The following is a 576,716-nucleotide window of genomic DNA, read 5'->3' on the forward strand; positions in this document are numbered from 1 at the left end:
ATAGACGAATGGATTAAAAATATGTGGCATACATACACAATGGAATTTTACTCAGCAATAAAGGAGAATAAAATCATGGCATTTGCAGCTAAATGGATGGCATTGGAGAAGATAATGCTTAGTGAAGTTAGCCAATCCCCCCAAAAAAAACAAATGCCGAATGTTTCTCTGATATAAAGAGGCTGACTCATAATGGGGTAGGGAGGGGGAACATGAGAGGAACAGATGAACTCTAGATAGGGCAGAGGGGTGGGAGTGAAAGAGAGGGGGCAGCGGATTAGCAAGGATGGTGGAATGTGGTAGACATCATTATTCAAAGTACATGTATGAAGACAGGAATTGGTGTCAACATACTTTATATACAACCAGAGATAATTGTGCTGTATACATGTAAAAAGAATTGTAATGCATTCTGTTGTCATTTATTTTTTTAAATAAATAAAAAACATAAATAAATAAATAAAGTCAATTTTTTTTTTCAAATGTTCTTTTGGTCCTATAAACTCCTGTAATCAGTTTTCTGAAGAAATTTGTCTTTGAACCTAAACTAAAAAATGTTTATAGGTTCTATCTTGATTCTCTAAGCTCTTTTTAAAAATTATTATTATTATTTTCACTCACTTGGTTTCATTTAATCTGCTTGGTTTGGTCCAGTCTACTGCCCTATGTTCACAATGGACACCAAGGACAGATTCAGCAGGTATTTTCAGTCTACACCTCACAAATCTCTGAACTCCTTTAGCCAAGTATATCACTCTTGGGACCTCTCTGCTCTCAGTCTGCAGTAATAACTCCCCTTGAGTTTCTTTCTAGAGCTCTAAATTCATTCTTCACTTCCTCTTTCATCTTGACTCCTCCTTTAACACTTTCTTAGTACAATAATGGTCTTCTTTCATCATCTTAAACACGATGTGATTCCACTCACTAAATAGTATGAGTGTACTTAGCTTAAATACCTGTTTTTTCATATTTGAGGCATTCCAGTCTAACTTAATGAAATCAGCCTCCTTTATTATTTTCTCTTCTAGATTCCAAAATGTTTCTTCACAGTATTTCAAGATTGACAACCAGTTACAGTGTCTGTAGAAGTTAAAAAAATCTTTCCTCCTCTAGATGATGATTTACAAAAGTTACCTTCTCTGTGTGATCAAATAGTTTTTCCTCCTCTATGCTGGCCCAACATCACACTGTAACACATGGCTTGACTTGTGCTGTCATGTTAGATTTTATTCTCCTTGCCCGAGCACCTGGTACAGGACACATTTGTGAAGCCTCTTACTCTCACTCACATGACACTTTATGGTGTAAAATTTGGAGGTTTGAGGTATGTGTGTTTAGACTATTGTATACATCCACTCCTGTGTTGGATCCAGGATGACAGGGAGCATGTCATTTTTATTTGAAAATGTGTACCCAGAACTCAGTATCCTGGCTTGCAAAGGGGGACACCCAATAGACATTGGCTGACTAAATAAATATATAACAGGTGTCTATCAAAAAGCCTGATTTCCTCATTTTTTTTCATCAAAGACAGGGATATAAAGTTTTCAGCATCAGGTGGCAAGGGAGAGGATAATTTCACATAATTCTTTGCTGAATTTCCTTCCATAAATGAGAATCTAATCGTCTGTTATCTCTTAGTATCATTGACTGAGGAACATGCCTTTTTTTTTCCCACCAGGTGTGTTCAGGAAATATCATTGCTTCTCAATGTTTGAGGACAAGCACAGTTCATTGTCTCTGGAAAGCACAAGGTCACAGTCAGTTATTACCTATGTCATAAGTGTAAGAGGTATTGAAACCTTCCAAAATTATTTCTTAGATTGAATTTTACAGTTACAAGAAAGAATTGCTTCAAATGTATGTGTATGTACAGGGTAAAGCATAAGCCAGATTGCATTGGAAATCTTGTTTCTAAACATAGCTATCTTGTGAATGTAATGAAAGTCCCAGCAAAAAGTGATATTGCTGAAATTGCTCACAAGAATGGAGAAAGCCTCATTTTTCTGGAGGTGAGCAAAAGGTACATTAAGGAGTCCATGAAAACCAGGGGATATTTTGATTCCATTTGGAAGAAGAGCTTTGAAGAACTCAATGACACAATGAAGATGATTGGAGAATCCTGCAGAAACTGTGTTGATTCAAATAAATGAGATCGTATTTTTGGACCGTCTTAGAAGTGTCACTTGTTGGCAATTCAGCACCCATGGACTACAAATTTCAGCTTTTGTCATAGATGAAAATGTGACTTTGTTCTAGTTACTTCATATTTCAGAATCTCAGTTTTTTAACCTGTAGAAAGGTGATTAAAAATACCACTTACTTTGTCGACATCTCATACAAATTTATGAAAATGGTACCTGGTAATGCTCAATCAATTCGCAGTTCAACATTTTTCTTTCTTTAGTTCCTTTGCTCCTTCTTACTTCCATCTAAATTTATTTGGTCCCTTTATCATCAATGGATTTCCAAAAAATCAACAACCCTTCTTTGTCATGCTCCCCTCTCCTGTGCTGAAAGTAAAAACCTGAGATTTCTTTCCAATTTCAAGTAACAATTTATTCTCATTTTTCAATCAAAACTAAGACTATTAGTGGTATTTTTTCTGCTGTTAGTTTTGGGATCCTGCACACCATTCTTAACTATACCAATACTTTCGAAACGATATAATATCCCCATTTAAACAATCTCAGTACACTTCCCCTTGCCCTCTTTCTCTCCCTTTCACTTCCCAAAGAAGCAGATTGAATTCTCCCTTACAAAAGTATGCAGTATAGAAATTATAGGCAGAAAAAAATGGACTGAAATGATTCTACTTGCAAGTAAAACTTTGCAGAACTCATTGACACAAGGAAAATTATTTGAGAATAAGTAAGTACAATACAAATCTTTTAAAACTGAAAGACCACATCTCCACATCCAAAGGGTCAGCCAAGAACTCAATCATTTTATTTAAAGACTTTGGTCATCCTTTGGAATTTTGGAATGGGAAGCAAAACCAAATGCAAGGGACAAAGCATGGCCTTGTAGAAAATTGGTTCCAAGAAGGAGTCAGCTGATAAGATAAACCAGAAAGAAATCTGATAAAATTAGCCAGAAAGGGAATCATCAGAATCAGTGGACCTGGAACAGTTTCTGAGTGGGATCATAGAAAATTAGTATTTTCCCAACTAGGTTCTCTGTGTAGGTCAGGAGAAGACACTTGATCTTGAGTATGGCTATGTTGTAAACACGCCTGGTGATAGGGATCTGGGTGATTACAAGAGGCAATTCCAAATCTCTTTACTTTGTGTTGTTTACCACATTCTCCCTTGAATTGATGAGAGGGATATCACAAGGTTTGATTTTTAATGATGAATTGGTAGCATGTAGAGTGGGGAACTGATCTGATGATCTTATTTGTACAACTCTGTGCAGATATGAAGTACTTAACTCATCTTAGGGAACAATCTTGAAAACACCTTCTTCACTGTCCCACATGTACATTCCTCATTGAGAAACCTCGTGCTAAGTATGTACCATCATTCAGCATTATTGGTTTTGGATTAGAGAAGAGAGCAATCATTTTATAGTATGATTATAAAACCATCAAATTATAGAGCTAGTTGAGTTATTTTCTACCTTCATCAATGCTGGAATATTTTCATATACAAATGCAGAAATAATATGAGTTTCACATAAGGAGGATAGACTGTAAAAAAACTAATATTCTGTCAATTCAACATGAACCTTTCAGGAACATCCCAAGAAGAGGCTACTTTCCACTTGATATGGTTATAATGAACTCTTATAAGTTGTCAGATCAATATATGAATGGCTTACAGGCATATATTGGTCACTTGCATTCCTATAAGTGGAATTTCTGCTGTTACAGGCAAAGTATTATACAAAAAAAAATCTGTGTTCCTTTTTTTTGGTCACAGAGTTCTGTTGGTCATACATAAATGTGCACATTGTTCTTGCTGGTCATTCTGAACCTTCTGTGAGCCTTTTCTTTTCCAAAGCCACATAACAGCTCCCAAATGTTTCATCAGTTCCTTTAGATACTGTCATATACCATAGGCCACATCATCTAATTATTTCTATGTGTTAAGTAAAATAACATGAATGTATCAGAAATTATAAAAGAAGAAAGAGATCGGGGGGAGGGGAGTGGAAGAAAAGGTAATAGGGGATGGATATGATCAAAATATGTTCTGTGCATATAAGAATACGATGATGAATTCTATAGTACTGTTTAATTTAACTTCACTAATAGAAATTAATATATATTTACATGTCTCCAGTTAACTCTGTGTGAGTAAAATCTGTGACTCATTTTACTAATTTTTTTCCAATAAAACTTATCACAGAAATGTGTGCAATGTCAATATTCAATAAGTATGATGCCTCAAGAGGAAGAAAAGTAAATTAGATCTGATCATACCCATTCACTTCTTAAAAATCCTTTGTTTGCTTATGGATTCTAGCAGTCGTGCTCACATTTCATTCTATAAAATGCATCTATCTAGAAAGATGAAATTGGTTTTTCTAAGAAAAAAAATCATAATTAGTTATATTTGAGGAATCCTAGGATAAAAAAAAATAAAAGAATTTTCATTGCAATAGGATTTCTAAGAGATTTGAGTTGGCAAATGTAGATTGGGACCTCAAAGAAGGTCTGAAGAATATTGGAAAATTTAAACCTTTCACTCAGATAAGGTCTTCTTTTGTTCTGCATCACAAAATTCCTTAGTATGGAGTTCACATCTTGGATTGGGTTTCTTAGTATATAGAAAGTTTCACAATCAGAATACCACCCACTCTTGGTCTAAGACTTCTTCCTCTCCATCAACCACTAAGTCTAATGTATATGTTATTTACTGTGTTTCTGAAGCATACCTTACATTTTTTATCTTTAGTTATGCTTTCTAGGATTGAAGCTCACTTGATCAAAACTGTACACAGTCGGGTCATTCAATAAATACCTATCTTTATGTGGGATCTTTATGTGGTTTTGCTTAATATAAATGTTATTATGTCATATGTTTCATCCTCTACTTTATATTTTTTTTTGCTTGACAATGTTTTAAAATTGTTGGTGTCTGTTTTATTTTAATTGTGTCCAAATGCCACATAGTAGAACTTTGTCCACTTATTAAGTAGATAAAATTAAGATCCATTCTCCTAGTGTGGATACATAGGGCATGTTCAGTACCTCATTTATGGGTGTGTGTGTGTGTGTGTGTGTGTGTGTGTGTGTAAAGCATCCAAGTGAATAATACTGGGCATATGCACCTACAAACCTGTGCAAGGACTCCTCTGGTGTTTATACCCTAATGTGGAAATGATAGATCATAAGAGAGATGCAGTGCATTATTTTTAACCTTTTCACCAACACTTGACTGCATTCACCTTTTTATACCTGTCTCTGGAGATTAAAGTGATTGCCTACTGTTTTAAATTTGAACTTTTAATTAAAAAATTGTTTCATATACTTTGGTCTACTTCTCTACCTGCAACAGAAATTCCACAGGCTTTTTAATGACTTTTTTTTATTGTTTCCTTGATTTATTTTTCATAGCTTAGCAGTAAATTCCTCTTACCTGGTAGTGTGAGAAACATACTTCTTTCCTTATCTTTCTGCTAATATTACTTACATTTTCTTTTTGTGGGAGAATGGACCTCAATAAAATGTAAAATAAAATTCACAAAAAACATTTCCATTACAAATTTGATTATAATGGGATGAAAATTGGAGAATAAATTTTAAGAATTGAAATCCTTAACATTTTAATTTCTTTCATAAATATCATTCAGATTTAGCTACACTGCTGAAATATCTACTTAGTGTTAATAATTTATCAATCTAATATGTTAATTTTTCTATTATTTTCATACATCTAGAAATCTTCATGATTTCTTCCAAAGAGAGTGAAGTGAAACAATGAGGACAGCTTTTCTTTCCTTATTTCCTCTTAGAAGAATGTATGTAAGGATTCTCTAATTAGCTATTTTAATTGCTATAAAATTTGGGTAATTACCATTCATGAAAAAAAAGGAGTTCTGTTCTATGCTTACTGACTAATTTTCTAGGATTGAAGCAAGTTGTAACTCTGTGAAGACTTTCAAAGAAATCATCTATTGATGTATTCACATGGCATTTTTGTCTTTGATAGTCAACTATTACATGAAATTATATTTCGAGAATAAAGCATGTAAAACAAAGGGTGTTACTTATAAATATATTCCTAGATTTCATTGACATTTCTATAGGAAAAAGAAATGAATCTATCAGCTTCTGTTCTTGGTTTATCCCTGCCAAGTTTTAAGGTCTTCTTTAGAGTGCTTGAACATTTGTGCCCCTGTGCTTCTCACTTGATATTGTCTTTATATGCATCATCACACCCCATAATGACCAACTGAATCTTTAACTTTTTCTGCATGGCAGAGCATAATAAATATGCATGTATCCCTGAACTCATGAAGTATTACGTATTTGACTCAGTGTTCTAATAGCAATTTGAAATTGCCAAAACATACACAAATAAAAACACAATGCTATAATTTTAAAAATTAAAATAAGTGTGTGAGACTGCCACAGAAGACAAAAGTTCTCAAGGAGAGGAAATGAGTCTCATCATCTTTGATCAAGCTCCATGACATATACTACAGGGTTCATAACATAATAAATGCATGTCAAATTTGGTGCATCCATTTAAATTAGTGCTTTATATAAGAAGTTCTTATAATTTTTAATATATTTTTATTTGTACTTTTTAGATATACATGACAGTAGAATGTATTTTGACTTATTATACATCTATAGAGTATAATTTATTCTAATTAGGATCCCATTCTTGTGGTTGTACATGTTGTAGAGTTACATTGGTTGTGTATTCATATATAAGGATAGGGAAGTTATATCCAGTTCATTCTACAGTCTTTCCTATTCCCATGCCCCCTCCCTTTCCTTCCTTCCCCTTTGTCTAATCCAATGAATTTCTATAATTTCCCTTGCTATGGGTTATCAGAGAGAACATTTGGCTTTTGGATTTGATAGTCTCCAGTTCCAACCATTTACTGGCAAATGCCATAATTTCATTCTTCTTTATGGTTCCCTGAGATTCTTATTGGCACAACACTGTTCTCTCTAGACAAATTCTGTGCACCCAATATCAACTTCCAGAGATGTAGGTTAACTTTATTAGAAAGTGGGGATTAACATATAATCCAAAAAAATGAGTATATTTTTTCAGTAAATTTTAGTTTTTAAACATAACTAAACCTCAAATACCAAAAGTTTTTTGTTTTTGTTTTTTCTTTTAGGATTGGCATTCATTTCAAAGAGAAAGGATTAGCTTAGGAATGCTTCCTGGACAATGTGTCACATTTACATATAATGCTACATGTGCTTTTCCTTACATTTTTGTAAGCATAGATAATGTTTCATAATAATTTCTTCATAATCACTAAGAAACATTTCCAGTGACTGAATCCCTCATACCCCAGCCAAGAATGAACTTGTTGAATGAAATAGAACCTCTATATGTTTTTCGTCTTTTGAAAACTAGAAAATACAAAATAATCAGTCTAACTACATCTTCTCTAAGATGAATCATGATGTGTCTTGTGACCTTTTTTGACTCAGTAATTGACCTACAGAAAATCAAAATGTAGTAGCATGCTTGGGATGGTCACTGAGAAGATTAATTTTATGTATCAACTTAGCTGTGCCCAGGGTCCCTAGATTAAATGTTATTTCTGGATGAATCAGTGTGGGTGTTTCTAGATGATGTTAACCTTTGAATCCTTGAATTCAGTGTGCTGTCTCCCATGGTCTAGGTGGGCATCATGTGCTCCACCAAGGTCCTAAACAACAGGAAGGAGTCATTTGATTCTTTTGCTTTCTGCCTTTCTTCTTGAGCCAGGTTATCTATCTCATGTTCTCTGGCCCTCAGGTAGGAACTTATGCCATTAGCTTGCCTGGTTCTCAGGAAGTCAGTCTCAGACTGAACTACATCACTGGCTTTTCTGGATATCCAGCTTGCAGATAGCAGATCATGACCCATCTCATTATCTAATATACTAATATACAAATACCCTTATACTAAATCAATATCTACTTATCCATCTCTGTCTCTCTTCCTCTCTTTAATATACATGTATGTATATTAAAATGGGATACACATGTAAGAGTATATTCTCATATATGCATATATCTAAAATAGGATATCTATTTTATACATACACACACACACCTAAATACACAGGCATGTGCACACACACACACAGACATACACACATTGTACATACATTTGGTTCTGCTTCTCTGGGAAACCCTAACACAGTCTTTTACATACTCCATGTAGGAGTTTCTACAGGACTATGGTTTCTGCTATCTTTTTTCTACTGTGGATCATTAGAGAAGTCAGATGCAAGCTTTTGGTATCCAAATTCAGTCTGTCTTCACAATCTTTGCAAATGGATCTATTAATCACATAGTTGTTCAAGTAAAAACCTCTAGGAGTCATGTTTAAATTTCATCTTTCCTTCTTTCAGCTTATTGAATGCATCCTCCATTGATTCCAATTTTATATCTGATATATATCAGGATTCTATTTCTTCCATCTCTATTACCACTGAAAGAGTGAAAGGAAAGATAATTTCTTCCTTGGGCTAAAGAAACAACCTTCTCTCTGGGCCTCTGCTTTAATTCTGGGGTCCGACAATATTATTTCCATACAAGAATGAGAATGATCATTTCAAAACTACAAGTCAGACCATGTCATTCCCTCAATTTTAGTCCCTTTCAATTGCTTCCTCTTTCGCATAAAGTGAATCTGAGCTTCTAATCCTGGTCGACCACGACCTGTATAATACACTCTCTGCTCAGCTCTCCGCGTCTTATTGTGTGCTTTCTCCCTCATCCACTACAGAATAGACCTCATTCTCATTTATTGTGTATGCCACTGGTTTAGTTACAGGAGAACAACTAAAACAAACTTTTACATAGTTTTTGCAGTTGTTTACTATTAGTGTAAAAACTAGCAACTGAAATATCTCTATGATATGCAAAACATTTAGTTTCTTAGGTATCTATATTAAGTTCCATCATATCCATTTTTTTCTTAAATTTACCCATCTATTATTTTTCTCATACTACCAAAGCTTTGAAGGGAGATAGCCTTTCCTATCCTATTCACTGCTTTATTCTCAACATATAGATTAGTGTAATATCCTCAGTACACAGTTGTTAAACAAATAAGCATTGGGGAGTTTTGTTACATGGAGCATTTTAGATATTGACATTGAATTTCATTAAGAAATTTCCCACTTTGGCATCTCTATTCATTTTTAGATATCTGGAATCTAGCCTGACCTTACCCTCTAGTCTTCATGTTCTGACAGTCTGCTCTCTCCAAGACTCTTTCAGCAATGCCTTAGCATGGTATTGTGCCTTAGTAAGCTTTGACATTTTTTTCTCTGTGATTTCAAATCACTGTCTGCTCCCCACTTTTATAGTACAGCCAAGTCTAATGGTTTGTCCTTTACTTAACTCTATAATTTATCCAATTATTACCCATGTCTTTGAGAAGCAAGAGAAGAATGGTGAGTATACCTTTCACCTGTCACAAGCACAGTATCTCAAACATACGTTGCAGAAAATACATGTTTTGGTAGGGGGTACTTTTTAAAGTTTATTTGCAATACTGTTATTTATAGCCCCAACATTGAGCCTATATCATCCACTTCTATATTCTACAAACTTGACAAATAGGTAATAGCTCTCCAAATCTAGAGGTTGAATTATAGAAAACCATCAAAGAAAGTCAAAGCCAAAGGAAAGCATCCATTAGAAAGGAGAAGTCATCTCAATCAATGATTTGTAAATTGCATGTTTAATCTTAGACGATAGTTGTTAAAATCTTCCTCATGTTTATGTGGAGTCAGAATGGCCCTCCATACCCTGGCACATACAGAAGAAATCTGAAGGAATTAAAATTTGCCTTTTGTGACTTCTCATTTCCTTTTGTAGTTCTGGCCTCTGAGTTCATTGATGTCACTGTTTCCGCAGTCTTTGTCTTCAGCAACATCCTGTGTTATTCCTCCTAGTAACCCTCTTCTGTAATCTGTGAATAATAATAGAGATATCTATTATCTATTAGTAGAGATATCTGTTAGAGATAACACTTGCATTCAAGGTGTGTGAACCAGATAGTGACAGGTAACACAAGTTGGAAGGAGAGTGCCCTCAGGCACCAATACCTCCTGCAAATGTCTCCTGCTTTGGTCTAGAGGAAATTTCCATGAGTAAAGGAGAGGCAGTGCATATCAAAACACAACTTCACCATCCTGGAAATGACTCAGAAGCTATACTCCAACTCCCACCTCTCACTTATTAGATGTGTAGCTAAATTGTAGAACATTCCTTAAGAAGTCTCTGAGCCTCATATCTCATCCACAAAAGAAACCACGATTTAGGCCTTACGAGAGAGCATTCTATGAACATCAATTTCTCTATCTTTGCGAGTGTCCAAACATCTGTCTTTAGTCCTTACATGTGGCACTTCTTACAATTACCCTTAGTTTTTTGAAAAGCTGTGGTTTCTTTGTGCTTATTCATTTGCTATCTTAAAAAAAAAAAAAAAAAATCTCTGTGAAACCTTCATTAAGTCTTGCCATTTGGAGTCACTTAATTACTGCTCAGTACTTCCACAGCACAAACTATAATGTGCTTTCTATTTCTTATCATTTTAAGCCTCACATTATAATCACAGATAGTATTGTTTAGTGGAGAGTTAAGGGACTCTAATGTCAGATCAACCTAAGTTTAACTCCAAATGTGACGACTATTTAATTATAGGCAAGGAATATTTCAACAATTAGTTTAGATGTGATTGATTAGCTTCTTTTATAAGTTAGAAAAATACGTTTTGAAATAACCATTGCACTTATTTGTTCGTATCTATATATCAGCTAATCCCTGCACTGGTAGAAGCTGAGTAATTGTACTAGACAAACTTCTTATCCCTTAGATTGTCTATCCAGGGAGTAAGGACAGGGGTTAATTGCATGGTCCTATAATACCAGGATTGTGTCTATAGTAGTAAGGCTTGGATATCTTAAATATAGATAATATATTATTTAATCCACACATGTGTATTGACTATAGAATAAAATCATAAAAAAATAAATATCTACTTTAGTGATAATGACAACATCATCTCCTACAATTTTTATGAAGAGCAGTAACTACAATGTCAAACATAGTCAACACTGTGCAACTAAGTAACATTTCAAAGAAATTTTGTAGAGCAACAAAGCTATTGCAATTTATAAATAAAATAAAATAAAAACACGCCAGAAAGTATTTCCTATAAAATATATTCTACAATTATTTTCTCCACAAAAATACAATGATGCAGAACGTCTAAATCCAAGTTCAGGATGTAATGCATTAATTCTAATCCCAAGCATTATGAGCAATTATTTTGTTCACAAATAAAAAACTTACATTTAAAACCCTTTATCCTCAGTCGAATTGCTTTCAAATTCAGACTTAGATTGAGGAAAACAAAGAACCCCCATTCCAGGTTTTAGTAGTGTATGAGAATGTGAAATGAACTGAATATAAATTATCACCACTCCCTTAATTGTGTGTGTATATATTTGTGTGTGTATACAAATGAACATGCATGCATATTCCTTTCAATGTTGATATCATGCATATTCTTTTCAATGTTGATATTCATGTTTAAATTGTGCATTTATACAGCTTTTATAGTGATGCCCGCTGTTACCTTATCTTTTTGACTGACAATGATGGGATTTCAGTCATGCTCAACCTTTCCGACAGTGCCAGTGATGGGATTTTTTGAAATCTTATTACTGGTTGCACTGCCTTGATCTCAGATGGAACTTTCAATCAAAAAGGCAATCAGAAGGTTATACATTCGTGAGATTCCCTGCAAAGCTAGTGATCGCATAACACAACTCGTTGGAAGGGACTACTTGCCTCCAGTCCTTATGTGGCTATAAAGAGTAATTGGCTACTTAGCTCTCAGCACCCGCTTTTCCTTCTCCAAAATACAGCATAGCCCAGCACTCTGTTGAGTCTCAGTGTGGAATCCGGCTGCTCCTAGGAGATTTCTAAGTCTCCTGCAGAGTCTTGTCTTACTTTAAGCATATGATTAAGTGAACTCTTCCAAAGACACATTTGTCTATTTCTAACCATTCTTGCTTCACTAGCGATGCCAGTGAATCTAAGTTTTTTTTCTTTTACATACACTTACCTATATATTTTTCTTCCAAAACATTTTTACTGTAAAATTCATAGCCTAGAAATCACAATTCTCTGAGGCAAGGTTCACACATGAATTTAATTTAATTTATAGTATCTTATTATTATGAACTATTTTAAACTATTGTAATAATTGCACTCATGAAAAGTATGGTAGGGAATGGCTTCCTAATACGCTGTAATATATACATCTGTACCTTTAAGAGATATTTTTTATAAGTTTGTTTGGTCAAATAATACACAGAGAGGCTGGGGTTGTGACTCAGTAGTAAAGTGCTCACCTAGCTCATGTGAGGCCCTGGGTTCAATCCTCAGCACCATGTGAAAATAAATAAATGAAATAAAGTATTGTGTCCAACTACAACTAAAAAATAAATATTAAAATAATAATAATAATACACAGAGTGGAGGCTGACTTCATCCCAAGAAGGGTCCAGACATCCAGGGATGCATCTGGAACCTTGAACTCTGTGGCAGACAGAGGGAGACAATGTTTTTTCTCACTTGGTTCCAGATAACAATTCTTTTACATTAGTCATTAAACCCTTGGGCAGAGATATGTTTCAAAGGATAGGAAAAGACTAAACTTTGTGACACACAAAGACCCACAGACACATTAAAATATCTGTAGACAATTATTTGAAAAGTAACCACAGAGGTAGGTACATGTAAAATATATAAAAATGTTGATGGAACAGAAGACTATGTACAAATATAAAAAGAATCACTTCAATAAAATTGTATAATGTGTTACTTAGCAAGTTGAGCATGTAGTGCTTAAAACCCTATTGATTCTTTTGGTTGGTGAAGTCCTGCTAAGTCTGTTGTTAAAGTAAAGGCTTCAGTTAAATTGTGTGTGTGTGTGTGTGTGTGTGTTGTGTGCATATTCCTTGGATCTTCATATAAATTCATGATATTCTAAAAGCATAGTTCATATAGTGTAGTCTTTATAACGAACACAGCATTACTCATTTCACCCCATGTTACAAAATTTGGAATTGGCTTTTAAGCACAAAATGCTAAGATGGTGATGGTAAAAATTTAGTAAGGAATCTAAATATTTCCATCCCCTCTTCCTAAGTAAAATAAATTTTGAAGCAAGTTTGGGACAACTGGTATACCATTTATTATCTCCTTCCCACAAAACTACCATGTGAAGATAACCTACTGATTCCTAACAGGAGTACATAGGTTTAATTTTCCCAAAGAAAAATAGTGTTATTTTTGGGTAGATATATTTGTTTAATCTGTGGCACTTCACTGTAAACAAGTCAGAAATGAGTCTGATATAACAGAGATAAATAAAAATAAATAATTTCACCTTGATTTGGAATGTGTAAGATAGTTAGAATATTGTTAAAAATTGATTATTATTACTTCAACTGCTGTTGATAACTTATATTCATCAGATACTTGTTTTAGACACTGTGCTAACCTGGTGATTATAAAAGTCACTTTGGATCATCACTTTGACCTCAGAAAGAGTATTCAATAGCCTCTGGGATAAGCATATAAGATGAATCATTCACAAAAAGAGGGGTCTCAAAAAGGATTTGATTAAACCATTGGATAGCTACTAAATTCTTGTTATAACATTCAAGTGTTTTGTTGCTGTCACAAAGGAGGCAGTTACTAGAACTTGGTGCCTTCAATTTGCAAGCCAGATCCATGCTTTCCTTAGGCATCCCCAAGCCAGCGATTGAGATGGCAGGTGACCAGAGCCTCACTACATTGACCCTGTGATATCTTGCTCTAGTGGACAGTCTCTCATTCCAGAACCCTCTGAATGCACTGACAGAAATTTTGCCAGATTTATGTTGCAGTCTAAGGCTCTCTTGTCAAATCCAGTTCTCTGATCCCTTCATTTTCATAAGTTGTAGACCTACCATCTTGTCTGAAGTCTTCCAGCCCAGTACCACTTCCCTTTCCAGAAGTACCCAAAAGTACAATTGGCAAACTTTTAGTTATTTTAAATTCCTTTTATGTTTCTGCTTATATCTTGCTATATGAAAGCTATCAAGCCATTTCTCTTCTCTAGTTCTTTATAATGAAGACTCAAATAAATAAAAGTGTTCCTTGGGATGATTTGGAAGAACCCTTTAGGATATTAGTTAGAGTTGATAATTTTGTTAATATCAGGTCTTCATTTGGCTGGAAAAAAATGATGACAACAAAGGTATTTATAAAAATATATTTCACAAAGTAGGAAACAATACAGGAGTTTCTCTGAATACAATACATGGAGTAAATAAACAATGTTGCATTAAAGCAAAGTAGAAAATTAAAATGATCTGCATGTAATACTTGAGTTTTATCATACATTTTCTACTCCTAAATGGCAGGTTTGCATTACAAATTAAATATGCTCACATCTTCTAGTTCTGCTCTTTTTTTTTTCTTTGTAGCCTAAAACATTCTGTGGATCACTGTGATCAGGGACAGAAGTGCTAAAAACAGAAGCAGTAAAATTATGTACAAATCAGTTCCTGTTTCTAAAATAGTAGGGGCAACTTGAAGCATGTTTATTGGACAGGGCATTAGGTAGGTATCTAAAATCTAGAGTTTAAATATTCACAGGAATCAGTATACTTTCAGATGTTTGTGCTTGTAGTAAAAACACCAAATACTAGGATTATGAACAAAATAGAAAACAGTCCGTTTAGTTTCTCTGGGAAAATGCTGTTCCTGCCATCACCAGTCACAATAACACTTCCTACTCTAAAGAGACTATTAGCTCTCCTTTTCATAATATTGCCTTCCATACTTATCTCATCAAAATGTACATGTATTAAACATTCATTGTATATATATTTATATAAAACAATCTAAAGTCTTAATAATGGATATAATTTAGGTTTCTTTTCCCATATAGTCCCTTAATCTATAGAGTACCAACCTTAATAAATAAAAGCATTAATGGACATCAATAAAATATTTATTTTGAGGATTAAACAAATAAATTCACGCGCTAGCAATAAAACCATCTGTCTCTTAATTAGTCCACTATGGGATACAGTTTTATCTTTGTGTCCTTGTGGAAGAAGATGAGGTGGAGGGAAGGAGGAATCCTGCTTCTAGAAACAAGCTGTTTGAATGGGATTTCTCTCCTCCCACCACTGAGTTGGCAATCCCCACCCTGGAATGGATTACGAACATGTGAATATTTTAAGGCTCGACACAATATTTAAAGATGCTATTCAGTCTCTGGTGAGTGGGGCCAACAATTATGTACAATGTGTGGTCACCGTACCGTATAATCTAGGAGGCCTCCCGAAACTCCAAAAAGTCATAATGTACAGCAGACCAAGTATTGCTTTATCATTTGTGGCGGGATCCTTATTGGTGAAGGGGAAAAAACCATTTGCATTCATAAAAATCCTTGAAGAAGACACAAATCAGCAGCAGATTCCTTGCAGGTCCATTTTTTTTTTCTAAGAAAGCACCTTTTAATTTTGATTTTTTCCTCTTTTTAAACCATTTCTCTAAAGATTAGCTAGGATCCCAATCTTTGTCTGTGGTAGTCAGGTAAATATCAAATATCCAAAGACTTCTAGACACTCCACATACTTAATTCACACTCCACAAGATTTATAACCTCCTAACATATACTTTTTATTTTTATTATTTTTTTTGGTTCAACATTAAAATGTGGTTGAGTTTATAGATGATTGGTGCTAAACTTGCTTCTAAAACAATAGCCACATTGGTTTGTATCTAAGGGGAGTGACCCTAGAATATTACAGAATGCTCAGTTCCATGGAATTTTTTTTTTTTTTTTTAATAATCCACTGTCAAGTTTCTTTGTCACTTTCACCAACAGAGTAGAGTTCGCCCAGTCTCTTAAAGCGGGGACCCCAGTCACTGAGGTAGTCAAAATTCTGGTCTGAGTCTGATGTGGTGGACTCCAAGGAGCTGAGGGAGCCAGCCACAGACCCTCGGCCTTCATAGCCATAAATCTGAATGGAGTCATATGGTGGGGCCGTAGGGTCATTATCTGCCTCATGCAGCCTTACATTTATAAATTCATCGACATCAACACCATTTGGAACTGGAGCAAGCCCTTGCCTTGGCATGAACTGCAAATCTGGTTTAATATCCTTACGGGGTAAAAATCCATTAATTCCATCTGGGTTTTGTAAAGTTGCAATGTCAAAAGCCTCTGTGTCCTCCTCCCCTCCTCCTTCGTCGTCATAGCGAATGATGTTTTCTCGAACGTCTTCATCGTCTTTGATAATCAATGGCTCATTTTTATGTCGCCGCAGAGTTACAAACAGCACCACAATGACTGTAGGAAAAATGCCAAATAATAATTAACCGGAGGAACATATAATTTTATAATCAGTACATCATATATGTTAAGAGACAGGGGCATTTATGAGTGTGTGGCTTTAATCACCTTTATTAGGAAATTTAGCTAAACATCTTTCTGAAGATTGGCCACTGAATTTTGAGTAAGTGTTATTCCAGATTATTACTGTTTATTAAAGGTGATGATGCTGGGTTAAATAAATAGGCTTTTAGACCGTTGTGGTGAAGGATACATTTAATACTGTTTTCAGCTCTAATGGTATGAAATCAAAATGCAGCAGGACTAACTTGGTGTATCTCTTGGGTAAATTATTGAAAATCCTTTAGCTCCATGTCTCTCTTCTGTTAAAAAATAAAATTTAATTAAAATTAAAAAAAAACAGACTAGTGAGCTCCAACTTTGTTTATTTTCTGTTTTAACTATTATTCAAGGTCCTCTAGATTAAAAAAAAAAAAATTGGTTTCACAGAGTAAACGTTAAACACACATGGGCAGCTTCTTGATGAAAGCTGGAACTCCTAAATCTGAAAACATCGACCTGATGGTGAGGAAAGGGATAAGAACACGTAACTAGGTACCCTGATCAAACTTGGGCTACTGGAGAAACATAGGTCAGAGAGGTAAGTTAGGCTTAAATCCAAGGTACTGAGTGAAGAAGATAGTAAATGACACCATCTTTAAGGTGTTTTATTCTTTAAGAACAGCATTGGATATGACTTTTTGTGTTTTGTCAATCTTTTTGAAGACAACTTATTGTGTCGACTCTTTTTGTTTTCATTTTATCTGATTGAACTTTAGGATCTGATGGACTAAGTAACCCAATTTATACCCTGCTTATGTACAATAGTATTATGGGCATCAAATCGCATACTCTGTTTACAGTAATTGGTGTGTTTGCATCAGAAGATCTGGAGATCTTATGTAATAGAGGCTACAAACACAGAAAGGCTCATTCCCCCTTTCACCACCATATTCTGTTTTTACACATTGTTCATCATTCACTGATGATAGGTCTGAAAAAGGCACTGAACATTCTCTTCAATTCTACATGTACTATCATAACATTTTCTTGACTTCCTCTTAGTGACCTCACAGTGTGGAAAAAGGAAATACTTCTTGCCTCAAAGAATGCTGATGCTGGCCAGGACAGAGTTTTCTGTCCTCATTTACAGTCATTTATGAACCAGAAAAATGGTGACCATGAGGCTATGAAGGAAATACCTACCTAGCAACAAAATGATGCATGCTAATATGGCAATTAAGGCGCCCATACTGAGTCCAATGGGAAGGACATAAGCTTCAACATTACAAGACTGGACAACACCATCATTGCTGCAGCCACAGACCCGGATCGTCAGGGTACTGGTGCTGCTCAGTGGAGGATTTCCACTGTCACTGATTATGATTGGTAAAAGATAGACTTCTTGCTTCTGGCGGTTGAATCCATTATGCTTTGCCAAAATGCTGAGGGAATTATCTGGAAAGAGTGAAAATTAGAATAATTTTAATCACTTCAAAATGGCTATCCAAACAACACTTGTTTTCCTAGTTCGTAAATCCCCTGCAAACCTTAAGACAATCCCAACTCTAGTGGACCTCTCAAGCTCTCTTTACATTTGTACTTCCCACTTTTTCATTTGTCATGAGTTAAAATAACCAAACAATAATGGGTTGAATGCATGGAGCCCAATAATGAACTAATGGAGTTTTACCAGCACCATATGCTTACAAAATATTAATTTTATAAAAATAATCTTCAAGTTTTAAGGGTTCTTTTGGAAGACATACATTTTCTCAAGTCTCCATTCTCTTTATTTAGCTTTATAATGCACTGAACAAAGTTGACTGGATAGAATTCCACCGTATTTGGAAGATTGGTTCCAGAAACTCTATATTAAAACATAGACTAGATGACAATATAGCATGCAGATCAAAGTACTTTGTTGACTCCCACAGGTACCTAATAAAAGAGATAATTATGCTTTTGAGTGTTTATACTAAGAAATAACAAAAGCTCCATTTACTGCCAATTGGAGGATTGTCACACATGTAAAAATCATGTAAACTAACTTTGTGTATACTAGTAATACAAGTAAGAACAAGTGAGAAGTCATCTGAGAAAGTATTCCATTTTTTTTGTGTGTGTGTGAATTAGTTACAGGGAGGTAACTGGTTACCTGGAGCAATACTTAAGTATAAAACTGCAGTTTGACATAAAACTGGTTACTAAGAAGCGATTGGTTCCATGTTAACAATATGGTTTTGAAATTCTATCAGCCACACCAAATTTTTGTTTATTATTTATCACCATCTCATGCATTATACATATTAATTTATTTGTACATATTAATTTATTTTCAAATTCTGATTAATGAAAAACAAATATCTACTAATTATCTCATATTGGTATTATTGTCAAAAGCAGATAAACAAATTTTTGGCTACTGTATATAATGTTTTTTGTGTAATTATTATTTCAGCTGAGATTTTTTTCTTTTCAGATATCAATAAATTTTCAGGTCTCAGAAGATTGGGCAACCTCATCATTGTGCATTAAAGCAGACATTTCAAACCATTGCTGTCTAATTTCTGGACATCAGTGTCCTACTTGTTTCTAAAATACTCAAATAGGTAGATACATATTTCATTAAATGAATTTAAGTAAATATGTTAATCTTAGCCATATACTACTATATTACAATTTCCCAGAAAATAAGAGTCATTCCTAAGAACAGACGTATAATTAGATGTCTTTTTGCTTTATGATAAAAACAGGCCTATAATGCCTTACTAGTAAGGAGTCAAACAGAAAAAGCACTCTGATTTAACAATATTTTTTCCTAAATTTCTTCTGGCTGTGCCTCATTATATAGTAATTTTCAGAGCAAAAGGAGGTTTCTAATGGAGTTAAGCAGTGATACACCAAATGAACCAGTAATCTTTATTTCCATGACCTAGAAGGAAATACCAGTAAGCTAAAAGCAGGGGAACATTATCTCAAAACATACAGAATATATAGTTGTGTTATATTTTCAGAAAGTATATGACAAGTTTGAGTACAGTTAATTAGTGCAGGGAACATTTGTGGGTGATTTCATACACCATAGTTCAAAACAGAAGCTGGGAATTGTTCCTTAAGATGCAATTAATAAAATTACAATGGGGCTTTTGTCTTTTGTGGATGACATTATTTATACCAGAAGTATCTTTGCATATTCTTTCTTTAAAGTAGTCTATAATGGGAATTTAGAATTTGCTGCAAGAATGCTGCTTGTTGCAGAAAAAAAAAATCTCTTTTATCACTTAGAAAAGTGTTGGTAAATCTAACATTAAACACATGCTCAAACTTTTGTGTTAATCCTGGAATTTGCATATATTGTTTCACTCTTTTGGGGGTGGGGGATACCAGGGGTTGAACTGATCGCATTCAAGCACTGAACCACATCACCAGCCCTATTTTTTTTTTTTTTTGTATTTTTTTGGAGACAGGGTCACATTGAGTTGCTTAGCGCCTCACTTTTGTTGAGGTTTTCTTTGAATTCTCAATCCTCCTGCCTCAGCCTCAGGAGCTGCTGGTATTACAGCCACCACACCTGGCTTACATTGTTTCCCTATTTACACAGGAAATTGTTGAGAGGATAAAGGAAGACAATGAGTTATTTTTGTTAAGTTTTACCAACCAACTGTAGGCAATGTCAATTTACCTGTCTACTGGATTGTGAATTTGTGTGTGTGTGTGTGTGTGTGTGCATCTGTGTTTACCAGTTTTGCATAGGCGCTTGTATGTAGTATTAATTTATTTGAGGACTTTAAAAAAATAGGACAAATAAAATTATAATATTGCATATATCAAAAATCATAACATGCCATGTATTTAAAAAATAAAAACAATTTTAAAAACATAACATAATGGTTTCACATAGTTCACCTTAATGTATTTATGATCATTTAAAAAATCTTACATGTTGCAAATAACTTCTACAAAGTTGCAGTTTGTTCTTTAAAACTTATGCTGATTTTTCATTTCATTGAAATTTTAATTTCAATACAGTCAATTTTATCAATCTCATCACAAGTGTTTTTAAGCCTTATTTTAAAGATTGCTAATTATATAAAATTTGGTTTCATAATGCTACCTTTCTGATTTAAGTCATTATATAAAATTGATTTTTTCCCCATACTTCTAATTTATTTTCCCAAGGTTAATTATGAAATAACTTATCCTTTATCCACTGATTCTTAATGCTGTCTCTCACAAATCAGTTTTTTTGCATTCTCATCCTTTCATGGAATATCTATTCAGTTCCAATAGTCTGGTTTTCTAACTATGTATTATTTGGCATCCATTTATGAGTTAGAACTTTATAAAAATCTTGATATTTTTCAAGGCACTTTCCCCAATCATGTCTTCTTTAAAGTGTATGAGCTATTTTTGTCTATTTGCTGTTCTCTCATAAATATAGAGTCAGACTGATTATCAAATCCCTTGAAAATTCCTATAAGGTCTCTGGTAAAGATTGTAATCAAATAGAAACAAATTTAGAGAGCATCGATAACTTTATGACCATAGTCTTCTGTATAAAGATATGATCAAGGTTTATCTATTTTCCTAAATATATATCAATAAGCTTTTTATTTTGGCTAAAAGAGATTTCTTACATTCTTGTTCAATTTATTATTGGATGATGCATATATTCTGTTGCTATAGTAAACCTTCCTAAAATTAACTACCTTTGAAAATTAGATTTTCAGTGCATTGCTGCTGATATACAAAATATAATTGCTTTTTTTTTGGTAGGACTATAAAATGGTATACACATACTACAGTATTTTATTTTTCCTTTTTTTTCTTCTTAGTAATAGAGATTGAACCCCTTTGCACACTATTCTTAATTTCAGTAATCTTCTAAGACATTCTTTTTTACTTATAAAATATATCTCATCAGATAATTCCATTTCAGTATGATAGCATGAGGAGTACACAGATATGCTTCCCAGGGCAAATGATGAATATTATAAAAGAAAACAGATTTAAAATTCCTGGAAATGTTTCTGGAGAAAAGCAGCAAATGAAGAAATGTTTATACAAGACAATAGATACATCATAGTAAAATTCCTGAGTCAAACACAATGAAAAAAATCTTGCAAGCAAGAGTAAAGTCAGTCACTTCCAAAGTGACTAGTATGATCAACAGCTAAATTCTTATAGAATAAGTAGAGGCCAGAAGGAAGTGAAATAACATGATTACAATCCTGAATGAAACAAAATAATAATTGTCAGCCAAGATATATATCTAACAAAGTTACCCTTCCATGTGTCTTTATGTGTAATAGAGGCATTCCCAGGCAACAAAAGCCCAACAAAATTTGCATGAGTATTTATTAAAGAATGTTTTCTTCAGATTGAGAGCAAAAAATTCCAGATGGTAATTCAAACACACATTAAAAAGTAAAAGTATCAGTAAAGAAAATATTATAGTTTTAAAAATAGTATAAATGAAGAGATTTCTCTTTATAAAAAGCAATATATAAAATATTGTATATCTAATGTATTCTTGAGCATATTACATATAGAAATTCAAAGGTAATAAATAAATATTCCAAAATTTCACTTTTACTAATGCTTAAAATAATTAGGGAGAAATCAAGAGGAAGATAGAACACTTAAGCAATAATAAAACCAGCTATACTTCACACATACCTATAGAATGTTCCAGTCAACAACAGAAAAATAAATATTTTCTTAAATTCACTTGAAATATTCTTTAGCATAAATTATATCAAATACAAATTAATGTAAAATTATATAAATGGCAAAAAGATTGTTCTCTCAGCAACTCCAAATTATGTATTCTATTAAATGAAATTAGAAATCAATAATATGAAAGAAACTCAGACACTCACAAATACATGGTCTTAATTGCAGTCTTCAATAATCAATGGGTTGAAGAAGAAAGCAAAAAAACGGTATTAGAAAATATGGTGAGACAAATATGAATGAAAATACACAGACCAAAATGTATGGGATGCAACTAAAGCTGTGCTTAGTGAGAAATTTGTAGCTTTAAATGTCTATATTAAGAAATAGCTCAAATTAAATTTTATGTGTATATGAGAGAAACTAAAGAAAAAACTAAATTCATGATAAATTTTGTTGAATTCAGCATTTAGTAAGATGATTGATGATGTTTATTGGAAGACTTTCTAATTGCTTATTAATATGTTGATATGCTTTTTTTTTCTTCAGTTTCTATTTTATTTTGTTTCATATTTTCCAATAATACAAAGGATAAGCACAGTCATATAAGTGAGAATAGCTCAGCTTTTCACCACCTCTAAGCATGGCTTCAACTTTACTATTACATTATTGAAAAACCATCTTTTATTTCATGCATTTCCATTCTATGTTAACTTATTGTACCTGCATCTTAGCCTATTCTTCCCTTTATGGTTGCTTTTGCTTACTGCATGTGTCGCATTCATTTTATCTTTCTGAGCACAGAAAATGGAAGAGTAGGTTCTGATCACTATTTGTTGAAGAAAACACAGAGATGTGTTTTAAAACTAGAAAATATATGAGAAAAGAGAGAAAGTAATCACTGAAACTCATACATGCATACCATATGATGTTTTAATTGATATTTCTGGAATATAATAACTGAGTTTTCCAAAAGGTAAAAGTATACTTAGGTTCTATTTAAGAAATGGGCGAACCAAAGCAATTGGCATTCTGCAAGATGGACCATATCCAACTGGACATGCTACATATCTTAACCACATCCCCTGACTCACTAATACCCTCGAGAGATGAAATGTTCAAATACTGATATTCCCCATGATTTCTTCCAGTGAAGGATTTTTCTGTTCTCTCATACACTTGGAATGTTTTATTTATGAGCATTATACCAGGAAGGAAGAATGACATTATTTTTAGAATCATGCTTCATTCTCTATACACTTATTGTTTATAACTGACTGTTGAAGGAAGTCAGAAGTCATCAAAGAACTTGATGGAGATTGAAAGTAGATCTATTGCACCTGGCACATGTCAAATGATAATATTACGAAAGTAGTGGTGAAGTTCCTTTCTCTTTGGCTGAGAAAAACAAGACGTATAGCAAAAATAGTAAAGAATGAATCAGAAAAGAAATAATCATTTTCAAGTACTAGATTTGCCTAGTTTTAAACAATATAGTCATTTTTATTATTATATGTAAGCATTACCTTAGACACTGAGACCAGATCATGAATAAAAAACATTCACTTTAATCTTAATTTTCATAATTTTTCCTGTCCAAACAATTTGTTGGAACTTTACTGGAAGTTATGAGAGTCATCATCAAAAACAGCCATGTTAAAATCCATCTCTTGAAATGTTTAGTCAGTGGTCCTTTGAATTTATATAAATAAATAGATACTATTACATGTATGCGTATATTATCTCATCAAGATAAAAGCCTTTCAGGGAGACTAACCTTACTTAATACAAAACTATTCCCTATTTCCAGCACAGGGCTGGCACACAGCATGGATTCTTGAAACGTTCGCTTTTTTTCTTTTTAATAATTTTTAAGTTGTAGACGGACCTTTATTTATTTATATTTGGTGTTGAGAATCGAACCCAATGCCTCACACATGCTAGGCAAGTGCTCTGCCACTGACCTACAACCCCAGACCTTTAACCCACTTTTCTTTAGAATGAGTTTAGTTTCACGAAACTGAATACCCCACTGATACATTAGGACAAAGAAATGTTTAAAAATAAGAAATGAAAGAGCAGGGAGTATTTGTCTACCTTCCCTTCCATTCATTTACCCATCCTTCTATCGAATCTTATTAAAATTTCTGTTACAGAATTCAATAAACATATCATTCTGATAATGTTTTATCAATAGAAATGGAATGCCACTTCAGCACTCTCTGTATAGGTTGAGATAAATAAATACCTATATCTATAAAAATACAGATATATGTATATAAATATACAGTGTATATTTAGAATTTTAATATTTCTCTTATAGGACTGAGGCATACCTCTTGAAGGACTAAGGTTTCCTACATACATACATACACACATGCCCACATGCACATCTGAGAAAGAGGACCATTAGAATTTCTCTATTTCCCTTACAGATTACAGACTTATGATTTCCCCCATACCTGCTGCATGTTCTAATCCCTGCCTAATTCCAGCTGCATGTGTGCATCACTCCTTTTACTAGTTGTTCCAGGCACCTTGGCCTTTGGTGTGTCAAACATCTTTGTTTCTCAAGGCTTTTATATTTGCTTTTGCTTTTGCCTAAAAATTCCTCTCCCTTTCCTTGTACATAATTCAAATTGTGAATATTCATGTATATTTTTTGAATCTATGTTTAAAAATAACTTTTTTGTGGATAATATTTCTCACAAGTTGTCTCTGATTTCTCTGGATAAATCAGTTACACGATCTTATAAAATGTTTATACTTTCATCAAGACACTATTACACAGAAATCATATAGTAGACACTGGAGATGCAGAAATAAAGTAGGAAACTTCCAAAAAAACAAATAACCATTTTAAGAAGTATAGTAAGTATTCAGAAAATATTTGCTAAGTAAACAAATGACTATGTAATGATAAGCTATGTTTTGTGCAGCTCATGTTCATTTCTTCTCATGATACTTAATAATATAGGAGATTATAGATGTTTCAAAATAAATCAGAAAGGGAGTTCATTTTCTGGCTACTGGAAGGCATATATAGCCTAGGGTCACATATGGAAATTCAAGAGAAATATTGACAGTTTGTAAGCTTTTCTCTAGGCATAACTATATTGGCATTATTGAGAGCAATAAACTGAGGATGCTTAAATGCAAGTAGAGCAGGCTCAGAGAGGAAGAAAATTGCTCTAAAATTTTGGAAATACCAACATGTAAAAGAGGTATACACTGAACTTCTCTTTTACTGGCTGAAGTTGGATGCATTAGTTCTTTATTCAGGGTAGGTAATACATACTGAATGATTATCCCTTATATTGATTCTTAGAGAAGTTTTTTCTTTCATTATTGATATTTGGTAGTTAAGCATTTAGAAGTGAAAATTAAAGAATATTCTTTCAGGTAACATTAATATGTTTTTTTTCTGTAAGCAATTAAGACAGTATTTGCTATGGATTCCCCAAAGATTGTTTCCCTCATATTCTCTATATTGAAGCTCTAACTCTCAGTGTGGCTATATTTGGAGATTGGGGTCACTGAGGAAGTGATGAAGATTAAGGGTATAAGACCTGACCCTATGGGATTATCTTCCTTATAAGAAGAGACACTAAAGAGTAGGCTCTCTCCTTTTTTCTCTTTCTGTGGGCACACAAAGAAGTGATCATGTGAACACCCAGCAAGATGATTGCTGCCTTTGAGTCAAGCAAAGAGCCCTTACCTAATTGGCACCATGACAATGAACTTCGGGTCTGTGAGAAATAAATTTATGTTGTGTTAGCCAGCAAGTCTGAATATTTTGTTACAACAGCCCAAGCAGACTAAGACGATGTTGTAGTCACTAATTGGTGTCCTAAAACATTTCCAAGTCTGTTTAAAGAGGTCGACTATAGATCTATGGATAATGCTTCAGTTTTATTTGCATACTTTATCCCAGAGTCTTAACTACCTTCTTTCCTTTCAGTTATTCTCTCTACATTTTTTTTCCTTTTTCTTTTGGTACCATTTTGGTATCAGGGATTGAACTCAGGTGCACTTAACCACTGAGTTGCATTACCAGCCTTTTATATTTTTAACTTCGAGAAAGGATATTGGTAAGTTCTTTAGGGCTTTCTAAGTTGCTGAGACTGGCTTTGAACCTGGCAATCCTCTTGCCTCAGCTTCATGACCACTGGGATTACAGATGTTCACCACCATGACTGGTTCTCTGCCTTTTTACACAAACAATGTCCAATATTTTTAACGGCTGTTATTTAAATATTTCATATTCTTTTCACATTGGTAATATTTTTAGAAAAAAATAAAGGAGGAAAATCTAAATATTTTATTGTTTCAGTGCAGGCCATCTGTTGTTGCCCTGATATAGAAATTGTGCTTTAGTCTAAGTCTCATTCATTTAAAATCACAGAGCTCTGAATTTTCACTGTCCTTTCATATGCAAGCAAAATGAAAAAGGAGCCAGAATTAATGAAGGCCCTTGACAAATATTTATGATAAAATAAGTAGATGAAGAGATGATCAGTAGATATTGTGCCTTTTTGAAAAACATCTCCTGATACTTGACTTGCAAATTTGATTCAAATTTTCTTGGTCAGGTCAAATGAAATGAGAAAAGTAAGAAGGTCAAAACACAGGGAAAAATGGCAGCCTGTTTCATAGGTGTGGACGAGAGGTTTAATTACGTTCTTATCATTGTGTTGTGTCTGTTGTTTATTTATAAAAACCTAGCAAAGCAAGGAAAAACCAAAGACATGAGCTTTCACCATATTAAAAACATTTATATAGTGTATTCAATATTTAGGGATATGAAGCAAATATCATAGAATTTGCACTTTATTCATATCTTTTACTCCAAACACTGAGTCTGATTGGAAACATTCACTCAGTATTAAATTAGTACAAGTTAAGTCTTTGTGAAGCCATTCTCCTCCAGTGCTATTATAACTTCCTACATAATTCATTGAGAGTGCACCAACATATTAAATCTGCCACAAACAGCTGGATATTCTGGGCCACCTCATTAGACTATTGGCTTATATATCACTGTTTTTCCTTTTCTTTCCTCTCTAGACTGTCCATCATGCCAGCTGGTGTAACAATCTCAATGCTTATTTAAGTGCTCATTCATTGTCAGATAACATCACTTTTAATAATAAAATATACCAAGCCATAAAATATTGATGAAAGTCTATCTGGCTTTAAAAACAAAGCCAAATAACCTTATGGATTTTTTTGGATTAGATTAATACCATACTTAATATTTAGTCAGCAATTTATAATTATTCATAGAATTAACTAAAATTAACATTTTTAGTAGAAAAACACTCTGAGGACTGTTTATACATTATAACCATCCAGACCTAGAGCTCTATAAATATCTGTATATTTGTCATTTTGAAATGGAAGTATACAAATGGTGGGCTCTGCCTTTCAATTTATAAAATTTAGTTTTCATTGACAGACTAGTGAAACTCAAACAAGTTCTAATATTTTATAATAAATTAGATTTACTGTATTTAAATTTTTCATCTAAAATAATTTTAGACCATTCACAGGTAGTATTTAGTGGAATTATGTTTGTGAAAGATGATATTTACTATCTCTATCTTCTTATTTTTTAATTATTGTTTAGGTATATATAATGGCTGGTGGTGAAATGTTAGTGTAGTGAAATAAATGGTTACCCCCAAATAGGACAGATCCACTTCCAAATCCATGGAACCTGTAAATGTGATCTTGTTTGGAAAATGGTCTTTGTAGGTAAAGTTAATAATATTTAGGGGTAAAGAACAGATTCTCTCCTACAGTAAGTCTATGGAGAAAAGCGACCCTGCCAACTCTTTGATTTAAGATTTCTGGCCTCCCAAATTCTGAAAGAATAGACTTCTGGTGTATTATGCCTCTCAGATTGTGGTTATGGCATACAGGTTATGCCAATCTTAGGAAATGAATGCCATAAGCAAATCTAATTAAATTTGCTCATGGTTACAGAGGAAGAGCAAGGCATTTTTAGTTCTGTTTTGTACATGATGAGCAGGGTTTCTGAAAGATAAAGTGACTTCCTCAAGATTTCTCAGTGGGAAGCTAAGAATAATAACAAAGTGCACAATATTTTCTACAGTATTTTCTGCTACCCTAACAAAAATTACCTCAAAGAGCCAGAGAATATGGACTCTAAGAAAGTTTTATTAAAGTTCAAGGACAAGAGGAAAAAAAGTGTACGGAAGGAGGTTTTTCTATGCCTTAACACCTTTATCAGAGACAAGGAAAAAAAAAGTGGTCAAGGTTACCAGTGTATAAGAGCATAGTATTTTTAGAAGGAAGAGAAAGATATATAGCAAAAGTTCCCATAACTTGAGAGTGAACATAGTTCAGCATAGCACAGCATAGCTTAACACAACTTAATATAGCATAGTACCACCATAAATTGATTATGAAGAAGTGATTATTTTTGGTGCCAGAAGGGAATACAAGTATCACAGTATCCACATTCCATGTTAGATTAAATCACTCTCCCAAGTCTTGAGACTTTGGAGATTTTCCCTCTACCTAATTAGCACGCCTCTTACTCAAAATGCTCTATGCACCTTTTATAGATCCCTTAATGCTCAGGAGAAAGACAGATTTATCTCACTGTAGGTACTAGGGAATGAGAGATGAAGGCTAATATTACTGTCATTTTATTGAGGAATATCTGCATTAACTAACCCATGAGAGTAAAGCTATGCCAAGAACCAATTTCCATTTTGTTTTAATGGAAGTTTTAAAGGTTTTATAAATATCAATAGATCAGGAATAATATGTAACTATTTGGATTTATATAGAAATATAAAAAAATGCATTTTTAAACATACAAGCAACATAAGGGAAAAATTAAGACCTTTATTGGGATTTTAAATGAAAGCTTCAGAAAATAACCTAACAACAGTGTTAAATACCCACACTTCAGAAAGTTATCATTATTAGGAAATTGACTTTTCTACCACATATCTATTGATTAAACAGATACTTCTAAATATTTAAGAAGCTGAGATTGATAGATGAATTCCTTGTGTATTGAAGCTGATAAATTTGTGTTCATCAATATACTTGATATAAAGGATAACTAGGCAAAAGAGTAAGCTTGCTTTAAAAAAATCACTGTGTATAAGAGACTAAAATCTTTAAATATTATTAAGAGAGAGTTAAGATTATGAAAAGGAAGTATGCAGTGTAGATTATTCTCTAAATAACTTACATTTATTTGAAAGAAGTCAAGCATGTCTGAAATCATCAGTTTGCTAGGTTCTATGATCTCCCCCAGAATTTGGCATTTGCACATATGAAAATGATACATAAACTGTTTCATCAGAAAAGCCATCAAAAATGCAGTACAAATTCATTCTTCCTTGCTAACATACAAGGAAAGTCTTACAACACACATCCTACCCAGCATGTTGTTTATCTACCTCACCAAACGTAAGATCCTTATGTAAAACCTGAATGTAAGATGCACAGATTTTTTATTATGAGGATACTAGAGACTGTTATATGTGTTATATAGATGTCACTATGGTAAGATTTTTTCATGAATCCTTATTGAATGAACAAATGGATGTCTAGGTAAATAAAGCTACATTCACTGATCTCAGTGAAATTCTGTCCCATGAGAGAAAATAATTAAGCAAAAAATTCTGTTAGTTGACATTTTGTTCTCTCATTGTTATCCCTACTCTTCTATTGGTGTGGTTCACTGTGTCATTTGTACCTTGATTTAAGTCTCTATCCTCAGATACAAATGAGAAAAGTCTTTAAGAAGGATGTGGGCTATGGGCTAGGCTTAGAGGAAAGAAATGACTTACTACAAGGATAAAATGCAGAGAATAATATCCCTTCATCTCCCTGTGCCTCCCATGTTTCTGTTTTTTCTCCTCAGCTTTATACTCTTAATTTTTTTAATGAATCTTTGGAACATGAGTTACTCTCTGATTTCAAGTACCAGCCTCTCTTTCTTTCTAAAACTTTCAGTCACTTACCTATTGAGCATGTCCACATGAATGTTCAATACCACAAATTCACTCTTGTAATAATGGAACATTATTTAATCTCTATTCTTCCCTATCTCTAAAAACATATCTTTCTTGGTTGTACTTTTAGTACCACCTTCATGACTGTATGATTTTTACACATGTCTCCCCTTGTATTCCATAACATTACCACTTTATCAATGTAGGGGGAAGTCCTACAAGCCTTCAGTATTCATCTGAAACTCTACTATTCCTTTATGAAAGAGGCCATAAGAGTAAATATCCTGAGGATTCGAGGGTATCTAATTCAGAAATGTTTTGGAGATTTGATTTTAAAGTACATGTAAAATAAATATAATGGTGTCTATTTGTTGAATAAATATGTAATAGATATCACCGAATATGAGTGAGTCAAAGTATAATGAGAACTTCACAATGACAAGCAATGCCTGAAACAAAAGCACCCAAAACAAATTTTACCTGACCCAAAAAGAGTACAATGAGAGAATCTTACAGCTCTTAATTGGCATTTATTAATTACATTAATTTTTAAAATGAAATGCCTATAACATATGCCAAAACATCATATTTTACTCCATATATATATAATTATCATTTATGAATTAAAATTTTAAAAAATTATATACTTATTATATTTGAGATGGATAGATCAAGTCCATCTTGACACTCTTAGTTTCAAGCATTTTAATTAACATGTGTGTCTGTGCAAATATTCACCTTTAGAAAAGCCAAGTGAAAAAGTTATGTAGGAACTGAGGTAGAATAATCTGAATATGTTAATATTCAACTGAATAAGAATTTCTGAGAATGGGTCCTCAGCATCTGCATTTCAAGTAAATTTTATTCACGTAAGAATCTTCCAGAATGCATCGGAGCCACTGTGCACTATTCCATTTCTTCCCTTAGGTGTTAGCAGTGGTTAATGGCTTGGCCCAAGCTGTCAGAAGCTTCACTGGGGAAACTATTATGCTCTGGGTTGTGTAATCCAGCAGGGGTAGCAGCTGATAGCAATTTTCCTGCATAATTCCTTCTTTCCTGGTTTAGTGGTAAAATAACTGCTGAAAAAGGAGAGAAATGATGCAAGAAAACGTGGCATCCTACAGTGAGCTGAAGTCCAGTATTTGTCCTTGAATCATTTTAAAGTTTAATATGTTACATTAAAACAGCTTGGCTAAACATATATCTCTGGGCAGAAGTCTTAATACACAGTGAAGGCAAAAGGATGGAAGCCAGTTATGCAGATAAAATTATCATTCAAGCAGTGGTCACATTATCATTCTTCCCAGGTTGCTGAGAATGGCACGTACTTTTGAATCTTAAAACACACATTCTTCCTAGTATTGGAAATTGTACTGTTTTGATCATACAAAAATGACTTTACATTAAAGGTCAAACTGATTTTCTTTTCCTCAAATTCACCCACGTATTAACAGGTTAAAATATAGATGGAGAGAGCAGAAATAAAATGACTGAAAAAAATACCTGTGTCGGTCACCCTCAGGATTGAAACAGAAATCACATCAAACTCATTCAAACTCATTTCATTGAAAATGTAATCTGATAAAATTCCCTATTGTTATACACTGTAGAGAAATCTGAATACATTATGAAGTCATGCATGATTTCATTTTAATACTTTTTCTTTTAAAATAAAGGGGGATTTTTGTTTTGGATGAGTCTTTTTAAATATTCTCAAGATAATATTTGATTTTTCCAGACTTGCCATCCCAGTTGACAATGGCCATGTGTTACTTCCTGGCACTGAAATCTACAGAGAATCCTACCATAAAAATTTTCACATTTTGGAATTACATAAGATATGCTTAACAAATAGCAAGTAAACTTTAGGAAATTTGTTCCCTTTTCAATATTCTGATTCCTGAGTAGCTTTTATGAAATATCATTTGTTTAGAACGTATATTTCAGAATTCTTCTGAATACAATACTATGTACTGCCCAGTTTCTGGAATCATTCAGAATTGTGCTTTTATCCCAGTATCATCACTTACCTTGTTTTTTGTTTTTTAGAGTAATAATTTCTAAAGTCAGCAGTTATTCTTGTTGGGCCCAAATTAATAAAATTAAGGTCAAAATTCTTTCAGAAGTGAAGGTGTTATTTCATCTATTGTGCTATTCCAGAGACTTTCACTTGCCAAATATTTGGTAAAATTTAAAATATTAGTACTTAATACTGCTAGTTGTAAGATTGTCTGTTGCCTTGGCTTAAAAATGAAACAGAAGGCTTCAAGGTTTTAAGAATATTTAGATTTCATATTTCTGTTCTTTAGAATAAATATCAATCTGGAAGTCTCAAAATTTAAATATCAAATGAATTGTAAAGAACTAAACATATATGTTGGTATTGAGGAATAAAGTCAGACTCTTCAAGATTTACATTGAGGAAAAGTTTCCCCTATTCAATAGAAGTATTTTACAGTCTCCAGATACAATATAATGTGGTTTCTAAGCAAATGTTCTAAACAGTGCAAATCTATCAGTCAATGGTTCTGGTGATTCAAACACTGATTTAAAATACTTCATCAAAACCAAGCCCATATGAACTCACTTTTCTACATTACATATATGCTACAGTTCTGATCCAACTTTTAGAACCTGTCCAAAAATGATGATTCCTAAAAATAAGGCTATGGAATGAAGTTTTCCATTTTTCTGTGTTTCACATCTAGTGTGTGCATAAAAGCTGCTGTTAAAAATAATAGTATTTCCTCTTAATATTGAAATATTTTTTAGTTCATGATCTTTGATATCATTTGGTAGATTTTCTCTATTTTTGTCTTGTGGCCTCTCCTTCTTCACAGAATTTTCAAATGCATGTGTGTGCATTGACTGGTTACAGAAATGCTTCAATTATTAAAGAAAAATTTGAATGTTCACTAATGAATATTAGCCATGTCATTTAAGAATTCATTTCATTATCCAGTAAAGACCTTACCTCTCCCTTTAAAATGGTCTGGTTTATATCAATGCTTCTTTCTCCAACTATGAATCAAAATTATTGCAACATGAATATGCAACATTTCCCCTTATATATTTCATGTATTTATACCTTTCTGTGATACATGGTTCCAGTCTTGCATTGCTATTGTTTCTTTTTATTGTACTAAATATTTTACTGAACAATAACAAGAATAATAACTCATACATACAACAAATTTATTCTTTCTTTTCAGGACATATTCAATATCACTGACTAGATTTATTCTTTCTCATCCATGGGGAAAAATTGGGCCACATTCTCAATTCTGTCAGTGAATTTTAATGACAAGAGACGTCTTACTTCAATAGTTTAAAAATATTGTTCAATATAATTTAAAAATTCTCAACTCAAGCAAAGCCCAAGCAGAAAATGACAGTCTCCCTGAGTTGAAGAGACAGAGATGCTAGTTGGGGAATTGTTATGGAGAAATGACTGAAATTTGCAGAAGTGAGCATCAGAAGGGAAAAACCATGCAGAACAAAGAGCATGAGAAATATGATTAAAGTTCTTGAATCCCTGGTTGAATGCCAAACTGCACTTGCAGAAGGCGAGGTCCTGAGAGGCTGGAAAGAATAAATACAAGCACTTTCCATGATGCTATGAGTTCAGCAACTACTAGTACTACAATGGGTTTGGAATACCAGAGTTCTGACCATTTAAAATGGAAGTGCCTCAAAAACATGAGTTGTCAAGTGAGGATTCCAAAAAAGCATATCACTTATGTAAGAATAAATCAACATTGGGGTGATGGCTGCTCCAGACCTGCCCACATGCATTTTTCAAATGTGTTTTTTTTTTTTTTTTTAAATGAGCCTCACACAGATTAAAGCCGGTCTAATATTAACTCATTGTTCCTAAACAAATCTCAAAAGCTATCGAGAGAGTAAGAAAAAGTCACACCCAAACCCATTAATTTGTATAATCAATACGAACTAATTAAAAAAACATTAAAAAAAGAGTCAAAAAGAGCTATAGCAAAATCCAGGTATGTGACAACAAACAGCTAATGGTGTCTCACACTCAAAATCACAAGACATCCCTAAACCTGAAATCAAGAGAAAAATCAGTCAATAGAGACCAACATCGAAATGAAACATAAGAAGACATTCAAATAATTAAAATGTGAATTTATAAGTATATTCAAGTACTTAAGGAACAAGAAAGTATTTAAAGGACCAAGAGCTTAAAAAGAGAAATAAACATACATATCTATATCAACAGGCAGATATCCCATAGATTAAAACATAAAGCCAAAATGAAATTTAAATCAATGGATTTAACAGTAAATTAAGCAATGTAGAAGAAAAGATCTGTGAACTTGAAGACATTGCCATCGGGAATGTTCAAACTAAAGCACAAAGATAAAATGACCTCCAAAATCAAAAGCCAACTAACAAAGCAAACCTCAGTGACCTGTGGGACAATACCAAGTGGTATAAAGTATTGTAATAAAAGATTTAGAATGAGAAGAGAGGAGGTAGACGAAAAATAAATGGCTAAAATTAAATATTTTGTCACCAGCAGGCTTGCACTGCATGATAGAAAGTTATTCAACTTGAAAGAAAATTATTCTGGACAGAAAGCATATATCTAGACAAAGAAACTTAAAGCTCCAGAATTGCTTTACATGTGGATAGCTAAAAACAGTATTCCCATAATTAACAAAAATTCTTTAAGTAAGTATAGGCTGATTAATTTTAAATAACTGCATCATGGCTTTAGAATGTATGGAAATGATATTATATACATAGCCAAAAGGATGGCTATTGAGGAAACAGGAATATACCATTATAAGTTTTTTGCATTAAATGTAAAGTAGCATAATATTACATGATGTTCATCTTTGTTAAGTTAAACAGAAGTATTATAAACCTTAGCCCCACTACAATAAGAATAGAGGGCTATTGTTGATGACTTAACATTAAAGGAAACACAAAACATTCAATCAATACTGAAAAAGGCAGTTTGGAAAAAAGGAAGAGAATAAAACAGAATGAAATAAACTAATAAAAACACATTATAAGATGGTAGACTTTTAAAGCTGACAATGGCAAATATTAGTCAAAATAAACATAGACTAAATCCTCAAATAAAAAGGCAGACATGGCATGAATGATTTAAAAACCCAGTAAGGTGCTAATTGTTAAAAAAAAAAGAATCCCATGTAACTTTAGTCATTAGTCATTTAATTTTAAAGTTATACAGAGAGGCTAACAAGTATAATAATAAAAAGGAAAAAACATATCAGGAAAATTCTAATCATAAAAATTATTATCAAACAAGATAGACTTTAGAACAATGAATGTCATCAATAATAAGTATATGTCATAATAATGAAAATGTTAATTCAACAAGAAAATATACTACAAAACTGATACAAACACTACTTAATGGTGTTTCTGCCAGGCATTCAGATTTGTTTTTCTTTCTTTTTTTTGCTGTTGTTTGTTTTTTCTTGCTCTCTTTTGATCTTTTTGTGAAATCAGGGATTGGACCCAGGGCCCCATGCATGTGACACTCTTATCACTGAGCTACATTTCAATCCTTGTTTTTTTCCTTTAACACTAAAAATTGATCATTAGAATAGAATAAAAGAAACAACATGACTTAATCATTGCAACAGTAAAATGTGATAACTTTCATCACTCATTCATAAGAAAGATATTCTCTAAAGTAAGAATAGAAGGGAATTCTCTCAACCAGATGAAAGTCAGGCATAAAAATCTTTTAGATTATATCATGTTTAATGTTGAAAACTAAACATGCACCAACAACAAATTGTGCTCTCATTCTATATTTTTAATATTTTGCTACAAACTCTAGTTATAAAAATAAGACAAAGAGGAAAAAGAGATGCAGATTATTCATATTCATGGACAATATAATACCAAAGACTGTCACCTCACAATGTTTGCTCACTGCCTCTGCCACCAGAGAGCAAGGGTCTCTGTGCAAAGAGGGAAGAGAGAAGACTCAGAGTATTCTCCATCTTGAGGGAGGCACTAGTGCTATGGATTTCGCTCAACTTTCGGATCTGTGCAGTTAAGAAGAGTGGTTCCTGTAAGACAATTGTGTCTCAATAAAAATGACTTTAAAAATCTCCTAATTCATTAAATTTAAAGCAACTGCCTTTGCAAAGATTGGTTTTGCTTCAGGCTTGGGAGATAGCCTGGAAAAGTGGAGAAACTACTTGTCTTCTCCTTTCAACACTGTATTTCCTCTTTCAGTCATGTATTTTCTACATATAATTCTGATCTCTCCATAATTGGTACCAGGGAATACATGGATCAAAAAATAGGACATTTTTTTATTGGTGCATAACAACTGTACAGAATAATGTGATTCACTGTGGTATATTCATACACACATATGATATATTTTGATCATTTCCACCTCTCATTTTACCAACTACCCTTCCCTTCTTCTCTCTCTTATCTGCTGCTTCTTCTATAATGGTCTCACATGGCTGATATAGCTATAATTTATCTCTGCTACTTTTTTGGGGATTTTTTGTGTGTTCCTCAAAAGACTCTCTCATTGGTAAATTCCAAAGTTAATTCTGTTGATTAAAATGATACCTTTTCCTAAAAAAGTTTCAAACTCAGCTCTTAAGCTTCTCTCATCTGGTCCCTACTGCCCTATTAGGACTGGGCAGACAAAATATGGCTGTGTCCTCACATGTGTGTGATTTGGTTTTAGGTGATCACATTTGATCTATCTATCTATCTATCTATCTATCTATCTATCTATCTATCTATCTATATATATATATTTAAAATATGGCAAAACATTCAGCTGACAAATTGCGACAACCCCAATCCTGGAACATTAAAAATGTGGTGAGCTTTAGAAATGTATTTGGGTTGGAATTTTAGCCCTTATATGAGCACACCTATCCAACATTGCCCTGATACCAGTCCAGTCTCTCAGCAGTAATCTACTTTGGCATATGCCCAAAACATATAAAATTGTCTTATTACTAAAGAAATTGCAACTCTGGATATTAGGGCTCTATCTGAAGTGTGAGGAGTAAAAATTTGTTCCCATGATGTAGGCTCCCTATTTACCTCTCTTATTGTTTCTCTTGCTGAGAAAAAAACTTTTTAGTTTAAGTAAGTCCCATTTGTTGATTCTTGTTATTAACTCTTGTGATATGAGTGTCCTATTAAGGAATTTGGAGCCTGACCCCACAATATGTAGATCAGAGCCAACTTTTTCTTCTATCAGACACAGAGTCTCTGATTTGATATCAAGCTCCTTGATCCATTTTGAGTTAACTTTTGTGCATGGCGAGAGAAGGGGATTCAGTTTGACAATGAATTGTGTTCAAAAAGTGAATTTGGCCTCTTCATCTTCAAAATAAATAGTAGGTCTGTAGTCTAAACCCCTTTTAAAGTAGGATAGTGTGGCTGCCTGATTTGCTTTGGCCAGTGAAATGTGAGAAGTGGTATGTGTCACTCCCAGGCTAAAAACATGACAAAAGCAATTTCTCATACCTCCACCTACCTTTTTTCTTGGTAAAGTTATCCTAAATACATACTGATATGAAGTCTAGGTTCCTATTTAGGAATTAAAGTCCCCACCACCTAAACGTCTGCTGAAATTCTCTTGAGAATGCAATAATGCACATGAATCAACTACTGTTCTACTGAGATTTATTGGACTCGGTGAGTGTATTCATAATAACCTAAACTAGTTCAGAGACTAACTCAGCTTTGTATCCACTGTCAGATCTCTGAGATGAAACATTTTCAGGAAAATCATTTTTAATATTGTTATTATTCTACTCTATTATTTTATTGTTATTATCAGATTTCATTAAATTATCATTATACCAGTGGAGCAATCTTACTGCAAATATTTCTTCACAGATCATGCAACTGACATCTGCCTGCCAAGTGACAGTTACTGTGCTCTACAAAATAAAAATTTTTTTCAGGCCCATAAGCTGAAAACCAAGTCTTAGGTGCAGAGTTACATTACTTGTTCAATATCACAAAATAACTGAGAGGCATACAGTTCATTTCAAATAATCAGTTTATATAAAAATAAGATGTGATCCATGACTTTCTTTTAAAATCATAATTTAGTTGTCATGGGCATCCAAATACTTTTGAAACCACTGTAAAATCCAGGATCAAAATCTTAAAGAAATCTTAAGTTATTTAGCATTTAAAGCAACATTTGAATTCAGCTTGGCTCTAGTTCCTTCCATTTCTGAACTTCTAGAATTCTACCTAAAGATTCTCTAGCTTCTGCTTCACTATGTCCAAAGACAAAGAGCACCTTATTTCATTGTAGACTATGCCATGATTAAACTGTGTAAAAGGATTAGAAAGTTCCTCATTATGTTGTATTGATATCCCCTTTCCAATATCATTGGTTCTTTCTCCTAATTCTATGTTCTGTGAATACAATCCTTCATATTGTTTAAAGGCTATCAAATTATGATCCTTTCATGACCAATTTCTAAAAATAGTCTATTAACTATCTCCCTCTTCCACTCTTCCACCCAAATCTGTTGTCCTCACTGCATTTGAGACCTGTTTTTAGAATGACCAAACATCATCAAAACACCTCAATGATTTTTTTTTCTTACTCTAATAAAAACATTCTTTTTTATTAGAGTAAGGAAAGTCCATGTTTTCTCTACTTTCATGCATATCCTGTCAAAGCTACATTTGGTGATGGTGAGATTATGCAGATCATTGGCCCAATTCTCAGTTTACTGTCCATATATTTTATCATAAATGTGCAAACTCAAAAGAATAAAAATTATCTCTAAACGCTCTTCAAAATTTCAAAGAATAAGAAAAAATGTTGCCTTGTTTTTATTAGAATTCACATAAGAAAGCTACATATTCTAAGCCTTAAAAGATAGAAAGAATATTTGCAAAATCATGACTCTAAAGCCTATCCACCAAATATCCTTGGAACAATACCGGGCATGAGTTGACTGCTGACAATATTTGGCATCTAAGGAAAGTCTCACGTGGTCATCTAGATGATGCTACCAGGATTCACAAGGCTTTGCAAAAGATGTAGATACCTTCACTGAATCTCCAGGAAAATAATCTCTCCAAGCAAAGACGGATAAATTCCTGGAGATAGTCCCCACTTCTAAAAAACTTGATATTCTCACAAGTTAATAAGTAGATCCTGCAGTTTGACTTATCCTTCTATGACAAAAAACAGCTTGTTTGATATTATTCTTCTTTGTGAAAAGTGAAACCTAAGTCAATCTTCTGAAAAGAGTGACAGCATTTCACTTTTATAAGTCATTTAAGATGGAAAGCAATTTCTGAGTGCATTTAATAGCTCATTAATTTTTAGTGATCAGACACAATGGGAGTTTATTTATTAAAAAATAGTAATTTTATTTTATATTTTAATTTGAAATGGAAAATATTAGAAATATAAGCCAAAATAAATTAGATTTCAAAAGACTATCAAGAGATGCCATATGTGGATTTTCTGCTAATTACCCTGTATTCTAAATTTTAAACTCCCATTTGCAAAGACTTCAATACTCACAGCAGTTTGGGGTATAGAGATGAAGCTTCAATGCTTGTGGTTTTTTTTTTTCCTTATTGTTATTGTTGTTGTCACCATATTTTTACAGTTAAATAATACTCTGAATTTTACAATTATCATTGTTTCCTCTTAAAGCATCTGCAATTAAAACTTCTAGTTCATTACACTTATAATGTTTTTCTTCTGATTACTCCTGGCCTCCTCCATTAGACAAAGACAAAGGAACTTGAAAAATACACAATTTCTTTTATTGTAAATACTAGTTTTTGTCCTGGAAGCCAAAGGAGTACCTGCAATGATCTTACTTGACTTTTGTTTCTTTGTTTATTTTGATTAAAAAAATAAATGACAGCAGAATGCATTATAATTCTTATTATACATATACAGCACAATTTTTCATATCTCTGGTTGTAAAGAAAGTATGTTGACACCAATTCATATCTTCATACATGTACTTTGGATAATGATGTCTATCACATTCCAAAATCCTTGCTAACCCCCTGCCCCCTCCCTTTCCCTCCCACCCCTCTACCCTATCTAGAGTTTGTCTATTCCTCCCATGCTCCCCCTCCCTACTCCACTATGAATCAGCCTCATTATATCAGAGAAAATATTTGGCATTTGTTTTTTTGGGGATTTGCTAACTTCACTTAGCATTTATCTTCTCTAACGCCATCCATTTACCTGCAAATGCCATGATTTTATTCTCTTTTATTGCTGAGTAAATTCCATTGTGTATATATGCCACCATTTTTTTTTATCCATTCATCCACTGAAGGGCATATAGGTTGGCTCTACAGTTTAGCTACTGTGAATTATGCTGCTATAAATATTGATGTGGCTGTGTCCCTATAGTATGCTGTTTTTAAGTCCTTTGAGTATAGACCAAGGGAAAGCTGGGTCAAATGGTGGTTCCATTCCCAGATTTCCAAGGAATCTCCATACTGCTTTCCATAATGGCTGCACCAATTTGCAGTCCCACCAGCAATGTATCAGTGTACCTTTTTCCCCACATCCTTGCCAACACTTATTGTTGTTTGTCTTCATAATAGCTGCCATTCTGACTGGAGTGGGATGGTATCTTAGAGTAGTTTTGATTTGCATTTCTCTAATTGCTAGAGATGATGAACATTTCTTCATATATTTGTTGATTGATTGTATATCCTCTTCTGAGAAGTGTCTGTTCAGGTCCTTGGCCCATTTGTTGATTGGGCTATTTGGTTTTTTTGGTGTTTACCTTTTGGAGTTCTTTATATACCCTAGAGATTAGTCCTCTATCTGATGTGTGAGGGGTAAAGATTTGCTCCCAGGATGTAGGCTCTCTGTTCAGATTGTTTCTTTTGCTGAGGAGAAACTTTTTAGTTTCAATTCATCCCATTTATTGATTCTTGGTTTTAATTCTTGTGCTATAGGAGTCTTATTAAGGAAGTTTGGACCTAATTCCACCTGCTGAAGATTAGGGACTACTTTTTCTTCTATTAGATGCAGAGTCTCTGGTAACTTTTGAAAAAAGGATTGCCCATGTATGTATAAGGTAAGATGGGTGGATTGCCAGTGGCAATTAAAAATGCAAACAAGTGGTAAGTTTTAATATCACCCAGCCATAACTAGCCCCTACATTAAAGTATTCCAATTATATGGACAAAAAATAGCAACACTAATAGAATACACTAAAATATTCATGGATAAATTATGATCTGAGACTTACTTCAAAAAGTCTAAGTGGAGGAAGTAAACAAAATAATCTTAGGCACAAGTCCAGAATTGCTGACATTGGAGATTTATGTATGTGAGGTCAATAAAGTATTTTATATATTTTTTAATACTGCTGATATTTCCACAGTAAGAAGTTAAAACAATGAATAACCTAGATGGATATTTTTCAATTGTGCCTGTGCTTTTTAACAGCTTAGTGGACTTGGGCAAGTTGTCCCACCTCCTTGGTAATCTATTCCCTGAACTAAATAATGCAATAATAACTTTCACCCTGTCTTAGTCAGCTTTTTGCCATTGTGACCAAAAATACCTAACAAGAACAACTTAGAGGAGGAAAAGTTTATTTTTGGCTTGTAGATCCAGAGAATTAGAATAAGGCCAACAGACTCCATCATTCTGGGCCCAAGATGAGGCACAACATCATGGCCAAAGGGCTCTGTGGAGGAAAGCTACTGACCTCTGCAGCCAGGCAGCAGAAAGAGATAGAAAAGGGGAAAGGACTACAGAGAAGATGAACACTTCCAGTGCACAACCACAGAGACTAAACTCTTCCAGACTTGCCTCAGCTGCCTACAGTTACCACCCAGTTAGTCCAGATGAGGATGCGCTGCTCAGGTTATGGGTCTCACAATCCAATCATTTCATTTCCGGGCATGCCTGCATTAACACAGGAGCTTTTTGGGACACCTCATATCCAAATATAATGCACACTGTGACAGTATTAGAAAGATTAGGACAGTGCTGTATATGTAAGCAGTCTAGTCTAATATAAAACCAAGAGTCAGCAAATGGTGCTCATGGTTTAATTAAGAGACCTTCATGAGGAGGTCTTTATATTTTTAAAAGAGAATCCGATGACATACTGTATGCAGATCACTTACCACAAAGATATGCTTAGAGCAGTCACTGAAGGATAAATTTTAATTTCCATCTCTCTTTGCTTTAACCAGAAACAACCAAGGATCTTCTGACAGCGTATTGAAAATGGTAGAAGGCTGAGTCCCTTAAAAAATAGATTATTTGGGTTCTTTCAGAGTATTAAAGAGCCTTTGTGACTCTTTGAATATTTTTGTGGAGAAACTGGCCCTGGTTATTATTTATTTTGTAAGATATTGTATTCACAAATACCTTTGTAGAGATTATGGTCACAGATTTCTGGATGTCTTCCCATGAAGGGTTTTATGAAAGGAAATATTCTGAAATCCATTTGAGCTTCTTATTGCTCAGCTATAATTTCTTTATAAAAGGCATTTTTTCAGTCACCTTGTTACCTATGTGCAAAAATAGAACCTGTGTTTGGTTAATTTCAGAAAAGTTACTTGAGCACAGAACAGATAAGTCATTGAGGATAAGCTCCCTCCAACATTAGCTCACCACCATGCCCTTTGTGCTTAGCATAATTACAATTATGAAATTGTATCTGTTTTTTTTTTCCTTTTCTCTTATTCTCACATAAAGGCATGAGAATTTGTAAATAGGCCTGGGCAATGGTTCTGTGAGACTAGCAATAATATTTTCTTCAAGATTTTGTGATCAGGACTGGTGTAATGAAGCACACCAGTAATCCCAGCTGTTTGGGAGGCTGCGGCAGGAGGATTGCATTTCAAAGCCAGCCATGGCAAAAGCAAGGTACTAAGCAACTCAGTGAGACCATGTCTCTAAATACAAAATAGGGCTGGGGATGTGTCTCAGTGGTCAAGTGACCCTGAGTTCAATCCCCAGTACCCCCTCAAAAAAAAAAAAAAAAGACTTTATGATCAATTGTTTTCTTGTCATTTGGAGCCTGGAAGTCTAGGTTAGGAATAGAACCAAAACCTATAAACATACAGGTTTTACAATGTAGTGCTAGAGTGTATGTAAATCATTACCTTGCTAAATCCTTGATCATTTATTCACCAAATTTGTGTATTGAGATGAACTTGAAAAGTTTTTCTATGTGATACACAGTACAGACAGAGCAATTTAAAAAAAAAAAAAGGGTCCAGATGTTTTCATGGATTTCAAAATCTAGTGTGGGGCACAATTAAACAACAATATTAATAGTAACGACCACACCAATCATATACGTGTTCATTAATTTTAATTGTTGCATGTCCTATGTAGGAATTTCAGGTTATAATTATGAGTCTCTAACAAGGTGCCCTAAGTCCAGCCTGAGCATAACACATCGAAGAAATGTGTAATTTCCATAAAAATTCATTTTGTGACCTTGCATCACTCTGCTGGGTACTGCAGGAGGTGCTGACCTGACAGAGTATCTTTTCAATATCTTTCGATACTGGACCAATCTAAAGGACAACATTGATTGGAGCTTATGGGACAAGGCAAAAGGACACATGTTCCACTGAAGGTGGTATTTTTGGAAGTAGTTGAATCTCTTTGAGGTCTTCGGCTTTCCTTCTTATCATTTGGTCTCTTGTCATTTTAACTTTTCCACTGAACCTCAGACCTTAAGCTCCAACAATTCTACTCCTTTCTCGGTTTTGTCTGTTTGTTTGTTTGTTTTTCCTTTGCAGTGCTGGGAGTCAAACTCTGTGCTGCATTTCTAAGCTGGCAAGCAATCTACACTAAGCTACAATACTTCCCCTTTATCTCTCGGCTTAGGAATGGCAATAGCCACCTGTTATGGTTTAGATTTGAAGTATTACCCAACAGCTTATGTGAGAAATAATGCAAGAAAGTTTAACAGTGAAATGAAGAGGTCATTGGGTCATGAAAGCCTGACCTAATCAGTGCATTATTCTGCTGATAGAATTTAACTGGAAGGTAACTGTAGGCAGGTAGGGTGTGGCTGGACAAGGTGGGTTCCTGGGGGCATGCCTTTGTGGTATATATTTTATCCTTGTTGATCAAAGATTTCTGTTTCCTGGTGCCATATTCCCAGTTGCTTTCCTCTATCATTGTTGGAATAACTTCCGGTCTACAGCTAGCAGCTACAAGCAACTTGGAGTGCCTGAAAAATCTATACTCATACAGGCCTGACATGAACACCTGCAGGATGGGGCACTCTACTGTAATGAGGCATCTGTGAAACCACATCCTCAGTGATTGAGGTTAGTGCTGCCAGGCTACAAGGCCAGGAAACCAAGAGTCGGGTGCTTCAGGGCATGAAACTCCCAACTCATAAGGCCCCCTTTTCATAGGGACAATGATCCTACCAATCTGACTTCCACTGCATAGCAATATTTAGAACTGTCTCATAGTGTGGTTACATTAGACATAAGATGATTGGTTTCTAGATGTTGTATAACCTGTTTGCTTATGTATGATTGGAAGATGCATTCTATATCAATTGTAATCACTTCTGCATTAAATGAGCTACTGGACGTCAGCTGAGGTTGCCACCTGCCAGTTCTCTCACCAGTTCCAGGTGTCTGTGTGTTGAATCTGTGTCTGTATCCCTCGCGACTGAGGTAGCCAAGTGACCAACTCAACCATACCAGTGACCAGACAAAACCACACACCATGCTTCACTGCCATGATGTTCTGCCTTACTCTGGACCAAAAGCAATGGAGTTAGCCATCTACGGACTGAGACATTTGAAACCATGAGCCTCCAAATAAACTTTTCCTCCTCTATTTGTTCTTATCAGGTTTTTCGGTCACAGAAGCACTATTGTCAATCTTTAGGTTGCATTTCTACTCCCTGTTTATATTCTCAGCATATCCTATCATCTTTAAATCCATTGTCTTGCATCAAAATTTTTGTTTTAAATACTCATGAGAATTTTGAAGCATTAATTTTTTATCTCTAAAGGAAACTATCTAACAACAACAACAACAAAAATCAACAACTTTAAGCTTCTTAGTTTGGATGGAGAAAAGACAGGTTGTAACATATTGTCCAATGAGAGTTCCATAAAGGTAAAAAGTGCTATAGAGAAAATTAAAAGTTGATTTAGGAATTGTAGAGAAAAGCACAACCATCCATGGCTTGACTCTGGAGTTGACATTTGAGCACATTTGACCCAGCAAGTCAACTGTTCAAATTCCTGGTAGAGAGAAAGGCAGCCTTGGAGAAGGAATCACACGTCCCCTGATCTTGAGGTTGTGATGCTTGTGACGGAGTTTTCAACAAGGAGAAAGCAGAAAGGACCTTCTGTTTAGTTTCAAACAGTTCTTATAAGGACTTCTGGAACACTGAAACGTCTATTTTCTTTTGCATAAATTGTGAATAATAGTGTCACTTATTTTTCAGGATAATAGTGAAGATGTCAATGCATAGCGTGTGCAAAGTGCTTAACCCACACCAGGCTCATAATGATCACATCAATTTATTATTATCATCATCATTTTAGTATTACTGTGGACTTCTTTGTGCTTTCTCTTAAATCAGGGCTACCTTCCCCAGTAGAAAAGAAGAGTTTTCCTTGGTCCATTTTCACTTCTCTTTTAAAATGTAGGTTGGACTATATGGTAGAACCAGTGGGGTTAATTCAAAGAGCAACTTGCTCTCTTAACCTGAGAATGAAATCGCCTTGATTAATTACTACTGCATTCACTGGAATTAGATGGAAAATACCTTTGATTGCAAGGGTCTTTGCATTAGATGACTTAATAGCTAAAGACTCTAACACTGAGGCTATAATAAAGCTTGAATGCTTGTGAAACGAAAGATGTATGTTCCAATCTACCTATATTATCTAATTTGAGAGAATTAAATAAATGTGAAGTTTCTAATCTTCACTTATATGAAACTGAAGCAAAAAATTTTTGTTCATGTTGCAAAATCTCTGTCAGTGAATATGATTTCTCAAAACCAAAGGAAAGCCATACGGATTTATATATATATCAAATAGATGAATAGATATAGATACACACAAAGCAATATGATGTTTATACAATTACTCAAATAATGAGCATTATGCTTCCAGAAATGCTTTCATTCTCCTCATTTCATTTTCATGAAAATAGAATTCTTGTTTGCCCAAATTAGTCATTTTTTTCAAATTTCTTAGTCATCTACTGTCTGGTAAGGCACCGTTTCCAATACTGATTGCCTCAACTATCTATTTCATTTTGCCTGAGAAAATAAAACCAAAGGGATATTGCAGATTTACTTTCTCATTCCAAATTTCTCATTTTAAAAAGCAGCAGTTGGTTTGTGTTCAAGTGTTGCTTTTAAGTGCCCCTCAGCTCACTCTTTTAATTCTGCTGCACTCTCTTTAATATGTTGAGATCACTAGATATTCCCGCTGTGTAACCTTCCACCTACCTACCTCGGGTCTGCCACTGTCTTCTATAGGCCTTTAAGCTCTCTGCAGAAAGATCAAATCATTAACGGTATTAAAGATGTCACAGTAAAATTGTTATCTATGCTGGAAATGCTACTTGGGTAAAGAAAAGGAGAGATTTTTAATTGGAAGGCTTGCAGCTGGAAACCTCAACAGAGCAAGCATTTGTGTTTCTTTTTGCTTATTGGGGTGAATAGTGTTTTAGGTTGGCAGTGTGTGTTTGGAAATTAGAGGGACCTATTGTATACATCCTTTTAAAGTTTGAGAGTAGAAGCTGTGCAAAACCAAATTATATTTGAAACAATAGGAAGAGACTGTTAACAGTCACCACAGTTTTTTCACAAGGGCATTGAGCAAGAATGGGTTTTATAAAGGGTCCTGCAAACCAGCTCCCCAGCTTCCCAGCCACACAGCTATATGACGATTCCATAAAGTGATATTGAACTTTTATCAAGAGTTGTGATTGAATAAATGGACCCTTGAACAGTATCCATGAATTATAATGGATTAATTTAAGTCTAACTTGTCTTTCCTTTTCCTTTAAAACCACCACAAAAAAGTGATAAAACATTATTGTGAAAATTGAGAATGTTAATGTTCTGTCTCGATCCCATTCCTAAGCCAGAGACATAAACTTCACAGAGATCATTAAGGTCAAGCCCTTACTTAGTAGGTTTTGCAACTTATACAGATGTTATTCAATAACCCCTACTATTGATGGGAGTATAATAATCCATCTACATCATGACCTGAGACTCAGACAGTCTGAGTAATTTTCTAAAATCCTTTCTGTTCTTTAGCAATAGCATGGGTATCTAGGAATCCTGGTTCCACAGCCTACTCTGAAGAATTTAAAGGTCTTCATGATTGTCATAAAGATATCATGGCCATTTAAACACCTTGAAAGATGACCTCATGCTCATAACATCATTTGTCCTCACAGAAACTCTCATGCTAGGAGTTATATTGATCTTAAACTACAGGAAGCAATTGTTGACACAATGTTTTTGATTATACATCTGGAATCAGACTTGTTAAGTTTGAACCTGGCTTTCCATTTATCAACTAAGTGGGCAAGTGACTTAACCCCTATTTATTTTAGTTTTACCATCTGTAACATGTGGGAAATAGCAGTCCTAACCCGAGTGAATGCTAATGAATATGTGCAATCTGTAAGCTAGAAACTGTATTTAGTTCTAAGCTTCATCTCATTTAAGTAAAATATTCATTTTTATCATGCACTATTTCTATTCGTTCCCATTAGTTATTAGTCAGAAAAATCATCAGCATCCTTTGGAAAATGAAAATACTGAGAGTAAAAACATTGAACTAATTTATCTCATAAACAGGGGTAGAGGACTGGTTATCCATGTCTGCCTGTTGCCAGAATGTATGTTCTTCACACCAAAATCTCTCTTCCCAAAAAGGAATTTCTAGAGTATATGTTGGACCAATAGAGAGAGAATCAAGGTGTTTTGGTTGAATGAGAGGTCCCTTCCCAAAACTCATGTGTGAGACAATGTGAGAGGGTTTAGAGGTGAAATGATTGGATTATGAGAGCCTTCAACTAAACAGTGCATTAATTTGCTTATAGGGATTAACTGATAGGTGACTATAGACAGATGGGGCATGGCTGAAAGATGTGGATCACTGGAGGGTGCATGCTTTTGGGTTCATATTTTGTCCCTTTCTTTCTCTGCTTTCTGGTAACATGTCCCCAATGCTTTTCCTCTGCCACATCTTTCTGCCATATTCTGCCTCAACCAGGCCCCAGGGAATGATCAGTTGTGTATGGACTGAGACCTCTGAAACCATAAGCTCTAAAATAAACTTTTTCTTCCCCAGAATTGTTCTTGGCAGATTTTTTGGTGACACAAGTGAAGAAGCCAAAACATAAGGGAACGCACCAATTTGTGTTCACATGTTCATTTTATTACATCTCATGATGGTATTACCTCTATCATTCCAATCTCTTCACCAGAGCAGCTAATTTATATCTTGTTAGTTCATATCTGATGCAATACAGAAATGTTACCATTTGAGCAATGGCTCTTAGAAACCTCAGGCTTTTTTTAACCTATGAATATGAGAACTCAGGACATGTAGAACAGCAATTCTGTCTATGCTCTAACCTCCTGCAGGTTACAGACTTCCCTACAAAGCAATTTGTTTTCAAAGGAATTCAAGAAGGAAGAGTTTTGCTGCTTTTGTGAGTGCTTCCTTTTTTATGTTGTTGGTAGGAGAGGGAATGCACTCACTGCCTGGAATAACCCCAAATGCAGCAATCCTGAGGTCTCAAGGTAACTATTTACATCCCCCATGTGGTTTGGGTTTCTGCAGAATTATCCCACTGAGAGGACAGTGGGAATATGAGGATTTAAACAGCGTGAGTTCCTTTCCACTCTCTCCCCAGCTAGGGCACATTCTCTACGGAGGGACCCCAAGTTGATTGACAAAGAAAATGTAATCTATTCAACAAATGATTTCTCTTTCTGCCTTTAGTGGTTAGGCCACCCTCAACATCCACTCTACTGGTATTTATCATCTTCAAAGTGGAATTTTCAAAGGTGCAAGAAGTCCCACATGCATTCTACGGCTAAGTATATTCAACCAAAGTTCTGTGGGAAGTCTGAGGTGGGAAGGGGACAGTTGGATGACAGGAGATGGCGTTCCTTGTAGTTGTTTAGTCTCTGTGTGTGTGTGTGTGCACGTGCGCATGTGGTGATGGATATTGAACTCAGGATCTCACACATGCTAAGCATGTGCTGTATAGGTGAGCTACACCCTAAGCCCTATGTTAACATTTAATCCAGGCACATTAGACCTCTTTTACATGGATACTTCAAATATTTGTAAAATAGAGAAACAAAAGAAGCAGGAAGGGAGAGTTCCACTGATAATAGTTACAGAGTGTCCTTTCACAGCCTGTGAGACAAAACCAAATTCCTCAATGCAATACCACTGGTTTTAGAATTTAAATGACTGGAGTTTGAATCTGACCTCCTCTGCAATCTTGGAAAAATCTGATCATGTCACTCAAGTATCTACAAATGTACAATGGAACAATAATATCTCCTTTAAATATTGTCAAAGACTAAAAGGAGGTAAGATATATAAAGCACCTGACCTTTAGGGGGCATCCAATTAGTGTTAGCCTAACTCTGCCCCTAACTCCCAACTTTTCCCTCAAACTCACTCGCCCCCACCTACACACCCACAGACAGTGAATCCTACCTTTGCCATTTAATTACTACTCATCAGCGTTATGATGTTAGGGCAATTACTTAACCTCAATTTTACTGAGCCTTAAATTCTACAGCTTTGTAATAAACATAGCATGTCTTCTCATGGATCTTTGGGGTAACCAAGGAATGGAGAGTAGCACCATCATTTGTAAGGTAAGATGCAATAATGAGTACATGGTGTGAGTCTAACACGCCCTGCTATAGTCTCCAATTTACACAAGCCTACTGAACAACCAGCCGAGATGCAATATTGGCAATGTTGACTATGCTTATTGTGACTACAGAAGCTTTCTTTTTGCTTTCGATGATGATAAAAATAGCCAGGTGTTTGGTGCAAGAAAATGTTTACTTAATCTTTCTGAAGATTTTTGTAAATGTAAATAAATAATACTATGAAGATGATTTATTAATATGCTTTTTTTAGAGGAATATTGAGATTCGGAGCATTTTACTAACTTGCCTAAGGTCATATCACTAACATGTGTTATGTTAGGGAATCAACGCTATGACTTAAAAGTCATTGCTTTTAACTGTCTTCCCCTTTCTCATGTTATGTTAGTTGACCAGTTAGTCTAAGTCTCTATTCATAGCACTGTTCCACAAAACTTTATATACTTCAAGATGGATAGGGGCAAGGAAATGTGCTAGCCATACATTGAATAGTGGATCCTAGGGGATTTATAGTGGTATTTGGCAATGCAGGATCCATATTTTAAAGATGATCAAGTTGCCTAGGTCAAGAGGATCTCTGAAGCAGCTTTCTAACTCTTGGGAGCATGGCTGTAAAGGAGGTACAAAGATAAATTCTAAAGGTTAATAATGCCTCTCTCTCATCTTGAATGTTGGATTTTTTATTGATCCCTGTTGCAATTCTGTCCCTGCTGGCTCTCTGAAACCCTGGAATAACTTGGCACAGTGGTGTCAAGTTATAAACTCGTGCTAAATGAGTTTTCTTGCACATAGATGATTCTAAAATGGCTTCTTCCATCTCTATAAACTCTTCTATTTCACATGAGAAAAATGAGGTTTGAAAGAGCACCATTTTTATCAATATGCATGATAAGATCTTCAGAGTTCAGTCAGTGTTTTTAGGAATGGGAATTGTGAAATATTTATGTTTCTTCGAAAAACGTACACACCTCCACAGTTGCTATTGATTAAACATTTGCAATAAATCTCAGCTTTCTGGTCTTTCCATTTAGTTTATTTATTTATTTACTTATTTATGTCCGTGCCAACTAATATGATTATTAACAAGATTACATTTTAACTCTAAGATTATTTTCTACTCTAAGAGAATGTAAACACAAAATGAACATATCTGCACAGTTCATAATCGGAATATCTGGGATTATTTTTTTTTTCTAAAAAAGATAATTATTTTTTTTCTAAAAAAGATAATTTATTACATTTCTTTCAAGGCTTATTATAATATACAAAATCATTTTGAAATTTTGCCTATTCTTTTTCTTATTTTGCAGCCTCAGCCTTGCATTTACTCAAAATCTCCCCACCCCCAGTCTGTATCTTGCCTCAGTTTTAGCTGTGAATGCCAGCCTGTCCCTCACTTCACAATCTAATAGCACAAAGGCCTTTTCACATATATGTCTGTGTAGTCAAGCTATTCCCCTTATCTTTGATCCCTAAATTGGTAATCATGCACCTTTGTTAGGCACACTTACTTTGAAGAATCAGCCCTCAGCAATTTCTTTCAGACTTGAATATCAGAACTCCTTCTTGTGTTATAGGCACACCTTGTCTATGTCCCTATCATTGTTTTAGTTACTAGGTTTCTACTTTCAAGGCCTCAAATAAGGTATAGGACCCCCTATTCATTTTTAGTATGTCCAGGCCATTGTTGATCTGAACTTCTTTATTTGCATTATCAAACACTGTTTTGGGCATCTATATGCATGCATTTCTATATATTCTTCTTTGCTTTTCTTTTTTTTTTTTTTCTTGGATTGGACTTCCACTAAAACTTTACTTCCTCTATTTGATAATCTCTGTAATATTCAGATCAGCTATCTCCTCTTAGAAATTATCATTGTTGTGTTCTGCCACCCCAATTCTCATTGTTCTGCTCTGTCACCCCTATTTTATTGGGGTTTGTTTATCTATGATCTTATTGTGCTTTCTGAAAACCCAAGATTTTGACAAGCAAATCAATGGTTAGAGGGTAGAATAAGAGCTCCAACAGCATAACATTGATCTGTATCCACTGTATTTGTTACAATATCTTTCCTGATAAGCCACAGGGAGGCCCACAGTCAACTTTCAAGTGGGCACAAATGGATGAATAAAATGAAGAAATGTATAAATACAGATAGTTTCTATAATGCTTGGCTATAACATTCAGAAAACATACTGAAAAGTATGAACGGCCAACATACATGCCTTGAACATTTCTTTGCCATTTTGAGTAATGTCTTGATCACCTTACTAGATACTGACAGCTACATTGCTAGACACTTGAAAATTATAATATGTGGTGAAATCAGTTTTTGTATCACAGGGAAGCAGACGTAGCCTAATGGTTTGGTGACCCCATGATTGGCTAGTCAAATACTTTAAAAATAAAAGGTACCATCACTATTAACAACTACAGTGTTAGAACAAGTGGCATAAACCTGGGCTCAACCAGGCAAACTCTCATGAAAATGTATCCTACATAATGGAAAAAAGTAATACTTTAATGACACACTTTCTGATGACATGGATTTCAATATCACAAGGCAAATGTGGTCATTGACTCTCTGAGATTTCCCTCTCAGAGATTTCTCTCTAAAGTGTTTCTGTTGTCTATGAACCTAGCTGTAGCATGTTTCTCTTAGTCACTTTCTCCTGCTGTGCTTCATTACTGTGGTTAGATGGATCCGTTCCTCCTGCAGACATCCTATATAAAAGAATGTCTACTGTATTGCTATTTTTCTGACTTTTCCCTTAAGAATGTATGATAGGACTATGTAACTACTTTGTTGAGGTTCCTTGAATTTTACCACATACACACCAAAGATGTGTGAGCACAGGTGTGTGTGTGTGTGCCTTGATTTTGACAGTTTAAAAAAGATATCGTTTTTCTTTCTTGATGGAAAAATAAGTCCTGCTTTCCCAGAGATTTTTGGCATAGTCATAGGCTAAAGCCTCCCTCTCCCAAAATAGAAATGTGAACCTGTATTGCTTTGTAAAACATTTTATCAATTTTTTCTTTTAAGAAAACTGATGTTGAATAAAACATATGTTGCTTATACACTTTTGTATTGCAAAAATTGTCTCAAATAACTGTTTTTTTCCAAAACTATTCTACTGGACAGTCTCCTACCCTGAATCTGGAATTAATCATAAATCTTACTTTGGTCTGCACATAATCCTACTTTGACAAATCTTACTGGAGGGACAGTAGAAAATGTGAAATTGCACCATGTACTTGTCCTTGATCCTTCTATTTGGGAATCCTGCAGAGTCAATTGCACACATGTATATGCTGGTCTTCTGGATGATGAGATAGACATGATAAAATCATTCCTACTGCCTATGTAATGTTCAGTCTATCATCACTTAAGTTACAAGACCTGAATAGACCTTCCATTCCAGTAGAGTCAGTCAGGAAGAATCATCCAGATGACTATTCACCAGACATTAAAAGCATTGTTTTATTTTACTATTTTTTTAGATTAGTTATTGCATAGAAAATGCTAACAAATCATAAGGTGGTGCTTAAATATATGTCATTATGAGAAAAACCTAAAATAGGTAGCATTAGCTTTAAAAACAGGTAGGTGTGGATGCTGGAAAGGAAGATGAAAAGCTTTTAGCAATTGCTGGAAGAGCATCAAGGAAGTTATTATCTTCTTAGTAGAGGCTATTAAAGGGGTGGACAAAAAGCTATAGGAAACTAGCAAGATGGTCAGCTGCACTATATAGCAGCCAAAAAAACATTGCCAAAATGTCTATAGCAATGTGAATAATAAATATATATATATTTTTTTTATTTTTGAAAGCATCTAATAAATTTGTGGACTTTGGCAGGACATTTTCCAAATAAAATGTTAGAAGTGCTAATTGACTTCTTATGACAACATATAATAAGGTGCAAAAAAGAAAGTGGAGTTCAAAAATATAATGACAACAAAAAATAAGAGAAGTATTCATTTTGTAAATATCATCTAATGGATTGTAGGATATGGGGCTTCCTGGGTTAGAAAACAAAAATATTTCCCCTTTAGGTTCTGTCCTTCGATACAGTAAAAGATTCTCAAAGAATAAAGTGTTTGGGGCAGAATTCCACAAACTATATGGCCTATGGATGAAATATAGCCTGCTGCATATATTTGTAAGATTTTATTAAAGCTCAGCTATGTCCATTGGTTAAGATGTTGTTTATTGGGTGCTTTCTCACTAGGAAAGTAGATCTGAGTAGATGTGACATAATGCATGGTGCTCACAAAGCTTTTTCTCATCCTGTGTAAGAAAAGTTTGCCAAACATCTAGCACAGCATAAAAGATTTGAGGTGGTACTCATAGAGGTTCCTCACAGTATGACCTTGTATAGAAGTGTTAGACACTTAGATGTTGTTGTTATTGCAGTTATTATTATGATATGAACTCTGTACAAAGTAATCTTGGAGTGCCAAAGTGGGGTCCTGAGGTCCTAAGGAAAGCCATAAAGAAGAGAAAATATACATAAGTTATGATGGGAGGAAGTAAAATTAAGCCAACTTCATGTTATGAATGATTTTGACACTCTTCCTTGTGAATTTTAGCTAAATTATAGCAGTAGCTCAAGGTATAGGCACCTTCTACATGTCAGCCACCTTAAACACATTACAACTAATTCTTATAATACTGTCAATAAATGATAATTATTATTATGCATCAGACTGGTAAAGGCTTTACATCATTATCATATTTAATCTTTAAAATCATTTTATTATAGACAGTAATAGCCTAGCTCCATAAACAAAACAACAAAAGCATCCAGTGCTTCCTTCAAGAATGGGTCCACAGAGATTACTATTCCAGTTTATCATAATCTAAAATCTGTGGAATTTGGTTTACTGATATTTATTTTTTTATTTTTATTTTACCAGGGCCATCATGCATCTTGACAGAGAAAAGTACCAGATCTTGACACTTTCTTGACAGAAGCACATAACATAAACACTAACAATGAATTTGTCTGCTTTGTCCTCAGAAGTGCCTTTTTTGAAGCAAAGCAGAAGGTTTGAAAAGCTGTCCACACTCCATAGTAGGTTTTATTGGAAGCAATATGGATCCTCTTGTTTCTGTACCTGGCATTATATATTTAAACCTGGATGAAATTTTTGTTTCTTCAGTTTTCAAATTGTCTTGGGTTATTTTGGGGATGAGGGGGCTCAGACATATTGAGGGTGAACAGGGTGAAGGGACTCAGAGGGTCTCTCATCGTATCTCTATATATTTTAATCAGAAAAGCTTCATGTCTATGTGTGCTGTAGTAGATGATATTTAAAGAAAAGCTTAATAAAAGAATAATTCAGTGTTGTTTCATAAAGAAGAATATATCCATTTCATGAAAATTCCTATAATGTTTTTGAGACCACTGGAGCATGAGAGGTCATTTCTAAAGGTCCTCAATGATGGACCTCATGATGAATAGAATTAGACCCAAGTTCATTGTTTTATTCTTCTTTAGGTACTGCTGTGGGGTTGTTGGTAGATGGGGAATTTCCCCAATCAGCTTTGCTGAGTAAAGAGATTCACTTAACAGAGTGACCTTTTAAGCCCCAAAGATTTGGCTGAATATTTGAATAATATATTGGCATGACTTGCATTGAGGTTCTGATAACTAGGAGAAATTCATTCTAGATTCATCAAACTTGACTTGGGTCAGTTTGGATGAGGTCAAGACCATATTTGGACCAATTCACTTAAACAATTACTTGTGGAATCAAAAGGTCATTACTAGTGTTATATCCTATCCTTCCTCCAAGTATGACATCTTCAGAAATTATCATTGCCCCTGGATTATAAAATGTCCCCTAGTTGAGAAACACTGCTCCAGTTTAGGCACTAAAATAATAATGATGGATAAAATATTTATCATCTTTGGGCAATATCTAAAAGAAAACTAAACTCAGAGATTAAAGCATCATTGCTATAGTATAAAAAATCAAAAACAATTTGAATAAAAAATGAAGCAGCTTTAAGAGTGTTTTTGTAAGCTGAATTATGAAAACTGAGTCATGTGGACAGTGAAGTGTTTGTGGATGTTTCAAAATGACCTGCTTTTCATGGGCATCAAAGTTTTGATCTATCTGCAGAAAAAGAAAATGGATTGATAGCTGCTATCAAATTTGATAGCAGATTCTGGATATAAAAAAAGTTTTCTTGCTGTAAAATTTTAGCTGCCTGTCACTTACATTATATTATGTCACATCTCACAATGAAATATTGCAATGTAATGCAATGTAAGTCACATATTAGACAACTGCAATTCATAACTTTCTGATCTGGAGAGTCATTCTATACTGAGAATCTTCCCAGAGGAGGTAAAGGAATCCCTCTGAGGTCACAGAACTGTTGCTACTGACCTATCTATGACTCTTATCTTATTCTTTATTTACCTAACCTGACTCCCTTTTAAAACTGACCTTCTTCCTTTTCTCCTGATTGTGGTGGGGCTATCAATCAAGGGCCTCCAGGAAAAAGGAAAGATTTACCTGAGCAGCCCATCATTGGTCTCATGGATGCTGTTAGCCTAAGGGATGCTTTTGTGTGATTAAAAGATGGACTCACTCTTGGGCAGCTACAGCTACAGGGATTGGAAATGATGTTATGTCTTACTGAAAATGAGACAAGGGAGACTTCGCAGAGATCACAGCTTTTTAGAGGAAGTGTGGGCAGGTTCTCAGCGTCCATTCTTTCCAGGACCAGGGGCTTTGAATAGAGAACAAATTACACAGTGGTGCACAGCAGCCCTGAGAACATTTTCACCCCTCTATATACAGAGAATGACACAGTGGGGTCACATGCCAAACATGAGCCATTTTCCAAGAAATGATATGGAATCTGAGAAAGAGAAGGTTTTTCATTCCAAAACACCAAGCTTTGGGATTCATGCAGAACTTTTCCCTCTGGGAGCTTTCTTTCCCAACCTGTGGAGAGAATATGTAGAGAGCCCACATGGCGACAGAAAGTAGAATAGGAAAAGATGTGCCATTCAGCAGACTTAGAGTTCTTGGATGCGGTAATTAGACAAGCCATTTAAACACTGGACATTTTGTTATTTGGGTCCATTTCTCTTTATAGAGCAGATAATTTGAGCAGGGTTTCTACTACATGCAAGCAATAAGTTTTAGTAAATGCATTAACTCTCTCCATCTAATTGTCTCTAAGAGAAAGCACTTTTGTGTGAAGTTACACTAAATGCATTTACTCATTTAACAGCCTCTCACATTCTTTAATCACAGTGACCATTTATGAAGCTCATATATAATTATTTGTGTGTTTGTTTTCTTGTACCCTTTGCAATGCTATCGGTTATTCCTGTATGTATCCCTCTTAAGGGAAAAGACTAAGGCGAAGAGGACCAATAATTTATCATAGACCAATAGCAAGCACTGGAGCCCAAGACAGGACCCAATCTGTGGAAAATGGCTTCTTTGCCTTATGTGATCACATCTGTCACTGCTCTCTTTCATCATTTTTACCTCCAATAATTTTTCTGTATACCAGAAGCCTGAAAAAAGACAACATCCACATGGGATCATAATTAGTAGGATCATAGCTATGACAGCTTTTGCTTTTCCATATTTCTCCAATTTTCTCCTAATATTAAAAAAAACTCTTTGTCCTCTTAGAGAAAAAAAACTAATGTATTCTGTATGTAAACAGGCTCTGATGCAAAACAATGTAAATATTCTTTGTCTGTAAACCCAACATCTAATGGACCCCAATAGTGGGGTTGGCAAAGATTCAGGAATTAATCAATAATTTGTGTACTATCTCTGGTTAATCTCTAGGACCAGGATTTGGTATTGATTTTCTGAGTTATACTGTATCTCTTACTAGAATTTATGACTTTCCTAATACCTCACCTTTTCCCTTTCATATTTTTGCTATTGTAAGGAGCCACATGTAGCCCATGTAACAATGCACCTTATCTGGGTGACTCTCTGGAGAAAGAATCATGGGTGATATAACTTCAATCCTAACACATGAGATTTTATTTGTTTGCTTGTTTTTTATTTTTTGGAAATTCCTACTGCCATATTACCCTTGCAGATTTGAATTCTGACCTCTTGGAATCAGCATGTGAAATTTAATATATACTTCAATATAATATAATATATAATATATAATATAATATAATATATACTTCAATTTAATATATACTTTAGCTAGTTTAATGCCTTAAGTGTATTCCTACCTGAAAACAACTTCCTTTGTCCCTTCTTATGAGGTCCTACCTTGAATTATGATTCTAAAAGTCTCTGCCACTTTCCACTTTTACTCTTCCATTTGCACATTGCCACAACACTCCTGAGAAAGAAGAATCCTGGAGAGTGAAGTTTTCGGATGCTAAAACTATGTTCTATATGGAAAAAACAAGACCCAGCACTTATATTCTTATATTTTTCCTTAAGTTTTGCTCAGAAGCAAAAGTGCTCACTTTATTGGGTTACTGAAGATATATTTACACATATATGTGTATATATATATATATATATATATATATATATACACATATTTTGTATATTAAATTTATCAAAATATTGTATTTAATTGTCAATATTTTAGTGGCTCATTATTCATTCTCAGGTGGATATGAATTAATGGTGTATTTCATTAACAATATCTTATTGATGACATTAGTCTTAAAGGGTGATATTACAGTTTGGGCTTTGGATCAGGACAATGCAAAAATATTTGCCCAATTTAGTTTCAGACCACAATGTTTGACCTTTCCCAATCACAAATGACCCCACTGTACTACAATGATATATGGATACAAAGCTATATATCATATGTCAGCAGAAGTCTCTATTTTTATTTTTTTCCTAATTGAATATGATATTCCTAATATATCTAGACAATTATAATATTGGTCTAGGTTAAGACTCACATATCTCTGTGTCCCTAAATTTAAATCACTTAAATTTAAGATTGTATTATTTAGAAGATATAAACATTATTTATACAGATTCATAGTGGTACAAAAGTCCTATTTCCAGAAAACAGTAAATATTTCTAAATGATTTTCTTTCCATTTAGTGCACTTTACTTTCATTTTAAAACACTAAAGATCTGTGTTCTTTTTGTCCTGATTCATGTGTATATGTGTATATGTGAACATTAAAATAGGATAATGTAGAATAAATAACATATCAGTAGGATTAAACAGTGTTTTCTCCTGTAAAATTTTTAGCACTGTTCCCTGTGCAACTTCCATTTAATTAATTTCTGTGAGTTTTAATCCTTTGGAAGATATGGAAAGAGAAAAAAAATGCCCATGCAGGGTTGATTACTAAATTTTAAAGAGTAATGGGCACTTTGGTTTTAAAACAAAGGATTACCATAGGCCTTCCAACCAAAATTCTTATAAATAGATTTCCTCCACTTAAAGAGACGTGTGTGTGTGTACACATAATTGATGTTTATGCAGTACTTCCACATGTTGGCACTACTTTGATTTCTTGTCTTAATTTTGATGGCTTTTATTTTTTCCCTGTATCTTTCTTTTTTAATATAATTTTTTGTATCCAGATATTTCTATATGTTCCTTAATTTTAGAGTGGAAAGTTGAGTTAGGTTGAATAGGCTGATTAGTCCAAGAACAAATTTATTATTATTTTGCTAAGTATGGGCAATGAAGCAATAATTTGATTGTAAATGATTTGGTATCGTTGTAATGAATTGCAAAGACCATTGTGAGAGTTAGATACATACAGTTGAAAACAATGCTTGGCATATAATAAGGGTTCGCCAAGTACTACTTATGATAATTATTATTTGTTATAGGATTAGAATACCTGCAATAGATCATTTTGATTGTTTTGCTTTCTTTTTTTGAAGTTACCAAGTTTTTCTCCTCAACTAATATTGAGACAATCTCTTCTTCAATTCTTAGCAAATGGCTTCTACCTTCTATAGCTTCTATGCCAAAAGGAAGCATAGTTTGTGCAAACCATACAATAAAATATAAACTGCTTTACCAAGTAGTCTTCTAGGAATAAATTAGAAGGTTTTTAAGACACTGTGAGGAGGCAGTTTTAGCAGCTTACTAGCCACCTGCCTGGCAAGTCATTTCACCTATCTGAGCTTCAATTTCTTCATATGTAAAATAGAGATAGACAATGTAAAAAAATCTGAAATAAACAGATGCTCCATGCATTTTCCATTGTTTCTTCTTCCATCTTGACAAATAATCCATTCAGAGTAAAATACAGTATATTTGTCTTAGAATAACCATGGGATCCTTATATAAAATCATAAGTGGATATGTGAAATCACAAATGGAAACTTGTTTCCTAATCTCTGTAATAATATTTTACATTTTCAAAAATAGTTCTTTTATAAGCAATTGCATTTTACAGCATATAATGTTAACTAGGTCATTCCTTGAACAAAAAGTTTTTGCAAAAGTAAACATCCATTTTAGAATTCATACTTATTTTAAGAAGAGAAAAATGTTACACTAGAATTAATATAGAGGGGTAGTTTTTCCTATTTCTGCCCTAACCAAACATAATGTGACCTCTATGTAATTACCAGTTTATATTTTAGGGAATTTTTACATTGAGGAAAAAAAAGATAATGAATTTTAGATAATTGTTTCTTAACCACTCTGAAATTTCCTTTTTGAACTTCAGCCTATGAACATTTATAACAAAATCAAGTTTCTTGTTGACTCATACTATGTCTCAGAGCACAGCCAAAGCTATTTTTAACTTTTTAACATTTGAAGCTATGCACTGACAAAACTTTTTCACATGTACTAATGATGTACATAATACGTGTTTATATCCACGAACTTCTCAGTCTCTGTATTAAATTGTATGTGTATGTAAAAGCCTCTTAAATGTGTAGGACACATTTGTTATGCTGAAGACATCAAGAGAAGGAGCAATATAGTCAAAATACTAAGAAGTATCTCATTAATTTCCTTTTGGGAACCAGTGAAGTTTTATGCTCACAGAGTTTATGGCTCTTCATGAAATGTTTCATAGAACATTTTTTTAAAAAATATTTTTTACTATCCTATGTTTTTTTTTCCTTTTAAGTGAACTACCTAAAAAAAAATGACTATTCTCCCTTAACTGTGCCAGACATAGAGCCTCTTCTTATTCATACAGAAGTTCATTGAGCTTTGTTTCTCTGAGCTATCTTCCTGATAAATCAAACGAATCAAATTATTAAATATCTTCACAGAATTCTTATTTTTCCTTGCCTCCAGCCTTCTAGAAGACATATAATACTACCAAATTCTAAAGTAACAGAATCAACTGCTGTATGTTTAGTAAGTTCTTTCAGTATATGAGAATAATTTTATTCTTTAATGTCTAGTACTCTGCCCAAACATACTGAGAAAAAGAAATGACAATATTGTAGCAGGACCTCTTTTGAGAATGCTATCTAACCTATTAACATGGAGGAGATTTTATACCATGACTTCTAGTGTGAAGATTATTTCCATATGCATTCTTTTGAAGGCTGATAACAGAAAATCCATCAATTACCACATAAATTATAGATACTCCCCTTGACACTAATGCAGTCTTTCATTTGTTCGCAGCAATTTTGTATTAACATTCTCAAATCTTTACAGTCTATTCAAGAAAGTCTTATCCAATCCTTATCTGAGTCCTTCCTATCTATTAATTGGTGGACCCAGGAATTCTCTGATTTCAGTCTGTAATATTTCTTCTAATACCACAAGTTTGCACATTCACTGTTACACTACATGAGCCCTTAGCTCTCCAGCAGTAATCCATTCCATTAGGATGAGAGGGATCTGAAGTCCAGGGGTTAAGGTGGGGCAGGAGTAAGTCCATATGCCATTGATGGAACTAGCATTGACAAGCCAAATGAAATAATGCAGTCAGAGAAGGATGGTTGTATTCATCCTGCCAGGTACAGTATCATATTTTTTCAGACCTCCCTAAGATAAACAGCCTCAAAGGGCTGAGAATAATTTACTCAAGCAATACTGGAAGGAAATTCTAGTAGGCAATCTACTAGGATGAAAGCAAAGGCAATGAGTAACCCAGAAAGGTCCAAGGATGACCATCATCCTCCTCTATAAAGACCATGAGCAAACTCACTTTGGAAGCATCTTAGAGAACAGACAGAATAGGCAACAGATAGAATGTGAGCCCTCTATTATGCCCAGAAAGGTACACAATATCACCCTCCAGTAGCCAGGTGGTCTCAGTAAGTATAATACACTAAAAGTCTGCTAAGTCCTCATTTAATGACAGGTTTCTGAAATAATCATGCATAGGAGCCATAAAAAGCACACACTATATGTAATGTCACTTGAATGAAAACTATGATAGATTGTAATGAGCCTACAAAATAGAATCATCAGCCTTTACACACCTGTGGATCACTGTGCATTTGGACAGGGCTCACAAACATCCTTTGACCTTGCAACTATCAATGCATTGAATAGGCTGGGTCAACATACTTCATCTGAGATCACTAATAACAAGGCACTAATATGAAATTCAGAGAGACAGAGTGTTGGCTGTCCATGTAGATGTATAGCACTATCTGGCCAAAACTTCTTAAAGATGGGAGTGATGGGATCAATGCCAGCTTCACTCATCCTTATATAAGCCCATGTTTGCAAATCAGGTAAGGTCCAAGAGTGAACCTTGTTTAGGGCAGCACAGGACTTAGAATCTGTGATCATCCAACCCTAAATTATAGTATTTTTGCAGGACAGCCTACAAATTCCTCCACTATCCGACGAAAATCCATGTTAAATTATAGTTTCCTCTCTGAGAATTCAAATTGGTATTGAAAGACGGAGTCCTGAGGAGAACAAAAATACACAGTACCAGAGGGCGAAGGCGGTGTCTATTTTATTTGCTGCTTTAGTCCCAATTCCCAGGGTAGTATCTGGCACATGGTAGACAATAAATAAATTGGTATTGAATGAATGAATAAGTGAATAAAGATTCAATCTATTATTAATAACTCTGAGGACAGTGGAGGAGACATTCCTTGATTCATGTCTGCTTTGGCAGACCTGGACCTCACTGCACTGCAGAGAAAAGCAGAACACAAACTTCACAGCAATAGTTAACCACCCCCACTTGTTCTGCTTCAAGGTGAATGGAACTTTTACTTGAGTTTTTATAAATGGTTGGAAATTAGCTAGGTAAAGAAGGGAGAGAATGGAGGATGTGCCTTCCAGAGGAAGAGAAGGGTGATGAAATTAAAAAGTATAACTAGTTTGGCATATTGAAGGCAAGGTCTAGGTGTAGATGGAGTAAGTATACAAAATCAGAGAGAGTGATGGAAAAAAGAAGTTGGGAAGCAGAAATCCATCTCTGTTGCCCTATTTTTTTTTTTTTAAATTTTGCATGTTTTAAGTTCTGTACTTAGCATGCAAGACCCTCATAAGCTAGCTATTTACTAAGGTACTCCTCATTTGAAACTTCTGTTATTATCAAGTCTCTTTTAAAATATCCCATTTGTCAATATGTAAAATATGTACGTTGTCTCTAGTGCTATAGAAACCACAAATTTTAGGTACTTTTCATTTTTATTTTTTATCATTTCACTTTAATGAGAGTTATACTCAAAAAATGGCCTAATATAAATATTCCTTTTTCCCATTTCACTTTCCCTGTGCCTTTCACATGGACTGTGTTTGCAGACATGATCAATCACTGGCCCAGGAGCTAAGGGACCATAGAATAACATATGGCTATTAATGTCCCAAATAACTTGTTTCAACTTCTTTATAAAAAGTTTTTATATTTTATATTGGTGAGATGAAAAAGATTCAGGACATTCACAAAACTGTAGAAGAAAGAGAAAGAGGAGAAGAAAATTAGTATTTGTTGAGTATTTCTACTTTACTCGATAATGAACTTAGCCCTGTACCATTTTTTATTGCACTTACAATAATATTTTATTATTGAAAACAATATGGAAGTAAATAATGTTTATACATTATAGATAGAGGTTCAAGATTATTTAATTTATTTTTGGGGTGTGTGTGTGTGGTGTGTGTGTGTGCGCACGCATGTGAATGTTCTCCTTCTTGGAAGATCCTAATCAGATGAACTGAGATTCAATCCTAAATATTCCTAACAAGTATGTAATCCACAGAGTCTCCTTTATCCTTCATTCTAATTCACGCCAGATCCCACATTTTTAATGTTTATCTATGTGAAGTGCCCCCTTTAGTGTTGCCAAATTATTTCTCCGCCTTCTCTATCCACTTCTTTAATAAACTGACTGATCCTAAGCAGTTGGTGAATGTTATTCAGGTCACATCCGCAGACAGAATGTCACGTATGCCTAATGTTGTGTCTATAAAGTGCTCACATTAATTCAAAATGCAAACTTCTGTGTGAAAGCAGATGAAATGATTGTCAACTACATTTAATACTTTTTTAGAAAAGGAAAATTTGCATAGACTGACAGCTCATTTTGTTTCCATATTCCATTTTAATCCTTGGTTATGCTCTCCAAAGGACAGTTGTGTTTGTTTGACACCCACAAAAATCCCAAGACTTATTTTCATGCTTGGAAATAGATGATAAATCAGTAAATACCATCATTTTTTAATGACATAAATAACAAAGTGGTGCAAACAAGTCTGGCTAAATGAAAAATATTTTTCTAAGTACTTCTCTTTGGTCCCCATGTTGCTATTTTTCTTCACAAGGATTTGAAACAAAACTCTCAGTAAACAAATTTCTCAAATGAAAGGTCCTGTGCACTAAGATATCTTTAAAATAACAAAGATAATTTTAAGATAACCAAACATGTACCAACTTATTTTTTTTTCTCTTTCAAAACTCTTCAGAATTAGAATGCCCTGTAAGGATCAGAAATGATTGCTAGCAAATTGACAGAGAAGATCTGATCCAATTCACAACTCTGAATAGCATTTTGACAACCAAACATATAAATCCATGATATGTATCTAAATTATATCCCAGTAGTCAGTAATCTCAGAACTAAATTGTCTCTCATGACACATGGAAAAACAGATACGAAGGGCAGTACTATTTCTGACCAGAGTGATAATTTTAGGATTCTCAATATTTGCAAAGGAAATTTTTCATTTCTGAAGGTACCTTTGCACTATGATTTGAAAAAGAAAAAAAGAAAAGAAAACCACAGAAACTAAAAAGAAATAAGAGGCTAGGCAAAGAAAAACTCCTTGGTTTTGAACCTATTGATGTAGTCATAAAAAACTTAGAAAGTATAAGTACAGATCTATTTTTCATAGCTTGCACATTGCCCTTAATTATGGTTTATGCAACAAAATGAAACATAAATGGGTTTTTATCCACAGCACATTGCTGCAAGCACACACAATGAATTACTAAGGCAGAAACATTTTGGATCATGTATGTATTATGTCATTCCATCTATCTGGGATCCATTGGACTTCCTGTTTGATACAAATTGGGTGCTACCTTTAATTATTCAACTCGGAGGAAAAGTGCCATGCTTCATATAGGCAAGAGCTGAAATTTAGATGGAAAACTCTTACAGTTTGGTGCTGTGTTGTTTTGCTGTGGGAAAGTCCACTTTTTTTTTTTCCATCATAGAAAGAAAGAACATACGTTAAGTATTCTTTATCATACTCAGTTAAGCATATTTCAGCTGCAGTTGCCTGGGAAACCCAATAACAACAGATCTGCGGTAGCTGAGTGACTGGGACTTTTATTAAGGCTACTAAGGAAAAAAAAATTATTTAGGAAAGTCCTGTCTTTGCTTCAAAGCATCCTATAGTAAGGGGAGAACTCAAGCAGGGCTGAGGTAACCAGAAAGAGCACAGCTGGCTTACCAAGGTGACCTCTTTGCCCTGTGGATCAGCAACAGGGACTTTCAGGTACAATTCAGCCTGGAAGGATAGAGCAAGATTAAGGCAGAGAGAAGAGGCAAGAAGTATTTGTCCACTTTGACACCTACGGCCTGAGTATGAGGAGTCCTAAGGACTTAGAAGGAGAAAGAGGGTCAGCTCTGGTTGTGTTGGGCAAGGTAGATCCATTCCATTTTCAGGCAACAGATTTATTTTTCTTTTTTTACTAGAGAAGTCTGAGATAAGCTAACAGTAGTCAAAAGTACAAGGAAAATCTGTCTGCAATAGTCAAGCCTATGCAAAATGGTTCCCACACAGTAATGGTTCCCACAAGTTCATGTGTTAGAATTGAAAGTGATCCTAACAAGTTGGAAGCTGGGGTTAACCACAGTGTGGAGAAAGCCTGAGTCTCATTTTAGCAAGGAGAAGTGGGGAAAAATAATGAAAGATTGTCTTCAATTCAAAACCAGATCCAGAAATCCCACAGCTATTTCTGTGGTTGGTTGGTATTTTCACTGTTTCTATTCCTCCTCCTTCATTTCCTCCTCTTTTTACCTTTTTGTCTTTCTATCATGATACTTTTTGAACTGTAATGCATTACAGTATTGCATAGGCAGATTTCTTGCAATGTCTTCTACTGGAGGTCAATGTCTTCTGAAGTATTGGTGAGACCCCTTTCAAAGTCACTGCACATTTAAAAAAATCTATAGAATAAAAGCTTCAAATAGACCTGATTAAGAATAATTTGCCAGAGGAGATACGGCATAACATGAGAAGTTATGAATTAATGGACTCATGTAAAGATAATCTTCTCCCATTTATTGATAAGTAGTTTTCTCTATGCTAAGAGATGTTTAAGTCCTGATTTATACATATTCATCAGAGTACTCCTAAGAGGAAAGAAGGTATATTGTTAACCTGATGCTATAGATGAGAAAACTGAGGATTATAATACTTTGCTTATAGTCAGAATGTTATTACAAGGAATGCTTCTACAGGACACAAACTAATATATATATATATATATATATATATATATATATATATATATACACATACCATTTGAAGTGGGATATTCAGTTGAGATGGAAATTCTTAGGAAAAAGCATGAATTATACTCTGAAGAGGGAGCCACATTATAGACATTGAGATAACATACAGCACATTCATTGTGAAGTTCTAGTCAGCATCTAGAGTATTCAGATTAATTATCAAAATTCTGTCTTTAGAGTGAGCTTCTTATAAAAAAGATTTCAGACAATTTTTTTTAACATATCAAGGGGAAAATCAGTATCATAAGATACTATGGTTCCCTTGCTTTTTTTTTTCCTTTAAGCATAAAAAGATTTAACTAAGTGTCATTTTACTTTCAATATCTCTCCTTCCCACTGGCACTCCTTAGAGGCACAGCTTAATGTTCCTACTCATTTTATTACACACGATTCCAACATTTTAGTATGAACAATGCAGACTCCCATTTTACCAGATGTATTCTGGCAATTCCCATCAAAAAATTTACCTACAATGTCCAGGCTAGATAAGAGGAGTTTTCTGCAAACCTCAAATTTCCTGCAAGCAAGATATTTCAGTATCTGTAAAAGGACCATTTATCTTCCCTGTCTTATTATATTGAATTGTTGGGTATTTTCCATTTACACAGTTAGAATGGAAGCCAATACTGAAATATGGTCAGCAAAAGCCTTTGTTTATAAATTCACCCAACTAGAAGATGAAGAGACCAATGTCCAAGCTATATAATTAGAAAATTCAAGGTACTCTAATTTTTTTTGTGTGTATACATGGGATAAAAATGATTCATCATATTTTTGACCTTTACTTTTACCTTTAACCATATTGAAGGTTGCTTTCCTACTATTGCAGAGAATTGTCTGTGAAATCACTCAATTGTTTCAGATACAAGAGACAGTTCATTTCTGTCTCATTTTTGTCTTTGATTATGAATTAGTTACCTGAAAATTCATTATCATCAATCTATATGAAAGAGAAGAAATTTCAAAAGAATTTTGAGTTGAAAGTCGTGGCTGCAAGTTACTTAGAAAATACCAAGTGCTGAAACTATCTCCCTTGAAGATCAAATTAAGTAGTTGAATAATCCACCCATTAATTATGAATCTGAATATACTGGATATCTCTGGATCTTAATATTGTCCTAGTGGGCTGGAACTTATAATGGTCTCAGTGAGAGACATTGCTCATTTAAATGTCCATATAGACCTTTTTAAAATCCATCTTAATAATAATCAATTTCTAATAGGATTATACCATTTTATTCATCTCTTAATATTTCCAACATAAAATATACTGTAGAAGTAAGTCTATTATTTTGACTTTTTAAAGTTATTTTTATTTTTTCTCATCATTAACAATGGATTGGCAACAGGCCCAGGGACTATCTGGCTATCTGTTTACCTATAACAATGTTTTAAGTTAGACAAACTCTATTACTTTGTTTCTATGTATTAATAAACATAATTTTCTCTCATTCTTGTAGTAACAATGCACAAAGTCAAGAAGTATGGTCTATGGAGCAAAACTCATAAATTTCTTAGAGTATAAACTTTACATATCTATTCCAAAGACCTGTGGGTTCATGATTTATTCTATGAGGAGATGTTGAATATTTGGATCCTAAATCCAAAATCACGGTGAACATATGTCCTTACAAGACAGTTTTGGTTTATGGTGTTTTCTAGACATAAATATAAATGGCAACCCCTTTTGCTTGAAAAAAATTCACAGTTGGAATTATAAATTATATGGTCACTCTTTGCAAAACAAATGAACATATAATTTAAAACAAATAATTATGCACCTAGAGCAGAGTGTCCTTTCAATCTTGATTCAGTTTGCAATACCTGGCTTCTTTTATTTTGAAAATTTACAAAGATAAAAGGAAAACTTATTAGATAGGCTAAAATTATAGCTTCTAGTTTCTAGTTTCAAAATAACATATAATCTACATAGCTTTAAATATTCTACTGTGTGATTTATTAAAATGTGATATGGTCAAAGAAAATTTTCTATAGTATTTTATTTTCTACCATTTCTTTTTTAAATTTTTTATTTGTTCTTTTTAGATATACATGACAGTAGAGTGTATTTTGACATATTATATATACATGAATATAACTTCCTATTCTTGTGGTTATACATGATGTGGATTTACACTGTTTGTGTATTCATATTCATATATGAGCATAGGACAGTTACGTCAGATTCATTCTACTGTCTTTCCTATTCCTATCTCCCTTCCCTTCCTTTCATTCCCGTTTGTTTAAATTAGAGAACACACATGAAATTCATTCAATGGGGACTGCATGTTTTCCTATTCAAATGTACTAAGCCATTTTAAGTGCAAGTCAAAGTTACACTCCTCATGATACCCAATAATATTTTCCCATTCACCCAATACTGTGTTTGCAGTGCTTTCCAGAGCCAAACCTACAACAAGCATATTTGGAATCATGAGATGGACAGAAAACACCAAGAAATTCTTACTATTTGGAATGGGAAAACATATCTTACCTAAAAATGTAAGAAATTTAATACTAAAAATTAATTCCAGATACCAAGTAGTTCATACTCAAAATAAGCATGGACCACACTTAAACACAACTTTTAGCTCAGTTTGGGGATTCTGATGGGGCTGTTGTCTCCAACATGTTCATGTAACATTCATAAAAGAGAAATCAAGGCATTATTAATAAGGAGCAAAAACTTGGTCTTACGTTACAGTTCCTAACAAATGAGCAATCTATTTGTGAAGAGGGAAAATATGATTTCCTCACTTTAGTGTTCATAATCATGGAAGCCAGGTAAGTGAGTAACATCCACATTACCACTTCTCAATTACTTTTCTGTGCTGCATCTACATTTATCAAAGCATTCTCAAAGAAGTAAGGAGCATTCTGTTAAAAGTCCAGGCTATAATATATTTAACCCAAGCTCTAAAATCTTATTTTATTTCATAAACTAATTATTCCAAAATTCCTTACCTCCTTTAAATAGAATATAGCAAATAATGCCAACAGATACTGTGAACCAAGTTAAGACTCATTCAGAAATTCAAAAATACCTATAAAAAGTCTGCGGAATACTTGTATTTTGCTAATTGTTTTAAAACAACTAAATCTAAGATAAATACATTTTCATCAAACCTGAGTTAAAAATCCTCGTTAAATGTATAAGAGATTAGGAAATGATAATATACAGATGAAATACACATTTCTAAAAAAAGATTTAAGGTCTTCATATGTAATAAACCATACTAAAGGAAATGGTAATCCACATTGTGTCCTCAAAACATAATGAAATAGGTTAAATATTCTCTGTGACTGAGAGATTTAACAATAAAATCAGTTTATATTAGTTCAAAAAATTATACTGACAAAAGTGTCCTTCAAGAAGGATTTTCTGATCTAATTGCTATTATTAAAGTCGGAACAGGCTTAAAACAAATACCTCTAATGTGTACTCACAAACCAGGCAAAATTAGAATAGACTTTCCCTAAAGACTTGGTAAACATTCAATTAAAACTTAACAACTGCAAAGTGCAAGCCAGTTCCTCCTCTGGCAGATATCTCAGTATCTCAAAGTTCCCAGAAGCTTTCACAGGGGTTAAATTTGACTCCTCATTTTTAAAGTAAGGTGATTGAAGTATTCCCTGGGATAAAATTAATTTCCACATTAACAATTTTCTTACCTATTGTTTCGACATTGAAAAGGGGAAGTGATGTAATTACCATGGTATTAGCCTAACAAACTGGATTTCAAAAGCTCTTGGAATGAAAACAATTATTTTAATGATATTCTTCAGTTCGATTAGGAAAGCACATCCTATCTTACAATTTATGCTCTACCGTGTTTCACACAGCTTATACATTTACCTTCATTTTTCTTGATGGTAAAATTTGGATTGTTGACCATTTCTGGCAGGAGACTGTATAAGAAATAATGTCCATTTTTGGGATCATCTTTGTCCATGGCACTCACTGTTTGAATGACCTGTAACATAAAATTCACATCAGTATTTCTGATCACATCACAGGACTCCTACTGTCGTTAAACCCCTAGTGATATCCCTTTTGTGGTCTGATGCTTTGGCCCAAACACTTCTTTTCAGCTTTCTAAATTGTCATGGATGGTTGGTGCCAAGAATAAGGAGAAAAATTCATCACTTTAAAACCTCAGCTTTGATAAGTTGATGTAAATTAAGAGCATTACTGTCATGTCCTTTGTAGTCTGTGGCTTGAAATAGCAAAGTTAAGTGTATTTGAAAATTCCACTGGGCAATTACATGTTTTCTTTCCAATTTGAGTATTTACGGGCATCTAGAATGAGACTTGGAATTATTACAGTGATTGCAGTGTGGCTCTTGGGAGGATCTTAGAGGTAAAGGACTTAAATTTTGAGTTCTTAGGACTCTTCTTTCATTTTGCTCATCAGGTTACAAGTGTTTGCCAAATAGAGAGTTCTGCCACACAAACATCACTGCAACACACCTTTCTGATGAGTTGCATCTGTTCCCTCCCAATAATGAATACTGCTTTTAAAGCTAGTGGATAACATATGCAAACAATGCTTTGGAGTGTATCCTGAGATGAATAAATTATAGGGATTAGAAGAATTACCACTGTGCAGAGAACTGTTTGGATAGATACGGATACTTGGAATTGGTGCCTACAGAATGTACTTGCTTCATTTGCAAAGCTACATTAACTTTATGCTAAGTTATTTCTTTGGATGTCAGAGATGTGTCTTTGTATGTATGATTTTATGATATTTATTACTTTAATGGGAAACCGGGCAAGAGCTAATATAATAAAAGTATAGCTTATATTTCTATTACCTCTGACATTTATGCTTCTATTGTCATCAGCATCTTGTGTAGAATTTCCATTGTAGTGGGTTGTAAAAAGCTATGAAATGAATTCCACAAAAGGCCAATGTTTACAGTAAAACAACTGTAATTATAAAGTCGGTAAAAAATGCTGATGAAGCCTAGCAGCCAAGGTGATCATAGATTTAGAATTAAAAAAAACATAGTTAACAGTGAAAATATGCTCAATTTTATGACATTTTGAGTATGTAAAAATCATGCCAAATATATTATGCCTGTTTGGACATTTATGTTCTATTGAATTTTGCAAGTTAAAGTGAAAAAATGGATCATTTCATTTTGTAAAATGGTAGTTACTGCCTTGTAACTTACAACCTGCACAAAGGTGAGAACCTCAATTTCAGAACTTTCAATAGTCTTGCCATTTTGCATTATATCAAGCACATATTATATGATTGGAAATACCCTAAATATAAAAATAAAATAACTTCTCCTAATTCAATTTTTTGCACTTTTAAATGGAAATATATTCTTTCTTTATGTTTAAATGTAGTTTAAGTGATACTATAACATAAAATACCCCAAAATATAATTAGTGGTTAAGTCAGTGATGTAGCGATTCAGAGAAAGGACTTTGGTAAACTTCCTAGATAGAAGTCCGAGTTTTACGTGTGACTCTTTGAAGGAGTTAACTCTTTCTGAAATTCAATCCTGTTTGTAGGCCTAAAATAGAAAAAATACATTTTTTCAAAGAGTTTTTTAAATTACTGATGTAAATTCACATTACTCTCTTGACACACTGCCTCATTCCTTTGGGATATTTAATGAAGTGCTGGTCATCATCATTATTATTTTTACTATGGCCATTAGTATTTATTGATGACATGGCACTGTGATAAGTGAAATAACTGATGTAATTCAGAGATCCCCATTCAATCATTTTAGAGGAGAACAAAATTGTATTTGCTGTAGCTAAACACATAGCACATTTGCCTTGACATTTAAGTACAGAGAGAGGCCCTGGGGTTTTCGTTTTGTTAAAAATAAGCATGAATGGATGTGAAAGGGGAAGATGATGTGGAATACAGGTAACTCTTTTAGACAACGTGAATATACAAATATTGAACAGAAAAATATGTATTGGCCCCTTCATTTAAGATCAGCGGTGTGGATTTTCATATTCCAGAGTGAAGAAAATGGCAAGAGTCTTCCTGTGACCACAGCAGTTTCAGCAGCCCCTCTCCCATTTACTCAGTCTTCTCTGTACCAAATTTTATTCCCAGGTGTTGCAGAAGTTAACTTCTGAAGCATATGGTGCACGAGAAGAATACACACAATGAAGAAAAGGTTTCTAGGAATTTTCGGATGGACTTCACTCATAATTAAATGCATTCCTGTTATACTTAGTGGGAAAAGTAATATCATTCATATATTTATAAGTAATCTGCATGAAGCTCATGCATGCTGGAATGAATCAATATGAAAGTTATTTGATAAGCAGAGCCAACATGATCCCCCAAAGCATGAAGTAATTTAGCTTACCTGCAGCAAAGGCGTACAATTGCCTGCAAACCACACAGCTCAGAAAATTTGAACTGAATTCCCACCAGAATATGGAATATGGCTTCCCCCCATCATTTATGTAAATCAGGATTTATTAAGTATGCAATTTCTTCTGCCTCATTCTAGAATTACTGAACCAGAAATTTTCAGAATATGGCTTGGCAATCTGCAGGGTCAACAACCTTTTCTGTGAATCAAGTGTACATTTACATCTAAGAACCACAGTTTTGAGTCAAGGAAAAAGAATGGTGTTCACACAACCCACATAATTATTGAGTAAGTTTGTATCATTAAACATATATTAAACTTAGTGCATGATGTGTTGATAAGAAAGTGGTTAAAATGGTAAAATGGTAAATCTTTAAATCCTATTTCAAATATCCCTTAAACTGGCTGTGGTTAAGATTTTGGGTTAAACCATGTTTGACACTTCATTTTATTTTAATGCAGATAGCCCCTGCCTGGGCATTTTATCTAATATTAGATGTCCAGTAGATCATTTGAAGGACTCTGTGCCATTAAAATGCATTAAGAGACCCATATTAATAAGGCTGAAGTTTTCATTGATGTAATAACATTTGAATACACTTAACTTTAAACAGTAGAAGAAAAGGAAAAAACAGATTTATTCAAAGTGTGCTCCTCCAGAGAGGCATATTGCATAGGCGCACTGAGTAGATGGCAAATGAAAAGTGCATCGTTCCACCCCTGAGCTACTATGACCTCAGTTGATTTTTAAAATAATTAAAGAGCTATCTCATGGGAATAATGTCAGAATTTCTGGAGAGGTTATAGATTTTTAGGAATATGCATTTAACTTTCCATTTAAATGTTTCCCTTTTATTCATAAAAGTTAGGATGCAACTGACAAATCTGATGTTTAATAATTTATTGTGAAATCTATTGAATTTCAGGGGAAGCTAAAAGTAAAATATATAACTGTATCAGGAGGGAAAAATAGCATATCTGGGATGTGAGCATGAGGAAATGAATTCCAGGTTGTGCTTGAATTTCAATGGGAGCTGACTTTTAGTTTTCTTTCTTTCTTTCTTTTTCTTATTTTGGGAGTGGGGGGGGGGCTACCAGGGATTGAATCCCAGGAATGGTTAACCACTGAGTGACACAGTTCCAGTCCTTCTTCTTTATTATTATTATTTTATTTTTGAGGCAGGGGCTCACTAAGTTGCTGAGGCTGAGTCTCACTAGGTTGGCCTCAACCTTGCCATCATCCTGCCTCAGCCTCCTGAGCCACTGGGATAACAGGTGTGCACCATCATGACTGGCTGACTCTGTTTTATTTCTTGAGACTATTGATTTGAAATAGAACACCTCCCAAAGGCAAGAAACTGAAGAAAAGTTAAAAGTTGTATATCATAGCATAAATCTGACACTCTAAAAATATTCTTGTACTTTTTAATTCCAATCTACATCAGGTTGTTTTTATTAACAGTGTTACTAAACCTTTCTGGACTATTTTACATGATCTCAGAAACACTTAGTAGTAGTAGAGTATCCCTGCCATTAATCACTTGTGAAAAGACAAGCAGGCAACAATCTATTTCTGGTGATCTGATCTGTTAACAAGCATGATGACATCATGGGATCTCTTAGAGCTACTCCTAGACCAATGTCTGGCACATGGCAACTACTTAATAAGTATTGGTTAAATGAGTTAATGATGGATCAATAAATAAATGATGGTACACATATTTCACATTCTTACCATTCCTCTCAATGCCTTGAGAAGTAGGCATTCAGAGACATATCAGCATCCCAATGCATCAAAGACATTATATATAATTTCTCATCCCAGATATGCCTGATTACAAATTTCTTACATTCCTCCTTTCCAATATTAATTCAAAATCTTGCTGATGTTCTTACATGCTATTCATACCTTTCTATTAAATGGGAGTTGAGCTTTCAATATTTTGGAGAATGTGTAAAAACAACTAATATATCTTTGTGGCTCATGTTCCCTATTAATTCTGATTGGCAAAATTCACAACAAGTGAATATTTGGAAGTCATAATTTTCCCTAAGTGTGGACGAGGTCAGTGAGCACTCATCTGTCACAACTTTTGGAATATTTTTCAAAGCTTTGGAAACATATATCTATTGTTCTGGAAGACTCCAAAATGATAGCCATGCAATTGAACATGCAATTGAAGCACCCTATTTCCTTCCCAGGTAAAACTTTGAGTTTTAATTTTACTTTTCTGAAAATCCTGCAGTGTTGTGAATTGGAAAGTGATATAAATGGGTCAATAAAAAAGACAGGGATGTCAAAGTTGATGCAGAAGGAATAGCATAATTTAAATTTTTCTATTAACTCTCTTATTTTTTTCTAGTTAATTTCTGATTATGCATATAAATTTTCCTGAAATGATAATGTCTATTTCCTAGATCAATATTTTCCATCGTGGGAAAGAAAGACAGCTCCACAGATGAGCTTCATGTGTCTTACAGTTGCCAACATGAAAGTGAAATTTTGTAAAGATATTTACATATTTACATATGAGGGGGAAATTAGTGGCTTTTATCGGGTTGTCTGTGTTGCCCATAACTAAATGAAGAAAAATAAAGTAGGATGGGAGCTAATTTCTAAAAAAAAAAAAAAAATGGTGTCCTTGGAAATAGAAAATCAAGTTTTAACAATGAAGGTTAATTGAGAAAGAGGAAATAGAAGCATTTGAGAGATTATATCAAAATCTACACAATGGCTGATTTATCCACAATTATTTCAAAACTGGACAAAGTAGTTTGAACACAGTCCCAGTTCTCTCCATTTACAGGGCATTGCCAGAATGTTTTGGATAATTTGCACAGTAATCCAGTCTCTAGCCAGATTTTTCTTTTCCTACCCAGTTGAAGTATGTTTTCACTTTGTTTTTCTTGCATGGAACCCCCTTTTCCTAAATGCCGTATGTGACCATTTAGAGCATGTAGGTTGGAGGTTTGACCTTCTGAGCAACAGCAAGATGAAAAAGATGAGTTCTCATCAATTCTCATAAGTTTAAGCACTAAGTGAAGTCCTCAGTCCTCTAGGTGACCACCTGAGAATTGTGACTTTTTAACCCACTATGGCACTTCTGTGTCAGTTTTTAAATTCCCCTTTATTAATACTCAGTTGAACTACACAGAACAAGTGTTGCTCAAGAATATGTCCACACAAAGCGAGGAACTTGCTGTTTATTCTGCTTTCTATGTTCTTTTGCTGGATCCTGCATATCGCATGTGTTTTGTAACCTAATGAAATTACAAGTATTAAAAACAGATGGGTGCAGCGGTCTATGCCTGTAATACCAACTGCTCCCGGATCTGAGACAGGAGGATCGAAAGTTAATGTCCAGCCTCAGCAATTTTGAGAGGCCTTAAGAAACTTACTGAAACCCTGTCTCAAAATAAAAAAAATAATAATAAAATAAAAACGGTTAGGAATATAGCTCAGTGAAAAAAAAAATGTCTTTGAGTTTAATCTCCATTAGTAAAAAATAAAGAAATAAAAACAAAACAAAACAACAACAAAAAAAAACACAAAACACTACCTCATCCCTTACTCTGCCCTGTTTTATGGATCCATCAATTTCTAACTTTCATTAGAATAAAATCCATACTTTTCGGCATAACATAGAAATATCAGTTCCCTTTACCTGTCTTACCTCTTTCCACCTCCCACTTTATGGCTTAATGGGAATATATTCTGATGACTTCTTTCAATATTTATAAATTTTACTTCCTAAGCTGAAAATGGGCCCTATTGTTTATTCTCCCAGAGCAAATTTTTTTCCAGTTGGGTCCACTTGACCAGTGACTCTATTTTTCTTTTGAAGGAAATTTGAAAGATTTTATAATCAATTGTGTTTGGCAAGAGCCGGATACCACATTATCCTGTTGGAGATTCACACATATTTATAAATGTGAGGGAAACTCAGAGTTCAACAAAACAAACAGAAGATAATGCTATTTAATTCAGTGTTCCCAAGCTTATTGTGTAAAACACATGCATACACACACACACACACACACACACACCACATTCCAAAACACATCACAGATTGATATGCTTCAGTCCAAGTTTTTCTCAAAAACTCACATTTAGAAATGCTATTCTCCAACATTCTACCTGAGACCCAAATATCTTGAAAGCATTTTGAACATGATGTAAAGGTTTTGTGTCTACATAGCTTGGTCATGATAGCATTGTTATAATTAATTTAACTACTCTGCCTTTCCAATATATGTCAGCTCCTTTAGTAGCAGATTATATCTAGTTTATGTGCTTTGCACAAAGCAAAGTCCTAAAACATCTTGCTGTCTAGGGTTTTCCAATTTATACTCATTATTGCTTCTATGAACAAATGAAACAAGCCTACTCAGTGTCTAATATTCTCCCATCCTAAATTCTTTTTCAGTAATTTGTAGTTTTAAAGTAAAACAGAAATACATCTGTCTGTACTCCCTTAAAATTTTTAAAATCCATTTTGAACCATTTGATCTGTGGATCATCAATCTCAACTAGATTAGGACCACAGTAGAGGGTCAGTCAATGCTAACAAAGGCTATAAGCAAAGAATTCTAAAAAGATTTAGATAATGTGTATTCCTGTATGTCAATACAGTGGGTTTGAAAAAACACACAAATTCATATGGGGGAAAAAAAGAATTAAGTTTGAGTCCTTTCTGTCCTTGGCCAATAAAACACTTGTAAACAATCAGAGGTACAGTTATTCCAATACTCTTGTCCTTTATTATATTGATCCATTTAGGAATCATTTATAGTGTGTTTCTCCAAACCAAGTCATAAAGATATAACAATAACAATAAAGCCGAACAAACACAAATACTAAAATAAAGAATATTTTTCTTTTAGACCACGAGACTGATTAAAATAATATAGGTCGAGAGTGTCCCTTATCCAAAATGCTTGGACAACAGGTGTTTTGAAGTTTCAGAATTTTTACCCACACATTTTGGAATATTTGCATACATGTATTGAAATTTCCCATGAAGGAGACCCAAGACTAAACATGAAATTCATTTATGTTTCATATACATCTTACACATGCAGCCCAAAGTTAATTTTATAGAATGTTTCAGTGTGCCTGTTTCAACAATGACCTGTCACCTGAAGTCAGGTATGAGATTTTCCAGTTGTAGCATCATGCTAGTGCTCAAAAAGTTTTGCATGTTGAAACATTTTGGATCTCAGATTTTTGAATTAGGAATTCTCAACCTGTAATTGCTGATAATTATGAGTTTGTGGTGGGCTTATAAATCTATGTATATCTATGAATATCGTGTTACTCATGTTTAGATCATTCTAATTAAAAACCATTTGATTATATTTTTTTTCACTTATGCTTTGTCGTTCTGTCAAAAAGCCATTCTTCTGTTGATGATTCTCCTGACATGTTTTGCTACATATGGTTTTATTGTTTTATGCATTCCATTAATTCACCTTCTCCTTACTCCACCCAAAATAAAGTGAAAATTGTATTCTATGCATTTCATTGAGGCCATCAATTTTATCTGTTTTAAAATCAATCCTGTCTCCCTCTTGTGTATGCAGATAGATCATGAAAGATTCCTGCTGGCAGGAAAGTTAAAATTAAATCTCCTATATTTACTGTTCCATGAGTGTTATAAAATGCTGTAATTTCATTTTATTGTTTCACATTTATAGAAAAAGACCCAGAGAAAATGAAAATAAATAAATAAAGTCACAAACTCATTTGCTGCTGGTGTTTATCAAGGGATAATTATCTTGGCTTTTCTTTTGAAACTTTATTTCTTTTCATTTAAGATCTCATGTATTGCTTTTGAATAAAGTATGTTATTGGTCACAGAAGTTGATGTCTTTTGAACAAATTCTTGCTCTGGATCAGAATCTTATTCCCATGACTCTTTTTCTAAGAGGTGTGTTATTCAGGCAGAGGAATTTCAAAGTTCTGCTTCCTCGGGAAAAGCATTATGAGAACCTAGAAAGTGCAAGAACTTTGATGCCTTCAAGAGTTGACTTTGAAACACATCTCTGCCATTTTTCATAACCTTAGGTAAAACCTGTGCTCTTGTTCACAGTCTCAGCTTTCATATCTGTGAAATGTGGTTGCCAACACCAAACTCCCAGGGTAGTAAATATGGATTATGGGTTAGATGTTTGTATGCATTATTTTTTTTTTATGTAGGCAAGCAGCTTCCTCAATTACATCTTTTTTTATCTATAACTATCACCTCAGACCAAACTACCATTATCTTTCACAGTTACAGTCTCCTAAAGTTTCTTCCTTTACAACGTGTGTGTGTGTGTGTGTGTGTGTGTACATATTTGATTTGGACATGAAATTCATTCTGTCCAATTTCATTCTAGCTTATTGCAATCTAGCCAGAGATGTCTTCAGTTCTTCAAACAAACCGAGGTCTTTCTTGCTTCAGGGTCTTTACATGTGCTGATACTTCTGGCTAGTAGGGTCCTTTCATGCCTTGTCCTTTCCCGTTTTTCCAATTTCAGTTTAAATGATGCCCACTTAAAAAGTAATTTTCTCTCCCTGCAACTTCTTGGTTCTCCTCTACCTAGTTGCTTTAATATTTATTTCAACCCAATTTTCAAATTTTTAAATTATATTATTTATTCATTCTACCCTTTTTATAATCTATCTTCCTCATTAAGCTTCATAAGAACACTTTTTTATCCTTTCATATTTTCCCCAGATCATATTACAATGATTAGCATCTTGTAGACGCATAATATTGTTCAATAAATAAGTGGACGATTTTTTATCCAAAGAAGTGAGCATGTATGCCGTGCATGAGTAAAACACCTGTTTCCATGGTAATAGCTAAGAAATTAAGTCTTAAAATATTTGTCATTACTGATTGAAATGAATTAGAAACAATTTTCAAATTTCATGAATATCTTTTATGTGCCGAATATTGTCCAGATATGTATCACATGGGTGAAAAAATATATACATATACATATATTGTACTGTTATATCCCAACAATAAACACACTTTATATTGTACAGTGCTGTCCAGAGATAAAAAATATGATATTTGAGAAGGTAAACCAAAGGATTTTTTTCTTGGTTTGGTTTCTTTTTATGAAACCCAGATATAATTACTTGACACTAAACAACTGATCTCAGCTAGGTATGGATGGTGATGAAGCCCAAATTATACTTCATTAGATTTATTTATGGTAAAAGTGGAAGCTCTTTCTTGGAGGAAAAATAGGCCTCAAGCTGTCTGTCACCTAATTAACTTTCAAACATTGAATATTCTCTGAGACTAAACAAGAGCCCTTGACTCACACATAGAAAGACAGTCTTCGGTTTAGCCCCTACAGATGACTAACTTGATGCAAGTCAACCTAATTCTATATATGGTAAGCAAGATAAGAGTATCTGAAATAAAACCCTAGCAAATCCTGTTCAGGAGATGAGATGTAGAACAGAACTTTGAAAGGCCCTCCATTCATGTTTGGTTCTGAGAGTGGCGTTGTCAAGCATTCCGAGGAAAGATACCCATTTCTCCACATTTGTTACCTGTTTGTCCAGCCAGATTGTCAGTCTCTTCAGACTATTAGTTTAATAAAAACATTCTTTCCCTGGTGGAACATGTCCTGGATTGAGAGATCTTTTCTTGAGATAGCTCCATTTCCCCATAACCCTTCAGTCTCCTTTCTGGCCAGAGGACTTGAGGCATTTACTTGAAAATCTATCATTTCTAATTTATCCACGTAGAACATTCTATGATGAAAGGAGATTTTTTTTTTTTCATGTCACATGACACTAAACTTCCAGTGCCTACCCAAGCCCTGGCACATACTTGATACTCAATGACCTATCACACTATCGGACACATGATGTGGCACACATATATTTTGCTTTCTAAATTTGGAATCTCCAATAAACACTCCAGTTTTTGTCTTGGACACACAGAAACATAAGTTTAATATTTTTTTTAATCTAGGTTACTAAACTAGAACCAAGCAATTCATAGAAGATATACTGGGGCCAATTGTTGAATGAGACTGTACAGAAGATATACACCCTGTCCTATCTTTTGACTTAAAGTAAATCATCTAGAATTACTAGATATTTGTTTCAAATAGAAGAATCTAGCAATCATAAAATGCTATAGTAATGTTTAATGATCTCACAAAAGGGCTATTTAAAAAGATTTAATTTAAGAGGGATTCAGATATATGCTCTATAGTGGACTGTGACCTCTCTCTCCCTCTGACCCTGATTATTACTCTCTTGAGAGAGAAAATCCAAAGGATGTCACCTTTTGCTCCAGAATCATGAGAAAGTGGTAGGGCAGGTATGATTTCCATTTCCACTTTCAAAGTATACCTATACTTCTTTTAGCACAGTTACATCATGAACAGGAGATAAATGACCACATTGGACCAACAAGGTCTTGCTTTTTTTTCCTTCTTTTAAATTCTGAGAGTGTTTAGATGAGTCCAATTCTGTGGATAAGAAAAAATTGCAATAGATTCTGTGTTTTTATTGATACTAGTTTTCATTTTCTAAGATGTTTTACATAGGTCCTCACAGCCCAAAAAGTTGATATAGACTGAAATTTTGTTTTAATAACTAGATTATTGCTAAAGATCTCCATCTGTATCTTTTCCCAGAAAGCTAATTTCTTTTGGGCTTAGCCTTAAATGCATACCTTACAGACAAACAAGATATCTGAATGTCACTTTCACTCTTTTTCTGAGGTTATCTTAAAGCATACATTAATTCTTGAAAATTATTGAAATAACTATGTGTTTAAGGCTAAGTCAGTGTGGACATTATTTTTCATGACTGTTATCTTTTAAAAAGAAATATTCTAATTCCAAAGTGATTCACCCATTTGTGTGGTGCCATTATGAGAGGAATTAAATTGTATCTATGTCTAACTTTTAAAAATGAAAACTACTTTGTGTAAATAGCAAATAGGAATTTTGAAAAGTATTCAATATAAAAGCAATGTATATGAGCATCAGAAGTGACCTAATAATGATTTAAAGAATCAAAAATGAATTCTGGCTGACACAAAGAGTTCAAGTAATTGAAGATAGTTATATAAACAATTTTAAATGCCTCAACTGGTCAGCCATAGGTCCATGAATGATGATAAACAGTCCAAGATCTGATATTTTCATGTAACAAACAACCTCTACCAAACATGCTTAAATAGATTCGTCAGGGGATATCATGGTGCAGTGGACACACACATACAACACAAGCATTTCTTTACAGAATGAGCCATTCATTTCAATTTGTGAAGTTCATAAAAGAAAGAAACACATTTTTTTTATTTTGATCTTGCATAGAAATGGTGAGGAAACAATGTATCTTTTTTCTCTGAAGATAAGAAGAACTGCTGAGAAATCATTAAAACCTTGGAAACATTCAAAATCCACAGGGCAAACCTCCAGATTCCTAGAGATTCAAAAAGGCATGCTTGTCAATATTACAAGTGAAGCCAATGTTGAGTTTTTAAAATGTCAATGTCATTGACTCTCTGAACTTGTGTGATGAGTTCTGCATGAGCAATGAAGTTTTATTTAAATTCTAAAGTACTGTAAAGATTTTGTGTAATCACAAAGATCTAGCTAATATCTGTGATTGACTACATTAGCTCAGCAATTTTCTGATCCACACAACAACCATACCCTTGATACACTTGAAACTAACCTGTCATATTTTGATCAAACTCTCTCTGCCAATTCATTTCACCAACGTATCTAAATGAGATTTACTGATATATGTGTACAAACACACACACACACACACACACACACCATAAACACCTCACACCATCCTCAAAGAATCACAAATGAAGATGCTCAAAAATATGATTGATAAAGGCCAAGTCCATATGGTAAAGTTAAGAAACATATATATTATCGTTAGAATATTATGAAGAGAAGTGTATGATTTCTAAACTGAATATTTTGACAAGGACACGATGTCTATATGTTTAAAAATTAATCAGTTTTATTATTAGGATTTTAGCTTTATTGCGTGTGGGGAGTGTCAGATTTTGGTAGATGGACACAATTCTAGTCCTTCAGATACATGAGACAAGTCTAGGGGGGAAATGCCCACAGTTTTATGGGAAGGTAACACATTCATCTTTTGCAATATATTTTTTTTTTCTTAAAAAAACAGAGCTACAGTGCTACTCCTTTCTTTAGGAAAAAAAAATCTGACTTTTGTCAGGTAAGCTGCTTGGCAAATAGTAAGTTTAATTCCTAACACCCACATGAGGCACAAGAATAGTTGGATTAACAACTCCAGTGTCATGCTGTCAGCTGCTGTTTATTTAAATTAAAATGTCACCATCCAGAAATAAATTAGGAAGTTGAAAAATGATAAATTTCTTAAACATACAGTACTTTGGCACCTTGTTAAAATAAATCTATTACATAGAACTTTACATAGGCTCTTTCCATTTTGACATTCAGAGTATAGCAGGCTTTTGTTTTTATTCTTCTTTCTTGATTAAACTCTTCCCCTTTTTCCCCTCCCTCCCTTTCCCTCTTCCTCCTTTTCTCCCTCCCCCTCCCTCCTTCCTTCCTTCCTTTATCCTTTCCTTTCTGTCTTTCCAATTTTTCATTGGTTTTTCTTTTTTTTTCTGTCTTCATGGTCCCTATCTATGCTACAGAGGCAGGTTAAAAATAAATAAATAAAAGTTCCCTCAATACACAATTATTAAGTGCTTTACATGCATGTCTAAAAACTATTGCTCATCTTAGGCAGACCTAAGTATAACTACATTTGTACAGATTTCAATGTTCACTTCCTACAACTTCCACTTTTCTTCTTGGGGTCCACTATCGTGTGCTATTCATGTTTGATAAAACAAAAGTGGCCTCCCCATGAGCTCTTCACTGGCTTCCTGTCATTTGAAGGTTAAGATGAAAACTTGATCACTCCAAGAAAAAAAAAAAAAACATATCCCAGTGTATTTTAAGAGTGATTTGGCTCTAGGTTCATGGCACAGCAGGTTGTTCCACTTTTAGGAGCCAATTTGGTGTAAGTAGGAAGAGAATTAACATCTCAAGAAGAAAAATATCCCTTTTCTGTTCCCATTTGAATGTGTTTCTTGCCTGTGACTTCATAGATCATAAATGATGCAAATGCACACTATAATGCAGGTTAATTAAATATGAGACAGTTGTATACAAACATATTCAGCATTAACAACATGGAGATATTTACTTGGCCGGGTTTTCCATTTTCACATAAAAATGCCTCATATTCGGATGCGAATTCAGGGGCGTTGTCATTGACATCCAGCACTTTAATAGCAACAGGTACTCGTGATATCTGACTGTGGTTCCCTATGGGAAGGAAAAGATAACATCAGCATGGATGGTATTTCATTTGAACGTGCAACTCAACTTTCTCTGTTCTGTGTCTATTTCCACTTCCCTTAATTAGGCTTTTTTGCAACATGATGATTATGGAGTCTGACCACTCAATAAAGAAACATAGTAAGTGCTTGACTACTTAGAAAAATTAAAAAAAAAAAACATAAATTTTTATTTCAAACACCATTTGATGGAGCATAGCTTGAAAATAAAAGAACATCTGAATGAATTTAAAAGAGGTTTCCTTGATAAATCAAGCTTTATTTTATTGATAAAGCCCATTATTTAATAGAAAAATGTTGTATGCCACAAAGATTTATCTTTGTCTTGGGGAGAACACAACCCATTATGAGCGATTACTTCTTGTTTTGGCTGTACATATATTAGAGATGAACCCTGAAAACCTCGCATAAGGCCAGGATAAAATCACTTGTTGAGAAGAGGTCCTTAACAATTATAAAATGGATAAAATTAAAGATGGGGAATTACATACTTTGTTGATTTTTTTTTTACTTCATTAGAATGACATTGGGATATTTTGAGGTAGGACCAGCCCAAGTTATTTTAATATTGTCATTTTTTATAAAGAATGTAATCAGCATAAAGAAATAATATTGTTCTTCTGATTTTCCCAGATGAATACTCAATTCCTTAATCTGTAAGTCTTTTGATTTAAGAAATCATGTGTATACAAACATGCACACATACACATGCATACACACATAAATTTATACACACTCAGATCTGGTCCGTTAATAAATTGCTGACTTGCACCAACTTATGATTTTTCACTTATAATAAATGCAACATAGTTTGACTCTGGCTGTACCATGTAATAATCTTTTGATCTGTTGTAAATTATACAGAACGCATTGGAGATGGCCAATTATTTATTTGTGTTTCTGTGGCATTGAATATTTATAAGCAAGTCAAGAGGGAAAAATGTTTGGCTTTTGAATATTAACCAACAGGCTTGCATTTGATGCATCAAACTTCTTTTGACAATTGACTAGGTTCAGATCACTACAACCTTTACATAATTTTTTTTTAAATATAATAGAAGCTTCTAAAGTACACACCAAATCATCATATTCATGCCACAATTTTACAGTTGATTAACCCCACTAGTTATAAATCAAGATTTGATTCAGTTAATTCCCACGGCTGCTCTCAAAGGTTCTAATTTGCACTGAATACTGTAGTCCATGGAATCCTGCCACTTTAGTAATGGCTCATATCATCAGTTCCTGAAAAATCAAGGTGATGGCATCAAATGTCTCAAGTGTTACTACCCATTTCTTTTGATGTTTTTTTTGTCTTGATGAATTAATTTCATTCTTTACTCAGGGAGGAAGCACGCACCTCCTTAATTTTGATATAATGAAAAGTCTGATAAAAATATAATGTATGTCTCTCTAAGATAAGTAACTAACATTTTATTCTTTATTTACTCAACAAAACCTTGCCAAGTTTACATTTTAAATACAACATGATTTTGTATTTAAAGATTTATATCCCCTTTCTATCGTGACCATGAGCTTAATAGAAGCTCCTTGGAAGAAAACAAGTAATGTTTGCAAAAAATAAAAGAAGTTTGGCATTCTATCATTGCTTCCTACTATCTCCAGGATCTTATGCATATTATGTCACCAAATTTTATTCTCAAGGAAACTGAAGTCCAATCACTTAACTCTTTATTTACGGATTGCAAATACTGTATGTGAAGAAAATAAAAGTGCTCACATAATATTGGACAAATCCAAGACATTCTAGGCCTCTCCTACTGTTGTTGTCAATATCAAGAGCACCATTAACATCAAGTGTGTATGTGAGGCAAAATAATTCACATAATCCTATCTCATTCATTCCTCACAAAATAGATATGAAGTAAGTAATGCAATCCCCATATTTTAGATGCAGAAATCAACACTTTCCAATATTATATAACTTCATCAAAACTGCTCAGTTAAATCCTAACTCAAATGCAATTTTGGCCGTCTAAACATGAGCCAATTTCATAGGACAATATGAATGACAGCCTTATAAAACACACACACACACACACACACACACACACACACACATATATATATATATATATATATATATATATATACATGAATACATTCAGGTAACTAATTGCTATCATTTCATTAAATATTTTTAGCTTTGTTAGAAATACTTATCTCAAGTTTGACCAGAATTTGAAGTTTGAATACAAATAGCAGGATGAGTGTATCTAATGAATTGAATCACCACTAATATTATCAGTATTGCATTCATAATTTGCAACCTCCCTGAAGAACTACAGTTAAACTTCCATAATTCTTCTTATGCAACTATTTCAGCCCAGCAAAATTGTTTTAACTGATTACCTTTATTTTGTGATTCTCCGTATGAAAACCCAAAGACTGTTGGCTGTTCATTTATTTCTACAATATGAAATCTTTCCATTTCATATGTTATACCAACTCACATATATATAAATAGCTATAGAAGCCTTCTGTAAATACTTTTGTTTAGTTTAACCATTCCATTAATAATTATCCAACCATCAAGATAGATTGAATAAGTTATAAAGAACAGAGAGCAAATAATCGGCATATACTCTTCGAAAATATAAGGTTCAAGGAAAAGCTAGCCTGATCTTAAACATTATTTTATTTCTTCTGAAGTGAAGAAAATGTTATTAATCTCATTGAGTTAAAGTCAATGATCATGGTTGATAGGACATTAAGATGTTATTCTTTGTCCTCCCTCTCTGTCATGTTGCGCACACACATGTGCGCACACATATGTAAAATTTCAGTAAAAAGACAATTATATCAAGGAGCAGGTTCTAATTCTCCCTTCTCTTTTTTTGTCTTTCACAGTTGCAATACATTTTAGGATCTCAGGTCTAGATGAACAACAGGGTCTGAATTTCAAGTATAAAATATAGAAAAGTGGGCTGGGGTTGTAGCTCAAGGGTAGAGCACTTGCCTAGCATGTGTGAGACACTGGGTTGATTTTCAGCACCACGTAAAAATAGATAAAACAAAGGTCCATTGACAACTAAAAAATAAATATATTTAAAGAAGATAAAAGTTCCATGAGCTAATTTTGGGATAATTTTAAACATAAATTATGCATCTTTTCTCATAGTGCTATTGGGGATACAGTGTCATTTATCTATTCCAGGAGCTCAGAGTAAAATATCACCATTTTTTCTTTTTTGGTAGAAGCATGGTAAGATTGGGTGTTATCTTCTAACTCTTTGGATGATCATAGATGGCCAAGAATGTTTTGTCAATGATTGATATATTCCATTATTCTTATCACATCTACAAATAATTGCTTTTAATATAAATAGCAATAGGCATTTTGAAAATTATTTATTTTTTTTCTTTAGTTTGGCCTATGGAAAGCTCAGAATTAAATTTAAATACACCTTTCATAGCTGTAAAGAATTCAATGGTATGCAATTAATATGCTACATTTAACCCAAATTTGTTAATTTGGTGCACTTAATAATTGCTCAAATTTATTAAGTTAATGAATTAATACTGAATTAGTATCTTTTTATTTATTTGCATTGTATTTATTTATTTATTTTTTTTTTTGCCATCCTGAGGATAGCACACAGGATCACAACATGCTAGTAGACCGGTGCTCTACCACTGAGATACATCCCCAGTAGTGTTTCTTTTCCATTCAGTATTTTAGAGTATTTTCCTTAAAACTTTAGAAAAGAAACTCTGAACTGTTTTCACTGCCCTATGATGTCACATAGTAATAAAGTATTATCAGATATTTGGAATTTTTGTATCCTTGGTTGTCATGTAAAAGAAATCTGGCAGTTCAACAATTAAAAAAAATTAATAATTTCATCTTCTAATTATTGAATTCCTTGTGTAAGGGAGACCCTTTAAAATTAAAGGCAAATTTTTAGTAACTTCTCTTCTACATACAGAGCTTACTCCTGCTAAAAATGGCCACTACCTTCTGGTCAAGTCCAACATCAAGGAAATGAAATGGAATTTATTCAGACCAGCACAGTCTGGCTAAATCTACATAGGTGTATATCCTGCCTTCATCCCTCTGCATCCCACCTTCTCTTATATAAGCTGTTTCTATCCCCTGAGCCCTTGCAAAGATGAATGTTTGAGACAGAAAAGTTATACTCTATCGTCCTCAGGGTCTGTTTTGAATAAGACAAGTTTTCCTTCACCAACCTGTCTCCAGATCTTTGGTGAATCAAGAGTAGTAGAACCTTTGATTCCCAGCAACAATTGTTACCCCTCAAGATTTAGCTGATACTACATTTCTTCCAAGAAGGCTTTTTAACACATAATTCACTTTTATTTGTCTTTGTTTGAATCACTGTTTTTTCTTTTCTTTTCTTTTTTTTTTTTTTAATTTTGTTTTGTTTTGGTTTTGGACTGGGGATTGAATTCAGGGGCACTCAACCACTGAGCCACATCCCCAGTCCTATTTTGTATTTTATTTAGAGACAGGCTCTTACTGAGTTGCTTAGGACCTTGCTGAGTTTCTGAGGCAGGCTTTGAACTCACTATCCTCCTGCCTCAGCCTCCCAAGCCTCTAGGATTACAGGAGTATACCACCGCAACTGGCTTTGTTTTGGTTTTGTTTGTTTAGACTTAGGACATGACAATAGGAGAAAGTCCACAAACCCAGTCCCTAAAAGAACTGGTGAAAAACATTTTAAGAAATGTAGAGTCTCTTGAAAATGTCTTAAGTGCACAGCAAGTAAAACAAAGTTTATTTTAAAAAATATACTAAATGTAAGGCAGTCTGTGGTATATGAACCAGATGTTTAGTCCTTCCACAGTCACTGTTAACCAAGATGGAAAAATCACTGCAGACCAGTACACCAAGCACAAACTGCACCTGCTCCCCCCCAGGCTTTAGCTGCAGGGCTATCTACCCATAGGGGTAGGATGTTATCATTTCTAAATTGTAGGCAATTGTAGTGGAGATGTATGGACTTGCCTTCTTCTACCAAGTGCCCATTCCTGGGTTAGAAACCCTATCTTGGGCAAGGTATCACGAAGAACATTTGGGTCCTTATAACCCTGGTCATGGCTTTTTATGCTGATAGAGGTGAGTCAAGAAGACCGAGGCTACTACCTACTTCTATTCCCCTCCAAAATATGTTCTTAAAGCAGGGTGCTATGATTTGGATATGGTTCCAATGTCTCTCAAGGGTTGAAATTTAAGCCCCATGGTAAGATAGTAAGTGGATGGAAAATTAACCTATGATGTTTATAACTTGGATCTTCAAAGCTTACTTAGAATTAGATAATGACATTTAGATGGAGTTTTCATGACTGATTTCGGTTGGCTTTAAAAGAGGGAGAGAGATAAGCATACACATATATACACACTTCTTGTATGTTTCCTTTAGAGGCCCTGTACTGGCTCAAAACTCTGTCACCAAGACATCAGCAGATGTGGAGCCTCAACTTTGCTCCTCCAGACCCATGAGCCAAAATAAACTTCTTTTCTGTATAAAGTTATCCTGATTTAGCTATTTCATTATAGTCATGACAAATTGACTACTGTAGGATATTGCTTAGAAAAATGTTCTAGAGCCACAGTATGGAGAGTTTTCCTGGGAGTGAAAAAGAGAAGCAGGCTATAAAGCAGAGAACTCTGAATCTCTTGGGAAGGTACCAACTTCATGTACAAATGAACATAAAGTTCAAGCCTAAGGGTGAGCACAAAACAGTGAATTTGGGTATGCAAAGCCATGGGGAAATATTTGTAAATTTGGTAAATTCATTGGTGATATAGACTAGTGCCTCCCTAGTTGCTGAAGACAAGTGTGGGATAGATTCAGCTACAGGATCTCTCTAGGAACAGTAACAAATCTTCAACATTTCCTAGGGACTGTCCCTTCAAAAGAGCCTACATATGAATGGATCATTCTGTGGAGCAAATTATGGCTCAGGGCATTGTTGAAAACAATAGTACAATCAGCTGGTAACAAGTGAAGGTTAATAGCAAGATGTGGTCTGGGATAGAGAAAGTAAAAGCAAGCCCAGCCAATGCTACTGTTTTCCCAGATATTTTCGGAACTACTCAGGACTGTATCTCCAGAGGAGAAAGATAGAGGGCCCACAGTGCTGGAGGAAATATATTTCATTAAAATAAGCTGGAAAGTCACTATGCAAATAAGCAAACAATAATACCACACCCAGAAAGAGGGGGAAGTCAACTTATTTTATTCTCTAGAATGTCCATTTGAAATACCACCTGTCATCATTTCCTAAGCCCAATACACTTTTGTACCTATATTTCCAGAATGTCTAGCTTGTGGCTTCCAAGTAAGAGAACAAATATTCAAATAGAAAAGTATGATCCATACAAGAAAAACGAAGGGAAAACAAATCACATGTGAAATGGATCATGTATCCAATCTAACAGAAAGTTCTAAGTAGCCATTTTAAATATGTTCAAAGAATTTAAGGAAGAAATATGTTAAAGAAGTAAAGGAAGGTGTGATGATAATTCACATCAAGTATAAAATATCATGATGAAAATTTTAGAAAAGCAAATAAAAATTCTGTATTTGAAATATATCATTACTGAAATGAAAAAAATTACTAGAGGGACTAAAAGGTATATTAGAACTGGCACAATAGAGAATTAATTAGTGAACCCAGGCATGAAAAGAGGGGAAATACAGAATGAAGAAAAATAAAAATAACCTCAGAGAAATGTGAAACAATATTAAATGCCTTTATATGTGCATAATAGGAACAATAAAAGGAAAGAATTGAAAGGAAAACATATTCCAACAAACAATGGCTAAAAACGCCCCAAATTTATGGGACAATTCCAGTCAATGTATCCTGAATTCTTCCAACAAATTCAAAGTAGAATAAACACAAACAGATTCACAGACATATCATGGTAAAGCGCTAAAAGACCAGGAGAACATTTTGAAGAAAGAAATGAAAGAAAGCAAGAAACATGTAAAATAAAACAAACAAGCAAAAACTCATCACAAGAAAACCCCAGTAAAACCAGCAGTTGGTCTCTCATCAGAAGTGATGGAGGTTAGAAGATACAGAGATGATACATTGGAAATATTCAAAGAAAAATTCTGTCTACATCCATTAAAACTACCTTTCAAAAATGAAGGAAAGATAGAATAATTCCCAGATGATCAAAAATTTAGAAAATCTGTTACTAAAATACTCCTTATAAAAAATGGTAAAGAATTTTTTTTTATTATTCTTCGGTTGAAAATAGACTTCATATAGTAATTCAAATCCAGATGGAACAAAATTAAAAAGAAACTTTAAGGATAATTATGCAATTATAAAATATTGTGTAAATACATACTTCTTTCCTTTTTCTTAATTGTTTTAAAAGCAATTATGTTAAACTATACACACACGTGTGCAAACACACACACACATACACACACACAGCTGACCCTCCATATCTGAGTGTTCTGCATCTACAGATTTAATCAACCTTGGATTGAATATATTTGAAAAGAAAAATTACTTCTGTACTGAACTATCTTTTTCTTCTTTTTATTCCCTAACAATATAGTATGACAAAGATTTAAACAGTATTTATAAGGTAGTAGATATTATAAATAGTCTAGAGATGGTTTAAAATCAAATAATTTAGAGATGGTTTAAAGAGGGTATGCATAGGTTATAAATAACATTACACCATTTTATATAAGGGTCTTGAGCATCTGTGGATTTTGGTGTTAAAGGGGAGTCCTGGAACCAATCCCTCATGGATACTAAGGGTTAACTGTAAATAGTATTGTGAGCTTACAATATACAGACACATTTACCAATAACAGAGAAAATGTGATGGATAGATAAAAGAGTCTATTGGGCTTAGGAAATGATGACAGGTGGTAATTCAAAACCACGGGAGAAAAATGAAGAAACCAGAAATAATAAAAAAAAAAACAGGAGAAAAAGGAATGTATATATATTTTCTTAATTCTTCCATATTATATAAAAGAAATATAGTTTTATAAAGCAATAATTATAGCAATATAATTTGGATTCATAACACACATGTACATTGATACCACAAAAAAGCGGGGAGGAAAGCTGGTAGAGCTGTATAGGAGGAGCATATTTTATAAAATACTTGAATTCAGATATTATAAATCAGAACCCAATTCTGATAAATTAAATGCACATGGTAAGCCCTAAAATGAACACTAAGGATATGGTTCAAAATAAGTGACAACTACAAATGAAGTAGATGGGCTGGGAATTTTTCTTTTCATACAGAATATTAGGACCTTAGTGACACTGACTTGTTAACTTTTGTCAGCAGGAAGTATATTTTATTTTTCAGTTTTAGTGTTTACAAGCATGCTAGGCTGAGCTTGAGTTTAACTCCAGTGACAGGATGAGATTTTTGTCTTCTGTGTTTACCTCCTCCTTTCCTTGTAGGGCCATTTTGCAGTATTTATATTCTCACTATTTCTGTTCTGACTGGACCATGCCTGTGCCTACCTGTGAGAGGCACATCCTTCTGCTTCTCTAGGGTCACCCTTTCTTTGAGGCCCATTGAAAACCTACCTTCCTGGGAGACCAATAGAGCAGAAGAAAGGGATTAAGAGGGAGAAAGGAGGAGAAGGTATGGGAAGTAATGAGGAATGAAATCTGCCAAATTATCCTATGTCCATGTATGAAAATGCCCCCAATGAACTCTGCCTATATGTATAATTATAATGTACTAATTAAAATAATAATAATAGCAATAATATTAATGATAATGGTAATGATAATGAAAGGGAGATCAATAGAATAGAATAAGCAGGTCACGAGGAAAGAGGAAGGGAAGGAAAAAGTACGGGGAATGAGATTGATAAAATAATGTTATGTATGAATATGACATAATGGTTTGCACTATTACATATAATTATAGTAAAACAAAAAAAAAACCCTACTCTCTCTAGAAATTTTTATTTTAAAGTTAGCATCAATACTAATCACTTTCTCCCTCTCTTCTTTCTATTGAACTTCACAAGAGTTGGTAAACTATACAGTGCACATTTGCTATTAGATTTAGAAAATACCCAAGTAGTCTAGGAAGATACCGTCTGCAGATCCTTAACTTAATTACCCCTGGAAAGACTTTTTTTGCCAGTGTAATAGGAGCAGCTTTCTGGGGTTAGGACCTAGACATGTCTATCGGGGGTCCTCCATTCAACCCACTAAATCCTGTCTTCCTGAAAATTAGGGTGTTTGTGGCCAATTTGAATGGTACCATCAGAAACAGTCCTGCCCTAAAAAACAGATAAGTGAAATTTAATTGTAGACTTTAAATTTATTCTTCAGTAGATCATATGATTAAGCTCAAGGAGGTCAAGTAACCAGATTTTCTCTCCTGAGAATTCTGATGAAAACACTTTTGTCATTCATTTATTCTTTCATCATTCTGCTATTTGGTTACTCAACAAATAATTACATCCATGTTCCAAGTTATTGAGACAAATCTCCAATAATCAAATAGTCCACATTACTGCAGGAGAGAATCATGTTGTAATGGTTTAGACCCTCATCTGTTTGCCATGTATTCATTTAGGGAATGACCTTTAAATTTGCTTTCAATAATGACTAAGAGTAGCAGAGGTAAATAAAGGTAGTTGATACTTCTAGGTGAGAGGCAGAGGCATATGCCAAGGCCTAGAAGCCCAGAGACCATATTTCATACCATCACCCAAACTTAGTAGGTCCCATGATGGCAAGGTCCAGCAATAAGGACTGTAGTGATGTAAACAGAGAAAGTTGAAGCCAAATCAGGAAGCCTTACTCTATTTTCTAATGCAGATGGTATATGTCCTGTGATCACTAGTCAGCCACTGAAGCATTTCCTGATCAGATTTATGACTATAAATATTAGCATAAGGCAGATTGGAAGAGAAGTCATGTTTTTCTTGGGTTTGTTTCCCTCATTATATGACTGTTTATTATAGGCACATAAATATCTCAGAAATTTACTGTGAGTATTCCTGAAACTGCCAAAGCAGGGCGGGGCGGGGGGGAAACAACAAACAATAAAGCAAAATAAAGCACACAAACAAGAAACTATCTTACCATATCCTCAAAACATCCCCCCCATCATGTAGTCTTTATCTCTATCAGAAGAATACACCATGATTGAAATTACAACATATCATATTTTTCAGCACAGGATTATATTTAAAAAGTGAAGATTTACTTTTATCTGAACTAATGAAATGATAGTAGTTCAAATTTTAAAGATATTATAGAGTAATAAAATTAATTAGATAAGCTTCTAAGGAAATTATTCATGTCCTTTGTGACCGGCCCCAAAATGTTTGCCTTTCATCTGATACACAAACATTAAATATAAAGATATTATAATTAGAAACTTGATTAGCATTCATTAAAGATTAATTTTCTAAACACAAGAGATGTGACAAAGTGGTCTGGAAGGAAAAGCCCATCTCAACTGGCCATAGAAATCAGACTGTTTTCATATATGACAGGAAAAGGCCAAAGTGGCACCTTGTGTAAACAACTTCTCAGGCTCTACCATTTGAGGCTTAGTGACTTCCTGTCACCTCTCTGTCACATAGCCTCATGAATCGCCCATTAATTTTGCCCTTTTATAATCAAAGGTAATGGAATACTGCCAAGTGTAAGTTACTTGGGAATTTGCTTCTAACTGGTTTCCATGAGCTGCCTTTTCACAGGCATCGACCGAAATAAACAGCCTCGCCTTTTCAGACTGAGAGAGAGAGAGAGAGAGATCGAAAAAATGATTTGACAAATTTAGATATACTGGTGGGGCTTAATAAATAATTCTTGAGCCTTGTACAAGTAGAAGGGTGGAAGCCAGGAGCAGTAAATTACAGTCAATGGGGGAATGCAAAATAAGAGAATTTATAATTGAATAGGGGATGAGAGAAGCGGTGGAAGTTTATAAAATAGGAGGATGTGAACTGAATATGTGATAGGAGAGATAACAACTTAGGAAGTTTAAAATAAAACTGACTGGAATTTGAAAGAAGGTCTTGGAAAATAATTTAAGAAGTAGGTTTAAAGTCTCCGGGGAATGAAGATAAGACTTTTTGAGGTACATTTTGCCCAGACTTGCTGCAATAATTTCTAAATCACTAGTGATAGTTTACCAACCCATAGATTATTAGTTAGCTCGGGAATAGGTTAGAATGCAATTAACTTGCAGATCCTAGCAGGGTAGAAATGCTACTGGGGATATTTTTGATATGTTTTTCTCTGTGCAGTATTATTGTTATGCATAACTCTGTCTCTACCATGGCAACTGCACCAGATACACTGATTCAAACAGCCTTTTGATCCCCTCAAATAGCTATCAAGAAATTTCTGCCCTCTAGTGTACACAGAGAGTGTAGGTGACCACCAGAATTTTAATAATTCTTGATTATATGATTGTAAAATCTCTAGCAAGCCAGAGAGAAGGCAGAGGAGTCATTCTACTGTACTCTGTGAAATCTCAGCTATATCTAGAGTAGTTTTGAATTAAATTAGAACTTTAATCAACTGACGGTTGGTTTTAGCATATAATGAACAAAATATATTAGGAAATTAGGAATAGTTTTTTTTTTTTTTTTCCATGAACTAAGAAACAGCTGTCTCAAGGAAGGGGAAAAATACTTTCTCCCACTAGGAAACTGAGGACTTAGGCATATTTGAAAATGCCATGAACTCTGGAGAACATCACTTAAATGGTGAATTTGGTTCAAGCGCTTACTAACCCCCTTCATTTTTTTCTGACTACTGAAAATCAATGGCTCCACTGTTGTAAATGAACTCTAATTGGGGAATATATTGGTATTCTGTATCGCCACTGGGTGTGTCCCCTGCACTTTTTTCCTACCTATCATCAATGAACCCTCAGTATCCTCCCTCCAGTTCTCAAAAGGTGAGATCTTGAAAAGCCAGGTAAGCACAATCATGGTCACAAACTCAGGATCTTACAGGGAAAAGATTCAAAAGCATTGCACTGAAGCCTGCTTTTACAAACACTTTTGAGATATTTGATACTTCCTAAATGCACAACTTTAACAATCACATTCTAAATAAAGGTAACAAGAAAGGACGCTCATAAATGAAAAATCAATACTAATAAGCTTCACACTTTCCATTTTTCTTTTAACATATTGTATAATATTACCTACTTTTAATTCTTTTTTTGTATTTTTTTAGTTGTAGACAGACACAATATCTTTATTTTTATTTATTTATTTTTATGTGGTGCTCAGGATTGAACCCAGGGCCTCACACGTGCAAGGCAGGCACTCTACCACTGAGCTACAACCCCAGCTCCCTGCTTTTAATTCTTATGTATGCTTACAAATTTATTTTCCTCCATTGTCTATACTGTGCATGCACATATTGTCTTTCTGTTTTGTTTTGGTGTGTATATTTGTGCATCTGTGTCTTTGGCTGGCATGGTTTCAGCTTAGTCTCCTGTTCCATCGTAATATGTATTGCTTTTGCTGAATCTGTGACTTGGAAATACTGACTCCTTTCTTTCACAATCACAAATATATGCATGTATTTATTTAAATAGAAGTACTGACTTCTATTTGACTTACACATCTCTCCTTTTGGTATAGTGCAATGGTCAAGGAAATAAAATTGTGTAAGTTTTTTATTATTCTATATGTCCCCTTAGCAACCCAGGTCTTCCCTGCAAACGTCTTAATTCTAGTGTGCCAATTAAGTTCATTAAGCTTCTATTACTAAATCCTTTTTCCCCCTAATTATTTGAGATAGGATTGATTCAAGATTATTGGGAAATAGTTTCTCAAAGGTACTTTACAATGTGATTCTCTTTATATTTCTTAGATATTAGAATCTTAATTAGGAAAAGTCAAGAACTTCAGAGTGATTGAACTATACACTTACTAAAGGGTGCTTAAAGTATTCACTTATCTAAGGTTCGGTTTAAATGCTCAATCAATACCGGTTTGCAATATCAGGCCTACAATACATGCACATACAAGCAAATGTATATACTTTATTTGAAAAAAAAAGCTAATATTGGAAATAACCCAACAGTTACTGTGTGATCCGTTATATACTTTCTCAGATTTGCTGGATTATCATGAAGATTGATATACACACAAACATGATTTTAGGGTATAATAAGAATTAAATTCAATGTATACCAATTATATAGTATATTCAAAGAAGTATCATTTCTTAAGTATCCAATGAGGTCAAACAAGGGTATCATATGGACTTTACCATTTTTCTTGTATTTACTCAAAGTTAGAAAGTGATAAAACTGAAATATGAATTCAGAGAAGCATGAACAACAACTAATTTGTTCCTCATTATTTGGGCCTTTAAATTTTCATGTGGAATTTAGTATAATTTGCACACTCACAATTGATTGATACTGCTCTGAAACTGCAGATCAACTTAAAGAGAAATGACTTTTTTGCATGTGAATTTTCCAAATCATAAACTTTGTATAATCTTACATTTATTTTTGTCTTCACTTTTCTCTCAGTAATATCTTGGAGCTTTCTGTTTTTATATTTTGGTACAATATAATTGAAATAGATATACTAGTGGGGTATATAAGTAGTGTTTTTTATTTTATTTTCTGGGTATTGCTAGAAATTAAAAATATCATTATTTTAAAATAACTTAAACAATCATGCAAACTTTACTTATTATTTGTAACTGTAGATGCTTTTCATTATTTATGTACTCAATCATATTGTTTGTGAGTAGTGACAACTTTATTTCTCTCTTTATAATATTTATACCTTTATTTCTTCCTTGTAGCTTATCATTCTGGCTAAAACTTTCAATATAATGAGATAAAAATAGCAATGGCAAACCTTAGCTCACTTCTAATTTCAGGGAGAAAGATTTCAATATTTCACTGTTACCTCTTATATTTGCCATATTTTTTATAGCTACCCTTTATCAGATTAAGTTCCCTTCTACTGTGCAAACAGTTTTTATCTTGAGCCCAAGATAAATATATAACTGTGTGTTTATTAAAATTGATTATACATATACATTATATTTCTTTTTCCACAAATTTTTAATTTGTATTATTAGATTTTTCAAATGTTATAACTTGTACTTGTAGTCTTTGAGTGCAATATGATTTTTATATATTAATGATTGTGTTTTGCTAATATATTACCTAAAAAATTGTAAAGGAAACACAGGCTGTTAATTCGCTTGATTGTAATATTTATTATCAGGTTTTACTATCAAGATTACACTGCTTTCAAGATGTAAGGAGGGAAAATGTTCCCTCTCTTGTTTTTCACTGATAAAGTTTATGTCAGCTAGTTCATTTAAGCATCAAGAATTATGTATTAAGAGTTGCTAATTATGAATTTATTTTATTCAACAGAGAAAGTTATATACTTAGCTTAATCTTTTCCTTATTTACAACATCTTAAAAAGGCTGTTTTTGAACTTCTTAGTTTAATTGTCTTAAAAGATATGACAAGAATAAAGTTAATGAAATAATTATTCCAATTATTATCTTTTTAATATCTATAGACATAATAAGGATGTTCCTTCTTTATTTCTGATACTGGTAACATACTTTTCATGTTTTTCTTGCAAGATTTTATTTGCTTTATTCATTTTTGTGGGTAAATAGAAGTTTACTGCATTGAATTTCAGTGCTGTACACAATTTCATCATTATCTACCTTATATTATTTTCACATTTCTACTACATTTTTAAATCATAATTTTCTGTTTGAGATGGGCCATTTTGAAGTCAATGCTTAGATAATGGATTTTTGCCATTGTTCCTCTCTAACAGCAACACCACGGGCTCTTTTCTCCCCAGGCAGTGCCTTAACTGCTTCCCGGTGTGCTGTCATGTCAGCCTTTCACTGTCATTCATTTTTAAAATGTGCTAATTTCATTTATTACTTCACTCTGTTTTCCATGGGTTACTTAGAAGCATAAGCTTCATTTCCAATACTCAGGGATAATCCATTTTTGTTATTCATGTTTATAAGATGTTTCCACTGTGTTAAGACTTGTCTCACGGCCCATGTTTTGGTCACTTGACTACATGTTTTAGATGTACTTGATAAGAATATTTTTGCTAGAATTTTGGTGCATTTAATTTATATATTTCAACTAAATATTTATATTAATCATAACATTCACATGTTCTCTATCTTTAGAATTTTTTTTGGTCTTTTTCTATTAATAGAGAATTATGGGCTAACATGTTCATCTGCAGCTTGATTTGTCTATATCACTCTTTGATTCTGTCATTTTTTAAACTATGTTTGACAAATATATTAGTAAGTACAATAAATTGAGTAGGATTTTTAAATGTTGCTCACTTATCAATATGAAATTTTTCTTGTTTTTGGTAATCTTTATTCATTTACAGGTGAATTATTTAAATTTGCAAGTAAATTTTTTTTAACTTTCTTAATGTTTATGTATTCTTAGGTTTAAGTTTTATCCTTTATAAAAATGGAATTTCCATATGGGTTGATTTTTATAATCTAGTCTGACAATTTATGTACATTAATTTAAGTATGTAGCCTACTTATTGTTTATCTGACTACACACATATTTGGGTTTAAATTTCTTATTGTTGCATTTTTTTAAAAAATTATCAATTTTTCCTCTTTTATCTTCTTCTCTAATTCCCTCATAGTCATCCATTAATATTATTTTAGTAATAATACTAAATGTAATATTTATATGTGTCCTTCACTTCTTAGAGTATGTTTTCAAGTGATAAAGTCAAACATTTTATGTGTGAGATGAAAATGTTTGCAATGCATTAATTGTTTATGACAGTTGTTACACCCTTCCTTTTATCATGTCACTGTTGTTATGTATTTTAATTCTACATCTAATTTACATCTAATGCAAAACATTCTGAAGGGAATAAACAGTGCTAAATTTAGGAGTTGATTCAATTTGTTTCCTTTCTCTCTGGTATCTTGGATCCTTAAGTACAAGCTGCCTTCCAACAGTGTTTTGCTCCTCTGACTTTGTGGATGTTCATAATGGGAGAGTTTCTGTGTTACCAGCTATCCTTATTGACATAAGGAAAACACATAATTTTCCCCCTCCACATTATGATGTAATAAGTTCATTACTTTCCTGAGAAAATTAGACTGTAAATCACCCTGTACATGTTAAATAGGGACAATATATTAATACAAACTGACTCTGATTCTCTGTGAATTGAAGAAACACTGTGGTCAGTGCTGAGCAATTCATGGATGGTAATTAAGATAAAGTCTCCTTTAGTTAGTGCTCCTGAGACTGTGTTTCCTCAGTTTCTGGTTCAGCCAGAGTGAATTCTTCATTTGGTATGACAGTGGGCCAAGATATATGGATAGCACTGAATTAAATAAACAACAAGATTATTCAAGATAAATGATTAGCAGAGCTGACTGAAATTACTGCAGTGCACCCTGTTACCTCAGTGACAGCAAAAGGGACACTGTTAATTTATTCCTAGATGTTCATATGAAATGGCTTGAATATATGTGGATGGAAACACAGATGTACACGGATGCATCGAGATATCACTACTTTATACCAACTCCATTTTTATCCAAACAAAATCTTTTTATGTATAATTGGAAGAGTGGATGAGTACAGAATATTCTGTATTCTTATAATAAAATTTAAAATGATATATTGAGTAAAATATGTATATCAACACATAATAGGAAACACTGTTATACTTTATTACTATTTTTACAGAGGGCCTATATGTGATGGCATTGTGGTGCTCAGAATGCTTATAACCATTCATTTTTATTATTTATTTATTTTCAGTTTTAGCTAAAAGAAGGTGCTAGCTGCTCAAAACTCACTTCTAAAATATTTACTTTATTAAAGAAAGGTTACTAAACTAACCTTGGGCCTAGTAAATCTATCATGCAAGATTGCAAGGCAGAGCCACAGAGATGCTGACAGGCATACAATACACCCAGCTTATTTTACAAACATTATGAGAAAGTGAGAGAACATAGGCCACTGGTGGAGTCCCCAATATTATTAGAAAATAGTGCCAAATAATGGCAAAAAAAATGAAAAACTGCTAGATCTTTATTTTTTTTCTCTGAATGTAGGGAGGATGGGACAATTCCTATATGCTACCTCAAATACTTTAATTTCAAAAAAAATCAGGTCAAAGACAAAAATGAAAAGTGATCTTTCCTTAACACACCAGCAAAAGAAAAAAAAAATAAAAAGATTAAAAAAAATAAGTTAAGAGAAATGCACTGCAAGCAGAAATGCTAAGTTATTTTGACATTTGCAATTTTACTGTTTGCAAATTATCTAGTCGTTTGTAGTGGTCTCTTTCTTGAAATAGCCTGGCAAGATTGGGGCAGATGTTTGGACAAATTTATTTGGGTAAAAATAATATAATTTAACCCCATAAATTCCTCTTAAAACAATCAGTTCGATGTAGATTTATAAAATGACTCTAATTTTCTTTGAGTTGAAGGGACACTACAATCAGTGATGAACAGAATTTATGGATGTAGACTTTCTCCATCAAAGTATTGGAACCAATCAGCAGAGAATGAGCCACTTTGATTGACAGCTACCTTTGCTCCACTAGGTGATAAAGTAATTGTATGTTTGAGGTTGAAGTTATCTTTATTCTTTACATAAGTCCTACTCAGTATGGTGAAACTAATAGAGATATCCTACTTGAAAGGTGAAACTGTTCTCCATTAATCCTCCATGGATGCATGCCATGTGAGAATGTCATCACAACATCATCAGCATCCTCACTTGTGCTTGAGACTATGGGCTGTACACTGGACATTTCATCTCAAGCATCATGCTTTCACTTTCACAATAATCCTATGCAGAAGTGACACGACTATTCTTTTACAAACACGATAAAATTGCAAAGTACCTTTTTCAACGCCATTAATGTAAAGTACTTTTTCCCACCTCCATTCATTCAACAAATATTGACTTCATACCCACTGGGTAGCATATACTCATAGGCACTAGAGATAACAAATACAGACACAAATAGAGTGTGTGTGTGTATGTGTGTGTGTGTGTGTGTATATATATGGCATTCCTACATAAACGAGGAAATGTCTCTGAGTTATAGATAAAAGTACAAATAAAAATAAAAATAGGTGAAGTAAGAGAGAAATCATGGTAGGCATTAGCCCTTCTAAGCAAATTTCATTTCTAAACTCAATTTTTTTCTTTTTCTTTTTCTCTTTCAGGCTTACAAACAGTATATATAGGGATACAGTATCAGATTTTAAGTGTGTTAATTACTTTCTCAGTTGTTTTTGCTTCCAAAAACCAAATTTCTCCTTTCTCTACTTTGTTCTGACAATTTGACCCTGATGCTTTCCTAATATGGAAATGAAATAAGACCTACATCTTTTTCTTAGTCATTGCTGGGCAATTTTACCCCCAGCATCAGACATGTTGGCAACCCCTGATGATCACAGAATAATGGCTTGCAAAGTCAAGTATACCTTTAAATATTTATACCAACCCATAATCTATTTTAGGATTTTGTTCTCTTTCTAATCCTCTTTTAGACAAAAAAACTAATGAGCTTATTAAATACTGGCTATTTATGCCAGAACTTTCAGTATATAGGTAGGGCAGAGTAACGAAATCACTTCATTGGAATAGCTACAATGAAAATTCTTTTTTCTTAAGTTCTTGATTCAATAGATCCAGTTCTTGGAGCTCAGAAATTTTACTAGGGGAAAAAAAATAGCCCAGCATTTTGAACAGTCTCAATATAAGATGATAGGAATGACAGTGAGAAAACTGCCTTCATTTTAGAGTCTTCCCATCAATATTGTGAATCTTGTGAGGGTTTGGAACACTGCATTAATTCTGGCTAGATTTGTACATATGCTTTATGAAGCTTTGGTTTCTAGAAAGAAAAAACAAAACTATCTTTGCATTCTCACCAGCAACAGAAATCTAGTCTCTTAACTGACTAGTAAGCAGGTACTATGGTTGTCAAATCCCAGTTTTGAGTAACAGAATGTAAATTCCAGCTGGAGAGAAATCATGAATATCTTTTGCTCACTGTTGTGTTCTGACTGTTGAATGCATCAGTACCTCATCCATGTACACCCTAAAGTCAATATGATACAACTCTCAGGGTTACGGAGAGATTTAAAGCACATTAAAACAGCAAGGAAATTGCAGAATTTAAGCATTCAAACTTTTTTCCAGCCCTTGTATTTAATGCCGAACTTCAAAGTTTCCCCATTATAGTGTCAACTTCCCTTGACCTACTGACAACTCTGTGTGTAATTCTACAAACATACTTTTCTCTTTAACCATTATTCCAGTACACATGAACTATGTTATATAAACAATTGTTTTAAAAAACTTGTTGCTTTGCTGGACAAAAAAAGAGAAAGTCAAGTTTTTGGTTTACTCTAAGGAAGTGCCTGCTAACAATTTCTCAAGAGGAAAAACTAATCATTCCCCAAACAGCAAATTTCTGGCCACAGAAATTTTAGCCAAATGGTGAGACCACAGAAGAGAAAGAGAGTACCAGATGGAGATGTGGGGTAGGTTTAAATATCTCCTCTAATAGTTAAATTAAAACAAACAGTGCTTTTTATTCTGACTCATGTTTTAACTACCAAGTTTATATTAGGAAAGTTGTATATCAAGTTGACTCAGTGAAACTAAATTAGAAATTGTTATAATTTTTATCTCCTTTGTTCCCTATATTAAAATTACAGGTCATGTATTCAAGGCACTGAAAATCACTGCTTTTTCTGAAAGCAGATTGTCTCTCTGGTTCACTGTACGTCCTCTAAAATTTTCCCCCACAAAGCTTTTTATCTTTGAATGGTAGAGATGTTGTCCCCCAGAAATCTGTACCACAAAGAAAAACTCTCAAGTAAAAATGCTGCCAAGTGAGTTCCACTGTGTAGTTTCTCATCTCAATATCCATATTTATTCCTAATTAACTGCATGAGAGCAATTCAGAATTTTATAATTTCAAATACTCTTTACCCAGGCGATTTTGTTTGGAACTATATGAAAATTAATAAAAAATGATTCCATAGTTTTTAATTTCTTGCACATAAATCTTCATTATAATTTCTTCTCAGGAAATTGTTGGAATTTGTTCAACACTAAAAAGAATTAATTGTCTAATGTATTAAGGCAATTAAACAAATCATTTCATCATATGAATAACAATGAGTATCATCTCAGGGTTACACAGAATGTGAAGGAAAAGGAAAGAAAGGAAAAATGGAAGCTGATCCTGACAGAGGCTTGGATTGTGTTTTTATACAGTGACATTTGATATAGAGGTGGCAGAACAAAGGTCAAGAGAAAGCACCTCACTTCCCTAAAGTCAGGCAATTAATAAATGCAGTTGCAACACAAGGTTTCAAATTCACGTTTGCCCAATTCCAAAGCAAATTCAAGCCTCAGTTTCACAGCATTCACCTTAAATTTTAGGTTGAAACAGACACCAGGAAAATAGTTTTGCACAATCATATACTAGCAAAGGGGATTTTCCTCTAGCAATTGCCCACAGAGAGTAAGATAACTGGGCACACTTTGTCATTTCTCTGTTAAAAGAAGAGTTTCAGAGATTTAAAAAGTAGCTTAAAGGATGCTTTAGATTATTATTTTGTCAACTGTTGGCATATAGGCAACAAGACACAAAATATCTCTAAGATAAAAGACTGGCTAGTCACAATTTTGAGCCATCTTGTCAGGCTAAAAGGGTCAAATGGGAAGAATGCATTAATATGGCAGAAAAAAAGGGAGAGTACAATGTTGGTTTTTAGAGTGGCTCCACAAAACAGTGTAGTGCCAAGGACTCTGAACAAGAGTGCAGGGTCAGAATGGGATCCATAGCAAGATTTTTAATGGTTTTTTAGGTAACAGGGAATATTTCCTCTCCCTGTGCTTTGCACTTGACTTCTTGAAAACTGAAAGATAATAATATTACATTCAGTATAGGTGAACTTTCTAGCTCAATATCTATAGATGTCTATGACAACTAAGAAAGTTTATATACTCCTAGTTAATTACCCTATGCAATTAGGTATTAGCAGGTACTGCCTAAGCCAAATTATAACTATTAAGAACCTACTCTTAGTTTATCTGTTCTCTCTTCATTTATTTATTCAATCAACTATTCCTTGGTTCAGTGAATATTGAAAGCTTACTACTAGTAGATACTCAGAAGATGTTGGGAAGATATTTGTTTACAGCATGAGACATTCAAGGGAAAAGTTCATGAACTTCAAACCTGATAAGTAAATTATATAACATTTCAGGAAGATTAAGTGCTAATAAAGACACAGCAGGGTAAGGAGCACCTGGAACTGGTGGAGATCAAGGCAGCCTATTTGAGCAAAGACTTATAGGTGAAGGAACTGGCCATGAATATAGCAAAGTGATGTTTATGGCAGGCAGAGGAAATAGTTAATGCAGAGACCCTGAAAGAAGAGCAAACTAGTTGAAGAAGAAGTTGTCAAGCACAGATGTAGTTTTGGATGATCAACAAACAAAATCTCTCTTTCTCTCTCTCTCTTTTGGTCTGGGGGATTGAACCCAGAGGCAGGCATGGTATCATGGAAACACATCCCTATCCCTTTTTATGTTATTTTTCATTGTATTTCTTTTTGTGTGTGTGGGTAGGGGTGGGTACTGGGGATTGAACTCAGAGGCACCAGACCACTAAGCTACATGCCCAGTCCTACTTCCTGTATAGTTTTTTAGAGGCAGGGTCTTACTGAGTTACTTAACACCTCATTTTTGCTGAGGCTGGCTTTAAACATATGATCTTCCTTCCTCAGCCTCCAAAGCTGCTAGGATTATAGGAGTGTGCCACGATCAGAATCATTTTTCTAAGGATGGTAATAGACTTGTACATGATACTGATAGACTTCAAGTTTTGTTAAACAACATGCTTTTCTTGATTTCTGAATTGAGGTAATTTAAGACAAACCTATTTTAGGTTTTAACAAAGAATTAGGATTGAAATATTAACTTTAAAGGACACAACCAAGTGCTGTGTTCTTGTATGATATTTTATTTCCTTAGGAAATCTCTCTGGATACATCCCCGCCTCAGCATATGTGCAGGTATTCTGTGCTATTTTCTCTTCCCAGGTTTTGACAGTCTGACATATTTTCCCTTTTCGGAATAGTATTCAGGATATTATAAGCAAATCGTTAAAAACATATAATGACATGCAAAACTAGCCAGTAAGATGATTAATCAATTACTGAATATTCCCTAATCATTTATAACATGATTCTGTGCATGTTAGAGGAGTTAGGAGATTTTAGACAATTATAAGATGTTGTTTTGCCCTTGTTGGCATTAATCTGGAGTGAGGAAGAGAAGGCACATAAACAAATGAATATAATTATAAATTAGATCACGCTGCCTCCTCTGATCTCCCAGGTAGGAGTATCAGCATACATAGTTTCCAAAAAGATGTGATATTTGATCTGGACTTTGAAGGAAAAATCATATTTGGGAATGCAGAAAGTTGACAAGATATTTAAGGAAACAATTTATTTAAATGTCATAAGCAGGGACATAGAAGCAGGCAGTGCACACCACAACTAGGGTAGATGTGACAAGTAATGAGGGTTTGATAAAATAACATAGATACTAGACAGTTTTAGTTTGATGGGAAAAACTCTTAGTATTCTATTTTAGGACAATTTCTTCAAGTTTGAAATCAAAGCGATACATTATCATTAATAGCTGGCATCTCTTATACATGTTAAGTATTCTTAAGTAATAATAACTCCTCATTAAACTATTTATTCATAAAAGTGCCTTTAGAAGTTTTGTTCACATATATAATAAAAACATTGAAGTTCAGATTTCAGAAATAAAACTAGTTTGGATCTTTAGGATCTTTAAATCAGGATCATAAAATTAGCACATACTACACTTAATAATTCAGATTCAGCTAGTGGAGTCAAAAGTTTACTATTTTACATTTTAAATGTTAAATGTTTTGATATTTTACCTTTATATTATTACATGTAAGATGTTAGAAAATTTACAAGGTACTCATTTGAGTGAGGTGGAAATGCAATAATGATAAATAACAATGAAAAGGATACTAGATGTCTTAATCACCTACCAGATATCACACTGATATCGTTATATACTACCTTTTAGTTTATATTTATTTAATGAATATTAAATCAGTGTGACTGCATTCAAGATGATTAAACTGCATGTACTACTTATAAGACATAAAGGCAGGATGCCCAACAGGTCTCAAACTATGTTCTGTCTGAATATGAAATCCCTCCTCTTTTCCAGAAAAAAAAACGTTGGCCAAATTTTTCCGCATAAGTGTTCATTGAGAAATGCTAATTAAATCAGTAGATGAATGGACATGTAACTACTGGGAAGGTAAATGGTTGGATGGAAAGATGGATGGATGTGTTGATGAGTGAAAAGAAGGTTATTACTAGGAGCAGTAAATTTTGTTCTTTGTAAAATATAATAATTCAGAAACTCGTGTCAAGATGAGAGATATATGATAAACAACCACTCTCATCAGAAGAAAAGATTCATGGCTGATTCTGTGCACAAGACTTAGGATATATGTCGCAGATAAATTCAGGCCCAGAAAAGAGTACAAAATATTGGGCAAATACCAAGTATTTATTGGCCGGTGGGTAAGTATTAATCTTAAGGAACTCATGATTTTCATGAGGAGTCACAATTAAGTTACCTGAAATAATCAGAAAATCATCAACTGAACAGTGAAATTTTGATACTATAGTATTTCTTGTGCATATGTATGCAGTGTAGATTTAGTCCACACATTTATATATGTACCAAATAAGTGGTACGTGTCTGTATGCAGATATATCTATATGCATGTATAAATGTATTTATGGCAGTGACAAAGTTTCATATTATTTCTTGATGTTAAAAATCTCAAGTTAGTAGAGATAATGTACCAAATTAAACAATTTAAATTCTCAAAGAGAAATTTACCTAAATTATTATCCAGTTGTGCAACAGATGGAAAACACGTTTATCATGCAGTTATACAACTGAATGTGAAGATTTCTTTATTGAAGAGCAGGAAGAAAATGACCATTTAAATCACATATAAGTTAAAAATACAGAAAAAAAAACTGAAGAGAACACTATTAAATGTTGATAGTGGTTGTCTCAAGATCATGAGTAAAAATAAATTTTTCTTTAATGAATGTCTCTTTCATTTATATCATCTGTATCATCCATGCATCATATTTTTAATACAATACTGAATTCTTAAAGTTCGTATTAGAAGAAATTATTTCATCCAAGTTGTTTTTTTCCAGTCTCACAAAGCACTAAGGTTCTGCACATTTACATGTCCCTAACGCATGTGATATAGGCAAGATTTTCTTGTACATTTTCTGTCACAGTCCCCTCCTCCACTTTCCCAATAACCAGCAAGAAGTTTCTATTGCCAAATGTTTAAGGTAAATCTGAATTCATCTGTCATATCCTCCTCATTTGCAAACTCATTTTTCAAAATGCTTGAAAACACTTTCAAGAAATTCCCAAGAGGAAAACATTATATGGGAAATTACGAGAAAGTAAAGGAAATCCTAAAGGATCCCTGGGAGAGGACTGTTTCCTTTAAGATTTTAGGAGGAAGCAAGCATCCCTTACTCCTGCGCGCGCACACACACACACAATTGTAATGCATAATTTTTCATTGCTAAATAACTGACATTTTTATTGCATATGTAACATCAACATCAAAATTCTCATCAGCAGAGAGCAATTATATGGCAGTGTCATATTTAGCACAGTGTGCTGTATGAACAATAAAATGGAAAACACGTTTTGACTAAATCTTTAGTTTCTCTTCATTATCCCTCCACACTGTTTCCCAGAGTGTGTTCCACCACTCACCCCTATTTTAATTAACTAAGGTGTTTGAAAAAAGCATATTTTATTCAATCCAGTTTAAATTCCAGTGAATAAGGATCTCAAGACTTAGGCAATGTGATTTTCACTCTCTTAGAAGTTTGAGCAACATAGGTTCAGGTTCCCAAGTGTGCCTTCATCCAATTATGTTTCCAATATGGTGGCCTCTGCCAATCCTTGCAGTTTCCTATGTGAGCCTCTATTTTTAGATCCCCAGAGTTCCTGATTAAATATCTTTGCAATAAGAAAATGTAGGCACTGCATTCTGTGTACATTCTGTTTTTTTTTTTCCATTTGCAATACCTTGTCTCTATTGAATATCACAGATTCTTCTGATTTAAGTAGGACAAATATTATTAATATTCTTGAGTTACAGAAGAGAAATAAAAGAAGCTTAGCGAATATAAGAAACACTCCCAGGTCATAGAACTGGTTAGACTTCAAAGACAGGACTTAAATTAAGAACTTGTTTTACCCAAAGATAAAGCACAAAGAAAATAAAGGCGTTTCTGAGGGAGTAGGCAAAGTGTATGAATGTCCTCTGCTTTTAGAATGCCTTAGAGTTTTAGGAATTATAACTATAAAAATATTTATGAAATATTTCATAAATTTAGCACCTATTAAAATTTAGATATTTATTTAAATATTATTATTAATACCTTTCAAGGATTTTAGATCATCAACTGTCTTTTATAACAATGTTTTTGTCTGATTCCATTTAATGTGACAGTTTTAGAACATGGCCCTCAAAAGTTTTTGACCTACCTCCCATTGAAGGAACGATGCAGTTTCTGTGACAGATGGCTTATGACTAAAGTGAAGTTGTGTTAACCTCTAGGCTCAAGACTTGTGAAGTTACCAGCCTCCCCTGCTTAGCTCCTTTAAGATGGAGCTCTTAGAACCCAGATACTCCGCAATCTGGATTTACGCTTTACTTGAGTTTCTTCCAGGACAAACTGATCTGTCACAAAGGCAGCTGACAGCCATCATCAAAGTGCAAGCTATGTGAGGGAGCCACCCTGAAGCTCCTAGTCACCTCTTTTCAGACTGTCCAGCTGGTACAACTTTCTTTAGAAGCAACTTGACACTAACAAGCCTTGTCCAAATTTCAGATTTATAAGAAAAATAAATGGTGCTACTTTTTTTTTTATATCACTCAGTTGTGGACCTGTAAAGAAAGTACTGCTGCTATAATGAAAATTTAAAATGTATGCATTGGCTTTGGGACCAGATGGCAGACAAAAGCTGGAAAAAATTGAGAAGACAGTGAAGACCAAAAGGGTCTCACGAAGAGCATCAGTGAAGGACTTACAGATTATGAGGAGCTGTTGTGGGTCTTATTACAACATAATTAAGACAAGGATCATATTTTGAAAATTAGAGGAAAAGAGACCCATGCATATTGTTTTAGGCAGCTTTTCATTGCTGCAACCAAAAGAAGTGACAAGAACAATTAGAAAAAGAAAAATTTATTTGGGAGTACATAGTTTCAGAGTCCTCAGCCCATAGATTGCTGCCTCCATTCCTCGGGGCCTTAGATGAAGCATAACATCACAGCAGAAGAGTTTGGTGAATAACAGCAGCTTTGGAATATGGCGCCAGGAAGCATCGAGAGAGAATAAACTCCACTCACAAAATATATACCCTATTGGCCACCCTCAATGACCCACCTCCTTGAGCCACACCCTACCTGCCTTCAGTTGCCACTCTGTTCATCCTTAGTAGGGGACGAATGCACTGCTTGTGTTACAACTTTCATAACCCAATCATTCCACCTCTAAACCTTCTTACATTGTCTTATATATGAGTTTTGGGGGATACCTCATGTCTAAATCATAACACACATATAGTGGTGAGATTTTACGAATGCAATCTGTGGGTTATGTAGAGGAAAAAAATATACTTGGTAACTTAATTAAAGTAATTCTAGGCAGAAACAGAATATTAAAAGTGTCAGATTGTTTATTCTCATTGTCCAAATAAAATGTGCATGGGGAGAATTGAGACCAAGTTGGAAATCTTCCAGCAACAAGGACCAGTTGAGTTTCAAAGTTGTTTTTCTTTATTTCTTTCTTTTTCCCATTTGCAGATTCTCCTGAGAAAAAACAGTTCTCAAATTAAAAGCACCAGTTCATAGATTGAATACAGAATGGGAGAATGCTATCCTTTGAAGTTAATACCTCAGCAAGATCTGAGGTTCCTCCTGGGAACTTTTTCAGAGATAAAAGGCCCCCTGAGAGTCTCCTGGGCAGAGTGTCTCTCACAGAACCTCTGCTGAAATTCTTAAGAGCATTGACCAAAGAGGATTCACTAGGTGTCCAGTGCCAAGAAGGGCTCATTCTGAAAAGATCAGTGTGTGTGACTTCGGTTTAATGAAGTGACTTGTAAATTTATTTGTATAAAACTTACCACATCTTTAAATGACATATATTGGCTTCAAAGAAACAGTTAGCAGTGAAAATAGGCCTCTGGACTCACACAGATTGAGAATATACCTCAGCTCTAAACAAAGATAGTTTTATTATGAAAGGAAAAAACAAAACAAAGCAAAAAAAAAAAAAAAAAAAGAAGAAGAAGAAGAATGATCCAGAAATAGGAGCATGAGGGTAGAGCCATGTGCCTAGGAGAATCAGTTTATCAGTTTCCTGGACCAGTTCTGGATATAAATCAAGAAAACTGCATTAAATTCAAGAGCCCTTCACCAGTGACCACAATGAGACTTCCAGTTTCTCTTTTCTTGAATAATGGTGTCCACAGAAATTACCTTCATCCCATCCCACCACTGCACATTGGGCATATAGCAGACAAGAAACATACATATTTAGTTCATAGGTCTTCCATGGAGAAGAGCAATCCTCTAGGAGTTTGTCCCCCACCCCTGCCTCCCCACAAAAGAATTATTGTTTGATTTAGATAAAGGAATTCTGTAGTGCGTTAAGATTTCAGAATCTTCTTAATACAAATGCAAAGAATTTGTGATCAAAGACAGATTCCATTCAGATAAAATTCTTTAATACTCTTTCATTGAAGTCTTTCCATCGAATCTGGTGCCTGTTACTTGTTAAGCCAATGGAAGATGGCAGAAGCAATGGTTGCATCAATATCAGAGCTGCTCTGGCCGTGAAAATTGATAGGTTTTACTCTGTCATTCTTGGATATTTGCTCTTGGAACTTAGACATCATGGATTGTACACAACAAGCCACCCCTTGTGGAAACTCTTCTGGAGATAAACCAAAGCAATATTAGTTTCTTAGCTATTTGAATGAGCCCTGTGAATCTTCTAGCCCCAGTCAAACTATCCTAGTTGACAGTATGAATCAGAAGTAAACTGATCCTGTTTGTACTGCTCAAATTATAGACTTTTGAGCACATGGATTGGTTGTTTTGTTTTAAGCCACTAAGTTTGGTGTTGATTTGTTTTGCAGTTACAGATATTTGAAAGAGAATTTTAACAGTATCCCTTCTGAATCTGAAACTTTAAAAATTATTTAAGAAGGATCTCTCCATATTTTACTTTTAGTAGACAACTTTGACTATTAGCCACATTGGTCATATAAACAAAATTATGTGAGGGAGTATCTAGCAAATCACCTAAATTTTTGTATTAAATAAAAACCTCCCAAAATGTGGGCTAATATTAATTTTTGAATATGAAGGAATATTTTCAACATTATTCTACTCAGAAGATTTTTCATGAAGAAGATGGAAGATATAAAGAATTAAACCCATGGTTACTGTGATTTCAAGAAAAATTCTCCTTGCAAATTTATAAATTTCCCAGAATTTCTTTTCTCTATGTTATGAAAACCAAGCTCAAAAAATCTTCCCGTGACAATGATTTTCATACACACATTTGACAGGTATGTATGTGTATGTATATGTACATGTGTATATTAGTATGATTTAAAATGAATTTCTTTCTTTTGAAAGAAAGGTGACTATCAATCTTTTTGATCTGGCTTAGATCACATTTTGAATAGAGAAAGGAAAGCCTGGGTGTCCATGGAAAGAATAATTGCTAATACCAGTGTTCCAAACACTAATGTTTCACGAGTATTTTAAAAAAACCTTTTTTTCCAAGTTACAAATGTAAATCATCTCCTGATAGTATGAATTGCCCTATTATTTGACTTGTCAGTGAATTGAAGATTTAAAAATGCATTCAAAAATGTACTTCCAAAACATTTTGAAAGTCATTCATGTTAAATATATAATTCTTCTATATGTGCCTTAGTTTTGGGCCAGTGGAAAGGGAATATATCCATATGATCCCCTTGATTGTAAATAATCACAAAACCAAAGAACCTGCCTTATTGGTAGGCAAAGATCATAAACCTGATCTCAATATAAAGATTGCCCCACAATATCTTCAAAATGCAGATGTGTGGGTTCCACACTATAATAAATATGAATACATAAGTGATTGAGGCCCAAGCACTGGCAAGCTTTCTGGTTGCTTTTACATGTTATTATACCATTTTTATAACATTTTTAGAATTACAGAAGCATAGAAATTAAGAATAGATTTAGTAGTTGCCAAGGATCAGGATAGCAGGCATGGTTGGAAGGAGTCAGGAGTGGAGGGATCATTGTGGTTTTGTAAATGTGTGTGTCTTGCTTGTAGTGGTGTGTACATGAATTAATCATGTGTTGAAGCTACATAGAAATAACCACAAACATGTACACAATAAAACTGGGAAAAACTAAAGGAATGGTTAGATTATATTATGCGAATACCCTGGTTATAATATTATGCTGTAGTTTTGCAGGATGTTCCCATTGGCACAAACTGTAAAAAGGGTGCATGGGAATGCTACATGTTTTTTTCTTATAATTACGATGCAAGTAGATAATTATCTAAAATAAAAAGTCTAATTAAAAATTATTCCTCTTTGTCATCTTCCTAAAATTATATATATGTGTGTGTGTGTATATATATATATATATATATATATATATATATATATATATATATATATATTTTTTTTTTTTTCCAAAATACTAATAGAAGTTTTCAGATAATAGAGAAACTGGCTCCAGTCAGCGGTTTTCAATTAACAATATACGCTGCAATATGAGCATCACAGAAAAAATGTCTTAAAAAATGCAAATTCTCAGGCCATAGCCCAGACACACAGGATCAGAAACTTGGAAGGGGGTGAGGTCAAGTAATCTGTACTTTAATAATCTCTCCAGGTTAGGGAGTTGCATGCTGAGAAACACTAGCCTCAGGTTTTGTGTTGTGATAACTATTAAATATGTATAAATAATATTAAATATGTATTAAATATGAAGAGATCCTTGCTACTCAAAGTTGACCAGTAACATTGACATCTCCTGGAAGCTTATTAGGAAGGCAGAGTCTGCACCCCAGACTTAGGGAATCCAAATCTGTTGTTTTAACGAGACCCCAAGGTAATTCTTAGGCACATTAAGTTTGAAAAGCAGTATTTAATTTACAGTATTTGCTAATTAACTATTACATGCATTCCACCCAAATGCAGTTGTCCTTTTGGTGAGAGCGAGAGTATTTGGACATCAGATTTTTCTATTAGGGCAGCAATGCTAAGTAAGTTGTCCTCAGTCTCATATCTCATAAGAAGCTCACATAGGATTTAAGCATGCACAGGACATAAAGGGACAAGAGGAAAGATCTATCCTGTCTGAATTCCTCCAGAGCCTATGTTCATCAGCACTGTGCAAAACTGCCCAGGCTTTCTTTGTCTGTTAAGCCAACTCCTGTGGGCTAGTTCTGGTCTCCAACCATTTATAACAGAAAATGTCATGAATTGCATACACTCATGTCAGGGTCAGAATAGATTCATTATTTACTCAGGGAGTTCTGATGGTATTACTATCTGAACAATGAGCTCATTACAGGAACCTCAGATCTACCACCCAAAGACTTTTTGGCTTCAGGACAGCAGAGAGTCTGCATGTTCTCTCCTTCCTTCCCAAGGCACCCCATCGATCCTTCCATGTGAATTACAGAGCACAGACACCAAGTCTACCGAGAGCACATTAGCTGTAAAACAATACTGTTGGGAGCCAGAGTTGAAAAGGAAATCTATGATAGTCCCTGACTGGATTTTCTGCATATTTATCTTCCAAACTTCCTTTCTGTGGAAGTGTGCAGGCAGAACCAAGTGTTATTGGAATGCGCGACTGACAGTGTAAAAAATCACTTACCATTTTTATATTTAACTTCAAGAATACAGCAAAATTCACATTGAGTTGATAGTTCAGAGATTTCATGGGGAAGGATACTTGATTTTAATCCTTTTGCTGAATATGTAGGGAGGAACATCTAGAAAATGCTTTGATGCTGTAGTGAATAGATAAAGAAGTCTGTATATTTCATAGTTCCTCATAAGTGAAACAATAGATAAATAAGGCTATATCTGTAACAACAAAAGAGATGACTAATGGATCAAGGAAGACCTTCATTAATAATAGTTAACAATGGAAACTGTTATTGAACCTGATGTTGGAGTTTCTCTGGCAAGTCCTCGATATTCAAAGATAGAGAATTCATAAGGATCAATATATAAGGATGAGCTAAATTTAAATGGCTACTATAATTAGCCAGTGACTTCAATGCATCAGAAATGATATTAGGTGTTAAATGTGGCTTCCCAACTTCAGATCACGGAACATTGTTATGATACCAATTTTCTCATTCATGTTGCACAGACAAGAAAACAAGAGCTCAGAAACTTGAAGCAACTTTCTCCTAGTCACACAGTTAGTAGGTAGCCCAGATAGACTCCAACATGGGGCTACCTGCCCCCAACTCCATTTCTTAATTAATGAAATGAGGAGGGCCCTAGGAGGCAGGTGGGAGGAAGCCAGGGGAAGTTAACTGAGCAAAGAATAAATTTTAGATGCAAATCACAGAGTGCTTCTTAATTTTGACACAATTCTTCTCTTTCTCCCACAGATGGCTTCAAATGTGCCCAGTTTATCTTTGCAAAAGTAAGCTAATTACTACTATCCATATGAGTTGATGACCATTCGCATCCAATTAAAGATGTAGTGTAATAACTAATATGCATGCCCATAAATATGCCAGGAAAGGTTACTGTACATTTTTTTTTTTTGGTTTCAGTGCTGAAGCAAGCTAGAGATGCTCTGTATATTGTGAACTATATTCACAATATTCATGTAAACCATGAACTATTGAAGAAAAGGTAGAAGAAATGGACATTCATAAAGTGATATAAAGGGTAGCAAGATATAGACAAAGAAATGAACATAAAACAATTCTCCAATTTTAATATTCATTCCCCTCAGGATGTACATACAGATATAGATCTATAGATGTACAGATACAGAAATAGCCCATCGTGGTAAAATACTTTAAAAATAATTTTCTTGTGGTGTTTGAGAATTAATGATCTAATATTTGTAAAGTGTTTGAAGCAACATTGCAACTGCAATTGTGGTTTGCCGAGGGTTTGACCAAGCTTCTCATTGCTGTCTTAGGGAAATGATTTTCTTTCTCATTTTATCTTATTTTCTACACTTGAAAAATGGGACTAATAATACCTGCCCTTTACATACCTCAGAGAGATGCAGCAAGGATTAATGAAATATGTGTAAAGAATCATAAACTGGATAAATTAAGACATAGTCACTATTATTCTGTTGAGTTCTTCAAATAAAATTTCCTGTAGAACTCTGCCCCTTGCAACATTTGGGAATAAAGCAGATGCAAGAAGATAGTAATCATGTATTTTTCAAAGAGGTGTTTATTGTTTAAATCCAGGGCTTAAATCAAATAATGAAACCTCAACTAAATTTGAGAAACTAAATAAATTAAAAATAAAACAATACTGAATACATTGGAAGATCAACAAACCAAGGAGACATAATGTCCACATGCTACTTGTGGTGCTATTAGATCCATGAACCTGAAGACTTCATAAAGGGAGAGTTAGGGTTTGTTTTTTCCTGGAATTCATCAGAATTAGTCGAGAAGTTCATTCAGTCTTTTTTCACATCTCTTGTTTGGCTGTGTATGTGTAAATGACAGTTAATTTAATTTCTCATTTTTGCTTCCAGATGTTTGGGCATTAAATAATTACAGATGTATAAATGTATATAATAATGTTCTCAGACTAATGCAAGTAAGTTCTAGTATTTTCTCCCTTTTAAGCTTTAACTAAAATAAGAAAGAACTAAGTTCCTTGGTTTAAAACATGCAATAGAATCTGAAATTTGTAGGTATCTTAACCAAGTAACAACAACAGACCTGATTTAATTTTTAAAATCAGCCACATTTCTTTGAACAGCTCAGCAAAGCTGATTGTATTTAAGAAGAAAATGTTTCAACAGACAAGAAATGCTCTAAACACAATTACAGAGTAAACCTGTATACCTGCTAGGAGTCCATGTAATATTGAAATAGACATAGTTTCTTGATAATAGAGACAAACTTACTGACCATTTTAATCTCACAAGGTACTAGTTCATTGACCTTGAGGAAATTATTTACTCTGTACATGTCAATTTTATAAAATGGGGCTAATAAAATTTATGTATTTCATGGTGTCTTATCCTAACATTACAAGTAAGGAAATTGTGCTGAAAAAAATTACTTGCCTGGTGCAAGTAACTTTACTTACAAAGAAGAGCTCTGGGTCATCTTTAAATGCTATCTTTAAATGCAGGACCAAATCTTAGAGCAGCAAGCACACTCTTCCTCTTGGAATCTGCTAATGTACTTTGGAGGAGTGGATCTGCAACTAGATGGAAGGATGGAGACTATGGAACAAAGTGGCAGGCATCTCACTTCCTGGAATATTGTGGAAACATACTCACTCAGTTTCACTTCCTCTGTGCTGACAGTCACCACAGGCTTTGCCAAAATGATTTCGGCATGATTTGAGAGAGTGTGTGACACTCTTCATACAGTTTTCTGGGTAAAATAATTACTCTTCAAAACTGACAGTGATCTGCGGCATGACCCACCATTAAGATGCTATTGCATTGCAGCATCACGAGAATTGATCTTCTGTGTATCTGTTCTTGCAAAATGTGTTCTAGGTAAGCACGTTCTAATTATGAACTCACGCAAAAGCTTTAGGTTTGCAGAATGACTTTGCACTGTGCAGATGAATGATCCTGGGGGGAAAAATTTGGTATTTCTGACGTTTGTTTCCATGGCCTCACACAGGATGATCTCAGCCCTCACCTACTTTGTATAGTTGTTTTGAAGTTTCACTGTGGTAAGGAATAAAAAGTAAGTTTACAAAGTATACAATATTGCAATTGAAATGTAAGAAATTTCTCTTCCTAGTAGAAAGGAATTTTGGAGGCCAGAGCTATTCTTATCAGGTAAAGATCTCAATTCTATGTCTAAATTGTTCAAAATGTCACTTATCTTTATGGTTGTATCCTCAACTTGGCAGTAACAGAAATGCAAAATTAATAGCACATTACTAAAGTGAATGTTGCTTCAGCACAGACATGTATTAACCAAGCGCTCACAGGGTGATTACTTAACGATAAAGCTAATTTGTTAATTCACAATAAAAATAACATGTTTGCCAAAAACTGTAGTAGTGTGGCATATTGTAAGGCAGAGATCTGATGTGAAAGCCTGTTTCCATTAAGCATCAGTTGTAAAGTCTTCAGAGCTTCAAGATCTACAATAGCTGCCTGATTTTCTCACTCCTACCATGATGATAATATGATTCCTCACAGCAAAGGGCAGTTTGGTAAAGTTCATGGGTAGCTCTTTTCAAAATGCATTGTGTCAAATACTGAGAAAAAAGCAGGCTCAAGAAATAAGGGAATAGGAGCTATCGTTGTCACTGTGACTATTGTTTGTGTCAGCTTATTTTTTCACAGCTATTTCTAAAATTGAATAAAATAATCATGAAGAAAGTGGCTTGAAAAACATGAAGTGGAAGAGAATAAGGCTTAGATGTGTGATTTAAATCTTGGTGGCCTTATATATCTTCTTGGTCCCAGGGGAAGGGCTGGTCCCTGTATGGATTGGTTCTAAAGGTACTCAGGGCACCTCCTCTCTCTCTCCCCCCCCCCCCTCGTAATACCTGGAGGGCATCCCCTGGCTCTATGTGTCAGGCTTGATTCTTGATTCCTTTTGCCTTTCTGAAAGAATGTAGCAAAGGATTCTGCAGTAGGCATGTCTCCATCTGGCCTAGGAACAATTTTGTCTCCTAAGAAGGCAACCTTATTTGGTAAGATCCCAGAAACATAAATTACAATGCCAACCACTTTTCCTTGGGGCTACCTTTATTTCACTCTGCTGTCAACACTGGCCAAAATGTACTGAGTTTTTACTGTACACTCTGTTTTAAGATTTCTACCTACTGAAAACATCACATGCATTTCTTCTTTGATCATCCACTCTATACTTCACAGGTGATAAACTCTTCTTATCAGTGCACTAGACTAATTACCTCAGACTAATAGAGAAAATAAATGCTTTCCTAAGGCAGGAGTTCTCAAATGGTTTAGTCCCAGGCCTCCCTCAGATGCTTAAAAATTATTAAGAAATCCAAAAATCCACTTTTATTAATCAAAGCTTTTCTATTGGATTATACCTCCAAGTATCTACCATATTAGAAATTAAAATATTTTTTCAAAGAATACAAGACTATGCAAACACACTCTGCATCAACCACTCATTAAACAACATCAACCCATGTCATGAAGCCTCAGGACAACTCCACTTTTGCTTGTGAGAGCATGAGAGGGGAAATGCAAATATTTTAGTACTATCATAAAAATGTTTATTTTCACCTTGCAGAGCCACTGAAAGCATCCCAAGTGTTTCTGGACCACCCTTAGAATACTGCTGTCTTAAAGGATAAAAGACTCTCACTTTCCCAGTCCTCTTCCATGTTTCAACCACTCTTAATTTTTAAGACTGGCCACTACATTAGATCTCACAACAGTATAGAAAGACATTATTTTCTAAACCTTACAAATGATGAAACTGAGGCTTAAAATGAATTATAATTGTGCCCAACAACATATGACTTATAGATGCTGTAATCAGTTTACCACTCCCTCCATTTTTTTTTTTTTTTTTTTGTGCCTGAAATGTATCTGGTCATTATCCTGCAAAGTCATAGCCACTAAAGAGTCATCAGCTGGTGACCAAAAGAAATAGTAACTCTCATTTCACTGAAGTACTGGAGAAAACTCTGAAGTCCAGAGTCACAAATAGGATAGGCCTAAGAAATAAACCTAAATTTCTCAAATGGATTTATCGTACCCACCTCCTTGATTTTAAAATTAGGCGTTCCTATCGCAAATAAAATTATTATAGTATATGCATATAAGAAGAAAAACCAAAATATTCACAGGAAGATAACAGTGAACCAAAATTCATGGAAAACCACACTGAATAAAATAAACATTCCATGTTACGTTATTGCCTTTTTTTTTATGGGATTCTTCCCAAGTAGACTGCAAGCAAGGTTATTCCCAGATATCCGCTCCCCCCACCGATATGTATATTATCTAACACAAGACAGGGAAGCTATTAGAACATTTGAAAATTATTAAAAGGATTCTTTTCAAGGATATGTGCCCCTCTATCACACTTAGCCATGCCAAACAGTGAGAGAGTTTTGGTTTTGACATCCAATCTGGTGGATTCAACCACACAGTGTTAGATCCGTGGCTTTCCCATGTCCTCTGACTGCCCTGAGTCTCATGTCACCCTTATCTAAAACAATACTCAGTATACATCACCCATTTTAAAGTTGCCATGAGGATTGAATGAAACAATAGGTTTGTATACAGTGACTAACATTCTTTATCTTAGATGCTAGTTTATTTTCTGTCCTTTATTGTCATACCCAGTTATTGAAAAATATTGCAGATCTAGATAGCCTGAAAATATTGCAAGAAATCAAGTAGAAATAGTGACTCTTCCTTTTGTGCCCACACCACTTCCAAGGTCATGCCTCTTAGGATGCCCAAAGACAAGTCATCTTCTCTGGCCATTCACAACCACCATATCTATATACAACCTTCCTGTTATTCAACAGGTTGACTATCACTTATCCAAGGGAACAAAAGGGTTTTGAAGTTCTATTTTTATTTTTTTCATATTTTAGAATATTTATATATACATAATGAGATATTTTGAGGATAACCCAAATCTAAATACTAGTCATTTATATTTCATACCTTATCACATGGCTTGAGGGAAATTTGATCAAATATTTCAAATAATATTGTGCATGAAACAAACTTCATGCTGTGGAATTTTCTACTTGTAGCATCACATTGGCACATGAAAAGTTCCAGATTTTGAAACTTTAAACTTTTAGAACTTCAAATTTCAAATTTTGGGTTTTGGGATTAAAGGTGCTCCATTTATACTATGCATTCTTAAAGCACAGTCAAAAGTTGTATGTGGAAATAAAGGTATGTACAGCAGAGGCTGCCATATCCATGCCTGAGTGAAACAGACCAAGATGAAAAAGGTCCTGGTTTTCATCACAGAATTTCCCAAGCCTCCCAGAAGGCCTCATGTGGTTGCTTGCCTATAACATTCTTGCTTTTCTTTTTCATTTATTAAAATGCATTGGTCTGGACTCTCAGAGTCTTGGTGAAAGCATCATACAGAAATAATTTCTTCCTACTATTAGCACTGTTTTATTTGATCTTAAAATACTTAAAGACAGACAAGACTTCAGACAAAAGCAATCATTCAAAGGACAAAGTTCAAATAAAGAAAAAAAAATCAGCATCTCTTATTTTCATTGAGGTCTCCTATTTATATTCCAGGGGCCATTTATAGAATATAGCTGCTTTCCAATCACTTCTAATAGATGCACAGATATTTTCATATTTATTTTAGGTATCAGTTACCCTGAGATGTCACCCAATCCATCAGTTTCTGCCTTAGATGCTTTTTATATCTTTTCTTAAATAAACAAAGGGGTTTCTATGGTATTTTGTGGCATTCAGTCTTTGTTTCTTTGTAACTGCTACATAATTATACTGGAAATGTGAAAAACAGTTCAGCAGGAAATCAAATGCTGGCTCAGTATGGGTATTTTTATATCCATAGACACTTAAATATTAACCAGCAAAGATATTTAGATACCATGTCTAACACACCATCTAATGACAAATCATATTTAAAAGCCAGAAAAAAAGAAGTTTTCAAAAACACATATTTTCTCTATAGTGCATTAGTTGTTATTATTTATTTTCATTTTTAATTTTTTGCTAGACAAAACTATATTTAAATAAAGAAAAGGCAAAAGTGTTTTTCATTTTTGTAAGAAGGCCACTTCCCACTAAACATCTAACTCAGAATAATCCAAACTCCTGAGGATTTATCGTTTGCATTGTTAAAAACAACGCCTGCTAATTGAAAACATTTTATATGTAAGGTGACAAGACATATTCTCCAAAACATGTGTATATATTTTATAAAATCTACAAATATATTCTATCAGCCAAGTATATTTAGGCTTCCTATTAAGTATTAGTTTTCTTTTCACTGATGAAGAAATAAATCAGATAGGTCAAAGAAATAGTTTATGTCTGGGTGGGTAATTGTTAATGAAACGTAGATTGAAATTCATATTTGTTTGACTGCAATGTCTAAGCCTTTTCCCTTCACACTTGTTATCCACAGTTTTATTCCTTGTCTCCCTCTTCCAGCCTATTGTTAAGCACTCATTGTTAAATTATAACAGCAGGGGTGTGGAGCTGACTTCACCATCATTCCAGGCTTATCTCAGTAGGTAACAAAAACATTCACACTTCAATATTAGCTCCTCATTTAGACTTTAATGTAGTTTAAAATTTAGGAACCAGAGGTTCCTAAAAATCCAAACTCTTCTGGAATAGAGTTCACAGATGCAAACGTTAAATTTCTTGTGCTTACCCGGACCTCCTGCCATCTTTCCCCACCCCTTTCAGTTGCTTCAGTGGGATGAAAGTCTACCGATAATGTTCCATTGTGTTCCAAACTCTTTTATGAAGAACTGGCTGAAGGACAGTGTGAACACTTACACGGGCCATCTTTTCTGTAATCTGACTTGTTAACATGAGTCATGACATGTCTGAATAGCAACTGGGCTCTCAGTTGGAGAGGATAGACGCTAAATGTTCAAATACTGGGCTGGCGATTCACACAAACCTAGGATCGAATGCAACTCAGCCAGCCAACTGAATCGGGTGGGCTTGGGCTTTGTTGTCTTTGCTTTATTAGATAAAAGAGCTGATGGTACTGACTCACGGTATTGACTTAGAGTGAGAATTAAGCCCAATATGGAGCACGGAAAGGGCTAGAACACTGTCAAGTGCAGAGTAAGCAGCCACACTTTTAATTGCATAATTATTTTTATCCTGGTCACCAAGGCTTACCATCTCCAACAGCATTTGTTCCTCCTCTTCCCTCATTAGTTTTAATCAGATGCCAATTTCTGTCTGTTCAAACTCCACCTCTAAGGCAGCTTTAGTTTTGTTCTGGATTAAGATGGCTGGGAGACAGCAATGGTTCTTAAAGTATGGTCCCTGGAAGAGCAACTTCAGTCTCTCATGGGAACCTGTTAGAAATACAAATTTGTGGCCTTGCTGTGTGGTTTAACAAGCCCTTCAGGGAATTCTGGTGTATCCTATAGCTTCAGAAATGTTGGATCACAGCCATAATTCTCTCCTTGCCATAATCTATGTTTTTTGCCTTTTCATTGCATTCCTAACTTATCCTGCTCCCAAACTTCAATATTCAATGCTAATATTCTTGGCCTTGTATTTCCTTTATTTCAATGCACTGGATGGGCCCCTCTGATACAGAGAATAGCATAATTTCCATGATCTCTCATTTGAAGGCAACCATCATAGACTGCATAGATAGATAAGATAGATAGACAAATAGGTATATAGAGAAAGTATATCTGTTATGCAACTCTGTTTCTACCTCTTGACTCCCCTCTTCTTCAAAAGTTATTCTAAGGTCTTCTCCTCTTGATCAAAACATTTCCTACTTTGGAAATGCATCTCTGACAAAAGCTAACAGCTGATTCATGATTCTGAATTTTTAAAAAAATTCCAGAGAATACTCTTTTCCAACCAAAGGAGGAATCTCTGCCTATTTCCTATTACACGTTGTTTTAGTGAATGATATGTTAGAGTTTCAGATGTCTGCTTCTACTTCTTTGCTACATTCTTAGAAATTGAAGAAGAGTTCTCACCACAAAAACATCCAAACTATGAGGGAAATCATGTTTATTAGCTCTATATGGCCATGCCATAATATACACATATTTCAAAACATTATAATTGTATGCTATAAATATACACAATAACTCTATTAGAAAAAAAAAAAGATCAAATAGGAAAAGGTCATGTCTTTTGGTTTTCTAAATCTGTAAGTCTGGACACAGAGTTAGAACACATGGGATATTTGCTCTAGTTTAGAGAAACAATACTGATGTGTATAGATCAGTATTATCTATGTATATATCATGCTCTGGAGAGACTTGCTCTGTGAACTTCAGGGCTGGGGAGGTAAAGCCGCATGAGTATACCTCCTCATCAAATGCTCAAAAGATTTTTTGGAGACTAAAATGAAACAGTACTTATCAAGATTTCAACAGCGCTTCTCTTCTAAAGTTGCTGCTCAAAGGATATTCATTTCCATTTTCTTAGCTGATTTGAATTCTTGGATAGAAGAAATTGGCAGCCATAATAGGAGCAGGAATGACACTTCTTTGTGACAGAGTATATGGACCTTAGGTGAGTCCATGCCATAGGGAGAATCCAGGGGCTGAAAGTATCAGCAAAATATAAATAAGGGTGCAGAGTAACTGATGCTTACCACCCCAAATTAGATGGAAGTTAATTTGTTGTAGTTTAAACATCCACCATTTGACTAAGGGGCCACCTGTACTTAAAAAAAAAAAAAGTGCAGGTGTGTGGGGGTGGATAAGGATGAACTTGGGGCCTATTTTTAACTCCAGTCTCTAAGCTTTGGATTAGGGATTCCTGTAATCACAAAATGTTTTCATTCTTTTGGTTTTGCTGCTTTGTAGCCTGCTTCTACTTGTTCAATATAGATCAGATTAAATGACAAATGGGCTTGTTGGGTAATGAAGTGAGGGCTGGCATTATTCAGGGCTTGCCTCAAGGTTCTCAGAAGGGAGGAGAAATACAGATTCCCAGATTAGAAGTCTGGCTTCTTGTTGAAGGAGACAGAGGGCTGGGGAGGCTAGGTGCAGGGGAGGGGGGTCCTATCTACTAGTACCTTTCACTTGGTCTCTGATTCCCAAGATCGGTTAATATTACATGCTAGCCTTCTCTGTGAGCACAGACCATGCCTCACAATATTCATACAGGGAAAACATAGTTATTCTTACTCTTTAAGACCCATATCCAGTCACTCAGGATAGAAAGACTTTAAAAATGCAAACAGCCATGGTTCGTTCACACGTTTTTGTCTGTCAGAGATTTTTCACTAAAAACTGAGTGGGGTATAGTAAAGCAAAGATATTTTCCACCAATCAATTAATAGTGTCTGTTTGGACTCAGAAGGCATCAATAGTACTCCCTCATGGTTGTTAATTCCTTATTTCCTTTATTCATTCATTCATCTAGTAAATATTTATTTGAAGCCCCAAGCATTGCACTAGGCCCTCAGGATACAACAATGATCAATAATAAAAGATAATAAAATGCTTCATGAGAGCAAGGGATACTTAACGGTTTCTTCTCATAGAGATTCATTTTCACAGTCTCAGCAAATAAGTTTATAATACGCTTTGATAAGTGAATTGGAGAAAGAAGTTCACTTAGAACAAAGTGAGAACTTATATAACAAAGGAAACCTATCCAGCCAGAGATATAAGGAAATCATTGTAAAAACAATAGCTAACGTGTGCATTAGCATTTGTGGAGCAGAAGTTGTTCTAAACATTATAAGTGAATTATCAGATTCAGTGAATTAATATATTTATAACTTAAGCTGAGATTCTAAGGAATCCATAGTTAATCAGTGGATGGCTGTTAGAAATGGCATGTTCTATCTTTTCACCCAAATGTGCAAGATTTTAGAGAAGAGTTCTGAATGTGTGCACTATCTTGAGAAGAAGATTCTGGAAGTTAAGTAATTCACCAACCGAGTGAGTGTGGATACATGAAAAGTAATTGACCATTCAAAGCACATGGACATGGACGCCTGCCCTCCCACCATACCATAATTCTCTTAATCTCTTATTTCCTTCCATATTCAAACTGATATCTGCACTTTCTCTCGCTGTCCTTATGACTTCTCCAACTAAAGACAAACCAAAGCCTGAGGGCAATTAACCAGATGTTACCCTATTTTATAACCTGTTCAATGTCTAGGGTCTTTCTTACCTCTCCAAGTCTGGTACTTCAGAAGAGGAGATTACCATGCACCACAAGTGGTCACGAGTTACGAGTTACTGTTGAGTCTTTGAGGACTGTGGTTTACCAAAAAGACCAGGGAAAGATGTCAGAATAGGAGCAATTTTCCTACTCTCCTTTTTTACGGTTATAAATAAGGAGCTATAAGTCATACTGACACACTAAACGAGTGCCTGGTTAAAATCTATATCATCCTCTTCAAACTGTGTGCACTATCCAGGCAAACTACATGAGACAGATGCAAAAGAATGGACAAGATGAAGAGGCTGTGGGAAGAAATGGGTAGAATGGTTTCAAAACAAAGAGAAAATTGGAAATGCCAAAGTCAATATGCAATAAATGAGGTGGGCATTGTTGAAGGTGGCAGGAGATTCACAGGGATGAAAATAGAGGAGATGAGCTGAGAACAGAATTGAGCTTACGTCACCTGCCTCCCTTGTCCTGGAATTGCACAGACTCTAATTCTTCCATTTGGGGAATTATGTTTGGATACTGCTTCCTTCCCCAGGAACATATAGCTTCCCCTTCCTGTTTCCATATTTTATTTCCCCCTTCCTTTCATTGCACTCCTCTTTGTTTAGAACACTGATCTCCACCTAGCCCTCTTTGTTTAGAGCATCCATCTCCACCTCACAACACCTACCTGAGTTGGGGGGATCTTGGCAGGAATTAGGCTTGAGTACATATTCCTAGTTCTACCAGTCACACACATACAACTGCAGCTTCTTCCATATCTGTAGTCCTTTAACCACTCCTACACCTGAATTCATGGCCCACATTTAGGCTTTTCCTTTCTGTGAAAGTTATCTAATTGGACCAGGGCCTGTCTCCATCTACTTCACTCCCACCCTATGCCAGGGAATGGCATGGATCTTAATGAAGTTCTAGTCCTAAGGATGCCTGGAAGCAATAAACATTGGTATGTGTTGAACAAATTCTTGATATAAAATCTGAAGTCTTCTATGATCAGGCAATTCAAACATGTAGGCATGGGCCTGCTTCATTTTGAGGGCTGTTTCATAGTTATTGGTCAATCTGCTATGCCTGGACCAGGAGCAAGAGGAAGGTCAGTTAAAAACCATTCCTTCTACAAAGTACAAAAAGAACTGCACCTAGCAGTGATTCATAGGCTTTAATTACCCAATTTTTTTTTCCTGTTTGTTTTGGTTTGGTTTTACTTTTGTTGTGGCTATGGGGAGGGAAAGGGTTAATAACAAATATAACCTTAACTTAAGCAGTTATTGAAAGCCCCATGTAAGGGTTGGATTAACTACATGAATATGAAGAATTTATTCATTACTTTCTATAGTAAAAGTCATAGTACTATTATGCTTAACTCAATTCTCAGTACACTGCAGAGTTTAAAGAGAAATTATTAGTTCCATTTCACAGATGAGACAACTGAGATTAAAAGTGGGGAACTACTGTGCCTGAGGTTTAATGGTCAAAGCATGGTCAACATTCTACCTCCATCTACCTCCACATCCCAAGATTCCTCACATAATCATAAACAATGAGCCACCTATAAAGAAATATTTTTTTTCTAAGTGGTCTTGGTTGGACAAAGCAATTATTCTGGCCACTGGGCCTCATGCCAGGAAGAAACATTCCTTAAGTGCTATCAAACTAGTGCTTTCCCTGGGAGATTTAAACATCATTAGTGAAAAGCTTCATTTGCAATATTGTGTGCAGCCCACTGTAGTGGGCCAGAGCAATGCATTATCACTAACTCGAAGAGATTAATTTAATGGGCAATTATATGCTTCTTGCTTTGAATACTTTCAGGTAACCAAGGGTCGTGTGTTTTTTGGAACTGCGAATTGCCAGCTTCCAGGTGTAGAGCCTCAGAGACTTTTGTCACTTTCCATTCTGTTCAAGTTCTCTGTGAAGGACACTTTTAAATTGGCACTCAATGCCTATAGAAGGCCCCTGCACACACTCTATCCTAAACAAATCGGTTCTTTCACTGTCCTGTAATACCTTGTATCTGTCTTAGAGATACACTGATTGCTCATGATCTGCCATCTGAGAAACCTAACTTCAAATTGCACCATAATGCTGAGTGAAATCTCACAAAATCCATGCAGGAAAAATGAACCACAAACAGCCTCACCTCCATTCTCTGTCTTCATTTGCCTTCTTTGCTTTTAAAGTTTAATGTACATCTGACTGTGTGTGTGCATGTGTGTGTGTGTGTGTGTGTAGAAGAAAGTTGTGAAAATTGGATTCCTAAATTTCTCCCTTGAAATTCTGATTCAGTAGGTCTTGAATGAAGAATAGCACTCTTTTGTTTATTTTTTTGTTTGCTTTAAGCAATTATCTAAGTGATTTCGTCTGTAGTATTCATTGAACAGCACAGTCCCCTCAATGAGCATGTTGTGTAATATTTGGTAGGAGTTCAGGCATGCCAAGATGGCAGAGTCAGGGCATAAGAAAGATATTGCTGGAGACCAAGACAGGGAGATCAGTCATCCTGTTCCTGTTTATAATAAATCCCATTCCCATGACAACTCCAGCCACAGAGGACTTATCAGCCTGACAACTGCTGCCACCACTGCCATATTTTAAAATGACAAATGGGGGTAAAATGTCCATATTCTAATTAGGTTTCTAAAGTAACCAATGGGGGAAAATTAGACAATATTCTAATTGGGTATCTTAAGGTAATCAATGGGAACAAATGGCCTAAGGTCTTTAGTCTTGTTCTAAGGAAAGAGAACAACTCACAGTTTGGTTTATAAGATACTAATTTCCAGACATTGGAGCCTTAAGCCTTTCTTTCTGGCTTGGACCACTCCACTCTACCTTGGGAAGAACTACTATCACCTTCACTTTCAATAAATCTGTACATTGTCTCTCACTCCTGTGTGTCTTAGTCAATTCTTTGTTCAGGACACCAAGGATCTAGGCCACAACTGGACACCCCAGTGAAAACTTCCACTCTGTTATTCAGTATCATAATTTCTAAAATGGAAATAGAATTCCAGTTTGAAAAGTACAAAGCTCTGCTTTGTCCTTTAGTCAAAATTCCTTCTCTTGCTTTTAAATGTTAGAAAAGGAGAGTCTGATCTAATAATGTGTGTTTGTTCTTTCCTCAACCACACTCTTGTCTACCCCAACCTTCTGCTTTGCACAGAAACCCTACTTCATTGACTTGATTCAAAAATGAAATAGTCATGCCCGAAGCTCAAACTGAGCGGGAGGATAAAGAGGAAAGAAGATTGAAGTGAGGATTCCCCAGAAAGTATTTAAAAACATTCTTTTGTGTGTGGCACTGGGGATTAGAACCCAGGGCCTTGTGCATGCAAGCCAAGTGCTCTACCAACTGAGCTATACCCGCAGCCCTAAAAACATATTTTCTTCAGTTAAACATGGGTCCAATTCTGCCGCTATACTCCACAACTCTTTCTTTGCATGGAACTTTAGACAAGTCACTTGACCTGACTTTCCTTTTTTCACACATGCCTTTGATGATAGTATTTACTTTTAGGGAGTGATGTGAGAATTAAATGCATTAAAGGACTCACGTAATAATTTTTTCAGCAGTTAATTGGCCAAGAAAATTTACCTGAAATCTTTATCCTCATGATAAAAAAAAAATACACTGAAGTTTTAGGGGATGGGCTTATTGCCAGATGAGATATGCTATACCAGCCTAATATCTTATTAGCACATGAACATCCAATTGCAGTTTCATGGGGTGAGATGTACTGGTTTGTCAGGAAAGCAGGCTAGATCCTTTACCACTAGAATACTTGGGTGATACACACAGTCTTGGTTTCCTGAATCTGACACAAGTGGATAAAGGATGATATCTGCAATCTCATTAAAAGATAACAGATGAACTTCCTTAAAATCCACTTTTTAGCTTAATTTCATTTGTTTGAATCTTTTTGTCTGATGAGATGGCATTCTGAGAGTACTTTTAAATTGGTCTCCCTGGAATGAATATTCCTTTATCATTATTAGAACTCCTCCTATGAGGTTTGTTATTCTGGGTGGTTTTAATATTCATCTTGGACAAGTACAATCAATCTTCCTTTAATATGTCTTTTTCCCTAAGACATGGTCTGGGGCTTTGGAAGGCAAATACTGCATGATGGGCAAAATAATCAAACCAAGTCAAAATAAGTTTCCAAGCCTTTTTCACAGTAGTTCCAAAATTTCTTAAGTTCTCTGTGATCCTATTATTTCAACTTCCTTTCATGATTTAGAATCAAGATGGCTCAATTGTATTTTTAATTTTCTAGATCTATGACAGCCCTCACTTTTATTTTATAGCTAAAACTAAAAATTTCCTTTATGTTCTCATTTTTATTAGTACTAAAAAGTTTTAGGCAAAATTTTTAAAAAATGGCAATGAGTTTACTTCAATATTTCTTAAGATGTTTAACCTGAACTTGTTTCTTGGCTAAAATATGCATATAAAGTTTGTTAAGCTTTTAGTCTCTGAGTTAAAAAAATGTAAGGTGACTCCCATTCATTTAACAGGGTAACATGTTGCTGTTTTATATTTTGAAGTCTATAAGTCTCGTGATCAAGCTGAGATTCATCATATGGGCAAAGGCACACTATATTCATTCTCAGCATGAAACCAACTATAAAATTGTATCTAAGATTGACATGAGTCATTTCTCTGAAAATAGGAAACTATCTTGTCTACTTTTGATATTTCTTGGAATTTTGTTATCTTGTATGAATAATTCATATTATAACAATAATAGTACTTTAAAATTTAACTAGTTGCTTTACCAAAGCATATAGAAACTTGTGTTTCATATTTATTAAAAAGCAATTTTTTTGCTGTTTTTTTTAATATATGTTTCATCAGAGAAAGACCCTTTTTGCATTTCTTTCTACCCATCACAAGGGAACTTCTTTAGTTCCCAGCACTGGGACTTTCTCCTTACTTCTGTGTCTCTATGGGTACTCAGCAAAGTTCAGTACCCTCTCTTATATGGAGATGTTTCCAGGGACCACTGCTAGGAAACCTCCAAGAGGAGCAAGAGTTTTGACCATCTTGCTCCCTGCTCCATCCCCAGTCACTAGATGAGTGGCTGGTAAACAAAAACACAGTAAATAATTTGTGAATGAAACAGTAAACAACTTTCTTCCCCTGCAGTGTTTGGGACCCTTGTCACCCTTAAGTTAACAACTCACTGCCTGAGAACCTGGCTTTTGTACTGGTCTTTCTTACTTTCCTGTGATGCCTTGGAAATGAACCTTTTGTTTTTGGATTGCCCTGAAGTATTCCTTAAGCACCTGGCCTGTGTATTCATTTATTTTTATTCCTTAGAGTGGAATACATGATTGCTTATAATTGGGACAACCTTGATGAATATTTAAGTAAAGGCATTATCTTGTAAAAATAAATAAATAAATAAATATCATGGATTAAGTGTAGCTTGACTAGGTTATATTCAACATGGGAGAAAATTCTTTGCAAAGTAATTAATGCTTACATACTTTAGAGAAAACTGCAGCTCTTTCTAGCTTATTATAAAGTCTCATTCCAATCTAAATAGATGCAGTTTCTCTTAGAGGCTTCAAGTGATAATGGGGCTTCAACATCATAAATTATTAAAATTTCATGTCTATACCCTTCTAAATGGGCTTAACACCTGTAATAAACCAAAACCACCAAATGGTTTGCTTTCCATGTTCTCTTAATTCTACAAGGGGGAAATCACTACCAGAATGACACAACAGGGAAGAAAATAGAATTTCTAAACTCAGAAATACAGCAAAGTTCTCAAGGCTCTATCTTTATCCAGAACCAGAGCATGGAAGGATTGAGAAACTATGTATCAAATTGTATGCTCTCTGCCAGCACTCAAAGTTGCTACAACAAATAGACATTGCTCACATATGCTCTCTTTCACCCAAAGGTTCTGCTTATAAGGCTCCATGGAGGACACATCTAAGAATAAGAGAACATTGTGCCTCTTCTGAATACCTGGATAACTTTTCCTACAAATAAGTCATGGATCTCAGAGATATGTACCAGTTTTCACATTAGCTAGAAGAAAACACAGAGTGAATTTTGAGGTATACACCTTTAATTATTCTCTGAGTCCTCTCTATGCTGTGTGTGTGTGTTTGTGTGTGTGTGTGTGTGCACGTTCGCACTTGGTGAGGTGGAGGGTAATAAGTCTTTCTTTATGATGATTTTTAACCCCCCTCCGCTGGAGATGCAACTTAGGGCTTGTTGCATGCTAGGTAAGCATTCTACTACTGAGCTACATGCCCAGACCCCTAAAGTTGATTTTTTATTTGCTTCTGAAGATTCCCTTTACCAAACTCCTTCAGGAATGTATTCTCTCCCTTTGTGTATAACTTTGAAGACCTAATCAGGTCCTTCCTGGAAAGAAGATATTTAGATAATGTGCAAAATTTATTTTGCTCAAAAATAAAATGAATGTCATGGCACTTTTGCAAGTTTTCGTACAGTATTAAAAAGTTAAACTAAGTAAAAGCTGTAAAAGATCATGTCTTACTAAATCTCACCATTTTGCAATAGCTTAGAGACTCAATGGTGGATCCATTAAGTTCAAAACATTTATGCTCATTAAAAATTAATAGAAAGTGTTATTTAATAAAAAAAAAATCTCCTCCCCTAAAGAACAGCTTAAATTTTTAAAAATATGAAATATTACATTGAATTTATACAAAAGATATGTTTAAATAGTCTGACCACTATATAAAATATCTTCAAATCTAATAAGTACAATAAAATTATTTGTGATCTCATATCTCCAAAATTATATATATATATATATATATATATATATATATATATATATATATATATATATATATATTATTTTTGGTACCAGGGATTGAACTCAGGGGTACTTGACCACTGAGTCACATCCCCAGCCCTGTTTTGTATTTTATTTAGAGACAGAGTCTCACTGAGTTGCTTAACGCAATACCATTGCTGAGGGTGGCTTTGAACTTGCAATCCCCCTGCCTCAGTCTCCCAAGCCTCTAGGATTACAGGCATGTGCCACCTCACCCATCCCCAAATGATATATATTGAAAGAGCAACGTTTTCTTCCCTATTTTCTGCATGTGAATATGTATATCTACAGTCTGAATATGTGAACAATTATTTCTATATTGTATATACATTACAATATGTTTACTTCTTCATAGTGTACAGTTCTTAATTTTTTTCACTTACCCTTTCAACTAAATCTTTTTCCATGCTTTAAAATATAAAACATTATTTTAATGGCTGAATAACAGATACAAGATATCAAAATATTTGGAAATAAGAATATTTGCTTCCCACATATCTTGAAAACATTGGTAATTTGGGATTGTGTAAGGAAATTTTGTGTTGAGGTGATACACTGAAATGCTCCTTGGGAGCAATAAAATAAGTGCCAATGACAAAATATCTAACAGAAACAGGGACCATTCATCACATGATCAATAGGCATAAATTGAATCCAGTCAAATAAGGAAAAAAAAAAAGAATAAACCCAGGCACTTACTAATTTCAGTTGCAATGATTGTTATGTTATGCCACACACTTAATTCTCTGTCAAGTGGTGTTGCCAGAGTGATCTTCCCATCATCTGCATTAATGTTGAACTGTCTCTCCAGGTCAGTGTGACGGTCGATGGAAAACCTACAAAACAGATATATCTGTAATCTACTTCAACATTTATGTGATCCATACATTCCATGGCAGACCTTTAGTAATCCTCAGAGAGCCATAGTTGTGAAGTCTAATGAATTGGGAAACTCTGTGGCATCATCATTTGTTAAACAAAATGACTGAATGAGGCACAAGGAACTTAATAATTATTGTCTAAGGAGCAATTAGCTACATATACAACATGGAGGTCACAAACTGCCATCGGTTTCAATAGGTAGCATCTTCAAAAACGGATACTGATGAAGGGCTAATTGGACAATCAATCACATTTATTGGACAGCTTATGATAATTAGTAGTTGCCACAAAATATCATATTTAACAATGAACTCAAGCCCAAAGCAAGATGGTGCCAGGCAGCAGGTTATCCATAGCAGATTAAGGTAAATATATTCTTTGTTAAACTTTTCACTCCACCACATTTCTCAGGTCTCCCTTCCATCTCTCTCTCTCTCTCTCTCTCTCTCTCTCTCTCTCTCTCTGATAGTGATTTTTCTTTGTTTTCATTTTAAGTATGTGTTCAGAGTTTCTTTCAGTCTCAGTATGTAAAAATCAGATCATCATTGGTCCTTTAATAAATGTTTTATAAAAAGTAAAATAGATATTTTAATTTATCTATAACACTAACTTGATAAATTAAGAACTTCAAATAAACTTGTAATTATCGCCTCTATTAAAAAAAGAAAACTTTTGGATAAGACAATGAGAAAATGTTCAGTGTCTAGAGCAATCTGCTTATCAAGAGCACTAAGAAACAAGGTAATATAGAATTCATTCTCCACATCCTTTATTGGTATCTTTTTACATACCAAGATTTATATTCTCAATATGCAAAACTGTATCCAGTAAAGCTTTACCAAGTACAAAACTTTCTTAGAAAGATTAGTGCATAAGTAAGCAGTGAGAGCAACTTAAACAGGATAGGAGGGAAGCCCCAAGAAAGATGTAGACAATCCCATTTCAGGCAGAAAGGCTAAAGAAGCCCTTCATAGTTGAGGTGATATCATAGATAGTGCACATAAAATCTCTGTATTCACCAATACTCATCAACTTCAAATCTGAAAAATGACCCCTTGCTAGTTGGTATTGAGCACTTTGTAATTTTATGCATAGTCTTCATAAACATTTATGATATATTCAAAAATAAGTGCATGTTGTTCTAATAGATTAGACAAGAATATTCCCCTAAAATTCTTTTTTTTTGGTCTAGTTTAGTTTAGTTTTATTTTTTTTCTTTTTTAAATTAAATTATTCATTCTAATTTGTTATACATGATGGCAATTCATTTCATATTAAAAATATAGAGCACAATTTTTCAAGTCACCGATTGTACACAAAGTATTTTCACACCATTCATGTCTTCATACATGTACTTTGAGTAACGATGTCTAACTCATTCCTCCTTCATTCCTATCCCCTAGCACCTCCCTTCTCCTCCCTCCCCTGTGCCTTATCTAAAATTCCTTCATTCTTCCCATGCTCCCCCATCACCATTATGAGTCAGCATACTCATTTGAAAGAAAACATTCTGCCTTTGTTTTTTGGGTATTGACTTACTTCATTTAGCATTATATTCTCCAAATCCATCCATTTAGCTGCAAATGCTATGATTTTATTCTCTTTTAATGCTGAGTAATGTTCCATTGTGTATATATACCAAAGTTCCCCTATCCATTCATCTACTGAAGGGCATCTGGGTTGGTTCCACAATTTACCTATTGTGAATTATGCTGCTATAAACATTGATATGGCTGAGTTCCTGTAGTATTCTATTGTACCTTTGTATAGTTAACATTTTAGATTTTGTTGCAGATTTCAAATATGCTTGTATATGAATATGTATCTGCCTATCTGTCTGAATATCTACTTATGGGGATAGCTAGATAGCTGATAAGATAGGTTGGTAGAGAGGTATAGATAGGAGTACCTATGAATTATCCCTTCCTCTTTTAGTTATTTGTTTTTATTAGAAGTGGTAGGCATATGCTTTATATTAGATCTAAAGGCCATTGAAAAAAGGCATCTTTCCAGGGGTGGGAGACAGGGAGTGATGGGGGAAGTACTAGGGAGTGATACTGGCCAATTTATATTATTCTATTGTGTGCATGTATGAATATGTAACAACAAATCCCACCATTATGTACAACTACAATGCACAAATAAAAAATATAAGAAATAGGGGGATATCTTTATTAAATCCTCCCCACCCATAACAAGTATCATTGAAGTACTTAGAAAAATATCTTAAAATATTTATTTTATTGACAATTGTTCATGGATAAATTCTTTGGACAAAAACATGAAAGATGAAGTTGTAACTCTTGATTTAATAATGACTCAGCTACAAATACAACTAAGAGAGTGACTTGTATCCACACACTAGACCATACACCCTCCATCCCCACTCACAAAGATGACTGGAGAAATTCAGAAAGGATTTAGGAATCCAGACACAGATATGCAATAATAAAGTCCTCAATAAAATCCTGAGCATGAGAAGGTATTTATTGCAGAAAATTATTTGAATCTCCTGCATTACGGAAAGAAAACTAAAGGCCATTTTCCACGGGAACAATAACAGTTGATTAGCCCAATGAGATTTTGAGTTGAACTATAAAATTACTGAACAGACACGTGATTTGTTCCAGATATCACATATAGTCTGATTCTTAAAAGGCTAAGAAATATCCAGAGGTTTAATTATCACTTCCTGCATCCTATTTGTAAATAAATTTTACAGGCATTTCTGTGTGCTAGTAATTTTATTGTCTCATTGTGGAACCTCACACATTCATGCAACAACCAATTTCCCAGAGGCTGCAGTAAACAAGAATCAATCTAATAACTGATATTCTATGAATCCCAAATCGAAAACACACTCCCTGGTTATTTGGTACGTATCCAGTAACTGCCTTGAACTTCTAGCCTAGAAGAAGTACTGGGAACAGTGACAGGATATTTAGAAGTTGGCATTTAAAAACAATGTTGTTTGTTTAATCTCTTATGCAAATATGTGTCATACAGATCACAAACTTGGAGCAAATTGTATCTCTATTATTTATGTATTGCTGTTTCTGAGATAATTAGTAAATTCACTTAGCCTATTTCTTTGCTGGCAAAAAAATGAAGGATCTATATTCAAGGAGTCGTTATAAAAATTAAAAATAAAGCATGAATCAATCTCTGGCACTTAGTAGGTACTAAAGATAGGATCATCATCATTACCATTGTTGTTAATGTCTCTTATTAATGAAATCTTAATAAACTTTGCCATTTGGAAAGTTGTAGGGAAGACCTCTTCCTTAACAATTTATAAATGACAGAAAACCAGGAAAATATTTTGGTGTTCTTTAACTTCCATGACTTTAACAAACACAGGGGTATTTTTTCTCATTTTTAAGTTTCAGTTCATGACAGACTTTATGAGTGAGTCACAAGAATTTGTATAACAGACTATAAATACAGCCCTGGAGTAAGATCAGAGGTAAGAATATCATATATTCTGAAGGAACTTGATGGGAGGGAAATGACTTGGTTTAAAATTCAGCCTAGAGTCTGCTTCAACTATATCACCTGGCTGCCTCTTTAGAAAATTTCATACATTGTATTGCCTAGTAAACTCTATAATGAGAACTCAAAGAACTACAAAACAAGAAAACTCTGACATCACAGTCAACAAGCATGTATTAAGCCCCAAATGTGTACCAAACGCAGTGCTTGTTCTTCTCCAATCTCTCCTGATTTATTATACTGCGATCTCCTGGCAACCACTGTAGATTGGTTCCATGTTCCCTTCCTAGATACCAACCTTTATAAGTCTTAGGGGTGCTTGAGTCCCTTATATAAATTGGCATGGTATTTGCATCTAATTTTCACACATTTTTCCATATTCTTTAAATCATTTCTAAATTGTTTATAATATCTAATACAATGTAGGTGCTAGGTACCTAGTCATTATCCTGTATTGTTTGAATAATATGATAAGAATAAAAGTTTGTACAGGTTTAATAGAGACACTACCATAGTTCTGACTGTGCAGGACACCAGGAAGACAGTTGATGGTCAACTAAACATGCTAGAAAGAGAGAGAAGGATCCATGGAATGGTGGGAGGCATCAGCAGGGTATGCCTACAAATCTCTTCATTCACATGAATTCAGCATGGGGCTTGGCAAGTGAGAAATTCAAGTTTTGATTTTAGGAATTTTCTGTATTTTTTTATCCAAATATTTTGAATCCATGATTTTTGAAATAGCAGTTGTTTGAAACTGCAATGCAGAATCCCACAGATACAATGGGCTAATTGTATAATGAGTGAAAGAAAAATAAAATTCTCGGAGATGAGTGTTATAGGGACTTCTGGGAAACTGAGGAAGTGCAAGGTCACCTCTACATCCCAGTTCCTGCAACCAAGCCAGAAAGACTTCAGACATGTTAATCAGAGTAATAGGCATGAGTTTATTAGAATAGAAGGAATGGGAGGAAAGGGAATACTACTAAAGGATAGGATAGAGTGGGTCCTCTCAGAGAAACATTCTTGCCTCTCCTGCTTTCCAGTTTTATTGAAAGTCCCAGGGAAGTTTTACTTCCAGTTTTACATAAGAACATCTCCCATGTCCACCATTTTACTTTTGAGTGACATCATAGGAAATGCATGGACTGCCTCTAAGAAGGTGGTGTGGTGCTCAGAGTTGGAGATTTTAAGGAAATTGAGACTCTGTTTTTGTCTCAATTTCCAGTCCCTCTAATCAGTTTATTACTCTTTGAATTACACCCATCAAATTTTGTGAGGGTCTAGATGTTTTGGCTATCAGGGTGATTGGGGATTGTGACATAGTTTCATTGAAAACAAAGAGTCCCAGAGACTTGGTTACAAGAGATAATGAACATGGTTAAGTTTTTTCTTAATTAAGGCTGGGGGAGGTTTTAAATATACTGAGCTCTCTCTTCCAAGTGCTCATCTGTCAGTTATGGCTCCTGTGATTTTCAGTTGCCCTTCCTGATCCTTCCCTGCTCACCTGTTCATGGCTGACTAGCTTCCTAACACCAGGACATTTATATAATACAACTGGTAAAGAGCTAAGATAGATTCAATACCTATATGTATAATTCATTCTGCAACCCATGCATAAAAACAATCTTGGAAGGGGCTTACCTTATTCATGCATAAAACGGGGATATTGTAATCACACCTGGCTATTAGGATTGTCGGGGTGATCAGATGAGATGACACATGACACTTCACAACACATGTGCTGACCACTGCAGGAAGCACTGTGCCAAGGGCTCTCACATCACTTATAGGACAGTGAGACATCCTTTCATACCTATATGTGTATTCAATATTCTAAATGGAAAACAAAGACACAGAGTGCCAGCATCCCAAAACTAGTATGTTGAAATCCTAGCCTCCAAGGTGATAGTATAAGAAAATGGACATGAGGGCTCTGCCTTCAGAGTAGTTAATTCTTATAATTTATAAGAAATTATAATTAAATTCTTATAAAAGAAATTCCAGAGAACTAGCAAGCCCCCTTCTACGAATGTGAGAATATAACCAGAAGCCATTAGTCTGCAATCGAAGAAAGGCCTCAGCAGAACCTGACCATGCTGGCTTGCTGATCTCAGAACTCCCGACCACAGCACTGTCAGAAATTAATTTCTGTAGTGGAGAATCTGCCTTGTCTATGGGGGTTTGTTAAAACAGCCCGAGAAAACTAGACATACAGTCTAACAACTATTTTTCTCACTTTGATATGCACTAATATGAACATATACAGTTGCCTAAGTGTTCAAATATAACATCTAAGTCAAGATGATTTGCTAAATAAGATACTTAGGTTTGAACTGCTCCTGAGGATCAGGATTAAGAGCCTCCACCTCTGATTATTTTTATAGACCTCTGGATAAACCGATAATCCAAATCCACCTTTGTATTCTCACAGACTCTGCTCTGTTGTTTGAGGGCATGCCTTGGGTTTCTGGCTGCTTCTTTTAGGCTCCCAGGAGAGCCCTTGGTCACTGGCCCCTTGCATGCTCCTCATCTTCTTCTAATGAACAGGGCTGGATCTCTGATCTAGCTGCACAAGTTCACAACTTGGCTTCATTACTGAAAATTCACAGGAAAAAAAATGCTTTCAAAGAAAAGCAGAGTGGGTTAAAAATAACAAATCTGGAGCCATGGCTTCAATTTTAGTGTCCTATATGTTATGTAAGTTCTCAGGATGTCATGATTTGAGGTAAATATCTCAGAAGGACACCCTCAAGTCACTTTTTTGGAGGGGGGAACCCGAGTGTTCTGAGTAGCAGCAGGTGAAATGAAATAAACACAACCTGAGGATCCAGAGAACCCTCAGTTGACTCATCTAGGGGATCCCGTAGAAACTATTCCTCTCCTTTTTAAACAGTAAAAAGTATGTAATTCATAGAGTGGATCTTTGTACTGAATGAGTTGATAGACAACTCATGTTAGATGCCAAAATAAGTAAATAAAGTGATGAGCCAATTCTTCAGTCTGTAAGACACCTGTAAAAGCATGGATTGATTATGGAGATGAAAATCCAGAAACATAACGGTCCAAGTAAGGCTTACTATTGACATCCTGTGTTAGTTTTGAGAAGGGAAGAATGACTCTAATATACCCTAAAAACATTTGTGTTATTTGTCTGTATCACTGTTCTTCACTTTGGAAATGTCTCCCACAATGGGTATCTCCAGTGAGCAAGGCCTCCAAGCTGAAGGAAGAGCACTATGTTATGTATTCTAACTCATGTCTCATCCACAAGGAACCTTCAATATGTGGCCCCAGGCTTTGTTTACCTCTCTTTCTTAAGAATTCTACCCTATTATTCTTCAAACATGTTCCTGGCGGTGAAAAATTTGTCTCTGGTGTGAGTTTTTCTTCAGTGGGAAATTCGGAGTTGTGAGGACAAACTCTTCCTTTTATCTTTATACACAAAAAGAAAATGATAGATTCACATATCATAATATCAAAAAAGTTGGAATTTTGCATTACACTTATTCAAAAACTGCTTCCTGAATGGATGCACATGCATTTTTGAGTATTTATTTTGATTACTAATATTGGTGAAGCAGTGTGCTAAAGAAATGTGTGGGAGATGAGTATAGCAGTGAACACCAGTGATTTCAGCAGCTAAGGAGACTGAGGCATGAGGATCATGAGTTCAAGGCCAGTCTCAGCAACTTAGTGAGGCCCCAAGCAATTTAGAGAGATCTAATCTCAAAATAGAAAGCAAAAAGGCCTGGGCATATAGCTCAGTGGTAAAGTGCCCCTGGACTCATTCCCAGTACTGAACAAACAGAAAAAAAAAAAAAAAAAAAAAAGATGTAAGGGAGAGGGAAAGAAGAGGAAAGAATCAATTTGGGTCCTATTCTTCATATTCAAAAGGGAGCTGCCTTCTAATTTATATGCTCAGAGACCTACCATCTCCAGTATTGAAACCTCCATTCTTATTTCTTGAGTATAGGCATACATTAAATGAGCTATTCCTTTGCAGGATTACTCAAAATGTGTTAGACAAAAGATCTCGCTTTAGAAGAATAGTATTCACATGGGAGAATCATCATCCTTCAATAAGAGAAACTTCTCATTAACACAGTGGGAAAGTGGCATGTGATAAAATGGGATCCATGGGTCACGTTGATATCAATTCTAAAGATAGAAGTTTTGGAAACTGACAGTCCCTTTCAAGTGCCATAGATAGGTTTTAGAAAGTACATTATCCTTGATAAGCATTATTCACAGAAATCCTATTTAAACTTCCTCATTTTTAATCCAACAAATATCCTGCTTGGCTTCAGTACTACTGTTTCAAGTCTAAAGTAATATTCCTTAAAAGTAAATGCTAAAGACTTCATATTTTACTTTGTGGAATTAAGGATACAAATGCAGGAAAATTTCTAAGCTAGTTGCTTAGGAGCTGGTTCAAAGACGGCAATTTAAAACACAGCACTTTGACCAGATACAAGTTTATGCCACCAGTTTTATCCAATTCAGAGAAGATTATAGAGATCAGAAGTAAATTAAAGAAAATAACACTTAGGCCATCCTTGAGAATAGGTCAAAGGGACAACTGAATATTATTGTTAGGAAATAGCACACTTCTATATCCGTGCTGTTGCTAATATCAAATACAACTTTTACCTGAGAAATATATTTCCTCGATTAGCACAGTGCAACTATATACATTTCATACCAATATTTGGGACAAAACTCCAACCTCTTGTATTGACATGCTAATGTGTAAAAGACTTGTGTGTGCATTTAAAGAACTTTTATTTATTTTTCCTCAAACCATCCCCAATGCCACAAAGCCACACTAAGGCCCCATCCCCTGCTAAATTACTATCTTTGTCTACCTTAAATAACATATGTTTGTGACAATTTCAAGAACATTTTCAGAATTATAGAAGTAAATTTCCAATGTCAAAACATTCTCTCTTCTTATTTCCCATGACTCTAGAGCAACGCAAACTGCATTAATAGCACTAAGTCTGTAGTTCACACAAGCAACTGTAGCCATCATCATAATAGTCAAATAAATAACAGATAGAAAAAGTGTTTTTTGAACTACATTACTCCAACTACAATATTTGTGAAACACGTGATGACTTCTCCAGGGGACAACTTCTCTGCTAAGTCCAATTTGTAGGTCTGACCCCCAATTACCTCATCTCAATAATGAGAACATGGAGATAGCTTACCTGAAATGGTAATGTGCAGTCTAAATGAGATAATGCACCACGGTGGATGTTTTAAAATACTTTATTAAGTGCTAATACAGGAAGTGATTATCTTTATTTATAGAAAGAATTCAACCAAATATCTATGTATTAAATAACAACAAATGTGTCTGAAATATTCTGGCATCTGCATTCCATGTGGACAGAAAAATAATTTCAAACAATCCTTCTTGTCATTTTTTTTTGATTAGGGTACTAGGGATTGACTGAGTCATATCCCCAGCCCTATTTTGTATTTTATTGAGAGACAGGGTCTCACTTAGTTGCTTAACGCCTTACTTTTGCTGAGGCTGGGTTCAAACTCACAATTCTCCTGGGCCCAGCTCAGGAGCCAGGCATGTGCCACTGCACCCAGACCCTTCTTGCTGTTTTTGCACAGAGAATAAAAGAGAGTCACTCAACACAATGATTCTCAGGCATATTTTTTCAACCTAGGGTTAAATATGGAAATCGCACTTTCCTGATGTATGTTGGTGGTTTTGTCCTCTCAGTGTGTGGGTTCCTGTGTTGTTCACTGTTTTATTCTTCTTTGGTATTGGGGATTGTACCCAGGACTATTTAACCACTCTGTCACATCCCCAGCCTGATTTTTTTGTTTTTACGGTTTTGTTTTTTGAGACAACTCACTGAGTTGTTTAGGGCCTCACCAAGTTGCTGAGGCTGGCTTTGAACTTTTGATCTTCCAGCCTCAGCCCTTCAAGCTGCTGTTATTACAGGTGTATGCCACCATGCCCAGCTTTGTTTCACTATTTATTCCACATGTATTTTGGGAAAATAACATTATTTTCATATTTCATTATTACACCATTTTATGTAACATTGAAACAAATAAAAAAATGCTCTGGAGTGAATCTTTGATACTTTTGACTCACAATCAAGTCTTCAATATTTACATAATACCTTTGGAAATAGTAAAACAAAGTTTTTTTCTCAGACTAAAAAAGAAATGCCATATATAACAAAGAATTTGATGTATAATGATGCAATTGAAAACAGAAAAATAGAATGTAGCATTATAGCCTGTGAAAAGATTAAATTAAAAATTTCATTTTTGTTTAATTTTAATAAAGTTTTGGTGATTGCCTTTTACTGTCAAATATGATGCTAGATGTTTTGGAGGGAAATTATCATTTCTAAATCATGATATGTGACTTTCTCATTGCTTAGAATGAAAAATGGCAGACTCTGTAATAAAGCAAAGGGAACGGTTATATATGTGCTGTGTGTGTGTGTGTCTGTGTGTGTGTGTGTGTGTGTGCATGTATGTGTCAGGGAAGGGGGTTGACCAGAGATAGCATGAGAATCTGTTTAAGCATCTGTTTAAGAGTAGGGTTTTCTCAGAAAGAATATACAAGCATCCAAGCCTCCGTAGAGAGAAATACACATATAAAGCTAGAAGTTTTGATTTAAGAAGTACAAATTTATTAGCTTTCCATTACTGTAATAAATATATGAAATAATCAGCTTATAGAGAAAAAAAAGTATTTTGACCTGAAATTTTGGAGGTTTTTGTCTATGAATGGTTGGCCCCAGTGATTTTGGGTCAGTAGCAAAGCAGTATCTCATGACAGGAGTACACAGCAAAGCAAAGTAGCTCATCTCACTACCAGGGTGCAAAGCAAAAGAGGAAGAGACCTGGGTCCCACAATCCTCTCTGAGAGAATGCATCCAGTGTCCTAAAACCTAACAAAAGATCCTAAAGGTTCCCTGACCTCTCAAAAGCTCTAAGGGCAAGAGAACAAGCCTTTGACACACAGGCCTTTAAGGGATGTTTATGCAAACCACATCAATAAAATTAAAGGGCCAGATTAGGCATGATGGAAGTTAAGTACTGAGAGAGAGGTATTCTGTCATTTCCTGTCCCCTCCTTCCTTTCCATCTCATCCCTTTCTCCCTTCTTTCATGCAACTCTATTGAACATCTCCTATGATCAACACATTGCATTAGGTGACAAGGCAGACATGGCCTTACTCTTGGGTAGCTTAGTTTATATAAGGAAAAATACACAGTAAATAAGCGATTTCAGAGCTAACAGTGATAGAGCCGTGAAAAATACAAGAAAAGGACTGGTGTATAATTAAAACACTAAAAAAAAAAAAATCCTATTGAAAGAAAGCAAACATTGACAAGCCTAAGCAAGGGAGAGGTTCAGCATGTTTGAACACTTTCAGACAGAGTACAGTTTAAGTTTAGGAATCAATGGAGGGTATGTATGAAGGAGGAAATCAGGATGTATTTTATAGACCATGTCAAGATTTATTTGTTTGCTTTGGGAAATGGACGGGGTGGTCACAAAAAAACATAGAGCAGGAGAGTGACATGGTCCAAATCACATTTGGGGTGGTAGAAATGTGCTCTGTGATCTTCAATATGGTGACACTGCGCTATCTATAGCTATTTAGCTCTTGCTAACAGCTAGTGTAACTGAGGAACTGAAATTGTTATTTAATTTAAATCAAATAAATTTTATATATACTCAAGAGCCACATGTAATTTAGGCTGCCATAATGGACAAGGTTGATCTAAACTGTTAGAAATCAGCTGGCAGGCCAACTGTGCAGGAGGCTGTTAGGACTGCTCAACATAGAGATGATATTGATGTGTGAGCTTAGAAAGCAAAATAAGCAGGTCAGTGATCTGGTGAAGACGCTCCCCCTCCCAATGTCTTGACAAGGTTACAGTGAGGATAAGTGCTGGCAAAGCCACATTGGTGGGAAATCAAAACCATGAGAACCTTTTTTATGTAATTGGGACTTTTCATTTTCAGGCTCATATTCTTGACAGGAAGCGTGAGTATGCTTAATGCCAAACCAAATTAGATTTCAGATGGCTAGAACATAACAGGTAGTTCATGCCTTGAAGGCTGTTCTACTACCTCTAAGCATATTGAGGACGAAATAGAAGGATGCTCTACTATCTCAGCACATTGAGGACAAAAGTGATAATGAACAACAATCATTCTCCTAAAGGTCATGAGAATTTTAAGCACCACATTGATTATATCAACTAAGAACCCAAGCCCATATCTCCAGCCTCTTAGAAAGCCTAATTATTGTGCTTATTGCACAATAAGCAATGTAGTTTTATTTGATTAAGGGAAAGTTACATTATACACTTAGGAAAGTTAAGGCAAATAAAGATACATTACCCCCCTTTTCTATAAATCCTCTTTTACCTCATGTAGGGACCTATGATGAGCATAGTTAATATTGGCGGTAAGTGGACTGATGGTCAGAACTTGCCTTTCAGTGAAAGAGATTACGGGGATATAAGAACTAGTGTACCTTGACTAAGAAACAAAGAAACTCTTTGAGAAAGCAGCTCAACCAGTTTTATGAGAATAAATGTAGGAATTAATTAAAGTAGCTTTATAAGAAATGTTATTTTATTTAGATTTTAAGTTTAGAATTCTTAAGTTTTTAACTGTATGGGTCCTTAAGATGCTTTAAGAATAGTTTATAGACTTTAGGATATTTTAAGTATAAGATTTAAGAGGACTTCTTTAGATGGGAATCTTAGATTAGAAATAAAGTACAGGTATACTTTAAACCTAAAGGTTAATGATAGGTTAGGAGATTTAGAATCTGGTTACATAGTTTGGCATCTGTTAAAAATAAAATAGTACATTTTGGGAAAAATTGTACATCTTGGGAAAATTTGAAAAATGCAAATTAGTGATGCATTTTATTAATGATTTTGTACCCATAATAATTGATAAGGAAATGTCACATCCTGAAAAAAATGTAAATTGATGTCACATTTTTCTATACCCCTAATGACTGTTAAGGAAATGTCACATCTTGGCAAAATTTGGAAATTGTAAAGTCAATGTCATATTCTGAATCCATAATGATGAGAAAAATTGCAATGAAAGATGACCCAGAGAAAGCTGCATTAGAGCTCTTTCCCTGGAGATTGCTCCAATGGAATGACTCCCTGTCTCATCCTTTGTGTGGATACCACTCATCTTTCAGGACCCCCTGAAACCTGCTGGGGCAGGACCCTAGCAGTGATCATTTAAATGTGAGAAATAAAGGAAATTGGGGAGTCTAGATTAAACAAAACACTCTTGATCTTAGAATATTCTTGTTACTTTTTTTTTTCTTTTTTGGTATCAGGGATTGAACCCAGAGACACTTAACCACTGGACCACACCCCAGTCCCTTTTAATATTTTATTTTGAGTCAGGGTTTTGCTAACTTGCTGAGGCTGACTTTGAACTAATGGTTTTCCTGCCTCAGCCTCCTGAGCTATTCATTGTGCCAATGATGACTTCCCTCTACATGAAACAGAGGAAAAGTTGGGAAGTGCTGTGCAGAACAAAGAATAGAGATGAAGTGAATTGAAGAAAATAATATTACTAGACAGCAGGCTGCATAGACCATATTCCTTGTCAATATCTAATAATTAATCTAGTATCCTTTATTGCTATAGTAATATATTTAATGTTTTTTTTAATTTTATTCTTCCTAATTTTCAGTCTCTTAGCTAAGCCCTGAATATTAATTTCTCATTTAATCCTCCCAGTAAATTATTGGAGTTGTCCATATGAATTTTTTGTGAGTTTCAATGTCTATGTTTATAAAAAGAGAATAATATGCATTTTCCCAAATCTTGTAGTTAGTGAGATGACATGTATAATACCCTGACTATAGTGTCTAACCTATAATAAACTCTTACTAAATGTTGGGTACTTATGATGATGGTGATATTTGATGAGACGTTTTTCTGATTTTGATCTGAATCATCTACAACACAGGAAAATATTTTTGGAAAATATGCACACACGGCCCCAAATAACAAAAGGGTAGTGCAAAACTATATCAAAGCAGTATTTTTTTTCTTTAATGGCATAAACTTACATGTGCTTTGAAATTTTAACTGGACAATGGTATTCATCTATCAAATCCTAAAGCTATGGTAAATACCAGGAATTAACTGGTGGGCAAGATATGGTCTGTAATTGTTAAAAACTAGAGACACATTTTAATTGAAATTGCTTGTTTACTTGCTTAATATCCAATAGTAATAGGAAAAATACACCATTCCATAGTTCTGTTAGATATGATTGTTTCTAGGTAAAAAAAAAAAAGTATTTTATGCCCCAAATTCCTATCCCTAAACAAAATGCCTACCCCACATGATCTCACCTGGCCATGTACATTTAAACTGTGCAAAGCCCAAGATCATATTCTTTCTGGTAACCAGAGGTTATCCAGAAGTGCTCTCTTTCTCTCCACACTGTACACACTGTGCTCCTTCTGCACTTGTTGGAGACCCTTGGCTTTGGGGCTTTTAGGTATTTTCCTGTTCTTTGTATCATTGCATATACTCTCCATGCCTTTAATTCTTCCTAAGGCTTTATATAAATCTTATTCTCATTTACTACAAAGCTACATAATTAAATAGATAATCTCAAACTTAATTTGTACCTGGAGGCCCATTTGAAAGGCACTTCAACTAGGGCCAGTCCATTCTCCAGCAAGCAGGCATCAGGCACATGGTAGAGCTAATAAGCTTTTGATGGATGGATGAAAATGGAATTTGTCCATTTTTAATATGCCATCTTCTTAAACATGCAATATTATGTTTTCCTCTGCAACATTAAGTCAAATCTGATAGTCCTTTATCAAACGCAAGGCTGTACAGTACATTGTGTCAAACAAGAACATAGAAATATAAGGAAAAATAAAGGCTTGGTTGAAATGACTTCCATAAATATTTGAACATCAGATAAGAATGCCAATCTCCCTTTGTCATGATGTAAAATGGGGATTTATTTTGCCCTACGAGTATAATATTGTTAGATATCATGGCTTTGCCTACACTATCATCTTTGTTTCTCTCAGAATATAAGCATCATTATTTTTTCCCCTGGAGGGGACGTAGGATGTACCAATCACAAGGAGAAAAAAAAAAAAAAGCTGTTAGCATTCCATTTCATAACTTTCCTTTGCTTTTCATCTCTCTCGAAAAATTAATATTATTTTAACCATCTTATATCTTAAGTCTTTTATTAATACTTAATGAATCATTATAGTTATTGATAATTAATAGTCAGGTTTGCCATTTCACACTGCACTGAAAACATCTCAGACAATTTGATTTAACACTTTGGTGGTTCATTATGAAAGTATATAACAAAAATATATTTCCTTCAGGGAAGACATCATATGCTGACCAATGAGGTGGCAACCTAAGGGAGCTAGACAGCCAGCAAAATGAATTTAAGCAAGTGACTTCACTGCATGAGTTCTGTGTGCCCATCCATGATGGAGATGGGCATGGGCTGTGTAGCTCCCTTTAAGGAAAGATGCTGGATCTGTGAGGGTTGTGGTCTTAAGGCAGCCTCCAGCAATCCACTGCTTAGTGTCTGCCTCATTTGCAGGGAAACACATTTCCAGACCTGGAAATTAAGCAAACAGAAGTATGAAGGCTCTCCTCATTTTTGCATGATTCAGGATTTTACTGATGGGCAACACTCATTCCACAGATACTCACTAGGTTGAGTCAAGTTCTGCTGTAACTACATTATAGCTTGGTTTTTCCCTCTGCCCATCCTGCTTCTGTCTCCTTGTTTGACTAGGTGCTGATCCTTAGTAGAGAAAACAACCTATAATACATGTGTTTAATGGGAATACAAATATGTGTAATTCAGTTAATATAACAAAGTGTAAATAAATATATTAAGGTCTCAGACCTAAAATGCTAAATCTGCATTAACCAAGATCTACAAAATATTTTCAGTATCCCTTGTTGAATACCTACTCTCTCCTGGACATTGTGAGAGTTTAATGCACATTCTACAGTAAGCATATTTTTAGTGAAATTTGGTTTCACGCCACCTCATGCTTTTAGATAGAGAAATGTTACTGAAATCAGAGAATTTGTCAAGGATTGAAAATTTAGAGACTAGGATTTGGCTAAGACTACCTCTAGTCTCAATCCCCCAAACTCCATATACCAGCTATCACTGAGTTCTGCAGAAAGAAAGACACAGGTCAGAAAACACGGTTTTATCATAAATCCATGGGGAAAAAAAAGTGTAAATTCCCTTCTCAAAGCAAGTAAACATCACAGTATTTATCAGGATACCTCTTTGCGGTCTGTATGGTATTTATGGGGATTTTCCCCAAAGGTAGAATAAAGAAGCCAACTTTTGTTGCCATACTTAACATTAAGTGTGTGCCTTCTTGGGCCACATGGGTACTAAGGTTCTCAGGTAGCTATGAAGAATATCAATCCCCATCACATGGAGCTGTATGTTAATACAAAGAATTTATTTGACTGATAAAGCTCTAGAAATTATTTTAGGGATCTTAAGAGAAATAAAACATTAGATATGGGAGGCAAGTTGTCAAAATTACTGGTGTAATCCACATTTCTATCAGTCTCCTGTAGAAGCTAACAAATTTGTTTTAATTAAGTATTTTAGGTTTTACCCATCATACTAACTCGACACCTACTCAACTGTAGACCTATAAGTCATAAAAGAATGAGGATATCTGTGTTTTAGTAAAACTTTATTTTTTTAAAAAAATAGTAAAAAGTCAAGATTTGGTCCACAGATCCCAGAGTATGTATACATATAGTCAGATTATTAACTATAGCACTAGATTTCTTCCCTTTAGTGGGCTCTTTGGAAAGACAAGAGAGAAGGGCAATTTATATAGTAATTAAAATTTACACAGCTCATTTTCCCATTTATTAATTGGGTTATTTGATTTACTTTAAAAAATCAAATAACCCAATTAATAAAGTAAATCAAATAACCCAATTAATAAATGGGAAAATAAACTAAACAGAAACGTCTCAAAAGAAGAGATACAAATGGCCAACAAATACATGAAAAAAATATTGAACATCATTAGCAATCTGGGAAATGCAAATCAAAAGTACATTGATAGTCTTCAAATCCATCCATTTGCTGGCAAATGTTATAAAGTAATTCTTCTTTATGGATCTCCAGACTATCATGCTAAGTAAAATAAGCCAGTACCCAAAAGCCAAAATCAATTTTTTTTTTCTGAGAGGTAGAAGGTAATTCACAATAAGGGGTGGAGAGGGGAAGAACAGAAGTTCATGGGATTACACACCGGGGATTGGAGGAAAGGGATGGGGGACAGGCAAAGGAAAGATAGTGGAATGGAACTGACACAATTTTCCCATGTACATCTATAAAAACTACACAGTGAATCCCATCATCATGTATCTCCATAAAAATGGGATCTTGATTAGAATAAGATATATTCTATGGTTATATAGTTAGATCAAAATGGATTCTTCTATCATGTATACCTAAAAGAACCAATGTAAAAAAATGATACACTGAGATTGCATTTCCCTCCATTCACAATGACAGCCATCAAGAACACCAACAATAATAAATGGTGGAGAGGATTTGAAGAAAAAGGAACATTTTTACACAGTTGATGGGACTGTAAATTAGTATAACTGCTATGGAAATCAGTATGGAGGCTCCTCAAAAGCGTAAGCATGGAATTATCACATGACCCAGCTATACCACTTCTTGGTATTTATCCTGAAGAATTACAGTTATCATACTACAGTGATACATGACAACCCATGTTTACAGCAGCACAATTCACAATAGCCAAACTATGGAACCAGCTTTTGAGTTTATCAAAGGAAGAATGGATAAAGAAAATGTGGTATATATAAATATGCAATGAAATTTTATTCAAGCATACAGAAAAATTAAATTATGGCATTTGTAGGAAAATGAAACTAGACATCATCTTCTTCAATACAGAAACTTAAGAGTTGTATGTTTTCTTTCAGATGTAGAAGCTAAGGAAGAATACGGAAAACAAAGGTGGGAGTGAATCTCCTAAAAATCAAAGGGATATCAGAAATGTTATTTTGTGTACATGTATGAATATGTAACAACAATCCCATCAATATGTAAAACTATTATACACCAATAAAAAAGTGTTGTTTTTTTTTTAAGAAAAGATACCCAGTCTGTTAAGATCAAGCATGATGTTATTTTGTGATGTCAGATGCATCAGAATCTACAGCACAGATGAGCACAGGAGCCTGAGTGTCACCCTGACATAAGCACAACATTCTCTGTGCTCCAGATGTTCTGCAAAACAAAATAAAGTTCAAAGTCTAAATGCACTGCTTACATTCTCTTCTTCTTAGTGCATTGCACCTTAGCAAATTAACTTACTGGGGAGGTCCTAGAGCAGAGAAAAGAGTGCAAACAAGTCTGGACACCCTTCGTTAGTCCCAACAGTGTTTCTTACAGCAATGTTAGGGAAATGCTGCCCTCAGAGAGAGACAGTGTATATCTATTTTTCAAATTTAGCAGACATAAATGCACTTTTGTATTATAAAAAATGTTTTGCTAAACACTGGTTTGCAGCCTCTATATGGAAAATTTATAGGAAGATAACAATTTTGAGCCAACTGCAAGTGAAGATGCTATTTAGAGCCACACATAATGAAATAAACCCTATAGTTATGAATCAGTTATTATATTTCACTGAACTCCAACTGTTTCTTTCTCACTGCTTAATTTTATTCTAGCTTTTGTTATTATGCCTAAAGAAACCATTTTAACATCTACTCGCATGCACTTTGAGAATCAAAAATTCTATCTACAAGTTTTCAGCTTTTTGCCTCTAATTGCTCCAGTGGTTGCTCTAACACCTTTCATAAATAATATTACCCGTGTTCCACTAGTTCCAGAATTCTAAGGCCCCAGCATTTTATTATTCCTCTAGAGAAAATGGAATCTCTGACTACCCAAAGGATAGTATTGAGAGAGAGAAAAGGAAATGAGGTGAGGGAGACTACAAAATCAGAGAAGATAGAAACACAGTCCAACCTCCATATGTGTGCCAGTTTCTTTTTAGTGTGAAATATTTCTATTTTAATATCATTGGAAATCAATGGCTATTTTATTCAAATTTAATTAGGAAATCCTTCCCTCCATGTAACCCATGAGCTTCAAAATCTGATGTTATTTATCATTTTCATATATTAAAGGTATATGTACATATATATGTGTAACTTCATATATTCATATCATTTTTATATATTAAAGTTAGAAAGACGTGAGTTTACCATGTGCATGTCCTTCTTATTATAGGCTAAGATCAGGAAAGCAGAGCCTGTGTGAATGTAGCGATTTCCTACAAAATTGTGGCTCAATTTGTCCAACTGAATAAATAAATTAGAAATGAATGAACAAATGAATCCATGTGAACGATGACTGACTATGCTAATATATTGCATTGTTTATGAATTAATTTTAGCTAGTTGAATTAAGTATAGTGAGGTTTTTGAAATAATGTTGGAAGAGTTGATATTTTTGAACTGGGAGTTTTAATTATGTAAAAATACCAGTGTACTAAATTCCTTGTATAGTGCTATTTGTAATTTAAAAAAAAATTGATACTTTGAAAACAATATGGAGGATCCTCAAAAAATTGAAAACGGGATCCAGCAATACCATTATTGAGTTCTTATTCAAATGGATTGAAATCAGAATCTCTGAGAGATGTTAGCACTCCCATGTTCATGGAAACACTGTTTACCACAGCTGGAGTGCGGAATCAAACTAAATGTCCATTAACTGATGAATGGAAAAATAAAATGTGAACTGTAGATGTAGTGGGATATTATTCAGCCTGAACAAAACAAGGAAATCCTGCAATATTCAACAATTTGGCTAAGTATTTGGTACATTATGTGAAATGAAATCAGCCAGTAGCAAAAGGACAAATACTGCATAATTCCACCTATATGATGTACTAGAAACAGAAAATCAGAGAGAATAATTATATTTCTAAGGGGTAACAGGGGATTACCAGTTAACAAGTAGAGTTTTAGTTATACAAAATGAATAAATTCTACAGATCTGCTGACAACATTGTACTTATAAGGCAATAAAACTTTATTTGGCACTTGAAAATCCTTTAAGAGGGTAAATCTCAGATTCTAAGTCTTACACATACAGAGAGAGAGAGAGAGAGAGAGAGAGAGAGAGAGACACGTAGGTCCTTGCCAAAAACAGAAATTGCTTTAAGACTGCAGAAGAAATTAATCAATGCAAAGTCCTCAGCCCAAATTAACATTAAGTTGTATATAGTATGAAAAATTTCCACTGTAGCTTCATTGGAAATCATGACTCTAAGGAGTGTTTTCATGAAAATAGCTCATTAACAGCCAGCCTGGTAACTGAGATGAATTATAAAAAATGCCAGAATACCAGGCAGAGAAAAACAATGCAAGGCTCTTGTGTAGAGTGGACACTTAACTCTCAAGAGGGACCAGAACAAGAGAACACTGTGACCACCACAATCATATGTCAACCTCCTATTCTGATTTCTAAATGGCTGTCATTCCTACTTTTCATTGAAGCAACTCATTTAATCTCATTTAAGGTGAATGGTCTGAAAGAAATAGGAAGTGACCACCTTAAAAACAGCCAGGTGCAATCTCAACCATGGTGACACCTAAAACACGCTTGAAATAAAGATACTAAAAGGGGTCAAAAGGGCCATCACAGTTTGCATGAAAGCCTCAATTTATTTTTAAAACCTGGGGATGTGGCTCAAGCAGTAGTGTGCTTGCCTGGTATGAGTGGGGCACTGAGTTCGATCCTCAGCACCACATACAAATAAAATAAAGATGTTGTGATGTTGTGTCCACCGGAAACTATATATATATATATATATATATATATATATATATATATATATATATATATATAATTTTTAAAACCTACTCTATGGTAGAAAATTTTAACTGAAGTATAAATAATTTGTTGCATATAACATTATTTTCACGTGTCTGTCCCAAAGTATGGGCTCAGTAACTATCAGATGTCATTATCCTACTCCCATTCAAGATTTTATAACTTAATGGAGAAAGCAATATGGTAGTGGTCAATGGTAATACAAAGCTTGGGCTTAAATCTTGCCCCCATACTCATCTGCTTTATCTCCATGCACAGGCAAATTATCCATTTGGAGATTCAGGTTTCTTTTCCAGAAAACTGAAATCATCTTAACCATTCCGCAGTGTTTAGAGGAAATAACACTTAATAAATAGCACAACATCTGATTAATCAAATAAAAATATCATGGTTTCCACATTGACCTCCCAGATCAGAATATGACTCACAGCCAACAGTAACAAACCTGTCCAAAGTGGCTAGACAGATGAGCAAGGAACACCCAGCCATATTGAGTAAACTCCACAGAATTTACTTATTTTTTCTTTTTCCCTGGTTTACATGCTGGATTTGATAAGATTATTTAGAGAATGAAGTTCAATATTTCAAATAAATTATTCCTGTTAAACCACACTTAAGTTTATAGACAAGGTTGGAATTACAAAAATCAGAAGAACTGTTTTGTTCCGGTAGAGAACAGCATTGCATTATAAAAAATAAATTTAAGGAAAAGCAATTCTTGAATTTGGTTTGGAGTATCCCCCAAAGTTCTTGTGTTAAAGATTTGGTTATTTCCAATAGCCTAAGTCACTATTGGAAAACAATAGGGCCTTTAGAAGATAGGGACTCATGGAAGGAAGTTAGGTCATTGGGACATGTCCTTCAACAGGATATTGAGATTCTCATCACTTCCAGTATCTCTGTCTTTCCTTCTTGGATGCCATGATGTGATTAGCTTCTTCAGCCATGCCCTCCCGTCATAATGTACTTTGCCATAACAGGCACAAAACAATGCAGCCAAGGAATCATGGACTGAAACATCTGAGACCAGGATCCCAAATGAAACTTTCCTCTTTAAAGTTGATTTTATCAGGCATTTTGTCACAGTGATGGAAATCTGACTAACACATCCAGACCCACTCTTCACCATTCGTGTAACATTGAATAAGATAGTGTTTCTAATTTTGTATGTAGAAACACTATCTTATTCAATGTTACACAAATGGTGAAGATACAAAAGTACATACAAGAGGAAGTGAGGGGAAAGGGGAAAATAATACAAGGGGGAGAAATGAATGACAGTAGAGTGGGTAGAGAGAGAAGAGGGCAGGGGAGGGGAGGGGAGGGGGGATAGTAGAGGATAGGAAAGGCAGCAGAATACAACAGACACTAGTATAGCAATATATAAATCAATGGACGTGTAACTGATGTGATTCTGCAATCTGTATATTGGGTAAAAATGGGAGTTCATAACCCACTTGAATCAAAGTGTGAAATATGATATATCAAGAACTATGTAATGTTTTGAACAACCAACAATAAAAAATTTAAAAAAAAAAGATAGTGTTTCTATCCTCAGTTTTCTCATCTGATAAGTGGGAGTGATGACTACATATTATCTTAGAGAGGAGTTAGGAGCACAGTCCCTGACACACATTAAGCACTCATTGTAACAATATTTATATAAGTAGCAGGGACAAATTAGATTAAATGAGTTTTATTACTATACTAGTTAGCAGATAGCAAAACCAAAAATAGATCATTCTCCATATAGTTAGCCACTTTTTTTAGAACAATCTTGGCTAAAATAAGAAGTAGGTTTTAATTTACATTTACAATGTAAAGTTAGTTGTTGGTGGTTAACTTTTTATTAGCTGGTAATTCTAATAGCTACAACAGATTATTTAATAGCTTCATTTAATCGTGAGGAAGATATTATAATCCCATACCAGCGAGGAAACGGAACCTCAGAGAATTCCAGAGATGAAAAGTCTGACAGGAGAGCAGTCATGATACACTTTGAAATAAGTTCAAAATATGTCATCTTTTAAAAAATATAAATGCTTAATTAATGTTCTTGTTGAGGGTAAAGATGTGACTGTAGATTTTGCTTAATGCACTATCCATTCTTTTCCTAGAAGGAAATATACAGACATCTAGATACAGATACAAATATAGCGATAGGTGTATGAATTCAAAAATGCAGGATATTTCTAACTAGATGATGTGCTCTCAGAAGAAGTCTTACAGAAGTTGACCAACTAGTGAATGGCTATACATTTTAGCAGGGCAGTGACCACAATAAAGACCTCTATTTTGCTGCATGGCAAAGCAAATATTAACCTAAAAAGTAAGTATGTTCTTGTCAGCATATGAAATTCAACAATCTTAAAGAGAAAATAATGGATACCTGTTACCCTACAATTCCCTGAGCATCCATATCTTTGAGTTGTGTTTTAAAAGGATAAATAGTGGTAACTCCATATGCTAGGCTCATAAGGACCTAGGCATGGCTCTGGCAGTCAGGAAATTTAATTTTCTACAGAAATTAACCAGTTGTGCATAGACAGGGAAAAGCTGCTCTCCATAACCCAACTGGTAGGAAAGGAGCTTCAGCAACACAGAACAGATGCTGAAAAGCGCAGCTGGTGATGGCTGCATTCTCATGTCATGGAGCTGTCCACCTCCTATCAGGGCTGTGTGGGGAGCACCTTCTGACTGTCACTTCAAAGCCTATTGTAAATGCTTTGAAACAACAACCTCACTTCTTTGTATGGGACCAAAGATGTATAGGAGCTAGTACTTGCCTGACATCTATCAAAAACACAGATATGTCTGTGTCATCAATTTATACTTTATCTGTCCATCTCTTCCTGGTAACACAGCTTCAAATCCTACTTAGCTTGTCTGAAAATGAAATACTTCTAAGCCAGGTGGTTGGTGCTGACCTGGCTCTAGCTTCCTTTACACACAACTCTCCAGACAGTGACAACAATAAAAATAGTAGTAACAAGTAAATACAGTGAGAATAACAGCTTGATTTCCTATGTACTGAAATTATGTTTTTTGTTGTTGTTGTTGTTGTTTGTTTTCTTTCTTTCTTTTTTTTTTTTTTTGTCAGTATAATGGATAGATAATTAAAGGAGCAAAAGTGTGTGGGGTTTTATGAGCCAGGATTTAAAACCAGCTCTGCCAATTCACCACGGCACAAAAAAATTTCTCAGACCTCACCTCTAACTGATGAAGAATATGTCTACACACAGCAGGTCCTGTATAACTGGTACCATGGACACAATTTTGGAGTATTCCTGTAATCGCCCCAATATCTGAACCCCTATTACTCCACAGGACTGATGGCTTGGTATCTCCCTGAGTCCTTATATGCTCCTCACTGCTAAGTGTAGAAACCTTGTCAAATCGAAGGCTCAAACTATTCCCAGACTGATTCCTCAGTTGAACCAATCTTGTTTACTTCCTTTGGAGTCAATCTCATGCTTGGAGATATAAAGAAAGTAACATTTTTTCCTCTGTTTGTATTTCTTTCAGAGAAAATGAAGAAATATAAAAACGAGGCATATTATTTCACTTAAAATATCACTATCCCTATATATAAAAATATCACTGTCCCTCTCTACAAAAGAATTCCACCATAAAGCCATTGCATAACTTTACTAGAGATTCAGAAAAAGGATGTTCATATAAACTTGTCTTTCTGGATACTTCTTGCCCTTCCATTTAATATTTGACCTTTCAAAGATATTTTTCCCTTAGCCAAATAAGGGGTACTGTATAAATCTACAGTGTGTTGAATAGCTCTGAACCTGACCATGGACCGACCGACCATTCCTTACCTTCTCAGTTTCGTCTTCTTTGAGACTGCATTCTTCTGTAGAAAGCTTTATCTGAATCCTTATGGGATGTACTATTACTTATCATCCTAAATTTGGAACTATATTGTGTTAAGAGGGTATTCTGGATATGAAAACATTTCCCCTATGTTCAAATTCAAGTTATTGAGGACTATTCTTCAGGGTTTCTCTCAGCTTCTTAGATTGAGCACCCTTGTGGGCAATGAGGGTTTAATACATTTTTAAAAAAGGTAAATAAATAAAACTTCCGGAAAACTCTTTTGCCTAGAATTTCCCTAAATAAAGTAGTTAGAAGGGTGGTCTGATTTAGATATCTCTGACTTAGAAATTCAAAGTTGGGTGCTGGGTGAGTGTGTTGACATCTAACATATAGATTTACTATATAATTCCTTAAAATAAAATCTTACTCTTCCACCTAGTTTATTTATATTCTCTATCTCTCTCTTCCTTCCTTCCCCCAACAAAATTTTCAAAGAAAATATTTGAAATCCACACTCAAACACATCATTAGCCAACACTTCACCCTTAGAGACCAGCCTTCAAAGTATAGATTTTCAGCATGCTTTTCAAAGGAAGCTATTTAGCTTGACTACCTGTACTGTCATTTGGGTGATTGGCAAAAGAGAAAAGGTATTTACAGTTCAACAGAAAAAAAGAAAATAGGATTGAACCTCATTTCTTAAAAAAAAAGAAAGAAAGAAAAAGGAAAAGAAAACCTTTAATAAATGATTATTTCTCATCCTGCTAAAAACTTCTGAGCAGAAAAAATGTAAACAAAAGACAATTTCAAGATATAGGATTAGGAAGATGGCGGCGAGGGGAGTGCATTGCCCCCGTGTGCTGCTTCCCAGCAAATTGGGAGACTGAGGCAGGATGGTTGCAAGTTCAAGGCCAGCCTCATCAACTTTGTAAGATTCTGTCTCAAAATAAAAACAGTAAAAGGCTGGGAATGTAGTTCAGTGATACCCTTAGGTCCAATCAAAAGAATCAAAAAATATTAAAAATGCTAAAATAATTCCATACACACACACACCACACATACTAATGGATTTATTTTTCTCATTTGCTTCCATCAGCCATATTGCATATTAACAATTATAATGCTGCATTGGTCAAGTGCAAAGTGATATTCACATTAATATTTTTAATAACATGTTAACATGTTCCTCTCTCCCTATCTCTATCTCTCTCTCTCTCTCTCTCTCTCTCTCTCTCTGTCTTCATGAAGCAATCACCCATATTTCTAAAGAAAAAAATTGTATCTGAGCTTATTTTATAAAGCCAGAACTTAAGAAAAATTCAGACTACCATCTAGAATATCATTGTTTTAGAGTATTGATATCAAATATTTATACACTGCTAGAAATAATATTTGGGTAAACTAGATCCAAATGTGACAATTATACAGTTTCCAAAAATGAGAAATAGAACCTGTTGGACATGTCTCCCTGAACCACCTAAACTTATGTGTAAAGCAATTCCCTCATTTATTTGATTTTCAAAAACTTTATCACAGGATTTATTAGTCCATATTCTGTTGCTATAACAAAATACCTGAAACTAGGTATTATATCAAGAAGAAGTTTACTGAGCTGACAGTTTTTAAGCTGAAAGTCCAAGATAGGGCAGCCTCATCAGTTCAGTCTCTGATGAGGACTTTCTGGCTATATCACAACATGGCACATAGCATCATGTTGGGAGAAGGTACAAGAGTAAGAGTAAAAGAGATATAGGGGTCAAGTTTGCTCTTTGTATGATTCACTCTTGCAACAACTAAATTGGATCCTATAAGAAATGTCTTAATTCCATTTGAGGGTGTACTTCCAATGGCCTAATCTCTTTTCTGTGGGCCCCACCTCTTAAATATTTTACTCCCGCAACTTTACAAAATTGAGGATCAAGCTTCCAGCCCATGAACCTTGGTGAAACTCAAACCATGTACCATCTGCAGTTTGAGACTCATGGGGTTGTTCTGATGGCCCACATAATTAACAAATAAGTAACTGTGGAGAGTGGGGACTTGAATTCTGGTCTCTCTGACTGCCTTATGGCTGTGCTGCTGGGAATATTCCTGTGCAAAAGGGTAGGTCAAGATGGCCCAGTTGCTATGGTGACATCCAGCGTAGGAGGCTCACTGCAAAAGTGCAGAGCTGTATCAGTCTGATGCTTGAGTTCAGGCACCAACTTCCAGGGACAAAAAATTCTGAGCATAACAAGACAACCCTAATGTCTCGCCAGTCCTGCATCCTTCAGATTGCCTGCTTTGCTGAAACTTCACAAATAACCTTTTGATGAAACCTATATAATAAATATTATGTACTAGTTCTGAGTCACTGTTCCTCCATCAGAGGTCAGTGTCCTACGTAGCCCCAGCTTTCTCTCTATGTCTATCTGTTTTGTTTTTCTCAATCCCCCTTGCCTGTTGCAGGTCTTTTCTGAATTAACAGATGTGGCTCGGAGATGGGGCTGTGGCAAATAACTGGTAACATTCTCTTAACATATAATCTTTAAAATGTACATGAATGTAAGAGGCACATATTTAAGTTAAAATACTTGAGATAGATAACTTAAAAGGAGAGCAGATTTATTTTGACTCATGGTTTCAGAGGTATCAGTCCCTATTCACTTGGGCACACTGTGTGGCAGTATATCATGACAAAAGCATGTCATGGAAGAGGCTTTTGACCCTAGAGCATCCAAGAAGAAACAAAACAAAACAAAAGAAGAAGAAGAGGAGGAGCAGCCAGGGCATCCCCTTCACAAACTTGTGATCCTCCTGCCTCAGCCTCCTGAGTTGCTGGGATTACAGGTCTGTGCCGCTGTGCCCAGCTGGTAGAGTGACTATTTAAAACAAAATCTTAACAAAGTGATGGAATAAGTAATCCACATGTATGAGGAAGAAATGTTTTAATGAAAAAAAGAACACAAATATTTTGAGTCAGAATGAAACTTTATAGTAGGAAGAATACTGAGGAATTCTAGGGAGCTAACATTTGGCACTGTTGGAGAGTCATGGGAAATAATGCTACAGAGGGAACAACAGAAATGGAAAAGGTCAACTGTTATGATCCATTGTTAGAATTCTGATTTCATATTGGTGAGTATGAAAACTCATTGAAGGCTTTTGATTATAGAACTGGCAGGCCACAATTTACAAATTACAAATGGGCAAAAGACTTGACTAGACCTTCTCCTAAAAAAAATATACAAATGACAGCAAGTAAGTGAAAAGATTTTCAACACCACTAATCATTAAAGAAATTCAAAATCACAATGAGAAATTATGTCACCTGCTAAAATGACAATTATACAGAAAATTAAGATTGAAAAAGAAAAAAATGGTTTAGAGCCAGAAAATGACAAATGTTGGTATGGAGAAGTGAAGAAACAGGAACCCTCGAATACTTGTCAGTGGAAGTGTAAAATAGTGCAGCCTTTGTGGATAGCATTATGGAGGTTCCTCCAGAAATTCAAACTAGAACTGCTCTATGATCTACCAATCCTCTTGCCTCAGCTTCCCAAGCTTCTGGGATTTACAGAATGTTTCCACTCTGGCAGTTGATAAATATTCAAATATTTAATATTCACTCTGTGTACCCACTTATAATAAAAATAACAAATTAATTTCCATCATTAATAAATTATAATGGTTGCCATGTTTCTAGAAAATCTTAATGATATTATTCAGTGAAGAAATTTTGTGATTAAATAAATCTATAATTAAATAATGGATTACTTTTTGTAAGTATTGTCGTAATATGTATTTTTTTCTTTTTTTTTTTTTTGTGTACCAGTAATATGCATTTATATTGAGGAATTTTCTAAACCTCTGAACATACGTGGCTCCATTACTCCTCTGGAGAACAATAAAGATCTGTACATATATGTCAATTTTTTTTCTCTTTGGAATAAAGAAAAAACAAAGTTTCTTCTGACAGCATGATTCTTTATTTTGGATTCTCCTCTTAAAAATACCACCTAACTAATTTCATGTAGTCACTGTATTTGAGTTCTCTGAACATAAGATCCTCATCTGCAAATAAGGCTGGTATTTCTGATAGCAACATTGGCATACCCACTTGTTAAAAGCATTTTAAGGAATGGCTATTGGAGAGGCATTATTTTGCACTTAAAAATCGGGGTTCATATTTTTCATGGAATTTATACCCTATTAGGGAAAGACAGTCTTTCTTGCTTTTAAATTAAAAAAAAATCACTTCATAAATCAGTGTTGTCAAATCTGCAAAGACCTATTAAAATATGCACAGGCCATGGAGGGTAATGGCATTAACGGTTTCAGAGGTTAACTAAACTCTATGAGGAGAAACTATGTTAAATAAACTCTATGAGGAGATACTATTTAAACAGAGATCCTATGACAAGAGGGGGTCAACCAAGCAAGAGAAATACATTCCAGGAAAAGGGAAGAACAAATGAATAGGCCTTAAGAAGGAAGCAATTGAGAGAAGAATAAAGTTTAAAACCCAGTAAGTGTAGGGGAAAATACTGAAAAGGTGCTCAGGAAAACTATACAGAATGGAAAGAATTTTTTTTCAATGTAGGTTGTTCATATTCTATTATACATGTTGTGGGAAGCCATTGGAGAATTTGTAATTTGTACAGAATTCAGAGATTTTACATAATTTATCCACATGAATCTTAATCATTTTTCTATTTGTTCTTTGATAGTTTTTTCTTGTTTTTTTTTTTTTTTTTTTTTTTTTTTTTTTTTGCACGTTCTGTGTTCTGGAGTGCTGTTATTTCTTAGAAGCCCTTAAAAACGAGATGCTTAGTTTCTAATTAGTTCTACACAGTAGAAGTCGCTGGCAGAAGTTTGACATGTTAGGCATGAGAAAAAGCCCACTTATATTTATGGTACAGGATCTTCAGGAGTGGTTTAAAACCCTTTATTGGTTCCACTGTATATCGATCAGCTCATTTTTCAACCATACTTTTGATTCCACTCAGCTTCCACAGCTCCACTTCCCAATTTATAAGGATGACAGTGATTTTTGTTGACCCTAATCTCTTGGTTTTTTTCTTCGTTCTTTTATCTGACTAGTTTTTAAAACACCTTTGTAAAGAATCTTGAGTATTAAATTTCCCATTGATTTAGCATGTATTCTCTTTCCTGATTGGTTCATTTCTCAAGGTCAAGATGGCAAAGTCAGGATGAAATTACTCCAGAGCCTAGAACATAATTTTAGAGTGTTTATGTTTAATTTATTATTAGCTTGATGACCACAATGTTTACAAATTGTTGGCTCTCTTGTTGGTTTCCTCATCCGGTGTTGAGATATCTAATAGGAAAGCTTTAGGTATTTACTTCTGTGTTCCCAACATCTAACCAAGTGTCACTTAATAGTCATATATTGGACAATTAATCTACTCCTCACTTTGTTTTGCCCAGCAATCCCCAGTTACAGGACACGATGTCTCATGTTTTAGTCAGTTATTTTGCTGCTGTGATTAAAGGAACTCACCAGCACAACTATAGAGGAGGAAAGTTTGAGAGCTCATGGTTTCAGTGATCTTTGTCTAGAGAAGGTCAGTTACATTCCTCAGGGCTCCAGGTAAGGCAGAACATCATGGCTCAGTGTGTGGCAAGGGGAAGCTCACATCACTGTGGTCAAGAAGCAGAGAGAGACTCCAGCTCCAGATGCAAAATATATACTCCACAGCCACACCCCCTATTAACTATTTCCTTCAACTACACCCAACCTGCCTCTAATCACCACTCAGTTAATCCCATCAGGGATTAAGTCACTGATGGGGTTAAGACTCTCACAATACAATCATTTCTCCTATGAAACTCTTCGCATTATCTCTCATGTGATCTTTTATGGGATATCTCATATCCAAACCATAACATCTCAGCTAATCACCTGCTTTCTAGAAAGTCCTGACAACATGGAACCATTTTCAAGTGTCTGTACAACAGACACAGATGAATATATGAGCTATCTTCAAATTCAACTCAGAATTTGAACAAAATCTAAAGTAGAGAACTCAACTCCTGCATGCCACCTTTACATAATATTAAAATCCTTAATTTCCCATTGTTGCAATTCACATAACTGTTGAATAGAAAATACTACCAAATGTTTCTCTGTCAGGGTCTCAAGATTAGTGTCCCCTCAAAATCTGTATGTTGAGAGGAGAAGGAAGATGGCGGCGAGGGGAGTGCATTGCCCCCGTGTGCTGCTTCAATGTGTGGGAGTATGACAAGTCAGGACGGCTAAAGGCTATCTTGTTAGGAATTTCCAGCAATAGTGGGGTGCTCCGGAACCTGGAGGAAGGATTTCCATCGCACGAGGATCGGCTACGGGGACTCAAACGCGAGAGGTTTGTCGCACGGAGGGTAACACTGCTTATTCAGCAAATCGCCCCGCGGCTAGAGTCTGCAGCGCGTGCTGGGAAACGAGGAGATAGCGACGCAGGGATACAGCGCTGCAGTTTCTGCCAGCCATGCAAGCACCGTACTCAGGGCTGAATTCTGGGTTCGAGACAGGTGAAGGAAGCAGTCCATCTCAGTTCTCCACACCGGTCAGACCACAGAGGAGGCCAGCAGCCACCATGTTGGAAAGCTGACGTCACCATCCCTGTTTTCGACTGACTGCAGCTCATTCAGCCATAGAACAGGTAATTTCAGGCTGTAATTCGCCTGCGGCTTGCAGACAGATTGCTAGGGTTCAGTGCCTGGGTGCTTCTTAGAACCTGATCTTATCGGAGCGAACACCGAGCGCGGGGCGGCCGAGTTCCGGCTCCCGGAACCGTCCCGGAACTGCCCTGGCCCAGGGCTGCGGAGCCTGCGGAGGCTGCTTCTTGGACCCTGCTCCTATCAGAGCATACACCAAGCACTAAGCGGCCGAATTCCGGCTCCCGGAACTGAGCCCGCGGGGACTGCTTCTTGGAGCCTACTCTTATAGGAGCTTACACCGAGCACGGAGTGGCCGAGTTCCGGCTCCCGGAACTGCCCTGGCACGGGGCTAGGAGCCCGCAGAAACTGCTTCTCGGTCCGGGACCTGCTGAGGGCTGGTCAGGACTCACCCGTTGCTTTGGTTGCCCGGCAAGGGGAACGAAATGCTGCCATTCGCATAGGATACCAACATGGCAGAGATCTGATGTCATCAGAAAGAGGCGGAGGAGAGAACTTCATCAATACCAGCGGCGACAGTAACAGTTGGTCTCCTGGTAGGGGGGGTGAGGCACAGACACCCGAGTCTCCTCAATTTGTCGTCGAGCCAGAGGGGAGGAGCCGGGCCGCCGCCAGCGCCCGGAGCAGGCCCAGTGGCTCGCCAGCGTGGTGACCGCGTGACCCCAATTGGAGAGGGGGCGGAGCGGAGCCGCCACCCGCACCCGCAAGGTAGGCAGACCCGCGACCCAGTGGTACATGGGCGTGGTAGGAGGGGCAGGGCAGAGCCGCCGTTCGCACTTGCAAGGTAAACAGACCTGTGACAGCCTGGCGGGTCAGGCCCAGTGGCCTGCCAGTGTGGTACACACGTCACCCCAACTGGAGTAGGGGCAGAGCAGATCCTTCTCCCACGCCCGGATCAGGCCCTGCCGGTGTGGTGGTCACGTGACCCCAACTGGAGTGGGGGTGGAGCGGAACCGCCACCCATGCCCGCAGGGTGAGCAGACCTGTGACCAACCTGCAGATCAGGCCCAGGGGTCCGCAGGCGTGGTAGGAGGGGCAGGGCAGATCTGCCGCCCGCGCCTCCAAGGTAGGCAGACCTGCAACAGACCGGCTGATCAGGCCCAGGAGCCTGCCGGCGTGGTACACACACCACCCTAATTGGAGTAGGGGCAGAGCAGAGTCACCGCCCGTGCCAGGAACAGGCCCAGCGTCCTGCAGGCGGGGTAGTCACGACACCCCAATTGGAGTAGGGGCATAGCAGAGCCTCCACCCGTGCCCGAAAGGTGGGCAGATCTGCGACCGACCAGCGGGACAAGCCCAGTGGCCTGCCGGTACGACAGACACGTCACCCCATTTGGAGTAGGGGCAGAGTAGAGCCGCCGCCCGCGCCTGCAGGGTAGGCAAACCTGCAACCGACCGGCGGATCAGGCCCGGTGGCCTGCCAGCGTGGTACACTCGTCACCCCAATTGGAGTAGGGGCAGAACAGAGCCGCCGCCAGCGCCCAGAACAGGCCCAGTGACCTGCCGGCGTGGTAGCCACAACACCCCAATTGGAATAAGGAGAGAGCAGAGCCGCCGCCCGCTCCTGCAGGAAAGATACGCAAGCAGTATGAAAAGACAAGGAAAGAAAGGACCACAAGCAATGCAGGTCAACGCAACTTTAGAAGAGGTAACAGCTGCAGCAGATGGAATGTCAGATAAAGAATTCAGGATATACATGCTTCAGATGATCTGGAGTATCAAGGAAGACATTAGACAGCAAAATCAGACAATGAAAGATCACTTCGACAATGAATTACACAAACAAATCCAGGAAGCAAAGGATCAACTATACAGGGAGATAGAGGTTATAAAAAACAAACAAACAGAAATCCTAGAAATGCAGGAAGCAATAAACCAACTTAAAAACTCAATTGAGAATACTACCAGCAGAGTAGAACACTTAGAAGATAGAACATCAGACAATGAAGACAAAGTATTTCAACTGGAAAAGAACATAGACAGCTCAGCAAGACTGTTAAGAAACCATGAGCAGAACATCCAAGAAATATGGGATAACATTAAGAGACCAAACTTAAGAGTCATTGGGATACAGGAAGGTACAGAGCTCCAAACCAAAGGAATGAGCAGTCTATTCAATGAAATAATACGCGAAAACTTCCCAGACTTGAAGAATGAGACAGAATCCCAAATCCTAGAAGCCTACAGGACACTGAATGTGCAAAATCATAAGAGATCCACACCTAGACACATTATAATGAAGATGCCCAACATACAGAATAAGGAGAGAATTTTAAAAGCTACAAGAGAAAGGAAGCAGATCACATTTAGGGGTAAGCCAATCAGGATAACAGCTGATCTTTCAACACAGACTCTGAAAGCTAGAAGATCCTGGAATAACATATTTCAAACACTGAAAGAAAATGGGTTCCAACCAAGAATTGTGTATCAAGCGAAATTAAGCTTCAGGATGGAAGATGAAATTAAAACCTTCCACGATAAACAAAAGTTTAAAGAATTCGCAGCTAGAAAACCATCTCTTCAAAACATCCTCGCCAAAACATTACAGGAAGAGGAAATGGAAAATAACAACGAAAACCAACAGTGGGAGGTAGGGCAGTAAAGGGGTGGGGGGGAATAATCAAAGAGGAAAACAAACCATGTTTAGTAACAGAAATAAACAAATATGGCTGGAAGAACAACCCATATCTCAATAATAACCCTAAATGTTAATGGCTTAAACTCACCAATTAAGAGACACAGGCTAGTAGAATGGATCACAAAACAAGACCCAACAATATGCTGCCTACAGGAGACGCATTTGATAGGAAAAGACATACATAGGCTGAAGGTGAAAGGTTGGGAAAAATCATATCACTCATATGGACTTCGGAAACAAGCACGAGTGTCCATACTCATATCAAATAAAATAGATTTCAAGCCAAACTTAATCAAAAGGGATAAAGAGGGACACTACATACTGCTTAAGGGAACCATACACCAACAAGACATAACAATCATAAATATTTATGCCCCAAACAATGGTGCAGCTATGTTCGTCAAACAAACTCTTCTCAAGTTCAAGAGTCGAATAGACCACCATACAATAATCATGGGAGACTTCAACACACCTCTCTCGCCACTGGACAGATCTTCCAAACAAAAGTTGAATAAGGAAACTATAGAACTCAATAACACAATTAATAACCTAGACTTAATTGACATATATAGAGTATACCACCCAACATCAAGCAGTTACACTTTTTTCTCAGCAGCACATGGATCCTTCTCAAAAATAGATCATATATTATGTCACAGGGCAACTCTTAGACAATATAAAGGAGTAGAGATAATACCATGCATCTTATCTGATCATAATGGAATGAAACTGAAAATCAATGATAAAAGAAGGAAGGAAAAAGCATACATCACTTGGAGAATGAACAATAGGTTACTGAATGATCAATGGGTTATAGAAGACATCAAGGAGGAAATTAAAAAATTCTTAGAGATAAATGAAAACACAGACACAACATATCGGAATCTATGGGACACACTGAAAGCAGTTCTAAGAGGAAAATTCATTGCTTGGAGTTCATTCCTTAAAAAAAGAAAAAACCAACAAATAAATGATCTCATACTTCATCTCAAAATCCTTGAAAAAGAAGAGCAAAACAACAGCAAAAGAAGCAGAAGGCAAGAAATAATTAAAATCAGAGCTGAAATTAATGAAATCGAAACAAAAGAAACAATTGAAAAAATTGACAAAACTAAAAGTTGGTTCTTTGAAAAAATAAACAAAATCGACAGACCCTTAGCCATGCTAGCGAAGAGAAGAAGAGAGAGAACTCAAATTACCAGCAGACGGGATGAAAAAGTCAATATCACAACAGACACTTCAGAAATACAGAAGATAATCAAAAACTATTTTGAATCCTTATACTCCAATAAATTAGAAGATAGTGAAGGCATAGATAAATTTCTTAAGTCATATGATCTGCCCAGATTGAGTCAGGAGGATATAGACAACCTAAACAGACCAATATCAATTGAGGAAATAGAAGAAACCATCAAAAGACTACCAACTAAGTAAAGCCCAGGACCGGATGGGTATACAGCAGAGTTTTACAAAACCTTTAAAGAAGAACTAATACCAATACTTTTCAAGCTACTTCAGGAAATAGAAAAAGAGGGAGAACTTCCAAATTCATTCTATGAGGCCAACATCACCCTGATACCTAAACCAGACAAAGACACTTCAAAGAAAGAAAACTACAGACCAATATCTCTAATGAACCTAGATGCAAAAATCCTCAATAAAATTCTGGCGAATCGGATACAAAAACATATCAAAAAAATTGTGCACCATGATCAAGTAGGATTCATCCCTGGGATGCAAGGCTGGTTCAATATACGGAAATCAATAAATGTTATTCACCACATCAATAGACTTAAAAATAAGAACCATATGATCATCTCGATAGATGCGGAAAAAGCATTCGACAAAGTACAGCATCCCTTTATGTTCAAAACTCTAGAAAAACTAGGGATAACAGGAACATACCTCAATATTGTAAAAGCAATCTATGCTAAGCCTCAGGCTAGCATCATTCTGAATGGAGAAAAACTGAAGGCATTCCCTCTAAAATCTGGAACAAGACAGGGATGCCCTCTCTCTCTCCACTTCTGTTCAACATAGTTCTCGAAACACTGGCCAGAGCAATTAGACAGACGAAAGAAATTAAAGGCATAAAAATAGGAAAAGAAGAACTTAAATTATCACTATTTGCTGATGACATGATTCTATACCTAGCAGACCCAAAAGGCTCTACAAAGAAACTATTAGAGCTAATAAATGAATTCAGCAAAGTGGCAGGATATAAAATCAACACACATAAATCAAAGGCATTCCTGTATATCAGCGACAAATCCTCTGAAATGGAAATGAGGACAACCACTCCATTCACAATATCTTCAAAAAAAATAAAATACTTGGGAATCAACCTAACAAAAGAGGTGAAAGACTTATACAATGAAAACTACAGAACCCTAAAGAGAGAAATAGAAGAAGATCTTAGAAGATGGAAAAATATACCCTGTTCATGGATAGGCAGAACTAACATCATCAAAATGGCGATATTACCAAAAGTTCTCTATAGGTTTAATGCAATGCCAATCAAAATCCCAACGGCATTTCTTGTAGAAATAGAGAAAGCAATCATGAAATTCATATGGAAAAATAAAAGACCCAGAATAGCAAAAACAATGCTAAGCAGGAAGTGTGAATCAGGCAGTATAGCAATACCAGACTTCAAACTATACTACAGAGCAATAGTAACAAAAACAGCATGGTACTGGTACCAAAACAGGCGGGTAGACCAATGGTACAGAATAGAGGACACAGAAACCAATCCACAAAACTACAACTATCTTATATTTGATAAAGGGGCTAAAAGCATGCAATGGAGGAAGGATAGCATCTTCAACAAATGGTGCTGGGAAAACTGGAAATCCATATGCAACAAAATGAAACTGAATCCCTTTCTCTCGCCATGCACAAAAGTGAATTCAAAATGGATGAAGGAGCTTGATATCAAATCAGAGACACGCCGTCTGATAGAAGAAAAAGTTGGCTACGATCTACATTCGGTGGGGTCGGGCTCCAAATTCCTCAATAGGACACCCATAGCACAAAAGTTAATAACTAGAATCAACAAATGGGACTTACTCAAACTAAAAAGTTTTTTCTCAGCAAAAGAAACAATAAGAGAGGTAAATAGGGAGCCTACACCCTGGGAACAAATCTTTACTCCTCACACTTCAGATAGAGCCCTAATATCCAGAGTATACAAAGAACTCAAAAAATTAGACAATAAGAGAACAAACAACCCAATCAACAAATGGGCCAAGGACCTGAACAGACACTTCTCAGAGGAGGACATACAGTCAATCAACAAGTACATGAAAAAATGCTCACCATCTTTAGCAGTCAGAGAAATGCAAATCAAAACCACCCTAAGATACCATCTCACTCCAGTAAGATTGGCAGCCATTATGAAGTCAAACAACAACAAGTGCTGGCAAGGATGTGGGGAAAAGGGTACACTTGTACATTGCTGGTGGGACTGCAAATTGGTGCAGCCAATTTGGAAAGCAGTATGGAGATTTCTTGGAAAGCTGGGAATGGAGCCACCATTTGACCCAGCTATTCCCCTTCTTGGTCTATTCCCTAAAGACCTAAAAAGAGCATGCTACAGGGACACTGCTACATTGATGTTCATAGCAGCACAATTCACAACAGCAAGACTGTGGAACCAACCTAGATGCCCTTCAATAGACGAATGGATTAAAAAAATGTGGCATTTATACACAATGGAGTATTACTCTGCATTAAAAAATGACAAAATCATAGAATTTGCAGGGAAATGGATGGCATTAGAGCAGATTATGCTAAGTGAAGCTAGCCAATCCCTAAAAAACAAATGCCAAATGTCTTCTTTGATATAAGGAGAGTAACTAGGATCAGAGTAGGGACGAAGAGCATGAGAAGAAGATTAACATTTAACAGGGATGAGAGGTGGGAGGGAAAGGGAGAGAGAAAGGAAATTGCATGGAAATGGAAGGAGACCCTCAGGGTTATACAGTGGAGGGGGTAGAGAGAGAGGAGGGGAGGGGAGGGGAGAGGTGGGGAGGGGGGATGGTGGAGGATGGGAAAGGCAGCGGAGCACAACAGACACTAGTATGGCAATATGTAAATCAATGGATGTGTAACTGATGTGATTCTGCAATCTGTGTATGGGGTGAAGGTGGGAGTTCATAACCCACTTGAATCAAAGTGTGGAATATGATATGTCAAGAAATTTGTAATGTTTTGAACAACCAACAATAAAAAATTAAAAAAAAAAAGAAAGGACAAAAGACAATTTCAAAGTGAGGGAAAAGATTTTTGTCTAAAAGACACCAAACCAGATATGCTGACCAAAGAGAAATGCCCATGAACTGAGAATAAGCTAATTTTAAAGCCAAACATCAAACAGAAATAAGATGGGATCCTCTTAGTACATTGACACAGCAGTCTTATAAGTCTTTAAATTCTAATGTATAACTGTATCAGTTATAATGTATCACTGTAACTGTTGAAGAAGACAAACTAGCTTTTGCAATGCTAAAAAGCAATAAAAGAAAAAATATAAAAGATTCACCCAAATGTGCTGCAAAATATTTGAGATTTTGCATCATCGTTGGGCTTGCTAAATAGGTTGATTAATCTTGAGGTTTCTGGTGTCAGACATTGTGTGAAGCTCTTAGTAGGCACATATTTCTACGTGCATATATTCACATATACATGGACACACAGACAGAGCACGTTTGGGCCTAAATTCCTTTGTCATGTGATCCTAGACTCAAAGGCAGCCATGCAGAATGTGTACCAAATCATAGCATTTTGTAATGATGAGTTTGTCATTTCAAGTAGCCAGTATGTCATTTAAAAGAGAAATACCTTATAGGACTGGATGTGATATCAGGGTCACGAGCAGTCACTTGCCCAATCACGGAGTTCAGAGCAGCATTTTCATGAACTTCCAGGAGGTATGTTGGTGAAGAGAAGACAGGAGGCTCATCTGCATCCTCCACAACAATTTTAACCGTAGCCGTATCTTTAAAGGGTCCCCTGCTGCTGAAACGTGGGTCAATATGGACATTGGCTGCCTCTACCTTCAGAGTATAGGATTTCTTGGTCTCAAAGTCCAGAGGCTGTTAAGAAATGACAAAGATGAATGCTTCACTAATGACCACAGCAGCAAGAACAAATGAGTATAATGCTGATGGATGAAAGTTATGTGCATTTAAGCCCATTTGTGAGTCTTAATGGGATCACTCTCCATTCCCCTAGATTCAACCTGTAAATTTTACAGGCATTTATTGATATCTGTTTATTATACAAGCTCAGTGAATCTAATCTCCCATTGTTTTGTTTTGTTTTGCTCATTTCACTTGGAATTCACAAAATATTCACAGTCATGAATTCTGCCATCAAAATTTCACTTCAGAGTCATAATAAAATTTTACTAGTGATAGCATGACCTGCATACTAATCAGCCAGTTAATCAGGCCTCTGCTGGTAGGAGATAAGGCAGCATCGAATACAATCTCTATCTGGGAAGAATATTTTATCATTTCTGCAACAGTGTGTGAAATGTAAAGAACTAGAAATAATCATTGTTTAGTCCAAGGAGATGTTTTAAAGCATAATTTAGCACGAATCTCAACAAAGAGTGTTTTCTTATTTTATTTCCAAAGCATTGCTACTTTACTGATTATATAATTAAAATGAGGTTTATTATTTTTTAGGGCCTTGGCAAAGGTCTTTACTGTTAAGTGTTGTGCTACGAAGCAGGTGAGAATATAAAGAAATTTGTAGGCAGATTCAAAACCTAGCTGTGTTTATATTTAGAAAAAGGAAAGTAAGTGCAGTATAAATAGAACTTAGTCTGAGTATGCACTCACCGACCACTTAAAAACAACTTGCAGTTGCTTCATTGTACCATTACTGAACATATTTCTGACATACTAACACTTCATTCCTTATCAGGGCAAGAGACTCTTGTCATTGGCCTAGGTTTAATAGAGTGAGGTAAGAGAAGATAGTCCCTTTAAATACACCAGAGACCCATCTGCATCAGAACCCTTATAGACCAATTCTTGGCAACTTACAATACTCCAGATTTCAAGAATGCATGACTGTCAAGATTCAAGGAGATAGTTACGTCTGCATTACAATTTCTCATAAGAAACATAACTTTAAATCTGCAATGCAGATTTTTAAAAAATAAGAAGCTGGAACACAAACTACCATCAGTGAAGTCTTTCAGAACTCTTATGCAAGCTTAAATATATATTCTTACTTAAAATTTTTATGTTGATTTTTATATTTGAATTCAGATCTAATGAGACTTAGCTTCCCCCTGCCAATATTTTCCAGTAAACAATGCAAACACTCACTTCTCTGTTGATTCTCAAATTACTAGGCACAAGTATATACCTATGAATAAATGATTCACTATCGGCATAATCACAATTTGCCAATCACCCCTACTATAACAATTTTACAATTTCAAGGTCTTTTCAAACAATGTTCAATATAATGGATTCTATTGTTAATTTCTTAATTTTATTTTTAATTCACAAATAATAATTCTATATGTTTATGGGATACTGTTTGATGTTCTCATCTATGTTTATGTTATGGAAAAGTTCAATCAAGCTAATTGACGTATCTATCACATCACTAATTGTTTCAGATTTTTTTGGGGGTGAGGAGAATAATAAAAATTTGTTCTGGCAATTTTGAAATACACAATACATTATCATTAACTGTGGCCACATGCTTGTACTATAGGTCATTAAAAAAATATTTATCCAGTCTTAGCTGAGAGGTTGGACTCTTTGTTTAGCATCTTCTATTTTTCCATCCCTCCTATTCTCCCAAATCTCAGCCAATGGTAAGTCTCTAGGCCTTCTCCTCAGGATTTTCCAGAGAATTTTTGCAATCACTCATAGAGGGGGATTAATGGCTGTTGTTGCCTGAAAGGAAAAAAAAAGTGGGAACCCCTGTACCTTGCTTGTTGCCTGATATACTTCAGTAATAAGTACAGATCAGAAGGCTTCCATGCAAGGAGGGTCTCACCTTTAGCTCATATAACAACAATGTACCTCAATATATTCTACTGTTAAGTGCTGTGCTATGAAGCAGGTGAGCATATAAAGAAATATGTAGGCAGATTCAAAACCTAGCTGTGTCTCACCTTTAGCTCATATAACAACAATGTACCTCAATATATTCTACTGTCATCAGACAAATAAGATGGCCCATGAATTGAAGGCCCATGAATTATTCTCTAAAGTAAAATACATGTGTCAAAGTACATGCTTCCAAGTTTATGAATAATAGTGGACAAAAACATAAACAGCTAATGTTTCAGTTTATAAAAAGCACCTTATGACAACAAAGGACAGCAGTTAAGAATAACAATAAACATTACATTAGGAATTGCTAGCCAAAGACAATGTGGCTCTGGGTCATTCAGTAATTGACTCAAGTGTCATTATGCTGCACTCCATTTCAAATATGAGTTTTTAAACATTTTGCAACTCTTGAGTTCTAAACCCAAGCTAGGATCCTGATCTGAAGACAGTATTGCTCAAAAGAAAGTGAAAAAAAAATGCATCCATTTTTTTTCTCAAATTGATTTTTAACATTATATTTATACAAAAATATAAACAGAAGATTTCATATTTCTATGGTTAATAACTCTTCAATGGGAAATTTTAAGAGCAGGACCTCTGGGAATAATGGATCTTTATGTAACATCAGAAAATCACATAGTGAATCGTATCAATGACATGCTGATCAAGACAGAGGAAGAAATTATTGGCTCCTAAGAGTGTAATCTCCCATGTACTTCTTATTTATCTATTTAAAAATAGCATGACCTACTTCATGACAAAGGTTATGTAGAATGATTTCCAACAAAGTTATGATGAGGATAAGAGTATTTTTCCCTTGCAAGGCTTTGTGTGCATAAAATAATAAGCTATGTTTTATACATTCCTTATGATTTTTTATTATAAGAAATAAAAATGGAAAAATGAACAGAAATTTTCATATCTACCGTGAGCCATGGGTTGATGGCAAAAGCAGTCTCACATTGTCAAAGTCTACATTCAGAGACACTTTTTAAATTTTTTTTCCTAATAGTAGCCCTACACCCAGAAGTAAGGCTAAACTGAGTTTTATTTCATTTCCCATAATGACTGGGCTGTTAACCCATAGTTTAGAGCAGCTAGTGGTAGCAGGGTTGGTCTTCTAATCAGAGCTCCAGAGCTGGCTAGGATATCTGAACCTGGATGTTCAGCCTGTCTTTGAGTTTTTCTTGAAAGTTCAGCTTTCAATAAAGACTTGGGGGAAATGTCAATATATCTTGGAAGATATTTGAGAAAGCAGCAGTACAGAAATAGGAGAGTTATACAGGGAAAGACTAAAAGCTATTGAACTTGTCACCATTGTGGGGCAACTGAGACTGACTTCTACTGAGAATACTCTTAGCAGACATTAAGCAATATGCCTCAGAATACTAACTGTCCATCAACTTTTGTTCCCAATTGGTTGAGAGTTCCCTTCTGGGCTTTGACTTTCTTTAATAGCTGGAGTGCCCTGTACAAAGACGGAGTTAGCTTTCTCTAAGCTTTCCCTAAGCTCTTTCCCTAAGCTCTCGGGGCTTAGGGAAAGTCACTGAGGAATAGACAAAGAGAGAAATATCAGGTAAGATGGGAGGTCAGCACCATCATGGTAGCTGTTTACCTGAGCTTCAGCTGAAATGTGAAGTGGGCCCAATGGATTAGAGGTGCTAAAAGGATCCTAATAGTCATCATGTTTTACAAGGAAAAGCCAAATGCCTACCAACTCTAAGATTCTGTCAGTCCAAGCTCAAGTTTGTGGATGGTATTTTAAAGATGAGCAAAACCTTCCTTGGCTTACCTTTCTTAGTCGTATAATGCCATCCTGGGCCTGGGCGTCAGAGGTGATTTCAAAGAGTGCTGTTCCATCTCCGTCAATGATGTCATAAGAGGACTGTGCATTTTCACCAACATCCTGGTCATTGGCCTTGACCCTTCCTATTGCAGTGCCAAGAACCACATCTTCTGGTACTGAGAAGTGATACAGACCTTAGAAAAGAGTAGAAACACTGAGTGCTGCACCAATGCTAGCTATGTACATATTCATTCAGCAGATAGTGTTAAGTACTTCCTTTGTTCTGAACAATGGAAAAGATGAGAACATCCCCATTGCCTTGTGAAACATGCAGTCTTTTAAATAAAGAGAGACAAATATTTCCCAGAACAGTGAACTCTTTTTTTCAAGATTCTTCTGAGATTTGGGATTTGTTCAACCATGTTTATCAGGTATATATTTGGAACAACTGTATCAGAATATTAGTGAATCTATGTGAATGTACCTTCCAATTTGCTGTATAATCACACTGACTGCCTGTGGACATATTCATTGCTGCCCAACATAACATATTAAGCTAATTTCAGCTCAGAAAGATGCGATATGTAACATACTGAAAGTCACTTTTGAACTTACTTTTATATTTACAGACTTGTAGACCGTTTTTTGATAAAATCCAATTACTAAACTTCTGCTGTGCCCTGCAGCAAGCTGTTCAGACACAAGAAACACTCCTCCTGTTACTAATGTCCTCATTGCTCTGAAGACAAAAATGCTACCTTCAAAACTCCCTAGGCAAAATACAATTACAGTGTATTTTCATTCTCCTATGGGAACAGTAAAACATGTCTAATTAGTGACATTTGTCCTATTTTTATTCAAATGGCTTTCATTGTGATGTTGTTGTCACTCACTTTCCTTGGTATCCTGTAAACTGGTGGTGCTCCAAACACAATTCCTGGCCATTACCACTTTATATCACACCTGCCCTACATCTAACTGCCAGCTCCTGCATTTCTTTGCCTGAGGGATTCCTCTGGCTTTCATATTCCATTTGGCCCATTGCATGTCAGACTGGAACTTCCAGAGCACTAATTCCCCGCAGAAGCAGCCCTCCAGGACTCACAGGAGGTAGTATATAAAATCCTAGGACATTCTATTTTCCCTTTTCTTTTATTTCTTTCTAGTAGGGCAGATTTTTCTGCATGAGATAAGGTTCCACTCACCCACAGTGGTAGCTGGTTAGATTGTGTACCTCCTTTGGCTCTTTATCCTTCTCTCTCTCACTTTCCCCCACTGGAGTTTAATGGAACCATCTATAAGTTCAGTTACTTTTAACCAAATGGTTGTCTTGGTGAATGTTTCTGGAGAAGTAAAACTCAGACAACCAGGACGTTTTAGACAATGACACTAAGGGAGAAATAGACATTCAATGAACTATAAACCCAAAAGGAAAAATTAAATCTGGAGAACATCACATAGTTCTACTTTGAATTCCATCATGGAATCCCTTGGATAAACCAAGGCTCATTTTGCCCAACATTACAAGATTGGTTTAGTTGCTGAGTGAAGTTTCATCAAGCACTAATACCCTTTCTGTTAATTATGAAATAAAAATATCTCTTAGAATCATGAAGTTATGGGGCTTAGGAAGAAAAAAAAAAAACATTTTCCAAATGGTTTTACCATAGGTAGGCACTGAAAATCATCATGTGGAACATGAATCTCCCAATTTGGTCATAATTGGTGTAATGATTCTATTGCTTTCAAACTTTATATTCCAGGTAAGCTTGCAAATGATCCCTTTAGGTATGCTTATTAAGTAAATAAGCCAGCCAGGGGCCTCACCTTGCTGCCAGACCTACACCGGGGAGCCTTGTGAAACCAAGCAAATGGAGCATTCCTTTATCCATTGCTATTCTGCTCATTCTCATCATCTCTATCAGTGTGATCATAGTTAATAGTTATTGCCGCTAAGAAAGGGACTGCTTTTGAAACTCATCTGCCACTGTTGAATTGAGATAATCATTTTCTGAGAAAGAAGAATTGCACATTATAGCATTAACTGTAATGGCAACTGAATGAGGAATAAAAGACTGGGGAAAGGCAAGGAGAAATGGTGCTCTCCACTTCAATAATTTTGTTTAAAAGGGTTGCATTATTGTCTAATTTATGAATGGCAAGATGTAAAAGTTCTAACATTCTTGATGAAAATGCATCTCTATTCTCTCTGCCTTGGAATTCCTTCAGGTAAATTCTCAAAGGTGCTTTGAATATGTCATTTTCAAGCTCGATCCCTCTGTCCCGTCTCTTCTCTCTTTTCTTTTCAAAGAACAATTGTCCTGTGATGTTTCCTATCCCAGTAAAAAGCACCAGTGGACATCTAATCTCTAATATCACATATTTGATAACCATTTTTTTTTATCTGAAAAAGGCGATCAATCCTTAGACTATTCCCATTATTAACTCCAAAGTATTAACCACACCTATACTTAATTCTATCACTTCCACTGCTATAACCCTTGCTTGCCAGGGCTATTCAATTTACATGAATGTTTGTAAATATCCCTTTCACTGGGTGCAGTGTGGAGAAAGACATTGGAAGAAGGCCAGATTTTTTTCCCCTGATTTTCCTAGAGATAAACTATAACTCTACCTCCATTTTAAATCTTCTAATGGATTTTCAGTGATCTTAGAATAAAGTTTGTGGTACTTAAAATGGCCTATAAATCCAAGTTCAGCTAATTCCTGCCTATGCTAATTGTCTAGCTCCTGTTGCCACATTCTCCACCTGGCACTTCTGTGCTCCAACTACTGTGAAATCTTTTCTGTTCCCATGCAAGGTCATGCACTCACCTTACCCTCAGATGTTCAATGCAACATTATTCACAGTCGCCAAGACATAGAAACAAATTAAGTGTCCATTGGTGGAAGACTGGTTTAAAAAGCTGTGGTGCTTATATACGATAGAATAGTATTCAACTTTTAAAAAAGGATATCTTGCCATTTATGACAACATGGTTGAGCCTAGAGAACATTAAGTCCAATAGGCCAGGCAGAAAAGGAAATATACTGTCTAATCTCACTTATATGTGGAATCTTAAAAAAAATAAAATAAAAATCTTTTAACTACAATGTCCCTTATCTCTCCCCTGATTTCTTATGTTCTAGCTGGTTTCATCTTGTTCCAACTAAACCTATCCATTCTTCATATTTCAATTTGGGAGTCCTTGTGTCAGAAAGGCTTTGCTGACTCATTCCTCTATGTCACATTACTTGGATAAATGCTCAAAAAAAAAAAAAGTGTTTCAGCAGAGTACAAGATACTTAGAAAATAATGATTGTCTCCCCAATTCACTGAGGTGACTGCCTATGGTGTTACTGGGGTTGCACAGGCAAAGCACAGCCTTAGCTCAAAGAGTGGAGAGAGTCATGGGCATTGTCCCTCCCAGATGCCACACATGCAAGTGTGACAGCAAGTTTACAGTGCGTTGGCTTCCCCAGCACAGACACTGGGCATTTGGTTTCTTTTATTCAGTACCAGAAATAATAATTGATCAATATCTTAGTGGTATTTTCATCCTTATCTCAATCTCACTCTAATTCTCAGTTACATACTGCATACTGCATACTTGATATTTGGAAATTTCCCCAATGTTTTTGAATTCTGTAAAATGAGGATAAATATGGTACATGGGATAGTTGTTAAGTGCGAAGGAGTATTTTTTTCATACTCTATAAATTAAGTATTCAATGTTTGCTATGAGTTTTTGGAATGTCACTGAAAATTATAATATAAATTCAAGTGAAAATACCATACTTATATTCTCATCTAGTGCAGGAAACCCACTTACTCTGTGCAAATTTTGGAGGATTGTCATTAACATCAGTAAGGGTTACTGTGAGCGTCGTGGTCCCGGACAGGCCACCAGAGTGTCCACCCATATCTTTGGCTTGGATAACAACCAGGTACTCCTCCTTGGCTTCTCTGTCCATGTTGGGAAGAGCAGTTTTTATAATAGCTGAGGGAGAAAAATGGGGAGAATGACTTTCAGGCAGAGTTCATTCAGCAATGTATGCAACAAACACAAACACACTTGTGCTTATATCATGCACCCACTCAGATATTTTCCATTTCTGTTGACATTTAACTGGTCTCTATCTGTGATAGCAACACTGAGAAAGATTGTAGTCAGAAATATCTCTAGATAACTTGAGAAAGCCCATACAAAGAACTTGTGAAAATATACATTAGAAAGGAAAATGCCTAACAAATGAAATTATAAATCATAACGGAACCTATTTCCACCCAGGAAAACCCTGGAAGTGAAAGAATCCTATAATTTATCATAGACCCCCAATTCCCCTACAAGATGAGTGAATAGACAAATAGCTTAAAGGTTCTATGGTCAAAGATAAATTATTCTGAAGCTACAAATACATTAGAAAGACGAAAGAAATAAAAGCATTACTAGAATCAACTCAGATGCATAAAACACCAATCAGAACTAATCTACTCAAGTTTCTAAATGTTAAGGTACTGTTGAATTACATTTATGTTTTAATGGCTTAGTTGTCTCTTTTACTATGAAGTTAAAATATTGCAAAACATAGGAAGCTGTAGAAAAGAGAAACCGCAAGTAAAACAAAATCACCAAGATATGATAAAATTGTCCATGCTAAATCTTAAAGAGGTTGTTTTTTTTGTTTTTTTTTTTTTTAGGCTTCCCGTGAGTCTGTTTCACTAGTTATTTAATATTCAGGTTAAAGATTTTAAATTTGCTTATATAATCCTGAAGTTATTTCGAATATCTTTATTTAGCTCTCTCCCAACCACTACACCTTTTTTCATTGAAAATATTGCTGACATTCTGTTATGCATAATCACAAAGCCATTAAGTATATACACAACATGAATGTGCATATGTGCATAGAAATATTTAACCTCAAATGTGAGCATGATCAGACATCTCCCTGAAGCTGTTTATTCCTAATGATGGATGTTTTTGAGAAACTTGTTTGCCAGTATATAGTAGTGCACATCAGTACTTCTTAACAGCTGCACAATTTTTCATTATATGAATATGCTACAAGTAACTTAAGCATTTCCCCATTCCCACATTGATGGATATTTCATTTTTCCCATTTTGGAAACCTATAAGATATATTATCATGCTACTATAGTTTTCTATTTTCTACATTCTAACTTAACTTTGGGCCATAAGGTGCCAATCCCTGTTATTAACCGTCCATGATAAAAAATATTATGACTAGCCCAGAATATTTCTATCAAATAAATGTATATTACATCTCTGGCTCAAGTGAAAGAAAGCTATCAAAATTAAAGATAGTCCCTTCCACTTACACTAGTCCCAGGACACCATAAATGTTCAATTCAAATTGAAGATAAGGCACTTTCTTGGCAAATTCTGAAGTTGCAATACTATCTGTGTTTGTGTGTGTGTGTGTGTGTGTGTGTGTGTGTGTGTATGCCCGCGCATGCTTTGGACATGTGTGTGTGTGTGTATGCCCATGCATGCTCTAATGAAATTATTAGTTTGTAAGAGGTTTTCATAGAGATCAAGTCCCTGAATCATCTGAGCAGCAAGCGAGGTGCAAGAATGGTCAGGGAAATCTACTCCCTCCAATCCCTGAGCAGGCTCTAGGAAGAGCTGTGAGTTCTTATTGCTTTATTAGACCTTGGTGCCACTTTTCTATCGGGGTTCACCTTTCAGACAGCACTCCGTTTGGAAACATTTACAGTTATATAATGATACCTTTTAATATAATTATTTGTTTCAGGATTTGATCATATCATAATACAATTAAGAGATGATACCTATATGGTTAAAAACAAAACAAAAATAGTGAAAATAGAAATATAGCAACATATCAGGCTTAGGGGACTGTAAGGTTTTTTTGAATGGAAAATAAACAAGAAAAAAACCCACAATGACAACAAAAACTCATCATTAATATGCTGAGACACCAAGGTAACTATTCTGCTGTGGGTATGTATTTTCTTAACCCAAGTTATACTGATTATGGACTCAATTTTAGTTTTACTCCTTAACATACTTTTCATGAATGGTGATAAAGTTTACATAGTACTATATTCTAAGGTCATCACAAATTGAAGCCATACATTGGACATTGGAACTGGACATGAGACTTATAAAAATTATAGGAAAATCATATAATTGTCCAAGGAAGGTAGCAATATTTTTCAATAAAATTAAGAGGTTCAGGTGCATCCATAAGGCCTCTCAGGTTATTTGTGTAGAAGAATGCCTTCAACTTCTCAGAGTCAGAACAGATTAGGATATATTTTTTCTCATCATTTGCATATATAGATATAGATATATAAACAGATAAACAGATAGATAGATACAAAGGCTAAAAAAACAGTTCATTGGTAATGTTTTTCAGATACCTGGGGTTGAAATAGTTTTGTGGCTCAGTTCAAAAGAGCACACCTCAGTTAGTGTTAATGAATTCTATCAGAATGGGAGTGAGATATTACAGTGGAGGGTCCTGCTTATCAAATAGGAGAAGAAATGCTTCATGAGTCTCTGCCAGGTATAGAATTCCTTTGTGCTCTCCATCCTTGAGATGCACAGTTGCATGCCACCCAAGTTTCATCTGTGTTAACAAATTTGAATCCCCTTATGAAAGTTCCCATATAACTGTTAAGCCATGGTTTCTTATTCTCACACTTAGTAGCTTTGTGACCATGAAAAAGATTTAGGAGACCCATCAGGACTCACTACTGCAGCCTGTCTAATGATGATAATAGCCAGATTTTCATGGTAGGCATTCTAAAATTATGTAAGTAAATTCCATCAAAGTTCTTGACAGATAGTAGTAACCTAAACATGGTGTTTCCTTCCCCCTTTTCTGGGTCCTATCAGAATTATTAATATTTATCTAGACAATATTTGCTGTATACTCCAGTTTTTCTTCCATATCCACAATCCTTCCTCTCTACTTACTCATCATGAAAGGGTAAGCTTAAAAAATTGCTTCAAGGAAATCTCCTACTTTCTAAATCTCTTTGGGATTACAACAGTCCTAGAATATCCTAGGAGACTAAGACTGAAGGAGGGAAAAGTTCCAGACCTTTCTAAAACATTTCTCCCATGCTTGGTAACTCTAGACATTATTTGACTATATTGTTATAGGTTTCTCATTTTCTTGCTCCTTACTTTCTAAGAATGATGATGTTGCCTCTGTTGTAGGCTTTGGGACGCGTCTTTGACAATCTTTACTAACCAGGTCATGCCTTTGTCATTAGTCCTTTGTTAAATTCTCTTTAATCAAGCCATTTCAAGAAGGGCCTTAAAAGACATGTTTAGGACACTGGTGCTTTATTCAAATATCAAGCATATTGACAACATGGCGGCCCTCAGTACAAAATCCTTTGATGTCACAATGTCTCCTGGTGCAGAGGCTAGCTCTTGAGGAGCAGGGCTGGTATGTGTTTCCTTACTGGTACAGTGGGAATAATGCTTACTAAGTTAAATGAGTTGCTCATGATGACCCAGCTAGGATGCTGTACATCTAGGATTCTTCATAGCTCTTCCTTGCTACAACATTGGAGTAGGTTTCTGATAGCAAAGGTAAGCAGGGAGTTTCTGTGGGCATTCTTTAGCACATGCAGCACACTTAATTGGCCTCAGTTAAAACCATGTAATGAACAGCATGAGCCCACTGTCTCTGGCCTCAACCCTACAACTAGCAGTAACTCATTACAAAATCTAAGACAGAATTTCTATAACTTTTCTTTGTTTTTCAGCTACCTTGACTATGAAGGCAGGATAGGAAAAAACACAAGTGCACTTGATCTTTCTTTGTGTGTGTGTGTGTGTATGTGTGTGTGTGTGTGTGTGTGTGTGTGTGTGTGTGTTGGGTCTTAACTACACACATTCATTGACATTTTTAGTCCTATTCAAAAGGCAGATCATTTCACCTTCAAGATATTACAAAACATTGATAACCTCATAAAACAGAAGATTAAATTTGCATTAAAACTCTATTTCTTCTCCTCTGCTTTGGTTCCCATGTTAGTAGCTTTAAGCTGTTTATGGACAAGAGGGAGAACTTCCCTGTTGTTAAAATTATTGTTGATATTTAAACTGCCTAATACAGAGCAGAAAATATGGTAATTAGGACACACTGTGTTTCCTCTTGGATTTGAGAAGTCCAAAATTTTGACCTATGAATACTAAAAAGTGACTTAAATCTTCAATTAAAGGGCATTTCTTATCCATTTCTGACTTTGATTTTAAACAGGCAGATAGGAGATTCCTATTGCTTCTTTGCCAAATAAACAATTTAAAAACATTCTAGTTTTAATAAATTTCCATTGCCCAAGACTGGAAAACATTCCTCTTTTTCATAGTGATGGGCAAGCAGCAGTAGAGTTCATGGCCCTCTGCACGCTGACAGTAACACACTTTCAATGCCAGGCAACATGTTCATGAGCTTACGTGTGGTATGTCCATTATATCAATATGACAATAAAGTAGGGCTTTCAGCTTTTTAACCAGCTTATGATGAATGTTCCTCCTCCCCTGGGACAATCAACAAAATTCCCTGATGTACATATTTGATAAGTAACCTAAATAATGTGATAAATAACATGGCAGCCCTCAGTACAAAATACTTTGATGTCACAATGTCACAATAACCTCATATCATAATATACAAAATCAACTTAGATCTTCTTTTAAGCCATGGAAATTCAAGTACAACTTTGAGTTGATACAATAAATTGCATCTTATTATACCTTCCTTTTTTAATTTTTATAAATTTCCAATTCAGCATTGGTTCTAGGGTTGAGATTTAGACTTTCTCATAACTATACAGCATTGGGGCTAAGTCACAGAACATCCCTGGGACACGCTTTTTTCTTGAAAATTAAGGACCCAAACATTTTGCAATTTTGAAAAGGGTGAACCACAACTGGTATTAGGAGGATCTGAGTTGGCCTTGCTAGATTCTTTGCAGTATTAACTGCATAGTAAATTTGAAAGAGGGAACAAAATACCTATACTTCAGAGAGTTTCCTTGGGATGCCATCTGGAAAAATCTAATCTAATCTAACAGTTAATGAGAATTCTTCATTTTCACATAAATATAATGCAACAAAGATTTGATCCTGGCTCTGGGGAGTAGAGGTAGAAAGGTAAGGACTTGGAGGAAGGAGGATTACAAAGTAAAAGATCTTGCTCTGAAGCCTTCATTTACTACCTTGCTGTGAATAGATCAGTGTGCTCCATTCTCCAGTATTTAAAAGACAGAAGTTTATCTTCCCTTTATTCAGCCCATTGGAGAATTCCCTGGTGCAAAAGTTTAAGAATATAAACCCTAGACTGGACTAAGTTCTTCCTGATGCTGAACAGCTCTTCCTTGTTCTCATCATCCAGGGAACACTTTTGATTAGAATACAGTTTCAGTCATCTCGAAAATTTAAAACTTTTATGTTTTTCCCCCCTTCTCATTGTCTTTGGTGCTATCATTTGAGAAGCATTTTGTATCCGTCACGAAGACTTCTTTTTATAATTTCTGTGATATCACCAGATTGAGAGGCTTCACGAGAAAGGCAAGGAGATGCTGATTAACTCTTTTGTCATTTTGAAGGCTGATTACTGTAATTCACTCGTCGCGGGTCTCCCAGATTGTGCTGTTCAAAATTGCAGTTGATATAAAATGCTGTGCTAGACTCCTCTTTTGAATAAGTCTTGTTGAGCACATTATCCCAGTTATGAAACCACTAGCTTTGTTATCCCCAGAAACCCTTGCTAATTCAGTGTGCAATTGTTATCTTACTATCTGTGATAAAAGGGTCTTTCACTTATGAGGTTAAGTGATTAGGAATTCACAAAAGATGAGTTCTTTGGGAGTTCCTATACTGCACCCATACTTTCTGCTGGCTCTGTGATGTGTTCCACATGCTACCGGTTAGGAAGTGTAAAAGACACTCAACCAGAGATTCATCAGCACGTGCCCACCATCCCACTCAAAAGCTTCACAGAAATGGCAAACCTGCACAGGTGTGTCACGCAGGAAGAAAGTGCATGCTTAGACAAACACATCATAAAACGAATCAACCTCCACATTGCTAAAAACTGCATCCACCTTTCTTTGTGACTACTAGCTTATAAATTAGACAGGTAGACCAGGGAGATAAATGATAGATAGATAGATAGATAGATAGATAGATAGATAGATAGATAGATAATTACATAAAGATAAAATGCCCTATTTTTGGAGAAACTATGTCTTATTTAGATGTCCCTGTGTGTTCCCTTGTTTTGCCTCTGTGGATGCAACCAACTCTGTATCAAAAATATTTTAAGAAATAATTGAGTCTCTAATGAACATGTAGATATTTTTTTTCTTGTCAATGTTCCCTAAACAATACAGTATGAGAAATATTTGCATACCATTTGCATTATGTTGGGATTTATAAATAATCTAGAGTTGATTTAATGTATATGAGAACATGTGCATAGGTTATATGCAAAGGCCATGCCATTCTATATAAGGGACTTGAGCATGTGTAGATTTTGGGATCTGTGAGGAGTTTGAGAACCAATCTTCTATGGAATACTGAGAAATACTTTACATACCTGGTGTCTATGTAAATTATAACATTATTAGGAATACAATTGCTAAAATGAATCAGGAACCAAAAGCTCATTTATATATTTTGACTAAATATTTTTAAAACTAAGAACTTACTCTAAGGTAATTATGTATTTTTTCTTTCTCCTGGGTCTTCAAATTTTAGATTTAATTATTACTACCTTTTTCTGTGCTAGAGATTGAACCCAGGACATTGGATATGGTAGGTTAGCACTCTACCATGGAGTCACATTTCCAGCCCTTTTTATTTTATTTTTGACAAGGTCTTGCTCATTTGCTGAGGCTGGCTTTGAACTTGCAATCCTCCTGCCTCACCTTTCTGAGTCACAGGGATCCTAGGCCTGTGCCACCATGCCCAGCTGAAGTTTTAGATTCCGATGTTTATTTTTTCATCTGTTATCATTTTTAAGTTATTATATTAAAAATATAATTTAAATATGAATAAAGAAGTATGATATTAGTGGTTAAGTTTAGAGAGATCAAAGGTATGCAGTATTAAGCAAGCATTAAAAACTATGTTATAAAGATTCTTTAGCTACATAAAAATTCTTTAGTTCACATTATAATAGTTTTTGAATTATCTTTAGAGATAATCTATGTCATGTTGATTCTGTTGTGTGCATGTAAATTTTGAAAGGAAATAAACACAAATGTAGCTTGATATATTTTTGAGGAGGCACTGGAGTTCTCCTGCCCCCACATTTCCTAATGCTGTCTTAGGGGAAGCACAAATCTGTATGTGTTAGAGAAGAGATTCTGGAATTAGAGGAGAAGTTATTTTAGTATGAGTATTATCAATCATGTGATCATGGGCATGTCACCAAACTCTATAGGCTCACCAATCTCATATATAAAATTTTATAAATTGCCAAAAAGAGTCTAAGGTAGGTGTTATAAAATGATAAAAAGCAAAATGTTTTACTTTATACATTATGTACATACTATGCATACATATAAATGTATGTAAATATATACACTTTAATTTGTGCTTATAATTATATGCATAAGCATACACATAGGTGTGAATTCACACATAGTTTTGTTCTTTCATTTCTTAATTGGTGCATTATAGTTCATGTTAAAGTGGGATTCATTGTGATGTGTTCATACATGCACATGACAAAGTTTGGTTAACTTCATTTCCATTTCTCATCTCTCCCCGTTCCCCCTATTTCCCTTACCTCTACTACATTGTTCTCCCTTCTGTTTCTATGGGATTCCTTCAACCACCTTTTAAAATGTCTTTTGTTTCCCTGGAGCTTCTGAATATTAGAGAGAATATTTAATATTTGATGGGTTCTATGGTTGGCTTGTTTTACTCAGCATGATATTTTCTATTTTTGTCAATTTAACTGAAAAATGACATAATTTCATTCTTTTTGACCAAGTAAAACCCCACTGTGTGTGTGTGTGTGTGTGTGTGTGTTTGACATATTCTTTACCCAGTTGTTTATAGAGGGACAACAAGACTGATTCCACAACTTGGGTATTTGAATTGTGCTGCTAGAAACTCTGATATGTATTTATAAATAGAGTATGCTGACTTCAGTTCTTGTAGATAAATACCTAGGAGTGGGATAGGTAGGTCATATAGTAGTTCCAGTCTACTATTTTAAGGAATCTCCATACTGCTTTCCAAAGAGGATACGCTAATTTGAAGTTCTGCCAACAACAGATGAGTATACCTTTGCTCCACGTCCAAGCCAGCATTTATTATTATTTATTCTTGATGATTGTCATTCTAACTGAAGCAAGATGAAATCTCAGTCTAGTTTGATTTGCATTTCCCTGACTGCTAAGGATGCTGGATATTTTTTTTTTCATGCATTTGTTGGTCATTTGCATTTTTCTGTTTAGTTCATTTGTCCATCTATTCAGTGGTTTTATATAGACATTTTTATGGTGTTAAGTTTTTTGAGTTTTATATGTTCTGGATATTAATCTGTTGGAAGAAGAGCTGACAAGGATTTTCTCCCATTCTTAGGCTCTCATCATGTTTGTAATTATTTCCTTTGCTGTGCAGAAGCTTTTTAATTTGATGACATCCCACTTATTGATTCTTGGTTTTATTTTTTGAGCTTTAGGTGTCTCATTAAGGAAGTCAGTTCCTGAGCCAATATGTTAAAGTGTTGACACTGTGGTTTCTTCAAGCAGTTGCAGTGTTTCTGATCTAATTCCTAGGTCTTTGATCCTCTCTGAGTTGATTTGTGCCAGGTGAGAGATAGGGATCTAGTTTAATTTTTTATACATAGGGATGTCCAGTTTTCACAACACCAATTGTTAAAAATGCTATCTTTTCTCCAATGTATGTTTCTGGTAGCTTTGCCAAAGATCAGGTGATTGTCTCTGTGTGGATTCATCTCTATGTCTTCTATTCTATTACATTGATTTTTATGTCTGTTTTGATGCTATTACCATGCTGTTTTTGTTACTATTGCTCTGTCATATCATTTGAGATTGAATATTGTGATACCAGTAGCATTGTTCTCATTGCTCAGCATTTCTTTTACTATTCTGGGTCATTTATTCTTCCATATAAATGTTAATTTTTTTTTCTAGCTCTATGAAGAATGTCATTGATATTTTTATGGGGATCCCAGTGAATATTTTTATTGTTTTTGGTAATATGGCCACTTTGACATTATTAATACTGTTTACTTAGGATTATGCAGAGATACATATGTGCATAAGTACACATATGTGCAACTTCACAAGCTTTTGTACTTAAATTTTGTAAATATACACACATCATACATATAAAAAGTAAAATTCAGGTATTTTTTCTAAGTGTATGCTCTTTTAAAAATTGAAATCAAATATATTATAAGAGATGAATATGCCTTGCCAACTCCAAAAAGGTAATACCTCTAGTGGTTATCAGGGAACAAATAGGTATGTCTTCTGCTTTGAATATCTATATGATTTATTCCAAACATCTTTTACTGCCTCTCTCTGCACAGCACATGCCTTCAGTTCTCCAAGAACTGTCCTTTCTTTCAACTTTCCACGTTCTTTGGTGCCTCTACAATTTTATGTGGTAATGCAGCCTACATCACTCTTTCTGTGTACCTGTATTTTCCTCCTAAAACTTCACTTTTCCTATCTGACCAGCTCTGATATTCAGCCAGGAAGTCTTGCCACAGAGAGCAAGTCATCCTCTTCATTTTGATCTATACATCTTTTCTAAGAACCTCCTTAAAGCATTTCATTTTATGTTTCTTCTCTTTTTCACCAACTCTCCTACTATTTCAACCACAGCTGATAGTAAATTGTTGTTTACAGAAATAACATCTTATTCACCCTTGTATGCTCAGGCTCTAACAAAATCTCTGACACACACTACATGTTTTAGCTGGGTTTTTCTTTTTCTTTTTCTTTTTTTTTTTTTTATCACTGCAACCAAAAGACCTGACAAGAACAATGTAGACAAGAAAAAGTTTATTTGGCTCATGGTCAGTCCATGGTCAGCCCGCTACATTGCTCTTGGCCCAGAGTGAGGCAGAACAACATGGCAGAAATGTGGGAGAGGAATGGCGCTCAAAATATGTCAACAGGAAGCAGAGAAAGCTGTGCTCAGAGGGACAAAGTATGAGCCTCAAAGGCACACCTTCAGTGACTGACTGACTGCCTCTAGGCACATCCAACCTGTGTACAGTTGCCACCCAGTTAATCCATTTTAGTGGACCAGCACAAAGATTAGGTTAATTTTCTAATAATCTAATCATTTCACCTCTGAACATTTTTCCATTGTCTCACACATGAGTTTTATGGGGATACCTCATATCTAAATCATCACAGCAATTATCCTACAGTATGTAGGAAGAATGAAAATAATACAAACAGAAGAGAGAAAGTAGGAAGGAATAAAAAAGAAAGAAGACAAAGCAGGTAAAAAAAATGGTGTTTGAAGCATTTTGAGCTGCTTTGAGGACTCAATTTTTAAGTATGAAAGAATTTGATAAATATTAATATTTTTTTTCTTTCTCTGAGAGCCAGAGATACTTAGATAGTATTACAAGGTCACAGAGTCACACAATGGAAGAGGGGATATCATGATTTGACCCCCAAGTCTACTGCCCTCAAGGATGTAGGGTTGTTACATTCCATAACAACCTGAGAGTCACATCCTAAGGTTATAAGTTGGCTAGAGAAAACACAGTGCAACACTCCAGTGAATGCCAGGGAGGAAGAGTGTGTTTTGTAGACTAACCCACGGGTTCTGTTGTTTCTCTAGATATTTTACCCATTTCATAATTTACAGGTGAGTTATTAATTAAATATGTCAGTATAAATTCAAGGTGCAGGACTCTAATATTTCACATATCCTCAGGAGTCCTTGAAAAAGGGGTAGCACTGATGGGCTATGCATCCTAGCAATATTTCATGTACTTCATTACTTGTGGATGAATTCTTGAAAAATCAATTACCTTGATATATATGCTTCACCGATGAATGATGCTCTATTCTTGTTATATTTGAAGTTCCACGGTTATTTATTTCTCTAGGTAAACATACAGTTATGACATCCAAATCCCTCTACACTGGGTGATAGGAAAGCTTAAGTCCTTTTCCAGAGTTTGAAAATGTATTATCACATTGAGATTAAGGTTTGGAACATGGTCTCACAGAGAAAAGGGTCTTGGAGAAAGTGCCATAGACTGTGGCAGAAGGAGGATTCAAATCTGTCTCTAAAATTGTGCTTATGAAATATTAACAAAATAATATACACTTTTGCTAAAAAAATATCCACAGAATGCTTAGTAAGTTGCTTGTCCAACAATCTCCTTCTATGCTATCACAGCATCTTGATGAGTCTGATAGATGACTTTTTTCATATAGGTTTTGTCCATTAACCTCTATGTGGCCTGCATCATTGGTATTTGAACATTTTTCTGCTAGAGGATAGCAAACTTGAAAGATTTAAATCAGACCACCGAGGATCATTCAAAGTGTAAAAATTGCTTCCTTACACATAGATTTTCTACTTCATAAAGAGGTATGTCCTTATACTAAAAGAAAAAAAAATGTTCTTAATTATCACACTGTGTAGATCACAGACATGTCTGTATCCAAATCCATATGGAATAACATATGAAATCTTGCAAATGAATTAACAATCATTCTCCATCTCTTTACTTTTACATACAAAGTACATGATGGCTTTAGCATATGGCTTTTTCCTATCGTAGCTCTTGGATTCCCCTGTTTGATAATTCTGCACAGTAGCCAGTGTTTCCAGTATCAACACATGGCTAGCCAATAACTGATGCAACTTAAATTGCCAATTTTGAGTTACATTGAAATACTTGTAATTATTCCTATTTAGAATTAAGGTGAAATTTCTTTTCCCCTAAATGAAAACACTCCCAGGGACTCCTCAATCAAGTAGAATTATTTTTGCAAAGAACATGATGGCACTATTCTTTCCTGAAGCCATAATTCCAATAACTAATTATACGTGTAAGAATGGATGGTTCAAAAAAGCAGAGTGAAAGTTGCTATGAAATTGGATGCTTTCTCTTAGCAATTCACAGCATAAGCATATAAGAACAGGAGGGTTGTCGATGAGATAAAGTGTGTGCTCTGGATTCGCCTGCTAAGAAATGGAGCCAGAATTGAAAACTGACTCTAAATAAAGTTTGGTGGTTATTTTCAACTCTTAAAATTTTGTTTCATCTATAAATTGTAAATAGAAACACCCACCTGAGATTACATGAAATAGTCCCTTACATATGCTATTTACACTAACAGACTATAAAACATACTCAAAACAAATTTTCAAATCGGTTTTGTCTCCAGTCACTAAAATGGTCCTCATATTTCTCATGCTTCAGAGGAACTTGCAGGCCCTAGATATCAATCAGACAGGCCATGTTATATTAATCATAGCCTGCCAATACACATAAGTAGGACATGGCTTTTAAGAGCCCGGATTTCATACCACACATTGGATTTGATTTCTTGCTTTTTCACTTCCAGGTGCTATTAAGTCACATGGGAAATTTTCTTAACATCTCTGAGGGCCTGATTTCTCTTCTGTTACATGAAGACAGTTTTTTAAGATGATCATTAACAAAGGTTATGAGTGTGAAATATCTAATAATTTAAATAACAGTAATTAGCCTATCAGTATTGTGACAATGACAAGACTCCTAAGGCCACATGTAGTAGATAAGGCTGTAGCAATGTCGGCTAAGGATTGCTTCCACTGCCTTAAAACAGGGCAGAGGGCACAATTACTTCAATTACTTCCTGGAAGGCAGAGTCTTCCTTTCATTGTGGCAGCTGCCACAATAGGCACCAGGTATGCAGATGATTCACCAAGTTCTCTTTGGTAAGAATCAGGAACCAGACTGAGCTAATGAGAAATGTACTGTGGCTACCTACTACTCTGCTGTTTCTACTGGCTTTTCCCTTGTCAGCCAAAGAGGTTTATAAAACATTGATACACACAAAAGTGAAAGGTGTTCAGGTACTGAGAGGAGTCGCATGCAAGAGCCACTTCAAATTTTAACAACTTGATTCTTTTACAGTAATTCAAGGAATCTGTATATTCATGACTAACCCAGGATAATCTCCTCACACCCCTTTTGTTCCCTATGGTCCAATTTCCTCCTCCACCCTTTTGTTCCATTCTACAAATTCTGTTTTTAAAATCCTCCTACATTCTTCTTTGGGGTGCAGGATCTCTTTCTTTTCAGCAATGTGACTTCCCTCCTTTCCTTCACATTATCTCTCAAAATAGAATTTGCCTCCTCCTCCTCCTCCTCCTCCTCCTCCTCCTCCTCCTCCTCCTCCTCCTCCTCCTCCTCCTCCTCCTCCCATCAAATCTCCTCTCAGACAGTGCTGCTACTTGAGTCCCACTTCATCAGACTGGTGTCTGCAAGACATGTCACCGGCTTATTGGCACAGCTCTCTTATTTTTAATCACCATTCCCACATTCCCAGTTATTGTACTTTTTTCCTTTTCTGAAAAATTATTTGTACTCATGTTCTCCATACCTTTATGTCTCTCCATAACCCTCCAGAACTAAGAGGGTCCATGGCACAAAAATTTAAAGAAAAGAAAAGAAAACATCTGAATTCTGTTTTATACATTAAAAAAGGGAAGAATCTGTATGGAAATCATGGACAATGTCTGAGTCTGACATTCCACAAGTATTTATTAAACACCTATGAAGCCAGGCCCCATCCTTATGGATTATCTGGACTGCAACCTTGACATTTTTAGAATAGAGTGCGAGTTACCCAGTAGAAAAACTTTGAGATGATACATGGAGTCTACAAGAGTCAGTAATTATCAGTGATGCTCGTGTACATAAAGCACATTTTTATTATGATTAGCCCAGACCTTTTGTGGATGTTGTGATCCAAGTTATGATTATGCCCTGTGACAGAGAGGCAAGCTTAGGGGGATGGATCTCTGTGTTCCTTCAGGACTGAAATAATTAGGCTAGTATAAACAAGAGAGGCCCAGTCTGACCTCCCTAGAAGGCAAGCCAGAGGCAAAAACAGTTAGAATGGAAAGTGAAGGAGATGTTCTAGTTAATAGAGTTGCCATACAGAGCCTTAGGAAGAGCAGGTTTTTATAGATAACATTGTTCCCCTTATGACAGTTATCAAACTTCCTCAGAGCATGGCTTCTTCAAATGCATTGGATGTCTTATGCTTTTTGTTCTTTGTATTAAATTTTAAATACTATAATAAATATGTACATTTTAACTTTGTCTCTGGATTTTTAAAATATATATGATTTTTCCCTTGCTTTTGGCATCCTGATTTTTATCAGCCTTTTCTCACTCTCCATTCCCTCCTTTTTTTGGTATTGTGCTTACACTCCTTTGAATGCCTTTGTCACAACAAATCTAAATGAAGACATGTGTTTTGGGAATACATATTTGGTATGTGAACATATGAGCGAATGGAGTTCAGTCAGACTCTAAATGTCTGTGTCCTTCAACTCAATTCAGCAGATATTCACTACCTACCTCCTACTTGTGGTGTATAGGGCATGGCTAGGGACTCTGATACCCACAGCACTGATATCCACAGTAGGTGAGAGACAGGTTCCTTCCTACTCTGAGCTGTGTACCATAATGACAAAGTCTCAGGTTTATATATTTAGACTTATTGATTTTGTCCTCAGAATATAAAGACTGTGCCAGGTGCAGTGGCAGACACCTGTATTCCTAGAGGCTTGGGAGGCTGAGGTAAGAGGATTGTGAATTCAAAGCCAGCCTCAGTAACTTAGCAAGGCCCTAAGCAATTCATCGAGACCCTGTCTCTAAATAAAATACAAAATGGGTTGGGGATGTGGCTCAGTGTTGAAGCACCCCTTGATTCAATCCCTCATACCGCCCCCCCCAAAAAAAAGAAGATAAAGAATGCAAACCACTGATGATTTCTGAGAAATTTTCAGTCACCACTTGGCTCATGATCTTTTATATAATGTAATGCCAAATAAAATACCATCAAAGACTTAACATCCATATGTGCAGATGAGTGTAAAACATATGAGGAAAGTCATGTGATGCAGAGAAAGCAAGCATGGATTGAGATCAAGGCATAAATGTGTCTCCAAATGACATTTCTGCTTTGGGTGATGTTACATAAATCACTTAACCTGCTATCAGGATTTCACTAACTTGTTACATGAAGAACACTTACATTTTTGTCTTTAAGATCATTAAGGGATTGAATCAGGGAAATGGGTATGAGGTTGCCTGAAATATATATATTTCCTACGTCTTTGAGGTACAACATAACAAATTACTCAGTCACACTGCTGGTAAGTGATATTGGAATCCAGAGTTTTCCAACTCCAAATCCAAGAGCACTGTCACTGAGCAATAGTGCTTCCTTATCCATCCTTACTTAAAATGTGCATTTCCTGAGAGCTCACAGAGCACATCAAAATACATTGTGCCATAGATAGAGGCCAATTGCACTGATGATTACCAAGATCTTTAACTGGTTTTATTTTTCTTTCTCTTTTGCTAGAAATTATTGCCAAATGTTGCCCCAAAGGATCCCAAAACAAGGGGAAGCCATTGATTGGTTCTGAACCTATCAATCATTCTTCCCATAGCTGCTGGTTTGATCATTTGATGTTCTCAAAGTGTGAAATTAGTCTTGTTATTGTTTTATATATTTAGAGGAAAATAAAATTCCATAAGCCTCCTGGTCTTTATGTATGCAAATGATATGACAAAGACATTCTAGGGGTTCATTTCTAGTACAGGTGAGCTTTAATATCCAAAGAAAAACTATGGAAGAGAATCAGGAAACTGATAAATAAATCAACCTTTGTTTTTTCCTTTGTGATTTTTTCATACTGTGCTAACCCTGTCAGAAGACTCCAAACTTAGCTCTAATTTTTTAGACACCCACAGCAGGGCAAGAGAAGTGAAGTTACCTTCCACCCCCTTAGTTCTTCATCATTGTATAAGGTTGGATAATGTCATTCAAAGTGATGGTCTTTGAGAGTGTATCTCCAAGGAGATAAGTTCTGCACTAAGGGTTCAAGGTGCAAAGATAAATAGGGCACAGGTCTCTGGTCCAAACAATGAAGAAAACACCCCAATACAAATTCAACAGCTGCTAAGAAGCAAATTAATGCTTTCCTATTTGGAACATAGCTATCATGTTGTGCATCACTCTCTTATAACATCCATCAGGCCAAATTTTCTTTCTTCAGATTCTTTTGGGTGTATGTTTGAATCTACTTTGACTTCTCCACTCTGTTGAAATTTGGTCTCTGAGGCATTAAACATACTTTTTACTGTAAAATTACCTTGCTCAAAACCTTCCCACTCCAAAATATATGACTAACACCTTGCTTGCTTTCCTGAGCACTTTGATAAATACCACCCTACCAAATATAAGGTATTTCCATCATTCCATGTCATAAAAGGGTAGTCCTAAAGTAAGAATCTCAGCACCTAAAGTACCCCAGATGCACATCATAGACAGTGTGACCATGAGCAAGTTACTTTATCTCTCTAATCCTCTCTTCATTTGTACAACCAGCACTATAATATTTTTCCTCCAGTGTCAAATTACTAGTGAGGCTTCCCTGAACAGCCTTTGCAAAATAACAACCACTCTCTGTTGACACTTCTATTCTCTCTCACCCAACCATCAAAGCCTCTGCCTATATGCATTCCACTAGGAGCAAAGACACAAAAAAACAAATTGACTTTTCTTCTGCATTGAAGTTGACTCAGCCCCTAGAACAGTACTTTGTAAGGAATAGTCTCTCAGTGAATATTAATATGTTCAGTGACTCAAAGCTTTAATAAATATATTTTTCTTCTATGAACTTACAAGAAATTAGTATGGTTTGGCTGTTTGTCCCTTTCAAAACTTGTGTTGAAATTTAATTGCCACCACAACATTATTAAGAGGGCAACTTTTAAGAGATGATTTGGCTATAAGAACTTTGTCCCCATGAATGGATTAATGCTGTTAATGCAGGAGTAGGTTTCTTTTAAAGTGACAAATTCAACCCCTCATTTGTCTCTTGCTTTTGTCCGTCTTTGCCCTTCTGGTAATGGTGCCTTAATGTGCAGTGTTAAGAACCTTCACTGATGCCAGTGCCTTGATCTTGGACTTCCCAGCCTCTTGAACTGTGAGAAAATAAATTTCTGTTCATTATAAATTAGCTAGTCTGCAGTATTCTGTTACAGCAGCACAAAATGAATTCAGGCAGAAACTCCATATAAACACTCACAAGTAATGCTATCTGCAGATGTCTTCCAAAGATGCATGAAGGATTAGAGCTGACTTTTTGTACCTCTTCACCTTTGAGATGGAAAACTCTGGCCCCAGAATGCTCAAGAGTCCAACCCGGCACTGCCCTACTTAACAGGGAGCTATGTGGTGTCATTAATTTAAGCCTGTGAAACATTCTGAATACCTTAGGATCAAATTACTGTTGTGCTTATTCTTACTCTTATATAAATATTTGCACATGTGAAAATTCAGCACCTTGACATTTATTGAAATGGTTGCATTGAAAAATGAGGCAAATTGACTCAGAGATAGGTGTTGGCAGTCAGTGTGGGAAAGACAGCTCTTTGTCAACGCGACAACCACACTGGTGCAGCAAATATGCAGAAACAGGACCTACCGGGGTGGGCAGGGTGGGGTGTGGCTCATAAATGCCACTTCCTGCTCTGCTTCTCCTGTGTCCGAACACCAGATATAAGGCCTTTGGTCCTGTACTCAAGGGATGCTCCATCAACAAAATAAGGGTGGTTTTATTTTGTGTATTAAACAAGATCAAAACTCGCTTTCCATCCAAATTATTTTCAAACCAGTGGTCTATGTTATCAATAATTTTCAGTTCCAATGTGGCCCAGGGTTGGGGATATGGCTAAGTGGTATAGCAATTGCCTAGCATGCATGAGGCCCTGGTTCCATCCCCAGCGCATGAGGGCTCACACACACACACACACACTGTCCCATTTTTTTAAAATGTATTTTTCCCCCAAGTCTACTTTTAAGCACTATAGAAGGTGATGTTATACAGGAATAGATTTTCTATGGTGATACTAATATTTAATTATTGCAATTTTATATAATTGGTGGATGGACAATAGAATCTGGTAGGGGGGTAGATCTTTTCCTTCTAACTATGAAAGACAACTCCAGAAATACATAGTGAAAAGGGGCATAAAATCAGTACTACATTTATAAACATTTCCTCTATACCTATTTACCATTTTTGTGCAGTAACTCCACAAGAGAAAGATTTTTAAATGTATGACTTTCTAAAGTTAGTAAAATATGTTGTTAAGAATGCTACCTTGATAGTGCATCAGAACTAAACTCTAATGTTTCGATTGATATCTTAGAGAGAGGACAAAGTTAATCCTGTGAGAACTTTATGGGACTGCTTCTTTCCTTGACCTCATTTGCAAAGAAGGGACTGAGGACCAGCAAGAATCCTTCCCAGCCCTTTTAGTTACTAAATGTTTTAGAACTTTACTGTCCAAGGCCTGGCACACAGTGTCTTCTATTATTCCTATCTTTGTGCAGGGTCGCTAATTTGTACTCCAATGAGTAAGGAAAAAATTAAAAGAAAAAAAGAACTGAAATTTTTGTTGTTCCATCATGCAAATATAATGCTTTTAAAAATCAGTTTCATTACAATTAGGCAATTTCTATTCCCATTTTTAAGAGATCCCAGGTGTCAGAGTGTAAAGGTAGCTTCTAAGATAGATAATACCATAGCAACAACATTGTACTTAATGGCATGGAAAGGAAGGTTCCAGTAGTGTTCTGTCACACACAAGGGAAATACCTGTAAAGAAACCCTCTATGTATATATGTGTATAGATACATATGTACACAAACACACACACACACACACACACACACACACAATTTTAACTGTGCTTCCATATAACAACCACTTCAACTCTGTAAACCTGTGAATGCTAAAATTGCAAACTAAATTCCAAATTTATGGTTTTCATGGTCACATAAAATAGCCTAAGCTAGGTGCAGAGGTGCACCCCTGCAATTCCAGCAATTCAGGAGGCAAAGGCAGGAAGATCACAAAAGTTCAAAGCCAACCTCAGCAACTTAGTGAGGGCCTAAGCAACTTAATGATTATCTGAATCAAAATAAGAAAAAGGTTGGGAATGTGGCTCAGTGGATAAGTGTCCCTGGGTTCAATCCCTAGTATACAAAAATAAAATAGAATAAAATAAAAGTAAAAAAAAAAAAAAAAGAAAAAAGGGCCTAGCTTATAATAAAATAATCAGACATAAGACTTTGAATGATAAATTACACATAATCACAAAGTGTACAGAGACTCTAGCATAATGCTTAAATCATATTTTCTAGTTTTTTCTTTGTTTTGTTTATATAGCCACAGAGTTCTTAGGCCCTGCCATGACCACTCAAAAAATTGAGTCTTTTATGCTTGTTCTTAACAAAACAGCAGGTAAATAGGAGTTTGAAAAACCTGTTTATTTTATAAGTGATTTATTTAAAAGGCACAAGTAGAAATATTTCTTTTCTGCCATGATATAATCACATAATTTTCGAACTGTAAGGGAAAATTATTTCCAGTATATTTTCAGTATTATGCTGAGGATTTCTTTAAAGTCAGAGTTCTGTAGTAAGTGGAAAGATTTTGAAGGATGATGACTGATTGTCTGATACTGACTTTTGTTTGCAAATAGAACTATCTTGGGCTCCCCTACACCAAACTCTTGAATCCTCCACATCAAATTAATCTAAATCAATTACTCTGACTTTTCAAGAATATTCTACTAATGTTTCCACTCTCTTTTCATGAAATCCAACTCTATTATTTGAATAACAATAAAAATAAACCATCTATTTCATTACCTTACATGTTTTCTTCATAGCACTTTGGGCAATAAACAAGAAAACATCCACTTTATAGCATAAATATTTATGATCCTAATTATTTATGATCACTCTAATTCTATGAACTACACAGTATCAGGTGTATATCTATTTCAAACATCTTTTTTGTCTCTGAGAGAGGAGGAAATTAATAAGTAACTATTTGCTTAATTGGAAATAAACATTAATTTTAAATGAGAGCATCAAAATGTTTATAACACCTGTTCTGTTCCTTTCCTTTTTCTTTTTTATTCTAAACCCATTTATTTTTTTCCCTTACTTTTTTCACAATTGTCTGCATATGCACATGGGCAGTTTAATACAGCTGAGTTTTAAAGTGGAAAGATGTGATTAGAAACCCAACTCCAACTTGTACTTACTTTCTAGAAGTTAATCAGCTCAGTGCTTTTATTTCTTTTCATGCAAAGTGAAGATGCAGGACTGTAACACCCATTTTACATAGTTACTGAGAAAGTTGCAGAAACAGTACAGAGTAAGTAGCAAAGAAAGAGCAACTTGCTTCCCTTGGATGTTCTGAACAGGGCATGTTAGACAGTGGTTAGATGATTCTTAGAATTATGTGCCACTCCTATGAATGCAATGTCACTGATGCAAGAAGGAAGGAGACTCACAAGCCTCCTTCAGAGGACAGGCTGAGCTTGTGATCTATTCCTATGTAGAACTTCTGGGCATACTCTTCATCCCTGGTTACCATCAACAATGCCATAGTTATTATTTCCAAATAATTAGATGCTGGTATCTGTTAAATAAGGCAAGAGGTATAGCTTCTAGAAAGTATCTGTCTCCTCTCTCCATTCAAGTTTGCTTAGTTGGTACCCCCTTCATCCCTGTATCATGACCCCAAGATCATATATGTGTGTGTATATGTTGTATATGATATACAACATATAATGTTTTATAGTTATATGTCATAATTTTTAATATATGTTCAGTATTTATCATTCACAGCACTCTTCACCTCTAGTGCCTGAAACATGACTTAGAATATAAACGGTGACCAAATGCCAATTAATGTGAAATATGAAGACATTCCCAACTATCAATATATAGCTCAGCATTGTGGGTCTGCCTGAATTTATCTGAATACTGCTTCTCAAAGAACTGCACTAAGCAAATTCTTTAGCTGGTCCCCTTGGCAGGAAAAATGGTAATCTATGCAATCCTGATTAAAAAGACACCCAGTGTGTTTGCAATTTATCACTTTGACTCAGAAGGTTTAAAAATGACTCAATTCCGTGAAGGCATTCCATGAAAACTCCATGTATTATCTTGATTTTTCTAAAAGAGAGCCATTCATTACATGGGGTTTTTTTTTTTCCCAAGCAGTATTTTTTTCCTTGGCTCTTTTATACAGGTTACACTGAGACAAATGTTATTTGTAGCCAATGAAGAAAGATAGTCTGAGTTTCAAAAAAAGGTCAATGAATTAAGTTAGTTTATTTTTAAGCAGGTGATTTTTCATACTCTGGGTTGCCTAGAGCAAAGTTTGGACCGTCCTGAAATTTTACCCTGGTTTCCTTAGATAATTGAGCATTTATTATTCACTTGTCTTACATTTTATTTACTTTCCATCTTCAATGACTTAGAATGGACCACAAGTGTTTTCTCACTACTGTGTTCAAAATTAGTGCTTTTAAAATAAATGCCACATCTCTCCCTGTCTGTGCCCAAAATGTTACGAGAAAACATATGGTTTTGGGGGTGGCAGGGAGGGAAAGGCATTTTTTTTTAAAAAAGCATTTTTAGAATTCAAATAAATTATTTTCAGTCTTTGACCTGCAATAATAAAAGCTATTCATAAAAAATGATGATTCATTTTACAATTACTACTGCCTCACATCTTCCCCAGCAATACTCTGTTTCCTATGCCTATGTATAAAGGTCTGCTTCCAAGTTATATAGTTTCCTTTCCAAACCAGTAACATCCCCTGGCATAAGCCACATTGCCTGGAAGTCAAATGGGAGTACAAGAGAATGTCAAAAACTTTAGGATGTGAAATCAGTCAGTTTCACTTTGAATCATGCTTCAAACACCTTCAGCAAGAAATGGATCAAGTCAGACTCTATTCTCTAATCAGTAAAACTGAGATGACATTACTATCTATTTCCAAATACTGTGTGGAATAAGTTAATACAAATTTTTGATAATGGATGCAAACGTGATTAGTACAGTGCCAAGAACATAATAAGTGTTCATTGAGTGAGGTGGTTGTTTATTTTCTTGTTTTCATTCTCCAGTTGTTATAATTTTTTAATATAAATTTTTTAGTTTTAGTTGCACACAATACCTTTATTTTCCTTATTTATTTTTATGTGGTGCTGAGGATTGAACCCAGCGTCTCACACGTGCTAGGTGAGCGCTCTACCACTGAACCACAGCCCCAGCCCCTGGTTGTTATAATTTGACAGACAATTTTATCTAAAGATGGGGATGGCATATTACCTTTCTTTCTGAAACAGGATTCTGTCATTTGCAAATGGAGACAGAAATTCTTCCCTCTGCAAGTTGGTTTAGTACTCTGTCAAACAGAGAAGACTGTACAAACACAATGATTTTTCTCTTTATTATTTATGTCATTATTATTAGCAGTAGCAGTAGTAGTGTTATCACAATGACCTCTCAAATAGGAAAATACATTAATATCCATTTCTTTCTCATTTACTGGACCCTGAATCTTTCTTCCCACATGACCTAGAAGGAAATCTGAGCCAGAGATTATCATGGTCTCACAGCTCGATTTTGCAACACAAGAACAGTGTTGTGCTTCCTTGGATACTTAAAGTATAATATTAGATATGAAAATAGCACAAGTGTTCATCCTATATAAATTTCAAACTATAAGCAGTAATACTTGGAGTTAAAATATATTATTTTTATCAGAAAAACAGAAAGAGTATACACCAGAATTTCCCAGAGGGATCCTTTAACACTGTTTCTATGAATTATGAGCAAGATTTTCTCTTTCTAATAATTTGCTCTTACTTTATCCCTCTCTCCTTCCATGGCTTCTAGTCCCTTCCTCACTCTCCCCCATCCTTTGTTTTCTCTCAGTTACTTGTTCATGTATGTTTAGGTGCCAGACAACCTCCTAGGAACAGGAGTAGAAAGAAAACCAACAAATCAGACAAGCCCCATTCTTTCTCCAACTATATATGCTGGTATGGAAACTGACTTAAAAATATAAAGAGTCAATAGACAAGACAATTACTGATTTAGTTAAGCTCAAACAAGAAAATTAAACAGAATAAATGGCAAGTCTCTCTGTGGTCTGAAGCTGATACCTGAAATAAGATCAGAGAGATCGTTACGACCACAGTACATAATTCCATAAAGTGGGAATGTAATAAGCAAGGAGGAGCAGAATTTATTTGTTTCCAAGTTAGGAGTGCTGCTCATAGCATTCTTCTGAGGAATAAACAAGATAAATAAAGGATTTTTTTCCCTTTTTTGTTTATCGAAAATATTCTAGTCTCAAGGATTTGATGACAGTGGTCTATGAACTACCTTCTTCTCTGAAGATCATAAAGGTGGTGGCATTGCACAGCATGGGAGGGAAAATTCACTGCCATCATATTGACCATTCTAGCTACTCTTGCTCCAGGTGAGATGCTTGCTGGAATAGCCAGAATCCTGGAGTAAATGGAATGGAGGAGAATGAGCCGACACAAGTGGTGATGTTCACTAGTATGGAGCCAGCATTTTATGATCCAATTATACTGTGTCACTTTCTGAACTTGCGAACTGACCGACCAAGTAGAGTCAATGTTTCAGGCACTCTTTCAGAACCATGTTGGTCTTATAGAAAGAGTCTTTGCTCATCTGTGAAAGTTTTTTATCTTTTATGGTACTAGAATTCTAAGTCTCTGGTCAAAATTAGTGAACGTTCTTAATAATTTTGAGGCACAGCATATATTTCTTTTTTTTTGAGAGAGAGAGAAAATTTTTTAATATTTATTTTTTAGTTTTCGGTGGACACAACATCTTTATTTTATTTTTATGTGATGCTGAGGATTGAACCCAGCGCCCTGTGCATGCCAGGCGAGAACACTACGGCTTGAGCCACATCCCCATCCCCAAGCATATATTTCTTAAAAATAAAAGCACCTACTAAAGCCCCTGCTATCGGTTTGTTCACCAAACATCTGTTAACCCTGAATATTATGATTATTTTTTTAATATTACATTCATTTATTTGGTACGGTAAGAAGTTGTTATCTCTTTTCTTTCAATGTGCATGTTGGGTCAGCCAGAGGCCTGCGGCTTGGATTTCAAGAACTTGCCAAGGAGTGCAGTTAGCTGAGGAATTCAAGCCAAACTTTCTCTTGCCACACAATGACTGAGCATGGTGGGTGTGATAAAGCCTGGCCCCTTTTCTGCAATGTGGGACTCCTAAGGGTCATCTTTGCTCCAAGGATCCCCATAGGTTTGGCCAAGATATTGTTTGGTCCACATTACCTTATCCTGCTTCTTCTTCGTCTTTCCTTGCTTGTATAGCCGATCTGCATCTGATATGAAGGACTTCTCTACACAGGCTTTTTTTCCTGCCTCCTTTATCTTTCTTAGACATAACTCCCCAGTAAGAATAAGCCACTTGTACTGCTAACTCTGTCTCAGCATCTATTTTCCATTGTACTTAAGCGATACACATCTTTTGGTCACCAGAAAGTGTATTAAATTCCATATGTTCAAAAAATTAAAAATCCAAGTGTTCAATGCTCTCTGTCCATTTTTTTTTTTATTTTTCTAATAGAAAAAAATTAAACAGTGTTCTCCATCTGTTTCTGCATGGCTCTAATCCTCTCTCTCTCTCTCAACACACATACCAATACACTCACACACACACACACACACACACACACACACATTCATACCAGTCTCAAAAAAAGACAAAGAAAGGAGGAAACTCATAGAACTAAACAATTTCCACTTCCATTTTCACACACTCAAATATAATTATTCAGGCGTTTACACAAACTCTTTACATTTCAACCATATATCTGTCTGTTTCAGCTATAGAATAAAGACTTACTCTTTGCTGATTGTCAGCTGCATTGAGACTGCTTTAGTTAAAAACTTCAAGCTCATTCACCCAACATATACAAAGCAATTACTATGTGAATTGTTCAAGTATCATTTCTCTCCATGACATTATATATGATAGTGTCAGAATAAATCTTCTAAAATATAAACCAGATATTTTATGGCTCTCATATTGGAAATCGTAAAGCTAAAATAGTTGTGTGTTTAGATACACATAATGATGAGTAGAAATTTAAATATTAGATGAAACTGACAACATTTAATTAAACAAATGGATACACACACACACACACACACACACACACATATACACATAAAGATATACATCAATGAAGCCTAAAATTGCCCAAATCTTTTAACTTATAGGGAGAGGGCTTTAATTATCTACATCTCAGTGTAATTTATTCTTAAGATATAAATTATTTAAATGGCATTACCATGCTTCTTTTATTTATGTTGAAAGAAAAAATCTGTCTTTCAAAATGGATCATGAGATATTTGCAAGCTGAGACCAGCCTCTATGTTTTTTTTTTCTTCCTATGTTTAATTCAGTGCCTGACACATAGTGAATGCTCAAAAGATATCTGCTGGATTAACATCTGTATTATACTCAGAACAGTGAACAAAAAGACTCAAGTGAACAACGGCCAAGAATGGAAGAAGAACACTATTCTATTCCACTTAGGTAATTAGCACAGTGCTTTCTTAAGAAGCCCCATACCATAATTATTGACTATGAAAGGTGAAGTGAAGTTCAAAGACATCTGACAGTAGCTTTGAAATTAGGGACCTGGAGGCAATTCCTAAGTCTGCTCCTAACTCTGCCACTCTAACTTTGGCCAAGTAATAGGACATGTCGAGACTTCCTTTTCCCTTAAGACTCAGGGCTGACTGCCTGCTCTGCCACTTTTCCAGGGTGATCCAGGGACCCAATGAAATAGAATTTATGACATGCTTCCTTCCTGGCTGAGGATGAATATATAATCACACCTGCAATTAATGCACTTTACAAGAGTGCCTTCCTGCTTCCAAATCTAAGTTCAATTTTAAGCCATGACCTACTTATGAATAAATGTACTTTTTTTTGTTTTACTTTTAAATGCATGAGGATTTTACTCCTTGACTTAAGAAAATAAAAAGCACACAGAAACTTTGAATTTTTAATTTAATTAAAAATTGACTTAATAGCAAGTCATGGAAATTTATCTCAATAATGCTAAAAATAAATAAATAATATATGTGCAGGTGTGTATACACATATGTTATATTAATTTTTTTCTATTTGGAAATTTGCGGACAAAACCACCAGATACAGAAGAAAAACACAAAAAGATGCTGTTTTTAATACTTATTTTTAAAAGAACTTTTAAGAATAATGTTGTTCTTAATAATTTTAAAATGTGATACAACAAAATCCCACAGGATTTAAAAGTTATTCTCTTAATATATTATTAAATTAAAACAATTAGAAAAATACCTCTTCTAGTACAAAATCTACTGTTTTTATGACGTTATTTTCCAAAACATTTTTTTAAATGAGAGTTGTTGTTTTTACTTTTATTTGCATTTGATTGTTTTTAGAATAATTTAATTCATGGTCTTTAAAAGTTGTACCACCAGACCTCAGAGTATTGGCTGGATTGAATACTGAACAGAAAATATCTTCATAAGAACTCTAAAGGATAGACATCAGTATTCTGTTTTACCAATGAGGACTCTAATGGCAAATGTAATACTATCTAACATGCATTGAATGATTTCCATATACCATATGCAGCATGTTGTATATTTATTGCTTTATCTGATATTCATTCTAACACTAGGAGGTAGATTCCATGCCCATTTTATATATTTGTGAATTAAAACTTAAGAATTTACTTATCAAGCACAATACAGCTTATGCATGACTGAAATTATATTTACCCTCTTATTCCAGCAAGAAAAATCATTATCAGAACATCTTAGAAATAGGTGATAGTCTGCATAGGCTCTGCCATTTGTTTTCATCAGTATCAAAATGGTTGTAAAGGATACTCTGAGCCTCACAGTGCACATCCAAATAGTATGAATACAGGTGATGAAATACTTAGCCAGAACATTTCATAATCCAATCCCAAGAAAAATGTTTCCCTGAAGCATAAAACATGGTAAATAGAATTAAAAATGTAGGACACAAACCTGTTTCAGGCTCAATGGAGAAATAAGGCTGCCCTTCCAAGATACTATAAACCAGCTTTGCACTGTTTCCATAAACTGGGTCATCAGCATCCGTAGCTGTTACATTAGTGACAGACGTACCTAATAAAAAGGAGAAGAAAAAAAGTAATAATTAGCACTTTAATTCTTCGCCAAGAGCTAAATTTTGCCAAGCATATCATACAGAAATCCATGTTGGGAATAAAGAAGAAAGAAATCTCTTTTTAAAAAAATGGAGATAAACTGCTGGGTTCTAACTTCAACAACATCCAAGTCTTTTAAAAGAAATGGTACTGCTAGGCTGGAGTACTACATAAAGAAGGCCCTTTCAGTATCTGTATTATTTCAGATTTCTTTGTAGTTTTCATTTTAAAACTACCTATTAGATTCAAGTTGGCTTGGAGAATATGCAAAGGAATCATATCAAAGGAATTTGAAACATAAGGTTAATAATATAATATAGCCATGTAGCATTTAGGTTTTGCAAAAACACAACTGAAAGTACCTGGAAAAATTGGCTGCTGAAAAAGCTGTACAAAAATATCAAAGGAATATTTTATCCTATCGTATTTAATTCCTCAGACTATAAAATTAGATCGGAACTACCAATTAATCAGCATGCTTAGATAATTAGGCCTATGGATAATAGAATCAAAATCTTTTTCTTTTCCAGATTAATCTTCAACAATTCCACACATGTCTTGCCTGAACTGGAGTGTATATTTTAAGACAAAACCTCTATACTCAGGAAGCTTACAGTTTGGTGGTGGGAAGGAAAAGAAGGAAACAGATGAATTTAAGGAGAAATTGAGCTGAATGTCATAGTGTCAAGGAAGGAAACCTCACTTGGTCCAGCATAGACAGGGTGGTCAAAGACAGGTTGCTGAGAGAGAATGCATCTAAGTTAAATCATTAAAGGCATGTCAACTTTAACATAGGAGTATGGTAGGGAAGGAGCTCCCAACAATGTGTTAAGCACAGTAAAGGCAAAGTAGCGACCCTGGGCCATTTGGGGAATTTCTGAACCTTGGGATAACTTGGAGAAGTCTGGATTGATAACAGGAATCATGGCCTATATGCACAGGGCCAAAGCCTTCCACACTTGTGTTACATACACACAGTAATTACTGAATACATATTTAGTAACTGAACAAAAGTGTGAGTGAATAAGGTATCTGATGACTTAAAGAATGGTAGATGTCACAGAGCAGTTTCTTGGAAAACTGATGCTCAGATTTCTTGCAGAATTTTTACTGGAGGGTGCTCTTCATCTATCTGTGTGGGGGCTGGGCAAGAGCACAAGAGTTGTGAGGCAGTGACAATACAGGTCTCAGTGGACTCCATGTTGGCTCTAGAACGGGGCTGCCCATCAAGGAGATAAGACCCAGCCTTCACTCTGCAGCACTGAGGAGCCCTGAGGTATGAGCTGCCCCCTGAGCATGCAGAGCTGGCATGATCCAGGCCGTCATTTTGGAAGAGGACAACAGTGAATTGGGTGCAAGGATCTGATCATCAGCTAGGGCTGTGAATACTCCAAGCTCCCATGCACCTAGGGGAAGTGTTTTAATCCTGAAGGAGATGCAGTATGTATATGAGCAGAATACCTCAGTGATGTCCGAAAAAAGGGTAAGGTCTTGCAATATCTTGCCAATTTAAATCCTTTTGAGATGTCTGAATTGCAGTCACTCTTCAAGATAATGTAACAATAATATTTGTTGAGAAGTCATTAATCTTATAAAATTGAAATTTCTACTTGGAATGATGATTTTGAGATTCTACAAAATCTACAATCAACAACAACAACAACAAAAAAATGCATTGAATACCTCTTGTGCAGCACACTCCACCTTACGCTGGAAAAATATATATCCACACCACACATGTGTGCACACACATACGAACACACATGTGTTTAAATCAAGACTCATCGATCTTGCTAGTGAACTGAACATATAAAAGTACAATATTTGTTGTTATTTGAGAATTACATTGGTTGTGGAAGAATTGGAGGCAAAACCTTCCAGGTGAAAGATAACAAGGAAAAAGTGATAATAGGAACAATCAATTATCAAAGTTAAGGGTAAAGATTTGAGCTAAGGGAATATTTGAATGTCAGATTGGAGAACACCGGCTTCACCATTATGAAGCAGAGAAGATATCTCAGGTAAAGATAAGTCCTATGTTGGGGGTCACCCCTGCTCTTAGTGCTCCAAGATTTAATTGGAAATCAGAGAATATTAGGAGCACTGCTGGGAGGCACCTGTGATCCTCAAAATTTGGAAGACTGAGGCAGGAGGATTGCAAGTTTGAGGCCGGCTTCAGCAACTTAGTGAGACCCTATCTCAAAATAAAAAATAAAAAGGGATGGGAACATAGCTCAGTCATAAAATACCTGTGAATTCAATTCCCATTACCATAAATAAATAAATAAGAATAAAAAGTAAGAAGGTCTGGCGATATACTCAGTGGTAAAGCACCCCTAGGTATAATCCCCCCTGCCAGTTTTTTTTTGTTTGTTTTTTTCTTTTTTTAACTAGGAGAACAACTAATTACAATTTTACAGCAGAAGTCTACTTTAAGCAGTGATCAAACATTAACCCAGGGAAATTATGATAACAACAGATATCTGTGCTAATTCCCATGATTTGATCCTTGTACTAATATGTTACACTGAACATAAAGTGAGAGGTGCCTGGGTTTGAATGTGTTGCACCCAAAATTCAGGAGGTGCCAATGCGTTAGAATTGAGAGTGGAAGGCCTTTAAGAGGCAATTAGGACACCAGAGTTCTTTGCTTATAACTGGGAGACTTCCTCTCTCTTGCCTGTCCACCTTCTGCATGTGAGAACATAGCATTTCTTCCCTCCAGAGGATGCAGCTAGAAGGTCCTCACCAAATACCAACACCTTGATCTTGAATCACCCATTGTCTCCAACTAAGATAAAATAAATTTCTGTCCTTCATAAGTTTACCCAGTCCCAGGTATTCTGTTATAGCACCAACAACTGGACTAAGAAGGGGTATACTGCAACTATATTTGCAACTTTTCTATAGGTCTAAAATTAATTTAAAAATATTAAAGAAAAAGAAGAAATAGAGAGAAAAAGACTTATGAGAAAGGGGAAACTCTTCTGTGCAGAAGACCCTGGGATGAGTTCATTTTTCTTTGCTGTCTAATGTGTTGAAGTTAATTCTTTTTATGGCATTACTGGAGATTGTACCCAGGACTTCATACATGCTAGACAAGAAATCTGTCACTAAACTACATCCCAGTGCTTTTTAATTTATTTTGAGACACTGTCTTGCTAAGTTGTTGAAGCTGACATCTAACTTGTGATTCTCCGACCTTAACTTCCCAATTTGGTGGGATGTGGTACTTTGATTTCTTAAAGAAAAAATTTAATTCTTCCATTATTAAAATAAGCTTAATACTTAATATGAGGTTAAGTTAATGAATCTAGGCATTCAGTTCTTGTCATTGCCTAAGCCCTGAAAAGAGAAATGAATGGTCAAAAATTTCTATCATGACCCAAATTGCTTTTTTAGTGATGACTCTTAAATGAGGAAGTATCTTCTTAGACAAATAAATAAATAAATAAATACATAATAAATCCAAATATTTTCTGAAGGATATCATCATGGTATAAATCTGCAGACAGGTGTGTTTTGGCAGAACAGTATAGAGTTAAGAGTTTTATATAAAAAATGGCCCAAACTTGTTCTGAAACACTAATCTTTATCTTTTTACCTGAGGCAGTCTCAGAATAAATTCTACAATACATATTTGTGTTATTATGAGAAGAATACAAAATAATATATGTTAGTGTCTTACAAAAATTATCACATGCTAAGCCTATGAGCAACAATTTCGCCTCTGGATGAGACTCTGGCTTTGGAAAATAGATCCCTAGGGCCCTTTTTCACAATAAGATGGAGACACTAGGAGAGTATTTTTAAAATCTTCTCAGGCAATTCCACTGTAAAGTCACCATTCAACACACATGTAGTAGGCATCCAACTTTAAATTTTGTTTTCACCTCTTCACCTTAGAGACATTAATTTCTAGCATGAATACTTTGGAAAAAAATTCTTTTATTCAGACTTGTTTGTAAAATGAAGTGTTTTTAAATAATTCACAATGCAGAAAAGACATGAAGACCTTTTCTGGTTAAATGGAAGATGAGAATACTTTCTAGGGAGTTTGCTATTGCAAGGCTGATGATAAGCATTTAATCATTTCCATTTATTGCTTATTGTAATGTGATCATATCTTATCATGAGATATTACTAGCTCAGGAGTAAAGGGCCAGGTTTCTATCATTTAAATGCTCTGTAATTCAGTTTTTTTTAATATGCAAAGATGATCATTATTATTCTGCAAACCTCAATCTTTTTTGTGAGGATCAAATGTGGTTATATGAGTTTATGGGAGAGGCTGAGAGAGTAAATTTGGAGTCAAACTATCTTGAATATTTGTTTCAGACTCCATCTCCAAATTTTACTAATTCTTTGTACTTGAACAAATAGCAAAACTTTTCTAATCCTTGGTTTCCTAATCCGTGAAAAGGAAGATGATAGTTTTTGTCACATCATAGACTTTTTGAGATAATTAGATGCAATTATTTAGGTAAAGAATTATTGATATGATGTTATTAAGAGCTCACTGTCATTCTTTTGATAAATACATTATATGTAAATATATGTAAAACTGAATAATAAACTGGTCTTTTAAATTCTAAGTGGTGGTAGATGTTTTAATGTATAATTGTCATTTTGCATAATAGTAATATATTTCCATAAATTTGAGAGGAAACCACAGGAAAAGGAACCTTATAACCATAACAATAAGAAGGTTAGATACAAGAAATAAGTTTTGGTGCTCTGTAGTACAGCAGGGTAATCATAATAATGCATTATTATCATTAATAATGATAAAAAACATAAGGTGATAAATATGTTAATCATCCTGAGTTGATTCTTTCCAAAGAGAAACATGAATCAAAAGTCACAATCTTACAATCCACCACAAAATATGTACAAATATTATATGTCAATGAAAAGTACTTTTTAAGAAAGTGATTTCCTTAGTAAAATTGCCCAACCAGAGCTAGACACACAGCCTTACATTCTTCTATCCAACCTATCTCACATCATTTTCTTCTTTCAAATAAAAATTAGTCCTGGCTGAAGAATTAAAAGTGTTTAACAAAGTATGCATCAGGCACACTGTACCCTCAGTACAAAGTTGTTTGATGTTATTTGGATGGATGGCATTCAGAAGAATGTCATCTCTCCCATCCACCCAAATCTCACATAGTTGCCAAGATGATCTACAGGGCTGGGTACCACAACAGCAATGTATGGTTTAAATATGAGGTATTACCCAAATGCTCATGCATGAGACAATGTAAGAATTTTCAGAGGTGAAATGAATAGAGTTTGAGAGGTGTGACCTAATGGGTGGATTAATCTATCAATATGGATTATATGGGTGGTAACTTTAGGCAGGTAGGTTGTGGCTGGAGGATATAGGTCACTGAGGCGCTCTCTCTCTCTCTCTCTCTCTCTCTCTCTCTCTCTCTCTCTCTCTCTCTCCAGCACTCCTTCCTGTCAAGGATAATACTCCTCCTAACTGTGATCCAAGACAGTTGATGCTCCTGTACACTGGAATAGATGTGCGTGGTGGTTTTGTGGATGCATTTGTCAAGTGATTACCCGTAAGGGGGGAAATGGATGCTTTGAGGTTAATCTTGCAGCAGAAAACATTTCTAGCTGCAATGTAGGATCCTCCATGGAAATGCATGCAGAATGCAGACCACGGAGGTAAATTGAAAAGTGTAAACCTTGAAGGATAATGTTTCTTCAGAGCAGCAACTGTTGGTGTGTGATAAATAGGACCCTGAGCCATACCCAGGAAATATAACCACCAGGATTCTTTGTTTGTGTTTTCATTTGGAACTGTTTTTGTCCCTTTGTCGAGGATACAAGAGACTCATTTAGCTGGTGACTATAAATTTGACACTGTGCCATTTCTCCAAGAAAGCCCCTATTATAATCCAAACTTGATGCTGATCCTAATTATAATAATATAGCTGTTGTATTTCCAGCTGTTGTCAACAAAAATGATCCCTGTCGCCACAATGCAGTCGGCTAGTATCAAGTCAAGTGCGAATACGTCAATTCCAAGGTGAATTCTCCTTTAAACAAACCCATTTTTTTTTTCTGCATTTCACTTCTTGGTTAAGTGGAATCTGCCAATATGCTGCTTGGATGTTAATTAACAACAGAGGATCTACAATATCATTTGCCTCTTGCCACACATGAAAGTTTCCTCACATTAACTGTAAGACTCATACTTTCCTCCAATCATGACAGCAAACACTGCAAGCAAAATTAACCATCAAAGATGTTATTCTTCAGATTAGAGGTTCCAGTTTGCTGACAAACTAAGATGAAAGGCCTTCGGGAAAATAAGATGTTGGGGTTTGGGTAGTGCAGCCCTGTTAGCTAGGCTATACTTTTTTTATGAGCCAGTCAGCACACCGATTGTGCACATTATTCAGAAAGAAAAATGCTAGAGCTGACACCCCAAGCAGGAAAACAAAGGTTTGGTGCAGCGTGAAAATGTGCACACTGGAAAAGCTAAAAGGATTATGATGAAAAGCACACAAACCCCATTTGCAAGGCATCCCTTGCAATACATATTTAGAGAATAAGCATTCTAAGAGCAGGTGGGGGAAATAAAGAAGTTCAACCTTGGTGATAGCTGAAATTCAGAAAGGCCTGCAATCCCAGCCTCCAATTGTTAACTTCAAACTTTGGATTTGAACTTCTAGCTCACCTGGTTCCCAGTTCAGTGTGTACAATCTATGGGCAGAATGCCTGATATTATCACCTGAAAATGCTTTACCTAAACATTCGAGCATCTCAAATGCCTATACCAGGTCTTGGACATGATGCAACTGTTTTCATTATTTTAATAAAACTCAATCTTCACCTCAACTTTTCTCATCCCCCTTATTAATTCCTTCAAGTACTAGAGTGCAATACAATAGGTACTGGGGCACAGGTATTTCCATGACAACCTGTTTTTCGTTGCTATTGTATAGCTGAGCAATAATTTCACATGACCTGTATAACTTGTTGACATTTAAATTAACACTTACTAGAAGCTGAAACTGGATGTTTCCAATGTGTTGTACCAAATTCATTACTTTTTAGTTTTACAAATAATGCTTTGGGATATTTTCTTACATGACTGGTGTATATTTCTGTAGGCTTTTTGTCGGTTTGTTTCTTATTTCTCCAGTTCCAATAGAGCACAATCCTGTGATTAAGGAAAAAGCTGAGAAATAGATGCAGGCAGCCCATGCATTTTCCCTTCCCTCTCTCTAGCTAAAACCGGAGTCTTCAACTTTCATTTCTTCAGATAGGGCATCAAACAAATTTTCCCAGTGGGAAACGTGGCCTAAATCCTACCAGTATTTTTCGGTTTTGCTTCTTAATTATAGAAGACACATGCCAAATATCCAAACCTCCAAGGGATGCCTTAGGGGGTCTTTACTGAATGATGAGGATTATACACGGATCAGTAAAAATTAGGACCTTTTAAAAATTTAACCCTACACATGAAGATTTCTTCCCCAGTCAATTTGTGGGGGAAAGGGTGAACCACACCATGGGACCACTGAACTATAAGCCAGAGGACAGGACTTCTGCTTCCTTCCAGGAACTTCTATTATGAATTACTGTTGCTTAAAGATACGAAATGATAGTAGAATAGACCCTTCTGTTTTGTTGGTGATCAATCTTTCTATTAATAATAGCCGACAGAATAAGAAGCCGAAGCAGTGTGTCTCATCGTTTCACTTCAAAACCCTTTCTTTTAAGACATATACCACACAATGGGATCCTCAATCATCAGTTCCCCCGTTTATCTTTGTTTTTTGCAAAGACCTAACCGTGGCTCACTGGGTGTTCTCTTCCCAAGCCAACACTCAGCTGGTAGTGAAACCTTGCTGCCAAATTCCACATGCTTCAAATTGAATTTATTATGGAAACAGGGACAGATTCTTAACTGCAGTCGCGTGGAGGGACAACACCGAAATGTTTCCTGTCATTTTTCTGGCTGCATGATTTGGGACATTGACTGGGGAAATAAAATTCAGTTTCGGTATTTTCTTCCGGAGCTTTTAGAGATCTAAACAGTTGTGTAACTTAATGAAACACCCATGCACACTTAACATTGTGTTTTCAGAATGAGCCTAAAACTTTCAGAAACAATTAAAATACTTCAGAAAATGCAGTTGAGCACACAGATGTCTTCTATTCACCCATGCATCATCCCAGTAAACATCTGTATTGTGCATTGGGTGAGAGAAATGGAAAATATTGTATGAAAATGTGTGACTGTAAAATATCACCCATGTTTACTATGCACAGGAGAAAAGTACCTTCTGCATCCCTCAAAAACAATGATAGGATGGTGGCCTGCAAACAGATAATGAGGACGATTGGAGGCCTGGTTGTGAAAACTAATAAGCTTCCTGTTTTACAGTTCTGTGTGCATAAATAAACCCTTTCAGAATTGAGAGGACTCTCTTTTAACACTCCAGGGGGAAAAAAAGGTATTTTCTTTGCCTAGGCTACCTGCTCCCAGCTATCTTGTGCATCTGTTATCCATGGGATGAAATCCTATAAATACTTGAGAACTAAACTGGCATCATCTCTGCTTTAGACTGGCAGCTTTATCAATCCTGACCTTGCAAAATTATGCTACCAGTGGCATTGTAGGTGATTTCTGTAATGTGTAAGGCCTGAAATAGGTGGTAATTTCACTCCCTGAATTTATATGAACTCATTCCTTCACTCACACTCCTAGAATGGCTATATGCATGGCACGGACAGTGTGCCAGGTATTGAGTTAAATGTAAAATACACAAGAATGTGCAGGAAAGTCAGAGTTTCTGTAAGCAATCTAGTCACCTGATATCTCTTTCTTATAGAAATCTGCAAACCTTTGTGGCACTTATTTTCAAGAAGGTAGCAAAATATAGTTTAAAATAAACACATACACACACATTCTACAAATATAATGTTGGGAGTTTCTGGGATGTCACTTTATTAATAGACTGAGCTCATATTCTGCATTCATGACTTGACACCCTTACCAAGCATTTTCTTAAATAAATGACTCAGTTTCCTAAACCAAAATATGAGAATGGTACCATTTGCTTCATGTTCTTATTGTGAGGCTCTGTAAAGATAACAGACAATCAATCTTCCCTGGGTGAGGGACAATGGTGGAATCACACTCCAGGGCTCTCTAGAGCAGGCTTCTTTATTTATGTTTGATAAAGTATGGATTTAAGGCCAAGGTGCATGAGCATAAGAATATATCCACTACAATGATTACTTTTAGTTATTTTAGAATAAGCTTCTTTTCCAATTAAAAGCCAGGACTTTTAGACATTATGAAAGCAGATGCAGTTGGTATCCTTTTCTAAAGGAAAAGACAAAACTCTATCCCATTTCAAACTAAAGGAAAGGAAAGGTCATTGAGTCAATGAAGCTATTGAGAAATGAAAGACTCAAATGAAACAGATTTGATTTGGCAGTCATTACAAGATCTACATTTCCAAAGAGATTTAAAAAAAATACTAGTGTTTACTAGTGTACACAACATATATGACCTTATAGCTGTTCACATCCATGATGTAGCTAAAATGGAGGTAAATTGGGTTTGGGTCTCCTACTTGGAACCTTCAATATTTCCGAATCTTTTTATGAAGACCCTGCTACATATCATGCCTTCTTTTTGACACCAGGGAAACTAGCTAGAAAATTCTTGTTTTCTGGAAAGGCAGACTTGTGGGAAGGCAGAAAATTAAAAGGGCAACTATTGAATGACATGATAAAGTGCTGTAGGTGAAATAGAAATACTGAAGAACCCAGGAGAGGCAGACAAACAGCAAAAACAAGATTAGAGATGTGAGGAGACATTGGTACAGTAAACGGGACAAGAGTATTACATTAAAGAAAAAGGATGATCCTGGGTAATGTTCACAGGTGTGATTACAAACTGGGAAGAACCCCCATGCTTCAGGTTAATCTGTTTGGAACTTATTTTAGGGAAATGAAAAATTAAAAAAAATAATTTCAAACAGTTATTTTATAAAAATGACCCAGAACTCAAATTTTCTCAACTCTTTTCTTTACCCATAGACTCGTCCAGGTTAAGTCCATTCCTATGATTCCCCAACATTTTCCCCAACTCAGTCTGACACATATTCAAGTTGATTCCTAAGCTGAATCCTTCCCTCTTCTGAACTATCAAAATGCTTTATTTGACTGTCTCTGGGGGGTCCCTTTCACTTTTACATATAAATTACAGTGAATACAGGGTTTCCCTTTTTAGACTAAAAAGCTTCTTAAGAACAATTTCTCTCTTATTCTCTTGACTTTTCCGTCTTGCATCTCCTCCCCCTCTGGATTAAACTGTTCCCCTACAAAGTGGCCTTGTTACCTCATCCACATCATTATCATGACTCTGTACTGTCCTAGTTGTACAAGTGCTCAGAATAATATCTGGCATAAAACATTTATTCATTAATTTTTTGTGACAAGAATCTGGTGGGATGATCTTGATTCACATATAAAGGGATAAATCCTATAGTCAAACCGGACAAAGACGCTCCATAGCCATCCCTCGTAACCATGGCACAGACATTAACACGTTTCTGAATTTTAATCCCTCAAGTGGAGAGAATGACCTCATGTTTTTATTTTTCCTCTGCATCTCAGAACATACCTTGCATAAGTCTAATTGTTTAATAAATATGTGCATAAAGAGTGGATGGATTGGTTATTGTCTTTTGGAAAGCTTACTTAGAAATCAACGTAGCAGGTTAATGTACTGATGTTTAGAAGTATGGGTGGCTCCTTTTGTTTTGTCTCACCTTCATTTTATTTTATTTTTAATATTTTTTGTTGTCAATGGACCTTTATTTTATTTACTTATATGTGGTGCTGAGAATTGAACCCAGTGCCTCACACATGCTAGGCAAGCACTCTTCCACTGAGCTATAATCCCAGCCCCCTATTTTCATTTTAGATACTTGAGAATAAGCATTTTATATACCCTGAAGAAGGTAGTCTTGACCTCATCTTTTTTATTTTTATTTTTTCATGAACGCAGTCCCAGGTGTGTTCATTTTTCGTTTAAACACAAGCTAGTATGATAGCAAACTCTTCCTCAAGCTCATGAAAACTTCCTGCAGAAGAAATGATGGTGATTTTATTGACAGGGACTTAAAAGGTAGAAATTAAAGACACTCCTAAGACTTGGAAGAATGTCAAAGGTGGGGACAGGCATTATCAAGGGTCACCAGGCTTCAAGATTCTGCATCAACATGTTTGTAGTCATGTCGAGAAGAGTGTTATGGTTTAGATATGAGGGGTCCAACAAAAGTGTATGTAAGAGACAAGACAAAAATATTCAGAGGTGAAATGATTAGATTGTGAGAACTGTAATCTGATTAGTGGATAAACTCATTGATATGGATTAACTGGGCGGTAGCTATAGGTACCTAGGGTATGGTAGAAGGAAGTAGATCACAGTGGGTGGGCTTCTGGGGTACTTAACTTGTCCCTGGTGAGTACAGTTTCTCTCTCTCTCTCTCTCTCTCTCTCTCTCTCTCTCTCTCTCTCTCTCTCTCTCTCATTCCTGGTCATTGAGTCCTGAGCTGCTTTCTTCTGCCAATGTGCTTCTGCCATGATGTTTTGCCTCAACCTGGGCTTGGAGCTATGGAGTCAGCTGAACATGGACTTAACCTCTGAAATCATGAGCCCAAATAAAGTTTTCCTCCGGCACATAGCTCTTGTCAAGTCTTTTGATCACAGCAATCAAAAAAGCTGATTATAACCAAGGGTAATGAGGAAATACCCAGGTTTGTATATAGAACATCAAGGACAAGTTTACCATGGAGTGAAGGAAGTAGTCACAAAGCAAAACCCACACAGAAGGTCAGCATGGGCTTGGCAGGAAATTGAACTGGGAGGCTCCTCAAGAACATGCATCAACAAGATCATTTGATAGTCAAGGACAGTGGCAATAACCAGTGGAAGTGAGGTGGTGGTTGGACCTTCTTTCCTGTTGTGAGAATTGTATGGGAAAATCCTCTGAATAAGAACTTCTGCTGCAATGCTAGTATGAGACTGAGGAAGTTCTCTTAAACTGAGGGTTACCTTCCTTGAACCTGAATCACTTCTTGTTAGATGCTGCCCTCTTAAACTGAGGGTTACCTTCCTTGAACCTGAATCACTTCTTGTTAGATGCTGCCCAGACATTCGTAAGGAAGCTCTTTAATCCCAGTAGCAGGAAGATCACAAACTGCTTCATGGATTGCATATTTTGATCTCCAAACACTAATACCCAATGGAAAAGCATAAAGAAGGTAAAGCCCTTTGTGAGGAAACTACACCTTATGGTGAAATCCTTATCAGAAAAGATACTTCCTCACTTTCTCTTCTCCCTGTCATGTGAGGACAAAAGAAGACAACCATGAAGCCAGCTCCCAGCAAACAGTAGACCTGATGGCACTTTGACATTGGACTTTCCATCCTTCAGAAACCTAAGAAATAAATGTACTTTGCTTAAGCGGAGCCAGTCTTTGGCAATTCAGTATAGAAGCCCCAGGAGACTAAGAGAGAGTATCAGCATCTCTTATTACCAGTGCCTAGGTGAAAATCTGGGAAGCTGACATTGAAATCTAGTTACATGTGATTCAAATCCAATACTACTACTCAAATAATTAAATTTAAAAAAAATGGAAGTATACAGTAGAAGCTACAAACTGTATGGATTCCTTACTCTTTTTTTTTTACACTTTTTATACAACTAAACATGTATTAAATAGATACTGTTGTTTCCATTTTCTGATAGGAAATCAGGCTCAACTATATTATATTAAGGTATATAACCATTTAGATGGATAGATACAATTTTAACCCAGTTAAATTTTTCTCACAAATTTAGAGTTAAACTCTTAAATTCTGGCAACTTATTGTAAATAGCCAAGGTTACCCATATGTCTGAAATCTAATAATACAATGAAGAACTTCACACAGGACTAATTTTTCCACATAACCAACAAGGTGAGGACCATTATTAGAAAATAATCCTTGGCCAAAAGGCTTCTTCTCAAAGTAAGTGAATCGTTTTATTTTAATCAAAGCTGATACACCTATTCTTTGCTCTTCTGCTGCTATCTGTTCTTTTCTGGCCATAGGAATAGCGGGGTAAGATTTTGTTTTCTTTCCACTAGGTCATCTTAAAAGATGTATGAGAAAACAGGAACTTTTACAGATGTATGTGAAAAAGTTAAATTTCACTATATTAAACAAGAAGACTGTAACAAGGAAATAACCATACTAGAAAAATATACTAAGACCTTGGTATGAATGCCTAAGAGATACTTGGGAAAAAAGAATGTTTTGAAGACTCTATGTGCCCTAATTAAAATCCTGGAAAGAATAAAAGAATACGTGACAGGCTAAGGAATGGGTTTACAAAAAAATGATTGACATCCTGCCAACATCGTGAGGGTTTTTTGAAAATTTGAAGAGAGGAGGGAAGAGAAGGTGAAATGGGAGGAAAGAAACGGACTTGTTGATTATACTTCTAGCTCTGAAGGTTGAATGAACCACACATTTAAATAGTGTAAAACCATGTAAGCACTAAAACTGAATTAACATTGCATTTATCCATATTTGTATCTTCCTTTCTCCTTAGTCTCTCTTCCCCAGTCAGTTCTCAATCTATAAATATGTACTGGTTGTTTTATGAAATCTGACTGTTATTGGTCTTAGAGTATCAAAGATGAATATGAGTCTTGTTCCTCGGGGAACTCACAGCCTACAAGCAGAGAAGCTCAGAAGGAGCATCACACAGCATGGGCTTTAACCTAGGCATGCTTAAGGAACGACCAGTGTACAAAGAAGATAGACTTTGATACTGCTATCAAGAAAAGGTGGAGAACAGTTTAGAAGTGTGTCCAAAATGTCTACTGATAAAATAACATGCACAGCCCAACTTCAAAGTCCATCTCTGATTTCAGAATATTGATTTTTTTAACTGAAAAGTGTATATGCCCACGTAAGGGCATTTGACTTTTTAAATCCAACCCTAAAAATCTAACCCTAGTGAAACAAGACTTTTTAAAAATTAGGTTTTATTTGAAGCTTTACTCAAAATGCACCAATGTGATTAGACCACACATTTGGAAATATCAATCTTTTTTTAGGTTTTAAAAATTATACAGGTTGAGCAAACCTAATCTGAAAATCTGAAATCAACAATGCTCCAAAATCCAAACCTTTTTCAGTGCAGACTTAATCACACAAATAAACATTTTCACACATGCCATCAATGTGATGTGTTGCATCAAAATGTTGGTGCTTGAAAAATACTGTATAGAACTTTCTTTAGCCTATGTGCATAAGGTATACAAGAAGCAAAAGTGAATTTTGTTTGACAATTGAATTCCATCCCCAAAATATCTCATTATGTATATGAAAATACTTTGAAATCCCTCCAAAACATGACCAGAGTGATTTGGTCCCGATCATTTAGAATAAGTGATACTTAACCTGTAGGAAATTTTCTCGGTGCCTATGAAAAGGGAAAGCAAAAATTAGCAAGTTGAACACATACAAAGAGAATTTGAGAAAACATTTTAAAAACTAATTTTGCGTTAAGAATAATTGTAATGTCAAAAAAAAGGCCTGACTCAATTCAACCTATACCCATATTTTTTCAATTCTTCCTACTTAGCATTTAAGAATGCTAGGTAGAAAAAGAAAAGAAAAAGAAGACTATATTTTTTTCCCAAAAGCTGCACATTTCCAACTACATTTTACAATATCTGTAACTTTTTTTTTTCTTTAACATTTGTAGTACTTTGTGTTTACCCTTTGGGCTAATTTGTAGTTGACCCCAGTAATATAGCCCTTTTAGCCAACATTTTTGTGACAGACATTCATTGATCTAGCAGTTTTTCAGAGTGCCTTAAAAATCGATGGATCCAGAAGAAGGAACTGGTGGGACTTCATAATATCACATCTCGTTTTTATCACAAATTTCCAATTTACCAAGTTCCTGTCTCATTATTTATACCAGACAGGGCACGCTGATGAGATACACAACCCGTTCTGTCCCTTTTGGCAATCCATTTATAACAGAAGCACAATTAATATCTTTACAGCTGTTCTCCAGGCAGAAAGAAAAATGTGGCAGCAAAGATTTTGTACATGTTTGAGTGTAAATGTGTGAAGTAAGGAGCATTGGGATATGTCTAAAAACAGAGGAATCTGGGCTTTTCTTGTTTTTATATTCTCCAGAGAATTAATTTCAAGACAGTATTTTGTACTGGACAAGAAACTGCCTTCGGTAGCTCTCCCAGATTTCCCCAGGAAATAATTAGGAATCAGAATGATCATTAGATACAAACATCATGAATGGCCCCCATCCAAAGACAAAGCTTATGGGGAAATCCATTCGATTTCTAGAGAGTGCCACATCACTTTAACCTCGTTTTTAAAAATCTATTGTGTGACTGTTAAATGTGAATCTTTTCCTTTAATTACATACTGGTGATCACCACCAAAGACAGAGGAACTACATTGTTTCTGACCCAAGTATTTTATCACTTGATAATATTATCTTATTTAAAATTATACCCTAAAAATTGAATTTTAAGCACTTCTTGGTTTTCACAAAAGGAAAGATAGAAACAGATAATCAATAAATATGTGTTATATATTTGTAGGTATGTTTTCCATAGGGATATTTGTGTAAAAACACCCCAAAAGATAGTACAACAAGGAAAACACATGCACGTGGGGGTACATGCGCACACACATGTGCGTGCACACACACACACACACACATCACACTTTCTTTATCTTCTAGTGATTGGTTCCAGGATCTCTGGTGGGCACTAAAATTCATGGGTGAGGAACCCATGGATAAGGAAGGCCAAATGTTCCACAGTTTGGGGCTCAGTACCTGTGTATTCAACCAAGCTCAAATTGAAATTTAAAAATTACATCTGTGCTGAGCATTTACCTACTTTCTTATTTTCATTACTCACTAAATAATATAACAATTATTTACAAAGGGGTTACATTTATTACTACTATAAGTAATTTAGAGATTATTTAAAATATATGGGAGCAAATGTGTGGGTTGATGCAGAGATATCAAGCTATCCTGTATTAAAGATTTGAGCATCCACATATTTGGGTAGTGATGGAAAGTACTAAAACCAGTCATCTGTGGATACCAAAAGATGACTTCATACATGTGTTTGTGTATGAAACTGTCCTAAAGAAAAAATTCAAGTTATGGGCAAACATTTTTGTGCTAGATTCTGATGAAACATATTTATTTAAGACACACTTAGAATACCATTAGGAATGTTTGTAATAGTAAACAATAAAATATTTTTTTAAAAAATAGGATGCATAAAATGAAAACCACCAAAAGAAAATAAGAGAAAATACTGACTGTTCATAACAACAATAATAAATACTAAAATTTTTAGGGTCCAACATATGTGGGGTCAGAAGCTGGTTCTGACTAAAGATAAGTGACCTCCACTCAACTGACCTGTTATATTGCTCCTATAGGAAAAAAGGGACAAACTAATCATTATTTCTGAATTAAAGTGTGGAGACACTTGCTAGGCATATTTTGAAACCTTCAAACCTACTAGTATATCAATATGTAAGAAAGTAGAGCAACGTGTCCACTTAGAAGAAAGCTCTGCACTTGGTGAGTGATTCCCCACCACAATTGGAATCCTTTGAGTAGCTGTGTTTAAAATACAAATCCCTGGAACCAGGACATGGTAGTGCATGCCTATAATTCCAGTGACTCAGGAGATTGAGACAGAGACATTGCAAGTTCAAGGCCATCTCAGCAACTTAGATAGGCCTTAAGCAACTTAGTGAGAACCTCTCTCAAAAGTTTTTTTTAAAAAATTTAAAATATTGGGCTGGGGTTGTGGCTCAGTGGTACAGTGCTCGCCTAGCACCTGCGAGGCCCTGGGTTTGATCCTCAGCACCACATAAGAAATAAAATAAAATAAAGGTATTGTGTCCATCTACAACTAAAAGATAAATGTTTAAAAAATTTTGAATATTAATTTTGGGGTCCTACCTAATAGAAACCAATTTAAAATCTCATAGGAGAGGTCAGGGAATCTGCTTCACACTCTGGCTCACAGAAACGTGTCATTTGTAAGCCAGGGAAAGAGAAGCATGCTTACTACACCCTTTTGAAAGTTATATGTTATTTCAAGTTTCTAATTACAAAAGTAATACATACTCATGGTGGGAAACACACCTCTTTTTGTAGGCAACTCAAAGAGACACCTTAGAAGGCACAAAGGCGAGAAGGCTGGGCTTTTAAGAGTGTGCAAAGAAGTGTCAAGGAGCTAATTAGCACCTACACCTAAAGAGCAGTCAAGTACAATTTAGGACATATTGGAGAGTAAGCCTCTGAGAAACATCCAGAAGAGTCTGGAAGATTGTAAAAGATAACAGCTTAAACCTCCCTTCTGTACGCACGTAAATCTGTATTTTGTAATTTTTCCGTAGTGCTCTTCTAATTAGGGTGTGTATAGTGCGAATGTGTCATCATTAACGGAAATAAGGAATACAGTCACTATTACATAAATAATAAGTAGGTTAGCTATATTTTAGTAAGCAAAAGTGTCCTTAGGTACATAATTTATATAAATCAACCTAAAGTAGGTTGAAATTTCTTGTTTCACGTTTATTTGGTTCCCAGACCCCAGGTTGGCATTGTGCCTGAAATGAATAAACTCTACAGCATTGTTTCCTAAATTGTGAACCCCACATGCTGCTTAATGAAAAACACTGTAAGCTTCCTTCAGAAGATCCCTAGGTCCCCCACACAAAGACTGTGACAATGATACACATCAAATTGATCTATTTACTATTTAATTTGTAATTAATGTGAGTAATTAGTTAGTAATTACATAGCCATGTGGCACAGACAAAGCTCATAATGCATTTATCATATTTTGTAAATATTTTCAAACATTGTTGCTAAAGGAATCAATAGGACAGTCCCAACCTTGACTAAAATCTCACCCAGCCCACTGAACTGATTCTATTGTTCCTATTTTACTTATAAGACACAGACAGATCAAACAAAAGAAAATCATGCCTTCAAACACATAGATTTTTGAAGCTCTGTTCTTGTGGTACATGATGCTAAATCCTGGAGATTCGAGATCAGAAAAGTACGCATAGAACTTGTATTGATGGGTCCCCTAATTTTAGAATGTTTTGCTGTAAATGTTTGAATAACTCCAGTAAGTTAGGTACTCATGAGGTGACAGCTTTCATAGGTAAAAGAAGACAATTATAAATTTGGAACAACTCTGAGTTGTTTGTGTTTTTCTCAGAATATGTCATGCGGTTTCTCCATTTCATTCCCTAATATGTCATCATTGGTTTTTTTTATTATTATAAACTGGCTTTCAGACACTTTAGTAACACCTTAGAAAAATGGATCATGACTCTTATTTGTTTTTAGACCTTCCTGGCATACTCCCATGGACTCCAAGTGGAGAAGTGAAGCAGTCATCTATTAAACAAGTGGTTCTAATGTGGCCTTCAGAGGAACAGCATCACCCAGGAATGTGCTAGACATGTAGACTCTTAGGTCCACCCTACCCCACTCTGAGGGAGGCCCACAAACTCTATTTTAATTGTCCCACCAGGTAATTCTGATGCACATTCAAATTAGAAAACCAATGGCTTATGGGAATAGTAACAGTATTATCCCGAATCAACATAGGTATCTATGACCTAAAAAAAGCTACTGATATGTGTTATGTAATGCTCTAGCTTCTTTTTATAACTTTACAACCTTCTGAGTGAGGTAAGACGATTATGAAGTTTTAATTTTATAGAAAAGTAGACTGAAAAATTTCCCTATTCTCTTAGGGGAATATACCAATATGGTGTAGGGGGATACATCTCAGTATGTTTTAAAACCTCTGAACGTGTGTTCCATTTTTAGATTTGTCAGTAAGTTTATAATTCATAAACCTTCCTGGTTTTGTCTAATGTTTTACCAGTAATCATGGTATCTTACCACCAAATGATAAGGTGCTATGACCAGAGTGACTTTTTTTTTTTCCTTTTCGGGATGGTAAATTAAAAAATATAGAGTATGGTACAGTCTAGATACTAATTATACTTTTTCCTCCAAAATTAATACCTGGTAATACATCTAAGCATAGTCATTAAAATAGCATACTTTGTGAAAGTCTGAACAAGAATTAAATCAGCATAAATTTCCAGGCACACCATTTCACAAATCTTCTAACAGTGATAATTGCTACTTCCCTAGCCTCCACGATAGATTCAAGGACTTCAGACTTTATGTCAACTTCCTGTTGCCCATTTTTTTTTTAATGCAAGGCACTTATACCTCACCCATACTTGGAATGACAAATGCCAAGAACCCTGGACATTTTGCTTCTTGACAGTTTTCAATTAACCTTGAAAGCTACGTCTAAACATGTTCTAATTCATCGTCAGAAAAATAGCCTCTGCTTATTTGAGCTTGGGCTCATTTCTCTCCACATTCTTGTTCAGGGGACAAAAGAAGCAAGTACTATAATGTGTTGACTCTCAAAGGGATCCTTTCATATGTGCATCCTCACAGTGATGATATACTCCTTATCAAATGAATACCGAGCAACTGCCAAGAACTCCTTAATCTGAACTTCACATTTGGGTCTGCCCCCTGCCACCCACTGATGCCCTTATTTCTGATCCGGGCATTATCCTGGGTTTAGCAGAAAGCACATTTGGTATAGGGATCATCATCAAATGTGAGACTTAAAGCCAATAAGAGGTAGAAATGACAGACTTAGAGCAAGTCACTAAATCTCTGAGTCTAACATTTCTCTGCTTTCCTCACATTCATGCTCTATCAGGGAGAACTAATGAGATAACATAGATACACAACATTATTCCATAACATGCAAAAAAATCTCATGCAAACATTAAGAAATCCTCAAAGATAATTGTGAGAGCCGTGATTGCACTTGAGTTATCAGTTCTCTTACATCTGAACCTTGTCTCCATCACCAACCCCTGTTCCTTTTAAGAGAGACCACTACACATGTAAAACCCATGGAAATCAAACATAATTATCAGAAATAAAGCAGTACCAGAAATAAATAGTTTTTTCACGTTTTTTGAATAAGATAATCAATGCTGTACATTGTGGTTGGAACTGACAAATTTATTCTGAAATGAATGTAGTAATGTGGAATCCTTTAAAAAGATAGAGTCTTCCTAGGCATTTGTTGAAATTCAATCCTTTGGAACTTGAATTGCCTTGAGTTGAAGCCTACAATATAAATAATTTCTCATTGCCATTTTTGCTGAGATAATACAAGATTAATGATCTCTCATGTTCTCATGAAGACTTAAGAATTTGCACATATTTCACTATGTGTGTATATATGGAGGGATGCCTACTCTAGACAGAAAAGAGAATTCCCTTCAGGATAGAATTTATATTTCAGAGCAGTGAGACTGTGAGTCAAAGCAGCTATTTTTGTTGTTGTTCCAGACTCTCCACATTTTTCTCTTTGATTTGGAAAGAAAGCAACATTTTCTCTCCAACTTAGGCAGTATATATCACACAAATCCACACACAAGCCCTCGTACGTACACTGCAACATATAGAAATAAGAGATAATGGAGACAGAGGATGTGTTTGTGTGAGAAATCTAGAGACAAAGAGGGACAGAGAGAAAGAGACCAGAGAGAGACACACAGAGAGAATTTCTGCCTGCCAAAGGCAAGAAATATTGGAATTTTTTTGCTACTTTCAAAGATTAAAGATAAATATTTTTGGAGACTGAAGTAACCTACAATTCATAACCAGTAAGTTAAAAACTAAAAAAAAAAAAAAAAAAAAAAAGGGAGCTAGAATAAATATCTCACAAGATTTTCTTGGTCATAGTTCAAAAAAATCGAATGTAAACAGAAACACCTAGTAATGTTTTCTGTGTGCAAATCATTCGTGCAAACACTATGTCAAGGACATGTGAGTCACAGTCCTTCCTTCACAGAGCCACCCCTCTGGCCAGATCCTAGGATCTGTGAATATTTATTTTGTGTTAAGTTGAAAAGTGCTAATGATTGATAGAAAACTGGGGAATAAATTCTACTTCCTGTCCTGAAAAAAAAAAAAAAGTGTTAAGAAGCATCTTAAGCTGGGCGTGGTGGCACATGCCTATAATCCCAGAGGGTTCAGACAGAGGCTGAGGCAGGAAGATTCCAAGTTCAAAACCAGCCTCAGCAAAAGTGAGGCACTAAGCAACTCAGTGAGACCCTGTCTCTAAATAAAATATAAAATGGGGCTGGGGTTGTGGCTCAGTAGTCGAGTACCCCTGAAGCATCATGAATACTACAGTCCAAATGAAAGAAATATTTGGGCTTTACAAAATTGAAGGTATTCAAATATAACTTCACAGACCTTGGCCTAATGCAAACGAATGGGACATGAGGAATATCATGTCTGTCTTAAGAAACTGTTGAATATTTTATTAAAGTACACAGGTATCTTGCACTTGGAAGGATATCGCCATGCTTTGGGTATAGTAAAAGGTTTGTGGCAAGACTGGAGAGTCAAAAAATACTTAGCTTGACTAAGTATTTTCTTTAAGATCCAACACATTCCTAACTGCATTTTCTTCGTAAAAAAGCAGCTAATTAAAAAACAAAAAAAAAAAAGAAGAAGAAGACGAAGAAAAAGAAGCTTATAGTTTTTTTTTTGTAGAAATTAAATCAAATAAAAATATCCAGTGTAGTTCTTATTAGCAGTAACAATAATTCTTATGATGCTAATGATGATATCAATTTACTAAGGAACTACTATATGCAAGACACCATCCCAAGTATTTGATGTTATGATTTCTCAACTAAAACTCTTATTTCTGAACTAATAACTACTAATGACCCAACTGAGGGTCATTTGCTGCATATAATTTAATTTTCTAAACAAAAGTAAAGGAATATTGTTTTAAAGATAATAAATTGAAGGTGCAGAAAAAAGAAACAACATATCCAAATTTACATGTTTACTGAGTGGTTCCTTGATCCACAATTCACTCTCCAAGTCTACGTGTTCTCTGCTGCATTCTGTAAGCCCTCTTTTAACACTTCAGACTATGCATTAAATCCTATTTTATAAAAGGCTATCTAAGTCACTGCCTGAAGATTTGATACCTTGGATCTGAATAAGATTAATGTATTCACCTTCATGTCTTGCCTAAGATCCTAAAGCCACCAAAAAATAAAAGACAATATAGTGCATTTCATATTTCATTGCCTAAATCCCACACAAATGAGTTTCCTGGAAAGTAGACGTCTAATTCATTCTCATATTTTCCATTATACTCCTACTTCTGATGACAAAAATTAAAAGATCACAGTAAATAAATTACCTCTATCTATATTGAACTATCCAGGGAAAGACTGTTCTTGTTTAAGGTAGAATTCTCTTTAAATATCAGGGGAAAATATTGAGTCTCAAAAGAAAAATAACTGAAGGAAGCCAGAAGTGTTTCTCACTTAAGGAAATATCACCTTCCTCATTCTGAAACACTTTGATTTACATATGAAGACTGAAGATAAATTCCCTGTTTGTCACATTTCAGGGTCAGCTGCCATTCTGAATGGCAATTTGGGGCTAGATGACATTCTGGCATCAAGATGCCTCGAAGGCACCCAAGTTTCCTTCACCACTGGAGTCCTTGGTGGCTATCGGTTTTGTTAATTAACTGTCTGTATTCTCAGAACCTGCTCTGTTCCCTGGCCATAACTGAGCCTTTCCTAACTGGTTCCTCTGCACCCCTTAGAAACACGATCAAGAGAAAGCAACTCTCCTATCCACCCAACCTTATTGCACAGTCTTCTTTTGCTTATTTCCTAACTGCATCAGAAATCCTTAGTGAGAACAGCACTTATTATCTTAGTTTTACCTTCCTTTCATGGAACACAGTTTCTGAGATATCTGCTCTGCGTGGGGCCCTGTGATAGGTCCTTAAAGACAACCATGAACAAGACAAGCACAGACTGAACCTTCAGGGAGCTTTTGGTCAAGCACAGATAACAACAGAAGTAATTAGTTAATCAATTATAACTTCTATGAAGGAAAAGAATGGCATGAAGTCTTTAACAGACCTAAAGGAAGTGATGATAATCTGAAGCTAGGGCTTAATGGGAGTTACAGTTTCCCAGGATAAATCAGTGGCATGTGTGAAGAGTTGGAGGACCTCACAAGTAAAGAACAAAGCAGATCTGTGAGGCAGAGTGTGCAGTTAGAGGGTGTTGGCATGGTTAAAGCATGTGCAGTATTACTAATAGTGTTATGAATTTAAGCTATACCTAAAGAGCAATAAAGAAACATAGAAGTTCATTAAGTAGAAATATGTCAGATAAGATAAAGCATTAAAAGTGGACAATGGTAAATGTGGAAAATGTGGATGCAGGGTAGCGGGGGAGTCCATAAAATAAAATAGTTTCTTGCATGAATATGGTAAGAGATTGGAAAGTAGTTGAAAAGTAGAAGGTCACTTGGATTGGTTATAACATGATTCAAATCTGCCGACATTCATTTCTAAAAGCAGTGGGAAGGCACTCAAGGGGATGTCATGCACAAAAATTGTGTTTCAGAAACGTTACTCTTGCTGCTCCAGAATGACAAGAGAGGATCCAGGATGTCTAGGATCATGAGTTGCTTTGAATCAATAAAATTCAGCAAAGTGTGATTGTAGGACATAAAACCTACCATATGGAAAGGCAAAAAGATTGGAAGAAGGCCACCTGATAAAATCAGCAAGGAAACAAAGACCCTCTGCAGAAAGCTTAAAGGATCTTACTTCTCTACCAACAACCATGGGACCTAGGAGCTAGATTCTTGTCCATCTGATCTTCAGATAAGACCCCAGTGGGTGAATGAAACCTTGCTTCCAGCCATAGAATATCTTGAAGCAGAGGAACTATTGACCCTCTGAATGGATCCCTCACCCACATCAATTATGAAATAACAAATGTGTGCTGTTCATTACCATAAAAGTTTGTGGTATTGCTATTATGCATTAAACAATTAACTGATAAATTCCGTATTGAAGGGACTGCTGGTTACAAAGTTGAATCATTCTCACCTGGAGACATCACATAAACACTTTGAGATGTAGTTCTGGAACCCAGGGGAAAGGTCCAAAATGACACTCAGTTTTGGAGAGCAAATTTTAAAATAATAATACATAAGAGGGTAAAATCACAGAAATGAAGATTAGGGACAAATGAATAATCAATCATTTGTTTTAAATAGACTAAGTAGCTTTATTCTAAAAATTTGTCCTAAACAAAAATATAAAAGAGGAGAATACAAATGTATGCACATCGATTGATGTTCAAAGAATTTGGAAGCAGCGTGCTGACATAGGGGTAAGTTTCATGACCATAGTTAATATCTCAGAATCAGGAGAAACTGACATTTATTGAAATATTGCATGCCATGGAAAGTCATTTATCCTTTCATATTTTTTTTCTTTTTAATCCCATTTTAAAGAAAAACTTGGATTCAGAGAGGTAAATTCTCTTCCTTTGATTGCCCAGTAGCCATGACTCCAACACCAGTCTGGCTTCAAAGTCTGAGCTTTTAACTTTGATCACTTTAAGAAAGCATTAAATCAGACACTGGAAAGCACATTTTTATATTCTTTAAGCTGTCCTAAGCCTAACCTTGGATCACATATCTAAGCGTTGCCTCCTTAAATTGGTTTCTGTAGTAATAGAAGCTCCGTAGAATGTAAAGAGCTATCTATATAAGTTAAAAGTCAGGCAAAATCTTAGAATTAATAAAGAATATCCTCTCAGTTTCAAATCAAACACCATATCTAAGGTGGTACTCTCCTTTAAAAAAACAACACAGTCTTATTTCAATTACCAGAGGAGGTAGAAGAGCTTCAAATTGTCTTTCGCACTATTGCTGATACCACAGCAATAACTTCAATCATGATGTCTTGAAATATCTTCATATCCAAAGTGTTTCTTTGATGGATGTTACGTAAAAGTTTTCATCCAATATTGAAAATAATCACACATGTTTAAATTCATCCACCTGCTTGCTCATTTGAATATGGTACTAATTGCTTGTGTGTGCTGGATTTTGTAGACCTGGGAATAGAAAGATGATGCTGAAATGCTTTTGATTTTACAAGAATCAACCTTTTAGCTATTAAGCAGAGCCCACACAGTCATGCTAACAGTCTTTGCTCTACTTATGTGGTTTGACTCTGAGAAGGAGACATGGCAGGTCTGTCTTCCATCAGTTTCAAAAATTTTACGAAATGGCTGCAGGTCCTTTGAGTCATGTGAAAATATGAAACTTTAATTGACACCCTGCCATGTAAATTTTAAGCAATCAGGATCCCAGGTGATTTCCCCTGTCATCCCTGGGTGACATAAGTAATGATAGTTTCTGCTGGTCTGATGTAAGTAATCATGGTCCTTTAAATCCTTTTTAATTTTAAATTTTTTAACTTAAATTTATTTATTTATTTATTTATTTATTTATTTATTTATATGTGGTGCTGAGGATCGAACCCAGGGCCTTGCACATGAGAGACAAGCACTCTACCGCTTAGCCATAACCCCAGCCCAGGTCCTTCAAATCGTTATCAAGATTCAAGGTTGTAGGCTACCTTCCCTGACAGCATATGTGCTCCCTGAAGGCAAGTACAGTCTTTCTGTGGCATGTACAAAACCATGCAAGTGCATTTTGCATAACATATTGGTTTCCAACACGTGATTACATACAAACAGGGCACTCTTGGTATTTAATAATTCAATATTAATTAATTTGAAATATATTCTAAGACATTTATATCTGGTTTCACTCTCCTTTAAACCTTTCTGATTCCACTGAAAACAAAATTTCAACTTTGAGTATATTTTTAATACATTTCTGAAATTTTCCAATATTTCCTTATGTAGCTATCTTGGAAATAAGTATAAGCAGGCAACAGTGTCTATGTACAAGATAATGACATTTGTCCATTTGCATATATTTTACATTATGCTTATCTAATATTTTGTTTATCTGACATTTGGCTTCTACTTATGGCAAACGTTAACAGTAATGAGACAAAGTTTCTTTTTAAAATCATAACACATATAGATTTTTGAAATATGTAATAGTTTTCTCTAACATGACATATCCCTTGTAAGTTAATAGCATATTTGATATTGAACAAGAATCCTGGAGGTGGATCTCCAAGGACTCAGGGTGGATTCAGTGCTCTGTTCAAGAAAACTATCAGGGATTTTCAACAAGGCCTGCTGACTCCAGAGAATGAACTCTTAACAAAGAAATCTCTACAAACACAGCTTTTATCTTTGTGATTTTACTGTGTGTAATTGCAGGTACTCAATAAATATTTATAAAATGTATTTGATGATAACAATTGGAGAAAATAAGACATATTTGGTTTGAAACCAAAAAAAAGAAAGAGACAAAATAGGAATTAGAGCTATAGGAGTTTTTATTGTGGTTTCAATAAATAGTAGTTTTCATAAGTGACTTTCTGTTAGGAAAAAAGTAACATGTGATTGAAGCAGGCTAGAGACCTCTACAATGTCCCACCGGGGTGGATTTACCATTGAATTAACAAAGAGAAGGTGCAAGTAGCTAGACTTGAAAAACAATGCTGGCTTTAATGTGGAATCTCCTACTTAGTTGCCTTTGGCTATATAATGAAAGGCAAAATAATATATGATTGAAGACACCTTCCAGAACCAGAAGACAAAGGGGTGGTGAGGATTAACAAAATAAATGAGCCAAAGGACCAATTGAGACACCAAAGCATACATAGACTAGGAGTTTATTTGGATAAGAAAGCAGACAGAACTTATCTATGCCATTAGAAGTGAGAATATCAGTTATGGGGGGAATAGTGACTAGGAGGGAGAACAAGAATCAATTAGGGTGTTTGGTGCTATTCTGATTTTTTATTTGGGTGCTAATTCAATAAACCCATTCAGCTGGTGCTGAAGAGGTGAATTTTACTGTATGGATATTATACATCAATGCAGAATTTAAAACTAGGCATGGAGGAAATGAAAAGGGAGATGCAGAAAAGCCTGAAGAGGACCAAGGACTGCATCTCTACTAATGACAAATCTAAGGCACCAATGCCCTTACTGCTAAATTCAGGAGTGAAAACAATGCTGAATTCCTATCCTATCACACGCTGCAAGATCTATTTTCAAAGTCACTCACAGGATGCCTATGCAGTGTTTGCAGCTGTACAGCCGTCTAAAGGTGGATACATTGCATCTCTCTCCATTTAGTGTTGACACTGTAACTTGTTACTTAGACATAAATATGTGGGAATTGTTTGATATTAATTTATTGTCACCTAATGGTATCAGCAGCTCTAGTAATTACACTGGAATAGCAATCCAAAAAGAAGAAGGAGGAGGAGGAGGAGGAGGAGGAGGAGGAGGAGGAGGAGGAGGAGGAGGAGGAGGAGGAGGAGGAGGAGGAGGAGGAGGAGAGGAGGAGGAGGAGGAGGAGGAGGAGGAGGAGGAGGAAAGGAAGAAATCCTGCAGTGATGATTATGATGATAATTACTCAGATTATTCTGTCAATGTCAGAAAAAGGACAATAAAGACATCTTCAGGAATGAATTTTGCCTTTGTTTTCAGTCTTGATCATCCATTTTTTCCTTTAAGTAGCAATTTTTTAAAAGAACAGAAGTCTGTAGGTTATTTTACATCCATTAATAGGATCTGTAAATACAAATGGATGGAAGACTGACATTGCAGGCAGCATGGAGAACTGGGGATATACCTACTCTGATTCTCTTTTCAGTTCAAGGACATGCATGCACCTTTCATAAACTTGGTAGAAAGAATATCCCACCCCTAGGTTGTTTTTAACTATCCCAAGGATATGACTTAGCACCTCACTGCTTTTATCTGTGCAACAGATACTGGTAGATAAAGATCAAAATTCCTCTTTTGTTCTTAGTATAGTTTAAAGATAATATAGTACATACTGTTAATGTCCACAACATGCCTTATCCTAAGAAGTCAAGATCTTTCACAAGGAAGCCTCAAATATGAGTCTCTTCTTAAGTCCCATGTTATGAGGAAACTGTAGATAATTTCTGTGGGCATGAATGTTATGTTTTCGGTATACTCTGTTGACATTGTCAGGAAGATACCTCCATATCTTTCCTCTCTAATAGACCTCCCTTTGAATAATCCATTGTCATTGCCACCCACAGGACCCATCAAACAGCTTTATACTTTTTAGGGAAGTTTTATTTTTAAGGAACCTAATATATCCTTCCCTCTCTTAAGTTGTCATCTGCAGATAGCTGGAAATATCCTGGAAGTCAGAGATGGGGATTGCCTGAGGCTCCTAAAATTATGCTCCTAGAATCAGAGAGATCCAACAAGAAGTCTTCTAGTGCCCTGTGTTGTCTTGTCCCTTTTGCTCGTTCTATCCCTTCTCACTTCCAGGAGACCTAGCTTTACTCTGTTTATCTAAAATATACCAGGAAAAGATGAGACTTTCTTGATGGTTCCCAATTCACATATTTTTGTTGATACTTCGATGTCTGTACTATCTTGCTGGCAAACACCCATGGTTGAGAGAAATTTGAAGTAAATAGGGTCAAATGTCTACTTATATCCTAGACCAGAAGCAACCCTGGAAAAAATTCTCAATACCATCTGTATTTCTGAAACTGGAAATTAAGACAAAAATGAGATAACAGTACACAACTGTTAAAACAGTTAAAGTCTCTACATGTGAAAATGTGAATTGTTGGTGAATATTTAGAGCAACAGGAATTTTTCACTCATTGTTTGTACAAAGGCAAAAGGTTGTAGCCACTTTGGAAGACAGTTTGGAATTTTTTATAAAGTGAAACATTCTTTTATCATATGATCCAGGTGTCATACTACCAGATGTGAAAATTTACGTCTAAACAAAAATGAATGGAAACATATTTCTAAACAAAAGCCTGCATGCAGAAGTTTATACCCGTTTTGTTCATAATGACATACAAAAATTATAACCAATCAAAATGAACGCATCCATTCAATAGCAAATGGAAAAAAATAATTATAGTGCTGTTATCATGGAACACTATTTAGTGGAAAAACAGAAAGAATTATCCAGCTATTCAACCATGGATGAATTTTAAGTGATGATTATTAAGTAAAATGTCCATATATTTTATGATTTCATTTATATGGCATTCCAGTAAAGATAAAATAATAGGTAGTAAAAAGAAGAGTGTTTGCCAGGAGTGCTGGAAATAAGGAAACTCAATAGTTAAAATTCCACAGAATTTTTTTAAGGTAGTAACACTATTTTGTAAAGCATTGTGATGATGGATACATGCCTCTGTGTACTTGTCAAAACTCATAGACCTTTACAACACAAAGAGTGGAACAATACATGCAAATGTAAAATAAAATAATTTAGGAAATTAAGAGCTTTCTGAATAGATGGCCAACTGTCACAACATAAAATAATTTATGACATGTACATCATTACAACTTACTGAAGAGGATGGGGAGGGAAATGGACCTAATTATTTCTTTTATTGGTGCCTAATAATTATACATAATAGTGAAATTCATTATGCCATATTTGTACATGCATATAACAAAATGTGATCAATCTCATTCTCCATTATTTCCCCTTTCCCTCCACTCCTCCCTCCCCTATCCACCTGCTTTAGTCTACTGACCTCCCTTTTATTATTATTTCAACTAGTACATTATAATTATATCTGTAGGCAGGATTCATTGTGGTATATTTGTAGCTAGATGTAACATAACTCAGTACATCTTCTTTCCTGGTATTTCCCCATGCCCTCCCCTCCTCATCCTGTTGATCCTTTTCTACTCTATTGGTCTTCCTTCTATTTTCATGAGATCATTTCATGATATCCTTCCTTTTTATATTACTTTTTTCTATACAGTTTCTGCATCTGAGAAAAATATTTGACCCTTGTCCTTCTGAATCTGGTTCGTTTTAATTAGCATGATATTCTCCAGTTCTATCCATTTACCTGCAAAGGATGTAATTTCATTCTTCCTGGATAAAACTCCTTTGTGTATATATACACATTTTCTTTATCCATTCAACTGCTCACGGACATCCATGCCAGCTCCATAACTTGGTTATTAAAAAATTGTACTTCTATAAACATTGGTAGGCATGTATCACTATAGTGTGCTGATTTTAGATCTTTTGTATGAATACCAAGGAGTGGGATAGCTGGGTCATATGGCAGTCAGATCTAAGTAATTTTGAGAGTGAATGGAGTATGTGAAACTAAAGTCAAAATTAAACACACATAGCTTAGTACTCTAGTTGATAGAGCTGGTTCTAACAGGGGGCGGAAGCACAATTGTAATAAAACGATTAGGAAAATAGATGCCAGGTGATTTGCCACACAAACCTTTATTTGTCCTTATTTAACTGAGAGCTGGATTGGCAAACATAAACCAGGAACAAAAACTATACCTAGCACTCAGATCTTGGTTTCTTTTAACATTGTTTTCCAATGAAAGAAACCAAAGCTTCTTAGAGAAATGGCTTTTCTAGAATTAGCATAATCATTGTTTAAGATAAGCCTGGATCACGTTGCACAATAATGTATGGAAATGCATATATAAATATATAGATAAATAGATATAGAGATATAGCTATATGGATATTCCAAAGGAATATAGGAGCCAACAGAAAGGACTTCGAATAGTCAAAATTGCAAAACTAAGTTAAAATTAAAGTTTTATTGGATTATATCCCAAACATATATTTAAAAACAATCACTGAGTCCATACTGTTGAAGGAGGGGAGGGAGGGAGGAAGAAAGAAAAGAGGAAAGAAAGGAAGAAGAGAAAGAAAGAAGAAAAGAAGAACACATTCTTCATGCAGGAGAAATCCAAATAATTGTCAGTGTGGACCCTTGTGCATCTTTTCTACCACGTTTATGTATTGACCTATGCACTTACCTATGCAAGCAGCTATCTTGCCACATAAATTACTTCATGTTTTCCTCTACATTAAGTTACTGGCAGAAAAGATAAAACTAAGGCAGAAAACTATAAATCTGTGATTTCTAATCAATCAAAGAATAAAAGCATTTGGGTCTACCAATTGAAAAGCAATGTCTCATGAATCCATGACTACAATTAAGCCCAAATTTACAGAATTGTGTTGCTCATAAACACAGACAGGGTCTACAAAACATCTACTGGTTGGGAGAGGCAAGGTTCTGAGGAAAGCATGCCATACCCTAAAACATATTGAGAAAGGTGCACCATATTCATATTTGATCAATGCTTGAGAATTTCAGACATGTGTTTCAGAGCTGCCCTGGCATGCCAGACAAATGTAAGAAAAAGTTGAACTCTATGAGCTTTTGCTCTAGCCCCTCTTAAGAATTTTATAACGGTTTTATAACAAATGAAGAAAAAACATTCTCATAACAGCATGGGTGCTAATGCTGTTTTACAGAGTTCTAGACACACATATGGCTTGAATAACTTATGAAATATTTGCCCTTTTGACTCTAGGATCAATAAGTATGATGATCTTAAAATATTAATTTGCATCTAAGGGAAATGAGTTAAAAAAGAGTACAGGATCCTGAGAATGTCTGGATAAAATCCCACCTGATTTCTCAACCTTACATCTGTAATAAAGTTTTTTTTTCTTCTTGAGTGTTTTGATTTTCCTTGTGATAAGTGCAGATTTACTGATTTGAAAATACTTTTCAGTATTTCAAGTACCAGAACATTACTTGAATAGAAAGCAGTAGGTGTGTTATTTTCCTCTGAGGGGCTCAGAGTGGGCCTGGATAAAATATTAGCCATAGAAAAATTCTCCAAGAAAAGGGAAGTAGGTGCAATTTTCAGAGAGACAAACCAATGTATCTATACATAGCAAGAACCAAAATCTGACTGAAAGGAAGAACTATTTCCAAGGAACATAAAGAGTCAACATTATGATAATCAAATGGAGTTTAATATTGCTCCTAAAAGTAAGCACAGGATATAAAGAAGAAAAAAAATAAATAAACAGTAAATAAATACAACTTAAGTGTTAGCTACTGCTGTGTTGTGAATAGCTTGGAAACTAAAGTTTAATTGGTACATACAGGATTGACTAGGTTTCAAAGCATAGGTTCAGATATATCATCAATGTCACTTCTTCACTTAGATATTGTTAATTCTGAGTCCACTCTTTCAGTATGTTCAAATTTTAGGCATTCATATAAATTTTCAAAACATACGTCTATATAATTTTTTATATTAAACAAAAGTAGTAGTAGTATTACAGCTTGTAAAATCGAATGAGGTATTTCATCATATTTTCCTGTGATTTATATTATTCAGATTAGGTTACATTGGTTGGTTACTGAGAATCATCTTTTAGAAAGAATTGCAAAGACCAACTACTGTTGAACAACAGAAGAAACTGTTGAAAACCTCTAGCTTGTGTTGGTCATTGAATCCCAAGTGGCAGTAGGGCAGAGTGTGTTGAAGCAGACTGAAGAATTCTGAAATGTTCACTATTTTCAAAGTGAGTGAAAGCAGTGTTTCTCTAAAATTTATAATAAAGTTCTCTAAGCCATTATATCTATGTTATATCTATATAAATTATATAATTTATATATATATATATATATATATATATATATATATATATATATATATATATATTAGGGTTGAGATTTGGATCCAAGAACCTTACAAACTGAAGAGACTGAAATATGAGTTGATCAATGAAATATCCTAAAATAGCCGATGATATATTATGGACAATACAATGGATGAACTACATTTTTCTATTATCAATGAACTGACAGATAATATGTAACCTTAGAATTGAGGGACTACATAAAAACTAGTGTTATAGCAAAAACTTGATGAGAGGAACTTCCCCATCACAAAAAATATGCAAATAAACTTGGTTTATATTTCCATCATTGTTCACTAAACATGCTTTCAGTCACCTCTCACAGTTAACTGTCACCAGCTATCCCATTTAGATACTCTGGTAATTTCTAAGCCATTAACTACTTAAAAAGACCTTTTGAAACAAAATCCACATATTGGAATCTTTTGGCTCACATTTATCATAAGATATGTATGTATATGTATATAGACATACATATTATATATGTGTATGTTATATACAATAAACATATTATATATTCATTATATATACACATATATACATATATACATATGTATGTATATACACATATATATAATGAATTAAATATGAATATATATATATATATATATATACACACACACACACACACACACACACACACACACACATTTGCCGGCTATTATACTGTCTTCATTTAATGGAGGTTTAGCTTCTTTATGCAGAAAAGAAATGACAGACTCCTCACCCCATCTTAAAGTTTTGGGTCCACAGCTGTTATTGGCATTCATATCAGGTACAGCAGCTGGATTTCTTTTGAAAGTGTTTATTTCAATCCTCATGATTTCCCGCCCATGTTTTCCTAAAGAATTTCAATTTTGTTCGTCACTCTGAATCAAACCAGACAAAAAATATAATCAAATCCATCAAGATATGCTTTCCCCTTTTTTACTCTGCATCTCTCCTTTAAAAATAGAGAAATGCTACTGAATTCTTCTAAAGTCTAGCCTCAAGAGAGCAAAAAAATAAAATAAAATAAAGCTACCACTTCTAAATTATGAAAAAGAAGTATGTTAGGCTTAAGACAGTTTGTCAGTTTGTAACATCCTTTGATCTATTAGCTTATGTAATAAAAATTGTTTCTTTAATAAAAAATTATAAAAGTGAGTCTCTTTAATTATTACCTTAGGTATATTCTATATTTGAAACTAAACTATACTGGGCAAATAACAAGAATAACAAGCTAATCCATGTAAACTGTAGTCATCACAATTTGCAATTCACTTTTTAGAAATTGCAAATTTCACTAGCTGCATGCTAAATTAACATGTGGTCTTGCATAAAAACAAAAATCTATTCTCATTAGATATGTGTTTTTAAAGCTTTTGTAGAATAAAATCCCTGCAATATTTCAGGATTCTAAAAGTGTTTCTGTGATCATATACATGTCTAAATTTTCATAAGGGCATATGATGAATTTTTCAAATTATGATATATTAGTACTTTAAAGACTTCAATAGGAGAAACAGTTTGGCTTTGATTCAAACATATTTAACCTCTCTTTGCATTATGCCTATTTTGAATAGAGAATAGGAAATGTAGCTGTAGATCTTTGGTATACTAAGAGTCAAATAAATGTAGAAAGTGTTCTGTAGTTTCCTGTCCCCAATTCTGACTGCCTTCTGCTTAAGCAGTTAAATCCAAAAGACATTAGGTATGGTTGGCAAGATAGGGGTCCATCTCTTCCTCCACGGGCAAGTTTGTGGAGGAAGAATGGGACAGCTTACTAACACCAGTATGGGAAGTCAGGTGTAGGGCAGAAGAAACAAGCAGAGATAAATTATGACAGGTCTGAGGAATTATCTGAGGAATTAATAAATATACAAAGGATAAAATAATTCAGGTTTCTTACTGGTAGAGAAAGAAAAAAAAAAGAATGGACCCTATGGTAACATAGTGGCAAGCTCATGATTTATTAATAGAGAATATATTATGTTCCCAGGGCTGCCATGACAATTTACCACAAACTAGGTTGCTTAAAACAACAGGAATTTATTTTCTCACTCTTTGCACTCCAAAATAATTGGTGGACAAGCCCATGTTTCCTCTGAAGGGAACTTTCAGGCTATTTCTAGCTGTTGGTGGAACTCTGGCTCCCCTTGGTTTATGGTGCCATAACTCCAGTCCATGCGTCTGTCATCACATGGGCTTCTCTGAGTGTGTCTGTGTCTTTACGTGGCCTTCCTTTAAAGTCTCCAGTCGTTGGATTTAGGATTCAATATAACCCAGTAGGACCTGGACTGGATTAATTATACCTTTTAGACCCTCATTCCAAATAAGACCACTCTCCAAGGTCCTGAATTAACAAGAAATTCTGAGCAACACTATTCAGTCATTTGTGGACAGATAAATATGTGTGTGCATGTGTGTAGGCACATACTTCCATCCATTCTTTACCTTTGCCCTGTCTACTGAGCCACTGAGAGATTTGGGAAACAATGGCACCCTAATAGCAATGACTAAAACTAATACTGGTCTTTGGTGTGTATATGCAATTCTTTTTAAGTGGAACTAGGTTTCTTTGTATAAGTACACTATAATAAGACTGGGATAAAATGATACAAAATGACACTTTAAACACTTTGTTGGACCAGAAGATAAAAATGCCACCTAAGAATAACAGAGGCATGTCACTAAGACACAGAATTAGCTTCACGGCCATATCATGGCCAAGTTGGAGATAATCTGAATAGCAGGATAATAATTCTAATTATAACTGATTGCATAAAACAGAAATCTAAAATTCCAAAACAATATGAATAAGTACACAAGCAAATAAATAGGAGTATAAGAACTTTTTCTCTATAGGAGAATGAAAATCAATAAATGTGTATGGAATTGTAGAATTGAGAAAACTACCATTTCCAGTTCTCATATTAATAATTAACTCTGCCAAGAAAATTCAATGGATGTTAAAATTTAGGGTTCATATTTTGATGCTGAATTAAATATTTATGAAGGCTCAAAGTGTCTTCCCATAAAGTATTAAGTACAAAGAGAATAAAAGAATAATTTTACAAGAGAGACAAATGGCAGACACCTCCTTAATGAAGTGATCAAAGTTCTTGTCACCAATCATGGAATATATCAAAATCTCATGCATTTAATACAAATCCTTTAGTAATGTCCAAAATGTGCATTCTGAATCTAATCCCAATCTATACATCTAAGGAATTCTATAAAACAATGTTTCTGTAATTGTTGAGCATAAAGCATAAAGTCATGACAAGGAAGAAAAGACTAAAAAACTTTCCAGGCTGAAAGAGTCTAATGCATATGGGATCCTGAATAGGATGGATTTTTATCATAAAACGATATTATTAGGACAACTGTAGAGATTTGTAATACTTAATAGCAATGATGTGTCCATATAAATGTCCTGATTTGAATGGTTATACTCTGCTTGTGTAGGAAAATATCCATATGGGGAGAAATTATTGAAAATTTTGGGGCAAAATGTCTGAAACTTACTTTCCAACAATTCAGAAAAGATATATGACCTATGTTGGTCACTTTTCACTAAGAATTAATTTATTCCAAATCAAAGATAACAGAAAACACAAAAGAAATAGTATGTATTTTATATGGATCTCCCTCCAAAAAAAGGATTTGAGAATCAGCACCCTAAAAGGGCACATTTACAAAGAAAAGGCATAATGTTAATGCTAAGAGAAGACAAAAGAATATGAATAACACATAGCCACCATTTCTCAAGAGGAAAATGTCTAAAAGATTTAATAATGGTAACATTTTTTTCTTTGGGCTGAGTCATTGTTCAAGGAGAGTGAGTGAGCTTGTGTATTGTGTACTGACTTCCATTACCTTTTTGGTGATAGATTTTGGAAAGCAGTGATATTTGCCTCTATAAAATGCATACTTACTAAGTCATTCCCTAACCTTCTTCCGATATGATATTTCAATTAATATTTTGGGGTGGAGAGTGCATCCTCTTTCCACATTCACCACCAGAAAGCCCAGAGTCAATTCAACTTACTGTCTTTTGCCTTTATCTTAAATACATTAGCAGCACTTTGCCCCAGCTATTCACCACATGGCTCTTAATTAATTTTTATTGTTACTTGAATTTCTATTTGATGTATTGTTCTTACATTTTTAAAGTTCTTGTATTTTTATCTTGAAAATTGCAAAATATCTCACTCAAACTTCTTCTGCAACTCTAATCTCAGTTCTTCAATTTAATTTGCAAAGTAGGCTGACCTCAAAAGCTCTCCCACCTTGAAAAACATTAACTGTTATAAATATGCAGCAGAATCATTGTGCTCATATAAACAAAATTCTCTAGAGATATTATCAAAGATCAGTAGAGCATACTGGTTAAACCCATGGGAGGTAGAACCAGATGTCTGGACTTAAATCCCAGTTCTTCTACTTCATGTCTGGCTTTATAGTAGCTATTATTTCCCCCATTTTTGTGATTAAAAATCATGAGGAATAGGGAAACTAATATTTCTCTTAAAGTCAAAACATTGTAAGTATATTAGAAGTATTTAACAGAGCTTCTCTCTAACAGTAACTTTGCATACATATTGATCATCATTAGAGGAGTCCGAATTGCCAAGAAAACTAGGAAAATCTTTTGTGTCATGTTCTACATGACATGAACACAATGCTGCACAATGCTTAGCAACTTAAGCACCACTTACTATCACATCTCTTGACCCCACATTCACTAATATGCCATTTTGAATAAAATAATGCCAATTCTATTATGTGGATTTGTGAAATGGAAAGGTAAGTCTTATTAAATCACTTTTTTTTTCACTGACCAAAACATTCATATCATACAAAACACTAGTAGAACCAAATCACAAAAGAAACTAATGTTTATTGGGCATCTATTTTAGGCCAAGTGGTTAGTACTTTTTTTTTTTAATATTTATTTATTTATTTATTTTTAGTTTTCGGCGGATACAACATCTTTGTTTTATGTGGTGCTGAGGATCGAACCCAGGCCGCACGCATGCCAGGCAAGCGCGCTACTGCTTGAGCCACAGTACTTTTGAAATAAGATCATTAAATTTTTCCAAACACACTTCCACGTAGATTGCATATACTACACAGGTAATGTGACATTGAGATGGAGTTTGTTGCTTACAAAAGTGGAAGTCATATTTGGAGTTAAATAATCTGAGAACCAATTTCAAAGTCAAATAGAAAGTTCATTATATGCCAACCTAGGTTCAGTTAAACAATGCAGTTGGGGTTAAAACATCCCTCACAATCACACAATAACATTAAAAATACATAAACTGTTTGAAACAATAAGTGTGGGCAAATTTCCACTGAAAAACCAACTTTAGCATTGCTAGTTTGGTATCCACAGTTACAATCAGACAAGCTCACATGTCTTTCTTTATGCAGTATTGCTGTAAAAGTGAATTCTCATCAACTTCTGAAATTCACAGTAGAATATAAAAGAACCATGTCTCCTGCTTCCAAATAAGATATTTCTAAATTAATTTGGCTGCCATTTGGGCAAATGTATATGTGTGTTTTGTCTTGACAGCTTGTCAACTAGAAGACAGTTCTTGAACATCATATTCATTTCAATTTAATATTGGTAAATTTCTCAATTAGAATTTTATTTTTCACTTTCTGCACAATGAATTCCCTCAGTCCTGGCTGGCATTCCTCAGGGCATACAGGTGCAGGTGCTGGCATTTCTGCAGTAGCAAAGGAAGAAAAATGAAAGAAGGAAAGAGGGGAGGGAAGAAACAGGCTGAGAGAGAACAGTGGTGATGGGGAGAGGAAGGAGATAGTAGCTGACCTTCATCATGATATTCACCTTGATGAGAAATGAAGGGAATAATTCACACTTGACAATAAAATAGTGCAGCTGCCTCTGCTCCCTTTAACCAGAGAGGCTGGAGTCAAAGAGAAACCAGACACCCAGGGCTTAAAATCAATACATAAGGGAAGGTACGAAGGTAAGATGGGGAACAGATTAATAAAAATAATTTCAAAAGCCATAACAACAACCAATTATGGAACACTTATTTACTTTATGGCATTCCTTTACCTTGTGTTTTATCATGCAATCCTCACACAGTGAAAGCAGGATAGAAATTATTGTCCTTGCATTACAGCTAAGGAAAATAGGAAGTAATTTCACCTTCCTGATCTCAAAGTCAACCTGATAATCAGGGAAGGAGTCAGGATTCAAATTCTTTTCTTGCAACTTAAATGGATTCTATGTAGGTTTTTGAAGACAAAGCATTTAACACGTGTGTGTGTGTATGTGTGTGTGTGTGGTTGTACACACATTGCATTCTGTAGCTAATAATCTTTAAAGACCTTTTCTTAGCTGAAAATGGTCTTAATGTTTGTGGAAGTTTCTGAGGTTTTCTGTCTCAACAAATCTATCAGGAACATGACTTAGATGCACAGAAAAGGCAGCCTCTAGCACATTCATAGCCAACAGAGTTGGCATTAAGTTGGAGAAATCATAAAAATGAAGTAAAAATAAGAGCTTCCCTGTTCACCATTTACCAGTAATTAATATAAAGTGTGTTGGGGCTAGAGGCTATAGTTCAGTGGTAGAGTACTTACCTAGCTTGCATGAAGTTGTGAGTTCAATCCCCAGCACAAAAAAAAAAAAAAGAATTTTTAAAAAAGGTAATGTGTGCTGCATGCACTGGAGGTGCCAGTAATTTTTTAAAATACTTTTATTGAAATCTTAATAAGAAGAGGACTTAGGCAAGTTCTCTGACCTAAATGAATAGACTAAAACAAAAAGACAAAAAGAAATGTTACATAATGTTTCTCAGCTCCTTTTTGCCATGTCAGAATACAAAAGGAGTTGCGAAGATGGAAATTTTTGTTCTGGTGTGTGTGTGTGTGTGTGTGTGTGTGTGTGTGTGTGTGTATGTTTGTCTTTTTTTTTTTTTTTGTGGAGGTGCTGATGGTGGAGAGGTAAAGTCTTGCTAGGAAGTTATGTTTCCCTAAAAATGTGTCAATTCAGCTAGCCATAGAGAAACAACTCCATTTTGAGGAGATGAAAAATAAATAAAAATAGAATTTCTTGCATAAGAGATAGATAAAGTAGAGTCTTGGAAGGAGAAATATATGGGTAAAATATGAAGACCTGAAATCACTTCTTATTTGCTGCTGCAATGGTTATATATCTACCAAGGTTATATTGTCGATAGGTAAGAAGAAAGAGAATAAATGAAACAAAGCCATCCAAAGTCCTTCTGGCTAAGGAGCCTGAGAATTATTTTTCTATGAAAACAAACACAAAAGAATTTATGGGAGTTTTTGTTTATTTTCCAGCATAAATACATAGATTACTGAAGAAGGAACCAATTCAGAATCAAGGATACTCTTTGGTAGGTTACTGAGATAATCCAGAGGAAGGCATTGCAGTCTGATCTAGAAAGACAATCATAAGAGTGAAATGAGATGATGTGTTCAGATTGCACAGCAGTCAGGAAGGAGTAGATTAGTGACTCAATAGGTGAGGTGAGGCTGAGGCTCAAAGGGGGAGAGAAGGTTCAGCATATTGTACCTTTTGTACAGAGGATTTTGGAGTATATTGGGATCAGTGATAAAGTCAGAGGAATTAGGAAGCACAAAAAATAATTTCATAAAAAAGAAGTACTAGGGTTTGATTTTTAATATGGAGTTCAAGCTGTCCTTGGGACATTCAGGTGAAAATGTTCAGGAAGCAACTGATAACAGGGTTCCTGGCCTAAGAAGGCAGATGGGGCAGGGGATATGATTTTAAAACCATTCAGATGGAACAAATAGCCAAAGACATGAACTAACCAAGGGAGATAATGGAGGAAAGGAGAGAGGAAGGGAGGGAAAAGGAAAAGAAACTGGAGGCAGACAGGGAGAAAGAGAAGAGAAAAAAGGAGAGAGAAAGGAATAAAAAGAAGGAACTGGAACCACCATTTGAACCAGCTGTCCCTCTCCTCAGTCTATACCCAAAGGACTTAAAAACAGCATAATACAGGGACACAGCCACATCAATGTTTATAGCAGCACAATTCACAATAGCTAAATTGTGGAACCAACCTAGATGCCCTTCAATAGATGAATGGATTTAAAAAAGTGGCATTTATATACAATGGAATATTACTCAGCAATAAAAGAGAATAAAATCATGGCATTTGCAGGTAAATGGATGATGTTGGAGAAAATAATGTTAAGTGAAGTTAGACAATCCCCCCAAAAAAAATGTCGAATGTTTTCTTTAATATAAGGAGGCTGATTCATAGTGGGATAGGGAGCAGGTGCATGGGAGGAATAGATAAACTCTAGATAGGGCAAAGGGGTGAGAGGGAAAGGGAGAGAGCGTGGGGTAATTAATGATGGTGGAATGTGATGATCATTACTATCCAAAGTACATGTTTGAAGACACGGATTGGTGTGAATATACTATGTAAACAACCAGAGATGAAAAATTGTGCTCTATATGTATAATAAGAATTGTAATGCATTCTGCTGTCATATATAAACAAAAAATTACATAAAAAAGAAGAAGGAAGTAGAGGAACAAAGTAATCCTAAGCATTCAGTGACAAAATAAGGGAATGATGTATAGAGCAGATAAAGGCGTGGTAACATCACATTGAATTGCTAAAATATCTTAAAATGTTGAGACTACATTGAGAAGGCAAATAAATTATTTTTATACATGATAATGGGCACCAAAATCTATTCTTGAATATCACAATCAATACTTTGCCTTTATTTGTATCTATAGTAAAGGTGCTGTCGAGGGCCAGGTATGGTGGTGCACACCTGTAATCTCAGTGCTCAGGAGGCTGAGGCAGGAGGACTGCAAAATTCAAAGCCAGCCTCAGCAACAAGCCCCTGTACACAACTCAGTGAGATCTTATCTCTAAATCAAATATAAAAAAAGAGTTGGAGATGTGACTCAGTAGTTAAACATTCATGAAGTTCGATTCCTGGTACTAAGAAAAAAATAATAAAAAAAGAGATGCTGTTGAGAATACTTTATCATATATTTCTTCCAGGTGTTAATATCTGCAAGTGGATAGTTTTCCTGGGTAGTTTGACCTCACTATATAGAACCCGGGCACATGGTTCTTGATCAGGTTTTTCTCTGAGGATTTATTTGATACCAAATTAGGGATTTGAAATAATGACTGTACATGTCTGCATGTACCTAGTTCTGGCCTTTAGTTATTCTCTACATGGGATTTTTATTTGTCTAATCATGATCACCTACCACCTAATCCATAATACATCCTTAAACACAATTTGAAACAAACTTGGATACAGATTGCATTACAAAAAATGACTTTGGTGATTTTGCCTCCTGTCTACTATTTTTGTTAGACAAAGAAGGCTCAAAACTCCCTCCTTTGAAAGTACATGTATGAAGACACAAATTGTTATGAATATACTTTGAATACAACCAGAGATATGAAAAATTGTGCTCTATATGTGTAATAAGAATTTTAATGCATTCTGCTGTCACATATAAATAAAAAAAATAATTTAAAAATATCCCTCCTTTCATTGTACAAGTCTGAGCTTTGAGGGTAACTGCATCAAGGTTGAAGTTTGGGAATAAATAATATATACAAATTAGGATGTAAAAGCTTAAAATTATCTTTTGAAATATATATTTATCTGTACAAAAGGTAATACATGCATCCATGGCTCAGAAAATGTGAGATTTTTCATTGGTGGTAGTCATGGCTCCTAAAATCATTCTGTTAAGAGCTGGCCACAAAAAATAAGTCTCACTGGCAACAGTGACTGCCTAATTCACTGTAGACTCGACCCACTAGCTCAAGTCAATATCTGGCTGACTACAGACCTAGAAGGTTTCCTATTTCTCTATGCACTGCATCTGCATGTGAATAAACACAAACAAATAATTAAACATGAAGCAAATATCAATAGGATTAGCTTGGCATGTTGGAACAAATCTTGATAAATCCGCCTCAGTAACAATACTCCAACTACAAGTCTATGAGAGGAATACAAATTCAGCCTATTGAAATATTGTCGTGTAAGGAGAGATATTTTAATAAAACTGCTCCTCAGTCAGTTCCTATTACTGAGGGACTAAAGCTATTGAGCTGCAGAACTTAGGCCAAAAAAGGGGATTTGGAAATGCAAATTAGAGATAAGAAGGTAATAAATGTCTTTTATTTCGCATCACACCATCCCAGATGCCAGGAGCTATTTTAAAGATGACTCTTAATAGTTGTGTGAAATTGGAAGCATACATACCCAGAATGGACATCTCTGGCACCGTAGCATGATAGGGTCCATTAAGAAACTCAGGTGCATTGTCGTTGATGTCTTGAACTTTAATAATAAATTCAGAAGGAGGCTCAAGAGGTTTGTTCGTCTCCCAGTCCACTGCCTGAGCTGTTAGGGTGTACTCAGCCTTTTCCTCTCGGTCAAGTCTCTTTATGGCATGGATATCTCCAGTAACATCATTTATTTGAAAGATTGTCCCAGCTCCATCACCTGAGAGGATATACTTGATTTTTTTACTTCCAGGATCCAGGTCTGTGTGTAGCTAAAAATGAAAAGTGAAGTTAGTAATGCAGCCATCTACAAAGTCACTTTTTAGTTAATTCCTGCTCATATATCAAATTGGTTCTTTTGAAAAGCAACCTCATCAATTTTTGCTAAGGGTGGCTGTACAAATAGTCAATACACTTGTAAGGTATCAATCAGAAATAAAACATAATAAACTTCATCTAAATAGGTTAGAAAAGGTTTTCTAAGGTGTTCTGACCTGTTTAATATACATTCAAACACATGCAGAGGGATAAAAAGGTCCAGATGAAAGTACAAAAATGTATGTATTCTTTTTTATTTTTGAATAGTCATTGAATGATATTTTTATTAGCTACATTTTATGAATCACTGAGTGATGAGAACTATGTGGATTACTTTTCATAATATCATTTCCTAAATTTTACAAAACTTGAGTTAATATTTCATATAAAATAAGAGAACACTGACATTCAACAGGGCAAGTCATCAGCTACCCAAGTTTCACACCAATGTATTCGAACATGGTAGTGCCAGTTTGACACACATTTGTCTGCTCTATTTATATAAACACAAACAATTCTAAGAACTTGAATTATATTAAAAACTACTGGCTTTTGTTAGACTTTGTTTTCTTTAATAATTCTTACAATTTACAGGATTTTCTTATAGGAAAATCATTTCTGTTTTATAGAGAAGAGCACTGAGGCCCAAATATGGGAGCATATTTTCCAAACTGGAATTCTCTGGGAAAAAAGACTTAACAGGAATCAAAATACATCTCAAGTCATGTCATAATTTTTTTTTTTTACTGGATAAATATTTATTGAGTTTATGTTAGCAGGCAAGTACTCTGCCTAAGACAGGTGCAGGTAAGTATGGGGGAAAAACAGAATCTCTGGTTTTAAAATTCTTACAGTTTGCTCTCAAGAGAGAGACAGGAAAATTCTAATATGTAGTTTCTCCCTTATATCATTTGACTCCTGTTTAAAAAAAAATAAAAAAGCACCAAAATAAAGGAAGAAAATATATGACTTTTGGGTTGCATTTTTTAAAAAATATTAATTTATTGAATTTGAGCTTCAAAATGTTGCTTAAGCACACATATTTCTCATTTAACTCAGTTACCTAACTGCCAATACAGTTCCAAATATTGCACCTTGAGATTTCTATTTTCTTTCTTTCTTTATTTTTTTTTTTTTTTGAGATTTCAAATATTAGCTTAAAAAAATACTGTCTTGTGTGGAAAAAAAAAGAAACTCCTAGAAATTCAAAAGACACTGATCTTTCCCAGGAATCCCTTTTATTCATAACTGGCTCTATCACTTTCCTCACTAATTTGAATTGTATTTAGTGCTTCAATAAGTGAAAAGAAAGGGTTATAAAAAAGACATAAAAGAGCAACAAAGAATCCAAATGCATCTCGATTTCCTACTTTACTTTTGAATATTTTAAAAAGTTAAAGCATAAGATTCCATCAAATATTTATTGAATCTCAAAGTGTATCCCTTTCATTTATTGTATTAAATTTATGAACAAGAACAAATATTGAAATGCCACTTTATCTTAATGAATGTGGGATTATAATTCATTAATGTGATATTAATCCTAATTTATGATCATTTTAATTTATGTGCATTTTAACATTTCCATTAGCATTTTTATTAAAAAAAGGAAATTTGAATAATATATCATTCATGGAAACTTCCACTAACGTACAAGCCATTTTTGGAACACAAGAGATATTGGAATGTGTCATTCTTGTCCACAAATTTTTGCTAATTAACAAATAAGCCATTCAAATTGGTTTTATTGTTACTTGTTTGTACCATGTTTTCTTTCTAACTACCAATAACCTCTGATTAGTAAATTGTGTTATAATCTAAGATTTTGATGTTTCTTTGGTTTAAAAATAACTAAAGAGAAAGAAGGAAAGCACAAATTTTGGAAAGAATAAAAGACAAAAGTGAGATTCAGTTCTAACTACATGAACTTATTTATACATTTACGAATAAATGCATATTTATTAGAATTTCAGTTTATTTTTTGGCTACAATATACGGAAAAGACATTTACCCTGCACAATTGATCTTAGACTCCGATACTATCCATCTACTTTAAACGTATTAAAACAAGGAAGTGGGCCACATTGAGAGTTTAGTAACTGAAACCATCTTGATTTCAAAACATGTTCTATTCCAAAAACATGTTCAATTCCACATAAACATTTAAAACTACTTGTTGTAATGGAGTAAAAAAAAAAAAAAAAAACTCTATTGAAAAACAGCTATTATACATACAGTAATCCAAACAAAATTTTTTCTTGGTAAATATTGTATGCATCCTCTTCCCCCGCTCACCAGAAACTCATTTTTAACTCATCATGATAAAATCTAGATCTCTAGGCTAATAATAGCTTTGGTAGAGAATATTGCATTTCTGTATTCATTCTTTCATCCTCTCTCTCTCTCTCTCTCACACACACACACACACACACACACACACACAAACACACACACACAATTGTTGTTCAGGTAACAGATTTGAAATTACTAAGAAAAGATTATGGGTGTTAAAAAAAAATAGCCATACACAGAGACAGCAAAGGCCCATAAGTCTGGCCCTCCAAAGTATTTGAGGTACCTACTTATGGGCTGTTACTTTTGCTGTTTGTTGATCTTCACATTTCTGACAGACCTGCTCACTTCAATGCAGCAACATTGTCACTGTCAGTTTACCCCATGCAAGGACTCTCTCTCTCTCTCTCTCTCTCTCTCTCTCTCTCTCTCTCTCGTTCTCGCTCTCTCTTTCTCTCTGTGAGAGTGTGAAGCCAAATACACCCCAAGGCTTGGAATGTTCACACACTGCACATCATCTGGAGAGTGAGCTCTGTCTCTCCCAAAGGATGCCTCTGCTAATTAGATAGAGCAGCCTAAGACCATGAGCACATCATCCTAGATAGGGGAGAACCCTTGAGCTGGCTGTGGTACCAGAAGACCTCATCTATTCCTTAGTAAGCAAGTAAAGAGCACTCCTTGTCCTTCTATAATCTTAGGGGTTTTGGTTCAGTATCAAGCAACTTGACACGGTCTCTGTTCTCAAAGACACATAGTTTTATGAGAAAGAAATACAAATAGAAATTTTAGGGGATGTATAGTTATGCTGCTGGTGATTATGTATTGATTAATGTCTGGTAAACATTTTGTATATACATATATGTATTCTCATAATAATACTGAGACCATTTCCCCATTATACCCATGAAATGATTGAGATTCAGAGGTTTTCGCAAAAGAATGCTCTATCAACAAGTAGCATTTTTCTTAAATCAGTGCATTATAATTATACAATGGTGTGCTTTATTATGCCATATATATGGCATAGACATATATATAAAACATGATTTGATCAATATTATTCCCTAGTACCTTCCTTTTCCCTCACTTCCTCTCTTTTCCTAATCTGCTTGCTTTATTCTTCTGATCTCTCTTCAATAGTAATAATAATAATAATAATAATAATAATAATAATAATAATAATAATTGTTATCATTATTAATGAGTGCATTACAATTCTAAAAAGAAGCAATCTTATCAGCACGTTTTAGAGTTCAACATTTAAGTGCATGCCCTAGGAGCTACAACATAGAAAAAACAGGGGCTCTGACAACACATAGAAATTTTACTTAAAAATGGTTAATAAAGATCTCATTCTAGAGAAACTACAAATGAGGTAAGATGGCACCAGACTATGCAATCGTGAGACCAAGATATAGAATTTGAATTTTCCTATAAAAGAGACACAAGACCATAAAGAGAGAGATTTCAGAAAGGAGCTTGCTAATGACATAATAATGCTTTTTGTTTGTTCTTTTGGTTTTTTTAGTAACATCACAATGGTTGGTAAGTATTTACTAACAAACATCATGGAAGCAAAGAGAAAGAGGAAGTCAGAGAGAAAACTAACACACTAACTTACAAAGCAGTCTCAATTCTGATTGTGTGTGTGTGTGTGTGTGTGTGTATTCGTATGTGTGGTACTCAGGGGCACTCTACCACTGAGCCACATCCCCAGCCCCTTTTTTGTATTTTATTTAGAGACATGGTCTCACTGAGTTGTTTAGGACCTTGCCAAGTTGCCAAGGCTGGTTTGAACTCGAGAACCTCCTGTCTCAGCATCCTGAGTGTCTGGGATTACAGGTGTGCACTAGTGCACCCAGATCAATTCTGATTCTTAAGTTCAGGCCAGCATCCGAGACCTGTATGATCAGATGAATTCCCAGCCCCTCTTCCCACTCATTGTAGCCTGGAGGGGCACAAAGTACCAGATGTGCAATGGTGATCAAAGCCTTTCATACTAAGTCTTCAGTTTCAGAAATCATAGCCTGGCTGCACAAGAATTGAGCTGAATTGCAAGTGTGAGCATCATTACACTCTCATCATCTTCCACATATTTGCATAACACCTCCCAATTAAAAGACAAGTTTATACTAGAAAAGTCGTAGGAAGATGCATTAGCATTTCATTCTCCTTTGTATTCCCACTGCCTAGTATCATGTTTGTCATATTGTTGGAAGCTCAATAAATATTTGTGCCGTAAAGTGCCTGTAAAGGAAAAGAAGGAAATCACATTTCTCATTTTGTTTTCAAAACAATGATTTGAAGAAGGAATCAAAGACTTTTACAAAAGTTAGACCCAAGGATCTAAACATCTTATATGTGGTAAACACAAAGTTCTCAATTTCTTCAAATTATGTATTCAAATTTAGAAAATAACAACATAGGAACTAAAAAATAGTAGAGGGGCTGATTATTATGGGAAGGATGGACAGATGAATAGATAGATGGATGATGGATAGATAGTAGACAAAAGACAGGTGCAACTTACAATCATATATCACCATTCTCAATCCAAGTAAGAACATACATCCTTCTCATGGTCACACTCTATTTGTCATCACAAAAGCAATCAAACAAACAAAAGCCTTTCCTCCTCTAGCATAGGATTCCCCAGGATACTAAAGTCATCACGCAGCACATTCTAGAGAAGAAGAGGTTACACTCTGAAATTATTTTGATATCGAATTATGATCCAGTTATCAGAGAAGATCAGACTGGGCCATTCTGATCACCATTTTCTCTACAAGGAGATAAGGACTAGGATTGAGTCAATTATCTAGAAATGATATAACGCTGGCTTCAGAGCTTATCAAAAAGTTTCACCCATCCAGAAGGACATCATCAAGGAGTCTCTCCAAATTCCTATCTTCTTCTCAAGCAGTATCTAAGTTACCAAGAGAAAATCAGAATTTTTAGAACTCAAAGGGTTAACAGGGATTATGGCAATATAAGTCATTTATTGATCTCATTTTTTTCATAAATCTGACCTCTTTTGTAGAAGATAGTAAGCTTAGTACTATTAAATCAACTCCAGCCCCAACCACTTATTCTTAATGCTTTAGCATTAAACAAAGCATCATGTGATGGTGGGAGACAGGATGTTACGCTGGACTGTACACTTCATCAAATGTCTCTATGCTGAAATGTTTTACCTAGTACAGTAAAAATGAATGATCCAAATTATGTTTCATTTACTCACTCCAGTCTTAACAAGTTGCAGAAACAAATTCCATCATAAAACTAAACAGCAATAAAAGACCCCAAAATTTAGCTAACTAAGATGGAGTTGAAAATATGTAATTATGCTTATGGCCATATACTTCAGGGAAGTATTTGTTCAGTGAAATAATAGCAGTTTTCAAAGTAATTCTCATGTAAACAACTTACCCCTAATTTAAGAGGTGAAATGTTAAAGAAGGAAAAATCTCTTATTAAATGAAAATAACACAGTATGCTGCAGTGGAAATTTTCTGCTTCAGAAAAAATTATGTACACACAGGCACACACACACACACAAACTTATATACCCATATATGTATTTTTCCAGTGTTCATAACAAGCAAATTTGTAGTATTCTTACAACCCAGACGTGTGTGCTTTGTAGTCTGTGTCAGTTACTGGTGTGAATATGGAACATCTGGGACCTGGTCATGGGGACAGGTGACCAGAGAAATAGAAAATTGGAAGTGAGTCTAAATGAGCTGCTGTTTTTGATTGCTGACACTGGAAAATATGGTCAGAAAGAGGAAGGCATTGCTTGCCATTTTTTTAAATGGCTAATCTCTACAAAAGCAGGCCTTCTATGTGTGTTATTTGCACTCTACTTAACAATAAGCATCGTACTCTCAGCACATGTGAAATGCTCATTAAAGTCTACTTCTTCTATCTGCATGGAAATTACCTCAATGTCCTACACTTTGAAAGTGATTACATATGATGAAATGCTCAGTTTCCTTTAATATATTGATTTTCTCAAGCCCAACAATTAATAAGTGGCTGAATCAGTTATAACCTCTTCAGGTAGATACCTGGTCATGCATTTTAGCATGATTCTATAGTGACTATCAGCAAAATTTAACTAGTTGGTCTGGAGACCTTCTGAATTCCTAAATGAGAAGTAGAAAGAAGAAAGAAGTCTCCCTGGTTGGTCTCTAACTAGCAGTAGATTTAGTATATACATTTAGAAGCCATGTATATAAAGCCACACACCTTAGCTACAATCTCTGAACCAATTATTTCTATAAAAATTTGAAATAGAGTCTACACAGCAACAGAAAGACAGTTTGTCCCACTAATAGAAATATAAATGGATACTCTGGCAAGAGAGACAGGTAGGCTCTCTCAAAAGACTTCCCAAGCTGACATTCATGACCTTGGCAAATTTGTTACCAGCCTCCTTCTGGATCAGTTTTACAGGTTTGGCAAACAGGATGGGTAAGCCCTATAGCAAATCCATTGCTCTCATGTAGACTTCAATGAGTCACAACTCTAAGATTTGTTTTAAAAATAATTGAAAAGCAATGTATCAACTTTAAAGAGCATTTCTAGTAATCAAAAATACTTACGATGATGAGCAAATAATAATAATAATAATAATAATAATAATAATAATAATAATAATAATTAAAGGCCCATGTACAGTGAAGGCAAATCATTAATACTGATGGAATTCAGAAAAAAAGGGATTTAGAAGAATCAATTTTGTAATGATGTCAGATAATAATATTAATGTGCTCCATTTGATTTAAACTGTCTTAAAATACTCCAGGAAGTCTCAAATTTTATATACTCAAACTTTCTCTTTCCATTCCCATGCAGGGGTGGGTTACAATATTTAACCAAAGAACTATAGAGGGGGAAAAAAGGAGTACACTCTCCTTCTCGGAAACATCTTTATTAATATCTGTCTATCTATCTATCTACATATATATGCTGATAACATTTTAGTTAAGATACTAAATCATATAGACTTGAAAGTCAGTGTGTTTCTCTACAGCAACCAAAGATTTAAAGAGTTTATAGCTCAGATAAGAGCCTGAAAAGAAATAGAATTAAATTGAAACAAGCTACAAGTTGTTGAGGAATTCACTTAACCTATTCAAGATTCAGTTTCTCTAGTTAAAAATGTTTTAATAATAATAGGTAGTCTTAAAGTTTTGTAATATAATGCTGTTAAGGGTATGATATATTCTAGTAACTAAGATACTCAAATAAAATTCTCTATAAGATACTCTCTTGTGGATTAAGTTTAGGAAATATAATGATGTGTTTTTCCCTCCCTGGAACTGTTTGCCAAGAAAAATATATTTAACCACAAATTCTGAGACAAAATTCAATAGGTAGTATATATTCAGAGTAAAGATAAGAATGCAACATTTTGAGTTAAATATTCTGAGTTCAACATTTTGCTCCCATTGGACAAATGACATAATAATTGAATACTTGACAAACATTCACACTTGCAATAAGCAATAATAGTAGATATATTTAGAAGTGTTTATTTATTGTTTCTGCATATTTATAAGCATTGATGTGAGAGTGAGTGGTCCATATGCATTCAGTCAGTGAATAAATGCTTTAGTGGGTAAGAGGGGACAAAGAATAATAATGGACCAATTACTGAAAAGAGATTTGTGAGAATGGATTATGTAGTAGATGAATGGTATGTATGTATGAATAGATGTATGTTTGTATGCATCGATGGGTGAAAGAATGTGTGGATAAATTGGTTGACAAAATAATTAAGAGAAAAAAAATAACTAGATGAATGAATTTATTGAAGAAAGAATGCATGGATAAAGGCAATAGTCAATAAAGGGATGTTTGATAATATAATTCTCAGCTACTATTCCATTTATATTCTCAAACACTTTAAATATTTTGAGTTGATGGATGAATCAACAGATGAATTAACAGGTTGGTGAGTGGCTAGGCTGGAAGGACCACAAAGTTTCTCACTAAAAAGTAGATCTGGGGAAAACATAGCAAATCATTCTATCTCAGAGCACTATTCCCCATCTTACACTAAAGCAAACTTAATCATTGTAAATTCAATTATGAATTTTATGAGATCCTTACATGAAGGTCTTCATGCATATTCAGTTTTTAACAAATATCTTTTTTAAATTTCGTGAACATCTCCTATGTGTATATGGAGAGAGGGGGAGATAAAAAGATAGATAATAGAGATTAACATATCTACCCATCCCCCCAGGGGAGGGGAGAGTTATATGCCAAATAAACACCCAATATAGTAACACAGGAGGTAAATAACAAGGATGAAGACACTCAGAATTATCAGCCAAACAAAAGAAGATGATTTAAGAAGGTATTTGGATATATAAACAGATATAACAAAGCAAGTCACAGTGGAACATCCAGTTTTACTGTTGAAGAGTGGGAAAGGCTGAGAGAAGTTTTCATCAATGTTCTTTATTTTCAAAGAACTTGACTACCAGAGTTCTAATAGGAGTTGAAAATATGAGATAGATTTCTGATATAGAAATCATAGTCACTTGATAAATAGTATGCATCTTATTATTCAAATAAGTAAGTAGATCACAGTGGGAAAGAACATAGTGGATAAATAGAAGTCATCAACTGATTCTGAAATTCTATATTGGTAGTAAGGGAGTGTGTGTGGGGGGGTAATCAAAATGCCATAAACTCAGAAGAAAATTACAATTGAGATTTAAAAAGAAATACAGCTGGGTGTGGTAGGTACACCTGTAATCCCAGTGGCTCTGAAGCCTGAGGCAGAAGGATCCTGAGATCAAAGCCAGCCTCAGCAATGGTGATGTACTAAGCAACTCAGTGAGATCCTGTCTCTAGTAAAATATAAAATTGGGGTGGGGATTGGCTCAGTGATTTAGTGACGTGAGTTCAATCCCTGGTATCCAAAAAAAAAAAAAAAAAAGAAAAAGAAAAAGAAATACATAAAACTAAAGTTTTGTTTGGGCTCTGGAACAGGGGTGTGACAGTGGTAAATGATGTTTTTTGTATGGCTAAAAAGCCTGATAATAGCCTGGCTGTGTTACCTACACCCACCCCTTAAGCAAGAGAATCTGTCTCATTGAAAGCCTTTTAAGAATGCAGAAGCTCAGAACCAAAATTCATATTTAATGGAAGCAATCACATTTTCAAGTTTCAGCCATGACTACTCAATGGGTGGATGAGTGGGTTTATAGATAGCTGGATGCATCAGTGGGTAAACAGGCTGATAAGAGAATTAAGATGAGAAGAAAGGGAAATGAATGGTTTTATTGAAGAATGCAGAGTGTGTGAAAGAGCAGACAAGGGAATGGCTTACTAAAGAGCTTCTCAAATAGCCCTCCTTTGGATCAATGAGAATCAAAGGAACTGGTTTGAATCACAACTACCAGATATAATCTTCCACAAATACTTTAATTTTCCCTATATTGGTTTCCGTTTGTGAAAATGATATTGACAAGGGCAACTCCACTGTCATGAAAAATCTTCTCAGACTGATGCAAGAATAAGATAGCAATGAAAACTTTTTTGTTTGGTTTTTTTTCCCACTCCTGCACTCACAGTATCATTATAACTATCATGCAAACTTGGAAATGGAGACTAACATACTGTCAAATTATCAGAGATAATGCTGATGATACAGCCTACAATGCTGTTAATATATATGTGTGTGTGTGTATGGTGTGTGTGCATGCGCGCTCACAAGATGGGTGCACGTATGTGTGTGTACTTGTGAATATGCAGGTTTCTCCCCTCCACCTCCATTCCACAATGACACCTGGAATCTGGCTGAATAAATATCAAACAACACCAATAACAGGAATGCAAAGAAATCCTGAAAACTGAGGATGCTCTTACTGTTTCACAGAACAAATAGATCTTTGGGAAACATATATATCTTCTATATTAATAATACTATTAGTGCTTTACAAAAGTAAATATGGTATTTGTTTCATTTTTGATCATAAACAACAAAAAATAATTCTTTCAAACCCACTGTTGGAGCTTAAATGTTTTCCTTCAAAATACACAAGTTGAAGCCCTACCAGAACAGGACTGTGTTTAGAGATAGAAACTTTAAAGAAGTGATAAAGTTAAAATGAGGCTATTTCATTGGCTCTAATCCAATTTGACTGGTGTCCTCATAAGAAGAGGAAATTTGGGCACAGAGACACTAGGTATGGGTCTGTAGAGAGAAAGGAACACACGAGGACCCAGCAACCAGGTGGCCAACTGCAGAGCAAGGATTGGGGCTTCAGAAAAATCAAAGCTTCTGAAATCATGATTTTGGACTACTAGACTCCAAAACCTTAGAATGATAAGTTTCTTATGTGTAGGCTACCCATTCCATGATAATTTGTTATGGCAGCCCTAGCGAACTAATACATCTTCCTAAGGCATTCCAGCTATTTATCAACAAATGCCTCACTGAAGCAAATGGCGGCTGCAACTTGCAAAGATGCTTCCCTAAGATTTGATGCTAGCTGTCAGAGGAGGAATAACAATCTTTAAAAATAGCCATGCCCTAAATTTCCAGACTCTGTAAACATGCTGCCTTACTTGCCAAAGGAACTTTGAGATGTGACTAAATGAAGGACCTGGAAGTTGGGCGATTATTCTGGAGTATCCAGGGAATCTCAATATAATTAATCACATAGGTCTTTGAAAAACAAATGTTTTCCTTTGGTCAGAGGAAGACATGGCTGTGGAAGAATGGTCAGAGAGATGCAACCTTGCTAACTCAGAAGATACAGAAGTGGATCCACTAGCTAAGCAGTGTGGGGGTGTTCAAAAAGATTAAAAGGACTAAGAAACAGATGTCCCTTCCCAGAGTCTCCAGAAAGGAATACAGCTCAGTGACACTCATTTATCTTAGTCTGTGAAACCTGTGTTGTTTCAGACCTATATGACTATAGGATAATAAAATTGTGTGATTTTAAGCCACTAAGTTTGTGAAAATTAGTCCAAGAAACAATAAAGGATCAATAAGCTAGTTTTCATAAAATTTTTGAAATGTTAACATGTTGATGCATCAGGCAGCTAGTGACTTTGAGTGAAACCGTATCCTTTTTCTTTCTTTTTTTTTTTTGACAAAAAAATAAAGAAGTATGGGATTACTTTTCAGATATTCTCTAGCTCAAACAGCCTGTGACTATTTAGACACATCCTTCCTGTTTGCATAGCTATTTGACATTTTCAATATATGACCATGGAGGCTCCCACAGAAAATAGACGCTAGCACAGTTACCCAGGCAAAGGAGATAACCTGTTCATTTGATTAATCAGTCATTCCTTCAAGGACATTAATAGAAAGTTTCCCTACCCACATATATTATATTCTTTTATTTCATTTAATTATCACAACAAACCCAATGAGGGCATACTGAAGTCCTTAGCTTACACATTACAGAAAGTGGGAATAGGAGATTTAGGCAGTTGTTCAATATCATAGGAAGCAATCAAAGGAAAAATGATACAAATCCAAGTCTATCTGCCACTCAAGCTCAGGCTTGTCTTGCTGTTTCAATATTGGGTGCCAGAACCAAGCATGGGGCTGGACAAATGAGATAGTACTTGCAACCAAAGAATTCACTGTTCACAAATACCTGGTGTTTAGTGACTGTATTTAGATATAAAACTTACATATCACCTGTGCGCTCAGTAGGAGTCTTGTGGGAATTATGAAAAGATAAAAGTCCTCATATCAGTGGCAGAGTGGGAAACAGAGTCCTAGATCCAGTGGTTTCTGGGAACCTTTTATACCAATTGACACATCAGAGTTCAAGGCCCTCAAACTCCCCTGCAGAAAGGAGCCTAATGGTATAAATCTTCCAAGGCTGGGAAGTGAGGAATGCGAGTGAGGAGGAGAGAATTTTCTCTTGTCAACAGAAAAAGCTTTGGGGAAATCTAGTAAACCTAAGGGGTGGTGGTAGGAAGGTGAGATGGGGGATTTATAGAAAATTATAGCCATATGGATAACTATTACATTTATCTCACAAATCAGACTCTACCAATGAGAAATACCTACCCAAATGATTGTGCATTAATACCTTCCCTTAGAAAATAAACAAATATCACCTTACTTTTCACATTGTTTTAGTCAGCTTTTTCACTGCAGGGACTAAAAGACCTGACCAGAGCAACTGTAGAGGAGGAAAAATTTACTTGAGGGCTCAGAGTTTCAGAGGTCTTAGTCCATAGAAGGCTGGCTCCATTTCTCAGGGCTCAAAATGAGGCTGAATATTATGGTGGAGTATGTGGCAGAGGGAAGCAGCTCACATTGTGGTGCTCAAGAAGCAGAGAGAGTGTCCACTTCCCAGATACACATATACACACCAAAGCCATGCTCCAATTCCCACTTCCTCCAGCCATACCCTACTAATTCAGTTAATCCCATCAGGGATTAATTCACTGATTAGGCCAAGGTTATAACCCAATTGAATCATTTCTCCTCAAAACCCTCTTGCATTATCTCACTTCTGAGCTTCTGGGGACACCACATCCATACCATATCACACATTCAGCAACATCAACAATGTAACTACTTTGGTGCCCCAGAGTCTTATACATCAAGGACTTGACCTCTAACCTGTGGCACTTTTGGAAATTGTTGAATTCTTGGAAGGTGGGGCTAAGTGGAAGGAAGTTAGGTCACTGGGGGAAGGCCTATGAGAGGATTATTGGGATCCCAGCCCTTCTTCCCTCACTTGGTACTTCCTGGCTACCATGAGGTGAACATGTCTTCTCTGCCATGCATTTCTACCATGATGTCCTGTGCAAAAGTACAAAGCAATGAACCAAAAAAAAAAAAAAAAAAAAAAAAAAAAATTGGTCAAGTAACTCTGGACTTGCAATTATCAAACCATGAGCCAAAATAGTCTGTTTTGTTTTGTTTTCTTTTGTTTTTAGTTGAATATCTCAGATATTTTGTCACAGCAATGGAAAAATGACTAACACAGTAACACTGTTAAGGTAAATAATGGATGTTCAGTTGGTAATGTTAAATATAAGAAAAAGCTCTACCATAATTCATTTCCTCCTACTATTATAGGTTGATATGTACATTCACAACTTCTTGCCCACTCTGATCATTAAAAAAATGTCTGGTCTGGTGGTTCTTTTAATCTTCCTTCTATCAGTTGGATAAGCTAGTTTTTTTTTTTTTTTTTTTTTTTCTGGAATAAAAAGTTCACAGTATTACAAAGCAGAAGGTAATAAACATGGAAAGGAGAGGATATAAAGGTGACCAAGTGTTTACAGGAATAGGAATTAGGTAATAAGATTTCCTTTTTTATATATTTTTATTTACTTTTAGTTTTTGTATATTTGGTCAGAGTAAAGAAATTTGGGGACATTTATCACCAATATAAAACATTATCATAGGTACAAGATGGGAACTGAATGTGTCAAAAATTTTATTGAACTATAAAATTCTAAATTTCACTTTGGTATACTATAGAATGATATAATTAAAGAAGTAAATTGACGTTCAATTATTTTTGTGTGTGAGACAAAGGATTCTTTGAAAATGATCTTGGGCTTAGACTTACTGAAGTTCAGACTTGCATAAATTATGTAAGGGTATGTTTTTGTGTGTGTCTGTATGTGACCTTACAAGTTGGGAGGAAGAAGTGAGAATTGAGACAAGGGAATGGAAGAATGAAATGCTGCTCTAACCATAGTAGATGAGGTTAATAACCTATAGTTAAGTTAAAAAACAGGTAGTGTTTGTCTTCAGTGTGCAGGAAGTTCTCACAGAGGCCTATTACAAATCCATTTCCACTTCATTTTTACTTGTAGTTCTCAAGAAAAATGAGGATGCACTGGGAAGGCAACATCCTGAGATAAAGAGGGCCTAGCCAGAGAAGCCTGAGGACCTAGAAATAGGATTTTTTTCAATGCTCCAACCCAGTAAGTTCTACTCCTAAGGTTATAAATCCTAGAATGAGCTGCCTTCTTGAGTTCTTTTAGATATGCAAATGGAGCATGCTCAGAAGAGACTTATCCACCCTGATCTGCTTTCCTAAGTCTTGGGGGGACAGTTCATCATGAAGCCTAGGCTCCTTTTGTTTGTTGTTGACTATCTGTACATAATAAACTGTCTTCATGTAATTTGTCACACATTTAAGTTCTGTCTTAAAAGACTCAAGTAAATGGTAAAAGAACAGCCCAAGGTAACTAATCAGCACACAGCAATATTACTTTGAACAGAGAACTAAAATGTTCTGGCAATAAGGTAGAGCTGCAAGGTATTGAAGAGGTCCTTCCTTTCTCTATAGGAATCACCTCTGTCAGCAATTTGCACCTGAGCAATGGAAGACACAGGAATGTCCAGGGCAGCAGTTCTCAATGAATGGTCCACAGACCTATGGGCTAGTACAGGAGCCTTTCTGAGAATTTAGCAGGAAATTGTTTGTTCTTTCCACTGCATTATGGTGGGTAAAACTGCTGGCACTTTAGTAGCAATCTAGACAATAGCACCAAGCTGGTACCAAACTCACAGCATTCTTCACTACAACATAGTCTTGGGATCTTAAAAAAAAAGAAAGAAAGAAAGGTTGGTTCACTTATTTAATAATGACTTTAATGAGATGATAAAAATAATTTTATGGAATCCCAATTCTTTATATTCATATTTTAATATTCTGTGTAATGAAATGGGTGCCACAAACAAAGCACTTCTTCTGCATATGTATGAGCATGGTCTCAAGGATATAACTGGCAAATGTCTCAATTTAGAGCTGAACTAATCATGTTTTTTATTGAATATTATTTTCTTGAAAAAAAAACAAATGATAAATAAATTATAGCCATCCTGACTTTATACTTAGCATATGTTTTGTAAGAAATTTATAAAACTAGTTTACTATTTCAAAGATAACCAATATTATTTGTTGTTGCCCATATCAAAATTTGAGTGTTTTACAAAAGATTGGAACTTTAAAAATGTGTATCTGCCCCTGTGAGATTGAAGCTTCTAGATATTTAAAGAGTTTTCTGTGAGATTACTGGTATTACTAGGTATTTTTTATATTATATAATGAAATTTAGAATATCTTTATAGATCATTAAACCAATATTTTCCAAACGCATGTTTAAGATAATTACAAATTGGCAAAAGATTCATTCAAAGTGCAACAGAGAACAATGGAATTGTTAATGTAGCAGAGTACAAAAATTTATTGATACAATTTCAGGTTCCACATTGCATCTAGTTTTAAGAAACTATCACTTGTGGAGATTTCAGTGTGATATCAAAGAAAAATATCTACAGTTATCTGAAAAGGTTATTAAAATCTCCATTCATTTTCCAACTACATATTTGTGTGGGGCTGGATTTTCTTCATCTAATTCATTGAAAACAACATATTGCAACAGATTGGATGCTGAAGCAGATATGAGAATCTAGCTGCATTCTATTAAGCCAGAAATTAAAGAGATTTTTACAACTGTAAAACAATATCACTCTTTTGCATATTTTTGAAAAGTATATTTTCACTAACATATACCATTTATATAATATTTTATAGGCTTATTATTTTTAGTATTTTTTTTTTTTTTTGGTACTGGTGACTGAACCCAGGGGTGCTTCACCACTGAGCTACATCCCCAGCCATTTTTATTTTCATTTTGAGACAGGGTTTTGCTAAGTTGCTTAGAGCCTAAATTGCTGAGGCTGGCCTTGACATTGTGATCCTCTAGTCTTAGCCTTTGCTTTTATATTTAAATGATTTAAATTGTTACCTTTTCTCAGACTTCATGTATAATATAGCAAACATTAATGTTTTTCCCATAAACTGGAACTCTGTGGAGTGCTCAGTAAGTGTTCTTTTCTTTCTTTTTTAAGGGGCGGGGTACTGGAGATTGAAACCAGGGGCACTTTACAACTGAACTACATCCTCAACACTTTTTATGTATTTTTATTTATTTATTTTAGTTAGAGAGAAAAGTCTTTCTAAGTTTCTTAGGACCTTGCTAAGTGTCTAAGGCTGGCCTCAAATCTGAGATCCTCCTGCCTCAGACTCCTGAGTCACTGGGATTATAGGTGTGCACCACCATGCCTGGCCTCCCTCAATAAGTTTTAGAGACTTGAGGAGTCTTGTGACTAAAATATTTCTTAACTACTTAGCTAAATTATAAGTAGCATAATTTATATAATTATATCTTAATAAAGATTATTTTCAGAAAATTAAATGCGATTTTTCAAAAATGCTTTTATTAATGCATTATAGTTATATAGAATAGTTGAGTTTAATGCAATTTTTATAGTGTAGACATAGGCTGCTGCTGTAGGATGCCTTCATTGCATTAAATATAAGGAGAATAGAGTGGTATGATTGAGAGCAAAGAGGAGGAAAAGAGAAAGGAATAAACAAATATTGAGAACAATTATCACTAAAACTTTAATCTTTGATACACTGTGCTTTGAACTTTACCATAAGACATCCCATTTCCCATAGGATGGAGAAGGAAATAGCAGTGATAACCATGAGGGTTAATAGGGTGTTCTCTGTGCACTTGGTGACAGGTGGGGAGGCAGATGGGCCACATGTAACCACCTGTCCACATCACATACACTGTAGGGTTTATGACGATGAAGAATAACATATCAAATAATCTTTAATTTCCTAAGGGATCAGAACATAAAACCTTTTGCTTAAAAAAATACATGTAAAATAAGTAGCATCATCATAATTCAGTCCCTTAGTCTAAAGTTTTTCCTTATGTCCACTCTATTGGACAGACTTGCTGAGCGAGCTGCCACTTCATTTTAGAGGAATAGGTGAAAATTCCATGGATTATGTTTAGATAGGGAACAAAGTTCATTTATGTCTCCCCTACCACACCACTCTGATTCCAAAAATATTTCTAAGTCAAAATTTGGGAGAAACCACTTGGTTGTTTTAAACTATAGCTCTTAAAACCAATTCTGACCCAAGTCTTCAGAGATCCACAAAACAGAAAGCAGTCTCATTTTCCCTGTTTGTGTGTTAATACAGTCCAAATAATTTAGGTCAGATTTTCATAATCACAGGACAAAGGATTCAGAACTTTGGTAACAATACAGCTGTCTATCAGATCAGTACTGTAAAGAACTCTAATAAGTAACATATAACCCTGTATAATTTTCCATGCAAAATTAGTGTAAAAATTATCTTTTTAAATGATATTTTGGGGGGCTGGGGTTGTAGCTCAGTGGTAGAGTGCTTGCCTAGCACATGTGAGGCCCTGGGTTCAATCCTCAGCATGACATAAAGATAAACAAATAAAATAAAGGTATTGTGCCTTTCTGCAACTAAATATATATGTTCATGTTTGCTGTAGAAAATTTGGCTAAATAAACCAGCATTCATGAAAAAAATAAAACATGCCCAACCCACATGCAGACATCTCATTAATTATTTTTATAAGAAAGCATATAAAAACAATTATGCTGCACTTGTATATAAAATTGCATTTTATATACAATTCTGCATTCTGTTTTATTACTTGTTGTCAGATAATAATGATATGCCAATTTTTTTGCATAATTGTTATACAAGTAATGTCCATGTTAAAAATCATTTTGATAAATGCAAAATTTATAGAATTAATTATCAAAGAGACTAGGATTTTTGTGACCTTTCCCACTTTCATCCAATAACGAGGAAATCTTCATTTTTTTCATGCTTATGACTCATTCTGTCACTAGCTTCTTTGACCTCAGAAGTTGTAAATTGTCGATTCACTCTCAAGAAAAATAACCAAAATCTAGGCAATGGGATAAGTGTCTTTTTAAACTCTCTGATTTATAAATCATGTATAATTTCATATAATGTGACAAAATATACTTACATTCTAGCAGTTGGGAAAAAATGATAAAGCTATTGACAGGTAATGGGATATATTAATAGTGTCAAGTTTCTACCTATAATCATACACATATATTAAATTTTATAAATGATGTCTTATGATTGCTTGCTTTGACATTTTTCTATAACTCTTGGGATTAGTTATTATAGAAACTCCTGTTGTTATCTACTAATAATGAGAAACATGAAATGTCTTGCAAATTCAAACCCAGATCTTTTCATCCCAAACTCAGCTTTTTTTATTCTATCCAACTGTCAAACACTCAAAAGTGTTTGCTATATAAAGAGCATTATCTGCATTGAAATTAATTGATAATGCAGACTCTCATTCAATCCTTAGGCCTCTTGAGGTCCTTAGTGATCATTTTTGCTCCTAATAATCAATAGTATTGACAGCATACCCTTTGGGGAAAAAAAAAAATCATGATAGTTTTGGTATCACAAAGCCTGAAAGTTTCAGTGTCTGACCACAGGAAAGTAAAACTTGCCTCGTTCCACTCTTAGGCAAGTTTGACAAATGAGGAAATAAACTGACCTTTCTCTAAGCCCTTGTGAATATTAAGTAAAATGCTACATGTCAAATACATAGCACAAAGTTAACATATCTAAATTCCCTACCCAAAATTCACTTCTCAAATCAAACTTCACAATAATTTGCACATTTAATCAATTCTACCACCATCCTAGGCACTCATCTCAAATCACAAGTTAATATTACCCAAGTTACTGGGAAATCCTGGCAATCTGAATGGTAGTGACAATCTTTGTGGACACGTTTTCATACATGTGTGCACCAACACACCTGCAAACACACATATGCTCACAATGGGGCAAACTTTAGCAAACATGGTGCTGCTCAACAATTTTGGAGTAGGACCAAAAAAGTTGCATTTCTAACAAAGTTCCCAGATGCTGCTAAGGGTTTTTTTTTTTTTTTTTTTCAAGGCACCAATACTTTGAGGGCCACCATCTTAACGCTCAAAATGTAAATTCCTTCTGTGATTTTTTTTTTAATCCTGAAATATTCTATATAGAATTGTGTCGTACTATAATGGCAAATGCCATTTTAAAGAAATTATTAAAATATGTCTGATAGGAAATAATTTTAAGTTCCGAACCTTTTATCAGGGTTTTCCAGTATTCCTGGCTTGAATACTAAGATACTTTGTTATACAAAATTATATTTATGATATCATAGTATAATCATTCATTAAAATGTAATCATTCATTCAAAAATTATGTGTAATGTTTCAACTGTGTGCCTAACATATGGGTTCTGATCCTATCATCTTATAGGATATAGTAGATTCACACTCTTTTGGCAGGGTTAGGTATTAGACCAAAATTACCTACCTGTCTCCCAGATTCACAGAAACCTGTAACATTTAATAGCAAAGTCCTTTCCACACCCCTGATCTCTACATTCACTTCTGAAAGTTACTGAAAATAATAAGCTTCCCAGACACCATTAGTGTGTGCTCTTGTGAAGGTTAAAGAGCATCACATTCAAAAATTGCACTCATAAATATACAGGATCTTGGTGATTGATGGAGCAATATAATCAGGATAAATGAATATTAGTTTCTTTAAAAAAAAAGACTTAAACTAAAAACCTTTTTATCTAGACATATCATCAGCTTTAGTTGCTGCAGTTCTAACTTCAACCATCTATTTTTAACATCACTGCCTGTTTTGGCAAAAGAACAATTTAAATAAAGAGCTGTTAGTTGTCCTGAAGAGGATTATTTATAAGACACTCTTAATATACAATTTCCATAGAGCTGCTAATTGTTCCTTACTTTGAAATTCATTGTTCTGAGAATGAGATGCGGTGAGTACTGTAAATATCAACCAGGCAGAGGATAATGCTCCGCATTAGCATCCAAGTTATGATTCAGTCATAATTAATACACTTCTAAAATAAAGTGTTGACAGCACTCTTATTCAAATATATAGCATATGTTTATAGTCTCACACATTGAGGTGCACACATAATTACAGTATATGTGTGAGAGAAATTGCAGAGGCCATCCTAGAAGCCATGGTTGTGCTAATTGAAAACTGCCATTGTCCAATTAGAGCAGGTGAGACCATGGGTTGGCCACACTGTCAAATGCCTATCAGACATGGCCAGGCTGATTAAATTACAAGACAAAATGCAATAAAAAGAGCAAGAAGTTTTTGCTGTTCTTGTTGTGGTTGTTTTAATAGAGCACTGAGAAGCTAATGGATATCAGGGCACTTGCTGTTTCTCCCTAACCCAGTCAAGGATCGATCTCAATGGAATAATATATTAGAATAGACAATATCGAGTAACTCAGAACCACAAGGCTTACCTTTCACCAAAACAGAGTCACTACTTGGAGGAGAATGATAATTTCTACTTGTTAGAGATGTGTTTACCATGATGTGAGGTAGAGAACCTGCAAAGTGTGCCGTTATATTACTTTTATTTTTATTTTTCTCTATTTGAACTCATTAGAAAAGAAGTAATGAATCCTGTGTAATTAAAGAGGGATTACCCCACACATATTTCAAAGCATCATGTAACATGTATTTCAAGAGACATTTAAACCAGGATCATTCTTCTGCAAAGGTATAACATACTGTTCCTTTGAGGAAACGTGTATCATGAAAGGTTAATATCAAGACTTGTAGTAAATGACCATTTATCCCATAAATGATTTGACTACTGAAGTATTATATTTAGTTGGTGAGGGAAAAGAAAGCAATACGAAATTACTAACATAATTTCAAAGATCACTCCTTCCAGGACAAAGTCAGGAGGAGGCAGGATAGGTTAAATGAAAAAGCAAAATATGGAGAAGGACAAAGATGTGAACTTATGTTAGAATCTACCACGTACATTGTACTACTGTTCAAGTTGGTTTACATGCATTGCTTCACCCTTACAATATCACCATGAGGCAGTTTCTATTACTCTAAGGCTATAGATAAGATTTTGAAGACATAATTACAGTATATGTGTAGTTAAGTAACCTGCACACAACTAATAAGCACACAGTTAATAAGCAATTGGAGTTTTGGTCTTGGATTCTAAAAGTGTGTGTGGGGGGGGGCGGGTGTGTGTATACACATTTACTTAGGAGTACAAAAAAAAATCTGTGCTAGAAATACAGGAAGAAGGAAATAAAATGAACATTGATTGAGGTTTGATCCTTTGGCAGTTTACCTAAATCACAAAACAACAAACAGAAGAACGAATATTTGAACCCAAGTGTCTGACAGCAGCCCATTAATCTCCAGTAGCTCATATTCCTTTCTAAAGTCTTCTGATTTATTTATAGACAGTTTTGCTTCCTGTCTTTGCAACATCTTCCAAATTAACACCCTGATCTGTGTCCTTGTTAGCTATTGCTTTTGAAGGGTCAACTCTTGAATTCACCAAACAGATGAAAACCGTTAGGTGGTAGAAGGCCTTTTTTATGTCCTCAGGTTTCTGTGACACCTGACAGATGGAACATATGCCCACAAATAACCCAGTGTTTAAACAATTGTCTGAGCAACATGGAGAGTCAAGGTGCAGTGAGATCATTCACAAGGAAGAACTATTAAAGGTTCATAATTTTGATTCAATAGCTTCCATTATTTTTTTGTGAGTCGACATAAGTCTCCTCAATAGTAATGGCAATTATATGGAGACACACACTTAAGACTGGCATCTAGAATGTGCTGTTCATGGTGAGGTTTAGGAGGAAAAGTTGGCAACAAAAGGTCTCACTTTTTCTTTGAAGTGGCTAATTGCTACTGTTGAACTCAACCATTAACACCTTTCATGACAATTTCAAGGACAAATCAACAGGCACAGTTGAAAGCAAGTCATGAACCTGTGCTCTGAGTACTCTACCAGTTAGACTTGGAGATCATTTGCACTCACTTCTCCCCTGTTTAAATGTTTGTTTTGATTCACTTTTTCTGTAATTCAACATTACTCTACTATTCAACATTACATTACTGTTTCAAAGTCACTCAGTCCTTCATTCATCTCTAGCTTTGTGATTCAAACATCTCATAACTTTAGACAAATCTCTTTCCTTGTCTTAACTGCAGTTTCTAAACATACACATATTTTGTATGTATATATGATATGCATATTTGCATATATATTTAATGCTCAAATATGCATATTATATATATTTATATTAATTCATTTTAACATTCTATTTGAATTACTGCAAAAATGGTGTTTATAATTTTAAGTAGATATATACTTTCTTTTTTTGTTGTTTTTTGGGGGGATGGGTTACAGGGGATTGAACTCAGGGGCACTTGACCGCTGAGCCACACCCCAGCCCTCTTTTGTATTTTATTTAAAGACAGGGTCTCACTGAGTTGCTTAGAACTTCTCTTGTGGTGAGGCTGCCTTTGAACTCGTGATCCTCCTGCCTCAGCCTCCCTTCTGAGCTGCTGGAATTACAAGCGTATGCCACTGCACCCAGCTGATGTATACTTTCCAATCAATCAAATATGCCAAAGTGTGATTCATAATTCCATATACACTCATGATTTTCATATAAAAAGCACTAACTTTGCTACTCAAAGCTAGACTTTCTGTGTTATTCAAATCATGACTAATCTCAGAGTCAAGTGGCACCAGATCACCAGTTCTTCTGTCCAGGTACTTACAACTCCATGAAAGGGCAGTGTTTGTTGTGAGGCCCAGGGAGATGGAGCATGAGGGGTTCTGTGGCCAACAGTCTTCAGCATAAAGCTGAAACTTCATTTTTTTTTAGCCAATTTTAAGTTGTATTGATTGAAAATATTGTTTGATAAGAAAGGTAGGCTACTTAATAGCCAGAGTAGTCATCACTTTCCTTTAAGGATAGTTAGATCACTCCTTCAGAGAGGGGGATGAATTAGATAGTATGGCTAATGAGCCCCAATTAAAGCTTTTCCTTTTCTTTTTCTTTTGTTTATTTTTTTAATATAAGGGCCACTCCATGAACATCAGAAACATTCCAAACATTCCAGCTATGTCCACAGATGGCAGGAAAATGAAAATGCGGGTTAGACAGAATGGAAATTAAAGGAAAGTTCAAACTTAAGGGCTATAAGGGCACAGACAATTAGAAGGTCCTGGGCCAAACCAAAAACCTTGATACTTTTCCAGTACTTGTTTTGCATAGATTTTGACCAATAATATTGATACTTTTCTAATACCTGATTAGCATAAACTTTGACCAATAGTGTTGGTACTTTTCCAAGACCTGATTAGCGCCGATATTGATCCATACCCCTTCCCAGTGGATATATAAGCTTTTAGACTAGCACATTTTAAGTGGCAAGCCTGGAGGAGTTATTTTTTTTTTTTTTTTTAATTCCAACTTAAATAAACTCTACTCTCGTGCGTAAAAAAAAAAAAAAAAAAAAAAAAAAACAGGCTACTTAAAAATAATTAAAAATCACTTTTCTGAATTCTCCAATACCTGTTCCTAAACTATATAGGGGCACACATGAGGGCACCACTGCAATATCATTTATGTGACCAGTATTTCCCTTCAGTATAGTTAGTTCTGCTGAACTGCACTTTGCACACAATAGCTGCACTTTTGTGACCCACATTAAAGAATTTCAGAAATTAAAAGTTCTATGAAACACCTCGCAATGATATTACATGGGTGGAGGGGAGGTGTTCCTCATTACACTGCCTGGTACACTGCAGAGGGAAAATGCTTAGGTGACAATAAGTATCCCCAACACTAACACCATAACCAAATTTCTCCAGAGGAACTAGTTATCAAACGGGTACTATACAGGTACTCTGATGTGCACAATTAATCACATTTTCCACTTCACAATGGATACAGTAAACTAAGAGTCAGATTTTTGACCACATTAATAAAACATTTAAAGGAATCTTTTATGCAGTTTTGTGCACTGGCGAAATTTACCATGCCAGTTTTGCTCCCATGTTTGTTCTCCATTTTCATCAGTTTGTTCTGAACTATGATTAATTTATAAAGCCTTGTCATTGATTTTTATGTTTTGTTCCAGTTGTATTTTTTAAATGTGTATATCCCTCTGTGGTGAGCTTTCAAATACATATATAAATAAGGGGCCCTTGCTTTTGAGATAATCAATTTCATGGCCACCATATGCATATGGTAAGGCCACTTTACATATGTCCTATTTGTAGTTCTTCCTCTTTTGTGAAGAAGCTGGTCAGCTCTAAGACAAGAGGTGAGAATGCTTGTGCCTTCTGTGGTCCTAGACTATGCTGGATAACTGCATCTGTTTTGATCCTGTTTTCTTCCTCCCTTCTATTCCTTCCTATCTCTTGTCCACCTCTAATGGAGGAAAAAACTGCAAGTGTCAAGCTGTGTGTGTTAGCATATGACTGTAATTCCAACCTGTAACTCCAGAGCCTGAGGCAGGAGGATCACACAGGAGTTCAAGGTCAGACTGGACAACTTAGTGAGATCCTGTCTCCAAATACAGTAAAAAAGAACTGGATATAAATTAGTGGGAAAGTTCGTTCTCTTGCATCTCAAACAAAGCAAAACCTGCAAATTCTGTAGGAGTGGTCTCACCTTTAGATTCTAATATTGATTCAATATTAGAATCTAAATCTAATATATAGATTCTAATATTGGCCCCTAAACCAATATACCTCATCACAATCAAGGTTAGGGGATTACCAACCTTTTTAATGTGCCAATAGAAATAGCAGTATATTTTAGAGACAATATGGAAGTGATTCAAAAATTCTTCTGAAGGTGTTCAAATTACCCTTTCCCTGTCGGTATTCTAAGAGGCCTACATATTTGGGCCTAAGATGTTACCGGACATATTTAGAAAAATAAATATGTTGACTAGGTATTCAAAACAGTTATTTAATACAGCAACGATAGTGTGGAAATGGATTGTCTCCCAAGAGCCTGGCCCTCAGTGTAGAGATACAAAAGTAGAGGTGTTGGGACCTTTATGTGGTGAAGACAAGTGGAAGATTTTAGGTCATTGGGATTGTTGCTCTTAGAAAGAATTGAGTTAGGAGAGTGACCTGTCATAAAAGTAAGCCTGATCTCTCCCCAGTGTTTCTTCGGATTCCTGTCTTGCCATAGAGTCTCTCCCTCTCACACACACTCCTGCTATGATACCATCCACCATGATATGACATAGCCATGGGAGCCCTTGCCAGAGCCAAACACTTGCCAGAGCCATGACCTTAATCCTCTGGAAGTATAAGCTAAATGAACTGATTTTACTTGTAAGTTACCTAGCCTTGAGCATTTTGCTGTAATAATAGGAAGTACACTAAAATAAAAGCTTACAGGATTTTGTTTTGTTTTCTTAAGCTTGTAAATGTTGTCAAGCTCTGTACTATGTACTTTCACAGTATAAACTCATGTAAGCTTCTTGAATCTTGGCTCCCTAATGTGTACAGAGGGGATAAGGTTTCATATCTAGTATTTAATATCAACCCAGCCATTCTGAATTCACAACTCATGCTTTTAACCATGTGACTAAAAACAAACAAACAAAAAAATTGGAAACAAAGTGCTTAGACTATTTTCATTCTTAACTACCTCAGAAGGAACTGTTCTCCTGCATGGTTCACAGATTCTTGGAAAGAAACCTATCGTGCTGAGTTTATCAGTAGGGATTTCCAACAAATCCACAAATGGGGATAAAAACATGCCCTATTTTTAATGAGAGAGAAATCGATTCATCAACCAACAGATTGATACACAAAAATCTATATGAATTACATGGCTCAGTCAAAAGCCAACATTTAGTAGTCGAAGGTCAGTTTAATATATGCCAAGTCTTTTCTTCTGTGACTGGGTTCTTCAACAGAATATGCCAAGGATAGCATTTAAACAGAAGGTTGATCGTTAATCAATTTGTAATTACAGTGGTGATTATAAAGGACTGCTTAAAAACAACAGCTTATTTAAATTTGTATTATGCATGCCAAGAACAAGAGAAATGTGTAAAATAAAACTTTAAAAAAATAGTGTGAAAAATAAAGGTAAAAGTCAAATTAATTTGGAGTGATTGCCCAGGAATTTCCTGTTTAAATTAGCTAAAAGTAGAAAACACACACACACACACACACACACACACACATATATATATATATACACATTAAAATGAGAAATAGAGTTTTATTACACTCGAATTTATATACCCTTTGATGCAAGTTATTCTAAAAGATGCATCCCAATTTCAGTACAGGATAAGAATGATTTGTAATTAGCACATTAAGTCACTGACCTTTGCTTCACTATAACTAAATGTCCTAATTCTCAATGCATCCTTGAAAAGTATTTGAAACTAGCTTATTTCTTTTATGCCAAAAAGACTGTAAGTTTACAACCCTGTCTTGACCTCTGGAATTCTGAATTCATCATTCACAAACCTTAGGAGACACTTGCTTTGGGCTTAGAATGTCTGTTAAGAACTGTGTGGACTTTTTATTCCATAAAAAATACACCATAAACCCCTTTTTTTCAATATCAGTAAAATGATGTTAAGGTTTAAAATAACAACTAAAGTAAGAGTTTGTACTGTATCATACCTTCCTCCATGGACCGTTAAGGATTCCAGCTATGATTTTGTCTTGTTAAGGAAAGTGGTCTCTAAGTATTTGTCTGTAACAAAACAAAAGGCCCTAAATGTCATCCCAATGAAATTCCTGATGTTATTCTTTATTACATAGCTTGAGTCGCCCAAGAGAGGAAATACAAGCTTTCAGAAGAGCCTGCCATGCCCCCATCATGGCCAGACTAGCTAGCTACTTGCACATCTAATCATATCATCAAATTAAACAAGCTGAATGATGGTCACATCAAAAATAGCACACACTTTAGCATTTTCTGGGAATTTGATTATACCAATCTGGAATTGTGAGATACAAACACATTCATAAAATCTCCCTAAAAATGAAAAGTTAAAATAACGAGGACAGTTTTTAAACATGCATTAGGAATGCCCTACGTTCAGGTGAAATGTGCACTCTATTGGGTAGTCTTCACACTCTGGAACCACTTTATCTGTCCATTAGATATACCCAATTTCTCCTATGAGGAAAAGTGTCACAATGCCACTTGATTCCATTATAAAATTCTTAAGGCATTTTGCCTACAATCATGGTGGTAAATATTAAAAAAAAATGTTACCTACTTTTATAGGATGTATTTGTGGAAAATATGTAATGTGTGGTGTAGTGCTGGAATTTCTGCTGAAAACATATACACATGTTTGCATGAACACACATACATGCATATGTATCTAATCAAGAGCTAGATAAGAATTAAGGTATAATAAAAAGAAAAAGTATAAAACATCTCCATGACACATTATTAATTTAGAAGAGAGCACTCAGGGACCTATTAACGATCATGCTTTAAAAATTAAGCATTATTAAAAATGCATTTCAAAGTTGTTGGGTTAGTGTGCTCTAAAAATGTGTTTGGGGTGTGTGTATTTGCTTCTTCAAATAGATGCTCCAAAATAGAGCATATTTAAGCCCTGCAGAAAAACTAATTTGAAGTTATATGAGTTATCTTGTTTGATTGTGATGCAAGGGATGGAACCCATGTCCTCTTACCTGCTAAGCCAGTGCTCTCCCACTTAGCTATACCCCAACCCTGAGTTTTAGTATCTATATAGTGTATTTGCCTACTGTTCCACACCTAAGTAATGACCTTGTGCTATTAGACATAGGTTATAATAATACTTTAAGGAGGGTGGAAATCGCATCATGACTCATTTATTATTTTAGTAAAGTAGTTATTAAAAGCACTATTCTAAACCCTGCGGATAAAATATATAAATCAGAGTTGTTTTGTGCTCGCTCTCAGTATATATACACTAGATTGCCCTGGATGACATGATTTGAATTCCATAAGAGAAAACACAATAGTTAACATAACCAGCCTTAGCGAAAGCAGATCACAATCTTTAGCCTTGTCCTTCCACATTTTGATGTATATCTGTATCTTCTCAGGACTCTTGTGAAAATACCATTTTGATTCAGCAAATCCAGGACAGGAGCTGAGGTTCTGCATTTCTGAGAAGCTCCCAAGTGGTAACTGAGTTTGTGATCCATTTGCTAAATAATCTGTTGTCTTCCCTCTTACTCATAATAACCCCTAGAGAGACACCTCCTCATATCTATTTTAAATGTATGGAAATAAAGTGTAAAGGAAATTATACAGCCAAATTTAAATTTAAATTCAGTTCAAAGCTCTTTCTCTTTTCAATCAACTCCATTGATTGGAACAAAGGCAACCAATACTAGCTGAATAGCTTCAAGAAATCAAAAGGAGTCCAACAAGGTCAGGAGATAGAAGATGCAGAGTGACAAGAGGAGAGGCCACATGTGCCCGCAGTGGTATGCTTGTAGGCATTATTTAGATATATTAAGGATACTGGACTTCTACCCACAGGGATTGGGAAAAATTAATAAAGAATCGATCAAGATCAGGAGTGCACCATGTCCAGATGCATGCTTTTGGAACATCATTCAGACTGCAGTGTGGGAAACTGATTGATGTGATGTGATCTTGAACTCAGTAAAGACATTTTTAAAAATTAAATAACTTTTTATATGGTGAAATAAAGCAGACAAGCAAGGACAGAAATGTAGCTTACATAGTGTGGCAGCAGCACAGATAGACAGGCATAGAGAGCTTTCAGAAATATTTATTGGGATAAACTAGTTATTTCCACATGCCAGTATTTTGTTGTTGGTGGTGATATTTTGTTTCCCATTTGCCACTTTTTCACATAGTCCAAAGGACATGTTCTTCTACTTTAAGATCTCCTGTGATCTTGTACATGTTTCCAAAAGAGAGATATTTGCATTAATTTAAAATGGCATAGAGAGAAGGATTTAAAATTACATGGAGTTTTTGTTCTCTGAATTGGGAGAGGAATTAGCATCTCAAACATTGTTAGTATAGAGTTAAGTGATACAGTATCTTAGTGGAGTTGCTTCACAGCAGATTATCTAGTGAACTGAATAACAAACAGGGATGTGTTTGCATGGTGCCAGCAAAGGTCATAGACTAATAAGACAACTTCTGAATGAAGGAAACTGCCTTGTCCCACCCCTCACAGAAGCAATGAGTGGTCCCTGGTGAGCCAAAGCCACACAGCCCACCCACACCTCTAAAACAAAAAGACCTTGATTCTGAGAACAAAAACCACCAGCCCACACATGGCATGTGGGGACAATCCTGTTTTTAAAGGTTTTGAGGGAAAATATGAAATGTATCTGGGAATTTAAACAACTAGTACTTTTCTCTGATAATGAATTCAGCTTATTAGAAAGAACTTCCCAGATTCTACAATGGTTGTGTACACTGAAAGACAGAAAAAAACATACAAAAAAGCTTAATGTTAGAATTGATGAAGGAAACCATACTTTATTGTGCCCTACTACATATTTAAGAACATAGGTTGTATATCAGTCACATCTGATTTGAAACATAGACATTAAGTAATTTACTTTTTTCTATTACGATTTTTCAGATGGGATAATATAAAGTCAGATTACAGAACTCTAAAATGTAGGTGTGTGGTATATAGCAATTAATTTATGGAAGATGAAATTATCAGTTCTTTATGAATACTACGACTTTTTCCCACAACAAAAGTGAATTTGAACACCCGACCTTGTCTCCCTCGTTTTTGTAATCCTCACACTGAGCCCAAGGCTTAGCGTATTGTTGGTATTCAAGACACGTTTGCAGAATTATCTGATGACCAGAAGCTCTAAAATCACCAGAGAATTTAGGTCTGATTGTCTCCCAAAGCTTTTCTGGGATAAAAATGTAAGCTTCGGCTTCTAGTGCAATAATTACAACTGCAGGACATGACTCCAAAGATAGATTCCATGCCAAATCCAAAGCCAACAGAACAGACAGGGGACTGTTGAGAGGGTCATCTTTTGCAAATATTTTGAATAAATTTAAAACTACTATACCACTATGTGGTCATCTTTTGCAAAACCATAGTGAAGGCTGCTTTGGTCAGAGGGGGAGAGAGGATTACATAAGGACATTGGACAACAGTATGAATGAGAATGCTCCAACATGCTGCAAGTGAACTTTGCAAGAATCAAGAGTTGAGCAGTATAGTCTATCTGCTTCAAACTAGCATGATAAATTTAAAAGTTGGATATAGTTATGCTATTTTGAATGCATCAATAGGCTTTAAGATATTTTCACATGGTGCATAACTAGAAAAATAAAGCCATCATATTATTTAATATGAAATAAATTAACCAATATATTTTCATTAAATTTCCATTAGGTCCAAATGTGGCTTTATGTAGGCAAGTTCTGAGTAGAAGAATTCAGAAATGATGGATAGCAATAGCACATAACTATATATATATATATATATATATATATATATATATATATATATATATATATACTTCTGGACTTTAGTTTGCTTCTTAAGAGACAGTAAACAATGCATGCTTTGTAACATCATAGGTATATACATATTTTTCTCTGTATAGAATACAGTGTAGAAAGTTGCTCATTTTGTTTTTCCTGGAGGAGTGAGTGTCTATGATGAATTTGCATAGTTACAAGGTTTTAGAGTAGATCTTAGAATAGCAAGATAAGGGGTGTGGGTATAGCTCAATAGTAAAGCACTTTTCTAGCATGCAAGCGGCCCTGAGTTCAATCCCCAGCACCATGGGACAGGCAGAGGACAGAAAAGAAAAGCAGGGGAAAACACAGAGTAAAAGAGCAGATCTTGGGAAGTGTCATAGCACAAGCTGAAGAATCAGATTTACCAAGTCCACATATTACCTGTAAACGCCAGAAAGCTAAATCACCTCTTAGTGACTCAATGTCTTTAATTCTAAGACAGGTATGGTGGGGCATACCTTTAATCTCAGAGACTTGGGAGAGTGAGGCAGGAGGATCTCAAGTTTGAAACTTAGTAACATAGTAAGACCCTATCTCAAAATAAAAATAAATACATAAAGTATACTGACTTCAATTCTTTGGGATAAGTACCTAGGAGTGGTATTGCTGGATCATGTGACACTTAACATTTCTAGTTTTTGATTTCCATGGTGGCTATTCTAATTTACATTCCCACCAGCAGTGTATAAAAGTCATTCTAACTGGAGTGAGAAAGAATCTCAATGTAGTTTGATTTGTATTTCCCTGAAGACTAAAGATGATGAACCTTTTTTTCATATACTTTCTTGGTCATGTGGATTCTTCTTTTCAGAAGTGTCCTTTCAGTATATTTGCCCATTTATGGATTAGGTTATTTGACTTCTTGATTATTGAGTTTTTCGAGTTCTTTATATATTCTGGACATTAATCCACTGTCAGAATTTATCATAGCCCGAATATGGAGAGGATGTGTGTCGCTAGAATGAATAATATGAGATTCTCGTAGAGTGATAATAAGTGACTTCTCTCCTAAAGAGCCATGTTCAAGTATTAATAGATCATCACCATACTGGTACTTAATGAAGGTAGTTCAAGTTCATCTGAAGCTGTTGTCTTGTTGAATGGAATATGCTAATGGAGGAGAGTGTCCAGAGCTCAGGACAAAAGAGAGAAAAGAGCTAGCACCAAGGTCCCTGATTTCCTGATCATTTTCACTGCCCAGCTATGACTCTAAAAAAATCACCCCCCCCAAAAAAAAATTTGAGAATGCATTAAGAATCTCACAACTCTTTAATTTCATAGATTATTCTTACCTGCTAAGAAATCTCATGTTTGATGACATTATTATATTTTACTGAAAGGTTTCTATAATTTTGATACAGATCTTCGGGAGATTATGTAAAATACTGATACCCAAACACTGCTTCCCCAGATCCTGAATTTTTACATTACTTTGTAACCCAGAAATTAGGTTTTTTTCAAGACTTCCAGGTGATTTTAGTGTGTACTCATTGTTGAAAACAACTGTTTGGCTGCCATTCTATACAACAGTGCATTCTAAGTGAACTTTTTTGGGGGGGGGAAGGGAGGGGTACTGGGGTCTGAACTCAGGGGCACTCAACCACTGAGCCACCTTCCAGTCCTATTTTGTATTTTATTTAGAGACAGGGTCTCACTGATTTGCTTAGCGCCTTGCCATTGCTGAGGCTGACTTTGAACTCACTATCCTCCTGTCTCAGCCTCCCCAAGTGAACTTTAAACTGGTATTTTTATATAGATGTGGCTCTAGATCTGTAGTTAACCAAAAAAATTGGGGATAGAGAACAAAAAAGGATTGCAGCATGTGTTGTGCCACCAGAAGGAGCATGAATTTGTTCCTAGAGACAGAAAATAAACCACCGAAGGAAAATTGCTACGAAATACTCAGGTTTGTTTTTTAGAAAAAAAAAAAAAATCAGATTGACCAATATGATACACAGTTCACTTGAGAGATGGTGAGTCCTAATGTGGAACTTTTTAGAGACCCTATCTGTGTACTGTTTCTTTTTCCTCACTTTCCTAAGACCCTGGAAAATCTGCAAGAACAAAAGGGGTTCCAGCAATTTATAGTTAACAATTTTTAAAGAACAAAAGTTAAAGCAGCTCAATGTGTAAATTTGCTCCAAATATCATGCATTTCCAACCATGGCAATGAAAGAGAGTCATTCACAATATCTATAAAGAGACATAGATCTATTGTCCAAAGTAATCAGGCTTTAGAAATAAACTACAATGTTCATGAAGTGAACTCCCTAAAGGAACAAGAAAAATAGACTTTTTACAGATAGCAACTGAACCCAGGAATCCTCAATCAGGGGCTAAATATCTAATTGTGTTTCATGCTTCCATCAAGGGCACACCTGTTCTTAATTGCTTTCTTTATTTCTATTTATATTTTTAGCCTAGAGAAGCACTGGGAAGATTAATTACAGCAGTTAATGCTTCCATTTGAAAGGAGATGATACCCTATAAGTACTAAATATTATTAAATTTAATGGAATTAAATTGCTTTAAGAGAGATAAATGGTACTATTCAGTATTTCATTGATGCCCTGAAAAACCACAACACCTCATGTTGAGTGATCAAGCAAAAGTAATGGAATTTTTTTTTCAAATCCCCAAATTATATGTAAAATTATTTCATTGAGTATATATCCTGCAGATTCCTAATGTATCTAATGCCTCAGTAACTGGACAAGTTGATGAGAAATGAATTAATTACTCAGTTATCCCAAATGGGACCCATTTTACAGTACACATGATTTCTATGATGTTGCCAGTAATTTCAGAATTAAAGTAGTTAATTCTGGAGGTAGAATACTATAAAATCACAAGCATTCACTCTTTACAGTTAAATATTAATGAGGAGCCCCTGCCTTCCACTCCTGTTGGAATCCCCCAATGCCTGAGATACATGTATCTTCTTGTTTTGTTTTTCAAAACATTATATAGAAATGGAGGTTCTATATTTTCTCATCTCTAAAAATTGCAAATATATCTCCTAAGTGTAAGTGTTGGTAAATTATACATATGAATAATGTTAAAATATAAGGTACAAAAATAAAAATTTAAGATAATAGCAGATAATTAAGCTGGAATTAAAAAATAAAGGGCATCCACCTGGTGTTTTTTTTTTTTTTTTTTTTGCCAATCATAGCCCAGAAAAATCACTCAAATGTCCAAAGATCATCATCTCCAAGAGGTTTTCATGGAAAAGAGAAAGAACGGAACTGAGGTACCACCACAGTAGACTGTGCCTCTGACCTGGCTTTCATGTTTGTATGCTGTGCAACATTATCAACCTCTCTGTTATTTGGCAGGCTCATCTGACAATGGAAGGGTGCTCATTCAGATCTCATGGGGCTAGTTTGTGAGGAACAAATGAGTTCATCCATGAAAAATGTTCATCACCATTCCAGCTATTTAGTAAGCATTAAGTAAATTTAGTCATATACTATTACATGTAGTTTTCCTATATGAACACGTCCTTTAGGAAAAAACAAAGCCAAGAAAGATGAAGAAATCAACAAAGGCTCATGGGGATGAGGCAATTTTCTGTTCTTCTGGTTCCAAGTTTCCCAATTCTTAGAGGTGATGCTATTTGTCAAATATTGAATGCTATTTAAAATTGTGTATCAACACAGAGACCGGTACTGAATACAGAAAGATGAGGCTATATTAAAAAATTCAGTTTGTTATAACAGTTAAACTCATTCCTAATTAGAATTAAATCTCACATTTCCATTTAGGAAATATTTGCAAACAAACTATGGCTTCCTTGAGTAGGAAAAAAAAGGAGGAGGGGAGTTTATTGTTACCTAATTAAAATAATTTTAAAAAAAGATATCTGGATCTTGCAGACTTATGTGCTTATCTGTAGATATAATTCAAAATTCAAAATAAATTAGATTTCTCCTTCTTTGCAGATTTTATTGATAGCTAAATTTTATCTATGCCATCATTGGGTAAATTTTCATCAGGTGACTTTCACTCTGATATTTGAAGAACCCAGCTACTTATTTCATAACATGACATTATAATTTATTAGCCTTCCAATTAAAAACACAATTTATCTATAACCTTCAAGTTTATTATTTATATTGCACCTTCCTAGTAGCTAATAAATCATTTGTAATTGACTATAATACCCAAAAGCTAAATACCAAGCCTTACTATAATCTGAAAATGATGTGCTATGCAAATAGATCTGACTCTCCTGACACACATAAAGTTACAGAAAAGGGTAAAGGTCTAGCAATTTCTGGAAAGACGTGAAACAGTATCATAAATAGCTGTCACTAACTGAATATGTGTCATTTCCAGGGACACAAGCATTATTTTTCACATTGCATAGATAAGAAAAACAAGACTCAAAGAGTTTAATAAACTTGTCCAAAAGCCCATCTGGTAAAGGTAATGAGATTAGGATTCAATCTAGAAATATTTGGCTCACAAAAGATCACCCTCCTACCAAAAACCCCAATGAAAGAGAGGTACATTCCCTTCTGAGCCTACCTCCTCTCCATCCATTTTAACACATCACAAATAATAAAGATCAAAGAGAAAAATAAAAGTCAGTCTTTGGACTACATTTCTCAAATGATACATAGAGAATTTATCACAGATTGAACCATACTGTGTTCCTAGTCCTATCTAATACCTATTTGCACAATAAAGGTCTCATAACTGGCCTGAATTGACTTCTGAATATGTGTGCTCCTTGCCAGGGCTAGAGTTTATAGCCTTGCTAGGGAGAAATGTCTAAGGGACTGTTTTATTTTAGTGAAAGGCAATGAAATGGAAACTCCTAAAATCCTTAACATCTCCCTGGATCTGATGTAACTAGTAACTACTGCTGACTCAACAGCAACTTCTTAGCCAGAAGATGCCATATGGGACATGCCAAGAGATGCTCTCTTCCCTGTCTTTTTCCATCCTTAAATAATTACAGACCCAGGTTTTAAAGACTCAGAGCATAGTGACCAGAGAAATATATGCAAAGGGATAATCATAAAAATATTAATAGCAAAAACACTAATAAAAAGAAAAAGTGGGAGGATATGGAACTCAAAAGTAAATTCATTAAATTTGTATCATTTTAAATGAACAGAGAAATCAAACAAGTTGACACTGAAACAAAGAAAAAAAATTCTGTAATTTCATAATGTCATACTGTTTTCAAGGAAGTATTTCATAATCCACACGAAAAATAAACAATTAAACAAACTGCATTCATCTTTGGTCTTCATTTTATTCATGTGCAAACTTAAAAGATGGTTTCTGCTACATGGTGAAATTTCCAGAGAGGTGACCTAGAAATGTAACTAATAGTCTTTTTTCCTCCCTTTTTTTGGAAGTTAAGATTTCTTCAAAGAGTGTCTTCAAACAGCTCTTTCTTTGACCCAAAATGATCTAAATTAAAATAATGAAAAACAAGTGAAACAGTTATATTATCCTAGAAATACTTTTTTTTTTGATTTCCAGAAGATTTTACTTTCATTTTTTTTTCTGTTTCAATTATCTTTCATACTCTTTGTCTCCTCTGACCCCCACTTCCTTTTGCAGAACACAAAAGGTTGGAGTCCACTCCAACAGTGTCCTTTAATTTCTCTATTTACACACCTCCTAAAAAGACCTTATTCTATCTTATCTCAGAATCTTTCATTCAAAGATCCATATGTTCAATGCATGACCTTTTCCTAGATCCCCAAACTCTTATATCCAGTATTTTGCTTGACAGTCACATGAACATTCAAAAGAAGCCTCAATGTTAGCATGACCTAGGTAGAACTCTGAATCCCTGATCACTTCATTACATAAAATCTTCTCCTTCTTTAAAGGGTAATACTATCTGCCCAATAATATGAAGCAAAACCTTGAAGTCCTCCCTGACTCCTTCTCACACATACATGTTCAAGTTGTAGTAGTATCAACTTAACCTCTAAAAATATCCCTGAATTATCCTATTTTCTCATCTCCATTGCTACCTATACCCTCAGACCAACACAATATCTTCCCATTCCTGGTCTCATAAGAGTCACCTAAATAATTTTTCCTCTGTTTATCTCCCTCATATCCATTCTACATATTGCAGCCTGAGTGATCATTTTTGAAATTTTAAAGAAAGAACCATATATTGCCCCAAGCTAAAAACTATTTGGTACCCAACCATCACATTTAGAAAATTAACTAAGCTCCGAATCCTGACCCAGGAGGACTGATGCTAAGCTTATACTCCACTTCATCACGTACTTCTCATCCCCTAGCTCACAGCTATCCAGCTATCCTGGGCTTCTTTCTGTTCCTCTACTTGCCTGTTGAAGGCATGCACATTAATTCCCCTTTCCATGGTTGGTAGTCTTCCACAACTTAGCTGAATAAATCACCAATTTCAGACAAGATTTTTCACACATTCCAAACTAATCATCATTCTAGATCATATTATAGTTTCATCATTTTTTAATTTTTTTTTTTACTTTGTGGCCTCAAATAACTAGAACATGAAATTCAAAGGAATAGAAGAGCAGAAGCCTAGAACATTAAATTCTAAAGAATAGAAGCCTTTGTACTGTGCTTCAGTACAAAGAGTGGCTTGCTAACATTCAGTGTCTTAGTGGATTGCAGAAAGAGAGAACAAATGAATGAAAACAAACATGATAGTGCCAAAAATGGACTCCATTCACTTAGATTCTAAATATTTGAGAAGCTAAAATTCATGGATATATTTTGTCCTTCTTTGAATGGGTTTGGAATTCTGAATAGGTGTGCGCTGGTCAATTTCATGTCAAAAGGACATAGAGATCTCATTGAATAATTATACTCTGCTTAGGTGTTCACCTGACAACCAAATAACCCCCTGGTACATTTGCCTGAGACCTGAGTTTTTTTTTTTTTGTTTTTTTTTTTTAACATATAAGACATTAAGCAGAAGGTTTGTTTTTATTTTTTTAATGAATTTATTCTACTTTTCATATACTAGGATGGCTTGGAAAATATGAATATAACTGAGACATAACACCTGTTCTCATACCTCTGAAATCTAAGGAGCATGGTAGAACAATAAGTAGAAAACTCGTTCTGTGCTGTTAAGTGAAATTGTATTATGGGATGATATTGTGGAGTCCAGAGGCTGAATATCAGAAAAGACTTCCCTTGAAGCAATGTTAAGAATGAGGTGAGAACGAAGAGGAAAAGAATCAAGGACAGTGTCAATCAAAGTAGGAAGTTAATTTACCAAAGCCTGCGAAAGAAAGCTGTAAGTAGACAGAATCGCACAGTGGATATAAACGGAATAGCTTAATGGAAGAGGGCACATGCTTTGAGATGGGGCAGAACTATACTACATCCAGCTTCACTATGTATGAGCTGTGTGTCTTTCGGGCAATTACCAATTATTTCCTCCTACAGAAGAAAATAATGGAGGCTTGAAGGGCATTGCTCTTCTCTTCCCAGGGCATTGTGGTATAAAACATGTGATGCCAGCACATGAATGCCCCGTAAATTTTGTCACACTCAGTTGAGAAGCGTGAAGTGACAAGAATGAATTAAAGGGATAGACAGGAGCCAAATTATAGTGTTTGAATGTTGATTGTCAAAGAAACTGTACTTCTTCCTGGCTTTGGATTAAGATACTTTTAACATAAAAATAAATCTCTACTCTAAAGGTGCTCAGTTGTTCCTTTCTAAACACTAGGGAGGTGACATTGTTCTTTGGACACACAGCACAATGATTTTACATACTAACTTTATTAATTTTTGTAGCTATATCACCTTACCCCAATTTTTTAATCTTTCACTTATGTTCCTTTTAAAAGTTGGGGTAATATTGGAGGCTGACATATTAGATATTTCTAAGAATTAAATTCAATGGTTGCAAATCATTTATATTAGAAAAGATGTTGCTATCAAGAAATTCAAAAGAAATAGGAGCAAGGTGCCAGGTACAGTTCTGGTTTGCTCATTTACTAAACATGGTTTCACAAGTCCAAGGATATCTGTAAATAATGTGTACACAGAAATTAAAGTAAACACTAAATACGTTTACATGGAATAGTATTTATTTATTTAAGTCATTCATCACTTTACAATGAAGACAACCTGACCAATGTGTCCTTAAGCAATTCTGTCTTGCAAACTTCATATAGTGTACCCACACAAGCATAGATGTCGTAGATCAATTGCTTGAAGTGGTCTCTTGGCTGCATCAAGAGATAAGCATTACATGTATGGGGTTGCTGCCCGTGTAACAGGACATACTATTTTACAGTAAGCTTTTTTTATAATAAGTAGAAGAACTATATTCTGAAATAATGATAAAAAGTGCAGTGTAGTAAATACATAAAACATTAGCAATGTCATTTTGATCACTGGCAATATCATACACTGTAATTAATTGCCTGTGTTATACTTGTATACTGCTGGCAACACCCTATGTTCCATTACATCAACATCAACACAAAAGTTCACTAGGACATTACTATGGCTACTATGTCATTAGCCAAGAAGAATCTTTCAGTTGCACTTCTATTTTCATTTCTAGAAAGGACTACTTCAGGGACTACTGACATATTGACCATACATCATAGACTATTGTCTGAAATGACATCATGTGACACATGACCATATACAAATGCACTCTGTGTGTGTGTGTGTCTTTGTTTCACCATAAATTCCTACTAATAATAAAGTAAAGCAAAAGAAAACATGGCCCTAAATCTCAATCTAAGACAACAGGTTCAAAGACAGAGCATATCTTTTGAACAAGCAAACTTAATGCTATAGCAAATCAGGCACTAGTCTTCACTGTAGGTAGAACCCTGCCGTTAAGAGCTTTAAAGTGTGGAGAACATTTGGCTTTTGAGCCTGACACTACCACATTTGAATTGCAGTGCAAATAAAAATGGTGTGCTATTAGCAATTTTTTTCAATTTTCAGAGCCTCTTTTAAATTGTTTTTTAAGAGAAAATGAGATTACCTTTCAGGCAGGGTCCTAGTAAAGATTAAATGAAATTATAGGTGATAAATGTGCTCTTTGGTCTATAGAGTTTGCATGTAAATGGATGGATGGATGCAAAGTCAAGTAGTCTTTAAAAACGGTTGTCACTGCTCAGATACAGACAACCTTTAGGAACATCAGATTAATGCTACTTAAGAGCCAATTTTCTTTTGTGCCTACATGCATGATAAAGGATTCAAGTTTATCCACCCCAATATGTCATCCTTCTCACCCCCAAAGGTTACCTAAAATCATAGGCAAAGTCCATCTCTGGGAGCATCCCTACTCAAAGGTTAGCTGCAAATTCTAGGTTTGTTTTGGAGTTAAGAACTTGACAGGGAAGGACAGAGAAGAGCAGACAGTTGAGAGGGACTCACACCTTCTTTAAGAAATCCAAACCTAGGGCGTCATCTGTAAAGGCTGAGAGATTAGCTTCAAGGAAAATAGCTATTCCAAGATACTGAGGAGAAATTAGAAACGACCAGCTGGTGTGAATCAAGAGAAATATGTTGCTAAAAGGTGGTGGTGCAAGCTGTTTACAGAGAGCTAGGCTTTCTAACAGCTTTCTCAGGCAAGGGATTTTTTTTTTTTTTTTTTGGTTTTGTTTTGTTTCATTATTTCCTCCTATTTTTCTTCTAAACCCCTTTGGAAAGCTATAGAATGAATGGCTGTAAAATGTGAAAAGAAAACGTGGCTGAATCAAAGGAAGTTTTTGTGATTTCCCTTCATTTTAATAAGTAACAGGCAGATGGGTTTTAGCATATTTAAAATCGCTGCCTGTCAAAAGAGTGAAGTCCATTTTTCTACTTGGAAACTTCTACTCCCTCCTGTCCACCCTAATATCCCACTTGTACACATGAACACCTACACACGTGTGCATTTTCACACACATACACACACAGGAAATCTGAAATACACTCAACTGTTTTGGAGAAAACTACCAGGGATTCTCTCTCTAGTGATGACTTTGCTTCTTGCCTAAGATTTCTCAGAAAACTATACAATTGAAGACTCCCCCAAAATATAAACAACACAGAGGATTGATTTTCTATTTCTGTTAAGTGAAAGTTATGTCTAAAAGTAATTGTAGACACTACATGAATTGAAGATTATATGCCCTTCATGGTGACTAGCAAAATTCTAAAAGAAGCATTACTTTTTACACCTGTAGGTACAGGATACCTAGAGAGACAATTTAGGGAAAAATAAAAGACATGAGTTTCAGAATCAGGCATGTCAAGACTTGAGACAGAAGCTCTAAAAGTTGATGCTTGCACAAGCTTCTACTTTCTCTTTAGAGATAGGGAGGTATTCTCATTCTTATTTAAGGTTAGGAAACTCAGGTTTGATAGGTACAGAGTCTTCAGTATACAGTAAGTGTTCAACACATAACAGTTTTATTCCATCTCTTTGCTCACATATAGTAGTCCTCATGATTTGAAAATAAGATAAAATTTAGAGAGAAAAGGGTTATTCTGAAGTTCAACTGCACAAAGTACCTTGCCTAGGTAGGTACAGACTATATACAGTTGTCTGCAGACTCTAGGTCTCCACAATTGGAACTCTTCATAATGTTTGCTGGATTGAAAGACAACGCTTTTTTTCTGGACTGAAACAGAACAATCTTATGCACAGAATTTACAGAGCAGAAGACAAAAATGATCAAATATCCAGGTACAATCTAGAATCAGACTGTATGGTAACTAGGAATGACTAAGTATATGTTATATATTCCTTTTGTAAGTGATCAATCCTTCTATTTAGTTGCTGAAAGATTTCACAATAATATGAAGCAGTACATTTCCACTAATTTACCAAATGTTATCTTGATAAGGGGTTTAAAACAGTTCTTTGTTTTTCTAATGCCCCAAATTTCAAGACTCCTCCAAAAAAAGTATCATTATTATTCCCCATAAGTGAATATTATTGTACATATTATTTCTAAATTGAAGTATATTTGACTTAAGATTGGGTATGGTTATTAATACAATCATTATGAGGAAATAAGGCAAATAGGATTTTTCTATAATGCAATGAAATATTTCTTGCATGAAAATAGTTTGAATAAAAATTGAATTAAATGTCTCAAGAAAAATTCTGAACATTCTCCAAGCACATATTTTTGCACCATTCAGAGATAGTGTCAGTTTCTCTCCATTCATGCAGATTCCTCAAATACACATCAAGTTCCTATCATTTGCCAGAGGAATTACCCACAGGGACAATGAATAATGCAGGATCCCTGCCTTCAAGGAGGTCTCATTCTAGGCTGAATTTCTCTCTTCCTGGAATGTCAGTGGAGAATAAAAATGGGATAGAATTCAAGTTTCACACACTGTAAATCTACAGGAAAGTGTAACACATTTTTTTTCTCTCAATGAAGTAACACACTCCTTTTCAGATTTAATATATGAATGTGATTTTTTTCCTCATTCGACATGTTTGTTTCAATTCATTCTTCAAGGAGCTCCATTCATTATTCCAGAATATTGTAAGCTATGCCTATGAATAAAATAAATCTTAAACAGTGTTAAAATGCATTTAAATTTCAACATAGAAATGTTGGTCAATTTACAGAGCTGTTGGGGCTCCAAGCATACATAGTGAGCGAATGCCTCAGGAGATGAAAATAATCTAAGGACATGCTCCTCTGATGGAATTTATGTTTATACAGTGAGACAGCCAGAAAAGTTTGTTATCAAGAGCACAGGGCACCTGATCACATGTAGTTAACTGACTCCATTAAACCTCTCCAGCCCTACCTTTACCTGATTATCAAGTCATTAAGTTCCCATGTTGATAATGACATCATAATGAGAAAACCAAATGGAAATCAATCAATCAGTCAGTAATTACGCACTAGGCTAGACTTGATGACCCTAAATTGCAGGATGAACTGAGGAGATGTTTTTGTGGAGCAGCTACTGTAAAGAAAAGCATAATATAGAAGAAGGAGATTCAAATGCTCCCATGTTCTGATGAGCCCCGTGGCTATCTCCTTAATAAACCAATTATAAGCTGAAAACACTGTTAAGTTGAGAAAGCATTCATTTAAAGCACCTCATCTAGCAAACATGTTGGCTTAGCAGCACAGTATGCTATTATCTAGGTTATTTATCCATGTCATCACATGCCAGAGAGCCGCAGCCCACTACCTAAGGCCCAGTATTGCAAGAGAACATCATTCTATATTTCACTAGCCCAGAAAAAGATCAAAATTCAAAATTGGAAGTACCATTTTTACAGAATGCATATCACTTTCACACCTTCCTAAAGTGGAAAAAAATCACAAATGGAACCATCTTAAGTGATAGACCATCTGTATTAAGATATGTATAAAAGGGTTGACTAAGGCCTGCCTGTAAAAATTAGATTCTGAGGATTTCTGATCCCTGGCTTTTCTGATTGCTATGAAGGTTTAAAAATATCATGAATTTGGAAAGAATGCACAAAGAAGAGTCTAAAACACAATTAAAACTCAGTGAGCAAGTGTCTATGTAGTAGTAGAATCACTGTTCATTCGTTACTCCTGGAATACGTTTCAATGGGTAACCAAAATAAACTAAAGTTCCAAGTGGTGCACATGGCACCCAGGACTGACCCAATAATAAATACTAAATGCTTACATTTAACTCCTCTTGAGAGTATGCTAATGATATTCAAATTGTTCAGTACAAAATATTTTTTGAAAAATCTTCTTTTCCTCTATTTTTACTCTCAATATACTTGGCCAAAACAGAAACTGGCTGAAAAGATCTTCCGTTAAAATTTACATGGCCAACATTGGTATCAAAGGGGAAGAAGTATCATTGGTGTCACTGAGGAGGGGGGGAAGGAAACAAAGGAATATTTTCTAAAGTCATTTCATGTACCAAAAGTGATCAAATGGCTTTCAGAATTATTACCTACTATGTCAATCTTATGCCATATCCCTAGGTTGCAGGTCAGTATGATAAAAGTTGTGATTATGCCTGCAATTAAAAAAAAAATTGGGGGCTGGGATGGTGGCTCAGGGGTAGAGTGCTCGCCTAGCACTTGCGAGGCCCTGGATTCAATCCTCAGCACCACATAAAAATAAATAAATAAAGATTGTGTTCAACTACAACTAAAAAATAAATATTTTTTAAAAATGTTAAAATGTAATTAATTCTTGAGTATTGTGGTCAACACTGGAAAACTCTACCTCATATGACATCTTTTAAAACCTTCCACAGTGCATTTGGGTAAATGCAACAGTTAAGACATCTTAAGTCCCCAGAACCACAGCATCACTCTTGTATTTGCTCTTTCTCTGTCTTCATGCAGTATGCGTACCCCTGAATAATCCTGAAATCAAGATAGACACCTGTAAATGAGATGGTACAGCAAAATTATTGATAAAGCGCTTGCTGTCTGTAAAGGGTGAATGCAATACACTCCCTGGTAAGTGATACAGGTTGTAATACAGAAGGCAAGACCTTTTGATCTCAAATGGATTTTCCCCCTCTCTGACTTCTCTGTTAGTGATGGTGCTAGAGATAAGACAGGGAACAAGATATTTTTAGCTGAGAAACAGCTCTTCTTAAGAAAGACACCTCTAGGGAAATATTGCCTGATTTTACTCTATGTAGTAAATATACGTATGAGTTCAATACTTGATTTTTGAGTGAATCTGTGTTGAAAAGATTAAATGATCTGAGTGCAGAGTAACTTGGGAGATGTGACTGACCATCTATCCTACCTATTTCCTCTTATTACAATGGCTTAATGACAAAAATGACAGTATCAAGAAATACAATGTCAGTCTGGCAGGCTGAACCATTCTTGTAATCTCAGCTGCCTGGGAGGCTGAGGCAAAGGAATCACAAATTCAAGGCCAGCATGGACAACTCAGAGAGACACCCTCACAAAAAAATAAAATAAAATAAAATTTAAGACAGACCTGGCAAAGCAGCTCAGGGGCAGAGCACTTGCCTAGCATGCACAAGACCCTGGGTTCAATCACCAAAGTTGCAAAAAAAAAAGAAAAGAAAAAAAAAAGAAAAAGAAAAAGACATTCAGAAACACAGTGTCAAGGTATGAGTGTGGTTTACTTCACCTGTCTTTTAAAAAGACTGAATAACAAAACATCTACTCCATTTCTCATTTTCCTCCCCACAATCAGCTGAAGTCTCATCATTTCTTCTTGTTCATTACAACTTCATATTTCAGTCTTCAGATAATAATAATAATAGTAATGATAATAATAGCAAATTTATTGGAATGGGTGCTTCTATGTTGCTAGACCCCATACTGAACAACATACACAGACTTCATTTAATCCTCCCAATAAACCTAAAAGAGCCCATATTGTGTTCTTTCTATACATGGGAATTGTGGAACTCAGAGTTCCATAAACTGCTCTACATCATTTATCTCCTGTGAAAACTCCAGGACTTCAAATCAAAGGTCCTGCTTACCTTTTCCTTGAAGCCTCACATTTTACTGCACTGAAGCTAAAATTCTAAGAGCACTTATGAACCACAGTTATCCTTCCTTTAATGGCAGCACTTTTATAGGGTGTTAACAATTCCTATCATGCCTATCTTTCCTCCTTTTCTCTTTACTCATTTAAAGGGATATAATGTCCCAATAACTTACTGTACTAAGCAATAGAATACTGCAGATCCTCACCAGAAAGAAATGCATTTTCAATTTAATAATGAAAGTCGATGGGAAAATGGGATTTGCTTCACAGATATTTGCCAACTTTGCTGGAATTCACTCATTGTATAAGCTAGTAGAAACCTTTGATGTGGAAAGAAATAGAATAAACCCCAAATCAATTACTGAATATTATTAGGCACCTTGAAGACAGTTTCCATATCTTCCTGCTAATCTGTGTAGCTCCCAAAGCATATTTCTTAGGAGCTGATATTCAATAATTTTCTGTGAAAATAGAATGACTTTTCCTTGAGATTTTAAAAAAATCTACTACTCTTTACTAATAGGAATTAAAATAATAAGCAAAATAAACTAATTTCTTCCAAGAGTTTATTATATAATAATCAAATACCACTTGAAGAATACCACAAGTAAATTTCATTTGTCAATTAATTTGAAAATAAGTACATTTTGAGTTCCTTCACGGTGTTAGGAGATAAGGGTATAATGCTGAACATCAAGAAAAAAATTATAAATATATTATTTGATGTGGGAAACAGACTTATGGTTTTATTTAAGGTATATATGCTGCTAAGTGTCATAAAAGATAGGTATTAGAATGAATGAAGAAATTTTGCTTCTTGAAGAGATGTCAGGAAAGGAATCTCAAGTGAAGTAAATATTAAACAGATTTACAGGAAAGCAGGGAGTTAATAATTGGTTGCTGGGATCTCAAAGGAGGTGAATGCAAGATAGAGAAAAGAGCTTATGCATAAGCCCTGGGGACCAACCCACGTGAAATCAAGAAATCAAACAAGACCAAATCTAGGTTTGCAAATATTGTTGAAAAGGGCTCATGTTCTACAGAGGTCTGAACAGACTGGCAGGGGCAAAATCACACAATGTCTATTAAGGATCTTTAGGATTTTATCTCTTTTAAACAATGAAAAACATTCATGTCTAATGTCCTGAATGTTCTTCCCAAAACACAAATTAAATCATATCACTTTCCTGATTCAGCTCACAAATTGGGTAGAGGAGCAAGTATATCAAGCAGATCATTTAGAATATATATGCAACAACTAATGAGATAATTACTTGGATCCTCCTATGGTCTGAATATTTATGTCTCCCTAAAACTGCTGTTGAAATTCTAATCCTAAGGGTGAGAGTGTTAGAAGGTGGACTCTAGGAAGCGATTAGGTTATGAAGGCAGAACCCTTCTAAAAGTACCCTTTTAAAAGAAGACTGAGAGAGATCCCTACCCTTTCTAACCTATGAGGACCCAGAAGGTTCAAGAACACATCATCTAAGAACCAAGAACTGAGCCATTTCTAAATCTTTGGGTTTCATTATCTTGGACTTTCTAGCCTCCAGAATGGTTGAAAACAAATCTCTCATTTTTACAATAGGTCCAGGTTATGATATTTTATTTTATTTGCTATAGCAGTTAGACAGACTAAGACCTCAAGGGTAGAGTAAGAAAGAAAGAAGTGAATGAATATAAGACATACTTAGAATATACAGTCTCCACAGAGCAAACAGATCTACTCTTGATTCTACTTTCACCTCCACCTACATGATACCTTTCTAAACAAAGCACTGTTAATTTTAATTGTTTCTCTTCATGTATATTTTTAAATTTATCATGTTGTCATTAATGGAGAAATTGGTAACATATAATGTAGAAAACATTAAAAATACATTGAAAGCGAAAATAATATACAAATACTCACTCTTAAATATCCTTAAACCTTTGAGCTACGAGATCAATTCTATTTTGCTTAAAAAGAAAGGATGTTGGTAGATACTATGTGTTAAGAACATGCTGTGTTCTATATAAAGATTTTCTCCCTCAAGTGTCAAAGGATTTAGAACTAAATATAGAATAACTGTGACCCAGAGATTAAATTTTGTTTAATGTTATGCAGACCAACCTCATAAAATCATTTCAATTATTTCTTTTGGAATGTGTAATTGCAAAGTGTAGAGATCAATGAGAGGAGTCTCCCACCAGGGCTGAAATCCCACCACGAAATTTTTCAAAGTTGGTTGCTCAGTTCTCATCTCTGCACCATAGAGAAAGCAGTAACAAAAGACTAGTTATGGTATTTGTCTTTTTCAGTTACATGGCAATATTTCTAGACCGAGCGTTAAACAGTAATTTTAATAGAACATTTTCTATGAGAACTAAGACTGGACTTGAAACATCTTTGCATCCCTAGCACTTAGGACTAGACTTGGCTGATGATAAATTTTCATAATAAGTAATTAGCAGAAAAACTACTTTTGAAAATCTATTCAAATACATATTAGTTATTTGATGGCTGAAAACTAATCCCAAATCATTAACTGTATAAAAAGTTAAACATATAAATAAATAATAATGTATACATCAATAAATATAAACCCTGCTTGTATAAACCCTTTGCTATGTATTAAAAGATGATACATAATAATATACCACTAGCTAGCTCATTGTATTTCAACAATATCCCTCAAAAGTAGATATTGGCTTCATTTCTCAGAGGAAAAAATGAAACAGGAAACTAATGACCAAGGTCATAGACCTAGTAAGTAAACATAAAGTGGACTTCATTTCATAAAGACCATGCTATCTTCGACTGTAGAATATGATATTCATGTGACCAAATGGCCTCTCACTTTTTTATTTAGATGTTCTAATAACAGATAGAGACAGATTTCATCGATTCTATCATTCTTTCTTTTTTTTTCTTTTGTTTCCAATTCATAGGGAAGATTTTGCCATCATTGTTTAAGGTGGTTACAAAAAATAGTGAATAATTTTGAGTATGGAAGTACTAGCAGCAAGGATGTTTCTGATATTCTGTAAGAAACCAACCTCCATCTCCATTTGATGCCCAGTATCCTATAAAAGAGGTCTTATAAGTCTCTGGGGGATTCAAATTTATTGGTCTCTCTTTATGGTAGATGCTTAAATAATATAAAAGCTACTTTGCCTGTAAATATTCAATATTCATAGTCCTGTTATCACAATTGCCATTTGAGAAAGATTAAAGAAATATAGAAAGAGGCTATCTCACTTTTAAAGCAATTGGTATAATTGAGTCCTTTATTAAGGGAATTCAAAGTTCTTTATTTACATTAAAATCATTTAGCTTAAGAATAATTGTGCCCAAACACTTAACTGTGTAAGTGTTCAAATAAGAGAGAAAAATGTAAATGTTTAGCTTTCTCTAATATAAATATCCATGTATAATTTAATAGAATAAAATCACCAACCCTGAAAACCAAGTGCCCCCTCACACTCATCTTAACTGTAAATAAACATACAGCAATGTTAAAAACAATAGATTTTGTTTTGATTGCATTCCCTGAAAATGTGCATTTCATAACAGAAGATTTGCTTATTAACATTATTTTTTTTCTTTTTTAAGTAGACAAAGCTGTCTGAAAAAGCAGAAGCTTATATGGCAAAATCTTAAGGTAAACTTAAAGAAAATGTCTGTAATTGTCTCAAATAACCACTAGGCTCCAATAAAATTCATCTTGGAAAAGGGAAGAAGGGGTAAATTTATATCGTGTTTTATTATATTCTTTAATGTTATCTAATTTCCAAACAGCAGAACTAAGGTAATGCAAATCCTGTTTTATGAGGGCAAATTAAGCCTAGTTTGCATAAGCATAAAGCTGTATCTATTTTTACAGTAAAAATACCAAGTCCCTGAATAGTATTTTTATGATGCTGCTTAACAAGTTTGTACTTCCTTGGCAAGAAGATGTTATTTTACTTCTCAAGTATAAAACAGAAAGGAAAAAAATAAAAAAACAAAATGAAAATTAAAAAAAAAAAAAACAACTAAGTAAAATGCTCAATTTTCTGCAATGCATTCCAATTGCAATAGCTTTTTTATTGGTATTGATTTTCTTCACCCTGCGCCCGCAGAGATGGACATGAAGTACTTCAGGCAGGAGGTCCAGCCTGCTAGGGGTTTGGAGGGTCCTTAAAGCTGACATTACATGATTAGTTGCATTCTCTCCAATCCACTTTCATCCTCCTTGTGGTCCAAATAGTCCGTGTTCCTAGGTCAGTCCTTGTGCAAATAAATGCGAAGTGGTCAGTGCACAAATTTAATACCAAGTGGATGCTCTGTTGAGAACATTAGGTGTACCTGAGTAATTTAGTATTTCTAACTGATTTTCAGAGTAGATTAGGGTGTTAATGTAACACTGCTTGGCAAATCATTCCATCAGAAGCAGGTTAGTGGAAGCGGTTATATATTCAAAATTAGGTTTTGGCCAATTGATTCTTAATTATATAATCAGAGACTCAAGAGATCAAAGTTAATAGTCCTTTCTCCTCCCCTCAGACACACACACACACACCTTGAAAGATTCTAGTGCTCTCTCTCAGGAATCAAAGCATATCCTGGCAGTATTTGTCTAAGAATAAAGCTTAAAATGTCTAAGCAAGACCACCTACAGTCTATCTGATTGTTCCCTTCAAGAAAGCCAGAAAGAATGTCGATTTAAAAGCCCCAAGCTGTAGCTAAGTGTAGTTTAAAAGGAACACATTGCAAAACCCTCCTTCTCTGTCAGCTTCACCGTTTCTGTGAAAAAGAACACCAGTTAATGTGACTTCAAGAGGCTACAAACTATTTAAGTAGCCGTTCAGCTCAGGTACAAAGAGGAGAGGGCAGGATTTAAGGATGGAAATAAAGGGGCCAACCTAAATACATGCGAAGAACTCTATGCAGGCTTCAGAACACAGACACACACACACACACACACACACACACACACACACACACATTCAGGAACAGACATTCACGTGCTCTGTTCAGGCTACAGAGGTCTCCTGAATATGGTGATTTTTCCTGAAACACAGATCCTTTGGATTTGCTCTACCTTCCATGCATGTGATACTTCCAGAATCTTTATGTGACTAGTTTTTCACTCTCCAGGTTTCAGCTTGAATGATATCCCTTCCGCTGACCACGGTACTGAAAGTCATTTCCACTCCCTAGTCCATTCATCTTCATCACATCTTTCCCTTCACCTTTATAGCTCAAGAACCTAACATGGTGTCTGCCTTAAAAGAGCATTCAATGTTCAATTAATATCAGGTTCTCTGTTAGAAGGGCAATTCTACTTGAGAAATTGATAGTAACAAATGCTGCAACGTAAACACAGATTGACTCTATTATGGGTCATTCTAGGGACTGAGGATACTATGCAGAAATAAAACATCTTTTGCCTTCAAGAAACTCATGTGTTAGGAGAGACAAAATAAAACAATGCTTGGGAATGCTCTCCAGTCAAAAGAAAAGTATGTATGCAGACTGCAAGTCAGGAGAGTTTGTTGATCTATCTGCAAGTTGAAATCATCTATAAGACTGTTGGGATATGCACAAAAGCTGCTAAACCAGCAGTGTTCTATCAATATAAAAGGGCAACAGTGTTCCTCCATTCTTCCCTTCCCTTTCCCACCTCAGAACAAAAAAGACAAAATGTTAAAAAAAAGCAATAGTGTCATGTTCATCTGTAACAACAACATGGTCAAATTTAGGTTAACCCTTGTCAATAAATCATGGACTTTTTAAAACCATTGTTATTTTCTTAACATTCTACAGGGAAGAAAAACAAAAGTGAAACACAACCCCTGGGAGGGAGATTCTTAACCCCAAATCTGTGTTTCCCACTTCATATCCCTACAGCTCTCTGTCTGGAAAGAAATAGGCTAGATCTTCAATTCCTTCATCTGTGATAGAGATTTAAAATAATCCACCAAATATATTAAGAAACAAAAAAAATGCACATGAAAATATTTGCACAAGAGGAGTCATATTCAATAATTATGTGATCATTGCCATGGAGAATTTTCATACTGTCTAAGATTATCTATTTAGAATACAATTTCAGAGATAATGTACCTTTCTGCTCAAAAGTGTGACAATGCAGATTCTATCTCACCCTAACCCTTGTCTTCCTGGACAATAGCCTTAAGGATCATGGAAATCCCCAGGCACACATAGTCTTTACAAAACTTTTCAATTTTACACACACACACACACACACACACACACACACACACACCTGCTCACTCTTTCTGCCTGGATTCCTTTCTTTCATTTGGCCAACTCTAGATTTTCCTTCCAATACCAACTCTATTCTCCTTTGTTCCCCAAATCCTTTTTATACCACCCCTTGTATCTTTCACCTCTGAATGAAGTGCCCCCATGCTGTATTCTTTGTGGAAATTACTCACAAAGGAAAGACCGGAGCCTGGCATAATTACTAGTTCTTGTGTCTGGCTGCAAGACATGCTATATACCTTGTGGCACCCACTGCAAAATGAAAATGTCGGGGGGGTGGGGGAATTCATGCTGAATGTATCACTTAAGGCACTAAAATATAAAAATATCACCTCTTTTGTTTGCATTGACGTTCTGTTGTCCTAATAAACTTCACTTAAAAAGTTACTGGGAACTTGGAGACAATGATAGCAGAACATTAATCTAAGCAGAGGGACTTTCTGGGCAACAGAGACCTGTGATGCACAAACATGCTCCAAATGTGCCCAAGAAGTCAGTCCTTGCCTCTAGAATCTGAGTTTTTAGGGTATAATAATCAGACCCTCTTATCCTTTGTCTTCTGCATCAGCAAAATATCTGTTACATTGTAGGTGTTCAGTAAAAATGTACTGAAGTGTTTTTCTGAATAAGCTTCATGATATATTGAGCCCATAACCCAGTGCTCAGAAATATTCTATGTTGAAGCACATACAGGATAAATAAATGAACAAATGGGGGAATGGTTTTGAACTCTAAGAGCTTCCCCTTTCTCATCCAGTGGTTTTATCTCTTTCCCTCCCTCCCTCCTTCCCTTCCTTCCCTCAGCATTAAGGAAGGAATGGAGGGAGTTTTCCCTACCTGACTGGCTGGATCTTTGTGGTCAAGCTGAGCACTATTCTACTTATCACCTTCAAGATTCTTCACCCTTCTTCACCTACTTTCTTTATCCTCATCCTCTGAGGATCTGCATTCCTTAAAGTAATAAGATGAAAGTTCAAAGGAAATCAGAAGAGCAAGGCCCCCTGCTTCTCCCCACCCCATGTCTCCTTGCAGTTCATACCCCTCTTAAAGAAGATAAAATGTTCTTTTTAAAAAACATGAACTGAACCCCATCATTCTCCCAGTAAAACTCTCCAGTGGCAGGGAATTGCCGTCAAGTCCTTCCTGGATAGATTCCTTTTCACGGCATATGATATTCTATCCCTTTTGCTTTCTGTCCCTATGACATAGACTCCCTTGGAAATTAAAGGCAACTTCCTGATAACTGTTTTTCTGCATCCATATTTCCTCATACTGAGAGTAGGGGCTGAAGGGTGATAGACCACCCCATCTAGAGGTGGCTGAGAAACATGTACCTTCATGCTTCTGATTAACACAGCTCCTACCATCTACATATGGATATTTCCTGCCTTTTGACCCACTCTGCCTTCCTTTCTCTTATGAAAGCTTTCTGTGTCCCTGAGTCTCAAGATGGAGATTTGAGAAAGGAAGTCCCCCTCTTTCTTTCTCAAAGCTGGCTTTGAATAAACCAATTTTCTTAAGAGAAGTGGTAAAGCCATTCTCTTCAGAAATACCCTTACTAAGATCATATCACAAACAAGGTGCCAGCCTGACTCTCTAAAATCTGAGTTCTCAGGGTTTAATGACCATGTGTTGTTGTGTGTTTTGTTTTCTGTCTATAACCAAGAATCTGTTCACATGGTAGGCACTCAATCAAAATTCATTTATATATATATATATATATATATATATATATATATATATATATATATATATATATAGAGAGAGAGAGAGAGAGAGAGAGAGAGAGAGAGAGAGTGTGCAGTCTAGTAAATTAAGCTGAGAACCTGGTCCTGGTGCTGGGAAATACTCTGCTGTTGATTAATTAGAATTCTTTCCTTTTGCTCCGGTCTTCCCAGCTCCTCCCCAGCTTGGAGAAAGCCTATTCAAGCTTATTCATTTTCTGTTCTCTGCTCTTCTGTCCAGTCTTCACAGAGGAATTCCTGCTTACTACTCTTCATCTCCCACCCCTGCCTTCCAGAGTAACACCTTCACAAGTTATCTTCCATTAGAATTAAATTAACCATTTGCCTCAAAGAATAACTAATGTTAGGTAAGACCTGTCTTATGCAGATGCATATCGCTGTACCTAGAACAATGTCTAGAATATGGTGGAAAATAAATACGTGTTGAATTTGTTAAACATGAGAAAAAAATGCAAATACCGGTTAAACATGTCTCTGTTTCAGGATCAATGAGTGGTGTGCATGGGGTCTTGGTTGCTGGGGAAGACAAAGGGGGATGTTACCATGACTAGACCACCAGCATTTCATGTTACATTGGGTGATGCCCAGGATCTGACCTTTGAGGAAAGTGCTGAGCTTACTACCTTCCTGAAACCCAGGTAGTCTTGGGCTGCTGGTCTGAAGCAATGATTTAACAGGCCTTGACTTAACATTGGTGCTTCTCTTCTTTCCTTCCAAACTAGAGCATGTTCTGTTTCTTTTATTTTTGTGACAAAAGTATGGCAGGACTTGGCAAAATGGAAAATGGCTTAAAATTATGTGAAATAAAAAAATAAGTCTGTCTCCACATCCAAACCCCGTAACCCTGCCTGAAGCAATAATTAATAATGTGCTCATGTGCATTTCCCCAGATATTTTCTACACACATCCATGTTAGTGGGCCTGCAGCATTTCTTTTCTTTGCAGAAATGAGAGAAATAAAGCACAATTATGCAGCAAACTTCAATCATTTTTTAATGATGATATTTTGAAAATGAGCCACACCCCTGCATTTCTAGCATGTTATTATTTCTTGCATAGTAAAGATAACTTTTTTCCTTTTTTCTGTTTTATGTATTTTATTTTATTTATTTTTAATTGATTTTTTAAAAAATAAATGACAGCAGAATTCATTACAATTCTTACTAAACATACACAGCACAATTTTTCATAACTCTGGTTGTATATAAAGTATGTTCACACCGATTTGTGTCTTCATACATGTACTTTGTAATGATGTCCATCACATTCCACCCTCCTTGCTAATCCCCTGCCCCCTCCCTTCAGCGCTCACCTAGCATGGGGGTGGCACTGGGTTCGATCCTCAGCAAGCACCATGTAATAAATAAATAAATAAATAAAGATTTCTTTAAAGAACTTCAATTTGATCAATGTGTGGATCCCTCCCCTCCCCATTCCTACCCCCATTATATACTTGGATTTTGAAGATCAAGGCTGCCTTGTATCTTCCATCTACTCTCTTTCTTTGCAAAGCCAAATCTTCCCCTACAGTGAAAAGCAGAGGAGGAGCAGAAAGAATGAGGGGGCAGACACAACAGTCTAGCCTCTAGAACCTCCTCTCTTTGTCCCCTCTCTGTCACCATGACTGCTAGAAAAGGAATGGATCTAAATGTCACTGCCTTACTGTTTTTATGTCCCTATATTATCTCTAGCATTCTTGTTTCTACTTTTAAATTTACTTTGCTCAAATTTATTCTAAAAAAAAAAAACAAAAAACAAAAAAACTGACATCACCACTAAGAACAGAAAACCTATATCCCATGCCATAAATTCAATGAAAACAAAGTTACTAAATTCTATGGAGATGCTGTTGCCAGCCAAAGCTCTAAGAAAGAGAGAGGGGGCCTTGGGCCCAGGGATGTGTTAATCTCCCTTCTGAGCCCTCACTAAAGACTAAACAATAGACTGAGACTTTGTTCTCCATTGTGATAAGGACTGAAGGAGAAAGGAAGAGGGACAGCCTTGGGAAATCACAAACCACTCCTTTTGTACAGATTTCCTCAAACTGCACAGTTCCTCAATATCCCAAGAACCAAGTATACCTGTAATGCTAATTGATTTTTTTGTTGTTGTTTCCTTTAATTGAGAATCTTCTAACAAATCAGATGTAAATGAATGCTTAGAAACCCACTTTTAAGCTTGTTTAAAGCTTTTCTGTCAAGCTTATCTCTACAGAGCACAAGGCAGCCAATGGTGACACAATTAAACCCCGGGGCATTTCTCTCTAGAAAGTCCTTCAAACCTTACCTATTAACATGAGTACAGGCTTATGGGGCAAAGATATTTTGCTGTAGTCCTAGCTCAGTTCTTCACTGGATATATGGCCTTGGGCCTTAGTCTGTCCTTAAATAGTGATGAATCCATCATCTGCCTCTTTGCTGTTCTATAGTTCACTGTCAATCAATGCACTCTCCCAGGGTAAGTACCCGCCTTTCAGATGAACTACTGGCTACTTTTCTCCTTCCACATTACCTCACTGCTCTATCATAAAGAATGGATTTTTTTAAATATATATGAATTAAATGATAATCCCTCTTATTTAAAAAAAAATTTTGATTTGCTTTCCTATGCAAAAATAATAAAATAAAATCTAAATTCTTTATAGTGGCCCACTCAGTACTGCATCTTCTACCCTCCATCACAAAAGTTCTCTGCTTCTTCCTGTTCTTCTAGTGCTTTCCATTCTTTGTCTACCTCAATGGCTCAACTGCCAGCTGTTTTTTTTTTTTTTTATGACTGGATGTTATTCTTCTGCTATCTCTGCTGTCCTCCTTGTGGCTTTGGGGGGTTGAAGTTGGTGACAGGAGTGTTTCAAACACACAAAAAAGCACATGAATATTCCTTCAAATGATCATTATTTATGTCTAATTAAATGTTTTTTTTTAAGTAGGCTATGTATGACCTTTTAATTTTATGTAAGTAGACTTCCTCTAAATATTTTCTATTTTCTATCAGCCTCCTGTTTGCTTCATTCTTATCCAGCTCTGCGTTCTGATGTTTAATTTACTAATATGTTTACATTCCTATATGGGATACAGGACCAAAGGCAAGTCATTTTTTTCCTAAGGGACAAGACCAAGATCTATTGACTCTCCAGTGTCCAGCGGAAGGGCTGGAGTAGGACATTTGTTTTAGACATGTCTATGAATTGTTCCCAACAAAAGATTGCTTTAAGACTCCAATAATTCATGAGGGCTACATCTTCTAACACAAGCATTTACCTACCCAATTTTCTATAAGGCATGACTCTTTGAAGCCTAAAAAAAATAAATAAATAAAAATAAAATAAAATAAAATGAGCTCACATAAGGTGGTTGTCTCATAAAGGAACCCCTGTCTTATGCTAGCAAAAAATTTAAATCTATATAAAGAAAAGTCAAAGAACAAAAGCAAGGTCTAAAGCAAACAGACACACAAAACCATCCAACACCTAATTGCCTTTCTGGTAAAACATGCTGACAAGGACAAGGGTGGTGTTAGTGTACTTGGGGGAACAGTGTGACTGCACATTTCCAGCTAGGTGGACTCATTTGCAAGCGGGCACTTTCATGAAAATGGCCCATAACATATGCTAATTCTTTTCATTTGCTCTGGCTCTTTAGCATAACATGTATGGAGAATGCATATTTCTGAATTATCCTTCTGTTTACACCTGAATCCAGACAGCTAATTGTTCTAGTAACACCTTATGGGCTTGATCAAAAATAGAACAATATTAAAGGGTTAGCAAAACTGGCTTCCTGGGATGAAAAAAAAACATGCTTGCAAGATTTAGGAAGAATGATCAATTCATTGATTTCTACCACAAAACCATTTATTAGTTCAAACCTCTGTGTCAAAGATGTTACTTTGAAAAGATGAGGGTATACCAGTGTGTTAGTCCACATAATTTTTATACTCCTTTTATAAAGATACGAGGCAATAGTAAGCTGATTGCAAACCACTCCTATACTGATAATATAATTTGGCAATTGAAAAAAAGAAGAGGATTGTGTGCCTATTCAGGAGCACAATACACTTTTTCTGTTTACCTAAATATTCAATTATATAATTAATCATTATAGAATATGTGTCCTAATAAAAAGACTAAATAGGACATTGAGTCCAACCATTAAAATTAAGTCAATCAGATCAATTATGTTCCAAAAATGTAGAAATAAATAATGAGCGATTATTAACTTTTAGGACAAAGGTAGAGAGAAGACCTGCATTCTAAAACAGTACCATATTCACAGCTCTGAACTGGAATCTTTACATGCACAAGCTCAGTGATTAATCAGATCCTGAAACATGTAAGGATACTTTCATTTTAGAGAGAAAGAATCTGAATCTAAAAAAGGGATAAAATTGTAGCTTAGATCACACAGCTTGTAAAAGGTAGACATGTCACACTATCCACATATGGTTAACTTCAAATAGTGCATATATTTCTTTCTCTTTCCAATACATTTCTTCCCAATATGTTAATACTGATAATTAGTAACCAAGTGAGAAATTTCATACTGTGGTTAAAATATTCATATTACTTGTATCACAGTTGGATTTAAATAAAGACCATGACTTTAAGGCCAGTAGTTCCTTAACTAGAATAAAGAGTACTTCAAGAATAGATATATGCAAATTCTATGATCAGTCCACTTCCCAAGGAAAAAAAAAATATTGCCAGTGAATAAGAATTCTTCCACATGACCCAGAAACCTCTCTGAGAATGAGAAGCAGGTGGTACATCTGAAAGTTTTCCCTCCTCCTTTGGTTGGCTCTTCTTTATTGAGTTACACACATGTTTTCTATTGCTACTGTCATACACCATCATCTTACAGCTTAGGCAATTATATGCTCATTCTCAAATTGGTAATGGTTATCACAAAATGTGTGAGGCCCAGAGTGAGGAAAGGGCATAACATTGAGCTGACTCATTTTACCTGGTTGCAATCACAATACATCTCCATCCTTCTATTTTCACCCACCCGTTTCTTGTAAGCATAGTATAAAACAACAGCATCAAACAAGCAGGGTCAATGAAAGAAAAGCCTAGTCTTTAGCATAAAAAAAAACCAAAACTATCATTTAGCACTTTCTGAATAGAATTTCTGATTTCTGCAGATTTAATTAAATAAAGAAAGAATTGTTTTTAGACTCCAAGAATGATAAAATTCTCATTCGCATTGACTGGATTCATGAATTCATGCTGTTAAAAACCTGTTTCTCTCAGGGCTAGCTCAGGTCCCTACAGCTCTCACTTACTTTCCTCCTCTGAACTGCAGGAGGGAGTTTGCCCACCACAAGCATCCACCATCATTAGTTCATTTCCGTTAGTGCCGTTAGAGAAAGCAGCATAGAGCCCAACATGGTGTAAGCTGCTCATCTAAAACCAGTTCTCCACTGCTCCAAAAAGGGTAAGGACATTTCTCCATATCCCTTTGCCACACATTAATTATTTTTTTCTGGCAAAATACCATGGTAGGATGTTCAGAGTCCAAGATGCTTGAAGCACCCTTATCTAGCATTGGATTTACACATAAACACACACACACACACACATACAAACACATACAGCAGAAAAAATCCTTTCTGGCAGAGTTGCATATTGAAGGAAAAAGCGAAATGAAGGTTATGTTTTAGAAAGCCTTATCTCCTTGCCCCCACATGTTCAATAATGATACAAGTAACTCAAAATAAATAGAACTTCCTGCTAGCAGAGTGAGTATTATGAGGCAAGGATTGACATCTGACAGTGAGGGTTCTTAGAACTTTCTGAACAGTAACCAGACACAAACATAAAAAAAATCATTTCAAAAAGCCAACTCCAATGGCAAACCCATCATTGAATGAATTCCTGGGGAGAATAAATCTTCCCTGGAGGCTTTGCAGTGTTAAAATGGATTTCCATCTGAGTGACATGGCAGTTTAGATAAAGCATAGATTGTGAATCAGGAGAATGGATTTCATAACACAGGGTGTTCCCTTATTAAAACGGTAGAGGCATATGCTATGAATCCTGGGTCTGACATTTGCTATGTGTTTTTATTCAAGCTACCTTGTGCTCTGAGTCATTAGTAAAAATGAGACATGTAACTCTAGACTATTTTTGGTAGTGAAACTGTTGTCTTTCTTGCCATGTAGCAGGTGCCTTGAACATTGCCTAGGTTTGTTTTGAAATCATGAATGAATGTCCAGAATACAGAGAAGTCCAACATGGGCTAAATAACCAAGTAACCTCTGATGCCATTCCCTCATTAAGAGACTGATTCCATGAGTGTCAGACAATGGTACAACTATGTATAGAGATGTAGATAAACTATCAGATAATCTAGTTGATTCACTGTGTACTGAACCATTGATGCACTGATATGTTAACATGTATATAATCACATTCCTAATCCATTACTATAGACTGCATTCTCTTTAAATGCAATGACCTGAATATACATTTAATATATGGAAGTAGCTCCCCTCCCTGGACACTGATATGAGAATATGAATCAAGCAGAGGCCAACCTTCTCAACAACATCCTTTCGCAATAGGTGTGTGATTCAAAGACACCAGTTTAGGTGATTACCTAGGATTGATATGTATATCAATAATAATAATGATAACCCTCTTCAATGCTTTGTGACAGGCCATCTGCTTATGAATTTACACATAATATCTTTCATTTTCAAAATACTTCACCAAGGCATGCATTCCAATATTAAGGATGCTTCACCATCTACATTTCTTTCCTACAAGGTCACCCCTTATTAAATTTAGGATGCTGAAGTTTTGCCCAAGTCTGTAAGATGCCATAATTCAAGTGCTTTTAATTACAGCAAGATAATCTGCAGAGCTTCATTTGCTGATGTGGATGTCTAGGTGGAGACATTAGCCATGTAATTTAGGAATTGAATTTTTAAAAAAGGCCTAGTTTAGAGATGCACAGTTGTGTGTAATCATAATCGAAGTAAAATTCAAACTCCAGGAAGAATAAGAAAATGAAGTCAAGCCAGAACATTGGAAAATGTCTTGTGTTCACAAGTCAAAGTTGAAGACATGTTATCAAAGGCATAGAAAAATAAGAAACATGGTACTGGTAATCATTTCCAATGTATATGTGCATCAAAACACCACATTGCACACTCAAATACATATCATTTTTATTTTCAATTATACACCAGTAAAGATGGAAAAATAAAGAAATAAGAAGTGGAAAAAATGTAGAATCTAAAAAACTAAGAAAGAAACAAGAAGAATGGAGTGCAATGAATTAAGAGGAAAATGAACTAAACTTTTTTGTCTACCTGAGGAGCATCGTTTTGAAAACTCCAATTATTATTGTTTGGTTGGTTTTGAGTGAGATTATGTAAGCACCATGTTATTCCGAAAGGCAATGATAGGGCCACTGAAAAGCTGAACAGAGTGATATGATCAACTGTGGAAGGACAATCAATGCAGGTGTGCACCTTTCTGGGTTGGCAAGACAATTGTCCTTTTCTTGGGGTGGGGCATGCAATCTGTGTGTGTGTGAGTGCATGTATGCGCATGCGTGCTTCATTTTTTGCATTTTAATTGGACCGGGTTAATGGAGTGTTCAGGATCAACAGCGAACGATTAGACTATGAGCAAAAAGTACTACTGAATCAAGGCTAACCAGAATCTTTCCATGGAACAATGTAAATGGCCCTATCATTGTGTTGATGGCAGATCCCAGGGTTCCTACTGTCTTCTAAGTTTGAAGGAGTAGTTAAACCCACAGAATCAACAACTGTTGTACACAGGTTCCTAGGAGAAGCTATTTGCATCATAATCTCTGTCAGAATCTTTTCTCAAAGAGAATAGCAAAACCAAGACAAAAAGATGCAGTTCATTTGAGGTTGTATGAGCCCTGGACAAGAAAGGTGGATCTGGCTTCCAACTTTGCTTTATTCTAGTAAGTCTGGCAATGCACGGGACTCCTGGCTTACAAACTGAGGCACTAATGTGGGCAGAGGTGCAATAAATACCATGAAATCCAAGACACCCAGTTTGGAAAAGTTTGAAAAATTTGGAACCTTATTAGGCAATATTATTGCTAGTAATGCAGACTTTGGGAGGTATGAAAAGAGTCTCAAAAAAAAAAAAAAAGGAAAGAAAATAGCAGATATTTTTAAAAAACTTCCAGAGGCACAGTATATTAGATCATGTATAAAATACAGAAACAATATTACAACAAAGTATTGTCTGGATAGTTTGTTCTAGCATCTTCAAAGGTACCCTTTTGTGAGCAGTAATTCCAAGAGGTATGACAACCAAGATGATAATACCCAGCAGATCTGAGATCGGAGTGAGAGCTCTCAATCCCAATTCCATCTGCTTGGGCAGATGGCAAAGTGCACTGAATTTCTCCAAATCTCCCAGTCCTCAGTGCCCCATCAGCACATTGATTTCCTGATAAGCACTTAAGGGTTTCAGGGGAAAAAAAGATTTTGTATTTTTATACTGAGTATGTTGACAATATGTCTATGATTCTTGCTGACATGACCTTAAGAGTAATGAATGAGTGTTTGTAGGATGACTTTCCTTATAGGAAGAACGATGTGTATGACCTGAAAATAATAAAAGATGTCAAGCATGTTGAAGTGTGGTACACAGAATTTCATTTTATTCTCAGAGAAGCAGGAGACAATTTCCAGAAACCATAAATCTTTTTGTCTTCCTTTAGGTCATCAAGGGTTTGTAATGTTCTATGGAGAAAGCAAGGAAGAAAGGAAAGAAGGAAGAGAGGTAATAAAGTATCTTCCTGCCAAGAAAAAAGTCTGCTAGCATTTTGACATCAGAAATCCAAAATAGAAAATCTACACTATGGCAACATTTATTGTTGGACACGAAATGGAATAGCAGGGTTAAATCCAAGCCTCACCTAATACCTAGGTAAGTGAACTCTATTCTTCATGTCTCTGTCAGTTACCAGTACAGATCCTCTCCCTTAGGTGGTCTAATGTATGCAACAGGCTAAGTATAGGGCCTGTCATATAGTAGGTGGTTTATAAGGGACAATAAAGTTGAAAACTTTAAAATTAAAAATAAGAAAAAATAATTGCATAGTATGAATAAACAGCATAGAAACAATTTCTCTCATTTGTGTGATACTTATACATTTTAAAAACACTTTCCATGAAGTAAATACTGGTACCATAAATAAATGAATTACTAAATAAATCACTTATTCATGCATATGGTGTTCAAAATGATAAAAAGAACTGATCCTGCATTTATGAAGCTCTTGGTAGAAGAGTACCACTTCTTCTGGAGGACTGATATGTCCTCAAAGTCACAGGGCCAGTAAGTGGGAGGATAAGTACCCCAGTCAGTGCCATCTGATTCCCACAAAGTACATGTGCATATTCAGCCCCACCAAGTGCATTGCAGGGAACAGAAGGGACTCCTGCAGGTGTCTGGGCTATAAAAAGAAAGGACAAAAGGAAACTTGAAATGTGAGATGAAAGAGCTGTAGGTTTCCTTTAATAAATGCAGATCAGAACTTATGTAAACATCTAGGGACTGAAGAGTTGGTCTACTGCAGGGCCTGAACAAAAGGACCCCCTTTTTTACATTGTCTTCCTAAGGCTGCACTGCTAATCCTATGCACAGAACCTGATGGAAAGTTCCCCAGGGAGAACTACAGTGGAGACCTGTAGTGAAATGTGTTGCATTGAAAACCTAGTTCTGGCTTTTATTAGAGAACACAAACTTGGGAAGGTTGCTTAAACTCTCTGATTCTTCATTTGCAAAACAGGGATAAAAAAAACATTCTGTAAATGTTTCTGTGATAATACATGCATAATAGATCTGCAGGGCCTTATAGCTTACTGCTCTGTGTGGGGGTAGGGGAGGGGAGGTACATAACTCATTTTAAGAATAGCCTAGTTTGACATGGGGGTCTCTCTCTTTCTGTCTTTATTCCTCCCCTCACGTTCTTAGCCTCCTCCTGGGATCCTGTCGAACTACCACCACTGATGAACTCGTGTGGAGATTCTATACCTTCAGGAGTAAGGGCTGCAAGAGCCAGAAACAGAGCTATTATCAAGCTGGCCCCATTTCAGAGAGCTCTTGAGCTAGGGTCAACAAACCTTATTGATTTGGTAAAGCTTCTGATATTCTGCCACAATTTCTGCTTAAGCCTAAAAGTTCTGAAAGTATTTTATTTTTATTGTCACCAAAAATTCCAGAGAGAAACAGTATTCGGAATGAAAGCTTATAATTCGGTGATAATTACACTAAGGATGCATCAGTGTATAACTATGGCATGATGAACTTGGGTAGATACCTGAATTACAACTTAAAGCTAGAAGATATAAGCAACTGAATGGTTCTTAAGTATAATCCCTTGTTGTCTGTGCTGGTGATAATGTGTTGTTTTCATTGGGGAATTTGCTCAGCACACAATTCAAATATATCTGAAAAATGTATATTAATCCATTTGAGAAAACAGGCTGGGATGCAGATATCAAGAACCAATATCAGTTTCCAGAATATTTAGTGGTACCTGCAATCAATGGGCTTTTGGATCATGTCACATAAGAAACCAGAATTGCAGCCATGGAACTTAGGCCACATCTGTCTAATAAAAATGAACTTTTATTCCTGTAGGGTTAATAAAATCACTTAAAGTCTTTTCTGAATCTTTGCTCTTTTCTCACTCAAGTGGCAGTTAATTTCTGAAAGATGCTGGGATACAAGTTCCTTAAGGTAGAGAGAACACATTAATTAATTATCTTTGATCCTCCACTTCAAGCACTGGAGGCAGGAAGTCTAGGTGAACAAATCTTGAACATCATAGGGGAAAAAGTGGCGTGACAAAGAGATGCATTCTTTTTCCAAGTCCTTTACCTAAAACTGCTTCCCAACACCTTAAGATGCTTCCTCCCAAGACTACTGTGTCTTCAAAGATTATGATGGCTAAACTGTCGATATGATAAATTCTTCCAGATAAAGGACCTTTGAAGTCAGTTAAATAATTATACTTGTAGCAAAGCATCTTCCATGTTAAAAATTGAGTACTACATCTTAGGAGAAAAGTTCCCATGAATCTGCATGAGAAGGGAGGTGAACCAATCAGGATAAGTTTCCTCATATGTAAGTCAAGGGGGTAGAAATAGAAAACAATCTTAAACTCGTGCCGGCCATAACAATCCCAAAGGACATATGATTTCTCAGTTTCTAATACCACTACCATGTTTGAACTACATTCGTGGACAAGTTGTGTTCATGGAATCTTTTTCTTTTCCCCCTGACAACCACAAAATATAGGTTCTTTAAATTTAAAGAATTTCCCACCTGCCTGGCAAAAGTTAGCATTCAGTACACATTAGCTTTAGTGTTGGTTTTTGTTGTTTTCATTATTGTTAAATCAACTGTTACTTTCATTGTTAGGACAGAATTATCATCCCACATAATTCAGTATAAAACAGCTTTTCCTCTAAGTCCATGAAAGTTGAAATCCAGAATCTATAAACTAATATCTCTTTTGGTGAAGAAACCATACCATCTGCATATATCAACACTTTTTTCTGCAATTAAAATATTTATGCAACTTAAAGAGATAAACCAGCACTTAAGTGAATATGTTGGTCTAACAAAATAGTGTTCTCATAGTGTATACACATATGCATGGGTATCTGTGTGCACTTATAAACATCTTTCTGCAGAAACCATGCTTTCCTGGGCCCTTTAGCAAAAAGGCTAAACCTTTCCTCCCTAACTACATGTACTAAGAGAAGCCGCCTATTGATGATTGTGCTGTTGCTACATCTGCCATTGCTGTTGGTGGCAGTGGTGGTGGAAATGGTGGTAGTATTACATTTTGGGGTGGCAAGCATGTTTAACCAAATAAAATGCTCCGAGTTGCCTGCTTCAAACTAGTCTTCTGACATGGAACAGTTCTGATATGCTTGAAATTAGTCATGTCCTATCAAATTCCTCTCCCCACCCCTTCAGATAAACATGAGAGAAACAAACCCTCGTGCTGATCCTCTATTGCATGCCAGGTTCTAGACGTGGTACTTTGCATGCACTGGTCCCCATTTCACAGATGGGGAAACTGACATGCTGAAACATGTCAAGCCCCATACAAAAGCTACCCACTCTTGTAAATAAGGGATCCAGGTTTAGATATTTTTAGTTCAAAGCCTGAGGTTTTCCCACTAGATTGCCCCTCTTTAGCAGCACCTACAAAGGGCTACTTATAACCGATTTTACTTGTAACAAAGCAGAAATTGCATTCTCGGTGTATGGAGCTGTAACACACACGCTGCTTTTGCCTAAAAGCCTCCTCACTCCCTCCTGCCAATCTTTACCTTTTAATCCCTGTTTGAGTCTGCAAAGTAGAGAACCGCAGGCAAATATTTATTCATGAAATGAGCCATTTTTCCCATTTCTAAACCATCCAAAGCTGCTCTAGTTTCTCTTTAAACTTTTGAAAAGCTATTTGCTTCTAGACTGGGGGGAAAAAAAAACAGAGAGAAATAAAGCGTCTCAGCTCAAAGCCAGAGTCAGAAACAATGGACCAGGAGTAAAAGTGTCTTCAGGAAGGTAGGCACTGCAATAAATCTCAGATACTGACAACACACATTTCAGTTATTAAAGAAAAGGCATCATACAGGACATCTGGAATTGGTTTAATAGGCTCTCCTTATCCCTTTTGGATAAAGTGGCATGAACAAAGTGAAAGTGTACTGGAGAAACATTTGTAAGGCCCAGTTACAGATAGAATTTGTCATTGAATTAAGCTTCTTCCATTGATCACTACAAAAAAAAAAAGTCTTTATTTTCAGATAAACATAAATTCTAGATGAAGATCAACAGATACTTTGCATGGGTATCTCCACTCTAACACATACATCAATATTTGACCAAGGCACTTGATCTCACTGGGTCAGGATTAACCTAAGCATCCTTATAAACCCAACATTTCAAAGAGCTTCTATCAAACATTTGAAATAAGAACAAGTGGATTTCCCCTTTGTATCAACCCAAATCCCAAACATAGAAGATAGTGCCATGGATGACTATGATTTTGTTTATGCTTTTGTTTTTATTGTATCCTCAGGGTTTTGTATAATATTTGCCATTCTTCTAATCAATGAATACTCCATGACTTCAGAAATGCTTTACAACCATCACGAAAGAAATGACACACAAACATGAATGTTATGCACCAAACATTTATTCAATATCCAATTTCTGACATACTTCTGATATCTTCTGGACAATCTGAGATAAATTTTGTCTAGTCTAATTTTAAGGTAGACTAATTGACCCTATTGGTAATCCACCTTGTTGAAATTCTAGTATATAGACATGTGATTTCTTCTACATGAATTTTACTTAGATTTTTACCAGATTGGATCTATTCCAATCAGAGACCATCAGAAAACAGGAACTGCAAAGTAGGAGAAAGGGGAGGCTTAGGAGACAGCAGAAAGCAATCAGGGTTCTGTAAGGAGGCATTGCATCTTTATGGAAGCTGAGGAAAGCGCACTTATGGCTCTATCTCGAATGGCAGTAATATATGTTTAGAGGGGCCCACATGTACTCTGGTATGACCATTTAATGCAGGGAACCAGGGCGGTGCCCCTGGGACTGGTGAAGCAGTGAGTCAATTCCACCAACAAATTCAAAGATTCAGAATATGGGGCTTGAAACTAAAACTCAACATCTCTGTGTCAAAATGCAGTACCACACAAACAATGAAAAACAGTCTTTCTGCCTTTGCACCTTGTTCTGCTGTTTACCAACTGAGTAATTTCGGACCAATCAACTCTGTTTACCTGATTGTCCTCCTGTGTAAAAATGATATATCATCTGAATACCTTAATAATGCTCTTCTTTAGTTGTTATGCTTTTCTTTAAGGATGGTGAGAGGATTCATAAACCCTTAAAACTGGGGTTCTTAATTTACAAGCCAACCCAGTAATGGTCAATTCTATTCTGTGAATAAAGATTTATTGGAACCCATCTACACCCTTTCATTCATTTTGTTTACTTCTGTCTTAAACAGTAGCAACACTGTGTACAGTACCCACAGATAAAATCATATTTACTATTTAAATGATCCTAGATATTGGAAACTCCTAGAATCCTGGTTTAGAACATTGCCTGGTGCAGAGTAAACATTATGAAAGTTTTTGTTAAAATATAATATCTGGTATTTATTATACAGTGCAGACCTATTTTTTATTCAAGTGTCAAATATCTAAGAACAATAACAAAAAAAAAAAAAAAAACAGATTTGGGAAGATCTGGATTTGAAGCCAGGTTCTACAATTTATACACTATGCAACCTTGAACAAATTCCCTTATTTCTCTGTTGCTCTGTTCCTCAACTATACATTAAGCAGGGCTAACTGTATTAACTATTCCAAAAACTAAGCAAAATGATATTTTCAAAATATTTAGAACACTTCCATGTCTACATAGAGGGTTAAGGAGGTGTCAGCTTAGTTGATAATATCTTGTACTTTTGGCAATAGAAGCCATCAGATCTGCAGTCATTTAAAAGCACTGTGAAGTCAGTATATCCCGAAATTTCTCTAATAATGAATACAAATGGTAACCAATATTGCTTCATCCATTATGGTTATTTTAACATATGACAATTATCAGTGATATTCTCTTTATTAATGATGTTGGTCATATCATGTTCTTGCAATCATAACAAATGTATTATCTTCCTGTGTTCAATCTATATTTCTCAAGAAGGTATATATTTCTTAGTTCCAGGCTACTATTTTGGCTGTTGGTAGGAATCTAAAGTTGAACATAGATTTCTTCATTCACTATCTATGAGTTAGTCTAGAGAAAGGGCCTCTAGAACGCTGCAGAGAGTTAATCTATCTCTAAATGTAATAGAAACAGAATAATTCATTCACTCTTCATGACAAGTAGGGAAAAGCAAGATGGTATTCAGAAATTCATGTTTTTTGAGCTGAATCTTGAAAACTATGTGTGTGTGTGCATGTATATTTATGTGTTGGGGTCAAAAAGGGAAATGAGAAAAACAATTATAGGCACAGGTGGCAACATGAAGAATGTCAGATAGATAGTAATCCCCTGTGCATCCAGGAATTGGAAAGTAACGTTTTAAATTAAGAAGCACAGGTTATAATTTGGAATGAGAAAATAAACAGCCTTATTATTAAGGTTTTTTTTTTTTAGTAAACAAGAACATAAAAATCCTTTGTAAATTCCTCCTTTTCTTCTTCTTCTTCTCTCTCTTTCTTTTTCTCCTCCCTCCCTCACTCAATCACTAATTGATAGTTAATCCCTAATTAACATATCCAGCACTTTAATACTTATCATTTTTTGTGGTGAGAACATGTTTTTAAAATTTTTTATTATTTATTTATTCTAATTTGTTATACATGATGGCAGAATGCAATTCATTTCATATTACACATATAGAGCACAATTTTTCAAGTCACTGTACACAAAATATTTTCACACCATTTGTATCTTCATACATGTACATAGGGTAATGATGTCTAACTCATTCCACCATCATTCCTACCCCCTTGCCCCCTCCCATCCCTTCCCTCCCCCTTTCCCTATCTAAAGTTCTTCCATTTCCTCCATGTCCCCCCTCCATTGCCATTATGAGTCAGCATCCTCATAACAAAGAAAGCATCTGCCTTTGTTTTGGGGGGCAGAATTGGCTTACTTTACTTAGCAATATATTCTTCAACTCCATCCATTTACCTGAAAATGCCATGATTTTATTCTCTTTTTATGCTGATTATGTTCCATTGTGTGTGTGTATGTATATATATATATATATATATATATATATATATATATATATATATATATATACACACATATATACACACAAAGTTTCCCTATCCATTCATCTACTGAAGAGCATCTGGGTTGGTTCCACAATTCAGCTAATGTGAATTGTGCTGCTATAAACATTAATATGGCTCTGTCCCTGTAGTATGCTGTTTTTAAGTTCTTTGGATATAAGCCAAAGGAGAGCTGGATCCAATGGTGGTTCCATTCCAAGTTTTCCAAGGAATCTCCATACTGCTTTCCAGATTAGCTGCACCAATTTGCAGTCCCAACAGCAATGTATGAGTGTGTACTTTTACCCATATCCAGTGACAAAAAAATTTAAAATCCTCTCTTTTAAAGGGGAAAAACAGATATTGGTCAATCAGTACCAGAGGTCAGTTAAATAAGAAGAATAAATTTTGGTCTTCTATTGCACTACAAAGTGACTATAGTTAAGAATAATATATTGCATATTTTTAAATATTTTAATCATGTTTATAAAGCAATCTTTTGCTCTCATAATCATGTTTTCTTTGTTTTTGTATGTTAATTTTCATTGTGAAATAAATTTTATATATATAAATATACATAAAACATAAATATAAGATTAAAAAATACTACAAGAAGCATTCATGGATTAATAAGTTAGATACAAAATTAAACAAATCTATTATTTGAAGTCTCAACTAGGATTCTATATTATGGCATCCTTGTTTCTCACCAGTAAAGGTAAACCACACCCTAAACTCTGCATTTAAAAAATGCCTGAGCTTTCTTTAAAGTTCAACTTCATATATACTTTAGTGAACTACTTTCTGTCCAGCTCTATATTTGAGATTCGCTCTTACTCATGCTTAAAGTTATAGTTTATCATTTTATCCAAATTGTGGTAAGATAATACCAAATATAACCATTCTACATTAGATGGAAATTTGGATTATTTATAGGCTTTTGGTTTTTGAAACCCATCATAAACGATTTGACTAGTAGCTTTTACTGGAACTCTAGGGCCTACATCAAAGTTTCTAGAGCACTTAGGTCAGAAAGAAATTGCTGGGTGATAAACTCAGTGTTTACATTTTACTTTCTTCCAAGATAATGGAAGTTTTCTTACAATTTTTTTTGAGTTTGCAAACACTGATCAAGTATAAGATCTCAAAGATTCTCATCACTCTATGTTGTTCAACTTTTAATTTTTGCAATTTGTTGAGTACAAAATACCGCTCAACATTAACTTTTAAATTGTATTGTATCTTAGTCTGATCAGGCTGCTAAAACAGAACACCATAGGTAGGTTAGGTTTCAGCAACAGATATTTATTTCATACAGTTCTGGAGGCTGGGAAGTCCAGATCAGCCCAGCATGGTGAGGGTTCTCTTCCTGGCTTGCAGACCATGGTCTCCTTGCCATGTCTCCACATGACAGAGAGGAAACTCTTGGGTCTCCTCTTCTTTTTAAGGTCAATCATCCCATCATACATACTCCATTATCATGATCTCATCCAAATGAGATCATTTGCCAAAGTTCCCACATATTCATATTGAGGGTTGGGACTTCAACATATGACTTTGTAAGGGTACAAACATCTATTACATAACCCATCATAATTAGCGGGTATTTTTTCATTTGTGTAAGAGTAATACAATGATTCATCTTCCTCATCTTTTGCTTATTACTTCCTTGTACTTATTAATTTCAATTGTTTTTATATATTTTAGTGAAAATTCTTGATCAGGTCTATGTAGCACAGATCTATCCTTTTTTTTCCATACATGTTCTTTATTTTATCCTGACTTTTGAAAAATCAAACTTCTGAAATTTAATGAAGTAAAAATTATTCATTTTTCCCTGTAAGGTTTACATTGTTTGTTGCTTAACAATTGCTTCCTTACCAAAAGTACATAAAAAGATTTTTCTCAAATGCCTTTTAAAATGAATATCTTTTGTGCTTCAGGCCTGTATCTCTCTGAAGTTGATTTTTTGTGTGTGTTATGGTATGGAATAGGAATTTTCTTCCATATGGATGATGAAAAGTCCATGAGCTATTTATTGATTAGTCTTTCCTTACTGACTTGTAGTCCTTTGGTTGCTATGTAAAGTTTCTGGGTACACATGGTCTGTTTCTGGGCTCTTTATCCACGTTTACTGTTTACTTGGTTACCACTGTGCCAGCACTATTGTGTACATTCCCTTTACAATAAATCTTGAAACTTGTTAGTATAAGTCCTCACATCTTGTTTAATGTCTTCAAGATGACAGTCTTTTTTCATATGTGAAAGCTCTGCTGTATTCCCTGTGAAAGGCAAGACTACAGTTCCTTTGCAAGAATAATCTGAAATACTACTTGGGAGTAAAATAGCTCTCTCTAACAAAACCAGGAGACATTCTAGACTATATTGACCTATTCTATGACCAAAAGCCATATATCTCCAAATTTATGTAAATTAAACTACAATTAAACATTCAGTTACTCAGAGATCTGATCTGCATTTCAAATATTTAGTAGAAAAAAAGTGACCATTTGCTACCATTTTGAACAGCATGTGTATAGAACAGCATCACAGAATGTTCTATTGGATGGTGCTGATTTAGACCCTTGATGTAGAACTTCAAAGGAAGTTTATTTGCTTTAGAAGAAAACATGAAAGCAATAAACCCAAGAAAGATTTTCTGACTTCCACTGAATTTTCTCGTCCTTTATATTATGTGATATTTGAATTTCTTAAAAATCTCCATATACAATATCTGTATTATTTAATATATAGCAATTATTTCCTCATCCAAATAGATGAAGAGCTAAATGATAAAGAAGTGTAATAGACCTTTTATATCTGTGAGTTCCACATCCATACATTAAACCAACCACAGATAGAAAATATTCATTTAAAAAAGTGCAGTTGTACAGAACATGTGTAGAGTGTTCTCTTTCCATCATTTGCTAAACACAACAGGACAATAACTGCTTACTTAGAATTTATGTTATAATACATATAAATTAAAAGCAATTTAGAGATTGTTTAAGGTAAACAGAAAGATGTACATAGATTAGATGCAAATACTGCACCAAATTATATGAGGGACTTGAGTTCATTTACAGATTTTGGTATCTTCAGGATTTCCTGAACCAAATCTTCAGGATACTGAGGGATAACTGTATTGTACAGAAAAATCATAGCAACATCAGGAGTAGATGTTACGATTTAGATGTGAGGTGTCCCCCAAAGCTAATATGTGAGACAAGGCAAGAAGGTTCAGAGGTGAAATGATTGGGTTATAAAAGCCTGAACCCAGTCAGTGTGTTAATTCCATGGTAAGGATTAACTGAATGATACTATAGGCATGTAGGGTATGGATGGAGGAGGTAGATTACTGGGGATGTCCCTTTTGGTTACATATTTTATCCCTGGAGAGCAGAGTTTGTCTTTCTCTGTTTAGGAACAATGTCCTGAGCCACTTTCCTCCAACACACTCTTCCACCATGATGTTCTGCCTTGCCTCAGGCCCTGAGGAATTGAGTCAGACATCTATGAACAGAGACCACTGAAACCATGAACCCCCAAATAAATTCTTCCCCTTTAAAATTGTTCTTGTCAGATTTTTTGGTCTCAGCCATGAAAAAGGGGACTAACACAGTACATTAAAACTATTCAATTATCTCATCCTTATTTGCTCTTTTGATATTTGAATCCTCTGAGCAACTTCCAGGTTAGTGATCTCTGATTGTACATGACTGGTGTTTGGAAACCAACTCCTTAACTGCTAAGGCTCTCTATTTACCTTTAATAGCTGTAATTGTCCATTATGTGCATACAGTAGATAAAACAATGAAAATGTGCTTTAGGAGTTTGATGAAAGTGTGCACAGAGCCATCTCAGAAATTATGAGAACAGAATCTGAGTAAGAACTAGATATGTGTCCAAACTGAGTCATCAGAGCAACAGGGTTTGGAGGTGATTATGTGGAGCAGAGGTGGTGTATTATATGTGTGCAGGCAGATTAGAGGGCCAGAACCAGTAATGTGGGGAATACTCTAGCTTAATCAAGGATTCTCTGAGCTAGGGGTTGTGAAAGAGTTTTCCAGCACACTTTGAGTGCTTTTGCCTGGGAAGCCCATATATGTTTTAAATTATCAAGAGGAAGCATTAAGATATGGAATACTGACTTGGCAGAGTGGTGCTCACTCTGAGAGACTGAGTCAGGTCAGAAGGCTCCGGAATTCAAGACCACCCTCAGCAATTTAGCAGGGCTCTAAGCAAATGAGTGAGACTCTGTCTCAAAATAAAAAGTAAAAATGGGTGGGGATGTCACTCAGTGGTTAAGCAGCCCTGGGTTCAATCCCTGGTAACAAATGATGGTAATAATAATGATGATGATGATGATAATAATAATAATAAACAGAGATTTAATACTGGAAACTTCTCTTCAGCATTTTCACATGGTCTTCTAACTCCTCTTTCTGAGACTGACTCTTCAGGTATGAATCTCAGGTGGGCTGGCCAAACTATATCATTCACCACAATAATTTGAAAATGAGAAATAATGACCTAAGTTTGGACTTTCAAACAACTGCCTCTCCCAACTCCTAGGAAGTTAAATACAAAAATGTTATGAAAGAGGAAGAAGGTGTTTCCATCGTATTCATCCACTTTCTGTACTAATTTGTCAGAGTAAGTTTAAAGGAGAATGCTTAAAGGGTTGAAATGTAGATCTGTTTGTTTCCAGTCTCTTACTTTTCTCATTATAATATGATGCCCAAAACATGAATCTCCCAGAACTCAAATGATAGTAAAAACAGTCTCTGAAAGTTACTCATCCTTACACAGTTTTGCTTGGATGTTAACACTAATAGTAATAGCCAACATTTGCTAAGTGTTGACTGTGTTTCAGGCACTTGATATGAATTGCTTCATTTAATTCTCTCAATAACCCTATGAGGTATGTAATATCATTTTCATAATTTTCCAAATAGGAAAAGTCTGGATTAGTGAATTTCCTAAGTTTACATTGTCAGTAAATGACCCAAGCCTCTATGGCTTCATAGAATTAAGAATCCAGGCTGTGATCAATTTACATTTATTCTCAGAGAACAAGATTGTTAATTTAGCAAAATGGTCCTGTTATTACAACACTCAGAATAGGCAGGGCATAGCTATTATCTGCCCTTGGTTGATCTACATTGTGGACTGCAGAAAATTATTTTTAAAGGCAAAGGTAAACTTAAAGATTAGTCATGTTTAAAAAAAAATAAATTAGTACTCAAGAAACGCAAAGTACCCTCCATATGGACAGCTCTGTCCTAAACTTTTAAAACTTTTAAAAACTCAGTGTTTTTACAAAAAAAAAAAAAAATATCATCTAAGTTAAGAAAGAACTTAGCCATAGTCAGGGACAGAATTGGTATGCAAGTCAGCTATTCACCTAGTGGCATATACAAAATATGACTTTCTATCCTTGATTAAACAGGTGCTCTTTAAACCAAGCCCTGCATTTTAATTGTAACTATTTTTTTTTGTAGTAACAGTATAAAAACCATCCATGTAGCATGTAGCAGTTAATCCCAATGCCAGCCTTTTCCCAGCGGAAGTCTTCCTGTGTTACAAATACCAAAATAACAACAAACCAAAACAAATAGAACTGGTCATGTTGATGATCAAGCATTGTCTGCTAAATACTCATGAAAAAGAATTACAGGTAAAAAGAAGTGTACTCTGTTATAACACAGTTGGATGGCAAGTTTTTAAAATATTTTTTTTTTGTTATTAATCCAAGTAAATTCTAAAGGCTGCAGCCAACTATTTGCTGGTAATTTTTAACTCTGTGGTTCAAACTCCCTCAAAATTGTGAAATGATATCCAGGAAATCCCAATCTTAGGCTAAGTAGGGACATAAAGAAAGCTGCTGAGGTCAGTAATATTCACACACAAGAGATCATTGCCTCAATATAATTTCATTCTAAAACAAATTGGCTTTTTTGGCAAGAAATAGAATGAAAGGGTCAAGGCACAGATAAGAGTTGGACAGAGCTAGCAAATTTTGTTGTTGTTGTTGTTCTGTATTTGGGCTCAGAGACAGAAAGTTCCTTTGATTACGTGAGACCTGCAAGTAACTGGAGATTTCTGCCACCCTTGGGAATGAACTGGCTTAGAGACTCATTCTAACATCTAAAGTCAGATGGAGAAAGATTAAAAAAAAAGGTATCAGAAAAATAAAGGGATGTAGAAACTATAATTTCATACGTCTATATTCTTTGGCAAGCATGGTTACATGCTCTTGATGCATTGTTATTTTTAGACCAAAAGGATGATTCAAAATATTCGAGAAAAATCAATATCATGATTGATTGAAATGAGTTTACCCACACATGGAGGTTTATTAGTAGCAAAGTGCTGATGTTCAAGTTTGGGCAGCCAGCTTTGATGGAATTATGGACTCGCCAGGTGTGGGGATGCACTGAGATTCACTGTAACTGCAACTTGGTGCCCTAGAGAAAGCAGAGCATCTAGGCCCTGGGAGAGCAATATACATGTTCAGAGATAAAACCAGTGTGCAGCTCTATCTCAAATCTCATGGAGCATTTTTTTTTCAGATATTTGCTTATGTAGCCAGAGCCACAGTTTCTGTAGCTGCAAATCAGTAGTGTGCTCAGACTGCCATCCTTAGCTCCTATGATTGATCAGGGAGGCGATTAAATAAATTAACTGTACTGAATTGCATTAGAGCCCAGGGAATGAAAAACATGTGCTTGTTTCTATTCTTCCTTTTGTATTCTGTTCCAACAAATAATCACTCTATAAACATTAATTAAGCCTTTTCCATAATCCATTGAGATTGTGCTAAGGGTACAATTTTATTTGCTGCCTGTGTTTAAAAGTTAGGATCCTATGATAATATAGGATCTGTCCAAGGCAAGGAATTTTATCTTTTGGAGAAATCCAAATGCAGGCTTCTACTTTTTCCTCTTAACACTCTTCAAGAAATAAGTATTGTATGCAATTTAGGACCCAGCTATGTCTCCAGTGATGGACAAGATTTGATCCTCTCACTGTATTTCCATTTACTGAATTTTTAACTATGAGCAGCACATATAAACTTTTGAAATTAAAAGATTAATTGAAAGGTACTATTATTTCTCTGATTTTATAGATAAGGAAACAAAGATTTGATGGCTATTATAGTGTCTGGCATAGTGCAATAGTAATTGTTAGGTTCTTACCAAATTGATATTGTCATTAGCTAATTCTATCAGATTAGGAAAAGGGCCAATAAACCAGGTTATATTAGTTACTAACAATTATCCTTTTAACCAATTTACCTACTGGGAAATTTCAACCTTTAACACTCTTTAACTGGTTTTGTTTGTTACCTCAAATTCTGTTAACCTCCTTAAAAGACAGAAGGTCTTCCCATTTTATAGGTAAGAAAAGCTGAGAGCATCAGTCAAAGCATGCATATTATTTGAAGAATCTTAGAGTTAGGATGTGACCTGTCACCTCTGTGACTCCAGTATCTATCTTCACTCACAATATTCAGAAATAAATCCTATATGCGTACCCTAAACCGTCTTGATAAGTTTAGGAATCCAATTTTCTCCAAACTGCCAGAGTAAGCATCTCAAAGTCATTTTGGGTAAGCAGGGGCGGAAGGGAAGGAAACTCACATCTATTAAGGTGCTACCATCTGCCAAGCAGAGCGCGAGGCACTTTGGCGTGCTCCGTCTGTACTACAGATTTTTCTTTCTGTAAACTTCTGCTCTCATTTCCCCACAGAATCCAAAGGTAGCAGGAAGGTAAGTGATCATAACCTTCTCATTGCTCTTTACACTTCATGCAAACGCATAAAAGACTTAGCTTAGGCGAGCAATCACTTGACTTAAATTCTGAAGCACTGGGGAAGCTTACAAAAGGCGTGCACATATTTCACTTTACATGGTACTTAAAACCACATTTGGAGGCAGATGGAGGTTATATTGTCATCTGTTCTACAGGTGAAGAAAACAAGGTTTCTGAGAGAATTTGAATATTATCCAAAACAACACAAGTTAGAGACAAAGGTCGAGCTGGAGTCCATTCATCCACATGAGTCTGCAACTGGAGAGCCATTCTCTCCTTTACCTCTCTCTCCCATTATTCACATCTATAACTACTGAGGCTAGGAACTCTCTTTGTAGATGAAATTGGGGCTATGAAATGCCACCAGTCTCCAAAACATCCAGAGAGATTTGGAGAAAAGTTGGCAATTGGTATAATTTGATTCCTAAAACCATCAATCCCAAAACTTATATACTGCTTGGGAGAAGCATGCTGTCCTTATGGACAGTGGGGTTCCTGAGGGTTTGAGCATTTTCACTTTTGGGCCAAGCAATGCATTGAACTTATCCCTACAACTGCCTGCTTTCAGTCAAGTATGTACAAAGCCTATGTGTGTGTGTGTGTGTGTGTGTGTGTGTGTGTGTGTATGTATGTGTATTTGTTCTTTGCAGAAAATGAAACGAGAGGGAGTAGACCCCATTTTGCAATATATACAAAGACTAGGAAGAAATCCCTCTCATACGTATTTCAGAGAATAAAAATTCAACAGCAGCAAGGAATCAAAGTCCAAGGATTCAATCACTGAACAATATATACTAAACACCTACCTAGGACGAAAAGTAATTCCCTGCCTTTCCTTAGCTTATTTCTGGTGTCAAATATCCGAATTTTTAAGTGTGCATATACTATGTTAGAAGATACATTTTTCTATGGACCCACAAACTCCAGAAAACATTACATCAGTGTAATTCTTTCAGACTACCTTCCTTCTTTCTGTGTATCCTCTCCAACATATTTCTACCTTTAGTCATTACTCAAGGAAGCAGCTAAGAAACGCCTGTTTCTCCTTTTAGCCTTTCCTGCTAAAACCCATTTCTTAAATTTATGAGTCTTTTTATTCTTAAATTATTTATATTAGCCATAGGAGGAGGAGTAATGGGAGCAGTAAATATATGCAAGATAAAAAATAAAATATATGCATATTGAATTTTAAGAAAAACAAAAACCATGCAAAGCAAGAAAATGTCCTTCCCAAAACAGATCACGGTCCTCCTGTTTTTCTATACTGGGCAACTATTGTCATCCAGTTCCCTTTTATGTGTGTTTGTGCATGTGTATGTGTCCCAAAGAAATATTCTATGTACACACAAGCATGCACAAGTTTAGTACTCTTAAACAAATAAAATGATTTTTTGTTTGGGGGGGGGGGGGCGTACCAGAGATTGAACTCAGGGGCACTTGACCATGGAGCCACAGTCCCAACCCTATTTTATATTTTATTTAGAGACAGGGTCTCACTGAGCTGCTTAGGGCCTCACTTTTGCTGAGGCTGGCTTTGAAGTTGCCATCCTCCTGTCTCAGCCTCTGCAGTGCTGGGATTACAGGCATGCACTACCACACCTGGCCACAAATTAAATAATGCTATTAACACTCTCCTATATTTTGTTTTAGAGACCAATCCAGAACAAATGTACCACTGACTCTGCTTTTTCACAACTGCATAGTGTTCCACAAAATAAATGTATCATAATTTATTTAGGCATTCATAAAAGAGTTCAAATTTGTTACTCCTTAGTTTAAAACCTTCAAAGTTAGACTCTCCACTCCCATAACATGCATAGTAAAATTAACCCCCCTAAAAATACCAGGCCAAACATCTCTTGGCTGAGGAGTAGGTAGGAATTAAGCTGTGATAGAAGCAGGTGCTTTCATGGTATTCAGTTTCTACTTTTTATAAAGTCCTATTTTTAATTTGCACTCTCATTTCACTCAAGTGTGCCTTGGAACACTTATCCTTTCCATTTATTTTATTTTTCCCAGTGCAATAAATCCTACATGGTGCTCAGAACTCAGTTCGTTCTCCCAAGCAGCTTACCTTGCCTGCAGGTCCCAGGTGCAAATGGTGTCATATACTTCTCCCAAGTGTGTCTACAGTGACCAGTACGACTATCCTACTGTTGAGTGCACCACACTGAGACTGAGGATTCCCTCGACTGTCTCTCCAATTGACTACTAGTCCAGTTTCCTTGACTACTAGGACTACACCTTATTAATCTCTGTATCAAAATGTTTATCAGACCATCTGCTATTCTTATAAGCCAAGCAAAGTTTGTTGAATGACTCATGGAAGGTAAAAGGCTTTATGACCCCAATAGTCTCTCCAATGTAGACAAGACACTGACATGAATCTATTTGGAGGATTATGTTAGAGCACTGATAGTAACAGTGTGGCCCCCAGACACACACACCATCAGCATCATGTAAACACCTGCCAGAAACAGAGGTAAGCAATCAGAAGCTCTGAGATCAGGGGTGCCACACTTTAACCAGCCTTCCGTGTGACTCTGGCACCAACTGAACTTTCAGAATCACTACAAGGGCTTATTTCTCCATCAACAGTTTTGCTCCTTGCATTAGAACTATCTGGTGAGAAAAGCAGCAACATAACCCACCCTGCTTCTATTTCCTTCTACAATCATACTGAAGCTGTCTCCAACAATAATTTTGGCAAACATATCTATCTGAATGTTAACTTGAGCTCTCAAGGAGGTTAAGAAAAATGAACTAAGTTTCAAACAGGATGATTATGAATGTGAAATCCTGCTAGCTCTCTCATTCCCGGCCAAGGGAGTCAGGGTAAAGTTTTATTAACGAAGGAACAGGCCTTGCATACATATAAAAACCCCATTCTGTCCTGTGAGACATAGAAAGCATTTCTTGTGACAGAAGATTATGAAAAATGTCTCAACACTGAACCTACCTAAAGCAGTAATAAAGAAGAAAAGCAAACAACACAAAACAAATTGCTTAGATGCTACTGAAAAGTAATACCTGTTTTCTACAAAAAATCGTCTAATCCTCAGATTCCAAGGGCATAGAAAGGCTTGCTCTGGGAACAGGTGTTTATCTTTTGACATGTGTCATTCTTTACTCAGATGAATGGGAATGGAACAGATTTATTTTTTAGGCAGATTGCCTGCCTGCAGTCATATATAATAATACATTCACTTAGTGTTGTTCATCCAAATTAATAAGTATCTTTTAAAAACTGGAAGGAAACTTGCATTCAACCTTACCAGCTCTCATCTCACCTGCCCAACTCAGTAGATATCATCCATCTACCCTTGGTCTCCTTACCCACTTAGCCTCCAACAAGAATTTATGAAATCTTCAGATGGCTCATAGTGATCCTAATGCTATGTGAAAGTTTCCTGTGTTTTTAAATCATGCCGAAAAGACAGTCCAGCTAGGCAGCTTTAAAGACATATGTCTCCTCTGCCTCAAGACAAAGAAGAATAAACCTAATCCATCCTTGCAGATAAATTCATCAAAACTCAAGGCCTGTGGAAATGTTTACTCGTGCCTTTTCTATTTCTTTGCTTAGAATATCTGAGCGAGAAGGGTCCTGACAGATCATCCAACCCAATCCCCGGAAGCAGAAATAAAAATAACAGCATAGGGGCTGAGGTTGAGCCTGAGATAGAAGAATCATGTGAGTCTTTTATATATATATATATATATAAATGTTATACATGGACACAAATTCTTTATTTTGTTTATTTATTTTATGTGGTGCTGAGGATCGAACCCAGTGCCTCACATGTATAAGGCAAGCACTCTGCCACTGAGCCACAAACCCAACCTAAGTGAATCTTTTAAATGAATAGCAAAGTCCTGTCTTGGCCGCTGCAGTCAAAAGCAAGCACTGCATACAGGGGCAAATCCTGCCTTCCTCAAAGAAAGAATATACTTGAGGATCTTTTCAAGCTCCATCCAGGTGAAACAAACACATATGCTATCATTTTAAAAGAGCATTAGTGACAGGCACAGATGCACACATTTATAATCTTAGCGGCTCAGAAAGCTGAGGCAGGAGGATCCCAAGTTCAAAGCCAGCCTAAGCAACTTAGCAAGACCTTAAGCAATTTACAGAGACCTTGCCTCAAACTAAAAAATAAAAAGGGCTGGAGATATGGCTCAATGGTTAAGCACCCTTGGCTTCAATCCTCAGTACCATACCCAAAACAACAATAACAAAAGGCACTAGTACATCCCTAGGGGATTTAAGAGCACATTTAAGAATGCACACCTACAATCATTTTCCATGAGAATATACAAAGTCATAGAGTATTACTATGTCCTGAAGCTATGGCAACTTTCATTCTGAAGTCTGAAGGTGTTCCACAAACACAGCCCTCGATAAGAAGGTCACCAAGAAGCAGGAAAATCTTTATGCACTCCCATGACTTCATGGCAATTTAATTGGTGAAATAACTTCAAAAAGCAAATTGAACTGTATCCTAGTAATGAGGGTAGTTTACTATATTTCCTAATAAGGTCTACAAATTTTAATATCTTAAAATAGCATGTTGTTTAACTTTCACTTTGATCTCTTTCACATTTAAGGTTAAGACTTTTTGAATAAATATTTCATGAGTACAGCTTTGGATATTTTTAAAAAATAATCTCCTTTTCTAGGGTCTTTGTTCTTAAAGTTTAGACTTTCTTAAAAAAAGGCCACAGTTCTAATGTTTATTCCCACCCATAAAAACCCACAGTCTCCTGGAGACTACTTTTTTGATAGATAATTTTTACATTGTATCATACTCCTGACTTGTGATAAAATATCTTGAGTAAAATTTAGGCATCCCATTGAAAAGAAATTATAATGCATATTTCTTTGAGGCCCTTCCTGTATCATGCTGTGCATGCTATCAAAATGATTGATTAGATGCCCCTTGAGCCACCTACTTATCTAAGCACTTAAAGTCTATGCACTGACCTTTACAAACCTACAGTTTCTGTTGGTCCTACTGTAGTTTTCTCCTTCCAGAAAACAAGTGTGAAGTGATCATTGGCTTCCTTAGAGCAGAGTACCAATTAAGAAATATAAAAGGGCCAGTTGTGGTGGCACACCCCTGTAATCCCAGTAACTCAAGAGGTTGAGCCAGGAGGACCACAAGTTCAAGGTCAGCCTGAGCAACTTAGCAAAGCCCTAAGCAAATTAGTGAAAACTTGTCTTCTAAATAAAATAAATTAATTAATTAAAAAAGGCTGAAGTTGTGGTTCAGAGGTAAAGTATGCCTGGGTTAAATCCCCAGTACCCATAAAATAAACAAACAAACAAATAATAAATAAATAAATAATATGACCTTTTAAAAAAAATCACCAATTGATGCTGAAGCTATTGCATGGAAATCTGACAAGGAATAAAATTGTCATAGAGTAACTCCTCACAAATTGCCTATTAACTACTAAACCGAAAATAATCATTTTATAGGGGAAATATTTGACAGATAACATCTTCACTAGGTGAGCATGTTAGCATCATCAATATTAGAACAAAATGACTTCATCCACCTTGTGATATGACACAGAGAGAACACAGCCTCACTTCCAAAGGATTTTCTGCCAAAACTGAATATGTATGTACCCACAAGAGAAAAACAGGTGCAAAAATTGAAGTATATGCTATAAAATAACTGGCCTGAAAACTTTAAAAATATCAATTTCAAGAAAAACTGAGAAATTATTCTAACCAAAGGAAAATTAAAAAGATACATTAAAAATACAATATGCCATCTTGACCTGTCTCCCAAGAAATTATTGTCTGTAAATAACAATGTTAGGACAGCTGACAAAATTTCATATGGATTATGGACAGAATAATAGTATTATATTACTGTTAAATTTTCTGATAATGGTAATTATCCTTCAGTTAGGAAATATATAGTAGTATTTTGTGGTAATGAACAAAATGTTCTCAACTGGCTTACAAATGATTGAAAAGAAAAATGTAATATTCATAAGTAGACAGGTAATGATAAAGGAAATTGAATATATAAAAATATATGATATTTCAGTAGATTGTTGTATTATTTTTGCAAGTTTTCTGAAAATTTGAAGTTCTGTTATAAGTATCCATCTGTGGTGAATAACCAACTAAATCTGTTTATCAGATTTTTACAGATTAGGTTAAAATCCTAATTTTCCATTTGACAGATACATAAACTAAGATTTAAAGAGATTGTAATACTTGCATAAGGGCACTTGGCTAGTTGGTGTCACAACCAGAATTTTAAACCAAATATATTTGCCTCTGAGAATTCCTAATCTACCATCTCTCTTCAACCAGGTTGTATTGTTCCTAAATACAAAGGAATGTGGCATGGACTTCAATGTAGCACTTTCTTGCTTCTTTCTGTAAAATATACCTAAACTCTTAACCTAGTAATTAAATGAATCTTGGCCATCATCTGTTTGGTGTGAGTGAGAAAGCTTGGCGACTCAGTCTTAGCTCATGGACCAAAGAATCTCTACAATGGGTAGTAGCATTGGCACCTACAAAGAAACTACCCATCGTTTGGAAAAGGTACAGTAGTCCCCTTCTTAGCTTAAGGAAATATATTCCAATGGATGCTTGAAACCACAGATACTACTAAACCATATGCATACTAGTATTTCTTTTTTTCTTATTTTAATTTTAATTTGTATTTATTTGTATGTGGTGCTTAGGATTGAACTCAGTGCCTCATGCATACTAGGCAAGCATTCTTACCATTGAGCTATAGCCCCAGCCCAAGGATTTCTTATATATACAAACCTGGCTAGGCAAAGCAGGATGCCTGAGATTTTTATCTCGCTAGCCAGATTGGTACACAATTTTAAATTCACGAATTGCTCATTTCTAGAATTTCTGATAGGTAACTATAACTGCAGAAATTGAAACAATGGATAAGAGGAGACTACTGTTCTCAAATCTCTACTTGACCTTAGGAATGAAATTGAGTTGCAGATTCCAAAGACAATTTTCCCTAAGACTGATTCTGACCCTTGAACAATAGATAATAAAATCAATAAGGTGTGTGGGGATGGGTTGGGGGGTAGTATTCACTGCTAAAAAATCTGGAGGATAAAAATTATATGGAAGTGTAAACTAAGATGCCAGTACAGACAACTTTAGTTAAGTTCAAGAATTTCATTAGGAAATGGGACCAGCCATGGAAGGACAAAAATTTCAATTATTAGTGGTACTTCTACATTATCTGATTATCAACAATAGTCAGAAGTATAAGGGCAATAAAAAGAGTAGCTATCATTTACTGAGTGTTTAATGTATGAATGATGCTGCTAAGTACTTGTCATCTATAAATAATCTCTCATTTAACCCCAAATTTAAAATGAACAAAATCTTAACAATGACAACACTAACCTTGGGCACACTGAGCTAACTTGATAAGAGTTACATAAATCGGGGCATGAAGCACACTGCACCACTAATTTTGAGACAGTACCACAGTTTAGGGGTCTAGAGCTACTAAAAAGGAAGATGGAAATCTTGAAGAAGAAACTCTTAGAGTAAAAGTCCCATAAAAAATCATCTTAGAAGTTACAGACAACTTCTACAGAGACCACATCATGAATAAAGCAAGGATTTGGAGCCAAGTAAATGAATGCAGGTGATCTGCAGTTATGGGTCTATCTCTGCTATATGGAATGTTTATCTAGCTCCTTCAAATGTATTGGCTTCTCATTATGCATATGAGACAGTAATGCCTAACTCTTTAGTTTATTATAAAAATTAAATGATAGAATGGATATAATGTTCTGGGTAATGATTATGATTTTAAAGGACCCTGGGACAGATCATTCACATGCATACAGCTTTCTCAGCATTTGTTGTTCATACTGTGTTCACCAGGTCACGTAAGGACATAAGTTAAACATTCTTTCAGATTAAAACAAAAAGTCATATGAATCCCCTTCGTATCTTGGAAACATGGCTTAAGATAGCTTATGCTATAACTTTTCTGAGTAAACTGTTTTTCAAAATTCTGTGGAGTTAGCTAGAAGAAAAGAGAACATACATCCACTTAGCACCTAGTAGTAGGAGGTAGTTTTATAAGTTTGGACAAAAATGTTGCACAGATATGCCAACTAATAATCACTGTGTGCCCACAATCTGCCAAAAACTGAATAGAAGCAATTATGAAGGCATAATGGTATAAAGAAAAGATAAAGCCTTTGGCTGAAATTTTAGTTGAACTTCATCACTTCTCCAAGCTCAGTCTTTTAATATAGATGCACATAAATTATTGCATATTATTTTCCTAAGGAGAGTCTGTAGACACAAATTTGGTGATTTTAGTAGGACTACTAGAAGCAGTAGCCACAGTTGTAGTATTATAAGCAGGAACTATTATAACAGCTACTATAGAGTCAATTAAGCAATGAATGGCGATATTATGCACTAGTCTATGTGGCATCTATCTTTCTATCAACTCATTTCGGAAACCCTGAAAGTTTAAGTGACTTCTCTGAGTCACATAAATGGTAACTACTATTCACTGAGTCTAGGAAAGGATTTTAGACTCATCTGCATAGATTTTTTAAAAAACAGATATGTTACACATATGTACTATTTAAATTCAGGAAAAGAAGTGATTTTGATGCAACAGAGAATGTTGGACTGGAAGGATGGATTGGACTACTTACATTTGTGAATATTGATTCTCATAATTCCCTACCCTTACCCCTCACCCCTCTGTTTAATAGGTACAGTTCCTCCAATAGCAGCTCTTCAAGATGAAACTGTCACTTCATCTCATTCGCTTGGGATTTCTGTGTTGGAATGGAGAGATAGATATTAGAAGTGCTGTATATAATTGCAACCTCAGATTTCAGATAATCCAATGAGAGATGAGACCTGCTGTTTAGTACAACAGTGTGTGTGTGTGTGTGTGTGTGTGTGTGTGTCAACCTGCTTCACACATTTCATTTCAAAAAGATACCCCATGGAGACAAATAGCCTGAGGTAAATAAACAAACTATACATTCTGCTTTTGACTGGAGGCTTAACTTGTCAGGGATAATAATTTACATAGTGATCTTCTCCTTTCTGCCTAGAAAGTTGCATTAGCTTCAAGCTATGTGCTCTGTTAAAGAGTCATGGGGAGAAAAATCCTTCCTATTTCAAGCTGATTTTTTTATTGTTAATTCTTTTCCAGGGGTTATGTGCGATCTGTATAACAGGTGAACTGGTAGTAGGAAGGAGGCTAAGAAGACAAGTAGAAATTATTTTCGAAATAGGTAAACTCATTTAAGCAGGGAATAGCCTGTTATTGCTGCCTTGTATCTTCCAAATGAATGTTTATGTCATCCAGAAATTCTAGGGGCACTCTGAGTTACATCCCTAACCTCTTTTATTTTATTTTAAGATAGGGTGAGTCTTCCTAAATTGTCCAGACTAGCCTCAAACTTCTAATCCTCTTGCCTCAGATTCCAGAGATGCTGGAATTTTGTTGTTGTTTTGGTGGGGTTTTTTTTTGTTTGTTTTGTTTGCTTTTTTAATGAAAAACTCTATGTCAAGAAAGTTTAGGAGCAAAACTGATGATAAATACATTTACGTTTGAAATTTGATTCAGCAATGTTCATTCGGCTGACCTTAGATGAATTATAGAACCTGATTAAATCTGTTTATGTCCACCAATTGAAACACACTACAATGTGTATCTCACATGGGCTTGTTGAAGTGAAATGTGCTAAAGTGTTCAATCTAGTGAAAGCAGATCTTGTGCTGGTAACATTCATCATTAGTATAATATTAATAGTAATCAGATTTCCTCCTTTCCATAGAAGACTCAGAATGCAAGTTGTGATACAGATGATCTAGAGCTGACCCTATTTTTGTAAAACATCACATTTTTGTGAAGACAAAAGTCTATAAAAATCTGAGATGAATTTATTAGTATTAAAACATTTTAGGTAATGGATTTGACTGTTACTGTATTTAAAAGAATATTTACCAGAAATGTTTAGCACAAAAAATTTCCCATTAGTAGGAAAGTTAATATTCATTTATCTGAGTAGGTATAGAGTTTTGGTGGTGTGCATGTATACGTGTGGGGGGGGGGGGGATATGTCATTGCTACATAATTATGAATCTAAGATTCTTTCCCTTCAATATTTACAAAGTGAGCCATTAAGTCTAGCTTTCATTTCAACAAATTACAGATACTTCAAATCATAGAACATTTTCAGTGACTCAAGAATTTGAAGATCACACCATTTTTAAATTATGCACAAAAGAAAATAGTAGATGTTTAGCACTGTTATTCCAACATAATAATTTTTATCAACAATATTTTAGCAATACTGCAATATCTTTATAAAATGTTAACAATTTAATATTTCCATATATATCATATTATTAAGATGGTGATGACTCTATAATTGGGTGCAAGAATACTTCATAATGTCTAATATCTTTCAGGGATTCATGCTTGCTTTGGCATTGCTCAAAATAAAGATGGCCTTTATGAATCATGTTTCTCTAAGGGGGTTCTGCAGCTTGTAGAATTCAAAGTCACTGTGTCCCCTCTCACCTTCTAATTAGATGAGTTAATGAGTGGTAGAGGTTGAAAAGTGGTGAACATATTCAATGCCCCCACTTTGATCTTCCAAATAATTATTTTAACTGCACTGGGGCATTCTGAAATACAGCAAATGTTTGCTTGTTAATATGGAATATGGGTATCCATTACTTAATTGAGAAATTTCTACGTCTCCCTAAGTGTTAAGCACATACTTTCAGCTCACCTTTCAGAAGGCAATGCAATATTAAAGAAGCATGGCTCCTTCTACTCAAAGCTACTAATTTCTTCCCCAGGCTCAATGTTATACTGGTCAGCATGACTTAGGATTATAGAAGAACAGAATGTTGCCTTTCCAAGGCTGCTGGAGAGTACTGAAGCCACTCATGTTATTTCACAGATGAGCAATATTTGCCCATGGAGTAACAGGACTAAAAAGTGTCTAGGTAATGGCAATTAGAAAAAGTTTTAATTAATAACAGAAAAAGTCCAGGGAATGGAATGCTTAGAATATTAATAACCACCATTATATTTAGTCCCCACTGAATAAACAAAGATATCACAACTGTTGCTTGGAGGGATACCTAAAAGACAAGCATTATAAGCTAATTTACTAGATGAGGAAACTGAGGTTTAACAAGGTTAAATGACATGCAAGGTCTCAGGCTATAGTGTATGGTTGTTATGACAGAACTTGAATCTCAGCTCCATCTCACTCGATAGCAGGAGCTCCATGCCACCATCCTCCAAACTTCCATAAATTCTCAATGGAAAAGAAACTGACCATTGTTCTTACCCAGCAGAAGTCAATGGAAGCACTATATGTGCAGTGTTCTGTACAAACCATTCATCTCCAAGGATAAACACTGGAGAAAAATAGACATACCACTGTGGCTATAACAACAAAAAATACAGGAGTTGTGCTGAAAACTCACTAACAATTTCAGAAATATATAGTATGTATCATTGGCTAATCTTCTGTGTGTGTCTGTGCCTTGGTATCTATATCCCCTGATGCTTCAAACCCAAGTCCATGGATCCTACAGAGTTTGGCTTGGGTGAAACACTGTATCTTATATAGTAAATTGTAAAATAGAAAATGCTATTTCTTTAAGAGAAAGGAGTTTCAAATTGAATATGGGCATTCGGTTGCTCGGCCCTAATGTTTGCAGTTTCCAGGAGAGGGAGAATGGAAATTTAACCCTTACTAGATGGGCTAGAGAAGTTTTACTTGTGCTGACACTTTCAAAAAATTTAAAAGAGAAAGTCAGAACTTTGTTGAAGCTCAGAAGAGTGATAAGAGAAGATTTTGCATTTGCAAAGACTCTTGGAAGTCTCTGATTCCAAAGTAGGAATCCTTTCTTCAGCTACCTCAAAAGTTTTCTCAGGGGAGAGGAGCATTCATATACAGACTTTTAACTCCCTCTCATATCTCAAGGAGCAGTTCCCTGGCATGTTGATTTCCATTGTAAATGTGACAAAGTTTGTCTGCTCTGTCGTAGCAGGATAATATACCAATACGTGTGTGGTCAAGTGACCCAGAACTGTGCTACTTCTTGCCACCCAAATCCAAGCCTGGTGAATATCCCTATAGAAAGATTTCATTGCAAAGGCTTCCCTCAAATCTTAGCAAAAGAATCCTTGCATTTCTGGTTTCCTGGCCTGCATTATGCATAACCAGCACATATGGGGTGCTAGGCTATTTTAAGGAACACTATCTTGGATAATGGGAAGCTAAAAGGTCACAAAACAGTGCAGACTTTTGAAAAACCTCATTCAATAATATCCCTGCAGGATGGCTATTATTAATCCAAGATCTCAGTCTGCATCTGCCAGTATAAATAGGGAAGTAACACAGTGCATGGATTTTAGAGACCACATAAACCATGCGATTAGATGGTGCACTTATGCAAGGCTTTCTTACCTCCAGCGCTGGTATGCTGTTAAGATTTAGGGCTGGAAGTTCTAAAAGCCTGCTCTGTAGTGCAGCCTAGAACTGCAGTAAGGATCTCAATGCACTTCCTAATGGAAAAGAGTTATCACAGGGGAAACACCCTCAGTAATGCTGAGTGATTCATAAAAGATAAGAGTAGGCAGTGTTGCCACTGGAGAATACCAGGTATCAGAGGCCTGGTTTCTACTGTGAGTCTAACACAACTCAGTTTCCCCACTTGGTTCTCTGGGTTGTGCCAGTGACCAAAATAAATATTTGGAAGAGCAAACTGTATTTTAAAAAAGTAAAAATTTTCCCCCATATTCCAAGAGAGCATTTCCAAGATCAGAGAAACATAAGGGGAAAGACAAATAAAGTAAGGGAGGAGGTGGCACAGATGTGGCAGAAGGAATGTACAGGTTTTCAAAGCAGCCAATTCTGTTTTCAAATCCAAGCTCCCTACTGAATTAACTAACCTGAGACATAGACCACAACTCTCTGAAGCTGTTTCTTTACTTGTTAGTAGAGGGTAATGTTAACAGCACTACCTCATAGAGTACAAGTGAGCACTAAGTAAGAGTTCATGTATCCTGGAAGATACAGGAGTAATTTTCCCAAGTCCTGTCTATATATAGCCTTCAACGTTCACATAGCCCATTGTTTATTATATCATTACAATATGTATTTGCTCAAATATATTTGCAAATTCATGGAAACAGAAAGCTAGCTTCAGCGTTCACTTAGGCTACTTTAAATTATTTAAAATTAATTCCATGACTTTCTCTTTATCTATTCATAAATATAATAGAAAAATTAATTCTAATTAAATGGGTTTTTAAAAAATTTTTTTCCCAAATAGCTCAAAAGCCTAGTTTATAGTTTTAGAGAGTTTCAGTGGATGTTAATTTTCTAACCCATATCTCTTTCCACTTCCCACTTCTCTTGTAAACCATTATCACAGTCTATATGAACTATAATTTTTTTAAAGACTCATTATTAAATTATGATGTTCCTTATATGATTTGAGGTAAAGTGAGCATAATTGTGGTTCTAGCAACAATTGCTAGAAAATGGATAATGTTGTCTCCAAAATTTGTGTCTCCAAAAGTTTGAGAAGAAAAATCACAATGTATGTTGGTTCACTCAAATTGTTCTGACCGAGTCCTGCCAGCCACAGTTACTCAGCAAATGCCATGTGTCACAATGAAACTGCATTCCTTTTCAAAAGAAGCAAACCTGCATGATCAGAAATGCCGAAAATATATGCGTAAGTGCACCTGTCCAGGGACTAACAGGTCAGATTGGGCCTGGTAAGACTCGCTCTGAGGTTCCACAGTCTACCTCATATGGTCTTTCTCTGCTTGCTTCTCTCTCTCCCTCTCCATTCCCGTCCTCTCTCAACCTTGTTCTTCACTCTGTTTCTGGTCCTCTGTGGTTCTTGAATGTTGTATTCTTGTGATATTCTCTGGCTTTCTGTGTTTTCTGGGTATAGGCTCCTTTCTCATGCTATCTTGTTTGCAATGTGACTTTTTTCTGTCTGCTTCAGGATTTCTGTCTGTCTTTTTGCTGTTTGATTCTGTGATTTGTATTTCAATGACTCCGTCTCACCACCATTCTTCATTTATGGGTAGGTAGTGGAAGGGGATGCTAGAGTATGTGCATTTCTATGTTTACTATTTGGTCTTTCAGCTTTTTTTCTGCTTGGGTCTTTCCTCTAACTGTTGGGATGAAAGAAAAGATGAGAATATTCAAACACATTCCTGGTAGTCAAGTTGGGGTATAAAATTGGGGTTTAGCCATCAAAATCCAGATCTTTATGGTAGGAGTTTAATGACAGGGAAAGCACAGGGAATATGGGAGAAGCAGTGGCCTTGATCAATAGGACCAGTCATTGCAAGCACCTAATGATTTCTGAAAACGCCTCACAAGACTGATTATAAATGTTCCTGCAAAGGCAGGGATGCAATCAGGGGATGAGCTCTGCTACAGCAATGCTATTCTGTGGAGGAAAAAAAAAAAAAAAAAACTGCACACACACTACACACATATGAGTACAGCAAAAAGCAAACTGCAATGAGAAATTCATCTGTACTTTTGGGCTTGCACAAGCACATCAGAAAAACTTCACTATAAATAACCCTGCCACATTCTAAATAAAGCCTTCGGGTGGCTGGGGAGTTGGACTTGCTTCGAGAAGTTACAGGATTTGGTCATTTTTAATAGCCACATTTGCTCTTTCACCAAATTACTCTTCTTTGGAGAATTTGCTGAAGGCATGAGGGGCTTATTCTCAGTGGTGAAGGTTCAACCATAGCAAAAGACATGACCAGGACTACCCAGGGCAAAGTCACCATTATGAGGGCTGAAAAGTAGGGAGAGAGGCAGAAGAGAGGAAACAGAGAAGCACAGATCCCTCTGGAAAAAAAGATGTGTGGAGTTGTAAGGGTCCACCAGGAAGTCATTGCAGAGAGCTAAGTAAATTATAGATCCCACCTCTAGAGCCTCTGCAATATTGTCCACCAGCTCAGTTTCAAGAGTACAGGGAATCGTTACTAAATTATTCAGCATTAGCACAATTACTTCAAGCAACTGGAGGGTACAAGCATTTTGTCTTCTTTTAGTTCCTGTCGATGTGTATGGGATTTTATTTTTCATTCTATTCAACCATCCCACTTCTCTTTCTGCTGTTCTGGTGACTCACTACAAGAGAAATCCAGGAAATTGCCCCATTCTGCTCAAAGATTTCAATGAGCTAACTTAACATTACAGCTCCAGAGGAGCTAGGAATTCCACCAGACTCCAGCAAATCATTTCACTCTCATCTAATCAGTGAAAAGTGGAGTCAGGTCAAAAGCTTTAATTTTCTTATCTGTAAACTGGGGAATAAGAGCATAGCTAAATATATTTAAAGTAACTGGCAAGATGCCTGATGTGTTCAATAAAAATATTCTCCTCCTGCTAATCTCTCTTCTTTATCATTTCCTTTTACTTCATGATCATTTTTAATGCATATTGTAAAATAAAAGAGCAAAAAGACAGATATTGTGTCAGCCCCCTTAATTGGAGAACAGCTCACAAGTCACTATACACATGAAAATAGTCCTTCCCAGACCCAGAGTATTGCAGTATCATCTCCCCATAAAGAAAATAAAACAGCCACTCCATGCATAAGGTCCAAAGATATACTTTCTTTCTTAAGGGACATATATGTATATACACCTCTGTCTCTTACTAGCAAAGCATATAGTGGTATGTGCAAAGAAATATGCATAAAGAATTTGCTATGGGATAAGCATCTGTAATTGCTCATTTACTAAACTTCTCATGTATAACTCAAAAAATCACCCTTTGGTTTCTCTCAGTGGTCTCATTTTTCTCATCTGCAAATGGAGGACGCATCATAGCCTATGAAGCACCTCTCACTTAGGACTCAAATGAGATACTGTTGCCATGGTTGAAAGAATGAGCTCTGCTATCACCTTACCCAGATTTAACTCCCAATTTACCACTATTTGTCTAACTAGCACCTCCTAATGAAAATAACTCTTCCCTTTATTGAGTCTCAATCTGGTAATGGAGTTAAAAGTATCTTGTCCAGAGGTATGCTATAAGGATTCAACAGACAAACTTTATAAAATGCCATATAGTAAACAGTCAATAGATACCACCAGTTTATTTTGGTTACTCAAACCTGATTTTCTTCCTTACTTTAATGTCCCTGGACAGTATCATTAATTTCATCATCTCTACTATAATATTCACAGGAAAAAAAAAATCTGTGTAACACAGCTGGGCAGTTTTTAGGATTAGGGAGAAATAGAAATATGCATCCAGTGTTTTATTCCCTGCTGTTCCCCAATATTCCCAGCCCTTCTGATCAGGCTCATTTAGATTCTGCTATTGTCTCCCACTGAAGCCCAGTGACATTTGATACTCCGCAGACTTCAGAGCACATCTGCAGCATTGTGGTAAATACATACAGAAGTCTGTGGAACTGAGCAGGGAACAGTTAGCAGTAACTAATGGGGCTGGGGTGGGGGTGGGGTGAGGGTGGGGGTGGAGAGCACATGCTTGTCCCTTGGTTAGACCTGCAGGGCCTCTGCAGAAGGAAGGAATCATCTGCAAACTGATAGCCCAGCCCACCATGTCTGCCACTTACCATATGGAGTGCAAGTGAGATAAGCAAATGCTTGCTCCCCAAACTTTTCCTGGGGCTCTTTCAAACACCACCAGCTCCATGACCCTTTTTGTTAAATTGAGTTTATTCAGGCCAGATATAAACCAGGGATGGGGCAGGGGTGGGGGTGGGGGCATATTCAATTCATTCTGGGGTTGATTATTTATCAATTAATTTCTTAAAAACTTTACTGGTGTGTGTAATATATATTAAAATATTTAAATACATGACTTTAATATTTTTATGTGTACAAAAATTACCTGGGGCTATTGTTGAAAGGCAGCTTCTAAGTAAGTCAGGATATACCCGTGTTGAATGAGATTCTCCATTTCTAACTAGCTCCCATTATTGCCACTGCTGTTGGCCTACAGACATTCTTTTGAGTAGTAAGAATGTCATATATCATATTTCTGTTCCAGGTTATAAGATCTAAAAGGATTCTTAAATCTGAGGAAGAAAGAGAGAGAGCCAGTGCTTATCAGCGAACATGCCCACATCTTAAATGAATATTCAGATCTTTGAGTGTTGATAAGGCTGCCATTTATATTGCAAAATATTTAAAGATTTATGCACAGAAACATGCATGAACAAATTATGCCAATCTGTATATTGGGGGGTGAATATATGTTAAATATAATAGAAATACGTGCAGATATACTTTACCGAAATACATAAACAGGGGTAGCCAGGCAAAGTGAAACACTGTAAATGTGATCACCTTTTACCTTTTTAAAACTGCCTAATTCCCTAAATAACTTTTCTAGGTTATGCTTTTGTTTTGAAAGATTACAAATAGCATGAAAACTGACTATATTATCTGAAGACTTATAGAGTAGTTTCCCACTTCGAGACCACATATAAAATGTTCCTGTCTAGCTAATAGTTGGTCTGTTCCATGTAATGGGAGTTATTTAGCATGCATTTAGCAGTGCAGCCAAGACTGACTGTTCTGTCTTCGAAGTTGCATAAAAATGAATAAATATGCTTAGCACTTTAATCCATTAATTGATGAGATTGGCCCACCAATGGTTTCACACAGGTATAGCTTTACTTAAAATGAGATTCTATTTACCAAATGAGCTTCACAGGATATAATGGTTTCCAAGAAGCTCCTATGAATGGATGGCATTGATTTTTAAGAAAATTGAGCAATATAACATTATCATTTATTTCCCCTCATTTTATTATGTTCTATAATAAAAGCATATCACAGAAAACAAAATGCAGAAAATTATTTTGCAAAAAATTGAAAATTTCACCACATATATATTTCATTGCAAGTGCCCCTTTATTGTTCTGTAGTAGTTATTAATCTGAACAAATGTAAGAAATTAATTATTCATTTTGTTTTCAAAACAGATACTAGGATGTCATTTATGCATTAGATATTCTTACATATTTGGGTTTTTATGATCTTATATACTCAACAGGGGAAATATTTATATCAAATATGATGGATAGAGTTATAGATGTAAATACCTCTGTTTTTACATTTATTTTGATACCAGGGATTGAAACCAGGCATGCCTAACCATCAAGCCACATCCCTAGACATTTTTATGCCTTTTTTTAATTTTTTTTTTTTTTTTTTTTTTGAGACAGAGTCTTGCTAAGTTGCTCAGGATCTCACTAAGTTGCTGAGGCTTTGAATTTGAGATCCTCTTGCCTCAGCCTCCCAATCCACTGGGACACTGGGATTAAAAGCACATATCACCACTCACAGCTTTTCTAACAATTTTTTTAACTTAAGAGCATTAGCAACATATGTGTGTTTTGGGAATGTGTGTATGTTTTGGGGGTGGAGGAAGCAATTGAAAAAGTAACAGGAGAATGGTGAAAACTGTTGAATATCAGTGAACCAGGTGATGAGTTTTATGGTTTTTATAAATGTTTGAGTACATATATAATCAACATTTGAACATGTATATTTTTCATGTGCACACATGTATCATAATAGATATGTGCCAGTATATACATTATTATAATTATATTCTAAGTGCATTTATGTCGTTTCTGGTATTTTTTATTTTGCACCATGTTATAATTCTCATTTTTTTATGAAAATTTCTTTTAATGAGAATTCAATTTATTACTTCATGGGAACATGCCACGGGTCACTTTTAGGTGCTTTGTATTTGTTTACCCAAACTTTCCTTATGAATTTTAGCTTTACACTTGTGATGAGAATCAATTTTCTGCTATTTTTTCCTCATACTGACTACCTTGTTACTCTATACTCATAAAATTGTATTATTTAATCTGTCTCTTTTCACCATAAGCATATGACTGCTATCATTTTGCTTCTAGTGCAAAAAGTACCTGGCTCAATGAGATGACCCTCAAAGGACTAATAGAACATGCTAGATACTTTCTTCAACATGTCTGATTGAATATGCTTTTCAGGATATCTACAGTGATGAACATGAATGATGTACTCTTTCACCTGGTCCCTTGCAGGGAATGAAGTGCACAGGGTGAGAGAAAGGGGTTGAATAAGGACCAGAAGATGAGTTGTTTACTCTTGTACAAACTCAGCTAATGGGCTTTGCATGCACATGTATGCAGGTGGCCAGGCATGTCCATGTCTCGGGGGAGGGTATCGTTGCTGCTGATTTCAATGTCTATTATTCTCCTTACTTATATTAGCATAAAACAATTTTTCAACTGTTTTATTTCCAAGTCAGGACATTGAATAAAAGGCAGACAACATTTGTTTGGCCAGATTGAAACACGCAATGCTGACTTGCATTTTGGCCAAATTATTGGTACACCAGGTTCTGTCTGAGTAGGCAGAAGCTTGATGGAACTAACAGTGAATTGTTCTCGCAAGCCTGAAGATACAATTTGGCTGTGGCTGTGTTAGGCTAGTGCTCTTAACATGCAAACGGCCAGCAAAAATAATGGCATGTCAAGTACAATTTTCTCACTGGTCGCTGACACCATAAACTATAATACGGTGTAATTATTTGACATCCTGTGCCCTTCATACTAAGCACCACCCAAACAATTTCCAAGTTACACAGAAGAGGGAAGGTTAGAAGGTCAAATTTAAAGAGAGAAAATGAGTCAGTGCCTTGGAGGAAGAGGATTATAAATAGATGTGGCATCACCAGCAAAAGAGTTACATCCAAATAAGGAACAGCTCCGAAGCCCAGGTAGGAGGGAAATAGGGAGGAAAGAGAGCAGAGGAGTTTATGTAAGAGAGAGGATTTAGGAGAGAATAACTCTGACCACCTGGAGAGCAAACCATTTTTTTCCCAAAATAAAGCAATACGAGGAAGAGAGGATCACAGGGATCACAGAATGAGAGCTAACGCAATGCAACTAAAAAATTGATAGATGTTGCAAATATTTATATCCCAGTTCCATAGATATTTGAATCTAAAATATATAACACCCTGATCTACCATGCAATTACAAGAAAGGAAAGTGCACCCTGGAGACAATAAATGATGGCCTTTCCCAGCTACTTTGAAGTACAGTTGAGTTAGAAAGAAGCCACATCTCTCAGAGATCCATGCCTATATTTTCCACCTTGTCTCAAAGACCCCAATCCCAACTCTCTGTATTTTAGTGTAATGGACTGAAAGTTTATGCTCACCCCTCTTCTCCCAAACATTCACACATTGAAATATTCACCTCCAATGTGATGGCATGACTACTTGGAGCCTTTTAGAAATGATTGGGTCATGAGGGTAAAGCCCTCATGAATGAAATCAATGCATTTACACAAAAGGTCTCAGAGAACCTCTTTGTCCTCTTTCTGCCATGACAATATGCACCATGAAGATGGCAATCTGCAACCCAGAAGAAGGCCCACAGCAGAACCTGTCCTTGCATCTCTGCGATCAAAATATCCAACAAGAACAACTTAGAGGAGGGAAAGTTTGTTTTAGTTCATGATTTCAGAGTCTATGATTGGACAACTTCATTCCTCTGGGCCCAAGATGAGGCACCACATTATGGAGAAAGGGCCTGGAGAAGGGGTGTTGCTCACTTCTTGGCAGCCCGGAAGCAGAGAGAGAAAGCAGAAGTGGGCACAGGAAAGAGGAACTCTTCCAGAGCACACCCCCAATGACCCACCTCCTCCAGCCACATCCCACCTGTCTATAGTTACCACCTAGTTGACCAAACTAGGATGGGCTGATTAGATTACAGCTCTCATAATCTAATATATTGCACCTCTGAAAATTCTTGCATGAACACAGAATCTTTGGGGGATACTCGATTGCCAAACCACACTACTCCCTGAGCTCAGATTTCTAGTCTCCAACACTGTGAGAAAAATAAATGTCTGTCATTTATAAGCTATGCGGTCTGTGTTAACTTGTTATAGCAGCTTGAACTAAGACATCCAGTCACCCTGATCTCCTCCCAAATCTATAAATAGCCTTGTGCATGCTATGTCAGGAATGCTATCTCTTTTCATCCCTGCATCATGATTTACCTGGTTAATGTGTCTCAACTCACAAGTCATTTCCTTAGGGAAGATTCCATCTCCCCACAGAATTGGTCAATTTCCTCTGTATTAGCTTCAAAAGAACCCTATTCTTTCACTTCAGAGAACTTACATGAGTTTTAATGTGACGTTTGTTCATGTGATTATGTCTCCTGCAAGCAGCCCATTTTTCACGACAAAGGACATAGATCTGTGTTTGCTTAGTGCTAAGACTCCACTGTCAGTGAAATATTCACTGGGCTTAGCAGATAGCAGATGCTCAATAAATAGTTATGTAATATCCCTATTAATTACCCTCCTTACCCACAGTGGAGGGCTCATGATGGCATCCAGTTGTCTACCAGAAAAAGTAAATGCACATTTTATTATAAGGATGATATACTTTTTATTTTTCTTTCTTTCTTTTTTTGTCTTGGTTGCAAGATTTATCAAAAAACCACAGTGGGTATTCTCCTTCTCTTTTCTAAGACCAGAACAAATAAGCCTATTTAGGTTAAGTGTCCCTTGAGCCACTTCTTTCTCCACCAGAATTTCCTGAGAAAGTTAATGGCAGAGTGTGTGGCAATCTGGAACACTCAGTATTTATGTGTTTGTGAACAGGCTGTGCACCACCTTGTTTCACAGAGAACTGGAGGCAGAAGCGGAGTCTGCTTGGCTGGTATTTATCTTTCAGAAGGATTTCTGATCCAGGTTGTGCCATAAGTATAAGCAGAAGTTTAAAGATGAGCTGGAAGCAAACGTGCTACTGCTTGCCACTGGTAAGGGACAGGGTCTCCACAGAGTTGCTCCTGCAGCCTCTTGGAGAGAGGGCTACTTTAGCAAGTGAACTCTGCTACCTTCACTATCTCTAAGATGTTAAAAGTCAATATATGGAAACGGTTGTTTAAACTACCCAGCTGCTCTAGCAACAAAATAGGCAATATAAAAGCCAAGTATTAACCTCTTTATTGAAAAATGTTATTTATATCAAATCTGATTGGGTTTATATGACTTTTCCAAATTCCTCCAATATTGAGTTGGATAACTCTTCATGACTTTGTGCAAACTATTTACTGAGCAACTTCTGATATCCAACTAGCATGCTAGGATTCTGGGAATTTTTAGTGTAGAACAACAGATGTAAATATATAATTTCTTTGTGGAACTTGCAATTCTAACAGGAGACCAATCATAAACATAGAGTAGGTTAGATAATGATCACTAGAAAGTAGAAAAAAATACAACATAGGAAAAAAGCTGTGAAATATGGCAAGAAGGACGATTGTATTTTATGCAGAATGGACAGGAAAAGACTAAAAAGATGACTTTCAAATTAATTCTAATTAAACAGGATATATGGAGGGTTATGTTGCTCTGACCAAGGGAATGTTCAGTCACCTTACTATACCTGTGATCTGCGTAAACCTTCCCTCTAACTGGGGCACCTCAGTTTCAGCTCTACCACACCCCACTAGGCTGAATGCCAGGCATTTTTCAAGATCTACTGAAACATTGCTTCCACCCAGACTAATGAAAGGGCCCATTTTTAGGCTCCCAGAGGCTTGTGCTGACAGGAGGCAATAAGGAAATAGTCGGTGTGTTTGTCCACCATTCTACTGCAACCATACACACACACACACACACACACACACACACACACACACACATTTTTACACAAAGTAAGAACAATATTATGACTACAATTTCTGTGTGCCAATCACTGTGTATTTTATTGACTCTGAAATATTCGTATTTATCTTATTGCATAAGCCTTGAACTACTTCAGTAACTTTCCCAGGGTTAGCACCCATAAAGCAATAAAATTAATATGCAAACCTCTGGAGACTCGTCTCTCTCTAATGCTGAGAGTCTTTCCCAGCATCCAGCATCTACGGGTATGTAAAATGGAAGATGGTTGCTGTAAGGGTGTATGTGTAGCTCAGAAGAGCCAATTACTCAAAAGCTGGTTTTGCCCTTGAGCTTGAACTCAGCCTGCCAGGTCTGAGGCTCCCACTACGGTGACATGCAGGAGGGCCTTTTAAAGAGCAGGTATGCTCATAAGTAACTAATGCTTCTCAGCCCGTTCCTGGGGAGCTCTGTGGTGAAGTGGTTTAAACAGTCGGATGTGGAAGAGTGTGCACAGAGATAAAACACTGAAAAGCACCAGTGGGCACCCCGATACGGATCATCCCCGCATTCAGCCTGACATAATCTGAAGCAGTCACCTGAAATGTATTTTTGGCTTTGTTACAACCCAAGATCCTCAAAGGCAAAGTTGTCCTAATTCAGGAGACATTTTCTTTTGGGGCAAATGTGTTTGCTGAAAAGCTTTTCAGAAAATAGTTTAATTCTACTTAAACAACGGTTTGGGAATAGGCCATGGTAGGGTGCAGGCAGAAGGGCCAATTTATAAAAATGTCTGGAATTAGGACTCAGAAGTTTTTTGACTATTTTGAAACCCTAGGGTTCACTAAAAACATTTCTGTCATTCAGAGAAGCATGAACAGCTCAAGAATTACTAAGTCACACAGAAATGCTAAAATACTCGCCGTTTGCTCTATCTCTATGACTCAATTTAAGGAACAGAGGTGAAATCAGCCATCAGATTCTGAGCCCAAAACAAACCTTGCTTTAATTACTTTTTCTATTCAGATAAAAATGGAATGCTCTCTTGAGCACAGTATGTTCAGTTATGTACATTATGCAATACAGGACCAAAGTGATACACCTGCATAATGAGATAACTAACAGAAGAAATGCACAGAGGAAGTATTGATCTATTATATTTATATGCACATATTTCCAAAATTCCATAAGATATGGAAATGACTTGAATTAAAACTGTTTAAAGAAATGTGCACATCCAGAAGTAAGAATTTCAGGACTTTGCAATCTGTATTCAGTAACTATTGAGTAGAAATTATAGGTTAGACTCCAGGTACCTGATTATGAATATGTAATAGGATATGGTGGGTGAAATTATGGCCTTGAGAGTCTCCAACAGGATTTAAACCCAGGTAGATCATTTGCTAACTCTGTGATCATGATTTGATTTATTAATTCAGCTAAGGCTCAGTTTCTGCATCCACACAAAAAAAGATAACACTGGTTAAGAAGCCCATATCTAAAATCCATGAGGCTATATGTGTTTTGGAATTCAGAACTTTTCACACTTTAGAAACATATCAAGGTATATAAACTATATAGTAAGTAACAGTCTCAGCAGGTCTGGGGCAGCACCCTGTAATCAACTACATTAATATTTCTGCAGTGAAATGTATGAACAGTCACAGTACTGGGATGCATTGTGACTATAAATAGCTTCATGTCAGTTCTGCTACCTGAGTTTGTATCAAGAATATAAAAAAAAAATCCTTCACAGAATTTTATATTTTGAATTTATATGAATGGGAGTACAAAACCGTTTTATATGCATATTTTCATATGTTCATGTGTGTGTGTGTATATACACACATGCACACTGATAAACCTATACATACATATACATATCTGGGGAACTCTTGTTAGGATCCAATAGATTTATGCCAACAAAGTAGTTTTATAGTACCATTTGACATGCAAAAAAACACTCAATGTTGGCCAGAATATAAGTTCCTTGAAGACAAAGATCATTGCTTTATGGATATGCCATATGCACCTAACAGAGTGACTGGCACACAGGAAGAGCTTAATAAAGATCAGTGGAGTGATTTATGCTATCTCCTCTTCCAAGCTTTCTTCTTCTAACTAGAACCACATGAAATGAGAAAACACAATGCTCAGAGACCCAACTGCCTTTTCAAGACAACAGGTAGAAGCAGTAATACAATCAGAAGCTTCTAGTGAAACACAAAGAATTAAGTCTTGAAGATCAATATTTAATACCCCTCCTATTTTTCTTTTAGATCACTGCATTTGAGAAATGAATAATACTGGCATGATTCAATTCTGAATCTAACTTATTAAGTAATCTGCCAGCAGCAGGCTCATAATTGGAATTCTACCTAAGGTGATAATGTTGCATCAAAATTAATGGAAGCTTAGGGATAGTTCTGAGGCTAAACCTGTAGTGTCCTCAGTAACCCACCGTGATTTTGGAAAACTGTGACTACACAAAGAATTTGCCAAAAATAACAAAACATATGTAAACTAACACCTCTCTCTCTCTCTCTCTCTCTCTCTCTCTCTCTCTCACACACACACACACACACACACACACACACACACGCACACTTTTAAAATAAAATTTTGATTATACACTTTTTATCCCACTTTACAATGAATGAGCTATTTTCCTATTACAAATTTCATCAAATACAGAACAAGGTACTGTTAATCATTTACATTAAAATCTTCACTTTCACCATTCTAAAGATTGAAAAAAATATGATGAAACAAAAGGAGAAACATACATCTGCAATTGTAGATACATGGTCTAAAAATAAAATGAAATAATATCTTAACAACTGAGGTGGTAGAATTTCAAACTGAGCAAAAGATGTATACCTTTTCCAAGCACAGAGCCAAGTACCACAAACTAAAGACAAGGTTTGGCATGGGCAACTCTCACATACATGAGGAAGAATGCATATTTGTTTATGCATTACATAAGTGTTGGGTTTTTTCTCTCTGAGGGTGGGGAAGAAGTGTGTGTGTGCAGGAATGGGGAGTCCCAAGAAGACCATTTTTATATGGTTACTATGGGATTATTCATATTCCTAAGGAAACCAACAGGTTAACTAACCAACCATCTGGCTTAAAGGATTTAAGAGCTAAGTGTGGCAGCAACTGTGGGGAGTCTGATGTTAAACATCTAAAGACCACAAACAGACCCTGAAATTGGGATCTTAAAAAAAACGAAGCTTACCCGGCCAACAAGAATCGGTTCAGGTCCAGAAAACTCTTCCAGGACAAACATTTGATTCCAAACCCAGCCTCTTTTGGAGCGGTTCAAAATCCGCTGTTCTTCACTCAGCCTGTTTAGTTCCAAAGGGGATCCACTCATTAAAACGTGAGAGTGAGACTGATTCATCGGAGCCATGTAAATGCAAGGGGGGAGAGCAATCCATAATATTATTAATGGAGTCCAGAGATCCAAGAGCATTTCCGCTAGCCGTTCTGGCATGGTCCCACCAGTTAAGCAAATCACCACGAAAATGAGACAATTATTTTGTTTGCCTCCGGTCTGCAGCCATCCAATTCATCATGCAGTGCCGAGTGCTTACTTACAGCTCTGCCACGTGCTGAAAGCTCTGGAAACAGACATCATCTAAGCAGCTTTTCTAAGACCACAATCCATTGGCTTTCCTTTCCGTTGAAATTTCCTGCAAAAACAAGGAGGAAGAAAGATAAGGGTCCCCTGTAACAGGTTTTAAAACCAAATCACTGCTTTTCAGAAGCACCTAAGTGAGTGATAATAGGCACTTCCCAAACTCTTGAAGTGAAGGAAGAGGATCTGAAGAATTAGAATGAGTAGACTAATAAGTCCTTTGATTTTTTAAGCTTCATTTAGATTTTAGTATTCATTCCATAGGTGTGTCACTTATCAAAAACTGCTTCAAGCCCTCAGTCTCTTTTCCCTCCTTTCTTTCCTATTGCACTCCTTCCCTCCCTCCATTTCTTCTTAACTTTTGTCCTTCCTTCCCTCTGTCTGGTCCCCCCTTCTCTCTCTTCTTAGATTCTTCTTTGTAATGAAGTTGGGGGTGTACGCAGAATAGATCGCCTCTGACTGTTTTCTTTAAAAAAAAAAAACATGAAAAACCTTGTTCAAAGACAGGGTATGCTGAACTCTGTGAAGAAACTCGAACTCTAATGAGTAAATTTAAATAATAATAATAATAATAATAATAATATTAATAATAATAATGGGAATAGGAGTGGGAAAAGGAATTTATCTAATTTTTATGGTCTCCCCTACCAATTCCCATCAGACAGGACTATTTCCATTTCAGGGTACAGAATACAATTCTCTAACAGGATGCTAATAATGAAGGAATAAAATTAGAATGTTCCCAGAGAGGGATTCTGTAATGTCCAGCCTATATGCCATAATCAGGACAGTGTCAGGGCTCCTGTTGTAAATGTATAGTTGAACGGGAGATTTGAATTATGAAAAAAAAAATTCCTTTGGGAATGAAATATAGTAAAGATAAAATTTTCAGTTGAAGAAATTCAGAAAGGGATGAGCAAAATAAATAAAGAAATCCCCATCACCTGAGGTGTCAAATACATTTTTTGCTTACCTTTGGTGTAGCAAAATTTGTTTCTTCCTTCTCACAAAGATTATTTTTAAAGAAAATGTTCACTACAGATTCCAGAGAGAAGCCTCACGGAATTAGATTAAATGGGAAAATAATTCCTCAGGACACCTGTGGGAATGGTTTGGCTCAGGGAATTCATAATAGGGTAGGGAACCTTTCACCTCTGCGTCCCTGGTTCTATTCTGGCTCCAAATGAGAAAGCAAAAAACTCTTTAACACTGGGTAGGCTGGAGAGTGGCTTAGTGGAGCCAGATGAAAGGAGCAGACACTGATGCAGCTGTAAATACAGGCAGTGTCCCCTCTAACAAGATGGCCAGATGGGTCCCCCTGCTTGTCACTCTGTCTGTCCTCAGTTCGATTTCTAGGACTCAAAAGGGCCTCACCCTGATGAATGTGCAGGGCGCCCCTGCAAGCAACAGTTGTTTTGGAAGTGGAAGACAGCGGCTTTCCCTTGGGCACCAACTCAGAGAACACTCCAGAACAATGTCTTCTTCTTTCCCTAATACTGCAGCACACCCAGGGAAATCAAGTCTTCCCTTAAGACCCACTTTGATCCCAGGGTAAAAACACAGATCCGCAGGCTTCAGAACTGGTCCCAATGAAGTAGTCCCCAAATATCTGTCCCTTTCTGAATTGCCAAACCATTTATTTACTGAAGAGGCATCTGCAGGATATCCTTAGGGTGCCAAGCTCTCTCCCAGCAAGACGGTAGGGAGCCGTGCTGAAGGAGTATTGGGGTATGGCAGAGAGTGTCTGTTCTGGAAGCAGAGAGCCTCAGAATTGAATCCATGCTCACCCAACTTGCTACCTCTGCAGTAACGGACAAGATGTTAAAGTTGCCTGAGCTTCAGTTTTCTCAAATGCAGAATGGCCATAAAAATAATCCCTATCGTACAGGGCAGCAGTGGGTGTGGTTCAGAACTAAGACACACAAAAACAACAAAAAGGTGGGAAGCTAAACTGTACCAAACTGTAATTCATGTGATTATCCTCAGTCACAATATGAGAGTCATGGGGACAGGGTCCCTGACCTGCAGAGGCTTTAGTAAAAAAAGAGAAGCAAAGAATATAGCTACGTGACTTATACAATAAAAGTAAGCAAGGCCCAGGAGTGGCAAAAAGTTACACAAAAATCTTCCCCAAAGTGTCAAGGGGAGGCAGGAAAGGGAAGGGCTTGTCCATTTTATGCAGATGGTTAGATACATTCTGGTCCATGTTTCTGCCTCCCTGCTTCCCAGGGAAGAGACTTATTCTCTTTTCAAATATACCCTTTCTATGGCAAGCCTACTTCAGGGCTCAAAAGCCACATGTGTTGATCTCCAGTGACCCAAGTTATATAGATGCAGCAGAGGGTCCTGCAAGTGACCTCTAGTACAGGCCTGTTTGGGGCTTACATTCTAGTCCTTACACTTACCTGGGTACAACCAGGGCTTAATTAATGACAACTGCAAGAATGACAACATTGTTAATAATATGGACCTAACAGTTTATTTTGAGGACCAAAGGAGGTAATCTTGGTAAAGCATGAGGATAGATCGGCAGGAATATACCCTTTGAATTGTGCCAAATACCTTTGGGAACCTTGTTGTTAATGATTCTGCTATAGTAAAGCTTAATTCCAACATCAAATCATAATAGATACTTCTATTATGGAAACCTCCAAGTGAGATTCAGGTAGAAGGTGATATACATGATAGAGGACCTATCTAAACTCGCCAGAATCAGGCAAAAGTCATTATAAACCTGGGAACAATTTTATATAATGACAGAGATTCACAAGCTAGAATGAATATATGACTAATGGGATATGTGTGTAGCTACAAAAATCATCCATTGCCAACATATCTTACAGTTAAATAAAGCTTTCAATACCTTGAGTTGTTGTGTTCAAAACCAAGGCAGAGAATTCATTAAATGACTTGCCTAAGGAACATCTCCGTAAGGACAGAATCATTATTTGAACCTAGGGAAAGTCACTTCAAAATTCTCTCTTAACACAACCCATTCTTTTATTATTTTAATTAATGATGCATATTTTATTATGTGTCAGACACTGGGGATAGAAAAGCAAACAGGTCAGAGCTCCTATACTCAAGGAGCAAACAACGTAATTGGGAAAGATAAAAAAACATATAATTGCCATATTAATAAAAAAGTGGTCTTGGGAGGGATAGAGGAATACAGAGTGCTGATATGCCACTCATCTTGGCAGTAGAAAAGAAGGCTTCCAGGAGGAGGTGTCTCCTCCATGTTGAGAAGGAATTAGCCAACTGAGGAGGGGCTCAATGTGAAAGAACATTTCAGTCAACCCACGGACAGGAACAGGTCCATCAAAACCAATCCAGGATCTCTGAATGGGTAAGTATCTGAGGCAGTTTTTAAATCATCACTTGCAAGTTCACCCAGAGATCACACACTCCTCTTTTTCCCCTAACCCACCAAATCCATAATGGCCATGGTCTCCCAAGAGTCCATGCCAAAAAAAGGCACACTCTTCTTTGACAATTCTTTGTGAAAATGGCATGTCTGACTTCTCCAAGTGTTTGGGGAATAAAAGTGTATGTCAACCCACAGAGAGGGTGTGCAACTTTCCACTTTTTCAGAGGAATGGTGGGTGTCACTTTGCCAATGCCCTGCAGTCACTGACAGAAATCTGGAGAAAAATTATCTCCGTTCAGTGGAAGTTCTTTTTCATCCACATCAGTCATTTTTTTAAAACTCATCCCTGTATATAGCTTCTAAGCACTGAAACACTCATATGCTGCCTCATTAAATGTTGCCAAATTCTTAAATTACCTACCTGTATTTTTATATTACCCTTTATTGAAACAGGCTTAGTTTTTTAAATATTCATTTAAAACTGGAAAGTCAATGTAACTTGTCATAATAGAATGTAACTGTAAAATTATAAGATTAATAATGAACATTTAGAAAGAGCCTTGATAATATTAAATCATGAAGAAGGAACACATACACACAAGCATCTAATCTTCAAAATAATCTTGATATATGTATTATTATTAATCATTTTCATTGTGAAGATAAGCAAGCAGAAGAAAAGAAGGATCACATTTTATATAAGGTTTTACTTTGACTAATGTGGGTACCATCAAAGCCTGAGGTCATATCTCTATTTGTTAAAAAGATCAGCAATAGTTAGAGGCAAACTAGTAAACATTTAACAAGGGACTATCTAAAAGAAAAAATACAAATCCCTGATTTGGAGTGTTTTCTGATTTCCACTCAGGCCGATTTCAAACTTCCAATGTGACCACTAACCTGTTTTGGCTGTTAATGAAAATTTGACCTTCAACTTCGAGAAACCCAGTAAAGAAGTAATTCTAGCACACCCCTAGTAGGGCCATCTCAAATATTACTATGCACACAAATCACATGGATTTCTTGGTAAAAAAACAGATTCTGATCCAGTCTATCTCAGGCCACATCTGGATTGTATTTCTAATAATCCCTCCTGCAGTATTGATTTGAGGACCATCCTTTGAGAAGCAAAGAATTTGAAAGAAGACCATCTTCCAGCTCACACTTCCTTGATATTATCTGAAATATTCAATGGAGTAAAAAGATAACCACTTCCTCTTCAGTGTCATTTAATGCCATACTTGGGCACTACTTAACCATCCTTGTGCATGCAGGACTAAACACACACACCTGACCTTCCCAGTCTGGAGTAGGTTGAATAGAATTTTGTATGGTGGTATGATGCTTTATCCATTCCCTCTCCTTTTATTTTATGTGTGACACTGGGAAAACGGCCCAGTTAACTGGTGTGTCCTCGTGCCTTCAAAGGATCTTCCACTTGGAGAGAAGCAGGATTCTACTGTCACACCGAGAGCCATATATTTATATACTTGAACTTCTGTCACCAGCAGAATTAATATTGTCCTTTTATAAGATCAGAGAATAGCTCTATAGGAATTCTGGAGATGCAACCAAACATTATGTCACTGTTATCAGAATTAATAACCACTGCGAATAGTTAGCTGCATATATCAACTGCTTAACTCTCTGCAAGGAAGAAGAAATTAAGCAAGGTTGTAAAGCCTGAGTTAAAAAAATCAATTTATTTTTACATTTTCCAACCACAATATCTATGTCTGGCCAAGCAACCCACTTTATTATAATGCTAAAGCATTGATTTACACCCACATAGTGATGCGAGGAGATTTTTATACTCTCTGGAATTTTTACACGTAAAAGAGTTTTTAGAATTCCTCCAAAAAAAGATCGAATCCCTTGGATAAAATACTTGTAACCTGATTTTTCATTCATATTCATATGTTAGATATAGTTCTAATTACAGCCTGGTTGTCACTCTGTTGACCCCAACCCTTTTTTCAGGTGAACTTAGTCAATTCTCAGATATGTTAAATGATTATGTAAAGACATATTACACCATGAATTCTGTAAACAACATGGATTGAAGTTCCAAATGATAAGTTACACACTGACGAGTGAACTTTAAAATAAAAAGAGGCTCTTAAAGGTACTTTGGGATTCAATCCAGAAGATTATTGTGGTTGACAGGAAATTATGCTTTCATTATCACTGGATTTAGTGGCCACAATATTTCATAGAAGCACAAATGACACACAAGACCAAAGAATTTCTATTAAAAATGTTTCTGACCTTGAATTTAGAGCCATTAGCAGGCTGCTTCAAACAGGTAAATGCACATTGAATTTGAAGTGGTGTTATTTCAGGAACACAGGGGAAGGGATTCAATGTGTGGCCCAGTGCTATTCAAGTCAAGCCCTGGGTGACTGAAGCTGAACAGGTAAGGAGGCTTTGGATATCAGAGAGAAATGATATTTGCATGTGTCCAAATATAAATAACATAAAGGATCATCTTTCCCAGAGCCTTCAGAAATCCCTGACCAGGGGTCTAGGGATGCAACTCAACCAAAGACACTTGTCAAATGTGCACTGGTCCCTGGGTACAATCCCCAGGGCTGGTGGGGGGGAATTCCTAACAAGGTACTCTTGGTAGATATAGGAGAAAATTCTTTAGTACTTTATGTATACATACAAATATTTTTGCTTTTTTTTCCCCCTCTACCCTCAGCTACAAGCTCCCTGGTCATCTTTCTTTGGCATCAGACCATACGTGTGTGTGTGTGTGTGTGTGTGTGTGTGTGTGTGTGTGTATCCAGATGTCCAAAAGCATATCATTTCCTTATCTTACCATCCAGAATAATACTTGTGAAGTAGACTTTTTCCTGTTATTGACATGCTACTCTTTTTTACTTGAAAATTTGTCTTTCTTAAGTTTTATAATTGCTGGTTACCTTGGAAGGAAGGAAGGAAGGAAGGAAGGAAGGAAGGAAGGAAGGAAGGAAGGAAGGAAGAAAGAAAGAAAGAAAGAAAGAAAGAAAGAAAGAAAGAAAGAAAGAAAGAAAGGTTTTCTCCTCCTCTTCCTTCCTCAAGATGGAGTCAGAAATTGATTCTTCAGATAGGAACTTTTGAATCTGTTACAGATATACCAGAATGGGGGGAACTAAACTTGGGACAAAAACAAGAAAGTGAAAACAAGAGTCATTCTCTACTGTTACTGGACCAGAACTTTACTTCTAAAACTTTGTTAGATTCATAAGTTTAGTTATGATATTGAAGATGAATCTATTCTTCTGAACTCTCTTAAGACATAACTTTATTGAGATTGTCCTGAAAAAACCAAGTGTATGTCTTAACTTCTGTTGCTAATTACACAGTGGTACCAGAAAATTCGTTAATGTCTAAGTTGAATCTTCCTTCCTTGGTTGCCTTTAAATCATATGTTCACCATTTAATATCCAAAGACTTAATGTGTGAAAGCATTTTGTGCTGGCCTTTTAAATCACAGTAACCCATCAGAACTGATCTTACTTTTCAGCCTCATAATACTGTAGGAAGTTCCATGAGACAGTTGTTCAGGGCACTGATTTTAAAATCAAATAGAAGTGATTTGAATCACAGCACCATCGTGCATCAAATAAATGGCCTGGGTGAATTCATCAAACAATGATACTAGATAAGGAAACTGATGCTCTGTGTTTCATACTACATACCTTGAAATTTAAGGAAGAAATTAAATAAGGTATGCAAAACTGTCATCAATATTGCAATCATGGGTATTTTACTGAGTATTGCAAGTGCTTAGAAAAAAATAGTGGCTAATTTTTAAAAATTGCTTTATTTCAATCTCTTGCTGTGTACATCAAGGTGAAAATTCCACTCTTCTATGTAATAAATAAAATAACATTTTCCAGCTTTTGATTTTTTTTAAAAAAAAGGCATCAACAAAAATGGGTACAAATGAAATGGCATTTTATAAATAGCTCTCCAGATCCAAGGCTAACACACAATTAATGTAATGACTTTAAATAGTTTTATTAGGCCCCTAAAGTCAGTCATTTTTCTTTTTCCTTAGAAGAAATGGTATTTTTCTTCTTTCCATCACTGTTTTCTGCTGAGAGAGCAAAGTGCAAGCACTCCCTGTACATGCCCAAGCTACTCACTTTCAATCAAATTTAATTGATTTGTCATTTAATTGAATGCCATGTGTCATTTAAAAACATGGCCTGCTACTTTTCTACAAGAAAAATTTCATTGCATTTCACAATCATCTACCTTCTTGTGAGAATGGTTCAAATGGAGAGACCCAACTAAGGCCAGTATGAGACAAGTGATATCTATGTACTAGTAGAAGCAGACCTTTCTTATTGATGCTAACAGAGATTGGGTTCAGGTGGTGTCTTCTTCCAAAAACATTCAGTACACTCTATTTGTTTTAAGAAACTTTAGCATCACAGATGATAGTTAAAAATAATTAGCAGCTTTCCTTTCTCACTTAGAATGTGTGGAAATGGTTAAAAGCAATCATATCACATAACCAGAGGTACAGAGCCAGTTGTACTAAAATTGATGCAGCCAAGTATCCCGGTATAAGAAGTCAAGATTCTATCAATTAGATTATGCTAGATAGCAACCACACTTCCAAGTGCACCTTACTGTTGTTCTTTCATGTTTCAAAGTCTATATAGCTTAAAACCACCCACTGATACTGTTAACATGAATTGTGGACTCAGATGGTTGATAGGTCAACAGACATGCATTTGGAAGCAATCATTTGACAAAAATAACATTGGGTTAATTTCCAGAATATACAGTGCACCAAAATTAAGCAACTTGGTTACACAGATTCTAAGATAAATATACTACTATAAGCTACTATGGTTGAGTGAAACTGAAAGGCAAGTAAGTTTTACTGCTTTAATCAAATAAGTATGATTTGTGTTTCATTTTTCTTAGCATTGCTATTCTGAAGATGGTAAGAGTTAGACATAATGTTAAATCCTATTTGTCAAACTCAAACAGCTTGACAAATAGACAAATAAAGAGTGGAATGTGCCTTTGTAAATTTTATATCAAATTTTGGAAATAAGATTGTCCATATAAAAAAGGGATATCATTCCCTTATGGTACTTATCTCATCTCTCCCGTCTACTTTATTCTGTGTCATTTGTGTCACATCAGGGATTGAATAATCATATTCTATGCATATTCTATCTAGACAGAAATGAGACACAAAAATATTGTCCTTGATGCTAACAGAACATAAATACACTACAACATTTTCACTTAATGATGTACATAAAAAGATTAAGGAGGTTTGAGGATGTGATGCCATAGTAGAGTGCCTGCCTAGCATGCATGAGGCCCTGGGTTTGATTCTCAGCACCACAAAAATTAAGTAAATAATTTTTAAAATAAAAAGATTAAAAAGAATGTTAAATAAAATATCCTTAAACATATTCAACATGTTTAAATATTTCAACATGCCTAAAATACCAATAAACACATCCACAGAAGCATCTTCTACTGACATATTTTTTCCCCCTGTGGGTGAATGTAAGGGCCAGGTATCCTGCTGATTAAAATCAATACAGAGGAGTATGGAGTATGGAATCAATAAAGAGGAGTGTGCCTTCAAAGACACCCAGACTGTAATTCATATGAGTTTATCATGAACTATTCTATTAAACACACAAAAATATGTTAAAGAGAGAAAGAGAAAGCAGGATGAAACCAAGAAAATACAGAGGAAGGAATTTCCTCGTTGGTCAATTTTTTCACACATACTAACCAAGGAAAAAATACAGACATTGAGTTACCCATATACTGCTTACACAATTAGACCATTTCACCCAATAAAATATAACTCTGCATCACATACAGTTTAATAGCATTCTGTGATGCCAGTCTAGTCTTGGAGGCATTCTCATTTTTACAAAGCTGAATTATGTCATTTTTTTTTATATTCCGCAATCGTTTAAAAAATGATTGTGAAGGGAGAAAAAAATATGCTTTGTGGAACATGGGTAAAATTGATTTTAAAATATGAGAAAAGCTCTGTCTAAAAATAAACTTAGGAGGATTTATGAAATTTCTGTAGAGAAAATTGTAGTACCTAATCCCAATATTGGACTTTGGATAAGATTGCATTCCCTCCCTCCCCTTTATGGAAAATAGCCTAGCAAAGGTAGGGGTAGCCTCATCTTTCCTAATTTCTTAGTTCATCAAATAAATATTTACCAGGCACTAATTCTGTACTTGGCCTTAGACCAAATCCTCCTGGCATTTGCAGTTGTCTTGCACAGTGGGGTGTGGGGGTGGGGGTGGCAGGAAAGGAAAGGGCTTGAAGGTTATCAATACAGGTATTATTGTTTTGTGATACTTTCCAAAGAGATAGAAAATCATTTCTATATATTTATATTTACCAATAGAACTTTTTAAAAAAAGAGATGTTTAAAGAAGGTGAGTGATGTTATGATAGGGAATAGCACATGACATTTAAAACTCAGGAAATAAAAGCTTGGGATATGGCCTCACTGCTGCACCATGAAGTGGCAATGGAGATTTAGTTAGCAGCAACATATGGGAGAAGCAGCTAAATGGCAGCCCTTGAACTTATTTCTTTTCTGACCTTTTGAAGTTGCCAGGTTCAACTAATTTTCTTCTCATGGTTACATCTGAAGCGGGTTCCAGAGGCAGGAACCAACTATTCAGCAGAAATAGATTGAGCATCCCAACTTTCTGTGAGAATGAGAGGAGAACGACTAATAGCCCTTTGGTTAATTAAGCCTCAGAAAATCAGATGCTGGCATTTTACCATCAAAAATTGTTCAGCTTCATAACAGTACACTTATGGGATTCTGGGGAGCAATTCCCAGCACCACAGATAACATATCTTAAAGACTAATCAATACACAAATACACAAATCAGTCAAGTTATCAAAGGCAGATGAAATGGCAAAGGAAATACCACAAAATTCTCATATTTGAACCAATAAAGAGTTAGTTACCTGGTCATATTTTCAAGAAGCTGGGTGTGTGTTTGTGTGTATGTGTGTGTGTGTGTGTGTGTGCATATGTGTGTGTAACACATAACAGATATCAACAATAATCTCCTTTTTGGTTAATGCCTACATCCTCTAAGAGATGTATGATATACTCAAGTCAGGAGTTTCTTCTGAATTAAAAAGCAAATCTAGCCCCATTATTGAATGCCAACAATACTGAATGCAAACTGCAAAAAGCAAACTGTATTTTTATTCTCTGATTCACTGAATGACTTTGAAACAAATAATAAAATCATTGAAACTAATATTAGCAGCAATGCTGAACACAATATCTTTATAAGAAAGTCTTGGGACCTTTAAATTGCACCTATAATTGAAAGGGTACTCTGATTCTACTTGTTCATCGATTTGTCAAACACAAAACTTTTCTGACGAAAATATAAATTGAGTGTCAATTTATCCATTGAAAGCTTTTGGTTTTGCATGGAAAACTTGTTCAAATTAGAATGTTGATAAAGCCGTGAAGTGCGGAAACTTGAGTAGAAAAATGAAGATTGTTTTCCTTTAAAACATTAATTTATTTATATTGAGAAGGTTTTCTGAACAGTTATTGAAGTGTGAACTCTAACCCTTTTAGTATGTGCATGCTCCTTTTCCCCACCAATAAACAAGGAAAAGAACCTGGAAAGCAAAGCCCAGAGGTACAATTTCTTGAGTACAATCATTATATTCTTAGTCTTTGAAGTTGCCTTGCTTTGCTCCAACAATCTGATCCTTCAGGCTAACAAGGAGTATCAGACCTTAAATCTCTGCATAATTTTCAGGAAATGTTACCTGATGAGAATATTCACAGATCAGTCTTTACAAATGCCCTCAAGTGGTCTACTCCTGGTGAGCAGATTTTATGTGGTATTTGTTTGTCCTGTTTGTTTATTGACATGGGTCAGGCTACCAGTGACACCTTAAACTGTGCTCACTTTCGCTACTAAATTGAGAAGTTGTATTAGATGAATGCTGTCTTGAACCTAGTTTTATAAAATACTCAAGAGTAATTTTCCAAGTGAAAGACTTCCTTGCCTTCATAGTTTATATGTGTATAGTTACTAAGTAAGTGGAGCTGCTCCTAGTGAGGGCTTCTCCAAAACGATCTGTTTGTTCTTCATCCACATTCACACAGCTATAAGAACTCAAGATATGCATCCGGACACCAGAAATGTAGCCAAGAAATGTTACAGAGCCCTGGATGCAGAGATTTACCCATCTGGAGTCTTGAGGGCTGGGGGAGACTACAAATTACAAAGCAGAAGCATTGATTTTAATTGTAATAATAATTAGAAACCTAAGATCCAATTTGCAGAGAGGAAAGATGAAAAAGTTTAAATGACAGCATTACAGCACGAATTTCAGAGATCATTAGCCAGTGTCTCTAAAATATCTGTCCTATTTATGACAGTCAGCAGATACTCATTTGGGTGGCATACTGAACAGACTAAGGAGGACAAACTGCTATTGAACAGTCCAGAATGAAGCAGTACCCTGGGTTGCTGGAAAGACTGTTTTCAGGAGGAATTATCTTCAACTCCTCACCCACTTCATAGTCCAGGGGGGGAAATATATATATCTCAAATATGATTTAAAATCCTGCAACTGCTCTAGCATGAAATGACTCTATGACAAGGGGATTCAAATCTGCTAAAGCAGAATTACAGAATATTATTATCGGTATTATTATTTAATAAGGGGGAGAGCCCTAGAATTTCTTTCAGAGCTCAGAGAAGTGGAAAATATGTCTGGACATGATGATTACGGAGAGCTCTTTTTAAGGAAAAAAAAATGTAACATTCACAAAACATCCTTCAGAGGTTTCAGTACTTTCACTAGAAGAATATCTAGAATATCTCTCTTTCTCTGTCTCTGTCTCTCTTGCACACACACACTCACTCCAGAAGAAATCTCTGTAAAACTGGACACAACTGATGAAAGGCGCTAGCCAGGAAGAGATTTCAGTGGTGTTTAGCATGAAGGACAGGGCTCATTTTGCATGCAGTGAAGTACAGCGGGCGAGGCTGAATGGATGGAAAATCCCACTCTCAAATCTTACATAAATATCTGTTTCCCACATATAGTTTTCCAGTTCAAAAGCTGCTATAATGAAATCGGAGGTGACAACCCAAGGCGAATTTTTAACCATTGAGATGGCTGTCAGCTCTGTTATAGGGAGGACAGGCGCTTCAGTATGGCCCCAACCAACCCCAGTCCCCTTTCTATCTGCTTGGCGACGGTGCCCGATGCGAGAGGGCACAGCTCTCACATACCTTCTCCGGAGTCCCCTCCTTCCCATTGCCAGCCCACAAATACCGTGAAGCCCAGTGACAGAAAACAGCCGGCTGATCTGATTAGCAGCTCTGGCGCGCTAAGGGATTGTCGGATCTCGCCCCCTGAAGAGGAAACTCTTGTGGAATCTTCAGGAAACGGTGGTAAAGTTGAAAGGGCCTTTTCTCTCTCCTGCTCCTCTCGTTATAAGCTCTATCCTTTAATTGGAGCTGAAGTGAGCAGCTGCCAGCCTGATTTTCCATTACGGACAAATGTTGTGCGTTTGCAACAATAAACAATTAATGTTGTTTGATTTCTTACATTTAGCAACCCAAGCAAACAGCTGCCATCTCCGCTCGCGGAGGCAAACGACTGGTCCTTGACGTGCCGCGGCTCGGTGCCTGCGGGGAGGGTCAATGACCAGGAAACTTTGAGGCTTCTGCCAATTTGAATTGGGGAAGGCTTTGGTCTTGGGGAGGGAGGATGCGGAGGAAATTGTGGATACCTGTTGGCATCAGCGTTGGCGGCGGCACGTTTTCACTGTTTCCCAGCCTTGGCTGGAGCACGCAGAACGGGAGTAGATCCCTTATGAACCTGTTACGCGCTGGCAGAACCAGGAAAAACCCCTATCTTCCTCCAGTCCTGCGAGGGGCGCGGCCCGCCCCCCAAGGGTTCTCGGAGGAAGAGCCGCTAGATGACAGAAAACGCAGCTCCTGGCTCTGCGAGACGTAGGAGAGGAGCTATGGAGGAGTCCCCTGCTCAGGGGCCTCTGTGAGTGCAAGATCGCCGGCTGGGAGGCTAGTGGGGGATTCCTGGGGTCCTGCCTGGTTGCGGGGCAGCGTCTTGTCTAGGACACAACTACAAAACGGCTTCGGAGCCCGGGAGCCGGGTAAGTTTGCAGCTGGCACCGCGCCCCCCAGGCTAGAGCAGCCACTTGTGGGAAAGCCTCGCGCTGGGGCTTTCACAGCTGAGCCATGCCCCTCAGCCCCATTGCGGGGTTCGCCCTCCCTCGCCTTGGAGAGGAGGAAGTGCAGGAAACGAGAGAGAGGGCCCCTGGAGCCCCTCAGCCTCCTTTCCCTCGGGTTCGCACCTCTCAACGCCAGGCGGCGGGGGCTTCCCATTCACTGCACGGACCCCGCAGTGAAGGCGCGCGGCTGCAGCAGCGCCTGCCTGTGTCAGGAGGCGGCGAAATCGCCAGGAGACCGCAAGGAGGGAGACCGCCGGGAAAACTGGAGGGGCACAGCCTGTAGCTTGATATTCAGGATCTGCTGTCAGAGCAGTTTGCAAAAACCATCAGGCAAAACCCTTAGGCGTCCCTGTCAGCCATGGGTAAGGCGAAAGGAGACGCAGCTCTGTAGGTGTTGGGAGCTAGCAACCCGCATCCACCATCTGGGGGAAAGGAGGTGCGCAAGGTGTCCGAAGGGACACGGGAATTCCTAAAAGAAGCAATCCCTTCTGGTTCTTCGGGTATGAAGGAATACGTAGTGGGGGGGGAGTACTTACTCTTACGGGGCTCTGAGCTGGTGAATTTCAAGCCTCCTGGTTCACAAATGGCTTGAGGGGATCGGGGTCCGCTCTCCAGGGCGGCCAGTGCTGACCGGTCCCGGTGCACTGGGCAGGCGCCTCCAGATTCCGTTCATGCCTCTCGGAGCTGCGGAGCTTGGTGCGGAGACGCGGGGCAGGCGCGCTGGGCTCCGGGTGTCCGCAGCCCAAAGTGCAGCTGGCGGATGGACGCTACCGTCTATGCACAAACCGGTGGTGGCGGAGGAGCTTCGAGGAGGCAGGGAGATTCCAAATAAAATCCACTAATTCTGGGCTGAGCGCTTCGGCGTGCGAGCCCGCCTGCCTGCCAAATGTAACTGTGAAGTGATGTGGAAAAGTGAGCCGGGTGCCTCCCCTGACGGATCTCATTGGGCAGAGCGCAGAGGCAGGTCTACCACTTGGAAATTCGTGTAAGCGGCCCCCCACCCCGCCCCCTCCCTGCTTTCCCCAGCTCTCTCGCGCGTTAGCTCTCCGCTCTCTTTCTCCCTACCAAGTGGACGCACAACTTTTCGCTCCTGGATGGCGAGCACGCCCAGCGCGTCTCCGCCGCCCGAACCACGGGGTGAAGGTGCGCCCTTCCATGCTGTGCGCACAGCCTGCCGAGGGCCAAGCTGTTGGATGAGAGGGCTGGCAGATAAGAAAAGAAAGCGGAGGAGGTACCCGCGAGCTTTCTCTCTCTAGGTCTCACCTGAGCTCTGAGGCCAGTGTTATCTTGAGAAGAATCTCAGGGATCCACAGCAGTGTTCCGAGGGAGAAAGAGGATGCGTCAAGGAAAAAGGATGCCTGTGGGCAGTTTACCTTCTTTTTATTCTGAGGGTCTCTTGCTTACAGAACAGAGTATTTCTAAGACCACTGCCTACCATTCAGACGCTACTGGTTTAATGGTTATGTATCATGGTCCTGGGGTGAGGCGCATTTCTGATGTCTTGGCGCTTGTACTCCTTTGGGAAGATGGGATGAGGGACAGCAGAGGGGCAGCCAGGAGGGGTGCGCAGTGAATGCTAAGACCAGGACTTGCTCTGGAAATAAGGGAGGGATTGCCAAGTCTCCTCAGTGCACACTAACCTGATCTCCTCTCAGGTACCATTCTTGCAACTCCACTCCCCCCACCAAGAGATGCACTGTTGGTGGTCCCTTCAAGTGCTCTTATAGACTCCACCATGTCTTGAGAAATGGCCACCCAAGTGTTGAGCCAGGGTAAGAAGAAGGGGTCGTGAATCAGGAGGTCCAGATTTCTTTTCATTACTGAGGTTATTACATAGAAACATTCAGTAGTTCAATAACAAGATTATCGAAATGTAATACAAATTTGTCCTTATGTCCAAAAAAAAAAAAAAAAAAAAAAAAAAAAAAAAAAAACAAACAAAAAAAAACTCTTCCTCAGGAGAATCTGCATTAGTCCATTCCCTGCGCACTAGAGGTGAGCTCTGAGGATGATTTTTTTTTTTTTTTTTTCACCTGGGGAGGGAGTGAAGTAGAAGGGGAAAAGAGTGTAGAGGATCAGATATACATAAGTGGAGTTTGTCCCATCTGACTCAAATTATTGAGAAAGAGTGAACAGAATGGGAAAATAAGCACAATACCCTGATAATATTTATGCAAATTTGACTTTCTGTGCTGCATCTCACTTCTCATTGTTAATGTGGAAAAGAATATTGACTGTAGGTCTGATACCTATTTGTTTCTCATTTTAGGTCTCATGGATAAGAAACAGCGACTTATTGTGTGTATGTGTGTGTGTGTGTGTGTGTGTGTGTGTGTGTGGTGGGGGGGACCAGGAGGTATTTTCCCCCAAGCAGATATTAAGTAACTGTTCTTTTCGTAGACTGTATCTGCTTATAGGGTATTCTGAAATTGGCTAATGCTGTCTTGAGGGGGGGAAAAAACAGCAGCCAAGGCTCAATCAAATTATAACTGATGTTAGACCAGACAGTCCCAAGTGGACAAAGAAATAGATCACATCTTAGGTTGCACTTAATTTTTAGACATTCATTTTCACTTGGAACAAATGGTCTGAACCTTTCCTTGGGGTACTTTCTTACATCTATGAGAAATAAAGAAAAGGTCATATGTTACTGAAGGCTGGGGATTGTCACAGGTAACAAACTCATTTCAAAAGAAAGCGAGAGAGTGTTAGAGAAATATACTCCAATCTCATTTTCTTAAAGGAAAATAAATAAAATGGTGCTGACAAAGAGTGTCAGAATCCAATGACTGTGGGTATCTTGGTTATAATGAGTTTGTTTTGACTCTTCCTATCTGTATTTACTGTTGGAGCAGCTAAGTACATATCTTCCTAGGCTTTTGGCCCTCTCAAATTTAAGGTAACCCTTTCTACATTTGCTAATCTCTGCTGGAAGCATTGCAGTAGGAATTTCCTGAAGAATTCTTCAGAGAGGTCTGGGTGATTAAGAAGTGTGAAAGAGGATTAGAATAATGTTAAAAAGTCCTACAAGGATCTTTCTAAAATAATCTGGGATGCTGAAAGACAAGGCATTTGTTTCTTTAACAATTCCACCCACTCTTAATAGGATGCAGTGTAATGCCACAATGGTGAGAGCCTACCCCCTTAAGAAATTGTTTTCTTTTCAACATCCGCCTAGGGTTACAGCCTTCCAGCTGGAAGAGGATTGTGCTACATAGGCTTTTTAGAATGGCTACAGAAATTTCATGTGTTGTGGAGCAATGAGCATTGCAGAGGAGGAAGGGTGAGGACTGATCTGATAGGGCAGGTATATCATTAGAAGGAGAGGTGAGGGAAGAGGGATAATTGCATTCAGAATAATCTTAGACCTGATGCAAAAAGTGGGATGAGACAGGATGTCTCCAGTCTGGATGGATCTCTGTGACAGACAGACAGTTATGCAGGGGTCTACTGTGGTTGAGAGTGGATGAGATGGAGAGACACTCCATGTAATAAAAGCATTTTCTTTCTCACCATGGCTAGAGGCTTTTTTTTTTCCCCACAATTTTCACTAAGGGAGACAGTGTACCAATTGTTTATTAAGTTGGAGGGTGAATTAGAGAGGGGGGAGTCAGCTATCTTGTACTTCTGGAAGACTGTGGCAGAGCTAGAAGACTCCAACTTCACTATTTGCAGGAGGAAATGGTAGATTGGAACATTATCTATTATGTGATGCCTTAAACTGGATTTTTTTTTTTGCAATTTTTATCCTTTAGCATATATTTAAAAACCATGGAAGTCTAAAAATAATATAAACCAAGAATTTTATCTACTATGGTATGAGTACTGAGAAATTTTAGGTTTAATGAATTACTTTTAAACTTAAGATGAACTAGTGAATTCATGGAACATCTTCCTGACTATATCAGGTGGGCCCAGGATTGTGAATTCATGAAGGAAGGCAATTTACAATTTGAGACCTGCCTAGGGTATTATTTAAAGTAGAAATCTCAAGAATCTGAGGTATGAAAAATGCCAAAACATAAATACAACACCAATGAATATGTAATATTTTATAGAAATGCAGAGACCTTTTCCCACATTTCATTAGGTTGAAGAAATCTGAAACTATGTTCTTTATTTGGAGTGGGAGGGTGAGAAGTAAATAATAACCTTGACATTGGGCATAAGAAAATTCATATTTCATTTTGAATTTTAATATTGGAGAACATATGAATGAAAAAATAAGAATGCAGTTTTGAGAAGTTTGCAAATGTTTGAATAAGTTGAAGATAGCTCTTTCTTTTGTTAAGTTTAGGAGTGTGTTTTAAACCAGCCTCCTCGTACTAAAATCACTAAAAGATACAGTATTCAAATTGAGTGAAGGTGAATAGTTACAGGGATTTTTTTTTTTTTAAGTCGGTGGTTCTCAATCTGTGATCCCTGTACCAGTTTCTGTCTCAGCATCTTCTGAAGATTTGTTAGAAATGCAAATTTTAGGCCTTGCATCTTAGTGTTGTTCAGAAATCTGGGTTTTAACAAATGCTCCAGGGAATTGTGTTGCTTGCTAAAGTTTGAGAACCACTGCCTTAGGCAATCTCCTACTCATGTGATACATGTAAAGACGAGGAGGAAGAAAAAATAAAGTGATATATGATATTAATATTTTTTTTTGCTCTGAAATATTCTAAGACAAAATGTTGTCTTAATAAAATAAAGAGCAAATTGTAAGTACACTAAATTTATCATGTGGTTACTTCACTAGTGTTTATTATAGGATTAAAAATAAATAAACTGACTTTTGTAGAGGTGATTATGAATTCTCGGGGGTAAAGTCATCACTGAGCTTGCTTTTCTGAGCTGTGAGCCTCTATATTCTTGGCTGCTGGTTGAAGCTGTCCCTGAAATTAGGCCTGTGTCTCTGAATATTGACTATAATTACTAATCTTGAGCTTCCCGTTATATTTTCTGTAAATGGAGGTGTAAACACTTTCTGAAAACCACAGCTGTACTGAGAGCATTTTGGAGAAGGTCTTCAAAAATGGCATTATCTCCCATCTTCCCAGGTGCTAGAAAAGAGATAAGCTCCAATTCATCTTCTAACAGAAACTGGGGGCAGGAGAGGAGGACAGATAGATTTAAGGGGACTGGTACAAAGCTATCAACTAAGCTAGTCTAGGTTTTGCGGACCTCACACTGAGCATTTTAGTTTTCTGTTTTCTATTTTTTTCTTCCCCCTGAAAGCAAACAGTAACTGGATTAAGATTCTGTACCCTTCTTGTTTAACTTGGGAGGCAAGAAGTGGAAATTTCTTTTTTTTAAATCTCACCTTGTTTTCTAAAAACAGGGAAAATAAAGAATATGAGAAAAAAAAAGACAAAAGGAGAGAGACCCCCCCAAATACTACTGTTTTGATATAACAGAATGCATTGAATATTAAAATATGATAATTAAATTTAATTGATTATAGGTTTCATTATAGAAGGTCTCATTGAAGATTGTCATTATTTGAAATTATAGACTCATGCTAAAGTATCAAAACAGACATGTAGGTGAATACAGATGTATGGGCGGTGCACAACAGTCTCTTAGGTGTAAAAGGGAGTTTATAGTTCTGATTAGTTATCAAGTTGTTATTACAGAGCAAACCACATATATATGCATTTGACAAATGCTCCAAAAGGGTTGAAAGGAAATTACATTACAGAGAATAGGAACAGGATTTCTTTATCTGTCAAGACTGCATAATGCTGTCTAAGAATTTTTTTGTCCATTCGTTTATTACAGGTGCTGCCATGTGGAAAGCCGGCTACGGCTTTTCTGTTGCAGTCTCCTGCCTGCATAGGCTACTGGTCTTGTTAGATGGATATGGAGGCTTTTTTTCTTCTACCTCAAGTGCCCTCTAGCGTGCAATATCTGTGCAGGTTGCTATGTAGAAGGAGGTGAAAAGAAGTAAGAAAAAGAAATATGCCATCAATTGCTATCCTAATTTCTGAATTGCTCTGCTCTTCTTTTCTCCTTCCTCAAAGGGGTCATTTCCTCATAAGTATTTGGCAAAACAAAACAAAACAAAACAAAAAGTGCTGTTGCTTTTGCATGAAAAACAAATCGCTCATTTACTAAACTGGGAAACAAATGCTAATCCTTTCTCAGGGGCTTCTTTTGAACATTCATCACAATTTTTTCCAGAAGTTTCATACACTCTGGTAATCAGGCAAATAAAAGAAGGTAGGTTGCTCCCTAGGAGGAAATTCTGTTTTGTTCCTAACTCCACTACAGACCAACTATATGGCTTTTGATGCAAATTGATTAACCTCTCCATGGGTTTTAAGTTTGTGTCTCCATAAAAGTGCATAATACTTCTTTCTTGCCTCAGGGGGGTGTTATGAGGCCTAATTGAGGCATATAAAACAATTTCAGTTCCTCAGATACAATTTTGATATACAGTTGAACTCGCCTTTCATCTCACATCTACTAACAGGGTTTCAAATTCTCTTTGGTGGTCCATAGGGAAACTGTGATCCGAATCTGTATTTTCATAAATGTCATTAAAACAGCTCTATTGTAAACAGTGGTTTTGCTTAAGAGACTTGAAATGGTAGGATCTGAGAAAGAATATTTTGGAGAAGAAAAATGCAGTTGTTTTTGCAAACACATCTATGTATGAATAAATACAGTTAAATAGTAAGATTAAATTCCTGCAAGACACACATTTGGGCCTATCTCTATAAATTTTGTAACGAACTAACAATAACAGAAGGTAATTTTACTCTCCCAAACATAAACTATTAAACACTTGGTCTCCAAAGAGAGAGATACCTGTAAACAAACTTACGAATTAGCATCCATTCAGATGCTAAGATATCTAGACATCTGCTATACAACTTTGAGTTTGCTTTACTAATACTGTGGTTATTACGCAGTACTCTGTGTTTGTCAATACCCTCAAATATCATAAAGCCTCCAATATTTTAAAGACAACCATAACAATATAACAAATTATAATATACCCCATTAGTTTCTGTACATTCAGCATCCCATGGATGATAGATATTGTTGTTCTTCTTTAAAGTATGATAAAGCTGAATCAGAGAATTTAAGTAACTTGCTCAAGCTTATACAGTTAATAAAATAAGAGTAAAATTTGTATGAAAATATTGCAACATCATATATTATCTAATGTATCTTTTAACTTTAAAATATTAATAATAAGTGATTATCATAACTTATTTTTTTGTGTGGTGATGGGATTTGAAGCTCAGGCCTCATGCGTACTAAACATGCACTCTACCAATGAAGTACCCACTAAGCCTCTTGTAACCTACATTTAATGAATGCATTACCTCGCTTAGAAATGATGCATAAGTTGCAATAAAAGAAGAACAAAACACCACATGTTTGGAAACAGAATAATAATCCTCAATAGGATGTGACTTTGTAAATATAGATTTCAGAATCCATGGCTAATGGAATTAAATCAAACACTCTAAATAGGATCTGTATTAAAAAGAAAAAAAATCAGTCAAGTTAATTCTGATTCAGCATAATAAGCACCATTCTGGAGACCATTTTGGGATAATGAAACCAAATGGTGTACAAAGTCTTTTTCAAGTTCTTAGTACTAAAATCTAAGGTTGTCATACTTCTGCTATTGCTAGTTAGATTTGTATAGCCCTTTATATACATCCTAGCACATTGACTCTTACACTGTGGCTCTTGCAATAATCTTGTGAGATGGAAAGAATAACTATTATTACCTCAGTTTTGTTGTGCTTTTAGAGCCAAAAGGACCCTTACTGATTTTCTTGTTCAATTTCTTCATTTCAGAGGAAAATAATTGGGCAAGTCTTTTGACTTCTGAGTCTAAGATTACACAGGTAGCTCTTGGAAAAAACCAAGAACAGATTCTATGTCATTAGTCTTTAAGGGATGTTAGCACAGTGTTTTTCTTTGCAAATATGGTTCAGGGAAAAAAAATCATTAAACTAACAATCTGAATAATCTTCAAAATATGAAGCCAGAACACTGGACAAAGCAGTCCAAAACAAAACAGTTCAGGTAATCTGATTCAAATTAACATAATCTAGAAAAGATCTACCTTCATTTTCTGGTGAGATTACTTTTACTCCCTTCACCTAGTCTCTATTCAGCCTAATAATGTCTTGTCTTGACTGAATGATTTCAGTACCCTGGAGTCTGGCTCATTAATGCAGCCCTGAAGTCTTCTTCAAAGCAAATCTTGTATGCTGCAGATTTGGGGAGCGAAGAGTATTGGAGAATCAGAGGAAGACAATAATGTAAGGAAAAGAATATATTGTGCTCTCATATGTTCTAATATATCCTGAACTTTTCTCTGGTATCTCCTGGTAGGAAATCTAAACAACTCGTTTCAAATAGAGGTATGTAAGATTGACTCCTCTCTTCTCCCAAAGTGAGAAACCAATATCTGTGACAGAATCATAGAGCCTCATGAATTTTTCTTGATTTCTTCTTCTCCGTATAAAGGTATTCTGGCTTTCTTACCCCAGATTATGTCATTGTTCCTGAGCAGGAATAAGACTTTATTTTTCACTGGGTTGCTTTCTCCTTCCAAATGCCATAAGGCACATAATCACTTTTCTGGAGTAGGAAGTGATGATAAATAGCATTAGCAGTTATAGTCGGTATCTGTGGTGTTGAGCATTTAAGCCTTGCCAGACACTTAGGGATGGATTTACATATGTTATCTCATTTACTATCTACTGTAAATCCTAAATTTTTAGATTAAGAAACTGCAAAGGGAAATGTATTTTACTTCTCCAAATTCTAATTACGGTGTTTAATATTTTTCTAATATCACTTTTGTAACACAATCTATTTATCCTCTGTGTAAGGCCGAACTAAACTTTCCTTAGTATTTCGTTTTTAATTTTTTTTCAATTGTTGATGGACCTTTTATTTATTTATATATGGTGCTAAGAATCGAACTCAGTGCCTCATGCATGCTAGGCAAGTGCTCCACCAGCCCTTTCCTTAGTATTTTGAAAAAAGATAACTGAAAGACATACAGGACGTAGCAAGATATTTGAAGTGATTTGGATCTGATTTCAAGTCCTGGCTCTGTAAATTGAACTAGCTGGTTAACTGGTTAGATAACCTCTCTGAGTCTCATTTGCCTGTGTGGATAGGGAAACTTAACTCACAGGATGTCGCACTAAAGGAAATGAAAGGACTATGACTAACTTTGGATGCACATGTTAATTTCCTTGCATGTGTGCCCATTGATAGCTCCTACAGAAGAAGAGCAGATGGCCAGAGAAGAGATCCTTATATGATCCCCACAGCTTGTTCACCCCTGTAAGTTGTAGAATTTTTGCCTCATGGACTATAGACGGAGGTTGCATACACTATACTACCATTCTATGTGTATTGTCTGTCCCAGTTCTCAGCTCCTGGAAACCAGGGACTCTCTGATCCTTATCTGTGTTCCCCAAACCTGGCTGAAAGCCTGATATGTTGTCAGTGTTCAAAAGTTGTATTATTTAAGATAACGAATAAATGAATATGAGTGCAAAGATAACTATGGTATTATTGTCAACAGTTAGCTAGAAATAGACCCAGATTTGGAGTTAGAAAAAATCAGATGGCCCAGCAGATTGGTGTGGGGAGCTCAGTGAGGATAACAGATTTCACTGGAAAAGGAAGAGGGGAGAAGAGAGGATGGCAAAACAAAGTGAAAAGCAACAAAACCAGGAAACTCAGTCCCCTAGAACAGAAATAGAACAGCGAAGATAACAGACGAAAACGCTGAACAATTGAAAAATATCAAAACTGCATCCAACTGACACAATTAAGAGTGAACATAGGGAAACAATTCGGATCTCATGGTGATTTGTTTTATAGTAATAGTAGTAAGAATAATAATTATAATGACACCCAGGATTAATGAGAATCCATCTGCTCCTTAGAGCCTCATAATTTAGTACCTGAGCGTTGACAAAGCAATTTCCATCCAGGAAGTAAGTGATCCCTCCAGCAGAGTGTACTGTCTCCATTACCATTAGACACACATGTCACCTTATCTGAAGGAGCTCTAAAATAGATTCCCAGAGTGCCGTCCTTCTCCAGAGCTCGGAGTTTCCTTTAAGAATAAAGAAAAGTATTTTGTTTATTTGTTTTTGAATCCCTGGTAGCATGAAAGAGATGCTCAATATGTTTTTATCAATTTATTATATCTATCTCTCAGCAAGCTATAAGATAAAGAGATCTTGTCTTGTACCCCCATTTTTTTTTTTAAGATGAGGAATCCAGAGACATCTAGTCAAACGCTGAAGATGGAAAACAAATCAGAAGTACATGAATACAGTGGCTTTTCGCACAATATGGCACTAGAGCCTGGAAAGATTACCAAGGTCACATTGCTTATTAATTACTTCTTTTCTGTAAAGAATTATAAGAGAGCACATTCCTTTAGTATGCTCACAGAAGACCACAGAAGTCTCATGGCAAAGTTCCCACTTTGGAAGGATCAAGGGCAAGGCTGAGCGTTTTTGAGTCAGCCTTGAGCACCTAAAGAAACCCTTTCAGACTGTGAAGTGATGGAGAACAGGAAAGGCAGTTTGCATTTGGATGAAAAAAAATCCATATGTATTCTAAGGGAGATGGAATCCATGCATTCCTGATTAATTTACACTTAAATCAATGAAGTGTTTTGCAAAAGGTATTTGATGTTTGAGAAGCCTTTCGGAAAGAGCCTGATGGGACTTTAAAGCTGTTTTTGTCTTAAGAAGAGGAACTTATTTTTTTCCCCCATGAACTTTTACTTAAATGATGCGATTTCAAAGTCTCATTTTTGAGCAGAATCTATTGCTTTCAAAATCTTTCCACTTACCCCTACCCAGAAGTATTTATAGTATATTTTATTACATTGTTGCCATTTTTCCTTCTCTTATTTCATCTATCTATCTATCTATCTATCTATCTATCTATCTATCATCTTAGTCATATATTTTCTAGTGATGCTCTCAAAACAATGGCAGATAGAGTTAAGAAGTTTATTGGGTTATTGGATGTGACTTATTCAGAAGAACAAAAGCCTCACAGGAGTCTAGAAAAACTGAGGGGTGGTGAGCTACACAAAATAAGTTTTCTTTGTAAAGGAGGGAGATGTGAAGGGTAAAGACACACGGGGTAGAATGGATGGAGTCTTCATGTTTGTAAATAGAATGGGGGGAGAAAGCATGGAAAGTTAATAGTAATTTGAATTGATTACTCTGTTTAACCCACAGAACCACATGATGATAGAGATGTTATTACTTCTCTTTTTTGGATGAAGGATGTGAGACACACACACAAAAAGAGATATTGGCTACCCCAAATCCCAGATTGGTAAGCACCAAGTATTAAGATTTCTACCTCTGGTTTGGTTCTAGCTCACACTGGTTAGGGGGCCCCAGTGTTTGTTATGCTATGAATGGTGGCCCACACTGTGGTGATTTCTGATGAGACATGGGTCACAGACATGGAAAATGAATAGGAGGGGAAGTTACTCACTTTCTAATTCTCTTTCAACCTGATTTTGTCAAGAGAGAACATTTTAGTTCCCTGCTGGTACTGATCTCTCTAACAAGCTGAATGCTGGCCTCAGACTCAGAGCCTTAAGCAGACTCTCAGTGCCTTGTTAGGCTGATCAGAACATTGTTTTGCGTTCATTCAATTTATTTCCAAGTTTACCTTGCATTTATGGCAAGTAAAAATAACATTCTTATTTTTAGGTATGGATATAAGGTTCCCTTTTAAAACAAATGTTTATTTTACATTTTTAAAGAAGTGAGTTGATTAAAATATTATACCACACAGATGGTATGCAGACAAAAAGAAAAGCAACATAACTATATAAATGACTACAGCTTGAGGAGGGGGAAAAAAAACTCTATTAAATCAACATCTTTTCAAAGTACCATTACAAGTAAATTGTCCTCTTAAACTTGGAGGCATACACATTTAAAGTAGTATTCCTGAGCTTGAAGTTTTTATTCAATTTCAAATGTTCCAGATATCTCTACTTTGATTTCCTATAAAAATCAACTCTTAAAAATATAAGTGTCAGGTCTGGGAGTTATAAAGAATTGGAACAGTATAACCTACTCCAGTGGACATTGCAGAAATGCTTTTTGTCTTCAGGTACAAACCTGAAACATTATATTTTATATTGTTGTATCTCTCCCTGCTTCCTCCCACTAATATTTCAAAACAATAATCATCACCTTCAGTTAACATCCTAGACATAAGTTGATGAAAATCCCACTATAGTTTCTTTTATTCAGAGAAGACTGAACTAAATAAATCAAATAAATCTTCCCAGTGTACAGGTTTGGAGCTGGAGTATGGGAAAACAAACTAAAACCTGCTTCCACTTTTTTTGTGTGTGCCTATTTTATTTGGTTTATTACCCAATTTCATTTGGGGAGGCATTGTGGTCCTCTTTGATGAAAGTTTATTTTTATTATTTTTTTTCCTTGCCATTGCAAAAGGAAGTCAACATATCGCTCATAAAGTGTTAAAGTCTTTATGAACTGCTGATATATATCAAGGAAATGCTCTGAGGATTAGGAAGGGATATTGTGGCAAAATATCCACTTCCTCTAAATATTACCTTCAGTAGTTTTATAGCAAATATTGCTGAGGAAAGAGAATATAAATCACTGAAGTCCCAGTGGACTTAATACTGAGGTACCACTTATGTTTTCCTTTTGTTTGAATTACTAACACTCTACTGAATAAAGAAAAGAAACATTTTACAAAGAAGGGTGGAGAGACACAGGGACAGACAGAGAAATGTTAAACTCTGCATAATCTGGACCCTTGGAGATCCTTGACTTGCCACTGTGTGCCCAGGGCCTTGGAGTTCAGGGAAGTTATGTAGTGATAATCTTTCTTTTAATTTCTTTTTTATTTTTTTATTGGTTGTTCAAAACATTACAAAGCTCATGATATATCATCTTTCATACATTTGACTCAATTGGGTTATGAACTCCCATTTTTACCCCAAATACAAATTGCAGAATCACATCGGTTACACACTTACATTTTTACATAATGGCATATTAGTGACTGTTGTATTCTGCTACTTTTCCTATCCCCTACTATCCACCCTCCCCTCCCCTCCCATCTTCGCTCTCTACCTCATCTGCTGTTGTTCAATTCTCTCCCTTGTTCCCCCCTTTCCCCTCACAACCTCTTATATGTAATTTTGTGTAACATTGAAGGTCTCCTACCATTTCCATATGCTTTCCCTTCTCTCTCCCTTTCTCTCCCCCCACTCGTCTTTGTTTAATGTTAATCTTTTCCTCATGCTCTTCCTCCCTGTTCTATTCTTAGTTGCTCTCTTTATATCAAAGAAGACATTTGGCATTTGTTTTTTAAGGATTGGCTAGCTTCGCTTAGCATAATCTGCTCTAATGCCATCCATTTCCCTGCAAATTCTATGATTTTGTCATTTTTTAGTGCTGCGTAATACTCCATTGTGTATAGATGCCACATTTTTTTTTATCCATTCATCTATTGAAGGGCATCTAGGTTGGTTCCACAGTCTAGCTATTGTGAATTGTGCCGCTATGATCATTGATGTGGCAGTATCCCTATAGTGAGCTCTTTTAAGATCCTCAGGGATAATCTTAATTATAAGCTGTGCATACTTCCTGTCTATTCCAGATGTGACATATGGGATTCTGGAAGGCATTGTGGAAATCTGTCAGTTGGACACAAAAATTCTGGGATACATTTTTAATTTTTTTTTTTTTTTTTATAATTAGAGATGGACAGAATGCCTTTATTTGTCTATTTTTATGTGGTGCTGAGGATCGAACCCAGTGCCTCACACATGCTAGGCAAGCGCTCTGCCACTGAGCTACAATCCCAATCTCTGGGATACATTTTGGGTCCTATCACTTACTAGGTATCTAGCCTTTAAAAATTACTATAGCTATTGTTCCTTTGTTGTTTTTTATTGTTTTTTTTCTTTCTTTCCTTTTTTTTTTCTTGAGTTTCTAGTAGTCATTATTTAACAAACTATAACAGGGTCCTCCCCATTCCCTTTTCTACCTACCCTGTGAATTTGTTCCTGCTAATTGAGTCAGTCAGGATGGGAATACTAATTTATTACAGCAGTGTTTTGTCAATGTCACTTTGACATCTATTCAGAGCTTTTACTTCTTCCACAGTTACCACATCAGCTACCCCTCAGTAAAACAGTTAACTTCCCTGAACCTTGGGTTCTTCATGAATAATTTTGGAAAAAATAACTCTTGTCCTACCATCTTCCTGGGTTGAATTAGAATTCTAATAACATAAAACGTATGTGACAAAACTGTGTTAACACATACAACTGTATTATGATCATTTATGGTAATGTGTGAGACTGAAGGCAAGGAAAAAATTTTTTCTCATTTTTAATAAAATGTTGAGTCTAACATTTTACCTGCCACTTTCCATAAAAAGGTGGGGGCACATTCTACATGTGGGGGACAGTGTCCCTCATCCACAGACAGCCTTGTCTAGCTCACCAATATCTTTGAAAATTTCAACATGAGCATTTCTCATTAAGATCTAAGGCCATATGTGAGTGCTTAGCAGTAATAGTGTTTGGTTTGATTAATCCATGAGGAGTCAGTGTCTTATTCATGTATAAATAAGTATATACAAATACATCGACATGACTATCCAGTTCATCAAGCATTCATTAAATCTCCTGTTGGTCCCTACTTAGTACCAGGTGCATATAATTGAGAGACGAGTGAGACAAGATGCCCTCAAAAGCTCAGTCAAGTGGCAGATACAGACAATGAGAGTACATGATCTTCATACAAGACAGCTCTTAAGGACTGCTGCAGAGAATGGATTGATGGAAACTGGGAAGGTTTCAGAGTCAGAGAATATCCTGGCAAATGTTGCTTAGCCTCTCGGAATATCTCTGTGACCTTCTAACCTTGGGGGTCACTTCTGACAAGGAGTCCAAGGTGGCTAGAGTGAAAGTTACATGGCAGAGTACAAGAAAAGTGGTAAACCATGTGCCAAGGAAATTAAATAAACCAGCTCATGGCAACCTTATCTTGCAGCCTAAGAAACTTGGACATTAATCTACTGAACCTCTCTCATGCTGAAAAATATCTAGTAGGTGTACATATATCAGCTTCATGATAGCTGTTTAAAATATAGCCCTGGAAGTTGGGCAATCTATATCTCTGATAAGGTGCAAAGGGAAGCAGCAATACCATTTTGATAAATAATTGCAACTAACAAAGCAACAACACAAATAAAATAGCAATATTTAAATGCTTTAACTCTTTGGTTGTGAACACCCTGAATCACAGGTTTTCTTATTATCCCATTTTACAGGTCAGAAATATACAGTATGGAGAGCTTAAGTAACTTGCCCATGATTGCAGAGCTAGGATGGCTCCAGAGATTCTTCCTTTAACCATTACATAGTACTACAATACTAGGAAATATCACAGGAGGGCCTGAACCAAGCTAAAGCATTAGGATAGCACACTTCTAGTAGATTTAGGAGAGGGGATTCTCAAATCTATGAATTATTCTATATTTATTATGTTTTCACAATGCCTACTTCCATGCTCAGCAGACAACTCATACCTGTTTACCAAATGCACCATGGTGATGGGGTCCAGAACATCAGTAAATTCTGTGGGCAATTCTATTGTTCCTTCTCCTATAACATGCAACCTTGGTTATTGTCAAGCATGCATGCAACATCATCCATTGCTCTTTCCTTTCTTCATGACATCTGTTTATTTCTTGAGTTATTTATTTCTTCTTCACTGTCCCTGGAAGTTTCTGCATAGGAACATCTTGCTTGATCTCCAAGGTCCACCTGTTTACAGTGAGGTTCCATTAAGAAATCTTTGCTACCTCTGCCCCCTTCACATTGTTTACCAAGATTATTTTATTTAGAGCAGACAGTGCAATGTTTTCAAAATATTTAGTATCTGTCCAATCATTGCTACTAGTACACTCAGGAAAACAGGGGATACCCATGATTTTTTAAAAAGTATGGACTGTACATGGAGCAATATGCAGTAAGGAAATAAAACTGAAGGATTGTTAGCATTTGGGAAATAAGTTATCGACAGTGTCTAAACTGTGTGGATGGAAAATATAAGGGTTTAAGTAAAACTAAGATTTTTCCTACTAGATTTTTACACATAGTGAGGTATATATATATTTGGAATATATATGTATGTATGTATATATATATATATATATATATATATATATATATATGTATGTATGTGTGTGTGTGTGTATATATATATATATGAGTGCATAATTTTCTCACAGTGTATACTTTCTTCAGCCTGACATTTACAGCCTTTAACATTTGCTCCCCAATTCCCTTAGCTAACCAACCTCTTAACCTCCTATGTGAAACTTCCTCTTCACATGCTCCTCATTTGGTGATTTGGCTCACTGGATTCTTTGAATTAACACAGATACCTCTGCAGAGCCATGGCCATGGCAGACACATCTAATTGATCAAAACTGAGCATGGCTGCATTCTTAAGATTTATCTCAGGGAAGCACTTACAACAACCACTAAAAATCATTTGGAATTGGACAATTAGATTAAGTCCCCTTGCTAAATAAGCTTATATGCTTCCTCCAGCTTGAAATGACATATTCCATCAGTCTCATCTTTAGGAATTCTGCCAGTTCATGTTCTCTGTGAAGTGCCTTGATTTCCTCAACTCAAGGGAACCTGCCTTCTATGGCCCAATACAGCACAAGTGTACAACATTTCAGAGACCTTTGTCATCCCCCACCTAGTCTGGCTCCATGGCTGTTGTACTCAGGGCTGTCTTTATACCTAATATTACTAGTATCCTTCCAGGTGGTGGAAATATTCATTATATTCCTTATGACACTTATTTATGCCAAGCACTTAATAGACATTCAAGGAAGCTATGATAACTGAGATAACTGACTGATGGTGAGAAAGAAAGCAAACCCAAGGAGAAACTGATCAGAGTTCAGGATAAACCAAGACAATGGTATTTGAGGGGAGGGCAGATTGACAGGGCCATTATGTAAGTTAATTTGCTGTAAGATGTCAGCCTCATTCTTGACTTTTCCTGGCTTTCGATCTGCATGGACACCTTGTCCTGCAGACAGACAGACAGCTTCAGGGTGGATTAAATAATCAGTCAAGTGAGATGAGCATGTCCCAATAGGTCTGTAAAAACACTTCTATTTCAAGAATGATTATTAAAAGCCACAAGGAAGGCAGTGATAACACAGTTGAAACATTGACTTACTGATCAAAAGAGACACTAATACGCACTCCTTAAGGGAAACAGTTGGATTTTAACATGCATGCATCAAATCCCCTTGCTCCTTCTTTTTCCTTCTGCGGTGTCACATGAAAATCCCATCTCTGAAGCTTTCCTTTGGACTCAGAGCTCTTGTCCTTCACATATTTTCTTTGTCTTCAGTTTTATCTGCTTTCCTTCTTTCTTTCTCTTTTCTTTTTCATCTATTTTCCATATGAATTCTGTCTTTTGCATATCATTCTTTTGTTCTCCCCTTCTCCCTTAATTTTTATGTTTTCATTTTCTTCAGAGAGATGTTCCTTCTCAATGGCATGATCACCCGAGAAATGCAGACTGCATAATTTGTTGGAGAGTAAACTTCAATGTATAAATTTCCAATGGGAATTGGACTTTAATCCCCATTTTTTTAGGTATGATATCTTTACCTCTCAAATACAGATTTACATATCTGTAAAATAACATTTTTTTACAGTGTAACTGTCAAATAGGAAGACTCTTAAATGGTAACTATGATCACTTTCATCAATATTGCATATGGAAATTGAGCCACTGACATTGGGATGTCTATATCAGCTCAATGCAAATTGAAGCTTTCATTGTAATCCCCCTGAGTTTTTAGCTCATTTCATGAATATCTGCCCATTTTCTGAGATGCCAAGTTCCTTTCATCTAGGACAACTGTCTTCTGCAACAGACTAGCATACATTTCGATGTAGCAGGTAGAGAGGGCACCAGGATTGTAAATACTCCTAATTAAAATGTATGATGTGACAAAATGAAAAAGGGACAGTGAACCATGAAAAAAATTGCTGGGAGCTGACAGCCATCGAATGAACATATACTTTTTTCGTTTAGGACAGAAAAGATCTGTTTTGTTTTGTTTTAGAGTTGCATGCATACCACAAATTCTTCCAACATAATTGTTTCTAATGTGTATTCTATCTCTGAATTAGGGTTCAAATATCACTTGTCTTCCCTCATACTTCCTCCCAACTACCTGTATTATTTAGCATTTTAAAGTAAATTTTATGGAAAAAGAGGTGATACCATTTTTTTTAAATATTTTTTTTTAATATTAGGAGTTATTAATCAAACCATTTCAGAGCTTCAGGAACACCTAGAGTTAATTTAGGTCACTGACTTCCTTTAAGGATTTACTATGTGAGATCTGTGTTGTTCAAGCAACTTGCTTAGGATCATACAGGGAGTTCGCAAATAACAGTTCTAGCCAGGCTTTTGCACAAAAATCTTGTGTGTCAAGGTTTCAATGAAGAATCATCATACCTCAGAGCCAAAATTAAAATCCAAGGCTCCTGACTTTCAGTTCAGACTTTTTCCGTTTTATGCTTGTCCCTAAAATTGCCCTTTTATTCATGTTGTTGAAAAGAAAAGTTGTCTTGCATCACCTAGAGTTGTATTGACTCCAGTAAGTTTGACATGAATAATTTTTGAGTTCCTCCTGGGTACTTGGTATTTAATATATATTGTCTATATTATCATCTATTTCAAACCCTGAACTAGATGAGCCTCCTGGAGGAGAAGGAGCAGATGATTAGACAACTATTTACAGTCCCAAGAAAACATAAATTGTCGAATTTGGCTTAACCTAGTTTTAGTGAAAGAACCCACATAATAATTTCCACCAAACCACTGTTGCCTAAATTTTCTAGGTACTGTCATTATAGTGTACCCAATATAAGATAAGTCATTTCTTGCCAATTTTTATAATGTTAAAGAACATCTCAGAATGTTTGTGAAAAAGTTTAAATATATATACATATATATCTGAAGCACAAATGAATATTTATAATATAAATTCAAATGATTAATTACACATATTTCATAGTCTAATTTTCTGAATCTAATCAATTGAATGGTAAGCTAGAAATAAAGAGAGGAAGATACAGGAGACATTTTCTGCCACAGCAGAAATTGTATACTTTCACAGAAGTCGTCCAAGTAGTATTCAGAATACCATTATAAACCTGTGTCTCCTTGGCTCAGACATATGAAAAAAAAAATTTATTTTCAAATTTTATCTATGTGTTCAGCATTAGCCAGGTCTTCCAATCTTTCCTGACTTTCACACATTTTTATTAGTGGATTATGTTTACACACAATAATGGAATTTATTTTTATATCTTCATACATGCATGGAATATATTTTGCTCAATTTCAATCCCAGGTGCTTCCTCTTTCCCTCCCCTCCCACCCCCATTCCCCTTCCTCTACTAGTCTTCTTTCTACTTATATATTATTTTTTAATTGGTGCTTTATGGTTATACATGAAAGTTGTATTCACTCCCAACTCTTTATTGCATGTATTCATCCTCATCTTCAGCACAGCGAATATTCATGCCCATTCCTGTCTATGCTGGGGACAATATTAAAAGCTTTGCTACCTTTCATCATTTAATTGTCACAAGAACACCGCAGTGTAGCCAGTTATCATTCTTTTCTTGTCCATGAGGAAACTCATGATCAGAGACCTAGGAAGCATTTGGCCCTACACCATGTATACTGTGTATAAATAATGAGGGTGAGCATCATGAAAACCTGATTGCCACATGGAACCCAGGCCAAGGCCTTTCTAGTCCAAATCCCACATACACAAGGACTTGCCATCCCAATATTCAGGTTTTCTTCTTCCCACTTTTTGAGAGAAGCCCCAAGGTTATATGGCCTATTACTGTGTCGTTTTTTTTTTTTTTTCTGATGCCTAGTTTTCAGTTTTTAATTTCACAGACTCTTTTGAGATTGCTGTACAAACAAAATCATATCAAGTTATTTATATGAATCAAATATAAATCATCCAACATCCAGATCTTATGTCAATTTCTATTTTAAATCATGAATGAATGTTTAAATTTCCCAAAGTGAAATTTACACACAAACACACATATACACACACAGATGAATAAACAAACCAAACTTCCTCTTGATATGAATCTTGATCTTAATCAAAATATTTTTCAGTTATTGACAACACAAATTTTAAAAAATAGGAGAAATATTTAAAGAAATTATTGTTTAAAGATCAGAAAATAATAATTTTGGGTAAGTTAAATTATAAGATACTAATCTTGATGTTGGTTTATATCCATGACAATACTACATCTACCAAATAAAATACTACATCTACCAAATAAAATACTACATCTACCAAATAAAAGGAAACAAAGAAAGCAATTCAGGATCATCAGTGTGAGTGTGCTATATTTGGTCCAGAAGAGTGCCTTGGCCCTGAGATGAAAGGCAAAAGAAAGAATAAAGTACATTTTCCTCCCATTTTATTGAGTTTCATGATTCCTGGTGGTTCAGTAAAATTAGAACATAGAATGACGCTTCATGGCTCTGGACATGTGTTATCTGCTCCCTGGGCCTGAGTTTCCTCATCTGAGAACGACAGTGTGATTTTAGATGGTATCTTCAGTTTTCAACCTCTATAACTTGTTTCTTTGTCTCAGGGGTAAGTTTGTGAGTGTGTGTCATGGGTGGGAGGGGGTACTAGGGACAGAACTAGGAATGCTCTGCTTTTGATCCCTATTCCCAGTCCTTTTTATTTTATTTTGAGATAGGGTCCTCAAAATTTGCTGAGTCTTGCCACAAACTTGTAATCCTCCATGTCTTCCAACTCACTGAGATTAGAGGTGTGTGACCCTGAGACCACCTACTGTCCCTTTTCTTTAGTGCCTTAAGTGGGTGTGTGAAAACATTGGGATGTAAGCGAATGTGTGTCCTTCAGGACATTTTAGAATTCTTCCACTTCTTAGTTTCCTGCCATGTGGGTTTTTCTAATCCATTCTCCTCTTTTTAGTAAGCAATGTTGTTGTTCACTCAGTCAGAAGTCCAGACTAGTTCCCTCCATCTCTGAAACCACCCATCTACTCTCACCCATCTACACATGCAGCTTATTTTTAGCATCTTCGTGTTCCTCAAATATATCTGTTGGCATCACTACTGACCTGGCTCCTCTAATTGTTTCACTGTCTGCTTTATTATTACATGAGCTCCCTTGCTGGTCTATAGGAATCCTCTGTGCCAGATATTCTGCTAACAAAGTCAGCTTCCAGGAATGCAAATCTCCTGGAACTGCATTGTGTTCCTCTCAGACCTGGGGCTAAGTGCTGCAGACACTTGCTAGACCGCTGCTATGTTTCCCCTTAAGATGCAGAATAACACCTTTGTCATATCCTACAAAGATTCTCAATGTTGGGAGTACCTCACCTCATCCTCTACCAATCCCCAGCTGCTTCTTTTTTTGAGGGTCCCCTTTGGCCTTCTCTGTTCCTCCAACAATCCAGATTCCTTGCTCATGTACTTGGCTGTTGTTCTTCAGACATTCTTCTCTCTGCCTGAGCATGGAGCCCTCCGTCCTGAATTAATTTTACCCATTCTTCAACTCTCAGTGCAAGCATTTGTTCTTTATGAAAACCATTCTGAATCTCTGTTCATTCCCAGCAAATGTGTTGCTGTCTGTAAAATACTCTCATAGTAACATCTCATTCTTTGTACATAGGTACCTGTGTTCAGCTCTTTACTGTGCCACATAGTAACCCAACCATGTCACAGAGATGTCACAAGAATAGAGAATATCACAAGAATAGAGATGTCACAAGAACAGAGGAAATGTCTGGTTCATTTTCACCTTCAATAGATCTGCATCTCTAGTGCATAGACACATGGCTTCAAACATACACACACACACACACACACACACACACACAGGACAGAGAGGGTACTAGGTGCTAGATACATGACTTCTTAACAATATTTTTACACTTTATTAATCCTCACAAAAAAATTCACAGTGTGACTGCAGCTAACATCATTACAGAATCTTTACTCCTGAATCCAATCTCCAGGTCACTTTTTGGTATCACCAACATGGGCCTTTGAAGTTGCCCAGACTTTCTGCATTCTGTCCTTGTGTTCTTTTCGCTATTTTCTTGAGGTCTGTTTCTTCTCATTCAAGCCATGTTTTACAAATCCATCTTCAGGTTCTTTTTCCATTTACGTAATCCAAGGCATCTAAATTATGCCACAGCTAATTGTTTTGCCACCACCATAATAGGTTCTGAACTCAAATACAAAAATGATATCGGGTGTGGTCTTAAAAATTTTGCCTAACTTTTCTTGAATTTCTGTCTTAGAGTTCTGTTGCTTTGCCAGGGTGAAGGACATTGGTGGCCATATTTTTTCCCCACTGGAGTTCTCAGTTGGTTGAGAATTTCCTGGTCTAGGTAGTTACAGTGTTGTTCATGATGGTGGTTGTTTTGTGAGCTTTTTTGCTGCGGTGACTAATAGATCCCACAAGAACTATTTTAGATGAAGAAACGTTCATTTGGGGCCTCTCGGTTTCTGAGGTCTCAGTCCATAGACAGCCATCTTGATTCCTTGGGACTCAAGGTCAGACTGAACATCATGGCAGAAGGGTGTGGTGGAGAAAAACAAATCAGGACATCACATCAGGAAGCAGAGAAAGAGGTTCTAGTTACCAAATACAAAATATATACCCAAAAGGCACACCCCCAGGGACCCACTTCCTCCAGCCACACCAGTTACCATTCAGTTAATCCCCATCAAGGGATTAATTCACTGATTAGTTTGCAGCTATCTTAAGCCAATCATTTCACCATTGAATGTTCTTGCATTGTCTCACACCTGAGCTTTTGGAGGACACCTTACATCCGTAACATAGCAGTGGCTGATACTCAGGTAGCCAAGGAAGATCAGACACCATTAGGAACAGATTTTTTTTCCCCAAAACCCAACCTGGATCACTTGAATTTGGAGGGACAAAAAGACATATTTTAAAGTGCACACTCTTGATTCTTTTACCTGTACTTCTTCCTTTAAAATAGTGATTAGAAGCATAGATGCATCATTGCATGAGTTCAAGCCCAGGATGCATTATTGTGGGATTACACATTGCTTGTTTGTTATGATTCCTAAAAAATAAAATCGATAGTAGAACTGAGATCATGGATTTGTGATAAGGTTGAAGTCTACACCTTCTAATGATCTTCAGATATACTAAGCACCATAGGATTCTCAGCTTGGGAACAGGTCAGCTGTCATCTTTCTTGAAAACTCAGTTATACAGACAGAGAAGCTTTAAGTCTTAAAAACTCAATATGGTTCTGTTTTCATAAAACAATAACAAGGCACTCAGATTTCTGTAAGGCACCCATAAATGAGTGAAAGAGAAAGCAAGCCAGTCCAGAAGTCATCCTTTTGCATTATTTATGTATCATGTACATGAAAGTTAGGCAAGAGTGGAGTAATCTATTTGTTTACTCGCCTGTTATGCATAAGATTTTAGGGCCACAAGTAGGATGAAACTAATGTATGACACCAAGGAACATATTTTTTGTTCAATATCTGTTTTCTAAAAACAATAATGTATGTTTTCTTCAGATGTTCACTTGCAAGTTCCCCCAACACAACTCTTTTGGGAGTAGTTTTATCTCAATCATCTTTAAATCCATGGCTCTTAGCAAAAGGCCTGATATATAATTAATATATGTTACAGAAATAAATATGAGAGAATCAAAAAAGTAGGGAAGCTGAACTATAAGAAACTTAAACAGTTTAAAACAGAACTGGTGGGCACAGTCCACTGGAAATCCCATTCCTCCATGACCACATATCTGAAATATTCTGAGACACTATCTTCATCTGACCCCAGTCAGGGATGGAGGTAAAACACTTGTGTTCAATTTTTTTTTAAAATGCTTTTTAACACCCACTGTTTCTGACTCTGAGTCCCGGAAAGCAAATGCATGCCCTCAGAAGGAATATTCAGCTCTCATCTATAAATGGTTCTCCACCCTCATACAGATAGGTCCCACTGGTAATTTAAAAGATTAATGCAGAGCAAAATCTTCCCTACGCAATGTGGGAGATGAAAGATGTAATGGGAGATTTTATTTCTCAATGGAAAAGAGAGCGTTCCAATGAGGACTTCTGTTTTCCATTCAGAGGTCCTTTGCAGAATGATATCCTTAATGTGAAGCAAACATTAGTAATGACTCTGTTCAAATGACACCTATTTATTAAAGAGTCTGTGGGCTCCAAATGCAATTTTATATTCAACTTAACCTCCACATACCACTAACCCTTAATGATACAAGTGACTCATTGCATACCTTAGATTCCATAACTCAATTTGACCCCAAAATGGTATCTTTGATGGTGAAATTATTTTAATGTTTATATTTTGCTTATGAGTAAAGAAGATAGTTTATTATATATCATTAATTTTTATCAGATTTAAATATACACGATTGGATTCCAGTTTAATCTAAACTTCATGCCTTTCTTTCTCAAAAACTTTTCTGTAATTATTTTCCTTCCATCATTAGCTAAAGATATATGTAAAACTCTTAAGGTAAGAAGATTGTCAGGAATATTGAGGCTTTGTTAGAAATGTTTATTCTAAAAATAATTTTAATACTCAAAAATAAATATTTTCTTGGAAATATTTTCATCAAAAATAGCTAAAAATAATCATGTATAATTTTCTGCATTCATATGTTTAGCAAAACTGCAAAAGCAATGGTTACTAATATAATCATTAATTGAAATAAATGTGAAACTAGGTTGTATACAAATATAATTTCTTCTAATATTTTGTTCACATAAAAACTCAAAATGGTGATTGAAGGGATTTTTGCATTAAGTTGACTAGGTTGGGGAGATATACAATAAAATATATTTTTAATATCTGGAGGCTTGAGAGGATGATGTGCCTGAAGAAATCAACAAAACACCACATATTAGTTTAGGAGTTCAGAGATAGGAATTTCCCAAGTGCCTGATTTTGTGGTCCCAAATTTCTCTACCACGTGCAGAAGCTCTGTGCATTTAGAATCCAGGGAGTTGTTAAATTTGAGAACGCAAGGCAATAACCCATAGCTTTGATAACACTAACATTAAGTGCAGCAGAATCAAATGTTTTATTGCAAATATGCACATCTGGTTTGTCTATTATGATTGTACATTCTAGAAGTTCATTTAATAAGGGATGTATTGGTTGCTGCACAATCAGACTTCAAGAAATATGCTTTATTGAATGTTTTAATAGGAGATAGTCCATGCATTTATGCTTAATTTGTCTGAAGAATTTTTGGAATACTCTAAACACTTCCTCTGCCCTTCACTTTCTTTGTGTCTGTCAACAGCCTCCAAGCCAGGGACCCATGGACAATTCCTGGGTTCATTATGGGTAACACACCTGCTAGGAACCTTCAGAAATGTATGGTAAGACCTTATTTATCTATAATTATATAAGAACACTTTCATTAGATTTTCAGTGAACCTTAAAATAGCAAATCTTTCTAAAAATATAGAACTTGAATAAAGAGAAAGATCAGGCTTTTAATCACCTATGGCATGTCAGGATCTTCACATTCATATGAACATATATGCTGTGTAATAATGAGACAGGTGAAATTATTTCTATTTCACCAGTAGGAACTTTTTTCTTTGCTTGCTTGCTTTTGTAGTGCTGGAGATTGAACCCAGGGCCTTGGCATGCTAGGCAAGCACTCTACCACTTAGCTTAGCTACATACTCAGTCTGGAATTTTTGACTTTGAAAAGCATAAATGGCTTCTCAAAGGAATTTACGTAAGTCAAACAACTAGTAAGTGACAGATTGGGTATTCAAACTCATATTCAGTTTTCTACAAAATGCATACATTTCTGTTAAAATCCATCTACCTCCCACAGATAAAATATTTAAACAGTTGCTTGTCTTGTGGATTTTTGTTTTTCTTTTATCGCCGACTAAAAAAATTCTGCAAAAGAAACTCTGTAATTGTGATTCAAGAAAATCCACAAGTTTTGACTATCTATATTTGCATTGGGTTTGGTTCACCCAGACCATTCCCAGCTTTTGTGACTTTTCAACATATTATCATTCTGTGCATTATTCAGGGAACATATTAATAAATCCATTCCACAAATGATTTTCCTGCCTTTCATTTTGTCAGAAATGGTGCATTGAGGGTAGTATTTGATGAACATGGAGACTCTACTATCAATTGGGAAGCTTAGTGAAAGTCAGACCTGCAGGATGTGTGGCCTCTGGATTCAGACTAAAAACAAGGATAGGTATCATAGCACCTCATTTTGACAAGCACTGGGGGTTAAAGTTTAATTTACAATAGGATCTGCTTTGTAATTTTTATCTCTGTTTCACCTACTCCTTTGACCCTTATGAGCCAAAGTCATTCCTATAGACCTTCAACAGGACTCAGAACATTTTGTGAAAGATCCCTTCATCTCCTATCAGCAGGTCTTAGGGATTTTCCATCTGTCTATAAGTAAAGTGTGAACATTTCCTTTGCTTTAGGTAATGAGAAAAGATGTCATAAGTGATATAGCATCTCAAAAGTTGACTTCACCTTCATTTGTGCCTCGCTTTCTAGAATAGACTAGCAAATTTTCCTAGTTTATACTAATATCATTAAACACTGTAATTGCAAACCAAGTGACTTCTGGCAGTCACTAATTTCTTACATCAGTTACACATAAAGAGAACAGATGGAAACAGTTGCAACACTCAGAGGCTCCCGTATTTTTCTCTGTTAGGAGGCATAAGCACCCACGGAATTTATGATTCCTGATTTCACTACCTCCTGGATCTTACCCAAAGTCATATCTTTAGTGCTACGGCAGGCTCAGAAGTATCTTTCATTTGCAGAGGAGATTTCTCCAGGTGGAGTAGAGTCAGAACCTGAAGACAGCCTGGCTCAGGGGGCCATGTTGGTTATGGCAGTGGGGAAGGAATAACTGAATTTTACTTTCTGACCTCCTGTAGTTCCTGCTATCTATCTGTTCACACCTTGTTCCAGGTAGTGTGTTCCAATGCCCTGTGCTTTTGAATAATTTAACTTAGAATGAAACAGTTCAACCAACACTTTCATCTAAAAGGTGAGAAGGGCATAGGGTGTTTTGAAGAGATACTTTGGTATTATAAAAGTATCGACCAGCATCAAAACATCAACTAGCATCTCTTGTTTCAGACTTGGGCCTGGAGTGCCAGATACATACTCACCAAGAATGAGATGGTCTATAACTCCTCCTAAAAGTGGCCACGGTGAAGAACACATGAGTAACATTTTTAAATCACAAGAGTGAAGCCCAGGAGATTTGTCTCTGCCCAGAGATCTTAACTAGAAGAGGTGGTAGGATCCCTACCTGCTCCTTCATATGATGAGGAGAAAAGTGCCCTGGACTTGTTTTATATCAGTACTTGAACTTTGTAGGGTATCAGTCACTCTAAAAAAGTATATTTGGCTCTCTATTAGAATTGAGGCAGACCTTAAGAATCCTGCTAAGGCCTTGTTTGATTTGGTTTCATTTATTTTGTTTTCTAAAATCATAAAATAACTCTCTAATGACATAGCAAACTTTTGGCATGGCTTGAACCAGTACAAGTATTCCTGGCTTCCATCCTAGAATCCACATTTTTTTTTCACACCTCATCTTAATGATAATTTTCTTGGCGAAAGCTTTTCCATGGTCCATTAGACTCAGTCAAGTTTCATTATTATATGCTCTCAGAATGGCATTCTTTTCCTTCACAGAACTTTTTATCATCTATTCATTATTCACTTATTTCGCGATTACGTGATCAATACTTGCTTCTCTCACTTGACTTTAAACGTCACGGAATCTGGAAATTTGTCTCTGTAAGTACTACCAAACTAAAAACAAGTTTTTCTCAGTAATAAGTATTAAGTAAAAGTGTGAATTAACAATGCATTTTTAAACTTCTTTGAGCCTTGATTTGCCCATTTATAAAATGGTTATTGTTGTGTACCAGCCAATATTTTTAATAAATCATAGAGTGGATACTCAGTGTAGGTCTTACAATGCCTCAGTGCATGTCCACTGGAATACCTTTGTGAAAATTTTCTCTTTTAATAATTGCAGAATCATGGTGGAGATAAAGACCAAGCATCACTGGAGAACACAGACAATAAATGCACAGTTACTACTAAACATTGCACTGTTATGTTTGTGGCTTAAAATACATGTCTTCCTTGCATTTAAATTTTTTTAATAAATAATGAATACAGTGGGAACAATGATGCAATATACTATTTATTAATTACTTTTTCCTAAAGAAATTAAGTAAAATAAATTTGGACAAGGATTTTCCCAACTTGCAATAACTAACTAGGAAAAAAAGATTCATGCTCCCTTTTACAGGTCCTAATGTCAAAAGTCTTGCATATATTTTCCAGCTTTTCCTATCTGTAAATGCATACACCAGACCAATTTACAAAAGAGGGTTTCATTATCAACTTTAACTGTACATTACTGGAAGAATTTTAGTCCATATATCTATTCTTCATTGTGAAAATCAAGCTACTAACTTGTATTTTTAATAAAATAAATATACGGCCTGATCTCTTACTCCGTTAGGCCTTAAGAAACCATGCTTTCTAAGTTTTGAATCCTCTTTTGATAATAACATTTCCATTTATATAAATAAACACCAATAATGGGTTATTTCTTCTTGGCATGGTGGTGCATGCCTGTAATCCCAGCACTAAAGAGGCTAGGGTAGGAGGATTTCAAGTTCAAGGCCAGCCTCAGCCACTTAGTGAGACCCTGTATCAAAATAAAAAAAGAGAAAGGACTAAAGATGTTCCTCAGTGGTAAAGGCCCTGGGTTCAATCTCCAGTACCCTGTAAAAATCCAACCAACAACAAAAAAGTGTTATTTCTACAATACACAAAAATCATTTTAGGAAAACAAAATGCATGCAGATAATCTTTATTTTACTGGTCTTGTAAAGCACTCAAATATCTTTTATTTTCTACATGAAAAATTCAAGCAAAATTATCACTAACACAACTATTGAATTGGTAAAAACCAAGAGCAAAGATATGGTCACCTATTATGGAAAAGGAGCTTTGAAAAAATAATAAAATATTTGATATTATCCTTTGGTTCAATAATGATTAAGAATAATATGCTTAAATAGTTTATTGTTGAAATACTTTTAAAAAGTGAAGAAATAAATGAATCATCTAAACAACATACAAGTTTAGCATTACCCACCCACTTTTTATGTGTTGTATTTACTATAACTACAATCAGTAACTTTAACCCACTTTTCCTTGTATGGGAAGCTATTAACTTGTATTACCTATGTCTCTAGTCAATTTAGTGAGGTCGAAAAAACCTTCTCTTGATAAGATTAAATCTGTGAACATTAGAACAAACAAATCCACTTTAATCCTTCAGGGCAATGAGACATCGTTTACATAACAAATACATTACTTCAGACCCCCAAAATTAGGTTGAATTATGACATGAGCAAATAGAAATTTGGATTTGTAAAAGAATAAAGAAAGTCCTAGAGATGTGCTTAATTTTGTGAACTTAAGGGCAGTTTGAGTAGGTTCCTAATTACCTCCACATGGAAAGTGGCATCCCTTTATTACATGTAACTTTAAATTAAAGTTAATGAAGAGAAGGGAGAGGGGAGGGGAATAGGAAGGATAGTAGAATTAATCGGACAAAACTTTCCGGTCCTTGTATTTGAACACATGACCAGGGTAACTCTGCATCACGTACAACCACAAGGATCCTAATTAGCATAAGTTATACTTCATGTATATTACTGTGCATTACTGGAAGAATTAATATACATGCAGTATGCCCAAACACATCCCACTGTCATGTGTATATCTAAAAAGTACAAATTAAAAAAAGAAGAAGAAAAAGAATTATAGCTAAAAGTTAAGACATTTGAAAGCAGAGCATCTCTGTTAAAGCCCTTTCCCCTCATTTTTCCATCTTCATCTGTAGAACTTCAAAACAAATCCTAGAGCACCAGGGGGAATATTCAGGGGTGAGAAGGCAGGGCTTGATAGCACCCACATATAATATGCGGACGGTGGAAAATTCCCACCTTTGATGAATACTAGGCCAGGTATATTGGATATAAAATGTGTGTTCGTCTATAGCAGAGAGTCCAGGTAAATCTTAATTTGATATCTGTTGGTAGGGCAAAGAACTGCTAACTCTTCAGTATTACCTGGGTTCTCCAAAGAAACAGAATCTTTCTTTCTCTTTCTGTGTTTCTACTTCTTTCTCCATACATATCTCGATTTGTTTTAAGAAGTTAACTCAAAGAATTGAGGAGACTTGGGAGGTCCACAATCAAATCATGTAGACCAGCAAGCTGTAGACTGAGACAGCAGTTGGGATTTGTATCCAAAGACAGTCAGCTGGCAGAATTCCTTGCTGTATGGTGAAGGTAAGGATATCAACTGATTGAATGAGGCCCACCCACATTATGGAAAGCAATGGGCTTTAAGCAAAGTTCATTGATTTAAAAGTTATTCTAATCCAAAATTGTTCTTACAGAAACCTCCAGGGTAATGTTTGATCAAATTTATAAACACTGTGACCTAGTCAAATTAATGCATAAAATTAACCATTGCACCTATATCTTTTCCTGTGAAATTTGGATGATTCCTATGATACAGGAAGGTAAAGATAGTTGGTCACCTTATAAAATGTCTTTCCTTCTAAATTAAAATGGGGTCACTTTAGAAACCATTCAGTTGTTCTCCAGAAAAAAATACATATTTAATCTCAATGTCTTTAATTAAGTTTCGATTGTGACTATTACAATATTAATATTATAATATTAATATTACAATATGACTATTACAATATTAATATTACACTTTTTTTCTAAGCCCAAAATTAGCTTAGAAACGTGTGCTAGTGAGAGAAGCATTTGTGTTTCCAGAGAGAAAAAGAAGAAGCAAAACAGAAATTAATCACTGGAGAGAGTCATCCTGGGTCTAGAAATATGGATATAGCTTATGGATTAAAGCAAATAAAACTCTTGTACCAGGGAAGAGGAACTTGCAGGAGGCAACAAGTATCTGACAGAATCATGGAAAGGGCATCTTAGGTTAAATAATATACTGATGAAAGGACATGACCTGCCCCCTGCCCCCAATTCCCACCTGACATTTCTCCAGTGTCTGGGTTATAGAGGGTTCACCCAGCCTAGAGAAGCCAATTTACTAGACTAGTGGAGGACCATATGCTGGAACTCACCAGATGGTAGGGAGGAGAAGAGATAGCATGAAACATTGCTGATACATAAACCCTTTCCTCCCTCCACCTGCATAGTAGGAGCTTCTCCGATGTTTGGATCTTGAAGCTCTTTGGACATAAAGGAATAGGCTAGAGATGAGACACTGAAACCATCCAAACACTTTGACAGGCAGCCAATTCTTATATCATTGGAGGGGAATACATTGCCTTAGCTTCATATGCATCAATGTAGCTACAAAGTAGTTTTGATACACGGCATCATTTCATCAACATAATAATTGGCAAACATTTATAATTTCCTTTATTTTTCCAGATGAAATTGTAAACTTGGATGCTAAATGATTTATTGAGTTCTCTCAGGAAATAAGTAGAAAAGTAGAGATTGTCTACATAGGTTTCAACATGTTAGTGACTCGATATGCTTCACTGAAAATAAGCCAGAGTTATGAATAATTTTGAAAATATGATTGTGTTATTGTCAAAGGGATCACCATCAGGAAAAAAAAAAAAACAACTTTTTTCCATTGTTACCATATAAAGGCTTTTGTACTAGTCTTTTGTACCTGATCATTTTACTTCCAGATGTCTCTGCTTTTTTACTATTCCCTGATAAAATCGTGAATGTTCATCAGGTTGTATATTATGTATCATCAGCATCCCTTTGTTCATGGAGAAGCTCTCTCTCTCTCATTTTATTCATCAGCAGCTCATGCAGTTAAAATCTGTGAAGATGGTTGTCAAAGTACGTGGAACAGGTATGTAAATCAAGGCCAAAATATGCATTTAGAATTGATCTCCATATATCTGAAAAGAACATATGCATCTCAGTATCACATCAGTTTCAACCTACAACCACCGCTACATGGCTTATGGTGAACACTGAAGATTTGATGATATAAAACAAGACTATGGAACTTCTAAATAGAGGGATGAGATTCCGTGTTGACTGAGAATGAATGAGGCTATTCTTGGGAGAGGGGTGGTTTATTTTAAAAAGAAATTGAGTAGTCTGCACATATTTACATTAATACATCAACCTTTTAACAATATGATTTATATGGTCGATGTTAGATTACTGCAATTAGGAATCCTGGTTTGTCTGAGATACAGTGTCAGAAGCTCTTTTCAGATAAATCTGTCCATAATGATGATCGACATTAGGAATGCTCTGGCTTTCTCAAGATTGGAGAAGAAACAAACCAAACCAAACCAAACCAAAACAAAAAAACGCAAAACATGAAGAAGTTCATTGTCCTTTTTCCAAATGATACTTTACTGGGTTGTTACAGTATCACAGGGGGAATAATGTTACTCCTTAGCTCTTTGGATTATAAAGTTATAGGGCTTGATTTCAATTTAAAAGATGACATCCAATGGACTGTTTAATTGCAATGGATTTTCTGTTTTAATTGTGAAGGAGGATACACAAAGGATTATTCTCTTGTAATATCAAAGGGCCTAGAGCTGATAATCTATTGAGCTAACATGTCTGGGTCTTGATCCTGTGGTCAGTGGGACTGAGCATCCCACTAGGGAGGAATCTCAATAGGCAGGAGAGAGGAAAGAGAAATTCATTTCCTCCTCCTGGTATCAGTAAGTTTACTTCCAACCATCTCCAAACTATAGAACAGGAACATAAACATGTAGGGAATTAGGAAGCCTGGAAAAAAATCACACCTTAAAGCACAGTTTTTGCCTAAGGCTCAGCATGTGTGGTAGAGAAACATGTAAACATTTCAACACTGATCTTCTTGCTGATGTTGGTTTTTCTCTTGTGTAATTAATGGCTCATTATATTTTAGCAGCTTTTCTAGGCAAAGTTCATCAGATATACTTTCTCATTTAATTTCAAAGCTCAGTCTATTACTGACATTTTGGAGACAAATAAAACGAGGCTGTGAGAGACACGAAAAAAGACTGAGGTCTCTCTGCTTCCTGGCTCAAGATGTGGGAACACTTATCCTACATGTGCTCCAGCCAAAACCTGATGCCCTCACCAGAACTGAATCAAAGCAGGCCTCATGCCTTTGAACCTTCAAAGCTGTGAGTTCAATAAACCTTTTCTCTTGTGAGTCAGTTTCCTCAAGTTTTTTTGTTGTAGTTACTCAAAGCTGACTAATACAAAAATCCTTGTATTCTTCCCTAAAATGTTCCCGTGGTCATATCTCATATAGGTTTAATACAATATTCAGACTATGAAACTGACATTGGTAAGATGTTGTTAACTAAAATATGGACATCAATCATTTGCTAATAATTTCTTATTAATTGATATACATAATTATACACAAACCATATCATGATATTAGAAATCTACCTGGGAAATCAGCCTACCACAAAAGAAAAATTGCAGGTGATTTACTGATGAATTTCTGTATAAGAATACACCAAACACCAAGAAGGGATTTTCATTATAAGTACAATTGCAGAGTCTTAAGAAAAGCAGGTTTTAACAGTTGCGAATACCTGACATTAAGTAAAAATAGTCACATCACGGATCCAATTTTCTCTTAAGAGCGAGTGTTCAGTACATTCTTTAATATCAAGTGGTCAGTGCCAAGCTCATTTTACTTCCAAGTCATAAAGTTCAGAAGAAAAATATGAAAATCAATCAAAGTGAAAATACAGTGAAATAAAAATGTATAAACAGATATATATGTTTTGAATTGATTCCCTGAGCCATGCACAGGTGAACAACAAACATTTGAGGGTTTTGTGCACCATGGCTGACGCCTCAGGATAAACTAAATGGGATAGAATCGCTACTTTCCCTATCTTCTTCAATAGCCCCAACCAACAGGAATAAATAGCAAAAAATAATTCCTGGAATAAAAAAAAAATAGAGCTACTCAATTAACCTTAAAAAATAAAAAACAGAATTTATCTGTATTTTATTATTTTCAGAAAAATAACATTCAGACTAGAAGAGAAAAAAAAAAAGAGTGTATGCACATCCTGTATTTTCAGCACTGCTAAATAGTTACTCTAGGATTTCTGCTATTGATGGGAAGATCCCTATTAGTCAGTAGGTTGTGTTTTTTAGGAAACACTTTCCAATATATTGGCCCATAATGATAGCACTCAGAGGAAAATAGATGTTTTATAAAGCACTTCTCATCCATTGGGAATTTTTTGAGGGATTAAGTGGAAGTGTGGAGAGGTGAAGGTTCACTCTATTGTCATCAATAAGGCTTAACAAGCTATTGGCTCTTCATCTTTACAAGACAAAAAGTCAAGAGGAATTGGAGAAGGTGGGTTCTCTGTGGAAAGAACAATCTATCAGGCACCAATTTGCAGTATCAAGGTTTTGCCTCAATATAGCTATTTTTTTGTTTATGAAATCAACTTCTTCCTTTCTTTTCTTCATTTGTTTTTCTCCTCCTTCTTTCATTTGGTCTTGTCACTCCTCCCCTCAGATAAATGACTTTAGTCATTGTCATCAAAAACCCCATTACTATGTGTTCCTCTGTTCTCTTGATTATGTAGGTAACACTGTAAGGAGAGCGATTATGTGGTGTGGTCTCGGGACTCGGGAGTGCCCTGCTGCTACAGATAGCAACTGTTAAGCAGGTTGCTAGAACAAAAACAAAGCAAGAGTCTGCAACCCTCCTGCATGTCACATGCCCTGCTGCAATCTGGATCTCAAGACTAATGGTTCTTCCCTGGAGTGAAGTGGAGGGAAGGGGACAGATGTGGGCTTCCCATCTGTGTAACCATCATCTTACTGCAGGGCCTTCACATCTCCATGGGCAGTTCTTCTATTCCATTTTGATGCCTGAGAATTTCTTCTTCATATCTGGAATCTTATAGCCCAGCTCTCTTTCTTCCATGAAAAAGTCTTATGGGAAGACAGTTCAATACTAATTCATCTGAGAATACTGTTCAACATAATGTCTTATTATAAGAAGACCATTGACCCAATGCCATGAGCTTTGGATTCTAGTCCCAGTGGGTCACTTTAAGTTCTCTGTGAATTTGGTCCAGTTCTCAGTTGTCAAATGTATGCAACAATGTGCTTATCATAGTATTATTAAAAACATTAAATGATAAGATACATAGGAGTGGTTTAACTCAGAACTTGACACCATGGAGGAACACTCCATTGTAACAAATACTGTTTCTTCTTTGTCTCTTTTTCTTTGCTTTTTTTTAAATCTCCTCTAGGGAATATCACTTTGTCTGAACATTCCTTAAACTTTTCTCTCAGTTCCCATTTATCAAAAACTACATATAGCTCTGTAGTTTGTTGCATAGAACAAATTTAAAATTAATATCTATCGTTCAGTAGTACCGTAGCATATTTTGGAGGTGCTGCATCATTAGTGAGAAAACAGTTCTTAATTTGGAGGAAAGCATCTTCAAGAGCAACAGTCTAACTGGGAGGGATTCTCTGGGAGAATTATTTTAGTCTTTGAGATCCACCTGATGTCATTTTATTATATCTAAAAGACCAATGTCAGTTCTTAGTCCTTGGCTACCCTTTGGAAACATCTGGAAAGATGCAAAAAGAGTCTGATTCATAAGTTCCATCCCATACCAATTAATTGAAATCTCTGGATATTTGAGCCATAGCAAAGATTTTTTAAGTGACTTCTCAGTTGACTCCAGTAAGTTAAAAGATATATATTAAATAGAATTACCTGGGTGTTATGGTTGGGATGTAGTTTATTCCCCAAATGTTCATGTGTTGGAGATGTGATCCTCAGTATGGCACCAAGGCAGGTGATGGGATTTAAGAGGTGGCACCTCTGGAAAGACTTTAAGGTCATTAGGGTTCTGCTCTTATTAACAGAACAAACCCAATCCCTGAATCACTCTCTGTCTTCCTATCTGTTGATGTCATCTCTACCTCGCCCTTGTGCTCCCACATGTGATCCTAACTAGCATAAAGCCTTCACTAAGGTCCATCTGATGCTGGTATTATGCCCTAAAGCCTCCATAACTGTGAACTAAATAAACATCTTTTCTTTGTAAAGTTGCCTTACTCAGATACTGTTTTATAGTAACTGAAAATTGGCTAATAGTCTCTACAAATATCACTCAAGATCCCTAATGCAGATATTTGTGACTTAACGTCTCCAGGAATCAGTTTTCTTATCAGTAAAATGCTAAGCCTCTGAAATTTGCAGGGAGAATGGAGACAAATCAGTGTTTGAGGGTCCTGCCATACAGAAAATCCTCAATGCATGCTAGCAACAGTCTCATTTTATAGTGACTTCATTTTTCTTTTAATTCCTTTAATTGAAAAGCAACAATAAAATTCACCAAAAAGAACAAGTTCCACACTGTGAAAATAATTTAGTCACTTTACAAAACAGCTAAATCTTATGTATAAATATATACATATATGTATCTCACCATATGTTTAAAGATGGATGCATGTATAATTATATATATATATATATATATATATATATATATATATATATATATATATATACACACACACACATATATATTGCTATACGTAGTTTATTCTTTATTGATTTTATACATATCCTCATGAACTCTAAGAAAAGTAGAGTAAGAAACACATGGACCTTAGTTGGAAGTCTCCCATCACTGGGATATTTGAAAAGCCTAGATACAGAGATAGATGATCATGTAGTTCTATACATGCAGTGACGAATGAGATTATAAATGTAGGAGAACTGGCTCAGATGTTACTGTCTGTGTTAGAATTCCAGCTGAATCATAAGTAAGAAAACATGGAAAATTTACCTAATTTCTCTGTCGTTGCTTTCTTTTCTATAGACAGAGTATATTGATTGATCTACATAAACATGTTGTGAGATTTAAATAACATAACACATATAAAGCTCTTGGCTAATGTTTACTGAAAACCTCATAGGTGTTTGATATTCTGCTATATTAGAAAGGCACTTAGCATATTCCATGGTATAGAGAAAATAACAAATAGCATGTTACAGCTGAACTGTGCCTCTCCTAAATTCATATGTAGAAGTTCTAACCCCTATTACATCAGAAAGTGACTGTAGTTAGGATGGAGGTCTACAAAGAGGTTATTAAGTTAAAATAAGTCTCCTAATCCAATCTGACCAATGTCCTCATAATAGGAAACCTATACACACAAGGAGCACACAGAGGAAAGACCACACGAAGACCCAAGAAGTAGGCTCCTGTTGCAATGATTCCATTGGGTAGAATTATCCAAACTGGGGGCAGCTTTCAGTAGTATCCATCTGCTTCATTCTTGACATGCCAATCACTGGGAGCATATCAGCTATCTCTACTATCCTAGCTGTGAAGGTCAATGTCATGAGTTTCTCAAGTTCAGCTCTCATTCCTTTATGGTTCTCTATTTCCAGTCCTGGAAAACAACATTCTTCAAGCAAAGTTGTTCTCTTTGAGCCCACCATTTTGTTTTGATTGGATACATATAGAAACCCAGAACAGAGAATACCCTCCAAGTTCTAAAAATTTGCAAAGATATCTCTGATGTGTGCTCTTTTTCTCTGGGATCTGCTCACCTATAATCTTGAGATTGGTACTGTTCTGAAACTGTAACTTGGAGTCTGGCATTGGTCTGGCACCAAATAATCAGGTTAACCCATGATGTTTGTAGAGTTCCTGCATTGATGGTGTAATAGCTTTTCATAATTTTGAGGACTGTTTTACAGTACTTTCAGATTTAGGCCTGATACTCTCAGCCAGCAGGAAATCTCTATTAGCATTGTGTTATACTGGCTAAGAATGTGAGGTTGAAGAACTTATTGAGTTCTAAATCTCCAAGAGTGGATCCATCTTTCTTCTGTCATAGGATATTGCAAAGTGTGAATTTCAAACACTCTACAGGGCCAGAGAATTAGAGGAAGGCTTGTAAAACCTTTATTTTCTTATTACCCTTAAAAGGGATAGAAAATATTTTGACTTTAAATATACACAAAAAAATTGAGTAAAAGTAAATATTGTCCCTATACATTGCTATTTTGAAAAGTGCCCACAGATGTAATTAAGACATGCTTGCAATGAAAAACACATATTTTACTTGTGTATTTCCAAATGATAGTATAAATTGGTGCTTCTTTGCAAGAAATTTAAAAGATACTCTATTATTATCCAGGATTGAGATGTATTTGTTTATTTTTCAAAAGGTGCCTGTCTCCCACTTCCTAGGAATATGTGTCTGATTTACGTAGGATAAACAACGCTGTTTGAAAATTATTGGCTGATTTCAATCACAATGACTGTAAGGCAATGAATGATTCCTCCTGCAGACACCAGATATTTGCCTAACGTGTAATCTATAAAGAAGATTCAGCTAAGCATGCCTCTTATTAGATAGTTTTAGGGAAGTAATTGCTTGGGTCCTTGTGTTCTCTGTTACCATAGTACCATGCCTGATGAGTCACCAGAGCTCTTCCTCCACACAGTCACCAAGCTCTTCTGTGTTCTCCATCACCTGGGGCTTTTTGAGGGAAATGGATACAGGGTGTCAATCTCAGACTTCATATTTAGTTCCCAATTGTAGTTGGAATCCCATTATCAACAGCTCTCAAATTCTGAACTTCATCATTGTTAAAATGGGTTGAAGAGACAGATGTGTTCCCTCTGAGAGCTTTTTAAGCTTTCGTTTCTTTCTCTCATTCTCTCTTCATGTCTCCTGGTCTCACTTTTTAATGCATGCAGTAACATCCATGTCACATTGACAGTAATTAGAAATCACAATTAAACAGGGGTGCATAATATGGTAGAAAGAATATATGACTTGAACAAGAATGGTCCCAAGATCATGCTATTTATTTGCTGATTGAATTGAACAAAGCTTTTCACTTTCTGCCTTCTGTTTTCTGTCCTGTAAAATGGATAGAACCGTACCTCACCGGATGCATGCAAGCATCCAGTGAGTACAGAAAGACAAGAGCTCTCTGGATACTGGCTGGGAGTTTCTGCCTTTCATCCTCCCAGGGATTCTGCAATGCCAAAGCTGGAGGTAGATGAGAGGAGTCACAACTGAGGAGGCTGAAATTTACTGCTTGTCTGAGGGCCCCTTGCTGGTCATAGGTTGTGGAGCACCAGAGAGGTGGCTGGAGGAATTGAAGAACATATGGGAACACAAGAAGTCAGCTAGAAGGGTCAGAGCATATTTATTGCTCACTGTTACATTCTCTGTGTGGGTCCTCTGACATGCATGTGTTAGTCTAATTCTCATCAGAAGCCTAAAATTAAATTATTATTATTATTATTATTATTATTATTATTATTATTATCTCTTACAGAGGACTTGAGAATAAGTAGCTAAATAATTGGCCAAGAGTCACATAGAAATAAAATGTGCCATGGATCTTAGATCAAAATCCTTAGGAGCCAAATTTAGATCGAGTGCTCTTAATCATTGTGCTAGTGTCTAAGTCACAGAACTGAGGCAGGTAGAGGGTCAGCTTTAACAGTGGGTTGAAAGGAAGCAAATAGAAAAGCAAAAATCTGTAATGATCTTTCTTTTCCTTTAACTTGCTTAGCTTGTTATTTAGTCACTTATTTATTTATTGATGCAGAGGCACTTTTACCACCAAGCTGCATCCTCAGCCTTTTTCATTTACTTATTTTTATTCTTGAGACAGGGTCTCACTAAGTTGTTTAGGGTCTCCCTATGTGGCTGTGGTTGACCTCAAATTTTTGATCCTCCCACTTCAGTCTACTAAGTGATTAGGGTGGGCCACTGTACCCGGCTTGCCTTAGCTTAATTTAAAACCATATAAAACTTACAGAAAAGTTGTAAGGACATTGGATTTTAAAATTTTACCTAAAATATGTGTGAATAAGTTGCATATGTGATGTTCATCATTCTCCAACACCTCTATGTCTATGTCCTGCAATAGTACCTTTTCCTCCATAACCACAGCACAAACATCTAAATCAGAAAGTTAACAACCGCATGTTAACAGACACATCATCCCTCAGTGTATAGAGGGGACTGGTTCCAGTTCCACCATAGATACCAAAATCCATGGATGCCTGAGTTTCTTATAAACTACGGTGTAGAATTTGCATATAATCTACACAAATCATTTATGTCATCTCTAATTACTTATAATAACGAAGCTAATATAAATGCTATATACATAGGTGTTATACCTTGTTTTTTAGGAAATAATAAGACAAAAATAGGCATAGTTAGTGTAGATGCAATTTTATTTCTCAGAATATTTTTGATCTTTTTCTTTTTTTTTCAAATTGGTTCTGTTTAATTATACAAGAAAATAAGATTCATTTGACATAATTATAAAAGCATGGACTATAATTTGTTCTAATTTAGTCTCCAGTACTTCCTCTTCCCATTCCCTCCTTTTTTGTCCCCTTGGTCCCTTCTCTCTACTCTCCTGAACTTTCTGCTATTTACTTATAGTTGTTTTTTTTTTAAATTAGTGTATTGTGGATGCACATGACGGTGAGAGTCACTGTGGTATATTCGTGGTATATTCATAGATGTACATACTATAATGACTCAGCCACATCAATGTTTTATAGGAGCACAATTCACAATAGACAAGCTATGATGCCCTTCAACAGATGAATGAATAAAGAAGATGTGCCATATATACAATAGTGGAGTGTTACTCCACTATAAAGAAGAATGACTTTAAGTATTTGCCAGTAAATGGATGGAACAGGAAATTATTATGCTATGTAAAATAAGCCAGTCCCAGGCTGAGGTTGTGGCTCAGCGATAGAGTGCTCACCTAGCATGTGGGCGGCACTGGGTTCGATCCTCAGCACCACATCAAAATAAATAAATAAGATAAAGGTATTGTGTCCAACTACAACTAAAAAAAAAAAAAAATTAAAAAAAATCCAGTCTCCAAAAGTCAAAGAATATTTTCTCTGATATGCAGAAACTAATCCAGAATATTTTTATTTGAAGTTGGTTGAAACCCTGAATACAGAGCCTAGTAATAAAAACAGACAACTACTATTGATTTTTCAAATGAAAATTTTGCTAATAGTTTCAAAGGTGCCCTTTATAGCAAAGGGAGCCAATCAGCTCTGAGTTTACTTTTCATGACTCCTTACTTTCCTTTAACCTAAAACTGTTCTTCGGTCTCACTGTGCCATTACCCATCCTAAATGCTTTTAAAGACTACATGCCAGTTACTTTGGAGAATGTCCCTTGGCTTGGATTTGCCTGATAATTTCCTATGATTTGATTCAGACTATGCATACATAGCAAGAGAACCATAAAATTGGAGCTGTATTCTCATTGATTCTTATCACATAGTGCTCAGTTTTGGTGTTCCCATTGCTAGTTGATGTTTATTTGAATTACTAGGTAAAGACAACGTCTAGTCGATTTCTCTATGGAAATATACTTAGTCTTCCCTTTACAATTAGTATTTTATAGAGTTATGGAAATGAAGCATATAGTCCTGTTCTCATAAAGCTTGCAATCTAGTATTCAAATTCAAGTATGCATTTGTTATTTCCTACTTTATTGAAGGACAGTGAGTTGTTACTGAGCACAGAATTTGTATCTGCACATTTGGTATCCAAGAAACATTTATCAACTAAAATTTAAATGACTATTATTAAGTATCTAAAGTCATCAGTGAGAATGGCTTAGAGACTAATGTAGCCACTAAAATAAGATTTGATTCCTGAGTGAATTTTCACACTTTTGAAACTGAAAATTTACTGATTCTTTGACCCTGCCTCTTAGGAATCTTTTCTCCTCTAGCCATCTTTTGAGTTTCATGGTCCCTGGTATTTTTTTCCTGCAACCCTTTATACATATATGTATCTGAACCCTGAATCATTAAGTTTAGAATTAATGGTTTGTGACAAAAAAACAAATAATCTGTTTTGAAGAAGATAGAAGTTGTTTTTTTATATAAAGTTACAAAGCTTCTCAACCTTCAGAATCTGTCCTTCCAGGTTGCTATCTACAAATCTTCATGTGTCACCTTATAGGCTAATATGACCCCTTGTGCTCCTGGTACCTTCTGTACAACCCACAAATCAGCACAAATAATGGCCTTCCTTTCTACAAGGACAATTCTTTGAGACTGTGCATAAAACAACATATCTTTATTATTTTTCTTTGGCAGTGCTACAGATTAAACCCAGTGTCTCACACATCCTAAAGTGCTCTATTACTGAGCTAAATCCATATTCCTTTTAAAAATTTTATTTTGAGACAGTGTCTCAGTTGCTGAGGCTGGCCTTGAACTTGTAATTCTCCTATCTCAACTTTCTGAGTAACTGGGATTACAAGTGTGTGCTACCATAAAACCACATTTCCCAATTAATTTAACTGCAAATGGTTACATGGCCAAACCTCTTGTCTTACTCTTGTTCCTGTTCCTGTAACAGAATATCTTTGGCTGGATAGTTTATAACCAAAAGGAATTTATTTCTAACACTCCAGAGGCTGGTAAGTCAAGGGTGAAGTCATTCATTGGCAGATCGACGTCTGGTGAAAGAATGCTTGGTTGCTGTGTCCTGACTGGTAAGGAAGTGAAGGTGGATGGGAAGAACGATGTGTCCACAGATAGCAAAAGACATGAACCATGATAAAAAGAAAAGAGGGACTATGATATTTCTTTTAGTGTATGAACATTTTATGTAAGGGCATTAACCCCATTCACAAAGGTGGAGCCTTCAAGCCTAATTATCTCTCTAGGAACCCACCTCTTAATGCAATTATCTTGAGGAGTACCTCGGACATGAATTTTGCAGAAACATATAAACCATATGGAATCACTGCATTGAAGAGTAGGAAATACAATTTCAATGGCTGGTATCCACTAGTTTATATAAAATATAAAACTAGGGTTTCTTTTATTAAGGAAGAGGAAAAGAATAGATATGTAGGTACAAAGTCTATGCTGAGGACAGTTATTGGTGTATATGTCAACAGCATAGGTTTATCTATCCAATGCTCCCAGGTCGATTTGTTTATTTCATGTATTTACTTAACATATTTATTCATTGAACTAACATGTATTCAGCATCAACTACTTATCAGTTTTATTGTAATGTGGTGGGAAGGAAATTGTAGGTATATTAAAAACTATGAGTTCCTCAAAGATATGCATAATCAATCATGATTTCCCCTGAAGAGTGTCCCAGCACCTTCAGCAGTCTACAGCATAGGATCAGTATTTTTTAAAAAAAAATCATTAATTAAATGAGGGAAAATAGTAGAAGCAACATAGAGTTCTGCAGAAAATAATATTCAAGGAAATATTCTGCAGAAAATAATATTCATTCTGTATAACATAGAAAACAAAAGTCTAGTGTGTGAAGGCAAAGTTCTCAGGGTTAACTTCTACCTCTGTCATTTACTAAGTGGCCTTGGGGAAATTATTTGACTTTCTTTAGAATAGGGATAATAATAGCTATTCCTCATAGTGCTTCAAGAGGATCAAATTAGATTAAATGTGGCAGGTGCATAGAAGAGTATCTGGTACGTTATACACACTCAAGGCATTTCATCTTTCTTGGGAACGGGTATGTTTTCTTCTTGTTTTTATACTTCACTTTAAGATCAGACCAAGGCTAATTCTTTTGAGCCCAGTTCAAACTCTTTGGGGACAGAGTACCAACAGCCATCCATGGCCTGTTGGTAAAATACATGCACCACAGGACAAAGATAGAAATACTACACTGCTCTCTATGCCGATGTCACTGCCAATTGCTCAGTCAAAAATTTTGCCAAAAGAAAACATCATTTTCAAATGGGGTGATATTTTGCTGCTTACAGGAAAGCTCTTTCCTAGCTGGAAATTGTGGTGATTGTATCACATAAAGACTTCCAAAACAAATCACAAAGAGAGCTTGGTGAGGAAGGTCAAAGAACCAGGAGAAGATTAAAGGGTTGTATACAACGAATAGAATACTATCAGAGCTTTTCATTTCTCCTACATTTGAACTCCAGAAACTCTGAAGTTTTTCATGAAATCACATTTTCTTTTGAGTTTCCTTCCTTCCCTCATTAAAAAAACTTCTCTTCCTTCCTTCTTTCCTTTCTTTCTTTTTTTCTTCTCTCTCTCTCTCTCTCTCTCTCTCTCTCTCTCTCTCTCTCTCTCTCTCTTTCTCCTTTCTTCTGGAGGAAGAAAAGAAAGAAGTGATAAGCTTCTATAAAGCAGGTTTATCAAGAAAACCATTGTGTTCCATATTATTCTGCCACAGAACATGAAAGAAAGTAGGAAGAAAAATGAAGTGTCAGGAGGAAAGTAAAGCACCAGTGCATGTTGGATGTCTGCTGAGTGTCTGGGTTATTGCCAAGTGATAGCTCAGAGCCCAAAATCTGAGGTTGAGGAGCCATTGTTCAATCTTATATCCATTGCTTACTCCCTGAACCACTTTGAAAAAGTTATTTAACATATCTGTGCCTTAGTTTCCTCATCTGCAAACTTGGGTTAATACCTACCTAGCAGGCATGCATAAAAGTCACCCAAGTCTGATAAATAACCTGGGAAAAATATAGTAGATGTTGAAATCTCATTTAACAAAAGAGAGTGTTGGCTGAGAGAAATTCCAGGTTAAGTCTCAGAAAGAAGACATGCTATGAACTTGAATACAAGTCCATAGAATTCCAGAGCCATCAACCTTAACCTTTAATTCTTGACTGTGCTCATCAAATTCATCTAATGAACAACAAAGAAACAAATAAGACACTGTTTGGGATCCATCTCCTGATATATTCCTTTAACTGTTATTACTTCCAAACTTCCTCTAGTGATTTTAAATGCAGCTATGCTTGACAAGCATTGCACTGAAATCTAGTTTGTAGATCTTAGTAATTATTAGACCCACTAGGAGTCTAATGACCAGTCTTCAGACTCAACTCCCTGGTCCAGAAAGCCTTGCATGGAATTGTGAGCCAGGAATGCTGCTGTGGTCTGGGAACTTCAATTTGAGAGTGGCTGTTCTGTTGGTTGCAGATCTTGCTAAGATGAGTGCTTTTCCAGAAACAGATCTCATCATAACAGTTAGGCTCCACTGACCTGCAGATATCCTCAGGTTGGTATGAGCTTACGGTAATGACAGGTGGGAATGAACCTGAACCTCAGCATAGTGCCAGCAGCTAGACCTTCTTTTCATCATTTCTTATCTACTGAATTTCCAAAATTAGTTGCTCTGTAGAAAGAAGGAGCTTTATCCAAATGCATTTGAGGCAAACAAGTTTCTAAGCATTGGCCAACCGTTTCATGTTGGTTGATGAGGTGACATCACATTGTCCTTGAGGTGTGGGTAAAATCACATTATTCACAACAATGCTTGCACTGATTTATGGAAAGTATTCACAGGGGTTTGACTGGTGGTGGCTATTATGATACTAAGGCCCCCAGTGGAAAAAGTGCTTGGATGGAGAATTATGCTACTTGGAGGATGATAATTCTACCTCAGAAATGAAGCTACCACAGAATGTGATTTCCAGGAACAAATAAAGAAGTCCATTATAATGAGCTCAAGAAATATCAGACCTCTGTACTTGACTGAAATGACTTAGAAATGGAGATGATTGCTATATCGAAATACATTCTCATCTGACAATGAAAAAAAAAATCTGAAATAGTGACTTCAGAAAGGCTTCGGAAAGACTAATTGTGACTTTCTTCCATTGGCAGTGGTCATCAAATCATTTATATGTGGATATGCTGTGTAGAAAATTTAGGGAGATAATTAGGATTAAGACCAGTCATACCTGCAAAATCAAGTTAAAATTCCTTCTCTGCTACTCTACAATGCCCTGAAACTGGATACTTCATGGGACTCTGTCAAACTTCAATTTCTATTCTATAAACTGGCAATAATGATAATTAATTTATAGGACAGTTGAAAGGATCCAGGGAGATAACAATAAAACAAGCACACACTATGTAGAAATTGATATGTAATTTCTAACATCACTTATTGAGAATTTATTATTTCGTTAGGAATATCATATATTCAAACAAATAATCTTTGTTTCATGCACAAAGTGTAATTCAGAAAATATTTGTGAATGGATTGAGCCAGCATGTAGGGGGTGCTTTTATAATGGCATGGCTTTATCTCTGGCTATTGAGTTTTCATGGAACGAAATAGCTTTCATCTTAAGCACAAAGGTGGGGAGTATCATACATTGATTTATTCAATAAGAGACACAAAGTGAGCAAGTCAGAGGAGAGGGGAACATAAGATGGAGTTGTCAGAAACAGCTCCCATTCTAAGAGACTCATTTTTCTAATGTGATAATTGCTATTTATTTTATAGGCTTGCACATGACATATCACCACTGAAACTGCTTCTAATTCTACTTTTATTATTAACCTCACTTTTCAATTCTTTATCGACCTTGGGCAAGACTATTTTCCTCTTCATAGCATCAATAGAAAAGCTGGTTCAAGTTTGCTTTAAAAGAAATTAATCTCAAAGCTATTCCTACATTTTAAAAGGACCTTGTATGAGAATGTTAATAGCTGCTATTAGGCTTGGAATCAGCCCTTCCCTAAGAGGGAAACAAAAGTGCAGGTTTAGTTTCATTCGATCAGAGAAATTAATAGGATGGCTATGAAATACTGCTACAGAGCAACCTGGTGCAGAGAAAGCCCAGACAGTACTGGCATGTTCAGCTCTGATGTTATCTATCTGGGTGGATTTGGATAAGTCTCTTAACCTTTCTGCATCTCAGGTTTTTTGTTTTGTTTTGTTTTGTCTTCCACATTAATTATCAATCCATATTTTGTTTTATGTAAGTCTCCTACACTGATTTTCTGAGCCACACATATGCAAGGAAGGACAGTAGGGAAGCAAGGTAGAGAAGAGTGAAAGAGACAGACTGACACAGACAGAATGAAGAATGGTGCATGTAATATCACAGGGACACAGATTATGTTGAGACAATGAGCAGACTATTTTAGATCAGAAATTGAAAGCAATAGCCAAGGCTCTTTATCACCACAGTTGTGACTTGTACTCAGGTTTCACATTTTGGGCTCAGTAGAAGAGGATCTTTTTAAAGTCTTCCCAGAGACAGGCATCAAAAGAAGGAAAGCAGGCATTGATTGAGGACCTGCAAAGTTTGAAGCCTGAAATACAGTTATACTTAATCATCACAGTAGTTCTAGGAGTTAGACGTTTCGATCTCCAGTGTTGCAAAGCGGAACTCAAGATGAACAGCATGAACAGCGGTGATGTGAAATATCTGGGGTTTCAGCATTGGTAGAAGAAAAAAATCCATGATTGTAAACCAACTGGGCTTCAAAATCTTCTCAGTAACTACCATAGGATTCTGTGCCATATCTTCCCCCCAAATCTGGATAATTGAAAAATAATTCAACAGACCATGTCAATAACTTGTCTCAATACTCCATAATAATGAATTCCAGGCCCAATTGTAGAGCTTATATAAATGTGTCTTATGAAAGAAATGCTCCTCATGCTCACTCAGGCTTCTTTCCAAAGAAGCCACGTGCAGAAAGTTTATAGATCAAGTGACATTCTAGGCAATTAAGGCCTCAAAGAGCCAGGAAGGATGCAGAAGTTTTCAAAAATAATTTCCACTGTGGCAGAAATGCAAATTGATTGAAGTAACAATGTCACTCAGAAAGTTTGCTCGTCTTTTTAAGAATGACATTAAGCAGTGACAGACAATTGACGGGGACAGACACTTCAACGGAGGTTGACAGAGAGACCAGGATGCTTCAAGAGGAGGAAAAAAAAAAAATCCACTGAGAGACATGCATAATGAGTGATTGTTTTCTTTCCATCCTTTTCCTTTCTCTATTTTTAAATATAGATGTCAATTCTCTTTTTTCTGATTTTTTAAAAATACGAAAACCCACATTCATATTTATCTCTTAAGATCTCAAATAGCAATTACTATGTTTGCATTGAAGCCATAACACCTTAACTGAATAAAAGAGTTTATAAAATAGAACATATGGTGCCATCTGCAGAATGGTGCTGAGAATTTGGGGAAAGTGTGGAGATGAATGCATTTTTTTTGCGTCTACAACCTGCTCAAAATAAGGAGCTGAGAATTTTTTTCTTGAAAGCTCTGAAGTTGGAAAACTTCCCACTGGCTTTTCATCTTATTACCCAATGAGGGTGTCTATCAGGTGGTGATCAGATACTATTTGAACTGTACATATGAAAAGAAAATTCACAGGTGGATTTTGCAAGCATGGTATCTAGAGCACAGAGGGGCAAAGAGAGTTAACAACTTCATTTAACTAGTAAGTGTCAGAATTGGAACTGGAACTCAAGCCCCTGCCTACACAGCTCCATCACTTCTCATGATAGAGAATAGGCATGCAATAGATATAGGCCAAGTTTCTCTAATCAGTGTCTGAGCTCCACTGAGGGGCAAGAGTAGTAGTTTAAATTAGAAAATATGTAAAATCCAATTGATTCTGTTACAATACAGGAAGGCCACTTCATTTTCATACAGGTGACATTAGCAGAGCACTCAGAATGTGTCCATGACTATGTTGGGACCCAAGACACCAGAAAAAAATGAGTCAAACTCCTGCCTTCATCAGAGATCCTTATCTAAAAGGTACATGCTCTTCCTTTGTAACTATACATTTTAGAACTTTGTTTCTTATGGTTCACTTTAAAAAATGTACCATGAAACACATAAAAAATTTTCAAAACCAGTAAATATTCCACAATAGGATTTCTGCTTTAAAGGGGAGTGAGGTGCTATGTGGAGATGTGGACAAAGGAGATACACAGTGTCTTCTTTACCTGTCCATCCAGCAACCTCTTCCAAAGAGGTGTGATGTGAAACATGAACTGGTGAGGCTCAAAGGAGAAACCATTCCCCTCCCTCTTTTGTGACGAACTAATTGAGAATTTGGAAGAGAATCTTTCTCACTTTTCAAAGATATATTTATACTTTTTCAATCTGTACATGAGGGTACCATAAGAAGGATGAAACAAATAGATTTTCTAAACATAGGGTCTTGAGATTTCATAGTGAGAATACAAGGGAAGAAAGGAGAAGCTCCCTGGGAAAGTTTTCAGATTCTTCCAACTTGGACATGCCTTTCTTTGATGAGTAAGGAGCAAGGGGGTGGAGGAATGATGGTACCCATGGAAGATTGTCTGTTGCTTGTTACTCAATACCATTCCCATTTCCCTTGATAGTGGAAGGAAGAAGATGTTAATGAAACAATACCAAACAAAAAATCCCCACAAAACCAGCATGCCAATATGAGCTACTTTTTGCCTACATTCCTCACAACTTTCTGAGGAACACAAGTGAAGGAAGTCGTATTTGGAAGTCAGATGTCAGCATCCCAACCAGGTTTCCTAGTTACCAGCTCTGTGACCCTGGGCAAGGAATTTCTTTCATTCCTCAGAGAATAGTATAAAGAATGCTTCTTAGGATGCATGCATCTTTTGGACTCAAAAACAAACAAACAAAAAAATGCAGCCTGAGGAAAAAAGCAAAATAAAGATATTAAGACCATTTTAGAAAATTGAAAGAAATTATTATACACATACTATACACTGCTATAGTGTTATTCAAGGAATATGAACAGATTGTGATTAGCAAAGAAATAGGAATCATAGAGGTAAATGATTTTGCCAGCGAGCAGAGTTCAAAGCAGAATTTCCAGAGTTAGACTCAAATTCTGGCTTCATCACTTGTATACACTGACACATTCAACTAGTTAAATAAGTCACATACCAAATCTTAGGTGCTTGATGTGTGTGTTTAAACTATGTGTGTGTGTGTGTGTGTGTGTATACATGTAACATATATGCATACACATTTATATAATTTAATATAGGAAATAAACATATTGTTCATAAATACTTTATAAAATTAATGTAAATGGTAAAGAAAAAATAATACAAATTGTTGAACATAAGGCCTTGCACATAATAATAAATAAGAGTTACTGTTATAGCCAGGAGCTGTGCCACACATCTGTAATCCTAGTGGCTTGGGAGACTGAGGCAGGAGGATCACAAGATCAAAGCCAACCTTAGCAAATTAGCAAGGCCCTAAGTGACTTAGTGAGACCCTGTCTCAAAATTAAAAAAATAATAATAATTATTTAAAAGACTTGGGGATGTGACTCAGTGTTTAAGGACCCCTGGGTTCAATTCCTAGTACCAAAAAAAAAAGTTACTGTTACACTTAATATTACCAATATTTGCTCATATCCCAGTGGATAGAGATCAGTGATTTCCTGGTGCCCATCAAGTCTAGCATTTTGTAGGGAAAGTAATATTGAACTCCCTCCCTTCAACACTTAAAGTAAGGACTCAATAAGTATTTGTTTAGTGATTAAGCAATGAGTTTTCAGCAAGAGGAACGCTGTTTAACCTAGTTTTGCTTTCACCAGTAAATTTTCAATTAGTTTGCATTGCTATATTTAGAATGCCTACATATTGAAAGCATAATACTAGCTTTGTGCCCTTGAGTAAATCATTTTCTCTTCAACCTTTTTAATTTGCTGAAACAAATGAGTGGATTGGATAAATATGCAATTAAAAAAAAAAAACTTGGCCGAAAATGCAATTATAAATCACTGGGCTTTTAATTTTATTTAAGTGTTTGGATTTTGAAAGTTAAACTTATTTGTGAAAATCATTCTCTCTTAAAGACTTAAAATATAATTCCATTTTACTTAGATGAATTTCATGGTTTCATTGCAAGTGAAAAATAATGTAATCTATTTCACATATGGTCAAGTCTTAGTGAAAAATACCTTTTAACCAAATTTGCTAAAATTACACTAAATTCACTTTTTTCCCCCCAGCTTATCATCGCAACACTGTCTTGAAGAAATTAGAAGCTCATTTTAGGTACTAGAGAAAGCTCTTGCTAGGCAATTTTGCTGCATTTTATTTAAGATGAAATAATAACACACAGTACAGCCTGATTAATGTGACCAACTTGAGCTGTTTGCCTGAGACGTTTTCTGAATTTAGCAATGAAATTCTTACACCCACAGAAACACCTCCATTTTGGTCTAAGCAGAGTAGTTGGTAATGTTAAGTATAGTGAAAGGAAATTGGAGAATTTAGATAATGGTGTTTGACTGGAGATATTTGTTCTTCACTGACCACTTTGCAATTCCTAGAGACATTTTTGGTTTCCGTGGTTTTGGGCTGGTTGCTAGTGGCATCTCTGAGGTAGAGGCCAGGGATGTTGCCAAAATCCTACTTTGCATTGAACAGTTTTCACAATAAAGAATTGCCTGGTACAAAATGTCAATAGTGCTACTTTTACACTTCAACTATCTCTTTGAAGCTATAGAAGGATCTGTGCTTCATTGATCAAAGTTCAACCTTACCCATTCTTACCTCTGTAAATATTTGCAGTTTCAAGATGGGGATGCTTATTTCTTAGCCACTCTTGAAGGAGGTAAAAGAAAACCAATTTTTTGGTATCACCAAAAATAAAACCAGCATTCCTTCTTTTTTTTCCCCCCTAAGTTTTGGATGAACTCTTTTTTTTTTTTCAGTTTTATTGATTTTATTTTATTTTTTAATACACAACATCAGAATGCATTACAATTCTTATTACACATATAGAATACAATTTTTCATATTTTTGTATATAGAGTATGTTTACACCAATTCATGCCTTTATACATGTACTTTGTTTTTATTTTTTTATTTTTGCATTACAATTCTTATTATACATATATACCACAAATTTTCATATCTCTGTTTATATATAAAGTATGTTGACACCCAATTTGAGTCTTCATACATTGCTGGTGGGACTGCAAATTTGTACAGCCAATATGGAAAGCAGTATGGAAAATCCTTGGAAATCTGGGAATTGAACCACCATTTGACCCAGCTATCCCTCTCCTCAGACTATACCCAAAGGACTAAAAAAAAAAAAAAAAAAAAAAGCATACTACAGGGACACAGCCACATCAATGTTTATAGCATTACAATTCACAATAACTAAACTGCGGAGCCAACCTAGAGCCCTTCAGTGGATGAATGGATAAAAAAAATGTGGCATATATACACAATGGAGTTTTACTCAGCAGTAAAGCAAAATAAAATCATGGCATTTGCAGGTAAATGGATGGCGTTGGAGAAGATAATGCTAAGTGAAGTTAGACAATCCCCACAAAACAAATGCCTAGTGAATGTTTTCTCTGATATATGGAGGCTGACTCCTAGTTGGGTAGGGAGGGGGAGCATGGGAGGATTAGATGAATTCTAAATAGAGAAGAGGGATGGGAGGGAAAGGGAGGGGGCAGGGGATTACCAAGGGCAGTGGAATGTGATGGACATCATTATCCAAAGTACATGTATGAAGCATACATTCTTTCAAGAGTGATATATCTGTTTTGTAACCTCACATTTTCCCTATCAAATCAGTTCCTCTATTGTCTCTATTTAGTGTTATGGGGAATTAGTATCATGAACTCTTGCAGTCAAGACATCACCCTCTGTAAATCATCTCCCTTCATCCTGCAAAAGAATCTATCAGTTCTGTCTCTCTTATTCCAAATCTTGGCTCTTTATTTTCTATGCTGGAGGTTTGTCTGATCCATCAGAAATCTGAAATGGGGAAACGTTGGTTAATAGGAACTAAGTTGTAGTGAGAAGGAACAATTCTGATGTCTTATTGCACGGTATGGTAGCTAGAAGTAATGGTTATGCATTGAACATTTCAAAAAATGTTAGAAGAAAGGATTTAGAGTGGTTTTCTTCACCAAAAATAAATGACAAGTGTTTGAGGAGATATATAGGCTTCTCCTGGTTTGAACATCACACAATGTACATGGGTCTTGAACTATCCCATGGTATTTCATAAATCTGTGTTATGTTTATGTATCAGAAAATATTCAAAACCTTTATTATACACAAAATGATGAGTGTATATGTAATAAGTCACTTCACAAAAGTATATATCTCCACATCTGAAACTCACAATTTGACATGCTTTGTGAATTCATTCACTCCTTTACCTCTAATTTTTTAGATACAGGTATAGTATGATAGATATTTGGTGCTCTTCTAGATTCTTTGTCTGGAATAAAGCCTCCATGCCCCATCTCCTGGCAATACGGGTGGCCAATAGCTCATTACTGTGTCCATCAGCTCCAGGTGATGCTTGGCCAATGTGTAGGCCCAAAGGCCCAGCTGCTTTGACTCAAAGTTGTTCAACTCTAAAGCACTAATCCAGCTTCAGGGATGCCTGTAGGGTTTTTTGAGTCCTCAAGAGCAACCTCAATGGACAATGTCACCTTCTTATAGGTGTGATCCCTAAAAGCATCCTCCCAAAAAATCATCACAGAACCTCCTTCCAGGGGACCAGTTCTGCAGTGCTCAGTGAGGCAGTTCTAGATTCTCAAAAATTTTCAGACCTCTTTCAGCTGTGTCCTAATGTTATGTAATCTTGCCCTACTGTCAAGAAGAGTATATTACCTGTTCCATGATGATAAAATTATAGATTGGTTTATTCCATTTGTGAGTTCAATTTCAATGTGTTTCACTATTTATAATGTTTATAAACACAAATACACATACTGGGAATACAGTTTTGGGGATCTGATGTCCATTATAGGGTCCAGTTATGTCCATGAGTCCCACAGAAAATATTTCCAACTAAAAAAAAAAAAGAAGAGTATAGAGTATATTACCACGAGCAACTCTGTACAATGTATTCTTAATAAAAATAACAAGGCAGACAGCCTGAAAGTCTTACATAAAATTAGATCTATCTTACCATGAAATCTATGAAATCACTGAATAGTAAAGGTTTAGGGTATCAGTCACATCAGACTACATTTATATTCATCCAAAACAGCAACTACGACAAAACCCCAAATGTAATGTCACATCCATCTCTGTTAGCACATCTGTCAAACAAGATTGCCATGCATTTTTGTTTTAAAGCTAATACGAAACATCAGCAATATAACAAAATGCTCAGTGCTATCCAGACATGGCTCCTCCTATTTAATTAAATTCTGTTTTTTTTCCCCTAAGCTACAAATTAACAATGAACAACATTTTGATTGACAGAAGTTCTATAATATTAGCAGTGAGTTTTATTCACAATGACTTAAAATGTTTAACAGTCTTGGCGATGGTTTGTTTGTGATGTCTTATAGTCTCTCCCTGTTCTGCTTGATTCCACATTTTCCCACTTTTTTAATACTCATCCAAGACCTACCACCCTGCCCTATGAATCACAGAACCCTTCCTGACTTTCAATCTTCTGATTCGTGGAGCACAGACCTGATTTTGTCAGGCACATATGAACAGCTCTGTCCTTCCATCAATCACTGGAAAGACTTGATGACTAGGCAGGAACAACTATGTTCTTGATTTTTTTTTCTATCTTATTTTAAGGTGTCAAAAGTGGAATTAATGATCCACAGAAAGGTGCTATTAAAAAATAAACTAGATACAGGAAATGAAGTTCATGATCCAGAGATCAGACATTTTCTCTTGATGCATCAGGTAAAGATATATTGACTAAAATTACCTGAATACGGAGAGAAAAGAGACTTTTTAACACCAACATTATAAATTACACAAAAATATCATATACATAAATTATATTTTAATATTCTGGTCAAGTCATGGGCAAGTCTTGGTATGTATATGATCTAATTTATAAAAAGACTACTTCAAATGTGCTCCCTTAAATTTGGTAAGCCTATGCAGATTGGTGCCCAATCATTTCTTTCCAATGATATGACAGGTTTGAACAGTAGGACATTAATATTCTACTTGGCATTGAGAGGAGTGTCCCCTTTCCCTAACTGAATTTGAGAAAGAAGGTGGCTCTGTGTTAAATATGCAAGAACTCACTTACTAGTGACAGTTACACACCTGTAGGTTTTTAGTTGCTGGGGGAAAGGACTTGCACATGATTCTGCTCTGGATGTGTGTTTGTTCTCTGAATACCCAAGGTATTCATGATAAAGTTAACATTAAGTAGTAACTACATCAGAGAATGATGGTTTTGCAAATGGTGGGGCAGTTGATTTTTTTCTCCATCTATAGGTTTAGTTTGTTGTTTAAAATTAGTCTTTTTCAGGTGTGTGTTTTCACTTGAAATTGTGTGAGTTTGTGTGTGATTCAGCTGCTCTTTGGGAAGATGGACACCTAGAGTATCTATATCCATGCTGCTTATATGTAAGGATCATGCATTGGTAATTATCCTGCGGAGGGACACTTTCTGTGTTTCTTGTTTGTTTATAGCTTTTGCTTTGGTTTTGGAATTATATCAACTCACATTGGAGAGAAGTACTTATGGGAAGAGATACATGGGACAAAGACCAAATCCTGAAGATACTACCTTCAATTCTCTGAAGTCAGAGAATACAGGGATATTAAACACCCCACAATTCATTAATTCAGCAAATATGTATTGAGTTTTACATCATTGCAGGAACTATCTATTTACTGGGGTTTATTCTAATGAATAAATAAGACCAAATCCCTGGACCTTGTCTCTTTAGGTGTTCATCGCAAAATAATGCATGTATATGTACATAATGCATCCAAAAAAGATACATTATATATCATATATATAATAGCTTTTATGATCTACATTATATATCATAGCTTTTAAATTTTAAAATTTAAAAAGAGCATGAGCCACAAGCTCATGTGCATTTATGTTATTCTATGGTGAGTGGAACATATTTGATACTTTTTAAAGATCATGTTTGGCTGCTTGATGGATCACTGAAAATAAGGATGCTGTAGGAGAATCAGGAAGATCAAGAGAAAGACTTCTACAATAACTCAGGACAAAGATGGTACTGACATGAACTATGGTGTTCTGAATGGGTTTGCTGAACAGCGGGTGTCTAGAGAGCCTTTTTGGAAGTTACACCTTATTGGTCTTACATCCACAAGATTCACTGAGTTCTAAAATATTAGTGTGTTTTGAAGAAAAAAAAAGGCACTAAAGAGAAGTGTGGCCTTTCCAACACTCAATCCTCTGCTCGACTCCGGGCAGAAGACTCAGGATTCTGTCATTGTCACAGTTCTGCCCATGCTGACAATGACAAGCATCACAGGAGGAAAGAGGCTTGGTGCTGAGGAGCAGCTGCAGAGTGGGTGAATATGGAGGACCCAAGATAAAACCTCCTGGTCCTCACCAGGCACCACAGGGAGGTGAGTTTGGGAACAGGAACAGCAGAGAGATGGATTCCTGAGAATATATTTGCATACATTTTCTAGGAAAGGAAAACAGATTCCCATATTGAGGAGTGGCTTGTGGCTCATGCTCTGCCTTGTTCACCTGGGTTGATCAGTGTCTTTGATTCATATCTGATGCACTGCTGAGAAAATTTCAGTCTCATTCTTTGGAGACCTGGCAGAGAGGAGGGCTGTCCTGTGACATACAGTGTGAAACAGAACTCATTGAAACACAGACAGCTATACTAACTTGATTGTCCCCTTCTTGGAAACTAGGGAGAGATGCAGAAATACAGATCACACAACATCTTGGTATTTAGAACTAAGATAGCATCATCCTGAAAAATTGAGTGTCATCAGAACTGAGGGATATTTCCCCAAAGCTTCTTTCCCCCACCCATTACTTGATCTTCAAATTTGTATCATATGACAAGGTCACATTTTTATGAACAACTTGAGTGTCTGTGATCAGCCTTCCTATGAAATTAGTTTTGTCCCAAATGCCTGTTATTCCAGTTGTTAAATTACTTCACGTCATGCTCCAAGGCTTATATAGTATACTACAATCAAACAGGAACAACACTTTGCATAGCATTAAATGCCAAATATCCTCTGACACTCCAGTAAGTGAACGACAGCCAAAAAAATATGTTTGCTAAGGTTTCTTGCTGTCCTGATTGCCAAGTGAGCCCAGCTTGGGAGATATTGGCTTGCCAAGTGTCAGTACTGCATTAATATTGTTATTATTCTCTGTGAGTGAAGTATATAATGCCATTTCCTCTAAAGGTATTATTGCTAGTGAGGATTACCATTACAATTTGTATAATTATTGCAGCACCAATAACTGAGTCCCCTTCTTCAAATATTTATGTAACTATGCTGGCTCTTTCAGCAATGCTTATTTTCAAGGTGTTTGATGAACTGTTTCATAGGATCTTTGCTATCCGGCTGAATATTTAATTCAGATGGAAGTTTCCTAAGCACACAAGAGTGAAAAGAAGAAACTAAGATATTCTATAAAATTGTATTTATAGGCCAATGAGGACAAACAAGAGGGTATATACCTGGATGAGAAACCATCTTGCTACTTGTCTGCTTTTCCTTCTTTCTCTATACAAATCAGATAGCTCCTACCCTGCTTTATGTTCAGGTAAATATCAGATAAGAAAGACAGTATTTTCTCACAAAATGAAAGGGATTGTAAAGGAGGAAACATCACAAAACCACATGGTTGTATGAATAGCTCAGATAGAAATATTTTTTCCTCTCCCTCTGTTATCAAATGGGACATAAAAAAAATGTGCTCTTGGAACTCTGGTGCTCAATCTCTCAGCCATCTTGGACCATGGGGATTAAACTCTGACTCATGCTACGATATTATAAATAGCTTTGGGACTTCTGGATAGGTTGAGAGGGGAGGTGAAGACTTGGCAGAGGAGAATATAGGTGGATGGGGGAGTATGCTATTATGGATTTTTGAGAAAGGCTACATTAGAAAAGATAAGAGTCACACTGGGAAACTATTCCAATTTTGCTAGGTCCAAAGGAAGAACCACATTAATGGCACATAGCATAAAGTGAGGGCCTGATGCAAATTTCTCTTTAGGAGAGTAATGTTTAAAGTCCTACAAGTATTTACTTAAGAAAGGGCAATAGGGTTATGTGCATTCTTAGCGTTAAATTAAAACAGCGTCTGGTATGGTATTAAAAAGTCCCCCACCACCATTGTACCATGAAGGCGACGGGCCATTAGCCTTCATTAGCTAATCAGGGCCTGGGCTAACCCTGCTTTCTGTCTGATTATAAAGACTATGATACAGTCCATGCCACTTAATCTGGACCCAGGTAATAAGCACATCTTAATTAAGATGCCCCGCTGGGAACCAATTTAATGCAATATATATAATAGGATTTCAATTCTGGTTTTGCGTCTTTGTGCTAGATAATAGGGGTGGCTGGAGAAGCTTTATGTCACTAATTTCACAAACTGAATACAATCTCAGTATCTCAGCATGAGTATTTTGGAAGCTCAGAGAAGAAAAAAATGAAATAACATCAACTATTTAGAATGGTGTTAAGGGAACAGCTTTTAAACTCCTTTTCATCAGCCTCTCATTTTTAGAGGCTATGTTTAAGTGCACCGATAATAGCATCAATTGATCTCTTCTTTCTTTGTGTAGGGGCCCTACTGTAGGCTGCTCAATATTTCTTGAATTAAAAATAAATTTTTTCCCCAAATTCCTTTTTTATATGTTTTAAAGAGAAAGAAGATATACTGATAGAGGAAAAATAAAGGGGATAATGAGGAAGAATTTAATACAATTAAGGTGATGAATATTTACTTCTTGGTTATTTTAATGCTTTTTATTTTATGAAAACAAAACTACTTAGTTGACCAGAAACAACATAGCCATCTGATTATCTGTCCATCCATCCATTTATCCATCCATCTATCCATTTATCCAGTCAGATAATTAGCTATCATGTATTAGATAATGCATTCAGCCATTCATTTATTGCAAATATATTACTGAGCAACAAAAATTTATTTCCATATTACATGGAGAAGTTAGTCATTCAGGTTGTGACCCTCTTTATAGGCTTTGAACCCTGGAACAGAAGCAAGACTAGCAATGGCAATAGATGTGAGGAGCATTCAGATGAAGTGGGCTTGCTAGAGGAGCAGATGCAGGATCCAAGATGTGGACTTGGATGACCCAACATCATAAATGCTGAAGACGTTGAGTGAGTCAGGGTGAAGAGACTAGAAGGTTCTTGAGATTTAGAATTTTATGTACAATATCTTTTTCAACTTTCTTTCCCCAAGTCAGTTTTAACCCAGGATAGTATATCTTCCAAGACAATGCACTTTATCTACACAATAAAATATTTGGGAGATTTTCTTTTTATTACCTTGTCCTAACATCCTCATATATATATCTGTATATATATATATATATATATATATATATATATATATATATATATGCACAAATTTGTATATCTAAGTGTATGCATGCATATGCGTGTATGTGTGTGTGTGTGTGTATTTAGCTTTTTGCCCTGCTTTTTGCTCTTGCCTCCCCCCCCCACCCCGCCATTTGTATCCTTAGAATTTTGTTGTTTGTCTTCTTTTCAGTAGGGAGATAGAGAGTGATGGCAGGGATCTTATACATAACTCACTGAACTGTGACCCTCATATGAGTGAAGGTCTGGTATACAAACTGAGAAAGCTCACTCCCCAGGGGTTTACATATTGATGAGTTTTAAGGAGTAAAAGAATCCTTGAATATGTAACCTTATTTCATTTTGCTTCATAGAGAATGCAAGAAAGCTCACAGCAATGAACTGTAACAAATGCAAACTTTGATTTCAATTACATTGCATTCTTGGGATCCATGGTAGGAGAGTTAAATGTCTATGTTTAAGTTAATTAACTATTTTACAACCTATTGCATTTATCTGACTACCTAACAATATTTAACAGAATATCTCCCAGTTATATCACACCTTTAAAACAATTATATACTTTAAATTGTGTCAATTCATTTTGATTCCTTATCTCAGTCATTTAAATTCTACAGGTTTTCTTAGATCAATTAGAAAAACATTTATTAATGAATATACCTAATTTGTGTTATGACTTCCGCTGATGCAGATTATCTGTCATAGAAGAAGCATTTGCTGAGAAGCTTTATTTCACAAACAAATGTGGAAGAATTTCTTGTCAAACAGAATTTCTTTCAAATTTATCCCATTATCACAGAGAGCCAAAAACTATAAATAATAATCATACATGTTTAGATAGCATTTCAAACCTTGCAAATCATTGAATGTACACTTTCTGTGCACATCCCAATAAACCATCTCTGAGAGCACATCATTACTTTCCTTTCACAGATTAACAACTTGAAATCCAGAAAAGTTGGCATTTAGCAAGTTCTTTGAACATTTTATATGTGAACGAGTGAAATTTGAACTTGGACTTTTCTTGCCAAGTTTCCATGACTTTGATTGACAAAACAACTCTGCTGTATTTGTACATACATTTGTGAAGCTTTAATAAGTGGTATGTTAATATCTACATCTATAGGACTTCACTAAATAAATGATAGATGAAAAATTAAAATATAGCAATTGTAATATCACTGAACCTCTTTGATTCAAAGTGCCGTTTTATTGTTATTTGCTTCACTGTCCTGTAGTTGTTTCTGTTATCTCTATTGAACTGATGAAGGGTTGGAAGAGTAAGTGACTTGCCCATGATAATCTAGAGTTAGAATTTATGCAATCTTACAGTGCAATGGAGTCTATTACCCAATAAGTGTCATCTCAGAATTTTAAATTTTCTAATTTTTCTCCTTCAAGTAATCACTGTTTTGATTGACCCAGGAGCTCTCTTCTTTAATTCAAATTACTAAGGCAGTGTAGTCTATTTCTGGGTCCTCTCTTCTATTACACTGGTTTTTGTGTCTTTTGCTCCATCAATTCCCTAGTGTTGACTAATAATTCTTGAAATTGAACAGACTGATTTCCTGTCACTTTAGTCTTCTTTTTCAAAATTGTTATAGGTATTCAGGGTCCTTTACCCTTCCATATAAATTTTATAATATAATCTTTGTCTGTTTCTATAAAATAAACTGAAATTTTTATATGAATTTTATAAAATCTGCCTCTCTATTTGGAGAGAATTAACAGTTTTACTATGTTGTTTCTTTCTGCTGAAGAACATAGTATTTCTCTTCATGTATTTAGAACTTCTTCAATTTACTTCATCAGTATTGCTTTTATTTAAAAGTGTGAAATATGTTTCCCAAGGATCATCTTTTATTCTTGGAATAAATCTCACTTCATCAGGAAAAAAAAAAAGCTTACTAAGAAAAATAATTTTTTTTTTTATATTTGTCTACATAGTAGTCTCCTTGGTCCTGTCACCTATGATTAATATAAACAGAAGGAGTACCAAGAGGCCCAGGTGGTCTTTGGGACATCTTAGGACCACTGTGCTGTAGTAGCTACTGTATATTGCTGACCATTTCAAAGCAGGATGGAAAGGGGCCAGCCTTCCCCTAACAATAAACACATATTTGCAAGATTTCCCAGTTTATTAGGTTCCAAGAAATCATAGAGAAAAGGAGTTAGAGTCTCAGATGTGTTAATTTTCCAAAACAGCAAATGGAATCCTTGTCTTTTATGATATTATGTGTTTTAGAGAACTTGAACTCCACTTTTGAAGATCATAACCTATTAGAACATTTTAAGGAGTCATAAAGTTCTAAAAAATTTCTCGGATCTGATGTTCATAGAGTCAATCTTGCCATTTCAAAATGTTCTATAAAAGTGACTTTATTAACCATTTTAAGTGGGAAGTGTTGATCAAATACTATTCAGCTTCTCAGTGAAAACAAGTTTTAGCAAGTCATGAACAATTGATAATGACCTGTGGCGACACCATTTTAGACTGTAAATAGCCAGATGATTTCCTCTCATGTGCTTACTACTCAGCAATACCTGATTAAACAGACAAAATAACTGCTAGACTTCTGGTTGTGATGGAATCCCACAACTCCCAGTCTTCTCACTCACATTTACCTCCAGCAAGCGTTTGCATTATTATTAAAGTTTTATTCAACCTTGTAGTTTTTCACCTTTTCAAAGTACAGGAGCACTCGATCAGGAGGTCCATACCCGACCCAGAGGACATTAAGTTAAGTGAAATATACTAGGCACAGAAAGAAAAAATGCTGTATGTTCTCACTTAAAGGTGGAAGATTAAAAAGAAACTCACAGAAATAGATAATAGAATAGTGGTTATTAGAGGCTAAGAAGGGTAGGGTGTAATGGGGGCAGTGGAGGCTGGAAAACAAGTACAAAAATACAGATAGTTAGGAGTAACAAGTTCTATATGCAGGAGGTTATAACAACTCACAATGACTTATTATATATTTTATAAAGAACTAGAACAGAGGAGTTTGAAAATTTCCAACACAGAGAAATATTTAAGAAGATGGAAATGTTAATCACCCTGATTTGATCATTATTCATTGTATACATGTATTTAATTATCAATTCTAATCCATAAATAGATACAATTATTAGGGGTCAATTTTTTAAAAGGCTCATCTCCTGGCAGGAGAGAGTGTTGCTGTCCTTGAATGGCAGAGTGAAGAGGAAATAATGCCAATGGATAGAAATGAGTACAGGTAAGAGATGCACATAGGCAATGTTGACTCAAGATAATTGAACAGAGGCCTAAGATTCTGGTTGAGGCAGGGAGAAAATGAAAAAAAAAAAAAAGAGGGCATCATTACTGTACACTAGAAAGAAAGGCAAGTACAGAGGACTCCTGCAATCAGGTGAGGATATTCAGTAGCCATTTCCAGCATTGAATCAGAGTGCCAGCATGGAAAATTCCATAACAAATGCAGAATCATTTTTGTTTTGGAGAGGTTGAGATTCCTCAGTATATCAGCTAGTTCTACCTATGGGAGTTCTGATGTTTAACAAAATATATGTAGAGAAGATACGTTCCCACTGTAAAATTATATATGATTTTTTTGTTTTATTCTTTTTATTACAGGTGAGAAAGCTCATCCTTAGAGGTTGGGTGTTTTTTCTAAAATCCTAGAATTAGTTTGGATAGTTCAATTCTAAAACTAAATTTTATTGATTTTTTCTTTCCACTGCTTTTTCCATTAGGTACACCATCTAAAAATTAAAAAGAAAATTCAAGCAAAGAGACATCAAACTACCAATGTGGAAAAAAATACAACAGAGAGTTTATAGACAATAATCTAAACATGTCCAATTGCTGGTCTATTGAAAAATGTAATCTATCAAGACTGAAAACCGTTTATATATCTTTTCACTACATTTCCCACTGTGTCCACATTCTGATGTTTCAAAATTGAACATGTAAATAATTTTCAATTTTGTGTCTCTATTTTTTTATTCCCTCTGTGGCCATAATACCTTGATGTTTTCATGGTTTTAATGTTTGGAACAGGCTATATCATTCTTGTCTATGCAGGTAACATGAGACTTGATATTTCAATACCACATAAGTACTTTGGGAGAGGAGAAAAGGGAACTTCAATGAAGACTGAGCCAATCATCAAAATTTGGGTGGTGGGGATTGAGCCCAGGCATGCTTTACCACTGAGCTACCTCCCCAGGCCTTCTTATTTTACTTTGAAACAAGTTTAGGTCTTGCTAAGCAGCGGAAGCTAGCCTGGACAATTTAGTGAGACCCTTTCCCCAACCTCAAAATTAAAAAGACTGAGGATATAACTTAGTAATAAAGCACCCCTGGATTTAATCCCTAGTACCACCACCAGCGCTGGTGGTATAGCTCAGTAGTAGAGTACTTGCCTGTCATGAGTGAGGCCCTGAGTTCAGTCAGCTCTGCAAAAACAAAACAAATAAACAAAGCATAAACTTTAGCCAGAAATGACAGGATGTGGTGTGGGAGAGAGAGTGAAATTCAAGGGTGAAAGCCTATAGGTGTTATGAAAATATATGAGGCTACTATCTGAAATCTGCTTGAAAAAATGGTACTTTTTCTTCCTGGTTTTACCATAGAATCAACTCATATTGCTTTTTGATTCCAGAGATACCAGAGTATTCATAGAGTGAAAAGTAATTCAAAGTTTCCACTTTAAGAAACTTATGGATTATAAAGAATTAAATTAAAAAAGGGAAACAAGACAGTCTAAAGGAGCAGAAATTCTTCTTGTCTGGACCCAAGCTATCTTTCTGTCTTGCCCCACTTCCATTTTACTATCCTCATTGATAACTTTATTTCTCGCAAATGAAATTTTATCCAGCTGCATATCAAAAGTTCTTGGAATATATATCAAAATTTTCTCCTGCATCTCTCTTAATAATTTCCCTCACAATGAAATTGCTCCTCCTGGAAGCTTCTAAAACTCTGTAATTCTTTTGTTGAATCTCTTTGTTCTGGAAAGTTCCCCGGACCCTACTTGCATCTTCTCCTGGAAAGGTTGTCATCACTAATTCTTGTTTCTTCTTCTGATTGCTTCATCTGCTTAAACAAGTATAGCCTAATCTTTAATATTAAAGGGTTTTGGTTTTGGAACATGGTTATTGTAGTGTGTGAGAACTCGGAACTCCTTTTCTGGTGCTATTTTGCTGTTGCTTATCAGCTGATTAACTGGTGTTTCACTTCCTCACATGGTATTGCTACCTGTAGGCACCATGTACAGCCATAGCATGCCAGTTTGTGTATGTACTGGAATTTTCTTATTGAATTTGCCTGCATTGCTTTATAAAGGCAGTGGACAAAAGGGAAAAGTGCCTACAGCAAGCAAGGGTACACAGAGTGTTATTAAAGTGCAATGAAATTAAAACTATGATAGGGATCATTAAAATGCATATCATCAGGGCTGGGGATGTGGCTCAAGTGGTAGCGCACTTGCCTGGCATGCATGCGGCCTGGGTTCGATCCTCAGCACCACATACAAATAAAGATGTTGTGTCTGCCGAAAACTAAAAAATAAATATTAAAAATTCTCTCTCTCTCTCTCTCTCTCTCTCTCTTAAAAAAAATAAAATGCATATCATCAATAGTATGTGGCTAACCTAAGCCCATCATAAACATGTTTCATGTGAAGATAAGGGACACAATTAAGGAAATTATAAGCAAAAGGAGACTTAAATTAAAATTCGAGTTTTTGCCTTTAGGTCTAAGAACTCAGTTACTTCTTGTGAAACATAGGATCATCTTTCAAAATTAATAAAATCTACTAAATATGTGGATCCCTTTTCATTAGGTGTTGGTGAAAGTAATATTAATTTGCCATAAAATATTTAAGATAAGATTAAATTTTATACAGTGATTTCTGATTTTTATAAAGACACGGAGACTTTGTTTTTCCTTTCTCATAATATTTTCTCCACACTGAAACTTTTTCCTTCCCTTACTCAAAACATCTAAAACTTTATAAAATCCAGCCCAAGGTTGTTGACACTTTTTTAAACCTCTGACTCAGCACTTTTAAAATGTGGATTAAATTAATGACCATGTTTACTTCGACTTTCTTGCCCCCATGTGTACATTAATATATGAATTCTTTATAATCAAAAAGATGGTTGATTATTGATGGAGGGATCATTCTTCCTTAGGCATACAGAGAGAGAGATTGTATACGTAGAATTCTTTAAATCTGTTCTGGAAATATTTGGACTTTCACTGAGGAGTCATGAGAATAGCGTGAATATATCCATGCTATTTTTTACAGAAAGGTAAATGTTCAATTCAGATAGTCAAACAGTTCAGGACACAGAATGTTTGTCCCAAAGTGACCGTTTCATCAGGGTAGTTCTCTATTTTATTGAGATCTAACACATGTATGAAGTTATGAAATAACTAAAAGCACAAAGTAGAGACTTTCAGTGAGATTTCATTGTCTTCCCAGAGTCAAGCAATTGCAGGCAACAGGATCTTATCTCCTGACAAAACTGAACCAGCTAGTCCTGTCATGTTGAGCAGGTGTTTAACCTCCTCAAACATGGTATCTTCTTGATAAAATGTGGTTGGTAATAGCAACCTCAGGTTGTGAGGAAAATAATTGTTGTTATGGAAATAGTACCTGGCATAGAGTTGATTCTCCATAACTCATAATCCTTGGCTTTCCTCATCAAACCCAGATGAATCTCTTGTTTTCTTTCAAAGATTCTCAACCAAGTTTCTTTTGGTTAAACATAAAAATTCATTTCAAATAGCTGACATGTCTACCAAGAAACATAATGCCGGTCAGTGTAGAAAGTATTGCCTAATAAAGCTATAAAAAATTGTTGTGTATGAAGCCTTTCATATCAGGAAGAATGCCATCAGGAAACTAAACATACACAGAAGCCCAGCACAGAAATATAGAAGTTAACAGAAGAATACCACTTAAGGGAAATGAGTTCCCTCAATAAAGGAGATCACATAAGAAAAGTAAGCCCATTACCTAGAAGGTCCAGTTAGGTGCTAAGAGAAGGAAAAAATATGCTCCTGTAGTATTCATTGTTGTTTGTCTTTTGTTTCCTCTGAGCATCCATTCCTACGGACAACTGTGTAGCTTTGCATGTGACTCCCCAATCTACAGGGTAGAAGGCAGGACTTAGATATCAACTTTCCCTTAATAGGTATATTTCAAAAATTCACAGTGCATCAACAATAATGTGGACAAAGAAATTCGTTGTTAATTTGAAAATGAAATTGATTAAACACCCTAATTTTCATTTTAGTGAAATGGCACCATAATTTGAAATAATTGTCAGACATCATAAAAATGAACTTATTGTTTTTCTTTGTCCTGCTTTTCTAATAAGCTATACCAACACAGGCACCTCCTATGCTCCCAATCACCCCGATTAGAAGCATGGATGGGGTCTTGTTAGTCCTATCCTTTCATCAGCCCACATCCAATCAGGTGTTCTTTAATCTTACCTGGGCCTTCCATTCCACCCTCTCTGCCTTAGTTCATCATTCTTTCCTGTTTTCAATACCCTGTTTCTTGGGATGGTCCTTTTCAGGTTCTGACCCTCTGATCTCTCCATCACTCTGAATGAAGAGTGATCTTCTGAATCCTAAATTGGGCTGGCTATTCTATTGCTTGAGCCTCTTCCAATAGTATCCAATGACAATTTATAATCTAAAAGGCTTAGGTGTTTGTCACTCTCTTTTCAGAGTCATATAAGGCTGTTTGCTCCGTTTGCAATCTATTTCCAGGCATGTAAGCTTCTCTGGATCACTTCAAGCTATGATTTCTGAGATTTCTCCAGCTGAGCATATGCTTTAACTTCTTACTGAAGTTCCCCTTGTTTACCAGGTCTGCCTAGGAAGCATATATGTATTCAAGAAAAAAATCCCAGCTCATTTTAATACCTGACTCTTTTGTGAATCCTTGAATGTCACCTCTGACATGGCACCTGACACTGTTCCCCACAAAACAAGGGATATTCCCATCTTCCTCTGAGTCATGTGCAAAGTGATGACACACCTTGACTATAATTAGCCAGGCTCAGTTTCTGATGGTGCCACTTCTTACACATGTGATTTCAGGCAAGATTTTCTACCTCATTAATCCCAGCAATTCCCAGGAAAAGGAGGTACACCAACCATGCTAGGTTGTCATGAGTAGCCTATGAGATTGTTTATAAATATTAAATTCAAAGACTGTGGTGCAGATAATATACTTAATAAAGATGCCTCTTTTATTATTATTACAAACTTGATAATTTACTCTGGTGGGTATTGGTGAATAGTGTAATAACTTGTTTACATGCTAATTCTAAGACGCAAGTTCCTTAAGGGAAAGAACCACGTTTTATTCCTCCCCTGGTCTCAGCACCAGTGTAACACAATGCCTTTTCTCTATCTATCTATCTATCTATCTATCTATCTATCTATCTATCTATCCCTATTAAGTATATATGATAGCAGAATGCATTTTGATTCATTGTACACAATTGCAGCACAACTTACATTTCTATGGTTGTACATGATGTAGTGTCACGCCATATGTTCCATCATACCTGTACCTACGATAATGATATTCATCTCATTACACCATCTTTTCTGTCCCCCTGCACCCTTCCTCCCCTCCCCACCCTTGGCCCAATCACAGTTCCTCCATTTTTCCCATGCCCCCTACCTATTATGATCAGCATCCACTTATCAGAGAGAACATTCTGCCTTTTCTGGGGGGCATTGGCTCATTTCACTTAGCATGATATTCTCCAACTCCATCCATTTACCTGCAAATGCCATAATTTTATTTTCTTTTAATGCTGAGTAATATTCCATTGTGTATAGATACCACAGCTTCTTTATCTATTCATCTATTGAGCGGCATTTAGGTTGGTTCCACAGTTGAGCTATTATAGCACAATACCTTTTGAATGCCTGAGTAAATTTCTCTAAAATAAGATTATTTTTCCTTATATTGTTCTCATTTATTAACGACATATCCAATGTGAGAAGGAATTTCAGAAGGTGCTGGTAGGAAATCACAATAATGTTTACTTCCAAACCACATCTCTTGGATGCCACCTTCATGTGCATTTACCTCCAGGAACAGTTCCTCCACAGCAGGTCATTAGACTAAAAAAGGGTATGTCCTTGGTTGGAAGGCCTAGGAAGAAGCCAGTTTAGTAACTGGTAATCTTGATGAAGCATATCATTCTAATCATCATCCACAGGTTCTCCACATACAATAAAAGACAATTACCTTCATTACCTTAGGTACATGTATGACTGCGCAAGTGGTGTGACTCTATGTTGTCTATAACCAGATAAATGAAAAGTTAGGAACTTATATGTGTTTCTGCATTTTATTGTGCTCCATTTGTGTACAATGAATCTGAATGCATTCTGCTATCATGTATAAATAATTAGAACAAATTTTAAAAAAAGACAATTAGCTTGACAATATCTCTCTCCTAGTAAAAGGAGAATGATTAGTGAGTTTTTTGTTTTTGTTTTTGTTTTTTTAATCAAATGCTTTGGAGAAGACTCCTTGTCATCTAGAAGTGAATTGATATTACCCAAACAGAATTTTTACCAGAAATAAAAATTTGACATGAACAGCATTAGATAACCTAATTCATATTAAAAATATTTCTCTTGGGCACTGAGAGTGTAGTTCAATGGCACAAAGCTGATCTAGCTCTTGCAAGGCCCTCTTTTCCTCTCTGGCATCACAAACAAAACAAAACCACACAACTCTGTGTTTTTCTTTGTAGAAGTTACTAAAATAAGATCAATGTACATGAGAACTACAGAAGTCTTGATCCTTGGCCCCTTAAGTCTAGCACAAAAAAATAAATCAGCATAATCATACAAATGAGTATGGTATTCATCTTATAGTTTGGGCAGGATCATTAAGTTAGAAGAGACATGTAATTCCATATGAAAGCAAATATTGTACTATTTGGCACTTGTAAGGAACTTATATGTGTTTCTGCATTTTATTTTGTCTTCTCTTCTTAAGGAGCAGCTTTTTGTTCCTCAAGAAACTTGTAGCCTTAGAAATAGCATATAAAGAAGTCATTGTCTTACACTACTTACTAATATTTGTTACAATGATCAATGGATTGGGATGATCACAACAAAGGTAGGAGCCTTCAAGCACACACACACATACACACACACATACATATATATGTATATATTTATACATGTATATATATATTTATATATGTATATATACATAAATTTATATATAATGTACTTCTTAATTATAACATAAATAATTATATATATTATATAATAATTATATATATTATATTATATATATTATATATTATGACTCATATACTGTCATGTGTGTATATATATATATATATATATATATATATATATACACACACATTTATATTACTGATTTTGTGCATAAGTGTGTATAAGTTTCTCTACACATAGAAACATACATTTTACCTTTAATAATAATTAATATATAAATCATTACTCACACACAAATTGCAAACACAGAACCACACTGTTAAATCCACTGATATATTGCAATGAAACATATCCAGCTTTGTAAAGTTTTTCAACAGATTTAACCAGATAACCAAGTTTGTTTTTACATCTTTCAGTGTACTAGTTTTAGGGTTCAGCATTGTACTTACTTTTCAATGAAACTTTACAGAATAAAAACTATCTCTATTTAACAAGCAAAGTTTTGATACAGTACACATTTTATCATCATTGCCAAATATCAAATTATTGTAAATCCAGCTAATCTCCTATGACCTTGTCTACCACATTGTTAGTGAGCACAGAGTACATGGATATGGAACATTCATTTAAAAATATAGATAACATATTAATAAACATGGAGCAAAGCACAGCCTTTTCAGATGTTGCCAGCAAAAAACATAAGGGTGATTGTGTTCTCACAAAACCACTGGAGGTGAATCCCCAGTGGCAATGAAATTTGGTGTCCATGTAGCTGCACATTTTGCAGACAGAATCCTATTTTATAATCATTATTATTGCAAGGGTTAGTCAGTAATATTACTAACAAGTGGTCTGAGATACAGAAATGTGTCAATCATACGATTTTAAAATGCTTCAAAATTCCTCATTGTTTTGAAAGTTTGTGAGCCCTAATCATTGCCATTTAAATTTACTTTACCAATATCACTGTCAAGTCAAAATAATGTCATCATTTTATAGATAAAGCAAATGAAGGCTCATAATTGAACAAAAAGTCATACTGTCTTTATCTTGATTCCAAAGCCTGTGCTTGAAAGGAGATGGAAACTTATATTTGCTTATAATTTATTATTTAGAAATATTCATAGTACTTTTCCTGTCCTTCTATTTAAATGGTGGTAGATATTACTATACTGTTTCATAGCTGAAATCACCCAGGATAATGTGGTTAACAGGAGGTGGAGCCTAAGTTTGCAGCTTTCCTTAATTATTAAGGAATCTTTCTTTAAAAGTGTAACATCTGAACTTATATGTCTAAGATAGGAATTGTATACACATTTTTGATTCGCATTGACAATTGCAATCAAAATCAATGGTTTTGAGCCTCACACTTGCTTTCAAATATTGAATTTTCCTAGTTTTAGTCTTTATAAAATGAGGCAAACGTGTCCCCAACCAGACATTTCATGGATTAATCAGAACGTTATCAGCTGTCACTTTGGGAGGTCTTCCTGTACATCTGCTAAGGGTTTTATATGTATTTTCTCAATTTATTTCCAAAAGTACTCTGTGAAGCAGTGTGGTGTAATCAGTTCGTTCCCCCTAAAAAATGCATTATTATATATATTAAACCAGCTACTACTGTGAAGGGATTTAGGCATAAAATTAAAATTACTCATTGTAGATATAATTAAGTTTAATTATTGGCTGACTTTAAAAAATAGATTATTTTGGGTTACTTGGGTTGAGTCATTGCAATCACATAAACACTTAAAAGCAAAATAGGAAGGTAGAAAACATGAAGCAAAAGGGGAGATGGGAGAGATTTAAGTACGAGCAATGTTGGCCTGCTGTGGCTGGTTTCTGAAGACCAAGAACAGAAGCCAAGCTCTAATCATTACAGTGGCCTGTCGCCACTAGCTTACCCTTCTGAAGACTTGAATGTTAATCATGTGACTACAACATGTGTTAGTAGTTTCCAAAAATTCCATATTTCAAGCTTTCTAAATAAAAAGATTTTACACTTTTAGGGATAAAGAGCCTTTAAACAACAGCAATATATGATCATATTTTGAACAATAACTCCATTTGTAAACAAATATTTTGATATAAAAACAATTAAAATTAAACCCTTCAGGATCCTGTTTACTCCCCAAAGCACAAACCTGAACAGTTACTGATTTTTTTCTCTTTTATGTTAACAGTACTATTAATAAAATTTTCTCCATGGGTTGATACACTAGAATTTGCATTTTGAGAGATACTGAGGGAGAGCTATTGGTGTAAATTGGAAATGGAATGAAACAAGATATTTATACTGGTTTTAAACATTCCAACATTCATCCTGTGTCATTTTTTAATGAAATGATGAAAGGTAAAGATGTCAGAATTTTTCATTTCACAAAACAGCATGCACTGTTTGCTACACTGGAAATTGTTAGTTTTTTAAAGTATAAATACTCTGCTTCATTCCATTTCCAATTTATGTCCATGCCTTCCCCATGGCATCTCACAAGGCACAAATTGATATGCAGCATTTTTTATTAATAATAATTTTGATGCTAACTTAAATGTGGCAAAGACTTACCCTCAACTGAAAAGTCACAATAGTCTCTGCTTCCTGCCTGCCAAATTGATGAATAAGATCAGTTTGTAATTGTGAGTAAAAGAGGACAGACAAGAAAGAAAAAGAAAAAGTATTTTATCATTAAATAAACATTAATTCAAAAGGCAGTTAAATGTTGTCTTAGGGAAAAAAGAGCTCAGACTCTATCCTTATCTTTTATAAAGGTCCCCAGTTCCTAACCAACCTAAAAGAACTAATCTCTAAATTTTGTATATGTATGTAATTTTATTTTCATATAAAATTTTGTATATTTAATGTATTTTCACATAATATATTTTAAATGCTACATATTATATACATTTTAATAATTCTAGATAATATTATTACTTTGAGTACAAACACATGCATAGGCTGAATCATTAACTCTCAACTCTTTATTTCTTCCCTGTGTTTAAATTATATATTTTATCTATTTTCATGGATTTTTCAATATTATCCAGCACAATAGGAGGAATTTTTTTACCACCTATTGATATTGAATTGTCCATGTTATTTTCTGTTGACCATGAAATGTAGGAGGAAGCGGCACTGTGCCCATTCTGGATTCAGGATCCAAGAAACACCATGGGATTCTGTTCATTTTCTTGCCCTTCTGCTCCTATTAAGAGAAACACTTCCTCTATGTAGCAGCTTCCCCTCAGCATGAGTTCCAGAATGAGTGACTGGATTAGATTTAAACACAGCACACAGTGATGAACCAAGCCCAGTTTTTTCTGCTGCTCAAAGAAAAGCCATCCATCCAGGCATGGCCAGCATCAGAACACCCCACCAACAACCCGAAGAGGTACAGATGAGACCTGCTGGAAACGTCAGAGTTGGCTCAGCCTATGCAGAAACATGTGAAATAATAAAGGCTTAGTGTTAAGTGCCATTGAGATCTTTTTTTTTTATGTAAAAATCTTGCAGAAAGAGCTAAGAGCTATAGATACTCTTTCTCATTTGTACAAGTAATAAACTTTTTGGGGTGTGGGGTTAGGGGAGGGTTTGCAGGCAGTACCAGGGATTGAATCCATGGGCTCTTAACCACTGACTTCATCCCCAGCCATTTTTATTTTTTTATTTAGAGAAAGGATCTCAATAAGTTGCTAAAGGCCTTGCTAAGTTGCTGAGGTGGCTTTGAACCTGCAGTCCTCCTGCCTCAGCCTCACAAGTTGCTGGGATTACAGGTGTGTACCACCAGGTCTAACTATATGATAAATATTTAGAATTACTAGCTATCAGATGTATTATGTAGCTAGAGGTTAAATATATCTTTCTGAATAATGGAAACTAGACAGAGCAATGTCCTTTCCATTCCTTTGATGTCACATGGCATCTGGGTATTCAATCTGCTGTGTACTGTTCTGGCAAGGTGCCTAGACAAAAAGAAGTTGAAAGCATCTAACTGGGTAGTAATCTGTCAATGGAAGTATCCTTTAAAGTATCATCTTACATTCCTAAAGAAATCTATTTTTTTCCCAAACATAGTGGAACTGAAGACCTTTCCTTTGCAAATTACATACTCTTGAGATTTCATTCATTTTGCATTTTTAGAATTAGAGTTTGGCTCTCAATGAAAGGTTGGACAAATCAAGACTGGGCTGCTGTTTGCTATGCACATTATGAGTATAAGGGAACCAACTGGAATCCTCTGAATTTGGACAACGGAATTGTCTAAGAAAGTAAGTAGATGTGTGTCTTTCTCTTAACCTACTACTTGACCAAAACTTTAAGGCTGAATTTGGTCCATGGTACACTGGATTAAAGAGTGATTGTAAAAATGTTGGGAAAAATATGTTATGCAGTGAGTAAGATCTTATAAAATATCTAAAGCTTCTTTGATTTTGTAGGTTTTTTGACCTCAATAATTTCCAGTTTTATTAAATTTTGATCCACTCTATGGAAACTACTGATTGTTTTGTCTTCCATTTCAATCATTTTCTTGCACCATTTTTATTTATTTAAATTAATTTTATTGCACTGATTTTTCCTGTTTACTTCAATGCCTTTTTGTGTTTTTGTTCAAATACCTTTTACATTAAGCTCTACACAATTCTTAATTAGTAATATGACTTTGTCTTTTTCTTCTATTTCTTTCTAGACATCAATCAATTCATACTTTACTTCATCTATTTTTTCTACATTCCTATTGTTATTTCTTAAATTTCAAATCCAAATTATTTTCTTGTATCTTCAAATGCTGGGTTGAGTATATTTAATTCAGTTTTGAATGATTTATTATAGGTTTTAGTATATATATTTATACATTCTGTAAAAATATGTATATAGTATGTATATATTCTTTTTTAGAGATAAAGACTATTCACTTTTGCATTTCTTTTTTTTTAAATTTTTTATTGTTGGCTGTTCAAAACATTACATAGTTCTTGATATATCATATTTCACACTTTGATTCAAGTGGGTTATGAGCTCCCATTTTTACCCCATATACAGATTGCAGAATCACATCAGTTACACACCCATTGACTTACATATTGCCATACTAGTGTCTGTTGTGTTCTGCTGCCTTTCCTATCCTCTACTATCCTCCCTCCCCTCCCCTCCCCTCTTCTCTCTCTGCCCCCTCTACTGACATTCATTTGTCCCCCTTGTATTATTTTTCCCTTTCCCCTCACTTCCTCTTGTATGTACTTTTGTATAACTCTGAGGGTCTCCTTCCATTTCCATGCAATTTCCCTTCTCTCTCCCTTTCCCTCCCACCTCTCATCCCTGTTTCATGTTAATCTTCTTCTCATGCTCTTCGACCCTACTCTGTTCTTAGTTACTCTCCTTATATCAAAGAAGACATTTGGCATTTGTTTTTTAGGGATTGGCTAGATTCACTTAGCATAATCTGCTCTAATGCCATCCATTTCCCTGTAAATTCTATGATTTTGTGATTTTTTAATGCAGAGTAATACTCCATTGTGTATAAATGCCACATGTATGAGTGTACCTTTTTCCCTGCATACTCGCCAGCACTTGTTGTTGTTTGACTTCATAATGGCTGCCAATCTTACTGGAGTGAGATGGTATCTTAGGGTGGTTTTGATTTGTATTTCTCTGACTGCTAGAGATGGTGAGCATTTTTTCATGTACTTGTTGATTGACTGTATGTCCTCCTCTGAGAAGTGTCTGTTCAGGTCCTTGGCCCATTTGTTGTTTGGGTTGTTTGTTCTCTTATTGTCTAATTTTTTTGAGTTCTTTGTATACTCTGGATATTAGGGCTCTATCTGAAGTGTGAGGAGTAAAGATTTGTTCCCAGGATGTAGGCTCTCTATTTACCTCTCTTATTGTTTCTTTTGCTGAGAAAAAACTTTTTAGTTTGAGTAAGTCCCATTTGTTGATTCTAGTTATTAACTTTTGTGCTATGGGTGTCCTATTGAGGAATTTGGAGCCCGACCCCATAGTATGTAGATCGTAGCCAACTTTTTCTTCTATCAGACGGCGTGTCTCTGATTTGATATCAAGCTCCTTGATCCATTTTGAATTCACTTTTGTGCATGGCGAGAGAAAGGGATTCAGATTCATTTTGTTGCATATGGATTTCCAGTTTTCCCAGGACCATTTGTTGAAGATGCTATCCTTCCTCCATTGCATGCTTTTAGCCCCTTTATCAAATATAAGATAGTTGTAGTTTTGTGGATTGGTTTCTGTGTCCTCTATTCTGTACCATTGGTCCACCCGCCTGTTTTGGTACCAGTACCATGCTGTTTTTGTTACTATTGCTCTGTAGTATAGTTTGAAGTCTGGTATCGCTATACCGCCTGATTCACACTTCCTGCTTAGCATTGTTTTTGCTATTCTGGGTCTTTTATTTTTCCATATGAATTTCATGATTGCTTTCTCTATTTCTACAAGAAATGCCGTTGGGATTTTGATTGGCATTGCATTGAACCTATAGAGAACTTTTGGTAATATCGCCATTTTGATGATGTTAGTTCTGCCTATCCATGAACAGGGTATATTTTTCCATCTTCTAAGATCTTCTTCTATTTCTCTCTTAAAGGGTTCTGTAGTTTTCATTGTATAAGTCTTTCACCTCTTTTGTTAGGTTGATTCCCAAGTATTTTATTTTTTTTGAAGATATTGTGAATGGAGTGGTTATCCTCATTTCCATTTCAGAGAATTTGTCGCTGATATATAGGAATGCCTTTGATTTATGCGTGTTGATTTTATATCCTGCCACTTTGCTGAATTCATTTATTAGCTCTAATAGTTTCTTTGTAGAGCCTTTTGGGTCTGCTAGGTATAGAATCATGTCATCAGCAAATAGTGATAATTTAAGTTCTTCTTTTCCTATTTTGATGCCTTTAATTTCTTTCGTCTGTCTAATTGCTCTGGCCAGTGTTTCGAGAACTATGTTGAACAGAAGTGGTGAGAGAGGGCATCCCTGTCTTGTTCCACATTTTAGAGGGAATGCCTTCAATTTTTCACCATTCAGAATGATGCTAGCCTGAGGCTTAGCATAGATTGCTTTTACAATATTGAGGTATGTTCCTATTATCCCTAGTTTTTCTAGAGTTTTGAACATAAAGGGATGCTGTACTTTGTCGAATGCTTTTTCCGCATCTATCGAGATGATCATATGGTTCTTATTTTTAAGTCTATCGATGTGGTGAATAACATTTATTGATTTCCGTATATTGAACCAGCCTTGCATCCCAGGGATGAATCCTACTTGATCATGGTGCACAATTTTTTTGATATGTTTTTGTATCCAATTCGCCAGAATTTTATTGAGGATTTTTGCATCTAGGTTCATTAGAGATATTGGTCTGTAGTTTTCTTTCTTTGAAGTGTCTTTGTCTGGTTTAGGTATCAGGGTGATGTTGGCCTCGTAGAATGAATTTGGAAGTTCTCCCTCTTTTTCTATTTCCTGAAGTAGCTTGAAAAGTATTGGTATTAGTTCTTCTTTAAAGGTTTTGTAAAACTCTGCTGTATACCCATCTGGTCCTGGGCTTTTCTTAGTTGGTAGTCTTTTGATGGTTTCTTCTATTTCCTCAATTGATATTGGTCTGTTTAGGTTGTCTATATCTTCCTGACTCAATCTGGGCAGATCATATGACTTAAGAAATTTATCGATGCCTTCACTATCTTCTAATTTATTGGAGTATAAGGATTCAAAATAATTTTTGATTATCTTCTGTATATCTGAAATGTCTGTTGTGATATTGCCTTTTTCATCCCGTATGCTAGTAATTTGAGTTCTCTCTCTTCTTCTCTTCGCTAGCATGGCTAAGGGTCTGTCGATTTTGTTTATTTTTTCAAAGAACCAACTTTTAGTTTTGTCAATTTTTTCAATTGTTTCTTTTGTTTCGATTTCATTAATTTCAGCTCTGATTTTAATTATTTCTTGCCTTCTACTTCTTTTGCTGTTGTTTTGCTCTTCTTTTTCTAGGATTTTGAGATGAAGTATGAGATCATTTATTTGTTGGTTTTTTCCTTTTTTTAAGGAATGAACTCCAAGCAATGAATTTTCCTCTTAGAACTGCTTTCAATGTATCCCATAGATTCCGATATGTTGTGTCTGTGTTTTCATTAATCTCTAAGAATTTTTTAATTTCCTCCTTGATGTCTTCTATAACCCATTGATCATTCAGTAACCTATTGTTCATTCTCCAAGTGATGTATGCTTTTTCCTTCCTTCTTTTATCGTTGATTTTCAGTTCCATTCCATTATGATCAGATAGGATGCATGGTATTATCTCTACTCCTTTATATTGTCTAAGAGTTGCCCTGTGACATAATATATGATCTATTTTTGAGAAGGATCCATGTGCTGCTGAGAAAAAAGTGTAACTGCTTGATGTTGGGTGGTATATTCTATATATGTCAATTAAGTCTAGGTTATTAATTGTGTTATTGAGTTCTATAGTTTCCTTATTCAACTTTTGTTTGGAAGATCTGTCCAGTGGCGAGAGAGGTGTGTTGAAGTCTCCCATGATTATTGTATGGTGGTCTATTAGACTCTTGAACTTGAGAAGACTTTGTTTGATGAACATAGCTGCACCATTGTTTGGGGCATATATATTTATGATTGTTATGTCTTGTTGGTGTATGGTTCCCTTAAGCAGTATGTAGTGTCCCTCTTTATCCCTTTTGATTAAGTTTGGCTTGAAATCTATTTTATTTGATATGAGTATGGACACTCCTGCTTGTTTCCAAAGTCCATATGAGTGATATGATTTTTCCCAACCTTTCACCTTCAGCCTATGTATGTCTTTTCCTATCAAATGCGTCTCCTGTAGGCAGCATATTGTTGGGTCTTGTTTTGTGATCCATTCTACTAGCCTGTGTCTCTTGATTGGTGAGTTTAAGCCATTAACATTTAGGGTTATTATTGAGATATGGGTTGTTCTTCCAGCCATATTTGTTTATTTATGTAACTAAACATGGTTTGTTTTCCTCTTTGATTATTTTCCCCCCTTTACTGTCCTACCTCCCACTGTTGGTTTTCATTGTTATTTTCCATTTCCTCTTCCTGTAATGTTTTGCCGAGGATGTTTTGAAGAGATGGTTTTCTAGCTGCAAATTCTTTTAACTTTTGTTTATCGTGGAAGGTTTTAATTTCATCTTCCATCCTGAAGCTTAATTTCACTGGAAACACAATTCTTGGTTGGAACCCATTTTCTTTCAGTGTTTGAAATATGTTATTCCAGGATCTTCTAGCTTTCAGAGTCTGTGTTGAAAGATCAGCTGTTATCCTGATTGGCTTACCCCTAAATGTGATCTGCTTCCTTTCTCTTGTAGCTTTTAAAATTCTCTCCTTATTCTGTATGTTGGGCATCTTCATTATAATGTGTCTAGGTGTGGGTCTCTTATGATTTTGCACATTCGGCATCCTGTAGGCTTCTAGGATTTGGGATTCTGTCTCATTCTTCAAGTCTGGGAAGTTTTCTCGTATTATTTCATTGAATAGATTGCTCATTCCTTTGGTTTGAAACTCTGTCCCTTCCTGTATCCCAATGACTCTTAAATTTGGTCTCTTGATGTTATCCCATATTTCTTGGATGTTCTGCTCATGGTTTCTTAACAGTCTTGCTGAGCTGTCTATGTTCTTTTCAAGTTGAAATACTTTATCTTCATTGTCTGATGTTCTATCTTCTAAGTGTTCTACTCTGCTGGTAGTATTCTCAATTGAGTTTTTAAGTTGGTTTATTGCTTCCTGCATTTCTAGGATTTCTGTTTGTTTGTTTTTTATAACCTCTATCTCCCTGTATAGTTGATCTTTTGCTTCTTGGATTTGTTTATGTAATTCATTGTTGAAGTGATCTTTCATTGTCTGATTTTGCTGTCTGATGTCTTCCTTGAGACTCCAGATCATCTGAAGCATGTATATCCTGAATTCTTTATCTGACATTCCATCTGCTGCAGCTATTACCTCTTCTAACGTTGAGTTGACCTGCATTGCTTGTGGTCCTTTCTTTCCTTGTCTCTTCATACTGTTTGCGTTCCTTTCTACTTGGTGAAACTGTTGTGCTATTGAATTTTCCCCCTATATATTTATATTGGTCTTGTATAGTTGCAAAGTCTCCCTCGCAGGCGCGGGCGGCGGCTCTGCCCCTCCTCCAATTGGGGCAATGTGCCTACCACGCCGGCAGGTCGCTGGGCCTGCTCTGCCGGTCGGTAGCAGGTCCGCCTACCTTGCAGGCGCGGGCAGCGGCTCTGTCCCTCTGCGGGCCGCTAGGCTTGTTCTGTCGGTGGTCGCAGTTCTGCCTACTTTGCAGGTGCAGGCAGCGGCACTGCCCCTCTGCAGGCCTCTGGGGCTGTTCTGCCAGTGGGTCGCAGGTCCGCCTACCTTGCAGGCGCGGGGGGGGGGGCGGCTCTACCTTTCCTCAGGCCACTGGGCCTGTTCTGTCTGTCGGTTGCAGGTCTGGCCTGTTCTGTTGGTGGTCACAGTTCCGTCTACCTTGCAGGCGCGGGGGGAGGGGGCGGCTCTGCCTCTCAGCAGGCCGCTGCTCCTCTTCTGCCGGTTGGTCGCAGGCCCGCCTACCTTGCAGGAGTGATTGGAAGCTCTGTCCCTCCGCAGGCCACTGGGCCTTTTCTGTTGGTGGTCACAGTTCCGCCTATCTGGCAGGTGCGGGGGGTGGGGGTTCGGCTCTGCCCCTCAGCAGGCCGCTGGTCCTGCTCTGTGGGTGGTCACAGTTCCATCTACCTTGCCGGCGCAGGGGGAGGGGCTCACTTTTGCATTTCAATGATCAGACTAATGACTTGGAATGATTTATAAGATTTCTAGTTCACGAGTGCTTTCTCACTTTGCAGCGTCTGTGAGAGGAGCAAAGTTTGTTTTCATTTTTTTCTCTTGGAGGGAGCTGAGGGGAAAACTGGGAAAGGCATCCTGTGTTCTTTGGTACCTTTTACCCTATTTTTTTCTTGCAAGATGCTGAGCTTTCTCTTCCTCCCCCTACCCTGCATCCCATGTAGTTTTTAAAGGAAACATCTCCTTTTCTTCTCTTTAACTTTTGCCCACATATGTTTTAGTATTTTTCCCATTTTTTAGTGCTCTGATCTATCTATAGACTTTTCCATCATTTTTACACAGAAAGTGGTTTTAGCCAGCTGGGGAGGCTGAGGCAGGAGGATTGCGAGTTCAAAGCCAGCCTCAGCAATGGCAAGGTACTAAGCAATTCAGTGAGACCTTGTCTCTAAATAAAATACAAATCAAGGCTGGGGATGTGGCTTAGTGGTCAAAGTGCCCATGAGTTAAGTCCCCAGTACCCAAAAAGTTTTTAAAAAAATAAAGTGGCTTTAGCATAGAAAAAAATCTTGCATCCCATTTATCCTCATGTTCTGTGAACAACTTGAATTTCTGGTTTTATTTATTGATCTTTGTTTTTTATGGTTTATTTTGTTGGGATTGTGGGAATATTAAATTTATAAGCTTAATATTGCATTGGATACTGTCTTCTTTTGGGCTGCTAAAGTAAGTCACCATAGACTGGGTGACTTAAACAACAAATATTTCTCTCTCACAGTTGTGGAGGATGGAGTTTGAGATAAAGATGCTAGCTTACCTGACTCTGGTGAGGGCCCCTTCCAGGTGGCAGACAGCTGACTTCTTGTACCCACACACAGCAGAAAGAGCAGGCTGGCTCTTTGGTGTCTTATAAGGGCACTAATCTTCATCATGAAAGCTCTACTCTACATACTATCATATCAGGGCTAGATTTCAACATATACATTTTGGGAGAATGGCCATAAACAGTCAGTTTATAACTGCTACCTGTATCTGCCTAATGCATTTTTAATGAGCATTGCACACTGTGAATATCACACGTACGAGTGTCTGGATTTTGATGCCTTCTTTGAAAAATGGCAAATTTTGTTTTGTTTGACATTTAAGTTACTTGTGCATCAGTTTTAGATTTCTCAGACTTGCTTGCTTTCAAATGCAGTTAGTATTGGTCTATAGTATTTATTAGTCTAGAAACAATCCTGACCAGCTTCCAAGGTGCGACTCGGTGGGTGCCTCCTGGACACTCTACGGGTTCAGCAAGCAGTCTCTGCTCAGCTGGGACACAACTTAGGTCTTACATAAACTCTGAAAAATGTTGATTTTGAAGCTTCTTGGTAGGGTACCTTTTCCTGGGTTCATGGACTTATTCCCCAGACATATGTACCTTTGTATTTTTTTTTGTATTGTTTTTTTTTTCTCTTGTATCATCATCTTTTCCAGTATCATCTACTTAGACTCTACCTTAACCTCTTTAGCTCTGATATCCACTGCTTAATCTGTACAATATAGCCCTGTTAGGGTTCTTCCTCCTGCATCCGGTCTGGAAAAACTTTCTATGCAGAAAGCTGGAAATATTGTACGGTTCACTTAAATTCCCTATCTTTCAGGTATCATAGTTCAGCGCTGCCTTTTGTACAATATTTGACACAACTTGGCTTGTATGTTTTTGTCTAGTTTCCTAGTTGTTGACATTAAAGACCTGAATCAGTTACTTCATTATGGTATAAGTGGAAAATTTGAGCTGTGTGAATTTTTAAAAGCTTTATAGGTGACACTCACGTGAAGCTAAATTTAAGAACCACTACTTTGATTTCACAAGAAATGATAGGATGAAAGAAAACAATGATTATCGTGATAATTAAGAATGCTATAAATAGCTAATAGCCATTGAGTGTTCATTGTATTGTAACCGTTCAAAGAACTTTGAAAGATGAATTAATCAATATTAGTCTTTCAGGTCCCCTTCAGTGGAACCTAATTTAGTGTAGTTCAAGTAAAAGAGAAAGCTAAGCAGGGTACTGGGGAAATAATATATGGCTATTTCAGAGACTGGAACTTGGGAATTAAGAAAGGTGCCAGGATGCAGAGTCTCTTTTTCCACCCTCTCCCCACCTCTGCTTCTACCTCCACTTCTCCTCTCCCCTTCCTGCCCCTCATTGTCCTTCTCTATCCCCCCGTCTCTCCTCTCTCTCTCTCTCTCTCTCTCTCTCTCTCTCTCTCTCTCTCTCTCTCTCTCACACACACACACACACACACACACATATACCCAAACATATACATACACACACAGAAAAAAAAAAAAAAACACAGAGTGTGCCTGTAAGCCTGCTTTCAGCTGCAAGTAAGAAAAATCTTGACTCCAATCACTAAATAAAAAGATATGTGTTAACTAACATATCAGGAAGTCCAATGGAACTGGACTCCAGAAACGCTTTACATATGCAATTGCACATTTCATTAAGAATCCTTTGTGTTTTATTTTGCTTTAGGTAGTCAATAAAAACTTCATGTTGTTTCATATTCAATGTGACTCGCTAATTACTGCAGGTTGCATGAAGGACATAGGAACATAGTGACAGAGGGTGGAAACCTTGTCTCTTTGTTTTTTTCATCATTCTTTGGTCAAAATTGAAGCATATGTTCATCTTAGAGTCAATTGAAGGTCTGAGTTGAGAAGGAATAACCTCCCAGGCGCCTCAGGTGGCCCTCATCAGCCACTGTAAGTCCCTTGGTGAAATGTGCAGATGAGGGCCAGGACATGTCCAGCCCTGCACCAGGGAAGGGCAGTGATGTCTTAGGAGAGAGGACTGGCAGAACACCAACAACACGACTACATTTATAAATGCCCCTTGCATAGATAGTATATTTGAGGCTCATTGTTTTCAATCTACTAAAAATAAAGCAAGTAGAGACTGAATTATGTCACACTGGAAGCCACAACTGTTTGACTCCAAAGATGAAGCTTTTTGTTTGTTTGTTTTTGTTTTGATACTGGAGATTGAACTCAGGGGCTCTTGACCTCTAAGCCACATCCCTAGCCTTATTTTGTATTTTATTTAGAGACAGGGTCTCACTGAGTTGCTTAGTGCCCCCACTTTTGCTGAAGCTGGCTTTGAATGTGTGATCCTCCTACCTCAGCCTCCCAAGCCTCTATGATTACAGGCATGTACCACAGTACCCAGATAATTTGAAGCTTTTAATCAATTTAGAGTCTTATTTTTAAATTATTTATAACCCTACTACGATATTGTAGTGCATGCCTATAATACCAGTGAAGTGGGAGGCTGGGTCAGGAGGATCACAGTGTGATGCTATCATCTGCAATTTAGAGAGGTCCTAAGCAACTTAGGGAGACCCTGATTCAAAATAAAAATTAAAAAGTGTTGGAGAGGCCATTCACTGGCAAAGTACCACTAGGTTCAATCTCCAGTATCAAAATTTTATTTTATCTTATTTTATTTTAAATATCTATTTGTTAGGTGTAGATGGACACAATGCCTTTATTTTATTTACTTATTTTTATGTGGTGCTGAGGATCAAACCCAGGGCCTTGCCCATGCTAGGTGAGCACTCTACAGCTGAGCTACAACCCCAGCACCCCCAAATTTTATTTTTAAATAAAAAGAAATAATTCTTTTCGGGCCTATACCAGTATCAATAATTCACATCTACTCACTTCTTAAATGTCTTTAGTTTGCAGTAATTATTTACATTCTCCATCTGATCATTGGTGTATGTGGGTACCAGCAGCTTAGGAAGACAGCCCCCGTGCCTGCTCCTATATTTGAAAGTCCTTTGGGTAACTCGAAGGGGTCTAAAACAGATCATCTTGTCTGTTAAATGATAATCTGAGAAGATAAGACATTCTCCTTGAAGTGCAGAGAGGTGGTTTTCTCTTTGCACCTTTGAGACACGTTCAGGGGCCAGAATTAAGTGACAGCGACAGGAAAAGATCACATAGATCACAGGAATGAGAAACCTTTGTGGCCAAGTTAGCTCTCCACAGTTAGGTTATTCTTTGATGCTGGCCAAAGTTTCCCTAGTGGGAGAGGCCAAGGGAAAAGGGCAGGGGAATAAAAGGATGGCTTTAGCTACCAAGAGTAAGTAAAGAAGTGAACAGCACATCCATCTAATATTTAATACAAGCTTCTCCTCCTAGGAGCTAGGAATGTGTTTATTATAGTGCACATCAGCAACTGAGTTTCAGGCTCCAAAGTAAACAAGAAAGGCTACAGGAGAGGAAGCTTACCCACTGAAAGGTTTATAAGCCCTCACCAAGAGCCAAGTTGCAACAAGAACCCATGCAGAGCACAGGGAGTTTCCCAGAGATTATTTGTAGAATTGTTTTCTCTAGTAGAAGCTGCAGTACATGTCCCAGTTCCTGATTGACAGCCAAGGCCCTCTTTACCGCTGCTGCCTCAGAGCTGAGTCCTTACCAGGAATTCACCTTGACTACACACAAGTGGATGCACCATATCTGGGGATAAATTGAAACTCAGATAGTGCTCTGTGCTCAAGTCCCTGATACCCAGCCTCCATGCCTCAATTTGGGACCACTATGAAGGGCCATCCTGATTCCCTAAATCTGTTTATACCAGCTGCAGTCTCTCTTGTGACTCCATCAGAGTTCAACCCACCCTCTGCTAGATTTTGCTGCCCTCACTGTATCACTGTTGTTCTTTCCCAAAACAATTCATCAATACATTTCCTGCATGAAAATCTCTTTCTCAGTCTGTGTTCCATATGCAACCAGATCTCAGTGACTTGTCCATGGTGAAACCCACCCCTTAGTGTGACCATTTGCATGGGATTGATGGTTTTCCTGAGATGTGGGACACTCCTTGCACAAAATGGAAGAATCCCAGGTAAACCATTGATTTTTTTATTGAAATTCCCATGCCACACGTTTCATGGATATCATGGATATTCTCTTGCTCTGCGCATTGAAGTTTTTACCTTCTGGTTGATCTATAAAAAACTCTCTTTGTGTTCTCTTTCTCCACTTCCGGTGACCAGACTTCATTATCTTCTTTCATTATAAATTCCCCAGTGTACTGCCAGCTTCCTGATTTGGAACTTGAATCAGGGGATGATTCTTTTCATCTCATTTTAGGCCTTGTCATTGTTCTTCAGTTCTCCATTGTGATCCCTATGATTCTTCCAGTGAGTTCTTTCTAAAGTAGAGTGTCAGTCATGTTATGCTCATGTGAGGTTTAAACCCCTGCCTCCTATGTGCATCAAGGGCCTGGGTATCTTATGTATCCTGGTGTGATAAGTTTCTCTTTCTCACGTGCTGAGGGCCATTGCTAAGTAAGAATGATGCATGGCATGACCCAGGTCATTTGCAGTGTCATTGCATGTAAGGTGACCTTGCTCAAGGACCAGGGCGGATCCAGGTTTAGGGCGGATCGGGGTTTAGGGCGTCCGGTTTAGGACAATCCGGGTTTAGGGCGGTTCCAGGTTTAAGGTGTACCCTGCCTGGAATAGGGCGTATCCTGCTGCCTCAGGCGCGCCTGCTCGTTGAGTTCCCCTTGAGTTCTCCTTGAGTTCTTGTGGGATTCAGAGAGTATTTTGGGATTTTGCCCAGAACGTGATTTGGTCCCAGAATGTGGATTGCCCCAGAACGTGTTTGTAGAGTGCCGGTGTGAGTTCGGGAATAAAGAATTGCTGTTTAAATCTACAAGGCTGTGAGTGGCTCGTGATTTTGTGCCCAGCCAGACTGCGGCACTCACGTGGGCTTTTGCCTCTTTCCCCTCCATTAGAAAACTCTTGTCTTTCTCTTCTGCTTTGACCATCTTCAATTCGACCACTTTATATCCTTTTTCAAGAGAGGTTCTGATCAATCTTTGCACAAGTCTCTGCACTTTCTCTTCTCCTACTTTAGTTCCTGCAGAGGGGTAGATTCACAGATGGTGCAGCTTATAACATGGCATAGCCTCTGACAGCCCAGGTCCCTGGGTGACAATGTTGAGCAGAGCCCCATGCTGGCATGCATGAAACATTTAGAGTGAGTGAGAAATAGATTCTATTGTGCTGTGCAAATGAAATTTGGGAGTCGTTAGGAGCATATCCAGCTTACCCAGTTTATTATAAGGAGTGTTATGAAATAGGTTAAAGATGAGCACGGACAAGGGGCATTAGCATGTGGAAAAGGCTAAAAAAGTAATATTTTGGCAAGACTGGCTTAGCTTGAAGCAGGCTTTCTGAAATTGTGAGCAAGAGACATATTTGCTAGAAAGAAAAACAACAACAGAGAATGGGTGACAGAAGAAAGACATCTATAGGAAAAAAAAAGTCCTGCTAGCTAAAAATCACTTGGATGGATGATTCTATTTGTTGATTTATTGTCATCTATTATCCATCAGTTGAACTTAGAAATAATACAGCTAATGGTGTCTCTGTCCTTTTTCTGTGCTCACCATCTTCATGTCTAAGTCTCTGTGTCTGTTTCTTAAAAGAGGTTTGATAACGCTCTTACAAAATTTCATGGCTGCCGAGGGCCAAATCCAGCTCTAAAAATGCAAAGCAAGTGATAATTGTCATGGCTTCAAGAAAACCAGAGTACATAAAACACTTAACAGTTATTCCTGAATGAATCATACCTTTCCAAAACAAGGAATTCATGCAGAAATTGAGGGAGTAAAATTGGGGAGTACCCTACAGATTATCCAACCCCAGGCACCATTATTGATGTTGCAGAATTAAAGTCGTCAAGCGGTAGTTACCACCAGCTGTATAATTTTTCAAGGACTTATAAAAACCTTTTAACTCCTGTCATGGTTCAAGTAGTTGGCAGGGCTTGCATTTGACTTTGAGCTTCAGATTTGGAAAATCAAGGAATTCAGAGTGAATCTCAGCCAGCATTCCTTTGCCTCCTGTGACTTTCCCCCATAGACTATAAATGGATCCTGTTTTTGAAAGCCAGCCCAGATTTCCTTAAAACATGTTCCAGTCTCTTGAAATTCACCAAGGGTATATTTCAAATGAATGCTGCGCTTTTCTCCGCACCCTCTTTTTGGAGCAACCTCTTTGTAAGCATTCCAATTCCCTTGGATGGGTTAGTGCCACTCTTGCTGAGTACATGTCATGCCCATCATTACACATTTCAACCAGACTCCCCAGATGAATTGCAGTCTGACTTTCCATTGGCCATATGTCAAAAGCAAACTATTCAGGGTCAACTTCCTTGAAAAGATGTGCCAACTGGTCTACTGGCCTCCTTAGCACAAGTGGAATTATAGGAATCAAAAGAGGGGACGGAGGTCAATGTCCTGAGCTCCATTTCCTTTCAGAATATTGCTCTTCACATCTTTCAGGGAATTTTTCTTTCACACCTTCCATACTAAATAGACACTAAGTAGAGATGGGTTTCCAGTATTAAAAGACTGACCACTTCAGTCCTTGATTTCAAAGATGCAATCATTCGAAAAAAAAAATCTATAAATATCACCCATTTTCTGCTACTGCAAATTTCTTTGTTTGTATTGAAATGAAGTAATTACTTTCTTATATTGGACACATACCTCATTGAATGCTATTGAAATACTACTGCATCTGCATTTTTGGCACTCTGTCCAATTCTGATCTGATATTGAGCTTGCATTTACCCAGAAATGCCCTTTGATATTTCATGTGAATGGCTGGCTGTTCACCCACATCTGGCTCATCTCAAACAGATACACTTATTTATTTTTCCTGAATGAAGTTTAGGAGTATACATTAAGATTAATTACTTTGGCCTGTCAAGAGCTTATTTCTCTCACTTGGTATATTAACTATCTCCTCCAACTTTGCTAATCTAAACAATCAGATCTGTCTTCCTATTCAAGTAATTCATCAAAATGTAGAATGGGATACTTTCTGAGAACAGTGGTGCTGTTATTACTAGAAATATGTTAAAAGGGAGCTTGGTGCACTAATGAGCATTCTTTTGATATTTGGCTGTATACATTATATACAGTGGTTTTTGTTGTTTTTGTTTGTTTGTTGTTTGTTGGTTTGGTACTAAGAATTGAACTCAGTGGTGCAAAACAGTGAGCCACATCTCTAGCACTTTTTATATTTTACTTAGAGACAGGGTCTTGCTGAGTCACTAAGTGCCTCACTAAGTCCCTGAGGCTGGCTTTTAACTTGGGATCTTCCTCCCAAGCAGCTGGGATCCCAGAAGTGGGCCACTGCACACGGCACCTTACAGTATTTTTAATGCTTACTCTGTACAGACCTCTGTGATAAATTAATTTCTGTTGATATCATGATAGTTCTATGAAAGTGGTGTTGTCTTTTTTTAGTGATGAGGAATCTGAGATTCAAGATCACCTCCTCTAAATAAATGTTGAATCTATGTCCCCAGGTTTCTTCTCCTCCTGTTCCTTGCACCCTACACTCTAACAACAGGTAGTTACTGTTATTACCTCCACTCTGGGATTTTTGAATAACTCTTTTTTGCACACACTATTTCCATTTCCTCAGATCCCTTGTCCCCTTTATTATGAGTTTTTCTTTTCTTTCATTTTATTTTTAATGCATGGTAGTTATATTTAGGGTGCAGTTCATTTTGACATATGAATAAATGCAGTTAACATGCTTTTCTCCATTTCAATCCCCAGTACTCTCCCTTTGCCTTCCCTATCTCTCTTTCTGCCTTCAAGGCTGTGTTCAAGAATCTTCTTGATCCTCATAGGAGAAATAAAACCTGTTGTGAAGATTAAGAGATACAATTCATATAATGTTCTGACAACACTACCCTTAAATAACGCTTACTATTAACATCATCACATTTAATTTTGTGACATTATTTGAGCCATAAGTTGTTATCCGCTTTATAGATTTTTATACATTTTTTCAAATAAAAAAAGGCATTGAATTATTGATCAAGGACGAAAGCTACATGGTAATAAGGGAGAGAGAGTCCAATGTCCTTGACTATTAGAGATAGTATAACTGAGTGGCATGATGGACCACTGAAATAAATCCAAACCTTACCATGATTGATAACAGGCTCCATGTCACCTTGTCACCTGGTTCACCTCTCTTAGTTCTTCTCAGATCTGTTTTTTTTTTTTTTTTTCCCCTCCAGTTTACAGCAAAATACCTACTGGCCTTCCTCTATCAGGGTCCTGCCCTTGATGCTTCCTCAGCCTGGTTGTGACAGCCCTTTCCTTTCTTTTGTGTCTGCTCAATTGCCAGTTTCCATGACCACTCAAGTTAAATTATTTCCTTAATTCCAAAGTAGTGTTTCTATCACATCATTCTATTTAATTTCCTTCACCTCAACCACACATATCTCATTCATTTATGGATATGCACTTTATGATCTGTTTCCTCTTTAAGCACGAAAGTTCTTTCAGGGCAGGAACCTTGTCAGTTTTATTTATTACCACGTCTCTGGGACAATAAATAGTAGGTAGCAGATGTCTAATGCATTTTCATTCAATGAACAAAGGAAGGTATTAAAGAACATGGGAATGTCATACAAATCTTACAAGGAACAAAGGAAAACTTTCTGGGCCTTTGATTCCTGTGACCAAAATACCCAAAGAGAACAACTTTGACAGGTAAAAGTTTATATTGGGTCCATGGTTTTAGAGATTTAGTCCATGAACAGTTAGCTCCATTGCTCTGGGCCCAAGATGAGACAGAACATTATGGTGGAAGGTTGGGACAGAGGAAAGCTGCTCAGCTCATGGAAGTTGGGAAGGAGAGAAAGACAGAGATAGAGATAGAGATAGAGATAAAGATAGAGATAGATAGACACACAAAATTTAATTCCCAAGGGCACACCCCAACTTATTTATTTCCTCCAGCTACAATGTAACCTACATTTACCTCCAAGTGATCCATCCAAATTATTAATTCATCAAATGGCTTAATCTACTGATTGGGTTAGAGCTCTCATAACGTAATCATTTCAATTCTGTATGTTGTGACATTTGATATCATATTTTCCATACATGAGCTTTTGTGTGTGTGTGTGTGTGTGTGTGTGTGTGACAATTTAGCCAGACTCTAATAGACTATTATAATAAAATAATATGAACTGAGTAGCTTAAGAAGAGGAATTTACTTTCTTACCATTCTGAAGTCTGAAGTCTGAGATCAGGGCGCTGGTGTATGCAGATTTGGAAAAGGATTCCCTTCCTCTCTTCCAGATGGCCTCTTCACTGTGTTCTCACTTGATGGGAAGAGAGAGAAGCAGCCATCCCTCTGGTGTCCCTTCTCAGAATGGCACTAATCCCACCAAGGGAATGCTAGTTTCACAGTCTTATCTAAAACTAATATTCCCCAACATCCCCTTCTCTCATTAGTTTCACATTGGAGGTTTAGGCTTCCATGTAAGAATTTTTTTGGGGGGAGACAAAATTCAATCCATAGTAGAGCATTTTTATTGAAAGGTTTGGCATATATTCACAGTGTTTTCAACATTTTAAGTTTATTACCCATTGACATTATGATGCCTTGTGAGTTGGAATCCAAACCATGCAGGCAAGACTACACAGACCACTGCTTCTGAACCATGGGGGATGTTGTTGCCTTCCCCTACTCCAAAACACACAACAGTTGCAAAGTTAAGGGACATTTTGGATTTTCCCAACTTGGGAAAAGTGTCACTGGCGTCTATAGATACAAGCCACACATGCTGTTAATATTCTTCAAGATTCATAAGAACCACCATAACAAAGAATTAAAGAGCCCAATAATGCCAAGATTGAGAAACCCTGGTATAGATGGTGAACGTTCCTCAGCAATACCCTGTGCTCCCAAATCCCAGCCTTCAACAAATATTTCTTAGTCTTTTTTCCCCGGTTGTACCCAGCTCTCTCCAGTGTACCTGTGTGATCATATCTACCTTGGGACCCATTGATATCTTCCATGTCATTTTTTTTTAATTCCAAAGCTTCCCATCTTCCTTGAAGAAGCTGAGGTCAGGAATGTTCTAGAGGAGACAGTAGCTAAGAGTCAGAGAGGGTTTAGGCTGCAAATTGTATTATCAAGAAAGCCAATGGCCTGAGTAAGTCACCATAGGTTCTAACTAAAGAGTGTTAAAGAGCTCTCACATCCAGGATGCGGGGGTACAGAAGTGCAGGCTGAGAAATCATTTGGGCTCTGCTGAAACTGGTGCATAGAGTGTCCTCTGTACTTCCTCTCTCTCTGCTCATGTCCTCCCTGGTGAGTTCAACAACCTGAAAAATTACAATTGGCTCAATTTGACCAACTCAGCAGTGCATGAGTACCAAGGGGTTTTCTTTTTCTTTTTCTTTGACTTGCAGGAAAACAACTTTAATAAGATTTTATAGTCTTTGGAAGCCTGGGGATGTCCCCCTCCCATAAATTTTGTTATTATAAAACCATGATAAAAGTATAAAACAAAAACTGATGAATTCCAATGAATTTGAGCTTCTTCATTTATAGCAGGCTAGTAGAAGATGCTGGGCACATTACATTTTATAATGATTTAATTCTAATTAGTATTTATAAGTATGGTTTAATTCCAATGACACACTATTAAATGAGTGCAGAAATGTATTTATTGATTCATGCATGAACAGCACAGCACCATGCATTCAGATGTTGAGATAGTTAGATACGCACCCACACATTTTCTACATTTTTCTCACATTCTTTGATTATGATCCTTCTTTTTTTATGTTTCATACTGTGATAATGAGTCTTGTAAATTGCTATTTGTAATAAATTTTGGGTAAGATTATTCACTTTTCTTTGTATTTTTCATTTTATGCTTTGAGTGCGGGAACCTACAGAGAGCTACAAATTGAGAGAAACAAACATTTCAGAGAAAACAGACCTCCAGAGCTTTAGAAAGAGCAAGAAATTGACAATTTGAAGGGTCTCAAGTATGCCAAGTGGCCATCATAACTCACTCCACATTTCAAAAGGGAAAAAACAAATCAAGACTTGAAGACTTTGCAGAGACTTTTGTTTACTGAGAAGGTTTTCATTGTGTGTTGGCTATAATTATGGTGAAGATTCATTTTATGAGCAAGTTGCTTGTCTCTCAATGAAATTTATAATTCGTGATGAGAAAGGATATTTGAAGTTATCCTGGTTTATAAATAAGGATTGGTGGAATGAAATGAGCTATCCACTGTCATAAGCTTTCCAGTGCAGAGGTGGGATGAGCAGCACCTGTCCTAACACCTAATCCAAGGGTTTTTACTATATCACACTTTGAAGATCATATTGTAAGAATAAAGAACCATAGGCTGTTCAAAAAAAAAAAGTATGTTATCATTCTTCGTGGAGGTTTCTTTGAGTGTCCAACTTCATACAGAATCTGGGGATGTTAAAATGGAAAAAATAGAGATTCGCCTATTTCTATTGGCCAGGAGTGGGGAAAAGTAGTAAAATGCCCCATGAATACACTTTTTATAACTTTACATTATTTGAGGAGTGTAGTTTTTTTTAACTACAGAAAAAAATGTATACTATGAGCAGTAAGAAAATCTATAAGATAGCCAACAATGGAATCTGTCTGTAAATAAGTTGTACATCTTTTTATCTTAGACTTCTTCTCTCCTGTCACACTGTACATTCCTGTAGTTGCATTGAAAAAGCATTTGCTCTTTCACTGTTTTTTAAATGCTAGAATTTACCTACAGACTTATTATTGTACAAAGTATAATGCAGTTCTAAGTTTACTCTTTTAAAAAAAAAAGTATAGTTTGACAGCTTATTAATACACATTCATACATTATATAAAGGTATCTAGAATAAGAAAGACCAGGCATAAAGGAAACTCAATGATGTTTATAAAATCCCTCTTCTGATTATTGTATTTTTCCCTATTAAGCCTTTTATATTTAAGTCATAATTTTAATATAAAGATTCTACTGTATTATGTATACCTGATATATTTATGTATCCACTGCTATTCCAATGTATTGATACTGTATGTCAACCAATATGTCCATCATTTATTTGCTAAAATATCACCTTTTTATAACAATACAGTTTACTCATTATGTTACTATTCATATGTTTTACAGCACACATTGGAGAAAGATACCCTCTTCAACAAATGGTGCTTGGAAAACTGAAAATTCATATGTAGCAAATGAAATTAACCCCCCATCTAACACCCTGCATAAAACTCAACTCATAGTGGATTAGAACAGAGACCCTGTACCTAATAGAAGAAACAGTAGGCCCAAAAAAGCTACATCATGTGGGCTTAGGAATGGCTTTCCTTAACAGGGCTTCTAAAAATCAAGAAGTAAAATCAAGAATCAATAAATGGGATGGAATCAAACTAAAAAGCTTCTTCACAGCAGAGGAAACCATCAGGAACATGAAAAGAGAGCCTACAGAATGGGAGAAAATCTTTGCCACCTGCACCTCAGACAGAGCATTAATCTCCAAGATATAAAGAACTCGAAAAACTTAACACACACACACACACACACACACACACACCAAAAAAAAAAAAAATCAATAAATGGATTAAGGAACTGAACAGACTTTTCACAGAAGAAGAAATATGATTTTTCAATAAATATATAAAAAAAGTTCCAAATCTCTAGCAATTAGAGAAATGCAAATTAAAACAACACCAGTTTTCACCTTACTCTAGTCAAAATGGCAATTATCAAGAATACATGCAACAATAAATATTGCAATGAGGTGGGGAAAAAGGCACACTCATACATTGCTGGTGAGACTGCAAATTGGTGCAACCACTATGGAATGCATTATGAATATTCCTCAAAAAACTTGGAATGCAACCACCATTTGACCCAGTTATTTCACTCCTTGGTTTATACAAAAAGGACTTAAAATCAGCATACTACAGTGACACAGCCACATGAATGTTTATGGCAGCTCAATTCGCAACAGCTAAATTATGTAATCAACCTAGGTGCCCTTAAACAGATAACTACTTAGAAGAAATAAAAAAAGAAATAAACATTCCTTTCCTTCATTAATCTATCCCTCCCTCTCATTTCCTTTACCCTTATATATAAAATCAAGGGGCAGAAAGTTGATTTGCCAGATTATCTCTCAATTCTCCTAGTCTGGAAAAAGATAAAAGTCTCCTTTACTGAAAAAAAAAAAAAAAAAAACAGAGAAAAAACAAAGAAATATGCATTTAGAATTAGGTAAAATTGAGGATGTTATGTGACATTTCTGCATTCTTTCTCTTCCAGGAATCTATGGAGTTTTTTTCTGCCTTGGGACCTTCACACTTGATAGTGGCTCTCTTTGGAATGTTCCCTGATGATTGTTGCCATCTGGACTTCTTCCTATGTAGATTTCTGTTTAAATAGTCCCTCTGCATGGAGATCTTATTGAACCACCTTTTTGGGAATTACACATCTCACATATTTTAAACTAGTATACCTTGTAAATTTTCATCACTTTCATAACAGAAAATGAAAGAAATATCTGACCAATATTTCCAGCGGTATAACCCATAAGCTTTGGATAAATATATAAATTTCATCAGTGATGTGCTCTATCATGAAGGCATTAATACTTTTTCCAGTTATGCTTCACTTACATAAAGTATATAAGGTACTCAAAGAGTGTCTCATTATGTCTTAAAACACTTGAAAATTGTTTTAATTTCATTTGATGAGAAAAAAAAGTATAATATAACTAATAAGGAGTCGTTTTACAAAGCCCCTAAATACCAAAAGGATCTAATATACTAATAGGTACCACATTATCCTGTGGTATTACCCAAGTAAGATGAAGAGGTACATTTGCTATTTATGCTTGAAATCTGTGCGTAAACAATTCAGTGTAAGAGCAGGTGATTGATGAATAAAACATCACTGATCAAGCCGGCTGCAACTAAATTTTGGCTTAATCTTGCTGGTTTAATTTGGTTTGGTGGGTTTTTTTACTCCTTCTTCTGATGTTGTTTTCACCCGAGGTAGATAAATATATATTATGCATGGGGAAAAATGAGAAACATAAATTTAAATACCTGGAACAGGTGACAAAATTTTTCAGCTGCTTTCAAATATTATGTTTCTGTTAAGGAGAAACATAAAAATAACTCCCTACCCCCACCCCTGGGGGAAAAAATGCCACTGAATCTTTAAAACAGAGACTATCTCAAAAGAGGTTCAAGACAGTAGATGAAGGTATTTCTTTCTTACCAGTTGCTATTATGCTAGAAAAATGGTACATAAAGTATTACCTAAATATATACAAGAATGAGAGTTGCTACAGCGTTCTTTTAGAATAGTCTTGAACAATGAGTTTCTGTTCAGGGAGGAAAATGTAAAATTTTAGCAAGTCAGGTTGCATTGACAGCTCAAGAAATCATGTATCTCATGACATGTGTCTGTCATAATACAACAGTTTGGATTTTTCTCCTGCATGATTAATAATTTGCATCTAAATATAACATAGCTCTTTCCCATATTGCTGTCCTTTAAGGTCCAAATCTGGCTCTCTGGAGGGGAGCGGAGGGGAGAATATTATCTAACGCAAGAGAGAGGAGGGAGGCAGGATCCTTTCTATTCATCATTTTCATTTTATCATCACAAGTGATTTAGCAATAATTAATAAATGTTAATGCTTTCCCCTTACTTTTGAAAAAAAATTAAGTGATTTATAACGAGGATAAAACAGGCAATTTGCAGACTTTTCTGTTTCTTGCCTGTTGTGCTACCCCAAAATTATCCAGCTTCTCTTTTATGCAATCAGAACCTAATGAAATAATCCGGAAGCTGGAGGCAAGTTGATTAAATGTAACAGCAAATAAAACGGATATTGTTCTTTTTTATACCATAACCACTTCCACATAGAAAAAAAAATGTGGATCCACAGTTTTAAAAACCTATGTAAAGAAATTCTTATGAGTTTGACTTTAGCCTAACTGCTTATTACATATGAAAGGTGAACTTTATCTGCTGTGCAGAACTTCTGGAATTGGCCATTGCTTCTGTTTCTTGTACTATACTGAAGTAATACTTTCCCCCCTGAGTATGCACTTAATTTTACATCAGACTTTTAACTTAATTTAAAAAACATACTGTTTTTCTTCTCCTTACAATGTCAGACATTTTCACGTTCAAATAAGAATTTGGAACAAAATAAAATGCTAAATATTATAAAGGTCAAATAAGTTTAATAAGTACACTTAATATAATATTATAAAAACCTAATGATTATATTTCCACAGTTTGGTAAAAACCTGACAAGTGCTACGTAGAATGTTATATGTGCTACATATCTCAGGATAATAAATAATAATGTAGCCCTGCCAATATGCAAAATGTTTAGTATATGAATTTATATTAAAGGGTGGAGGGAGAGAGAAAAAAATAGCATAGTGAAAAAATTAAACCAAATAGAAATTCATTAAACCTTTTCTTGTTCTTGACATTAGGTAGTAATTATTACTTTAATAAAAATCACTAAAATTCATAGTTTGTAGGCCTTAAGCTTGTAGGTGGTGTGGACTAAATATGTTCTTAGGAGTAAAGGCAAAACTGCTTTCATTAACCTGATATTTTATACAAATGCAAACTCAATGCACACTATTCATAATACTAAAAAATTAAATGTTTTCAGAAAAATGGATACTTTATTATCTAAGATTTCTTGGTCATTTCATATGCATTATCTAATTCAATTCCTATAGCCTTCTGAGGTTGGTTCTACGTGATTCCCATTTTGCATACAAGACACCCACAAAACAGAAAAGCCAAGCAATGTGAACAAAGTCACACAGCTATTAAGTCCTGCCAGCCTTCATACCAACACAGTCTTGCTCCAGAATGCATGCTTTAAACAGCTCTTAATTATTGCCTTCCTAGTTCATTTTCCTCTACATTACATTCATTATTGATTGCAAGCTGTTTTTGAGAATAGTTTATTGAGCTTTCTGAAGCTCTTTACAGGGATGTTGTAGTTTGAACCATGTCCCTCCAAATGATGTATTGAAAACCTGATCCTGGGTACCTGCAAATGAGATCTTATTTGGAAACAGGGTCTTTGCAGATGCAATTAATTTAAGATAAAGTCACAGTGGATTGACGGTGGGTGATAAATCCAAAGACTGATGCCCTTGTAAGAAGAGATAGACTTGAAGACACTAAGGAAGTCCTGGGAAGAAGGCCATGTGATCATAGAGACTAGGCTGAGGAACTGCATGCCACAAAATGTCAAGAATAGTTGGCGAACACCAAAAACTAAAGCTCAAAGTTACTACAGGGAGCGTGCCCTGCTGGCATTTCACTTTAAGACTTCTGGTCTCCAGACCTACAATGGAATACATTTTTGTTGTTTGCAGAACAATATGTGGTAATCTGTGATATCAGGGATTTGATAATAATATCAACATGGCCAGGTAGGTATAGGGATGTGGTGGCCTCAACCATGCCCTGCATTTGCTATTGGACAGGGGTTCAAAACGTTATTTGGATGGTTTTCAGATTCTCATTCAACATGTGAATTATAAGCAATAAATTGGTTGTGCTACTAGAGGGGTATATCCCAACTCTCATCCTAAATACAAAAATATATTATAAAATAAAAACTTATTTTGGGTTATATATCATTAGATTACAGAGATAAATAATCACAGGGGGGAAAACATAGTACGATCAAGATGAAACAAGAAAAAAAAAATAGGAGATACCAGATGAAGGAAATGGTAGGGAGTCAGTGAAATCAGTGCTGACTTGGGTACAAAAATAACCTAAAGATTTTTCAATAGCTCACAATTTGGCTAAAGAAACTTTATCTTAAAAGTGAAAACACATCAGCGTGAGCAACCCTTTGAAAGACATTTCCGGAGTCAGGTCACACAATTTATTCTGGGACCCAGTCTAGGACTGGAGAATATACTGGGTCTTTGTTGAAAAACAAAATATAGAAAAGAGGCATCTTTGAAATTAATGATTTAAAATGTTTTCCAAAGAGAAGAGAATGAATATATACATAGACACTTTTGTGCTCATAATTTTATTTCTGGATCTTCTAGGCAGAGACTGGCAGATTAAGACATTACTTTGTATGACTCAGTCATGCAAATTGTGCTCATAATGTTTAATATCTTGAATAAACACAAATTTTCCTTTTATTTCATGCCACTTTCAACAATAAGCCTAGAAGTATCTCCACTGATTTTTACATATTTTTAAAATAGTTGCTCTATTAGTTTTTTCTGTTTCCACTGCAACAAATTATCACACACCTCATGACTTCAAATCTGAGGTTTGGGGAATTCAGAAGTTTAACACGGTTACTGTATTTGAAATGAAGGTGTCTACAAGGCCATATATTTTTTTTTTTCTGGAAACCTTTGGAGAAAATGTGCTTCCTTCCTATTGGGAGCCAATAGAAGTGCTTCCATTCCTAGCTGCCAAACCACTTTCTCCATCTTCAAAGCCAGAACAATTGCTTCTCTCTACAGTAAAGTTGTCCTCTCATTAGTATCAGGAAAAGTTTGCAGACAGATTTTAACAAATCTCTTAATTATGTCTGATACTTAATTGGATAATCTATAATAAATTTCTATCTCAGTATCCTTAATTTTAATCATATCTATAAAGTCTCTTTTGCAACATAACATACATACGGTTTCCAATGATTGGGTTATAAACATCTTTTATGGACCAGTGTTCTGGAGATTACACGGAATTTGTAGATAACTTTGGGTTTGTGGACATTTTAACAATAATAAGTCTTTCAGCCTATAAACATGGAATATCTTTTTTATTTATTTGTGTTTGCCTTAGGTTATTTCATCTACGTTTTATAGTATCCATTCAGTGCACATAATTTCAACCTCATTTTATTTGCAGAGATGGTATTATAAGTGGGATTATTTTCTTCATTTCTCTCATTTTTTGGATACTTTATTGTTAGTGCATAAAAGTACAACTGATTTTTATATGTTGATTTTATATTGATTTTATTTATGCAACTTTGCTAAATTAGTTTTTTGAGTTCTATGGTTTTGGTGTTGTTCTTTTACATTTTCTCTATGTAAGATTGTGCCATCTGCAAACAGATGATTTTACTTCATCATTTCTGACATGGACACCATTTCTTTCTATTCCATGTTATTTGTTTCTGGATAGGATTTCCATCCAGTGCTATATTGAGTAGAAGTGGCAATAATGAGCATCCTTGCCATGTTCCTGATCTTAGAGGGAAAAGATTATGTGTTAACTGTGCCCTCCTCCCATGTGATCTTTACTATATAAAAATAAATTCCTTCTGTATTTTGTTTTTTGAGGGCTTTTACAGTGAAAACATTTTGAGTTTTGTCAAAAACATTTTCTGTCTCTTATAAAGTGATCATGTGACTTTTAAACCTCTGTGTCCTGTGTTCGTTTGGGATGTCAGCCTCACCCAGTGCCTTTGGCTGTGACTTTGTCTACTTTTGGCATCAGGGTAATGTAAGCCTCATTAAATGATTTCACGATTATTCCCTACTCCTTAATGTCTCGGGTGCATTCTTTGGTAGAATTATTTAATAGATCCATCTGATCCTAGGCTTCCTTTGTTGTGAGATTTTTGATTCCGGGTTTAATCTCCTTACCAATTATAGATTTACAGATTTTCTAGTTCTTCATGATTCAATCTTGGTAGGTAGTATGTTTTCAGGGATTTATACATTTCTTTTAGTTAGTCCAATTCATAGGATGTACTTGTTCACACTAACTTCTTAGAATTCTTTCTATTCAGTAGCACCAGTGTAATTCCTACTCATTGACTTCTGGTTTTATTTATTTGAGTTTTCTCTCTTTTTATTAATCCAGTTAAAGCTTTGCCAGTTTGGTAAATTTAAAGTAGAATTTAAAATCTTACTTTTAATTTCATTGACTGTTTTTGTTTTATCATTAATTTCACTTACTTTTCTAGTCTTTATTATTTCCTTCCTTCTGCTAAATTTGGATTTAGTTTGTTATTGTTTTCTAATTTTTTTAAATATTTTTTTTAGTGGTAGGTGGACACAATACCTTTATTTTTTATATGGTGCTGAGGATCTAACCCAGTGCCTCACAAGTGTTAGGCAAGCGCTTTACCACTGAGCCACAACCCAAGCCTTGTGTTCTAATTCTTGATGTGTAAAGTTAGGTTGCTTCATTGAGATTATTCCTTTTGAATTATTGCTGTAACTTTCCTATTAGTACCATTTTTTCTTGAATATTATAAGTTTTGGTGTATTCTATTTTCATTGTCATTTATCTAAAGATATATATTAACTTTTTTTCTAGTTCTATTTTTCTCATATTTGTGAATTTTTCACTTTTCCTTCTGCTCTTAGTTGACAGTTTCATTTCATTGTGAAAACATTTATGATATGATTTCAGTCTTCTTAAGATTGAGATATATTTTTTGGCCTAATGTGCTATAGCCTGAAGAACATTTGGTGTGCACTTGAGAAGAGGCATTTTCTGCTGCTGTTTAGTGATACTTCTGATATATGTCTGTTAATCCCACTTGGTCTATAATACCATTCAAGTTTGCCATTATCTTATTGATTTTCTGTCTGGTTGTTCTATCCCTTACTCATTATTGAAGATGGGGTATTGATGTCTCGTACTGCTATTGTTCTTCCCTCAGTTTCTTGCATCTTCTATCAATGTTTGCTTTATATATTCATGTGTACTGATGGTGAATGCATATAGTCTGTCCTTCATATCCAGGTTCTGAATCTGCAGATTCAACCAATGTCAAATCAAAAATATTTGAAAAGAAATTAAAAAACAGCATTGTGGCTATACTGAACACTTAGAGACTTGTTTTAAAACTTGCCATTATGCCCTAAATAATTTAGTATAACAATTATTTACTTACATAACATTTCTATTGTACTTAATATTATAAGTAATCTGAAGATAATACAAAATATATGGGAGTATGTATGTGTAGGTTATATGCAAATACTATAATGTTTTATATAAGAGAATTTAGCATCCTTGAATTTGGGTGACTATGGCGGTCCTGAAACCACTCCCCCCACCAGATGCAGATGGATGACTTTTATATCTTACAATTTTATAATTTATAATTGTTACATTTTCCTTGCGGGTTGATGTGTTTATTATTACATAATCTCCTTTTGTTGACTTAAAATATATGTATAGCTGCCCCTGATCCCTTTTGGTTGACATTTGCACAAAATATCATTTTCTCTTCACTTTCAGCCTATGTAATGGTCCTTAATTCTAAAGTATTTCTCTTCTAGACCACCACTAGTTGAAACCTGTCTTTTTACCTGTTTGGCCACATTATATCTTTATTATCTATTTTATGTTTAAAGTAATCATTAAAGAGAAAGACATTATTCCCTCTTGGTTACTTCTTTTCTACCTCTCATTTTAACCCTTTTCCCCCTATTTCATTTTCTTGCTTTCTTCCCATGTTTGTTGACTTTCATTACGTTATTATTTGTTGTCCTTTGGGTATCTTTTTAGGTATTTCCTTTGTGGTTCCAATGAGGTTTACATAAGACAACTAATTTTTATAACTATCTATTTTGAGCTGATAACTTCCATGGTATACAAAAGCTATCCACTTTCACTTCTCCTTCTACATTTTATGTTTTTAATGCCAAAAGCTACATCTTTTCATGTTGTACACAGATCAACAGGCTATTGTAGCAGTAGTTATTTTTAAGACTTTTGCCTTTTAATCTATATAAATGGCACAAATCAATTGCACCAAGCATTACAGTTTTGAAGTGTTTCTTCTGGTCTCCAATTCCTTCAGCACTTCAAGTGAGGGAGCACATAAACTGGTCTCTCTGACAGTAAAGTAGAGGACCAACAGATGGTGGACACAGACTGACCCTGCCACCCCAAATCCCCACGAAGGGAGAAATCAGAGATTAAAAATATTCTTCTCAGCACTGAGCTGTGCTGGCTTGGAAGGACCTGATTCCCACAAAGTTATTCTTACCTGTTATACTTTGCTCTTGGGTTTTTGTGCTTACTGGGGGTATTGCATCCTCTTTCTGGATTCTGAAGGTATTTTGGTCTGTATACCATTATTAACCAGGGGGTCATGTGGAAAGATAAAGACTTGGTCAGTCTATTTATCTCCACTGCTCTACCATTCTACCATTTGGATTTTCATATTTAGATAGTCTCATTATTAAAAAATAATCAAAAACTTGGTTAGTTATTAATTTATAATCTTATTACTTGCTTGAATCTTCCAGATACCATTATTTGCTTATAAATTTTTTACAACTAAGTAACATATTTTACTTTTTGAAGATAATTATATACATTTTTGATGCATTTAATTTAGTTCAGATGCAAAAAAAAATGAGTTTACTTTAGTCTGACTTTCATAGCTCTTGACTTGTCTTCCTTTTCTGGGCCAATGATACACTTAGAGTTCTAAATCCAGGTCAAGCCATTCTCTCTATACACATGAGCATTCTTTTTCATCTATTTTGAAAGCTCCTCTTCTCATTCCCCCATTAAAAATGTCTGCTCTCCAACTTCTAAGTAGATCTATAACAAGTAAAGAAACTGAATTTGTAATTAAATATCTTCCCACAGAGAAAAGCCCCAGGTCAGATAGCTTCACTGGTGAATTCTTCAGAACTTCTAAATAATAAATAACAACAATCCTTTACATACAAACAAACAACCTCTTCTGTTGATGTGGAGGAGAAGAAACAAACTTTCATTTGTTGTTGTTAGAGATGTTAAATGATGAAGGTAACTTTGAAACATAGCTCACAGTGTTCTCGACAGTTAAACATGGATTTATCATTTGATTTTACAATGACACTGTCCAGATACAGCTAAGAGGAAAAAAAAAGATATGAAAGATATGTTCACATGAAGTCTGTATCCAAGCACGCATAGCAGCAAGACTCATGTAATACGCAAAGAAAAGACGATTCAAACATCCATCAGTTGAGGACCAGATGAACAAAGTGTGGTTTATTCCTGCAGTGCAGTATTATCTAGCAATAGAAATGAATGCTAACCTGCTACCATATGGATAAATTTAAATATGCTAAGTGAAAATGCCAGGCACAAAAGATTACATATTTCATGACTTAATTATGAGAAATTGCTGGGAGCCATTAGCCAAGTAGGTATGACAATTTCCTTGCCAGCGTACCCCATGTTGCTGACATGTTGCAGCGACATTGAATGTAGGTGACCTTGCTCAAGGACCAAGGCAGATTAGGGTGTTCCCGGTTTTAAGATAATCCTGTTTAGGGCGTTCCCAGTTTAGGTTCCAGGTTTAAGGTTTAAGATTATTCCTGCTGGGAATAGGGCGTATCCTGCTGCCTGAGTTCCCCTTGAGTTCTCACGGGATTCAGACAGTATATTTTGGAGATAGAAGCCCAGAGAACGTGGATTTGGGCAGAGAACGTGGATTTTGGGCAGAGAACGTGATTGTAGACGGCTGGTGTGAGTTCGGGAATAAAGAGTTGCTGTTTGAATCTACAAGCTGTGTGGTGGCTCGTGATTGTGTGCCCAGCCAGACTGCGGCATTTGTGCCCAGCCAGACTGCGGCATTTGGTGGCCCCTACGGGGAACTTCTGAAGTTTAGAGGTAAGTGAAATTGCTCGCCCCTGAGGAAGAGCGAAAGAATGGGTGACCAATTCAAAAAACAATGTGTTATTGTTTTGATTTATCTTGTTTTTGTTTCAAGCTGCCTATCCCTAGAAATTTCTCAGGCAAACTGGAAAAAATGGTTGACTAAAGGTTTGAAGTTTGTCAGCCCTGAGGAAGAGAAAATTGATACAATGATTTTTTATTCCGTTTTTGTTTCATTCAGTTTCGGCTTTGTTTTGTGCTATCTTATTGGGTTGCGTTATCTTTATAGTAGATTAGAAATTAGTAAAATTAGTAAAAGATGTTAAGTAAATTGTTAGAGGTTCAGACCATGGAGAAAGACATTTTAGATCAAGCAAAAGAGAAGGTCTCTCGAGCTAGTCAGACAGAGGAAGAAAATTTAAAGGAAAAGGGGTTGTTAGGAAAAAGGCCACAACAGGAGGCTGTTACTAACTCCGTTTTATCACAAGAGGGCGTAATTCAACCAACAGCCCCACCGATGGAGACAGCTGAGTGGCCCTCAAACCCCGTAGTTGATAAATGGGATCCTGAGACAGGACCTCAAAGATTAGCATGCCCTGTACTTGAACAGGCTGGAGGGCAGCGAATTCACCGTGCATTAGATTTTAAAACAGTGAAGCAGTTAAAGGAGGCTGTAACAACCTATGGCCCCCAAGCTCCCTTCACGGTAAGCATGGTCGAGTCCATTACTAACTTGGACATGATGCCAGCAGATTGGGCTAGCATGTGTAAATCTGTACTAAATGGAGGACAATATTTGTTATGGAAGGTTGCCAATGAGGAATTTTGCACGGAGACAGCTAGGCGAAATGCAGCAGCCGGTTACCCTCAAAGAAATCTAGATATGTTGTTAGGAAAAGGACCTTATGAGGGTCAACGGCAACAAATTGAATATGATCCTGCTATATATGCACAAATTGCTGCAGACGCAGTTAGGGCATGGAAGACTTTACAAGGACATGGAGATTTACAAGGTCAGCTATCTAAGGTAATACAGAGAGCTAATGAACCTTACGCTGACTTTGTAGATAGGCTAATTCAAACGGCTGCCAAAATTTTTGGGGATACAGAACAAGCAATGCCATTAATAAAACAACTGGCTTATGACCAAGCAAATCGTTGCTGCAGAGAGGTTATTAGACCATGGAGACATGAAGATTTAAACACATATATTAAATTATGTAGAGATATTAATGAACAAGGGCAAGTCTTGGCAGCTGCAGTACAACAGGCTTTAGATGCCAGGCCAAAAACATGCTATGATTGTGAACAAACAGGACATTTTAAAAGGAATTGCCCCATAGGAGGAGGGTTTAACAAAAGTAGGTATCAAAGGAATAGAATACCGGGTATTTGCCCACGATGCCGTAGAGGGAGACATTGGGCTAATGAATGCCGTTCTCAAACCACCATAGAAGGTACTCCCTTATCAAAAAACGGACAAAGACCAGGTATTTATCCAAGATATCGTGGAGAAAGGCATCAGGCTCCATTGCCAAAAAACGGACAGGGGGGCCCAATGCTCCGGGGCCCACAACCACAAATATACGGGGCAGTGGAGGATACCAGCAACACCATCAGGGTAGTGCCCAGGACACATTGTCCATTAAATCCCTCATCAGACAAACCCGAGGGAGCGCAGGGTTGGACATCTGCGCCTCTGCCAGAGCAGTATTAACTCCAGAGATGGGAGTTCAAATCATTCCCACAGGAGTAAAAGGACCTCTTCCCCAAGGAACAGTAGGCTTATTACTGGGACGTAGTTCATCTACATTAAAAGGACTTATGATAAGTCCTGGGGTAATTGATCCCGATTATGTAGGTGAAATAAAAATTATAGCTAGTTCTCCAAGAGGTATATCAGTAATTTCACCTGGAGATAGAATAGCACAGTTGTTAATAATACCCAGCCTACATAATAAATTTCCTAGTCATAGTGTAGAAAGAGGTTCCAGGGGATTAGGCTCCACAGGTGTAGATTGGGCTATGTTGTCTTTAAATTTAGATTCTCGCCCAATGCTAAAACTAAATATTCAAGGTCATGAGTTTAATGGGCTACTGGACACAGGAGCTGACCTTAGCATTATCTCTCGTCAAGAATGGCCAAAACATTGGCCATTACAACAAGCCACTCAAACGCTTCGAGGCCTAGGAGTGGCGACTAATCCCCATAGAAGTTCTATGATATTAGATTGGAAGGATCCTGAAGGATGTGAAGGAACTATACAGCCATATGTATTGGATCATCTTCCTATAAATTTATGGGGACGAGATGTCCTAGATCAATTAGGTTTGACATTAACAAATAACATCAATCCTAATTCGCCCACTACTAGGGCTAGACAAGGCTTTAGGAAAGAAAAAAGATTAGGAAAACAAGGGCAAGGTATAGCAGCACCAGTACAAATAGATCAAGGAACAGACAGACATGGGTTGGATTTTCAGAAAGGGCCACTGAGACAATCAAAATTACTTGGAAATCAGAAAGACCAGTGTGGGTTCCTCAGTGGCCCCTGACTAAAGAAAAGACACAAGTAGCCCATGATCTGGTCAAACAACAATTAGCGGAAGGACATATACAACCTTCCATATCTCCCCATAATACTCCCATTTTTGTCATCAAAAAGAAATCTGGTAAATGGAGATTATTGCAAGATTTAAGAGCCATTAATAATGAGATGGTTATTATGGGACCTGCTCAATCAGGGATTCCTCAATTGTCTGCTTTGCCAAAAACCTGGCATGTTTTAGCTATAGATATTAAAGATTGTTTTTTTTCAATTCCAATTCATCCCAAGGATAGTCCACGTTTTGCATTTACTATCCCTGCATTAAATCATGAAGGTCCTGATCAGAGATATGAATGGAAAGTACTCCCTCAAGGGATGGCTAACAGTCCAACTATGTGTCAAATATATGTTAACAAAGCAATCCAGCCACTTAGAAATCAAAATCCTGAACTACAAATATTTCACTATATGGATGATGTATTATTGGCACATAAAGATAAAAACATATTGCTGGAATGTTATGCCACACTTACAAACTTATTAAAAAATTATAATCTAGAGATAGCAATAGATAAAGTACAATTAAATTTTCCAATTAATTATTTAGGAGTTCTATTATCCTCAACCATGGTCCGTCCACCAAAAATTCAAATACGAGTAGATCAACTCAAATCACTTAACGACTTTCAAAAGTTATTGGGAGACATAAATTGGATAAGGCCTTATCTAGGTATACCAACAGGAGAATTGGGACCTTTATTTGATATTCTAAAAGGTCCATCAGATCCAAATTCACCCCGCATGTTAACTCCTAAAGCAAGAAAGGCATTAAAAATTATTGAAACATATATGGAAAATATGCATTTGGATAGAATTGATATAAGTTTGCCTTTATTATTTATTGTACTACCAACAAAAAATATTCCTACAGGAGTATTTTGGCAAGACGGTCCATTATTGTGGATACATTTATCTTATTCTCCTAACACTATTCTTACTAGGTATCCTGAGGCTGTAGGACAATTAATACTCAAAGGAATAAAAGCAGCGAAGGGAGTGTTTGGAATTTCTCCCAATAAAATTATTACTCCATATACTATGGATCAAATTGATGAGTTAGCTAATGAGTTAAATACTTGGGCAATAATCATGTGTAAATCTAATGTTACATTTGATAATCATTTACCATCTAATCCTTTGTTGTCTTTTTGGTCTAAGCATCCTGTAGTTTTTCCTAAAATGACAAGAAAAACACCTATCATGAATGCTCCAAATATATTCACTGATGGGTCTAATAATGGTACAGCAGCAGTAGTTACCCCAGATCAAACTTTTACATTTTTAGTACCCAAACAATCAGCTCAAAAGGTAGAGCTTAATGCAGTTTTACAAGCTTTTTTGATGTTTAAAGATTCTGTATTTAATTTATTTTCTGATAGTCAGTATGTAGTTAATGCTATAGTATCTCTTGAAGATGCTGGTAGGATTTCCCCTTCTTCTACTGTTTTCTCTTTGTTTTCCACTATACAAAGTCTAATCTGGGACAGAAAAGATCCATTCTTCATAGGACATATTAGGGCACATACAGGATTGCCTGGAGCCCTTAGTTTAGGCAATGATTTAGCAGATAAAACTACACATGACATACATATTTTCTCTACATTTGAAGAAGCTACAAATTTTCATAAAAGGTTTCATGTTAATGCTAATACTTTACAAAAGCGTTTTAAAATAACTAAGGAACAAGCCAGACATATAATAAAACAATGTCAAAATTGTGTGACATTTTTACCACAAGTTAATCTTGGAGTCAATCCTAGAGGACTGATACCTAACCATATTTGGCAGATGGACGTCACACACTTGCCAGAATTTGGAAAATTAAAATATTTACACGTTACAGTCGATACTTCTTCTGGATTTTTGATGGGCTCCCTTCATGCCGGAGAAAAAACTAAAGATGTTATAGCTCATTGCTTACAAAATTTTGCCACTGTGGGCGTTCCTAAACAGTTAAAAACCGATAATGGTCCTGGCTATACCTCTACCTCTTTTAAACAATTTTGCTCATCATTTGGTATTACTCATATAACAGGAATCCCATACAATCCACAGGGACAAGGCATAGTTGAAAGAGCTCATCAAACTATTAAAACATACTTATTTAAGCAAAAAGAGGGAATTGGAAGGGGGTATATATCCCCCAAAGATAAACTTAAAATAACGCTTTTTACTCTAAACTTTTTAAATTTGGATTCATCAGGACTTAGTGCTGCGGAAAGGCATATGTATCCAAAAAATGTACATAAGCCTAAAGTACTTTGGAAAGATATTCTAACAGGACAATGGAAAGGTCCTGACCCAGTGATTGTCTGGAGTCGGGGGTCTGTTTGTGTTTTTCCACAGGGAGAACAGCAGCCCATTTGGATTCCAGAGAGATTAACTAAAACAGTCTCTACAGATCGAAAAGAAGATGATTTGACTCAAATCCATAACAGCTGATATCCAGAACTCCAGCTTGGCCATTCTTACATCTGCGACAGTGATTAACCAGGATGCTTTTTTCAATAGCTATTTTATTATTGCATTTTTCCACATCATAAGGTTCTATTTTTATTTTTTGAGCTCATACAAACCTAGGTTAATGTTTTTCTGATCAGTTTTATTTTTTGACTGTGGAGTTTTTAAACATTGCAATGGAGATTTCACCTAGGTAAAGCTACAAGGCCTTTACTATTTTCTTATGTGTTGTACGTTTGTGTACACTCTTGTGTTTTGTGTTGTATGTCTGTATGTGCGTATGTCCATATTTCTTATATGAGGAGCGCTCATGAAAAAATGGATCCGAATTATTATTATTTTTTTTTATTCACGTGATTTAAATGGTTTAATTTAAATTAGGTAAACAGCTGTTAAGGATTGTTTTTAAAGGTGGTTAACAGATCTGTTTGTTTACTAGTTTAAATTAGGTAAAAGGCTGTTAAGGATTGTTTTTAAAGTAGGTTAACAGATCTGTTTGTTTACTTTCACCTTTCCTTTTCATTATATTTAATAATTCTTTTCAGGATAATGTCTCTTTAGCATCATTGCCAGAATTCCTATCTCCATCCCAGTGCCGGTGAAGAACTCAACAAGTAATGCTCAATCAAAGAGTCAACTTACTTTGGGAGGAAACTTACTTTGGGAGGAAATGGACATATTGATAGATTCCTCCGCTTTGAACTGCTTGCAGAACTTGCCTGGACTATGTAACTATCGTTTGGTGCAGCGAATTGTGGTAATGCTGGCATATCTTTGCTGATGGTGTCACTAGTGATGCAATTTTTATTTCCTTGCCAGCGCACCCCATGTTAATTGTGGTAGTGCTGACATATCTTTGCTGATGGTGTCACCAGTGATGCAATTTTTTCCCAAGGAGCCGTCAATTGGCTTGGTGTCGTGGCATTTCTGTATCCTCCTCCCTTCTGCTAGTGATGGTCTAAAATTTGGGGGCCAATGGCTTATGCTGGACCGGTAGTCAGTGACGGGTATGATCCAATTGCAGTGGTATCAACCTAAGACAGGAGGCTGACGCCTAAAGGTCAGTTTTCCGATGACGGGTAAGAACCATATGTTGAATTGGACAACCTACCAGGCACGGTCCATAAGCCACATTAACCTCACTCCCCCACTGGCACCAAGGCCAAATTTGGGGGCCAACAGAGGTGAGGCAAAGAACCTCACCCCCCCACTGGTGCATAGACCTATCCACAAGTATGGCTGTATGCTGGACCGGTAGTCAGTGACGGGTATGATTCAATTGCAGTGGTATCAACCTAAGACAGGAGGCTGACGCCTAAAGGTCAGTTTTCCGATGACGGGTAAGAACCATATGTTGAATTGGACAACCTACCAGGCACGGTCCTTAAGCCACATTGCTTGTTGTTTAATTAATCAGAAGGGGGGAGATGCTGGGAGCCATTAGCCAAGTAGGTATGACAATTTCCTTGCCAGCGTACCCCATGTTGCTGACATGTTGCAGCGACATTGAATGTAGGTGACCTTGCTCAAGGACCAAGGCAGATTAGGGTGTTCCCGGTTTTAAGATAATCCTGTTTAGGGCGTTCCCAGTTTAGGTTCCAGGTTTAAGGTTTAAGATTATTCCTGCTGGGAATAGGGCGTATCCTGCTGCCTGAGTTCCCCTTGAGTTCTCACGGGATTCAGACAGTATATTTTGGAGATAGAAGCCCAGAGAACGTGGATTTGGGCAGAGAACGTGGATTTTGGGCAGAGAACGTGATTGTAGACGGCTGGTGTGAGTTCGGGAATAAAGAGTTGCTGTTTGAATCTACAAGCTGTGTGGTGGCTCGTGATTGTGTGCCCAGCCAGACTGCGGCATTTGTGCCCAGCCAGACTGCGGCAAGAAATGTCCAGAAAGCACAGAGGTGTTTGTCTGAGCCTGGGGCAGAGAATGGACAGACTGCAAAGGGCACAAAAAACTTATAGGTAACAGAAATATTATAAAACTACATCATTAGAATCACTGAGCTATATAAATGTGCTAAATTTTAATAAATTGCATTCACAATTAATTTTAGGGTATTTAAATTATACATTTATATAGTGGGTAAAGACAATTTGCAAGGTCTGGGGTTAAAAGTATAGATGAAAAGTTACTGCATTATGCTGATAATTGATAAATCTAAATGATGAGGACTGGAAGTAAATTACACTATTCTCTCTTGCCGCAGTCTGGCTGGGCACAATCAGGAGCCACTTGTCAAAAGAAACTAACTTTATTTTTTGAACCAAACACGCCAAACAAACAGCCTCTCAGGAAAAACCCCTCAGAGCCTCAACTGCCACCACCGGCTTTCCACAAGCCTGTCTCTCCCCCCACAAGCTTCTTCTCCACCTCCCACAAACCTCCTGCTCTTGAGGCCGATTGGCTGGGTCACGTGGGCAGAGCCAAAAAGTCCCCCAATGAGCAGCTCCGTGGTCTGAAAGGGCAGGGAAACAGTCCAATGAGCATCACCGCAGAGGAGCCAATCAGCTAGATGTTGCTGGGGCCGAGGAGCCAATCAGCTAGATGTTGCTGGGGCCGCTGTGAGCCAATCATCAGCCGGCAGCTGGATTGCTGGCAGCTGGAAGTTTGCTGGGGCCCCTTCGGCTGTGGCTCTCAACACTCTCTACTTTCACGTATGTTTGATAACTTCCTAAAATATTATAACAGGAAAATGAGGTCAGTAACCTTATGACTTGGAATTATTCACAAAAAGATTAGTGGTGCTTGTAGGAGGTTCTTTAACAGTTCCAAGAAGACTAGAATTTCTCTGAATCTTCATTTTGTTCTATAAAGCTGTGTTTTATATAAAATATTCAAGGTTAAGCACTCAGATTGACTAAGGAAACACAAGCCCAATGATAGTACATTACATGAGAAGCAAGGGGCTTGTAATTTTCAAGATGCAAGATATGTAGAAATCTTAAGCAAATTTTTTTTAACCTTTATTTTATTTATTTATATGTGGTGCTGAGGATTGAACCCAGGACCTCGCATGCACTAGGCAAACACTCTACCGCTGAGCCACAACCCCAGCCCCTTAAGCAAATTTTCAAGAGACATCAAAAAGAGAGAGAGAGAAAAAAAACATTTGCATCTCCTGAGGTCTAGGAATTTGAGAAATTTCCAAAAAATTTTTGATTCTTTTGTATCAGAAATTATGTTTCTTTTTCACTCTTTTTTCCCTTATTTTAGTCTATCCCCATCACATTTCCTTCTTTCCTTCTCTGTCTCAGAAGAGAGCTAGAAATACTTTCCTAAACTTTATATATTGTGATTAAAAACACACATATATGAATACATTTCCTGTATGAGGAAAAAGCATTACTTTTGTGAAATCTATTAATTGGAATATTTCTTAGAAAAACCAGTGAATTCTATTAAAAGAGAAACACGATTCATGGTCCCCATCTTTTTATCAGTTTGTTTTTATTTATAATCTATTTTTAGGTTATCACAACTTATTATTTCTTTAACCACCTTCAGCGATGGAAAGAGATGTTCTTAGAATTGGAGCTTACTGTAACAGAGTGGTTAACCTAAGAAAAACATGTGACAGTGACATTGTGATGGATTTGTGCACTCTCTGATCATGGCATGACACCTTCTTTTCTATAAGAAAGTGGTTCTACACTAAATTACTACACTCGATAATTTGAAAAGACATGTCTGTCAAGTTGCCATTATGAGTGAATCTCATATTTATAAGAGTATTAGAGAAACTATGGAGAATCTGACATAAAAATTCCAAATCTGGATAGTACCACAGTAACTACACGAGTTTTGGTGAAAATTTCTATTTTAGCTGGGCATAGTGGTTCTTGCTTCTAATTCCAGTGGCTTGGGAGACTGAGTCAGGAGGATCACAAGTTCAAAGGAAGCCACAGCCAAAGCAAGGCGCTAAGCAACTCAGTGAGACCCTGTCTCTAAATAAAATAATAAAATACAAAATAGGGCTGGGGGATGTGGCTCAGTGGTCACAGTGAGCAGTATATCCTCCTCCTCAAAAAAAAAAAAAAAAAAGATTTCTAATCTTCCTGCGTCTCAGTTGATGCCTGATGCCGTCAGTGGAGATGATAAAGCTGACTCCCAGAACTGTTTTAGAAGATCCAATAAATTAATATGTGTCCACTGCCTATCATACTGTAGGGATACATTTTCCGGACAATATTTTATATGATCTATGATCCTATAATATACACATCATATAATTATTGTGATCAGAAAGTGTTAAATTAGCAGTGCTGTGAAAAAAATGTAATAATTATTTGAGGGAAATGCATTTCTAAACATGGTTATGTAGTTAATAGAAATAAAAAATACTTTCATTGGGTCCTTTCTCTGTTCTGGAAATTCTTCTAAATACAAGCAGTATTTAGGTATAGATGTGGATATTAGTACGATCTACACTTTATAGTTTAGAAAAAGAACACATTAAGTGGCTAAACAACTTGGCCAGTGTTCTTTAAATAATAAGAGGCATATCTTAGCAATGAACACAGACATTCTGTAATGGTTAAATTATGGTGATCCTGCGTCAATGTTGTTGTTCAAGGAACTTCTGAGTCATAAATGAATTAGTCAAGACTTTTATTATTATCTTCTGTTTCAGTTACTTTTTGTGTTGCTGTGACCAAAATATTCCACAAAAAACAATTTAGAGGAGGAAAAGTTTATTTGGGGCTCATGGTTTCAGAGGTCTTAGTCTATCTGTAGATGGCCAACTCCATTGCTCTGGGCCCAGGATTAGGCAGCATGCCTGCAGAGAAGGACACAGCAAAGGAAGGAAAGCTGCTCAGCTCACGGCAGGGTCAGGGATCAGAGAAAGAGAAGCTGAAGGGGATGCAAACATGGCGTACCTTCCAGGGTACGCCCCCAGTGATCCACCATCCTTCAGCTATGCCCCACCTGCTACAGCTTCCACTCAGTCAGTTCATTCAAACTAGGATGGGCCAATCAAGTTGCAACTTTCACAATCTAATCATTTTGCCTCTGAGTATTGCTGCATTAACAGGAGTTCTTGGAGACACCTCATATCCAAACCATCACACCTTCCAAATTCTATGCTAAGAATTGTGTTCAAATAGCCACAGTTAGCCTTCATAATTAGTTTTTGAAGTAGTTATGTATTATTATCACTTTTATAGATTGGGACCTGGAACTCGGTGATATGAAGGTTGTTTGATGAGAATAACAATAAAAAGATTATTTGACACATTAAATGGATAATAGACAATTTCTTATTTGTATTCATTAAAAAGTACAGGATTACAAAATGCTCCTTGCAATAAAGGATGCTTGGTGATTAAAAAAAAAAAAAAAGAAACACTAAAAAATCTTCACTGTTGAACACATCTTCCTACCAATTCATGGAACACATTGACTTCTCGAAGCATCTTAAAGTTCTGAAGTAAAAAACTTTTTTCAACTAAAGATATTTTAAAATTCATGTACTAAGAAATGTACTGAAAATTTTTTGTAATTATTCTTATTGGCATGATATGGATCAAGGACTTCAAAACATTAGCTCTGTTACAGTAAGTATCCAGGATGCTTCATTTACTGTCAGTGTGTGACGTGTAGAATGCAGACACATTCTATGATGATGGCGTGTTCCAACTTTCACATAATCAAAATGAAAATAAGGAAGCCTGATGAATTTCTGAACATTCCTTTTTTGACACTCACGTTCCCTGATATCAAAGTATATGGCTAGTTGATGTCAGTGAGTTTCGGTGTGGGTGATATTGCTAAGAGAACTATTTTACTAATATCTACTGGATAATCACTAGAAACTTCCTGAATGGATATTGGTTATTTCAACCTCTGTGTCACTCCTTGTTCTACTTTATTTAATGCACTTGATTTTATTATTAAATCGTGTTAAATCGTGTTGAACTGATAATTACTAATCCCTCAGAAACACAATTACATGGTTATCAAGACTGTGTTTAAAGACATCAAGTATATGTTTTACAGTTTCATTACTAGTGTCCAGGACGCTTACAAGAAAAAAATTTTAAATTATTATTGTTATTTATGGACTCCTAGTGGCTATTTCAATTTATCTATAAGTTCTAAGATTTTCAAAGCAATCTAACAATATAGAGAAATTGTGCTCATAAGCTAAGTGAAAAGAAATTGTGTTAGAAAATGACACATCTATGAAATTTGAGATTATTAGATAAATTAAAGCTGTACACATCTGTGAAATTTATAAGTATTAGAGAAATTAAATTTGTAAATAATCAAGGATGATTTATTTTTCTAAAATTGCCTAAATGCAAATTGATTTTATTTATTCATTCATTTGTTTATCTGCTTAGCTATTATATTAGTCAAATTTGCTGGAGTAAAAAAATCCTAGTGGCTTATTGAAAACATATGTATATTTATTATACTAGTAAAAATTGCTGTAGTAAAAAAATCCTAGTGGCTTATTGAAAAAAAAATATATATATGTATATATATTTATTTATTTTATATCCATGCTATTTGCTCTCAGAGAATACAAGCCAAAGAAGCAGTCTCTGTTTTAGAAATGTTATTATCATGGCAGAGGGAAAGTACAAAAGGGCTGTAATACATATTCAGCAGCTTTTAAAATACAGTTCAAGGGGCTAGGGTTGTGGCTCAGTGGTAGAGTGCTGGCCTAGCTTGTGTGAGGCACTGGGTTCAATTCTCAGCACCGCATATGAATAAATGAATAAAATAAAGGTTCATCAACATCTAAAAATATTTTTTTTAAAAAACACAGTTCAAGTATGGTGTTTGTCATGCTGCCTTTTATTGGCCAAGGAATGTTCAGATGGGCAGGGTAGCACAGTCTCCACACAGCAGATACTGAAAACCCATTGCAACAAGAGAGGGTTCTTCATGCAATTAAGGAAACCAGAACTGAACAATTAGTTGGAAGTGATACTCTCATCTACCATGTTTAGTATTATTGTCATTATTGTTGATATACTTATCACTGTCATTATTCTTATAATATGTTTGAGACTATTCTAAAGCACCTTCAGAAATGCACTTATTTGGCCTTTATACCAGTACTCTGACACAGGTACTATCATTATCCCCAGAGAAAAATTGTGACAGAGTGAGTTTACGCAAAGTTACCCAAAGTAAGTTTGCAAGTGGCTGAACTTCCCAGCATGGTCATTTCAGCTTCAGGTTCCAATTTCCACACAGAGGTAACCTGAGAGGCAGTGTATTATAATAGGAATGAGGGAGAGGTGACTCTTCTTCTTCATAATTTCCTATAGTTTCAGAATTCTTATTATCTTTTCCTCCATTGTTCTAAATTAAACGAAACAGCAAAGACCATGAGAATATACAACCTTTAAATATCTCTGAAAACATTTTTCAAAATAATTTCATTCAATCTTCTGATCTCATGTCACAATTTCTCCTTTTCCTCAGAACCCAGAGATACACAAGGTTGCTTTGACTTTCCTACAACTCTCACCCTCCTGGAGAGGAATTAGGTTCATTTTTTTCAGTGTTTTCAATTGAATCATTTAGCCCAGCTCATCAATACCAAGGAATTGACAGGCCTGCCATTCTATTGTTACAGGGCCAGCAGTTTATGAAAAATTGAGAAGTATTCACCAAATATGAATATGGCTTCTCTTTATCTGAAACAGTGCATGTCTAAGTCTATAGCAGAAGACTGGAAAGGTATGTAATAGGCCATTTTGTGTTTTTTAATCTCTATTATTCTTGTTACTGTGATAGCAATAATTAGTCATGACAGCTCGAACATCCTTAATCCGAAAATCCAAACTCTAAAGTGTTCCAAACTCCAAAGGTTTTTGAGTACCATCACGATGTTGCAAATGGGAAATTCCATATCTCACCTCCTCAAAATGTTTGAGTCAAAATGCAAGAATAGCCAGGTGCAGGTGCGGTGGCGCACACCTATAATCCCAGCAACTCGGGAGGTTGAAGCAGGGGGATCAGGAGTTCAAAGCCAGCCTCAGCAACAGCGAGGTGCGGAGAAACTCAGTGAGAATCTGTCTCTAAATAAAATACAAGATAGGACTGGGGATGGGGCTCAGTGGTTGAGTGCCCCTGAGTTCAATACCCAGTACCCCCCCAAAAAAAATATGAGGAGGATAGAACACAATATATTTGGTATTCCTAATGGAAAAAAAAAAAAAAAAAACCTCCCAGCCCCCTTCAGCTTCATCTTTTTCTAGGCATACCCAGATTCCTTCATGCAAGCATACCCCCAAATGATAATAAGTGCCACGCGTTCAATTAAGATGCTCCAACCACCAATTCCCCATATTTCCCTAAATGGGGTCAAGACTTTCATGCATTCTTTACCTGTAGTTTTTCCTCTGCTTGTTTATTCTCTGGTCGGTAGTATAAAGCTATTGGTGAAAATGTCAAAAAGGCCTGCAGATAACGCTATGGGAAATAGCTATCAGAAAACAAGGAAACATTTATTTATCTGTAGCATAGAAAGCCAAGTTACTGGAGAATCAAGACAATGGTATAAGTGTGAAACACCTTAGAGAAGAGTATAGTGTTGGAAAGACCACCACATGTGACCTGAAGAGACAGAAAGATAAACTATTGAAGTTCTGTGCTGAAAATGATGAACAGAAGTTCACAAAAAAGTAAAAGTACATTACATAAATGAAGATCTCAGTCATGTATTGAAAGATTGGATCTGTCAGCACTGCAGGAACACATGCCAGTTAATGGTATGCTGAGCATGAAATAAGCAAAGATCTATCATGATGAGCTGAAAATTGAAGGAAACTGTGAATATTCAATAGTCTTGCTGCAGAAATATAAGAAAAGATACAGCATTAAAGTTTTAAAGATTGGTGGTGATAAAGCCTAGGCTGATCATGAAGCAGCAGAGAAATTCATTCAAGGAGTGAAAATTTTAACATCAATAACAAGGCTCCAGTTGTTCACTCATTGACTGATGGTGAAAGAACTGATGTGGTTCTGAATCAATGCGATAGTAAGAACAGTGATGATGAAGAGGACATTGACAACACTGCAGGAAAAGTGTCTACAGACACACCCTAGGAATGTGTGATGGGCTTATTGAAGGACTTGAGCATCTCGCATTTGTATCCAAACAAAAAATCATACCAGTTTATGAAATCAAATGGAGACTGCCATGATGACATCCACTCCTGAAGCAGATGCATCAAGAAGTAACATTTGAAAAATGCATCCAGCAGGATAATGCCTCCTCATCCCTACAGGACCTGCTTCCTGGTCTCTCAACTCTTTCTGATATTTCTTCTTACTTGAAAAAGAATAAGGCAGTGCATAAAACAAGGCATCACAGGTGGAGAACAAATGCTTGGTATTGTTCTGTTATTCTTGTTTAGCCACAAATACAATGATCTGGTGATGCTACTGTGCTACTTGATTACTTTGAACACATTCTTTTTGTTCACCATATTAGTTGTATATGTGTTAGTCTTCTGTTACTATAATAAATACTAATGATAATCAATTTATGAAGAGAAAAGGTATGTTTTGGCTCACAGTTTTAAAAGTTTTATTTCATGATTAATTGACTCCCTTTGCTTTGGGCTTGTGATGAGCACCTCGTGCCGGAGGTGTGAATCAGAACAAAAACACTCGGCTCATTGTTATAAAGTAAAAGACCGAAAGAGAAAGGGGCTAATCTTCCAGGATCAGTTTTTTTAAAACTTTTATTTTATTTATTTATTTTATGTGGTGCTGAGGATCAAACCCAGTGACTCACACGTGCTAGGAAAGTGTTCTACCACTGAACTACAACCCCAGCCTCCAGAGTCAGTTTTAAGGTCGTTCTCCCAGTGATCCAAAGACAACCCACTAGGCTCCCTCTCTTAAAGATTCTGCCACCTCCCAGGAGTATTAGACTAGAGACCAGCTTTTAGCATGTGAGCCTTTAGGGGACATTTCCTATCCAAACTATAGTCATTATTTTTTAGTGTCAAGTATTTATGTGAGAATAAGTATAAGAAAATGATCACTTAGCAAAAGCATAAAAATTTAGTCAGGAAAAATAATGATTACTACCACAAATTGTTTATAGGGATAACTGAGAGAGGGCTTTCTGATGATTCAAGGCAAAAAAAATTATTTCATGCACAAAATTATTCAAATTTTTGTATAAAATTACCATTGGAATAAGTGTATTAGGGATATATGAAATATAAATGCATTTCATTTCTAGATTTGGGTTCCATTCCCAAAATATCTCATTATACATATGCAAATATTCTAATTTTTTAAAAAATCTGAAATCCAAAACACTTCTACTACTCAGTATTTTCGATAAGGGATATTCAACCTGTACATATTTTTTTTCCTAGAAATATTACCAATTCACTTTTATTACTCTGACTTTAATTTTCTGGAGATAGAGTACTGTGCAATTTAAATTAAAATCTCAGTCATTGATATGTTGACTTTATTTTATTTATAGTCATGACTCTAAGTCAAGTGTAATTATTTGCAAGTAGTGTCTCAGTCCAATCAGAGTAATTTGACCCAGGTGTTCTCTACAAGAATGTTAGGATTTGCCACCCTTCTGAATTCCTGCTTCACCCAGTTTAATAATTTGTTTAGAGAAGCTAAGTGAGTCATCACCTCTGTTTCCTGGTCTGTGAAATGGAGATAAGCGAGCTTGCTTAGCTCACCTTACTGATTTTTGTATTAGTAAAATGTATGTGCAGGCATATTGTAAATAGTTAGGCACAAAAATTTATGGTCTTACTGATATTAATAATATAATAATAATTATTTTTTCAATATTTATTGATTTCCTTGTGTGGTAAAAATGAATAAACAGATCAATCTCCTGACATAGGAACACAGACTAACCACATGTAATAGTCCTATTAAAAGTGCTGAGTTTCAAAAAATGAAAATCTCTTGGTAACTGCTCTGTCAATGTTCTTAGGGAGACACAGCGATAGAAATAATTCCAAGTTATACATGTTCATTTCAGTGGTTGACTTTGCACTCTAATCATATTGCCAATTTCAGGTTTACTTAGGACAATGAATTAAAATTCAACAGGATGGATAACTCAGCCATTGCTCACTATACCAACCAATTTTCTCAGAATTTGATTATGCTTGAAATAAATGTATTGAAATAGTAGTCAAGAATCTGGTTGAGGCTGTATATAAAAGGCATTTATATTATAATGAAGGTTCATTTTCTTCCAGAGACCACAGCATACTAAAATATTGGGTGACATTAAAATATTGTTATTAACCATAACTCAGACTTGGATTCACTCTTACAATATGTATGGACAATCAGAGGAGAATTGGAGGACAAATGTCAGAGCTAATCTTAATGAGCACCGAGTGGGGTATTTGAAATTGTCATGGGAGTAACATTGGGGTGGACAGGCATTAATCTTTTCAAGTTATCAAACTTTTGAGTTTTCTTTCTTCCCATTGATGTTAGCAAAGTTCAGTAGAGTATTTAAAAGAGCTTAGCCAATTGAAGTCTGCATGAACTGTTCTTCTTTTATGAGACAGAGAACCATTAAACTTTTTAAAAAATAGTATTTCTTTGATTCTAATCCTCAATTCTATGCCTGCTTTTTATTTTCCCACTTGAAGATGTGAACAGGTAAGATTATCCCTTTTACAGAGAGAGGACTGTCTGTGAGTATTCAAGTGATAAGTGAAGACGTAACAAATAATAGCTGGAAATTCTCAAACTCCTAGTACATGTGAGGCACATAGTACTGGTTGTTTTTTTTTTTTTTTTTTAATGTTATTGCATTGAACTTCACTCAAAATTTTCACTACATCTCTGTAAAATAAATTTAGTTATGCTTAACTTAGAAGCATATGTGAATTTCCTAAGGTCACAGAGTCAGTAGAAATGAAAGATAAACAAGCTTCTTCATAGATTTCCTCTAATAAAAACTCTAATTCTTGATGTTAATATTAATTTAAGGGATATCCCATTTAGGTTACTATTAGAATTCTATTGACTTAAAAATTAATTTTCCTAATGTAGTTACAACAAGCAAAGAGTCCTGGGTTTCCTTTTAATAAACATTCATAATGGGCTTCCTGAATTGAGGCTGGAGAGCTCATATTCATGGTAGATTACTCTTCTTGGAAAATAAAGGGAAAAAGAAGAATAGGTCTACAGTGTGTAAGTCTGTGTTTAGCAGAACCTTTTAGGTATCAGATTGGGTAAATAAAAAGCATTGCTAGGCCTGGAAGGATCACAGAAATACAACAATGATGTCCACTAAACAGAAAGACATGCTGTATTTTAAGGCATCAAAGCGAGTTGGAATCTCAAGAATATGACCAAGACAGCAAACATAAGGCATCCATGATGACATATGAATCCCAGGTAGATATTCCTGCCAGGGTTGGGAAGCCTTTCATGTTTGCTGGATGTTGGGCCAAACTGAGTCTGAAGAAAACTGCATTTTTGAGAAAGGAAGAAGCTAAATTATGTTTTTCAGAGGACAAAACAGATTATTCAAAATTTTGCCTAATCTGTATTAAGTTACAAAATTATCTAATGCAGATTTCAGGAAGTTTATAGTCACCAAAGATGGAAGGGAAATTCAAGACACGGGGGGAATCATCAAGTTTATATGTTAATCTGACTGCACTATGGGATGCACAGATTAAAATTTATTTCTGGGTGTGTCTATGAAGGTATTTCTGAGTAAGATTAACATTTGAATCTGTGGATTTAGTAGATTGCCCTCCCCGTGTGAGTGGGCCCTTTCTAATCCATGGGAGGTTGGAATAGTATGAAAAGGCAGAGGAAAGAGACACCCTCCACCCACATTCTCTTTCCTGCTCTCTGTGTGTAGGTAGGACTCAGTTTTTTTTTGCTCTTGGGCTGGGATTTATACCATTGGCTGCTCTGGGTCTAAGGCCTTCGGACACAGACGGACTTTCCTGGGTTCCAAGTTTATAGATGACATATGGTGAGACTTCCCAGCTCATGCTGGAATCTCTAACTTCTCCTATGGATCCTCCTGCTGACCAGGAAGTCCTAATTTTTTTTTTTTTTTTTTTTTTTTTTTTTTTTTTTTTTTTAGGGAGGGTGGCAGGTACTAGGGCTGAACTCAGGACCATTTGGCCCTATGCCACATCCCCAGCACTATTTTGTATTTTATTTAGAGACAGGGTCTCACTGAGTTGCTTAGTGCCTCACTTTTACTGAGGCTAACATTGAACTGGAAATCCTCCTGTCTCAGCCTTCCAAACCACTGGGATTACAGGCCTATGCCATCATGCCTGGCCAATATTTTTTTTTTTAAAGGCAACTTTTGTGTTTCTGATTTTTGTCCATCATTGCTTCCTTTATTTTCTAAACTATCCATTTCCTCACATCTACCCTTAGGTACTACTCATGTTTAGGACACAGATCAAGGATTATGTCTTTTGGGGACACATTTCTCTATTGTCACATCTACTCCATGTTTAATGTTGGCTACATTGTCCATCCTATTTCAGTAGGACCTTATGGATCTCTCCACTGTAGTGTGATCCACCTTTACATTTGCTTTCCATCTCCCATTTCATGGTGGCTTTATTGAAGATACATTCTATATTTTATGAATTACCAAGGCCCATGCCCTTGGGAATACCTCCTAGTAGATATATAGTGTTTGTTGGCTCCTACTTTGTCCAAATTCCATTGTTTCATAAATGAAGACATAAAAGTCTACAAGGGCTAAAATGGCTAAAAATTTTCTGAAAGACAGGAGTTTTATAAGGTCTCTATTAAGACAGATTGTGTGTGTAGGTACAAAACATGGAAGAAATTCCACATGGCTTCTATGTGAAATTCAAGTATAAACAAAATTTGTAAAGGAAGAAACAAAATCACTGGGCATAAGTATAAAAACAAACATAAAAACATCTGGTCTGTGGTCACTGTTTCGAGATTGGTTTCTTAAAATAAAATATATCTTTTCCAATGAGCTCACAAGGTAATCACAAAACAAATCCAGTTTGAAATTGCTGCAAAATATGCTACTTCATCAAAATACAATGAGGAGCTCTATTCTTTTTGGTTCAATACAATCCATGTCCCCCAATACAATCAACTTCATAAAATAAATCAAAAAATGGGTTGGTTGATGCTAGGAAGGCAATATCCTCTTTATGACAAAAAAAAAACAACTTGGATTTGGGTCTGAGTTGATTCATCTCTACTCATCTTTGATTTTTATGATGGGTATATATTTTCACAATTTGTGGCTTTGTCTCTAATCCACTGGGTTCCTTCTTTAGAGAACACCAAGAAATTGCTATGCCTACTAAACATTTTTTTTTTTTGTATCTGGGGGCTGATATTGTTGGGCACGAGGGTTGTAGATAGTATATAAGAAACAGAAAATGGAAATTAGGCTGCTTCCTTCACTCTGTTGTTACCTAAGTGCCTATGGAGGGGAACTCATCTGTCTTATAGCCATAGGATAACAATCTGTAGAAAGTACATACTAGCCATTTTTGCTATGGACATGTTTGCAAATAGCTCTGATTTAGAAATAGATTAATAGGCTTTATTGAAAAGAGGAAGAGAGGAGCTATTAAACTGTCTAATTGGACTTAGGAAAGCTTCTCAGACAGGGTCCATCTGGGAATGCCCAAGGAACTGATTCCAATAGGATTTAAGGATCCAGTTTGCTCCATTGGGCCCCAGTTTACTCATATTTTTATTTCCATCTGCACATAAAACAGTTCTGCTTCTCTAATTTTCATTCATTATTAATTGACTCTATTATCATCAAGTCAAATTGTGATCACCATTTGAATGACAAAGGGAAGCTTCAAGAAGAATGTATGCCTGGCCACAGAGATTTCCTTTCTTAAATCTAGTTTGTACAACATATAAAGGACTTTTGGATGAAAATACAATGGTTTAACTCCAGGTTTAGATACTACAAATTGTGTGGTCAGGGACAAGCCAGGGCACTTTACTGAGCCTCAGTTTCTCCTTCAAAACATGTGTAAATCATATAACCAAATTGCTCTATGAATTCTGTAAGCTAAGGTCTGACAAAAGCTATATATGAAACAGACAAGTCTCAGTGTTTTTAAATCTCCTATTCATTCTAACTCTATACCAGTGAGAGATGTTTGCTTGTGTTTCCTTCAATGAACTGGAGAACAAAGTACCACACTCACAAGGATTGTGGAAACTGAAGAATTATTTACCAGGAAGGCACTTTGAAATTTTAAGCCTAGATTTCCCAGAAGTAAATAGGTTTATGCCAAAAAAAAAGTTCAAAATAAATGTGCTAGTGCACTTGGCATCCATATTCTCTGAAGAAAAAAAAACTGTGAAATGTTAGCAGTCAACATCTCCTCAAACAGCTACCAAGCATAGACATACCTAGGTCTGTCTAGTACAACTAGATCTCTAAAGGGAATTTGCTTTGTAAATACTCAACAGAAATGTGCAGATTAAAAAAAAAAAAAAACTTATAGTACACACATCTTTATACTGGCTAATTCAAAATGTCATAAGAGTAAATTTAAAGAAGCAGGTAAATTAATTCATTTCCAGCCCAAAGCCAACTTTCAATCTTGTTTTCCCTGGATATTTCTATTTGAAAATCCTCTGAGAGTTCCAGCAGAAGAAAGTCTATTAATTTTCTATGTACTTGTTGATGCAAAAGCTATCAGGATTATGGGTTGAATATTTCTAGTGTAGGGAAAGTAAGGGATGCAATTAATCTCTGTGAACTAAAATATACCTCTTTTCATTAATCTTTTATTGTAAATGAGCAAAGTAATTGAAGCAGTACCACACTGTCAGAATGAATGCAATGCCAGTGGGATATGCTTGAGAGAGCACATACTGATTGAGTATTAAATATCTAACGGCAATAATTTATGGTTCATTACCTCTTTTGGAGTTCTTTAGTTGCATAGGGCTTGCATTCTAAGTAGTCAGACTTTTAGTTGAAAACGGCTTTCAAATGCTGAAAACAGCAAGTGCGCACAACCCACAGACAATCTCTTTAATTTGGGCTGTTTTCTACTTAGTTGATCCAAACTCTAAGAATATTTGCAAACAGGGCTGATTGTTTTGAGGACAGAAAGATGTTATCTTCTCATTCCAAAAAAAACCTTCTTGCATCCCCTGCCACGGTAAGTTTATGAAAATGTGTGGACACAGAATTGTGAACAGGGCTATCAGCTAAGCCTTGGTCCTGCGGCTTCCTGCATACTATGTTTATCCCTGTCCAGCTATTGTGCCATTCAGACATCTCAGCTTTGGGTTACCACTGACACCAGCTTCCTTAATTGTATTCTGCCATCCCCTGTGGCACAATTTTGCTGCACATGGAAATGGAAGTTTTTTTCCTGCTGGTAACAAAATACGATCAACCTGAAGCAATGTTTAAAGAAATATGTGTTTTGGATTCGAAGATTGGGTCTATTCAGACCTCATGCCGTTTAAAAACAAACACTGTTAAAAGAAAGCAATATGAGCCCTGTATCTATGTTGGAGAGTTACTGTAGTTATTTATTGAGTTGCTGGGTTTTAAACAAAATTCCGTTATTCCACTTTTATCTCAGTGTCCTAAGAAGCAGTTAATATTTGAGCTGAATTCCATTTTTTTCCAGAGCTGATATGTGTCTTTTTTGATTTGTGGTATCTGTTCAACATACAGCATGTTTCTGAAATGCATTTTCAAATAAAGAATACAGCTTTGAGTATGATTTTTAACTTATGTGTATAATCATGTATGAAAATGTCTGAAAACTTTTGGGCATCCAAGAAAAAAAAACAGTCAGCCTTCCATATCCATGTATTCCACACCTGCAAATCAAGCAACTATGGACTGAAAATACTCACGAAAAAAAAATGTGTCTGTACTGAAGAAGTAGGGGATTTTTTTGTCTTGTCATTATTCCTAAACAGTATAGTTAAACAACTATTTACCTAGCATTTATAATGTATTAGGTATTGTAAGTCATTGAGAGATGATTTGAGGCATATAGGAGGATGTTCAAAGGTTATATGCAAATATTACTCCATTTTATATAAGGGATAGGAACATTCAGATTTTATCAGCAGAGGTTTCTGGAATGAATCCTCTTGGGATACTGGGTGACACCTGTGTGTGTGTGTGCATGTGCATATTTGTGTGTGTATGCGTGTGAGTGTGCGTGTTTGTGAAACACTGCAGTGAGCAAAACAACTGGTTGAAACTTGTGAATATTTTACAGAGTAAAGAGAACTTTTCAGATGTGATAAAGGTTAAGGAGTTTGAGATGGGAATATTATCTTGTATTATCTCAATGTTTCCAATAAAATTATATAAATACTAAAAAGGGGGACATCTCCTAGATATATATAGTCACAGATTCAGAGACATAGCAGCTGGAGAAAAACAGTCCTCATTGATGGCTTTGAAGATGGAAGGAGGACACAAACCCAGGGTCATGTACATTCTCTAAAAGATGAAAACAGCAAGGAAATGGACTCTGCCTCTGACATTCCAGAAAGGAACACAGCCATGCTCTTTCCTTTATTTTAGCCCAATGAGACCCATGTCAGATTTTTTAATACTTATTTTTTAGTTATAGATGGATACAATATCTTTATTTTAGTTTTATGTGGTGCTGAGGATCAAACTCAATGCCTCACATATAGTAGGCGAGTGCTCTACCTCTGAGCCACAACCCCAGCCCTCATGTCAGATTTTGACTTAAAGAACTCTAATATACTAAACATGTGCTATTTACTTTGGGGGGTTATTTGTTATAGAAGCATTAGAAAATGAATAAATTGTATAAATATACATACACATGTATTTGCTTTTGTTTCCACCAACTACCTCTTTACCTATAAAAAATATACGGGAAACATTTATTTCTATGAAACATATATTGAATAGCAAGAAGCATATGTGGGTAAGTGATTTTACAGTATATATATTTTTGTACCTTTCAGATCTGAAATATCTAAACTTATCTATTCCAAAGATAAGCATCAATAATTTGAAATAAATGAAATACATTGTCTTTCCTTTCTCTATTATGGAGAGTATGACTCACATCAAATGTATATGACAAGTCATCCTATTTTTACTTTGTAACATTTTTGTGGGACAAATAACAGATTTCTGGCCAATCAGAGGCTGGGAGTTTTGCTCAGTTATGGGTTATGGGTCAACAAGGGTTACTTTGGTATTTTTATTTATATTTCATTATGAATTATTTCTTTTTCCACAGCAACTTCTAGTTGATTTTTCTGTTTATCTCAAGTAAATGTCAAGGTGAGTTAATTCAATAGCACTTATCTAACAATTCATCATTTATCAAAGTCCATCAGTGTAAGGAACTGGGGATTTAGAGAGGAATCTGACATCAAATTTCATATCCAGGAAGCCCTCAAGATGCACATTCCTAAGGAAATAACTGCAGCAAAGTATGAAAAATACCATAGAGGAATAATATGAAATTGCAGAGGAAGTATCCAGAATCACCAGGGGGGCAGAAAAACATGATAGCTTTGAGTATTTCTGCTAGTAATCAAGACTTTTCCTATGGAATTAGTTACAAATAAACAGAGATTCTTCTTCAAGATTCTTTATACCCATGTACTAATAAATATACAATTCTCTAATAACTACAAGGGAGCAGTGACCCCTGGATTAATGAAGAGCACACAAGGCACTGAGGGTTGCGAGGGGCAGTAACATCTGTCCTCTAGGATCTGTCTTAATTTAATAATCAACAGGCCGCATCTCTTATTATCAGAATCTTCCTAAACACATTAAGAACAAAGTAGACAAAAGTATTAATAGAAAGTCAGGCTATTTCATTTGCAAAAATGTAGACTTTTTTTCTACACAAGTAGAATAATAAGTGATGCTATTGAACTAAAACATGGTACTAAATGACTTGAATTATAAACGTAGTACAAAATATTTTCTTATACGAAGTCCCTCCTATATTGAACATGCGCTGACGACAAATGGGAATAGAAAACTTTGGTTACCTGCAACACTTGACTCAAGTGAAGACTGGGGCTAACAGTGAATTACTGTCTCATAAGAGGCTCTGCTTACATTTACCCAAACCTAAGCAGCCTCATATTTGGATAGTTATGGGATATTTTTTTTTACCCCAGTGGGGAAGATATGAGTGGATTCCCCAGATCAAGATAGACTCATACATATAGATTTGGTATTTAACACTATGATTTTAAAATTGAACATACCAACTTTAATTTTTTGAACCTCCTTTTGGATTCTATTTTCTGTGGATTTGAGCATGTATTTATAGTGCAAGTAAAATTAGAACTTTTCTCCTTTTCTCCTCCCTCTCTCTTCAATTTTTGGATCTTTCTGGAGATAAAGAATTCACATCTTAATTAAAGAGATAAGAATCAATCAGTTAGTCTCTTGGTGTCTCTCTCTGTCTCTCTATGTGTGTGTGTGTGTGTCTCTCCCTTCATTTGTTTCCAGCCATGTCCCCAGGGGACTATGAAAAATTTACCTTACATTCTTCCTTTCAGCTTCCTGACTACATGCATTTGTTGGGCAGTAAGATTTGTTTTCTAATTATAATCCATATTGTGAACACATTTTCTCTTCAGCTATTTCCCTTCTTAGACATCATCAGACATTTATTTAAATCAATACTCTGAATAAATTACTAACCTATGTCAAAGTGTTACACAGACAATCATTGATAAAAACATTCATGGAACCTCCACTACGTACCAGCTACACTGTAGAACCTTGGATTGCAGGATGCCGACCAGCTCAGAAAGACACTGAGGTGAGTATGACTTGAGAGATGCTCTATTCTAAGACTCCATTTTCTCTTTGAAAATGTGAAAAAAATGAGAGTTCCACCTCCTACCCATGCTTTTGAGTGCATCCATATCATTTTGTATACTGTCTAGCAAAAAGTAAAAGTGTGATTGTGTGTACTAAGTAATTACTATCTGTAATGGGTGTTTAGGGGCTTGGAGTCAGGATGGGATTATCTTGTTGTCTGTAAAATCAAAAGCCTTTGCCTTCTCAAGACCCACTTTGTCCTCCAATTGTGGGAGTAGGTGGGTAAGAGATGCCTTAATAAATTTCAGAAGAGAACTCAAAATTTATCTATTTACTCCTTCAATCAGAATGGTTAAAGAAGTGCCTTTTGGATGATTTTGAAATGTCAGTGCATGATATTTCATGCAAGTATGTAGCATGTGGGAATGGGTTTCTTATTCTATTTTACACTGAGTGACCTTGTCTATTGATTTAATGAGGAAATTATACATGCTGTACTTTCCTATTTAGCAGAGGTTTTGCACTGAAAGTGTATCAAAGGAGCACATTGACACGAGGAGTTGGGTGCAGCACAGCCATATGGCAGAGAAAATGCCACAGCCGTCAAGAAGACGACCCACGGTGCCTCAGACAAGCCACACAGAAAGGCACTTGGGCAAGTCACAAAAAGGGTGAGCCACTGGGCAGCAAACATGTGTCCTGCTGACAGTGGCCCTGGTTCCTCATGTCCATTTACAGCGTCTAATATGTGATATTTGTTCAAAGTCCAGGGAAAATGCTTTACATTGGGCTTAGATGAAAATGAAAGCAAAAAGAGTAACTATTAACATAATTACAAAGAGACCTGTTTGATCTATGCTTCATATGCACATATGGCTGGGTGTTCAATGGACTTCAGTAGTCCCTGCTCTCCTAATAAGCCCTGTTAATTAGGTAATAGGAACAGTCTCTCATTGTGACAACAGAGTTTCCTAACTCACTCAAATTAAAACAAGCTAATTTTGCTAAGCATTAAGACTCCAGATGGCCCCTAAGGTATACTCTGGCGTGCAGGCAGAGGAATTGAGTACCTTTCAGATCTGTGATCTACTTTGGGGGTCTAGAAAACAATTTGTGGAAAACGGAAAGCAAGGAACCCATATTCATTTTCTCTCTCCTCTTTAAAAACAGTTAGATATTTAGATACTTGTACACACATGTGGATCCACAGGGTTTACAGGCCATGTGATAAAGGCTCAGCCTCCAAACACCGTACACTGTCAAACAGTGTGGTGCAATAAGCTATTTACCTTCTCTTTCTCCACCTTTGTAGAAGTCTTTTTTTTTTTTTTTTAAGTGGTAAAATATTAGAGTTGGAATGGACTTCAAATACCGCTGGCTGAAGTTAGGTATGGTGATGCATGCCTGTAATCCCAGCAACTTGTGAGCCTGACATGGAAAGATTGCAAGTTGGAGGCCAGCAGCAGCAATTTAGCCAGGCCCTAAGCAACTTAGTGAGACCCTGTCTCCAAATAAAACATAAAAAGGGCTGGGGATGTGACTCAGTGGTAATAAAGCACCCCTAACCCCTAGGTTCTGTCTTCAGTACAAACAAGAAAAGAAAAGAAAAGAAAAAGAACTCAGCTAACCAACACATTGCAATTTGTATATGGGAAGACTAAGAACAAGAGGAAAATGGTCTATTGAGGAACAAAAGTGAGCTCATGTCAGGACAGAAATTTAGCTTCTTTCTCCCCCTGGAGAACTAATCATCTAATGTGTGTTTTCTACAACAAACAAACAAACAAACCAAAAAACCACATTGTTGAGATATAATTGACATACCCTAACTTCAGCCTTTTAAAGTGTATAGTTCAGTGGTGAAGAGTAGTGTCCGGTTAGGTAATTTTCACTGTACCTTTCTACCAACATCCAAGACTGTGCGCCCACTTACCAGCACTCCTCTCCTCATATTGAAAAGCTGAGAATAAACTCTGATGCTAATAAGATGATGGTGTCCTTTATTTTATCTAAATGTATCGGTTATTTAATTAGGTTCTTGGTAGGAAATTTAGATAATAAATTTTTGAGGATAAATTCCATTTTGTTAAAGCAAAAATGGATCACACATCACCATGCTGCTGAGAAATAGCTTTGATTTTTGGTCAAGACTGGAGCTTTCTGATCAGTCCTGGGCTGCTTCACAATCTGGTCTGCATTCTCTTTCTCCACATTGTCTGAGATCTCACCTTCCTAGTGTCTGGGCATCCAAGACTGTGCACCCACTCACCAGCAGTAAGTATCAGCAGGATATTTTGGGGATTTGCACATTGATATTAGTTCTTGTGGAAGTGGAGATGGTAAAGTTCTGGTGTGTTCTACACTGAGGAACCCCATTGAAGAAAGATGGTCCAGTGATAAGCTACTACTAGTGGCTTCAAGGAAACTCTCTTTCCTGTGTGGTGCCCAGTGAGGAAGACCTGGATGGTCTGGGAGTGGTGCTAGTGCTAGTTTCCTCACTTGCTGATTGAGGGTTTTTGCTAGGGCTCAACAGCTTTCAGGGCACACTATCAGTTAGATCGTATCTTTTTGAGAAGCTTATGTGCCCAGGTACCTCCATTCTTGTTGCCACAGTTGGTTTTGTGACAGGAGCAAAGACTTTCTCCCTTTTATTTTCAATCTTGTATTAGCAGCTAAGTGATTTCTCCTCTATTGGACTTTCTGCACTACTTAACAGATCAGGAGTGTCTCCTAGCTCCTCTGAAGAGGACAGGGTTAGGCCAGTGGCTTTCAGTTCTTGGGCTTTGTAGCCTCACAGCTTTACTCGCTTTTAACCTTGACACTGACATCAACCCTCTTGGCTTCAGGATTCTTGTACCGAGTGCCTGGCTCTTTAGCTTTCTCACATTCCATCTCACCAGATGGGAAAGAGCGGTGATATTCTTTTAATGTGAGCTATTGCTGTGCGCCAATAACAATGCTAAGTTAGTTCCTGTTCGTGCATTCAGAAAATACTTTTGAGCTCTGCTATATGGCAGGCACTATTCAAGGCACTTTTTGTAAACTAGTGAGCCTAGTTTAGATCCTTGTCTTTGCAAATCTGTATTCCACAAGAGGAATGGAGGAAAATACGCAATATGTCAATTATACAACATTTTAGAAAATGATCAATGCTTTAGGAAAAAATAAATCAGAATAGAGAAAAGGAGAGGGGACATGTGGATATGCATAGAAGTGGATCAGAAGAGAAGTTTAAAGTTGAGGATGTGGCATTGGTTACTTAAATACTTACATAATACTTTAAAGATTTTTTTTTTTTTTAAACTGGGGATTGACCTCAAGGTTACTGTACTGTGGAGTTTCAGCCCCAATTTAAATTTATGTTTTGATACAGGGTCTCATTAAATTGCTTAGGGCCTCACTAAATGGCTGAGGATGGTCTTGAACTTGGGATCATTTTGCCTCAGCTTCCAGAGTTGCTGAGATGACAGGCATTAGCTATCATGCCTTCCCTTTAAGGATATTTTAAATATATATTATTACTCTCATTTTAAAATTAATTCTTTTTTTTATTGGTTGTTCAAAACATTACAAAGCTCTTGACATATCATATTTCATACATTGGATTCAAGTTGGTTATGAACTCCCAATTTTATCCCAAATACAGATTGCAGCATCACATCGGTTACACATCCACATTTTTACATAATGCCCTATTAGTATTTTATTAGACATAAAATGTATGTAGTTTAATGCATTTTCAAACTGTATAGACCTGATAAAATTCCTTGTGTTTTTAGATGATGGTTAAAGTGGTACAAAGTCACAGTGAATGAATAATGAGCATAGGATCTCATCACTCACAAAAGTTCATGTAGCTTGGGAATCTTAGCACATTCCTATTGGTACAAGTTCTCTCAAGGAGGAAAACTTCAGAAATAGACTTCAGAATCTGGACAACTGGATAAGAAGAAAGGTGTGGAGACCAGAGTACTAACTGGCTGGACTCCCACCCTGAGCAGACATATTTCAGTTTTCTGAATATGTCAGCAACTGGCTGGGGCATCTCTAGAAATACAGAAAAAGCTGCTATGTCTCAGAGTTACCACGGAGTGGCAGTGTTTTAGAACATAACTAAAGTTAGCAGTTGCATTCCAAAGTGCCCAATTTAGCCCTTAAATTTTTAAGAACCTGATAGGCCATTAAGAAAAAAAAAATCACAGATATAGGATCTTGCATAAAAAGCAAATTTTCATAAAATTTACTTTTGTATGAAAAATCCTGAACACAAACAGGTAGGTAATGCAAGTCTTTGTTGCATATGCAATTGATCTCATTTATTTTAAGGACTGAAATGCATTAATTGCATGGTATTTGCAACAAAAACTTTACCATAGACTTTTTTTTTTGGCTATGGAAAAACATCTAGTAGTGGATCAATATTTTTATCAGAGAAAAATAGTCCAGATTTAAACCGAAAGCAAAAGACATTGGATTGGGGAGGGAAAGATCTAGGAGGGAAGGAAGATTGACAAAGATCATATTTGCATTTAAGCTATCACTCTTACCCAGGTGTTACCTGGACATATTTGCTTATTCATTATCTGCAGGGGGCAAGAGGATAAGAAACCAAGCCAATAGTAGCTGAAATTATAGTGGCGCTTGTGGTGATCTCGGGGTACTGGAAAGGCAATCATGGAAGTTTAGTATCTGTCAGTGAAGGAGTCTAGATAAATACCCTAAGAGTTGGAACAGCTTGGTGGTTAACAAACATGTTTTCTTTTTAAGTCTGAAATCGTGCCTCAAGTCAGCTCAGTCTCTCATTAGATGGTATTGATTTGCCCCTACTTGCCAGAGGATAGTCAGAGGCTAATCGAATCCTCTTGGAGAAAGACAACATCATTCAAAGCCTCTGCAATATTTTAAACATAATGTCTGGCACTCAATCAAAACTTATGAGGCTTAACAAAAACAGGACCACCATAAAGGGACGGGAGGGGGGTACCAGAAGGATCCTTATGCAATCCAGATTATCAGTTTGTCACATGAATCATGCAATCAGATTAATTAATATTAGTTAATAAAGAGAAGAAAAGTTGGAAGAATTTTACAGAAAAATTGGAGTCTTTAAATAATGAAGACTCAACTTAAAATTCTAGACCAAAAACAAACGATCACTGAAATTAAGAATTGCCATCACTACCACAAACAAAACATAAATTCAACAGCTCAATGAATGTACTCAAATGAACGAGGGAAAGTGAACTAGAAGAAAATCTGTAGAATTTATATAGACAAAGGTCACAAAGAAAATTTAAAAATGGAAAACAGCTGGGACAACAATCATCTAGGAATCCATTAAGGCAGGGCACATGGTAAGAAGATTTAATATATTTGTCATTTGAGGTTCTTCTGGGGAGGATGAAAAAAAAAAGGACATAACTTTTTTTCAAAGAAATAAAGTGTAAGATACTATCAACAACTGATTAATAGCATCACCTTACAGAGGTAAGAAATTTGGGGAATCGAAGTGGGATAACCAGGAGGAGAACCACTCCTTGTCACATTGTAGGTAAATTGCTGAGCACCAAAGACAGGAAGTCTTCAAGGCAATCAAGGTAGGAGACAAGAGAGATCTATACAGCTACAGTAAAACTAGCATCTGACCTTAACTACCAAAGATGAAAGCCACAGTACAAAGGCATGCCACATTTTAAGTGAAGAAGAAAAATTACTGGCAAAGGAGAATTGTATACTGAGAGGAAATGTCTTTCAGACATAAAGGAAAAAATAAAAACATTTCCCAACATTCACAAACATATAATTTTTTTTTCTTTTTTCAGAAAGTGAACACCCAAAGAATTACAAAGAACAGTTTTTCAGTTAGAAGGGGGAAATGCTAGAAAGAGAGAACAAAAAAAAAAAACAGAAAAGGTAAAAATATAGAAAATTATATATATGAATATGAACTATAAAGTTATAATTTGGGAAGTTCAGAAATTAATTGCATGATAACAATAACAAAGCTAAGAAGTGACTTATACAGAAAAAAATATTAGGAAGACCTATCATTACATTGGAAATGATAAAAGCATTTATATTAACCCCCAATAAGTCAAGGTACATATGGTAAAACCAGTACAATTTTTTTTTGAAATTATATAACTACAAAGTTAAAAAGAGAGACATGGTGTTTTGGTTTGGATATTTAGGATTCTCTCAAAAGCTCATGTGTGAGGTTAAGAGATGAAATAATTGGGTCTTAAAACTTTTAACCTACTCAGTGGTAGGTAGAGGAGGTGGGTCCCAGGGACATGCTTTTGAGGGGTCTATATTTTATCCTTGCTGAGCAGAGGTGTATCTCCTCTTCCCCCCACCTCTCTCTTTCCTGGTGTGATACCCTGAGCCGCTATCCTCCACCATTTCCTTCCACCTTGATGTTCTGCCTCACCTTGAGCCAGAGCAGTGGAGTTAGCCATCTATGGACTGAGACCTCTGAAGCCATGAGCCTTCAAATAAACTTCCCTTCCTCTAATTGTTCTTGTCAGGTCTTCTGATCATGATAGTGCAAAAGCTGAATACAGTGTATGGAATAAGTTAAAAAAATGATTTATTGAACAGAGGGCAAGAAAGGAGAGAATAAGGAACAAAGAGCACACGAGACACTAATGGGTCCAGGGAGAATTCAAAGTAGAAATTGGAAAATATGCTGAAATATAACAATAATGTAAGGGGGCACATCAAAAGTGATGTGATACAAATGTAAAGAACTTTTAAGATATGTAGCCTAAGTTTATATATGTAAAAAGTAAAAGGGCTAACTTTCCCTGATATAAGCCTCCATTTAAACTAAGAAAAGCATAGAATTTAACTTACAAGAAGAAGAAGAAGAAGGATTACAGAAGTCTGTGGAATAAGAAATATTTGTATAATAAAGAACACCAAAAAAGGCAATTTCAGGCAAAAAAAAAAAAAGAAAAGAAAACACTAAAAACTCCACAGATATTGACAAAAGAAAAGTATATTATACTCTTAACATTTAAGAAATTTTACAATATCATACTAAGTATATACAATTGATACATTTTCTGAAAAACATAATTGAGCAAAACTATGAAGTGAAGAAATAGATATCTATTAAATTTATAAATTATATATTATATAGTAGTAATTTAAAAGTATAATCCTATGGTAGTTAAATAAATATCTTCCAAAAATTAAAACTTCAGTCCCAATGACTTTACTGATTTACCCAATATTTGGAAAAAATTAACAACAATCTTACACAAAATTTTCTAAAGGAAATAATTCAAGTAAGACTTTTGATATACATATGAAGTCAATGTATATTTGCTATCAAAGGAAAAACATTACAAGAAATAGAAATCACAAGATTATGGGAACAGAAGTAATCTTAACAAAATATTAACAAACTGAACCCAAAGATGAGTATAGCAAACACACACACACACACACACACCCACACACACACACCACTTGCATTTATAATACAGAACTACATTTCAATAAAAGAAGATAAAATTCTATTAAAAAGTTAATATGATATCAGTAGACAGTTTCCTAAAAAGACTATCCGAATAAACAAAAAATATTGAAAAGGACTCATTAATATCAATGACATAGCAGTACCTGTCAACAAGAATGGATAAGTTATTTAAAAAATAAATAAACAGGAAGCTACCAAATGTTGGTGAAGATGTGCAAAAGCAGAATTCTTGAATGACGCAGGTAGAAATACAAGTTGGTGCAACCTCTTTAGAAACTCTTCTATAATATTGACTGAAGTTGATATGACAGGACTTGATACCCCCATATTTGAAACCTCTAAGAATGCCCATCAGCAATAGAATGGATGTATAAATTGAGGGATATTTACATAGAAGAATACTATACAAAAAAGGCAATAAGCAAGATGCTTGTTTGGAAAAATATGGATGAATCTCAGCAAAAAGAAGGAAAAGTGATTATAAACAACCATACACATTCTTAGATTAAAAAGTTCAAAGTCAAGCCAAAATAATCCATGGTGTAAGGAGTCAGAAAGATAGTTATCTAGCTGGGCTTGGTGGCACAAGTTTTTAAACCCAGAGAGTCTGGAGGCTGAAGCAGTAGGATTGCAATTTGAGGCCAGCCTCAGCAACTCAGTGAGGCCCTGTTTCAAGATTAAATAAATAAATAGGGCTGGGGATATGACTCCGTGGTAAAACCCCTCTGGGTTCAGTCTCCACTACTGAAAAAGAAGATGAACAACAAGAAGAAAGATAGTTATCTTTGAAGAGTGGTGAAATGACGTTGAGGTGGAATTGAAGAGCAAGATGAGTGCTGGTAATGTGCTGATTAGGGGCTGGGAAGAAACCTATACAGGTAAAAATCCCCCATTGTGTGCACCTGTGACCTTTTTTTCACTTTTCTTATTTATACTTTACTTAAGTAACTGGATTAGCTTTTAAGTTATAACCAGAATAGTGACCCATTTCATTTTCTTAACTTAATAGTCATTGTGAATCTGCATAAGATTAAACTTATAGATGAACCCTTATGAGAGCTGGGCTTGGAAAGTGGGTTGCCTGGGTTTGAACACTAATGCCTTCTATTATTATATTTGTGACCGCAGGTGAAGTACTTAACCCTCCTCAGCCTCAGTTACTGTAAAATTGGAGCATTAATAAAGCCTTCTTCTTAGGGCAGTTTTGAACTAAATGAATTAACCTTGCCAAGGGCTTCATGCCGTATAAATACTCCATAAGAGTTGATTGTTATTAATTACTAGAAAACACAGAGTCCGGCCCCAGTTATGCCAGTGAATGAATTGAGTGCCCTTCATCTTATAACCTTTTAAATTCAATAGTAATTTATTAAGTTTACAGAATTTTTGAGGAGTAAAGTTGTTACTGTATAAGAAAACACTTTTTAATCTGTAAAACTCAATTAAAAAGGTAAGATATTACACTGAGAAACATTTAGAGCAAAGATTAATAAATATCTAACACAAGCATATAAAAAAGAAGAAATAGTGAATTCATCACCTGATATTTCAATAAACATTGTATATCATTGTCAATGTTTTCTGATGAGGGTCAGTGATATCTGACAGATAAAAAATTGGCATAAAATATGGAGGAAACTTGAATGGACATGGAAATTATGAAAAAAAGATTATCATAAAATAACAAGATAGTTGTATTCATTGCTTATATTTAGCAACCACTTGATGTGAAACCCATGAAAAACAAGGCATTTGGTTTCAGTGTTATAACTGATAAAATTTCTCTTTCATTTTCTATGTTGATGATCTCAGTTTAGGTATCAAAACACAATTGAATGTAAGAATAAGTTGGATGTGTGCATGCACATGCTAACTGAGGAAGCAGAATTGGTCCTTTCCATGATTTTCAATTGTCAGTGACAGTGCAAGATGCCACAATTGAGGGGGAATTGAGTTTTCTCGTGCTGTACACAAAGCCAGTCATTCTATGGGCTCATTTATTTTAACTGATGGCTATTTGGCAAATGCTAATCTCCAGGGTATATCCAATGCCTGGCTTATGAAATAAAACTTAAACTAATTCAGATCACCTGCTTTTTCCTTCTTCTTTTTTGAAGCACTACAAAGGTATGGAGATATGCACAACTGCCATATAAATCATCTCCACCAAAACATGATACATGACTTTTTAAAAAAAATTCAAAACCCAATTCTTGCTCTCAAAATGAGTTCATTATAAACTCCTACCTGCAACTGAGAGATAGCATGATAGAATGTACACAATATGCATGCTATTTTTCACTTGTTACACATCAATTCAATGCAGAAATATTGAAATAATATTATATCCAAATACTGATGCTTGATAGATAACTAAGACAGAATCATTGGGACTTTCTAGAAAGGTAGAAAACTATAAAAACCAATAATAAATCAACTCAATATAAGGTCACTTATTATACAAAGGAGAGATCTCTCAGTGTAGCTTGGCTTCCTAATGACAAATGAGATGAAGATGTCCATAAAAACCTCGGTAGGATTCAAATTTAAGTTGTTTATATATAAATTAGTATAAAAGCCAAAAGAGTCCCAAAAAATTTAACAAGTTCTAAAAATCAGGATCATAAAAGCCATGTTGCTTTTTCCTCTATAAATTAAATAGAAGGGATTTTGTTAGCAATGTTATGATTGGTATTGTTACAAAGTAAAATCCTATTAAATCACATATTTTAAGTTATTTTATTTTTAATGGTACCACGAAAGAGTAGCCAGTGCTAATGTTAAAAAAACAAACAAACAACAACAAAAATTCACAATTTATATCTGGATTTATGTGTGATTTAAGTGCAAAATATATATTATTCTCACAAGTGCTAGTCACATTAATACACTGTTTTATACTCCATATGTAGATTATATGATAGAGATTAAAGTTTAAATATAAGAAGGGAGATATAAATAGCACTGTTTTTATCTGCATAGCATTTTATTTGATTGATGTGTATGATTATTGAATCTCCTATTGATGACCATATACATTTCAGTAATTTATACTCAATGTTTATTTGCCTGCAGAGATTTCTATAGTCATTTTAATGGCTGGTATGAAAATTAATAATAAATCAGTGGCAAAGATTAATGGGTTTTACTTTATAAGTTAGGAAACATGGAGAAAATATTTCTCTTATTTGAGCTTTAGGATTCTGATTTATTTAATAGTTATATTAGGTTGGAATTGGAAAATATAATTTAAGGGTCCTCTATTTGAAATAATCTACATATTTAAGGTTCATAACATTCTTATAATAAAGATAGGTTTCATATTTTCTTTCATATTCACTTATTAATTATCCATCTTTTTATACAAGTGATTTGAGGACATAAAAATATATACAAAGTCAAATATACAGGGTAGATTAAAAAGCTATAAATATAGAATATATGACTTAGTATGCAAAACAAAGCCTATGGAAAATCAGACATTTAAAATTTTTTTAACTTTATTTATTTTTTTATATGGTGCTGAGGATTGAACCCAGTGCCTTACAAATGCTAGACAAGCACTCTACCACTGAACTACAACCCCAAGCCAGGAAAATCAGATTTTAAGAATGCATGTCACAGTATATAGAGCACTGAGACATGAATTTGATGTTTAGTTTCTTGGAAATCTGTGCATCAAAAAATCACTATCAGCACAAGAATAATTCCATAAAATTATAACATTTTAAGAAATTTCCAAACTAACAGAAGGAAAATACAAACAATTACAGCTGAACACAGACAAGCACCCACAAACAGTGCAAGCCTCTAAAAAAATTATTTACACAATGAAAGATTCAGTATGCTATCTCATCTAGTTATGAGTCCTAATGCATGCGGTTTATTGTTCTGACCATAAAAAGTTCAGTTGCATTCAGATTAAATGACTCCCAAAAAGACTAACATAGAACAACTCACAAGTTACTCTCTTCAAAGGAGAGTCATGCACAGGTTAAAGAATGAAAGGATTCCTGCAAACAGCCATGGGAAAATGAGGACTAGAGTGGGGGTAATATTTAAAATTAATGCTTCTTATTTAAATTTTCTTTGGTGTTTGTGGATATTTGGACTCTCTGATGACCATAATAATTTGGAACATTGCACCATGTGTTCTGGGTGGCTTGTGGAAACGTCATTCATTCATTTGGACAGTGGCTGCCTGAAGAAACTGAGCCAGGAAATGCTGAGGTGTGTGTTGCCAGTTGAATCAGGCAGCCATTGGTGGTGAGAGACCTTGCAAAGTGATTTCTCAGAGTGATATGATTGGCATTGAGGCTGAGTGGTGACTTCTTGTTTGAGGTGAAACAATTTGAAAATAATGTAACTGCTTTTAAAAATTCAAATATTATAAAAATAATTGAGTAGCTAATATGACTTGCCATATTGGTTATAGTTGGCTTATGATGGAATTCACAGAAAGTGGTTAAAAAAAAACAGTCAAGGCCAAGGGAAACAAAGATATTGCTTTGATGGAATATCATGAGCATTATTTTATCATATTTGCAAGCTAGACAGGTGCTTATGGCTTTGGTTCAGCCATTCACAGATAATATAATAATAATATTAATGATGATCAACAGATAAACAACAAACAAAAACACAAAACAAATAAGCCATGCTGGATTTTGTGCACAAAGCCTGGGTTGGTTATATAAGTATTTTTTCATCACACCCCAACAGAATGGGGGAGAGGGGTTTAAGTGATTAAAATTAGGTCAAATGTCTTTATTTCTGTAATCCTTCTAAATCGCTAAGGAAAAAAAAAAACAAGGGCATGGGTAGAAGGAGGAAACTAGCATAAAATGAATGTGGAACTCAATAACTGAAGAAAGAATATAATCATCATAAAATCTACAAGAGCTGGGGATGTCGCTCGATGGTAAAGTGTTTGCCTAGCATGTGTGAGTCCCCAGGTTCAATCCTCAGCACTGCAAAACAAAACAAAAAGAACAAACAAACAAACAAAAATGGCTAAAAGAAATACAATTCAGCACATCCGTTTTGTTTGCTCCACAAAACATAAAGAAAACATGGTTTCAATGAATTCAGAGACAATGTACAGTATATTAGAGATGAAATAAAAGTTAGATGAGAGATTTCCAGAAACAAAAAGACATTGAGAAAGTGCATACCATATTTGCTAAGTCTGTGTTTACAGATAGCAGAGTTTTGTGCATAATTGGCTTAGCAATTTAGATCAGAATTTTAAGAAAATAGCACAGAATGAGGGTAATCAGAAACAAAAATTTTAATACTATCATTAGTTTATTTCACTTATTCAGGAAAATTAAATGATTGGAAAAGAAGTTACTGGCCACTTAGCATCTACATAGGGTATAGTTCTTTGGCTACAGAAAAGCTTATTTCTACAGACTGAAAGACCACACAGTACATCTGGCAACATTATTGAAACAGGACAGCCCAGTGAATATCTCTTATTGAGAATGTCAATTTAAGGCAGATGAAAAGAATCTCCCTTCAAAATTTTCATCTGTAGACTTATAAGCCAGAAAATGAAGAAGTGATATTTTTTTATTATTTTTGTGAAAAAAATTATGAGACCCAGGTTCTCTTCAAAATCAATTTTTTATTTATATGTAATGGAAATGAGAATATATGTCTAAGCTCTTTAATCTATTGGAAAACCTGATCAATATACACTTTACAGAAAACAAAAACTGACAATTCAACAGTAACTAGAAAAATTACCAGTCATGGTGACATTTTAATAGAGCATTTGTACTTGGGCACAGTTGCTCACACCTGTAATTCCAGTAGCTGAGGGCACTGAGGCAGGAAGATCAAAAGTTCAAAGCTTGCCTTAGAAACTAAGTGAGACCATGTCTCAAAATAAAAACACATAAATAAATAAACAAAAGGGCTAGAATATAGCTCAGTGGTAAAGCACCTCTGGGTGGAAAACTCAGTTCCAAAATAATAATGATGATGATTATAATAATAATAATAATGATGATGATGATAATTTAAAAATATGTAATTCAACTAGCTGATTGATGAATCAAGTTCAAGACTCCAAGAACGGGTGGTACGGGGAACTTATATATAAAAAGTGACCTTCCAAAATGAGGTTGTAACAATGGGCATTTAGTTGTACCCTTAAATATTATTATAAAAAAGGTAAAAATGTCAGGTTTTGAAATATATGGTTCAAAATAATAATAAGATACATAATAGTTGTCACCTATTTTTAATTCATCTTTCTCAGAATAAAAAATTGACACATCTTAATTCATATTTTTCAAAGTTAAAAGAATTGACACATTTTAATTCATATTTTTCAGAATTAAAAAATAATTGACACAGTGAGAATGGAGGGGTATGTAGAAAACAAAAAATGAAATATAAAAGCAAGAGATGAACTATAAAAGTTCACCTTTTCCAGGGTCACGTCTTCTTAACTACGCAACGTGAAAAGGGAGGCTATAAACACCACTTCAGGCAAATTTTCATCTTAGAAATCAAGATTTTTACATGGAGTCTAAAATGTTAGGAATTATGTATCTGATTCTATGTCCTTATTAGAGTATGTTCATAGCTAAAAGCAGACAAGTCATAAAAGATTACTTTAAGTAAATGGAAGACATGAACTTCAGCCAGATGTCAGGAATTTTAAGCAATTCTAATAGAATATAGTGCCTAATATCTCAATTTGTACAGAAGAGAGAAATTTATTTATTATTTCAATTTTTGTTACCCAGGTATCGCCATTCTATTCATTGATCCACTTCATGATAGGAACAAAATGTAATAACCAACTTCTAACAGCAAGCTAACTAGTTTTACGTGAATTTATTACATGCCTAAGACACTACCTATGTCTCCTAGAAATTACAGCTGGGTCTGAACAATGGATTTTGGATACCTTATGTTACCTTGCTTGTATGTCTAGAAGTGCTGTAAAAGGAAATAGAACACACTGGGTAAAATTACACTGAGAAAGTGATCTTCATCCAAAACTTGAATTTGCCAAGTAAAAAATAAAAAGGGGAAGGAAGAAAAGCAGGCAAATTTATACATAATTGTGGCCAGAGTTTAAGGCTTATGCTTGTGGAAATGAGAGGCAAATTTGGAAAGATAGACGGTGCTGGAATTTTAAGGGCTTTAGATGTAAGCCCTTGGGTTATCAAATTTAGGCTAATGTTTCTAGCAACATCTTGTTCTCCAACCCTGCTATACAATGTTCTATGTTCAACTTCTTTCTATGGACATTCATTTCATATTTTTAAATGACAAAAATATTAAAATAGATTATTTACTTTATTGTTTTATATCCTGAACTCTCTTCCCCCTCTTCAACTCATTGTGACCTATTAGATAGTGTGTTAATCAGCTTTTCATTACTGTGACCAATAGAGCCAAAAATAACTACTTGGAGGAGTAAAGGTTTATTTTGTTCCATAGTTTCAGAGGTTTGTGTCCAAAGTGAACCAGATTCAGATTCAGGGGTCTAGGCCTCCATGAGTCAGAACATCATTGTGGAAGGGCGTAGCAGAGAGAGCTGCCCAGCTCCTGTCATCCAGGAAAACAGAAAGAGAACAATGAAAGGATCAGGGACAAGGTACAGTCCTACAGTCCTCAAGAGCATGCCCCCCACTGACCTACTAGGCCCTGCAGTTTCACCACCTCCCAGTAGTCTATTCAAATTTCAATGTTTTTATCCACCAATGAAGTTAGAACCTTCATAATCTTTTTTTTTTTTTTTTTGTGGTGCTGGGGATGGAACCCATGGCCTTGGGCATGCGAACCAACTGAGCTATATCCTTAGCTCCAGAACCTACATAATCTAATCACTTCCCAAAGCCCCACATGTGCACATTGAGGCATTGGGGACAAAGTCTTCAACACTTGAAACTGTGGGGCATATTCCTAGCAGAGGACATGGGTCACTGGGGACATGACCTAGAAGGATTTATCTTCTCTCCTGCTCACCCCATCCCCACCTTCTCTCTCTCTCTCTCTCTCTCTCTCTCTCTCTCTCTCTCTCTCTCTCTCTCTCTCTCTCCTTCCTGGCTGCCATTAGCTGAGGGGCTTTCCTCTACCATACCTTTCTACCATGATATTCTGTCTCACCTGAGGCCTACAGCCACAGAACAGGCTGATGTTGGATCAAAACTCTGAGACGAAATAAATATTACTCTTCTCAGCTGTTTTTGTCAAGTATTTGGGTCACAGTGATAAATATAATGAACTAACACAGGTAATGATAAAGATAATTGCTGCTGGAATCAATGTAAAATCATTGAAAATCATCTTCTTAAAAATAATCCTTTTCAGGAAAAAAATTACTAGCTGTGTTTTTGAAATAAATAATTAGATGACTTTATGACTTCAAATGCTTGTTTTCTTACATTGAAAAATAGAAACTATGGAAAGCAAAACCATGCTATGGATTCTTAGGTAAGAAATTAGGAGCATCTACTAAGATCTCCTAGCATAGTTCTGTTTTATGTCTGTTTTCCTGGTGCTATTAACAAGCATGGTTCTTTTTACTCTAAAAATGTTTCAGATTATAGATATAGATATTATAGTTGTAAATTTAGCAAAACCTATTCTAATATATTTTCAGAATATTTTGATATAGACTGTATTATCATGCAAAAATTTCATGTATGTGAATATATAAATAAGTGTTAAAGTCCCAAATAAGAGTATTAAATATATGAAAGTATACATAGAAATCTAATTCAGAAAGAATTTTTGTTTTGAAGTCATTCTCAAGTTACTACTTGTCTTTGGGATAATTATTTGACATATGATTCAACTTGCATATCCTTCTCATAATTATTATAAGGCACCATTCCCTGCATCATTCAGCCATGTCACAGTGTAGCATATTCTAGCTAGGAGTTTAAACAAGTAGCAAAGATAAGCAGGGAGTGTACCAAAACAACTGGATTCAGTCCTGGAACTGAATCAGGTTTCTATGTGGCTTTCATAATCAGGACCCAGGGGGCTAAAATCCAAGGAAAATTCATCCTGGAAAGGTACAGGTATAATTCTGCCACTTCTTTCTTACTGGACTATTAGCAATCTCTGTGCTGGACTAGGAAAATTCTCATGATGTCATAGTAGGAAACTGAATTTTACATTGCTTGCTAGAGGTATTACTTAACTTGTAATGAAACAGCACAGTTGTAAATCTTTCTAGACCAAAATTTTCCATTTTGGAACATTGTTCACATCAGTAACAATTACAATCTGTGATTAGTAACTATGCAGGATTCATATAAAGAAAAGTAGTAAATAAATTATTGCACTAAGAGTTTTCTGGGCTAATAATGTAAACCACAGTAAATGTTTTCTTAAAGGAGCAAGTAAAAGATGGAAATGGAAAGGAAAAGAAAGAAGAGAGACAGAGACAGATACAGAGAGAACAGAGTCTTTTTAAGATGAAAATAAAAAAAACTTTAAATGTCTCAAAATATAAATACCGAATACATATATAGTTTTCCATTAAATTTCATGTTTATGAATAATGAATTTTTATAGAAAAATAATAATAAGCAAAATATCTTTGCTTCTCCAAACTTGCCATGAAAAAAATTACATTTTCTACATACTGACAATCATCTTTGGTTGTAAAATTGTGGGTATTATTTTTTTTTCACATACATCTTATGAACTTTGAAAATTCCTATAATGAACATAAGCTTCATAGTCAGAAATTTAAAATATTATTTATAACAGGGGTATTTTTTTATAAAAAAGCTTTGTAAAGAAGTGACATTTTATTGTCGTAGATATTTATTGTAAACCAATCTACCATTTACAACTTAAATTTAGGGAAAATATTCCATCCTGTTGGGTTCAGTGTGATTGAGTTCACCTGTGTGATATAAAATGCATTTCTATTAGTTTGTGTGGCCATAAAGTCAATAAAGGGAACAGCAGTCTTCCCCATAGAATGCTCACCTACTGTAGTTTTCAGCTTATTATATAGAAAAGAGGAACAAAATACTCATAGTAACAATGTATTTTTAATAGGTTCTCAAGCTGTCCCTTTCACAAAGAGTTGTGGCTGAATACAGATGTGGCTGCTGTGAGGTTTTATATGGGCGGACGAACTGAACAAAAACCAGGTAGGGAGACATTTATCTAACACAAATGCGTGGGCTCCTCAGGCATAATGCCTACTGATTTTCCACTGGGTTACTAGTTCTGTTTTCCCTGAATATGGCTCAAATTTCATGAGCAAAATGCTTTCTAGAAAGCAAAGCAAAGATTATAAAATGTAAGTGTTAGAAATAAAGGCAAATACTCGGGAGATCTGACTAATTCACACAAATCCACAAATCATTACAGAGACAAATGATAAATATCACCATAGACTCAGATGAGGTAAGCACTCATGGATTCAAATTTAACATTAAAAATGTGAAGTTATGTTTAAAATTAGGGTAAGACATAATGACATTTGGAAAGCACATTTCCTCCTCCTAGTGGTTAGATATGATAGTAAGAAAAATTTTCTTTTGTCCTATTTAAATCCTCCAATTTTAGAGCTGATACCTATATTCTTTTAGTTGGAACTGATACATATCCCTCAATTAAACTAGAGAATAGAATCTAGGTGAAACAATGGTTGCCAATCAATGTAAATGCCTAGGATGTTCAGGCAAGATTCAAAGCCAAAGCAAGAGGACTTAATGCTGTCCTCAATTCCTAGTTTATCTTCCAATATCCCACTTCTGATTAGTGCTGAAAAAAAATGATATTGTTTACGGAGTATTTAATGGTCAGTATTATCTGTTTTAATATATGAAGACAATAAGAAGTGGTGAGGGTATGGCAACTTAGAGAAGATTTCTAGGTAAGGGAAGGTAGAGGGATTCCTCCTCAGTTAAAGTAAATTGTTGCTATGAAAAATCCATAAGCTCAACACTGCCAGAGCTCCAGATATTTCAAGAAATCCTCTGTCAACATTGAGAAGAAAGAAGTTTAGCACTGAAAGGTAACATAAGAGTGGATTTTTATAGCATAAAACATAACATAGCATGGGATGTGGAACATCTATTTACATTCTCTGATCTGACACTTGAATATGGAATTTAAATATGAATTATTCAGGGACAATATATGTCATGGTGTAAAGTGCGAAATCTATAGTCCAAGTGGCTGGATGGAATTTGAACTTTTCCAGGTGCAAGTGGTTTAACCTTGGGGACAACCTTAACACATGGATAGCCCTTAATAAAGCCCATATAAAGTGTTACAAAGTTAGGTGATTAGAATGAAATGGGTGAAAAGAAGCTACTAACATTTTTGCTCCTGAGATAACAAGGAGAAATGATACTCATCTCTTTATCTCTGGATTATAACACAGAACAGATGCTCAGAAAACTTCTGTAATGGTAGAATTGTGGGGAAAGCCACAACTCAAAACTGGAAAGACTCGAATTCATGCTATCATTACAGTACTTAATATGTGTTTGACCTTGGACACCAGATTTTCTAAAATCAGAAATAGTAATCCCTAATGTAGTAGAGTGCTAATGAAAATTAAAGTTAAAATGTGTATAAAAATCAGTAGAACATATGGCTCTTATGGCCTTGGTCCTCTGCTATTATTCCTTTGATTATGTTACCTTTCATGGCAAATAGATTTTGCATGTGTAATTAGGTTGATTTTAAAGTAGAAAAATTAAGAGGCTTGGGGTTGACTAATTGATTCATATAAGCTCTTTAAAGGTATGAGTTTTTCTGGTGGCAGAGGTTAGAGAGACTTAAAGCATGAGAAAGACTTAAAGCCCTACAGTTGACCTTCAAGATGAAGGAGGTTCTATGAGAAGAAATTCAGAATTTCCCTGTGAGCAGAGAAAAGCTTTCAAGTCCCACTACCCATGGATTAACTTATAGTTCTTATAGTTTTTACTTCTTATAGTTTTTGAATGGGGGAATTTGATTCTAATTATCTTACCTCCCTGAGTCCTAGAATTTGATCTATGTAAAGATCACAAAATTACCCCCTTTACAGCCTTTTGGGTCTGAATTTCTCCTGAAGATAACAGGTTGTTTGCTGAGGAATGTTCTGTTATTTTAAGTCAATCAGGGCCAGAGTTGCCCCAGGCAAATTGCCTTTCAAAAGAAAACATGTTGGGGTTGGCACAGCATGTCCAATACACAGAACCATGACCCAAATCTCACATTCCATTCACTCATGTCTATCTGCCACCTTGACTTGTGAGAATTTAGAGCTGAGAATCCAGCTAGGCTTGTCTGGACTTGTAACCTGTAGAACTCTGAACTGATTGATTCATGGGTGTCTTTTAAGCCGCTAAATATATGGTAATATTTTACACAGAAATAGAAAGCTAATATACCATGTAAATTGGATGACACTTACTAGCTATGTATTAAATGTTAACTATTATTTTAATTAAATATTTGTTCAGTGAATTAAGATTGAACATTTAGTGTTAAAATTCTTCCAACAGGCAAAATCATTCTAGATATAGTCTCATCTTACTTTTCATCACTTAATCTTCTAAATGCTGAGATAAAAATATATGCTTCATAGACAAAACAGCGTAAAGATACTGGAATGGGTGCAAAGTAAATGAACTATTCCTGCAATAACTGAATTACTTAAGATATCTTTCCTAGGAATACTTTGTGGCAGAACTAATCAATACTTTTCTGTAGTTATTTTGACACATCTAGTCCTTCCTTAATTGTTTGGAAAAATGTCAAATTTCAAAACTGTGTGTTCTATTGTTCTATGGCCCTTTTTGAATTGCAGGTCATTCAGGATCTACCTTATAGAAGTTTCTAACACATGATGTGTGGATTTGATACTTTCTACATTCTCAAGTCCAATATGTAATGAGTACTCAGGAAATATTATGAAAAGAATGTGTCCTGTGGCTAACTTCAAAATCCTGGCTTTGGTAAACTTTTAAAGATCACTTATTTTAGTGTGTATCAAAAAAGGGTGCTTGAACAAATTAATGAAAAAAAGAATATTTTTCTATCACCTCTTAAAATAACAGCATCCTCTTTTTATCTAAATCTACTCTCCCCTCCCATCTACTAATTTTCCAAATTATGTGTATCCCAAAATAGCTGAAAGCATTGCTCAGAAATGCTCCCTCTAGTCATATTTTCAGAACTTACTTTTCTGGTCTTTTAAAAATTTATGTTTTTTTTTTCATGATACAGGAAGTAATTGAACATGCCTGGTGTCTTGAGCGTTATCCGAACTTCTAAGAAAGTAATAGTAAAGCAGAACGAATGAATATCTGATATAACACCGTTCCTAATGTCTTTCTATTAATCTTTAGTGAAGTATTAATAATTTTGCAAAATAAGTCACTATATGTACTAAACTATGTTCCAGTGACACATTGTCCAGAATCTTAAGATTTGAGGGAAATAAAGATTTAAAAAATAAAAAAGAAAAAAGAAGGATAGAGGGCTAAAGTCGTGTGTATGGCTAACAGCAAATTATTCACTAAATGATTAACTAAAATCAGACATTTGTCCGCACAGAGCACTGCTAATATTTTAACAGGGTCTGTTTCATAATTTGAATATAAAATTTGCTGCTTCTTCACCACTGGCAATTAACTTTAAAACTGTCATTTGTTGTTGTTGTTTTCTTCTTTCCTCTTCTCCTTCTTCCCCTCCCTAATCACAGGGAAGCAAGAAGAACATTCTTCACTAAACTGAGTTTTCCGTACTTCAGCTTAATTTTGACAAGAGTAAAGAAACTCTAGACTTGGAAACTAGAACAATATCTCTTTTAAGGATAGAAGTTAAACATCATTAGCTCTTTTGATAGTGATACTTGCAAAACAGCCCTGGTACTCCCCTTTTTAAAACCCTGGTTAGATTGGCAGCCATCATGATTGGCTTGTTTCACTTCGCATGATAGTCTCCAGTTCTATCCATTTACCTGCAAATGCCATAATTTCATTTTTCTTTATGCCCTGTTCTGAGTTACTCCATGATGAATAGAACAGTAGTTTTCCAGGCTGTGCCTAACCCTGTGTTATTCCATTTTATAAAGTGGTAGTTGCCATTATGTTTTACACATTTTTTCCCCCTGCTGTGATCCAAAGATTTTAAAAGAACAATTGTAGATTAGGAAAAGTTTACTTGGGGTTTAGGGTTTCAGAGCTCTCAGTCCACATTTAGCTGACTCCATTGCTCTGGGCATGAGGTGAGGCAGAACATCATGGTGGAAAGTAGCTCAGGACATAGCAAATGAGAAGCAGAGAGAGAGCACTGGACTCATCTTAGACAAAGTATATGCCCCAAAGGCATGCCCCGTCCCCCAGTGACTTACATCCTCTAGTAACTTCTAACCTACCTACAGTTATCGCCCAGACAATCCATTCAAATGGATTAATGCATTGATTAAGACTCTCATAACCTAATCATTTCTCCTCTAAATTTTCTTGTACATGAAATTTTGGAGGACACCTCATATCTAAACCATAACACATGAGTTACTCCATTTAGAACATAAGTCCTAAAGTAAAATGATTATTTTTTTTAATATGTACAAGTAAACAACCACCATCTACCCAGCAAAACCATAAGGCACAAACTGATAAATAAAATAATGGTGCTAATAAAAGTGACCACATATGTGAACATATCAAATTAAATCAGAAGCACACAGATGTATGTGTGTATTAAATTAATATCAAAAAACCAGGCCCATGAACTTAACAAACACATAAGACCATCAAATGCAGCAAACCTCTTGTTCAAAACCTGTAAAAGAAGGAATACCCAAGACTGAACACCCTGGCACACTGTTAACTGGTCACTCTTTACAAGCCTTGCCCAGGAAAAATGCCATAGCAATAAACCTCCAAATCTCTATTCTCAGGCTTCAATGTAGTGTGGTTTATCCTGTCCTTGAGGACCACACATGTCCCACTCAAAGCTAACACTCCAAGCTCATGCTCTGAAACTGAAACTGCCTTGGATCCAGACCCTGAACTAGAACACATGCTTTGTTATCTGCTCTCTGCCTTTGCTCTCAGTTAGCCTTCTGAACTCCCATGGCTACCTTAACCCTTAGCTTTTCGTATTCTATACATATAATAGTGTAAAGGGTGATGTGTGACTTAACAGCTACAGATGTTAGTTTTTTTTAAGATTGGAATAAAAGAAGCTATGATTGCCTATCTTGACTATCAGGTGACCCACAACTATTCAAGGAATTGCAATAACTGAAAGTGAGGTGGCCTGTGAATTTATTGTGATTCCATAAATTCTGACATTGTGGAAAGACCCAAACACGTTTGATCTATATTAATGGTATAACTCATTCCTGACACCTACAAAAATTCATATAAGGATAATGCACAGGGGCTAGAAAAATTTGTGCAATTTGTGTAACTCCACCCTGACTCCTCCACTAGTCTAGCCCCTACCTACTGTTTCTTTATAAATACTAATAACCCATACCAAGGGTCTACTGTCTCTCCCTCTGGAGATGACAGGGATTATCCTTTGCATGTGTGTATTTCTTACTTTACCCCAAAAGACACCTATTTCTTGAGATAGCCTACTTTCTCCTCTTCCCTTCTTTTTCTGCAGTGCTGAGATCAAATTCAGGGCCTCATGAATATTAAGTAGGGTTCTACCTCTGAGCTACACCTCCAGCCCCAGCATTCTCCCTTGAAGGTGTATCTGCTTTCCTAAATAAATAAGTCTGGGTTTCTGAATGGAATGAACTGAAACTCTTTTTCCATAATGCATATAAAGGACCCCACCTGTCCTGATTCAAGGTCGCCCTCTCTAGGAACTCTCACTGACAACTAAATAAAGAAAACCCGATTAAGCTTCTTATGCTTATCATATAATAACTTCTTTTGGAGACTTTTTTTTTAAATTAGAGCTTTGTAATTATGCAAAATAGTTGGGTTCTTCCCAACAAACTCATATACTCCTGAATGTTTCAAATAAAAAGATATGAATTATAACAAGAGGTGGCTATTGTTTTAAATTCAAAATATATTTAATGAGTGAATGGTCTCTTCTTTATTTTCTACTTGGCTGATGTCACCTATTCTTAAGCAGAATCTTAACTCTAGCTTTGAGGTATTTATCTCAAGACACTATTTCACTGATGAACTCCATTGCTTAGTACTTTATTAGCTACTGGATTCAGTGTTTAGATCCATGTCATACAACACTGAGTATAGTTTGGAATTATCTAGGGAAAGTTAAGTGAAGCAGGGCTAGGGTCTTACCCCATGCAGAATATGTTAGATTCTCTCTGTGTGAGATTTGGGCATTGGCAACTTCTGATACCAATGACCTAATAATGTCAAATAAAGCCTGGGAATCACTGTGTTATTAGCAATTAATGTATCCCTTGAATTTCTCAAGTACTTGGGATGTTAGAATTCTGTGGATGTTTTCCTATTTGAAAAGAATTAAAACATTTCAGCACTAATAATGAGGAAGAAGAAAAGTATAAAAATGTGGTGCTGACTTTGATTCTGATATCATTCAAAAGTGCTCTGGAATTACCTTCAAAAGAATAAACCAATAGACTTTTTGCACTCTTAAACTGCATCATGAAAATCATCCAACAAACAGAAATAATGAAAAACAATAAATAAATAATTATAACACACAGACAACAAATTAAACAATTATAATTTTGTTATATAATATTATGTTCCATACATAATATTATATATTATGATATATAGAAATAAATTAATTAACATAGCACCTATAGAATCCTCATTTAGAGAGAACTGAACAAAGGAATTCTGATTTAGCTACTGGGTTTAATTCTAACAAGAGTCAAACCAGATGGTATTATTTTGTAGATGAGGAAACTGAGAAATCACACAATTTATAGTCATTTCAACATCAACTGTAGAGAATGTGCTAAGTCGGAGCTCTCCTCAGAAAGAGAGTATAAGGAATTGACTCAAATGATTATGGAGACTGAGAAATCCCACATTCTGCCATCTGAAAGCTGGAGTTTCAGAAAGGCCAGTGGTGGAATTCAGTTTGAGTCCAAAGGCCAAAGGACTAGGAGACCCAATGCATATGCATACTCCTCTATCCAAGGAGGGGAGAACAAATTTAGTCAGAAAAGGGGTGAATTGCTCTTTCCTCTATCTATCTATCTATCTATCTATCTATCTATCTTCTCTTTGGCACTTCAGTGCATTGTATAATGAACACCTGCATTGGGGAGAGTAATTGATTTCAGAATTCATTGGTCTTAATTATAATCTCACCTAGACACTCCCTAACAGATACAATCAGAAATAATGTTCAGCTAAAAATCCAGGTATCCATGATCTGGTCAAGTCAACGCATAACATTGATTATCACAGGAGGTTAAAGTGAAAAATCACAGATCTCTACCTCCAGAACTTTTTGAATCAATAGATTTGGGGTAGAATGTCAGACTTCTCTTTTCCACTGAATTCTGAATTAATGCTGACACTACTGGGCCAGCAGACAAACTTTGAGAACCACATCACCTGAACTTCAATAATTTGATCAGAAGGTATTCCACTTCTCCAAGGCCTTCTGTGTCTATGGATGAATATTTCCACATCTTTTTTTCCCACCTCCTTGCTGTTTGATTGATTTGAAATGTTCTTCTTAAGTTTTTACATTACCTTTTAAGAAACAGAATGTTATAATACAATATATTTAGCAATAACCATCTCAATCTCCCCCACTCTCCAACATTGCAAAATATAATTCTAACTCTCCACAAGGATGGAAACATGCATGAATCTTAATGATCTGGTGTGACCAATGAGCCTATTCACAGAACTTTCATCCATAAATTCATCCATAAATTTCAGGGGTTAAACAAATAATTTCTTTAAAATGTCTTTATATTTCTTTAAAATGTATATATATATATATATATATATATATATATGCACTTATAGGGGAATTAAAATTATATCTAGATAGTTTTTAACATGACTCAGTATAGTAACTGTCAAACAAAGAACATTCAGTGGACATTTTATAGTAAAGAGACAAAAGAGAGGTTGTAAGGGCTAATCTTCAATTACTTCCTGTTTTTTGAAATCTGGTATCACACCTCCAATGCATATCTCAGGAAGGGGGGAAGAAAGAGAATGTTTAAAGTAGATGAAAAAATGAACTATGTGGAAAATATTAACAGCATGAACCATAGAAGCTGCTGATTTTCACTGAGGATCAGTCTGTGTTAGAAAGGATAAAGGTGGGAAGAAACTACACACAGTGATTTAACAACTATTGCCATTGTCACCTTCAGCAGACAATTGGGACAATAATACTGTATTAAAGTTCTCCAGAGGAACAAAACTAACAACATATTATATTTATGATTATAAACGGGTATTAATTAGATTGTCTTCCGAGATCATCAGATATTTGAATGTCCCACAGTGGGCAACTGTGTGCTAGAGAGCCAGAGGAATTGGTAGTTGCTCATTCTAAGAAGCTGGAGTCCTAGAAAAAGAGGAACCAGTCTGAGACTGAGTGTGTGTAAACACTCTGGGAGTTGCTGGTGAGAGTCCACATGGGAAGAGTTCAGGAGCAGGAGCCTCATGTACTCAGGAAAAGGAAATGGCAATCCATGCACCTGCTTGAGAGAAATGGCTTTTAAGAGCAATTTTGCTAACAAAGAAATCAGGAAAACTGTCCCCCTCATAACAACATCAGAAAATTGGGAATTAATCTAACCAAGGAGGTGAACAGTCTTTGTAGTGAAAATTATAAAGCACTGAAGAAAGAAACTGAAAAAGAACTTAGAAACTGGAGAGACCCACCGTGTTCTTGGATGGGCAGCATTAATATTGCAAAATGGTCATATAACCAAAAGCAATATACAGATTTAATATAATCCCCATTAAAATACCAATGACATTCTTTACAGAACCAGAAAAAAAAAGTTCTAAAATTCACTTGGAAGAATAAAAGACCCAGAATAGCCAAAGCAATTCTGAACAAAAATAGTAATCCAAGAGGCATCACAATATACAATCTCAAATTATTCTGCATAGCAGTAGTAACGAAAACAGCATGACATTGGCATAAAAATTGACATGAAGACAAATGGAATAAAAGAGAGAGAGACAACCCATATACCTACAGCCATCTGATACTTGACAAAGATGCCAAAAATACATGTTGGCAAAAAGGTAGTATTTTATCAAATGGTGCTGGAAAACTAGATATCCTTATATAGAAAATGAAGCTAGGTCTCTACCTCTTGATCAGTACAAAAAGTCAAGTCAAAGTGGTTCAGACTTAGGAATTAGAGAAGATATTTTGCAACTGTCAGAAAGCACCGACTTCTTCAACAGGATCCCTAAAACTCAGGAAATAAACCAAGAATCTATAAGTGGGATGCCATCAAATTAAAACACTGTGCACATCAAAGAAAATGATTAATTGCATAAAGAGGGAGTCTACAAAATGGGAAAAATACCTTTTCTAGCTGCTCCTCTAATAGAGAATTAATATCCAAAATACATAAACAATTCAAAAAAACTCAACACCAAAAACAAAGCAAATAAAACCAATAACACTATCAAAAAATGACCAAAAGAACTAATCAGACACTTCTCAAAAGAATAACAAATGCCCAACAAATATTAAAAAAATGTTTCAACATTTTTAGCAATTAGGGCATTGCAATGCAAATCTAAAGTACACTAAGATGTCTTCTCACTTCATTCAGAATGGAAATGATCCAATAACACAAATAATAATAAATGTGATGAGGATATAATGGAAAAGGTACATGCATACATTATTGGTGGAACTGCAAATTAGTACATCCACTCTGGAAAGCAGTATGGAGATTCCTCAAAACATTAGGAATGGAACCACCACATGACCCAGCTATCCCATTCCTTTTTATTTATCCAAAAGAACTAAAATCTGCACACTCAAATGGTAAAACCATTTCATTGACTATAGCAGTACCATTAACAAAAACCAAATTACGGAATCATCCCAAATACCCATCCATAGACGAATGAATCAAAAAACTGGTATACACACATAACAGAATTTTACTCAGCTATAAAGAAGAATGACATTATGACATTTGCTGGTAGATGGATGGAACTTGAGAACATCATGCTAAGTAAATAAGCCAGACTCTAAAAATCAAGGGTCAAATATTTTCTCTCTTGCGGAAGAAAGAGCAAAATAAGAAAAAGAAGGCAATGGGTGAAGGGGTCAGCTAACAAAAATACATAGGAAAGATTAGTGGAGTAGAAGGGGATGAAGGGTGAGAAAGGAGGAGAGATAGGAAAGAGGAAATACGGAATGAGTTTAACAAAATCACATAATATGCATATAGGAATATACCAGAGGAAATTTCACCTTTATGTATATGTAGAAAGTCTCATACAAAAATAAATGAATAAATGAGAGAAAGAAGATCAATAGAGTAAAAGAAAGACAATACATGGAGGGAGAGGGGAAGGAAAATAGGAAGCAGGGATTGAAATAAAATTCCATGCAGATATGATTTTGTCAAAATGCATCCAACTACTATTGAAATATAACTATAATGCTCTAGGGAAAAAATTGGACATTTGCTTGTTTAGCAAAGACACAAACAGACACTTATTGTCATAATAAGTTTTGAATTCTCAAACAATATATGTCTTTAATATGTTGGTGCTTAGTGTAATGTAATGGTAGTAGACACACCATCATTTTGAGAATAGTCTTCATAATTATCATTGTCCTCATCATTTGATGAACTATACGATCAACAAAATCTAAAATCAAACCTTGGTGGGAGGGATATGGCCAGTGTTGCCCAAGTTCAGCACAGGTCTCCCTCACCAGTTTGCTGTCCCATATGCTAACTGTCTCTGGAAATGCTTTTCTGGATAAATCCAGTAGTTCCATAGGCATTTTTGAATCCAATCAAGTTGACAATCCTGATTAACCATTACAAACACAAAAAGCCTCAGATTATTGCCATTAGTAAAAAGAGATAACACATTCAAAGTACTTAGAAAACTCACTGAGATTCTGGGACGAGGACTATAAAACACACACAAAGTAAATAATCTTTATCATACAGCGTGGAAACCTCTTGAAAATGTCTGCCAAGTTCAAAGAGTAAGATGCAATTGCCTCCTGAATTTACTTGGTATTTTTTCCCACTCCCCACTTTAATTTTGTGAGTCAATTGGTTTAGCAAATGGGCCCATTTATCATCCTTGCAAATCGGCACCATCAAGGGCATAACTGTTCCTCCAGTCGAGTGTGAGGGTTGCAAGAGTCAGTTTGGGTAGACAATTTTAAAAAGCTTCTTATGACAGTTTAAAATTGCTGTTACATTCTAACATTTACAAAAGATGAAAGATTAAAGATGCCGAGTCTGAGTGCCAATGGAGGGCAGGTAAAACATGAAACCCGACAGAAAAACTTCAAAACAGCAGGAATCATAGCTTAATATCTTTTCTTCACCTCTGGGTTCCAAGCTATTATTTATTTGGGCTAATATGCCAGCCTTCTCTATGAAAAAAAAAAGCAGGAATAGATGGAAATCGATGTGCATACAACAAAGCAACCTCCTGAATTTTCCCCATAAATGGGGTGGGCAGGTTGCCAGTACATCCCATTTAATCAGAGTAACATTATAATATTTGGCATGTGACTAAAAAAGCATTGCTACATCACTTTTTTTAAAAAAAATGAGGTTTTCATGCATGGAGTAAACACTGTTATATTTTCATGGACCCTTTGCTTCTAATTAAGTTCAATAACCTCAACCAATCACTTACCCTCTTAGAACCTCAATTTCCTTTATCTGCACAATGAAGATTATGGTCCTGTCCTTTCTCCAAGAGTAATTTCAAGGATCGAGGAACTTTTTGATGAAAGATGTATTACATATATGGATTGTAATATTCTAGGCTTCAGAAATATGAAAGTGTCAAAGTGTAATATCTATTTTCCAATTCTCTCAATCTTGGAGGCTCTGGGTGACCATAATTTGAATACTTGACATTGAGACTTGGATTTCCTTTTGAAAGAGCTATAAGCATACCCTCTCCCACCTTAATCAAGTGAAGGTTGAGTTCATATTAGAAGTGTTTACAATTCATAGCATATGGTCCTGCTGTCATAAACAACATTTTAAAGTTAAGGGCAAGGTTGAGCATAGAAGAGCAGAGACTTACTCAAGGTATAGGTAAGAAAAGCCATACTAGGCTACAAAATTGCCAGATCAATGGCTGCTCTTGAAGAAGACGGCAAGATCCCAAATTTCATTGAACTAGAGATTCCTGATGTAATCTATTAACCAAGAGTCATGATAATGAGGATGGCATGTGAAAACCAGAGATGCCATGTTTGAGAAGAAGAAAGAGAGTTAAATTCTATCATTGGTGGAGTAGGGGTGGTGTACTCCATCAATTATACTTTTTTTTTCTCTCTAACCCAGTCAGCAAAATAAGATTGACAAGTGCAGTGCACCTGCACATGACCTTTGGGAATTTCTTTAAGTATTTTGGTTCCAATTTCAGATTTTTGTTCACTCAGTGCATTGTTTCTAGACATTTTGTGATAACCATACACAAAACCAGAGAAGGGATGCTTCCCTCAACATTCTCCAAACCTTCATCCCAGCAATGGGGGATCACATGCCCCCCTGATGAAGCTATCCAAAGAGAGAAAAAACTTAGTGCCTGACTCCCATTCAAAACTATCTATAACGTCATCAATCTTTGCAGTACAATGATAGTGGTGATGAGAAATGAGTCAACATGAATTTCTCTGTTCAAATCTCTGTTCTGCCTCTGATAGGAATTATCTACACCTATAAAATGGAAACAATCTAAGGTTGATTGGAAGATTAAATAGGATAAAAACAAACACAATTCTTTGTAGAGAAAATAATACCAATATTAATAATAAGTTTATTTTATAAAATATTTTATAATGCTTTAAAAAGATTATTTGGTTGTTGGAACATTAGAATGTCATCCTCCTTAGGGATACTTTCAAATTCCCTTTTAATGAAAACAAATGCAGAAATTTCTAGGGAAAAGCAAAGAAATTATTCTGAGCTCATTTGTAGTAAAAAAAATGAGTAAATAAATAAATAACATATCACCCTATTGTCTATTACAGAAACTTTGAGTCATAACTCTTACTATTTCAATTTTACAGATGAGGAAATGGACATGAGGAAGGTACTCAAGGTCATAAGACAAGAGACAGAACTAAGATAGCAATAACAAGGTCTGTGATCATAATGGTAATCATAGTAGTAACAACAATAATTAACATTTTGGGCAAGCTTACTAAGGCTCAGATCTCTTGCTGAAACTCTTACCCATACTGTCTGATTGTTTGGTTATGTGCCTATAAGAAGAGAATTAATATTTAAGGTAGTGTTTCTCAATACTGACTATACATTAGAATTACCACCAGCACATTTCAAAAACAAGGATACTCTGCACACTCATCCCAGCACTTTGGTCTAATTAGCTATTGCAGGGCTCAGATATTCCTATTATAAAACTACCAGGCAGTTCTAACTTACAACCAAGTAGAAGACTACCACCCTAGAGTGTAAGTCACATGTTGAAATTACTCATATTCACGGAGCTGTGATCCTTCTCCAAACTTGCCACTTGAAAATTCTTACTCTTAGACTCTATAAAATTGTAACTCCATATTCCTTTCACTGTGCCAGTTGCTGTCCTTTCTTTCCCAAGCACATATTGTCTTGGCTTTACTACAGACTTTGTCTTCACACTGAATTCTTTTAACACCTGTTTCCACTCCCTCCCCTCCCCTTTGGGCACAGGGAGAAGGGAATAATTCTGTTTCAGCAGAGTTATTAGCACCTCCTTGTCAGACCATATCTCACACTTCCTTGACTATAATATATCTCTGCTCCTCGACCACAGGGTGCTAGTCTAATGCGGAAGCTGGCTGAGAAGAACAAGAAGAGTCGCAAAACATAAGCCTGGTAAGTGTTTAAGGCGCTAGCTATTATTAAGCTGGCTTCTTGAACCTCTAGCTCCCCAACCCACAGTTATCAACTAAAGCAGAGTTATAGCTGGAGATTTTCTAGCTAGAACATGTATATAAGATGATCTCATCACCACCGCATCAGAATTAGCTGTGGGTAAGAACTGTTGAAAATTTACATTTCTGGGGTGAACTCATCTCTTGAAAATGAGAATCCCTGATAGAATTAAGTGTCAATAAAATTTTGAGATAATTGTGATACCTGTAAGTATTGGTGGGATTTTCTTTAAACCGGACCTACTTTTAACTCAGCATGATGGATTAAAACTGTGGCATGATACAGACTAGAGTTTCTCAAAAGCAACACTACTGATATTTTGGGCTATACAACTTTTGCCACAAGGGGTAATGACTCTGATGTGCATTGTAGAATAATTTGCAGTATTCCTGGCCTCTGCACATTAGAGGTTAATAGCATCTCTCTAGTCATGACAATCAGAATATTTCTGGCCATTGCCAAATGTCCCCTGTGGGTGAGGAGAAAATCACAACTAACATAGATTTTTTAAAAAGTGTGGAGGGGATCCATGCAGCCTCAAGCATTGAAGGCCAGATTTAGAGCATAATGATTCTTCCTCAAACCAATTTTATACTTCCTTTTACATCATGCATGCAGATTATTACCCTCATTGTTAATTATATTATGCAATTGACAGGATGTCTACTCCAAGCCAGGAGTTACTAGGTGTTATTATCTATTATCTCATTTCAGTACCTGCCCTGAAGGGTACTACATATCAGACCTGATAGCATAGGCTGCAGCCTCAGGGTGCATAGATTCCAATCTTATTTCCCCTTCTTTACAGCAACATAATCTTGAGCATGCTAGTGAGTCCCAGATTTAACAACAATAACAATGAGGAGAGGGATAATAATAGAATCTACCTCACAGATGGATGTGTAAATTGCATATAAGGTAGTCATTATCATGGATAATATATAAAAACAGCTAACATTTAATGGACTCCTTATATTATTTTAATCCCACTTTACAGATGAAGGAATAGCAGTGCATATGTGTTAAGTAACTTTCCCCAAGCTAAAATACATTACTTTGGATTGGAAGACAGGACTATTTGATTCAAAGCACTCATCACTTTGCTCAACACAATGCTATCTAAACTGCTAAACTGCATGCTAGTAACTTTACCCATATTATGTGTAATTATTGTTTCTTTGTAATCTCAATGTATCATTCTTTCAATAAAGTCCCTTTAGTCTGGTCAAGGCTGGCCAACACTTATTGTTTGTTCAAACCCATTGAAAAATGCAGTGGTTAATGAATATGGGAAAATATATTAAGTGTAGTAAAATCTTCCATTTATTGAATGAAGTAGTTTGACAACTTTAAGGCCTCAAGGTACAGTGGAAATTGCTGAAAAAATGCTAACAATGTGGGTTCTAGACTTGGATTGGACATTAGCAAGCGGAGTCACAGACATTCAGAGACAACCTGCTGAAGTTCTCTGTCTTTTCTGACATCTTACTTCCTGTATTGCTTCAGTGAAGCTTGATGCTCTTGAATGTACCCTGTATACAGTTGTGTGCTCAACTAATCTCTCTAGAAAAGATGAAGTACAGATTTGATTGTAATAAACCTGTGATATTTTCCACAATACACCTTCAAAATATAACAACGTTTATTTTTCCACTCTGTAATATATATGATCAAATATTTTGGCTTCCAAACATAAATCATTGAAAAAAGATCCCTATAATATCCTTGTGCCATAATGTTCAATTTCTACTTAGGATAGACTTGTCCTAAGTAGGATAGACAATGTATTTTAAAAGCACTTTATTTTTGCATAGTTCATTTGGCTTCAGTGTTGGACAGAAAAAATGAAGGTGGGGGATCTTATTGCAGAGATAAATAAATTTGGTGACTTTAAGTTTTGGAATTTATTGTTTTGCCTCCCGGGGAAATGCAACAAGCAAGGACACACATTATTCTGTCTGAATAATTTGTTTGCCCAATGAAATCCCCAGTCAACAATTAATATTGCAGGTTCTTTGAAAGTTTAATGTATTTATAGATAATTTGTAAGTACTGAATTTTTAAGTGGTTTTAAATATCCAAGTAAGCAATGTGAGCTTGGAATAATCTGCATGTTCATTTGCTAAACAATTTATGATAAAAAACATTGCTACATTCTGATCCCATGTTTTTACTTTATCATTTAGGTTTCTAAATTGCTGTTCAACATAAAAGAGGAATTTCAACCTGCTAATTTCAGTAAGTCTCTGAGGAATTATGATAATAGGTATCAATTATGGGGAGGAATAATTTCCTGATTAACCAGCGTTTGATGAAAAGGACCATTAACTTTTTTAGTATTAGCGGGACTCCCCATCACTACTACTATACTGCCTATGCATGTTTATTGATTAATTGACTAGAAGAAGAGATGCTACATGCATCAACCTGTATTCTTGGAGAGAAAAAAGATTTTAGAATTAGAACCATAATTGCTATCTTAAAGAGACTCTGACTTGAAGAACAGATGGGAATACGAGAATAGATTTGATTAATATTTTTAAATGTTAAAAAAGTTTGGATTCTAAAAACAATTTAACAAACCTAAAGCATTAATTTATTCAATTCCCTGTTCAAAAGAAGCAGCCCTCCAGATGCCTGTTAAGTGGGATTTATACAATGGAAATAGAGATACATTGTCTTTATGGATACAAGTTCTATCTGAAGATGTATAAGATAAAGTTTTTCTTTTGGACATTATAATACAAATAGAAGAAACTTTTATTGATGATATACATTTGACAGTAATTCTTGATAAGGCAATAAAATTTGACAGCACTACATTTCCAAGGGAATGAATGAGGACTACAGAGACACATCTTTCTGAGTTTGCTTGCTGGCCTTGCCATTTCCTACTGGTGTGTCCTTGGGAAAGGTTTGTATTTTTTATTAATTGATTTTAAAATTTTGATACAGTAAAATTGAAAAAAATAGTGTTCAGTTCTACAGGTTTAATAAGTGGATACATGATGTGGTTTGACCACCAAAAGCCAATCAAGATTCCTAACAGCTCCATCACCCCAGTCTCTTTGGGTTGTCCCTTCATAGTCAGTGCCTCTCCCATGCCCTGGCAACCACTGATCTGTTTTCCTTCGCTAGTTTTACTTTTCCAAATGTCATTAAAGTTAAATCATATGGAGTCTTTTGACTTTGGCTTCTTTTATTTCTGTAAAATGTATACTGAAGAAAAATGAAAATTCATGTTCATACAAAAACCCATATTTTAATTTTTTAGAATACTATCATTCATAAATGGCCCAAACTAGAAAAAACTCAATGTCAACTGGCAAATATATAACATAATTCTCTTCTTCTTTATTTTATTTTATTTTTTGTTTTGTTGCAGCTATTGAACCCAGGTGTACTTAACCCCTAAGCCATATCCCCAGCCTTTTTAAAACATATTTTATTTTATTTTGAAACATGGTCTCACTAACTTGCTAAAGCTGGCTTTGAACTTGCAATCTTCCTATCTCAGCATCCTAAAATGCTGGGATTACAGGTGTGCGCCATCATGACTTGCTATAACGTAATTGTTATATTTCCAATGGAATATATGCTATGGAGAAGCCATCAGAATCTGCAATTATGTAGATAAATCTCAAACAATTTGACAAGTTTTAAAGTCTACTATATTCAATATTTTCATCTGAGCAATAAAGAAAATTCCAATATTGAAGCCTATGATGAGAACTGACCTTTTTAATATAAAACACTTTGCATTGTTTTGGGTTTGTAGAACCTACACAAAAAAATGTTTAGCATGACTATGATAATTTGACTAGAGAGTTCTTTTTCTAATGCAGTATACCAGACCACAGTGGTAGAAACAGTTATATAACTACAATAAAATCATTTCTATAGTATAATTGCCAAAATCATGGTTCTGGAGAGAAAAGATACTGTAAGATTTCAGGTTGTGAATGCTATTTCTTTGACTTCATTCCTGTGGAGAGAAGAGTGTCTCCATGTCCTAAGTCAGTCTCCTCTTACCAGCTATGGCTGCTGTACTTCAAAAATTAGAACAATAATAATGGAAAAAAATCAACATGAATAATAAAAACTATACAGCACACTCATATAGCACTTACTTGGTGCTGAGCACAGCTGTTTTTTTTTAAGTCCCTCATTTGAACATCTCCATATTTTGATGGTAACTGTTATCATTATAGCTGCTGTTGGTAGTTATGTGCTAGGAATTATGCTAAACTTCTCCCATATATTATCCTATTTAGTACCGAAGGCAATCTATTAAAATTTATAGATGAGGAACCCAAGATCAGAGAGGTTAAAGGATTAATGGAAATGAACCCAGGTTATTGACATCAGAACCCTGGTATAAATATATTGCCAACTGACTTAAATGGCCACATTAAGTAAATACAAACATTTTTAGCCCTTTCACATATAGGGTTTTGGAAATTATGTGGAAACAGTGTCTCATTTTTTACCTATTTTCCGACCTCTGTCTAAACCCCTTCTTTAATTCAAGCAATCCTTACTACATCGACACCAGAATTTTCATTTATTAAAGCTAAATTTTAAGTTATCTGAGGGCACAGAATGAATTTCACTAATTCCCATCTTCCTCAAAAAATGTATAGTAAGCATATGGTGTCTTATGTCTTTCTAGGATAAAGCTATAAGTCAAGTTGCACAGTTTTACGTAATTTGTAATTGCTGTTATTATGTAATTGTATTCATTTTTGCTTCTCAAAATACAGTGGGAGGGAATAGAATTAAAAAGTATGTGAATCAGTCTTGTTATATTTTCAGTTTGATGGTTTAAAATTTACTTGGCCATGCTTTTACCTGACGGACAGGATAGCCTTTCTTGGAACGTGATGAAAGGTGACTTCTAGCCAGCTGCCCCTCAATGTAGGTTTTCAAGCGCATTTTTTTTTTTCAAGTTCAATTGCAGGGAGACTCAAGTAGCTGATATTTACAGAGTTTTTCCTAGTCTGTAGGGACACAACCTAGCACGCAATTTTGTGGTTTGCCTAGCAAGCTGTACTTCCTCTGCATCTTAGTTGCTACCTACCAGCAAAGAAAAAAAAAGTGCAAAGGATTCTGGAAAATAAATGGATATTATTTTAAAACTAAACAAGTATACATTCAACACACAGACATTTTCCAGTCTTATTCCTGTTCTTAAGATATACAATGCCTTCCATACTGTTATGGTTTACATGTGAAGTGTCCCCCAAAAGCTTATGTGTGAGACAATGGAAGAAGTCTGAGAGATGAAATGATTGGATTAATGACATCTTTAAGCAAATCCGTGAATCAATTCCCTGATCAACTGACTGGTAACTGTAGGTAGGTGGGGTATAGCTGGAGGACCCGGGACATGTGCCTTTGGGGGATACATTTTATATCTGGCAAGTGGGGTTTCTGTCTCTGTTCCTGGTGTGATGTCTTGAGCCATTCTCCTCCACCACACACTTCTACCATGATGTTCTGTCTCCATCCCAGAGGAATGGAGCTGGGTATCTGTGGACTGAGACCTCTGAAACCACGAGTACCCAAGTAAACTTGTCCTATCTAATTGTTCTTATCAGGGTTTTTAGTCACAACAGTGAAAAAAAACTGACTAAAACACATACACATATATATTTATTTTTGTATACATGAAATCAAAGTGATATTAGCAAAACATTCAGTGGGAAAAGGAGACCAAAAACTGTTGATAGTCTACAATTACGAATGTGGCCAGGCAGGTAATTAATTGCACACAGTTAAGAAGCAGGATGTTAGAAAAGGCATTACATTCAAGACAGGAAAGAAGGGCGAGAAGACATGTCCAGTTTTTATACAACAAAAAAGAATTTCAAAGGAAGTATTTTACCATATTGACTAAAACTCAACATATGCTCAGTCATAGAAATTTTACTCCCTGGTATATGTTCAATAAAAAATGTGTAAATTTGTTTATTAAAAATATATATTGGAATGTTCATATCAACACTTCATAGAATGTAAAAGTTGAAAATTAACAAAAGGCCCATCACCCATAGACTGAATACACTTATGTGCGCATTAAACATATGTACTTCTCCATTTGAATGTGACATAGTAATAAGTATGTATACTGTGGTTACACCATATAGATAATTCTTGGAAATCTAATGCTAAGAAAAAGAAGTCAAGTACAATATGATTTCAACTACATGTAGCACAAAGGTTGGAAAAATTAACTTATGCTGTTAGAAATCAGATAATGCCTGTGCTAACAATATGGAAAATAATGGAAAATAACATGAAGAAGTCTTGTGGAGAGCTATTAATGTTTTGTCCCTTGATCTGGTTGTCAAGTACACAAGTGTGCTAAGTTTTTGAAGATTCGTCCATCTGTAGATACATGACTGACACAATTTTTTATATACATATTAAAATTCAGCAGGATGTTAAATAATAGTCAAGTCTAAGGTTAGAAGGGAAAAAAGAAGAGCAATATGCTCTTCCAATTGCTTTATTCAGCATGTCTTAGAACAAGGGAGCAGGGCAGTCTGACTCATCAAAGATGGAGTCCAAGCCCTGCTCTACCCTCTCTGGTTAACTATTTAAATGGAATTGCATAATTAAAGGAACTTACTGAAATCATGGGTTGAAGTAGATGAAAATTAAGTAATGCACACACCTGGGGAAAATACAGCAGACTCTATTCCTCTTCTGTGTATACATATATAAACAGGAAAAGAGACAAAAGATGAGTCTATCTCTATTGACCGTGATATCAATATTTTAAAGACATCACAACATTCTAATATTTAGGATGAACTTGTTTCATTGTCTTGGAATTTAACAAAGCACATGATGTCAATAAACACACTGAAACATTCAAGCCACAACAACAACAAAAAATTCTTATAATTGTGTAGGCAGAAGTTTAGATTAGAGAAGACTTGGAATTTTTCAGTACCACACGAGAATACAGAGGAGCTGTCTCTTCACAAGAGGTTTAAGTTTTATGAGATGCTCTTGGGAGATTTTTTTTTATATGCTCCCCTAGAATAGTATGTCAAAACTCATTAATTTTCATCAGGTAATTAATAGTGACTAATGAGGAGAGATCATTTTTTTTTAACTCACTTCAGGTGTTGAATGAAAAAAAAAATATTAAAGATAAAGATAGGTCATTCAGAATCCTTCACATCCTTTTGCTAGAAAACAAAACCCCAAGTGTTCTTTAATCTTTGCAAAGATAAATTTGTGGTAAGTCCTAGGAGGGCAAATCTTTTGTTTCTATTAATCTTCAATAATCAGCACAGCATGTGGCAGGTGCTTAAATATTTGCGAGCAACAGAAACAATGCTTGGCTTTGGATGTATGTGAGTTAAATACTCTAAAAAAAAAAAGCTTTGAAGGTATAAAATAATGCCAAAGAAAAACTAACCATTGTATTATTCTTTTGGGAAACAACAGATTTGTTTTTAATCCATAAACCTATTTATCTCAAAATGTGTTGATAGATAATAACTGATAAATAATGATTAATCACCTTTATGCTTATGTTTCAGGGTAGAAAATATAATTTGTCTTCTACTTTCCTCTTCATGTTTTATAGATTTTAAAGTACTGTTTATTAAAGTACCATAAGGGTTGTTCCTGTGTTCTTTCTTTTCTGTTTAGAATGTGTGTGTGTGTGTGTGTTTCTTATGTTCCATAGACATTTGTATGAAGGAGTTAAGTAGATTTTTTTTTCATTTATGCCATTCATGTCATATGAAAAGCTCAGAGCCTCTGAAAGTCTTGTATATTTCATTTTAAATTCAGCTTTTAACTATTTTAAATAAGCATCCTCACAATATGACACCATTAGTCTGATAAACAGTTTCCCATGTGCCTGTGCATAACACACACTGCGTTCATCCAATTCCCCTCTTAACACTGAAGAATCATTTCCCCTTTGACAGTCAAACAATTCACTATTGTTCCTCACAATACTGATTTATACTTCCATGGTGACTCAATAAATCCGTGTTCCTAAATAAAGTTCTCTGATTTATTATTATTATTTTTAAAGTCAGATTAGCAAGGCAAAAGTATAACTGTCCAAAACATGAAAGCGAGGACTGGTATTTATCCTTAAGCAGTTATATCTGAGAGCTTAGTGTGCTGGAATAGAATCTATGAAGCCCATATCTTTCAGGATACATTTAGTCCTATTAAGAAAAGGTAGAAAATAATAAAATTGCAATTCTTTGAAGTCACACCTATTTGGACTCCTTACTGAAAAATTAATGATCATGCTCTTTTCTCTGGAGATATAACTGTATGTAGGTGGAAACATTTCTTGAAATTTTTGTGTAGTATTATTCAAGGTCATGACCATAATTCACTGAAATCTTTAAAGTAAATCTGTATCACATTTTGTTTTTAGTGGTATGTGACAAACTTCTTTTACTGGGGAAGCATACCTTCTTTTTAAAGAAAAAATAATATTAGGGATTTCTCACACATGCTACCACTAAGCTATATCTTCAGCCCTTTTATATTTTCATTTTATGTATTTATTTATTTTAGTACGGGGGGTTGAATCCAGAGGCACTTAACTACTGAGTCACATCCCCAGCTTTTTTTTTTTTTATATTTTATTTAGAAATAAGGTCTAGCTTCATTCCTTAGGGCCTTGCTAGGATGCTGAAGCTGGCTTTGAGCTTGTGATCATCCTGCCTCAGCCTCCCAAACTGAGGCCCTGCTGACTTACAGGTGTTTACCACTGAGTCCGACATTAACTTTTCCTTTTTTTAAAACATATATACATATATATTTAGTTGTAGTTGGACACAATACCTCTGAGCCATAACCCACCCTTTTACTTTTCATTTTGAGATGGAGTCTCACTAAGTTGCCCTCATTGGTCTTGTACCTGGGGTCCTCCTGCCTTAGCCTCTCAAGCAGTGAGATCACAGTTGTGTGCCACTGCACCTGGCTAAGCATGCCTTCTTTATTCTTATTCCTGAAGGTTCAGTGAGAGCTATCTGACTTTATTTAGGTTCTTTGTGTCTTCTCAGTGCCTCTTTTTAATTCAGGTGCCATTTTAACTATCACGTGATACTAAAGCTCCATTGACTATAATTCCTTTCCCAAAGAAAGAAATGTGCTTGAGAAGGAGGCACTATGGAGCAAAGGAGCATCAAGAAATTGTGACACAAACAGCCATGATCACCTTTCCAAATTACTCAGGCTTTGAGCAAGCTCCAGTCTGAAATGTCTCTTTGAGTATGAACCATGGATTTTATTCATGACTAAATTCATTTGAGAAGATCTTCACTTTTTATTGCAAAAGATAGTAAAGCAATACAGTGAGTGGATATATATATATATTTCTGTATAAGTATTATAAAACATGGGAAGATCATATTCATGTCTATCTTCTAGGGCTTCACAAAATCCTTGTTATACAGCAGGGAGTTGATAGATGTCTTATTAATTGAACTAAACAATTAAATTTAAGAGTAGATTAAAAACAAACAAGAAAATTGGGGGCTGGGGATGTGGCTCAAGCAGTAGCGTGCTCGCCTGGCATGCATGTGGCCCGGGTTCGATCCTCAGCACCACATACAAACAAAGATATTATGTCCGCCGAAAAACTAAAAAATAACTTTTAAAACTCTCTCTCTCTCTCTCTCTCTCTCTCTCTCTCTGTCTCTCTTAAAAAAAAGAAAAAAAACTATGTGAAGAACTTGCCTACTCTATTTAAAGTACAATAATTTTCCACAACAAATGGTAACATCCCAAGAATAGGATGCATTTCCCAAACCATCAGTTCCAGATGAATAGAGGCAAAAGAATAACATTCTCTTTGAACACTTTGGTCAGTAGTCTGTTTATGTTTGTCAAGGATGGTGGATATATATTTTTTAATCTATCCCAATTGTATAAGAAATGTATCAGATTGACAGGAATTTGAATCCTAATCATTTTTGTCTCTCCTTCTGGGTTCATCTGAAGGGCTAATGGACCTTATAAACAATACTCAGGGACTATTTCAAGTATTCAGTCCCTGCCACTGATGCATGCTTATAATTTAAAATAACATATCTTTTCTGATTCCTTAGAATAGGGAATTCTCTTTAGATTTTTCTATTTTAAAGAATAGAAATCACAAATTCTGAGAGATCAATGACCCAAAAAGTTAACCACTAATTATGCACCCAAAGGGATTCCTCTCTGAAGTTATTACCTTTCCAGAGGTGATAGGTGAGTTCTCAGCTTTTGAGGAACCTCCTACCACTAACCCTAATATGAACTTGGAGAAATCCAAAAGGAGGCACCCAGAGGAAGGCAGGAGAAGAAAAACAGGAGAAGAATCTTAAAACAAGTCATAAACTGGTGAACTAAATCTGCACACATAAATAATCAAATGCAAATGGTCTAACATTGCAATCTAAAGTCAAACAATGACTGAATAGAGACAGACATTATAGAATCCTAAAAGAGCCAGTTCTCCAAGAAGACAAAATAAAAATGGATTAAAAAAAAATCTTGAGTTAACCTTTCAGCCAAGAGCATCTATGGGTGAAAAATGAGCACAAGAGATTTCCAACATCATTATCTACTAAAGAAGTATAAATTAGAAACACAATGGGTACCACCTCACTTCTGTCTCAATGACGAAAAATAAACAAACAAGAAAACCAACCAAAATTGGAATAGGCCAAGTACTGATCAGGATGGAGAGAACTGGAATTCTCACACGTGGTTCTAATACCTGTCTTAGAGATCAGGAATGTGTCCTTGTTCTCCAGTGCTGAAGAGTAAACACCCAAGATATGCCAAGGAAGTGTAGAAACCAAGTTTTATTTAAGAAAGTGATAGCAACAGACTTCTCTAAAGAGATGTGGAGCCTTAGAGCTGAGAGCCCATGGGAAGGAGTGTGTCTTGCTCTTTTATAGACCCCAGGACCCCTCTTTTAATTATTCCCTTCTCTTTCTTCTCTGTGTATGTACCTGGGATTAGGGACACAGGGGATTAATTGTTAGCAACTCAGAGCATCCAGGAGCAGATTGCAGAGGTTAATAATCCCTTGTCCTCTGTTTCATAACCAGTCTTCACCCCTCTGGAATCCCATCATTCATCACCTATACTGACTTGGACTTGCCTAATCTTCACCCCTGCCTAATCCTGATGGGGCTGCAGGCAGATTGCTTTCTGTCAAATAAAGCATGTGTGTTGTGGGGGTGATTAGCACAGTGAGCCCATTGTATAGAATTATTCTCTTAACCTCATGTTCCCACCACACTCGTCTATTTGTACCCTTACAGCTCTTATGAAGGCAAATAATAGCTCCTGTTTGAAATAGGTTTTCCCTTTCCTATAAATTTCTATTCACCTTTACCATAAGATTTAGCAGTCATGCTCCTAAGTATTTACCATAGAGAAATGAAAACCAGTTCATACAGAAAATTGTACAATAGCAGCTCTATTCATCATTGCCCCAGTCTAGAAATAATCAGATGGTTTACAATTGGTAGATAAACAAACTCTTCATCCATAAAATAGAATGTCACTTAGCAATAATAAGGAACAATCTATGAATACACACAAAACTTGTATGAATCTCAAAGGCATTAGATGAGTGTAAGAAACTAGACTCAAGAGGTAGTGTTTTTTATGAATCCATTTATGTGACATTCTTGGGAAAGCAGAACTATTGTGATGTATAAATCAATGGTTGTCAAGGGGTTAGACAGAAACCACCATGGAATTTTGCTGTGGGGGAATCCTTACTTGAGCATCTTTAAGGATGTTGTTTGTGGACAAAGCATTATGAGGTAGCAAGGCCAAATCTTGCAGAATTTCTACTCTCTGCTAAGATCACAGGGCACAGAGTAGTGGCTTATAAAATGAAGCACATAGGAACCGAAAAGGTAACCAAAGTTATTGCCATTTAGAAACATTTCAGTTCAGGTTCATTTCTTTGGTTGATAGTTTTTTCCATCACCATTATAATACAATTACTTCCCCAGTTGGAGGTTAACATCCCATTCACTAGTTATTTTTTTAAAAAAACAATAATCTGCATTTTGTCTTTCTCTTTGTCCATGGAATCTTGCCGATAGCTACCCTCTCCTACATCAATTAATTCTATCCTCTCCAAATGAGCCAGAGAGTCTTTGTGAATATTATGTTAAATGGCAAGAATTTAATCAATGTTATGTGTCTCTTCCAAAATACAGATACATTATCCTATTTTTTTCCTTTCTGTGGTCACTCCTGGTATCATTGATAACCTGTCAAGAAACAGCCTGATGAGACACAACTATATTTGTGAGAAAGGTCTGTTAATAGTTTTAAAACAAAGATAGGGTATGGAGGAAGTGTCACAGTCTTAGAGACTTGACACTAATATCAATGAATATTACTAAAAAAAATTTCAGTCATGTACAAACTCAATTCCTCATGTCCACAAAGAAAATAAAATATCCAACAATTTAAAATTGTCTCGTATTTACTTTACATTTCTCTTTTTTTCCTGCTAAGAATCCTGGGTTAAAACTTTATGGGGGTTTTGTTTGTTTTAATTCCCTTCCTTTCCACTGCTCTGGCTTTAAGCTTAATCTTCCTTTGGTCCATCTTTCATGGAAATATCATTTTTTCCAATGCAATATTATGCAATAAACTCTGCTCTAAACTTCCTGCCATGATTATCCCTGCAGAATAAAATCATATTTCTGAAATTATTCAAAATATGTTCTCCTCCCTCCATTTCTGACATTGTTTTTTTACTGATTGATGTGCTTGTTGTCCTCTAACAGTACTGAATCTCTTGCCAATGTGTTTTTGCTTTTTATTCTTGTTCAACAATGTGCATTTGAATACATGCTACCCGCCTCTACCCAGAAGGCTCTTCCTCTCATCTTACCTGGAGATGGATTTATTGCCTTCTCATCCCAGCTTCCAAGTTACCTGTTGCCTTTCTAGGCCTTCCAGGAAAGAGTTCATAATGCCTTTCTTTATAGCCTCAAAAAAAAAAAAAAAAACTGGACTTAAAAATGAGTGGTAGTTTTCATACTCTCATTCACTCATTGGATACAATTATGCTCACAAATCACAAACATTGTATGCCATGTTTCTATAACATTTCAACATTTCTTCACTGAATAAACTTCAGGGAGAGGGAGAAAGTGTGTCAATCTTATGATAATCCTGTGTGTCACCATTTGGCTTACAGATTCAGTCTGCAGAGAGGGAGAAGCATGGCATGAAGTAGCGCATATTAAAAGGCGGTCACAATCCAGCTTTAGGAGTGGCAGCCTTGAGCCCAGCAGATTCCAAGTCACATCCTGACTTGCTGTAAGTCACTGCAATGTAGGAGTGAAGTATGAACCCCAGTTTTAGTCAAACTTAGAAGATACTTTCTGATGGACACAGAGAGCTGAGAAAGATAACTTGGGTCAAGGTAGCAATGGTGCAGTCAAATAGATAGACAACAACACAAGCCCAGAAAACAAACAAACAAACATAAATACCTCTTAGATATTCCAAGAGGGAGAATTCCCCTTTATAAAGCAATGCCTCAGGTGGCAGGACCCTGGCATGCCCAGGATATTCACATAACAGTTTTTTCTATATAACAGGCTTTGGAATTCTTATCGTCTTTCTACCCCATTATTTGTCTGTGAATTACTTCAACATAGGTGCTGGGACAGAAATTTATGAAGAAGGAACTTAGTAGGTACATCACACATTTTGTTTTAATTAACATATTAATTAACATTCTGAAAAGATATAAAAACAGGGACTTTATTAAGAACATTCTATAATGATGGAAATTATAATGTAGATGAGCGCTACTATTTTAGTTATTTATGGATATTGTATATTTGTCAGCGTTCTTCAGAGAAACAAATCCATGTGTGTGTGTGTGTGTGTGTGTGTGTTAAATTGGCTCACAGAATTAGAGCAAATTGGAAATCCCACAATCTGCTGTCTATAAATTGAACCACCCGGAAAGCCAGCAGCACAGCTTGAGGCTGAGTCTAAAGTCCTGAGAACCAAGAGACCTGATGGTGTAAATCCCAGTGTAAGGACAGGAGAACTCATTCAGAGGGCATAGTAAGCAAAAGAGATGTGTTCCTCCTTCCGCTGCCTTTATTTCCTCTCAGGCCATAAACATGGGCTGGATGGTATCCATCCTCATCGGGGAAAGCAATCCACTTTCTAAGCCCACTGATTCAAAGGCTAATCTTATTCAGGAACACTCTCATAGACATACCTAGAAATGCTGCTTAACTTTAGAACCCCTGATTCAGTTGTTCTGACACATAAATTTAGACATCACAGATATATGCTATTTGATCAGCAGAATATTCCCACATAAAGAAGAAATCATTTTGGACAGGTGGCCCAAATTATATTGTTATATTGTGTGCATTTATAAATATGTGCCTTCATGTACAACTATAATGCATCAATTAAAATATGGAAAAAATATTTAAATGAATACTGCTTCTACTTCACTAGAAGGTTAATACTAGAGAAAAGACATAAGATGAAACGAGACATGAGAAAATAATTTTGTTGCAAATAATTCATTTTTCAGAAAATTCTTGTTCTTGTTGATCAGGGGTTTTCAATCTTAGCAATATTAAGATACATAGGATAAATTTTTTGAGTGAGTCCTATTTATTGTAATGTATTTAGAGTTATCTCTGGCTTCTACTCACTAGATATCAGTAGCACACTTAATGTGACATTGTTCAAATGTCCTTGGCAGGACAAAATTTTTCTTCAGTTGAGAACTGCTATACTAGTTCAAGGAATGTTTTGATAATAAAATCAGATAAGGTACTTGGAAATACTTTGCTCACTTTGGTTTCAGAACTTTGAGGATTAGTTGTGATTTCATTTTCAAATAGAAATAAGCTATAAATCTGGTTTACCAAATAAGTATTTTACTTCTCTTTAAGGATAGTTTGGCTGCTTTCAAATATTTCAGTGAAAATAGGTATATACTACTACAGTGTCCTAGAAGTGACATCTGGAGATTTGAGATGTCAGATAACTTGCTCAAGCTTATGAACTGATAAAGGAGGATCTGGAAGAATAATCAGGTATAGGGATCTCAAAGACCATGCCTAATACAACTACACTATATCCTTCGGTTTTATGTGTAGTCCATAAATTTATATACATATATATTTTAAATCAGCCTTCTTAAATCTTATGGTTCAACAAGTTTCTACATTTTGTCTACACCATGTCTAATAAATTGCTGGGGCATTGGGGAAATAATTTAGGATCTCCAAGATTTAGGGATCATTACGTGTGTGTGTGTGTGTGTGTGTGTGTGTGTGTGTGTGTGTGTTCCTACGTATCCCTTCCCTCTGGACCTTTAAATATGGGTAAATCATAGGATTAAGTCCCTCTGCACTCTTATATGTCATCTTCATTCATTTAAGACAGACCACGATTCATTAAGCAATCACTTTCACATTAAAAATGGTTGCAATTTATTGGACAGGTTTCATGTAAATATTGTTGATATAACTTCCAATCCAGCCCATTGTACTCTTCATTTTAGTTTTGAAAAATCTGAGATGCTGAGAGTTGAGTATGGCTTGCACCTGCGAGCCAGGATTCAAACATAGATCTCTTTTATAATAAAACACATCTTTTTAAATACCATCCTATATTAAGTTTTATATAAAGTTAGCCAGCAAAGATACCAATAAAGTACTCAGGGGAAATTTCAAATCCATTAGTCATGCAAAATCAGACTTCAAAATGCAAATATACAAAGATCATAATTATATCTTTACATGGGGGTTAAAATAAATATGACATTTTCATCAACATCTTAATTTTGTTCCATCATTTGATGTTCTTCCTTATTTGTATTAGAGGGCTCTTCCTTGAGTCAAAGTCCTACTGAGTATTCCCTGATGTAAGCAACTCTGGTATATATCCCTGCTGGGTAAAAAGGGGAAATAACAACAACAATAACAAAATGGCAAGAAAGAGACTCTGGAGAAAATTGCCAACAAACATAATTACAATTATGATCCACAAGAGTAGTGAGTTAGAGAACTTTGGAGAGGAAATCAAATAGAAATAATTCCCATATTTTTCCTTTCAGTTTAAAAGGCATTTAGATAACATACCACCAAGCAAATGGTACACTATGTAAGTAATATATAGAACACAAAAAAATCACCCATTAAAAAATGAATACAGTAGTAGCATCAGTTTAACTTTACAAACAGTATTTTTTTTTATTTGTTCTAATTAGTTATACATGAGAGAAGAATGCATTTCAATTCATTGCACACAAATGGAGCACAACTTTCCATTTCTCTGGTTATACACAATGTAGAGTCACACCATTCATGCAATCGTACATGTTACCTACAGAAACAATGTCCATTTCATTCCACCATCTTTTGTATTCCCATACCCCCAACCTTCCACTCTCCCCCTTTGCCCAATCCAAAGTTTCTCCATTCTTCCCATGCTCCTCTCCTTTCTCCTCTGATAAGTGGATCAGCATTCACTTATCAGAGAAAAAATTTGGTCTTTGTTTTTTTGGGATTGGCTTACTTTGCTTAGCATGATATTCTCCAACTCCATCCATTTTCATGCAAATGTCATAATTTTATTCTTTTAATGCTAAGTAATATTACATTGTGTGTATATATCACAATTTCTTTATCCATTCATCTATTGAAGGCCATCTAGTTTGGTTCCAGCTACTGTGAATTGAGCTATAAACATTGCTATGGCTGCATCACCATAGTATGCTATTTTAAGTCCTTTGGGGATAGACCGAGGAGTGGAATAGCTGGGTCAAATGCTGGTTCTACTCCAAGTTTTTTTTTTATTTACCTTCTAATTTATTCGACCAAGACCAATTTGGCTGGGCACAACTATATGTCAAATCTTTTCTATGTCACAAGGAATGAAAATTAGTTTCAAGTGATAGGAATGCAAAGAAATACATTTTATTCTTCATTTTAACCTGTGCTTTAGATTTCAGACATAACACATCACAAGATTTTATAGTCATGTGGGGGTAAATTTTACACTCAGCTAATGAGTATATGGAGTAGTAAATGCCTATTTAGCATAACTTTTAATAACATAAGGACCTTGAGTTAATGGACCATCTTAGGAAAAATATTTGAACCAGAGCTCCTGAAGGTAGTCATTTAGAATTAACAGGGTTAATTCTTACAAAAAAATAAAATTAATAATACATGAAAGCAAGTTCATTTCTTTTCTTTTCATTAGTTTTTCTTTGTTGTTGTTGTTGCTATTGTTCATATGGAGGAAATAACCATCAGGAACACTCTCTTATTTTGTCTACATTTTATATCATTGCATGCTTTTTCACTGTTCATGTTTCCTCTTTCTTAAGACATATTATTAATAAATTGTATATTAGATGAAGAACTTCTAGAAAGACAAGTTTTCATTTCTCAAAAAGCCTTTTTTTTTTTTTGCATTCAATTCTGTTACCACAGTTGAAAAAATTTTTCAACTTTGTATCACAAATTAGACATCTGAGAAGCAGGCAGTGAGTTTGTTAATTATTGGGATTAATTTAATGAACTTATTCTCATTAGGCTTTATGAGCCATGCTGTACATAGGAACATGTGAGAGTCCACATCCTCAACAGAGCCATGTCAGTAGGTAATTAAGGACACTGATGGAAATTTTTGCAGAAAAAACAAGATGCAGCAAATGCTTTGTGTAAAACTGCATTATGAGCTGGAATTAAGAGTTGATAATCACAGAGAATTAAGTAGAGATCTTTTAAGTAGCAACAAATTAAGAAATAAGTCAGTTTGGCTCCAAAAACAAATGTTGAATACACATAAATCATCATGTTTCGCAGTCAACACTTCATCCTGGGTGTGATGAGGTATGTAATGGTGTTTTACTTCCACTTGATCTGGAAGTAGGCACAGTTTGTCATCTGAAGGATTTCTAAAGTGTTGATCTTTCAAAAAAAAAATCTCACACTTCAAATGGCCTCATGATGGAAAACACATGAAACAGATTTTTTTTTCAGTCTATTGGTACTTTGTTGTTATCATTCCTTATGAAAAGAGAACCAGAGATGGACAGTGAATGGAATGTAAAACAACATGTTTCAACATATATTCCATCTCTTCTCCACTTCTTCAAAAATGAAAACAGCTGATCACATTGGTGCATGCCTATAATCCCAGCCGCTCAGGAAGCTGAGGCAGGAAGATCGAGAGTTCAAAGCCAGCCTCAGCAAAAGCAAGGCAGTGAGCCACTGGGTGAGACCATACAAAATAGGGATGGGGATGTGGCTCAGTGGTTGAGTGCCCCTGAGTTCAAACACCAGTATTAGAGAGAGAGAGAGAGAGAGAGAGAGAGAGAGAGAGAGAGAGAGAGAGAGAGAGAGAGAGAGAAGGCAGTGGAGAATCACAGTGGGTTAGAAATTTAACAGTAAATAAATATAGAAACTGTTTAAAAGTACCAAACATGGACTGATGATGTCATAAAACAATTACCAACTATCATATCAGCACTGTCACCTCAGATCTATTTTATTAAAGCTATTTAAATAAAACTCTGCATACTGCCAGTGCAGAATTATGACATTAAAAGGACTGTGAAACAGAAGTTAAAGACAATTTTTAAAAAATAGAAGTGTTCTTAACATTATGTTATGCATTAAATCTGTCTGTAATCTCAAACTTACCCATATTTTCCTGCATTTCACTTTTAAAAATGCATTGAAATATATAAATTTTCTATTATTACCTAGTGACATAACAGACAGTCAAGTTCTTTCAATTCTAATATGTGATATAAATCAATGGAGTCCATAGTGAAAATGATGATGATGATGATGAAGACTTGGGATGATTATTGCTGTTTTCAAAAAGCTCAAATTAGACAGGTTTTTAAGAAAACAGCCTGTATTTTTACTTTTTTCAATGGTGACCCTTCACAAGTATTAATTTAAACTTTATTTCATACATATATGAAAGAGGAGCTTGTCTTTTTCAATCTCAGCATTACTTTTCTCTTTTCAACACTTGAAGGAGGGCAGTTGGCTTAACACCAGCACTGATTACTATATAAGGAAATAAATCTCAGGGGGCATCAGAATGATGTTTTTGTTGCTGTGGAGATACCAATATGGCCAGCAGAAGAAAACTGTGTGAACAGGCATGCATCACATTATACAGTGAAGTTTTTCTTCCATATGGTTCTGCTTTATAATTTGAAATAAATTAAAAGATTAAAATTTCAGTCTTCTAATTAGATGGTTTCTGTCATGTGCCTTTCCTAGTTCCTGTGAGTTTGCTAACTGGTGGGTGGGCTGGAACATTTGAGGGGGCCCATGTTTGTGTGTGTAAGTATCTTTGATGTTTATGTTCTTGTCCTTGGTGTTTGATTGAGAGTGATAATACTCAGAATGGGTTTCTTAATTAAACTTAAAGATAGTCATGCCCTGAGGCCATAGAGATGCATTCAGTTATTAAATTAGATATAAATAAATAATAATAAAGTAACATGACATTTAAATAGCAGGCTTATGAATTTCATATGCTATAGCTGCACTGCACAGCTGAGAGTTTCAGTAGGATTAAAGCAGTTTAATTAGTAGTAGTTTGAAACAGAATTTTCAGACCCATGTGACTTTCCTTAATGAAATCCTCCCTTCAAATATCTAGTTTATTCACAGGTGAAATGATGAGAAGACAGGAGAGTTCTTCAAGACATTCTTAAAGATGGCAAATCTCTGGAAATCAATTGCAATCAACACAAGTTTATTGCAGAGTGGTTTTGAATGTTGAATGATTAATAGAACATCTTTGACATAACAAGTATAAAGTTAAGTGATGGGGAAGGAAACAAGCATTTTGGAAAATGTGTACAGACAATTAGTTCATTGAAAGTGGACACTCTAAATGCTCATGGTTGTGATTAAGTTAGTGAAGAGTATAATCCCATTGGAGATTCAGATAATTGTTTTATTTTATATATTTATGTTTACAGATTTTTTGCATTCAGTCAACTATGAAGCCTAGGTTGGATAAAGCTTGTTGACCAACAAGCACCCAGGAAATGAAAATATAACTAAGTAGTGCAGACAGAAATGGAACATGGGAAAAAGAGAAAATTTTCCTTGGAGACATAGGGACTGTTTCCTTTAGATGTTCTCAGTTGACATGAGTTTTGATTTAAAAAAATGATTAATTATTATTATTTTTAGTAGAAAAATATGGGTCAGACCATTATGGAGATAAATTTGACCAGATGAGCTCCAGAGTTGGCTTGACAAATTACTTATATTCTCTTCTCCTATTTGCCTTGTTTATAAAATTAGGAATATTTAGCAGAATTGTGGAAATGATATAAGAATATGTATAAAAATATTGGCTAATATTGGTAAATGTGATAAATCTCTACAGCAATAACGTTTTTCTCAAATATGGATTTTAATGGTATATGTTTTTTTAAAAATATTATTGGTATGTGATGTATGAAAGACCACCTTATGCTAGCAGGTGGACAAAAAGTAGGCAGAGAGCAATTTTATATGGAATCCTGTTTTTTCTCCTAAAATTTAGGAAAAGTCTATGGAGATATTTAAAAGTAGACTTAACTGTGTTTTATCTTCAAATCTGTGAACAAACCATATAAATAAAAGGGGTCATCAGAAGGCAAATTCTTGATAAATGGGGGTATTCTCCATGAAGTAGAGAATATAAAAGATGGAGTTCATAAGGAAGGCATGATGGTTTGTGTTAAAAATGTAGACATCTGAAACAAAGTATATTTGGGGTTTTTGTGGTACATCTGTTTATGTTATGTATTTATTCTTATGTTCTCTAGCCACTGAACCCAATTTTTGGTGTCATATATAATGTTGATTACAAAGAGTGGGATCAGCACCAAAACAGATAACTTTCCTGCCTTAGAATTGTACGTAGAGAAGGCGGAAGTTATGGGATGCATCTGGAGGTATTTTTTGGAGTATTAAAAATCTGCAAAATATTATATAGAAATGGAATAAAATATGGGAAGAAAATTACTATCTAATGCTTAACCCATGCACCAGTATGGCTTCTTTTTTTCTATAGTTCAATAGTTGGAATAAAGAAATGTTTCTGTTAGTATCTCTCATACATCTAGGAGAGAAAAAAAACAAAAATAAAATTCTACCCATAGGGTATTTTCCACTTTACCCCTGGCATTAATCCTGTATTCATCTTGCATTGTTCAAACTTCAGCTGAACTTTTTGTAAAAATTTATATATGGCAATGGAATGTGCTGCAGTCTGGCTGGGCACAAATGCCGCAGTCTGGCTGGGCACACAATCACGAGCCACCACACAGCTTGTAGATTCAAACAGCAACTCTTTATTCCCGAACTCACACCAGCCGTCTACAATCACATTCTGGGGAAATCCACGTTCTCTGCCCAAATCCACATCCACTGGGCTTCTGTCTCCCAAAAAATACTGTCTGAATCCCGTGAGAACTCAAGGGGAACTCAGGCAGCAGGATATGCCCTATTCCCAGCAGGAATAATTTTAAACCTTAAACCTGGAACCTAAACCGGGAACGCCCTAAACCCGATTATCTTAAACCGGGAACACCCTAATCCGCCTTGGTCCTTGAGCAAGGTCACCTACATGCAATGTCACTGCAACATGGGGTACGCTGGCAAGGAAATTGTTATACCTACTTGGCTAATGGCTCCCAGCAGGAATGCATTACAAATCTTCTTCCACATATACAGCACCATTTTTCATATATCTGGTTGTATACAAAGTATATTCACACCAATTCATGTCTTTATACTTGTAATTTGGATAATAATGGCCATCACATTCTACCATCATTTCTAACCCCATAACCCCTCCTGAACCCACCCACCCCTCTGCCCTATCTAGAGTTTGTCTATTCCTCCCACACTCCCCCTCCCTACCCCACTATGTATCAACTTCCTTATATCAGAGAAAACATTCAGCATTTGTTTTTGGGGGATTGATTAACTTCACTTAGTATTATTTTCTCTAACTCCATCCACTTACCTGCAAATGCCATGATTTCAATCTCTTTTATTGATGAGTAATATTCCATTGTGTATAAATACCACATTTTTTATCCATTCATGGATTGAAGGGCATCAAGGTTGCTTCCACAGATTAGCTATTGTGAATTGTGCTGCTATAAACATTGATGTGGCTGTGTCCCTGTAGTATGCTGTTTTTAGGTCCTTTGGGTATAGACCAAGGGGAGGGACAGCTGGGTCAAATGGTGGTTCCATTCCCAATTTTCCAAGGAATCTCCATACTGCTTTCCATACTGGCTGCAACAATTTGCAGCCCCACCAGCAGAGTATGAATGTACATTTTTCCCCACATCCTTGTCAACACTTATTGTTGTTTGTATTCATAATAGCTCCCATTCTGACTGGAGTGAGATGAAATCTTAGAGTAGTTTTGATTTGCATTTCTCTAATTTCCAGTGATTTTTTTCTTTAAAAACCTCTAGCTACACAACATAACATTTATCTTTGTGTAGATAACTTCCTTATATATGTATGCATTTCTCCCTCTGAACATTGTCTCAGATCCCAAACATGCCTTCTCATGTATACCTCAAATATTTCTCCATGGATGTTTTGAAGTTGTCTTATCTAAATCTGTCTAAAATGGTATCAGGAGTGTGTTCATCTTACTAATTTGTCATTGATTATGATATCACCACTCTTTATGCATTTTTTTCTCAAAGGTATCTGTTGAAAAGAATCAACTGGAATGCTTACTTAATAAATTACTTGAAATTCCCTTAGACATTCAGATCCCTAAGATCTATGTTTAGAAGCCCAGGAAACTGAGATTTTGGTAGTCAACCTACGAGATTCTTAGCATTGATGAATTTTGTAAAAACACTGCTCTATGCCATCAAGTCTAGAAATTTCAGAGTCATATTTAACTTTTTTCTTCCCTCTCTCTTTGTAGATGGGAAAACTCATATATCATACATTTTGCCTTTCCTCCCCCTCCATTTATCTATTTAAGTTCCCCATCATCTTTTATCTGGATTCACTTATTTGCTTTCTTTTTCATATTCCCCTAGTTTTACAATACTTGAAAGTTTCTTTCCCCCTATTATTGTCTCTGGAATCTTTTGAAAAAATATCTGATCAGATCACTCCCCTTGCTTCTATGAGAAGTAAGTCTAAGAAGTTAGCATTGAATTTTGTTTATGTTTATTTTGGTTTTAGCCCTTTATGTCCTGTAGAATACAACCACTCACAAACAAGCTTATAATTATTTCTTTTCAATATACAGTTGTATAATTCCTAGGTGCATAGAAATGCCCCATTATGATTACGGATTTGTCCATTTCTCCTCTGTCAGAGTTCTGTTCCTTTGCTGTATTTGCTTAAGGTCTTTGTAGGTTCTGTGTTGGGTGCATGCTTATTTTTAAGTGCTATATCTTCTTGATCATACTCTAAATTTAAGTGGTGCTGGTTCATTTGCTTTTTCCTTTTTTGTCTTCAATTTTATTTTTCAGACACTAAAAGTTTCAAAAATGATGGCTCTTTGCTCATGTTGCGTTCTCACCCTGACATCAAATATGGTCCAGTGAAAGTCTTTTCCATCTTTAAAGCACTCTCCAGATACCACTGCAATAAGAAAACCCCTCCTTTCATTCAGTGAATTCCTCTTACATGCCTTGCACTTCCCAGTGTTTAATTTGCCAGGGAGCGGACAAATTGAATGATAAGAATGACAAAAATGATAAAAATGTGAATACCAGGAAAACATTCTAATATTTCTTTAATTCTCTAGAATACCTACAATACAGAAGATTTTACATAAGTATTTATTGAATTTAAGGAACTGCACTGAATTTTCAAATTTTAGTTCAATTAAAAATTCTCTGATTGGGTTGAGGTTGTGGTTCAGGGGCAGAATGCTTGCCTCACACATGTGAGGCACTGGGTTTGATCCTCAGCACCACATAAAAATGAATAAACAAAATAAAGATATTGTGAAAAAAAGTATAAAAAAGTTTTTAAAAATTCCCTAATCAATCTGTCTTAATCTTTTGATCTTTGTAAAGGGGATTGGTTTTTATTTTATGCTTGTAAAATGGTTATATGTGTTAGAGATAAGTAAGGATCCTATAACTGGTCTTAGCATATCCAAGACAAAATATATCATCAAATCATCATTAACTATGTCAAAGAACAAGCATATAATTTTGATACCTAAGTCAAAGAAAATGGGAAAAACTATATTGATATTATGACTGCGTTCAAGGGGTAGTAGTTTAATGAAAATCACAAGCTCTTTGGAAGAAGCAACAATCATTAATAACAGAATGATAACATTAATAACATCTTTTTCTCTTGTTCTTATGTAGGGCATGGTGAGAATGGTGTTGAATGTTCTTTAAATTCTGCATCTTGGGAAAAGAGAAAGGGAGAAATATCCCAACTGTACAATTCCTGACATGTTCCACACATTAGTAGGTACACTGCTTGAGTAGGTATTATGATTATGTTGTGCTCTTATTAATACAGAAACATTCTGACTGAAAAGATGAGATTGTGAGAGCTGTAACCTAATCAATCCATCCTAGTTTGACTGGACTAAATCAGTGGTAACTGTAGTCAGGTGAGGCAAAGCCAGAGAAGGTGGGTCACTGGGGGGTATGCCCTGGAAGTGGGTCCTTCCTCTCTGTCTCTACTTCCTGATCCCCTGTGAGCTGAGTATCTTTCCTCTGCCACGATGAGCTGTTTCATCTTGATCCCAGAAAAATGGAGCTGGTCATCTATGGACTAACAGCTCTGAAATCATGAGTTCCAAATAATTTTTTCCTCCTCTCTGTTATTCTCACTGGGTACTTTGGTTACAGAGGTGAAAAAGGTAACAGTAGAAATTGGTGAATTGATGTCTTCCTAGTTCCAGGTTTTACTTAGGACAGGTGATTACAACACTTCTGAACAACAACAACAAGAGAGAGAGAGAGAGAGAGAGAGAGAGAGAGAGAGAGATAGAAACCAAAATTTCAACTTTACTTTTTAGAACCCTTTCAGAAAAGTAGGGGTTGCTGAAACTAGAATTAGAAAGGTTTTCCTGTAGGACTTGTTTGGTACAGAGAGGGGAAGCCAGTCAGTATTGCTTTAGTACTGAGATAATTTCATCTTTTACCACATGAAATATCCGACCACAAGGATGTGAGGTGGCTTTCACTATCCATTTTACAAATGATCAAGCAGGATAAACAACTTGATTAAGTTGGATCACTAGTATTCCATTCAGGAATTTCTTGTTTCCTGGCCCATAATCATATTCAAGGGATGTAAGGATTCCATATAAGAGTCTTTTCTTACTGACCAGGCTGCTGTGTATGGCCTTGGAGATGTACCACTGGAAGAGTGCTGCAGAATGGAGGTCTGGAATCCAGGGTGCCTAAGAAACCTGAAATTGGAATTTTGCTGAAGGTTGGACACTCCTGTTGGAAGATAGCATTTGGTAAGGTCTATATTCTCTGCCACCATGTTTGTTATTGTTGCTATTACTGCTGTTGTCACCACTGTTGCTAGTGTTGATTGTTTGTTTATATTTCCAGAAATTCAGCTAGCAATATACCACAATGCCCACTCTGCCTATGTCAACATGATTCTTCACATGCAAGTACTAAAGCTGTCGATTTCTTTATGTGTCTCTTACTTCAAGTTTCAGGGAAAAGCAATTTGGTCAGATGGGTTTATCTCAGGTTCAAGTGTTTAACAACAGATTATACCTTAGGCTTCTTATCGAACATAAAGGTGCTTCCCCACCTCCCGCAAAGTCAGCTTAGTTGAGTCCCCGGGTGAAGGTCCTGAGACACCAAAGAAAATGTGGGTGATTATTGACCAGAAACCCCTCCAGATGTTTTTGTTGAATAGTAGTTGATACTTGTATGTTAATGGAAGTTATAGTGGTTTAAAATTATTTCTAATAAGATACCTTTAATATTATTTATTTAATGATAGAAGCAGGACATCAAGTTTTATGTACATTGTGTTTAAAAAGATAAATATGGCAGTTTTTGTAAATCATAGGGTTAAAATCACTTATTTCTACATGGATCTCTAGAGGTCAACTGATTTTTTCTTTTGGTTAAAAAATAGTTTTAAAAGGTTTAATGATAATAATATTGGGTAATCAATAATTATGTATGTTTTCTATAGTATTATTCATTTTACTTCATTATTTTTTCATTGTCATGTAATTTATTTCCCACAATCCCTTTTGTTCTTCATTCTATGATATTAAATGATATTCATATACAAGTTACTATATATGCAATATGTAATAGAAAATATGATCAAGCATGTACTTAATGTCAAATATTAAAGGTGATTTGCATTTTTAAAACTAATATAAATTAAGCAAGCCATCACTTTTCAATATTTACATTTAATAAAAAATATATATGTTTAGTCAATATGAATAAATTGCTTGGAATTTATACAGTCAGTGAGTTTGTTGTTTTCTTTTGGAAAGAAAGAAATGGATTACCAAGGTGTCAGGCATAGCTGACAGACCTGCCCCACCTTTTCCTCAGATAGTCTCTGACCTTCTTCCCTATAAGTGGAAGTTCACCATCCAAGGATCCCTGGAAGGTAAGATGCAAGTTGCCTGATTCTTCTCACCACCTTCATCCCTATCATTGCCAAATTAGAGAATGTGCATAATCCAGACCCTGGAAAATTCTATTTTACATGTTCAACTCAATTCACCAAGTCTCCATAGAGTCCTATCAAGTATTTATTATATTATTTTATAGAATATAAAATCCTTTGGTATAATTTTATTTTTAAAAGAATGCCAGAAATATCATCTGTTTTGTATCTTGTTGTAGTTGATGGTTTACAATGGATGACTTGAAGGGCTTCTTTACACATCTAAGAGCAATTTACAATTCATTTCTTATAGAGGCACCAGGGAAGTTGGTAGAAACATAAAATTTTATAGCTGGTAGGTCTCATATAACAGTGTTTAAAAATTCAATTGGACTTTTAAAGGCAGAAATTGTAACTCTCAGTATCTAAGACTACTTCTCTCTATTAGTTATTCAGTCCAGAGAAGGACGTTCGAATGGGGACTAATAGAAGACAGTTGTGAATCTTACAAATTATCACATGGTCTTGTGAATATTGCAAATTATCAGATAGTCTTTTATTTGATCTCTTTTTTTTTTTTTTCTTTTTTTTTTTTTTTTTTTTAATTTTTTATTGTTGGCTGTTCAAAACATTACATAGTTCTTGATATATCATATTTCACAATTTGATTCAAGTGGGTTATGAGCTCCCATTTTTACCCCATATACAGATTGCAGAATCACATCAGTTACACATCCATTGATTTACAAATTGCCATACTAGTGTCTGTTGTATTCTGCTGTCTTTCCTATCCTCTACTATCCCCCCTCCCCTCCCCTCCCCTCCCCTCCCCTCTTCTCTCTCTGCCCCCTTTACTGACATTCGTTTGTCCCCCTTGTATTATTTTTCCCCTTCCCCTCACTTCCTCTTGTATGTACTTTTGTATACCTCTGAGGGTCTCCTTCCATTTCCATGCATTTTCCCTTCTCTCTCCCTTTCCCTCCCACCTCTCATCCCTGTTTAATGTTAATCTTCTTCTCATGCTCTTCGACCCTACTCTGTTCTTAGCTACTCTCCTTATATCAAAGAAGACATTTGACATTTGTTTTTTAGGGATTGGCTAGCTTCACTTAGCATAATCTGCTCTAATGCCATCCATTTCCCTGTAAATTCTATGATTTTGTCATTTTTTAATGCAGAGTAATACTCCATTGTGTATAAATGCCACATTTTTTTTATCCATTCATCCATTGAAGGGCATCTAGGTTGGTTCCACAGTCTAGCTATTGTGAATTGTGCTGCTATGAACATCGATGTAGCAGTGTCCCTGTAGCATGCTCTTTTTAGGTCTTTAGGGAATAGACCGAGAAGGGGAATAGCTGGGTCAAATGGTGGCTCCATTCCCAGCTTTCCAAGAAATCTCCATACTGCTTTCCAAATTAACATTTAGTAGACTCCTATCCTTGGCTATGCTCTGATGCCCTGTTATCTTTCAAGTTTCTGCTGTGACTTGGGACATATGATGGCCTGACTGTATGAGCGAGCAGAGGGACCATCAAGATTTAATGGTTCCATCACCTATTTGAAAGACTTCTACCTGTTTCAGCTCCACCTTTCACTTTCCTCTCCAGAGGTAATGCATGTTTTTAATTCTAGAGACTGTGGAGGGTTCTTTGGTTACAAGCTTATTTGTCGTGTTATTCTGGATTTTCCAAGAAGCAGTCACCAAGATGATATTACATATGCAAAGATTTACCAGAGGAAATACCTGTACCAGACAAGATGAGGAGGGAGTAAGGAAAGGCTCAGAGACCTATCAAAATTCTGACCCTGAGTGGAGGAGAAAGCTAGGGAAGTTTCTATGGAAGTATACTAGATGACTGTGCATGCTCAAGTAAAGATTTGTCAAGGCTACCTGGGTGGCCTTGAGGCAAAATGAGCATTAAATTAGTTCTGTTTTTCACAGAAATGGACTTGATTTCTTTTAGATTTTGTCTTTCTTTTCTTTTTTAAAAAGAAGGCCTTTACTTAAAAAAAAATCCAAATGGGCCCCATTGGCAGGGAAGAATTAGTACATCCTTCCAATACCTAGTTCCAAAGTCTTACTGATGAAAACTATAAGCAATCTTACTGCAGGCAGCTGTAAGCAAAAAGACCATCATGTGACTTCATTTCCATATTGCTGCAAAGGCAGGCTAGCTCCCCAGTATGTTTTTTTTTTCTTCGCCCCTAGCATGGGCAGAAAAAAATATCAAACAATCTGTTAATGAGCATTTGGTGAAGTGTAATGAATACAGTCTAATTCACTAATTGAGGCTCATTCCACAACTCTCCACTAATAAGCATCTTAATGTGCTTAAATGCAAGTGTCCAAAATAGTTATTGAGATGTGTGGAAATTTCCCATTCTGTATGTGAAAATTTTGATAATGTTGCAGTTTGATTAATTGAGAGAAAAATGTTGCACTAACAATGAAGAAAATGTAAAAGCAGGAAAATCATACAATTATATCTTCTAAAATGAACTAACTGGCAAATAAATAGTATTTTTTGAAATAACTTTTACTGTAATGGGACATTGATTTCAGAATCCATGTCAGGCCAAGCAAGAGAGACATTGAAAAAATTTGTGATTAATTTGTTTAAGGATGTAACAAATACACTAGTCAATATTTTGTTCATTATAAATTCAGAAAAGACAATGTTATACTTTTCAATTTCAAGCATTTTTTCTTCACTTTAAAAATTATTAAATTTGAAATGTGATCAGATCATTCACCAGGTCAAACCTCTCATCTGTCTCTTTATGTATCTGTCTCTTTCCTTCCCATTTGTTACCCTTCATTCCTCCAGATAAAGTCCTCAAAATGATGCCTCTTCACCACTACTTTGAGAACCACCTTTAAATCTTACCAGGAGTCAGGCATTTCCCAATATCTATTTCTTAAATTTTTCTTTCTTTCTTTCTTTCTTTCTTTCTTTCTTTCTTTCTTTCTTTCTTTCTTTCTTTCTTTCTTTCTTTCTTTCTTTCTTTCTTTCTTTCTTCTCTCTCTCTCTCTCTCTCTCTCTCTCTCTCTCTCTCTCTCTCTCTCCTCCCTCCCTCCCTCCCTCCCTTCCTTCCTTCCTATACTGAGAATTGAACCTAGGAATATTTGACAACTGAGCCTCATACCCTGTCTTTTTTTTTCTTTTTTCTTTTGATACACTCTGTCACTAAGTTGCTTATGGTATTGCTAAGTTGCTGAGGCTGGCCTTTAATTTATGATCCTCTTGCTTTAGCCTCCAGAACTACTGGAATTTATGCTTGTCTTCTTGAATTTCTTATATGGTATTTTACAAAGGCACTTGGAAGGATAGATATCTTTCACAGGGAAAGAAGACCTCACACACTGGAAAAAAGAGACCTCAAAAGCAAGCATCAGGGTTTACATAAAGTCATTTAAAAAATCTAAAAACAATAATAATAATTTTGAAGATGCTGGGAATGTTTTAAGCCCTTCATCCATCCTTGCATTTATGGTGTTTTAATACTTATCTTCCCTAGAGATGAGGTGTATATTGTACCAGAGCTAATTTGTGTGGCCACCAAAGATATGCGAGTTTAAATGTTCATCTCCACTATAGCCAGGTTAATGGGGTGGGGTGGGGGAATGCTTCAGAAATTTAATTACACAGAAGAACAACATCATTTTTCTTGACCCATAACTAATCTATCATATTCATGCATGTCCTATTGAATGACTAAAGCCAGCAACTAGTCTTTGCATAGGGACATGTCTGTGCATCCACTAACTCATGGTATGAGGGAGACTCAATTTTCTGGGTTCCCATTTCCCCATTGCTGAAATTAGACTAGCAAATAAAGCATATATGAGTGTTACAGTTTGGATGTGAGGTGTCCCCCAAAAGCTCATTGTGTGAGACAATGCAAAGGGGCTATAGTTAAATGATTGGTTTATTATAGCCTTACCCCAATTAGTAAATGGATCCTCTCATGGGAGTTAACTGAGTGGTAACTGAAGGTAGGTAGGGTGTGGATAGAGGAGGGGACATTGGGGGCATAACTTTAGGGGCATTTTGTATATGGTGAATGGAGCCTCTTTCTGCTTTCTGGTCATGTCCTGAGCTATTTTCCCCACGATATACTTCTGTCATGATATTCAGCCTCACCTTGAGCCCAAAGAATGGAGCCAGCCATCTATGGACTGAGACCTCTGAAACCATGAGCCCCCAAATAGACTTTTCCTCTGTTAAAATTGTTCTTGTCAGGTCTTTTGGTCACAGCAGCAAAACAGCTGACTAAAACTATGAGTCCTAGTATTTGGTGATTTTATTGGTAGGTACTTCCTGCAAGTATATTTCGTGGCCAAGTTTACTGGGATAGAGCTTATATATTTTTGGGGTGATCTTACTGCATTCCTGAGAGGGAAAGACATGAGACAGCAAGGGTTCCCAGAGGAGGTAAAAGCCATAGTTATTACTTATTAAATTCTTAATATGGCCTTGCCATTTTGCTGTCATCATTATTCCTATTTTTTTCTATTTAGTAAATGAAGAAATGATGTCTCAAAGTGTTTCATAATCTTGCCTAAAGCCCTCAGTGGAAGGGAGGGGTTTTAGCCGAGATGCTATGGCTGTAGAGCTTGTACTCTAAACCAAAAGTGGTTTTAAAGAAGTGCTTCTTAGAGCACAGACCCAGCACCAGCAACATTATCATTATCTGGGAATTTCCTAGAAATGCAAATTCTTAAGCCACCTGTCAATTGAGAGGTAAGGACCAGCAATCTGGTTTAAGAAGCCTTCCCGTAACATTCTAAGGCATGTTCAAGTCTAAAAACCAAAGTTCTACAGCACTATCGCTTGGCTCTTGCCCATGATTTTAGTGCATTAGGATTAGATCCTGAAGCTGTCCAATGTCCAGACATGAGACTAATAACTATCTCTAAGGAGACTTCTTTCCATCTTAGTCAGAGCCTGCTTGATGTGGCTTGCTGGGAAAATCCCATTTTAACAATAAAAAATAATGATCTCTAACTTATGTAATGACTTCTATCAATCATATTAACAATCTCAGCAAAAGGTTATCTTGGTAATTTATCTGTATCAGCTGCTTCTCACTGTGACCCAGACATTTAGAGATGCAGTTGCAAATGTGTGATTACAACAATTTGGAGGAGAGTGATTAACAAAGGAACATAGTTGTCCTCTGAGCTGAGGATGAGGAAGACATTTGTTGCAGATTGTGGCCTAGAACTTTCTATAGTTGAAGTAGAACAAAGATACCTAAACTATCCTCTAATACAATACACTATCTTCAAGTCCAAGAACAGTAGATAGAGGCAATTCATTTATACAACAAATAGCAACATTTCTGTACACAAACATCTCAGGAACTCAAGTACCTTGAGGTTCATTTGTGATTGTGTAAGTGCACATGTAAGATAAGACCATCTTGCCAGAACTAGAGTACATTCCCAAATCACAATCATGACTTCCTCAACACATTCAGAAATTTAATTACACAGGAAAAAATATCAGTGAATATGCCAGGAGTAATTTATTTATTTGTGGTACCTGGGATTGAGCTCAGGGATGCTTAACCACTGAGCAACACACTCCCAGCCCTTTTTTATTTTTTGAGACAGAGTCTCAATAAGTTAGTTGGGGCCTCAGTAATTTGCTGAGGCTGGCCTTGAATTTGCAATCCTCCTGTCTCAGTCTCCCAACTTGCTGGGATTATAGGCATGTTCCTGGCTAAAATTTGAACTTAATTTTTTTCAGTTACTCTCATATAATCAAGAGTGAATTACTAAAATGTTTACAATCACTATTTATTCATCTAGAAAATTAGACTCATGATACCTATTCATTGAGGTATTATGATTATGAAAATCATTTGCAAAACCTAGGTTTCAAGTGTGCCATCTTTTTCTCCCCTGAATTTCTTCCCTGGCTACTACAATCAGAAGCTAAGTACTTTCATAAATTGATCATTAAGATTTACAGTTTTAAGTCTGGATTAAACAAAAGGATCTCAAGATTTCATATGTGCATATTATTGCTAGACACTCAAACACATTTTTTAAGGATAAAAAAGGAACTCCTAAATTGTAATTAGTCTGTTGCTAATATAGGGGAAAAATTCCTCAGTTTGAATAAAAGTTGTCAGAATCTAAGTGGGCTTCATAAATCAGTTGTGTTTTGAACCAAAACCCTAAAAACTAATGTTGAAGTAGTCTGGAGAAAATAAAGTGCAAAAAGAAATGCTGTGGAACATTGAGTGACTGTGCTTAGTATCTTTGGGGTGGGGAACTATTAGTATAATACAATTGATAACCACCTGTGATATAGCAAATATATGAGGACTGGAACTCTACTCAGTGATGACAATATGTAGATAAAACCACAACCACTGTGCTGTTGAAGCTCAGAGTCTAAGAAAGGAAACAAGGCAAATCCACGAGGGGTAATTATGAGTTGAGCAATATATTCTTGCAAGCTCTAGCCTGTATAGAAGTTTGTGCTACTTAGGCTAATTGGGAAAAATGTTCTCCAAGATTTTCAAGTACGTGAGTTATGACCCCTGAGAGATCACTTGAGGATCCCTAACTGACAGCTCACCTACTAGAGGCCTTGACAGAGTCTTTAGATTGGTCTAACCTACGCAGGCTACTTTCGGAAGTAGACAGGATTAAGTTTATTTTCCACATCTCATCTGAGACTTTTGTTTTCTTTTTATTTCTTGAAATTTCTAAGCTGGGTTTTTATCATCGATAAAGAGTGTTTTAATAGCAGAGCTCAAAAGTTTGCCAAGAGTTTTAACTGCCTATGACACAGAGATATCCATGCTCCCATTATTGGTTTTAAAAAAAGCACATGTTAAGGTGATGTGTAACAGTTCTTTCCATCCTGTGATTTTATTTTATTGTTTTTTTCCATGTAATTGTTACACTGTGTTTTCTTTTTAAATTCTAATTATTCTGAGAAGTTTGCAACTAAGGATTTAATGTAAGGGTATAAATGGAGAGCATGTGGATATTCCATTTTTTTTTTTTTTTGCCTTTTTGAGGGTACAAGTTTTACAATTCTAAGTCTGATGACTTCAGTTTTTCAGAATTCCTCAGGTTTGATATTTTTGCCAGATACTAAAAGTCCACAATTCCAGATCATTTTTTTTTCATGTATATAGCATACTTTTAAAGATGAATGTTTAGATGTATATGTAGTCCTCAAATATTCTTGGGTTATAGTTTTAAATATATTTAAATGTTATTTAAGTATTTAACTGCCATTAATGACCATTGACTGGAATAATTATTGACATAGGTAGTTTTAATAAAATGATTAAAAAAAAAAACAACAACGTTCCTTATACAATTAGTAGCAGGTGTTCTTTATCCCCAAAGAGTTTTCTCATTTCTACCTTCTTTTCTTATTTTTGATAATTAATATCAAGTATGACTATGTATAATTCAGTACTATTATTTATGTTTATGTGGAGATAGGGATTGAAACCAGAGACTCGAGAATGTTAGGCCACCACTAACATGGAGCCACATTCCAGCCCCAGGTACTCTTATTCCTACATGTCAAATTGTTCAAGATTAAGATAATGGTAATCTCTTCAAGCTGACCCTGTGTTCTTTTCATGTATTTTTTTCTTTGAGTACTTTGTGAAATAGTATGATATTCTCCATCATTGTTTATTTCACATAAAGTTTTCTCTCCTCTAATTATGCAAAGGGTTGAGTTTTACAGAGCTGTGTTTGTTCTTGCCCTCTTCCTTTCTCTGCTTCTCTCCCTCCTCCATCTCCTCCATCTTTCCCTCTCTGCCTTTTTTTTTTTTTTTTTTGCCTTGAGGGTACAAGTTTTACAATTCCAAGTCCTGTTACTTCAGTTTTTCAGAATTCCTCAAGTTTGATATTTTTGCCAGATACTAAAAGTCGGCAATTCCAGATCTTTTTTTTTTTTCATGTACATAGCATACTTTTAAAGATGAATGTTTAGATGTTTATGTAGCCCTCAAATATTCTTGGGTTATAGTTTTAAGAATCAGTTATCCATAGTTTTTCTCTTCAATGATGATTGATCTTTGGTTATCTTCTATGCCCAATAGTGGCTTCCTGTTGTTTGACAATTTCCTTCCTCCCTTCCATTCCTTTTATATTTCAGTTGATTTTGTCCAATGATACGTATGTTTGCAAAGTTTATTTCAAATTTTTTTTCATTGTCTTTGATTTCTTTCTTATGTTTGTCTAAATTTTACTGTGAATCTCTCTCCTTTTTGACCATTTCTTATCTGCATTGACAGTTCTCTGAATCCAGGCTTTTCTTTTCTATTTTAAAGAATTATTCTATGGGCTTCTCTCTCTTTTTCCTGTGTGACTACATGTCCAGGGATGAGACCAGAGGTCCCACTCCAGCTGTTCCTCCTTGGGGCCAGGTTGTTGGTTTGAGGTTTCTGTATCTCCTATTCTATGTGTTAAAATATTATTGGATTCTAGTGGGGCAAGTTTGTGAGTGGAGTGAAGTTCACAGTCACTTGCCAAGTTGTGAGTGGCGTTCAGCAGGACCTCTACCCTTAGAGCATGTAGTATCCCAATGACTTCTCAGCGTCGCTTAGAGAATGAGGTGAAAGGAATTTATTTTAAAGCTTTAAAATAAATGTCTGGGGCCTACTCCAACATATTTAGCACTAATTGCCATCTAAAGAAGGATGGTGGGGTCAGTGTTTACCATCAGCACCAATAATAAATAGCCATGAACTAGATCAGACATTAAACAGCAGGCATTAATGACATCACCCACAGTATTAATAATTTCAACAACATGAATGGGACAGAAATTACATAAACCAAAGATTTCTACCAGAAAGTGAAAGCACAATTCCTTAAGTGAAGCGAAAATGCGGCATAAAGGCAAAGGAAAGTTTGAAACAATTAAAAAGTGAACAGAAGGGAGGCAGGAGAAAGATAGTGGGTGATGGCTGGAAAGGAGCAAGAGTAAAAAATAACCAAATCTAACAAATTAAACAAAGACAAAAAAAGGAAGAGCAAAAAAGAAAATTCAGTTATTAGAAGGGGAAGAAAGTGTGACATTTTTCATACAACTAGGGGGAAAAAAAGTCCAAAAATTCAGTTGGAAGAATAAAATACCCCAAATAGCAAAAGCAATCCGGAGCAAGAAAAGCCATGCTGGAGGCATCACAGCGGTGATCTGTAGTCATGCTACAGAGCTATAGTAACAAAAGCAGCATGGCCCTGGCATCAAAACAGACATGAGGACGATGAAGCAGAACAGAAGACACAGAGATAAACCCACATAATTACAGCCATGTGATACTTTACAAAGGTTCCAAAAAAAATGTTGGAAACAAGATAATCTTTTGAAGAAATGGTACAGGAGAAAATGAATATCCACAAGTAGAAGAATGGACCTAGATCCTTATCTCTTTTCCTGCACAAAATCCAACTCAAAGTCAATCAAAGACTAAGGAATTAGACCAGAAGTTTTGCAACCGCCAGGGTCAACATTTCAACATAATGGCATAGGCACCAGCTTCTTTAACGTTGCTTAAGAAATGAAACTGAGAATCAATAAGTGGGACATCAAATTAAAAATCTTCTGCATAACAAGGGAAATGATCAACAGCATGACGAGAGAACCTATGGAATGGGAGAACATCTTTGTCAGTTCCTCCTCTGACAGATGATTTATAGCCAGAATATAAAAAGAACTCAAAAATGTAACACCCAAAACAAATAGCCCAGTCATCAAATGCTGAAAGAACCAAATACACATTTTTCTAAAGAATAAATACGAATAGCTAACAAATATATGAAAACATGTTTAACCTCACTGTCAATCAAGGAAATGAAAATCAAAACCACATTGAAATTTCATCTCACTCCAGTTAGAACAGTAATCATCAATAATGCAAATAATAACGTCTACCAAGGATGTGAGGAAAAGGGCATTGTTGGCGGGACTGCAAATTAATACAGCCACTTTGGAAATCATTATGAAGATGCCTTATAAAACCAGGAATGGAACCACCACATGACCCAGATATCCCATTCCTTGGTATTTATCGAAAAGAAAGAAAATCAGCATATTATAGTGATAGTGATATATCATCCATGTTTATAGCAGTGCAATCAAAATTACCAAGTTATGCAACCAACACAGGTGCCCTTCAACAGATGAATGGATTAAGAAAATGTAGGATATATACAAAATGGAGTTTAACTCAACTATAAAGAAGATGAGCTTATGGCATTTGCTAATGAATAAATGGATCTAAAGAATATGATACTAACTGAAATAAGCCAGAATCAGAAAGTTGAGGATGGATTGTTTTTTCACATATGTGGAAGCTTGAGCAAAATAAGAGGAAGTGGGTGTACAGGAAAATAAGGGTAAAATCAATAGAGGAGAGGAATGGAATGAGGTCTTAGGAAGGAGAAGAGACAGGAAAAGAGAGGGAATGTGTGAAGAATTTGACAAAATTACACTATGTACATGTCTGAATATGTAAATTCCATCCACCTATGGGTATCTATAAAGCACCAATTAAAACCATAAATAAATAGAAGGACAATCAGTAGAGCCAAGGAAGGGGAATACAAGGAGGTAGGAGGGTAAGTAGGGGGAGGGAAAGAGGAACAACTGGGGACTCAAATGGACAAAATTATGTTGTCAAAATGAACCTCACTATTATGAATAACTAATAGTGCATGAATAAAAGCACTTTAAAAAAGATTTATTGCAAGTATTTAATTCCATTTGAGATATTTTTATATGGTTTACTCAGCTTTGAGGTTGAGTCTTTTGGAAGAGAAAAATTTCAACTAAAATATTTTTTTTCATATTTAATATTCTTCTTAAATGATAATTCTGATTAGGTATCTTTTTCTACATTTAAAAATTTTTATTTATCTGGGATAGGTAACATCAAATGATTGTGTATTGACCGGGTAAGGAATTTGTGTGGCTCATTACGTTTCTGAGCTTAAGAGCACCTCTTTCTGCTGGCACAGTGAGGTGTAGATCCCATATGAAATGACAGGGCTCATTCTCTCTCACTCTTCCCACCACAAAGTCTGTGAATATGCTGTGCCTTCCAAGTCCACTCCTTATCTAAAAGCTCTGTCATCCAGTTTTTTCTGACATCATGCATTTTCTAACCACTTTCTCTTCATTTCCCAATATTAAGTGCCATGATCTGGTAGATCTGAAATATGTCCACATTCTTGCCCAAATTAGGGTGGAAGCTTTTCTGTTAAGGTGATTTTCATCTGTGTACTTTCTTTTCATTTTTAACACACAAAGTCCCACAATGAAGCAAGAATTTGTGTGTGTGTGTGTGTGTGTGTGTGTTTGTGTGTGTAGGTGTGCACACGTGTGTGAACATCAGCATAGGATAATGGAATAATAAATGTGTATTCAGTACTAAGAGCCCATTAACACAGGGCTTTAATGAGCAGACAAGCTGTAGGTGAATTAGTATTTACACATAAGGACTCAGGCTTACTTAACCTAATGTATTAGAAGATATGTTCACGTTCAAGAAACACAGAACCAGAAACTGAGGGACTTTTTGCAATATGACTTTCAGATCACTTTTTATTTAAGTTGATGAGGAAAAGTTCTCCATGTCCAATAGAAATATGCCCATTTCTATAATTACCAGGTATCCTTTTATTCAATTTATTACTGAATTAATACATGCAAATATCTTTCAATAGGCTTAGAAAAAGTAACAGCAAAGGTTTAGGCTTCTCATGCTATTATCAGTTCTTTTTTCTTCCTGACAGCTTTCTTCAACTTCTTTTCAATTCTCTGCAACCTACCGACCTCCAAATTAAAAAAAAAAAAAAGTTTACAGATTTAAGTCCTGCACATTTTCAACCACATCCCATGGCCAGCCTAAAGCCCAGAGGAGTTCTAGTGAACTCACCATGGATAAGCAAATGACTTCCTGGGTACTTATTTACAGAGATGTTAGCATTAGAAATGCTAGGTTGCTTACCACAGTCTAAAACTCCTTAATGATTTCAAATCTATGAATTTCCTCTTGCCAAGCAAAAACAGATGTATCTACCTATTCATGGCCTTAGTACTAAATTATATGCCTCAGTGGTGTTTCTTTTTTTGTATCTTTGAATTTTTTAAAACATCATTTTCATCTCCTCTTTTGATATTGTGATTCTCTTCCCTCTGGCCTTGAAGGGCCTTTCAGATTATATTCCAAGTACTGTCGTCTGGATAAAGGCTTTATCTTCTCACTCTCTATCATTAGACTCTGGTTTTTCTTTGGCTAGTCTGTCTTAATATATCTTTAATAAATTTTATGTATATTTAGATCTGGACAAATATACATCTCCCATACTGAGATTAACTGTACTAAAATGATACTCTGTGAAAATGGGAACTCAAAGGTAATTGATGGCTTCAAAATTCATTAAACATTCAAGTACTACCTGCTATATAACAGGCAATGTATTATTGGTGAAGATACAATGGTGAACTAGAATGTGGCCTTTCCAGATACAGAGATTTCAGTTTCATGAGATAAAAGAACAAGTCAACATTTGATTAGTAAAATGAGTCATGTTATGAGATACAAGTCCAGGTTACTAGGAAAAAATTCAGTCATTTTTGTGAAATGGGATGGGATTCTTACCAAGTTAGAATATCATTTGTGACCAAAGGATGAGCTGAAGTTGTAATGTTGAAGCATCAGGGCTCTTCTCAAGTAGTCCCTCTCTACCCCAGCTAACTGGGCCAACCCAGATAAAAGTCTAAGTAACAACAAAGAAAAAAACAGCCATTCCTATTGTGCACTACCCACACCCCTGATCAAAACCTGTTCACAAACATAGCAAAAGAGTTGTTGTACTAGACATTAATTGGGGGGTATTTGAAACATAGCAATAGTTGGCCATTACAACATTTGTTATCTCGAAATACTATGCCAACAGAATAAAAATTTTAAGCATAATGATATTGAATTTGGTGTATGGAAGCAAGAAATTCCTTAATAAGACTAGCAAGGAGAGACTGAGGAACAATGAAAAAGTGTTATGGACATTGGAGAAAGAGATAATTGTCATGTAGTGACAGAATATTTGATTATACTATTGCATGAGAAGAATGTGGACAATTGACTGTCTCCTGGATTTGACTGGGAGATTTGTAGGCAAAGTATTACAAAATGGCAATTATCTTCTCCAAACTTATATATATATATATATATATATATATATATATATATATATATATATATATATATATATTTAAAAACAACCAAAACATTGAATTAAAGAAGGAACTATTGAGTTTTTGAGAATAATTTAGTAGAAACACAAATGAGAAAGAACTCATTTGATTCTAAAATAAAACAGCTTTTTATCCCTAATTTCTATCAAAATAGTTGTTAAGCAAAACATGGTTTTCAAGCAAAATGACATCAAGTGTAGGGTTTAAACTTTGTTAAGACTTCAAGCAAGGTAGTATATCCCAGAAACTCTACAGTCTTCAAAAATTTTTCTATGTAAGCATTTTATGGAGATTACTCATTTAGATGCTTTCTAAGAACCTTAATTTCACTGCCCCACAACTGTTTTACATAGGCTCAAAATAGAGAACATCAAAATAGAGACCATGAGAGTGTGATTGGACCTGTTATCTAAGAAAGCAAGCCACAGTAACGTTAACATGGTTAAGAGAAAGAAGAGAATAAACTTAGTGGAACTATTGTCATTTTTGAAGAAAGGAACAAGAAACATTATTTAATTTATATATATTTATTTATATATACAGACTTTTGGATTCTCAAACTTTCTGAGGTTAGGAAGTAAGCTGAAAATGTAAATTTGAGATATTTCTTGCTTGTAAATCAAGAGCACACAGGACAGAGTAGAAAATCATTCCTACTCAATAATCATTTTCTGTTCATCATATCGGGGATATCAAATTTCTTTAGCTTACAGACCTCCATACTAAGAGAATCATCTTGATGAATCACCTATGAAAACATTTTTCTATACCTGAACTTGATTCCTACCATAATACCTTGGACTTTGGCCAATGTCATAAGATGATGAAATTTGTGAAGTTTTTGGAAGGTGTAATTCTAATTTGCCTTAAAAATAAATAATTTACCACCAGAGGTGGACTGTACTGACAAAATATGGCTCTAAATTCTTCAGGAATCCTCCCAGTGAAAGAAGAAATCTGATTTTCTTTCCTTTGAATTTGTGCTGGCTTATTGTCTTTTTTGACCCATAGAATGTAGGAGAAGTGGCATTTTGGAGCATTTAGAAAATCACCATGAGGAACCCAAGCAGTCTTATCCTGAGACTCTTTTGCTGCATTAGAGAGGCAGGAAAACCAGGTGTATGAAGACTTGCTGCCAAAGGTGGGATGTATGGAGCAACCAAAGAATGAAAAAGAAAAATCCAGGATTGCACAAAATATAATTTATTAGGGATTTATTTACAAAAATCATATCTTTGTTGGCTGCAAAACAAGATGATCCCCATATCCGAAGGCAGGAGGAAGAAGTTTATATGCTAATCTAGACAAAGATGGCCTCTGGTAAAGGAGAATGTACCTGAGATTTCTTAAAATCTATTAACATTAGTTAAGAGATAGTCCATTTGTTAATTTCTGGCACCAAACTTTGCTCCTTCTTGATGATTTTGTTTATCTTAAGGGTGTGGAATGTATGTTAGGGTTAAGTGCAGGTAAGATGGTAATTACAACCAAGATGATTGTAGTCAGGTCCCACAGAGAGAGAGAGAGACAAACAGAAACACATGCACCCAGAAACATCATTCCAGATGTGTCTCTGTGAATGTGCTGGATAAAAGTGCAAACAAACTCAGTAAAAACAGTAAAAAGAAAAGTACAGTAATCCAACTGATATCCAGGATTGAGAACACAAACAGATGAGCCCAGTTAATTCAAAAACCCTATTTAACCTTGTTGAGGGCCACTTCATCCTGGCCCACAGATGAGATCCCTTCCCTGACAGTTGCCTAGATTCCAACCCACAAAGTTCTTAGGACATGAAAATGGTTACTTTTTGTTTGTCCTAAGTTCTGGGGGTGGTTAAAATGCAATAACAGGAAGCTGCTGTATGAGCCTAAAGATCTAAAGAAAGCATCATGTTAGAGGCCCCATGTGGAAGTCAACATGTCTTAAATAATAATTAAAGCAGTGGAGGCAGATGCAGCATCTCATGGTGTGGGAATTGAAAAAGCAGTAGGAATAAAACTAGACATGACCCTAAGAAACAAATAGTTACATGTAAACATTTTGCTGCTCTGTTGGGATGATTTAGAGATGTTATAGCTGTAAGGAAGAGGCAAATTCTTGTCTTGCTGTGGAAGATCACAGATGACTGTAGAGAGAGGTAATGCTTGAACGTAATTTGAAGGTTGAGCAAGAATTCACCAAGTAAAGTGAAATAAAGTAATGCACCAGTATGCTCCGCAGGAACGATGTGGAAAGGGTGGTTGGAGTTGCTGTGGTTTTCTCTTTCTTATTTTGGAATTGCCACTGGGAGAAGGTTGCAGAGCAACAAACTATGGTTCCCAGACATGGGTCTTATGATTTAGTTCTTATCAATGGAAAGCAAATTTAAAAGATATGTATCTCTTCCAGGCCAGAATTTTAAGAAATGTATTTTCTTGTCCATTGTCTCTATTTTGTTTAGAAGCAAACCCTGAAAACATGGGGTTTGAGATTGGCCTGGGCCTTAAATTACGATATGGAGATAAGTCATGAGCTAACCAGGAATACCCTCATTTTACAAACACATGGATAAAAAGTAAAATTCTACTTGGTTAAGACACTGAAATGTTAAGACTTATTTGAAAGAGCTCCTAGTATTACCATCTTCTGCTACTGTACTAAAATGTTTTAAATTAGGATATTAAAAAAAATGTGGGATTGAAAGATTGAGAATTTGGAGATATGCAATATAAAGGGTCCTATCTGGTCCTGGTTTAAATTAACATAATTTCTTAAAGAGATGCTAGTGAATTGGCATGATCAAAATTCTCTTTTGAGATACAAGCACAGAAAATCATTTGATTGTCTTTGATCCCAGCTAACCTGCCCCATTAGCACAGAATATCATTATAATTTGAATTTTTTGGCATACATTTGCAATCCATGTCTATGTCAATTTTATCTTACTCTATTTCTATCATTCCTTTGCTGTGAGCATGTGTGCAAGAGAAGATGAGCAAGATAGAGAATCATTATTTTTAAAATGCAATAAAACATACAGTGAACTTCTAATAATCTCTGCATTCATAGGCTTATATGCCATAGAAGTCAGATTAATTGAGTGGTAAAATAATAGTACGTTTTTTTCTCCCTTCTCTGAATTTATTAGTGTGTTTCTCACATTGTGAAGAAAAGAGAATAAAATGTAACTATTTGATATCTCTATTGTGTGTGTGTTGGTGTGTATAAAGAAAGAAAGGAGAAGATCTTCAAGTATCTTTGCTATATTTTCTGCAATGGGACATATTACATAACTTCTTCTTGTTGAACTGTAATTATAACAGAGCTACCTTTATAAACATGAATACAGGGGAAACTAATTAGGCGCTGACAATAAGCAAATATTATTCTCTTAATTAGATCTTCTTCTTCTGGAAATCCCGCTTTGTTCCTGCTACTCCAGTGTGAATGACATTTGAATCATAACAGTGTCTCACGGAACAGTCTTTCAGGGATGAAAAAGACAGGCGCAATGTCACAGTCAATGAATACCTTTTCAAATCTTGGCTAATCTGAAGTCAATGAAATGCAGTCCCCCAAACAGCTGCTTTTGCTGATTTGTATACCTGCATAATTACAGCTAAAGCTGTTCAAACTACACATTTTTTAGTATCCATATATTTTGATAGTTCTTTTGTCACATATGATTTTACATTGCTGGTTACTATCTTGTACTTGGAGCTGAACACTGGGTTTGGATGAGGAATCTAGATGCAATTGGCTGGTTCATGAATGCTGGATCCCTAATCCTTAAAAACCAGTCAAAATACCTCTCTCTCACTCTCAGCTTCTACCTCTCCCTTCCTTCTCCCTTCCCCACAATTGTCTCTATTCAGCACATATATTTTTCAGAAGAAATGAGAAAAGCGAAGGATCTCAGCTTGGTGAGATCTACTGAGTAGGTCACACTTTGTGTGAGCTACAGTGTTGGGGAAAAAGAGTAGGATATATATTTTTATGGAGATTATCCATTCACTCAAAACCTTTAACCCCTGAAACAGCCTTCTAAGATCCAAGTTTAGAGAGTTTCAATAAATGGGTGAGGGTCATGGCCACATCCCTTGCATAACAAGCACAGTTTTTATTATGGCACTAGAAGGTAGAGTTACATGACTCATTCAGGTTGTAATTTAATCAAAAAGGCATGTGTTAAGAAGCCGGTGAGGTCCTGCTGAGCGCAGTGGTGCATGTCTGTAATCCCAGCAGCTCAGGGAGGCTAAGGCAGAAAGATTACAAATTCAAAGTCAGCTTCAGCAAATTAGTGAGAACTTATCTCAATAAATAAATAAATAAATAAACAAACAAACAGGCTGGGGATGTGGCTCAGTGGGTTGAGTGCCCCTGGGTCCAAATCTTAATACCAAAAAAAAAGAAGAAAAAAAGGAGATAAACTATTAAAATTGTCAATATTTCATAATTTTGACCTAGAAAATCAGATTTATATAGTTCAACCCAAAATATACCCTCATAGAGTTGAAAATCTAATGAGATGGAATGTAGCATTTATTACTATCCATATGCTAATAAATAATTTTATAAAGTATGTGATGGGAATATAGAAATGGAATAAATTATATCTATTTGGGAAGAGTTTGGATTTGGAAAGTGTGATATGAAAGGGTTTTCATCTTTGCATAGTGTTCCTCAGGTGGTGGGGGAAAAGAGAAAAAGAGAATGAAGAAGGGAGGGAAGGAGAAAGAGAGTGTGATGTAAGAAATTGTCAAAAGGGACAATTGTCTGGGACTCATTTACCTGAGAGTGCATTAAGCTGTTTCCCCAGTTAATAAAAATGTACTCTTTAAAACATAAAAATCACCTCTATTGGAGCTCTTTTGGAGCCTGATATTTGAATATTTAATTTTTTTGCATGTTATAAAATAATATCAAAAATGAGTTTGTATTCTGGTGATGCTATGTCCCTTGTTCCATATTTGGGCATATATTTCACTTATCTAAGTCTGTTTAGTAGCCACTAAACACTGGAAAACCATATCTGTCCTTTAGGGTTTTTGAAGGACTAAGTGAGTTTATGTATCTTAAACAATTGAATTCCTGGAATAGATTACATGAATAAATTGTAATTCCTCTCTGTTTCACAATACCTGGAGAGGACATTCCCATTTGAGACTGAAATATTCAATTTCACTACTATTATTCAACAAGTTATACTTGTTTGAGCATAGGAAAAATCATCCTTGCCATCTTTGAGAAGTGATGCAGTTTTCTTTTGTTCTCTTGGTTTGTAATGACTCTTTTGTAGAAAAATAAAATAAGCATTCCCCTATAGCTCTTCCACTGGTAGCCTTCAGGGAAGGAATCATTTTGGGTCCTTTATGAAATCTGTGAATAAATTGCTTAACTATTATCATTCGTGGGTTCTTTTTACCCTTAATAAGCATAAGTGTTTCTGTCTATTAATTAAAAAATCAACCAGGCTCTTTACAGGTGTAGGGGGAAATGAATTTTAAAGGATTAAAGAATAAGAAGGCACAGTTATGATCAAATTATAGTGTCAAGGCTCAGAGAAGGAGTTATCAGATGCCAGGTCAGAAAAAAAAATTTTCCCCACAATTACTAAGCACTCACTAGAAAGAGACCTGGGGCTTATGTTGTGAGTATTCATTTTCTTCATTAAGTAGTCAAGCAAATATCATTGCTCCATTGCAAGTGACGAGGAAAGTGAATCTCAGGGAGTAGGTAATAATCAAAGGCATAAAACGAAAAGAGTGAAGTAAGAGACTAAATAGCGAGAGTTTCATCTTCATACTTGCACAATGACCAGTTTTCTCATTCCCATCTCTGAGCATCAGGGTCATTGAGGAAGCAGAGGACTGTTAGTAGGACTCGATCAGTGGAAAAACCAGAATGTACTTGGTGAAGATGACAGAACACATTGATGAGTGGGTCAAGAACCTCATGCAAAACTCATTCAAGTGTTGTGGAGACTTCTGATACCCTCTAAATAGGAGGGTATATGGAAGGACATCCATACCTTCAATGCAGACTACCCATTTGTTAGAGTCTGGTGTAAACAAGTCAGGATGGCTCCTGGCATTTTGCCAGAGAAATGTTAAGGTCTGTAAACAAGTCTGGATGGCGCCTGGCAAAATGCCAGAGGGAAGTGGTTTGTGAAGTAACGCCAGTGAGCCATTAAGTGTGGAGATTCCTGATTGGTTGACTGCTGTATCTAGTTTATGTTAATTAGATAAGCTGTGTGGAATGTATAAATACTGCTTCTGTCCTACAATAAACGGCTCCCACTCCTGCTGTATCAATCTATACAAGTTGTTCGTCACCCCCGGTTATTTTGCTGCAGCCGGACTGCGGCACCCATTGGAATGCCTAGGTGCACAGATTTCTTTTCTTTCAGTAGTAATTCATGCAACTATTTGGTACAGATTATTATATGTAAAAAACAACACCAAAACAAAACGAAAAACCCATACAAGCAATAAACAGATGTATGTCATCTGAGTCATCACTATAACAAAATATATAATTCCAGGTTTATATACTTATAGAAGAAAGAACAGAAATAAGAGGTGATGTATCCTAAATATACCCTGTGTATTCTCTATGTTAATATATATGTGTGTGCTATTATATATACATATATGCAGTTGTATGCACATGTATGTACATATATACATACATGTGTAACTATTTGATTTCTCTAGATGAGGAAACTAAGACTCACATATTTATAGAATTTTCATAAAAACTAGTAATGAGGGAAGAATTGAGTTTGACTCCAAAACTGATGCACTTTCTACTGTCCCTGTTTGTAAAAGGCTAACTTTAAAAAAAAAATGATGTAAATGATATTCATTCATTCCACAAATATTTGCACAGCAACTACCATAGCCAGTCATCTTCCTAGAATCTGTGTATAAATAAACCTAAACCTTTTCTTCTTTAGCACTCCCAATATACTTGGAATGAGGCCGGAAGAAAGCACATTTTTTAAATTGATGTAAAAATAAGATGGTACATAGAGGTAGGACTGATTCACATGGGCGCGGGGTGATTTTTAAACTGAGTCCTAGAGGACAATATGAACATTCCAAGTGACAAGGACGTTCCAGACAGAGGGAATACCAGCATGGTAAGGAAAAACACAGAGCCAAAACTGGCCTGGGAGACATAAGGTTGGGATATAAATGCTGCCTGTCTCTGCTCTCAGCAGGCCTTCCAACTGCCTCCTGCTGCTCTCATCTATTTTCTTGCTCTGCAATTCCCCTGCAATCCCAAACCTACTATTACATTCCCATTCCCCCTCCTCCACCTCCTTACCTCATGTCCAAAACTCATGGGTATGTGAGAGAAGCCCGGTGAGCAAGTTGCAAATTGGTAAGCAGGAAGGAGCAGTGCAGGGTCAGGAGAGAGGGTAAAGGGCACAGAAATGACATGCACCCAGGC

The 576,716-nt window shown here is 35.8% G+C and overlaps 1 protein-coding gene and 1 pseudogene across 2 annotated transcripts; both read right to left on the reverse strand.

The window, feature by feature from the left end:
* Positions 1–10,066: 10,066 nt before the first annotated feature.
* Cdh8 (cadherin 8) lies at positions 10,067–355,101 on the reverse strand. Of its 2 annotated transcripts, XM_027939092.2 has the most exons (12): positions 354,844–355,101; positions 251,813–252,107; positions 208,655–208,774; positions 181,232–181,399; positions 177,405–177,592; positions 173,367–173,620; positions 134,723–134,859; positions 84,731–84,852; positions 70,988–71,105; positions 17,817–18,068; positions 16,349–16,568; positions 10,067–10,112 (listed from the first exon to the last, which is right to left on the reverse strand). In XM_027939092.2, the coding sequence occupies exons 1-12, from the start codon at positions 355,099–355,101 to the stop codon at positions 10,067–10,069; spliced, it is 2,178 nt and encodes a 725-aa protein (XP_027794893.1). The 2 variants fall into 2 exon arrangements, with proteins under 2 accessions (XP_027794893.1, XP_071460194.1); XM_071604093.1 differs by lacking the exon at positions 10,067–10,112 and having other exon boundaries at positions 16,075–16,568.
* A 35,946-nt stretch (positions 355,102–391,047) lies between these two features.
* Positions 391,048–391,444, reverse strand: LOC114095792 (small ribosomal subunit protein eS24-like; annotated as a pseudogene).
* Between the last annotated feature and the right edge of the window lie 185,272 nt (positions 391,445–576,716).

The sequence above is a fragment of the Marmota flaviventris genome, chromosome 18 (genome assembly GCF_047511675.1).
Source record: "Marmota flaviventris isolate mMarFla1 chromosome 18, mMarFla1.hap1, whole genome shotgun sequence".
Lineage (NCBI taxonomy): Eukaryota > Metazoa > Chordata > Mammalia > Rodentia > Sciuridae > Marmota > Marmota flaviventris.

Coding starts and splice junctions, on each gene's coding strand:
- Cdh8 (XM_071604093.1), bottom strand. CDS start 355,101: ATGCCAGAACGGCTAGCGGAAATGCTCTTGGATCTCTGGACTCCATTA. Junction 208,775..251,812: donor GCCAGAGATGTCCATTCTGG/GTATGTATGCTT, acceptor CCTTTTTATTAG/GTACGTCTGTCACTAATGTA. Junction 84,853..134,722: donor AATCATTGCAACTGAAATTA/GTAAGTGCCTGG, acceptor TCCTTCCCATAG/GGAACCACAGTCAGATATCA.